Below are 476361 nucleotides of genomic sequence, written 5' to 3' on the forward strand. Positions count from 1 at the left end.
GGGCGGTGCGGCGGGGGGGGGTTGGGAGAGGGAGGCGGCGGCGGGCGGGAATGGTTCGGTGGCAGTTGTGTGCGTTATTTCTGACTGGCGATTGAAGCAAAATACTTAAAAGATCAGCTGTCGGGAGCGCCTAGCGGCACAGCCGTGCAACAGGAGCTTGCACTCCTCTTTAGTCTGCAATAGAGTGCAGCTCCTGTGAGGAATCCTGGCGACAAGGGCATGTTCCGAAATAGCTGTATTGAGGCAGTTGCATACTTTATAACTGAAGGAAACTGCACTGGGACCTGGCCTTTTGCGCTCACACCTTGGGAATTTTCAGTGTCTGTAGTGCTTTCCCAGGTTGCCAATTTTATTGCAAAACACGTAGGTTTCAGTGCGGTTGGACAGACAATTCTCACAAGCTTGTCTTGAAAGGAATGATTCTAAGCTCAAGGGAAGCTCTTTCCTGGTGCCCTTAAGGATATCCCATTTATCCTTACGTACAAGTGAACAAAAATACTTCTTACTAAAACAAACTGAAAATATTTGCATCAAAATTAAGACTGGTGGGCAATATGCATTGGCCCTTATGGTAGGTGACCTTTGACCTTTGCTGGATGCTGCTTTATCAGTCCCTATTTTCAGTTTTTCTCTCCCCTGAAAAAGGAGAAAACGTAGGATGGAAAACAACCAGTAGGTTCAAATAAGGTAGTTTACTGAAGCAAAAGCAAAAGGTTGCATGCAAGCTAAGGAAAAAGACAGATTTCATTCTCTATTCACCAGCAGCAACTGATGTCTGGGCATTTCCCGGGAAGCAGCACTTCAGCATATTTAACTGTTGCATCTTCTGTTTTCCATGACATCAGGACAACACCAGATTACCCAAATCCTGTAATATGCTAGCAGTATTAATTATTAGTATTAAACAGCTCACTGTGGGGATGAACAAGGACTGCAGGAGCTTGCATAATAAAACCATCTACATCAATTCTGGCCAGAGAAAGGGAGATGTATTCCCTCATCATCCCCACAAGATAGCTCCCCCAGCATGGCAAAGCCATCAATGTAAGGGCAAAGGACAGAGTCATTGTTTGTGTAAACATGTTCCTAAACTTCACAAAATAAAGAGATAAGCAGCTCACAAACTTAGTGTTCTGGAAGGGAGCTTGCTACATAACAACCACTATGATGATAGCATGCATGATATAAAACTGCCATTGTCTTGCCTCATATCAGAAGCCAAAAACTGGTGACTTGACCTTGGCTGGATGCCAGGTAGCCACCGACTACTTTATCACTCCTCCTCCTCAGCTGGACAGGGGACAGAGAATAAGATGGAAGACAATTTATGGGTTGAGAGCATTTTACTTAAGCAAATGCAAAAGATTCTATGCAGACAAGTCAAGGAAAAATACCAAGATTTTATTCACTATGTCACATCAGCAAGTGACGTCAGACCACATCCTGGGAAGCAGGACTTTAGCACAAGTAGCCATTGCTCTGTAGGGCAAACATAAATAACGTCTCCTCCTTCTTCCTCCTTTTGCTAGATTTTACATTTTTTATGCTTTATGATATTTTATATCCTATGGTATTAAATACCCCTTTGGTCTGTTCAGGTCAGCTGGCCTATTTGTGTCCCCTTCCAAAATCTTGCTTACCTCCAGGAAGCAGAATGTTGAGAAGACAGTGCTGGTGCTGTGCCAGTGCTGTACAGCAGAAGCCAAACACTGGTGTGTTATCTACACCTCTGTAGCTACCAGTGCAAAGCACAGCACTGTGAAGGCTCCTCTAGGGAAAATTAAATTCATCTGAGCTGGACCAAATACAGCCCATCGGTGATATTGCTGTTGTCCTGCTCCAAATTAGAGGAAACACTGAGGAAATAAAAAAAATTTCATTAGACTTTGCCAGGAAAGCCAGAATGAGTCACAACCTTTTTCTAAAGTTACTCTCTTGACTATCATCCTGTCCCTGGAGGCCAAAGTATTTGAGAAGGGCCTCTGGCAGTTCAGACATTCTCTGGGCATTAACCAAGCAACCTCGGGTGTGCAGGAGAATAGAGGTTACGTCTCTGAAAGTCCTAGCTGTTAGAAAAAAGGAGGGAACTATGGCTCAGCATCCCAAAGATGTACTATCTCTGTTCCTAAGGTTAAGGGTGACATATTCTGTACATCTTGGATTGCAGCATTCTTTCCTATTACTGTAAATGTAGGCATCAGACCAAAGCACCTGTGAAATGGTGTGAAAAATATTTGATTACAACCCATCCAGAAGTGGCCAATCAAGCAAAGAAAGAATACATTGGTGAAGAAAATATAGTATCTTTCTGTTAAGTATAAAGGATGGTGGTGGAGTCTCCCACTGTGGAGACATTCGAAACTCATCTGGATGTGTTGCTTGACAACTGCTGTAGGTGGGTGGTTTGGCCTAGATGATCTCCAGGAGTCCCTTCCAACCCTCACTCTTCTCTGATTATGATATTCTGCTAAAAAAAAAAATTATGCGAGGAATGTAATCAGCAGGCCAGCTTTGTCTTTTTAATGTGTTAAAGAAAAAACAGTGAAGATGCAGCAATATATATCTCTCCCTAAATGTCCAGGCTTAAGAAAATTTAACATGGATCAAATATGTTTCATCAAACAAACGATGAGACTCCTAGTCTGTTTCAGGTACACTAGTGTAGAGGCTGAGGTCTTCTGGCTGTTCTCAAAAAGCAAGAACTAGATAAATGTCACATTTAGGAGCTGGCTGAAAACTAGTCTAGAATCACTTGGCTACAATCGAGTTTCTGATAGGCCTCTTTTCAGGCACAGAAAAGCCATAGCATCAGCTCTCAATAGCTGTCATACTTTGCTAAAATTGTACCCCTACAGAAAGGGACCTGCAAGGAAGTAACTTTTTAAAATTACATTATCAATAAGCATTGAGGAGCCTTCATAGCAGCTTCTGTATTGGGGAACATCCATAACTCTTCATTCATAAAAAATACAGACAAGTCTTTTCAGATGTTAGTGAATTTTTTAAGGGTGGTTAAAGGAAAAACATCACTGATTGTTCCTGAATAAACGAGCAAAAAATTAAAACCTCATTTTAAAAGACCTAGATTGCCTGCAGTTTGTGGTGGGATGTACTGGACCATTCACCACTAAAAAAAAGTGGTTTAGGTAGTACTCAATCCACCTGAGTTGTTGATTCACACGTCTTAAAAAGACAGTAAGTTTGCAGTAACTGCAAGAACTACTGACAAGTGTCTCTGAAAAAAACCCCAAAACTTTCTGGAGAGAAAGGGAACTGCTGCTGCTGCCATGCTGCTGCTGAGAGCGTGACACTGCAGCACATGGAAATCCTGCCACTATCATGGAAACTGCATGCCTGAGAGGCGTGGTTACCTTACCAAGAGGGCTGCTGGAAGTAGCAACAAGCTGGCTTATTATGTTAATAGAGCCAAAACTCTTTGAGGGTGTGTTGGTTTTGCACAGCCTGGTTTTTGGTAGCAGGGGAGCCACAGAGGTGGCTTCTGTGAGAAGCTGCCAGAAGCTTCCACCATGTCAGGCAGAACCAATCCCTGGTGGCTCTGAGGATGGACATGCTGCTGGCCAAGCCTGGACCAGTTAGAGATGTTGGTAATGTCTCTGTGATAACATATATAAGAAGAAAAACGAAAAAAAGTGTGCACAGTTTTTCCTTGCCAGAGAAGAGGAGGAGGTAAGAACGTGTGAAGGAAACAACAGGGAGACTCCAAGGTCAGTGCAGAAGAAAGGGAGGAGGTGCTCCAGGCACTGGAGCTGAGATTCCTCTGCAGGCCATGGTGCAGACCATGGTGAAGCAGCTGTGCCCCTGCAGCCCATGGGGATCCATGGGGGATGCAGAGATTCACCAGCTGCCCATGCTGGAGCAGGTGGATGCCTGGAGGAGGCTGTGGTCCAGTGGGAGACTCTATGGAGAGAGAGGGCCCTGCTTCCAGGCTGGAGCAGCCTTGTCCTTGGAGGACTGCACCCCGTGGAAGAGTGACCACGCTGCAGCAGTTTTGGGAGGACTGCCTGCCCATGGGAGGGACTCTCAGCAGTTTGGGAGGACTGCTGCTCATGAGATTGGAACCATGCTGGGAAAGTTCACAGAGAGCTGTGTCTGTGGGAGGGACCCCACGGCCTCACTGGGGCAGGATTCCTCCCCCTGAGCAGCAGAAGAAAACCTCGGGTGATGAACTGACCAAAATCCCCACGCCCTGTCTCCCTGTGCTGTCAGTAGGAAGGAGGGAGGAGTTGGGGGGAAAAGGTGCTCTTTAAGGGCTTATTTTTACTCCTTATTTTCGTCTGATTTTGTTAGCAATAAACTCATTTTGTACCTCTAAGCTGAGCCTGTTTTGCCCTTGAAGTGTTTTCTCCTGGTCCTTATCTCAATTCATGAACCCTTTGTTAAATTTTTCTCTCTCCTCTGCCCAGCTGTGGCAGGGGAGGGTGAGCAGCCAGCTCTGGTGGGTGCTTGACGTTCAGCCAGTGTCAAACCATGAGAGAGGGCCACAAGAATCCTGTTGCTAGTGAGCTGAAATGTAAAGTTAGGAATTCAATTGATGTCCTATTTCTTTGTAAGAAGTGGGTCAAGTGCCAGAACTTTTAAGGTAGGGAGTACTTTGAATCATTGCTGTCCCTGGGCAGTGATATTTAATAAAATCTTGAACGAGTGGTACCGCAACGAGTAGATTTGCAAATTTCCAGGAGTTTTCTGCTTTTTCTCCCTAGCAGTATCATTTCCCTGAGCCTCTATTTGCTGGTTCTATCAATGTGATCTCAGTTCAGGCTGGTGTTGGGAGAACAGGGAAAATGTAGAATCCAAATCTGGCAGGAAAGGTGACCTGCCTAGCCAGATCCATACATAATGAATGCAAAACCTGAACAGGCCATGGGATGAAATCCTATGGAACTGCACATATATGTTTACTGGCACATGTGCGAGGTAGATTAGTAATTGCCAGGTGTAAAAGCTTTGATTAACCTGAACCCTTGCAAAGTGATCTCATCTGATGCTGCTTAAATTGTCTTTTGCATGCTGATGTTGTGAACAGGAATATAAATATTCCTGTTTGTGTTTATACAAGCATTCCAGCACATGGTCTGTGATTTCTGCAGCATGCTGCAGGCTGAGCTGAAATTATACCCATCTGGATCTGAATCCTTGACCACCTTAGATAAAGGAGCTTTAGTACAAAATGTTCATGAGAAACAAGGCCTCATCTGAGAAGCCTGGTTTAAGGTTTGATCAATTCCAAACACCTGCTATAGAAAAGTGATTTCTGCCTGAATACAAGACTATAGAGTCTCAGTTAACTAATTAACTCAGTTAATGCATTTTCTTTTGGCAATTGAGATGAAAGGGGGAGGTAATTCAGTAGTATGCTTCAAAGAACTTTAGCATCAGGACTATATTTAGGTATCCTGAAATTGCTATTAAGTATTGTGCTTAACATAGCTATAGTGGACAAGCTGTTTTAGTAGTTTTCTGTTGATAGCGTGATTCAAATTTTAGTATGGGCAAGCCAAATAGCAACATCTATTTGTTGTTGGTTGGTTGGAGTCCTTTTTTTATACTGGCAAAAGTTTTAATGGTGTTTCTGTGATTTTGTTTGTGTGAAGTGAGACAAGAAACTAGCTGCATACAAGCACTGTTGGCTTTGTGATGTCTTAGTAGCAATGAAACACCCACCCAAAAGCATACTTTCTAGCTGTATCTGCACTTGAGATTCTGGAAGTGCCCATCCCTAAGAGCTTTGATTGAAAACATTTCAAGTAGTTTCCAAGGACATGGATTTGCATTGTACAGCAGTACCAGTATAGCTACAGTGCATGTGATAGCCCATCCATTTTATGGAGCACAACTGTATACTTGGGGTATTTATGCTGGCTCTAAACTGAAGAACTTTCTGCAACCAAGTATTATTGCAGTTGTAGAACACGTGGAATTATAACTGTATGGTAAGCTTTACAAATGTGTGATGAACTGAACGTGTAATGTAATCTCTTGCTTACTGCTGAGAGGGCACAGTAGTTTAAGTATAAATAATTTCCTTTCCTTTAAAACAATGGTTCAACAAAGTTAATCTTTTCCCTTCTCGTCAAACAAGTAAGTCAAGCAAGGTCAGTTTGTCTGTTCAAATAAAAGACAGAATTAATTTAATAAAATGTTGATAATTCTCAAGAGTCCCTCTTTGTAAGATCAGATGATGATCTGATCTTAAAAAGTTAAATCTTACAAAACCCGAAGTTAATAACTTAAAGGTGCCATTTAACTAGTTTTTACTCTAAGTAGTAAGAATTTTACTAAATTGCATTAAAGATATCAGTAATCTTTGTGGTAGATAGAAAGTATTTTTCAGCAAGAGAGAAAATTGGAACACTCCTTTCTTGGAAGCTGGATTGTTTGGGAGTGGTGTTTCTTGCAGTTCTTTTAGTGGTTTACAAAGCAATTTGTCAACTTGTTTGTTTAACAGAAACACTATTCTCACATTGTCTATGCAAGTACATGGTGATACAGAAAACTATCCTGATGACAGAAAGAACAATTTTGAACTTTGATAAATACAAAATTTTCTTTGAAAAATTTTCTTTTATCTTAGGTATAAAAATGAAAGAAATATTTCTGGCATTGAAAATACTTTTTGTCATGCTTAATATCGTATTATTTTAAAAAATAGTTTTAGAAAAATATTTTTCAAAAGTATTTTTTTCTTTGAGGACAAGAGTGAAAAACTGCAGTCATAAGTAATTCCTGAGGAATCTTAAAATATTTCTCTATTAAGAAGATGCCTGCTTGGCTCTGAATACAGTGTATTGATCTCTGCAGCAGTATCAAGACTGTAGTGGAGTGTTGAAAGAGATTACTCAAGAAAAGGGGAAGTAATATGTTTAGCCACATCCACAATTCAACTCAATCAAGAACATTTGGAACTAGGAGGACTAGCCACAAACCACAGAACAACCATCAAGTTACAACAGATAAAATACCTACACAAATCTTAAAAATGGAAATTATAGCTCCTATGGCAATTAATACAGTCTGCCTTCTGGTTAATCAGTGGAACGAATGACAAGAAAACAGTCCAGATATTTTGAAGGTGTCATCTCTATCCCTGGTACACTGATAGATCAATTTCTCTGTCTGCAAGATCATACCAGGCCTGTGCTAAAATTATTTGAATGTATGGAAAATTATTTATATGAAGAATTCTGGACTGTCTTTTGGATTAAAAGAGTACGTTCAAGACCCCTTAGCTTCTGGCCTCTACATTGAGTTTATATGGGGTTTGGTAGTGGGGCCACAGGGCTTGGCCTCAGTGAGAGGGTTACTGTGTCTGATGGAGCAACTGCTAGGTGGCTCTGTGATAGACCTGCCCATGCCCAAGGCTAAGCCCATCAGAGACAGTGGCAGCATCTCTGGGATAATGTATTCAAGAAGGGGGATAAAACTACGCAATAGCAACAGCAGCCTAAGAGACGAGTGAGATGATGAGAGAGAAAAAGCTCTGCAGATGCCAAGACCAGTGAAGAAGAAGGGATAGGAGGTGCTCCAGGCACTGAAGAGGTTCTCCTTCAGCCTGTAGTGAAGACTATGGTGAAACATCTGTGCCCCTGTATCCCATGGAGATCCATGGTGGATCAGAGATCCATCTGCCTCCTGTGACGGATCCCAAGCTGGAGTTTGTGGATGCCCAAAAGAGGCTGTAACCCCCATTGGAAGCCCACAGTGGAGCAGGTTCTGGCTGAACCTATGGACCCATAGACAGAGGAGCCCACATTAGATCAGGTTTGCTGGCAGGAATTGTGTGCCCATGGAGAGCCTGGGCTGGAGCCATGGAGAGCCCAGTGATTCCTGAAGTACTGCACCCAATGGGAGGGAACCACACTGGGGAAGTTCAAGACTGCAGTTTGTAGGAATGACTAATGTTAGAGAAATTCATGAAGGACTGTTTCCCATGGGAGGGACCCCCACACAGGTGTAGAGGAAGAGTGTGAGGAGGAAGAAGTGGCAAAGCAATCTGTGTTGAACTGACTGCAGATCCATTCCCTCTTCCCCTGTGCTGCTTAAGGGAAAGAGGTAGAAAAAATCAGAGTGAAGTTGAGCCCAATAATTAGGGAGAGGTGAGGGGAAAGTGTCTTTAGTTTGGTCCTTATTTCCTATTCCCTCTTATCATCTGATTGGCAATAAATTAAAATAACGTCGCCAAGTTGAGTCTGTTTTATCTATGATGGTAATGAGGGAGTGATCTTTCCCTGTCTATACCTTAACCCACAAATCTTTCATCATATTTTCTTCCCCTCCATCAAGGTGAGGAGGGACAGTGATAGAGCAGCTGTGGTGGCCACCTGACAGCTAAGATCAACCCACTGCAACCTCTTATCTTTCTCATGTGTAATCCTTGGCATATCCCATAAATGTTTAAGCTGTTTTTTCTGTAGTGTGAGGGAGGAAAATTGAGCACTGATGAGTCACTTGTATTTCCAGTACATTTCCAGGCAATCTGACCTATGCAAGATTCTGCAGGGTTTATGTCATTGCATATGTGTTGTCTGAGATGACCCTAACAGACTCATTGTAAGCACAGCCAATGCCGTCCTTGGGTCACAGTTTGGATTGTAAAATTTCTAAGTACTTTTCTCTAAAAGGCCAAGTATATATTGAGTAAGGGACCTCAATGGCTCAATTACATGATTATGGGGTAAGTGTTACATTTCTAGCCAATACACAAGAGGTCTTAGCTCAAACCTGGTAAATTTATTGACAAAAATCTGCACTGATCCAAGAAAACATCAGGATTTGTTTGCAATGTTTTTGATTTCAAAGAGGACTTACCAGACAAGGAATTTGATGTCAATCAAGGCAATACCTTCAGGAAATGACAGGGAATTTGTCTTTTCCTGTTCCATTAATCTTTATTGCTTTCTTTATTTTGTTTACAATAGTAAGATGTATCAATTATAAATTGTGATTTATATTTCTAAACACACTGTATTTTTTTCCCCCAAGACATTATGATGTGTATCATTCTGCCCAGCTTTCATACAGGTCAGGGAAGACCACGAATAATTAGTGATCTTTAATATTTGTTCTCCCTCTCAGGGATGTCCATTGCCTTTTAATTCACTTGCTAGACTCGCCACAGAAACTACAGTATCTCTCTCTGTATGTAATGTCCCTGCTATTTCAGCTTTACTTTTCTAAATGTCCAACATCCTTCTGTTAAAGCTGCCTTGTATGAGTCTGTGCAGGGATCAGTCACAGCTCTGATTCTGGTATAGACATACTTAAATATTCCTTTGACAAGGAACATCTTAAAAAATTTGGATTTGGTTACCAAAAGACCAACTGAGTATGCTAAAACAGAGGCAGAGTTGGGATAGAAGCTAAAACAGAAAGTAAACACCAATACTGACAGACTTTAGAACATAAAAAATAACTAGACTTCTATGATACTTACTAAACACAGCTATTTCCCTAGGCATTTGGAAATTCTGTCGTCTTGTAAAACACAAGTCAGAGTAAAGTTTAAGCCTCACCAGCTTTTCAGCAGAAATAGCTACTAGTAGCAGTAATAGTTTGGCACATATGTGTTCCAGTATTTTGGGATCCAGTGAGATTAGAGACAGTTCAAGACAGAGAACAACCTGCTGGGCAAAGGAATACACGAGTGAGAAACTCTTGCAACAAAATTTTCCAGATTACTGTGGAAACACTCTACACAACAGCACAAACTCATGTTCTGGAGGGAAAGGTCACAGTAATGCTGCTGATGTTCACACAGTAATGTGCTGATGAAGACTTCCTCCTGAGTGTTCATATGAGCATGTCAAGACAAGACACTACATCTAGGAGATCTAAGGTGTTCTCCTCTATGCAGCAGTAGAAGGCCTGACAATTAACTGACTTTCCAAAGTTCTCATCCTGATTAAACTTTTCTGGAGAAGTGTTGGATAGCATCAGCTGCAGTCTATAGAGATAGCTACACCCACAGCTGCTACATACTTGAGTCTGATCCAGTTACACAGTACGGAAGAAACAGATGGTATCTTCATCTGGTTCCATCTTCAGATAAATTGCCATATGATCCCACTGCCTGCACTGAGGAAAGCAGAACAGTCCTGTAAAAAACAAGTACAGAGCTTCTGCTGAGGGGCCTTCCTGCTTCCCAACAGATGTATAAAATCCCTCTTTAGATTCAGATGATCAGATTTTGAAGACTAATAAAGTCTGAGAGAGATCATATAGAGCTATGATTTGTGATTTAAATGCAAGTGTTGAAGAAGGGAGAGAAGTCTTGATCAGAAGTTTGAAAAATGTTCAGCATTTGTAGAGGGTGGTTGTTTCTTTGAGTCTTTGTTACTTTCATGTAATTGCTGGTGAATACATGATCTGAAAGAAAATCAGCCTTGCAAATGAGAAGAAGAAGCTTTCATTTTTAGAAATAAACATTTTTCCCCTCAAGCAGTATCTCAAACTCTGCACAGAAATTCACCTTCTGATTGTGGGCCCTTTAGAATAGAAACAATGTCCATATAATTAATTACTTTTTAGAGTAAATGAAACGTGGTGTTTTAAACTGAAATTAGAAGATTACCTACATTAGATGTTGTGCTACTGTTCTGTAGCCCATTTAATAAGTCATACTATTTTCATTTCTTACATTTATGCCTCAGGCAAACAATTTAGTTCCATGAGCAATAGAATGTTCAAAGCTATTTTCTTACAGATTTGTGTTCTGTATCCTCAATTCAATGTCCTAACTCACCCACCCAGCACTCGCCAGGGTGCCATCCCATCTGGGTAAGCATAGGTATGTGCTATGACTCACCTAGAGCTATGTTAATACAAGTACATGTGTCTTAGTTGTTCAGTCAGCTGATACAAAGCATAAGCTGTGCATATAAATATGTAAGTTAATGGAATTTTTTTTTAACTTAGAAAAAATGAATTACCCATTGACATGTCATCAGTGGAAACCAGATGCCCTCTGGAGGTCTAATCCAATACAAATAATTTTGTGACTCAAATTGTTAAAATTGATTTAACTTTGGATTCTTCATCACTTAGACTCATCCAGCATGAATTATTATTTTGCAATTCAAATGAAAGAATTGGCCAGCCCATTCAAGTGTTATTAGGTGTGGAGTGGCAGGGACACAAAGTAATGGCTGGTGATTGTGTAAGCCTTTTTTCTCAGACACCCAGCAGTGGGGTAAAAGACTCTCGTTTCAATGTTACTAGCTCAGGCTCTGCATCTCGTATTTCCAAGGCTTACTTTCAGCATCTGTTCAGTAAATTTGTTTCATACCTGACATTACTGAAATGAAACTTAATGACTCTATAAGTTATTACACGTTCTAACAGTCACCAGTTTACTTTTAACATAATATGTCATACATATTTTAACATTATATAGCATGTGTAAAAGAATTACATAAAAACCAACTTTTGTTATGGTATTGTATATTTGCTTTATGACTGTGATCTTGTTTCCTTTTGCATGGAAAATGGTCATCCATAGGAAAAGCTTTTATTAAAGATTTGTCATATGCTTGTCATTAATTACCAGCTGACATCTTTTCCAGTCAGTCTTTATTCCTAGAATTACATCATATGACAAACACTTCTCAACATCCTTTGCTGTTGATGCAAGATTTAAAGAATTCAGAGTTGTTATTAAAGTTCCTGTTGGTAATTTTTTGTCATCAAACCATGGCAAATCTTTTATGTTTAATTCTATCAAAGCTGTATTCTGTATGTTTATTCCTTTTGGAGATATTCAGATTTTTATAACCATAGCTATAAAAAAAGAGTCTAACAATGGTTAAAATGACTGAGATATGCCTTTTATTAGACAAATGAAGTTGGAGAAAAATGTGTTTTAAAAATATTGTTGACTGATATGATCAGTAGCTGTTAAATTCTATTACTTTCTCTTTACATTGTCTACAGGACTAGGACAGACTTTGATTTTCTGATTATGTAATTTTGTATTTATTAAATACTGAAAGATGGCCCTGTTAATATTGCTTGGTAATTCCTTGTTTGTTTACCAACACAGAAAACTCATTTACACATTCCATTGATCACTCTGTTTCTGCTTATTTAAAATATCAATGATTCCTCTGTAATTAACAGCTGCATTTTTTTAGTGGCTCCCTGCTTTCTATAAAACTTGACGAACTTTAACCTATTCGGTATTTTGATAGTTTTCAAAGTTTTGAATCCACATGCTGGCAGAAATGGACCAACTGAAGAACTTCACCAGTTGCAACTAATGCAAGTCAGCTGCATCGCATTCTTATTTTATTGGACATGTCAGGGGAGTTTAAACATCTTGAATCAAAAATTTCTATCACCTCATCTTTTGTTTACCTTTCCTCCAGTGAGATACTGATCATTTCTTTCTGGGAACAAATGTTTCCCTTGTGATCTCATCAGTAACAGGAGACTCCCCATTTGGTGCTTTTGTTTAGCACCCTTCATTTTAATTTCACAAATTGTATTTGGAATTTTCCTGAGTAATCTGAATGCTACCAAATCTATTTCCTGAAGCACATCATTTTTAATTTGTGCAATATCAGAATCTTCAATGCCATTCCCCTCATTGAAAGTTTACCTTCAAGGTGGTTGATTTGTAATTCCTTTTTACATCTGTTTAAGTGTGAGTCTGCACAATCCCTCAAATCTTCATTGTTATTACACTAATATTTTGCAGAAATTACATGCTTTGCTTCACTACTCTGAATTGCCTCAGTGACTTGAAAGGAATATTATCCATTCCAAGTGGTATGGCAAATATTCCTGCTATTTCTCCTGTCATGTTTGCAGTCATAGCAGGCACTACAAAGCAGGAGAAAGGATCTGGGAAAAGGCTTGTATTTAAAAGGCAACCTGCAACTAGGCCGTAGGTGGTGGCAACATACTTTTTTTTGTTAAGCAACTTGTTACCAAGTGCTCAGCTCTAATGCAATTTAACCACACCTTTTAAGTGGCTGCTTGAACAGTACTCAGATATTCCTACTTTTATTCCAAAATCAGGAGCTGTGTCTGGAAAAGTCTCAACAGATCAGATAGAACGTCCATTTTTCCAGAATGTAATCCACTGCAGATAACTCTTTCCTCACAAGATAACTCACCAGAAGACTCTACCATCTCTTTCCTGATGTATCCAACAGCAGAGATTTCTCAGTCATGTTAGGTAAACTACACCACTGAGTTTTCTTTCTGGTGGGAAGATGTTTCCTTGAGTATGATTTATTTACCTTCTGTCATTTCAATAGTGGGTGAAGTGCTTTGGCTATATATTTGGCTGGAATCTGTGATAGGGAATAGTAAATTGAGAGAATGGATGCCCAGGAGCCCGTCATGTATAGAGTCTTTCCAAGGAAAGTGGCTACACAAAAGACAATCTGTAAAAAGGAGGGGGGTGCTGTAAAAAGGATTGGAGATGCAGCAGTGACTGCTGAGGCCAAAAGGGAGGGTAGAATTGCAGTTCCATTATACTGCAGAATCATTATACCTTAGCTGTAAACCAGAATCTTGAAGGCAAGAATATGAACAACCTGAGATATAAGAAGGCCCTCAGACCTCATTTTGTGTTTCTCAGGTTTTCATAATCAAAAGTGAAGACTGAGTTTTAGCAGAAAGGACTGCCTTTCACTTCAGTAATGGATATCAGGATTGGAGCAGCTTCTTGCCTAGGGAGAGCAGACATGGTTGAGGTTCCTAAGGCAGTAAGAACAGGGGGGTAACCCAGGGATTGGCAGCTAAGCTGCTAAGCTGTGAGAGGAAGAGCACTAGGATGAAGGAAATAATGAAGAAACAATGGCACAGTGTTTATAGAGTCCTCTCTGAGGGATGGAGACATGACAGTGGCATCCTGTGTTAATTACAAATGTTTTGCCTGTTTTACTGGAACAACTGAGTCAGGAGGGTAAAAGGTATTTATTTATATGACCCACTGCACATACTACATAATTAAAGTCTGGCCATTCAGAGACACCCAAATGTCTGTCAACAAGCACCCAGACTTTAAAAAACCCCCCAAAAACAACAAAAATCCAGCCAAATCCCAGAAGCTTAAACCTTTATTAGCCACAAAGAAGACAAAAAAAAAAAAATCAGGAAAGGAGTTGAGGGAAATTTTAACCACATTTCTAACTTCCCTTCTCAATAGCTGCAGTAGTGGCTGTTAATTTTGTTTTGTATTTTGTAATAATGGAAGCTGTTGTATTTGGCAGCCTTTTAGGTGGTATTAAAGATGGTAGTAACTGTTCTTTTTGGATGAAGAAGTAGCTGGAGTTGATGTTATTACTTTTGTGGTTAAAGCCTGAATCTGCCTCCTCAATGATGAATTAGGAAATGGACATACAAAGAGGAAAAGGGAGGAAAAAAGCCAAGTTAGAAAATATATCTTCTGTTTCTGCTTTGACTTTCATTTATGGCATTGTTCTTAGAGCAGACACAGTGACTTCAAGATTTGGCTTTCATGAGCATTGAACTGTTCAAAAGCATTGTTTTACTCTGCCTGTTTTACACTTGCATCGGTGCTGCCAAAAAGAGTGATCTAGCCAAATAAGACGTAAGCTGAAGGCATAGCAAGTGATCCAGAATGAAGAAAATGTTGGGGAGTGAAAGAGACATTGGTAAAAAGATGTGATGGCAGGAGTGAAAGTTGTCTTCAACAGTTGCATTTGCTAAAGCTGGAGGAAGAGTCAGTATCATGCACACACGAGGCATTGCTCTAGTCACGGTGTTTCTCAGGACTGAGTAAAGACCCTGAGGGGTCATAGTGGATGTACTTGTTTGCCACACAATCTTTTCATGGTGCTTGGACAGGTATCTGGAGATCTTTCAAGCTTTAATCTTCTTTAATCTTCTTCTTGACTTATGTAGATAACACTGACAGTTTGCTTACCTCTGATGTTTCCTGACTATTATTTCCCTTTCTGAGCTTCTCTCAGAGCAAATGCCTTTGGAAATCAGGTATTCAGATAATCTGAGATGCTATTCCTATTACAGTTTGAGAGATATTCATAACTCTTTGAATACCATGATTTTCCATGCCACTGACTGTTTCTTCTTTAAAGAACCATTACACTTTTATTTGAGTAGGAATGGATAGAGGGTAAACATCAACTGGCCCTTATTAACCATTGTCTTCATTACTTTGGGAGGAAACATTAATTTTATAACACAACTGTAAAACAGGTTGTGTTGGAAAGGACCTTCAAGGCCATATAGTTCAAACCTCCCTCTGCTGTGGACACAGATGCACTCCAGGTTTCTTGAACACTAGGTTCACCAGTTTTCTTCTACACCAGGTTTCTTGAAGTTCCATTCAACCTTGGTTAAACATTTAAAGGGATGGTGAATCTACTGGAAAACCTGTTCCAGTGTCTCACTAATTGGCTGCAAAAAAACCCCAACCAGCCAACTAAAAAAACCATGAAAGTTTATTTAGTTTTCTTTTTTTGTATCTCTTTTAGAACCAGATGATGTCTCTATGTCCCTTTTTTCTCCCAGTTCAAAACTGTTGTTCTGGCTGGGCTTCCACACAGGATGCCAACCCTTGCGTTTCTCTTGAGACAGTAGCACATGTGCTCTCACTTACATTTAATATATTTAATTTCCCATCTTGCAGTCTACTAAATAGTTCTCATCAGATTGATTGCATATCTTCTTCATATCAACTGAGCTGGATTTTTGTACTTTGGACAACTTGAGATATGTTTCAGCTCCTTAGGCCACGGCCTAGGTGGGAGGCCCAGCCTCTTCACTCTGTTTGGTTTGTAGGAAAAGCCAGATGATTTGGTATAAAAATATTTTAAAGAAAAGCCAAAGACTTTTTTCAATTTTGTTATTTTTTTTCCCTTCAGCTGGAAATAGAAGATATTTCAGTGACATTACATAGAAATGAAAACAGGTTTTGTGCTTTTTGTTTCTTTTCTTTCTCAGAAGTTAGAGAAAAATATTTTTGTTTCATTTTGAAAATGAAAGTTTTTGAATCTTTTAAATAATAAAAACATTTTTCTTGTGAAGTACTGAGCAGTTTCAAACTTATTTTGCTGGAATACTATGACTTGTAAACTGCAAAGGTCTCTTCGATGTAGAAGATGAAAGGGTTTTGGGGCCCAAGAGGAATTAATTGGTGCCTAACTATGGGCTAGGGGTGGTTTTGTAATTAGGTTTTCTACTGTCACGAAAGAAACAGTTTCTCCAATGTAGAGACCTGAATACATTTTACCACCTACGAACTCTATCAATAAGAGCAGCTGCAGCCTGGAGGGAAATGGAAGGTGAAGATGTAGAGGAGCAGGAGACTGCTGGGTGGGAGTCTGTGGTGATGGGTTTGTTTGAGACAGATTGGTGGCTCAGAAAAGTGCTTTAAATAATTTTAGCAGATTGTAGTCAATGACGGAGGTGTGAAGCAAGTTAAGAAAAATGAAGGTTGAGAAATGGATAATCTGTGGTGCAAATATGTTTTCATGATCTCTACAGTTGTAAAACACAGAGATCCTTGGGGAGATCACAGTAAATGTGAAAGAGATGTGGAACACAAAAGCTTTCAGGGGCTGCAACAGGAGTTAAATAGTTTGTTTTGCTCCTTTCTCCTGTTCTACTTTCCCTACTTTTCTTCTCTTCCTAATTTAGTTACTATTTTCTTCTTTGCTGTCTATCTCCATCATTTGTCACTTGGCCTCCTTTGAGTGTCCCAATTAAAATCTAACTACACTTTTGGATTGAAAGAAATATTTTCCCTACTACATTCTCCTTAGACAATATAACTTGACTTAAAGTGTTTTTGGTGTATAACGAAATTGAATTGAATTGTTGACCCTATGTGTTAATAGTTCCAAGTGATTTTCCTACTGGCCTCTGAGTATATACATCATAGAGCTATTTTATTTTCTCATCTTCTTCCTTGAAATATTACTATCATTTAAATCAAAGCAATAGTTTATGTGCCTTCATCTTTGATCAGCTCTTTTCTGCATGCTTTTTACTTCCATTTTCTTCAATTTTCTTCCATTTTGCAACTGGCAATGCTCATGACAGGGGTTGGATTTGATTTCTAGTTATAATTCCCAGTTCCCATGAGATATTTTGCTTCTAATATGGAGTCATCTTTGTGAAAGGGGCATCATTTAAATTTTCTATAAGCTCCTGCAATTACAACAGGAAGGAAAGTAATATTTTGAGTATATTCCAGTATTCAGCATGTACATAACTTTGGATGTCCATCAAAAACATGATGTTTGGAACAGCACAGCTACTCTGAAATAGAGTGTAATACATCTGTTAAATCACTTCTTTCTTCTTTTTAACTTTTGGTTGGTTTGGTTGTTTGGTTTGTTTGTTTGCTTTTAAAGAAATAAAGAAGATTCTGCAATTCATTTGTAGTATATATGTGATATAGTTTCTTTTCCAATGTAGTAATTTCAGTCAGTAACAGCCTCTTCTGTTCTCATTATCACTGTCATGATGTGTATTCGATTTGCTTTCTGATAGGCAAGGTGAGGGAGGAGTAGGCAAGACTAAAACATCATGCTGGAGGCAGCAATTTGGCTGCTACACAAGGCAGCAAGATATGTTTAAATAAAAACTGAATTACAACCTCATTTTTGTTCAATGGCTTTATATGAACATAAGTACAGACATAGCATTGTGCAACTTTCATAAATCAAGTAGTTGAAAGCATTCCTTCTTTCAATTTCAAAAACATACATCCAAACCCCAGAAATTAAACTAGTTGCAGATATTTTCCAGATTCTGATTTTAGTTCCACTTCCTGTACAGCTTCACAAATTTTCTGTCTAAATATTATTTCACAATTATTGGCATGAATATTTCATCAGTTTGGAAAGTATTTCAGTGTATTTCCACTAAAAGAAGAAAATGAAGATGAAGCAAGGTATTTTATGATGCAATTCAGGGATTTTAAAGAGGTTGAGCATATTTTCTGAGTATATTTGAACTCAAGTAACAGAAGCAAATGTCGCTTTTCTCAGTTTGAAGCCTTTTACAGCACAGAGAACCCAAAAGCTGCTTTGATTTTGTTCACAGTCCCGTTCCTGCCACTCCTTTGCTGGCTATATCTTGCTTTTTTTACCGACTTGTTTGTCTGCATCTGCAGAGATTCTCTTCACTGCTATATTTGTTAAAAACACATGTTCACTTGTGTGTGAATGCATACACGCACTCATATACATTGTTCTGCATTCAAATCAATCCCATAGATCTGAGCCATTTCCCACACTTAGGGAGATCTCATGGGACCCTACGGTTGAGCAGTTGCCCCACCCTCAGTGGCTTAGTCCTTGTGTGACAGATTTGCTGCTATTTAAGCCATTGCTGAACAACAGGGTCCCTCCAAATTGTTTCCTGAAATAAGCTGGATGAAGGATAATTGTTATGCCAGCAACTTCATCAAAGCAATTGCCCACAGAACAAAAACTAATTCACTGGGAAGTTAGCTGATTGAGAACTATGGAATATTCTTTATGGCAGAATACAGAGTATTTCCTATGCTAGGAAATAAAGTAAAACACAGGGATTTAGTTCTACTACTAGGCTTGCTCTTCACTGAGTACTGGATTGTCTAAATAAATGCCACATATTTGAATGAAGTTCTATAGTAAAAATTTCAGGTCAGCTTTTCTAATTTTTCCCATTAGGTGTCTAGTGCATTTGATAATTGTTTTCATTACTTAATTCTGAAGTTTTATTGAACTACAAGCTTAAGGATAGAATTAGGACCCAGGCTGCCTGTGTGCTACCAGTTTACATAGATATATAGATATATAGACACAGTGTGCTGAGAACACATGCCACATTACCTTAAAGTTTGCTGCAGGTAGTTCTGCTTTGGTAGACTCTCCCCATGGTTTAAGGTTTCAAGAGTCAAAATCTATTATTAGTTTTTCAATTTTTTTTTTTTTTCTGCTGAAATGTTAAAAAGCTGTTTTGTAGGTTCTTCTCTTCTGGAACCCTTTTCTGTCAGCCTTTATTTATGACATTTGAGTTGTGTATAGGGAAGTTTCCTGCCTTAACACAACACATTCCTTATGGGACTTATGTTTTCCTCTGGATCTCATATGAAGTATTTTTTTTGTCACTGCATGTTATAAGATAGCTTGAAACTGCTTACACAAGCAGTTATTTAACTCTTTTATTTCCAGAGATTTAGCAGTAAATATAAAATGCATATTAATCCTTGGGGCATATCTTCTATTTGGTGATGAGGTCTATTTAAGTCATACCAGTAAAATAATCTGTTCCCTTGTGATGTTACTGTTAGAATCCTGGATGGTAAGAATTTTAAACTTTCTGTGCTTAAAGCCACAAACCCACAAGAGAACACTGCAACTGACCTGAGGCTGTGGAGAAGACTTCCAAAATTGATTGATAGCATTAGGATTACAGGTGTAGTTAGTTAGAAGGGTATAATGCCACAGGGTGAAAAACTTAATGTCTGCGGTTTTAGAATATAGAAATAAATGTCTAGCAAGATGGAGGTTTTAGGTCGGAGGCAGGTTGTTCTTCTTTACATTCTTCATCTTCTTCTTCCTTCTTCTTCATGGGTTTGGGTGGCATTTTGTAATTGGACAGAAAAGTCTGCATTGTGGGCTCTGTGGGATCAGTTATTGGGTTAAAAGGGAAAATAATCTAGGTGTCAGTTCTTAATTGGATAGTTTAGTCTTAAAAGACCTTGTAACAAGAGATTCTTAGCCACTTTGTGCCTTCTAATGAAAGGCTGCCAAACTCATGGTTGTGAGACTGTTTCACTGATAAAAAATAATAAACACCTGAGTCCAAACATGAACTACCATCTCAAGTGCCTTCAATTCCGGCCTCAAGAAACCAATAGTTACTTACCATGGAAAAGGCAAAGTTATGCTTTCAATGTAATGATATTATCCATCATGGGTAGGGACCTTGTATTTTCATGTATTTATTAACTTATTAACTTATTTTTTTTTTAGAATTTACATTTTCATTTTATGCAAGGTAATGAGCAGGCAGTTTTTAAATTTTAGGTCAGATATACCTAGGTAATATATATTATTTTATCTTGTTTCTTTCTAGGTTCTGTCTTTGAGTGCCATTAGAAAAATGTGTTCTAGAGTTTTGCTTACTTTTATCAAAGCCAGAAACCTCGGGGACAGTGAGGGACTTATTTTATGCCCTATGCTACAATTTTGTGTTGTCATTGTTGATATGACAACATGATGATATAAAGATGCATATTAAGAAAAAGTTTCTTCATCTGTCAAGCATTGGAACTGCCCATGCTGCCCAGGGAAGTGGCTGAGTCACCATCCCTGGAGGTCTTTGAAAGATGTGTAGATGTGGTACTTAAGGACATGATTTAATGGTGGCCCTGGCAGTGCTGGGTTAACAGTTGGACTCAATGGTCTTAGGAGGCTTTTCCAACCTAAATGATGCAATGATTTCCAGGCTGTGTTTGTCTAGATTGTTATTTAGAACAAGGCTAGTCTGACCAATGTGTCAGGGAAATGTGTGTGGGAAATGCAAAAGGGTTTTTGATTGCCTTTGTTGCTCCCAGTTGTTACTACCAGTAGAGTATGAAGTGTGAGAAAATGGAAATAAAGCAGTGGAGGGAGCAAAGCTGCTACTATAATGTACTGCAGGCCTCCTGTAGAGTCACTGCTTTCTATTACATCCTGCTTCTCTGACAGGGGTGGTGCTCAAGCATTAGCTCCACCCTGGTGAGCTGCCAGGTAATGTCACAGTAAAATAGCATTATTGCAAGAATACTTTTCTTTCCCAGAGTGCTGCAAGAAAGTGAAAGAGAAAAGTCAGATTACTATTGCTCTCTGAAGATGTGATTCTTTTGGTGGGAATATTAGCTACATACCGCCATTGTTGTGTAGGTTGTGTCAGGATCAGAACTGTCCTTTGCCTGTTGGAAAAAGAACTCCTCAGAAACTAAGATGGAAAAAAATCTTTTTCAAACAGTAAGAGAAATTTTCCAACTGTGGCATCTGGATCATGCCTTCCTAGCAAAGTAAATTGCAATATGCACAAATATTGGTTATGTTGATCAAAGGCCTCCAGGGTTTTGACCTGTCCCCAGCAGAGAAGAGTGACATTTGTATGAAGTATTCCAACTACCTCTATCCTTTAGTCTGTTCCACTTCTCACTGTAGCATAGCCATTGCATGTCTTCTGTCCTTTCAGTGGGAATAATGATGAAGATGGGATGGGTCACTATAAATGTCTATACAGGGGCAATTTTTCTGTAAAAAATGATTCTTCCTGGAACCATACAAACCCAGATGTTGCAATGGCAGAGAAACATATGCTAGTGAGGAGTGAGACAGCACTGTGGATTATCATAATTTGTTTTCCACTAGTGTTCTAAAAAAGAAAGATTAAATGCTGAAATATATGAGACAAGTCAATGGAGAATTAGGATGTTATTGGCATTGACTCTGTCATCATTATGCTGTGGCACAGAAGGGTGCAGTGATGTGAGGACAAATGACTAAGGAACAAAATTTCCTAGGTGAATTATGGTACTTCCTTGCAGGGAAAATTGTCTGGCTGTCCCACCAAACATGTGGGATTCAAAATTGTTTCCATCATGCCAACCAGAATGATTATTTAATTGTGGAAGAGTCTTAAAATGGACCATCCTAACAGGATGCTTCAGCTGATGGAGGTCGCTTATAACATACTCAGTTTCCTAAAGTAAAATTTAAACCGTCTAACTTTGATTGGAAAGTTTGAATGCATCTTAGTACACACAATATAAGAAAACCTAAACCCTAGATATTTACTTTCAACTTTTACTGCAGTGTTTTAAAATATACTTGCTACATTTTCCGAGGATTACTAAGTCTTCAGTCAGGATCAGCAACAGGCAGTGCTGCAAAAGACAGCAAAACAGCCCTGCATTCACTTACTGAACTCCCAGGGCTTCAAGGCTGTTTGTACAGGCAGATATTTGTGCCAGCAGTAAGATTCTTGCAGGACTGTGTCCTCAGTTTAGAAGTAATATATCAAACAGAATAAAAAGAACCTGTGAAACATGAATGATCTTGCCATACATTTGTTTCTATTGTTAATATAGATGAGGATGTTCATAGCATCTAAAAGACAACATTTTTGGCTTCAGCACAAGAAGCTGTTTTATGTATGAGCTCTATGTAATTATATTGAAAACAAACTTTGCTTCAAGAACATTTTTGGCTCCACTCTGCAATAACACAAAGGGCCTTTGTTATGTTCTCATCAGGGTTATTTATGGATTGCAAAGGACTTAGTAAAGGACAGTTTCATCTGATGGTATTCATCCACTGACCCAAATTTAAATGTAGTGACTTATATTCATATTAATCATAATTACTAATATGATCCACCAGACAAAAATTTCTGAAACAAGAAATGGGATTGCTCTATAGATTGAGACCTGGAACAACAATACAGAGTGGTGTTTCAGATCCAAGGCTTTGAATGTGCCAGAATGGAAAATGTAACAAAAGGCTTTGCATAATTCACATCAATTATAATCATCTTCACTTGAATTGAAAATGAAGCTCTTGATCTCTTAAAAAGGGAAAAAAAAAAGTCACAGAGAGGGAGCTAAGTAGATCTTGGGAAAAAGGAATCCCAGAGCAAAGTGTGTTTGTGAATATCTGCCAGAAGCTCCTATAGGACATTATGAAACCAGGTAAGGGCACTGTGCTTTCCTCTGACTTGCCTAAACAGCCATTACATTAAAGGATTACTTTCAGAAATCCTCCTTCGCCCAGATTTTTCCTGCCTGACCTGCAGGACTTGGGAAGCATCCAAAGACAGCTTTCTGTTCTTCTTCCACCTCAGTGTGACAATGGACAAGCTCTTTAGGGCCAGAGTCAGACTGCGTGCTGTCAGTACAAACCTTTGGTTTTGCAGCTGCCATGGCATCTAGCTATAAGAGTGTGCCACGCAGCAATTCAGAGCACTATTTATACAAGACTGGAAGATCCAGCTTCCAGAGGCACTAGTGGACAAAGTATTTATGATAGTGAAGTAAATTTACATGACCCAGTCTGAATGTTGCCCCTGCTCATTATTTGCTTTGGCCTCCCAGATGTAAAATAGATGGTCAGTATTTTTTTACCTCACTGGGTGCCTGTGAAATTAAGGACTTTAAAAGAATATGAATCACAGAGATATTGCAAGAAGGGAGGTTATATAAATGTAATCTAATTATATAAGCTTCTTCAGATGAATTACACTTTCATTACCAGAGCCTTCTGCTATGTCCTTGTTGTTTATTTGAGCTATTAGTGGTTGTAGGGACTAGATGTTATTCCAGATGATGAATCCCAGTCTTATTTTCTTTGCTTAATGAACAATTTTTTTGGGTCAGAGAAAGTGCTGGGTCACATTTATTTAATCCATAGTTGTGAACATTCGGTGCTTCTAAATATCAGGCCCAGTTTTCTGAAATGCAAAATTTCTCTACTGTAGTACCTTCTTGAAATTTCCCAGATCTAATAAGACCTATGTCTAACATTTAACTCGAAGTTTGTTGTCACCCTACAGGAATTGCAACAGACATTGTTTGGATAGAAGGAGATAAGCTCAGGAAATAAGCAGAACAAAGTGGCATTATCATCAAGACACTGTTTACAAACTATTCCTTGGCATCAGACTGTTCTTTAGTATTAACCAAATAGTTAGCTATAATAATTAAATGTTAATTTATTCTTAACCAACAGGAGCAGATTCTAAGCAGGTCCTCCTTGTTCTGCATGTTCGATGATGTACTGTTGTTTTCTTTAGAAGCCACTGAGGGGCAGCAGGTTTTCACATGGAAACAGGTTTTCATGTGTAAGGAAATCTGGAGCTGTGAGTATTATACATTTGATTATTTTAATGAATTCCATGCATCAGATCACTGAAGGCTATAACAAAGGTTTCACTGTGTTTTTCTGTAAATGAACATGATTTTTTCTTGTTTATGGAATTTTGATGTAATTTTTCTTCATTAGTAGAAAAAACCTGAAGAATGTCCCACAAGTGTCTGCAAAGCCCCATTTATGGCTGTAGGGTGCCTGTAAGATTGAATTAATAGGTTAGTCTGTCACATGCACAGCACACATTTTGGCACTACTTTTAGAAAGGAGGCCAGGACATTAGGACAAAAGAATGATAAGAACCTTAATTTATTAGTTAGATTTATTACAGCTAACAAGCTGACTAATGGAATAGGCTATGTTGCTCAGAAATCTCTGTATGCTTCAGATACATAAATAACCAGAAACTCTGATAAAACAGATCCTGTTCTAGTCAGACTGTTAAGCTTGTCCATGAACAGTAAAGACACATCCAGTAGTGAATGCAATATATTCTTGGTCCTAGTACCTCTGCTTTCTCTAGCTACCTTATGTGACTGTCTGTTGGCTTCGATCCTGGCTACCGGGACTCACACCAGCCCACAGGTCTGGAGTGAAGCCCTTTGGTCTGTCAGCATTGGATGCTTACCCATGTGATCTGCCCAATTGTTAATAACCCAAGGGAATAGTGATTTAGATCCATATTTTTCCGCATATGAGAACAAAATAGCTAATCAGGTTTGCAGAGGACTTCTGCATAGCTTATGCATGAAGATTTGAACCAAGGGCCAAATCCTTTTTGAGCCAAATGATTTTCTGCATGCCCTTTGAAAAATACTAGCAATTAATATTTGGACATACTCCTATCTATGTCCTTTCAGTCCTTAGCTGAGGACAATTTCCAGCCACAGCTAAGTATTCTGGTAAAAATTACACATAAAACTCAAAAGTCTGACTTACTATGTTGTTACACCTTGGGCAGTTTGTAACAATTCTGTCAAGCATAAAAGTAAAGAACTTAATATAATTCTTTACTTTCATACTCCTATCCAGCCATTCTTCCACAGGATAACATGACAAAACTGATAAGCTATTTTAATTTTCTAGCCAAAAGTAACTGGAGTATGGGCTGTACTGGCCACGCTCTCACACCTTTGCAATGTTTTATATTCCCACATGTAGGAAGTTTTATATTCCCACAGGATGGATAAGGTGTATCATTATGATACATGAGGATTGCTTCATTCCTAGGCAAAACAGCTAATCCTGTTTGTGTCCCTTTGTGCCTCAGTATCACTGTGAACCGAAGGGAGCATGTACAGCTTCAGGTCTGAAAAAAAACCCCAGCAAATTGTCTTTCAGATCAATGGTGCAAATACTAATTATCTTTAAGAGTCCTGTTTGCCTAGAAGAACCAGCAGAACCAGTCACATTAAACATAGGTGTAGCAGTATGAGAGTAGGTTGGAATAACAATGATTTGTCTGAGACAAGAATTCTCATATGAATAGAAGCATTACGAAAACCAGAAGATTTAAAGAATATAGCCTCAATTTGTTGTTCAGTGAAGGGCCAGTCTTGCCAAAATAACAGAGAAAAACCTTTCAAGGTATACCCTTGCAGAAAGCAGTGTCTGTAGAGGACATGGATGTTCATGCCTATCACATCTAAAATCTGCCTGGTTGTGTGGTAGATGCAGTGCTGTACATCATTTAATATTGCACATGGTGCCTCTTTGCCTCTGTCCTGTCCCTGTTCCAACCTTTCTGTCCTTTGTCCATTCTCTATAATTTAAAATGGTTGTCTACAGTGTATATAATTTGATTTATTTTAGGATGATGGCAGACCTGGCCATTTTCAAGGAAAAACTTTAGTCCAGTCTGTCCTTTTATTGAGGAAGTAAAATAATACTAAAATGTTGCACAACTGGAGACTTAATTAGCTTTCATAGTTCTTGTAAAGAAGACACTTCCTTGTTAAGTAGCAAATACAGGTGTAATTAAGCCTGTTGTGACGTTAAATTGGAATTAACAGCTCTTCTGGTTTGTGTCCGTGCGTGCAGATGTGAGAAGCCATTAGAGGGCCCCGCCTCCCGAGAGCTGTAGCCTCGTACAGAGCCACCTGGAGGCAGTGTTCGCACAGCTTGCTTCAGACCTGTGCCTGCTAAGTACAATTTCCTGAGACTTCATCATACAGAAAACAACATTTAGAGAAAAAAAAAATATACTGGAAAGCATGATTTTTTTAAAAAAGCCGTTGCCTTCATAGGATACACCTTTGATTCTCCATGGGTCTGTAATACTGTGATGCTCCTGTGAAGTGCTTTTTTATAAAAACCTTTGTAGGAAGAGCCAGCAGGATATTCCAGCAAAACAGCTGACATAATTGAAAAGAACATGCAAAATTTCCTGCCTGGAGCAAAAAAATAGTGCTGCTTGACCTAAAGTATGACCTAAAGTATTCTTGTTTTTTCTCTTGGGTAGAACTGACCTATTTTTTGTTTTCTTGTTTGATTGATTGACTGATTATAAATAAAAACTGATAGAGAACTTCCTTCCCGTGTTACAGTTGCCACTTGATCTCTTTCTTCAATTGCACAGAAACAATAACATGCAAATGTTTGCAAATGACTGCCACAAAACATTCTTGAACCACCCAGCGACAACTGGCAAAGCTTGTAAAGCTTAGTTTGATTGATGCATGTTTGCTGTTGCTTTGTCAGTTGTGAGGTAAGTCATACTTCTCCCCATTCCAAAGATACACTTCTCAATCTGATTTGAAATTCATACTCTCCACTCTGATAGCATCAAGTCCTATTACCCAAATTTGTTTTTCTTTCAGATACACAACTTTACTAGACACAGAAGCTCTGAGGTGTAGTTGACCAAAATATATGGAAAGTCCATCTTCAGATTCCCTAATGTATGGATGTAATTGATTGCTGTCTCTCTCAGGAGTTGTACATAGAAAAGTACACACCACTGGCAAGATTCAGTATCATGATTTCATAAAATTTGTGTCAAATACCATCTATCTGAATAAAGTGGAACATAAGAAAAAGGTAACAAAGAACTTTGTAACAGAGCAAGCTGCTGAAATAATGTATTTTACCATAATATTCTGTCCTATATTATTTACCATAATATTCTGTCCTATTTCACTGGTGTCTATTCTTAAATGCAGGATTAAAGTAGATTAGTTTATGTTCAATATTTTTTACATCAATGGAGCAGAACAAGACAGATACATGAATCCACTTCTTTCGACATTTAGATTTAAAAAATGTCACTGAACCTGCCATTGCATTTGTGAATAGAGTTGAAAGATAAGGCGGAGCCCTTAACTGCTTTAGGAAGAAATTTGTGGTACCTGAAGATGTCAGATTTAGTAGGAGTCTTATAAAACTTTCTTTTCAAAAGAGCAGGGGAAAAAAAGCTGTGTTTTCTGCAAAAAAAAAAAAAAAAGTGGGTTTTGTTACTAACTCCCAATTTTCCTTCTTTACAACACCCTCTTGCATTTTTTTGGTTTACAGATAAATCAGACCAACAACTGACCATTACACAGCAGGTTTTTAGGCCCTTTTTTTGCATGAAATTCTTGGAAACTTCAGAGCTTACTTAATATGTAGCCATCTCCTAATGAGTAGTGCAGATAGCTAGTAGTTTCTGAAGTTTATGGTTTGTTCAGGTCCCTCTTGGCCTGACATTCAGTGTCATGAGTAAGAATTATTCTTTAGATTTTAGAAATGTCAAAGACTTTAGCTTTTCACTTCTGGATCTGTACTTCTGATGTTCAGATCACTTCACTTCAGCTCACAGATAAAAAAACATAGGAGATAACAAGGTCTGGATAAAGATCTGATGGAGGTGATTTCTGGGTATATGATAAATCACAGACTCAGAGGGAAGAATGAATGAACAGGGAATGTTAACAAGGAATGTATTTAAATCTTCAAATGCATAACAGACTTTAGCAAAGGAAGAAATTCTTTGTGTCTTCATGTCTCTAATGAGCTGTAAAGAAATAATGGAGAAAAACAATGAAAAATAATAAAGAAAGAATAAATTCCACCAAGGAACATTCAAATTAGGAATATTTTGTTAAGGATGAAGTAACCAAACACAATCCTTGGGGGTCCCTTCCATCTCCAAATATTTTGTTTCTGCATTGTAGACATTGAACTAACCTGGTGTTGTCATGGAAGCTACATCATTAGATTTATTTCCAAACAGGCTAAGCAAACATCTTGCCCTACAAATAAATGATCCTTAGGGTACAAAATACAGGAACTAGCCCTCTAAAGCCCCTTTCACCTCCTAAAATTTTCAGAAAGGCTTTCCAGGTAACCAAATTTCCTAGGACTATGCTGTTGGCTTTTCTTATTTCTTTAACAAGTCATGTAACTAACCATTAGAAACGTGGAAATCTAACAGTTTCCTTATGCCTAAATTGTTACACAGAAACAAATGGGAAAGAAAGCTTGGTAGGCTTGCTGGTTGGTAGTTTTTTGGGTTTGGGGTTTTTTTTTGAGGACAGTAGTGTTGGATTTTTTTGGGTGGAGTTTGGGTTTTCTTAGTAGATTGGGTTTATTAGTGATCAATAAAGCATGCTGAAATTGTTTCCATCCCACTGGAAATCCTTTATAAACCCAGCCTGTGATATGAATAAAACAGGGAATATTTGTTTCACCCTGCTCTTGGGCCAGCTCTCATGTTCCACGTCTTTAAATGGCCTTTAAGTATTTCTCATTATGTTAAAATTCATCCTTTTCAAACTGGATACCAAAAATGAAAAAAATCATATTTTCATAAATACCAGGTTCTTCAGTATTCTGTGTTGTGAAGTCATTCATTTCAATACAAATTTTTGTATGTTATGACAGTTTCAAAAAAATCAGCCCAGCTACTCGTATAGTTAGTGTATGATGGTCAAACAGCATTCTGTGCAACAAGAAGTCCCTAAACAGGTAATAATTGTTCAAAACACTTCTGTACTGGTTGTAGCCTCTGTTTTAAGCCACCTAATCAAGCATATGTTCTTAATGCTACATAGATTTTGATGATGATCAAAGATCTGGCATTCGTGTTTTACAGATTCTGCAATATTCACTCTCTGCAGAGGTAATGTTGAGAATCACTTAGGAAGGAAAGGAGTTTATAAAGCATATAAAATATATACTCACATGGATGCTTTCCAAATATGCAAATGCATTTTAAAATACCTACTTTTAAAATGCAAATGCATTTTAAAATACCTACTTTCTTGATTTGTCTGCTTTTGTCTTTCAGGCCAAATTTCTAGCTAGTAAGTGTTTTTTAAATATGTTTTAAGCCTCGGGAAGGCAAGCTTAAACCTGTCTGCCAATAACAGTCTGAAAAGGATGCATTAAGTTTCTCACTGAAGTGTTGTCTATGTAAGTATTTCCTGAACTGCAGAATACCAGCATGGATAGAAACAAGGAAATAAGCTTATACATGAAAAGTAGTCTAACTACATCTTTCAACATTGACTGTGAGAATGACATTTTCATAAAGGTAGTTGCCTTAATGTAGGATGGGTGAAAATTCATTCTAAACAGAAATTGAAGTTGGGTGGTACTTACAAAAATGAATGATGGAAATGTGGGCTTTACAAGTTCTAAATATAGTGGTACCCTTCCTATGAAAACCTTATCTTGTTTGAAAACAAATCAGTGTACAAATTCCATGGGTTTTCTCAACTTGAATGGATGGATCTATTTCCTAACACAGTTTTTCATTTGTTAAAACTAAGATTGCAGAGTGAATAAATCAGATTAAAAAAAAAAGGAAAAAAAAAGATGTGTACTGCTCTTTTAAATGGGAGTTATATCTTAGAAACCTGCTGTTTTAAGATAACCAAGTAATTAAAGTGAGATTTCCAGAAATAAACTGCATCATTTGAAAATTAGTTTTTTACTGGAGAAACAATATACTTTTTGAGGTTTTACAGTTTAAGGTGTGAAGATAATACAATACTATTCAATTATATTCTTTTTAATTTATTTGACATTTCTTCAGATTGCAGAGTAATTTCTTAAGCCTTTTAATCCCCAGAAGAGTAAATCTTGTGTACACGGTACCTTAAGACAAAAACTGAGTTTTGTCTACCTGCCATTTTTCTCTTCTAAAAGCTCTCTGCATATAAGAAATTCCTGCAAGATCTCATTTTCCTTAGGTTTTGATAACAATTATAAGATACATTTTTAAGTTTACTTTTGTTCTCTTGAAACCAAGAAAGTGACCACAAATAATTGGCAGTTTTGTTTTCCTGCACTAGTTCTCAACAAATCTTGAGGTCTGAGGAAGCTCCTATAAAACCAAACTGAAAAAAGACTTGGGAGTTGAAGTCTGTTGACACTGTATTTATAGATCGCTTTTTCTTTCTTCACAGGTGAATTGAGCCAGTTATGACTTTCAGGTATTTCTGTGTCTACCCAATTAATGGCACTCAGCTAACAGAAGCTCAATTATTATGAGAATCCAAAATTACTTTTGACTGTGTATTCTCTAAACTATGTGTCCAGAGAAGGATTTTATTATCAAAGTTAGACATATGTAATCACATTTTTTCTTCATTTTGTCTCTTTCATTACATTTTGACTGACAGATCAACACAGTACTCATCTTCACAGATTTTCTTCTGAAGCATGAGATGGCCTGTAGATAAATCATTTTAAGATTTACATAACTGCAGTGAATTAGAACTTCTTTTTCTGGAAGAGCTCCTTCAGCTGTTGTTCAGTTGTTGCTTCTTTCTGTTGCATCAGCTCCTTGGCTCCTCTGGTCACTCCCCAGCCATCTGGCTTTGACATGCAAGGACAGTATGGCCTGCCGGAAGCAGGCTTCAGATTCTCCCAGTATTCTTTTCTTGCCCTAAATAAAGAAAAAGAAACTCAGGGATTTTTTCCCAGTACTTCATAATATTGAAGGAAATGTGACTTAGAAGACAATTGCAAAGGGTCATCTAACTTGTAAAGATGGACATTATATTTATATATAGAAGTATGAATGAAAATATGCAATTAAATGCTACATGCTTTAAAAGTATCTTTCCGTCTTTGAAAGGAATACTGTAAGCAAGCCACCATTGGGAGCTGATATACAATATTCTCCTTTTCATTGTCGTGAATTACATTCACAAGATCTCCTCTACTTCTCCTTCACCCCTTTCCGGGCTCTTAGGTCAGCTTTAATTCTTGGAGATTAAACATAAAACATATAATTCTAACCATAAAATCTTTACAGTGATATTTAGATGCCCATATCAGCTAAGCCAGTGTACTCTGTGGAGCAATGTAAGCCTTTGCAAAAGATGTGTTGGCTTCCAGGTCAGATATACGTACCTTGCTCTGACCCAGGGTTTGGTATGCATGCTCAGGTTATCACCCCAGCTACCATGTTTCTCAGAAGCTTCTGGCAAAAATCCTCTTTCAGGAGCCAACTCTTCAGCTATTGCTCGGATGTGATATGGCTCAAATCCACAGCAGCCTCCAATGAAACGAATTCCTAAGTCATAGGCCTTTCTTGCATATTTTTGAATGTCCCATCTGGTGGCAATTCTTGGCTCCAGACCTGCAAAGACATTATCTTAAGTTTCCATCATGGTCCATTCAATTTTTATCCATTTTTTTGGTAAGAAATCATGTTGTTGAAACACTTGCACTCTGTTTGCAAAAGTAGTTGTAGATGTAGATGTATGTGTTTGAACTGTCTGACCTAGAATCAGAGATTGAAACCTTTAGAAGGCTAGCTTTTTCTGCAGTGCTCCACTGACCTGTGCTTGTAAGCATGTTTGGCCTGCCAAAACAGCACCTAGTATCTTCTGAGGCAGATCATGTTTCCCATTCTGCAGAGTTCTTAGCTGAAGAATTGGAATACTTTCAATGTTATGGCTATATTTCCTAATAAACAATCAATACCTGGGAAAACTGATTTCCACACACTGATCTGTGAAAGGAGAACGTATCAGCCTACTGGCATAGGAATAATCCTGGTAATTATTCCTCAAAAATGCTTATTGCACTTTTTTCCACAATCGGATATTGGCAGCCAGTTGTTTCAGCTGGGATCTTAGCTATTTCTTAGACCAACCCTTAGGTATAATCTCAGTCATGAGCAGCTTGCTGCCTCAAAACACCTCATTCCTTGTGGCAAGTTCTGTGTGGATGTAATTTAGAATGCCATCTCTGTTGAGTTTTTTGAGCATTGTGATGGAATAACGAGACCTGAGAGAGTAGACTTGTGGAAGTAAAGGAGTAAAAAGTAAAAGCACACCTCAAGGAGCTGGAGGCACAACTGGAAAGAAAAGAATGGGGACTGAAGAAGAAACTTTAAGAAATGAAAATACAGAAATAAAAGGACAAAAATCCTCCCACTTCTTAATGGATATGCACATCTGCAGGATGTGAACCAGCATGGTTATCAGTTAAGTGCAGCATCATGTCTGTGCACTGAACACTGCTGGGCAAAGAAGCTGTGGTTGAGGTAGTAAGGCTCCAGCAACAAAGGAGAGTAGGACTGAAGAATGTCCCAATGTCCTGTCCCAAAAATGTCTAACATGCAAGAAGTTGATAGAAAGCAGATATACCCTAAGTCCATTTTGTAGTTAAGAATCAGGTTTACAAATAAAAAAGCAGAAGGGAGACAACTGAAGATTCTTATAAAGAAAATTATTGCTCTCAGAGGGAAAGATGAGACAAAGGAAAAGTAGATGGCCTGGAAAACTTTGATTAAGCATTTTAGAGAGCTGTTCAAATAAAAACAAGCTTTTGTACAGTGCTGCAGATATGATAAAAAGCATCAGAAGCATAAATGCATTATTTTCTCCTCTTTCATATATTATTTAAAAGCTAATGCAAAATTTATACAAATGATCAACAGTAAGAATGCATCATTGTGCACTCAATGCACACCACTTACACCTGTATAAGCAACTAAGTGTCAGGGGAACAGTATAGGTTGTTTCCCTGTCATCTCCATCACCCTGTCACAATCCATGTGATCTGATGAGATGCATTGATTTGATGGCAGATGAAGTGGCTAAGCCACTGTCCATTATACTTGAAAACTTGTGACAGTCCAGTGAAGTTCCTAGTGACTGGAGAAAGGGAAACATAACCCACACTTTTAAAAAGGCAGAAAAAGGAAAAGCCAGAGAAAGAGAGACCAGTCAGTCTTACAATGCCCAGAAAAACCTTGGATCAAATCACCTGGAACTTGTACTAAGGCACTTGGGAAATGAGGATGTGATTGGTGGCAGCCAGCATGACTTTACTGAGGACAAACCGTGCCTACAAATTTGGTGGCCTCCTGTGATGGGGTTACAGCATTGGTGGAGAAGAGTGACAAATGTCACCTTCCTGGACTTCCACAAAGCATTTGATACTGTGCCACACAATATCCTTGTCTTTAAATTGGAGAGATTCCTTCCCAAAACGGACTAACATTTTATTTATTTTTTCCATGTCTGTCAATGCAATACTTTTCTTGGTTTATTCAGAATTAAGTATCTCTAACTTAACAGTTCTTGATGAGGAAAAACTGTAACATGCTCTTTGATTTGCCTCTTCAATATTTCTACCCTTGGGTATGTTTTCAGTGACCAGGTAATTTCTTTCTAAAACATTGTCCTTATTTAACTGGTGACATTTCAGAGAAATTGCAATAAAACAGAAGAGAAAACATAGAAAAATAGATCTACAGAAAAATAAATCTTTCTGGCATCTAATTGCTGGAGTTTGTCAATACAACATAACTAATGCTTCCCTAGAAACTGAGATCTTGTTGCCCTGTAGAGAGTATATGTACTCTTCAGATATCTAAATATCCCTGTTATTGCCTTCATGAAAACCAGGTAATTTGGTCACTTTAAAAATGATTTACTGAAGAGATTATCTGCTGTCAAGCAATCAATTACTACTTCAGGGTTTTGAAAACACTCACAGAGCAGGTCTTCACCAATTAATTATTCATGGAAATTCTAAATGCTGAGATGTCATACAGATTGCTTATAGCACACAAGCCAAGAACCGTAACAAACCAGAGTGAATCCTTCCATTCACTTGATTGCTTACTGCATCTGTTTCACTTTTTTTTTCCTGCTTGCAATCAGCGGAACTATATGAAGGAATGAATAGGATAAATGAGTTCCTAACACTTTTAAACATCTTAGATATTTTCAGGACTCAGACGTGTTATTACCATTTAATGAATGCCCCAGGCTTATGCTTTATTCTCTTTCCTTCATTTATGTAAAGAGAGGAATTTAAAGAAAAACAACGAGCTTCCTGAAAATCACATCTACTTCTCAGGTTTTTTTGCTGCAAATTCAAATTGTGAGTGTTTTGGGACCATTTACTCTGATCTTGAAAAGAAGGGGGTATGTTATCTGAAAATGAAAGTATTTTCTAATCAGTCTTAAAATGTTTAAGCTGATTTTGCCCTTAGTTACAGGGCAAAATACTCACATGAAAATAAGCCCTAAATACACAAGCCTTATATAAATATTAAATGGCTAACTCTCCCAGTTTTTGTAGAGTTTCTCCTGAGCATACATGGAGATTTCTTCTCCAAACTGCTAATTTGTTAGCAATATTAAAGTCCCCTTTCTGGTGTCTCTCTAATGTCACATACATTAGACAGTCACACTTATAAGATTTAAATATTATGAGTGCAATAATAATGCTCCTATATCCATTGTACTGCATTGTACACTAAACTCTTACACAAGTAAATGTAGGACTTGTGGGATACATATCACAACCCAGAAAAATGAGGTTTTTTTACTATATTTGCTGCTGCTCTTTGGACTGTTTACAGCAGTCCTGAACAGGGTTCTATAGCATGAGGAAGAATATTTTTTAAATTAATTTATATTGTGGCATTTTAACTCTTCTCATCATAATTACACATTGAGCTACATGCTGTGATACTACTGAAGTGTTCTCCCTATGTGGATGATCTTTACTCCAATATTACATTTTGATCTGTTTGGAAAATGCCAGGACTAGGATAACTAGGATATGCCAGACAGGATAACTAGGACTCATCATATTGAATAAAAGGACACCTTGCAGCTTCGGCGGTACTAAAAGCTGGGGACAATAAAAGCCAGGAACAGCCAATAAAGCAACACCACCAACAAAAAATACACCCTTGTCTTACCAAAGGGAAATTCCGGAAGATCAATAAATCCCTGCTTTCCACAATCAGGAGTATGGAAAGCAAGAGGCTGGCACATCAGGTGGGCTTTCAGTTTAGCAGCCTGCAAGCCCTCTTTCATCAGCCTCACAGTTTCGATGGAAGTTTCTGGATCAAAATGGCAGTTGACTCCAACTATAGAAGCACCTAGGAGGAGGAAAGTAACTTCAAGTCACAGCTCCCCAGAAAGTGGGAGATGAAAGTTCCACAGCATTCTAGAAGCAGTGCTGTCCACCTTCACACCAGTGCTATGGAAACAAGGCAGCTGTGCTACAGCCAGGCACAACTCTCCTGAGGTTGATCATGCCATTTACATCTCAGCTGCACTCCTCTTTACCTTTCTAATGATGAATCACATCTTCTACAGATGTTTTTTCTTCTACCCTCCTACAGTGTTTAATCAGTAAAGTCTGATTATGTAGAGCCACATATGGAAACAGGTGGCAGGTTCCTAACAGAAGTTCTGCCTTTGGATTTCAACTATAACTTGAAAGGAAAAGAGCACTTCAGGATAGATATGTAAACTTGTGTATCTTCACCCATCATGCCCCTGATTAATTTCTTCTGCCCTTCCCCTTGTTCCGTAGAAAACAGCCTTTCATAGGCAATATTATTAATTTTGTCATTATCTTAATTTTCTCATCTTGAGCTTGAACTGTGTGCAAAAACAAGAGCAGAGAATCAAAAGCAGCTTTGTGCTTGTGATTCTAGAATTTGGGGATGGGTCTGCAATGAAATTTGAGCAGGTTTAGGATTTTGCTGTATTCAGTATCAGTTTTCTATGGCTATTGCTCTTACCCATTTCATACAGATAATCAAGGATTTGAAGCTTTATTCCCATATGTTTTTACAAGACTGTTCTAGTAAGGTACTCATAAAGACTTTTTCTACAGAGTCATAACTCCTATCAGATATAACTGGGAAGCTACCTACTTGACATACACATCTATTTATTTAAATAATTAGGGACTTTTTCCATATTTTCAAAGGGCACATTAAAACAGATTCTTACCAGCCTTTACCAGCTGGACAGCACATTGCCCAGGGGACACTCCATGCATGTCTCCTTCTGGACCAATGCACATCGTAGCTGCAACTGGCTTTCCAGATTCTTTTAGAACTTCAACTGCCCAGACAGCCTCTTCAACATGCTCAAAATACTGAAAAAAATTAAAACTAGGCTGTTTTGTTTCTCAGCAAAGAAATATAAAAATTCCTATCCAGACCCCAAATTAACCATCAATACAATGATTTGATAATTTTCTGATTTATACTAACATAATTCAATTGAGTTTACTGGCCACACAGTTAAAAAAGGATTTTTAAAAGTGAGTAAAAATAAATTAAAAATAATGTTACTTTTGTTTCAGAACAGGAATGCCCATAGGGGAGATTAATCAAGGATTAACCCAAGACCTATAGTCAACTAGAAAAGTTGTCTTAGGTTGCTTTCCATGTACTGGAAGAAATAGGGATTCATCCAGATCCCAGCAACATTTTGTCTTTGTATTCGTACAGAATTTTACTTGACTTAGGTAGAAATGACGTTCAAAGATCCTATTCTAGAACACCTGCAGATGTTGGTGGGCATTTACAAAAAAAATATCTGATACTTTTATCTGAGATAAAAGCACAGCAGAAAATCTTGAAGGAGGTAGAAACATGTAGGGATACTTCCTAAAATAGGCTAGACATCTTAAAAGTTAACACTGTGCCAGTTGAAGACACATACTTATTTTTACAGATTTACCTCTGCAATTAAGAAGTCCACATTCTTCTTCATAAAGACTTCCAGTTGCTTTTGAAAGGCTGCTTTAACCTCTGTTTTATCCTTGCAGCTTAAGTAAGATGGTGTTTGACTGACTCCTCCAGCCACTAAAGCATCACCTTCATTAGCCACTTCTCTTGCAATGTCACAAGCAGCTTCATTCACTTTGTGGCACTGTGTGAACATAGAATCTGTTAGTTTTATCTTACCAGAGGTATGCAGAACCCTAGAAGGACAAAAATAGTGAGAAGTCATAATGGCTTTTTCATATTTTTGTTAAATTTAAACTAAATGTAATTAAAATCAAATGGATTTTTAGAGTAATCTTGATTAGGAAGATAAGATTCTTTTAAACAGTAACAAACATTAGAAAAATAATTTCTTACCTCCTCTAAGTTATCATATTGTCAAATACTACAAAATACATTACAATTAATAGATCTTACACAAATAGCCTATAAAAAACAAATATTTGGTTTGAAGTGGAATTTTCTTTGCTTCTTAGAAAATGAATTAGTTACACCTAAGCATATGTTTTCATTCTGAAATTTTGAATGGAAAACAAGATGTATAAGAATTCTAACTTTTCTTTTTTTAAATATATTTTACTGTTCTGATAATTAACACCTCCCACCCCCGATATAATATTCATACAGGGTTATTTAAGACATTTTTTAAAAGAAAGCATGAATTATGTGTTATTAAAGTTGCCAACTTAAAGAAAGGGAAAAATATTGCTAATTAATCACCAAGACTGGAAGTCATATTCCTTCTATATCTAAATTGGGATGACCAGAACAGCTTTTCAAAAAGAGGTCAAACTGAGAAAAAAAAATCTGGGAAAAAGAATCATTATTTGTGGTATTTCAGAAGTATTGATTACAGCAGGTTCTCTGCAGTCCATAGACTATTTAGAAGTCTCTAAGTCCATAAGCTTCTCTCTGCTGAAGTTTTACATGACTGCCTCAAAAACCCAGCTGATTTTTAAAGTTGTTGCTGACAGATTGTCTTCCACTTCCATTTGTGCATAGGTACGTGTTTTGGGACTCTGTGAGGTGGAACCATAAATTAATTAAATCCTGGAGCAACCTGATTCTAGAACTGGCAGGAAATAAATTTTGAGATGTTTGATGTAATGCAATCCAAATACCAGGTGCTCTCTAGCCTTTATAATTCTGCACATCAGCAAGAATTGAAGATTGACTTGTTCCAGGGTTACTGTGTTTCTGGGACTACCACTTCAGACATTTCAGTGTTGTAAAAGGTACAGCATTTCAGATTAATTTGGTCATATGACATTTTGGGATGAACTCAATTAAGCCTCAAGTGTTTCCCTAGTGTCCAGATTGTTCTAATTTCAGACTGAGGATATCTTCACAGTTACAGCTATTCCTTCCTCCCTGAGCCCTGGAGAATCTTCTCTGGTTTGCAGAAGACAGAATGTACAGTTGGACCAAAGGAACAGGATCAGAGAAACCAGTCAATGCCAAACATTCTAGTATCAAAGGTATTATATAGAAATGTTTGGCCAGGAATTCCACTAGACCTTGGGCCTGTGTCTAGTAAACACACCCAGAATCCTACAATTCCTCTATGTAGGGGGTAAGAAAACACTGACAGGGTACTTCTGCTGATGTAAAAATTACCTTCACACAAGAGGAGGGGAATATTGAATACCTTCACACAAGAGGAGGGGAATATTGAATACTGTGTATAGCTTAGATTATTTTAGTTGCTACTTAATGAAGATGTGGTTCTAAAAACATTTTGTTCTCATTAGCTGTTCATTATTCTCTAAGATTCTTCACCATTTTTACTGTTCAGTAATTTCTCTGGATTCTAAAACATCTCTATTTTTTCACTAGTTTTGCTCTCTGTCCATTTAGTACTCTCTATAATTTTCGTACCTAAACTCCATAAACCCATCTCCTCAGATAAAAATACAGAAAAATACAATGTGGGCATTCTCTTTCCCCTCTTCATCCTTTCCCAATTTTGTGTTTGATTTTTGTTTTGGTTTGGGGTTTTTGTCACTTCACCTTGTTTTTTTGCTATTTCAAACTCTGTAATTCCATCATCTCATTCTCTGGTCCTCAAATATAGCCAAAACTGTTAGGACAAACTTGATAATACCTTTGCCAAACCTTTTGAAATTGAAAAACTTATTTTCAACTTATTTTGTATCTCCAAAACTGGTTTACTCACACTTATTTTCTCAGCTACATAATTGCCCCTGTTCTCTAGTTTGTCCTCACTGGCATAAAAGGTGAAGGTCTGCAGAACATTGGATCCAGCTCTGAGGAATTCTCGGTGAAGCTGACGAACTGCAAATTAAGAGACAAGGTTATTACTATGTTATCCCCAAATCCAGTGTTTGTTGATGTAATGTTATTGTAAAATAAGTGACATTGTGTTTACTAGGAGACCAATTATGAGAAATTAGAAGCAGTACCCGAGTCTGCATTGAATTTCTTTCTTTTCACCATCGAAACATTGGTAGAAAATTTTCTTCTTCATTCTTTTCTGTTAAGAATGACTGAAGATTTCTATATAGTTTAGCTGCAGATTCAGTTTTGCTTGCCACCTTGACAATCCTCTATTTTCTGCAGTCCTCCAGATTCCCAGATGTAGGGCTTGATAGAGCTTTTGTATTGTGATTTAGGAAGGGATAACAGATGACTGACAAAAGAATATGAAGGCATAACAAGGAATACCAGACAAAAGGCTCTTCAAATGAAAAAGCTATCTTCTCTTAGCTTCTATATTATGAAGAAGAAAGCAGAAGAAAGTATCATAGCAACAAATTAAGGGACATGATAATTATATGGAAGAATACAGTGTTTCATCACCTCCTCTATTCTACATTTTTGAGTTTTCTCCCCCAGCAAAGTTTTTAAAGAGTATAGTCAGCCAAAACCAAAGATCTATTTTGCTAAATACATCCTTACTTAAAAGAAGATTTGTTGCTCCAGAAAAGTGACTCACAGCACAAAGTTAATTCTTCCCATATGTCTCCACATGATGATTTTACTACATCGACAACAATCTTTTTAAAGGAAAGGTTACCATTACTTTGAATAGACAAATTTCCTACATTAGGACTTTGGGAAAAGGCTCTGTAATGGTAGCCATGCCCTTCTGGCTGTAAGCAGGATACTTCAATTGCCACAACAGCAACAGAACAGGAACTCTTAATTGATTTTATATATCTACCCACAGAATAATAGTTACAATAATTACTAGAATGCTACTGATCATGTAAAACAGAGTTAAATGCTTAACAGCTTATAGAAAATACAGGAGTTCCTTACTTACTGCACACAAGATACTTATTACCTACACACACAAGAACACTGCAATTTCTATGGCAGATGTTTAGAAAGGTTTTCCTGAAGTCCTAGTTTATCACAACTCATTGTCTACAGACACAGTTTGTGTCACTAAAAAAAAATGCAAGTTTGTCACGAGAATAAAATTACTCCCGTATTCTGCAACAAACATAGCTTTCTGCAGCAGAAAAGCTCAAAAAACATTTTGTGTTGCTAGATTTAATGTGCATACATGCAAGTGTGTCTGCTTTCAATGAAGGATCGCTGTAGTGTCCCTTGCTTGTGTCTACTGGTACAGTATTTTATTTCTAGTTGCTGCCGTGGGTAACTTCAAAGTGCTTATTTTTTTACTACACAGGTGATTTAACACAGTGCTTCTTTGCCCAGCAGTCACAAAAATCTTTCCAGGGACATAGGTTGTAGCAGAGGTACTGTTCAAAAAGTTTTTGGAATCTGCCTGAATGCCTGGGATCAAATTTCATTTTCACATCTTTATGAAGGGAAAAAAAAGTTGTAGTGCTGAGAGTATTCTTTTTCCTACATCATAACAATAGGCCACTGATCCCAAATAAAAGGACTCTGTGTGCTTCTAGTGGGTTTTTTTTCATCCTCCTGAATGAGGAAGCATTGATGAAAATGAAAATCAGGATGAAAATCAGGAAATAAGAAAAGAAAAAAAAAATCTACAAATATTTTCACAAATGCTCTATGACATTTCAATAATAGACCATTCCTAGAAGAAGGCCTGGGTTTTGTGTGAATATGGATGGTGGCATAAGTAGGAAAATGAAATCTAACACATGTAATTAAGGAATTTCATACCCCAAAATACCAGGTTTGTGAATAGGAGACATGGGATACACTTTGAGGGAAACCATAGTGCTATAACTATCAGCCTGAATCTCATTCAACCTCAAGCAAATAGGCTTTACCAGTAGAATACGCTGTTCTTATCAAACCCACAGCACTGTGCAATATCAAAAACCCAAACCACTCTGTAGTTTACTTGTGTGACTTCCAGTATGCTTCCTCCAGCATTTGAGAAATGGGAATAAAAGTCACACATGAGGCTAAACCATTATTAATAATTTGATGCATTTTAAGAGTCAGATGTGTAACACTAATTTTTCATTTAAATCCATCATGAGTTGGACATTACATAAAAGACACAGACATAAGCTGTGAGGAGATAGGAGCAATAAGCACCCATGCATATGGCTCAGCATAGAGCAATCCCTAGTCTGTCTCAGAAGAAAAGTATAGATCTCCTAATTTCTACAATTACCAGTCTGGCAAATCCTCTCTTCTGTAATCCAGTTAATGGCCTTGAACTCTTTTTTTTTTTATTCTTCCTTCTCAGAACTTCCTTCCTTTTCCTTTCCTTATAAGGACAAGAAGCTCTGGCAGCTGCATGGTTTTTACACCCACTGTCTCTGCCAGTTGCTCCTTGTGTTCTATTACATCTGCTTTCAAAGTAACATGACCCTTGAGCGAGCAGGAGCAAAAGCATGGAGGGAAAGAAGCCCCACTGCACAAAAAGAAATTAGCAGATTTGCCCTGAAGGGTGGATTTATAAATAGCCTATAAAAGACATGTGCAGAGTGGGGAGGGCTTTTGAGGTGCAAAAATAACAAGCAAAGGGAAAAGAAAGAGCATGGGACAAGAGCTATGAGCTGTAAAATGGAACATGCAGGGCCAGACAGAGGTACACATGGAGAAAAATAGAGAGATGATAGAATGTCTCGTTGGGAGATGAGAGTCAGCAAATTAGGTCATCAATCCTTAAACTTTTCCTGGAGCTCTGCATTATCTAAAGCTGCCCATAACCCTAAATTAGGGATGCTAAGTGACACAGAAGTGACATTTGAAGGCTGAGAAAGATTAGGCTGAATAAATAGGTGAATTGTACACAGTGATGTAGCAGAGAGAACTACGGTATGTCTCCTTCTACTCCTCTTCCTTCTTCTCCTGTATAGCAGAAAAAACTAACTTGGAATAGAAAAAACTTAGAAGAAAGAAATTTTTTCCCCAGGATATTCTGAATTGACTTGTGGGATTAAGTGCGCACCATATTATTAGGGCAAATGCTTTCTTGCAATGAAGCATGCATAAATAGATAATACCATCCACTTCTGCACTATTTATGATTAACACTACAGTCTTTACACTGGAAGGCATAAAATGGTTGGTCATTTTCTCTCTGTCCACTTTAAGAGTTATTCTGTTAAATGTTTATTGCAATTTTTAGGTTCCTATCAGGTTTATCATTCCCCATTTTACAGTGCAGCCAGAAACATTAAATACTCCTATTATGATGTTTATTAAAAACTGCCACTTCTCTGAAAGAATCAATAAAAAAACTATTTTAGATTATAAATATAAATGAATTACTAGAACAAAACAAATCAGATAGTTAACTGCAGAATTCCTTTTTGTAAGGTATTTAAATGACAAGCTTTAAATGATCAGCACAAGAACAGACTGGACAAATCCATGAGAAAGAAATCACTGAATATTATTAAACACAAATATAACTACATCTGCATGAAAAAGTCACTGGGATGCAAGTTATTAAAATTTGGGAGAGCATTCTGAAGAGGTATCAGTAGATGTTTGCACTATTCGTATTCTTACAGAGCAAACTGATTTTGGCCAGTGTTAGAGCAAGTAAAACAGGCACAATGAGCTGGTTTTAGGCTGTTCTTAATGTAATTCTATAGTGTCAAGGAACACTTCTATTTAAAAATCTACTAAGAGCTCTATATATTTATTATTTAGCCAACCATTACATTGTTTACATTCACTATAGAAATATAATTTCCCAGTAAAACTGACCTGCTTCTGGATGTTCTACAGTTGCTTCAGGAGTCCAAGGCCCAGCTTTTACATATCCCCTCTTTTCAAGAGCAAAGACAAATCCCCCATCTCCGATCACAATTTCTCCAGCATCCAAGCGTTCTAGAATACCCTGGAGAAAGCATGAGGGCAGGTTAACAATTACAGTTCTTCAACTTGATGGCTATTTTCTGTATTTGCCAGGCAGACATAAATATCTGTGAGCAAGCAGAAATATTTTTGCCACAATAATAAAGAGTAATAAATTTCCTTTGTAAAATTCTAATTAAAGAATGGTAGACCTGCTCTTTTGCAGCACAAGGCTTTAATATGCACATGTATGTTATGTGTGTAAGGCTTCTCATTAGTCAGTTATATTGTATTCCAGAGATATTGTGTCCAGAACTGCAAGTCAGTGGTCCAGTCATGTTCCTATGAAAGTAATACGCCATCTCAAATTCTCCTGTAAAACACATGAGAAACTTCTTAAAATAAGACACTAGTACCACTGATCTCACTAATAGCTCATCTGCTCTCTAGCTTACAATGCCACCTGCACAGAGCCTTACCACAAGCAGCTTGTGACTCCAGATGGCACAACAGGCACCACAGAAAAGTAAGCATGCAACAGTTTCCTACCAAACAAGACACATCTCAGAAAGCTGACTTGCAGTTTCTGACAGTCTTTTCACAGGCCTGGGTTTGCTTACCCAGATTTTCAAAACAAAAAATAATCCTGTTGGTTTTGCACAGCCCTGAAATGTTTTAGAGTGCCAAATTACAAACCTTACAAAACCCTATGTAAAATAAGCCTTGCTTCTCCCTTGAACTCCACACTAATGCAAGGAAAGTGGCAATTATCTTTTTTGTAAAACTGAAAAACATGAGAACAAATACTGGCTTGTTCTAAAATACATTGCATTTTTATTCCTTTAATTGCTTCATTTCCTTGTTCAAACTTTCTAAAAAGTACCTACTATTACAGTAGGATTGATTTCTACAATTGGATGGCAACCATAATTCCATCTATATTACAAAGGGGTTGAATGAAGACTACATATATGTAGTGAATAAAGGATAAGAGTTAATCAAGGGTAGGACTGAAATTTCCATCCATAGTTTTATTCATTTCAACAGAAGAAGTTTGAAGGAGTAGGAAAAAGAAAAAAAGAATAGCCTTATGGACATAGAGTTGAGTGTGATTTTCATGCTGAGCGGACAGGTTTTTTTTACAATTACCCTTCAAACTTCAGTTATTATCTTTCTTATCTTTCATTATCATTTCTTATCTTTCATTAACACAATTCTCTCATGCCATATATCCAACAAAGACAAACCCTTAGGATGTCTCAGAACTGCTGTTTAGGCAGAACAAGAACAAGGCCTTTCCAACCGTAAGGAGCAGTGTGCCAGCTGTGCCAGTTTCAGTACCATGCACAGCAGGGTGAGGCTCCTTGGAGGCTACAAATCCTGGCTGAGAGCATCACCTACTTTGGCTGAGGCACTGGCATTGCAGCAAAATGTCAGGACTGGTCTGTACAGTGCTGCTGTGCAGAGCTCTGCCAAGTGTTGGCCTGCAAATCTCTGCATCAGATTCCACTATGGACTTGCCAAAATATTGAGCCAATTGACTTTAAAACTTCAACAAAGTGTGCAAGTTTTTAATCTTTGTTTCCACAGAATCAGGGAGAAACAATTTTAGAGTAAATGTCAGGTGGTTTTGTGAAGATTGTAACACACTGCAGGTATGACAGGTAGCACAGAACTGATGTGTGTCTTTAGTGCAATAAACCTACTTTCATTTATAACAGAATGCCTCAAATGGGGCCAGTAAAAGCTCATTGCTTGAGTCCATGCTTCCTCTGTCTGCCAAAGAATCTTTTGTAGATTAAGCCTGCTTCAGAAATTTGATATGCAGAGAAGAGGCATGCAGAAGAAATGAAATCTTTAATGTAAAGGCAGCCTCAGTTGTTTTTTAACTGGGCATTAAGTAATAGACACAAAATGACATCATCATATATAGGTATTATATTTATTATTATATTATGTATTTAAATGTACTACAACAGAACTTTCTTCTAAAAAGTCACTTCTAGTATTTAATAGCAGTTTTTCTTCACAGTTCTGTTTCATTTTGAAGTACAAATCATCATTTTCAACACACAGAAGCAACATAAGCCATGTTTGAATAGACCATGGCACCTTAACATATTGTGACTTATTAAGTCTAGCGCCAGGGTATCTAATGGCAGGAGAGATAAATACAAAGCACAAAATACTTAATAAAACCTTAGTTTGTCAGGTCATGCTGGATTCAAATGGAAATAACCTTTTTGCAGACTTCATTATAGGTCTGCTATCTTCTCTTCACACCATTTTTACTTTATGTAAAAATTATTTTGTGTAAAATACCACCTATTTAACCACCATATGGCTAACCAAAATCCAGCATCAACATTGTTTTGTTCAGAGACCTACTGCTGTGCACTTATGTCTAATCCAGATCAATATTGTACTGTCAGGTGATCTGGTAGGAGACAAAAAATGTGTTAAATTACAAAAAACAGTATATGTAAAAAGCTATCCAAGGCTTTTTTGAGCCGTCCATTTTGCTACTATGAATGAAGTTACACCACATGGTCCCTACACCTATACATGGAAAGTGTGAGTGGAATTGGCCCTATGAAGATATTCCCACTACCATCTTTAGGCATGTAACTGTACTGTGTAAGTGAAAATCCTGCTTGGTCAACCTATAACCCACCTTTTCATCAGTGGAGAGAAAAGAAATCTTGGAAATATTATTCACATCTCAAGCCCTAAAGAGAACTCCACTGCTTGTAGGGAGAATTTCTGCTTGATGTTGAAATTAGGTGGTATATGCCAAAATATAAAAAGCAGAACAAATACCCCATACCTTCTTCTTGTATAATCAATCTACCTGTAGGACCTAGAGCTCATAGACTTCTTCCCATGTCTTTCTGCTCTTTTGCTCTACACATACAAACGAGTAAAACCCATTCTGGGAAAGATGTGCCCTACTAATGGCAATAGTGTCCTTTAAATAGAAGACAGAATACGTGATTCTGCTGACCTTGTCAAGCAGCAGCACAGGGTACCAGTTCTGATGTATGTCAGAGAGTTTGACTTAGATATTGCTCATAGCTTTGCTTTAATGGCATGAATTACTGGTGCCTGGGTAACTTTTTCCTGGCTTATTCCTTTAGCTAAATGGGGGAGCAGTGGGCATGCATACATAGGAGTCTGGGTTGATATTATACAGACACCAGTCATATTAATCAAGGGGTGAGAAATCTGGACCTTTTAAACAGAGCAGGCAGGAGACAGAAATCTCATCCAATGACAGTTTATCCTTAAAATATTTACTATTTTAATTTACTATTTTAAAGTGTGTGGCAAGTCCTGCTTAATTTGTGTATCAAATAGTGTTACACTATATGGTTTTGTACTCTGGTGGCTCCATTCTATGTGTTCAGAGAAACCAAGATTATATGGGCTGTGACTGCGTTAAGGTCTAGCTAATTTATCTGTCTCATAACGATGTCCAAATACCCTTAACGTCTCGATGCTGAACAGGTACAATTACTATGGCTTTATTATACGTTTTCACAAGATCGCCTTACCTGCGGAGATACCGAGTACCTTAGAGGGAGGTTAACCAGCGAGGGTCGCGCCGGTCAAGAAGCGGCTCCCCTTCTCTACGCGGACTCAACCCCGCGGAGGCGGGAGAGGCGGCGGGGAGCCCTGTCGTGTGCCAGGGCCTGCTCTGTGCCAGGCTCCCGCGGCAGGCCTGCTCCCCCGTCCCGTCCCGTCCCATCCCGTCCCGCCGGGGCAGCGCCCGCCCGCGGCGGCCGGAGGAGGGCACCGCGACGGGGGGAAGCAGCGGCCAGGTCTGCATGAGGGAGGGAAACAGATTTACCCTTTTGCCCTGTTTCGCGGTCTTCTTGATCGGCAGCATCTTCCTCACCCAGGGACGCTAGCTACCCCGACAGCTCGGTGAGCTCCTCAGCCCGCTCGGTGGGCTCTCCGGCCGCTCGTTTATAGCCCCAGGAGGAGGCGGGACGCTGTGGGCAGCGCTGCGGGCGGTACCCCCGCCCGGCCCGGCCCCTGACTCCCCGGAGCGCTCTGGTTCGGCCGGGGCAGCTCCGCTCCCTCCCGCTGCCCCGCCCGGCCCCAGGTGCGGAGGCGCCCCCCCGGCTGCCCCCCCCGGCTGCCCCCCCGGCTCTAAGGGGCGGTCCGGCGCCCTCCTCCGGGAGGGCCGGGCTCGGCGGGGCAGGGACGGGACGGGACGGGACGGGACGGGACGGGACGCGGCGGCGGAGAGCGGCGCGGAGCCAGCGCTCTCCATCCCTGCGGCGTGTGCGGGATGAGCGCGGTGCTGCGGGGAGCCCTGCGGCGGCTGCGGCCCCCGCGCCGGCCCGGGCCCCTCGGCGCCCAGGGGCGGTGAGTGCGGGCCGGGCCGGGCCGGGCCGGGCAGGGGGCGCGGGCAGAGGGGCCGGTCGCGGTGGCGGCCCCCGTGCCGCTGCTGTCCGGGATGCGCAGAAGGGGCGCTGGTGGCGGGAGCCAGCTCCGGCTGCGGCACCTGTGGCCAGAGGTGCCTCTCTGCGCCAAAGCCGGAACCAGCCCGGGGTGCGTTGCTGACCTGGTGTAACAAGGTCCTTTCTGTTGTCTTCTGGGTCATACCGATAAGCAAACAGTGGCCGGTTTTAACTGGCACGATCAAACATCTGGGTGACCTGTTTAGTTCACTGGGAAGGTGAACCCCGGATTCTTGCCAGACTCCTGGGCAAAGGCTTTAAAAATCTGAAAGGCACATGAGGAGATTTCAAATCCACAGCATAAAAGAACAATAAGAAAAGTCTTTATGCTTGACCTTGGTTACCCTGTGCCTCAAAATTCAGTAGAGAAGCAGGTGTAAGTGCCGCACATCTGGCTGTTAAACAGCTTACTGTTAACTTGCAAAAATTAATATGTAATCAGGAAAAAGAACCTGTGCATGTGTGTGGTGCACCAAATACAGAACAGCTGTGGTGTCCTGTGCTCCCACTTATTTTAGTTTTCATTCACCACCATTTATTGTATAAGCATGGTGCACGTTCTGCCTGCAATTGCATTTAAAATATTATAAGATCTCCATTCGTAAGACATAAAACTGGTAGCCTTTATTTCTGAGTGGGAGACGTGGGAGACTAGTTATACATTAGAAAGTCTGTTGCCAGAGAAGTTGAAAGTGTACGAGGAGGAGAGATAAAATTGAGTATAGATTAACTGGAGAGAAAGATACTGTTGATTCATGGTAGTCTGTACTGCTGTTGTAATAACATGTGCTACCTTGTCTCACATCCAAAAAAATTGCTTCTTAAAAATTTGTGATAGATTTCCACATATGGCTTGCTGCTTGGCTGTCTGTGGATGAGGCAGTAGAGAGGAGGATCACTTGCAGAAGAAGAGAGCTGCTTATGGCAGCAGTTCTGGTTTACACTGAACTCAAGTAGTTTTGAAAGTACAGTGTGGAGCAGCAGGTGTGAGCCATTGACAAAAACCTCTTTCTATAATGTTTTGTCTTAAGCAAAGTAGGAGATGCCAACTCTGGGAATAGCTCATTTGTTTAGAGCATGGTGCAAATAACACCAGGGTTGTGAATTCACTCTCTGCATGGGCCATTCACTTAGAAGTTAGACTTGATGTTCATTGTGTGTACCTTCCAAACTCAGAATATTTTGTGACTCTGTGAACATGGCAAAATGGACAGAACATGAAAGTAAGTATCCAGCTTTTTTCTTCATGAACATGTATACTGGCTTAGTCTACTGACATTGGTTTTAGAAATTTATTAAGGGGACTTAATAAGTAAGTATTTTTAAAGCCTATTTGTTGCACATGCTAGAGTACTTTGGAAAAGTCAGGTTTTGATATTGTCATGTTATGCATCAGCTTCTTTTTGAGAAATAGGATCTACATATAAGGGTATATTGGATAAATAATATCTAAAGTTGCAAGTGGCAGCAAAATTGTTTTGTTGTTTTCTGTTTTGTTTTTTTTTTCTATTACAGCTGTTTACCTATATGACCCTCAGACAACATTTACTTTAAAAGTGGATGTGAGTGAACTGGTTCAGTCTTAAGCTATGTGTGTAAACTCCCAAGTAGAAACCCATGTGTATTATGGTTGAAGCTGTAAACAAAAGAAATGGGGAAAAGTTTGACTTTTTCGAACTGTCTGTAATTTTTTCTTTTTTTTTTTTTTTTTAGTAAAGAAGCTTCATCTCCTTCCTTAGGGAAAGACAGGGCAGACACAGTGATCATCGGAGGTGGTTGTGTTGGTGTGAGTCTAGCCTATCACTTGGCTAAAGCTGGCTTGAAAGATGTTGTTCTGCTAGAAAAATCTGAGCTCACTGCAGGATCTACCTGGCATGCAGTAAGAAATATTTTGTTCATGTCTCAAATTAACAGTCGTTTGTGTATACAATGGTAGTGCAAGTTTCCTTACCTTTTTATTCCTTCTCTTTCATGCTGTTGCTGACATTACATAAAATCTTGGAGGAGCAAAGGTAACAAATAGACACTCTGGGTTTTTTTAAGCCTGCATATTGTCTGCATTCTAAGGACAAGAACTAAAAAGACATACGTGTAATAATGTCAGGGTACCAACACCTCCTTTAATAATGGTAATCACATGGTCATACTGGTTCACGATGTGCATTTATGTAATTACATATTTTCTGAATCTATATCTGGAGAGGTAATGTAACAAAATTAAATAAAGCTTGCCACAATAATACAGTAATGGATGCTTTTCCCATTTATTTCCAGCTATTCTTAACTGAAATTGGGAGATTGTTATCTCTGTATGTAGCAACACAAAAGAGCAGAAACCCAATAGTTTGATGTCTCTAGATCTACTCTGTTCAGACAACAGAGCATTTATGCAATAATTTACATTTCAGAGGACAAATTAATTAATTATATTTTATTTGCATTCTCATACTTCTCCCAGAGGATGAAGTCTGAAGTCTGTAATGTTTCATCTTAGTGCAGATGTTTTGTGTTTTTTGGGGTTTTTGAGAGAACAATATTAAAAAATGAAATGAAAAAAAAATCATTGCCTGCAGTGTATAAGTAGTATACTTCATTTTACTTTCTTTTCAATAAACAAAGCAAAAGAAACCACGCTGTGTGTAGTAAGAAGAAACAACATTCAGTAATTGTACAATACAACAGCGTGGCAAACAGAGCAACGCCACGTTAAATGCCAGATCATGCATCCTGTGTATTGAATCATAACTACAAAATAGAGGCACAGACTGAATTTTATTTGCTCAATGCATATACAAAACAATATGTTTGTAAAAAAACCAATAAAAATCCCCTAGTTCTATAAGGAACCAGAATCATGAATGATGTTGTTACTGAATGTTTCCTGTGTTCTTGTTGTTACACTCACTCACCCTTACTGCTCATAGCAGTATTAAAGCAACCCTTCTTCCAGTACTTTTTCCCAGACTTCTTAGTGAGTGCAACACTAAGCCCTGAGTGAGGGTCAGTTTCAAAGGTAAGGAGCTGGAGCTCAGCAGAGAAAATGCCTGCACTACCAAAATTGACAGAGATGCCTCATGACACCTCTTAGAAGGAATTTGATGCAATTAACACAGCAAAATCCCTAGTTATGGGCCATGTTAAAATAGATGACTACATGGTATCTTCTCATTTTCTTCATTGTCTCTTTTCATTGAACTCACTATTAGAGGACTTTGTCTGAAGATGAAAAGGTTGGTGACGTCTGTTTCAAATGGGTAGAAAGATCAAAACTATGACAGTGAGTTCCTTGTTATACCAGATACTCTGTTTTTATCAGTGTTTTCCTCACAAAATACAGAAGACACTAAATACAGATGACAGTTACACATCCTGTTAAGATGTGGAATGGCACATAGCACATTGGCTGCAGCCACAAATGTTGAAAGTCTGGTTCAGATGTTGCTGCAGTACACCACATTTTACCTCTTAGACGGTCCAGGAAGGTCCTGCCAGAGTTCAGGATCATGTTTCGGATAGCTAATATTCCTGCTGGTGTTGCTGCCAAAACTTTCTTTCACTTCTCAGGTCTGAGATAACTTTGACTGACTTTCATATGTGCTATTAAGACAGCACAACAAATATGCACATTTTTATATTACCAGTTATGAAAAGATGTAACAGAGTGAGTTATTACATGTTATATTATACTTTGTCTTGCAACACGCCATTGATTCTGCTGCTGACAGTAAAGCACAGCACAAGTCAAATAATAACTTGTTACAATTTGGTCACACTTGCAAGAAGAAAAAGTTGAGTGTATAACAGTGTTAATAACATTTTCCTTCAGAAAGCTAATTTAATAATGGCATTAGAATAAAATCTGAAACTGATTGAAATAGAACAAAACTGGTGCATGAACTTTTCAGCATTTAAAAATTTCAACGATAGAAATGCTTTAAAATATTTTTGTCAATTCTCATAGCAAAGTTGCCATTCTTTAAATTATTTTTTGTTTATGTACAATAACAAAATCTCTTAGAAAAATGGAGTAAAGCCTAGTGAAAAATCTCCTTCTACTACAAGAATGGTTCACACTGAAATTCAGGAGAACATGTAGATGCCTTGGGAAAGCAGCTGGGCCAGAACAAATTCACAACTGAATTCTAGAGAAAAATGCAGTATACTGGTGACAGAGCAGGAAAAAGCTGAAAATCAGGGAATTTAGAAAAGTTACCTGTGTATGTGAAGGGGATGTTAGGAAAGCCAAGCCTCAACTAAATATAAGATTTGTGAGGAAAATGAAAGGCAACACAAACTGCTTCTACTCCTGCATTAATAGCAAAAGGCTGAAAAAATGAAAATAAGGGAATGAGGTGAGTAATTCAGTCACAATTTACACTCATAAGGTCTCAGTGCCTTCTTGCCTCTGGTTTAAAGGAGGAGAGTAACTACAGGCAATGGATGAGGACCAAACCAGGGATTACTGGAGTAATTTGGCACGTGCTCGTGTGTTGGAGCAGACCAGCTGCATCCAATAATGCTGCTGATTCATGGCAAGGCCACAGATGTATCACATTTGAAATACTACTGAAATTGGTGGAGGTGCCAGAGATTTGGCAAAGGACATATATATGACTTTTAGAAAAAGCCAAAGGACTGAGCAGAGGAGCTAAAGGTCAGCTACCCCTAATCTGGTTCTTCAGAAAATCATTGAGTGAGTCCCAGGTCCATAAAGGAGAAAAAAAAGTGATTTGCAAGAGACAAAATAAATTTGCAAAGAATAAATCATCTCAGATCAAATCTGATTGCTGTCTATTATGGAATATTATGAATTCTTAGACATGGGGAGATCAGTGGATGAGACTTACCTAGATTTTAGCAAGACTTTAGACACCCTCTCCCACACTATCCATTTATTCAGCTGAAGATGTTATAGTCTGTGTGCCTGGACAGCTAGAAAGTTAAAAGACTCTTTGGATGTCTGGGTTTAGAGGGTGAATGGGTCATATTCTACCCAAATCCTGGAAATAAGTGGAATGTCACGGGAATCTGCCCTGGGACCCAACCTGTTTAAAGTCCTTATCAGTAATTTGGAGTAGGTGATGAAGCACATGCTCATCCACTTTTGAAGTTTACACCAAACTGTGAGGAGTAGACAATTCACTCAAGGGCAGGGCAACCATGCTGAGGGACCTAGGCAAACTGCAAGGATGAAAGGACAGTTTTATGGAATTTATCAAGGCCAAATGTAAAGTTCCATATGAATCTAGGAAAGTAGAGCAGCCACTGTCTTTTAAGATTCTCAAAGAATCTGGAAAAAATCTTGAGAAATGTGGTCTGATCTTGTAGCTGACCCTGCTTTGAATATGAAATTTAAGAGTAATCTCCTAAGGACCCATTCAATCTTTTTGTTTCATTAAAATTATTGTATGATTTTATTATCTCAATTTTTATTTAGTGAAATCAGGTTATAGCTGTCTGCCAGCTGCACTCTTGAAATCAGAAACATTTATTATCTCAACCCAAAAGGTGTTAAGTGCATTTAAACTTCTTTTCTTCACTTGAAAGTGTAAGAGATTGAAGTATTTATTTAATCCCTGCAATTAAATGCTCTTGAATATATATGGGTTTTGTAGCTAACTTGCAAGTGATTTGTGACTCATTTAGTTCAAAATGACTACACTAATAGTGACCACTAAAATGGAATTTCCTTACACCTGGAAGATTTATTAGTACATTTGGAAGAATAACAGAAGACCATAAAATGTTTACATAAATAAAAGAATACAGGAAAAACCAAAATGAGATAACAAAATTTACAAGAAGAAGTAAATTAATTACTCTTAGACATTGTTCATGGCTAAGGAAATTTAAATATTTCAATGCCTATTTTATTTCTTCATTCTGTACACACTGAAAAAAGGCCCTTAAAACACATTTTTTGATAAACAGACAAGTTTCAGCTAAAAACTCAGCACTGAAACAGCCCTGGGGCTTACTCTAAGGTAATTTTAATAAATGTGTTCACAACATGTACATACTTGTATCAAATGAGATAAAAATCACATTTAGTCAAATATCTAGTTTTCAGCTGTGTCCTGTATGATGCTAATGGTTCAATATGATAATAAGAAATGAACAAGGAATATTTTTTCCAGACTATTAATTTAGCCCAAGGACTTCCTGAAATCATCATACCTGCTTTGTTCTTCATGGGGCCCTTGCTAGATGAATCTCCCTCCTGTAGGTTTCTGTGATCTCTTCTTAAACTCAGATTGTAATGAAAATTGCCAAAAATACTTTTAGTCAAATTTATGAATAGACTATAGATAGAACTGTAAAATATTATACTGACAAATGATTAATTTTACCCTCTTTTCCACTGGATTATCTGGGCATTTCAATAATCTGGTGCACTATGATATTGTATATAAATTGAGATCTCAGATAGGCTAGAACAACTGCAACACTATCATGGGTTGGCAGACTTGGTGAGAAAAGACAGATGGGAAAACACCTGTGCAGGATACAGAAATGGTTAAAGTACAGAAAATACTTTATTTTTATTTTTGTAGCAGTTGGCTCTATCCATGTGTTGTTTTTCTTTACAGTATCTTGGCAGTTCCTTTTTAAATGACAGTTGGAAGGAAGGCAAGAACACTGCATTTCTAATCTATTGTTCCTATTTCTTATTTGAGGCTGGTTTAACTACTTATTTTCATCCTGGAATAAACCTGAAGAAAATCCATGCTTACAGCATCAAACTCTATGAAAAGCTGGAAGAAGAGACAGGACAGGTAATCCCCTTAACCTTTGAAGTGTTAATTCAGTGCAATACCAATTGTATCAATAGTCTTACAAAAAAGTGTAGTTGATAATGGTGTGAAGTAGCAGTATTTACCTTTTTATTGAAATACATTCTTCTTCATACCCAGTCACTACATTTTGTAGATAGTTTCCCAGATCCCTCTACAGTTTAGGAAAATGGTGCTCATAAAACATCTCAAGACACAACAGAGAGTCTGCAACTTTAACTTGATAAAGGAGCTAAAATAGTATAAGGAATCTGGAATGAACAGATTGATTATGATACATTCCTGCCTTAAATATGTCTGCTTAAAAATTTATATGATATTATGCTATCTCTACTTGAGAAGATTGCTGCAATTCTTTGTGTCCCTTTCAGCATTTTTATTTAGTGACTTAAGGAATGGATATGTGGTGAAACACAGGAGTCATCTTTTTCATTTGACATCTCTCAGCCTTATACTTTTCATTTATTTAACTTGTGCTTGTTTTGGACAGCAGCAGAAATTGAATGAACCTCACTTTACTAGTCTACAAATTTCATATATTTTTAATATTTGTCATAAAATGTTTTTTTCTTCTTTCTGCTACTCAACTAGATAAGCTGGCACATCAGATTATCATTGTGAGTTCCAGTGAAAGACTTATTCAGCCTTATCACTGTCCTGTGAGATAACATAGAAAAGGTGAAGAAAAGTAAGCATTCAGTGTCCAGCTCTGTAAGGATGTTAATTTATTAAAAAGACAAAACCAGCGAGTGTTTTTTCATTGTGTTTATAAAGGTGCTTAGTTAAATACATTCAATAGGAAGTCATGCCAATGACAGCTTTTAAAATAAAGTATATAATATATACTTATTTTTGAAAAGTATCTGATTCTACTTTTGAAAGTGAGTGCATATATCAAGTATATACTAGTTGTTAGTAAAAATGGATGTATCATGGCATTCAATGAATACTTCTTTCAACTGTTTTGAAGATTGTATGTATTAAGTTAGGAAGCTAATTTGATAACTTCATGAAAAATTATTTTTTCTAGGAGTCTATATCCAAGGCCTCTTCCTTCAAGGGCCCATAGCTTACTTGCATTTTTCTTAATGACGTTAGTGGAAAAATTCCTGTAGATTCCTCTGAGCACAGAAAAATACATATATGGCAATCAGCAAAGGTTCTTTCAGTAATTTGCTGTTTCTCTTTGATTTAGCCTGTGGGGTTTCATCAGCCTGGCAGTATCAGAATTGCTTCAACCCCTACTAGGGTGGATGAATTCAAATACCAAATGACTCGTGCTGGTTGGCACCCAACAGAGCAATATTTAATCACACCTGAGAAAGTGCAAGAGCTATTTCCCTTATTGAACATGGATAAGGTAAAGAAGCTAGTTTTATGATATGTAACTTCTGTTGCACTTAAATATTGGTCTGTCAGAAATATACATGAACAGTCTCCTTTCTTTTTACAAATTGTGCAACAGATTCTTGTTTTTCATTGGAAAAAAGATGTATCGTAGCCTAAAATCAGAACTTGTGAATTTTATGCATGCTGTCTGTTAGAGTACGTACTATTAATTACTGTATCTGTAATATTATAATATTAAAGAATTGCAACCTTTGATTGCATGGGAGATCTGGGTAATTTGACTGTCATAGGCCATTGTTAGGTTGGGTAAAATTATTATATATTTTGAAAATTTCTTTGATTTCCTAAAGTTTACTATATTCAAGTAAGAAAGTAGTTTTGTTTTTTTTTAAAAAACAATCTAATTTTGATAAATTGTACTTTCTTTCATTTTGGGGGATTTTACCTCCATTTAGGTTTTAGCTGGCCTGTATAACCCTGGAGACGGTCATATTGATCCTTATTCTCTAACTATGGCCTTGGCTGCAGGAGCCAGAAAATATGGTGCTCAACTAAATTATCCTGTGCAAGTGACTAATCTGAACTCCCGATCAGATGGGACATGGGAAGTTGAAACTCCACTTGGAATAATCCAAGCAAAGAGAATTGTGAATACTGCAGGTAAGGTTTATTATAAGCTTTAGAGCACTTTTCAGATTTACGTACTAGCTAACACAAAGCACCTGTACTGAATTATGTGAGTTACATGTATAGGGAATATATGTGTTCTTGAACATTCCCTTGGTTTGTGGTTGGCACATATTTCTTCACAGTATGGTGAAAATTTAGCTCTTATATTTATTGCCCTTGAATAGGCATTAAAAATATTTGCCCTGATTTGTCTCCAGCAGTTAGTTATCAGACTGCCCTCTTAGGTTTTTTGTAGCAAAAGAGACCTTTAGTGGTCTACAATAAGTTGTGTAGGAGAGAGTCCAGGTCTAGAGTCACAGAATCATAGAATATACAAAGTTGGAAAAGACCCACAAGGATCAGAGACTCCAACTCCTGGCCCTGCATAACAACATCCCTAAGAGTCACACCATTTTCCTGAGAGTATTGTTCGAACACTTCTTGAACTCTGTCAGGCTGGTGCTGGGACTACTTCCCTGGGGAGCCTGTTCCAGTGCCCAATAGGTGAACTGTCCATGTCTCTAAAACCTAATGAAACATCCTAGGATGCAGATGGAATGCACACACGAAATAGAAATAACTTCACTGTTTCTTTTAAGGGACTGAGAATTTGACCTTGCCTATTTCACTACGATCTTTCTCCAAGGTTTAACTCTATCCACACACATACCCTTGAAATGGAAGATTTTTATGTTGTCCTTTGAGTCACATTTTAAACATGTGCTTGGCTTAACAGTGCATTTTTTGTATGTCATAAAAATTGCCTAACTCAGGGGAGCTTGTATTTACATATACTAATGTTATTCTTCATTGTGTTAAAGAGGCCAAACTGATGTTTCTGCTTCAAGGAATTTTTGGGCAAGTGTCCTTTGGAATTGTGTTTATTTTCCTAAGCAATTTAATAAGTCTAAAAACCTGTATTAAATCTAAATTTATTTGTTTATTATTCTGCTGCTTTATACAAGTGTAGAAAAATTAATTATTGGTGAAAGGTCTTATGTGAAGCATGCTTTCTGCTTCCTAGTAGAAGATTTTCTGTTTTCTGTTGTTTCAAAACATGCTGAATATTTACCATATAGATTAAAGTTTTGCCGACTCTGCCTCAAACTGGATCATATCTGCATTTTTAGGGCATTAGTCCCGCATACCTCCCATTGCAGTGAATCATCAGGCTTCAGTTGGAAGCTGTGTTATACCAAGCTGACTTTCTTACTCAGATGGACAAGTGAACTGAGAGCAAGAATAAACCTTTTTGATTCCTTTCTCTATATTTGCAGTGGAACAGAAAAAAAAAATAAAAGCACCTATTTCTAGTGCAAGACAGATAAAATGAAGTTAAGTGAGACAGGGACTCTTGTTGGGGGGTAAAATACCATCGGTGACAATTGGAATTATGAAGGAATTGGACTGGAAGGATAATAGGTTGGGAGAGAAAAATGCCTTGGAAAGATTTCTGGAAGTGATTAGGAGCACTGGCAACAAGTGGAACAGTGAGATAATACAGGACTTACTGAATAAGGAAGCTCCAACTGGGAGTGAATGGCAGCAGTAGGGATGACACCAGAGAGATAGTGGGAAGGTATCTGATTTGTTTCATTAAGGAAACTGAAGCTAGGAGCTTTTCAGATGAAATTATTAGTAAGGATACTCAAGCAATGGTTGTATGGGAAACCTAGTGGAAAACTGACCTGCTTAAGCATGAAAGACTGGTGAAATGTCATAGAAATGGAAGGGTAGATAGGAGTGGATTGGAAGGAAGAGAAGGCTGCTGGGACAGAACTTGACAAGTGAGGGAGACTGACTAGCACATGGTGACAAAATAGCTGAAGAAGGATGTAAGGACTGGAGTAAAAGTAGAATTTGAGATAGCATTAAAAAAAAGAGAAATTTAGAGACAGTGGGATCAAACAGCTGGACTCTCAGAGGATGTGCTTTAGAGGTCTTTCTTTCAGATTCTGGGATATAGACAACCCTGTCTTGTGTTAAATCATTCCAGGCTTTTGGTAAAGACCCACAGGAAAACCCATGGAAAAGTGCACTTTCTTATATATGCTTTTTCTTATATATGCTTTCCATACATTGGTGATTAGCTGCTATTGCTATATGCCTCGTTAAAATAACAAGACTCTGAGGCTCTAAGCTTGCTCATGAGTGCCACATAATGAATTTTGGAGAGAAAGAGGATTAGAAGAGTTTAGTAAGCTTTTTAGAAGGCAATCAGCCACACAACCAGGGAAACCAAATTTTAAAAATTTTATGTAAATCACAAAGTCAAGCACTTGGAAAATGAGAGGTGTCAATATTTGATTGCCTTTGGACTGACAGGTCATATCTTTCAGGCATGAACTATGGAACAGCATTCAGTTACAAAATCACAAGCTCTCTTACAAATAGGATCCTTATGTCATTTCTTACACAGTGTGGATATATTGGTCTGGAACAGATCTAAGATTATGAAAGGGAAAGGCAGCTCTCTTGGCAATCAGACTTATTTAGGCCACAAAATTCCAGACACTCATTATTCCCACCTATTCGCTCTGCATCGTAAGGATGAATTATCACAGATGTAGTAATTTTCTTATATTTTTGTAGTATAGTTATCTTTCTTTGGCTAATATATCAAGTTGATATTAGGCAGGGTTTTCTGGTAAATATTTTTCAGAGCTTATTTGCAAATATTAGAATGCACTCTTGTGGACTTTTCATAAGTCTTTTTTTCATTATTTAATAAGTTTTTAAATCAACAATGTATTTACTTAATTCTCCTGTGTAGTTAACTGTTCAGCCAAAATGAATATTTGAAGCACATATTGCTTAACATTCTGGCTAATGATGTAAAATCAATACTGTATAACACATATCTCTTATAAATGTTTTCTCAGATAATATTAATTCTTTTTCTCAGCCTTGCCTCATTCCACTACAGATCATGACTTATATAATTTTAGGCTCATGTTGCAGAGAAAAATACATCAGAAGGCTCTTTACATTCCCTTTCCTCCTCCCCGCCTCACCCTGCAACTGACATCTGCTGTAGAACTGGAACAAACTAGTTCCAACCAATCTTTAGCTGTTCCTTATGTGAGATTTCCATTTTAGAGGAAAGCAGATGCCTGATAAATAATCCCTGACATGAAGCAACCATACTGAGCCTGCTGAAGTTAATTGCAGCCTATTTATAATGGAATGTTTGATTAAAGTCTCAAAAAATGTGAATTTTGTCTGTATATACAGTGTGGGTGTGTGTATATAAGCATGTATTTTCAGACATGCATGTGCTATATATACAAGCATTTATATATAGTGGCAGAAGATTCTCTTTTTCAAAACCAAGAAATAGTCAGATGACATACTTTGGCAGATATGTTAAGTAATACTACCACTAAATATTTCAGCATCAGATGTTTGCAGTGTCTACAATTTAATCTTCACAAATATCCTAGAGATATAATGGATGCCTTCATTTATCTCTACTATGTGTGATATGACTTGACATCTGCTTCCAATTAGAATTTTGTTTCAGAGAATGTATTCTTCTTTTTGCCATTTTTGTTTTTGTTCAAACACCTTAAACAAAGAAACTGTAGTATTTTTCTTTTAGTAAATGTCACCTTTTGTTATTTTAAGCAATTAAAAAAGTACTTATCATGTGTGACATTTTTAGAATAACCGTGCTGTAAATTTTATTTTAAACAAACCTAACTATTTGTCTCTTACTTAAAAACACTTTCAAATTAGCTCGGTGTGTAATGTTATTCTCAAAATCTAATTGCTAAGAAATTTCTTATTATTAAGAAAGAAACAAAGCTCTTTCAAAGACCTAATTTTCTGCTGCTTTAACTTCTTCTGTTCTCTGTGGATCACTAGCTCACCTTACCTTAAAATATTTTTATTTGTAGGTGACACAGAAATGCCCAAATCAAAAGGAGCTCCCTAAAGATTGTTAGCTGCCACTTAAATCCACATTTGCATGTCTCCTGTGTAATGAAGGAAACCCTTGCATATGTGCTAGAAATGCAGATTTATTCAATTTTTTTCATTGTCTTCTGTATAGGAGAACATAAGTAATGTTTCATTAGCCTTGAAGGATGTTTTGGATCACCCTATGGCACAATCATGCCTCAACGAATTTAACTGACATAACAAATGTTCTGGCAATGAGTCTCCTCCAAATGCTGAGATGCCATTTAGAAGCAAAAGCCTTACATATGACAACTGCAACAGGTGCTAGTTTCTAGCATTTACTGGGCAAGGGCTTTTAGCTGAACAGATCTCTTGAAGGTGATGCTGAATTTCCTCTGCTGCTTTTCCTTACCTGGCTGTCAGTAACTGTTAAGTGAAAAACCACAGAAAATGTTTTCCTTGAAACTTCACATTTTTTTAAAACCATGGTGTTAGGCCCTGTGGCTGGTTTGTAACATTAAATAAGAGACTGACAGCCATCCTGGCACAGGGGAATGGCACAAGGCCAGCACAGCCCAATTCAACTTTCCTAATTGTCCTGGCTTCAAGCCATGCCGGAGGTGAGAGGATGTATTCCCAGTTAATGTCAGCAAGTGGCATGAGCCAGCTGCTCCCCACAGGACAGGGAGCCAAGCAGGGAAACGAGGGTGGCTGAGCCAGCGAGGGCTCTGTCCGGCAGGGCACAGGGGACTGAGCAGGGGAGGCCCAGGACCTGCAGCTGGGGTAAGCCCGTGGTCCAGGCCTCCAGATGGACTTGTGAAGATGGGGCACAGTCAGATCAATAGCGATGATGCCAGGCTGAGGCCGAGCCAGGAATGTTACCACAGGTCAGGAACAGGCCTCGTGACGGTAACCGAGGTCAAATGATGCCCGCCAATCAATAAGCAGGACTGTAGAGTTGAGACTGAGCTGAGGTCAAGCTGAGAAGTAGTCCACGGATCAGGGTCTGGATCAATGAGTTCCATGGCCAGGCACAGGCATGGTTGTGACAGAGCTGTAAACAGGCACACAATCAAACCAGCTCAGACAGGTTCTGAAGGACCTGAGCTGACCTGGAATGGGACTCCTGTGCCCACAGGTATGGGTGGACATGCCTGGTGAAGCTATTCAAGCTCATTTATTCCTTTTGGTGTCCTTGGGGCACAGAAATTTTGACCAGGTCTTGGAGAGTAATTGAAGAAAGAGGTAGGAGAATTTGGTTAAGACAAGTAAACAGCAAAAAGGAAGAAAAGTTGACATTAAGCTGGGCAGCATGAAGTCTATGTCCCAGGAGAAGGGACAGCTGTGTTAGGGAGAAAATCTTGCTGGAGATATTTTGTCTTAAGCAGTTTGGAGTCAGCTGGTTACCGAGGAACCAGGCTGACTTGCCTTCTTTTGCTTGGTGCCATATGGCACACAGCCATTTATTTGGAAGGCCCTGCTACCTCTTCATTGTCTTTCATTTTGTCTTCCTCCAACCCTCACTCCAAAACTCCCCTGAAACTCTTATTTAATTGGATTTTCCCCTTTCATTCCCACTCTTGAGACCTCTGGTCCTTGATAAAAAAGTCAGGAGAGTGGGCTTGAGGGATATTCAAAGCAGCTTAGAGCAGCTGCCGTTCCAATCAGTTGTACCTGTCTGGTTCCCAAGTCTGTTCTGTTCCAGCCTCACAGCAGATGTGAGAGCCATGATGCAGAGCCCAAACTAGTGTTTGGCAGTTAAGTGGTTTCCACTCCTTCATTCTGACACAGATACTTCACTAAGTGAGTGTGCCTTACCAATTTAACCTTAAAACAGGAGAATTAGGTCTTTTCTGACTTCTGTCTCACGGTATGCATGAAGGATCTTGAGCCAGCTGCAGAGGCAGGGAAATGGTTGCTTGCATTTTCTGGTCAGAGTCTGTATCAGAACTTCTAATGTGATGGCTGTGGGAGAGCACACTTGTCTATTCACCAATACAAGCATCATTATGAATCGAATCCTGTGTGAGACATTAATTAATGTGAGTCACATGATGCATATGAAAAAGGAGAGAAACTCCAATTCCTGAGGTCAGTTGCCTGAAAAGTACTACCTTAGTCTGTTGGGATGTTAGGACTTAACTAGTGTACTGTTAAAACATGCTAGCTCATTTGGTTGATAATAAGGGGCTTGGTTGACCCTTCTAATGTAAGTTAATTTATTCTGGATTTTAAGTGTCTCTAACTTTGCTAGGAGTACACTGCAGACCTACTTTACTGAAATAAGCCATGGGGTTTCTGGAACTGTTATTGAAATTATCTTCTGAACTTTTAGAAGTCTAATTTATAATTTACTAGTTATATTTTGATATGCGCATACTATAATAATATATAATAGTATAATTAGGAAAAGAGGACATGGAATTATGGAAGGAAAAAATATGCTAGTAATATGAAAAATGAAGTGAAAATTAGAAGTATGGGGGAAAAAATTGTCGCACATAAAAGCACAGTGTGTACTGTAAATATTTTACTGTCATTTTCCATTCACTGAAATGAATGTTTGAATATTTCTATTTTGGTTTTGTTTTTTTTTCTTCTCTAGGCTTCTGGGCCCGTGATGTAGGCAAGATGATTGGCCTGCAACACCCTCTAATACCTGTTCATCATCAGTATGTTGTAACATCAACTATACCTGAAGTGAAAGCCCTAAAAACAGAATTGCCTGTGATCCGTGACTTAGAAGGATCATACTATCTAAGGCAAGAAAGGGATGGTCTTTTGTTTGGTCCGTATGAAAGTGAGGAGAAAATGAAGCTCCAGGAGTCATGGGTAACAAATGGAGTCCCACCAGGTGACTAAGAACATTAAATCTTTAAACATAATAAGCACTAGCACACATTTTAATGTGCATAAATCCCAGGCTGTCATGCTGCCTTATGTGACAGAAAATATAAAATATTTGCAATATTGTAATTTGATTGTAATTTGCAATTAAAATCATGCAATATTTTGCATTATTGTAATGCAAAAACTTTTTTCAAAGAATAGTTGTAACTCTAGTGATAAAAGATAACAGAAATACCAATGTAATGTAAGAAAAGCCTGCTACAATGTAGTCTTACCCTACTTCCTGAAGAGTTGCTTGTGTGTTTAAATTAGAGGAGTCACCAAATCTGCGCTATATAGCCTTTTTTGCCTGAATAGAAATTTTTCTTACAATTTTCTCCAGCATGCTGACAGGGGCCCTGGATATTTATTGATACCCCCGAGATAATGTGATTGTCAAATAGGAACAGCAAAGGAATGTCTTAGACAAAATGCTTTGCTTAGATATAAGTGCAAGAGAGCTGTAAATATGTATAGAATACAAAGATGTCCTATGTCATACAGCTGCTTACTAAAAACCATTATAAATTGTTGTTTTATATCTAGGCTCCAGCTTTCCATTCACTTCCAGACAAAAAGTTATATGAAGTCATTAGTATTGCTGTTTTAAAAAACACAGTATTTCCTAAGGAGGGGCAGTTAAGACAGTTCAGTTCTGGGTAGCCCTGTCATGGCTTCTGGATCTTACTGTCTCCAGTAGCATCAAGTGCCTCTACATAATGATGTTCAGCCATGCTTAGAGTCCAGGCTGAGGGGTGAAATGTACCCAGAAATTTGTATGATTTCATGGAAACCATAAGCAGATACAGGAAGTACCTTTTTTCCCCTCCTCAAATTATTGGCATATTGAGAAAAATAAGTGAGTCTTATTAATGTAGAAGAAAGTTTCTGTGTATCTTCACTTCCTTTCTACTTCATTGTTGAATTTGCATGACCTTAGGGTTAAACAAATATGTATAAAGGATAGTATAATTGCAGTGACAAATAAACTTGGTCCTGCAGGTAACTAGGTTTTTATGCATGCCATTTTTCCTATGTAGGACAGCAAAGGCTTGAACATATGCACTAATTATTATCATAAAACTTTTATATATAGATAGCTGCATTGATATAGATAGCTGTATTGTATAGACACCTATATTTATATATAGATACTATAGCTGTATTTAAAATGTATGTGCTCTCTGTGTAAATAAGTATATATAATAAGAGTCAATTACTTGTGCAGGATTTGGAAAAGAACTTTTTGAGTCTGATTTAGACAGAATAATGGAGCATATCGAGGCTGCTATGGAAATGGTCCCTGTTTTGAGAAAAGCAGACATCGTAAACACAATTTCAGGTCCTATCACCTATTCTCCAGACATTCTTCCTATGGTGGGACCACATCAGGGTGTCAGAAATTACTGGGTAGCTATTGGTTTCGGGTAAGTTCTTTGTGACATTTTTGCCTATCTCTCTTGTGAATTTTTGCCTATCATATTGTTAAAATGGTAGTCACCTCAAGCTTTGTGCATTTTTATGGGCTTGGGAGTTGTTTTGCACATATTTTGTGTTAAAATGTAATTGTAAACAATCTTAATAACCACAACCTCTATAATGTAAGATCATCCTTTTCTCTTATTTCTTTACTCTCAGTAATTTTTGTTTCCTCCTTTTATTCTGGATGCCAATACCTGTGACACTTTATGAAGCAACAAAAAATGGTAGTCCTTCGTACTGTCTGCGTAGCAATTTAAAGTCACAAAAATACTGGGTTTAAAAGTATACTTTCCAGTTAATTTTATTTCTTGCTTTGAATTGCACTGTATTTTACAGTTGTTTGTTGTATGTAAATCTGGTTTCACTGAAGGTGGACAAACATGAGTGTCCACTATACAGTTCTGTGTGAAGAACTGAAGGCCTATTAAATAGAAGACATTCCAGTATAGTGTGTGACTGAGTGCTCTAGGGATACAAAAAAGAAAAAGCTGAAAAATTACATTGCTGGGTATTGAAGGAAATCAAATAAAAAGGGCAGTGCAACGATAGAAATATATGGTTTACTGGTGTTATTCTCCCACCCCTTATGGTGTTTTTCTTGAATGTGATTTACATCTTATTTATTATGGCTGCACTTGAGCAAGTGTTAAAACACCAACATCTCTTTAGTTGTCTTAGTTTGACCATTGATTCAAGATGGATAGAATGAACCAAATACAATTCCAAGCAGATCTTATTGAACACATTCTGTTTACATTGTTTTTCCAATTGCCTAATTTGCTGTTCAAAATCCAGCTCAGCTTTTTCCAGGTTTCTTTCATTCCAAAACAAACAAACCCTCCGATAGTAAGATAAGGCAGTATCACTAACGTGCTTTCTGAGGCTCTCAAATAAAAGAGCTTGGTAATTTTGCAATGATTCATTGTGAAAGGTATTCACCTTTGCTGCTTGGATTTTAAAAAAAATAATGTTATCTTTCAGTAACATTTGCAGAACTTATAGTTACAAAAGCGGTTTGCCTAGACCTTGTTCACCAAAACGACTGTTTAAGTTCATTACTCTGTGGCCAGACTTTGGAACATGTTTTCTTTGTTGTTGTCAATGGGAGCAGAATCAAGTTCCATATGTAAAAAATTGAAGACTAGTGTTACATGCCTAATTTTCTTTAAACAACTTGTTTCAGGAGTTTGATTAATCTCAAAATGTTTAGACACGGGTTGCTGTTATATGGCTGTCATTGGATTACTTTGTCTGCTTTTCAGGGACTTTTGACTCTCTGTTCTATGCTTCTGGGTCACTGCAGTGGTTCTACCAGTGTTGTAATTTTTTGTGTGCATTAGCAAATCCTTATCTTGCAGTCAACTAGCAGGAACATTGTGACAGAGGACTTAGTGCTTTTAGATTAGAGGATTTTTATTATCTAAAATTAGCAGCTTGCTAGGCATTTTAACATGCAAAGAAGTTAAGTATAGTTTGCAGAGCTCGTAGCACTATTTATTATTAAGATTGCTCAATGCTTCCCATTTTTAGTTACTTAAAATTTTGAAAATATTAACGAGAGTAGTTTAAGGATTTTATTCAGAAAAATTTAATTCAAAGCAGTGAAACCATTCCATAACCTGGGACAAAAACACTAGAAAAGGTACCACAGTGTGCAGAGACTCAGATTTCCTAGGAATAGGAATGGAAAGACTTGAAAGTGGGTGACACACAGGACCTCATAAGTAAGACACAAGAATGTGACACATACAATGGGGACTTAATCTGTCAGGGATTGGAAGGAGAGATGAAAAACTGGAGAAAAATAGTTCATGTTCATGAAGGAAGTTTTGTCTGAATCATAAGAAGGCTGAGATTCCTACACTGTACCACTCTTCATAGCTACTTGTAAAAATCCTGTCCCTGAAATACATATTTTATTCTTGTGCATCAGAATTCCAGTGGTTGCATTTACACAGTCAGCTCCCTCTTATCTAAGATGAAGAGGGATTTGGGCACCCTGTGTAATATAAAATCTCTGATAATGTAGACCCAGCTAAGAGCACCAAAATCAATGCGTTGCACAGTCAGTGCTGCAAAACTGCAAAATGCAGTCCAGTTGCAGCGCTGTATCTGTAGTAGCAGGGCAGCCTTCTCTGCACTGCCTTGCTCCTGGGCTTGCCCTGCCATCAGCTCAGCAGTCTTCAGGTGAAGCTAAAGGTCTTCATTATGTTTGGTCTGTCACCACTCACAATCTCTTTGCTGCTCTCCTTTGCTTTTGGCTGCAGTGAAATGCACAGGAAGACTTAAACTGCCTAAGATTTCATCTGGAGCTGTACTTGAGGGCATCATAAGCTTCCATGGTATCAAAGCTTGTACCCATGAATAACTAAGAGTTGCTTAATTGAATTAGGACCAGCAACGGCTAACTCTTCTGTAGCAGCAGTTTATAAGCACTCATCCTTCCTGCATCCACTGCAGTGATAGAAGTTTCTGCTGAGTCTGAAGATTTGTGCTGAACTGCACTGTACCGACTGTAGTTGGCAAAATTATTTAGTGTACTCATTTTTTTTATGTTTCTATTTTATTTAGATAAATAAGTAAATAATGGATAAGATACTATATCAAATTCATATAATTGCTATAATGGATTCATTCTTCTTGTGCATATGGATTAGAATGAAACGATTACTTCTTTTTTTTCTTCTTGGTGAAGCCCTTGCCTATTTTAACTGAAGACATAGAATTCAGATTGCAAAGTTAATGACCAGCAATTTAAGCTGGTTTTAGCTTCATTATTCTGTATGAGTGTCTGTGGTTTGCTGCGTGTAAATCTAAACTTGATTTGGGACAGACTTACTGTTTATTCAAGGATTTTTCTTTTGTGCTCATGGGAGCATTTTGCAAACAACTAAGAATTAATTTAGACATATTCTAGACAGAAGGTTATTTTGGCAATTTTTTTGAAGACATGGTGGTATTAAAAGGTATTAAAAATTTTAAATCATTTGGTGTTAATGATTATTTGTCATTAAACTGCAACTGCTGTACATTACCAATGACATTCTACATTGGGGCTGTAGAAATATCCATTAATATAAAATTTAATTTCTGAAAAGAGAACAAAACTGAACAAATTAAAAAAAAAAAAAACAAAGAGGGAAAAATTCAAAATACTTGGGGGTTGTGTTAGTAGTTTATGTTAGTATTGATTTTAAAAAGCAAAATGTGAAATACTTGGCGCTGCAGGACATTTTTTCCTGTTTTTAAGGTATGGCATTATACATGCTGGTGGCATGGGAAAGTACCTCAGTGACTGGATCCTTGAGGGGGAACCTCCATTTGACCTGATAGAAGTAGATCCAAACCGCTATGGAAAGTGGACCACCACAGAATACACAGCAGCCAAAGCAAGAGAATCTTATGGCTTTAATAACATTGGTAAGAAGATATTTTTTCAATACATTTATATCCTAAAGATGGATTCCAGCAAAGCCTGTATCTAGATTTCTCTGCTTCTAGATGTGTTTTCTATCTTGGATCATGATCTTAGCATGCCATAGTTATTGGTGATTTTGGTTTGCTTTTTTTTTCCCTCCCTCTAGTTGGTTACCCTAAAGAAGAAAGATTTGCTGGGAGACCAACAAAGAGAACTAGTGGGCTGTATGATTTGCTAAAGTCAAAATGTTCAATGGGATTCCATGCAGGATGGGAGCAACCTCATTGGTTCTACAAACCTGGAGATGAGACTGGATACAAGTAAATGAAATATTAATTTTTTTTTCTTCCCCTAAATAATTGTCCTGATAGCAAGAGGCAGTCAATTTAAATTTAATGAGAAGCATGCATTTATCATTCATTTCAGCAACAGGTATCTATTAGATTAATTTCCATTCTTACTTTTTCCATAGTTTAGAATACATTTTATTCTGATAATGAAGATATTTCAAAACACATATAAAGGTATCTTGTATCTGTTCTAGGTTTGAAATACCAGAAAGCAACCAAGCTCAAGGAAGAGCTTGGAAAACAACTTGTTCACTATCAGTGTGTGTTTTTCTCCATCTCTTAATATTTGATCAGCAGCACAGTACAATATTTTCATGAAAAATCTCATTCCTCTCTGTGTAAGTGTCTGGAGAGTAGAAGCCCTATCTTCTTTGCTTTTTTTCCCCTCTTCTTTATTCTTGCTTACCTAGTTAACCTGCCTGCATCAGGAAGTCTCCAGCAAATAAATATTTTCTGTGGGATATTGGAGTCTAATCTAAATGAGGCTCATAAAGGAATAAAGAGACACATTTTGCTGTTCAGAAATAAAGCCTTCGACACCTCAAACTTAAATAAATGATTCATTGACAAAGTATGCTGTAAATTTACTCATGACAGCCCACTACTTATTCTAACATTTGAACAGTTCACAGTTTATTATACAAAGTGGTTGATATAATATCAACCCATATCTTTCTGTGTTGTTAAAGGATTTTAATTATCAAGCTGTGTTAGACTAAGGAAAATATTGGGTAAGCTACCTACAACTAGGAAAGTCAATCTTTTTTGGATGATTATTAAACTAAAAAAACTGAAGACTATGTTTTGCTGCAAAGAGCACAAAATTTCTAAATTGTGTTTTATGTGTCTAAATGCTCTGTTTCAGACCCAGTTTTCGGCGCACAAATTGGTTTGACCCTGTGGGTCGTGAGTACAAACAGGTTATGGAAAAAGTTGGTGTGATTGACCTGTCACCATTTGGCAAGTTTAAAGTAAAAGGCACAGATTCTGTTAAACTGCTTGATCATCTATTTGCAAATGTTGTTCCGAAGGTAAATGGGACAGTGGTAACTGTTGTAATGTACAACTTAGACAAGCTCTGTTTCAGATATGAAAATGGACCATAATATTATAATAATATTTCTTGGATACCAAATACACAGATCCTTTGGAGAAGCTTCTGTGTTAGATGTATTGCTCTCAGTTAAAAGCACACAAATGGAGTTTATACTAGACTAGCCCCACACAGAAGTACCTTTTGGCAGAGATCATTGAATCAGAATGGATGAGGTGCAAGGGACCTCTGGATATCATCTTGTCAAACCTCCTGTTGGACAAGCATCACCGGGAGCTCATTGCCTGGGAGTATGTTCAGATGGCTTTTGGGTTAACTGGGCAACTGGCTTCTGTGCTTAGCCACTTTATAGTAAAAAAATATTTCCTTATGTCCACAGACAGCCTCCTGTGTTTCAAATCTTTTTCCAAAAAATGCAAGTGAATCCTACCTGGAATTTTTTTACAGTAGAATAGCTTGGCAGCTGCCTGCCTAAAATTGTGCTTTAAGGTGGCAGCTTGAGCAGCAGAGAACAGTGGAAGGGGCTCTTGCCTGACCCCAGTTGAATGAGTTCCCAAGGGAGAAGTTTTGTCTTTTTTTTCAAATGAAACCCATTGTTTTCCTCTACTCATACTTACTCTGCTTCATACCTGGCTGCCTGGTGCAGGCAGAGTTGCAAATACTTAGGAGATTCCACTTCACCTCACATGTATCGTTTCTTCTCAAGTGTGGCTGTTCACAGATCCTGAGAGTATGATCCTGTGCTCAAAAATGGCATGCTGTGACAAACTACCCAGATTTCTTATTCTTGGTCTTCAGGTTTTGGTCCTGAGTCCTTTTTATTTCCTACTTTGTCAAACACTCTCATGTAGTGTCTTTAACTTTAGAGATACACCTCCAGCAAGCAGATTGCTCCTTTCTGAATTGACCCTGCAGTTGCAGGATAACCTGGGTTGGTCATTTCAGCACAGAATTTCATTAAGTATTTGCAGTAGGTGTCAGTTTTTGTTGCTTCAGACACCAAAGGGAGAAAACACAGGGAAACAGCAAGTATGCTGAGAGTATAGTTTTGAAGATAGATAAGCTCTTCTGAAAGCTTAAAGTCAACTCAGTGGGAAGGCACAAGATTGATATCCTAGGAGAAAAAAGGACTTGAATTTCCATCTAGTGATATATTTTACTCTGTTAACTTTGTGATAACAATTTGAATTGAACGTTTCAGTCTAGTTTGTGGTAGAGGCAGAGTAACTGAGTCATCAGTGGGTGTGGATAATACTTGCTGAATATATGAATGTGTGGTAAAGGGGAATCAAGATTAAAGAAGAAATTATGAGAACAAACCAAATGCTTTTTACAGAGTTTAATCAGCAATGCTAATGGAAAGTTAGGTGGCAAAGCAGAAGGTACAGTTTATGAGTCCACTTCCAAATCCATATTCACAGCTGTTGTTATTTAAGTTGCCTGATTTTTAGCCCCATTCATGCTTGTCTCCATCATAAAATAATCCAGTGGAGTTACCAGAGATATATTTGTATTGCAATTGGATTGAGAATGACCAGCATCAGGTCCTGAAAATGCAACTGTATGTCTCTAATATGCCAGTAACTATATCTAACTATAATTATGGCAGAATTAATTGACTAAATAAGGCCTGAAAAATAATCTTAATATCTGGAATATATTTTTCCTTGCTTGGTTCATTGTTTAGAATCTGGCTGCTGACTAGGTTATTGACAAGTTTCGGTGAAAGCAGAATGATCAAAGCAGAGAGATTAAATTCTGCCTCTGGAACCAGGCCAGCACAACAGCTATGGCATATTCACATTTCTGTTTCTAAGGATGATATATGTATGAACGTGTTTGTGTTTTATTGTTACTGCTAAGTAACTGTTAATTGAAATTCTGACTCTAGGGATTGAGTTTCTGTATGGAATCTGATTCAAATGTGCAGACATATAGATTCATAGTCAGCAGCTACAAAAAATAGAAAAGCATTCATAAATCAGGGCCACAAAAGCATAAGCTAGCTCTGTATTTCTCTCTTTATAGTAAGGGGAAAAGCATATGTTATTCTTTATTTATTTATATGTTATTCTTTATATGAGATCTAAAACCTTATTCACAAGATTGAAAAAGAATATTCATGTTAATTACATGGAGAATTTTTTATTTGGACAAAACAAATGTAGCTTAAGAATGCCTTGTGTAATGCATAATTAGAAAATATTTATAAAGGTCTTGATTTAACTTATTTTAAAAATTTTCATTTTTTCTACAAAATAAAAACTGAAGTTTCTACTCTAAAGCTTGAGATTGGCCAGCTGTATCTCTTTCCACTCCTATTAAGGCATGGCAGAACAAACATTAAAAAATTTTTTTTTCAAATGAAGATAAATAACCGTATGTTTAATGATGTTTAAGAATTCAAAGCTTTTATTTTGCAATCTTAATAATCACAAATTTTACTCTCTAGGTGGGTTCCACAAATATAAGCCATATGTTAACACCAAGAGGAAAAGTTTATGCTGAGCTAACTGTCTCTCAACTGGATCATGAAGAATTCATGCTTGTAACTGGATCAGGGTCAGAACTCCATGATCTGAGGTTAGTGTATTTTTTTATGCAGTAAGTACATAGTTCTATACAGTCACATTAGTACAGAAAATTTTTTGCTAAGTTCCAAATTCTCAATTATTACTCAACAAATTTATCACAAAGTTCACGAGAATTCTACTTATTTATTGATTTTAGTTTCTTAGAAACTTGGTTGACTTGAATTCTGAAGTATAAGCAGTTGGATATTGGATTATTGCTGATGTAAAAAGATGGAGAACTTGCTAACAGTTATGTAATATACTTTATTGGGGGTAGTTCTAGTTTTGTTGTTGAACCTGTTTGTCTTTGGCATTGCATGATGTAACAAAGCGTGGCTGTTCCTTTCTAGTGTGCTCTCTTACGCAAAAAAGAAAATTGGCTCTTAACCGGAATGACCCCAGAGGCACTGACCTGGCCCAGACAGATAGGCAGTTCAGTCTTCTTGATGCTGTGGTGGTGTCTTTTACTTTGGGCTCTTTTCACAAAGTGAAAAGAAAGAAGAGAAAAAGGAGAGGAGAGGAGAGGAGAGGAGAGGAGAGGAGAGGAGAGGAGAGGAGAGGAGAGGAGAGGAGAGGAGAGGAGAGGAGAGGAGAGGAGAGGAGAGGAGAGGAGAGGAGAGGAGAGGAGAGGAGAGGAGAGGAGAGGAGAGGAGAGGAGAGGAGAGGAGAGGAGAGGAGAGGAGAGGAGAGGAGAGGAGAGGAGAGGAGAGGAGGAAAGGAAAAAAGAAAAGAAAAGAAAAGAAAAGAAAAGAAAAGAAAAGAAAAGAAAAGAAAAGAAAAGAAAAGAAAAGAAAAGAAAAGAAAAGAAAAGAAAAGAAAAGAAAAAAGAAAAGAGAAAAGAAAAGAAAAGTTGCAAGATGACTTCACTAAATTACTCCTCATAGATGAGCATTGGAATTGATATTTCTAGTGCTCTTACTGAATGTTGCTGGTAAGTCAGTCAATCAAAATGAATCAACATATTAAAGACAGAAATTCACTACCCTAACAGGCAAAGAATAGTGTACTGTTTCATAACAGCCCCACAAGAATCGGTAGGAGCACTGGCACATTCAGAAACCAAATGGCAGAGCCAGATCTAATGTATTTAATTCTACAGATTTTCTGCAGTCCTGTTTGTTACTTGCCTAGGCCTGAAATCCTACAATACTGCTTAAAAATGTAGTACTCCATAAAATTTTTAAATATACTCATTTTATTTATTGTCTGAGCTTCCTGAAAGATAATTCACAGCTGTTGTTTTTTATTAAATCCTAATTGAATTTCCTGCCAATACTTTGAATACTCTATTCAGGAAGCAACAAACCTGCTTGTACATTTCTGTTCTCACAGATATTTATTTAGAGATTTCTTATGTTCATAGTGTTTATTCCTTACTCTTCCTCTATGTTAACATTTTACTAACACATACTGGATCCAAGCCCAAATCTGTTGTCATTGTAGGAAATCACTTGTTTCTCTTATCTTGAAAACACTGTTCTACCCCTTTAAATGCTGTTCTTTCCTGGCTCTGTCTCAGATCCCTGTGTTCCTATGTGTCTCACCAGAAAACTCTGTTTGACATCAATGATGGATTTGTCTATCTAATGTAGCACATATTTGATTGGTTTTGAGAGTGGGGGACTGGGAGCTGCTGGGGAAATGAATACTGACAAAAAATAACACCTAGTAAAATCTTATAAAATTCAGGTTTTTTCATAGGAAGTGTAACATCAGTGTTGTGTTTTATATGCAGATGGATAGAAGACAAAATAACAACAGGTGGATACAAGGTTGAAATAGAAAACATGACAGATGAGATGGGAGTACTTAGTGTAGCAGGTCCATATGCACGACAGGTCCTCCAGAAGTTGACTAATGAAGACCTAAGTGATGCTTCATTTAAATTTCTCCAGTGTAGACATCTGAAACTTTCCAATATTGCTGTTACTGCCATTAGGATATCTTACACAGGTAAGCAATGGAAAAAACATACACTTAAGGAAAGAGACAATGAATAAAATAATAAATGTCACTAAAATTATGTTGAAAACTAAGTCTTCTCATGTATTCATGAAAAGTAGGTTTGCTGCATCTTACACATAAGTGTGGGAGGCATCATGGTACATTGATTTTCAAATGGGATATGGTCAGGGTCTGTGCTGAGTTTTCCAAGACCTTTTTCTCTAGAAATACCCTATAGTGTAAATATTTATTTTGCAGAACAAAAGGCCAGTTCTGATAACCTCTTTGGTATTTGCTGCAAAACCAACGTCAAGAACTGTATTTGGATTACCGTATATTAGTGTTTGTAATGTGCCTTAAAAATGTAATGCTGTAGTGCTTAATATTTGGCTTTCCCAGATACTTTTTTTTTCTTTCTACATCAATTTTGAGTGTAATAGACTGAATTGAGAGCATTCTGAAGCAGCTGAAATCCTTGCAATTAATATTCTCTTTCTGTTGTGCTAAATATGCTAAATACACTCATTCTTATTTACAGTCAGTTACATTTGCTGTTCACTTGCCAAGTCATCATCTGTTCATAATGTCCTTAATTTATCCTTGCGACTTGGCTACATGACCTTTCCTTATCAGTTATTTTGATAGTTTTTTTACCCACAGTTTTCAGTTAACAGTTCAAATTTGAATTTTGATAGTTTTTTTACCCACAGTTTTCAGTTAACAGTTCAAATTTGAATAATAGTACCACTGCTTAAGATGTAGGGCACAAATCCTGGTAGTTTTTGCTGGGATTAGACTTGCTATATGATAGATTATAGAGTGTGAATTAACACTAACTGCATTGATCCTTGCTTTTGACCAAGGACAGGAGTGTATTTATTAGAATAATTTAGCCGAGATGATTAAAATAGTAATCTTTTTTTTGTGTAACAGGTGAATTGGGCTGGGAGCTCTACCATAGAAAAGAAGATTCTGTACCTCTTTACAGTGCAATCATGGAAGCTGGGCAAAAAGAGGGAATTGATGACTTTGGAACATATGCTCTAAATGCTTTGAGGCTGGAAAAGGGTTTCCGAGCCTGGGGAGCAGAGGTCGGAAAATATAACTGCTTCATTATTCTTTCTGGAAGTTTGGGTTTGTTTGGGATTTTTTTGTGGTTTTTGTGGTTTTTTTTTTTTTTAATTTTGTTTTCTTTTGGTTTGTTTGTTTGTTTTTTGTTTTGGTTTGGTTTTTTTTTTGTTGGTATGGCTTGGTTTGGTTTGGGTTTTTGGGGGTTTTTTTTGGTGGGGTGAGAGGTATTGTGTTGGTGGGGATTTTTAATTTTATTTTTTAATTTTCTTATGACTATGCAGTTTTTAGTCATAGTTAGCACAGCTGTTATTTGTACCATTTTCTCCATTTAGCATGAGAAGAAAATTTTCCTCAAGCAGGAAAAGCTGCTTTCTTACTGGTGATTTTCTAAATAAAAACAATGGGTATACTCCATTGCACTGCTGGCAAAGAAACACTTATTTTGACAAACGGGTGGTTTTCCTCTTGTGTATAACAAAATTATGACCATTTTGCTGAGCTCTAGCATTTTAAAATCAAAGGTTTGGCTGGCAGGTACTCAAAATGTTTTATTTCTCTAACAACTATGTCATGAGAAGCAAATTTTTTTTTGCTTCATAATGTATTTGGAACTTTTTTGTTTCCCATTACCTTGTTCCTGCAGAATTTGCTCACTTATAATAAAGAGCTACTCAAAAGGCCTAGAGAATTTGGGGTAAATAACTATAATTTCATTTCACCTTACATTTTTCCTTTGGAAATGAAAGAACTCAAGAGGTTGAAATTGTGGGAATTTAGGGGTCCTTTTGCTTTACCCTGTGCTAGTTATTTTCATTCTTTCTTCAAGAGCTTCCTAAGAAATTATTCCCCCTACACCTAAGGGAAAGGTGGTGACTGAAATCGGTTTTGTGTTTTATTTCCCTCTCTGGCTAAGCCACTCTGCTGTGTTGCAAATGGTGTGCATACCTCAGTTACTCAGTTTTCTGAGGTTCCATTCTGCTTTGATGGAAAATCCTGTTTCTTTCTGAAAAGTGTTTACTTTGCATATGAAAACTTAGATGACTAGTTTACACATCTATATGTCATATTGGGTGTATTAATTGATACCTGATCTGAATCCCATGCTGGAAGCTTGCAGTGTATATTCCAACAGAAGCTGTGCATGCACAGTGTGGAAGAGTTTGGCAAAGGAGTAAATAGAAGGATGTATAGAATGAATAATGCCCAATCCAAAAGCTATGATCGTCTGTAATGGATGGTGAATTTATATCTTTTAACAGATGAACTGTGACACTAATCCCTTAGAAGCTGGACTGGAGTATTTTGTAAAGCTAAACAAGGTATGTCTTACTATTTTCAAAATGTTCTATTATGTCCAAGATTATTCCTTAGGTGTTTGAACATGAAACATGCCATTAGCTGGAAAATAAAATACATTTAGTAAATCAATGACTATAATTATAACTACTTTACAAGTAGCAACTTGTAAAAAAAATCTTCCCCATGTTCCTTGCTATCAAAATTACACATTAGATCAGAAATTTGTAAATGCTAAATGTTGTCTACATGAAAAATAACTCTTTGTGATTTATTTTCAGAGGGAAATTTTAGTCATGTACTTTTGCTACTATATAGTGTGTGTATACACACACACAGACACACACAGACACACAGACACGCACATATTCATATATATATACACACATACACACACACAGAAGTTGAACAGGCCTGTTCATATTGTGATAATATTCTACCTATTCATTCTTTTTGAAGCAGGTATCTGTAGAATTTTTCTCCCTGGCTACCACTCTGCTACAACAATTACTGAAAAAAGTATATTTTTTAGAACTGCTAGGGACAACTGATAACAATAAGTTAAATATTAGATAAATTAGTACACTGGATAAAAGAATAACTAGTTGCTCATAGAATTTCTGAAGAGGTCCTCTGCTCATACCTTGTTTTCACCTGATTTGAAGGTTAGAGAATTAAGCTAGTTGAATTTAACTGTGCAGTAAAAAGAAAATATGTTGTTTGATCTCCTCTAATTAGCAACCTCACTTTTTTGTATTAATATCTTAGCAATTCAAATTCTGTTTTAGTCTAATAGATACAAAAAAAGCTTCTCTTTCCTGGTCCAAATGAATCACAAACCAAATGTCTAAACTCTGTCAAATAGAGAACCTTTCCATGAAATCTGGTGAAATCACGTTCTGTGCACATCTAAAGCCATCTGCTGCTATCAGTTACTGCATCAACTCAAACATTAGTTGCCTGCACAATGGATCTGAAGTTTCTAACATGAAAAATCTGGTCCTAGAGATTGCAAGTGAGGTGTCCTAAATGATGGGCTATTTCTGACTTAATCTATTGCTTCAATTAATTTATAAATTAAAGTATAAAATTTACAGTATACAAATACAGCATATAATATAAAGAATATATATTTTTCTTCTTTCAAGAAGAAAAAATGCTTGCAAAATATTTAATCTTGACAATGATGCAATGTCTTATAGCAACAAGCTGGTTTTATTTATGCTCCCTTTATACCTGAAAATGTAATAAATAAATAATAAATAGTCCTTGATATTTTTGCCCTGAGATATGGAGGCACTGTAGAACTGATAATAAGAATCCCAAACTTTAAGTTACACCTCTAAATAAAAACAAATCTTAAACTTTGCACAGGATAGAATGTTAAACATAAAAGGATGCTTTTATATTTATGAAACAATTTCCCTGAACATAACAGAACAAGCCCAGGAAGGTGTTTTTCCTCTCACTGTTGAACCTGTCTATAGAAGGCAATGTTCTTCAACCTGTTCAGGATTGAGGCAGGGGGTTCCCAAGGATGTAAATGGCAGTTCCTACATGTTACAGAGAGTTACAGCTCTCTCCATTGGGTAGTATAATATTGCCTTAATCTGAGGAAGTGACACATGCAAGGGAAATACAGAATTGTTTAGGATTAAATTGCATTTACAAATCAAGGCCTTTCCATCTAGAGGAGAGATTAGTAGAATTGAAGGGAAGGCAATAAAAAATGTGACTTTTACTTGTTTTTCTTTCCACTTTCTTTTGATACATCTGTATGTTTTCTCTTTTTTTCCCTTTCCTTAGTTTAAGTAGGAAAGCAGCCATAAGCAGGGAAAGCTGTTGGAAAGCTGTTGCTTGCCAAGATACCCATGTGGATAATAGGAAGGCATTAAAGTGCAAGAAGCACTTGATTCTTTAGTTGCTCTGCAGACTCTGCATGGTTGAAATGCAGGGTTGGAGAAGTTCTCCAGAGCAGGTACTCACATTGTAGATAAATGAGCATGAATGAATGTCCCACAGAAATGCAATGTGTCAGCCTGAAACATCTGCCTGTTTTGCTGAACTAATGCAAAAAAGGAAATAATCAATGTTTTTTTATTGACTTAAATGAGGGCAGTTGTAACTATATGTTGACACTTCAGAGGTACCTGAGCTAATTCAGCTATTGGAAGCACTCTGAACACTGTAGCATGAAATGCAGTGTGAGATTATTTACTCTGCTTCTTGGCAGTTTGAGTCCCAGTTCCATGACTCTGGTTTTGTTGCACATTTGGCATAGCAGAGACCTCACCATTCTTTACAGGCAGCTGTGAGTCAACACAAGCCAAACACTATTTTGTACCTGTTTCTATTGTTGCAGAAACATTCCCCTCAAAAAAAGGGTAAATGAGATAACAATTACAAGCAACAGATAATGAAATACTTCTTTTTGATATTTTGGCCTGTTCAGCTCCTCACAAAGATTATTCCTTTAAGCATGCGCCCCCAGCTGGGGAAAGTGCTGATTTCTGCGTAAATCAGAACCAAAAGACTGTTCAGTTAAAAACTAGAGTGCTTCTTACTGTGCAACAAGCAGCTGAAATACTCACAAACTGTTGCAAAAAGACTTCAACATAAGCGAATCTTGAATGGTATGTCATGGAAAATGAAAACAGTTTCTAAACAGATTAAAATGATGAAGAGCCAGATGCCAGTGAAAGTAATATGATCAAAAAGAATTTTAATTTCTACAATTTAATTCCTACAAAAGGACATTCATATATCTGGGTAATATATATGAAGAGATGTAAATTCCTCATAAAATCCTGATGGTCTCTGTGTTTAGAAAGTTTAGTGTGCATTATCTTCATGTACAGAGAGACTAGTAATTTTTTTGCCATGAATAATAGGAAAAACTCTTCAAAGCTGAAGCTGACTTTCTTTAATATCTCACAGGGTATTAAATTATAACCTGGCAATATGTAAACCCATTTCCACAGTGTTTCTGTGGCAACTTTCATTTTGTCCGTAACTCTGAGGCTTTGTTCTAGGTGGTTTCCTCTAGAGTCTGCTTGATAACCCCTGTTTCACTAATGTTAGTGTTGGTTGCTTCCTTGCACAGATGAGCAGGAGGGGATGCAATTTAAGTAAAGTGGAGGGACAATAATAAAATCAGTTCATAATTTAGAGTATAAAATGCTTTCACAATTTTGCAACAAAATTCTGTCAATGGTTTAGGTTTTTTTTTTCAATACCTGTTGTCTTTCTTTTGGCTGTTCAATTACATTTAGTTAGTTAGTTTGCTAGTTGTTAGATAGCCTCATCTCATTTGTAACTCTGTTACAAAATATTTAGTAGAGTCCTAATGTTATTCACTATGCCAGGAAATACACAGAATATCTTTAAGGAAGACAGTCTGCAATTCTTTTTGGTCCACATCCAAGAATACTGTTCCATACATTTGCACTTGCTCAGATTTTTGAGTACTCAATGATATCACCTCTGAATGCTTAAAATAGTCTTATTTTTCTACTGACTTTAATGGATCAGAAATCCCTATGAAACTTGATGTTAGAGTGAAAACCTTTCATACTAGCTCACGGAAATTAATTCTGTCAGAAGGATTTTTCTGAGTTCCAAGTCCGCAGTTGGCTGTTGGTGTGTTTGTGCTTGTGTTGCTGTATCCAAGACTGCCATCTCCTGGTCGCGCTCGCTGCAGAGCTTGGGAAGGTAGTTCAGTAGATGAAGGAAACCCTTTGGAACTCTCTCTAGTGTGCTCTTGTAAGTCAGGATCTGAGTGCTCAACTCATATTTTGTCTGTTTCCACTAGGAGAAACTACTGTTTCCCGAGGCATTGTTTCTTTGCCTCAGCCCTCTTTATTTACTGAGGCAGGTTTTTTGTTCTTAATTCCAAACTTCTTTCCAGATTTTTCTATATCCAGAATCTCTTATTTTTTCTTATGTCTATTCTACAGGGCTTTTTTTCCTTCCCCCCCCCCTTTTTATTACCAACCTAAAACCTTCTCCTTTGATTCTTACTTTTTTCCTTGTCTGCTTATCGCTAATTGCATTTCATCTCCTCCATCCCTGCACAGTGGCTGCCTGAATGTCATTGTCAAAGCACATCTCTCAGGCAACAAGTGCTACCTCTTTTTCTGACTTAGACATTTGGTGGTTTTTACTATTACATCTGTTAGACACATGAGTATATAATGGCTTTGGTATGCATCATGAAAGAAGTTTTGTCACACCCTTCAGCTTCATATTGGTAAGTGAATGATAAATTCCATTCCTGGAGTATTGACCTATCCGCCAACATAACAATATGTAAGATGTTATCTCTCAGGAAACAAGGATGAGCAGTTCTAAGAATGTGCCTCCACCCTTTTATTTCTTTGATAGCAGGCTTAGATTTACAGTTTTATTCCCTTCTCTTTCTAGTCATTTGTTTATCTCCTGGCCACTTACCAAAACTGCCCCTCAGTTGTTTCTGTCCAGCTCGTGTTCCCATGGTCCTGGTGTGGAACAGCCCGAGCTCCAAGAATTCTTGCAGCTCCCCCTGATTGCCATTGTCTGCCCTTGCTTCACTTTTCCAGCTTGCATCCCTTTTGTTCTGAGAGGAATGACTACAATAGTGGTCACTGACTTCACTCCATAACCTGGAATAGGATTATGTTCCATGCCAGCTTTACTCCACACAAGAAAGGGAAGAGGAGGAAAAAAAAAGAGCAGAGGCTTTACTGAAAAAGGGCTAAGGAGCTAGGGGATAGGAAAAAGGAGTGATGGATAGGAAATTTGAGATGGGTCATGGTATTTCTTTCCCCTCCCCCTCCTTTCAATCCCCATTTATTATGCCTATAATCTGGTCAGTGTACTTTTCCACCTAAGTCCTGTCCCCATTCAAATTGAATTTCAGGAGTGAGTAGAACTGTATTCTATCATTACATCTTTTGGTGTCCAGAGGGTCAAAAAACAGAGAACTTATTCCATAAATTTATACAGGTTAGGAAACATGCTAGAAAGAATCTGCAGAGATTTTATCTGTATAAAATGCACATCTAGGTGACTCCCTGTGTGTTTCTTTGGCCATGTAAAGGAATAAGCACCACTTAGATAGGGATTTTTAGCCAAAATAATTCAGTAATTCATCAGTTATTTCTATTGTATCAACTTCCTAGAGCTGACTGCATACAAGAAGAGCTTAGGTGGATTGAGTGAAAGATGCACGGGTGCAGGTGCTATACATACAGAGTGGCCACCTCCCTTAAAAACTTTTTGTGTGGTGTTTTTTGTAGTTTTGATTTGCTACAGAAAAAGAAACTTGTCAAATATTTGCTGAGAAGACAATTGTCTTCATTTATCAGGCTGGTGAGGCAGATATCATTTGGAGTGTTACCCTGAAATAATTAAAGAGCATCTAGCTATGAAAAATTTCATTATCCTGTATAGAGGCTGCCTCCAGAGTGTTGTAACATTATGGTTATAGTAGATGACAGCAGCTGTTGGTGCTGCCTTACTCTGTCGGGTCACTTTGTCTTCATAATTTGGCTCTATGCCCACAGTCCTAAATGGTATTCTGAATAAATTACAGCAGTTCCTTGTTGAGAGAGTTGTATATCTTTGCTGCAAGTAACTGTTGAACAGATATAGCATGTTTCTTTTTAGACACTTCAACTTAATTCTGATAAACTGTACAGACTGAGAAACGTGGAAAGAAAAGTTTTTGAAAGGCTTATAGATAATTTCTATTCCTTTGCGTCCCTTAAACTAGAAGAGGTTTTTGCAGAGGATTAGAATTATGATTGGGGTGCCATTGAAAGCCAGGTACATTTGAAACACAGTAAGTTACATCCTCAAGGTACCTCACTGTGCATAAAAAAATCACCTTGGTTATTGTCTTGTGAAATCTTTCTAGAAGACAGTGGGTTTATCTTGTGCTATCAAACACATGGCCACTAACACAAAGTAAAAGCCTGATAAGAAGGATAAGGCAAATATACAGTGTGTTAATAGATGAGCTAATCAGTGGTATCCCTTTAGCTACGTGCTATTTTAAAAATTTGGCTGATTTGTCTTTGTGATATGATTTTTCATTCTAATTTTATCTAAACTTATCTAACACACAAATTAAAAGGAAAAGCCCATCTTTTTATCTGGTGAACTGCACTCAAATTAAATGAAGCTAAACAGTAGATATTGTCTTTATCTTTGGTGTCTAAGAAGTGTTTTTTATTTTATGTTAAAACCATTACATCTGCCAAAGCTTAATGCTTTGGGAATTTGTGCCAAAGTAATGGAAAGTCTTCTCTATTTTATAGCTTTTTAGAACTGTCTTAACTTCAATTAGTACAAAGAATTTGCATTGCTCCTACACATTACATAATTTTTTTTTTTTTAAACTGTGACAGCAAAGAACAGCTTTAAATTTTATATTTGTTCAAGGCTGGAATTGTTCAGTGTTTTCATTTGTTTATTTTTCTTCTGTTTTGTTGGTTTTGGGAGATTTTATATTCATTTATTGGATTATACTGGTTTAAATATGATTTTTTTTTGCATTATATTTTGTATGACAGGATAAAGCAAATAGAAGCAGTATGAAAACTGACTATTTTTCTCCTAGAAAGAGGAAGCATTTTTTACCAAAAATAGCCAGACTGAGGTTGAATGCATCAGCTTCCAAATTCTGTTTTGATTGGAATGAACAATCCTATGACACATATGCTTAAAAAGCAGAAATGAATAAAGGTGGGAATACATTAGTGTGAAATTGCCATGGGTACCCAAGAACCGTAAAAGAAGTAAACTGAAATAGTTGAATTCCTATAGTTGGAATTTAAGAAGGCGCTTTAAATATTTAAAAGTGCATATAGACTGGTAGTTGAGCATTATATATGCACATGCATTTTCACACATACATTTTTATGCATGTTCATATCGTGTTCAAGTATGTATCCATGTATGCATCTGTTTATGTATTTATACATGTAGATACACACATTTTTGCAGTATGTGTGTATATATGAGAGGTGTGTATTTTGAAGAGTTTGAATTCTAGGTTACATCCTGGTTATTTTTCCAAGCTATCATTCTAAATAGACTGGAATATTCTTAACCTTCAATGAACAGAAAATGGCAAAAAACAAGCCCTTTACATTAAATCCTCCATGTGCATCTTCAGTTAGCATAATAGCTATGTAGTGGTTTATTCCAGGAGGCCAAAAGCTGGGCCAAATTAAAATGAATTGGGAAAGGATTTTATTTTGTATCTGCAAACAACAGGCAAAAAATGATCCATGCTCAGGTAGATTCTAAAGCAGGCTAGCTGCTTGTTCTAGGGCATATAACATTGCATTTGAATACTTGCATTTAGTTCCACAGTTACATTCCATGTGACTAAATACCTGATATTACATTAGCATGAATAGGAAGGAATTGATTAAATGCTGAGTATCCCTGTAGAGTGTTTACTTCTTGGTATTTCTCTGTGTTATGCAAAGCATTTTAGTCTGTGAGCCATGCTGTTATATTTCTGCCCATGGGGAGGCTTGTGTGTATTTGGCATTTTAGTTTAAATGCAATTCATTTATTCTGTCTGATCTATGCCATAGGAGAAAAAATGGACATCATGAAGAATTTCTTAATGGAAAGAGTTGTTAAGCATTGGAAAGGTCTGTCCAGGGAGGTGGTAGAGTCACCATCCCTAGAGATGTTCAAGAAACAACTGGACATGACACTTTATGCTATGCTGTAGTTAACAAGGCAGTCATTGGTGAAAGATTGCACTCAACGAGCTTCGAGGCCCCTTCCTACCTAAATGTTCCTGTGATAGAATAAGCTCAATGTGATCAGATACAGTAAATACTGTCCTATATACCCTTGAGGGTTCTGAAACTTGCCAATGACTACCTCCACACTAGTCACTCATTTGTGCAGTCTTCTGGAAATATGAGAAACTGCTTGTACCTTTCTAAGCAGACTGAAAAAGGGAACTCCAGACAAAGCAGTATTCTTTACAAAAGATGCTGCATTGTCCCATAAAATGGTAGATACAGAAACAAAATGTACCTACCTTAAAACAAGGATAAGGAGTAAACTGTCAGCTGTGCAGCCTGGCAGAGACATCAAAGTGGAATACTGGCAGGTTACTGTCATAAATTGATGATGGCTTCAAAAGGAAGTGTGTTGACAGAGCAAGGCCCAGACTTTAGGATCTGGGTATTGGAATTCACTTCTTCTCATAGGCACTGAAATGATGTACAGTCTTCTGGTTTAAAGCCTTAACTGGGCAGTTAGTCTTTACTACAGCTCACTATGTATGTGTTTCCAATACATTGGAATTATGGATATTAAAGGCTGAGATCTAGGAAAATGAATACAGAGAAAAAAGTTACCAAGATATGATGTACCAGTATAAAAATACCAAGATACAAGATATACTATCTGCTAAAGATTTATTTCATCTATATTTCATATAGAATACTCATGTGATGGGCAAACACATTAAGATACATTTAAATATTGGAGAACCCAAATAAACATATATTATCATTATCTTGTATTTTTTCAGGCAGCAGATTTTACAGGAAAACAAGCACTGAAGCAGATTAAAGAAAAGGGGCTCAAACGACGACTGGTATATCTCACCCTGGAAACTGATAATGTTGATCCAGAGGGAAATGAAAGCGTGTGGCACAATGGCAAGGCAAGGACTATAGTTCATGTTGCAAAAAATCAGTCTTAATTCTCCATGAACAGAATCTTTGTGTTTCAAGTGTGAATGCATTATTTCTATTTTACTGGCACAGAACAATTTGAAGCTATGATAAACACACTAATGTTCAAGCAAGAAGTAAAGACGAAATACCTACAGAGAAGATGTGAAATGATGTCAAGTCACTGAAACTAGGGTTGGAACAGACTAATGTATTGTCATCCATTCTCTTCTTCTGCAAGTTCACTGCTGTTTTAAGAAAACACCTTTGCTACCCAAAAGAAATTAAACAGCAACGTTTGGGGCTCCACACTTCAGCACATATTGTGTTGAAATACTCACTAGCAATTAAATTATTATAGATAATAAACATATGCATAGGTATTGTATATGTTCCAGTGAAAACTTAATTGAACATAATGAGAACAGGGTGTATTTTTAAGAAGCAAAAACTTCCCGGTTTCAGGTGGTGTTACTCTCTATTGAGAATATTATGAACTGCATGACACACTTGAAACTTGCATGATGTCTGAAGTGTATAAACCAAAATGTGAGATGTCTAGTTGTTTGGGTTCTTGGCTGGGGTTTGCTGCTTTTTTTGTTTTGGTTAGTTGGTTGGGTTTTTCTGTTTTGGTTGGATTTTTTTCTCTGTTGTTGTTTTTGTTTTGGTTTTGTTTTTTTCTACAGAAAATCCACTGCATCTTGAAAATAAATACAATTGGTTTTGGTTTTTTTCAGGTAATTGGCAATACCACATCTGGATGTTTCAGCTATGGAGCTCAGCAGAGTCTAGCTTTCGCATATGTTCCCATGGAACTCAGCAAAGTTGGACAGAGATTGGAAGTTGAACTTCTAGGTAAAAATTATCCAGCAACCATTATACAGGAGCCACTGGTGCTGACTGAACCAACAAGAATGCGCCTTCAGAGAAAGGGTGAAAGTCCCAAAATATAAACACAGATGACAATACAGCAAATTGTGCAGAGGAAATAGTGCCATTAATATGCATAAAATTAAGAGAATTTAACTACTCACATTTTCTAATTACTAAACTCAAGATCTTCATTGCCATTCAGGAGTGAGAAATTTGATGGCATTACTTCCTAATTCCCTGTTATGTGCTGTTCACATTAGAGAGCTGAGCAGAGCTGATGAGCTGCTGTGTGTTCTGCTTCTCAGCAGCACTTGAGAGCAGAAAGTGCACATCATTGATTCAGCTTGCTCCCACATTGGCTGGCAGATCTGCATTAAGCCATATGACAAATGTGCTCTTGATTCTGTCCAATAGCAAATTCCTTCCCCTCCCTCACACTCTCAGCTCCTCCTTTGCCTGCCCTTGAGGTCAGGTAGCTTATCCTGTCTTTTTTACACATGAATAGCAATAAAATCGTGTCACTAGTTCTACACAGAATGCTTCATAAGGAATTGAAAGACATCCCATTAACCATTAAAATAATAAAGGAATTACTAAAGGTAAGCTGAACTCTGGGCATTTTTTCTGTGTGTCAGCCTGGCAGAAATTCTCATAAAAGACCAAAATCCTGTTCCTCTCAATGAAACGGTTATAGGAAGCCCATTCTTCACTATTTTACATAAATCATGTGGCACATTACATGTAATATGCTACAAGAAACAGTATATTGTTGCTCAGCTTCTGAACAGAACTTAAGTTACAGATTTACTGTATTAAATCTGAACCACTAGACAGGCACCAAAGATAGTCAGTTTTTTCTTACTGTTAATTATAGGTTGAAGCAACAGTATGAGCCATATATTATTACATAGAAATATTAGCAATGAAAAAATATAATTAAATTCATAGCAATGGAGTTTTATTGAGTGTTAAATATTCAATAACCCAAGTAAGCAGCATTGGGATAGTGTGTATGATGGGAAAACACTAAAATAAATAATATATAATACAACACAATAATAAAATAATAAAACAACACAACAAAATAATAAAACACTAATTTGTAATTCAATAATATTCTCAACAATTCTTTTAATAACAATGTTAAAATTTCCAACTTAGTAAAGGAGTCCTTTAGGCTATAGATAAATGTTTTCGAAGTATGTATGAATCATGTCCAAAATGCACTTTCTTCAAGAGAGTTGGTGCCTCTAAATCTTCAGCAAAGAAGCAAATGTATAAATAGTATATACCAGGAGAAACACAATTTGAGTAATGAACAGTCACTCTTGATAAAATAAGCTGACATTACATTGTGCTGTTTTGAATATCTTTTATAAAGCAGGTCAAAATTAAATATATGAGCTCTGCCTGTCATGCTATCTTGAGTGAAAAAATCCATTCAGAAATTATTGTCAGTTATACTTTCAGAAGTGATTGAGTTCTATTTTGCTGAACCATCAAAATGTTATTTTCCTAAAGATAACATTATTTGTAATGAGGCACTTAACCACTATGACTCTGTGAGAATTTAAGAAATCTGAAGTACAACCCAATGTTGTATGGTTTTATTTATACTGTGGAGAAAAAGAACAATGCTTAGAAACATTGTTTTAAATTTTAGTATTTCCCAAGATTATGCAAATTCACTAGACACCACATCCTGGAGTGTAGTGGAACAGTTACTCTGAGACAGATTCATCTGTACTTTCCTAATTAGCTTTGCTATGCCAAAAGTGTTGAACAATGCCTCCATATCCCAGCCTGACAGTTAGAATCAGGTTTGTAACTCCTTTTCTGACTCAGAAGAAAGATTAATACATCAGCTGGATCAATCTGACTGCAGAGGGGACAGGCTTTCTGCAGCTTGAGCAAAGAGGGATGAATAGCAGATACAATTCCTACAGTCAAGTGAACTCAGGACCTGTACCCTCTGGCAGCTTGTGCTGCATTTCCAGCTGTAACCTCCCAACCCCTAATTTCTACGTGTAGCTGACACAGACTTCTCTCATTTTACAGTCTAGTATTATACAAGCCTAGACACTGATTTCTTTGGAGGTTTCTCACTGACAGGTCTTGTGACCCAAGACACACCAAGACCAAGCCTTGGCTAATTAGTAAAAGCTGTATGAGGAGTTGCTGAAGTCAGAATTTCATCATGAGGGACAGACACTGATCTCCTCTCTGTGGTGACTGGTGACAGAACCCGAGGGAATGGCCTGAAGCCCACTTGGGGGAGGTTTAGGTTGGATTTTTTGAAAAGGCTCTTCACCCACAGAGTTTTTAGGCACTGGAGCATGTTCCACAGGGAAATGGTCATGAAACTAAATCTGTTAGAGTTCAGGGAGTGTTTGGACAAAGCTTTCAGGCACAGAGGGTGATTCTTGGAGTTGTCCTGTGCAAGGCCAGGAGCTGGACTCAAATGAGCCTTGTGGGTCTTTTCCAATTCAGCATATTCCATGGTTCTAAGTTTCATTTAACTTCACCATTTAGATAAGCTAACTATGTTTCTGGGTCAAGGCAGTATAGTTTCTTTCTTGCAGCCAGCTTACAAGACTAAAACAACTTCGGATTCATCACTGACTACATGTAAGGCAAATTAAATATCTTGTTGCTGTCTGTTACTTCTTAAGAATGCCTTTCTCTTCAACAATTAATTAGGAGCAGAGACATCAGAACTAGTTTTAAGCAAGGATTGATGAGAATTAGAGGTGCTGTAGCTGTGATAGCAATGTTTGAAAGTTCTCCCTAGTTGGCCTGGCTTCTTCTTACTGCTCTGACACCCAAGTCAGCTTACTGAATATCCATCAGAACAGCTCAACATTGCATTCTGCACAGCACGGATAAATGAAAAAGTATCAGGACAAAGCTTTACAAATCATGTCAACATACACGTTCACATACATAAGTCAATCCTTTAAAGTTATTTTAAAAAAAAGTACATAAACCTGAAGAAATGCAGTGGGGGAAGCGTTCAGCAGCTATTGTAGTTTCCTGTTACTTTTCATTACAAATTGAGATATGGTGTTGCCTAAACTTGTGCCAAGACACAGCAAGAGGAAGTGAATAAGAGCAAGAATGTTTAAGTATTGCATTTTAAGAGGGCTTTTAACCAATCAAACAGAAATACCACTGTAGAAAGATTGGCAGGGACTTCTTTAGAGTCTTTCTCAACCTCATCAGTGAACAGAGGAGACACATCTGCAATGAGGTGAAAAAATGATGGTCATCTAGGACATTTTCTGAAATACTCAAATGAGGATATGTAAAAAGCAGTTTTCTCAGACAGTTTTGTTTCCCGTTTTCCTATATTTTCCCATGTCCAGAGTTTTTGCACACCAGAGTAGATGTTACTATTACCATTTGAATTTTTGTTCCAAGTTTCCATATGCTACTGCAAAAAGAGTCCAAGTCATGCTTTTTACAGCATAATAAATCCACACTGACACTGTAACCTTGTGTGTCACACTAATGACTTCTTTAATCACTGATCCCAAAGCAACATCCAAATTATTCAGCCCCAAATTCAGAAAAGACAAACTGAAACGTAAGAGGCTAAACATAGACCATTTCCTGGATTTATTCTTTTGATTCAAGAGAATACTGTCTGAGAGAAATAGTTTTTTCTGATTGGGGTTCCAATTCCCTCAACTAGTAATAAAATTAATAAAAACCCAAAAATCCTAGAAAATCTGACAGGCGGCAATATTCAGACTGACTGTGCAGTATCTGCAGTGTATATTTAAGACAGTTCAATGTAATGTTCTAACTATGGTCAGGCAACCAAGGTTACCCAGTTCTAGTGGAATAGGAAAACGAGTACATAACTCTTGATGTTTCTCTGCAAGGAAATATGAATTCAGCTACATTTGAACACCATGATAACTTTGAAAATATGAAAGGTGAATAGAAATTATGAATTTTGTTTCAAAATTTCTGGTTTCACCAGCACTGTGCAGTTTTTCAAAGTACTTATTTTGAGTGAACAAAAAGGGTTTCTGTGGGAATGTGCTAACACTTGAATGAAACTTTACCTGTAATAAGGACATGGAAGAAGTTAGAAAAAGAAACAGTTCAGTGAGACATTTGAGACTGGTCATGGGATCTGAACTAGAAACAAGAGAAAATGGAACCTTGCAGCTTTTAAACAGTATGAATCACATTTCAAGAAAGAAAATACTACTCATAGTCACATACTAGTTTGTCAGTGATCCTGGAATTTACTTTGGAGAAAACTGACTTTAGGACAGTACTGTTGCTTCTCATTCCAGTACTGGCTGTAGATTGTAGGACATTTTCATTGCAGAAAAAAAGCTGACATCACTCATCAGAGCTGTTGTTTTCAAACCAGTGGGGAAACCTGTGGGATTTTAAAAAACCCAACTTTGTAGCTTCATAGGCTTATCCACTAGACTTCATTAAAACAAGCAGGAACTTTCTCCCTACAGAGGCTTGGTCAGGAAATAGTCAGGAACCCAGTATACTCAATATTTGGCTTTCTAACCAATAAAAACAAATTTTAATGTGGACTTTTCTTCTGCCTGTTACCGAATGGCTATATTTGGAATATGCATATTAGCCATTCTAGCTAAATGGGAAATATATGGTTGATGTTCCACTGGACACTGAAATATATATATATATATATCCCCTGGATGAATAAAACTGACCAGAGCTGACAGCTATTTCTGTCCTTTCACTCTCTTAAATTTTACATCAAGACTATAACTAAGGTAGATTGCAATATTGCTTTAGACAATTACATGGTTTGAAGAAAGAGCCCCGTTGACATTGCTGCTATTTCTGCATCACTTCCTTCCTACACTGTAACAGTCACAAGCACCATCTTACAGCCAGATCCAGGCTTCTCATCTAAATGGACAAAATGGAGAGGAAAAAGCACGGGGTGCTTATGATTTTGCAGGGGGGTGGGGGTTGAAGAGGGAGGGAAGACACACACATCTGTCTCTCATGCGTGCGTGTGTGTGTGTCTGTGTGTGTCTGTGTGTGTGCAGTAGCAGCTGATGCTGACAGGAGAGTTTCTCCAACAGGAATAATCGCCGCCTCGCTCCCCTCAGCTGCATCTTCAGCTTGTTTTTCCTTGTCCTGCATATTGGCCGGCAGCAAGGCCGTGTGTGTTGCAGCTGCCTTAGTGCTTGCACACAGAATAAGCTCTGTAGCCTAGCTGTATAAAAGACGGATGAGCCGCTATAAAGGCAGAAGTAACAGTTTAGATAATATTATGAGAATGCAGTCTGTCCGGTCCTCATAATGTCGCACTGACTTCATTAGAAACACAGATGACTTGAGATACAAGCCTGCACGTAGTTCCCTGGTTCCCCTGGGAAAGGCTTCGAGGTTTGAACCGGGTGTTTAAAATCGGAGCTGAAGCAAGACAAAATTAGAAGGGACCGCCAGCATCAGCGGGCTGCATACTTTGCCAACACAATTTCTTTTTCTAATACCAATTTCTTTTTTAAGCTAATACCAAAACCCATCGGCGTAAAGCTGCACCGCTCCCCCTCTCAAGGCTCGCAGCCGCCATCCCCCGCTCCGGGCCGCAGCGCCGGCCGAGCCCTGCCCGGGCCCCGCCCAGCTCTCCCGGCCCTGCCCCGCTCTCCCGGCCCTGCCTCGCTCTCCCAGCCCGCCCGAGCCCTGCCCGGGCCCGGCCCCGCTCTCCCGGCCCTGCCCGGGCCCCGCCCGAGCCCCGCCCCGTGGGCCGCGCCGGTCGCCCGGAGGGCGGAGCCCCGGCTCGGGGCGCTCTCCGCGGCCCAGTTCCGGGTGCCGGGGATGCGGGGGATGGCGCGGCGGGCGGGCGCGCTGTGCCCGCGCTTTAGCCGGCTGCTGTCCCTGTGCTTCAGCCGGCTGCTGCCGCTGTGCCTGCCGCTGTGCCTACCGCAGCCGGCGGCGGCGCGTCCGCCCGCCCCGCACCTGGTGCTGGTGCTGGCCGACGACCTGGGCTGGGGCGACGTGGGCTGGCACGGCTCTGCCATCCGCACGCCGCGGCTGGACGCGCTGGGGGCGGGCGGCGTGCGGCTGGAGCGCTACTACACGCAGCCGCTGTGCACGCCGTCCCGCAGCCAGCTCCTGTCGGGCCGCTACCAGGTAGGGCGGGCGCTCGCACCCCGGCCGCGCTGCCCGCGGGATGCTCCGGGCGCTCCCTGCTCGCTGCTGGCAGCCCCCGTGCCGCTGGGGCTTGCTGGGTCTCTGTGCCGCTGCGCTGCCGAAACAGCTGCTCTGAAGCTGCAAACTTCGCCTTGCGAGCTCGGGAGTAAACTAGACGTGGAATCGGTGCAAATTGTTCTGTTCCAGAAAAGCCGAGGTGCTCTCTATGCTTCGGTTGGATTAACAGGCACGGCAGGCTGTCGTGGAAAATATCCTTGCCCTAGTCGCCTCACTCTTGGGATATTTTTCCACTGGATAACCCAGTCGAGATGCAGAAAGGAGCAGATGAGCATTACTTGTTCAGTTTTTGCTACATATTTCCAGTGCAGGGCCCAAATGCGTCAGTAGCTATACATTCACCTCCACCTGGTACAGGAGGTGAAGATGTTCTGCCCTCCTCGATGGAGTGCCCACAGAGTGGTCATTAGTTCTGGGTGTTTAAATAGTTCATAATGATTTTATAGTGATGATCCTGATTTTCCCATGTTTTTTTTCCTTTCTTTATCTTCCCCCCCCAGTTGTGCAGGTTTAAGATTTGGGCTTTATAATACTGGTATCATTCTACCCTTTCCCATTCTTTTTGCAGTTTTGGCAAAAACCTGGGGAGTGGGGGTAGGAAAGAAAGTAAGGACACACAGCATAGACAGAAGGAAGAAACTCTCAAAGGGTTAAGTGTGTTTCAGAAACTTCCCCTCTGTCTCAAGAAGTCCTGCACATCCATGTTAACCATAGTGATTGCCAAATAAACTGCTCTGAGTGAAAGAACATAAATGTCATCCTGCTGTCTCTTCTTGCAGGAATGTTGTTCTAGGTGACACTCTTTCCAAGCAACATTTGTCTCTTTCCTGAAAAGTCGAAGAATGGATAATGATGAATAGGAAAAAGCAATTTACATTATCTTTACCAACCCTTGAGGTTGTTCTATTAAATAACCTAAAATATTTTTTTCATAGTGAATATTTTTAAAATACAGTTCATAATCTGAATGTGCTTTCTAAGAAAGTGGCCACTGCTGCATCACATCTTTGAAGTGGACTTTGAAAATACCTATAGTTAGTCTGGATTTAAATTCATCCCATACATCTGTCTTGATAATTTAATAATCTTCATATTGACCACATTGCAATTGAGTAAAATAATATTAGAAAATTAATTTTCTTTTCTTTTTTTTTTTAAATAGAGGAGGCATTCCATGCAGCAGTTATTATGCAGCAAATATGTGGGATCTTTTTTAAAATTGTTTTACCCATGGATATGATTAATAGTTTCTTAGAAACTTGAGAAAGTAACCTAAATCTGGAGATGAAATTTTGGTAGTCACCTTGCAATCCGTCTGAAAGAAAAGCAATGGTATTGATCTAAGATAGCTATAGATATTTTTTATTATTATTGCCTCCTTCTCTTTGTTCTCATTTTCCAGATACAGTACAAGAAATTACAATGCTTTACTAGTTTGTGCATTCAGTATATTAATGCTTTCTGTAATAAAGCATTTTAAAATATTTTAAATGTTTTTTATGTATAATAGAAAATCTATACTATAATTTTATTTTTGGAACCTCCTTGTTCAAAGAAAATGAGGAAGTAGTAGACCCTTTAGAAAAGGGCCTTACCCACTTGCCTAAGATCATGGCTAATTTGTTTTAAAAGTCAGTTTAGAGAGTTGCTAATTTTCAAAGCAATGCTTTGAACGTTAATAGTGCAGCTTGCTACACTGGTTTGCTTAGTGAAGTCATAAAATCAGGTGTTATCTGCTCCAGGGGATCTTGGAGACTTTGTGCTTTGACATGCGCATAGATTCTAGCATCAAGATTGCTAGAAATGTTTGATATATAAATGATATATGTACTTGTACATGTATGTTTGCAGGTCTAGGTTTAGGGAAGTGCCTTTTTGATTGTGGAGAAGACAGAGATGACAAAACAGTTTATAGTATCATTAACTGAGGAGGTTCCTTATATCAAGTGTGATATACTACTTAAAGTATTGTTATCAGTGATGGTTTTGTAAACAAATACAAAATTCATCACTTAGTAAGACTGGAAACTTTAGTACAACTATTGAATATCAGATCTAGTCAGTGTGAAGCTTTCCCCAAATCCAAATGCTTTCTATAGTGCTTGTACTCATTTAAAGCATGCAAATAAATATACAAGTATGTATATATAATGGCCATTCAGAAGAGTAATAGAAAAATAGTTTTATTTTATTGACCTTTCCTCCAGTGACTGTTCTCTGACACAGGCAAAAGCTTGATAGATTCACCCGCCATGTGCATTTTTGCCCATTTCAGTCCCATTTAAAATCTCTCACTCCATCTTGAGATGTTCCTAGCCTTCAAACAGACCATAATGATAATTCTTACCTGTTGGATTTCTAGCTAAAAGCATAAAAGGGTTCGTGTGTGTTCGTTTGTTTGTTTTGTCATTTTTTAAATTGTTGATTAAAGTGCTTGATTTATGCCTGGGAAGATATTAACTCTTGCAGTGCTATTTTCTTGTTTTCCTCCATGCAGCCCCTGCCTTCCACCTGCAGCTTCCTCATCATCTTCAGTGCTACATTGGTAAAATGAAGAGCCCCTAAAAATAATCCTAATCTCTATGCAGCTGTGCTTCTTTTTTGCCCTGCTTATAAATTAACCTGTGGGCTGCACTGTAAGGGATCTCTCACACTTCTTTTCTCTGCTAGATCCACACAGGTTTACAACACCAGATAATATGGCCATGCCAGCCCAGCTGTCTGCCACTGGATGAGAAACTCCTCCCAGAGCTACTTCAAGAGGCGGGATATGTAACTCACATGGTGGGGAAGTGGCATTTGGGGATGTACAGAAAAGAATGCCTTCCAACCCGCAGAGGATTTGACACTTACTTTGGTAATGGTTTGAATTAGTATGGGCAATAAATGCAGTGTTGAAAAGGATGAGAAACTGCCCCATTCTTGTAACAGCAGCAGATTTACTGCTGATTTATAAGTAAAGCCATATCTGGGTATGCGTATTTCCAAAGTACCACTGCTTAAAAAATGATAATGCCTTAAATGTATGCTCAAGCTTTACAACTTACTGAAGAAAGTATCAGAATTACTGAAGAAAGTATCAGAATGTGTGGCTCCAAGTAAAGTGTTTCTCTCTTTCCATTTTCCCTCACTCCTCCCTCCTTCCCAGAGTTAACTTTTTACTCTGAATTCTCTGTCTCCTACCTACAGCAGCACAGGGGAATAGGGAAGGGGGAGTTACAGCCAGTTTGTGTAGTTTGGGTTTTCCAGAGCTGGTGATGAGATGGTGTGAAAGCCTCTATAGAGTAGTATCCAAAAACTCATAATTTAGGAAGTGAAGCTCTCAGACTAAATAGTAGATTGTCTAAGTGTGAGTGCATTACTTGCAAAGCAACTTATAGCTATGCATTGTTTATTGTTCCAAGTGTGGTTTGGACTCCTGTCCCAGTACCAATTCCACTTTTATTAGTTTTGCACAAGTGTCATGGATGGTATATGACTTGGGCTGTCTGATGTCTCATTCGGCATCTCATTCTGCACAGCACTGAGCTCAAAGAGGTCCATCTCCACTTGGTTGTTTTTGAGACACTTTCCTTGAATGATGAATTTCAAAATAGTTAATTTCAATGCAAAAACCTGTGTTGCTCTTGTATAACCTGCAGCTTAAATGAAGAATGTGCCTTTAATAAATTATGTTCATCCAAACATGAGGTGGGAAAAACTGTCCCCTTAGGTGGTTTCCTTCTTTTCACTCTTTGGGGAGCTTAGGGCCATGGTTTCACAACTGAATTAAGCTAATATATGTGGATTGCGATATAATGGCTCTCATTGCTTAAGCATTTGTGCTTTCTTCTATCCCTTCACAGGAGCTTGGGATCTCCTTGGTGGCATGGGTGTAGATAGGCTGCTGTTCCTTGTGAAATCTCACCCTGGGACTGAGCAGGCTTTTAATGCAGGAGCCTGAGGACAGGCTGGGTATGGGTATTGTTTTTGGGTGCCCAATGTGACATTATTTTTCCGAGGATATAGTGGTTTAATATCCTGCAATGTTCATGTGATTCCAGTAGGCATCCATTATGATTAGGGATGTTTGATTCCGTGGCACACTTGATGCAGTCTCGCCCAGTGGGCATTCAAAATGGAAAAAATGCAACATGTGCCTCTGAGTACATTGATGTAAGCAATCTGCCTATAAAATCACTTCGCCTTTTGAAAAACTAATCATTTTATTCTCCTAAAAATATTGTAGACATTTATATTTTATTTAAGATAACTTTATTTTTTCTGTACATTTGTTTTTGCAGAAATTACCAGCTGCAGCTGCTGAAAAAAAAGTTCAAGTAAATTTCTTCAGTCTTGGATTTTTGTCCCAAGTTCTTTTTTTTTTGCAGAACATAGGACTGTATTTTTTTCAGATTCATCAATTTTTTCAGGATATTGGGGGAGAAATCTAAAATCTCATTTCAAATGTAATTTTTGAGATTCAAATGATTTTGAAAAGTTTTATTTGTGCCTGCTAAAACACAAGGGCGCTCCATGCCTAACAGGCTAGCCCTAGGTAGGAGCAAATCCATACATGCAGGATTTTTACCTAATTTCTTTTGGATATCTCTAAATGATAGTATCTTTTCTTGACCAGCTGGTGTCAGCAGTGGATCAGAAATTACATTACAGCAGACATAGATGATTCATTCTTGGGTGTTTTTGAATAAATGGATTTTAAAATTCCAAACTTTCCAATAGAGGTGGAAGCCTACATCAAAATACAAATATAGAAGTCATACCACCAAGAATCAGACTAGTTCACAGCTAGATCGCTGCCTTGGCTCCTAGTGCATTAGTTTAGTGCTCATGGACATCCAAGTACAAATAAGAGGTCATTAAACTGCTTTCAAAATGTTTAATTTCTTTTGAAATTAATGCTGGCATTAGCAATTAAAAGCCTATGAGGTATTAAATGTGGAGCTACTTAGACATGTCAGGGGTCTCACAGTAGGTGGTCCAGGGTTGAATTAGTGTTTTAGCTCAAAACCACTAATGTTTTGACATTTGTGTTTGACTTTTTTCTCCTCCTGATGTATGTGTTTATGTGACACGATGTTGGCCTGCTTATTTGACATCTTTTCCTGTTGTAGGCTATCTCTTGGGCAGTGAGGATTATTATACTCATGACCACTGTGTCCTCATCAAAGCAAAGAATGTGACGCGCTGTGCTCTGGACTTTCGAGATGGAGAAGAAGTTGCAACTGGATTTAAAAATGTGTACTCTACAAATTTATTCACAGAAAGAGCTATAGATCTTATAGCAAATCACAAAACTGAGAAGGTACAGATAACTTTAGCATTAAAGAATGTTTCTAAAAACATTGATGAAATATTAATAGAGCTGTGTTTGAGCTGCAGTTCACAGCTATTCAATAGGTGCATAGAGCTAAATGTGAGAAGTAGCAGTGGTAAAACTCATCTGCTGCCAAAATCGGCTTTGTCTGCATGGTCCTGGCCTGCTACCCTTCTCCATTTCTTCTCTTTTAATACAATTAATACATTTTTAGAAATAGTTGAGCAAGTAGTTTGCACTTCTAAACAGAGAAAGGAAGCTTAAGCTGAGAAGTTTAATAGAAAGAAATTATTAACAATTATGTTATGAAGAAAAGATAGACCTGATGTTTTTCCACAGCTTTCCAAGAGTAATTTTTTAAAGCTTTCTTAGTTTATGTGCAAAGAATGGAAGATGTAGAAGTTGTAGAAGAAATCAAAAGGCACTACCTGCACAGTTGATAAAAGAGGTCTGCTTTTGCTGCAGTAACTTTTGCACTTAGTACTTTATGTTCAACTAATTTCCATTTTATCCCTTCCACCCCAGCCCCTCTTTCTCTATCTCGCCTTTCAGTCTGTGCATGAACCTCTTGAGGTCCCTGAAGAATACTTGAAACCATATTCTTCCATAAAAGATGTGAAAAGGCGCCATTATGCAGGAATGGTGACTCTTATGGACGAAGCGGTAGGAAATCTTACTGATGCTCTGAAAACATATGGTCTTTGGGACAACACAGTTTTTGTTTTCTCTACTGGTAAGTTCCTTCAAGCATTCTTTCAGTAATAACTTTGCTAACAAGCTGATTACAGAGAGATCTGGCCCCTCTGTCTTGCCTCTGGATATCTTCTAATGACATCATAGTGATGAAAGTTGAGCAGGAGTTTACATGAAACAGCAGTTTCTCTTCTCTTAGGGCTTTCTCAAGTTTGACAAAAACAACTCTGTGCACATGGGGGATGCTCCTGGTGGTGTAAAAATACCTTTATAAAATCTGAGGAGTGCAGTGGAGTTAGAAGCATCCTACTTGACACTGTAGTTACTGAGGATCTGTCAGAATTAAATCCTTACTGATGTATGTGTTTATGTTTTTGTCGTTTTTGAAGTATTTCACTGGCATCTTAGTCCCATGAAACAAAGGTCTGTTAATAAAACAGCTGAAAATATGATGAGCAGTCTAGTCAGCCAAGTTACAATCTAAGTTTTTGTATGTACAGGCACATGATCCGGTTTCTAAGTTATTAGAGTAATGTAAATAATACATTGCAAAGCAGTCTCCTTTGTTTCCAAATTAAGAATGAAACAGAACTTTTTTGAAATACAGCTGCTTGGCTGGATTTCAGGAACATATTTACTCTTGTTTGGTTGGAAATGGGAAGTAGCCTTTCAATGCATACAGTTGTTCTTTTGTCCACACTTTACATATTAGAGCTGTCATAATGGCAAATTAATTTTCTGTGAACACTTCAAATACTACATAAACAACTGAAACAAACAGACAAGCAAAACAGAAAAAGAACCAACCAAAGTTTGATGAAAATGCACTTATGTGTTTTGAGTTTAGCAGCTGCTTCCTATAGCACTCAGGATCTTGGAGTTTAATTTTGAGTCCAAACCTGTTTGCCTTATGATGTTATATTTGTGACCAGGTTTTGCTCTAGCAGGATTCGATAACTCATCTATGCCTATTTCTGTTTGCAATGTTTTTATATTTAGAACTGAAAGTGAGCAAAGACATATGGAAAACTATACCAGTATTTATTCCATATGGAAAAAATCCAGTCTTTGCTGAGGCTGGGGCTTGGAAGAGTTATTTCAGTAATGTTTATTCAGTACATTGTGGAATAAAGCTAAATACATCTGAGCTAGAATTACAAGGTATGAGTGAATTAAAAAGACAAATTTGTTTTTTTCATTTATGAAGCATTTATTTTTTCTGAATTGTGACAGTGTACCCTGTTTTTTAACAGTGATGATTTTGCAATCAGTTGCAGATATATTTCAACAACAGTCAAACAATCAGGAGAATCAAGTGCCTACCCTATCTAATGGGACTTATTGGGAGTTAATTGACAGTTTAAACTTCCAGGAGTTAAATTTAATATGATCAAAATGCATGGAAATTGGACTTAAATAAAGCAGGACAGGGGCCAGTGATTTGGGTCTTTTCAGTGTTCTCTCTTTACTTCACGCAGTTATTCTTTACAGGCATAAAACATTGCATGCAATAAGGACTCAGTTTCAAAAACCAAGTGTTAAAACCATAAAATATTTTTTAAAGACCAGAAAAAGGAAAAATCTTGTCAAATTATTTGGTTGGTCTATATTTTGTTAGTGCTTTTGCAGGTGTTGTGTTTCAGAACAGACATTAGAATATGGTTGAAAAGAAACATGTGAGGGTCTGCAGTTGAGCATCTCTTACAGAGAGCTGTGCTGTGTCAGATCTCCCTGCACAGCTTCCAGGTCATTTGGAACTGGGAGTCCTGCTGTGCACTGGTAGCTATAATATGAGTCTACGATTATAGTATGATGTACCTTCAGGTCTTGGGGACATGTCTGCTTGGAGAAGTGCCTCTTCCTGCCCCAAGTGCTGTTCTGGCATTGGGTAACCCTTTTTTAGCTTAGTGGGACACAGCAGGGGACACACACTTTTCTTTATGATCAAGAACTCTCTCCAAGAAAGTTCTTCCCAGTTTGTGGGATTAAGAATCAATTTAAGGAATTCAATGAAGACTGCAAGGGAGAATCTAGGGAATGATAAAGTTTATCCATAAGTTCAATGAGCCGTGTTAAAGACACAGGATCATCATACTTGCTCAGAGGAATTGGGGGTGCTGGTGGCTGAGGCTGGACATGACCCAGCCATGGGCACTCCCAGCCCAGAGAGCCACACGTGTCCTGGGCTGCATCCAGAGCAGTGTGGGCAGCAGGGCCAGGGAGGGGATTCTGCCCCTCTGCCCTGCCCTGCTGAGACCCCACCTGCAGGGCTGCATCAGCTCTGGGCTCCCAGCACAGGAAGGACAGGGACCTGCTGGAGGGCGTCCAGAGGAGGCCACAGAGATGATCAGAGGGCTGGAGCACCTTCACTATTAGGACAGAGAGTTGGGGTTCTCCAGGAGAAGAGAATGCTCTGAAGACACCTTACTGCAGGCTTTAAGTACTTAAAGTAGACTTATAAAAAATTTGAGGACAGAGTTTTTAAAAGATCTGTTGTGATAGGACAAAGGGCGATGGTTTTAAACTGAAGTAGAACAGATTCTGACTAGATATAAAGACATTTTTCATAATGGGTTGGTGAAACACTGCAGCAGGTTGCACAGAGAGGTTGTGGATGTCCCATCCCAGGAAACATTCAAAGTCAGGTTGGATGGGGCACTAAAATAAGCTGATCTAGTTGAAGAAGTCTGCTCATTGTAGGGGAGTTTGGCTAGATGACTTTCAAACCCAGACCATCCTAAGAGAAAAACACTCTCTATTTTGTTAGCTGTGTGGTTTGATAAAGGTGTTGTTGAAAGTCTGTAGACGAAAAAGAAGGCCCTACTTTTATGGTACATTTTACCAGATTCATTACTATTTCCTTTTTAGCTGAGGCCAAAATTCACACTTCCATGTTTGTATCTCTCCATGCTTTAAAAGTCCTGCCCAAAGAATAATTTACAGGTGGTCATTTTGTATTTTGTATTATGGCAAGTAGCATTGCAACAAACATAGTCTTCTGACTACTTCTCTGTGAGGTGTTGACCTCAAACTGTAGATTTTTTTTTACTGGGTACATATTTAAAAAAAACCCATAAAATATAATGTAATATTTGATCTTGTGGTAGTTTTTTTTTCATTATTATACTCTTTCATGTTTCTTCCTATTTGTTATGGCTCGAGAGGAATTGCCCTGAAAACATGCCAGTTGACAAAAGGAAATACTGCACATTTTGAAAGAGTCTTGTGAACTGTGTAGAAGAACTTTAGTTCCTCTTTAAAGTGGCCTGATGGAGATACCAGGATAAAAATGTAACTTCATTATGTTTGGTCATTAGCAAAGTTTGACTCCATCAGTATGTCCTGTAAATCAACTCTCTTTTTGAGGTGTCTTTTTGAACAGAAAGACAGGCAATTTCTACAAGTAAATAAGAAAAAGTTGAGCAGGTTCAATGGCATATGGTGGTATATTTGTGTATCAAGTAGTAGCTTGAAAAGTCTTGACTGGTTTGATATGAAGTAGAATTTTCTTTTATGGAGCATTTTTTACACTGCAGATACAAGTAACTCTGTGCTAACGAGATCATTTATGAAAATAAAGTAATTGCTTGTTTAAACAAAGCAGATGAAAAATGAATGTAGCAGGGTTGGATACACATGGCCTTTTGTTCACTTGAAATCAAAGAGAATGAGATAGGGTTGATAGAATGATTCCTTTTAGCAATCACAGGAGACTGTAACTACCAATGTTACAGGAGACTGTAACTACCAATGTCCCTGAAGAGAGCCTCGATTTAAAATAAAGGTCATAAAGAGCATTAAAATGGTACAAATTCGGCTCAGAACTATTAACATGGGCTTTGAGTCCAAATTTTGCATCAAATACAGAACTGTGATTTGAGGTAAGAAGTAGGGATTTGCTGTGAATACAATTCATTATAGTTTCTGCAAGGTATTACAAGAAATTTTGGTGTGAACATGCCAACATTAAAGCAAAGGAATATGACCCATAATTTCAGTTAAAGCTACTATCCTTTGCTTTATTAAACTTTCAGCTCTTTGTTATGCTGAAACACTGTGGAGCAACACTCATTTCTTCCAGTATTTCTTGCTGTTTTTGAATGTGGATTAGCACTGTAATGCCCGGTAGTTGCCATAAGAGGGCTTTGAAAAGCAAAACACGTGGAACCTTTCAAGCCTTGGTTTACATTGCTAAGAGGAAACCACATAAATCCTTTCCATAATGGAGCATGTGACAGTGATGACTGTTTTCACTCCAAAAGACGGTCTTATTATCATTGTAGAGTTATGATTAATAAGAGCACAGATTCTTTTGGAGATACTTACTGATGTTTATACAGTCTCTATCATAACCCTAGGTTTTTTTTCCCCACAAAATTTCATATTACCCTTTTTTTCCTTTCTTTTTTTTTTCCTTTCTTTTTTTTTTTTCCCTTTCATTCCAGCCCTCATATTGTGGCTTTTGGCTAATGAAATACTGGGATTTTCTTTTTCCAATGCCTTCTTTAAGACAAGAATCAGACTTTCACTGATTCCTTAAGGGAGTTTTCTTATCTTCTTGATATCTCTGTTCAAAAATGAACTTCTGCTCCTTCACTTTTGCTTATAAGGGGCTTCAGAGAGCCTTCTAATTGCAGATTGGCCAAGTCAACTGACTAGAGCAGTTAGTCTGTGATGTCTGAGGTGCTAATTTGAAGGTTGTGCTTCCAGATTTTTTCATTGCAGACCTGAAGATTTGTATTAATTGTTCTTTCAGAGGTTTCTGAGAGGTATGGTGTGTTTTCAGTGAGGAACATGCCTGGGCATCTATTGCCTAAGCATCTGCTGCTTCCTAAGTGGAAAAAAGCACAGGTGCCTTAGCTGCAAGCACCTTCAATCACACTGGTTATTTGAGTTAATCTATTTCCATTTTTTTTTTTGTTTGTGTTTCTTGTTTACTTAGTCTTATTTTTATACAGGAAAAGGTTCTGACAGTTCCCTGTATTTGTATCAGTTAGAATTGTTATATGTCAGTGACAGTGAAAGGTGTATCTGATTGGTGTTTTGTACTCCAGTGCCGACTTCTATTTTTTTTTCAGGCTTTTTCCATTTTAAAGTATGAGTGATAATTTAGAAATTAAAAAGCACATTCTCTGTCATATGATGAAGATAATAATAATAATGAGACTACATTTTTGAGAATATGTTATCAAAGGTGGAAATATTATGGTGGGAATGGATTTAAAATCAATACTGAAAGATGTTGATAGACAATATATTGACTGCCTCCTCCCCTCCCCTTTTAAAATCCTATGAAAACCCAGAATGTTTTCTAGGAAATGTTTATCTTCCGTTTCATCTAGCATTAATCCCTCCCCACCCTCCCAGATTTTTCAATGCAAAACCTAACACTCCAAAGCCAAGTTCCTGAACAAGGAGGGACCTCATTCAGAGATATTAGCTTCTTTTTTCTCTTCATGGTTTAAAAATCCATCATAAGTTGAATCTTGAATTTTTCTTCCTGTTTTTAGCAGATGCCAGTGCTTGAAGTGAAGTTCATTTGTAAATGAAACTTGGAAGTGAATTTTGCCCAGAATTTTGCAAACAGGCCAGTTTTGCCTGTTTGCAAAATTAATAAATCTTTGAATTAAGCATGTTAATAGCTATGCTAGTAATTTCTTCCTCAGAATGAGGTGAATGCTGAAAACAGCTCATATTGTATATTAACAATAATGTTTAATAATTTCCCACAGCTCCCTAAAAGTTGCCTTAAATGATTACTATTAAACTAAACTATACTAGTTTTGTTCTCCATAATAGTGTTTGCGAAGTCTTTAGTCTTTTTGTCAGAATTTTCTACACCCAAAAAGTGGTTACTTCTCCTGTCAGTGGGACAAATCCACACTTTTCCTGACAGTGTCTTGTCTGACTTGCTCACTGCAGACATATGAACAGTTTGTCAGGTTATTCCTGTTGGTTTTGGATTAAAATTTTCTTCTGTGTTTCTGTCATGTTGAGTGATGGTGCGTGCTGGTGAAGACATTGACACAACAGAGTCTGTAGCTACTGAGACCTGTTTAATTACTGAGACTGCTCACAATGAAAGCACTTGACTGAAGGTGACTGTGCTAGGATTGCTGCTATCATGAAAACTGTACTAAGAAACCAAAAATAAAAAAAAATTCAATGGGATTGAAAAGATTGTCCTTTTGTAGGGCTAAATCTGTAAGTAGTGGAAGCTTGTGTACATCAATTTCTTTACCTATGAGATCAATTTTTTTTTCCCTAGAGTTTTGGAAAAGTCAGGAGAATAAGGAGGCAGTTTAGGTGAGTTGCAAAAAACCATAGAGGTTGATTTATATGAGCACAGCTCGATAAAAGTTACTCTGTAAATGCTCAGCTAAGTTGTTCAGTAAACAGTGCTCTGATGCAGGAAAGGTATTATATACCCTTGATGGAAAATAAAACCCCTATGATTATATTTAAAGTACAATAAGAATTACATTAACAGAATTTTATATTAAAAGGTGTAGTTTTATTGTCCCTCTAATTGAACAGCTTTCAGTAGTGCTTCCATCACACATACACAAATAAATCTGTATCAAGCACTGAAAATACAATAATGTATCAGCACTCTGAAGAAAAAGTGGCATTTCTGCCATTGAAAATTGAATGTTCAAGGATATTCTTCCCACTGTGAGTAAACAACAGCACAGTGAAGTACACAACTGATGTTTCTTCATCAGCTGGTCATACCAAATGATTTTGGTTCATTTTGTTGGAAATTCATGTTTCATATGAGTCATCAGAGGGAGTGCGATTGTTCTTCATTCATATTTGCGGCATGACTGGAAAACACAGCTACACATGGATCTTTCAGATGCAATGTGGGGAACAAGGGAAGAACATGAGTTCAAATTAAGGGCAAAGTTATTCTCCAATTCATGCTGCAAGTCTCCTATCCACAGTGTAGATCTCTGTTGTGTATTCTGTACTCTTTTTTTTTTAATGAAACCTCAGTGGGAGTTCTGCACTTGGAACTTGTACAGAGTAAGCATTATTTATGCTGTGAAGATCAGAGGGGAGAAATTTTCCCCAAATGTGATCCTTTACCAGTATTATTGACAGGGCTGTCTGTTTAACTGTGACTCAGAACCATGAGCTTAAATCACTCAGACAAAGGGCTCTGAAGTCCTGTTCTGTGATCTAGACTTTCAGCAAGAATGTTGGAGGTCAAAAGTGAGATGCATATACAGAGCTATACATTGATGCTGTGTCTAATGCTCATATTGTCGCTCATGGTTGCTCATATTGTGTCTGGCACTAGTAAGTGCTATTTAATTCCCTTTCATCTATGCAAAATTCGCACAAAAAGCTAAAAAAAGCCCAAGTAAACCAAGGACTAGCTACCTGCTTGTTTTGCTGATACTGGCAACTGATTGTGGTTTTCATTCAAAATTGTGCACACCTATTAAGCATTACCTATTAATTGTACGCCTATTAAGCATTACCTATTAATTACTAAGTAGACTTGTCTCCTGCTTATATACATTACTTCATTTTTAAATAACATAATACACATTAAATGATATGCGGTGGTGTCATGTCTGCTAAATACCTGTGAAGGTTTAAATTGTTGAATCACTTGCTTGTGGTTGCCATTCTTTGCTCTTTACTAATGTGAGCTATTACTGCCTCTGTAATTTCAATAGTATTTAAAACAAAATCGTACAAAGTCCAGATTTACATTATGGAATAAAGATGTCAACACTTAATGTAAATGAAACTACAGGGTTTGGCTCTTCTGTAGTCTCCCCATCAGAAATAGGCAGCCGGAGGAAAGGTATAGAAATAGGGGTTTTGTCTTACTTTCTATTTTTTTCACTTGTCTGAGGTTGTTTGCATGTTACACCTTTTGTTTCTTTTTAGTTGCAAACTTCAGAAATCTGATTTGTAGAAATATTGAAGGTAGCGTGAGTCATTTCATTGACATGCGCTGTTTTCAACAATACCAAGACTAACATTAAAATGGCTTTTTAAACTCTGTAGGTTACATATGAAATAATTTCTTAGTTAACTTTTAATATACTTTCCAATTCTGTTTCAGTTGAATGGGCCATCACACTGACCTCCATGTGGTTCTGATTAAGTTTAAGAACAAGATTGCTCCTAAAGCCCCAGCCTTTCAAAGGAGCATGAGATACATAAAATGTAGGAAATAATTACTGCTTTGGATGCAGCCCAGGACACGTGTGGCTCTCTGGGCTGTGAGTGCCCATGGCTGGGTCATGTCCAGCCTCTCAGCCACCAGCACCCCCAAGCCCTTCTGGGCAGGGCTGCTGTGGTCTGTCCATCCCCCAGCCTGTGCTGGTGCCAGGGTTGCTCTGACCCAGGTGCAGAACCTTGCACTTGGTCTCATTAAACCATGTGAGATTCCTGCGGGCTGTCTCCCAGAGCTTGTTCTGGTCCTTCTGGATGAGATCCTGTCCCTCAGGTATGTCAGCTGCACCACTCAGCTGGGTGTTGTCTGCAAATTTGCCAAGGGTGCACTTGGTCCCGGTGTGTCATTGGTGAAGATGTTAATCAGTGCTAGTCCCCATACAGACCCCGAAGGACACCACTGATCACTGATCTACGTCCAGATTTTGAGGAATTGACTGGTTCTCTGAATGTGACCATACAGCAAATTCATTCTGCTGTGAGGGGGCCACCTGTCAAATCGATCCCTCCAGTTTGGAGAGAAAGATGTTTTGGGGGACTGTGTCAAAGGCTTTACAGAAGTCCAGATAAAGAACATCTGTAACCTTTCCCTTGTCCACATGCAGTCACTTTGTTTTAGAAGGCCATTGGGCTGATCAGATGGGACTTGGCCTTCCTGCAGCCATGCGGGCTGTCCCATGGAGGCCTGTCCTCCATGTGCCTTAGCACAGACTCTAGCAGGATCTGTTCCATCATCCTTCCAGGCACAGAGGTGAGGCTGACAGGTCAGTAGTTCCCAGGGTCATCCTTCGTACCTTTATTAAAGATGGGTACCATGTTTCACTTTTCCAGTCACCTGGGACTTGCCCTGACTGCCATGACTTTTTAAGTATCATGGAGAGCAGATTGGCAACAATATCAGTTTCAGGACTCCGGGATGCATTTTGTCAGGTCCTGAAGATTTATGTAAATTCCTCAGGTGGTCATGAACCTGATCTTCTCTTACAGTTGCTCTCTTTCTTGTGGTCCATCCACTCAAGAGGTGTGAGAAAAGAGACTGTCAGAAGAAGAAGACTGAGGCAAAAAGTTGTTGAATACCTCAGTCTTTTCCTCATTCTTTCTTAGCAGTTGGTCAGTCACCTCCATTGTGGGAGAACTCCATTCCTCTGACCTTTCCATCCTGGCTGTAAAGCCCTTGTTACTTTTTGTGTCCCTTACCAAGGGATGCTCAGCTCCAGCCATACCTTGATACATGTCTTGGACTGCATCCCTATGCTCTTCCCAGAATACCTCTTTGCACTTCCACACTGTGAAAATGCACTACGTGTATATTTTCTTCTTGCCCCTTAGTTTTACCAATAGATTGACTCTGCCATTGCCTTCCTCTCCTGATTTCTTATGCCTGGGGTTCAGGAGCTTTTGCCCTTTATGTCCTTAAAGTTCTGTCAGCTCTGTTCTGCTCCCTTGTCCACAAGGGCATTTTCTCGGGGGGGGGGGGCTATTGACTAGCTTCTTGAAGAGCTGAAAGTTTGCTTCCCTAAAATTCAGGATCCTGTGTTCACTCTTTACCTGGCTCATATCTCTTAGGACTGAGAACTCTATCAATACATTATATTATAGAAGGCCATTCAAAAATTATCAAAATGTAATTTCTTAGTTTATTACAATTTTTTATTTCAGTATTTTTTTCAAGAATTGCTTAATAGTACTAAAGCAAAGTTTGATTTTTTTTTAAATACATGCATTTTTAGGTTTCCTTTGTAACTGATAAATACTCTTTGAAACAACCCAGAACCATCTGACACAAAGCTTTAGTATTTATTTAGAAATACTGCTTCTCCTAGGGACTTACTTTGTCAATCAGTGACAGCCCTATAGAAACACAGGGAAAATCAATCATTGATTCACTTGGGAAAGAAGAATGCAGTGTTGTCTGGTCTGGGTTAAGAATTTGGAAGAAATTGCAGGTGTTGTAAGACGGCCTTAGTCAAATGAGTAGTATCTGAAAAAGGTTATTTGAATCCCTGCTGAGATGTTTTGGATCTGTTTTCCTTCCCTGCTTTTTCTTTTTTTTCATATGTGTCTATATAAACTATGGGTTGGTTAGTACATCTGTTTCATATATTTATGAATATTCCAGAACTAAAGTATGCTGCTAGGCTAAACTCTACAGAAGAATGTAAGAACTTCCAAATAAAAGCTCTGCACAACTGTTATTTCCATTATTTCATGTTATTCTTATACATAGAATAATGGATCAATATTGGTGGGCAATATTAGTTTATTGTCCTTTAAAAGAGTAAGATTTTCACTCTCTGCCTTAATTAATGGGAGAGTAAAACCAGCAAAATTTATTTAGATGGTCAGAACATAGATGTGCTGAAAGCAAAGGAAGCCATATGTTTTACAGATTGTTGAGTCAGAAATACTAGAAGAAACACTGAAATCCATGAGCTTGTTAGTTATTAGGCAGTGGATGCTAAGATTTGGCACAGGTAAGTGTATCAGATTATGTAAATGTCTGATGTGGAAATGGCTTGGAGAGCTCTTACTGCAGTATCCACTGTAGTTTTTTTTCCTCTCTTCATCCTAACACTGAAACTAATAAGCTGATTTCCTCTCCTTTTGGAAGATTCCTTGTTTGTTTTTTTTTCAGTTCCTTACAGCTTGGTCTTAATCATTCCTCTGCTTTCTTAAACCTCTTTATGCCCTTTTGAAATCTCTGTTTCTAGACATGCTCCTATGAATGGAGTATCTGTCTCTTACAATGCAGCATCTATCTTTACATTTCTCTTTAAGCAGGAAGAAACACCCCCTCTTTTATCTGCACTTTGAGCACTGCTGCCTTGTGGAATGCTGCCTGTGCTTGCTCCAACATTTGACCTCCAATTGTGTTTTCTCAAGTTAAAATACAGCCAGAGCTTTGTTTACATTGAAGTGAGCTGACCCTGAATTCTGTATTAAGATTCCAGAGTAGCTTGAACTTCTTGTGAAGAACAGAAGTCTGCAGTGGTAATTTCACTTGTATTTTAAAGTAAATGGCTTTAACCTACAACACCTAAAACCAAATAATGCAGCAAATGTGCAGGTTTTTCATTACTGACTTCTTGTATTGTAGATGATCTCCATGTTTTAGGCTATGCAAAAGATTGTTACTGATCACTGCAGAGGCCTGGATGTATTGAAGCATTGTAGTGCTTCTGATGACCTGGAAGAGTATACTTTATCAAATCAACAATGAGTTAGCATATGCTGACATCCGGTATACAGAACCTAATGAGAGTTTTAATAGTTGTATCTCTAAGTCTGCTTTAAGTCTACCTTCTATTTGCACAGAAGCATTGTAACGCATTTTACAATCAAATTGGCATTTGTAACAAGTGGTTATAAAGAAAGACATCGTGTGCATGTTTTCTTGGTTAAGTCCAAATTTTTTCAACACTATTCTTCTGTTACTCATGGGGGTTAAAAAACAAAAGGTGCATTCCATTACTTTTCTCTGTAATGTTGTACATAATTTCAGTTCTGACTGCAGGGGATATTAATTGATATCTGCCTTCTTGAATGTATCACACATTCTGCTGCCATCAAACTGTGTTCCAGTGATTTCACAGGATTGAAAAATCAAAGCCTTTGTTTAAAAAAATTTAATTGCTAGATTTTACATTGACTAGGAGAGAGAAACTATTGCTGACCATCTGTTACAGTTCATTAGAAAGTCAAAGGTACCAGAAAGAATACAAGGGCAAAAAACCCCAACAACAACAACAACAACAACCAACCAAACAAAAACCCAACAACAACAAAAACAAAACAAAACAAAAACTCCAAAAAATTAAAAGGAAAAGTGCATGCCTCAGGTAGCAGAATAGCTCTGTAGACAGTGATGCTAAGGATGTGTGGTGCTAAGGTTAAGGTTAGGGGCTTTTTCTGCCCACAGGTGCCTCCTTTCACAGGCAGTTGCCCCTGAGGTCTCTCAGCTGCTCAGGGCCTGCATGTGGCTTCCTGTGATTATTTCCAAGTGACCTTGGGTACTTTGAATTTTAGATAGCTACAGTTGTTTCAATTTATTAATCTAGATAATTTTGACATAACTGTGTGAAGAGTAAGCATACTTACAATCATATCAGCCTTTTTTAGAGATTGTTTACCCCTTGTGTGATTTGAGAGGTTTTAATTACCTGTGTTCTTTAAATTAGTTCATCAGAGCCTTCCTGCAGCCTAAGGCAAATGAGGAGATAGGCTTTGGGAAAACATGGACCTGAAGACCTTGCCTAATTTAATGGGTCAAGTATTCTGAAATCCCAAGAGAAATCTGAAGTAGGATTTAGTAAAACTCCCTTGCTAAAGTGGGAGTAGAGGGAATATATAACTTCTGGACTCACTAATATATGAGTCAGGTAGTGGTTACTCATGAGGGCAGAAGTCCTTTTCAAGGAAGATAAAACTGCAGCTGTAAATGTGGAGATTAGGGGAACTCACCGCTTGAGATGGCACCATCACCTCTAGCCACCCCTCATTTGCAGTGACCTACCCTATGACTTAATACTTCTTCATGCAGGTTGGACTAAGCAGGCTGAGGAAGGATAATGTGGGTGGTTTGATCAGTGATATAAATGAGATTATAAATTCTGACTGCTGGTGGCATCAGGAATGTCAACCAATAGTGGAGAAATTAATTTGGCAAGCATAGGTTGAATCATAAAGCACATCTGCTTTATAGCTTTAATATCACTACATTAGATAAGAAATTTGCAGAGAAAAAGAAGGCAAGATGTCTTCTGAAAATGATAGGATTTGCTTATTTCTGAAGTATGGGTGTACTGTGAATCATTTGACCATCCAGGCCTAAAGCTCTTTGTATAATGAAATACTGTCTTTGAGCAGAGGAATCTGTTAGTGCATTTTGGATTTTTCTGCTTCTTTCCCACTTTTGGGAATGTAAATAGAAAAGACTTGCCCTGTAAAGGATAGATTTTCCAGGGTAAATGTTTCTAGGGAATGATCATTAGGCACAAAACCATTAAAACTATAATGCCCACAAAGAGCAAAATATGCAATTTAACTATTCTGTTGAAGTCCACAGTCGTTTCTGTTGTGCATTTGAACAACTCCCCTGAAAAATGTTTGAGAGTTATAGTGTATATTTGAGGACTGAATGTGGTCTGTACAGTTAGATGTTGCCAAGAGGAGAGATTTCACAACTTCAGGATTCAGGAAATATGATCTAAAGTGGCAGAAAGTTCAAGGATGATGATATTGGAGAAAGGTTGGATCTTGCCAAAAGGAAATTGCTGGTGACCTTACTGAACTAGCATGGTGCAGGCAGATTGCAGAGATTCAAACATGGGAGTAATTAAAGAGGGCATGTTTTGGCATGTAGCTGGGGGAAAAAATAACAAAGTTGGAATAAAATAATCATTAATAAGTTAAAAATTTTGAATTTAAGTGTTCCTTCTTGTCACTCACTTGAATGTAGCATTGACGTGACGAAAGAGAGGAGAGTATAAGGCACAACTGTAAATGCTATTTTTTTCTGGTTTTTGGAGAACATAGGCTCAATTTTGTCCAGCTTAACATCCTTTTTTTAGATTCAGCAGTATATTATTCAGCCATTGTTACTTGTAACCAAGCAAAGTTGTTAAAGAAAGGAATAACAAGCAAAACGTATTCTGAGTCACTCGTTCAGCAAATAGCTTACTTGTCATTTCCCTGCCTGGAAAACATAATCCATTGCTGAAGAACGGATATATGGAAACTGGTTAAAAACCCTGCTTTGGTCATTAGAGGGAACACATATTATTTATGTAAACTTCCATTACTCTCCATTACTTGTGTTTGTCTATCACCATATTAACTTATAACCCCTTTCCTCCCCTGCAAACTTGGTTGCATTTAACAAAAGCTGAGGTGGCTGTTGGGAGAGCCTCAGACAATGCTAGACGTGCCTATATGAGATGAGAAAATGGTTGCATTTCCACATTGTTCAATAAAATTACCTATTTCTTTTCATGATCAAAATATCTCAGAGAATGACACAGCCTACAGCAAGCAAAACAGTTACAACTGATCACAAAATGATTAGCCTTTCTCATCCCCTCTGTAAGACTAGTGTTATAAAGAATGTTATTTTTTTCACTCTTTGGAGTAAAGAGTTTCAGTTTTTGTGGTTTATGTGCTCAGTGTGAGAATTAGTATATGGACGCATACTTCTTCCTAAAGTGCATGCTGCACTTTTTAAAAATGTCCCCTGTGGTAAGTAATAACTAAAGACTTTTGTTTCATTTTTATATTATTTTGCTGGCAGGTATGTGTTTCTTTCTGGTAATGAACTCAGTCAATATATTCTGGGTATAGCAAGGGCCCCGAGAGATTAAGAACTCAAACAAAAGTGATGTAAAAAACAGATGTAAATCTGTCCAATGGCCGGAATCAAGTCATCCTTTGCACAGTGTAAAACCAATGCATGTGTCTAAACTTAAGAAGAAAAAAAGACATCTGGCTTATAGAGGGTGAAATATTAAAGTGGTAGACACAGAGGAGGGATTGGGTTACTACTGGATGGCCAAGGATCAGCTGTTATACTCCTTACATGAAGGAGTGGCCCTGCCACTCCTGCTTTTAGGAATGGATTTCTAAATTCCCTGCACCGAGGTTTCTGCTGTTCCTGGGCTGATTGAGAGTTTCACCATGGGGCAGTTTTCCCTGTCTGCAAGTGATGGTGTTGGAAGGTGCCCATCTGCACCACCTTCCTGTGCACAGGCTGGGCTGGACTGTGTGCAGCTCTGTTCTTTCTCCCCAGCCTTTCTCTCAAAACCTTTCCCAGCTGTATCCTGATGTGCTAAATGGCTTAAATCAACTCCAGATTGCTCTGTTTATTGTGTGCCAGAGGAGTGACAGAAGGCAATCAGAGCAGCTTCCTCTCAAATAAACTCCAAGAAAAAGGGGGTACAGGATATTAGGATGGAAAATATGGATTCTGGGAAGAACCCTGGGGCTTTAATGCCTGTATATTAGATTAGGTCTCTGCTGTTTGCATTTTAATTCTAAGTTTTGGCAGCTTCCTATCCCTGGAAGTGGGTTTTTGGGTTGTCTTACTTTTTTTTTTTTTCTTTTTAAAAGTAGTCATTTCTTCTCTCCCTGAAATGACACTCGAGAAAAGTGAAATGATGCTCCCCTATGGTTATCAGTTTCCCTGTGGGCCATATGCACCTCACTGTCTCTGCTTCATGTGAATTCAGTGATCTCTTTTCTAGTATATGGCTCTGATCAGCAATAATTATGAAACTAGTTTTCCACCAGCTCCTGTCTTCACAGTTGGGATAGCATCCTCTTTTCTTACCTCACAACTTGCAGCCTAAAGTACAAATGTAGCAGGCCTGAGGTCAGATCTTTCCATACCTCTGAAGGTGTGGTTTTGGCTGGTTGCTGCTTATAAAGAGTATCTGTAAGTACAGTAAAAGCATCCCTACTTCCTGCTTTCTTTCTTCCAAAAGCTGCTATAAATATGACTTCTAATTAGATCCATAGGATTATTTTGATAATAGCACTATACTTGTTCTAAAAGTGTCATGCTGCTTCCAGAAGTAAAGGAAGAAACCCAAATGTATGCAGAATAAACTTCTGAATGCTTTTACTGAATATAAACACCAAGGTACTGCCAGCTGTTGGACAGTCTCTGCCCTTAGAAAATTTAATGTGTAAAATTCAGTGCTTCCCAGCATACTTTTGGTCATATGTCGGCCTTATCCTGTCCTCCTCTTATTATTGTCTGTTTACCATATGGACATGTCTGTTCTGTTTGGTAGGGAGGGATGGGGGATGCACTTGGAAGCTGAACATCCTTCTGAGTTACAACAGTTATTTTTTTAAAATGCAATGAGGGAGCATACAGGAGAGATTCTGTTCCATTTAGCAAAGAGAAACTACCTTAGTTTCACTCTTTTCTTCGCAAAACCATTAATATATTAATCAGAGGCAAGAAACTGGAATGGGAGTCATTACTGACCACATTTCCCCTTCAAACTTTTTATGCACGTATTTCATGTTAGGTTGCATACAGTTCATGGCTTTAGGATGGTAGCAGCCTTTAGTTTCAGGAGTAGCAGAAGCTTAAAAGGTTTTTTCTCCTAATTTTGAAGATGCTTTAATTTGATAACATATTGAAGTGCACTACATTATAAAATAAATTGAAGTTGTTTTTTTTCTTCTGGTCTGTACTCACTTCAAAAATATTGTGTGGCTTTAGACAGGGCTTTCAAACACAGCTTGGCACAGTTTGCATATCAGACAGATGCGTGCTAGATCAGCTTACTGCAGGGGCCCTTGAGGAGAAATCAAAGAGCATGGGAGTTTTCTATTGCAGCTTTAGAGAAATTAATCAATTCAAAACAAGACTAGGAGCTAAAGTACAGGTGGAAAACAGAAAAAAAAGCTGGGGCACGCCAATATTGGATTTGAGAAGTACTGTAGGTACATAAGGATTATTTGGCAAGTGTTTTATAATTATTTTCAGGAAAAAAGAGACCTGGGCATTGGTAGCCAGGAACCAGAAATGTTATACTAGATCTTTAAAGACTCTAATGGTTGATTAAAGTTGTCATAAGTACATGATAAAAAAATACTGAATTGATTCACAATACCTAATTGTATTTATGTAATTCTAGATATTTAAAGTTTTTTCTTTCTTTGCCCTTGCAGATTTATTATTTTAAATTATATATTTAGGCTGTGTTCTGAATAGGACAGTAAAGTATTTTCACAGTCAGAGATTTTCTTGGCACACAGCACTTCATTGCACCTGATTTCTCTCACCTTTTCTTTTTTTTTTCTTTTTTGACTGATTCCTAATCAGTCAAATCATAAATGTTGATCAGTGGGTATAGGAGTTATATACATACAGATGTGTTAAAATTTTGGATAGCTATTTTAAAAAATGAATATAAGTATCCAAGAAGTATTTAAATTTGCAAACCTCAGTAACATAAAACATTTAACATGTTTAATTTTGTGTGTGTCTGTGTGATAGCAAGCATTTTTGGTCTTCTGTAACTTACTGCTAAAATTTATTTATGCAGAATTTGTTGTGCACTGAAGTATATAGATAAAAACAGTTAGGAAATACTTACAATATTGTTATATTGTTGTATTGTTGGCTGGAAGAGAACTTTTTTTCTTAAGATTGTTATTGTTCTGGTAGTAATTAAATAATTACTTTTGTATTTTCTAAAATTATTGTCATAAAGATTTTCCATATTACTCCTTGTCCTACAAATGCCAAAAACCGTTGTTAAATTTACCTTGGGAATTAAGATTGTTAGGACATATACTTAAAATTAAGTTCTGATACTATAATCAAGCTTGTATAATATGTATCACACAGTTAAACACACTTATATCATCTCAGCAGAATGGAAGGTGCAGAATAAGTTGAAGACAGTTTATGTAAATGATGAGTATGTTTGTGAAGTATTCCTACTGTCTGACTCAAGTAGTCAGCAAGAGTGATTTTTTTTTTCCCTTGTAAGGAGACTTATGGGTAGCTCTTTATTATTTGAACCAAGAAAATGCAAAATGAAGAGAAGTGCTGGAGGGAAAACTGCTTAATAACAGCCCCAAATACAGTGCTGGATGAATCTTTGGAGAAATTCCAGGAAGCCCTCTCGGAAGAGCTTGTCTAGAACGATTTGCCAGGCATGTCAACGGGACTGAGGGGTGTAGCTCAGTTGTGGTTGAAAGAAGAATGCAGCAACCTGAGTGGTCACAAGGGAGACAAAAAACATATGCTCTGTTAGGAAGAAAAATAAAATTCTCTTTCCTGTAGTGTAATTGAAACAAGGCCTGGTCTGTTTGAAAATAGGTAGCTGTACAAGACAACACATTGTTTCTTTTGGGGAAAAAAAAAGGCAAAAAGTTTTAATGTACTATTTATCACTTTTAATCTACACACTTAAGCCCTATCTAAGACTTGACAAAAAAACCAGCAAGGAATATCTTTAAATGAAGACTAATTTCTGGCCTGTTTGCAGAGAAAATAGTACCTCTATCCTAAATCATTAATGTGATGCAGGATTGTGATCAAAAGCTGCTGAGATAGCATGTGCAGGCAGTAGAAGTCACAGGAGGAAGTCTCTTGGCCCACATGTCCACATTGTGGAGAAGCTAGGGTGTTGCCTATGTTTTATTTAGGTGGTCTTTGGAAACTCTTATTGTTGTGTTTGCCCACTATCCAAAAAATAAAACATAAAGGTCTCTTTATAGCTTTTTAAATAAGTTTTTTCATTCCACTGCCTAGACAAGAATGGATTTATTTTTTTTTAATGTGAACAACTTGGGAAGATTAAGCTTACTTTATTAGAGAGCTGGCCTTACACAGTATTACAGTACTTGTTTTCATTTCATTTCTTTTCCTAAAAATAACTTTCAAGCCCATTGATCAGTCTAAACTGAATTTAGAAGAAGTCATCTCTGGTGCTTAAACAAATCTATCAATGCTATTAATATTGCTCTTGAGTTCAGTAACTACTGTGCATTTTTCTTGGCAATGAATGCATGCAGGCAAGAGATGTTCATGATCCTGGGACGGGCATTTGTCGGTTTGTTCATAAATCAACACTTTTACCTTTTTTTTGGTTTTCCACTGTCTAGTGAAGTACAAATCCCATATAAAGCTTTCCCCATGGTTGTGAGCATCCATTTCCAATGGTATCTTTAGAGTGTGAAGCAGACTGTTGCTTCAGTTCAGGGTAATTTTGTGAGAAAGTGAGTCCATCCAAAGACTTGAATCTGTGCTTTGTTAGTTATTGCTCTCAGAATTGATGTTTTTTATTGTCCATCTCTTCTTTAAAGAAATCTTAATCATTAAACTGCTTGCTAGTTACATACATCCCACATCACTGTATAAATACACTGCTAGTCAAAATGTTTGGCAGCTGGCAACTCTTCAGAGAAGTATTTGGGAGAAACAGAAGGGCCTCGCTGTATAGTCTTGTTTATTGATTCCCTTAAAAACTCCTGCAAAACATCTCTTACAGTTTAGAAATTATAGATTTAGCAAATTAAACTCTTTCTCATGTATGACAATGAATATTAATTACAAAAGCAGATGTTTGTGAGAAGGAACATTTGCCTTCATTTTTAAAGTTGTATATTCAAGACACACAAGCTTTACTTTGCATCTGATTTTCTTATGTTGAAAGGTTTTTATTAAGTATAGTTTTTAAAGTAACCCTTCCTCTTCTTTATTTTTAATAAGAGAGCCACAGTAGTTTGAAAGGCAATCACCTGCATTTTAAGAATAGGTTATATTCTCTGTTTTTCTGTGTCGAAAATATGTCCTATTTTCACCTAATTTTTTCTGGGATGGAGATACTTTGTGACATATTTTTGTTGTTTCTACTTGTTCCATTGAAGCTGGTGTTGATTCAGCTTTGATGGAAACTACCTTTTAAAGTAGCCAGGATGCTTCCATTGCTCTCCTATACTCTCTTGTTTTGTCATTTACCCAGCATATGTGTGCTGTGCATTTTTTCATTGGTGGTGGTGGTGGTGCCTGCTAAAAATTCTGTTTCAGCCCATTCTTGTATTAGTGAAACTGGCTCTTTCTCATATTCTCATTTGTTGCCACAAATTTCAACTTGTAGAAGCAAATTCAGTGAGAATGGAAATAAAGCATCTAGGAAACCCCTTCATTAAAATAATACATAATAGGAGTGATTATTGCTGTGGGAAACAACGATAGCTAAACATCTCTCAAAGCAAGCCAAGCCAAGCAAGGAATAAAGCTCTTTAAAAATATGTATTTCTTCTATTAAAGAAATGTGTATTTCTTCTATTAAAGAAAGACAACAAAGCTGCATAAATTGGCTAGACAATACTTATGCCAAGTGGCCTAATTTCTAGATACAGCCTTATTCACTCCCCTTTCATCATTTCTTCAGGGACAAGAGCTGGTTAGTTTTACAATTTTTAATACTCCTAGTGTGTTGTGGGTACTGCTATAGTCTAAATTATGTAGATGTAATTGCAAAAGCTATTCTACAGATAAGAAAAAACATACACTCACTAAATTTTCCACACTCTTTCAGAATTTTTAATTAAAATCTTATTTGATGTTTGTCTCCAGCAAAGAAATAATGAAGTATCATGCGTGGGGGAGGCTTATGTTTTCAGCTGAAGTAGCAAGGCTGAAACTTTAATTCTAAGCAATCTTATAAATCAGGTCCACAAGGTGTAGGTAGCTTGATTCCAAAAGCTTTGCTCTGGAGACTGTCTTCTGACATAAGATAGAATAATTCATGGAGAGAAATGGTTACAAAAATGTATGATAAATAATTCAGAAAATATTGTTTTGAAATGGATTTAGAATTGGATATGAAGTCAGTGTAGAACATGAAGGAGCAATGATTCCATTTGTCTCACACCTAGATGGATTTTAAGTATGTGTTTTAAACAAATATGAGTTTCCACTTGGATTTGGAATTAGTTCCAAGTTGGAGATACATGGGTAAAAGAGCATAAGGAATTAGTAAGGAATAACTTATTTGGGAGAAAATAAGAGTGGTTGTGCTTCCACAGATGAAGGATCTGTCTGGCCAGGAACCCTCTCACTATGGCAATTCTTCGTGGCACATGTCTAGGAAACTTTTGTGAAAACTTGCAAATCTTCAGCATTTGTGGCTGAAGAAACTCCTGCGACTGAGGTCATGTGTTTTCATATAGGAACTACATACTTTTTTTCAACTTTAACTTCACTGACTTTCTGAACCCATGCAAGCTCTTAGCATCAATATATACATCCACAGCTCTTGATTTAGAGGAAATGCACCTGAACACACACACACACAGAGCTGGTGCCCATCTTGTCTCTTGCTGTCCAGACATACTCCTGGAGGTAAAACCAAGATCCCAACAGCAATTACAGTCCTGAGTAGACTTTCTGTCAGGTCTGTACTCCATGCAATCAGAGGCTTCTTGTTTATTCTCCCTTTATTATTTAGTAGTTAGCTTAATATTTTATCAATACAGATCCCATTAGGGTCTTTCATTGTTATGTAACCAGCTCCTCTTTAACAAAGTGTAGGTATTTTAAGTCCTTGATAACATCTCAGACTGTGTGGAAGGTGTTCCTTACATGCAAGCTGCCAGTGTCACATCATTTACATTCTGCCTACCTAGAGAGGAAACAGACCTTAATAATCAAAACAGAAACCATCCTTTTCCCTCCTTCAACACTTTCTTGATAATTCAGTCAAGAAATTATGCCGGAAGGAGCACTTGAACATAAATTCCTAAGGAAGGAAAAAGTAATGTTTTAGCAATGTGAGAATGAGCAGCCAAATGAGGGGGATGAGCCTTGTTTCATATGTTCATTGGTTTTTAATTTGCATATCAGATCAACTATCAAAACACAATTTTTCTCCCTTTTCTTTTAAACTTGATATACTATTAATAAAAGATACAAATTTAATTCAGAATGTATGTTAGATAGACTCCCTTTATCAGGGAAGTTATTGTGTAGAGAAACTGGCAGAATGTGAATGTTTTTAGAGAAAGCAAGGAAAAAGTAAGTAACATAAAGATTTGACTGGATTTGACTGTAACCCAAGAAGTGGAAACTTCTCTCCCCCTATTCTTCAGAAATACCACTATACTACTTCTATAATTTCCTTGGTACTTTGTCGCTGATAATCAGGAATTAGAAAAATCCTCTTGTACTGCTATTGAACAGACACAGACAGTGAGCAGTCTGTGATACAAAGGAGGTATGTGAAATATTTAAATTCTGATTCCTCTGTATGTCCAAACTCTGCTCTAATACAGTGTGCCTGTATTAAAAGTCAAATGCCTTTTATTCTAAGGCCACCAAAGGTTAAAACCTTCTGAAAACTCTGTCCCATGAGTATCTCTGACAGGAATTCCTGTTTACATTATGAGAAGAGGGAATTGTTGAAACTGATTGTTGTGGTCTGACATAATTGTTTTTTTCATTTTTGTTGTAACAGCAACTGCTTTAAGTTCTCAGATCTCAGAGCTGAACATTGTTGTGCAAGAAATAATGGTAGCAGTCTTCATTAATTTCTTTTTAATCCAAAAATGCAGGAACATGGGCAACCCAACAGGAAGCTAGTTGGACCACAGGACATTTAACTCTTTTCAAGTAATTTTTTTTTTGCCAAGTGCTTCATTTAGGCTTCTGCCTTTCAAAGTTTTCACAGATATCCGTGGTTTATTCCTTTGTAAAACAAAAGTGCAGTAGAAAGTTGTGGGGGTTTACCTTGATTCCTAATTAAAAACAGAATCACGGAATATGCTGAGTTGAAAGGGACTTGGAAGGGACCCACAGGGACGATTGAGTCCAACTCCTGGCCCTGCACAGGACCATCCCCCAGGATCCCACCTTGTGCCCAAGAATATGTCCAAATGCTTCTTGAACTGTTGTCAACCAGAAAGATAATTTTGTGCTGGTTACAGTGAAGTTCTTCTGTAAGGGGTTGGACTTCTTGTTTCTTCCCTCAAATTCAAGTTTTTTAATTAGAAAATAAAATACAAACCCATCAAATTGTACTGAATGTCAATTCAGCAAATACTATTTGAAGTAATTTTAACCTCATTAAAATAGAGGAAAATTATGCTTTACAGAATGGCCAGCAATGACTCTTATGAGAGCATTACAGTAGGTTTAAGCAAGAACAACTGTATAAGAGTACTGAAGTAAATTCAAAGAATCATTACTGTTAACTTCAAGGATCTGGGTTTTATCCTAAGCGTGGAAGCTTGGTCAGAGAGACTTAAAAAGAAAAGCATACCATGAGCCATCTTGAATTCATGTAGATATTTCTGTAGTTGTGGTGATTCAGCTTTTTCTGTAATCACCTTATATGTTATTCTCACCAAACAAGAAATTAAATTTCTGAATCAATTCAGTTATGTTAGTTTAAATTCATTTTATTAGGGCTTTATCATTCTGTCTGAGGAGAAGGAAGCCCTGTTTTGTCTAACCTTATCTGTGGCTGCCTAAAAATATGGAAAAACTCCTGCTTTTAAAACTGGATGTGCAAGTATTGTCCTGCGACTGGAATAACGGGTTTCCATTTTAAGCATAGTATACTGCTTTGGAAATCAGTGTGTTCTGAGTACTAATGATGGCATTGATAGCAACTCTTCTTGTGATCTTTAAATTAGTTGAAACTAAATTTTTGAAGTCTTTGGTTCTGAAAGCTTTGGATACCTAATGGTGTTTTGAATCATGGTCAGAAGTCATTCTTAGCACAGTCTTTCTAAATTACTGTCTTCTAGTATGGGATAATTTCTGCCTAGTGATAGCTTTTCATTGATGTAGTTTGTAGGTGTTGAAATGTAACATATGTTTGTTGCTTGGCCCTGAATGTTTGACATTATATGGACACCTAACAGCAGTATGCAAATACTCATGTGACATAGCTGTATTGTGAAAATATTTTTTCAAATGGATAAAAAGGTGTTGTGGGGAGGATTGTTCTGTTTCTTTCTTACCAAGAATTCTTTTTGTTTATTTGTTTTTCAGATAATGGAGGACAAACTTTAGCAGGGGGGAACAACTGGCCACTGAGAGGGAGAAAATGGACCCTCTGGGAAGGAGGAGTGAGAGGCGTAGGCTTTGTTGCAAGTCCTTTGCTGAAACAAAAAGGTGTAGAAAGTCATGAACTCATCCATATCTCTGACTGGCTGCCAACTCTGGTACACCTGGCTGGAGGACATACCAATGGCACTAAGCCTTTGGATGGCTTTGATGTTTGGAACGCTATCAGGTAACTTTCATGTCAAATCACCAAGTCATCATTCGGGTACAAGAAGAAGTTAATCAGCCCAGGAAATGGAACTGGAATGGGGAGGGAAATATAACCTGTTCATTTCCTGTAAAAGAGGGAAGGTATAAATGCAGTCAATTCTGCTATGAGAGAATTATCCAGGTAGCAAATGAATTCTGGTTGCAGATGCAAAGCCTTCATACAGCTTTAACTTGGTATTTTGAATTTTTCAGTATGAACACAACAGCTCACAAGCATGGTATACTTCTTCAAGAACATTCAGTGATCTTGAAGTAGGCTAATTGATTTTGCACAGCATAGAGTACAAGTTAGTAAATTTTATGGACCAAACCCTGCTCTCTACAGAGCTCAGTTAGGTGTGTCTGCAGTATGCATCTGGAATTGGACATATGGGAAATCTGTGCAGACATAAAATTCACTGAACATGGATCCCACTTTGATGGTTTGTTAGTTCAGTACAGGAATTGTCAGGCTGGCTCAGTTTAACCATTTGCATAGACCTGTGCCATGCTGCCCAGTGTCTTGAAAAGCCTTTGAGATTGAGTACAAAGTACACCTGACCTGGTTCCTGAAGGTCATGATGTTGTGACTGATTCAAGCAAGCTGAAATACTCAAAAGCACAGTGCAGACATGCTTAGATGACTGGAAAAAGAGGCAGCATAGCTCCAGCTGGGTTATTTCAATGTTCTTTTATTCCACTAAAAAGGATTACAAAGTCCTTAAAACCTAAGTTTCTGCAGAATTTGAAAGTTCTGTGACCAGCCTTTAGTTTTGCAAAAATTGTGTTTGTTTAAATTCCTTTTCTTCTTCATTTTCTGTGCTGCATATAATGTATTCATTGATAGGGCTAAATCCTGTTGTCTGTCTTTTTAGAAGCTATATTTTTTTAGTAGTTCTTTGAATATAGTTTCAATTCACATAAGAATAATTTAGGATGGAAAGTTCAATACTGCTAAAGCAGAATAAAAGGACTAACAATTCCATTTTCTACACGCAATTCAGTTGAAAATTAGTGCTCTGTTTCTTTTGGTAGCCTTTGTTCTGCTTTTATAGCACATAGATCATACCATATTATGTGTGTTATCACCTTTTGTCCCCTTCTTTTTTTGTGTGTCTTAGTATCCTAGACTGGGAATTGCAATAGTTAAAAGCAATTCCTAAAGAAGCATGAGCAGGAGTGCTGTCTGAGTTAGGGACTGAGATGAGAAATTGAGAGTTAGAGTAGGCAGATTTGAACCCATGTACCCATCCATGGATCAATCTATATGGATCTTGGAGTGAAAAATAAAAAGCAAAACCAAACCAAACCCCCTACACCTCCCCAGAACTAAACCCTATGTCTGGAGTTCAGAATTGGTTTGTCTATACCTGTAGCATTACCTGTTTGAAGCTGGTAATCTTGATTTCATTCTTAGTGTTGCCTGTGTTTCTAAACAGCTAAGGGGTGGTTTTCTGCAGTAGCTAGAGTTTACAGGAAGCTCATGGCCTTGTGCCCAGGTGTACTGTGTGGCTCTCTCCCAAGTGGAAGAAGATAACGATATGTATAATTGAGGCCAAGGATCATTAACTGCCAGGAAGAAATGGAGACTCCCATCCAGCCAGAAAAAGTAAAATGTTTTACTTGTCAGTGCTCCTGTGGGGAAACTTAGCATCAGCAAGATCCAGGGTACACCTACACCATAGACTTTTCTTCCAGCTACCATTAGAATTCCTGCCTACTTCAACTTCAGTTTCAACCATGTATTTTTGCAATGGATTCATCTTCTCAGATCAGGTTACTTCAGCAGGAGAGTTGTTGGGAAGGATAAGTACAACTGTGCCAGCACGCTGCTGACGTTTGCATTTCTGTCTTTGTAAAGGGAATGAATGCAATCTTTACTGGCACTGCCAGGGAACAGGTGACTACCAGTGTTTTTGGGTGGGTCAAAGAGAGGGCCTCTGTCTGGACAGGTAACAAGTCAGGTTTTCTAACTGTTAGGCTATTCCTTGGCTGACCTTGCAGCCAAAATGTCAAATCTCACATGATTTTCCCATGTAATGGGGATAAATGAGTATATTAAATTTCATAATTTAATAAGGTCACCATAATTCAAAAGGTCACTTGAATATTGGATAGCAAACAATGAAGGCATAGTGCCCTTTTGGTGATATCTGATGAAAAGTTCAAATATGTTGTTTTTCTGGGACCAAATGACTCACAGTGAATGAAATTATAACTTGCTAAGATTCTAACTCATTTGAAAAAGGAAAATTAATCACTGTGTTACATTTTTTTTTTTTTTCAGTACAATCTAATATAAATAAATGCATAAGCTTCTTGTGATTTTTTCTGGGGGGAGGACACTTTAATCCTGAGCCTGCTGGTTCATATGTGTGTAATCAAATGGAAAAAGATCATAAAATTGGAACCTTGATTTAGGTATTCAAAAGAATATATGGGATGGTGCAGATATCAGAAGTCAAAAAAATATTTAATCTATTTCAGTGATATCTGTCTATTAATGATCAGTATTTTAAAAATGAGTTCTTAGTATGATGTTCATGTAATACTAAAAATATAATCATATAATGCAATAATTTATAATAAATCTTATACTACCGAAAATAACTATGTATAAATTTAATATACTATAGAAATAGGAATATATATTCAATACACAGAAATTCAACATAAATTTTTAAATGCTTTCTGAAATTCTAGACCAAGATGAATTTTCTATCATGACTTTAAATGACTGGTAGTCCAAATTAGGAATCACATTAACATGACACCAATTAATATTAAGTACTTGTAGTGCAAAGAAGTGCTGAGAGTCACGAGAGAGCCAAGTGTTCCTTTCATACCTTGTCTACTTAATTCTGGCCTAAAGAACCAGAAGACAAATAACAATTAGAAGGAAATAGCAGGAAAAGGTGATGTTCAGGAGCACACATCTTGTAGACAAAAATACTTTCTTTTGGTGACATTCTTAACTAAAAATGCATTCTTTTTGGTAACCTACTTTTAAGTTTCTGTCATACAGTGCATGAAACTGAGAAAGTACAGTGTTTGGGTTCCCACTGTTTGAACTCTTAGGTAAAAATTTGCATGGTACTTAAAAGCTCTTTGACAGGGGTTTTTAACTCAAAAGCTTGTCTTCTCTTTCCAAATCCATCTGCTGACCCTTTACTGTTTCAGCACTGTATCAGTGAAAGACTTAATAAAAGAGGAATGTGATTTTATTTGAAATCGAAACTTAAATAGAGCAGGTTTTGCTCACACTCTCACTGCCAGACAGTCTTACCAAGAGGTGTGGGTGTGTGTCTAGGAAGTCTGCCCAGCGAAACACAGGGGCAGAGGTTTTCAAGCCATCCACCTGGCATCCCCACACCATGATGTTTGTGAACCCATGGGCCCAGCATCTGTTGCTGTGGTGCAAAGGCCCAGGGATGCCAGGTGTGAAGTCTTTCAAGCTTCTTCTGTGCTCTTCGTAGGTTGGTAACTGCACATGGGTTCCAGTTATGCCTGTTTGTGTCCTTTTGATGCTGCATCTGTGTCCTGCAGTACCTCTGTGAGCCCCTGAGGGCCATCACTGCTTTGCTTCCAGAGACCCCTGTCAAGTGGAACTGGCCTCGATGTGCTGGGGCTGTGCTGACATGCTGGTCTGGATTGTCATTAACATGGGTCGTTACAAGAGGCCTTTCCCTGCTCTTGTGTTTATGATGTTGTCTTCACATGCAGATTTTACCACTCTTTCTCCATCCATACCTATTTTGGACTATTTTTCTCTGCAAAATTTTGTTGCAGCATATAATTCAACCAGTACTATGTAAATTTTATTTTCTCCAAGTGCATTTGAAATGAAGTATAACTTCCTCTTTGATGTCTTTCACTTCTTTTTGCAAATAACTTAGCATGGTGTCATTGTGTCAACCCATTATTAGATAGCTATCAGATCTTTCCAGTCTCAGGTATCAACATTTTATAAAGGTTCATAAATAAATAATAAATCACAGTATATTTCCCTATTATCTTGCCTTAGGTTATCATGGGTAAGACAACAATATAGCTCTAAAACCGTGTATGTATTACAAATAATTTCTGAAAGTACGGTGATAATATCGCTGATAGATTTTACAAAAATGCAGTTGAGAATAGCAAGAATGATACTAAACTGCAACCAGTCAAAGAGTCTAAATTGTACTGCATATTTTCAAGCAAGTATCACAAAAGGCAGTTGCATTTTTAAGAAACATCTGTTCTCCAGATGCTTACTACTCTATTGAAATAAAGACACTTGGCAAAGTAGTTTTTCTTTCATTGATACATTTTTTGATACATCTTTATTTTCAGCACTGAATATCTAGTGTGTCCATGCTCAGAGAAAGTATTTATTTTGCGTTAACAGAAAAATGGAATTGTAAACCACATGACGGAGTATGATAGGCACTGAGAGATTCAGTATTAAATACAGTACAAGTAACTATTATTTTCTCAGAGCTTATTATTAAGCAGAGAGTTTAAAGTCTTACTTACATATTTTGTAAGGCAGGTTTCATTTTTATACTTTTATAATGATGAAATATCATAACTGATTGGGTGGAGTAAATGAAGTAAGATCAGCTTGAATTATTCTGTACTGAATGGGAACATTTATTTTAGAAATCAAACACCTGTTTAAAAAAAAAAATTCATTGTTGTGATAGAAATTAATGCAGGAGAAAGAGCAGTGTAAAGCTGAGAGTATGTTCATTTCCCACATATTGAAATATAATCATTTTAGGAAAACATTAAAAATAAGACCTAGAGAAAAATGACAAGGTTATAAAGACTCAGATTTTGCTTAGTGACACTGAGAATGTTTTTGTGCAAGACAAACACACTTACCCTGAAAAACCTTGGATTCCTTGTCAAGGACACCTTCTGGCTGTTTAACAACAACAACAAAAGTGAAAGATTGCTTGTAGGTCTTTGTTTGTGCTCACTAAGGAATAATAGGGCTTTTGGTACGTTTTAAGAACTTTGCAAATCAGAAGAATGAACTAGCTGATTCTCATACCATCACTGAAGTTAGGCCACATGCTTTCATTAAGCTGTTCTTACATAGAGGACTGTTTTCAAAAACAGCAGCTTTTAGCTATTTAATTAAATAATAAGGACATATCCTAATTATTCTACCATCTGACAGGGTAGAATAATAACCAGACAATATAAAAAGTTCCTTATGTTTAGGGGGAGGGATGACGTATTAGGATATTGAAGTCTAAAAATAAATATTCTAAAATTAAAGCATTGTAAGATATGGTTACCCAGGCAGTTACTAAAATACAAAGACAGGTTTCCCTAGAGAATATTATTGCTTTGTTATTGTAGCTCTCCTGGCTAGACTATATTCCTGATGCAAAATACCCTTGCAGTACATCTGTCAAGGTGAATCTCTAATTGCATCTGTGTCTCTGTGGAGTTTTGTAAATGGAAAGGAGGGCAGAGTTAAGGCAGTTCCAGGGAAACAGATCTCTTTTACAGGCATAAATTTCCTATCTGTTGTCTCCAGAATGTTGTTTCTGTTTTCCTGATGTTTTTTGCTGTGAGGCAGGTGGCTTTTTCAACATGCAATGCCAAATTCTTTGGGTATTGTTTTGTGATATATGCTGGTTATTAATATCCATGCTCTGTACAACAATAATTACTGGGTTAGCACTCAAACTGAAAAGCAGTGCTGTACCATTGTAGTAGCTCCATGGAGCTTAATGCAGTGATGCCATAAGCTTCAGGGAGTAAATCTGATCATTACATATAAATCACATCCAAGGTACTAAGAACAGTATTCTATCCCAGAACAAAAATGGATTCAGTAATAATGGCAACTGCTGCGTGAAACACTTACATTAATGCAAGTATAATCTTCATTTTTTTACATTCTATCATCTGTAATGTAAATAACCATGTTTAGTATATAATATCCACTGTCCATGTTAAAATTTATAAAGGAAGTTACCTTCAGTCTGCTTGAACACTATGAATATGTTTGGTATAATCATAGACTCATATGGAATCACAGAATAGGCTGGTTGGAAGGTCATTTAGGCCAACCCTCATGCCTTAGACAGCCCTTCCCTTCTCCGGGCTTTACAAACCCAACTTTCAGCCTGTCCAGAAAGGAAGGTGCTCCAGCTCTCTGATCATCTCTGTGGCCTCCTCTGGACTCCCTCCAGCAGGTCCCTGTCCTTCCTGTGCTGGCAGCCCAGAGCTGATACAGCCCTGCAGGTGGGGTCTCAGCAGGGCAGGGCAGAGGGGCAGAATCCCCTCCCTCCCCTGCTGGTCACTCAGCACTGTGTGAATACTGAGCAGCACCATATGAATATTGAATCTGTAGAGATGAGAAGTAAATAAGAGTAAGTTACTTACTCCTTAACTTGTGCTGTATTTGACTCTGGTGGAAGATACTGTGTAACTTAGCATAAGTCTGGTGGTTTCTTTCTTTTAAAATATTCTGGAAAATGTAGATACAGCTCAGAAACTGAAAGAGAACCTTCCCAGTTTTTGCAGTTATTGCAGAGTCAATCACAGGCTATAAATTTGAAACCTAGTTTAACTTTTGCTAACTGGTTCTTGTTACTGTTACCTATGAACAGATGGTGAAAGGCACGCTTGAACACAGCTGTCTATGGAGCACATAGAGTTTATTAAATCTAAGATAAAGTTTGTTTAAATAAGGCCAAGCATTCTTAAATTAAGAGTGTGACTACTATATACACTTGGTGGGGGGGGGGGGGGGCACAGTTAGGCGGCTTTCACCCACATTTTGGGAAAACCCATTTTTGTGGCAGTTTCTATACATTGAATTACTACAATTGTAGCTTAATTAATTTAATTCCTCTGTATTAATTACATACTATATTACCAGAATACATTTAATCTTTTAGTTCTGCTTGATAGTTCTGTATTCCCTCAAAATGTATCATCCAAAAATGTTTTTAGAAATGTAACAGAAAAATATTATTTTGTTTGTTACTGCAAAATTTAAATTGCAGGTAAATACTGTTTAATGATATACAAAATAACTATAAAATAGTTAAATAGTTAAAATAACTATAATTTTTCTTATCTCTCCAATGAGTTTTATATTACCCTGAGTTTTTATTCTTAATGTCAGGAAGCTTAGGGGCCCTGGTTGAATTTTTTGTGTCTTAAGTTAAGCTCCTTAATGAAAGAAAAAGCAATTTAAATTATTTGGAAATTTCTGAATGGATGTGTTTAGGTTCACTGTCAAATAATAAGTTATTGTTGTGTCTTTGTGTAGACATGTTTCTTTCTAATTATATCTTCCTACTCATGTTGCCCTTTATAAGGAGTAAATTTCATTTACTCAGTTTTTTAGGTCTGGGATTTACTTAGGTAAGAAAATTTATGGATAAGTTCAGAGGCTTATTCCTCACCATCTCTATGTACTGAATGGCTAAAAAAAGAAGGATTATTTTCTTTTTTAATACAAGATTATATGTATCTACATAATCCTTGTGACCTCAATTAGAAATCAAAGGTGGTTTTTTTGTGGTATAGCAATGCTTGTGGTGTTTTTTGAGGCACCCAGCCATAATGCTTCCAGCACTTGTTCAGATAAGCAGAGAGCATAGCAAGTGCTATGCCAGCTTATGCTGTGAAATTTGACTCTTAAAATTGGTTTTTGTAAAACCCTGCTTAGGTAGGGCAAATTCCATACTCAGTAAACTTATAAATAATCTAAATAAACATCACTGAAGTTAGGGAAAACTTGTAGAGGCAAAGGTTGTTGCTGCTCAGATTAAAGTTGATAGTAATCAATTCAAAGTTATGAGCTCACTCTCTATTAAGATGACAAAAAGCATTAAAATAAAGGATGCAGAATCCTAATGAGCTACAGGAGGTAATTAACATTTCCTTTTGAAATCTCTCTTAGTGAAGGAAGACCTTCTCCCAGAGTGGAACTGCTGCATAATATAGACCCCATGTTTGTGGATGATTTCCCATGTGAGTATGCTAAAGATTTATTAAACACACAGTTTACCTTTTGAACACTTCTTGTCTTCCATAAGTGAAGTATTTTCTTCCAGGTGAAACAAAATACAGTAGGATGCCTTTTGCTTTTAAGTAAATAGCCATAAAATACAGAAACATCATCCCCTGGATGGTGTAAGTTCTTCAAGGTGATCAACATGGGCTTCCTGTTTCAGAGAGCTCTGAAACACTGCTGAGTAATGAATAAAGTACTTTGGAACATGGAAATGTTGAGGAGCAGCTGTGTGCCTGAGGTGCACAGTGAGGCACACTGCCAACAACCCTTCCAAACCCTCTCTCCAAAGTTCCAAATGAACTGCTTGCCCTAATACGTCTTGATACAACTGTATAATATGACCTTGCAAATGGAAAGCTTGAGTTTGTAAGGAGCTGAGAAGTTCCAAGCTGTGTGATTGCTTTTGTTCCATAATCATGTGGGTTGGATCCTTAATGCCACAATCACATGAATTCGAGCTGAACTTTGCTAATTCTATAGCTCTTTTTAAGCACCATCTGTTTTATGATTCAACATTACTAGTTTGCTAAGGACTACAAGCTTTTCAGGCAGACATTTTTTTCATACAGAACATTGGAAGAGGTCCCTTCACTGTTTTTATAGCATTTCTGTATTTCATTATATAAAGAAGTAAATCCAGGCAGAGAAAAAGTAGTGCAATGGAGACAGTGATCTGTTGCCTCCAAGACAAATACATGTTGTGCTGCAATAACTGGATGGAAATGGGTCGGATGGCCTTGTGCAATGCACATCTGGTTCTATGACTCTTTTCTGAGAAGGAGCAACATTGTCCCTGTCTAATGCTGACTGGGCAGCACTGCCTGCAGATAGTTCCTACATACTGATTGAATTAAGGTGTAGCTACTCCAATTTCCCTTCAGAAAATGCTTAGTGAGTCACAGGATTCCTGTACAACGTTATGCCCTGGTGACGTATTCTCTGGCCTACTTCAGAGACTGTATTTTCCTTGTGGGAATAGCCTGTGATTGAGTTGCTTGAATAGACAAATCCCTGGAGTAAGCAGACGGGGGACAAGCAAAGGAGGTTTTCAGGAACCTGAGCTCTTAGCAAATGTGTCCCCCAACTCCTTCCATGATGCAGTGCTCTGATGACCATTCGCTGTATGCTACTTGTATCATGTCCTTAGTGGTGTGCATTGTGTGAAATGTGGGCAAATGGGGCTGGGGGTCAGGAGCTGTAGTAGGTGCAACTCTTTCCCTGCATAAGATGTGGTTTTTAAGAATCAGGAACAGAGGAGGTTATATGCATGCCTGTAAATTTACAATGTTTTTATGTGCCTTTCAAAACTGCAGTAATTAAAAACTGAACTCTTCGCCAACATGTTCTTGTGCACCATATAGAGTTTCCCTGTCTCTTCTCAGCACAGGCCTATTCTTTCAGCAAATTACTTTGTGCCTCCTAGTGAAATTATGCTTTGTCATATAAGGATTAAAATTTCTATATAATAAGCCTGAGTTCTATTTAAGCCTGAGTTATTAGGAGTAATTGGATATGTGTGTAAGCCAGCTGATTTTTATTTGCTGTCTGTTTTTCATTTATTGAAACTGAATAATAAGTTTAGAATTAATATCTAGAAAAATTATGCTAGTGTCTCTATTATGGATAGATTAGTGAGACACAAAACTTGGAATATACAAGGATTTCAGATTTTCAGCAATCATGGTTCTCTTCATGTTTTGTTGGTTTCCTTTTTTTCTTAAGCATTGTAAACTGTCCATGCACTCTTAGATGTCACCAAGATGATTAACTGTGTCACTCTGGAGTCTTGCTCTTTCCTTGACTGTTTATTGTTTCTGTGTCATAACTGTTTGACATTGGAGTACTCTTTTGCCTATAGTGCTAAAATGCATGTTTACAGGTTTTGCTGGGTTCTTTCTAAACTCTGGTTTATGCATATTTTGCTCTTGTCCTAGTCTGCTTTGAAAAATCACATCACCTAAATCATCTGATGTCAGATGAAGTATTGCTATTATTCTAATACTTTCTTTCTCAATTAAATATCAAGATTCTGTTAAATGTAACCAAAAAAGGAGTTTTCAGGTTGTTGTGGTTAATCAGACAAGAAGACAGTACTGTTGTAGTTGGGCAAATGTGGAGCATTAACTTACTATTTTACCTACACTCAGGGCAAGTTCAGTGTTCTGAACTCTTGAGTGGTTTTGTCTATAATGTATACATTCTTTCACCATAATATATTTTTATTTAATGGATGCATTTATCTTCGTCTCTCTCAGAAAAAAATGATTATATATATATATATATATATATATAAATATATTTAGTAGCATGAAAAATGGGATGCCTTATGTAATTAATAGGGTTTTTTAACTGAAACAGGAAAACTGAGCTTTGTTCTGTTCAGATTTTTTTTTACACCAAAATAAGCACTCCTTCAGGGAAGAATTAGTGCAAAAGACAGTAATTAGTTTAGTGACAAGTCAACTGTTACAGCCAAATATTCAACAGCATGTTAAGTTAAAGTAGTAAGACATGGTGTCTTGATTGCTGAGCTAGCAATGTCTCTGCTGCTGTGGTCTGTTAGCACTGACCTTGGGCTGTGTGTTTATTTACCACTTGTGAGGTAACAGTGTATAACTTTACAAATTCTCAGACTGAGCGCTGGTTTCTGATCTCTGAGCATCAGCTGGGGTTACTCCAGCAGATCTGATGAATCTGCTGATCACCATCTGCTTACGTTTTTTCAGGACCTGATGTCCAGTGGCAAACACTGTAGCCCTGCAGTAGTCTTGTATCAAGTACTGCACATCTCCTATTGTTAATAGTAAAGAGCACAAGAGGAAAAACACTGTAAAATAGTTTGTCTGCAGTTCCATTTTACAAAAAAATGCTTAGATCTTATTTCACTGACTCCTTCAAGTAGATCATCTTTTTCAGAAGGCAGACTTCCTTCATTCAAATATAAACTTTTCCTGTGGTCTGACACACATGGGCAGTGTTTTAAACTTCATTTTTTTTCATCTTTAGTGCTAAAAAAGGCAATTGTCTCCCTGGCCACAGACCTTGCCTGTAGCCTCCCTCTGACTTGTGGCAGGCCAGTGGAGTGGTTGGAGTTAAAAGCAAGTTTTTCTCTTAACAAACTGATCTGGTTTGTCTGGGAAAGGGGAGGGAGAAGGTGCAGACCTGCAACTATGTACTCATGTAAGAGCATACAGTGGAATGAAAAACTAGGGTGTGATCTCCAAAACTAGGATGAAAAGAGGGGTGGGTTGTGGTCTTTGGGGGTTGCAAAGGCTGTCTGGTGGTGAGCTGTTGCCAAGATGGCCAGCCTGTCCTCTCCCTTTCTTCTATCCTTCCTCCTTCACTTGTGTTAGATGTAGAAATCACATGGCAACAAGATGATTTTTCTGCTAGATCAGTTTTCAGATTGTTTTGGGTAGCCAATCAAAAGAGGAGGAAAGGTTTTTACGACATCAGTGAGCTGAATCAACCTGCCCTGTAGCTGTGTGATGAGGAGCAGGGGATCACTGTGTGGTTGGTAGCAGATGGAGGGTCTAGCCACAGGACTCTCTAGCTGAGATCAGTTCTGACCACGTTGGGAATCTCAGCCAGAGGCAGTAATTTCATGGAGTTTAAGCTAGTAGGCTGCTGCTGCTACCACAGAGGATATCCTGCCTCCCACAGTGCCTCACCACTGCTTTCCTTTCTCATGGGTCACCAAAACTACTCACAGAGCTGGGCCATGAACCAGGTCAGGATACTGGTTCAGATTTTAATAATCCTTTTTTTCCTCCCTCTGGATGTATGCTGGATGGCCAAGTGCTCATTTTGGCACAAAGACTGGGACTAGAAGGAGTTTTGAGATACAAGTGAGACTGATTCCTTTGGCTCTGAAATTAAACCCTGAGGTTTCTGTTTCATGATACATGATTAAGTGATCCAACAGGTTTCTGCTGGGGATGAGCTTTACCTTCTCCCCTCCCCTTTCCCAGACACACACTCTTGGTGCTTATTTTGCATTCATTTTGGCACTTCTTGGATACCTCTGTGAACCGATCCAACTTGCTAGCCTGGTTTTCCTCTGTCATGTGGGTTGAATCTGCGCATTGGAGGGGCTAATGGATGCCAGCAGCAACCCAAGGCAGGGCAAGGAGGGTGTGAGGCTGGGAGAGGGGAGGCAACCCTCCTAGTACTGTCTGGCTGCTTTTGGAACAAGAACTCCACGGGGAAGGAGTGGGAAACCACATCTTCTGGCTGAGCCTTGCTGTGCTAAACCAGTCTGGTGAGCTCTGCAGATGGAGCTGGACCTACACACCTCAGAGGTGGTTGCTTCTCTCCCTCCCTGCTAAAAGCCATTGCTTTCATCTTTCTGATTGTTTCTTCATCACACTGTTGATTGTTTTCAGAAGTGATGAACATACATCTCAATTGCTTGATCTCAGTGGAGACTTGTAGTTTACTAGAGAGTTCACTATTATGTAAATTTGCTATGAAAAATCTACTGTCTTTCAGATTTGGGTCTGGAACATCCACATTTTCTGTTAGGTTTAAGGATTCAGTAGTAAAGTAAGAAAATTAAAAACAGAAACCTGAAATTATGTTGAAAGTATAATTTTCTCTGTAATGTGTAGGTTAAGAAAGCACAAATAAAAGTAAAGTATAAAGTATAAAGTAACCTAAAAATTGCATAAGTAAAAAAACAGATTTACATACATTTGAAGAGAAAAGAAACAAAATTGTTTTGTCCCATTTTTGTGAATTTTTCCTTAAAAATAAAAAAATTGCCAAGTTTTTGATAGTTTGGCAACTGTGCAGATGACATCAGCTCCTCCATTGGGAAAGATCTCCTGTCTTTTAAACAGCCTTATGGCATTTCATCAAGTTTTGGTGATTCAGCTAAATTAAAACCCAACTGGTTTTAAGTCTCAATTCCCCTAACTGCTAAACCAAACCTATTTTTGACCACAGTCATTGCTAGATGGCCTGTCTTGAAGCAGCATTGAAACTTTATATCCCACAGAAGGCAATTTTATTTTGAGAATCAAAACTAAATGACATGCTGAAAGGAAATGTACACTTTAATTCAGAGTTGTTAATCAGAATCTGTCAGTACACACTGTATTAGCTTTAATCTGACTTGCTAAATTTATTAATAAATTTGGTGACTTTCACAAAATCTTGTAGACTATATGTGTAGCATCACTTTCTCTTCAAAAAGAACTTGAATTTATTTAAATTAGAAAGATGTATTCAAAATAAATATGTTTTGGGTGGCACTGGATTAGGCTGAAAAAACTTTTACCTTCATTTAAAACTCCAGACTTAACCATAAACTAAAACTTCAAAGGCATAATAACAGTGTGGATTACTAATTGTAGTAAATTTATTTAGAAGATATGTCTATTCAGAGGGAGACATCCAAAACAAAGAACTTGTAAAAACATTTTGTGATTTTCCTCCAAGCCTTTATTTGCCTAGAGCAAAATTAATCAGTTTTTACATTGCTCTCCTTGACATTTGAAAGATGGCATTACCTCATATATTGCACTAATAATTGCCAAAATAAATGATTGCTTATAAAGAGCTAGATCTGCTATATGCAGAATGAACATATAATATATTACAATAGAGAAATCTTTTCTCTTCTGGGACTGATGTGTCATTTGTGGATATTAAAATTGCATTAAAATGCCTGTAGCATTATATATTATATCCATACATATACCAAAATGATTCATCTTGAATAAGGAGTAGACACTCCAGGGTCCTCTATGTCCTCTATTTATTACTTATTTTGCCCAGGTAAAAGATGATTCCTGATTGTTTGTAGGAAGAACTTACTTCTTCTCCAGTTCTATTACTGATGATCTAGCTTGTTTAGAATTATTTAACAAAAAGGGGAAAAAAAAGAAAAATAAAGTGGGAAAAAAGATTGTCATAATGGAGTTAATCAGTAGCAGCAGAAGATGCATGGATGAGTGTGCTGGGTGGGTGTTGAATGGGATAAATACACTCCATGTCTGTGACAGGCTTAAGACACAGAACCTACTCTCGAGTCAAAATCTTTGCTTGTCCAAATTACCACTTTTCTGCAAAATTGTACATGTGCATGCTGGACTCTGGACTCTGACTCTGTCATTTCCCATTTCAAGAAAATCATAAATTGCAATGACCCCCTGGAAGTTTGTAAGGCAGGAATTGCCAGCATAGGACCCTGGATCCCTCAGCCACTCCATGCAGTGTGTGTTATGCTAACCTGGCAATTTTGGGCAGAGCTCAGCTCCACTCCTTAATGGGACGCTGCTGTTCCAGCTACCTCTGCTGCCATTCGCATCAGAGATAAGTGGTGTTTTTCTTTTAGCTGTCAGCTATGTGAGTTTTTGGGGTGTAGCTCTTGCTGTCAGGAGGTTTTGGCTGTAGTTGTGCATTGCCTTGGCTCTTAGCCCATCTGCATCTCAGCATGAACCATCAATCCTTGCAGTATTTAATACTAGAGGATTGCATGTTTGGTGAGCCTCATAAACACTAATCCCCATGTTTCCTCTAGGATGTAGATAATCTTTTTTAGAATTTTGAAATGTTACGTCACTTGATTAGGTGTGTCATGCAAGTATCATGACAGGAATCCAGAAATCCCTCTAAACTGCTTTTTTATGCTTCATGGTATTCTATAATTATTTGAACATAATGCTAGCATTTTATGTTTTTATGCAAGTCTTGACGTAAATGGTAGCTTACATTTTTCAAATTAAATATCTCTGAGCCATAAATCTGAAAAATTTTAACAGAGCACAGGTTGTTAGAGTAGCTGTTCAGTTCTCTTCACCTTCAACACAGCATTCTTACAGTGATGCGGATGGAGTTTGGGTGTTTCACATATAAGGCCATCACAACAGGACATATCTTCAATAATTCGTAAGTTCCGTACAATTAGTAAAAATTTGTTTCCTAGAAAAAGTAAGATTTTGATTTTTGTTGCCCTTATTTTCCCATTGGAAGTGAAAGTTTAGCGTTTCCTTTTTCTGTCTTGTTTTGTGATGTTTAACATTGTAGACTATAATATTAAGTTTGTTCTTATTTAGAATAACTTCCTTTTTTTATTCTGTGGTTGTCTAAGAATGTAGTAACTGGATAAGTGATTCACCTAGCTGATGTGCACTGGGATTTTTTGTTGCCCTTGATGATTCTGGATTTAACACAATTGTTTGTATGGTGTGGTATTTTTGAAAAGAAATAATATGTTCTAAAAGAGAAGATGAATACTTGAAATATCTACTCTTGTTGAAATTAAGTATTGAAGCTGTGGCTGTTTTTAAGGGGGGCCCGGCTGAAGGGATTTAGAGTCCAGCCACCTTCAGCTACACCGGCACTCCCCTGGCACGAAGCCAGAAGCATGTGCCGACCGTGGGTGGGGCGAGAGGAAACAGTCACCGATATTGAAGCAACCACGCCGCAGGAGTGAAGAAAAGAGACGGCCCTCCTCTGCTGGGTGAATTAACTTGGTTTAATCCAGGGTAGGGGAAGTGCAGGGTGGCCACCGAAAGGTGGCGAGCGGAGGAGGAGCCCCGGGCCCCTCCGGGGACCGGGTTTTACAGGGAAGGGGTGGGTACACAAGAAACCAATCACAGAACGAAAATTTGCATACATTGAAGACTGATGGGTGGTGTGGATCAATGGGGATAGGTCAGGGGAGGAGCCCAGGCCTACCAGCCAATCACTCGACACCCTAGCTGGAAGATTCTGGAACTTGGGGCGGGGTGCCGGTGATTGGCAGAAGGCCTGGGGAGGGGATACAAGGACAAATAAGGGATAATGAGGGGAAAATGAGGAGGGGAAAACCGTGATTGACATAACTGGGGGTTTGAGCCAGACCAACTTGCCAAGCTAGGAGAGGGGAGAACGGAACAAACCAAACACAAACCACAACATCTCCCCCTTTTTTGTTTTAAAAAGAAAAGGAAGGGAGAAAACAAACAGTCCCTTATAATCAGGCGGCAGTTGTCTCTTGTGCTGTTTTAAAGTCCAGGCTTCCACCGCTCACGCTTTCAGAGTCTGAAGTCGAGGCAGGGTCCTCCTCGACATCTGAAAGCTCCAGATGGTTTATGTTGGCCGCTGAGGCATTCAGCAGAAGTCTCTTAACCACTCCCCACATTAGGGAGCAGGCGATGACAATTGCGAATATAACTAAAACGAAATGTAAGACGGACCGAACTATGGACCCGGCCCATCCTGACAGTCCCCAACCCTTGAACAGGTTCCCCAGCCAGTCCGATGTCTCACTCTTAACCTCGTGGACGAGCTCTTTCATCTTGCGTATGGAGACCCTCGCATCTTCTGCCTTGGATGACAGATTTAAACAGCACAGGCCCTCGAATTCCTCACAGCTGTGGTGGTGGAGTAGCAGGAGGAAGTCGATGGCCGCCCGATTTTGCAAGGTCGCCTTCCTAGTTGTTTCCTCGTCTGCGAGGAGGTCAGTCAAGGCAGCCGAGGTAAAATTTGCTTGCTTTGCCACCCAACACTCCAGGCGGCCCAATTCACCCAGAGACTTCGCGATCGACACCCACGGCAAAAAGAGAGTGAGCGCGACCGATTTTGGTTTGGCCCAATGTTCAATTTTGGAGTCGCAGTCGGGTCGAAATCACGAAGATCTCTTTTGGATATTGCCAATTTAGACTGCGATCTCTTATATTTCCAATCCCTAATTTGAGTGACGTTGGGGTTAAGCAGCGTCAGCTTGCCAAACGTACAGACGCCTCCGGCCAGACGAGGGGGGATGCCAGCCCATGCCCGGTCTCCGCAAATGAAAAATGTTCCTCGGGGCAGCGCCAGCGGTTTGGTGTCTGAGGTAGATGCAAAGGGCAACCGGATGGTGAAATTGCACCATTGCGCTGCTTGGTACTCCGGGCTAGGCGGCCCGATGAAGGAGTACCTCGAGGAACCGAAAAGGGGGGAATACTGAAACCAGATACAAGCCGATGCTCTAGCGGAGCCGACTAGATGGAGCTCTGGGGGGTCGGACTGCAGGGGGGTCAATTTCCTGAGCCCGTCCCTCCAGGTGTTCTGGGCGTCTACCATGAGGGGCGGATTGTAAGTAACATTAAAGGGGTAAGGAAACTCAAAAGGAGGGAGAGGGATCCCCACTAGGCAGGACGACATCGGGTCTTCAGCAGAGCCAAGGTCCAGGCAGATGTGCTCCTGCCCCATGGCTTGAGCGAGGGTCCTCCACACGTTCGCCTTTGGCTGGGGAACTATCCAGGGGTTCGCAGGTGGTGGTAGAGTCTCGATAAGGAGGACTGTCAGGAGGGTAATGATGGTCATCGGGTCCATGCAGGCGGGAGATCAACTAAAAAGAAACAGAAATATAAATTAAGAAGGTCTGGCTTGAGAGGGGGGGGGTCAGGACCGTGGTCAATGGTGGCTCGCCCACCAGTTCCTCCGTTTCCGCCGCCAACACGCCTCTGCTACCTGTGGGACCGGTTCTGGTCTTGCACCCCGCTTAGGGCGGAAGGGCTTGACCCACTTTGATGGAATCCATCTCGGACCTGAGGGAGTGGACACGCAAGCGTAACCCCTACCCCAGGTCACGAGATCAAATGGCCCTTCCGTTTTCCAGGTCTCCGGATCCTTAATGAGGACCGGGGGCCTGGCCCTAGGTCGCAGCTCCTCGTGCTTCCCGAAGTGTCGCACTATGGGCGGGTTGAGATTTTCAAAGGAGCAATTTAGAAAGTTGATAGTATACAACGCCCGTGCGAGACGGATGTGAGGGGACTCCACCTTCACTGCCGAATGCTGTTGCTCCAAAACCCTTTTAAGGCTCTGGTGGGTCCTCTCCACCACGGCTTGGCCTGTCGGGGAATAGGGGATGCCGGTCTTGTGTTCTATTCCCCATTGCTGTAGGAAGCTCCGCAGTTCCTTGGATTTGTAAGCTGGGCCGTTATCTGTTTTAATTACCTTAGGGATGCCCAGGACCGCGAATGCCTGAAGCATATGCTTCCTGCAATCCGCAGCCCTCTCACCTGTGTGGGCAGAGGCAAAGACAGCACTAGAGAAAGTGTCCACAGAGACATGTACAAACTTAAAGCGGCCGAATGATGGATAATGGGTTACGTCCATCTGCCACACCTCGCAGCTGGACAAACCACGGGGGTTAGCTCCGAGAGGGACAGAAGGGAGCTGGTGGGACTGGCAGTGAGGACATGTAGCCACAATGGCCTTGGCCTGTTCGCGCGTCAGATGGAACTGCCGAACCAGGCCAGGCGCATTCTGATGGAACAACTGGTGGCTGATCTTGGCTTGACTGAAGAGATCAGGGAGCGGGGCCACTTGAACAGGGGCGGCAAGGGCATCGGCACGCCGGTTGCCCTCCGCTATGAACCCCGGCAAATCGGTGTGTGATCTCACGTGCATGACATAAAAGGGTTGCTCTCGGTGGGAGACCAATTGAACCAATTTGGAGAGCAAGTCGTACAATTTTGGGTTTGACACCTCCTGCAGCACAGCATTTTCAGCTCTGGACACTACACCCGCTACATAGGCTGAATCCGTAACTAAATTGAAAGGTCCAGGGAACCTCTCAAAGGCTCTGACGACTGCGTCCAACTCGGCAATTTGAGGTGAACCTTCAACCTCTGTGACATCGGACTCCCACTCCCGAGTTTGGGGATTCCTCCAAGTCATGACTGACTTATGGGATCTTCCAGACGCGTCAGTAAAAATGGTCATTGCCTTTAGAGGAGTTCTGCTCTGGATCGATTTTATAGATAATACGAACTCCTGATTGAATAATTTATGGGCCGGCCGATCAACACTAATTTGGCCGGAGTAGCTATCTAGAGCGAACTGCAAAGCTGCATTCGTTTGCAGGAGGCTGTCAATTACCTTTTGTTTTAGGTGGCCCGAATTTAATTTAAGAGGAATGTATATGCACGCAAGATCAACGCCTGCCAGCTCTCTGATCCTCAGCCTAGCTTTCCGGATCAACTCTGCCACCAGTTCAGCGGGCTGTGTCATTCTCTTGGACCGATGGTGGCTGAGGAACACCCACTCAATGATTAAGAGGGGGTCACTCGAGCCCCGGTCCCTGCCTTTGGTGGCGTTGTCCCACTGAAAAATCACCCCGTGGAGGTGTGGCAGTTTGCCGCAAATAATGAATTTAAATGGCAGGCCCGGATGACAGCGGTGGGCCTGCCTAGCTGAAATGAGTCTCTGGATTTTCTCTAGTGCAATCCTCGCCTCTGGGGTAAGGGTCCTGGGAGAACTTAGCTCCTCTCCCCCTTTCAATAAATTGAAAAGGGGGGCCAGGTCTTCTGTTGGTATGCCCAGCCAAGGTCTTACCCAATTCAAAGATCCACACAGCTGGTGAACATCCGCCAAGGTTTTGATAGTTGTTACAATAGCCAATTTCTGAGGAACAATGGTCCTCTTAGTAATTTCCAGGCCCAGATACTTCCAAGGCGGCACCCTTTGAATTTTTTCCTGTTGGAGCTCGAACCCTGCAGCAACCAGCGCATCGACTGTCAGGTCAAGGGCGTGGCCAAGTATGTCAGCGGTCGGGGCACACACCAGGATGTCATCCATGTAATGGTAAATGATGGCATCGTTTACCACTGCACGTATTGGGGACAGCAAGGAAGCGACGTACCATTGGCAGATCACTGGGCTGCACTTTAGGCCTTGTGGAAGGACCCGCCAATGGTAGCGCTTGCTTGGGGACTCACGGTTGATGGAAGGAACCGTGAACGCAAAACGCAGGGCATCGTCCGGGTGGAGGGGAATTTGAAAAAAGCAATCCTTTATATCAATCACAGCCAATTCCCAATTTTGTGGGAGCATCGTTGGGGAGGGCATCCCTGGTTGGAGAGGCCCCATATCTTCTATAATGTTGTTGATTTGGCGGAGGTCGTGGAGAAGCCGCCACTTGTCCTTATTGGGCTTTTTGATGACAAACACGGGAGAATTCCACGGTGACGTGGTCTCCACGATATTGCCTTTAAGTAGTTGCTCCTCAACGAGCTCCTTGAGCGCCGCCAATTTCTGTTTATTAAGCGGCCACTGCACTACCTGGACTGGCTTATCTGATTTCCAATTGAGCTTCCAGGTAGGGCGCTCATCAGTGACCGCCGCCCGAAAAACCTGGGGAGCCGCTGGAAGGTCAATTCGGGCTCCCCACTGGGCTAGGAGGTCTCTCCCCCACAGGGGCTCCGTATAATCTAAAACGAATGGGCGTATAGAAGCCAATTGCCCATCAGGCCCCGTAATTTGCACGATGCTCTTAGATTGTCTGGCCAATTGTAAACCCCCAACACCACGGACGTGTCCAGGCGCGGTTTGCAACTCCCAATGCGACGGCCACTCCCGAGAAGGAATGACCGTGACATCCGCCCCAGTGTCCAAAAGGCCTTTTAGCTGTTTGCCTTCCCCCCCTTTTGTAATATAACAATCGAGGCAAGGTCTTTCGTGCCCCAAAACCTGGGCCCATGCGATGGTCGGCGTGGTGTTTTCTGATGTTTGATGTAAATCCCAGGTTATTTCAGGCACTGGGATTGCCTGAGCTACAATCTGCCCTTTAGGCAAAAAGATGGGGGGCTGGACACAGTGCAGGCCGACGGCGAACACCCCCGGGTCCGATGGTAAGAGGCCCGGGATAATGTTCACCGTCGGTGGTGTGTGCTTAGTATCACCGACCACAACATACTTGCAGCGAATCCGTCCCCAGTTACCTGGGCACTCCGGGTCGACAGCAACGAGTTGAAGGTCGGAGGTCCTCAGGTGGAGAGCCTCCGAGAGCCGCAACCTATAGGGTGCAAAAGCAGAAGCGGTCGTTAGCACAGGTCTTGTTTGAATTGGTAAAACAGAAGTCAAGTCCGGTAAGTATTGGTCACATTTAGTTGGCGGCGGTCCCTGATCTCCCTTCCCCCTACACGATGATGATAAATGGCCCGCCTGATTTTTGTCAGCGCGCAGGGGGGCACTGCGCTCCGATTTTAGTTTTTTGGGGGGTTGGCCCCCAACTGTCCCTGCTCCCTTTTAAATTTGTAAAATTCTGCCCGTAGGGGGCAGTCCGGCATCCAATGTCCAGTCCTCCCACACAAATGGCAGGGTGCGGAGGACTTCGACGAAACAGCTGCTGCAACACCCTGCTCGGTGGAGGGCTCTTCTGCCGCGGCGACCCGGGGAGGTTGAATCCTCCTCTTTTCGCTGTCCCTGGTGGTCAGTAGCGGGACCTTACGCGCGCACACTTCCAACATATCAGCCATCTGCGGTGCCGGGTGGAGGGGCAGGCTGAGGATGGCATCCCTGCATGCCTGGTTGGCATTTGAGGACGCCACCTCCCGCAAGATGGTGCTTCTAGCTCCTTCGTCCGACACCTGATGTTCAATGGCCTTCCTCAACTTCTCCATGAAGTCAAGGAAGGCCTCGTCTGGACCCTGAAAGATTCTAGAAAAGGCAGTTGGGGGCGCGCCCCCCGGCAGCAACAAAAAGGCTTTTTCTGCGGCAGCTGCCGACGCTTTAAGAGCCTCCCGGGGAAGGGTACTCGCCTGGGAGTACCCATCTTCCCAGTCCCCGGTCCCCAGGAGCTGGTCGATGGCCAAAGGGCGACCTGTGAAATCAACTCCCGATTGGGGTTGACTCCACAGGCTCGGGAGGGCTTCAGTCACCCCCCTCCTCCAGGCGGCTTCCCACATTACCCGCTCGGATGGATTCAGCAGGCAAGTGAAAAGCCGCCGGACATCGAAGGGGGTGATCTCTGCTTCGGAGAGTGTTGCTTCCAAAACTCCCCGGAAGCATTCACTCTCCCGGCCGTACTCCTTTTGGGCTTTGACCAGCTCCTTAATTTGTGAATGACTTAATGGGACCCATTGGCGACGCACTCCCCCACCCACTTCTGGCTGGTAAACAACCGGAGCCGCCGATGGTACAGTGGCCGGCTCCGGTTCCCGGCCCTTGGCCCCCCCCCCCCCGGGCCCCGAACCGTGGGAACCGGAGGGAGGGGCGTGGGAACCGGAAGAAGGGGAGGAGGGGGCGTGGCGGGAGACTGGGCGGCCCGATGACGAGGGGCCATCCCCGGAGGCGGGAGCGGGAGGCGGGGCACAGTGGCAAGCGGTGGGCGGGGAAAGGGGCGGGATTGTGGGAGGAACGATGGGAGGAGCTATCATGGGAAAGGGAGGCGGGGAAACGAGATGGGAGGGGTCAGATAGAGGGTGGAGCTGGGGGGAGGTCGGGAGGGAAGGGGCGGGGAAGGGGGAGTGGCCGAGAGGCAGGAAGGGGTTGGAACTTGGAAGAAAAGGATTCTGGGATGAGGATGGGGGTTTTCCCGCCATCTCGACCATGCGGTCGCCTCCATTTTGGGCCACGCCGCGGCCATCTTGTGAAACCAGAGGCGACCCGGGGCAAACTGGGGATTCAACGAACTGGGGTACATAACTCTGGGGTTTGGGGACAGGAGCAGGGGAGGCAGGACAAGTCGAGGAGCCCCCGAGAGTTTGGCCAGAACTCTCGGGGCGGGGGGACCGGGTATTCTGGAGAGGGCCAGGGGATGATGGAATGCCCTGCGCCTGGCTGGTCTGGGGGGGTGCCCCCTCCAGAATCCCGGTTTTAAGTTTGGGCGTACGGGAAGGGGTATTCGGGACAGAGGGTGAGGAAACCGAACTGGGGTGCGAAACCGAACTGGGGCAACGTTTAACTCGAACTGTGGCCTGTTCTGAGCTCCCTTCTTCTTTTAATATTTTTCTAATTTGGGCAACAAGCCTGGCCAATTGTATGAGGGAAGCGTCACCTGGCCTGAACAACTCCGAGAGTCGAGTTTTAACCCTCCGCCAAAAGGCCGGATTTTTGATCAGGTCAGGCGAAACCTCCGGGAACTCAGAAGAGACCCATTTTATTAATTTTCCAACAACAGGTTTTTCATAAACAATTCCCCCCCCAACAAGGATTCCCTCAACTTGGATAATAAGTCTCTTTTGGGCAGTGGACAGCTTAGCACCCATAGCTAGTAGAGACTTCCCATGAAGTCAAATGTCCACTAAGAACTTCGAGCCCAATCTGCCACGCAAAAGGAAAAACGAAAACTAAAAGGTGACCACCCACCGGCCCCTGCCTGTAAAATCAAGGGAGGGCGGCAGAACACCCTGGGGACTGGGGAGGACGACAGGGAGAGCGGCGAAACACTCACGTGTCCGGTGGGCGATCAAAGGAAAGCGCGGCGAAGCGGGTCCTGCGGCCGGACGGCTCGGGGTGCTCGAGGTCCCGTCCGGTCCCCGGGGAGCGCTGCCTCAGAGGGCCTGCTCACCTCGGGGTGCTGCTGCGTCCAAAGGACGGAGTCCAAAATCCGTAGGGTCCTTGCGAAGATTGTAAGTCCAGGCTCTACTGGTCCCGAATCCGGCCGACCAGGAGCAGGCAATCGATGCAGAGGGGCCCCACGTTGGGCGCCAGCAACTGAAGCTGTGGCTGTTTTTAAGGGGGGCCCGGCTGAAGGGATTTAGAGTCCAGCCACCTTCAGCTACACCGGCACTCCCCTGGCACGAAGCCAGAAGCATGTGCCGACCGTGGGTGGGGCGAGAGGAAACAGTCACCGATATTGAAGCAACCACGCCGCAGGAGTGAAGAAAAGAGACGGCCCTCCTCTGCTGGGTGAATTAACTTGGTTTAATCCAGGGTAGGGGAAGTGCAGGGTGGCCACCGAAAGGTGGCGAGCGGAGGAGGAGCCCCGGGCCCCTCCGGGGACCGGGTTTTACAGGGAAGGGGTGGGTACACAAGAAACCAATCACAGAACGAAAATTTGCATACATTGAAGACTGATGGGTGGTGTGGATCAATGGGGATAGGTCAGGGGAGGAGCCCAGGCCTACCAGCCAATCACTCGACACCCTAGCTGGAAGATTCTGGAACTTGGGGCGGGGTGCCGGTGATTGGCAGAAGGCCTGGGGAGGGGATACAAGGACAAATAAGGGATAATGAGGGGAAAATGAGGAGGGGAAAACCGTGATTGACATAACTGGGGGTTTGAGCCAGACCAACTTGCCAAGCTAGGAGAGGGGAGAACGGAACAAACCAAACACAAACCACAACAAAGTATAATATGTATTTTGAAAGGTAAGAGACTGAATATGATATTCTAGTATAAATCTTTCCTTTGGAATCAAATGTTGCTATGATAAAACTGACATTAGAAGTAATAATACTAGATCTAGATCTTCATAGCATTTAACTAAGTGAATTAAGATAGATGAGCTTCACTGTATAAGTTTGTGTGCAGCACAGCTCTGCTCCTTGTCAACAAGATGTCAGGAAGTTACAGTGTCTCAGGGCTCATCCTCTTCTTAAGATCAGTATTCTCTTCTTTCTCCCAAGGTTAAGGCCAAGGCTATTCCTCAAATGTTTTCATTTTATAAAAATAAGAGAAAGACTCAGAGTTTTGTAGAAAACTCATTATTGCCATAAAGCAGTGAAAGGTCACAAAATGTCTTTCCTCAGTGAAGTGGCAAAGCCCTTTATTTCTTTGTTAATTCATTGTCACAGAACCCTTGACATTTCCAGAGTTTCCTTTTTGAGGTGAAATAATTGCTCTACACATCATGGTTCAAAAAAAGAGGAATCAGTACAAAGTACATACATGCAAAGGTTTTGTAAGCTCACAGAGCCATCTGCATTTCAAAGTGGCTGTACCAAGATTGTTCTCCCTTCTGGCATATTTTCACGAAGTTTCACATTAATTAAGGCATCAGAGCTACAGGTACTTGTGTAGCTTCAGAAATGCACCTTATAAATGGGATAAGCCAATATAAAAGTTCTATTTCTATAACTGAAATAGAAAAATCACTTTCTATTGTGTATGAGCTATCTTTCAGACAACACTGTAGAATAAGTATTTTATTCACTACAAACATGAAGGAAAATTTGTCGGCTTTAGAAGAATGAGAAGAAGAGCAAAAATGAATTGACTTTATCTGGGTGAAGACATAAAAGTGTAGATGGAAGAATGTGCCTCAAGTGACTTCAAGCCTTTTCAAAATATGTGCAAGACCTTCTTTCTGGTGAGGAGAGTTTTCTGTCTGCTGTAGTATAGACAATCACCTAAACCAGCAATCCACTGACTGCAGCAGGCCTAGAAATAGCTGTGAAGGACTTGTTCCGCTCTCCCATTGATAAGTGTTTGTTTTATATTGTGAAGAGGGAAAATGTTACTTAATTTAACAGTGCTATTCAAAGCTACCTTGTAATTCTGAGCTTTGATTTCCATGAGATTTTATGTCTTTGGTGCTTCATAAGAAGGCAAAAGTCTAAGAAGCACTAATGAATATAATAATTAAAGGTTTGTTAATGTACAACGATCAGTGTCTAAACAAAAACAGTCTGTTCCCAAACAAGATACTCATATACACTTTCTTTAAAACAGTCTAAGTGACCTGCTGGGGCTTTGATATTTATTTTCCACTTTGTTTATGAAGAGTCTAAATGTGTATTTTTATGTGTATTTTTTGAAAATACAGTAAGTTCCAAATTTTGGCTTTATTGAATGTTAAGATAAATATCCATAACATTTTTTTCCTGCCTGTTTCTCCATCTCTTCCCATTTCTCCATCTTTTCCCAAGATTTTACTTATGTAAGTAAGAGGTAATTCAGAGACAATACAATGAAGTTGTTCAAATCATATATCCTGTGAAAGAATATATCCTAAGAAAGAACAGTCTATACATTTGTAACATTATCCAACGAAATTAAAAACAATTGCTGCATTTTTGTGAAAAGTCACTCTAATTTCATTTTCGAGTTCATTGACTGAGATTTGCTGAAGTTCAGCAGTTATCAATAAAGGCCTTATGATAATTTGGAGGGTATCAAACGGATCATAGTGAGACTGGCATTTTTAGCCAGAGCTGATTATGCTTCACTTGACTGAGCTGTCTGCTGGAGGGGAGCCAAATTCATGAACTGAATCAGTTGCTGGAAGAATATGAATTGTATTCATGCTAAGATAACAGTATGCTCTTTGCCAAAGCAATAGGGAGAAATTCTTAAAACTCCAGAAGGAGTTTGATTTGTCTTGTGCATTTCTTGATGAAAACTAAGTGACAGGCTGCTCCATAGAATCAAGTCTAGCAAAGGTAATTCTTGTCTCCTTTGTATAAAATGCTAAAACTAAACTAGCAGGATAGCACCACCAAATTTATAGTGAAACACAGTGCAGAGTTTTCTGTTTATGGTCAAGGTAAAATTTTGCTTGGGAAATTCTTTTCTATTTGTGTTAAAGACTTTTTCTGCTTCTGTAGCTATAGGGGAGAGAAAGTTATAAATGGAGAGTTATAAATTTTTGGAGAACAGCCATGTGCTTTCATGCTGTTAACAAACAAATGTGGCATTTTAAAAAACCTTATGTTTATAAATAAAAGATATATGAAGTCCAAGTTTATCTTCCAACTATAAAAATATTAACTGTAACCTTTGTCTTTTAGCTTTTTTATTTCTTGATAAAATTTTCTTTGAAAATATAGTCTTATCTTGTAGGTGAGAAGTTGATTCATCTGAGTGGTTTAAGATTTTAGGGAATTTAGTAATAAATTATATTACTACATTAGAGACAGTCCAGATTTTCAGGCTATGTAAGAGACTTGATTCATTATTCATAAGTGGAAATGAAAAATGTAGTTCTTACACTTCTATTGATATTGTAACCTGTGGTCTCGAATCTATAATAAAAAACTTCAATCATGTTCAATATATTATTTCCTGAAATTCAGAAGGGAAAAAAAAAAAATCTGATGTTCATGTAAAGCATGTTGGTGCTTAATTGAAAACATAAAGCAAAGAAATTAAAACAGAATGGAAATCCATTGGCATTTCAGGCACAATTTGTAGATCCATGCTACTTTTATTCTGTGTGCAGATGAACAATGTAGATGGTACCATTTTTTAATTGCTGAAGTGACCTTCACTAGAAATGGTGTATTCTGAAAGATATTTCTCTGTTCTTTTGTTCCTTCATTCAACTCTCCTGCAACCTTTTCTCTCTTCCCCAGATCCAGGTACTTAAAAACTGGGAAATACCAAAGGAAATCTGGATTTTTTTTTTTTTTTTTTTTTTTTTTTTTTTTTTTTTTTTTTGTGTACCATTCTGGTTTTTATGGTGTAATGTAGAGACCTGGGATTTAAAGTATTTGTAGACTGTCTGCAAGTCAAACTGTAGGCCAGATCACTTGCAAATGAAAACCACACTGTGCTTACAGAATATTTTGCTTCTTGAATGCTTCAAGAACACGTATATCATTGAAGTAAGATTTACAGGATAGTAGAATGTTGAGAATTCATTACAAATGGTGTACCCACTAACTTTCCTTACTTTCTTATATAAATTGAAAGTTTTATGTACAAATTTGGTGTTAACGGAAATCAAAATAACCCAAACCCATCTGGACATGCCATCACTTATTTTCTGTGTTGTCAGTAATAATATTTGTATTTATTACATTATGTGAAACGTAAAGTACAGACTTCCGCAGAGCTGGGGAGAAATCTCTCCTGGAAGATGGGAGGTCACTGTTCAGAATTGTTTGTAACAAAGGGAACAAACTCAGTTGGTTAGTGCTCTTGGTGTGGCCTGGGAATTTCCTCAGGGAGAAAACTATTGGACAGTTGGAAAAATGCTGTTGGAGGAAAGTTCAGAAGATGTAGTTGTGAAAAGCAGTGCTAACCACAAAGAAGAGTTACTGGGTGGCTTCCGGAGTTTTACTGCAATAAAGTTATAGTTAATTTCTTGACTTTGTGTTCCCATGTGTGGCTTCATGTTCATGTAAAGGACCAAGTGTTTGGTTACCTGTTACCTGAAGTCTGCCTTCATTCTGCTGTTTCAGTGCTGCAGGGAAATATGTTTAAGTAAACACTATTTTGATTTTCTAGAACTTCAGTGCATGGTGACATGTGTTTTGGAGCAAGGAAAATTACTCTGGAATTAATTTTCATCTCTTATCCATAAGGCTCAGTTTTTGGTATAATTCATGGCATTGTGTGTTCCCATTTTCTTAAACTCTTTCTTTTGAGAATTGGTAAATCATGTATTGGCACTTTTGTTTTGATTTCAGAATCACTTTTATTTGAGGAGTTGATTAAAGCTTATGTGTTGTTGCCAGAAGTGTTTGTTGCAAATGCAAATTTACAACAAAAAAAATTTACAACAAAAAGCCTTTCATATGACTGTTTTGTGGAAAATATTTTGTGTCTACTGAACTGTATGGATGAAGGGGAATTTAGCTTCATTTATTTGATTAAGAGGAGTTGGTAGGGTGTAAAATCCTTGTTTGTTACTGCTGATGCTTAACCAGTCTGAACCAGAGCCCAGCAGAATTAATGGAAAGGTTCCCATTTGTTTCAGGGTAGATTTTTTGACGCTCTAACTGACTTCCCACTGTTCCACAGTTGAGCATTAGTAAGGCATGGGAAGCCTGCCAATAACGCAGGATTTGAGTGTGCATGTGGTGAGATTTCTAAGAGGCTGAAGACTGCTGTCATGAGGGTAATTTTTATGTGGAATTTGATAATATTTAAGAAAGTTCTTGATTTTTTTTTACCTACACTTCTGCCATTGTAGCACAAAAGTGGGGCAAGATGATTATAAGGATTTTGCACTGTCTGTTGTTAGGAAAGTAATCATGTGTGATATTTTTAATTTCTTGGGTTTTCTTTTTTCTCTTCACTGGGGAACATGTAAATAAAAATTTTAAATCTTGATAATAGCATCAGATAACTTAGCTAAGAACAGAAGCTTTTATTTTAATGGAAGAGGTAGGAGAATGATTCAATTACCATTTTTCTGGCAATACATACAAGATGGTGGATACAATAGGAATTCACTGGATTATTAAAATAGTATGTTGATTTTAAGGATGATAACGAAAATGCTAGAAAATAGTCTCTTTCTGCTTGGGTTTCATATGTAAGTGGGTTTTGGTTTGCTAGTCCCAGACTTCTGTCTGGGGATCTCCTCTGTGGTTTTTATAGCCTACTAATCAGATCACAAGAGGCAGGGAGGCATATACATTTCCTTACTATGGAAATAATATTCGTTACTGCTTGTTGGTTTTAAGTCCTAGTGGAAGTAGTCTGCATGGTTTGGTTCAACTATTAAGCAGAGTTCTACTCTGCAACATATATGGAGTTGTTCATTTCTCTCTAATAAAAACATTTTTACAAAATAAGGAAAAATTTTTAATGTCTTAGAGTTTAATCTCAGCAGAATTTGAACATCTAATTTATTGCCTTGAGACTTACCATTGCCAGGTGACACTACCTTTTCAAAGCCTGTCTGTTAAGATTGAGAGTCTTCAGTGAGTTGATAGCCAGTACGCACAAGATTGAATTATTTTAAATTATTTACAATATCTTTTTTTTTTTACATATGCATAAGTGTCACTTCACTCCCCAAAGCCGCCTGACAGCAAGCACTAGTTTCTGTAGTTCAGTAGTTTCTTGCTGTCTGCTGTGTGGTGCAGTCTTGTAATGGCTGTGTCCCTCGCTCTGGGGCTGTGTCTGACAGGAACCCATGATGGGAGCTTCTTGTCACACCCGTAGCTCTGTGTGTGTTCCTTCAGCCTCTGTTAGCTGAGATAAGTCTGACAACATGAGCGCTTGCAGTGACCCCCCAAGAGTCTCTGAACACAAGCAGGGCTTCGTTGCACTGCTGTCTGAGTGACGATTGTGCTCACTGATAAAATGCAATCTCTTTTGTCACCTTTATAACCTGGAGTTAAGGATGTCAAGGGACTGGCAGCTCAGAGAGTTGTCCTAGCTGTTCTGATAGCTGAGATGTGATTAAAAGATTTTAAGAAGTGATAGAATAACATGGAGATTTTCTGTGAAACATCTCTGGTGCGGTTCAAAAATAAAAACACCAATCCATTTTGTTCAGAAAATGTAATGTTGTCCCATTGGAGCATGGCCATTTCCAGCCAAAGCAGACAATGAATTTCCTCAGTAAAGAATTTATGTCTCATTCAGAGTTTCAGCATGTTTGAGTTTTCCTCACTGTGGCTACACACTGTGCAGTAGTGCCACTCTGTATTGTAGGTGATATCTAATTAGGCCAGGTAGAGGCTGAAGTTATCCTGAAAAATACTAAAAACTACCTAGGTCATGGGATTTCACACAGGATACTGCATGAGGTAACTTACTCCTTACTGTGTAGTAAGTTCAAAGTACTCAAAGTATTTGGCCTGCATGTTTAAATGATATATCCCCTGTCATTTAAAACCATAAAGTTTTGATTATATGATTGCATTTGGCTAATGTTATACAGAATGGGAGGGAGCAGAAGCAACCTGGTCCTTGGAGTTGCTTAGAAAATGCAAATTTAATTAAGTAGAATGTACATCTACCAGAGGTGTTTTACTCACATGGGATTGCATACCACCTAACCTTGCAACTGGTTTCTGAACTTTCTCAGTCTTGTTTTTGAGATGAGAAGACCAAAACTACAATTTTCCAGTTGCATGGGGCTTTTGCTTTGTTAACAAGTCCTTTTCTAATAATTCCTTTCACTCAGTTCTCTTTTTGTACAACACTGACATAATTCTAAAAAAGTGTCAGCTCAATCTGTTGTGATTCCAGGGTTTCACTCTTGGTTATGAGAGTCACAAAGGCCATCATTTTATATGTTTATATGAATTTCAGATTATTTTTTCACACATGCATCATTTTACTTGCATCTGTGTTAAAAAATCACTAACTATATTAATGCCTACTACCCAGCCTCATAGAGGCCTTCTGTCATCCTTTGCAGCCAGCTTTGGGTAACTTGTTATCATTCACAGACTGTTGTCTCACTGTTCATTTGCTTTTCCAGGTCATTTGGAATATGTTCAATGGTACAGGTCCCAGCACAAATTCCTTTAGGAAACCAGTGGTAGCCTCTCCAGTGTGAAATTGAAACTGGTTTTGTTTCCTGGTGTTTTAGGTGCTTTTCTATCCATGTGAGAATCTTTCTCTCTTTTCCTATTGTTGCTTAGTTTCTTGACCTACATCGTCATGTGGTATGAGAAGTAAACTTTTGCTCTATGTGGATCCTGTTATCTGTTATTCAGGTACTGGAGTGGAGTAACCAAAAATGTTCTAGGGAATGTTGCATAGCCAGACAAAATTTTGTACTGAAATAAATGTCTTGAGAACTACAGAGAAAAATTTTAGTAATAAGGAAATATATAGGGAATTTCTTTGTGCAGTAGGCACTACAAACTGCAAGGTTGCAAACTACTGAGACATCCAGCGTAATATGTCCATACACTTGTTTCACTGAAAATTATGGTGATATTTCTACTTGGGCTGAATGCTCTTTAATGTGATTTACACCTGCAAAGCAGTAGCACCTGTTTACTATTTATTCAGATATATTTTTTATTTGGACTGCAAAGAGTGTGAGCCACCTAAAATCTTAATTCACCCTGGGTTTGGTGGCTTTTCTTAGTACAGACTTTTCAGTCTTTTCTGTCAAGCAGGTTGCAATTAATCTTGGAGCTTTTTGTGGTTATTTTCCTTGTCATACTGCTGCTACATTATATTATCAGAAGTAGAAGTTTAACTACAGAGAATGCTGATATTTTTCATTTTTCCTTTGGGAAATATACTGAGAAAGGTAGATAACTTCTAACATCCTTGTTTTGCAGATGAAGAAATAATGGCAGAAGCTTCATTTGCTTCTGTTTTCCTTAAAGGACACTGATTATATGAAGCTGCTTATAAAAGAATGTTTTTGTTACTGTGTAGGATATTGGAAAATTGTAGGCATGGCCACTCTGATATTCACTTTGCTGTTCAGATTACTCTTTGGTCAGGACTCTGGCTCACAAATAGATAATAAATTAATGTTCCTTTGCCTTTCTCCAAAATTGTTCCTCAGTACCCAACACTGCCTCCCCACATGCTTGTATTGTAGACCACAGTGTACAGAAATACAGCATGCTTCAAGCATTTTGGGCACTTTAAGTTTTGTGGTCAAGACCTTGCTAAGTGGCATGTTAGAGAGAACTGGTACTCTTTGATCTCTTACCAGCCAAGAAAACTTGTTCTCAACGTCAGTCATTTTCATTATCTTAATCATACACTGAAGGGAGTATATTTTATTTTTAGATGTACTGTCTATTTATGTTGCCATACTTTTTAAGTTTCTACCAATTGCTTGAGCTGGTCTCAGTGGATGAAAGAAGGAAAGCTAGAGGAATGAGAAGAGTAATTGATCTATGTTTATTAGAACTGCAAAATACCATTAATATTGATATAGAATATGTATAGTCCTTCTTTTAAATCACAGCTGAAGATTTACACTTTATTTAGTTTATCTTCTTCCTTCTGACAGTGAAAAATTAAATATCAATGTTTAAATGAGTATACTCTTATGAAACTAATTATATTTAATAAAATGTTACCAAAAATTTGTGTTTTAGATTAACCTAAAGAGCAAGCCTTTCTTTAAAAAGCAGGTCAGATTGTACCTTTTATTTTCTTTAACTTGTGAATTTGCACAGTGTGGGTGTGGACTATCCTCAACCGTTTTTACAAATAACAGTTATGTGGTACTTGGACTATTTGCTTAGCAAAGTAAAAAGCAAAGGATTGAAGTGAATCATAGGAAATATTTGCAAAGAAGCTTACAGATCTGAATTTTCCAGCCTTCCTACCATGTTGCAGTGGCTTTTTGCTGTTGCCTATGCTAATTTTGATTTTGGTTGCATTAGGAAAACTTTTTTCTATTATTTGCTCTTGATTGAATATTAAATATTTAAGAGATTATCAGTGAAACTGTTGAAAACATCAAAAGACTTAAACAGATAAACAAAGTAGGTTTATAGTCTCCACACAGGAAGATGAGAGCTTCTGATACGCATCTAAAGCTGTAAAATGCCGTAAAACTGGATCAACCCTTCTTTTCTTCTATTACCATGTAGCATTGCAGGCATGACAGGATGATGAAGTTGTTTTGGTTTGCAGCAGTAGAATAAGAATTTAAAAGGTTTTGGGTTGTACAGAAAATAAATGGATTTTCAAAATAAATTGTGATTTTCATGGTAGTCAGATAAATTCAAATTTTTTTAATTTTAGATAAGTTTCTGGTTGGTAACTAGGGTTGTATGAGCCAAGAAACAGATGATTGATTCTCAAGCATACATTGATCAGAAGGGTAGAAATGTGAAAACATTTTGCTTCCTATTTTCCACCTCCAGAAATCAATGCCCAGTTTGATAGATGAACTAATGAACTAAGCAGAAGGCTGCTGTAAGTGTATGCAAAAATATGTAGGAAGACAGGTTTTTTTTCTGGAAGAGCTATCCTCCTAACATAAATGATGTTTTAAAACAGGAGTACACATGGGATACTAAATGAGGTCAGTTGTATGTACATTCATACAACTTTCATTATATTAATCCCTGCATACAGGGATTAATATAATAAAAGTTGTATGAATGTACTTCGATATAGCACTTTCTTTTGTTAATTTTTTATTTGCCTCTTCTGAATGGAAAGTAATTTGGTAACAAATCTTGTGTAAGACCACACCAAAAATCTGTCCAGTTCATTGTCCTGAGAATAGCAGTTGTGTAGCACAAAGTACATGAGGGCAAGCACATAAATACACCTCTCTTGTGTGGCCCCCGTGGCCTGCTCTTAATCTTTAGGCTGTGATTTTGGATGTAATAATTCTTGAGGGATTTTTCTTCCACTTTGTGAATCCTTTTATTATTCAACCTGCATTAACTTTTGGCACCCACAGCATTCCATGTAAAGGAATTCCACACCTGAGTTTGGTTTGTAATTAGGAAATATATACTATTATTTATTTTCAATGCATGACATCTTGATTTATTCAATGCTCTTATTGGGAAAGACTTGTTGTTCTTACTCAGGTTCCCCTGGCCACGTGATTTCTTAGACCTCTGTCCTTTCTCTCGTCAGTTGTCCACTTTTGAGGATAAAGAGTCCTATTTACTTAGTCACTCTTCACATGCAAGTTGTTCCATAGCTTTAGTCTTCCTTGTCTCAGGTCTTTGTATCTTGTATGGCTTTTCTGTGTCTGTTTCATAACATGGGAGCCAAAACTGCACAGTACACCATGTGAGGCACAAGAACGATCTCAGTGGTGGCATAGTGTCCTGTTTGTTGCCAATTTTAGTATTGGGATTGCTTTTCTGGACAGCCTCTGGACAATACTTGTTCATTAAAACTTTGCAAACACTTCCCTAATAGCAGTAGCTAGTTCAGAGCACATGCTCTTGTGTATGTGGAGTGTTGGCTTTTCCCCGCCATCTTCATTACTTTCCCTTTTGTTGCACTTACATTTGTGCATTAGCAAGACTTAGTGCACTGAAAGATTTTCCACTTTTCCTAAAAGGTCCAGGATATTCTCTGGTTAACATTACAGGACATTACTTATGTACTTATCCAGTAGTAAATTTTCCAACATTCTGCCTGAAGAGTATGCTATGGAATATTCAAATTATCAAAATGGCAATTATTTCTGCAAAAGTAGCCCACATTTTGACTGATGCTTTCTGAGCATCTTGTGTAGATTTTTCAGAGTTAATGACATTGGCCTTTGAAAAAATTAGGTTTCTTGAAGTCGCAGATTAGCTGTTGAAAATTACATGGGATTTTTCATCCTAATTTGAAATATGTATATTTCATCCTAATATGAAAAATGTATGATAACAAAAGTAAAAGAACTAAGCTGAAGTTTCTGTAAAGGGCAAAGGGCCAGACTTCTAAAGTATTTACTTTTGTGGGTAGTGAGAGTTGGCCACCTTAACTCCTTTAAAAATCTGATCATGAAACCATTTTTAAGACTGTCAATACAAAGGATTTCTGGAACTATGCTATAAACTCCAAAATCATCTGCCAAGGGCAATGTCTTCTGAGAGACATTTATATCTCTTTTACTATAGAGATATAAAAGCTATTTGAATACTAATTGGTGACCTAGAACTCTAACCAAAACTCTGAAATCATTAGAAAAATCCATTTTAGCATTAAATATTTGAAAATAAATATCTGAATGAAAGGTCACTGCTTTCTTAACTAATACAAGTTTTATCATTTCCCAAGAGACTACTAAAAAAAGAAATATAGCTGCTGGTGAGGCTCCAAAGCTGAGCTTCAGGAAACAGTGGCTTCTGTTTGACAATAATAAAATTCATGGGAAAGGCTGTGGGACTTTCTTTCAAGGTAAAAACAAAGGCTTATTTCATTAGCCACTGATACACTGATCCAATGGTAAAAAAGTAAAATGTTTAGCCTCTACACAAGCAAAAGCATCACATGTTTTAATATATAAATCTGTAAGGAGAGTATGCAGACCTATGAAGCCTGGCTTGATTACAGAGCTTAATAAAAGGCATCTGTCTTTTGACTGCAGAATTAGTCCACGGGGCTGTTGTTCCTGTCAACCATAATGGAAAAAAATAAATAAAACCTCCCCCACAATATAGAACAAATGCAGAAAAAAAACCTGCTTAGATGCTATGGGAGTGAACATTTTGTCTTGAAAAGGAAAAAAAACCAATATGACTTTTTCAGTCTGTGAAATCAGAAAAGGGATCCCTGTAAAAGAAGAGAAGGAGGAAGATGGGTAAATGCAGAGGGAGGAATATCTGAGTTTAACCTGCAAGTCATAGGATGGGAAAAAAAGAATTCATATCAAATTTTTATTATATACTTATAATACTTCTGTGTCTGGTGCTTATGTAATGTAATAAACTGACAGTCCTGTAAGTATCCTTGTAGAGAGCATTTGAACAAGCATCAGTCTGTGTTCCATGACCAATACATCATGGAACTGTTTATAACTGCTTTAAATGAGGGAATTTATCCATTTTTCTTTAAGAAAGTTTGCTGTATTTCACAGTATTTCACCAAATAACTTGAGCTTCATTCTCTGGTAAAAGCATTTTTTTCATTTAGGAGTATAGTTTTATTACCTGGACCAAATCAGAGTGTTTAAAAACTATTTTATCTCCTTGAATCTTATTTTGAGTCTCATATATGGCATTCTAAGGATATTTTGCAAAGTGTATCTAAAAATACAATCTTTCATACCATTTATTTGAAGTGTTTTAAATAGTTTGTCTTGTGTAATGTTGTAGTTCCACATATATTGCATGTAGCTCAGCAAGCAGAAGCATATACTTCATGATAAACTTTAAAATCAGAAATGCAGCTTCACATAATTTTATCTTTAGACCAAGCCTTGAAATTGTAGTTCTGAGACAGAAGGTTTAAAAAGCATGATTCTCTTTTTTGACCTGCTGAATGTCTTTCATTATGCTTAAGAAAGTAAATGGCAAAGAGGAGTAGTCGAGGAGGAGTAGCAAAGCAAATGACAGAATAACACATAACACAATGATGTTGAAAAGTAAGCAGAATTAATCTTTAAACTGTTTCATATTTTCTATGGAGATCACATGGCTGTGTGACGATTTATCTTCCAGAAGAAATTCTGCTGGGCTTACTTATGAGGTTTTCCTTGTTTTCATAGGGGTTTGAGGTTTATTTTCTTCTTTAGATCAGCTTCAGTGCTTCTTGATCTAAGATGAGCTGAGTCCTCCCCAGTCTGTGTATGCATACTCCAAAAAGTCGCCCCTTTTATATCCTTATTCCTCATCCAATATCCTTACAATCTGGGAACATTATACAAGTCTGATGTAGATGGGGAACTTCGGTATGCACAAATCTGTTCATTAAAGAAAATAAACTCAAAGTGTAAAGTCCAGCAAGAAAGTAGAAATTCTGCAAGTCCTTCATAAAAAATGGAGAAATTGTGTCTATCATTTCCTTTCCCAAATTTCTGTTCTTCTTTCCATTAGATGTGTATTTGCCCCACTGTGTTCTGCAAAATTTACTCTTTTTAGAAATACCTAGTTCTGCTTCCTATTGGCTCTTACATGATCATTGTACATCTCATGGATTCTCATCCAAAAATCTGTCAGCTAATCCTTCAGATTCCCTAAACTGATTGAAAACCATCTCTTTCAGAAAGAAGCTAGAAAATCAACTTTGGTTTTTCTCCATCTTCTAATGTGTCTTCTAGTCTGATTAAAGTTGCCTTCTGGTAATCATTGGTAAACTGTTATCAGCTGATACAGTTAATATAAAACTTCTAGATGTTATGTCTTGAATGCCCAGTTTATTTATGAAGGCTGACATGGAAGTTGGTTTGGATGCTCCAGGGCTGTCTGTCTGACTTGCTTCCTCCCTGTTGGTTTCAATAGCAAAGTGGTCTCCTAATCATCCCTCGACAATGCATTTTAATTATTTTTACTGGGCTCCCTCCTATAAGGAGCTTCAGGTTCCCTATTGAGAGGGAATGTGTGCATAGCTGACATTTCAGTTTTCAATAGTATCAGAATATGGGAACACATCATACACAGCTCCTCCAGAGACAGTATGAAGATGTGCCAAAAAAGAAGCTTGCTGATTTTCGTGAACACTGCCAGCTCAGCCCAAAGGGACAGCTCTCTGTTTTGGTCAGAACCTGGGACTTGTTCCCTGAAGTGACCTAAGAGAATTAGCAGTAGTAACATTGACCTCAGGAGATCTTTCAATCCTATATTCCTCCCTGGAAAAAGATACAGGCACTTTTATGACCAAATTTAGCAATTCCAATTTTGAATGTTCTTAATATAGGTATATGAGATACACATATAATACCTGTGTACAAAATGAATCCAGTTATTTGGACTCAGCTGTGACATTTTACTTACCATTCCACTGGTAAGTTTTTAAAATGGAGTTCAGGTTCAGAGTTAAATACATCCATTTAGTCATAGCACAGATCTTTGCATATATATAACAAATTCTTTATCCAGTAGGGAAAAATAAATGGGTGATACTGCTTTCTTTTCCAACAGAGTTCTAAAAATTACCTCATGAATATGCAATGTTCCTAACTTAGTTTATTGTTTGATTAAGGTCTTGGCATTGATAAGAGGACATCTTTACCACAGAGCAATTCTTCTCCTTGGGATGATTCGCTTTTCAATATATCCATACATGCAGCAATAAGACATGGAAAATGGAAGTTACTAACTGGATATCCAGGTAACAAAATACCTCCTTTTTGTACAGTGTATCCTATGTCCCACCCACCACAAACAGTTTAATTTTGTTTCATATGTTTAGAAATTCTCCTAACTTCTTAGGTTTTTGACCACGTGCAAAGATGACAGAATTTAGCATTTAGCACTTATCACAATTTAGCATTTAGCACATTTAGCATTTAGCACATTTAGCACTTCTAAAATACAAACTATGTATTTTTTTCATTTTCGAAATATTTTGTCTGCAACTTACTTAAACTGTAGGGAAAAAACTTATAGAATATCGGGATCCATAAGGATCATAGCATCCAAGAGGAAGGGCCACTGAATTAATTAATTGATATGAAATAAAGTTACATGAAATTTTGGATATCAGTGGTGCAGTGGTTTTTTTGCATAAATGAGACTCCTATTTAGGTAGGTCTGCACTAGAGAGACTCTGGTGCAGAACTAGAGTTAAGGTCTGCAGCAACTGTCACTGTACAGTGGCTTGTCAAGAGACCTAGTGAATTAATCAATTGTAGCAAAACTGTGTGTCCCCACACTGCTGCTCTGTACCTCAGAAGTGACCCTTGGTCTGTTCCTGTTCCTGTAGGCTGCAGTCATTGGTTCCCTCCACCGTCCTTGTACAATGAGTCACAGATTCAGTCGTCTGATCCATCCACAAAGAGACTTTGGCTGTTTGATATTGTTCATGACCCTGAAGAGAAAAATGACGTGTCTGAAAAATACCCTCACGTAGTGGAAAAACTGCTCTCACGGCTTCAGCATTATCACAAACGTTCAGTGCCTGTGTTCTACCCTGATGAGGACCCCGCCTGTGATCCAGCAGCAACTGGGGTTTGGGGTCCTTGGGCATAGTGCATTTTGCACCCTGCAAAAAACCTCTGTAGCAGAGTCTGGTTTATGGACTCAGAGTCCTAGTGACATATTTTGTACTCTCTTTAATGAGCTGTTGCTAACTGTGAACTTATTCTTTGAATAATTCAGTATTTCTTATTCTTGATCTGTTGGGAATCTTATTTCAGTCTTTTCCCACTCTCTCATTCCCAACAATTATATGTGAAATGTTTGGGGTTTTTTTAATATTCTTTGTCTGGAATATACTTCTAGTGTAGAAGATAAACATTGCCTCCTTCCTTGAAAGAAATTGAAAGGAATTGAATTCCTTGTAAGGAATAATGGCAGCAGGGACATCCAAAATGAATCAGTCTTGTGGAGTATACTGAATACTGGTTTCATGTTTGTCCAGAAGACAAATTCTACTGAAAGTTATTATAAATCTGTATTAGCATAAAATTTTTTGTCTTTCACATGTACTTCCATCCAGAAAAGGGAAGAGTAAAAAAAGAAAACCTCATAAATACAACAAAATCTCTATTTCTTGTTCCTTCTAATGTATCAAACCAGAGTAGAGAGTGATGATCAACTGGAGTGCAGGGCTGTCAGGTAGAAGGATCTTGACAGGCTGAAAAAATGGTTGAATAAACATTTCATGAATTTCAAGAGTTGCAGAGTCCTCCAGTTGGCTTGACCAGCTGCATTCAGGAGTTCATGCTCAGCCATGACCAGATGGAAAGCATTTTCATGGGGAAAACATCTAGGCATTCTTTTGGACAATAATTAGGACAAGAGTTGCCCTTTTCTCTCTAGGTGAAGAAAAGTAACTCATTGTTGTTCCATATAAGAGAATATAGCCAGCAGCTAGGGGTTGTCTTAATTCTCTTCTATCAGTGCTAGAGCACAGCATCACATTTTGAGCTTCCCTATACAGGAAAAGTATTGGCCAGTTGGAGTTAGTTCAGTGGAGAACTATGAATATGATCATGGGAAGGGATAAAGAAATGGGTTAGTTTATGGTGGTGAGAAAAAGGGAAGTTGCTACCTTCAGCTACCTAATGTGAGAGCATAGAGAAGAGGAAGCAGGATTCTTCTAGATGTGCACAAAGATGAAAAGCACAGAGGGAACATGTGGAGTTCCAATACAATATAAGGAAAGGAAAAAAAAATCACACCCTGACTTTAATTAAATATGGGAAATGTGGCGACCCTAATCCTGGGAATCTTCAGTCTTTGGTTGGAGAAGATGCTGAACAATTCTATCCCTGAAGCTGGATCAAATTTGAAGTTGACCTGGTTTGGCAGAGGTGGTGAGGAGCAACCAGTGACCTCCAAAGGCCCCTCTCTGCAAGAATTGCTCAGTGATTCTCTGATGAACAAAACCTTGCTTTTATTATCTGTCTGGTAAGTACCCTGTCTTTATTACCACAGTGGAGTCTGTTTTCATCCTGAAGTGGGCTCTGAGCCATGAAGAAACCAAGCCAAGCAACATTTCTCAGTTAGTCATCAAATTGATGCAAGATAACCTGCCAGCTCTCTATTAGTGTTTCAGACCCTGAGTTCTGGTACTGTTTCTCAGTGTCCTTGGCTAAGTTCTCAGGATGCAGAGCTCAATCTGTCATCATCTCCAGAAAGCAGGAATCTAATTGCCTTTTTCCTGGCTCCAGGACCAACTAATATAAATTGCACTAAAATTTTGCAAAACTTTCCAGTTTTCTCTTGGGAGACTTATGCTAATTGTTAGCAAATAGATTAATGAAGAGAAAGGCTTGACAAAATCTGTGCATTCAAATAAAATAATAATAAAGTCTGAAAAAAAGATGAAACAAGAAAACTGAAAACACATATGCTTTCTAATACAGCTGATTCACCACTACACTGTCTTAAATCTAATCTTGAGTGCTTGTCTTTTCTACCTTTGATGTTTTTTTCTATGAGTGGAAGTGAAGATAAAGTTCTCCAGAAACCTGTTCAGCTTTTTATCTTTCTCCCAAAGAGCTTTATGTTTCTCTCGCTCCTTTGTCACTTCTGCTCCTTTATATCAGTATTTTTTCCTATTCTGTTTCATTCACTATCTTCAGCCTTGAAGACAAAGAGAAATGTAGATTCAGAAAAAGTAATTCTCATATAATAGACAATATATTTTCTCTGTGGTTTAATTGGATACATTCCTACGGAATCCTGTTTCAGACAGTTTCAATTTCCTTCTCCATTCATCCATCAGTGGCTGAAAACAAATGGTTGCAGCAGGATATGACTAGGCAAGCTCTTCAGATTGTTCCTCACCTTCTAAACAGTTGCTCAGTGCCTCAAAGACTAGTTTCTCTCCCATTAGGTTGCACCAACCTTTCCACTGGGACCCTTGGGCATAGTGCCCAGCCTTACAAATACTTTCTAAGCTGTTGGTATTCACACAGACATGCATTTCTACAGCTTATCTAGACACTGAGAGAATCATCTGATTGTTACCTGCCTCCAGGTGATTTATATTTTCATTGGTAAAACTTACCTACTGTGACAAAAGCTCTTACTATACTACAGTTAGCAACTTTCATATGAACTAATATATTTAAAATATTAAATTGAAAACTTTATACGTTCTGTGGAAGCAGTTTCCAAACTGGTAACTGATCATATCTCCTTCCATTTCATGAAACATATTTAGGCTTTTCTTTCTGTCATGTGGCTCTTCATTCAGTTCCTGCTCAGGTTTTAGCTAACACACAGCTCACACAAAGACCTGATGTTGTTGGGACCAGTGCTGTGAGATCCGAGAGAGCAACAAGTAAGAAGCCTACAGGAGGGGCTCAGGTCATTATGAATACATTACTTGTCTGCTACAGATATAATCCTTCCTACTGCTGTCATTTCCTTCAGAATCCACTAACTTAGGGGAATCATGTAGACCAAACGTCAAAGCTGGAAGTCACAAACATGACAGCTTGCCCAAAACCACCTCTGAAGCATATCCAGCATCAGCCAATCTGCTGAGGTTTTCATGCTTCCTGATGGGATACATGGGAGGCCTGTACTGTGACAGAGGAGAAAGGATGAGCACTCTCAGCAGCAGCTCTGCGAGTATTTTGCTTATATCTTTTAACTTATGACTTAGACAACTTGTGAGTTAAAAACCTCATGAATTAAGGAATGAATTAGTGAATTCCCATGTTAGTCTCGTTTGTCTGAAGGAGATTGAGCCTTTGTTTGATGTGTTTCTTTCCTTTCCTAAAGAGCTCATAAGCTCATAATTTACAGACCATGTTGTCCTGTAAATTAGAGAGATCCAATCGAACCGTGACAATCTTGGCTTCAGAGTACAGCAGCATTTCAATTTTAAGCTTTTGAAGATTCTTTGTGATAACTGAGGCTTAGGTTCTCTTATTTGCTGACCCCATCAGGGAGGGAGGGAAAATGCAAGTAACAAAACCTTTTTATAAGCAATTGTATCACATTGACAAAGCTTGGATCTTCCTTCAGTAGTTCCAAAAAACCTTTATTGCAGTTCCCTTTTCTAGCAGTTGCAGTCAGTTTATTTTATACTGATACAATGATTTATTTTCGTTTATAACTGACCTGTTTGGTGCAACTGCAAGTTCCATATTCTAATTGTAGCATACAGTTAGTAACATGGTTTCAAGTATGGGATTCCGAAAGAGTGAAGTGTTAAATTACCTTTTGTGACCTTTGGATTTACTATTTTTGTATATGTCATAATGATACATGTTGTCCTTCAAATGTCTTTTTGAGATAAATCATTCAAAGAGCAGAAGTTCCATTAGTTCTTATTCATCCAGAATGTTTTGGTACAATTTATTTGTGCAATCAAATGCAAATGGAGACATTGACAGCCATTCCCCAGTAAGTAAGGCAAATAGATCCAAAGTATTTATGTTATCCTCTCTTTTTTTCATAGTACATATTTATTTAGTGTCCTGTGTACAAATGCAGACCTGTAAGATTAGAAAGCTAACTGTTCTCAGTCAATATCACATATAACATTTTCATTTCCAGTAGGCATTACAAGATGTGGTTGTTGCAATAACAAGGGACTGGACTTGGGGGTGGGGGAATTTCTGGCTGACATTCCTGTCTGTCCTTCAGCATTCAGCACTTGTATTACATGAAGAAAGGTGTCTTACCCACAGAAGTGGAAACTTCTGTTAATGATATTTTTAACTGGGATTTTTATGCTGATAGCTAGTTTCATGGAAAAGAAAAAAAAAAATCACCTAAATTGTAAAAGCTCAATAATTAATGTTCTTGACTCCCAGCAATTTCAGCTTCTTGGCTGAAGTTACAAAAGATTAAAAAAATTCTAATTTTGGTTTCAGAGGTAAGCAGAGCTTTTATGTGTTCTTTTTTCTCTATGTCCTGCAATCTGCATTTTAATGTCTTGCTGATATTCTAACATATATTTCATTTACTAGGAAGTGACTGTGACACATCATTGTCTCACACAGGTATTCAATTCACCCTCTGTTTCCTCTTGTTATGTTTTAAAATTCAAAGATTCATTCTTTTCTCAGCTACAGTAGACCTAATTTCTATTTTTTTAATTGTCTAATTATTTTCCATGGGTGGTCCTTCATAAAACATTTGAATTGAACTGTGTTAGGGGAAAAAAACCATCTGGCTGACACATTTAGATTGGCATCTGCAAAGAGTTGTATACTGTTAAGTTGTTTTGAATTGGAAAATAGAGAATTCTTTATATGTTTTGTGGTTACTTGAGTAACTTTCAAAAATGCAAGTATTTTGAACTATAAATAAAACTTCATTTCATCCCTTTCCAATTTAAGATTCATTCTTAATCTAGCAAACATCTGAGCATTATGAATTTGAAAGTCTTAATCTTTATGCTTTAAAAATTATTTAAGCTTCAGAAAAGTAACCAAGTTTAGGAAGAATGCTGACACTAGCTACTCATTTTGCATTGTTTACTTGTAAAAAAGATGTACACAGTCAAAGAGTGGATGATCTTATAAACAAAAAAGAAGATCTGGATCTTTTCTTGAATCAAAGGTCATATATTCAACCTGAAAATAATTTGTGCAACTTTCCTAAGGTTGATAAATGGGTCTTGGATAAAGATCTGAGCTTAATCCTCTTCAGAATCTCTGAATTGAAGAACCCAGAGTTTAAACACTTGTGGTCTGCGTGGATTTGAAACTCCACTACCAGTCCTTGTTGGCCTCTCATTGTACTTTCTGACAAAGTGGTTTAATGGTAGAAAGACTACTAGCAATATACCCAAAACTGTTCCATGCTTTCCTCAACAAACAGTTAGTGAGCACCAAGTTACACAGAGAATCCTGTTAAACTTGTCCCACCCTATTGCAGACAGGTCTGGATGTAAGGGCTGATGGTGATAGAGCCACTGATAGCATTCCTATCCATGCGTGCTGGAGTTTGGCACACAAGGAGATGCAGTCCATATGTGCAGCCATGTTTGTAGTCCTGGGGCCAGAGATACACAAATGACAAAGAGGCAGCTGAATCGCAAAACACTTAAAGCCAAAATGAAAGATTACTTGACAAATGAAAAACATGTCATGTCAAGGACTATCAGGGGATCCAGAATCTAACCACAGGTTAGGGCTGTCCTAAATGTAGGAACACCAAACCATTTCCAAGATGTTGCAGTTATTAAGGGAGAATTTCCTGCCTACCTGCTCCTTTGGCAGCCCGCCACAGGCCCTGCTCCAGCTAGACCCCAAGGCTGTGTCTCTCTCATAACATTAACCTCAGCTTGGTGGAGGGGTCAGAGGACCATTTCTGCAGCCCAGCCCTTCCCTTGGCAGTCCCTTTGGAGCCCCACCCCGAGCAGACCCATAGGTTTCATGTCTCTCAACTATAAATAAGCTGAGGTTTGTAATGGGGAAGTAGCGCTTTTGGTAAGAGAAGGGGAAAAAAACCCTGCCAATTCTAAGTTTGAGGAGGTTAAGCAATATTTTTGCCAGCGGGTTTCCAGCTGAATGGTTTAACTATTTCAGCTCCTATCTTTGTCAGCTGCAGGCAGTGGACTCAATTTTGTTTCAAGCTGGGTTATTATGTGGGAAGATCGTGGTTGAACACATGGTGTAAAGAACTCCCTGGGGTTCCAAGCTGCTGCTTCTGAATCCAGTGCTCTCCCATCTTCTTCCAGTGCATTGCAACTCATGTATGAGCTCATCTGCATCAGGCAGAACTGCTGCAAGGAACAGTAAAAACTTTGTTTGGCACAGAGCAGTCAGAATGAGTCAGCTATCCAACCATGGACGGGATCAGTAATGGCCCTTGTGATAATTGCATACCGTGGTTAGCAGAGGCAAGGAGGATGATGCAGTACTTCTTGTTGTGTTAGTGTTCCCTCCTGAGAGTGTTGTTTTAGCGGGGTGGGGTGCAGAGATACTAGAAAGGTTGGCCATGTATCTGCTGCCAAGTTTCAAAGAAGTGACTGCTGGCTGCCATCATCAAAGCAGTTACTGGATGTGGATCCCCTAATCCTGGCTAAACTCAATAGCAATAAAGGCAGTTATATTTTGTCTGCAGGACTATAGTTAGGAAAAAAAAGTATAGTCCGCATAGCTAGATTTGGATCTAAGGAATGCAGTGTTTATTTGGACAAATCTTCAAAAGCCACAACAAGGTACTGCACCAAAGCCACAGTTCTGAGCTGCCAGATTTTGGCATTCAGGACAGTGATAAAAATAAAAAATCCCTGTCTTTCTTTTGAGCTATGCATTCTTGCTATTTCTTCAAGCAAACAAGGAGTCAGAACACAGTGAATACACGTACAAACAAAGTAAGCTGTGTTTGGTATTCAGCAATGCTTATTGAGTAATTTTGGGCATAGAGCCCATGGTAATGAATGGAAAACTTTGATCAGGACATCTGCGGCCTGCCCAAATAATTTCATGGGACCTGCAAATCTGCCAGAAATATCACTCGATGGCCCTATTAACCAGGGATGTTGAAGTCTTTCTTGATTGTGTACAATCTCCAAGCACACTCATGAACTAGGAGTCATTGATTTTTATTGGATAGAAAACTCAGAAATAACTTATTCAAGGACATTTGAGCCCTTAAGTTAACTCTTCACATTTATCCTGCTTCACTGGGAAAAAACTTTGATGAGTCTGTCTGGACGATGAAAAGATAAATGTTGAGAGCATTGAGTCAAAGTCGGGACTTAACTTCTAGCAAACATACTCTCAATTCCAGCTTAACTGTACTTAACTTACAGTAAAAAATAGTTTGGGGGTTTTTTAGCTATAGATTATAGTCTGGGAAATTCTATGATTCCAAATTGTTTTCTTGATGTTGCTCATCAGTGTGCAGTTATCCAGGAAAATAGTCAGTTCCTGGAGGATCATAATCTTTCCCCTTTTCCCTTGTGTATGTGGTAAGAGGAGCCTTTTTTAAAAGGCTGTGAACATTGCAACTGCCAGCACAAGAGCCATGAAAGCACTGCTGCCCTGTAGGTGGCCTCTATAGATGTACTGAATTTTCACTTTGATTCTTGTCCCTTTTGCTTTGTTTTCAAATCTGCTGTTTTACAAGTCATACTTGATGGAAAAAGCACTGCCTGAAATAATCCCAAAGTGGCTCTTAGTCTGGTCTAGTCATACCCCGCAGCCCCAGCAGTAACATGTTGTAGAAACAAAGTCATTCTCCTGCCTTTTCAGTTCTGTTTTGACTTTATAATGAAGAGCATGGTCATGGTATATTAAACAACTGGATAAGAGCAACATATACATTACCATCACTCTGCTTCTAACTAAAGCTCCAAAACTAATATAATGGAGAAGCCTGGCTAGGAATTTACTGACAATTTTCTTTTGCCATAAATTCAGCATTAGAAAAAAAAATCCCAGAACAGCTGAAATGGCATAGCCTTTGAGTAAAAAATAGACATATTTATAATATCAAAGGAGACTTATGAAAATATCCCAGCTGGATTTTGAAAAATGTAGGAGGGAATAGAGTAGAAAAATTGCATTTCTGTTTATATTTGCCCTAGAAAGTAGCCCACTGTGAAGAAACATTTAGGAATGTGAATGATTGAGAGATTGTCTCTTAGAGGCAGCAGGTATAAGATGTCTGAAATTCCTTTGAGTTATAATTGCTTGTTAACAACAGGATTTTTTGATAAATATTTCTGCCCACAGTACACAAGAACCTAATGTACATTGCTTAATGTGGAGAACTTTTTAGAATTCACCTTTTTCTGTATGTACTTTTTGATAAAGAAAAGGCCATGGTATATGGAAAATAAATTTTAAAAGGAATTTTTAAAAATTATTATTCCAACACTCTAAACTGGAGACAATTTTCTTACAAAAATAAGAGTTTCTGTGCAAATGTTTATTATATTTATAGCATTAAGTGCAATTGCAAGAATCCATCTTCCTGGTGACAAAGACTGAGTTTAGTGTTAAGAAGAAAGTATAATTATTAACCCACAAATATCATTGAGGATTTTTGTATTATGCAGTGAGTTACACATTTCAGATTTGACTTGTGACAAAACATGCATTAAATGCATGGACCTAATCCAAACCCCAAATCCAAACAAAGCAAGCTCCTACATTGTCTAAGTTTGCTGTATTTCTGAATTTTATATTTTGAGTGTGTGGTTCTAAATACCAATATTAAATTACTTAGTGTCTGTTTTTTTCAGAAGCAGTGGGGATGCTCAGACCCTGCTATCACAACACTGTTTAACAAGAATTCATTTCAGAGCCTATAGCAGTGTAAGCATCATAAGGTGTGAGAAAAGCAGAGTTTTTAACAACAGCCACTATCCATCCTTTTACTTAATATTATTTAATGACATTTATTTGATGACTTGTTCAAATAAGTAATGGCCTCTTTTTAAATGCAAAGGCTGGTTTTACCTGTAGGTTATTATTGTGCTTGTCATAAACGTACTGCTGATGCACAAGAATACAAGAAAGGATTTAGGAACACTTGGTTTATCCTAAATATTATCCAGGTAATAAGTGACTATAATACACTGATAATCATTAAAATTCTAGATACAGCTGAGATCTGGCATTGCCTAGATCCATAACTGTCAGCCCAAAATGCACACACAACTGCAGTGCATCTGTAGCACTGTTTCCTTCCACTCCTGTCTTAGGAGCTGATTACTTCATAGATCTCTGAATAATCAAAGGGAAAGTCAGAATAATTTCACTCAAGGCCATAGATTCAAGTGAATGCAGTGCTTATGAAAGGTTTTTGCCCATGAGCTGTCATCAGAAGATTTGAAATTACTTAATGATTAAGATACATCCATGTGTCTCAGTTGTCCATGTGAAAAGGTGGAGAGGACAGGATATTGTGAGAAATACAGATAGGGCTGTGCTTGGAAAAGCTTTGTTTGGGGCATTGATCACTCAGCCCCAGTGCAGTCATGGTTCCAGTTTGTTTTATAAACTGGCCCAGTCAAGCTGTAGAGCAGAATTAAATACTCCTGTTTATCATATAAACTAGAATCATTGTTTTAGTTCAGGGAAAACTCTTTGATTATTGTTCACTGAGTAAGTTATATTTGTAGTGGAATCATGGCTTATTTTGAACATTAATCTGAAAATATGATAAGATGACAACCTTTTCTCTATATCACTTCTGTAAGAGGAGAAAGTTACTCCCTCAGCTAATAACTCTAATTCAGCTGAGTTACTCTCTCAGCTAATAACCAGTTTTTAAATATATGCATGTTACAAACATTCTATTCTTGCTTAATGTTGTTTTTGTTTTTTTCATTGTGTGTTATCTAGATATGACTCCAGAGAAAGTTAGCAAACATACATTTATTCATTGAACTTCGGTCTCTAAACAGACCTGCAGAACAGACCTTAGGAGCTGTCATTAATAAAATTTACTGCATTGAAAATGTTATGATCTCCATTTTCTCATCCTTCTGCTCAAAAACCTGTAATGAAAGTTTTTGAAGAAGGAATAAATTACAGCTATAAACCCTATAAAGAAATATGTTTAAAATAGAATTTGCTTTTGGTAGACCCATAGTAAAGCCCACAGAGACAGAGAGCCCCGTAAATCTGGAAGATTTCTGTATTTTTAAAATGGGCCCATATTTAAGTTTACATTACTGCTTAGGAATTGACTTCCAAAAAGCCATAACAGTGGCTACTGTTCTTTCCCTTAGGGTCCGAACAAGGAAATCCAGTGTTTTCTGGTCAGCCGTAGGAATTCCACTTTGTAATCTGACACTCTTCATTCCTCTCCTCTCAAAGGCAGTAAACCAAAAACTTAAAGGCAGAACAGATTTTCAGATCATGTAGCATTTGTAAATCTTCACGCACATTTAATGATTCGTTGGCATGTACAAACTGAAAACTTCATGACCTGGTCTTTCTCTTGTCAGTTCCTGCTCTCATCACATTGTCTAGTTATGCACGTTTCACTGAGAATTCATGTTTTTGCATTTCTCTGATTTCAGCCCCATTGTTCCAAACTCATGAGGAATAAAAAGTCGTGGAAGAGCCAAGATCTTCATACTGGGAGGCTGATAGAGCTTGACTGTAGCCAACAGAGCTATGCTAGTTCATACCAATAAGAATGCAGTGATTAGAAAGATATTAGTCCCTTTTTTCTATTTTTTAATATCTGGTCTCTAGCAAGCATGTGGTGGTGGCATGCTTCTGCATATGTATGTATGCAGTGGTAACAATTGGATCTTTTCATGCTCAGAGTGAGTAACTCAATTCTAGTCAGTCTGTAATTTCTTTCTGACAGGCTCATTATTTCTCTCCCGATGGTATGGTTATGGTTAAGGGCAGCTGTACAATTTTAAAATACAATTTTTCTGTAAGCACAGTACGTCTCTTCAAGCACATTTCTGTCCTAATGGCACATAAGCCTGCTAATCCAATGACCATGGCTGCATCAGTTGTAGAATATGGTTGTAAGACACTTGGAAGAACAAACATCTTGACACACAGTTTTACTTGCTGCTATCATCTCTGTCCATGCATCTTTCTGTGATGGATATGTATTTTTACAATAGTAATTGCAAAGTCTCTGGACTCTGGACTAAGCAAATTATCTAGTTGCTTTGGCTGCTTGTTCTCATTAAGGATTTGTTCAAGTTCATGCTGGTGTCAGCATGCCCTCTGACTTCATTGGAAGACCTCAGTGCTATTTGAAAAAAACAGATTATTTTCAAGCATGATACAAACTGCAAACTCAGTTGGAACTTCGTAAACTTCCGTAAGACTTGTTTGTAGCAGGAACAAATGAAGTAAGGACAGCAGTTAGGAGATCTCTTTTGCTCTTCTCTGTGCTTTCTATATATGTGCTGCATTTTATGTACATATACTGAACCTCCCTAGTCACTTCTGTGGCTATCTGTTAAAGATCCTAAGAGATAAGTATTTTTGGAACATTTCTTAAAACTATTATATTTTCTGGACTTTCAGAAGAAATTCTGAGAAGTCCACTCCTGCAGCTAGTACAAATTTCTGGGTAAATAATACCAAGGTTTTGGTGAATTCTACACTTTGAATTTGAGTACATACCTATAGCTGACTCCTCTGGTATATGACTTTTAGCTTGGATCTGCACCCAAACAGTGACAGAAAATATGAATGTAAATTAGAAAAATAAAAGCCTGTACATTTCCATATGTTTACTGTAAGGAGGTTGCAACAGTAAATTCCAACACAATGATTTTTTACTCCTAGCATATGATATGGGTATTTTTCATTGTCACTCTTAGTGAATTGTGTACATCTGAAGTTTATGCATTGCCTAAAAACCAGAGTGTGATTTAGAAGAGAATGCATTTACTACATTTACTACACCCTGTTCTTCAGAGATCCAACAACTCAGACTTTCTGCACACCCTTTTGAAATTAGCTGCTGGGAGGAAAGAACACTGGCAACAGTGTTAAGGAAGTGCAGTCTCAGGCTCTGCACTCCCTTAATTAGAAACCTGAGACTCATGGTTAATGGTGATTAATGTTCGTTCTATTTTGCTAGTTCTTCCTTGCGGGAAAAGATCACGTAAAGCTGAAGTACTTTCAAATAACTATTGATATTAATGAATTTCTTTTAAAAAGAAAATTTTTTTCTGCATATGTTGCTAACAAATTAAGAATAAAACTCTTATCCAAGAGTGTGTCATTTAACTAAACCTGACAAACACAACTGCACCTAACTGCTGTAGCTGCTTCTTTTTCCCACACTGGTGTTTTATTTTTTTTAAACTTCAAAGTCTCCAAATTCCTCCTGATTGATGCACTGATTTTTTAACAATGTCTTTGTTGTGTACTGCAATCAGACAAGTGCTAATATCCTTGAGGAATCTGGCAGGACTGTGGGAATCTTCCAGCCATAATTGCATCTTATCGTAAATGTGATGATATTGGCAACTTCAGATGAGTTGACAGAATGTGCTGTTGCTGAGGGTGATACCAACTTTCTCCATTGACTTATGAGGCTAAGGGTCATTCTTTTATGCATTCTTTGCTGTCTCTGGTATTGAGTTTTTAATGCAGTTCTGGAAGATGTTAGAGACATAGATGCCTGCTGTATCTAAACAAAGAAATAGTGTAATCAGGGAAAAAATCAACAGGAAATCCTAATTACATAGTTAAAATTGCTAGCATGATGAATTATGATCAGTAACACTGAATTTTAATGTTACAGTTGAAGTTTATTAGTTTGAACATTATGAAAAAAAAATAAAGCAATATAAAGATGCTGAATGTAGTTCAATTTACTGTACAACAAAGTTAACCCAGGTTTTGGATTTATGCATTCAGTTATTTGCAAGTTATTTTAGCTGAACACTTTATTATGTTTGTTTTTCTTTTACAGGTTCTAAATGCAGAATAATTCCATTAAAAATTAATTTTTGGTGCTGAGGACATTTCAGGTGATTCACTACATGCCTAAATGTGTAACCTCCTTATATTTATTGAGTTTTTCTGAATCTGGATCTGTGCCTCAAGCTGTGGTTATCACTTGTTCAAATTCTGGTACAGACCATCCACTTCTCTGGTAATAAATATGGTTTCCCAAGTAGGGGAGTAAAAACACTTTATTTTTATTCTTGTGAGTTGGTCCACTTTTCTTCTTTCTCTGTATTTACATAAGAAAAGTAAGATACTTGTCATTTAAATTATCTAATAGGCCCATGACTTGCAAAATATTTATTCACTGGATTTCATTTTTTATGACCAGACTATGAAGAATAAAACAATGTTTCCTCTTTTGTTTTTTAAAGAGAGAGTGATTCACTTATTGTGTTTAGAATAGGACTAATAGAGGTTCAGGGCCACTATAATTCTTTCATTAATATGACAGATGAGAAATAAAAAGGTGCTTCTTACTTGTTTTTACTGCATGTACTCTTATCTGTGCTTCCTGAAGACCACTTGGCCTACAATCACTTTAAAAAATACCATGATTTGGCTCTGAGTCACATGTTCTGATTGAAATCAGATAGCCAAAACCACAAGAATCTTAACTTGTTAGGAACAGTGACTGTTCCACAAGTGTGAATCCAGAAGACTGGCATACACGTGGTAAGGAGAGGATGCAGGTAAAAGCTCCTGATATACCCTCAACTTTGGGTTTTATTAATTTTCCTGCTGTTACATCACTTGGAAACCATGGGCACCTTGCCATACAAGGCTGGGGTTTTTTGTTTCAAGGCCAGAATATATACTCTGCACATTGACAGTGACTTCAATCCTAATTTTCAGTGTCAGAAGTTGGTCAGAAACTGCTTCATGGAACCACTTCTTAATGATCTTGCACCTTGACTTTCTTTCTGCAGCACTACAAATGACTGTGCACTACGTCCTGGACACGCTGTGAATTCCCCAACAGAACATGATGCATCACTTCGTCAAAAGAAAAAGATGTAATTCTTCTTAGTTTACTAAATTATAATGAACAATTTTCTCCTTTAGGATTTTCTCCAAGTGCTCCAGTTGTTGCAACAATTCATAATGAAATGTGACTCCCAGGAAAGATCATCAGTTGAATTAATTTTGATGTTAAAATATGACCTATGCTTACTTGTCATTCAGTGACTTTGCAAATGTACCCACCAATTTCTTGTGTAACCGTCCCGTGAATACCACATAAGAAAAGGGCAGGAAAAAAAAAGTTAAGAGAAACAGTACTGGTTGAAATTTGTAATTTTGTTAAAACGTATTCAACTAGCAAACCCCCGTCTTTTAAAGGTTTCTGTGGGACAGTCAGACAGCCTTATTATTGCATGGGGGCCTCAATGTATGTTTTCTCTATTTAGTACTATTTCGTGAACTACTGTTGATGTACTGTATAATTATTTAATTTGGCTATGATACCAAGTTGTAGGCAAAAGCTCAGTAAGATCTTATACTCTGAAATAGCAATTTCTATTATTTAGGCTTTTGAAATTAGAATTTTCTTTATTCACTACCTCTTTATGGATATTTTGCAAATGCAGGAAAAGCATGCATTAATAACTATGTAATACTCTTGGTCAATATGTGCCTTATTTTTTTTCTCCATAATTAATTTCTTCCTTTCTCCTTCCTCTTCTCTTAAGTAGCCCTATAATTATCATCACTAACAATGTTTACTTTTAATCAGTTGTGGTATTTTAATTCTCAGCTCTTACTTCTTTTTCCTAATTATTTTCAATAATTGCAATGTCCTTGCAATATCAGTATTGTTTGTTTCCAACCTATTGTTTTGATTCCATCTTATCTGTTCAAATAAGGAAAGCATGAATTCCTAGGACTAATCACTGTAATGTTTTATTAATGTTATCTCCAGCTAATTATTTTCACTTGTGTTTTAATAAAGATCATTCATCACTTCTTAAACAGCTAATTTAATTCTTTCAGAGACAAAAACATAAAAATGCTATTTAAAGTTTCCTACTTACACACAACATAGTTAAAGATGAAGTGTAACTTAGTGTGTAAGAGAATCTTTGAGAAATAAAAGTCTTTGTTGTGCTTCTAAGTGTGTGATCCAAGGCATCTGTCTTTAACAAGGATATATACTGTGGAAAGAAGTTTTATGCTGCAGTCAGAACTGATCATTAGCAGGGAGTAAGATTATTTGATTATTTAGCAGAGACACAACGCAATTGAGTCATCAGCAGACAGGGTGATCCCTGAACACACACAAACCAATGGCATAGAAGGGAAATTTACACACCCTATAGCAAGATGTAGGTCTGTAGTATAGATGACTTTAAGAGTGTTTGTTAAGAGTGTTTGCAGTGTAGATGACTTTAAGAGCTGTGAAAAGTAAGTGTAATTTTCCATGAGGGCCACCATCCTATTTAAAGATAGTGATTCAAATTCTGAGTTTTTATGATGTGACCAGTAGAATCCTGAGTTAGAGATCCCAGCAAATCTCTCATGTTAACATGCAGATATGTACCTAAAGTGTAAATGAGCAATAAGGTGAAAAGAGTTGTTACGAAAATTATGGTCTTTAATTTAAAGGAAAGCTAAGACTAGTGAGAAATGTGTTTTTTAGTAAAGGGCTGGATCCCTAAAGAAATTCAGCAGCCTATTGTCCAGAATCCTCAACCTCTAGCAAAAGCCTTTTTAGCAAAAGCTCCTAAATAGGTCTCCTGTATTTATATTGGGTATGATTTTCACATTCTTTTAAAGTTGATATAGAGATACCATATCAAACAAAGTGGTTGATTCAGGTTTCAGTGAATAATTGGAGAAAGAAAATTCTTCCTACAAGAGAATACCATAAATCCTTCAGCAGGGTTTTCGCTGTCATTAAATTTATTTTTTACAGTTTTCTTTTAGCCAGAGTTCTGGTGAACACAAGTCTTTACTGATGAAACCTTGTGAGCTCAATTACATGGAATTTAAAGCGAAAACACTAGATGAACTTTTTGTGGCTTAATTATACATATAAGCTGTTATTAAGCTGAAATACAAAGTCAGACTGTTATTTACAGAAATGGCATTTTTTAATGAAAAGGCACAATATTTTCAAGGAAGCTTCATGCAGAACTATGATCTTTCTGAAGACAGTTCAGTGGGTTATGTTAAAAGAAAGCATTTATTGCATTTGTTTGGCTTAACAGTTTTATCCCAAAAAAGATTTCATTACTGTGTCATTAAAAGCTACAGATACTGGAGCAATAGTTAAGTGTGCTGACACATATTTGGGGTTTCTTAATAGATTCCTTTTTGAGTTCTGAAAAAGTTCTGAGGTTATATGTTTTCTTCTGTGTAGGGTAAAATCAGAGGGTTTGTTTGCTAGTTTTAAGCCAATAATGCTTCAATCTTCATCATTTATTCAGTTTATATATTCTTTGAAAGTATCTAATATTAAGGGTCACTTAAATTTAGTGTTGTGTGCTCCAATGAACAATGAAATCTGATTTCAAAAGTGATGGAGTTTTTTAAGAATTGTGGTTAAACCTCTTTGTACACGTTCCATTTTTTTTCTGCTGAAATTCAGAACACATGGCCTTGTGCTGAGGAAGTTAACATTATAATACTCCGTAGTTTCCCCATTTACAAGGAAATTGCTACATTGTAATTGTTAATACATAATTGTGAGTAGTGATTGACAAAGAAAAGCCTACTGGTGTCAATTAGTATGCAGGCCATATCAAAAATACATGCTTCAACCTTAAAAAGCATTTTTCCAATTCACAAATATTTTCTTTTAGCAAGATCTGGGTTTCCCCAGGTTGTGTAGACTGTATGTGATCCTCCACATTAAAAGATCATCCCCAAATTATTGTCAGTATGTATGTAAATATCTTTTGTTCTTTGGAAGACACTGAAGTTGTGTGCCCCCAGGCTTCTTAGGACATCTGAATCTCTTTAATCTGTCACTTGTCAGATTAGTGCTTTTATGAGGCCATTCACATAAACATGATGTAGTCCCACAGGATGTTTTAATGCTGTCAGAGGTTTTTTTCAGAGAGAGTATGTCTGACTTGTAAGATTATAATTTAAAATTAATATTTGATGGGTATTTCAGGTATTCTATAGCTAAAATTGACTTAATGTTATTATTTTTTTCTTTTTAAATTATACATGATGTGCTAACTACTTTCTGGAAAAATTAAATACATTATGCTAATGAAAGATATTGCTGTACAATATGCCCTCCAAAGGTTAGGGGCCATTTAAATTTTGAGCATATTGGAATAGCTTGTGGCAAGGTCCAAGTAGATGGTAAAAGAGTTACGTCTCAGGAAGCTTAAATTTAAACATACAACAACTCCTTTTGTATTTTGTTTTTGTTTTTAATTTATTTTCAGAGTTATGGGTAAACCAAAATATACAGTGCTGGCAAAAGTCCTCCACTGCATGGTTTCCAATTTGGCTTTACAATCAATTAGCCTGAAAACAGAAAGTAAAGGCTTCTCAGGGAGAAACAATGATCAAGGTTGAAAGCGTGATTCAGGACAGCATGGTTTACCCTGAGAATTCTATCCTTCTTTTACACTGCCTGGAAAGCTCATTTAGCCTATTTTAGAGATGGATGTGATCATGTTATATTATCAGTATTAGAAGTAGGAAGAACTTCGATGCATTTGTGATAGGAGCAGGAAATGAAAACAGTGAAACTAGAGCCACGCGAGACAAGACAGGGATTTCAAAAACATCCTAAAAGATTACAGTATTATAGATAGCTGACAAGGATAAACTACTAATAGACGACAAGAATAAACTACTAATTCACACTCTTGGGCTGGAGGGCATAATTATATCTCCTGTAAGGACAGTTTTATCAGAGTATAAGGTGTGGAAATGCAATAGTCTACAGGATAAACAAAGCAAAGGGGAATCCAACAAAAACCAAACCAGACCAAAACAAAGGGGAATCCAACAAAAAACAATCTGCATCATTGTTTGTTCCTTCTTTTGGATCTTGGCAATGCCATGATCAGCATGTAAAATCCTGAGCATCCAGATAAGCATAAAATATGTTAGGAATCCACTTCCTATCCTTGAATGTGGGGAATGTGTAGAAATTAGCTCAAAACTAGCATATACTGCCAGCGGGAGCAGTGGGTGTCTATAACTGCTCTGATTTGTACTGCTCTGGTTCTCACTGACATGCTGTGGTGCTTAGGAAACTTAAGTGTAATCATCTCTGAATTATTCCTAAGTCAGAATTCTTAGAAATGCCAATTTTAATTCTGAAAAACATTTCAAGCATTTATTATAGAACTAGGAATATGGAGTAATAAGACTGTTTCACTGAATTTCTTTGGATAGTTTGGGTGAATCTTCCCAGTTCTTAAGCAATTTTTTCAAGTGTTAAATTGCTTTGAAAAACTTGGCAATGTTACAATCTTTGAGATTTATCTCTAATGATATTTACACTGATGAATGAAACATTAAACATTTTTGACATATATAATTCCTAGAAATAGCACTATGCTATTTCCTTTTATAATTTGTAACATAGCCAGTAGAACTGTAGGATATTTTGGAAAAAGTCCTAGAAAATGCCTCATTTGTGGATGAATAAGCTAGTAGTTGGAGAAGGTATCAGAGTTGCTTTTTTTCAACTGGATATATGAGTTGATAGAGTAATTTCAGATGTTTTATGTGTAGTAGCCTTCTCAGTCATTTGAATGTGTATGATTTCTCTCAGCACTCCTGAGGACATTAGAAGAGAAACAGATTAGCATAGCTGGTTATTAATGTGGGAATTTCAATAATTGACTATCTTATTTAAAACCCAACCTCTTTAATTATTTATACCTAATGGATGTCTTGGTTTGTTTAGTTGAAAGGATACTGATAATTTAAATTCCCATTAATTACTGCATCAAAGTGCACTTTAAAATACTCTCTATCCTACAGCGCCAAATTATGGGAGATAAAACAGCTGTTACTGCTGTTGTGTCAGGCAGCATTTATTTGGCTAGATGGCTTTTTTTTACATACTAGTTACAATAATATGTGTTTCAAAAATAGAGATTAGGCAAAGTGATAAATCTGGATCCCTTCAGCGAGTCTGAGTGTCTGCATTCAATTAAAGCCTTCTTAAAATACAGTGGTAGATTCTTCTATTGTACCATATTGGCATAGTCCCAAATTAGTTTAACAATTAGTTTTCCCAAAACACGAAGCTTGGTTCAGAGATGGAATGTGAGACCCCAGAATACTCAGCCAGGGTCAACAGATATCTCAGACACCCACCACAAGCCTTTGTCTCTTCTCATGTTGCTTTCTTTTTAAAGGTCTCAGACTCTGAGACACTGTTTTAACTGACCTTATTTTTTCAATTTGTTTTTATTTTGATGAATGCCTGCTGCTGCCTTGCATTGGTCTGTATGTCTGGAAGAGTGCTTTATTCATCGCTTTCCCACGGAGGCTTAAGCAGCCCTGTCCTTCGTCCCTTTTGCTTCTTCTTCCTATCTAAATAGGTTATTAGACTAGCTTTCCTGAGTCACCCTCGACTTCTTTCTCCTTCATCTCTGTAGAGATGGAAATCTCAAGATATGTCTCTGAATAGATTGGAATTGAGTAATCAGTTCAGAGTCAGTATGATTTAAGACAGCTTCAGTCCTTCCTTCCAAACCTTCTTCCTATTTCCTTTCTCTTTGCAGACATCTCCATGCTCTCTGCTGCTCAGCACTGATCTTTCCCTAGGTCATCACATCCCAGTAAGTCTAGACATTGTACATTGATTGTGTACATAACAACTTTGAGGTAGTAATTTTTCTTTATCTATGGCTACATTCTCACATTAACTTTATTTTTGACCTGAGCTATAAAAGTCCTTTTCTCTGAAATCTATACATTCAATATAGTATTGCTGTTATGCACTGTGGATGCTCTTGCTCCTTTTTCATTGTCTACAACATAAAGTGATAATTTTGAATGACCTTCTCTAGCTTAACTGCAGCCTCTTCTCTTTTCTTGTTTGCTCCTGCAGTCTCCAGTATGAACAGATGGGTTTTCCCATTCTTCAAATGTCTTCCTTATTTTTTTTTGTCCCTACTGATACAGCTATATAATAGAGAGATAAATTCTTCTCTGTAACACCATATACTAGTTGACACTAGAGCAATGAATTACTGAAAAATTAAATATCATAGCTAAGTGCTTAAGAAAAACTGAAATTTCTGAAGCTGCAAACGAAAACAAGTGTTACTTGAGAAGGACACATTCTCTCGAAGATTTATTTCAGCTGATGTTTTACATCTTACTTCTCTTTTGAGTAGAAGAACAAAAAACCCACAATAAAATAACACCCATGTCCCAACTCAATTTCCTCACTCTTCCAGAGCTGAGTCCTCTCTTTTATATATTTCCCACCATCTTCTGCCTATTAACTCCTCTTTTCCTATTTTCCTTGGAGTTTTGGAACAAGTTCCAAATGCAGCACTTTCTTTAACATTATTTTACTCCAAAAAAATCTTCCCTGTGTGTTTCTGTAGTCACATCATTCATTTGAATAGAATATTAACATTTATTCCATTCCTCCACAGTGAGAAGATTTTGGAACAACAGCCACTTAAAAAATAAAACCAAAATATCAACAACAAAAAGCAACAGAAGAGTAAGTGCAATGAGGGAGCAAATCAGGTATGAATATATCTGAAGCTTAAAAAGTTGAGATTGATTTGCTCTTTAGCCTAATTACTAATTCCAGTATGTACACGTGATATTCACTTTGTTCATTCTTAGCTTTTTGTAGGCTCTATATATAAATTGTTGTGGCTTATCCAATATTTTAATAGTTTCCAGTGACTATTCACAGGCTAAGTGAGAACAAAATTTTGAGCCAAATAATCTCTGTTCTTCTTTCCAACCTGTATGTTATTTGCTAGTTATTTGGATGTCGTAGTCTCTTTGGTTGTACTTTCTGCTATCCTGTTTTGTCTGCCCTGTCTATATTCTATTCTTACAACCTTCAGAGAATGTTTTCTGGGCCACATCCAAGGCTGTATTTGTTCAGGTGAACTTCAGGAAATTTCAGGGTAAAATAATCCTTCATTCTAACAGTCCATGGAGAATTTAAATCGATCAAGCAAAATGAGATCACTTATTACTATTGGGGTTATAAGTAAACCAATATTTAGGGAGGAAAACTGACTAAACAAATTAATGCCTATGAAGTTAATACTTGGAAAGATCTGTGAACAAGAGTAAAAAAACATTATATCATCTTTTTCATCTCATATATTACTTAATCCAAAGTGTGCTTCTTTGACGTCTCTGTTTCCTGTTTGGATAACGCGTATGTGCTAAGTTCTGGTGATGAGTTATTTGTTTGTGCAGTTGGGCTTAAGATAAGCTAAATAAAAATGTTTAGAGCTGCACATCAAAGACAATATAATAATTAGTTAGCATTAAAACCCCACTACTTGGATAGAAGGAAATACCAAGTTCCTCACACCAATTCCAAATAAAGAAGTGTTCAAATTAAGAAAATTTTATGTTATGCTTAGATCTGCCAGGGTCACAATCCTTGGCCTTCAGACTGCATCAGGGGATTTCAGTGTGCTGCTTCCTATCTCCTTGTGAAAACTGCCTGCTCATGGCTGTTTTTCTAAGTCACAGACTTGTGCAGCCTCACAACCCGATGCACTGAGCTTGCCACACAAGTTTTCTTTTTAGCATCCAGGTAGTATACTAAAGAGTACCTGTAACAATATGTGCTGTGGACCAGACAGAATCCAATGGGGTCAGACTATCTGTTAGCCCAAATGAAAATATTCTAAGACATGGTTGCCCTTTGTGTTACCTGCAGTGCTGTAAGTCAGTAACAAGTTTCTTAAAAACTTTATCAGTGTTCCATAGGTTATTTGCTTATTATCAGGTGTCATCTTTCCCATTAGTAATTATTTATCCAGTGGCTACGCCTGCACATTACCATTTACTGATAGCAGCACTGTATAATTGTCCCTATTGTGTATTTTTAAATAGCAAACAATTTTTAAACAATTAATGGAGAAGGAAGAAAAAGCTGCTGCTGTCACTGGATCCACTACTGCAGCAAGCATCACAACATCACTCTTTATATTCAGTCTGTTAGTTGCTGTCATGTTAACTGTGATTTGGACACATGTGGGTGTCTGTGTTTAAAAGCTGACATCATATTTGAAGATAGTAGGAATGCTTTAATAATTCTTTCTCTTCATTCTAGCTAAGCTTTATTAAATCAATTAGCATTTAACTTTATCTTTTTAAGAGTTAATAAATAAATCTTTTAAAAAGTTAATAGTGAGAAAACGGATGTTTGCTACGTGCATATTTGCAATATAGACTTAATACTTTTTATTTTCACATTGTTGTTGTAGTATCATGGTTCTATCTTTTTGAAACAGCATAGAGCATGTATCTATTTCAGAAAAAACTGATCCAAAAGCAGCAGACCGATGTATTGTAGGTATTAGCTCAAAGTGCACTCCAAAAGTGGAATGCAAAAGGCCTCCAGCTTTCTGAAAACTAATATGACTAATATGTTAACTTTGTGTTATTGAATAATGTTGTCAGTACGCTACTTGTGTGAAGTCTCTAGAGTTAAAATATTCTTTAAAGACATGTTTATTTTTGGACAGACCTATTGAGTTGTCTCCTATTGTATGTTAAAGTAGCTGCTCTCAAAGGTCACAGAAAGTTCAGCTTTACAAAGACACCCTTATTTTGTAGAAAATGGATTTTCAGACTCTCTAATGGGAACATTCAAAAATGTCTCTAATAAAACTTTTTTTAGAATGTTTCATTTGATGACTTGTCCAGAAAGAGGAAAAGTAATGTAAGGACAGAAGTTTGGACAATAATCAGACATGAAAGCATATGCTCTCTTTTCAGTAAGTGTTGAGAGTTGCTTATGTTTTTCTTGGTTTTGGCATAGGAACATAATTCTTGGAGTTTTGTATTTGTTTTTTCTTCCTCAGCCTATGTACCTGGGAGATCATTTTCTGGCTTTTGGTGTTCTGAGCAGCAGACACCTATTAAAAAAGCACAGATCCAGCAACTGAATCCAGTCAGATGGAATGTGCTCTTGCAGAGTTGAAGACTTTGGAGTCCCAAGCAGTTAACAGGATCAGCCTGCACTGATCAGCCTGCTCTGTATCATGTCAGTAAAAGGATAATTTAGTCAAAAGCCATAGCTTCAAGTAAATCTAGTGTTTGTGAAAGATACTGTTCCGATAGCAGTGAAAAGAAAACTCCTTGCTTTTTTTCAGAAAGACAGCTTTAGCTGCAGCAAATCAAATTTTGCACTGGTGTAGCACTTCGTTTATGTCCCTGAGATACCCAAAGTGATTTATTTTATTGACCAACTTAGCAGCTGGTTTTATCTGTTGCAACAGCCAGCTGCAATCTAGCAAGTGAAGCTGACACTGAGATGAGCTGTATGAAGTTAGACACCTGTCATCCACTTACAACGAGCAGCATATTACACAAGGGTGCAACAGTGTGGGATAGCAGAGGCATGCAGAGACATGTCCAAGCCTAAACCTTAATTTTCCCTGCAGATGCTTTAAATGAGTGTCACTGCTTGTAGACACGTATGTGCTTGGCATTGGACACCTCAAGATACTTTAAAAATTACAAAGTTCTGGAAAAGCCTGGGTCATCAGAGTGTTGCTTTGAAACTGGAAGAGTGTTAAATATGATTTTAAAGGGGTATTGGTGGGAAATTATTTGTTCTGAGGGGGAAAAGTTTGAAAACGGAAGCATTGTAGACTTTTTAGACATTCTCTTGCAATATAAATTGTATTTCTGAAGGTCTACACCAAGAGGAATTTTGGGATAGGAAGAGATGCTGTTTACCACTCCTGCTTCCCATTCAGCGCATCCACTATGGCTAGGTCCGGTGGGGCAGACTGTGATGCGACGTGCATTAGGCAGTACCGGGCCTGACACTGCCAGTTGTGCTGCCCGGTCCGTTCTCAGCCTGTATGTCGGACGAGGCAGATGGAGAACCCTTGGACATTGGTAATTCAAACGCCAGGATGGCGGGGCAGCGGTTATTTGGGCTATTTCCAGAGCCTCTCTCCCCGGCTGAGATAGCGACCGGGGCACGCCAGCCCGCCCATGGCCGCGGTGCCTCCACGCCCCGGCCAGGCTCCCGCCCGGCCCCGCTCTGGGCGCTTCCCCGCGGCCGGCGATGTGGGAGCGGGGGACGTCAGCCTGAGGGGGCCGGTCCTGGGCAGGGCAGGGCGCCCGCGTCCCGGCCCTCCCCGCCCCTCGCCGCGGCTCCCTCCCTCCGGCTGGGGGCGGCCGGGTCGGCCCTCGCCGGGATCCCATTCCTCCTCCCTCGGTGCATGGTCGCGGCGGGAGCGGAGGAGGGTGAGCCCGGCGGGGCGCGGGCCGGAGGCGGCGGCGAGAGCGGAGCCCGAGCGCGGAGGAGCCGCCTCTGCCTGGCAGCGGTGAGGCAGCGGCACCGCTGAAGTTGTGCGGGATTGGGAGGACGGGAGGGAGGACCGGGACCGCTGGCTGTGCTTCCATTCATTGCAGGAGCGGCGGCCGGGCTGCTGCTTCTCCTGGGCCAGGGCTGTAGCCTTAGGGACAGGCCGGGGAACAGTCGCGGCGGGACGGGGCACAGCGCGGAGGTAGCGGCACGGACGGGGCTGTGGCACCGGCGAGAGCCGCCCGGCGATCGCCGGGGCAGCGGCGGAGCGGGACGGCGCCCGGGCGCCTTCCCCGCGGGGAGCGCGGCGGGGACCCAGGGCGCGACCCGGCGAGGCGCCCGCGGCCGCCAGGCTGCCTCCTTCCCTCGCTCCCTCCTTCCCCGCTCCCCTCCCTCCCGCGCGGCGGTCTTGCCGAGCCCCGCTGCCGGCGGGACGCGGATCTCTCCGGCCAGCGGGAGGGGTTCCGCGGCGCCTGGCCGTGCTCCGCGCACACGTCCGGCACCGCGGGGCGGCCGCGCTCCCTCCGCGCCCCGAGGAGCAGGGCGGGGCCGGGCGGGCACCGCCCGTCGGGGGGCCCCGGTCGGCTTCGTGCGGGACGGGTAGCGGGAGGCGGGCCGCTCCTGGCTGCCCTGGCCGCCCTGGCCCGGGCACCTGCAGCCTCTCCCCGCGGGCACGGGAGCTTCTTGACTTTCCGCGAGCTGCCTCTGGGAGCGGCAGTTCAAAGCTCACCTGGGTGCATTCGCATCGCTGACGCGAGTTCTTCATACCCGTCGTGTTTCTGGGACCAGTTTTTGAGGGAGGGATGTGTGTGTCTGCGTGTATGTATGTGTGTATTTTAGTTTTTAGGGCCCTTCAAGGAAAGGCAGGAAGTAGGTGGCACAGGTTACTGGTGCAATTTTTTTGGTAGTTTAGGTGTCACTCCAAAGGCACCCAGTAACACACCGGTGAGATTGGATCCCATAATTCAGAAGTTGTGGGTGTGCTGGAGCAACATCAAGTAAAACAGAATGGGCTGGCAGTGCCGTGTCCAGACAAGTGCACACGCTGCCAGTACCTGGTGGCAGAGCAGCAGCGTTGCACCATCACAGTAAGTTTACACCAAGCCAGAACTAAGCAGATGAGTCCCTGCGAATGTGTGCATCCTAATGAGAGATGTATAAGTAGGAATAAATGAGCACAATTACAGAGATCCAGCTGACCTCATCCAGAAGAAAATATTATATATGTTAATAACAAGGTTTGCCTTTCTTAGGGAAACAGTTTTAGGCACCATTACTGATCCCTTAATGAAGATGTCTCCTTGGTCCCAATCCTGCAGTGGGTTCTGACTGCTCAAGCTCATACCTGCAAGGGGCCCTGTTGTTTTCAATGGGTTTGCTTTGGTGGCAGAAACCTTATGCTCCTTATGGTAATTCATAGAGACCTAAATTTATGCTGTGCACAGAGAGTGGCTAACTGGGAAATGTCAGTGACATTACATTTTATTTTTTCTAAACCAAACATACTACAAAAATATAAACCAAATTAATCTCTGGGATGTTCTTGAGTATTCTATCCATGTTCATGCATTGTTAGGTCAGGGTATAGGCAGACTGTTGAGATGGTTGTTAATGAAATGGTTTTATCTCAGATATGGTTTCATGGGACCATTGCTCAGTTTTTCATTCCATATGCTAGTTGCAGCCACTCCAGCTTTAATCACAGCACTGCTTTCTTCACAGGATTTCTCCCTCTGAGTCATACAGTGGGTTTAATCAGTATGGAGGAAATTGCCCACTTTATCTTTTTTTTAGTTAATCGTCTGTTTTTATTAAGCATTCTGGGAAATGTTTGCACGATGATGTACCCACATGTCAGGCAAATAGTAGTAGTGTGTCATTTTCTTTTACAACTGTGAATCCCTGGGAATGGATGCAGCATTGCTGTGTAAGAATGTTACAGTTATTTTTATTACTTATTTAATCAAAGCATCATTCCTCCACATCTTCTAAGACAGTCTTGATTGTGCTGGGCTGGTAAGTTAGGATCAGAAGTACTGCTGGCAAAGACTGAAAGGAAGCCAATAATTGCCATGATCCTTTTTCGTGTTCTAGCTTGTAGCTGTGAAGATTGCTTGTGGTGTTCTATAATACAGTAGGACAATGACTTATTAACTGCTATGTGTTGTTGCATCAGCAGAACCTGACTGCGCTACAGGTGACTGTTAAGTTGGCAACCAGGCAAGAAACTTGGTGTTTTATTTTGCATATGATGTAAACATTGCTGTTTCAATAATAATTACATGAAAATGAAATGCTTCATTATTTGAGTGTGTTGGAGAACAGAATTATTATTCATCAAAATTTGTGTTTCCAGAAGGTTCTACTCTGTTAGACATTGAGTACCCATTGGAGGGCTCCCCAGTAAAAGTGAAGTGGTGGTTGCAATGCAGGGGACGTGTTGAACACAGGATGGCAGCTCCTAGCTAATGTAAGATTTCTGCAAATCAGAAGGAAAAAAAATCAGGCAAGAAAACAGTTTCTGGGAATTTTACCCTCAGCATCTTAAACTAGCTTGTTACAAGACTAAAAGGAAAGAGTCTGTCGACATAGAAATAGCCCCTGGTGAAGCTGCTGTTTGCCTCAGAGCTATTTATTAAAGCTTAAAGTGGGAGGGTGACGGCTGCCCTGCTGTCCCTAACTGTCCTCACTTCCTACACACAGGTGTGTGTTTGTGTGTTTGTGCCCAGGCACAAGCACACACAGCTCCTCTTGTTGGCTGATCCTTCACACCATCCAGCCTGTAGGAAGGAGAGCAGTGCTCAGCTTCTCACTGCTGGTAGCAATAAGAGAAACAGTTTTATGTCCCCATTCCTTCCCTGTGAATAAGGGCTTTCTGTGTCTTCCTTTGTCCTGCTTTCCTCTGTGTTTTCAGTACCTCCCTTCCCTCTCAAGAGTTCCCATTCTGCTGCTTTCTGCCTACATGATAAATAATTTTTGGGGGAGTCAGCATTTTGAACTCATTTGGGAACAAGTGTCAAGTTGCTGGAAGATGTTACTGATTCTCAGAGCCCTTTTTTGATGCAAAGACAATTGCTGATGTAGTTGACAAGTCTGTTAAAATAATATGAAAGACTTTTCCCTTCTGGCTTTTCAGCTTTCCCTTCTATCTCTTTATCTTTCTTGAAAATTGACAGGATACTCCTGAGCTGTAGTGCCTAAAATCTGCCTTGGGAAAGTGGAACTAACAGGATGCATTTTTCCAAAATCACTGTCCTACATATGGATGAATTGGAATAAAGCTGAATGTAAGTCATTTGTAAAGCCCAGTTTAAAAAAATAGTATTGTTATCCCTTGCCTTTTAAAATTGCTCAGGAGATGTGGCCAGATACTGTGAAAGTTTTCTAAACAAGTACTGTTTTACTGTCTTGTAAGAAAAGTGATATTTTCATGTTGTACTGCTGACAGAAGGTGAGGCATTTTGGGAAAAACCTGCAGATCTGAGGTCTATATTTCTTTTTAATTTGCCTTTGTTTCGCTTTACAACTCTAGCAGGTGAGACATTAACCATGAATAAGTATTTCAACAACAGTTAATCAATTTTCCTAGAAGTATTTTCCTAAAAGACATTTTTGTGGTAGGTAATTCCAAAGAAAACTAAATGCAGTTTATTTTTACAGTGGAAAATTAATTAAATTATAAATTTGCTGCAACAGCAAACAGCTGATTGCAAATGTACCTGATCTATGTGAATGGATCAGGAGCGTATCTGAAATTCTGAACTGTGGCAATATACATAGCAGTTGGACACTTCCAGTATGTATCCATGATTGAGTATAAATAAATCACAGCAAAAGATATTTAGGGACTGTTGTGCTGTTCACATAATCAGTAGGTTCCAGTTTCTGATTCACTAATGTAATTTAAAAAATCAAACAAAAAACCAAAAAAAGCATGGTCTTTTGCTAAAAATTATTTTCTCCAGTTCTCATTGTCTTCTGGTTCTCATAATCATACTGTCTTTTTCAGTTTGGAGCTCTAAAGTTAGATGTGGATTCTTCAAAGGAGAATCCAGAATATCTGAGACATTGATGCATGAGAGAAATGCTGCTGCAATTTGTTCCCTAAAACACTTCTTATGTATTTTGTTTTAGATGTTGTTGGTTGGGGTTTCTTTAAGGGTTTCTCTGAAGCCTTTGGGGAAAACACATGAACTAAATGATAAACCATGAGAATGAAGTATCATAAAAAGAGCAAAAATGTCTTGAAGAAAGCATAATTTTGTGTTTCAGCCACTGAGAGTACTATAATGAACCCAGACACACAAGGAAGGCTTATTTTAGCTGATTTTTTTCACCTTTAATAGTTTCTACTGCTGAGAAACAATCAATGAAGCAATATTGCTGAAACAGCTGTTCAGTCTCCTTTGTCATTGGTGTCACTGCTGTATTTTCAGTCTTCTTTGTCTTAATACTTAATGTCATCTTAAAGATGGTAAAGGTATTTTTGGACCGAGGCATTCTATGTGGTATCTTACATCTTACTGATGAATATGTTTTGGATTTTAATTATACAAACAGTAGTAGCTTTAGAGTTGACTAAGTGATCTTCATGCTTGCTGATGCCTGATATTGCATACATATATGCCTTTATAGTACATAATTTCTGAAATTCAGCAATAAGTATCAATCTTGTCATTCTGTTCCAGATCAGTAGCAGTAAGTTTTGTAGATAAAATAATATACTACGCCTTAATAGTACAACTGATACTTTACCTTAAAGTTTGACGGTAGCTTGCCAGCCTTTTCATCCCTCTTGATCCCAAGTAAGTTTTTCTGTAAGGGTGCTTTAGGAGAAAATCCTGTGAGTTTACTGCTAATAGAAATGGTCAATATTGTGATTGTAGCAATTATAACCAGAGCCTGGTCTGAATTGAATGTTGCATTACTTTATTAAAAGCCATACAATTTTAAAATCTGTTTTGTTTGAGCAGTGTGACTTCTCAGGGTGGTTGAGACTTCGGTTAGCCATGACAGGACTTTCTTGGTTCAGCTTTCAATGATAATCCCTTAAACCTGTTTGGAAAGAATTACCTGTGATGTGGGAAGATAAATTCAGTCTCTGTATTTATTTGATCTTCTGTATTTATTTGATCTTCTGCTGAAATTGCAGATAGGGTGCCAGTTGGTGCCATCTGTGTTTATAGATTTTGCAATAGTATTCACTGGGAGATTATCTGAAAGCCAAATCAGTTTACATAGGTCAGTGAATTGCAGCTTGCAAGGCTTTTGTCTGGGATCATTGTAAACAAGTTTTCCAGACTTTTCATTGAACTTTCATTTGTCTAAACCTGACCTCATCACTGAAGTGTGTGGTGGTGATAATACACCAGTATTATATGTTGGTAGATACATTTGTCTTTAATGGTTATGTACTCTTGTTTTGTCTCTTAGCATGTGTGTATTACTTCGATACATCATCTGCAAACAGTAAGTGTGTGGAGGGAAGGCTCTGCCAAAAATACTTTCATATAAAAGGGTGAGGTTTTTTATTTAATGTTTAATAAGTCATATATATGTACAGTGTTGTAAATATAGTTACTGTTCCTGCTGTTAAAGTACCTGCAGAAGAGAAGGTGCTGCAGATAAGAGTACATATTCTATCAGATATTAGGAGTTTGCTGATGTTCTGATTTCAGCTGAGTTAGTTATTTTCCTTCCTAATAGCTGATATAGTCCTATGTTTTGAGTTTAGTGTGAGACTGATGTTGATAGCACAGTGATGTTTTTGTTGTTGCTGAGGTGTAGTCGCACCAAGTCAAGGACTTTCAGCTTCTCATGCTCTGATAGCAAATAGACTGGGGTGAACAAGAAGTTGGAAGGAGACGCAGCCATGATACCTGACCACAACTGGCTCTAGGGATGTTTCACACCAAGTCCTATGGTGTGAAACCAGCGTTATGCTCAGTAATAAAGCTAGGGGAAGAAGAAGAAGAAGGGGATCACAGTGATGACGTTTGTCTTCCCAAGTCACTTTTACCTGTGATGGAGCTCTACTAGTGATTGATGAGCTGCTCTGCTGGTGATTGATGAGCACTGGCCTGCCCATGTGAAGCATTAGTTCAATTCCCTGTTTTGCTTTGCTTAAGTGCATGGCTTTTGCTTTACCTATTAAAGTGTCATGAGTTTTCTAATTTTCCCTTTTCGGATTCTCTTCTCTATTCCCATGAGGGAGAGTGTGTGACAGTCATGACAACTAAAGCAGTATTTGTACAGAGTACCTCAACAGAGTTCTTTTGTTTAAAGAATGGCAGCATCTTTCTGCACAACTGTTAATACTGATAAATAGTACATACTGAAATAAGCTTGAAATATAAATATGCTTGAAATAAATAAAAAAAAATAATTGGAGAATATCTTGTGCAAATATTCCAGTTCTTGCAGCCTTCTATGAATTTTTTCCAGAAAATAAGGCAGTAGGTATTCATAGTCATCATGAAAATTTTGGCAATTGTAACTATTTCAGAATAGCCACCTGATAAAACCTGAATGCCATTTTGCACAGGCAGGTCTGAGTAATTTAAAGTTTACAAGAAAAATTTAAATGTAAGTTCTAGTTTTAATATTGTAATGTATTCTTTTATTTTGCATAAATTTGAAATAGTAGCATATATTTTAATTTTATATTCAGTCATATTTGTGGATATGATTCTGTGCTCTTAGAAAATCATTTTAAGTTAACATAAGTGGTGGGATGAATACGGCATAATAGTAAAAGTTTCATGCATTCTTACATCTCATATCTCTCTCTCTTTCTCTCTCTATCTTTGTGCATTGATTTTTCTCCAGCTAGTTTTTCTCTGGTATGGTTTCCCTTTGAGGAGTTAACAAAGTCTCATTTTTCTCTGTTTTGGGGCTTTTAAAGGTACTAATAGACATAGTACATGACAGCTGGCATATAAGATATTCCACAGACTGCCCAGCTGATTGCACTGCTGAGTTGGTAGATCATTTAGCAGAGGTATCCAGTTTGCAAGAATGTGGATGAGGTTGGTTTGTGTTGTGTATACACGTTTATTCAATCATTAGTCATGATCATGACTGCATAAGATCAGTGCAATTACCTTCAACCAATCTTTACATCTAAGTGGCCCAGACCGCATTCCATGACAGCCCTGGCAGCTTGAATTAGAGCTTGCCTTTTATCGCAGCTGAATTTGGAGTATGGAAATATCCAGCCTTTCTTGAGCTTGGTTACTGCAAAAGTGGTACATGTTAACATGAAAGAGTGAAGGTCCTGTCTAAAACAGAGCTTTAGGAATAGTCCAATTTTTTGGTGTTTGACTAGCCTGTATCAACAATTTACTTTGTTTTTCTGTTGCTCACTGCATGCATTGCACAGTAGGTAAACAATCCTTAAGAGTACACTGGGGCTGTCTCACATACTCATGTGTGTACTCTGCATAGTATGCCTCCGCTTCCCAAGCAGATTTAAAGAATCTCCAGGCAAGGTCAAAGAATAGAAGTCCACGTTTTCAGCAAAATTTCTCCAGCTCCTGCCTGGTGGTCCCTCATTCTTTCTACAGGTTCCTTGGAGTTGGGCAAGGAAAGGGTCTCAACAAATAATTTATTTGTAAGCAGGTTGTAACTTCTTATTTTCCAGAGCAGTCAACCCTGTAGCTCCATTTAACCTTCCACTCCTCCCACTTTTTTATTTTGCTGTTGTTAAATCATTGAGAGGAAGAGATTCCACCTGACATCCCAAGAAGATCATACAAAGATAGGACTAGAAGAGACCTTATGGCATCATCTACCCCATTCTTCTGCCTCAGATTAGGATCATCCGTATCTGTCATCTGTGACTTGTTCTAAGGAACTCAGTGGTCTCCCTTACATCGTCATGACATGTGAAAATTTTCTTTGTGTCTTATCCAGTTAATTCCTTTCTTGTAGTAATTTAATACTACCGTTGCTCATTCTACATCTGTCTAGGACAAAGCAAGTAATTCTTTTTTGTATGTTGTATTTTTTTAGCTGTAATAGCCTGCTTTTTTTCACTTAACAGGCACTGAGTTTTGTACATCAGTTATTTTTGTTGCTTTTCTTTGGGTTACCTTTCATTACTTCACATCTATTTTGTTTGTCCAGCTAAGAATGTATTTGTCTTGATGCTCTAATGATGTAGAATGAAACAGAATGGGATCCTCTTCATACTTACTGACGTGATGAGGATCTTCTTTTCAGCTCTATGACTCTCTTCAGCAGTTAAATTGGTGAAGAGAAGAGACAACTGGGATGTGATGGTACTTTTATAAAAACATGAATAGTGTTGTGAGGAGCTTAGGGATAAGTTGTTCATTTTCTCTCCCAGTACAAGAGCTAATGAGCATGAAAATGAAACTAGCAGGTGTTGGGTTTGGAATAGTAAAAAGAGGAATTTTGTCATGCACATATATTAAGTTGTGTAACTCCACAGGATGTTGTGGATACTGAAAATTTATACCAATTGAAGTGAAACTGGACAAAATTAATGGAAAAAAGAGTCTGTGAGGGATTATTAAATACATAAGCATGACCTCTGGCTTTGGAAGTCCCTGAGATGCAAATTATTGGAGACAAGCGTATTTGGGGAAAGTATGACTAAATGATTACACTATTCTCATGCTCTTCCCCAGACATCTGCTTTTGGCTGCTCTTGGAGACAGAGGTACTGGGTAGACAATTTGACCTGGCATAATTTTAGATTTGTCCTTTTAAATTGTAAAAACTCAAGACACATTTTTCTATGAGTTAACAGCTCAGGGTAGCATCTGCAACCCTTGTACTTTTTAGACCAAAAGCCTCCAATCCATTTTCCGTGTAATTTAAGACAGAAGAACTTTCTTAATAAAACACAAAGATTACCATGAACATTTGTCTCCTGCCAGTTGGCGTCAATTGCAAATTATGTTTCATTTCAGTCATGCTAAACTGCCAGATGAGATAATACATATTGTCTCATTTAGGCAATCTAGGCAGCTATGTCTGTAATCTTAACTTGGCTTTTCTGAATTATTTTCTCCTATGTGTGTGTGAAATTGTGTTTAATATGAAAGTTTTCTGGTTTTTTGCCCATCTCCCCTTCTACTCTAGATACATTTTAACTGTTTACATGAACACGTTACATGAGATTCCCCACAGAGTTAGAGGAAAGACTGAAAGCCTTTATTACTCTGATGGGGACAGAGGGATATAGAGGGAGGAGGATGCTTTGTTGCTCTTTACCCTACAGACACTGATTTACTGGCTTGATTTAGATTGTTGATTCAATGATGCATCTTTAAGGCACTTGTAAGTGAATCAAAACCCATACTCACACGATGCAAATGTCTCATGTAAATATAACTTTTCATCCCCAGTTTTAATGTTAACCTTATACTAGTAGATTTTCTGCTCTGTGAGATGCTGCTCATCTCTCTGTTACTCTGACAATACCTAAACAGATATTATTTGTACTTTTTCAGCTGATGTGAAGTCGGCTTGAATGCAGCATCCTGCACTCTGGCAAACTTGACAGAAATGTGCTTGTGCCTGTGCTTGCTCGGGCATAAATTTGTATTGCATAGTGGTCGAACAAAATGGTAATGTACCAAATGGTAATCTGGCATAAATGAAGACCCAGCCATATGTTGCACATGTCTACTTTTCTGTCATGTATTAATATGTTTAACATGTTTTGGCTGAGTTTTCTAAAATGAGTGTGGGGGTTAAGTTAATAGTGTTTTCCCTCCAGATGCTATCTGTAGGCTGCTTCATGTTTTACCCCATAAAAGTTTCCTCTATTCTTGTAATATCAAGTAAACAATTTTATATTCCTTCTCTCAGTAGTTTGGGGCATGAGGAAAAGCAGTTTTGCCAGGAGGTGGAAAGCCTGTGCAGTGATCCTAGTGGCAGTGAAGGTGTTTTATGCCAGGTATTAGGCTGTTCTGTGTTACTGATGGTTGATTTTCCAGATTTATCCTGTGCTACTGCAATGGACTCTAAGTTGAAGAGGAAAGGATCATGTAGGTATTAGGAAATTCCTCTCTGAGCCTCTCTAGTCTGTAACTACATCTGCTGTTTGGGTAAATAGATCATACTTTTACTCCATACACTTTGCTTCACATACCAGAGTGGGCTTTATTTGAAGTGTGTGGCTTTGGAGGTAGGAAAGGCAACATTTTGGTTTGTGTAGGTGAGACGGTTGAAGTTTGTTGTAAATAACTGTGAGTGCTCTTCTGTTATTGTTGGAATATTTGTATATAGTAACTACTTTGATCTCTACATAGCAAGTGAACATTAATTAATGCTAGAACAGTAAAGTTGTTTTCTGACTGCTTTAAGAATAGACTGTAGGAAACCCTAAAAGTATTCTTTTGTTCAAATATCATCATTTGATACTTGCAAATACTTGAACTGATGATGTATTTGCATATAGCAAACAGAATTCTCTTCTCTGAGGGATTATTAAAGCTATGCCAAATTCAGTTAGTCACAGTCAACAGCATCACAGCTGGGTATTTTGGAACTGAAAAAAGAAACTATTCTTTTTAGGCAGTAAAGTTTTCCAGTTCTTCTGTTGGACTAAAACACCTCTCCTGTATGGACAGAGAAAGATTCACCTGTCTTTAACTGATTATACTTACAAGTGTGCCAGGTAACATGAAGCTACTGTTTAGATAATCTGTCTTTTAGCCGAAGAATAGTGCAAGGTTCTTTGCCAGACATTCAGGGAATGTATTGGAGAGGCTCACACTGCAAATGTGATCTGTGAAAACAGTAAACAAAAAAAAAATCTGTGTAATGGTTTTTCTCCATTTAGCCTTTTGCTATTGAGTTATGCTGAAAAAAAAAAGAAAAAAAAAGTGCCATTGTATCTAGGTATCTATCATGATTGATTTTTCATTGATCTCATATATTGACTGAATAATTTTTTTTCTTCCAGTGAGGATGAAAAGCTCATATTTGAGTCAAACAAACCAAATAATATGGAAAACAAATCTCTCCCTTTCCAATGCACCTTCCTTTACTGGAAGGACTGAACAAAAATTGATAGTATCAGTGCTGTCATTGCTCTCTTGTGTTCTTCTCTGTCTGATAATATTAAATGCTATTTAGAAGCACTGGTTAATTAAAATATAGTAGTAATAGTACATCAGACTTGTGTCTGTCTGGCCTGAGACAGACACAAGTTTATCAGCTGATGAGAGCAGTTTATATGTAGCCATCTTTACAAAAGTGAAATATACTCCACATCCACTCCAAAGCCTTCAGCTGTTACAGCACATAGGAGGAAGTTGGTCTGATAGCTGAGGAATGAGCACTTCCAGTCCCAGTGTACAGTGAAGTGGTTTGCAGTCTGGGGGGAAACACAATTTTCTGCTACTTACTTTTTGCGGGCTGACTTGGACCATTATGTGTCCTTCCCCCGTCAAATTCTCAGCAATACAAGGTTTCTTCTTTAGAAAGCAGAGGCTTGTTTTTAAGTTTGTTTCCTGTGGTTTTCTGCATAGCCTCAGAAGTTCGGAACATCACTACGTATCTTCTTATTTAAAGAGGAAGCAGGTATGGTCAAATATTTGTTTTTCCTAAAGGAACTGTAATTGGTGAGAATAACAAAAAACGCTTTACATTAAATAGGAACAAATAAGGATTTAATAGGGCTTAGTATACAGAGATGTCTTGAAGAGTCCTGTGCATGGGGCACTGTAGTCATCAAGAGAGGAGAAGGCAGAAGGTCCAAGTGACAGTGCAAGGGGCCCCTCTTTGTGATCTTCCTTGCTTAGGACAGGGAGCATTCTGTCTTTGGGTAGCCACGGGCATCTTGATTTTGTTTGAGAGAAGCGAAGAGTGTATTTGCATTTGTCTCATTACCTGATAATAGAAATAGTCTTTGTGCTGGTCTTGCAGTGAAGCTGGTGTCCTGCTTAAGGAACAATAAATAGGTCGACCAACCTCTTCTGTCTGCTGCTTACAAATAGCAACTTGATTATACGCCACTGTTCTTGTTTTTACATATAACTAAATTAATTATTTGATCCTGGATGAGTTACATGTCCTCATAGCTCCGAATTTAACTAGTTCAAATTGTATTTTTCTGTTGTTTTAACATGTGCATGCCATTAATGGTTTAATAATCTAGTATAGTCGTTGTCTATGAACCAAGAGGAATGAACATTGCTGCTCAGCATTGTCCTTAGTGAGTAGAGGCTGATTTTAAGCTTTGAATCTTAATTTCTCCATGCATAATTTATTTTAGTTGTTTTTATTTGTGTGTGTGTGTTTTCATTTGACTGAGATAAAGATTTAAAGCAGAAAACTATATATGGCTATAGTTAGCATGAAACTGTCTAGGCTGCAGAAGCTTGATTTTTTTTTTCTGTTTTTTCCCCTCCTTTTTTCTTTGAAGTTCACATGCCTTTACAGTGGAATAAATGATTCAGTAGTTGGTCCATCCCACTGGATTATGGATCTGTTGAGAGCCAAGTTTTTGAATGGCTCCTTTGTGACCTATCTTATTTTGAAGATAGGATACATTTGTTTTTTTGGAAAGGGCTGACATACCTAACCTGGCAGCCAGTTGGAGGAGAAGCAGCTGTTGAATGAAAAATTTCACATTACTTCTTCTGTAATTTAACATGATCAGGAAGTAGTTGGTTTTCCTTTTCCTTTGCATGTAGGTTTCCTTTGCATTGTAGGCTGGCACAATATCATCCATACCCAATTTTGTGGTTGCTGACTGTGGCTCAGAGACCTTTGTAGCTCTGAGGGCTTTTGCATCTTGAAGTTTTGAAAAGTAAATGAAGCAGTCGACAGAAGACTTTGTTTTTCCTGTTTGCATTGGATTATTGGGGAGTTCAAGCCTGTGAAGAGGCCTGTAGCTATTCCTGCATCCTCAAATGCCACTGGGATAGCTGGCATTGAGTCTGGCAATGATGGTAGCTCTTGGTGCTGGTAACCATTTGGTGAATGTCTCTCTCTCCTTTTCCAGCCATATGTAAGTGATCTGAGCATTGCCTTGGGTGGGTGAGTTGCTTCATCACTAATATGTGTGACTTTCTGGAGGAAGTGTGTGGTCCAAGAGACCTCACAGATTTCCTGAACATGGCCCACACTGTAGTTATGTCTGTTATTTATTATATCCTTTCAGAAACAGAAGATAAACTAAGTTTTTTTCCTAATGACTATGTTTTTTCATAGGCTTAAATGAGCTTCTGCCTGTAGAGGGGAAATATTTTGGCTCCCTTTCACTTATTTTTCTGTGTACTAATGTTTTTGTGCAGCTCAGCTGGAAGATTCACCACCTACACATTGGTTTATCCCAGCACAAGATATATAGCTGTTTAAATGTGTGAATAGTTAAATTTTTAAACATGTGTACTGTCTGGAAAATATTATAAAAGCAAATGTCTGTGTGTTGCAGTTTTTATGATGTTTAATATTTATAATAATGTGATTGTTTGTTACATTGGTAACTTTTGTGATGTATTTTGAGTCTCAGAAAAAAACACAGTCTTAATTTTGATTGATTAAACATGTGAAAAAAGTAGCGTTTGACCATAATTGCCATGCAGAACACCTAATACATGATTTTCCATGACAGAAATTTTTGAAGAAAATATCATCAGATATAGACATCATGTTATCATATCTCACTGAGCATCAAGCATCCCAGATAAATTAAGAGGAAGAAACTGAGTTTTATCTTGAAATACGTTATTTAATATTATGCAGTTATGCAGTTTAAACTAAAAAGAAAATGGGTCCGAGAAACCTAAAAACTATTAAAGAACTAGGAGAATCTGTAAGATCTGAGTTTGAGGTAGTAAGGAAAAATTATGAGTTCCAATTGTATGCAAAAAATATTTTAGGGACCAACAAAGGTGAGGAGAGAAAAAATGTTTCTTTCCTGTTTTATAAACACTTCTTTGTCCATTTACATTTACGTTTGTTTGAATTGCAGGCATTTCAAGGTACCTGTTATGAAAAGTTGTTGATAGACTCACAGGAATTAAGAAGAAGGTGTTAGAAGGATCAAAGGGTTGGTGGGAAGATTTATGAGGAAAACAAAACTACTCTTAATAGACTTTTTGAACAGTGAAACTAGGTCAAAGAAACAAGGTGATAATGAAATGAAGAAAATTGTGAGCTGTGTGTCAGTGTTACGTTTTATATTGAAATAATTTTCTCTGGAACTGTTTCCCATCAAATACCAAAAATTGCATTAGTCAGATGAAGTAAAATTAAGTGGGTTGCTTTGTTCAGAAAGCAGTGCTGTAATGAACAGTCTTGCATTAACCTACACTGAGCAGACTGTCTATTGCCTACTTCCAATTTCTGAGAACCATTTGTGGGTTTGTGTTGTTTTTAGATGAACTTTAGCTTCATTAGTGCTAAAGTTTGTTAGTTTTTGAACTTGTGTTAGAAGTTGTAATGGAAATATTTGCCAAATATTGATTTCAATATGCAGAATGTGCATGGTGATACTTAGATGTGTAGGTTTATCATTAACCCTTTCATTCTCCATGTCTGGGAAACTTTAATGTGTGATGATGTCCAATGATTAATGTAATCAGTTACTGGAAATTTTAAATTTAACCAATAGGCAATGAACTAGGTCAGACAAAACAAAGGAATAAGACCTCTGTTTTTAAAAACAGGTAAGCAGAATTTTTTGAATAAAAGGAATTGCTGAGATATTTCCATTCCTCTTCCACAACCTCATAACTATATCTCTTCTTATGAATTAATGAGCACTGCTCACAATTTACTTCTCAGATAAATCAGTTACAACTGCATTTCTAGTCATACAGTCTTCTGGTGTTTCCTTAAGAGGTGGGTTGGCACACTGCCAGGAAGTGTGGTTCATTAAATTAATTATCAATCCCTGGCAAATACAAATTTTGAAGTCATGAGGCACTTGCTCACTTCATAATTTGAGGAAGCTTTCTGTGATTCTTTCTGCTTTCATTTATAGTTTGTGCATTTATGGTTGATGCTTTAGAAAGATAGATGTTGCCCAAAAAATTATAACAATCAAAAGTTTGTAAAAGCAAAGTTAGATCATCCGTTTTTACAGTTACTTTTTCACTGCATTGCTGAACTATTAGGCTTGTTAGTTGCATGAATGGTTTGAATGGATTGACTTTTTAAAGCAGCAACCAATTCCCCAACTTGTCCATATTCTGGCATGGCTGCTGTTGAGAAAAAGTGCTTCTAAGAAACTTCAGTATTCTGGAACATAACTGAGGGACATTGTTTTGCCATTAGGAAAATATGTTTGTTATCAGTTGGTCTTTCATTATAGCTAGGGATTTTTTTAACATGAAAATTTAACGCATTATCTGTGGTCTAATGGTTTTATTCTGAAACAGACTCCAATAATATCTTTGCTTTCCTCTCATAACAGATGATGCAAAATTAGATGTTAAATTGGACTTCATTGTGATAGGACCAGAATAGCAGAAAACTAAATGGTGTCAGTTTCTTGATAAAATTTCAAGTATTGATTTTTGTATTGAAATTCTGTCTGTTAAATGGAGCGTCTATCTTGTTTCAGCTGAAATGAAGAGAATCACTTCAAAAAAGTGCATGTTCACTTTAGTATCTTGAATTTTTTAATCTCCTGCTCCTATCAGTTCCTCAGAGTCTGTATTTATTATTCTTTCAGTCAAGTAACGAAGTTGTGTTAAACATTTGAGAAAGAAATGGGTGTAGATAATAGTGAAAGGAGAGAAAGATTGACTTAAGAAATCTGTTGCTGTTTGAGGTTTTTTTTTTAATTTTGTCATGTTTGGGGTTTTTTTAATGTTTTGTTTTGGGGGCTTTTAGATTGTATATTTTTTTTGTTCATTTGGGTTTTTTTTTTTGTTTCAGCTTTTTGAGGGTTTGGGGGTTTGGTTGGGAGTTTTTTGTTTGTTTTGGTTTTTGGAGGGTTTTGTTTGTTTGGTTGGTTTTTTTATGGTTGATCTGACTTTGGTAGAAGTGGAATGTTCTGAGTCTGCAAGTCAGCAGCTTTGGAAGGGGTGTCCAGTACCGGGAGGTTGTCTAGAGGTACCAACCCAACAGGTTTTATTTTTCAGTCACTTACAAAAGCCTAATTCTATTCATTTAACTAACTTATTTATTTATTTAATATGGCATTGAAGACACAAATTCAAATTCTTAAAACATGGTACACCATGAGCTATCTGAGATACACTTTAAGATGTTTTCAGGAGAACTGTAGTTGTTATGGTGACATGACACAGCTTTCATTTAGGGTTTTAAAAACAAAAAGGAACTGGAGTATGTCAAATAACACTATGAGCATCCTAGCTACTTTTCTTTCTCTTCAGGAGGAATTAATGTTTAATGTTGTCTGGAGCTGTATGGAATTGTAGAGAGGCCCATTATGCAGTGTTGAGCTCCTGCTGATGAGAGTTTTGGGTATTTTTAAAGTTAACTCAGAAGATGACTGACACTTATGAGACGTAATCTTCCTTTCCTTTATAAAACTCTGCTTACTGACACTTGGAAAATACCAGCATCAATTATAATATGAATTGGTGCTGAAAATTTTAATAACTAGGAATAACTGTAGACAGCCTTTAGCTATATATTTGGGTTTCAAGTTTAGGTGGATCTGTTGATCTAAAATTGAAAAAAATTACTTTTCTGAAAAGTGATGAAAGACAGATGACCCATTTGGCAGTGATGGTGTGGCAGTACCACAGAGATCTGATGAAATTTAGAGATACTATGAAGGGGAAAAGGAAGTGAATTGAAATGTGTGGCTTCTACCCATCAAAATTATACATGGTGTATATGCTTAGGATCACATAGATGAGAAGAAATTAGTTCTGCATGTGCAGAAATGTAAATTGTAGGCTAGAAATTTAATTAAAAACCCAAATCCAGCATAGCTGATGTAGTCACAGTAAAAACCCTTTTCCAATAGTAAGTGCTCCATCCTCATTTTCAATTGTCTTAAAATTCTGAAAGAACATCAAATTTTTTGTAAATTATTTGAGAGCATACAGTTGCTGGAGAGCTTGTGGGTCCCAGAGTCTGGTCTTTAGCCATTGTATGCAGCTATACAGTAGATTCTTAATTTTTAGAGCTTTGCAGAGTATGTCTTCTCATCATGACACAACTCAGAATGCTTCCCAGTGCCAGCTATTAAACTTCAGATGTCTTTTCATTTCTAAGATACACAGTATATCTGTATTAAATCTGAAATTAAAAAAATAATAGTTTTTTACATTAATCATTTGTGGTTTAAATTATTAGGGGAGAGTAGTAATCAGTGTTATCAGAACTTAGTTTCACACCTATTTCATCTCACAGGTGACTTCAGTTTTTGGATATTGAGGAGTCACCTACAAATCTTCTTTAGGAGCAGTCAAAACTCTGCCCCTTGAGTTTGATTGTCCTGATCACTGTGCTCACGACTGTTGAGCTTTTTCTATAAGAAGCAAATTGAGCTGCACATTACAGTTTGGGTATTAGTATGAATGTCATAACTGTAAATGAGAGAGCAAAACTAACAAGATATTTATAATTAATATTATTCAGTATTTGGAACAGACACTGTAGCACTTACCAGAAATCTGTAACAAAACAGGCTCCAGTCTAATAACTACAGCCATAAACAGAATCCATTAAAATCACCAAGGCCAAAGAAAGTGCATTCAGAAAATCTGGAAAAGTTGAGTAGTTAAGTTCTTTGTTCTGTTAATCCTCTTCACCTCCATCCTCTTCACCTTTCCCACCAATTTTTTTTTCTTTTGGAGAAGTTTCAGAGACTAGAATATGACATAAGTGTTCTGTCTCTAGTTTATCTAGTTTATTAGATTACATGTGATGACTTAATGTTGTACAATAGACTTATGGGCTGGATCTGTGTTTTGTTATGGACTGCTGGGGAGGAGAGCTGAATGTACAGATGTGTGAGTGACTGTGCTGTCAGCCCTGAACAGTCAGAGTACCCTTGCTGCCTGAGAAGGTAGCAGGCAGTGATACACTAGGAATGGCCACTGGGCCCCATCGTTGGTAGTTTCAGTCCTGACCTTCTGCATCAGGTTGTGGTAGGCAGCAATATTTCACTCCTCGAGCAGTGGGTACTGCCTTGGAAACCATGCTCTCCTTCCTTCAGGGAAAAGGTGCTGGGTGGACAGGATAGAAATGCTGGAAGAGGCAGGCTGTGTACATGACATTGGGCTGTCTTTGGTGGGATTGAGGTTAATAAGCAATAGAATAAGTGTATAAAACTAATGCTGACTGTTACAGGCTTGGGGAAGATTCATCTGATGAAAATTTCTAGGTTGTTTTTTAAGTGAAGTGACAAGTTCAGTTGATGGATAAAGTTGTGTAATAGACTTAGGTGAAGTACTTAACCTTTCAACAACCATTTTTGTTCACAAAGTTAACCAAAACAAAATCAAAGTATCAGCTTTGACCTGGCTAACTGACAGGTGCCTAATGTAACAGTAAATATGGAGTTGTTCTTGTTTAGCTGGATTTGCAGATAAGCTGCTGTCTCTTCACTGGTTATTTTATTGGTGACAAAAATCACATTACCCATGTGAGCCTCTGGAGAGTCACAAAACCAGAGCTTGCAAGGCTCTGACCCTGCTGTGGTCATGCAGCCTGACTTTCAGGGCAGTGGAGGCATTATATATTTCTGGATTAATTCTTGTTCAACCTGCCATGTGAAAAGAGAGTTTAAAAATCACCAGTGATGCAAAAAGTTAATACTTTCCATGCCAGTAACATACAGCAGATAGTGGAATGACAAATAACAGAAAGAGATGGTAATGTGGACAGGTTGGAAATTCTGAAGTGAAAGTCATCCTGATGAGAAATATGAATAACTCCATTGGCATGTCATGTGGAAATGTGGCAACTCTGAAAAGAGGGTCACAGCAGATAATCAGCTCAACATAAGTTGTCAACATAGAGGGAAGATCCAAGGATAAGAGGAAAGACCTGTCACAATTCGAGAGAATAAAAATGAGGTGCTCTGCCTAGGAGTAAAGTTTATATCATGTATTTGGCACTGGTACAATTGCTACTGGAAAGACCTGCTAATGCCTATATATCATGAGATAAATCATAAGATCATGTTGACTGTTACCAGAGAAGAGCCATAAAAATCTATAGTGGACTGAGATAAGCTAGCATTAAGAAAGTTAAAATCAATGCTAGAATCAAGATAAAAGTTTCCCTCACCCCATAGCTTTTTCCACCCTGGAAAATAAACTGTAGTTCAATGCTGAATTATTTCAGGGAAGTCATATGGCTTGAGTTATGTAGCATTTCTGCCTTTCTAGTTCGATGAGGTATGAATCTGTTTAATAGAATCATAGAATACTTTGAGTTGGAAGCTACTTTTAAAGGTCATCTAGTCCAACCTCCCTACAATGGGCAGAGACATCTTCAACTAGATCAGGTTGCTCAGGGATTCATCCAACCTGATATTAAATGCTTCCCAGAGTAGGGAACCCATCACATCTCTGGGCAGCCCGCTCCAGAGTTCCACCACCCTGACTGTAAAAGCCTTCTTCCTTATATCTAAGCTGAATTTGCCCTTTTTTTAGTTTAAAGCCATTGTCCCTTGTCTCGTCTCTCCACGCCCCTGTAAAAGTCCCTCTCTAGCTTTCTAGTCGGCCCCCTCTAAATTCTGGAAGGTGCTGTAAAGTGGAGCACCCCGGAGCCTTTTCATCTCATAGCTGAAACTGTTAAACTCTCACCTGTGCTCACAGGACAGGTGCTCCAGCCCTCTCATCATTTTTGTGGCCACCTCTGGAATTGTTCCAACAGTTCCATGTCATTCCTGTTCTTAGGGAAGGAAGTTCTGGGAAGGCAAGTTCCGGGGACGGGAGGGAGGAGAAGGAGAAGGGAAAGGGGAAGGGGTGGAGGGAGGGGGAGGGGGAAGGGGAAGGGAAGGGAAGGGAAGGGAAGGGAAGGGAAGGGAAGGGAAGGGAAGGGAAGGGAAGGGAAGGGAAGGGAAGGGAAGGGAAGGGAAGGGAAGGGAAGGGAAGGGAAGGGAAGGGAAGGGGAAGGGGAAGGGGAAGGGGAAGGGAAGTTGTTGAAACACAACACTGTTGCCATGTCAGCCAGAGTCACCTGTGCTTTCTACCTGGCTTTACTTTCTGCCCTTGTTAGCCTGTGGGATAGTCCTTCCTGCTGTGCAGTCACCTCCACATCAATGCAGTCATTGCCACACTTAGCTGGCCAGATGGACCCTACCAGTTTTTACCTTGCCAGTAAGCACTGGTAGGGTCCATCTGGCCTAGGGTTTCTGCCCACTCACAAGTTTGAATGCTTTTTTGGAGACATCTCCTCTCTGAAATAATATGTCCTTGAAATAATGCAATCTTGAAGATTCTCAGCATAAGTGAGAATGTTCATAAATCCAGATTATTTCTCTAGATATACTACTCTTCAATAATAAATCATGGCAGCTGGGAGACTGCATTATTTATACCTGCCGTGTCTTATTTCCAGGCTGAAATACCAATGTATGTATCTGATTTCTTTAGAAAAAAAAGATACCTTCCCACCCATAATATACAACTCCTTCATACTGAATGAAAGATAACATTTTTTTTGGGATTTCATCATTGCCATTCCATTGTATGTTAATTATAGGTGCTAGTTTTGGCATGATTTCATTAGCTGAGCACTTGCTATGTCACCAGGGCTCAATTTGATTTTTGTCCTCTCTTTCTAGCATTACTTCTGCTGTTCCACAAAAAAACCCTGAAGGATATCACACAACTCTAAAAAGCAGTTAAAATTTCTGTCCTTTTTTCTCTTGTCTGAAAAATTAGTTTAATTTGAGATCCCTTACAGTATAGTAAAATAAAAACAAACTCGATCTGATAAGTGCTTTGAAGAAAATCCTGTGTACTGAGTTATGCTGTGAAATAGTGTTCCTAATTCACTGATTTAAATATAAACTTCTAGAGATGCATCTGGATACTTAGTTTAAAAAATTGATACTATAATGCTTTATTAGCTGATGTAACCAAGTTCAGATGTTAAAAAAATAAAAACATGCCTTAGCAGTGTGTAGACTTATCATTATTTTCCAAAAAGTATTGTTTGGAAATAGGGTAAAATACAAAAGGAAGTAAAAATGCTAGAAATATAAAGCAAGGTCTGGTTTTAGTTCATGTTATGATTTTTCAGTCAGAGTGTGCAATGGCTCTTACCTAATGAGAAAAGGAGTAAATAATCAGTTCTTTCTAGCAATTAACTGATCTGCCTGCAGGATGATAATTAAAATGAGTCATGCATGTAAAAGGAAACTGAATCTTTCCCTTGACTCATTTCTCTTCTATTAATTTATTTTCAGAATGGCATACTTTAAAATTCTGCCAGAAATTGATATACAAATGTGTTCAGTCATAAAAGTGCTGGATGCAGCTTCAAAGCAACTCCATGTTTGAATCCCATGTAGCGCTGAAAAATTTGCCACCTGAGTCGTGTTACCTGATCTTAGAGTCTGCAATGTTTGTAGAGTCAGTACAAAGAGCCAGAGACCTCCAAGGGGATGGTGAGTCTTGCAGGATTAGCCCATGGACAGTGTTGCTGCTTTCCTCCTGTCTACTTTTGACATGGTGCCACCAGCTGGCTGGTGGGTGCTGGGGATCTCTATCAACATGGGACTCTCTCCTGAGGCGGTGTAGGTAAAAGAACTGTGCCTGCCCTGTAGTCCCACAGCGTATTGCTTTAAGAGGTAGTCCTGTAGCCACCCTATGCCTGCCAGTTGGGGTGCTTCCACTGAAAGTGGATGACCTGTGTTCCCATCTCTCTGCACACTGGGGAACCTACCTGTCATCACCACCTCCAAGTATCCTCACCACCAGGTCACAGAATTGTCAGAAGGGGAGGAGTTGGAGGATTTTCCCATCTTATTGAAGCTGACCTCGAGAGTAAGAGAGCCAAGAGGACAGAGAAAATGCTTGAAAGAACCTGATTTTCTGAGACTTAGCTGGTGCCTACAGTTAGGAGTTGGGAATTACCATCTCTGAGCCCTCTACTTAGGAGCATGGCTGGTTGTAGGTAACTTCTTAAATATATGGAAAATGTATGAAACTTCAGAGAGTCGGGAGAATGTGAGGCATGACAGCCATCTCATGTTTAATCAGAACATAGTTTTTTTACCACCAATTGGTGATGAAGGCTGGTGCTAGGTTTCTGATGCAGAAAAAAATGCATGTTATAAGTGCCCATGTTTTGTCACCAGTGAAAGGAAGTCTCCAGCCCATCAAAGAGCTGACTGCTGAGTTGTCAGGGTGGTGGGGCAGGCAGGCAGGGTGGCTGCTGCATTGCTGTCTCATTAGATGTGTATTTCAGAAACCAGCTTCCTCCCAGTTCTACAGCATGAGCAACTTGATGTTAACTTTGCACACTGAATGATCAGCTGTGTTAGAAATTTCACTCACAATATCACCAGAAGAAGGGAATTAATTGTTATTTGCTCGAATATGTTGGAAGTATGTCATGTGATGCCTCCCTTGTTTGTCACTGTGATGCATTCTTCATACTCAAGGCTTGATCATCTCCAGGGAGCTGAAACCCAATGGCTCCAGTAAAAAGCATTGGAAGATGTGCTGCTTGCTATACATGAATGCTTTTTATTATAGATGAAAAGGAAAAAAGATTTTTTAACATGCTGGGATTAAAGGTAAAATTCAGCTATTCTCTAGCATATCTTTTGCTTTTGGTGCTTGCTTAAAAATCCTTACTTGGAACTGTGTTAATATATGTTAGTTTTTCCAAAGAGATTTTCAGAAACAATTTTTTTTAAGTTTAGCTTTCTAGAATTGGTATTCCTCTTTTGAAGAAATATAAGAAAAGCCTCTGCTTTTGGCTTGTTGAGAAAATGAGATTTGTCCAGCAGTAGAGTTCACATGTTTGAGCAGGTGATTTTTTTCAGGGATTTTTTTTATTAGGTATGATTGTAAAGATTTTAATTAAGAAAATTAGTTGAATTAGCTTCTTGGATCATAAAGAATCAAAAATAGAATTCAGACCACCAGGTTTCTAGTTGTAATTAATGTAAATCTTAAAAAAAGTTATTTCTTTGTAGAGTTGTTGTTGGCTAGTAGCTATTGTATGTATTTCGAGATCAAAGGAAATGAGCTGCAAATAGGGGTTTTTAAGTAACTGGCTTATACTTTCTGAACACTGTAAATATTAATCTTTAAACACATGGAATCAAGGGGTTAACTACTGTCAAATGATTAGTCAGACTGGTGAAATATTTTGCCAATTAGGAAGCAGCAGATTTTATCTGACCTACTAGAGTGGGGTGTGATTGTTAAAGCTTAATCATTTATAAGCTACATTTGATGTAAGGGGCTAATGTTTATTGACTGAACTCTGGTTTAACAGAATTTTTTCTTAAGTACAGTGGGATCTAATTTTATTTCATGTGGTTGTCAGAGAAGTGTTGTGGGGTGTTTGGGTTTTTGTTTGTTTTTTTTTTTTTTCTTTTCAAACCATTGAAAATACTCCAATTTACTAACACAGGTAACTTAATATCTGTGGGGTTTTGCTTACTAGAGATATAGATGACAGATGCACAGACACACAAATACGTATGTCTTGGAAGTGCATTCATTTGAATTAAAGCCAGCTCATCTGTGTATAGGTTTAAAATTTGGATTAACTTCGAGACTGCTTCAAATTTTTCCTGTAGTTACTGAAAACTGAACACTGTATGTAGTAGGGAAATAGTATTCTGGCCACATGAGGACTAATTAAAAGTATAGGCCTGTCAGGTTTTGTCTGCAAGGCCTGTTACAGGAGTTTATTACAGAGAGGAAAAGCTAGGAAGGAGAGTCAAGTTAATTCCCTTCCCTTCCCTTCCCTTCCCTTCCCTTCCCTTCCCTTCCCTTCCCTTCCCTTCCCTTCCCTTCCCTTCCCTTCCCTTCCCTTCCCTTCCCTTCCCTTCCCTTCCCTTCCCTTCCCTTCCCTTCCCTTCCCTTCCCTTCCCTTCCCTTCCCTTCCCTTCCCTTCCCAGAACTTCCCTTCCCAGAACTTCCCTTCCCTATGCTTTCATAAGCCTGTTTTTATGTGCATACATTTTTGTCACTCCTAGAATTGCAGAAATTGTTGTGTCTTTAGCTCATATGTTAAGACAACTATTCCATCGCTATTACCAGCTTGCACTAAATTTGTGATAACTGGGTGCTGTGCCTGAAATCTTGGAAATTCTTTATTAAAGGGTAGGAAGTTTTGTTGATTTGGGTTATTTGGGTGTTTTTTCCCAACGTCTCCACCATCTTGAGAGATGAGCTTGTGAATTAATTTGCTGCTAAACGCAGATGCAAATGAAATCTTATCTGAAAGAAGACTTCTTTATCTAGGTTGAAACAGGCGTTTCCTCCTGTGTTACAATTTACTCTGCTACCACTTAAAGAGATAAAGGTTGTTTCTCAGCAATGTTCATCTCTTGATGGTTTTTTTAGGAGACAATTTAGCTTCAGTAGGTATTCACCCTTGCAGGTAGTGAAGCTTGGGTATGAAGTTTATCCTGACATCATTCTAACACTCTCATTTAAGTAGGAGTATTCAAATGATACATAATTTTTTCAGATGGCAGATAATATTTTTGTTTGCTTTTTTGGTCATCTGATCATTGAAAACCTCTGCTGATTTTTGAAACAGTGGTGCTTGGACAAATTTTTCTAAGTTCACTGTCCCTCAAGGTTTAAAAATCACAGGAAGGAAGTGTTGTATCTCTTGGCACACTTCAAGTGGTTAGATGTGTGTGTTCAGATATGGCCACATAAATTTGTTTGTTAACTGATAGATAAGTTTAGGCCATTTAAATTCCTGTTCTTTAATCAAGTTTTTAATTCTAAACCTCTATTTAAAATACATGTTGGATCTAGGAGATCTCAAATGCTTTCCTGGTGAAAGTGGAAAATGAAGGTTTGTGTTTTGTTGTGACATTAAGTATCCTTAAAAAGGGAGGACAGTATATTATTAGCAGTTATGCTTTAAACTTAGTTATCTCAAATAAGTGAAGATAGGTGTCAGGCATTGGATATATTATTTTGTGGAAGAGCTGTATTTTCTAACTGAACTGTGAAATGTGCATTTGTCCCTGAAGTTGGATAGTTATGCATACATTTGTAAAGTATATGCATTTGTACATTAGTACACAAAATACTGTGAATATGTGCATTAAAATACTTAGGACTCACAATGCTAGCAGTAAATCTGTTACTTAATTAACAGATATTTTATTTTAATGAAATGTGTGCTACAGACTTAACTGTGTTTGTGCTGCTCAATAAGAAAACGCTTTTAAGTTAAAATGATTGTGCCCTTCATAATTTAAAATAAACCAGCAAGCTAATAACATTTTTAGGTAGGTCTCTCCTAAATCTGAGTTTCTATTTCTCTTCTGCCATGATTGCAGAAAACTTTAACATGAACAATTACCAAGGCTGAGTGCTTGTGCAGTACTGCAGCCCTAATAGAAAGCAGAGATGTCTGGAGTAATCAGAAAAAAATAATGTGTGGGCCTAACTCCAGTCAAATAATATTAAAAAAATATTACAGGTGAGGCAAATTAGAGATGCTCTAAAGTGACACAGATGGGCAACCTTTCCAATGGTATTCAAGGAGGGCAGTACTGGGGGTGATCCAGTGTCTTGATTCCCCAGAACTGAGGGAGGGCATAGCCTTGCTCTGCTTCTGACCAGCCCCTTCTCTCTGCCTCTCCCAGACTAACTCAAGACAAAAAGAACCCAGGCTTAGGATGGTCTGTCGTGATTATGTAAAGGAGGGAAGATACTGTCTGCTCAGGTATAGGGGCAGAATGAAGGGAGGGGAGGAGGGGAAGCCCATCCTGATGTTCCTTTTCATTGGCAAAAAACTTTAAACTAGTTCAGCTTCTCCCAATGCTGCAGCCATGGGGTTACAGGCAGGTCTCATCTTCTTCTACAAGATGCTTTCATTTTGTGTATGTTATTCATCATTTGGATCAAAGGAGGTCAGTGGATACAGGATAAGATGTATGAGTTTTAGGAACAGATCTCAGGCTTGGCTGCCTCTAAGGGTATGACATGACTGATACCGTGAAACTGGCGTTGTTCTGCTTCAGATCAAAGGTTTGCAATCTTCTCCCCATCTTATTTCTAATTTCAGATAATTGGGGACAAGCACAGCAGGACACTGTCTGTCTGACACATCTAAATAAACTCTTATTGCAGAGATTCCTGTTCAAAGCATTCTGCCTTTTCCCTCCCCAGTGGTTGTGTTTCACAGATGGAAGGAAGCCATTTTGTTTTCACAACTTCTGTTATTGCTGTTTGATTCTCCCCTGGGTATCTCTTTTCCAGGATTACAGTAGCAGTAATGTTAGTTTTGGAAAGAGGAAAATAAACTGGTCTGTTCCTGGAAATCGAGGTAGTGCTTTATGGAAAGAGGAGATGTGGTGCTGTGACCCTTGTACGTAGTACTCTGGATTGAGGAGTGGCTGGCAGACGTGGCAGTGGCCATGCTAAGATGAATGTTTCCAGGTACAAGCCAGTGCCCTAGAAAAACATAAATGGAAGACAGTTGTCAGCAGTGAGGAGTTAAGTGATATCACAGAAACAAAGCCTGCTCATTCTGAGATCTATCAAAATACTTGCTGTCTTGCAGAGACAGACTGGTTGAGGTTGAGTTACTTGCCATACTCTAGATGTCTTCCATCTGGGTCCTCATCTCCTGTTGGGATCATGCACTTCTGCATCTGTAGGCAATAAAGACATTTTCTGTTTGAAGGGATCTTCTGAGGCAAATGGCATTTAAGGGTCTGCTTCACTTTCACACTGCTCACTGAGTGTCACACTACTTCTGCCTGCAGGAGTGGCAGGAATGTGCCGGTGTGTTCATCTGTGCTGTGAAAGCTGCAGTTATGCCTGACCTGCAGGGCAATCTTCCTGTGTCAGGGGAATCAGTTTCCCCTTGCTTTGTGAACTGTCCATGCACTTCTTGTGTTTACATGAAGGAAGATGGACCAGTTCTTGTGTGACAGTGCTGGGGGGCAGAGCAGCTCTCGCAGCTGGGATAAAGTACATAGCAGAGTCCTGCCAATGAGTTTGTGATCAGTCTCTTTGCATCTGGAAACTACTAGTAATAATCCCATTCTGCCAGCCAGTACGTGAGGACACAGTGGAAACTGTTTGGGTTGTTTTGTTTTTATTTTTTTGTGTTTTAAGGCTGTATTTTTAAAAAATTTCAGTGATCATCCGTAATGGAACAAAAGATAGGAGCAGGAGAGCAGTCCTGACACTGTTTTTATACTTTTCTGTCTGTAGAACTGCTTGCTCTTGGGTTTGTTTAACAAAACTCAGAGGCTCTGTAAATGCACCTTGGCAGAGGGAGTTTCCTGGTGAATAGCAGGCTTCCATCTGCATTTGTGTAGACTTAAAAAGAGTGTTTTGGTGCACTGCTGAGCTAGGCTCCAGAAAGATGTCAACAAGTGTTGTATTGGTGTCCGTAAAGTCCAGCAGTTAAATCCCGTGTTAAACACATGAAGCATAACCTTAATGGGTTTTTATGAGAGTTTAGGGTAAAAGTATGATGGTTATATATCAATGATATTAACACATGCAGGAGAAGTATTCTCTGCAAAGATCCCAGCATGAAATTGTTCCTTAAGGTACAAATTTTATTCCTGCCCTGCAATTTATAGATTGTGACTTAATTTCTTCCAACACTATACTAAAACGTCTTGTTGTATCATGAGGTTTACTGAATCTCCAGTGTGAGATTTTGTTTGAATTTAAGAACTTTCCTAGGAAAAATAATTGTTTCTTTTTCATGAAACCATTTCCTCTAACTCTCATGGCCATTCATTCTCTTGTGTAATTTGAAAACTGTTACTCCTTCATTGTATTTCCTTAGTAATTTTCAACCCTGAACAGCCGTACAACTTAAGTAAGGATCTAGTTGTCTGTCAGATCAAACTATTGTGTGCTTTTACTTTTCAGCCTCGGTCCCTCTTTACTGCAGATGTCACTGGTATATCTAAAATACCTGGAATACAGTATGGTGAGAAAAGCAGGAGATGGACGCATTTACAGTGTGCCGTATGTCAGGATGGACATATGCTCTGCTCTGCTCTGCTCTGCTTCCTGGAGAAGCAGACTCTTCCTCACTCTAGTCTGCTTCCTGGAGGCACATGTCCCTGATGTAAGGAAGAAAAGGAAAGCTCTAATGTTTAGCAGAAACTTTATTTTCTTTACAGACTAACTTTGTATCAACTAATTCAGTTTAATTAATCTTGCTTAGAAATGGAAAATAATTTTAGAGTTGTGTATTTAGAACATAACCTGTTTTGTAGAATGAGAAATTTATTGATGCATGCTTTAAGTAATCTGTTATTTAAGAAACCCCCCCCCAATGGAAAATACAGGGCTTATGTACTATAACACAGCTTCACAAAAAGGAGTGATGTAAAAGGAAAAAGACCAACCATGTTAAGAGATTTGTCTACAAGTGAAAAGCAGGTATTTCAGATTTAAATTTTCTTTGTGGCAGGTTTAACTGTTGTTCCCGTTGCTTAATGGTGAGGAATTAAATTTGATCTTACCTTTCGACTTTTCCAGCTGTGTTCTTACTCCTGCTTAATTTGTGCTATTCATTGCCTCAGGCTATTCCAAGCTTCATTACAGATAAGAGAGCAAACAACCCCTGCCATCCAAAAACTAAACTAAAACAAAGTCCGTCTAGAAGAGTTTTCCATGTGTTTTTTTCCCCTGCTGTGGCATACATATTCTGTCTTGATATTTGAGAGATCTTTATTCAAGTTTTAAATACTGTTTCTACCCAACAAATTTTAAAGGACTTACAGTTGATGCAGGCTTAATTGCCTTTGCCAGTTGGGTGGGACTGAAGTGCATCTTTGTGGAAAGTTACAAGAAAATGAGTTTGTGTTATGGTTTCAAATAGCATATTGATTTTGCTAACGAGAACTTTACCTCCAGTGTCTGTGAAATTTCCAGAAATATTTGAGAGACACAGGTAAATTTTTGATTTGAAACCTTGGAATTGGGATGTTTTAAAAAGCATACATTCTTTCAGTCATATGCATATACATTCCTTCTAGCTTTGTCTTTTGAGTATTTTATTCTTGCTCCTTCTCAAGCTTCTTTATTTTTCTTTCCTTTCCTGGACTGTTACCTTTTTCTGTCTGTGAGGTTCTTAAAGAAGGAATTCAGATGGTATTGTTCTTGAACAAAAACTGGTGAGCTAGTATAATGTAACATGTCAACCTTCATCTTGTCCAGTTATGTAAGTTTTGAGGCTCTTTTGCTTAATTTTGGGTTTGCTTAATTTTAAATCCCAGCATGGACTTCTGAAGGTACTCCAAAGTGTATATTGTCAGTGTGCCCTCAGTTACTAGAAGTCCAGCATTTTAGAAGCTCATTCTAAATGAAGCAAACTTCACAGTAGGATACAGGCACTATCCTGTTGTTTGAAAGGACTAATTTGTTTACTTCTGGAAAATATGAGAATGCGAAGGAGCCAGTGTTGCAGATCTGCTATAATCAAAACCCAATGAGACTCATCAGGAAAAACCTCCATGGCATACTACTGAAACAAAAGTTTAACAGATCGGCCTATTGAGATTATTTTTAGACATGTAAATTGGTTGAATGTTAGGAGTAACACTTTTCTTACTTGAACTGCAACCACTGCTTTGTCAATTTTTTTCTTCATAGTCACTCAAAGATTAAATTAGAGTGTTTTATAAATATTTTTTTTGTCTATAAATTTTATTTTCAAGATCTACAGATATGAAATAAATATTTTTAAAAAATCAAAGTGGATTTTTTTCAACAGTCAATAGGCAATGCAGTATGCTCTTAAACAGATTCATGGAGAAGATAATTGAAGGCTCTTAAACAAAGCTCTAGAAAATCATTATAGAAGCACAGTATCTGTCAAGCTTTATGAAAAACCTACTTTTAAAATAGGCCCCAAGAGCAGAAAAATTGCAGATTAAAGAATATGCTTCTATGTCTTATGTTCTGTTGCTTCTGAAGTGTGATTTTCCCAAAGCTCTGTAGAGGTTACAAGTAGTAAACTGACTGTTTCTTGGTTGCTATGGAAAAAATGAGGAATTTGAAAATACAGAAACAAGAAAGCAGCAATTGATCGTGGTGTTACACAGGAACATCTGTCTGGAGTTTCAAAGGCAGCTAGCTATCAGCTATGGCAGATTTTCTGTCTGGCTGTGTAAGGATTGTGTGGGCTTGTTGTGTCTATATTGAAGCTGCTATTGTTCTCCTGCTGTGAAATGACAGATGGACATGTCTATCCTGAGAGATCTGCGACTTTTGGCTGACTTGTAGTTTCTGAATCCATCCATAATAGAGCTTGCTATAGTCCTTCAAGAGGGAAGAAGAAGAAAAATAGAAGAAAAATCCAAATGAAACATATGGTGCCAGGCTGTATTGTGAAATCAAGAAAAGTAAATTCCTTTCTTCTTTTTGAAGGCAGATAAGTTGTTTTTCTGAATGGGAGCTATCAGCTTTTACATTTTTTTTGGTAGGGATGTAACGTGTATGTGTATGTAGGATGTATATGTATGTGCATGTTTTTCTTTGCCTCAGATAAAACAAGTTACAGTGCTTTTCTAGTGTAGTCACATAAACAACCAGTACAAACATACGGAATCTGAAAAGAACAGTAATGAAGGAGACTAAATCGGTTGAGATGTGTGGAGGGCATGGTGTCCAATTCAGAAATACATGTTTTGTTTTCTAATTACATGAATTAACATGTCATTAGAAGCATGTTAATTAGTTTTCCAATTACATGAGTTTGTCTTAATACGTAGCATAAATGTATGTTAATTGAGTAATAAATATATTTTATGGTTCTGAAAATGGTTTGTCTGACAAAAATCTTATTAAAAACATTCATCTCTATTCACCTCAGGTAAATATGTTTTTGTCTTGAAATAAATGATCCTAGAATTTAAAAAAAGGAGATGGAATTACTGCTGGTTTTGATATATCTGTTGGAAAATACAATTGAATTAATTTGGGTCACTGTTACAATGTAAAACTAGATGCTGATGCTTACTCCTCAGTTTGCCATTGTTTAATACAAACACTGGCATTTTTGCTTCTGTGATGTTTTCTCTGCAAGTTTCTGAATTGTTAAGGTCGACTAAGAGAATCTGATAGCCAAGTAGGCACCACTGTAGTTGTTTAAACTGGGAACTATAAACCACCCTTCTAGACTAAAGGATCTGTATAAACAATCCTTTATGTATTTCTTTGCACAGGACTTATTTAAGTCCTGTGCAAAGAAATAAATAATGAAAAACTATGTATTGTAGAAGGGGAAAACATGGAATGGGCTGTAGATTGACATAGTTTTTCTTTTCCAGAATGTTTCATCATGTTAATAGAAACTGCATATTTTTTAAGCAGTAGAAAGACAGCAAATTAATTAAATGCTTGGCTTGGCTTTCCTCACGCTGTACTTCAGGCAGGTATGTTACAACTCACCTCTCTGTTACCTTTAGTTCCTTACAGAATGGTTGAAGGAGCAGGATGGGCCAGTATGAGGCAGTGTGAGGTGTATCTCTACCATGGGCACACTGTAGTCTGCCAGTGCAAGCGTGTTGCTCCTGAACAAAGGGTCACTCAGATTCAGCCAGTCAGTACCTCTTTCTTTTTCTTAAACTAGTAGGAGTCTGTGCAATTCAGTTTCTTCAACTGCCATGTTCTGTGAAAAATGGTATTTTTTTCTGATAATACATAACTTTAAGAAGTCAAAAACAATTAGTTCAATTCAGTGCAGTGTAATTGAAGTACAGTATAGATACTGTAACCTTGATCCTATTCAGTAGAATTTTGATCCACGTCCCAATAGAAGGATTTCTGTTTGCCTAAATTGATTTTTGCCAGTGTGAATTGAGAATCCCTTGTCAGCTGTGTTTCTGGATGACTAATGTTAAGACATAGCTGATTTTTCAATTCTTTCTTGAATGGTAAGGTCTAAATAGCTACTGCTGAAAAAAAAAATCAAATTGCGAATTTAATTAATGAAATGTGGACACTGTGGACATCTGTGAGAAATAAGGGTTAAGAAATAAGCTGATCAGTCCTTCTTCATCCATGTATGTTATTGTGTTTTTCTCTAGTATGTTAGTGTTCATTTCAGTTCTTCTAAATGTGTTAGTTCTTCTAAATGTGTTAGCTCTTCTAAATTCTAAACAGTAACTGTTCCAGTGGTATGCTCTCTGATGAGGTACAGCACTGTATTGGCAACACACAGAAGATGTGAGGCCTTGTTTGTACTTTCTCACATCCCATGTATGCATTGAATACAGCAAACTGAAATTGTGCAGAAACTGCACAAGTAGTATCATCGGCCGAAAGCTTATCAAGCAAAAAGAAGGAATATAGATATTTTACTGGTGAATGGGGTACTGGTGAAAGGAGAGATTCTATTATTATACTTTCTGGGCTACAAGGAAGTTTGAAGCTACAATATGAGTTAACTCAGCATCTGTAGTGTCAGTAAACAGTGATGGAGAATAGAGCTAGAGGGCATAAATTCTAGAAATTGTATGTGTTTACTTAACGGGGACCTACTTTTTTATTGGTGTCTCTTGCTCTTGGTTTTATTTTTCTTTAAAAAAACTTCCTTCTCTTTAATTTTTCTTCTATTAAATAACAAAAGAGGGGAAGAGACAGAGAACACCTTTTTGATATGCCTAGATTAGTGTGACCTTTTATAATTAAATTATTTAAATAAGTACACAAAGGATGGGGTGGTTTTTGGCAGTACCAGTAGGTCATTTTAACTGATCAGTGTGTAACAACACCTGTTAGTGGAGCCATGTTTTTGTGTGCTGAATGCAGTGTGTAGCCCACCTGCTAGACAACTTGACATTTCCATTTACTTCAAGGCAGGTGCAGAAAGACAGAGTGCCTTCTTGCCCCTCCTGCTGCATTCTCTCTGTCTTGGCAGGCTGCATTGATATTTTGGGAAAACTTGACAGGGAAGTGATTGTGCTGACTGCAACTGACAGCCAGCAGGGGACTTTCATTAGCACAGTCTCCTCCTACTATAGCAGTAAGAAGTACCTTGGACCAGAACAGTGGAGACATCAGCTTCCTACGCTTCCCCAGCAGTGCAGATGAAGGCAATGCCTGAGTAGATCTCCACTTGCCAAACCTGCCCAAAGGGGCTTAGTAAGTTTTTCACAGGAGTTTTTTTAAATTTCTATTGAACAACCTTGTTTTATTGCCCCTCAACAAGCTTTTGAAGCTAAGCAATAAGGTTAGTGGATTATACCACTTTTTTACTATCTTAGTTGACATAAAAAAACCTAAACAACCAACCATAAACATTTACTGCCTTAGGGGCTGTAAGTGCTTAAAACTAGTGACTTCTTGTTGGAGTTTGTTTGTGTTTTTTTAATTCTTTTTTTTTTTAAACCTAGATAGCTAGGAGTCTCTCTTAATGAAGTCCAGTTCTCATAATTTTTCCCTCTCTCATGTTTAAGGTCTGGCGTGATTGACTTATGTTTTTCTTTCACTGTTTTTAATAGCTCAGATAAGAACTGGAAGATTGCTAAACTGAAAACTCAACATTATAATTTACCTTTTTGTCAGGTACTAGTCCAGATATTCAGAGAGTCTTTGAAACAGGAGAGTCTTCAGGAGACTGGGTAGGGCCAAATGTGAACCTACACTCCCTGCTTCTATAAATAAAAATATAAATAAAAATATAAATATATGTATATTGTAAAGGTGCTGGGGAATATGAAGGGAATTGTAAGCCAGTCAAGAGAACCTGAAAGAAGAAAGGAATTACAAGTTGGTCAATAAAACCTTAATCCCTGCACATTTTTTTAAACAAGTTATTAAACAATTGCTTTAATAGCAGAAGCGCCTCTGGAATAATAAAATTGATAAGCAACCAGTCTAGATTTATCAAGAGTCAACTGTGTCAGGCAATTTTAATTTCCTTCCTTAGTAGTATAGCTAACCTAGCAGATAGAAGATGAGTGGTAGATGGATGAGGTATCTTGACTTTATTATTTTTTCATGCAGTGACTGTGTGTGATATTCTTGACTATCTCACATGTCACTCATAGAAGAAGGTGGGGAACTCCACATGAAGTCATTGTAAAATGAACACACAAGTGGTTGAGAAAAGGTCTCCAAGTTGAGAAAAGGTCTCCAAGTGTCATTAATGGTTTACTAACTACTGAGAAGGCATTTTGGATGGGTCCAGTATATCTTCTGGTTTTATTCTGTACTTTTATTGGGTACTTGGCTAGTAGAACACAGATAATATGATAAATGGCTATTGAGCAGACCCTATGAATCCATTTGTTGCATATAAGGAGTCATGGCGTATAAGTAGCAAAAGCACTCCTATTATCAGATGGCCCAGATTCACTCTACAGGGTGCTGTGCCTCAGCTGGAAAATTTAGATGGATCTCATGTGGCCAAAAGGATGGCTGAAAGGCAATTGCTTTGACAATTTGGAGAGACAGTGCAAACAAAATGAATTGAAATTCCAAAAGGTGAGCACAACTTGCTATGATTTGCATGCTTCCTGGAAGAGGAATAAAAATTTAAATTATTTTAGTGAGTGAAAATCTGGAGTGTGTAGTTAAAGGACAAATACACCTGTTTATGCATCTGAGATACATAAGTAAGGAATGCTGCATGTAAGGGGACATAGCTGGTATTTTCTGTTTAGCACTGGTGAGGTCTTGGGTAGAGTAGTGCACATAGCAGCTGTAATAAAGTGCTTTAATACTATGACCTGCAAGAAGATTCTGAAGGGAGCGACTGTTTAGTCTCACAGGAAAAAAATGAGAGCTGTGGAAGACCTCTCACAAAAAGTTAATATCTTTATAGGACATACTGTCTTTCATTATGAGTAGGGCAGAAAAAAAATCGTATAATTTGAGTGGATAATAGAAAAGTAAGAACTGTCTTAAATATGCCATTTTCTGTGGCAGCTGCCTAATACTTGGTGTCTACTGTGTGATTTATCCATTTGCATATTCTCAATACCTCATTTCTTTTTGTTTATTAGAAGGGACAGGTTCTCACATGTCACATAACTGGAGATAGGGAGTCTCAGTGACAGTAGGCGTCTGAGTCATGCTAGTTTTCCAGACTGAAGTGTTGTTGTCATTTCTGATGGCTCTTGAGCATAGCAGTGAATGGAATCTGGGCAGCAAACTCTGTCCAAAAACCAAAATCCTATTTCATTATTAACAGGTGATGACAAAATTAAATTGAGATTCGTGTGTTGTCTTCCCCATAAAAAAGATATCAGATTTAGCCTCATCTTTAGAAAAAGTTTTGAAAAATTCCTGTGTACTTAATTCTTCTTGCTTTACAAGAACACAATAAATAGCCCTACCACTAAATAAATCCCTAAAACATCCGCAAATCCACCCCATTGCCACGTAACTGGCCTTGATTGGCCAGTTTACCAATGTTCAGATAAATCCGAAGGGATTATTGATCCTCATGGAAGTTCAGTAGTTAACCGTATTAAAAAGTGACATTTAATACACAGAGGGAACAGAAGTTGGCTTAAATTACTACTTTCTCCTTATACTGGAAGCTGTGTACTGTTCTGTTCCACAGGTATGAGGTCCACCTGTCCAGGCTTAATTACCACTAATTAAAAAATCTTTCTAAAACTGGACCAAAATTTAACCTCTTTGTAGAATACAGCCTTGGCTTTTAAAAGTGGCTGTACCTAATTTGTTTTCCTGTTTCAGAGTTGGCTATGGATCATGGCTTGTTTCCCAGTAGTGAATAAAATCACACATACAAGACAAGCAAAATAATTTTTCTTATTCACAATTTTTGTTTGTACAATAATTATACATAACTCTGTCTAAATCTGTTATGTCTTACATTATATCATGCTGTTCACAGAAATAGTGAATAATGCTGTTTGTAAACCAGTAGAGAATTAAAGAGTCTAATGTCTGCATGCATTCTGTGCTTGTTGGTGCGTCTGCCTTCATGTAGTATTTGGCATATTTTCCTGTATTTCATGAGAACAGACAACTAGGCATGTTCCAGTCAGGCCAAGTGTCCATTTAGTTTCATACTCTTTCCAAAAGCAGCTAGTAAACATGCTTAGGGAGAAAAATGTAAGAAATGCATGAAGTATATGTAGTAATTCTTTCCCATGGTTAGGTCCCTTAATTAGTGGTTTAGGAGTGTCCTTGGTTGAACACAGGCATTTGTGTTTTCAATAACCAGCAGTGGGTCTGTCATTCAAGAATTTAGGGCTTTTTTGAGTCTGTGCATTATATGTGTCCAGTGTCTTGCTGCAATGATTCCATAATTCAGGTGTATATTGCGAAGAAAAAGCATTTCCTAGTTTGTTACAGAACTATCATTATAGTTTCTGTTGTGAGAAATTGATCCTTTTTGATTTTTCCACGCATCAGTCATTCTGTCAACCTCTTGTACACTTCTCCTTGGTGATTTTTCTTTGCTGAAGACTTCTAACCACTTGGGCTTGGGAGGTCTGACAGTCTTCTGATGAAGAGTCAATCTCACAAGACTGTGAAAGTATCACCATCCACTTGGTGGCCAAAGCACTGAAATTTTTTACTTTGTTATCAGCAAAACTGAGTGAAGATTTCTTTAGTTAACTAAGATCCTATGAATTATGGGTTAGGTGACGTATATAAACTAAGGAGGAACGAGATTGTGAAAATTATGATAATTTTTACAAGTAGTATAATACTGAAGTTCCTCCCCTTGTGTCCTGTACATAGTCATTAACAGTGGCTGCTGTTATTTGATGAAAGTTATTTCCACAGGCATTTTTTGGTGCCAAAAGCACTTGCAACAATTGTATTTTTATGGTTTCTCCCTTTATTTTTATGTAAAAATTTGAGAATAATGAAGGCAATCTTATTATACAGCATTTTACTTTGTTTGAAAAGCATGTTGACAAACAGCTGGTGAGGCTGAAATACCAATTCAGTTAGATAAATTTCATTTAAATAGGAGCAAAATTACTTTAAATTAAAAAAACCCACACCAAACACTTGCCTTTCATTCCAAGGAAAATCATCCACTTACCTGGTCATGAACTGGATCTGAACTGTGACCAGTCTGTTGAGCCTGTAAAAGAACTCTCTCCAGGTGTCCTGGCTGTCCAGTTGTGCCTTTTGTTTTCCCTGTTGACCTGCATACGGGCCTGTCTGTGATTTATCAAATGCCGTATTAGTCCCCATCCAGCAGTGCTGCACCTTTGTGGCCTTGCAGGAAAGAGAGAGTTTATTTGGCATACAGTGGTGGAAAGGGCACTGTGGGTGTTTGTTGTGGCAGCTTTGGTTCGTGCATTAGCACTGGGCAGTGCAAAGGGTTACAGAACAGGGAGCAGTGGGCAGGGCTGGACATTGTAGCACTGCTGAACGTGATCATGTTGAGCGTGAGACAGTGGGTACTGGGAGAAGATTTAACAGAGAAGCTCTTGGAACATAGTGGAGAAGTGTCTGAGTCCTCTTTAGTATTTCACTTCTGCCTGGAAACCGCATAATTCTGTGGTGACAGGGAAAAAAGGAGCATGCACAGTGAGACCTTCCCTCCCGTGTAATTTGTGCAGTCCTGATGCAAGGCATTGTCCTGGATTTCTATGCTGGGATCTGTAGGTGCTTCTTTCTCTATGTAATATTTTTGTTCAGTTGATTGGTTTCAGCCACCAGCAGAAAGGCAGACTTCTCAAAGCTTGATCAACTGTGAAGCATGAATCCGACAATAGTAAGCTTCATTCGTAGTAGAGCTCATGGATCTGCTTGCTTTAATTAGTTTTCCATAGCTGAGGAAATCTTTGCCATATAAGGATTTATTTCAGATGCAAGTTTTCCATTAGCAGACAAACACTATAAATTTTAACTAAAAAAATTCAGACTTCACTCCTCTAAAATTTGATGAAATATAGCTCTCTTTGTTTTGTGTGATTTCTTCATACATTGTATTAGGAACCTTAGCCTGAGAAGGATTGGAGAGATGATTCATCTATCCTTGCTAGGTTGCATGAAAGATACTGTGTATTGTGCAGTTTTCAATTTCAGGCTAGAAGTTCCAAGTCTGTGCTGACCCTGCGATGGTCTATAATGTGTAAACCTGGAGCTGCATACCTTGAAGAATTTCAAGGAAAGACTGCCAGAATGCAGAATACGCCAGATTGGCAGGCAAAAGGTGGGACAAATATGTGGCCTGCTGTGAAAAACTAAACTTAAAGTCAAGGGAAAATGTTTTATGGGTCTTTCCTCTGCACATTTATCAATGTTGTTTTGAGTTACAGAAGTCAAAACCAAATGATAAGTTTTGGTGGGTATACTAATGCTTTCTAGCCCTTTGATCATAAATGATGAGCTAAAATGTGGGGTTTTTTGAGTAAATAGCTTGTGCTATTATCTAATAATTTGCACAGTGTTCATGTTAAGAGTATTACAATCCATTGGCTCTTCTCTGTATGAAATTGTAAGATGTTCCTTTTCTTTGGGAACAGAGAATTCTGACTGACAAGGCTTATAAGCCTTGAATTTAGTATAGTATTTAAATTTTCTTTGTCTTTCAAAATTAAGTCATTTTCCAGTAGCCAGTAATAGCCTAAAGTTATTCACACATAAGGAGGAGCAGTTGAATTAAAGCAGTATCTAGCACTTTCAAAAATTTACTTAGCACATATAACATTTTTGTTGTTACTTTAGAGGTTGGCTTATTGTTTTTGTGTAGGCAAGTGATTTCATATTATAATTTTATACTTCCTTTGCTGTTGATAAATACCAGTCAAAGAGCAGGGGTTTGGGTGGGGGGATCTTTGTAGCCTTGTTTCTAGGCATTGTTCCAAAGTACACAGCTAAAATACTTCATAGGTTTTGTTTAGAGCAGGGCCTTTAATGGAAAGATCACTGTTGAGTCTTTTTGATGCAATTTTGCAAATACTTGATACTTGTTCTTTCCTTCGAATTCAACATGACATTTCAGCAGTGGAGTTGGCTGTTAAAAATACATAGCTTCTCCTGCATACTGTGCTTTAAAGAGGGTCAGTGAGCCTGTCAATTTTTTTCTGAACGTATGATGCTTTTGGAGAAATCTGGTAATGAGAGAAAGAGGAGAGTACATGAGAACTAATTGTGTAGAAGGCTTAAGGTATCATCTTGCTGCAATGAATGTGGAGAGCTTCCTTTGGACTGCTTTGGTGAGGTTGTACCCTGATCTGCTCCTCAGTGCCCATGACTGAAATTTATGATGCGTGGTAGATGCCTTTAGGCAGAGAATGAGCAGTCAGCTTTTCATTAATTTGTAACAGAGAGACTGGTGGGAGCGTTGTTCCATGCTGTGGAGAGCTTGTAGTGAATTCCTTCAATGTTAAGCAAACTAAAAATAATTCTCTAGAAAATGTATGCTTTAGCTAAGCTCTTTGTTTTCTGAACATACATTAGAACAGAGATTAAAACTATGTAATGAAAGTAAAAAGAGCATCACTTATGCTCCCTCTATTGTAATCTTGAAATTACTAAGGTGTTGAATACATGTAAGAAAAGGTTTAAAATTGATCAGTACTATTTGTATAGCACTGGGGAGTTTGTGTATGTGCAATCTAAAGGTTATGTTAGAAAACTCTTATGCTTTTATAAGCTCTTTGTATCTTTGCAACTATTTTACATCCCTTTTCTGTGTATTGATTCTGTGAGGGGACTTGGGTGGAGGAGCTGGCCCATATGTCTGCAAGTAGGTGACTTGCTGAATCCAGTGGCTCCGGATGGGCAGAGCAAAGGGAATTGCACACTGGAAAAAATCAGTTTTCTTTGCTGCTGTTTGGAGGCATAAAGTTTCCAGAAATTTTAGTTTCCACAGGAAAAGGAACAAAGATAAAAGCCATTGATACAGTCCTTTAAAAATGGTGGTGGAATGGGTCATGGAGGGTGGGTTGCCAGATTGGAAAGAGTGAGAGAACAGCTCTCTTTGAAAGGAGCAGAGATATTGTAGCTGAGGGGCCAAACACAACTGAAGGAGGCTGATTGCAAGCAGAGTGAAAACTTCTAAAAAGCAAGCAGTGCATGCATGCGAGGCATCTTGGCTGTACATTAATTTCTTGATCTGGTCACCAGATACATTCAGGTATGGGAGAACTGCAAGCAACATGTGTATAGTCTATAATATTTATGTGAAAATCAAATGTATTTATATTCTTTTTAAAGTAAATTTTTAAAATTTAGATCTCTTCCTTGCCTCATAGAACAGATATGTTAAAGGAGGAAAATGCATAGGTGTGTTTCAGCCTCTGCATCTCCTTGAGGAGTAAATGGTCCATGACAAGGATGTTGAGGGGAAGAAACCTTTCCCCCATGATCTCAAACTTTACTGGCTTGGAAGTGAAGCCAGCACTGTAACCCTTTCCTGAAAAAAATTTTCTGCATTATTGTTTTGCAAAGGAAAAGAAAAAAAAAAGCATTACTTGAGTATTAAGACACTGTTCTGCTCCCCAGGTATATGGTCAGCAAATCATTAGGGGACTTGGCTGTGAAGGTGTGTTTCTGTCCTTGCTTTGAGGTGGTTCAGATTGTCCCATCTCTCCTGGCCAGAGGGGCTGGAACTGGCTTGGTCATTAGGATGTGGCCACCCTGTCTGGTCCTACCGAAGCTTGCCAGTGCCCAGCTGGGAGCTGAGCTCTCTTGGTGCGGTGGGGAAAGGGATGTTGGCCCTGATCGTGTTACTAGCACTGGAGGAGAACAGAGTGGAGATCGCGTCTCTCTTGCAGACACGGTTCTTACGGCCTTAAACACTGAACAGTGGCAGACCTCTCCGTGGATCTCATTTTGATCTAAACATTTGCTTTTTGTATTTGTACTGGGGGGATGTGAGACAGGAAATTGCTGCAAGCTGACCTAGTATCACGAATTTAACCTGGTATGTGTGTCCATGAAAGGATATCCATTAGCTTACTGTTATTAAACCAGTTTTACTTTGCTAGCCTAGTTTCTCAGGGCAAAGTATACTTTTGAAATCACTGTGGCAGCTGGTTGTGATTGGTTTTGGTGGCTGCAGCATAGTTTATGTCTGAATATAGGAAGAAAGAAAATGAAAATAATTGGGTGTGAAGTTAAACTGCATAACATATAAAATTAACTATATGCACATCAGAACATCTCACAGAACATCTCAGCTAGATGGATTTTCATGGTGTTAGGTATGTGAATAGAGCTGCTGTCACTCACCTGGCTGAGAGTCTCACCTTGCTGGTCTGGCAGACAGAAATCCTTTTTTTTTTTTTTTTTTTTTTTTTTTGTGTAATACAAAGAAATAGCAAAGATGCATTTATCAGAAAAACTTTTCCTTAAAATTCAAGCAGGAAATAAGTGGAAATCCCATTGACATTGTGTTGAACCAGGAAAGTACTCTTAATTTACCGATATTGTTTTGACTGAATAGAGGAATTTATTTGTTTTGTAAAAGGCAGTAGAAATAGTTAATGTAAAAACTGTTTGGGACAATGTAAGCATATTATTTATCCACTTCAATGAAGGAAGTGTGTCCTTCTTGCTTTCCTAGGAATTAATGTTTTACTTTAAGTAGTAGTAATTTACACAACCTATGTATACAATAAGCAATATAAACTGTAAAGGACTAAAGGGGTTTATTTGTCCTTCCTCATGACGAGTGTCTTTCATCTCTACTGCACACAGCCTCAGTACTAAAGACCTGTGTTCTTCTATATGAAAAAAACACTAGTAGCAATTTCATGTTTTCTCATTCTCAGGCAATAGCTTAAAGTATCAGCTCTTACGATTTATTACTTATGTTAATTGTGGCTTAAAAGTCATACTTGACTGCTGCATAAATATGGCATAGCAAGATGCCATGCAAGATTTTTTGTTTGTTTTGTAGGAATATTAAAAATTTCTTTTGGTCCCATGGTTGGCCTCACAACTTTCCTGTACAAGTCTCAAAGTTATTCCATTCTTCTGCTGGAAGTGTTAAGCATAATTATCATCCTGTGCTGAATTTTATAACAAAGACTTTTGTTTTATAATCTAGAAAAAAGCATTCAATTTGTTTTATTCAGATATTTGTTAAATGGGTGATTAAAGAGAAGGATTTTTGCTTCTCTTTGCCTTTATAAATAATGAAACGCATTCTGCCACTGTATTTTTCCTTCTCATTCTATTTTTTAAATAATTTTCTAAATGCTAAATAACCTTATGACATTTTCACTTTAAATAATCTGTGCTAAAATTGAAAAACTTTACTCCAAAGTTAAGGTTCAAAAGAATTTTTGAACAAGGTTGTCTTTTCATACAGATAGAAAGATGGGAGTAGTCTATCAGTCTAGGACAAGATTCCCAAAGAATTGGATGTTTTCCATGGAGTTGAAAGGAAAAATAAACAGAATTTTTGTCTATGACCAGACTGTTGGTGTAGAGATGAGTTGTTGGGCCACAGGCTCTTTAGTACTGCAGATTAGATTTTATCTGTCTGAAAGGCATTTTTGCATTTGTATCCAACCAGTTCATTGCTATTAAGAACTTCTTTAAGTCTTGTCCGCATACTGTTGGATCACAGAATCACAGGTGTGAAGATCAGAATATCTTCCAGGGTCATCATCAGACAGCGCCTCGTGGGCTGTCCATTGTGCTCACTCTTCTTCATCAGTTTATTGTCTTAGCAATTCAGTCCTTTGAATGCAAGTGGACATTTAACAAAACTCTGAAAATTTGTCAGTAAGCAGGGCTTTGCCTTTCAGGCAGACCGTGGTGTTGCAATATAGTCTTTGATCAAAAAAGGCACACCAGAGTAATAGTTTCATTGAATGTTAGTAATTTAATTGTTCAGTGGTAGGTAGTTAATACTATTAATTAAATTAAAGCTTTAAATGAACTAAAATTCAATAAAAATAATTTTGGCTGTAATGTTAAGATAAACCTGAAAATTATGAATACTTATCTTGAAGAACCTACTCTTTGTAGCCTAACATTATTATTTTAAATAAATATAATTTTAAAAAAGCTCCACAACTTCTGGTTTTGAAGATAAAGAAAGAGGTTTCTATTTTTCTTGTTCAGAAGTAGCAGCTACCTCTGAATTTCATGCTTGCTAGCTGATAATTGTAGGCAATAAATTTTAACCAGCCAAATGTTATAGGCATCTTAATATTACCCAAAATATGAAGAAAAACCCCAAGTATGACTAAAGGATAGGTGAAACTACATCCATGGACTCTTAGGTTCTTTACTTCTGGTCCACTTTAATAGACTTTTAATATTGTGAGAAGGAATGATTGAGGAATCCGAAGTGATCAGGAAGAGCATTCCCTGATTAGGCTTTTAAAGTCACATACAAATATTTTTGGAGTTTGATTGTAATGTGATTGCAGAAATACTGAGTGTTATTTAGAAAGACAGTAATGTTGATGATTAGAGAAAATGAAGTAGCCTTTAGTTAATTAATCTTTGATTCTATTGATTAAAAAAAAAAACTTGTTTCAGGAGCAGGATGCTCCTGATATTGAGTCTGTGGGAAGCCATTATATTAGGCACAGAGATTTGAGAGACAAGCATAATAGCAATGTATGCTGTCATCTCATCCAAACCTACTTGTCTTTCATTGAAAGCAGTTTAGGCTGTAAGAGTTAAAAAAAAGAGATGAAACCCTCCTTTTAGAAGTACAGTCTTTCAGAAGAACATGTGTTGCAGATAACTATGTATGTACTATATATAGCCTGTTGTAAGAGATACTAATTCACATGAATATCTGAGAGAAATGTTACAAATGCCTGAAATGTACGCCTAGAAATTAACATTATTTAGTTTCTGTGGCTCTTTTTAAAGTTCAGTTGAGTTTTAAAAAGACTTTTTTAGAGAGAGACTAGTCATAAGCACATCGATGAAAGATTATATTTAATCTTTCATCAATGTGCTTATGACTAGTCTCTCTCTAAAACCACTTTTAGCATCTAAAGTATTTTTAACAGAAATATCATAGAATGCTTTGAGTTGGAAGGGTCCTTTAAATATCATCTATTTCCAATCCCCCTGCCATGGTCAGAGACACTTTTCACTAGACCAGGTTGCTGAAAGCACCATCCCTGAACACTTCACGGAATGGGACATTTACAACCTCTCTGGGCAGCCTGATCCAGTGCCTCACTACCTCCGCAGGAAAGAATTTCTTTCTAACATCTAATCTAAAATTCTCTTAGTTTAAAACCATTCCCCTTGTCCTATCACTATGTGCCTGTGTAAAAAGTCACTCTCCCTCTTTTTTATAAGCCCCTTGTAAGTGTTGAAATATTGCAGATATACCGTATTCAGAAGAGAAAGAAAGGAAGATACTATTTAATGACTGAATTTTTTAAAGTAGCATTTCCTCTAAATTACTTGCAGTTTTGCGAGCTTGAACGCTGCACCTGGGTGGAGAATCTTAAATGGCCTTACCTGGATGAACTTTGTTTCCAGAAAATACAAAAAAGTTGCAGAAACTTGGCAGTGTTTATTCTAGCATATTGGTATCCTTTCTGGGCTATTTGTGAAGTGAAGTCAGTGTTTGTGAAGGCTATCCTGCCTATAACTCATAAAGACACATAGTTCCTGTTAGTGAAAACAATCTTCCTCTTACAGGCAGCTCGTGCTTCCAATGTCCATCCTCAATCCTTATGCTTCAGTAGAGGCTACAAACTGGAACATCTCTCCTACAAGGAGCTGGGCCTGTTTAGTCTAGAAAAGAGGAGACTGGGTTGGGATCGCCTCAATGCATATAGATACCTTAAAGGCAGGTGCCGGAGGATGGTGCCAGACATTTCAGTGGTGCCCAGATACTGCACAAAGACAAGTGGCAATAAACACAAGAAGTTCCACCTCAAAATGAGGAAGAACTTCTTTATATTGAGGGTGGCTGAGCAGTGAACAGGTTGCCCAGGAAGACCATGGCGTCTCCTTCTCTGGGGACATTCAAAACCCATGCATTCCTATGTCCCATACTCTGGGTGGCCCTACTTTGACAGGGGGGGTTGGACCAAGGTGATCTCCAGTGCTGCCTTCCATCTCTAACTATTTTGTGATTCTGAGATTTTTGTGAATGTATCATTATATGTAAACCAAGAGTTTTGTCCTGTGATGAATTTATTTTCTGCCGTGCTTCTAGATAAGTCTCTATAACAACCTGCTTCTTCCTTAAAAATAAAAAAAATGATATTTATGCATCCCAACTCTCTGAGATATCTTAGTGACTTTGATTCATAATTTAGAAAATGAAAACAGCTTTTAGGATCTCAATGGTGGGTACCATATAAATTAAAAAGGTGTTTAATATTCTTGGAGACTTCATATTATTAAAGACTGTATAGATGACTAGGAGTTCTCTCTGATTTCTGGTGGCCAAAATGAACTCCATCTTTGAGAGCTATCATCTTTTATTTGTTTAAATAGCTGGAAGAAAACCTGCTGTAAATTTTTTATCTGTTTCAGAAATCCTGGGATAAGGCTTTTTACTATAAGTAGATTCCATGTTTTACACATTTGGATGTTTGGCTGATGTGTTAATGGAACACTTTTAGAATTTCAAAGAAACTGAAGATGCTTGCACAAGCAAGCAATTTTTCAGTCAAAGTAGTACTCCATTCTCAAAAAAACCTAAAATTAGAATAACTAGCCTTGCTGTTGTTCAGTTTACTTATTGGTATAATAGAAGTGAAGGCAGCCTACAAGTTCCTCAGTATATGTGATAGAATATTATGTCCTTCTGTGTTGAGTACCTGTCATCTTTTGTAGATATGAAAAGGGGAATTGGTTCAGCTTTGCACATCAATGCTCCTTTGATGCAAATTCTCCATTGATTTTTCTTTATTATTATCCATACCACTGTATGTATCCATACCATACCATTGTATTGGTATGAAGTAAAATCAAGTTCCAAACCACTGTCTTCCCTCCTGTAAAGTAAAAACAAAAAATTTTTTTGGTTCCCATTTTATTTTATTTCCTCAATTTGCTTTTTATTGCTTTGTGCTCATCCCTTCTTACTTCACAGGAGTCATTAAATAGCTGCTGTGATTTTTTAAGAAGGTATGAAGGGACTTGAATAGGAGTTTCTTTTCTGTCTCAGGATGTTAAAATCAATTTGATGGCTGCATGTTATGGTCCTCTTCCTCCCTCCCCCACTGATGGAAACATGAGTTGTTTAATCTAGCCCCAAATTGCTCTATGGAAATCCTTTGCTCTTAAGTCAAAAAACTTAGTGTAAGTCTGTGAATCGTTTTATGAAAATAGTGGATCGAGTTTCAAGCTTCGAGTCCCTGCTGATACATTAAATTCTTCATGGTATTGGCAGGGAAGAAGCAGGGGACCTTTCTTTAGCTAGATAAATAGGAGAAGTGTCAACTCCAGATGCCTGAGGGAGAGACTCCAGACAAGCTTTTAGTACAATTACAGAAGGACAAAGTGGAAGAGACCCATGGGTCTTGTGTGCGTATTGAATTTCGTTTAGCTTTTTGGTCACAATTGGAGAAAAGTCCTATAGCAGTCTTTAAAGTAGATATGCTTGTAGCCTTTTGGGTATAAATATGGGCATGTGGCGCTTTTTGTTTTTTGGTTTTTTTTTTACATATGCATGTATATGTTATATTTTTGCAGTAGTATTTTATGCATGTATATGTTATATTTATGCAGTAATATTTTAGGAAATTATGTTGGCAGAGGGTACTCAAACTAAAAAAATAGAAGTACCTCTCTTTCAGTGCCCACAGCACGTGGAAGAATGAAGACCCTTCCTTGGGACATTTCCCAACAGCTGAAGTGGACTTGCATGGGACTGGTGCATAACTCATCAGCATGGATGCTTAGCTTTGGTGCTGTCCTGACATCAGCAGGATAGTATGTGTAGCAGGGAATTTCATTTGTTCACCTGATACTCTCTGCAGACAGTTAATAACTTGTCTGATCTTCACTTGCCTCAGAAAGCCTTCAGTGATTTCTTTAAACACATTTATAATCATAGAATAAAACTCAAAAGTCATTACTGTTTGCAGTTTGTTGATGGACATGGCATTCGTATCTGCACAACCTGCCTACTTTTTCTGTATAACTAAGGATATTTGTTGTATTTTAATCTTTAGTGAGGCCATATTGCCCTTTTATTGCCCTTTTAGTGTTGTAGAGACTTTAATTCAGATTTGTTAGGAGCATTTATTTGGAAGCACAATGCTGTCTGATCACATGCTCTGCATTATAAATCTTGCCTTTCTGATACTCTCTAAGTTACATAATGAAAATGAGAATTTATAATTATAACATACAGTGCATCCTCTTTGTGCCTTCTAATTCATGTAATTAGTTATCATATGCATTTTAAATGGCTGTCCTAATTAAGTAGTGTCAGCAATTGTGTTAAGCAGAATACTTTTAGAACCCATCACCATCCTTTTCTATAGAAGACAGACCTTTCTTTTTCTTATTGGAATAGCTTATTTTTACATAAATTATATGGATTCTGTTATTTGAACTCGATTTCTTCTGCACCTTTTCTTTGTTTAGATTTAAGGAAGTTTCTCTATTTCTCATTCTTGTTCTTCATCTGCTGTGACACACTGGCTGCGTGGAACTACCCAAGTTTAACCTGGTTTCCACTCTCACCAGTACTGGGGAGCGTGTGTGTGTGCGTGCATACATGTGTATGTAACAGAACTCAAAATAATGACTTTCCTTATTTTACAAATAAAATGTTATGATTTTGTTTGGTTGTTTGGGTTAGGGTTTTTTGGGTTTTTTTTTTTGAGCTTCTGTTTTCATCCATATTTTTAATCATAGTGATTGTACAGAAAAGTTTGAAAACACCTTTTCCAATGTGAGGTAATTCAGTCTCTCAGACATTTTTAAGAAAACACTAAGTATTTGGAAGTTCACAATATCATGGTAGCCCTTGGCAGCAGTATCTGGTTTCTTTGTGTGTGACTGAACTGAAAGTTTGGCCCTTCTCAGAGGCATTCTTATATATAGCTTACTAATAGTTCACAGAATCAGAATATTCTGAGTTGCAAGGGGACCCACAAGGATCATCAAGTCCCAACTCTTCAGTGAATGGCCCATTAGGGGGTCAAACACGCAGCCCTAGCACACTGCTCTAACAAAATAAGCTAGTCTTGGCAGTTTACTTTTATCCCAGAATTAATTAGAAAATCTTTTTTAAAAAACATGTCTTTCATCTACCTTGAGCCCTCCCTGTGAATTTTTCTCAGTCAGTGTAGATAATGTCACTCTTGTGCTTGTTTTATGTGGAGATCAGATGAAGGTCCAAGGTGATATCATAAGACCATAAATAAAGTAGTTAGAACTATCTGGTCAGTAGAAGTATTAGCCCAATTGCCTAAAAGACAGAGGAAATTTGGACTAATGTTTTCATAGTTTCTACTGCTCTTCGTCTTGAGGACTTAGTGGAGGAAGCACTTGTTACATTTGATGTCTATCAGTGGATCGTTTATTTTGTAATTTGTTCCATCATTTCTCGAGCAAATATGGAATTAAGCATCCAGAGGAAACTGGGCAGATTTCTTCAGTATAACTGTGTCTTCCATAGAAGAAGTGCTTTCATGAGCCTAACATTTCCCAATATGCTTTGATGCTGTCTGCACTTATTTTGGCAAATACAGTGAAGAATTGCTATCTAGTTTTCCTTTCTGTGCTTATCTATTTTCTAGGGATCAAAAGAAAATTCAGCCATATCACTTAAGTTTGTGATGTGTTCAAAAGATGCTGACTGTCATACTGTTATAGCCCAGAACATTCTCTCACTACTACAGTGCTCCATGACAAAACAATGTATTTTGTGTTTTGTAGTTCTGCAGGAATTTGCCACTTCTGCGTAACTTTTAAAAGTTACCTGACAGGCCATAAAATGAATTTTTGCTGACTGGGTAGAATACTGGGATGTGAAATGATGACCTTTAGGAAGAAAGTCTCGATTTTGCTTTGCCTTTTTAGTTATAGATGATGACTTTTTAAGAATGCATTAATCATTTCCATCTGAGAGTATCTTACTTTTTTATCTTACTTAGAAAAGCAACAAAAACATTCAGCAAAAAAAGCTTCTTATACTCATGGTGTTTTTGCACTTTGGGATACTATTACACATGCTTGCGATTATCTACTCTGCAAACAATTGTCAGAAAACTTCATCTGTTTTCCAAGTCCCACAGAAGAACAGATGTGGAATTAAGTTTCAAACAATGTAATGTTAATCACTTACATCTGGACACAAAATGAACTGGAGGTCAGTGTGAACTGATTGGATGCTTTGTTAGTTGAGCATGGAGTGGAGAATTTGCATTGTTCTCGGTGTTCATCCTCTAAACAGCCCTTTGAAAACAGTACTAATACATGAACATAACAAGGGTCTATTTCAGATATTTAACTCTTTCTAGAGAGCCAAAACCTCAGGGGACCGTCTGAATGGAGCTGGACTATACTATGTGAATGAATATGGAAGAGAGACTGTGTATGTATGTTAAATTTTCATTGATTTGAGAGCTCTCTTGATGCTGTAAAGAATACTGAAGAGTAGTTGCATATCATTTGTGTGCTCTCAAAAACAATAACTTAAACCAGTCAGATTTGCCTGTAAGAGATTTAAAGTCCATGTTCAATTGCTGGAAAACCATAAGAAAGCAATTATGTCAGAAAACCTCCTCATGTTGTGTTCTAAACCTAAGCATTCATTGGAAAAATCACTTAAAAAGGCAGCTTATATAAATATTTAGAAAGCTAGTTTTGGGGGAGAAAGGATCACTATTTGGGGACTCTGAAACTTAGAGCTTCAACTTTACAGAGTTCTTATTATGGATCAGTGCATTAGAAGGTCACTCAGACCTAAGGAATTGTTGAATTCTTCTTCTTTGAAATACTTTTTTCCCTACTTGATAAGAAAACTCATAGAAAAAGAACTGTTGATATTTGTTCCTCATGTGATTGCCCTCTTTGAAGTATGTATAGGTCTAGAAAAATAGTACCTCCTCATAGGAATCTGCATTTTCTGCTGCTGCCAAATTGATTCTGTTGTTAAAATGTGTAGTTTACATACATGTGGTTATTTTCAGTTACTTGATCCCGTGTAGCCTGGAAATAATTTGCCTTACTGACACTTAAAAAAAAAAGGGAGTGGGAGTGTGAAGAGAGAATCTAATAAATTTATCACTTCTTAAATCTGATGAACTTGATTAAGCGGACAAGATTATGTCATATTTCAGGGTTTATGGTAGGTCCTTGAAAGTTTTTAAACTCCCTTAGATGTTTAGCCTTATATTATATTGAAAGGTTAAAAAGGCTATGAACTCAGCTGTGTATGGTTTTTGGCTTGAAAATAAAAGAGTTGCCCCCAAAACTTGAAATGGGGCTTGAGGAGATTAGTAATGGTACATTTTCCTGCCTCCCACAGAGTTCTCCACCTAACTGCATCATTGGCTGTTCCTGAACTTCTCACCATCAGGTTCATCATTATGTTTATTCTGGTAGTGAGCAAATGGCCAAAGCCAATTAAAATGTTAATTCCTACTAAGATAGCAAAATACAGTGTTTTGAGAGGTGAAGAGAACAGAAGGAACTTTCAGAAATGTTTGTTGTGTTCCAGAGCCATGTTGTCTCTTAGCGTGACTTTTGGAGAGATCTGTGAAGCTTAGATCAGAGTTTATATATTCTTTAAACAAATCTTTCATATGGATTTCCTAGAGCTGTTTTGCTTGTTCTTTGTGAACTGACCAATTTCTTGCTTTTCTTTGTTTTTGGGGAGGTCTGCTTGACCTTAAATTTTCATGTTTTCTTTCAAAATAACTTTCTATCATGGATATTATTTTGTTTATATGCTTTGCCGAAGGAAAAAAAGATATAATAACATTCAAAATAAACATCTTTATATCCCCATATCTTGTTTTTTAGCCTTTGTCTAGAATAAAATATGTGGCTAAGTATTTAATGTTCTTTAAACATTAGTGGATGTTGTCAATGTAGACATTGTGTACATTATCAAGACTTAATAAAAAGTAGAAAAGTAGTTGTCTTCTGCCTTTAATAGTCAAAAGCCTGGGATACAGATAAAAGGTCTGTATGGTGCTAGTAGAACTCAAATGAGAAACAGGATTTTTTGATGAGTAATACTTTGAGAATATTTTAAATGGGTTTAGATTGCATGTCTTGGTTTTGACAGAGGGGTTTGAGACAGCTTCAAGCTCTTTAGTATGTTTTTGCTGAGAGGTGAGTGGGAGGTATGATAATACACCTAAAAAAAAATCTTGGCATGAGAGGGCCTTTAGCAAGGGAGTTTGTTTCCTTGTTATGCTTGTGTTGTTCCCCATATTATGTTTTGTTAATTTGTTAATTTTGTTAATTTTGTGAATTTGTTTCATCGTATCATCAGCCTCTGACATAGAACTAGAGAGTTTTCTTATCTCTGCTCTTTTTCTTGTTGTCAAAATCTTGCTCTTTCAGATAGTCAAGAGCTTATATCTCCGTTTTACTCAGAAATGGATGTTAAATAATAATTTTTAAAATATTTAAAGGAGTTTAAATGATATTTATAAGTTCTTACAAAATACATACTGCGACAGTCTTTGAAAAGGATGTTACTGACTACAGGAAAAACTAAACCTAGATTTTCTGTTTGTATTGCCAGAACATTTCTGAAAATATTGTTTCTCTAGTAGTGTTTTAAGTAAATTTGCTTCAGAAAAAGCTTAAAATGAAAAAAAAATTAAAAGGCATAAAAAAAGCATCACTGTGGTATACAAAACCACAGTTAATGTATTTTTTAGTTGCTCTTCAATTCCCACCATCTCCAGGGCTAGTTAATTCTTCCATCTGCAGATTAAATATGCCCTTTAACACTTACTAGGCAGTGGTTTGCTCATTTCCTTTTCTTGGGTTAGCATCAGAGGAGGGGTTTGTAAGGTCCAGCTGGAAAAGCATTTCGGAGGTCTGCAGAAAATGCAGGGTGTTCTCCAGAGCTGGAAAACTGGGCAGATAGTATTTGAGTAAGGATTTTCATTTCTATAACATGATTTTACTGAAATGCTCAACAAAGGCACGTATAATGTTGCTCAGTCTCATCTTCATTTCGTTTTACTTACAGTTGGTTTGGGTTTTGGATTTTGAGTTTTCTTTTATTACAAGACTGAAGAAGGGTTCTGGGACATAAGCTGTAGCAGATGTGACTACAGTTTAATGTGTAATTAATATGTAATATTTTTAGCCTTGAATTAAGGTCTTAAGTGCATGATAGGTGTGTTAGGTGGATAATGACTAGATAAACTATTGATAGAAGAAGTTTGCTCTGGCATCAAATTGAATGGCCTAAGCTCAAGATTTTGTCACTTAGCAAAATCATTGCATGAATCACTGAAGTCTTTCAGGTTTAAAAAGCAGTTTTTCAATGGAAGAAGGTCACAGGTTATACCTCTGGGTGCTTTAGTTTGATAAACTACTGTTTGTGTGTATATTTTTGTTGCTTCAATGTAGATGAAAACTGCAAAGAAGGTATGGAAGTTAGTTCAATGTAGAATATATGCATAAACAATTTTGTTTTCCTGACACCATAGAGAAGTTTGAATTTGTATTTTGAGAACTCTTAACAGCTTGTGTCTCAGTAAGTTGGGCCCTAGTTCTGTGTTTGGTTGCTTTGTTAGATATCATGTCCCAAATGTAAAGAAAGCTCAAGTGTTACAGCAGGTCTGTTTTTATTTGGCGGGAGAGAAAGATGGTGCCTTAAGCCTTTTTCTTTTTTTTTTTTTTTTTTTAGGATGAAACCACAAAACAAATGGGTTCCTAATTCAGTCATAATGCAGCATTACTGGAAAATGCAGGAATGTTATCAGGCAATTTGGCCAGTCTAATGGTTGTTTCATTGATTTGTAATAGTCACATCACCATGATGATACTCTGACTATAATTTTGGCTGGAGCAGGAGGTGTGAGGTTGAAAACCAACGAAAACCGTGCAGCTGTTGCTTTAAAGAGCGTGTGTGGTACAGATTAAATAAAAGAATTTGTTAATTGCTTCTGACGTAATGAAACTCTGCAGTTGCCACCTCTAGACCTTCAGGAAAAGATAACTGACTTGTCTCCCTTGGCAACATTCTCTTTCACTTCTGCCAGAAGACAGCTTTGTTTGTAAATTTAGGATTTTGCAGGCCAGTGTGTGGTAATCTGGGAGCAGTAATTCAAATGCTAATAAATACTCATCAAAAGTTGTTACTTATTAAGCCAGCTGACATTTAGGAAGAATAGCTTGAGCTTGCCAAGTGATTCTAGCTCACTGCTAAGGAGCATGCCACTGGTTAGAGCATTTGATTAGCAACTGCATGTCAGGGCTCCAGGGCACTCTTGTGACTCAGCCTCCCCTGGGTCCTGCCCGTGCTCTTGCCTGGGGACCCAGAAGTGTGTTTCAGCCCAGCCTGGTGCCATCAGTCTGTGTTAGAGCTGTGCTGTCAATGTTCCTGTTCCATCCCCCACCCTGCTGTGGTGTTGGCCTGGAGCCTGTGTGTGTCTGATGGGCTGCCCATGGGACCTGTTCCTCTCATCATCTGCATGCAGGCAACAGGCAGTGCTGGCCCCCGGATGAAGCTGCTTTCTGAATCACTTCTTGTCTGGTTCTTCTCTGTGGTGGCCGCTAGAGCAGCTCTGTGACTAAAATGGAGCCAAAGAACAAATTTAGTGCTGTAGATGAACTTAGTAGAGCTAGTGCTGCAAAGCTTAGGTTGCCTTGAGTTGGTAGAGGGTTGTACCGAGGAAGATTGAAGTGCTGGCTGTGGTATAACTTGTGGGGCAGCTGTGGAAGGGGGACTTGCCATTTTGCTTTGTAGTCCCTGTGACTCAGAGATGTGACTCAAGAAGCATGGTGTAAAGTGAACTTGTTAAGTGCTGTTACACTGCCTTTAAAATAAACAGTTTATGTCCTTTTATCCTCATGGATAATGCTAAAGATAAGAATTCCCACTGACTTCAGTGAATATGGGATCAGGCTCATGGCTGATGTTCTATATTACAAACTTCAAATAAGGATTTATGCTTAGCTGAAACAAACTTTAGAAGCCAAAACAAATTTTACATAATAACTTTAGTAAAGCCGAATTTGCATATTTTTGCTTTGTTTGGTAATGACTGGCTTGTTTAAGAAACGTAATTTGATTCATTTACCACTCAGTGTTATTGTATTAGGTAAAAGGCTAAGAGGGGTCTATCATCTGCAGTGCAGGTCTCTTAATGCTTCTGTATTTATTCTGCTTGGTATTGTGAGAATTGCTAGGATTATAAAAATGTATTATTTGGTTTAAACATTTTAATGTTGTATAAAACTATGCTGCGTTGCATTCTTGGTAAAGGTGGTGCACTGGGAAAACTGACATTAAGAACAGGGATCAGTGTATTAGAAGTACATCTGGCTTTTATTAAGTGTAAACTTCGGGACAGGTGCATCAGGGGAAAATATTTTTGTAGTATGAAATAGGATTTTTTCTTCTGTTCTCTTTGAAACAGCTTGTAAATTAAGCTGCTCTCTATGACTCTTAAATTTGCTTTAAATTACATACAGATAGATACATAGCATGATCTAGATTGAACAAATTAGGTAGATTATAGAAAAAGGAAAACTGCGTTTTTTTTCTTTTGTAGGTTTGTGTGAAAGAGAAAATAATGAGCCTGAGAAGAACTGTTAAAAAAATCTGTTATATATCTTGAGATTTTATCTTCCTATGGTGTTTAGCATTCTCATTAATTTAGAGGGCAGTTTTACTTGTGAGGGTTTTTTTTAACCTACTATCAGAGTATCCCTAAAGAGCATACTTTGTCCTTCTTGTTTTGCTGTTATTTCTGAAGGTAGCCTTAATGACGTATATGAAATGCTACTTGTTTTTTTTTAATTTCATTTTATGTTGTTCTGCATTGATAGCAAAAGACAAAGAACCCATTGAACGCATTATTTCTATTCATAGTGACATAATTGGTCATACAAAGCTTCTTGAAGTAAGCAAATATTTCTTTGATTTCAGTACATGCCGTTATATAATACATGGAAGTATCGCACAGTAGTATATCTGAAGAAAAAGCTACTTGAAAAGGATGTTTTAAGATACAGCAGATATATCTGTATTCTTTTTTTATTGTATTTGTGCTGGGTAGCCTAAGTATACCCACTTCCTACTGTGTACAAAGACAGGGTATGTGACATGGGAATGTTATCAAACCCATTGTGTTCTCTTAGCAGTATCCAGTCTATTTGATTCTCCTGTTGACTATAAATAAGAGAACTTTAAATCAATGGCTCTGCTTGTTATAGAGACTCTTTCTCTCTTAGTTACACTAAGACATTTATCTCTTGCAAATGAGAAAGGAGCTAAAAATGAAGCATGTGGTGTTTCCACCTTTTTTGGACGGGTGGAGCTAATGCAATCAAACTTACAGCTAGCTGGGTAGAAAGGAAGAAACAGATTTTATGTGTTTTTGCCAGCTGTTCTAGAAATCTCTCTGAGCTATTGCAAAATCTGTAAGACCTCCTGAGAGAAAGAATGAAAGCATACATGTGTTTTTCCCATTTTGATTTGTTTGGGAGGATTTGGCCTGTTGCAGCATAAGGGAAGTGTCTGTGTGGTGATGGGGTAGTGGAAGGTGTGTGGAATTTCTTCTTGTTAGCTTTGCACAAAAGTGGTGACAAAAAGGAGACTTTTAAGATATTATACTTACTTTCCCCTTTTTTCAAAGTTTTAGTATTTTTTGAGTTTTTGTGTACATGTGGGGAAGAACACTGCTGTGCCTTTGGCAGGTGGATGGCTCTGTGAAAGAGAGGCTTTTCTACAGCTTCCTCTGTGGGCTGATCGTGTCTTACCCTGACTGCACTATTTTTCAGGGAGCTCAGACTCCAAGCGAGGAATTTTTCCTTATAAGCAGCACCTAATGGATTATTCAGACAACTAGGCGTGTTTACATGTATTTAAAATTGATCCTGCATTTTTTGGTACTTGAGTTTAAGGAAAACAATTTGGCTCTTTTTGTTCCTGAAAATAGTCTCTGTCTCTGCTAACACTGCTATGTTTTCATTGCTGTGCTAACTGTTTTTGAGACTGAAAAGTTGAAGAAATCACAGCTGCTTGGTCCAGTCAGTTGGTGTTTTTTGATGCTATTTCTTTTTTTTTCCTGAAGGAATATTCTATGTGCCAGGAATTCAGAGGCCATTTTAAGCTATGTTTGACTTTGCAGAGTTCCTAGTACACTTTCCTTTGTCCTCAGAAGCACACTTTGTTGGAAGTTCTGCACCAGCTTTTCTGTTGCTAAACCATCTTCACCAAGGCCAGATTATCCCCCTTTGTAAGAGTGAACTGACTTTCTGACTCACTTTGTTTGTTTATGTAAGGGGAGGTTTTTCATATATCTTGTCCTGATGAATGTATAAAAATGAAGGATTTGCTATTACCATGGGAAATTCTGTATTTCAGTATTGCTGAATCAACCTAACCTTACTTTTGTCACCTTAATTTATCGCTTTTTGGTAGTGGGGATAGAAAACTGTTCAAGATGTATATTCCTGAAAGTGTTGGCTGAAGGTGAATAATAGCTTATTGGTGGTATCTTAGCCTGTAGACATATTCCAGGATATTTTTGGCCTTCCTTGTTGCCAAGGCTAACTGTTGGCTCGTGTTTAGACCACTTTCTGCCTGGACCCAAACTCTGTTTCAGGAAGTGTGCCCTGGGTGGCCAGTGCCCAATGTCTCCAAGCGATTAGTCCATCTCAGGTACAAGAATTTGTGTTTGTCCTTGCTTAATTCCATGAAATAGGGTGGCAGAAGTTTATAGGTACATTTTTGGAACGACCAGGCTATGTTGGTCAGGTTTTTATTGCAGTGGTTTAGGATCTTTTGGAGTTCTTCCTAAGTCATACTTGATTTTAAAGTGTTATTATAAATTGCCACAGGATGTACAAATAATCCTAAATGTATCTTCAGATTTTGATAGGTATACTTCATTAGTAGAATAGAGGAACAGAAAAATATGTGATTTTTTGTGTGTTTAGTTTATGTGTTACTGCTTCATAGAATCATAAGTTCACAGATGATAGTTTGGGTTGGAAGGGATCTCAAAGGTTTTCTGCTTCTAGCCTTGTGGGCAAGGACATCCTCTACTAGGCCAGGTTTCTCGAAGCCCTATCCAACCTGGCTGTGGAAATTTCAGGAATGAGGCATCCACAACTTCTCCAGGCAGCCTGTGTCAATCTCTCACCACCCTCACAGTGAATTTCTTTCTTACATCTAATCTAATCCTGTCCTCTTTCAGTCTAAAGCCTCTCCCTCCTGTTCTATCCCTACATGGTCTTGTAAAAAGACACTCTCTCACTTTCTTTTAGGCCCTCTTCAGGTACTGGAAGTCTGCTAGAAGGTCACAGAATCATGAAATGGATTTTGTTGGAAGGGACCAACCACAGTGGATCCTGTATTCCAATCTCCCTGATCAAGCAGGAATGTCCTGGAGCACATGGCACAGGATTGTGTCCAGGCAGTTCTTAAATTATCTTCAATGAGGGAGACTCCACAGCCTCTCTGGGCAATCTGTTCCAGTGCTCAGTCAGCCACAGAGTAAAGTTCTTCCTCATGTTCAGGTAGAATTTCCTGTGCATCAGTTTCTGCCCATTGCCTCTTGTTCTACTACTCAGTGCCTCTGAGAAGAGCCTGGTCCATTGTCTGGATACCTCTCTTCAGATCCTGATAGATATTGATGAGGTCCCCTCTCACTTGTCTCTTCTCGAGGCTGAGCAGGCCCAGCTGCCTCAGCCTGTCCAGCACTCAGAGGTATTGGACACTCTGCCCAGCTTTGTATCATCAGTGAATTTGCTGATCAGGCATCTGCCCCTTCATCCAACTCACGGATGAAGTTAAACAGTACAGCATTGAACCTAGAGGGACACTACTAGGGAGAGGCCTCCAACTAGACTCTGTGACAGTGATTGTAACTTTCTGGGATCAGTTGTTCAGCCAGTTCTTGCTCCACCTCACTGTCCACTCATCCAGCTCACATCCCTGAGTTTGTCTAAGGAAATCTACTGAAGTCAAAGTAGACAATATCCATTGTTCTCCCTTCATCCCTCCAGGTGCTGGTTTCATTAAAGATGGCAATCAGGTTGGTCAAGGAGGATTTAATTGAGTGAATCCATGCTGACTATTCCTAGTCACCCATGTGGATAGCCTTTCTGAATGAGGTGCTCCCATCACCTTTCCAGGGATCAAGGTGAGGCTGACTGGCTGGTAGTTTCCAGGGTCCTCATTCTTTCCCTTGTTGAACACTAGGTTGACATTTGCTTTCTTCCATTGTGAGCAGCCTCGCAGTCGTATCTGCAGCACTTATAGATGAATCCCATCAGGACATATGGAACTTGTGGATGTCAAGTTTACCTATGTGGTCTCTACCCCTGTCTTCCTTGACCAAGAGAAAGTCTTCCCTCCAGAATTGCTTTACCCATGTCTCCTGGGTCAGAGAACCCTGAGGGCTGGTCTTGTCAGTTAAGACTGAAGCAAAGAAGACATTCAGTGAAATGTCATTCTTCTGGATTCTCTTCATTCTCTGTTACCAGGGTCCCTCCCTCCATTTAGCAACAGGACCACAAAATTCTTATTTTTCTTTGTTACTGATATATTTCAAGAAGTCTCTCTTGTTGTCTTTGACATCAATGGCCAGATTTAATTCTAGGTGGGCCTTGACTTTCCTTGTGTCATTTCTACTTAGTTTTAACAGCCTCCCTTTATATTCATTACAAATGGCCAGATTCTGCTTCCATCTCCTGTGTATTTCCTGCTTACTCTTGATTAATGACAGGAGTTCCTTGTTTATCCGTGCAGATCCCTAGCCCCATTTGCCCAGTTTCTTGCTTATCAGGATGCATCATTCTTGAGCTTGATGAGGTTTGCACAGGCCCCCCTCTCAAGCCTGTCATGTTCTGTCTGGATGTCATCCCTTCCCTCCGGTGTCTTGACCACATACAGCCCGGTGACGTCACCAAACTTGGTGAGGGTGTGCTCAGTTGCACTGTCCATGTCCCTGACAATGATGTTAGACAACAGTGGTCCCAAAACCCAACATCTGAGGAACACCAGCCCTGGTTTCCACTTGGACATGAGTTTTGACTGAAACTCTTTGACTGCAACCATCCAGCCAATTCTTAATCCACTGAGTGGTCCATCTGTCAAATACATGTCTTTCCAGTCTAGAGACAAGGACCATGTCAGATGCTTTTCACAAGTCCAAGTATGTGAAATCAGTGGTTCTTTCCTCATCTTCAACAGTGTAATCCCATCATAGAAGGCCAGATTCATGAGGCATGATTTGCCCTTTGTGAAGCCGTATTGGCTGTCACCAGTCACCTCCTTATTTTCCATGTGCCTTAGCATAGTTTCCAGGAAGATCTTCTCCATTGTCTTGGTGGGCACAGAGGTGAGAATGATTGGCCTGTAGTCTTACTCTTCTACCCTTTTTTTTTTTTAAATGGAGGTCACAATTCCCTTTTTTCAGTCAATGGGAACTTCACCAGACTGCCACAAGTTCTCAAATGTGGTGGATATTGTCCTGTTTACTCAGAATGTATCTCATGGGGTCCCATGGACTTCTGCAACATTAGGTTCCATGGACGTGTGCATCTTCAGGTGCTGAGGATGGCTGCAAACCTGATCTTGTCCTAAATTGTGTGATTTCTCTCTCAGCCTTTCCTCAGAAGAAAAATACTCCAGTCCCCTAACCAAAACCCTACAACTTCCTCACAAGCTGAAATGGATAAGTATTGATCTCTTTGCTGAGCAGTGGTATGACATGGGAAATCAGCATGAAGCTGTATTTCCTGAATATCAGGAGAAGGTTCTTCACTCTGAGGGTGGCTGGGCACTGGAACAAGCTCTTCAGAGACGTGGTCACAGCACCAAGCCTGACAGAGTTCAGGAAGTGTTTTAACAGTGCTCTCCATCATATGGAGTGATTTTGGGGATTATCCTGCACAGAGCCAGGAGCTGGACTCTACTTGTGGGTTCCATCCAACTCAGGATATTCTGTGATCCTATGATGATCTTTGTAGTCCTTCACTGGACCCTTCTCAGACATTCTCTCTACATTCCTCCCAGGCTACCTGTCCTTGCTTCTGCCCTTTGGTGTTTGTCTGTCTGCAAGCTCCTTGTTCATTCATGCAGACCTGGCATTTCTGCCTGACTTCCTTCTTGTTAGGACTCATAGTCCCTGAGCTTGGAGGAGGTGATCCTTGGATATTAGTGAGTTTTCTTGGGCCTTTCTCCCAGCCAGGGCTTTTTCCCGTGGCTACTTCACCAAACTGACTCCTGAAGAGTCTGAAGTCTACCCTCTTGAAGTCGAGGGTTTGTGCTTTTTCTTAGTGCCTTCGTGGTTGGAGTGATGTCTAGAACAGCTATGTTTCTAGCCAAGCAAAAGTGGCCTTGTAGTGAAACATTACCCATGTGCACATAATCTCTTTCAAGAACAAATTTTCCCATTCCAGTCACCAATAGTAATCATGAATGTTGTTTTGATGTTTTTGTCTTTGTATGTTTCTTATGTTTTACATAATTTTTTTCTATAGGTATTGCCAGGTGTTTGAAGTGGTTGACTAAGACCTAAGGATTTGGAACAGTGGTGAGTCAATGAAATTCTGATCATATTTTCTGTGTTTTCACATGCTGAAGTTTTACTACTGCAGAGGAAGGATGAAAGTTGATCAGTAGTTTATACCTTTTGAATATTTTCTTCTGAGCACCAAGTTCCTATCCAGAGCATTTAAGCAGAAATTTTAAGAAGGAAAGGAGGAGGTAGTTTCATTGGCTGCTCTTGATAAGTGAAACCTCTCCTCATATCACCCTGACTTTGAAAAAACTTTAAAGTAACAGTTCTACCTGTAATTTTTGAAGTGGTAACTTCAAAAATTATATATTGAAAAATATTAACATGATAATTTTTGAAGGTAACTTCAAGAATTATAATATTAAAATAATGATGCCTGAATTGGCTTTTCAGAATAATGTAAATTTATATTTTTAGCAATTATAGAATGAGATATCATTCTAGAATAGATCATTACAGAATATCACTCTAGAAACCTGAAGTAAGTTAATAAATTACTTACCGAATTCGGCTTACAAGACAAATTTTTTTTCTTTAAACTGCAGTCTTTGTTTGTAGTTTTTAACTCCTCCTCTGCAAACTGTGGTATCCTTTGTAAAGTTAAATTATTTTCCTGATCCCTTATGCTTATTGCTGATTCTTTGCATTGTGTGTGCCAAATATGTATCATTTTGACTAGAGAACAGTACAAGAAGGATCTAAGAAAGAATTTTAAAAATTTAAAATACTTTAAAAAGTGAGTTTTGTAATCTTTTTATAAATATATTATTTGCACTTCCCTGTCTGTAGGTGTAGGCTCTCAGAGACAGCCTTATAAACACACAGATAAAATCAGTGTTACTTGTACTTAATAATTATATAATAGGAAAGAATCATAGAATCATTAAGATTGGAAAGGACCTCCAGGATCATTGAGTCTAACCTTTGACCAAACACCACCATACCAGCTAAGGACATGAAGCACCACATGCAGTTGTTTCATTAACATTTCCAGGGATGGTGATTACCACATCCCTGTGGAACCCGTTCCAATGCTTAACCACCTTCTAAGTAAAAAAATCCTTCCTGATGTCCAACCTGAACCTTCCCTTGGTGCAGTTTGAAGGCATTTCCTCTTGTCCTGTCTCTGGCTGCCTGGAGAAAGAGACCAATGGAAGAAGAGCAAAATAATACTTCCAAAAACCAACTGCATTTTCTTACCAAGAGATGGTTATTTGGAATAATGTAATGTTTCTAGTTCTCTGGTTTCCATGGCAGAGCCAACTTACGTGAAATATTTCATATTTAAGGGATTTTGTTTGATTTCAGTGCTGTTGGCAGCAAATGTTTAGAACCCATATATTTCGTTCCATGTGCTGTTTACTTTGATGACCAATGCAGTGAGAAGCCTTTGCCTTGATTTTTTTGTTTTTTCTTTTTTTGCTGTAATGGTCTCTGAAAAGTATGTTTCCTCTTCCTTTCAAAAATTAGCATTTAGTAACAACTTAGAATGCAACTCAGTTTAGAATATTTGCATTCATGTAGGTCTATATTTATTATGTCCTCTTTATTTCTACTAGCATTTAGCTAGAAAAACTAGATAAGTGAATTTAAAGTTTTTCAGTTAGTTCTGGATAATTCTTTTTTGCCTACATTTTAATCTGCCCCTTGCTGCCATCGTCCACTGCCTGACAATTACTAGGACTAAACTGTTGTATCCATGTAATCATCAGTGCATAGACAGAATGAAAGCATTATAGACAGTTCATAAATCTATATTCAACAAAAAATACAGATATTCTTTTCTCCAAGTTTGTTGCTGTTTAAGAACAAGATGCTTAAGAATTGAAGAGACTCCTATTAAATTCTTTTGAATTGCTTTTTGGATAGTGTTACAGATAATATAACTTACTTTATAATAATGTGCCTCAGACCAGCTAAGGGGGGAGTCCTATGACACTTAACAGAACCAAAACACAGCATGTGCATTAATAACCAAACTTAAAAAACAACTTGAGCAACTGTTAGCAGCAGCAGGTGGGAAACCACTGTACAGGGTTAAGTGTAGTGGTGATGATAAAACTGCACAACTGATAAGATTAACTGTGAGGATCTAATATGTTTAAATGAAAATTGAAATGATAACTTTTCCTTCATAACAAAATATGTAAATAATGTTGTCTCTCTTGTGAACACAGCAAAATCAATTTGTCTGCATTTTATTCAAAGGCATGGCATAATTTGTCTTGGGGAAACATTTGAAAATAGTTAAGCACTTATTTGCATAAAAATCTTCCATTGTAGCAAAATAATTAATAAAATTGTAACTGAAAGCAATAAAAAACAACTAAGATAAAACTCTAAAGGAGTAAATTACCTTCTGCTAATCTCTTAATAAAATCTTCAGTATTTTGCTTATTCTTTTGAGCACACTTGTGTGTGCTCCTTTTGTTTAAATATAAGTATGACAGAAGCTTATTAATGCCTTTTCTAATAAACATAATGGTTAGACTCTGAAATTGTATTAGGCAAGAAAGCACCAGTTATTTTTGTTTTCCATATAATATGAGGCAAAAAGTGATTGCTTAGTGCAGAGGTGCTAAGATCCTTCCAGGACCTCACGTCACAGCTGATGGTAATCCACACTCCAGTGAGATGACTCAGCACAAGTAGATTTTTCTGCATGCTGAGTCTAGTTTAGACAGTGTGCAAAACTTTAGATAAGATAACAATAAACAAAAAGCTAAAGACCAAAAAAGTCCTGTGTGTCTCTTTTGCCTAACACAAAACTATCACAAAACAGTTTCCCCCATCCGGTGCACCCCCTGTAGAGCCCAACAACAAAAAACAAACACCTATAATCTAAAAGTACTAATTCCAAATTTCACCTCACTTCCATTTAATAGGAACAAAAATAAAATTGGAATTCTTTTTTCCATTTTCTTTAATTTTGTCTGTCATTAGAGGGAATAAAGGACATGTTACTGAGTCAGAAAAATATTATGTTTTCAAGTTTTTCGGAAGGCACTAGCAACTTTCAGGTGGAGTAAACTACATTGAACTAATAATTTGCTTATGGATTAGCAAATGCAATGGTTCATTTTCGTGTTATTATTAATGGAACCTAGTGTGGTTCATGACATGGAGATGCCGTACCACAAGCAGTGAGTAAATAGCAATTGCTGCTACAGGAAGAGGTGTGATGTAGTGCATAGAGTTGCCTGTCCCAACTCCTGCATTTGACTTCTGCCTCTGTTATTAACCTGCTAAGTGATATTAGGAAAGGTAATGAATTTCTTACTTCTCTTGTTGACTTAGATTGCAAAACCTTTTGTCCACATATTGGGCCTCTGTCCTTGTCACTGTGCTTTGTTGTCCTGTGGAGTCCTTCATTTGCTATAGTATTACAGTTTTTCCTCTCAGAGTTTCCCATTAGCTCTCAGAAACTCACTGTATTATGTGGAATCCTGAAAACACTTGAATATTTCTTCTACAAGAAGAAAACTAGTAATGTTTTCCAGAGCATGGTTTAATATTGCATCTGGTCTTGTGCAGGATCCCTTTTGGGATCCTTCAGTCTGTTCTTTCCCTCTCTTGCATCAGCTCCCAGTCCCAAGGTGAGTTCAAGGTAAGCAGCTGATTCAGAAAAAAACCCCTAACTGCCAGTGAAGAAAAACTAAATCAGGAACCTATGCTGGCCTGGCTTGTCCTGTGGATGAGAAATTATTAGATTCAACAAAAGGGACAAAGACACAATAAGCAGCTGGAAGTAGGTGGGAAGAGTGATGCTGTTTCTTTCAGCAACAGGTAATAAATATACCAAATGAGACATAGCATGGAAACCTAGGCTTATGAAGAGCTGCATTTCACAACCATATTTTGAACTCAACAGAATAGTGTCTTATAATGGTTGTGACAGCCCAGCTACAGTTCTGATGATATTAGCTGCTGGTACTGGGTGTATTTTTTTCTAATACAACTTTCTAGTTGTTTTTTGTTTTTTTTTTTTTTTCCCTAAAGTAACAGTTATCTTTTTATCTGCATTACAATTTCAAGGCATATTTCTGATGCCTAAATATAACCTTTCATTTTATTTTAATTTAAACTGAAGTCAATTTAACCCTGCAAATTGGGTGACAGGAGCTGCTCTTGATGTGATAGTTTCTACAGACCTTATATTCATAATTTCCCCTTTAAACTCCATCAAGAAACTTGATTCGTCCTTGAAAATTATTTGTGTAATTGGAGTTGACTCTTTAAGGGGCATTTTTCACTCACTGCCCTTTCTCTCAAAAATGTACGCAACAGTTTAAATTGGTTTCTTTGATCTTGCTTTCTTTGTGAGCCTCATGTACTAAGATTTTGTCTTGAAGGACCTGTCTTCCCCACTCACCATAAGTTTCCATGAAACAAAAAAAGGGATGAACAGGACTGAGGAAGAGAGACATGAAATATTAATATGATTTTGGAAAATGTACTGACTAACTTTAGGTGAGGAGCCTTTACACATGCTTGTGAGGACATGGATGTTTCCTGTCAGTTGCATTCATGGGCGAGGTTGCTGAGTGAATTCAGCTAAGCAGGAGGAACAACAGTTCAGCAGGAGAAAAAGCAAGTGTGCCTCTGAGAATGCTGCAGCCCAACAGGGACCCTGGCTCTCAAGCATCTGTGAAACGGTCCTAGCCAATGATGTTGCTGAAATTTCACATCTGTTATTTCTTACTGCCCACTTCTTTGGCAACGGCCAGTCTTCATTTTTTCCATTATAGGCAGCTGCTGGAACTAAACGGAGCTTAAGCTTATTTTCAGATGTGCTAAATAGACTACATTTTACCATTATTCCTGCCCCCCCCACCCTCTTTCTTCTACCACATACTGCAGCTTACTGACTTGTTTCCAAAGTACAGAATCTGTGAGTTGAATGCTCAACATGTGTCTGGAGATAAGCAGATGTGTTATCCTTGTGCATGCAAATAATTATTTTAAAAACGGCCATCATGATGTCTGGGAAAAGAAATATTCTTGAAGAGAAACTGTCATTGAAATCTATATAAATTGTGACAGAACTTACCAACAGTTTCATTGAAACCTACTTTCAACCCTGGATGACTAACTTTATGAAGAAAGTAAGTGCAGAGAGCTCAGTGGTGGTGCCAAGTACTTTATTACCAACTAGAACTGAGCTGTTTGAAATAATGAATTCCTTTTGCATTTCTTGAGGCTATCTTACCATTTTTCTTCAATGTCCCCTAGAGGAATTCTCTTACATCCTTCTGGCCTTTCTTGCTTTAAACTATTGGAGCTGTTGAATTACTTCCCAAAGCAATTAAATGGAAGAAGGTATTACAGCCTCTAAGCAAGCTGGAAAATAACCTGTTGACGGCTGTTCAAATTTGTGCGTCTAAAATTGCATAATTGGAGCATAAGAATACAATATATTTTTCCCCAATAACTTATGGAGGCAGACCATGGAAAAAGCATTCAATGATTGTTACAAACAGCCTGATGAGCAAAGATTGCTGGCTGAACTTGTTACGAATACCAGGACACCACCAGAATTCCTTCACTGATTTTTAAATCAGCATGAGATAATGGATGTGACTTAATTGAGGACATATACTAATGTATGTAGTAAGGTATCCCTGACAGTTGAGTGCTGTGGTCTGATCATACTGCTGCGGTTTTGCATAGGAGTAATGCTTCCCTCAGAGCACTAGTCACAGATCCCTGCCAGGTAGTGCAGAAGGACTTGAGACAAGGGCTATATCACAGTGAGAGAACATTACCAACTTTCAGTGCCATATAATGGATGGGAGGAATGGATGGGAGGAGGTGAGGCAACATACCAGACCCAAAGGTGGGTCAATCTTATGCTATATACTAATATCCTAAAATACTTCAATATGCCCATGAAAAATGCATTTAAAATAAGTATTTTATTGTTTCTAAATATTAAATGTTATAGTTTAAAAGCCTGATAAAATTCTATATTGATGTAATTTAAAAAAAAAAGCCGCTGTACCAAATGTAGGCTGATTATTTTCTTTGGATTTGTGCTTTTTATATCTCTCTTTAAATCTGTTTTTTTCCCTAAAGCAAAATAGTTTTGTCTCCTTGTAGAAGGTTGCCATAGTCCTTTCCACATTGTTTTCTAATCCACTTCTTATAGAAATCATGCAGGAAGATAAATATTTTCCTGAAGATTCTTTTGGGGGTAAAATTTAATGCAGTAGACAGTGAAAAAAAATTATAATCTCTAAAGATTTATGGATTTTATTAAATGAGGGAGAAATCTTTCCCTGTAGATTTTTTTTTTCATGTATTGGAAGAGTTGAATCTGAGAAGAACAAAAAGAAATTCTATATTAGGGAGGTTGAAAACATCCATTGAAGTCCAACTAGTTTTCCAGATTGTGCTGAGCATATTTCTCTCATGAAATTGGCTACTATTGCTCATATTTCTTCCTGAAACTGTATGATAATAAAATATTATTTTAAGACATTATATTATTATAAAGACATTATATTTAGTGCAATTAAAGCATTTTTTTAAGTCTGCCTCCCCAGCATTCTCATGTATAGTTGTTATCAAGTTCTTTTTATTTGTTGCTGTATTTTTTTTAATGATTGTTTTCCTGGCAGCTGGAGCAACTCTACCTCAGAGTTAATACTAGCATACTAAGACTGTGTCATGTAGAGGGGATGGTGCTTTGTCTGCATGTTAAGTAATCTAAGTGAATCAAAAGAAAGTGCACCAGATGCCACGACTCTCACTTGGGAAGCCTTTATCCCATTTATTTTTATTTCTTTTAATCACTAATGTATGTTATAGTTCCTTCTTATTAAAGGAAATGCATGGACAATAATAGCACACTAATCTGTGCTGCATTTCAGCAAGTTATTTCAAAAATTCATCACTTCTGTTTTAGGATGGTGCTCAACTAACAGTGATGAGATAGGAATTAGGATTAGCTGTGCAAAATCATATTTTTTAGCATGTTGTGTGACAGTCTGAAAGACTGCTATGTTCTTTTTTCCAAATGCATCTGGAGGCACAGCTCAAAACATTAAACCTACGGAAAGCCTATCAGAAGTTTTGTGTGTTTAAAGGTATTTGAGTATCCTTAGAAGTAATCTGGTTATGTTGACACACTTTTAATAATTTTACCTATTAAAGCATCAGATATCTCTACATAACCTGAGCAACCTTATAATGTTCCCTGAGTTCAATTCAAAATGACCAAATTATTATGTGTTTGAAGTGTATTGCAATAATCAGAGAAAAGAAATTGTTTCTTGGCTGAAGTTGTGGAATGTAGTAGTTGTCTGTAGTTGTCATGATCTAAGGAAGCACCCATAAAGTGGGGGGGAAAGGGTTTTCAGATACATAGATCTTCTATAATACTTTGGAAAATATATGCATGGAAATAATACACATGGAAAAGCGAGAAGTTTTCTGCATTCACTTCTGAGTATCAAGTCTCAACTCCTCTGTTAAAAGCATTTCTGTTTTTAAAAGTTGACTTTGTAGAGTTTCACAAAGATTGATGAAAATTAGAGAAGCAGATTAAGAAAGGGATGAATAGCAAGCAAAAGAGTTTAAAAAATGAAAGCCAGTGGCTAGAGGGCAAGGACACAAAGGCTGAAAGCTTAATTCCCTGTTCCCCACAAAGTAAATAACAGTTGTTCTTCCTACACCCTAAGATGGGAGCTAGTAAACTTTCAGGTGTCCAAGTGTGAGGTGTCTAAAGTGTTAGACTGTTGAAGGAGCTTCTGAGGAACTTCTGAGGGTTGTGATGTCACCTCAATTCAGTGTTGTGCTCAGCTGCTTTGGGGCTTAATTCTAGGGTGGAAAGTATAGCAGAGAGCACAGAGCAAATACACTTCTGAGAGAGGTTTTGTTAAATCATTTTAAAACTAGACCGTAGAAAGGACAAGAAATAAGCTTTATTACTCCGGTACACTGCAATAAAACCACAGGGCTTACTTGCTTTCTCAGTGTGTAAGATGTTTGTGCTTAGATATCTGCAAAACTTACTACAGAGTTTTCATTCCTTTTCTTCTGTAGGCTAATGATACTGAGTATCATTAGCAGCTCCTGCTCTGCAAGCCTTTATTCACGTTGCTTAGATGTATGAAAATTCCTTTTGAGGGTGACAATCTGCTGTGAGTACACAGAGATGTACTTAAATGTCTGGAAAAGGGACCAGGGCTGATACTGAGCTGGCTATTACTTAGTTCCATTTTCACTTCTTCTTACGGGAAAAAAGTTATTTCTACTTGAAATACACTGAAGTGTTTTGCATAAGTAAAGAGCTCAGTTTCTTCAGCTGTTGCATTACTTCCCTTTTGAAAAAATATTTTGAATCTAAACAAAGATTTTGGTTCCATTCTTTTCCTTCTTATTACAGGCTAACCAAAAATTGTCAGCTTCATAATAGATCTTGCAAAAATTCTGTTTACTCTTTGAATGAGTTCTTCAATCCATCTTTGCCATGGATATAGACATCCCTTTCGCTAACTTTGTTGCATTTGATGACTAGAGAAATAGGGCAGCCTTGGTCCCCATTTGTGACTGCTGTTGTGACAGAGCAGCTAATCAGTACATTGAGCTCAGCCCACTTGCTGAGGCCATCAGCTTCATCTGAGGCTTGTTCTTTTTCTCACAGTTTAGTAACCGAATTTTGGTGAGAGCCCTTGGTAAGATGCAGTCCATTTGTTCTGCTAACAGCCCAGATGCGGATATATAAAATCCCCTTTCCCTGTTGCTCCTTGCAACAACAGGTTTAATTGTTATGGGCTCGTAGGAACCAATTAGATTAACAGATGTTAAAGGGAGCCAGTTTCAGGTCTTGGTGGGAAGCAGTAATTTGAGAAGCCTTGTGTAAGGGCTTGCTAACACCTAGGTGATGAGTGTCTGGGTTTGAGGCTTTGGGTGCCATGAAAATTGCATCACTTTTCTCCTGTTTGCTGAGGCCAGATGGGAATGTTTTTAAGAATAGCAGCCAGAGCACATTCTTACTTATTTTAGCAAATGGTAGCATGTTCTAGAAGCTCATAGTTGATTTTGTTGCAAATTTCCCATAATGCATTAAGCTCTGTTGAACCCTTATGTTCATGCTTGCTTGAATATGTCTTGTGGAGAGAGTTTATTTTGGGGTCTTTTTGGTTTTCCATATTAAATGGCAAATTAGTTTATATATGAAATATTGTAACAGTTTGATGTGACAGAGATCTGTTAGTTCATCTGCTGTATCCATTGTGGAATCAGAATTGCTTCCTGCTGGGTGCAACCTGAGAGAAAGTTTTATGTGTTGGAAATGAGGGCAGGAGAAGTTTTTTTCTTGTTCCTGTTACTGCCTTAAGTTGTTTTGGTCAGTGCTGCAATAGCAGAATCTGCTCTCAGCAATGGTTCAGATTTACAGATGTTTATGTGGATATTGAAAGGCAATTTGTTTATGGCTTTTAAAAACTTAGTAAGAGTTTCAAGGCTTTTCAGAGGAGGTGAATTTTAAAATATAAACTATGTCTTCACTTGTTTTCTCAGTCACCTTCTGATTTTTAAAGTGTTGATTCTTACATGTCCACTTGTACCTTGAATAACATTTAAATAATTTTGAAATCATAGAACAGAATAACAGCTTTTAGCAACCAAGGCCCAGTCAGTGTTGTTTACTTACTGATACTACTCATTAATTTTATTTGGTTGGTAGAGGAAAAAATAACCCAACCATAGGATTTAACTATCTATGTCCCTGCAGTTCTGGGCTTGTTCCATCTTATACATGGGTGGAATGGCATACCATTGCTATCAAAAGCTGTCCAATAAATACTTGTTATTCTCTGTGAGGAAAAAAAATGAAACTTCTTTCAATTTCTGAAATTTTTACACAGCAAAGGAGACACACTGGAATTCATGTATGTGGATCTTGTTGAGCATTCACTCAAAAATTACCATTAGCAGATAGCACTTTTGTAACTGTGTCTTGGTTTTGTATCAGCAAAATTTGATACAAAATAGTCTGGCATGTGACCAAGGGTGTCGCCTGCATGCTCAGTGTCTTGATGCATATATGTAAACTGACAGATTCCTCTCTTTCTCACCACAGTAATGAAATCATAAAATGTAATTATGGGCACCATAATTGAGGCTCCTAAATGTGTGACTCAAGGAAAACACTAGATATGACTCATGATAAAATCACAAGAGCTAGAAATCATTTGTGCTCACTTGGTTTCGATAGGTATCGGCTATAGTTGCACATTTCTTTACAGGATCATGCTTGTAGGTTCAGCTAGCAGCATATTTTTGTGGTAATATCCATGCTAATAAAAAAGAAATTAATAACACTGGGAACTGTGCAGTGGTATTTTGAGGATGGAACTTTGTTTTCTGTGCCAGCTGATGAAATAATAAGTATTTATTTAAGTAATTATACCCAGTGCTTCACAAAGGGACTATATAAGTTTGACTTAATATTTGCAAAACATAATATATTAAATAATGTGACACAGAACTTTACAGTGTGATTCATTGGAAGCTAATGTAATATAAAACATAATGTATTTAGTAACAGGATCATGTTCCAAAATAGGTCCATAGAGCTGGATTTTCGATATTCCTATGAATATTTACAATCTTATCCAACAGAAACAGGAGTCAGAATAGCAGACTCTCAGGTGAAGAGAAAGTGAGACCATTTTCCACTTGAATTTAATCTATAGATCAGTTCTATATTCTCGGCTGTTTGTGTATGTTAGTCCCATTTACTAACTGGCAAAGAGTGCAATGATGCAGTGTCTGTTGTATAGGTCCAGCAATGTGCAGCATGCCTAAATCAGTGAGAATTATATGAAGTTATGTATTTTGTCAGATTTTCCAACCAGGGTGGTCTAATCCACCCAATTTTTTTACACATTTTTAAAATGTTGACGATGTTAAAACTTGGAATAGTCAACACAACTGTAAGAGTTGTTATATGATCCACCTGAATTTAATCCTTGAATTGAGAAACAGCTGTGGCTTTTTCAAGAGCTATTCATGTGCTGTTTGTGTGCATGCAATTATTTTTGAACAAGAAAGGGTGTATCTGTGTCTGTAGTGACACAGGTACACGTCTGCCCAGTGTTCTCTGAAGGTATGTGTAAAACTCCAGTTGGCTTCAGTGAGAGCTACTACACCTTTAGTAGTGAAGTATATGTTGAAACACACCTCATGCTGAAACAGTCCTCTAGAACTTCACAGAATTTGGCACGTTATTTGAAAAATCCTGCAAAAGGTTGTTCCTAGAACACTATTAAGTAGCTTTATTTCTTCTACCTCATTATATTTGAGACTTTTTTTTTCACTTTGGGAGTCCATAAATCACAGGGTTAAAAGAGGCTCAGAGAGAAATGTTGCAGATAATAGCCATGGATATTTCAGAAGTCTGAGGAGAGCAAGAGATAGAGAACAGTATATAAAACACTAGCCCTTTTGTCATTATGCTAATTATTTTTGGAACAAAAGCAGTGTTCATCTTTGGGACATGAGTATATTAAGATGGAAAAATCCATTGAATCTTTTGTAAATGGCTTATATTCTCCTGCTTTTTAATTTATAAATAGTCTGCAACTCACAGCTTAATTTGTTTAAATTCTTTGATTTGAGGATCAAGAAAAAGATCTAGTCAGACTGAACTCTGTCTCTTAGGGCATTAACAGTCTGATATTTCTATGACACAGTCTAGAACAAAGTCTGTTGAGTAAAACTTGTATCATTTGATATAAATTTCTAATAGCAAAATAGATGGTTTTGCCATGGAAACGGTTTTTTAAAAGTGATGGAATGAAGTGGTTTGCTGATGTGTGATGAAGTACATGCTGCAGTAAGGAATATATTATTTTAATAAATGAATGGACAAGTCTTTGTGATCTTATTATTCTGATCAGCTCTTGATAAGGATCTAGACAGAGTTTTCCAGTTGCTAAAGCATTTTGCTGACTTGTGCATGATGGCTAACACAATAAGGGTTGACAGCAGCTATACTGATTAACATACTGGCTTTATAATTTTTATAAAATAAGAGGCATTGCCCCAAATAATTATTACTACCTTTGATTTTTAAATGTTAGCATTGATGTTACTTATTACTGGATAGTAGTTATATCTGTTAGTTATAGCTGAACAGAATTACCTCCTTGCTCCTTTTGAAAGATAAATTGAACTGTGCCCCTTTGTTTCAAGGCAGAGCTCAGCTTTTGGTACAGAGCAATTCTTGGTAGGTGAATTGTCCTTTCTAAAGTAGAAAAGGCTAAGGGGAGCTGTAGTTTTGCAGAAGGAGAAAAGACAATCTTGAGATGCTAAATCACACAGACATTTGGTAAGTTGTGTGCCTTATATTAGTGAATCAAGAGCAGATTCCAGTCCTTTCTTTGGTAAGTGGAAAGCTTTCCGACAGCTATATTCAGAGAAAAGCATTCCATACTGCTTAACTTCTGCTGCTTTTCAGCCATTGTAGGAATACACTCCAGAGTTTGCAGTGTTGTAGAAACTATAAATTATGTAGCTTCTGTCACTGCAGTATTCTACCACAGTATTTTGTTTACCCATAACTGCCACCTTTGAAATGCAGAGTTGTTCATACAGTTCTTTGTTGTTCTAAGGTGACATTTACATTTTATAAAAATAATTAGTATTCAAGCAATGATTTTAGGTCTGAGAGACAACTTGTAATTCTTTATCTAAAGAGAGGGTGCTACTGTACCTTTAGTGAGAGCAACCATTTTGGTTGTGGTGATGTATGACTGAAGAGGGGACAGTGAAGTTTGATCTGTAAGTTATAAGATGTTCTTCCTGAAAGTGAGTGATAGTTTTGGGTTTTTTTTTTTTCTTATCCCAGGGTTAATAAGAAAACACTAGTTCTTTACAGAGTCTGATGTTCTCAGATTCAAAGTCTTACTGCTATACTCCTCACATTTTCAAGATGACTTTTAGCTCAGAAAGGGAAAGAAAATAGAGATGCAGAGCAGATGGGAGGCTGATAGATAAGCTCCTATAGCAGCAGTTTGAGTGTTGGTCAATGACAAGTATATACTATGCTTGTTTGGAAAAGGATATTGAGCCAAGACTGTTTTGAATGTGCTTTTATCAAATCTCTTTCTAACTTAGTGTTCTCCAGAATAGTTTGCAATTGTTTCAACTTGCCATTTACCAGCTGATGCTGCCTGATAACAAGCTGATGAAGAATTTTCTGTGAACTTTCTTAAAACCTGAGACTTTATGAGTCTTTTTCACAAGTCTGTATTACAGACTTTGACAAGAATGGAATTGTTAGCACAAACTAGAGAGACTAGTTTTCTCTGAAACAGCAAACAAAGCTGGACACAGTTCATCCAGAAGTCCTGAGTTCTGTCCTTGTTCACTCACACTAGGTAAAGATTTTGAAAGTCTTATCTATGTTTGATGTAATTAACTCTTGTGTTGAAGGAGAGTTCAAATGACTTCTCTTCCCCACATAGACTATGTCTTTTAGCTGTAGTGCATTAGTGTTTCTTTGTTTGTTTTGCTTTGTTTTACATACTTTTTGGTAGGGTGTTGGTTTGGGGGCATTTTTTTTTCTCCCAGTGCAGAATGAAAAAATTTCCAGGAAGGGACAATAACTGTCTAACAGAAAAAAAATGCATATTAAAATTGCTAAAAATCACTAAAATACTTTGAAAAAAACTTCTTGCTATGTTGGTTAGAAAACTGGGTCATCTGCATGTTTCATTACTGTGGTTTGATTTATATTGTCTAATTGCAGCTAGATTTTTTGGGACTTTAGAAATGTTCATTCCATTAGGAAAAGCGGTAGTTCTTTGTTTAAAGAAAAATTTCTGGCAGGAGGTAAGAAAGTCTGTAAATACACACATCTCTTTTGTATGTGTACATCTTTGCAAAATTTTCACTGAAATATGAAAGTTTTATCCTAATCAGAGGCTGTTGTAGGCTGCTGGCTGAAAACAGTTTGAGTCCTTTAATAAGATGCAGCATACACTGAAGCTGGATTCCTCAGTACAGTCTCTTTTGTTTGGTTTTATTTTAATTTTTTTAAAAAAAGAGTGGCTGCACTCTTAATTAATTTCTTCAATAGGAGTGGGAAAATATTTGATACATTTGATAAAGGAACTTGGCAGGGATTCATTTTATAACAAAACATGGCTTGAAAGTTTGGAGCAGTGAATCATATCTTGCTTTCTCTTTTTTGTTTAAATAACTTATTTGGAAAACAACCTAGATGAGTTTGCTTGAGGGCAGTGTAGGATAGGGTGGACAGAAAAATTTTGTCCAAGTTTATGCTGGTGTGAATTTTCATTGGATTTTAGTGTGTTGAGCTTGTATTTCATTTATGCTGTCAGACTTTATGGATAATGTCTCCTCAGACGTGATGGGCATCAATGTCAGGCCAAACCCTAGCTTCTATTTTGGTGTGCTGATAACATATGAACAGCATGTTGAAGAGGCAATGCAGTGGCTTGACCAGTGCTGCTGAGCATCAGGGACTGTCTCTGGTACATGAAAGTGATGATGTATGATCTGGAATCTTCTGCAGCACTTTTATTTAATATGCTGTTGTTGTGCGTATTTATGTTAGGCGAGCAAATCTGTTTTGTGGTGTACAGTTCCTCTGCAGAAATCAGAAGTAAAATTGTGAGAAGGGAAAAATTTTTAGATCATCTTATTTCTGTAAACTTCCTGGTTGATTTTATTAATTTTGGAGGAGACATCTGGAAATCCTGGCTCCAAATAATGTTAAAACTCAGCAGGCAGCTATTAGTAAACATACAGAGGAACATCTGCAGCAGCTGCAGCATGACTTTCTGTGCCTCTCCTCAAGACCTAGCTTCAATGACAACTTCTCTTACAATCTATCTATTTAAGACTTTGATGTAGAAGTGAAGAGAAGCAGATGTAAGACGTGATCCCTCTGAGTTACTTGTGGGTATTATAAAAGAACAGAGATGCAAGTGGCTTAGCAGCTGTTTCCAATTAGCCATGAGTTCTTGTGTAACTTGGTGGTGATGCTTTAAGCCAGGGATGGAAGAGTATGGATTTCTCTTCCACTAATGCAATGTAAATATTTGCACAGGAGAAAAACAATTATGCAGAGCATTATTCAATAAGGTTGCGAGTCCCAAACATAGAATCATAGTGATTATCTTTGTTTAAAAAAAAACAGAAAATTTTGTAAGTCTAGATGATTACATATGCTTATCTTCATGATCATTTTCAGGCCATTAATATCTTTATATTCCAGTATTTCATTCACTTGAATGCTTTCTATTTTCAGCATGCATTCTCCCATCTTCACATAAGGCATAACATGTTTCCTCAATTTGTCTTGTTTACTTCATTAGTTTGTCATAATTTTCCTTTGTTCTTCCAATGCCAGCCAAAATGGAGACATTTGCTTCTTTTATTTGTAGTTAAATATTATGAATCTCAACAGTGGCAAGGAAGAGCAACCAACAGGATGGGCAGGCTGAGTGACAGGGTGAGCTTCTGCAGCTGCTCCAGTCTGACAGCATTCATGCAGCAAATTTTGCAAAAGGTCAGGTCTGCCAGTAGCAGCAGAGCTTTTGTTTGGAGGATAAGGTAGATGATTTCAAAGAGCTGACACCTTTGGGTAGAGATTGAGGAAGTTTATTGCTGATTTTCTAGAAGTTAATGCAGGATCTCTTTGAAAGAGGAGATAGAACAGTGGAAGTTTGTTTTCTCCTAGAGATGTGTGGATAATGGGACACAAAGCGTTAAGACCATGGACTGGTAACACATGAAATTCTTGCTTTGTCTAGCTACCATTGTGGTTCAGTGGTCCATTTTATGATTCCTTTTTTCTTTGCCAAATGTTATATTAACTTTATAGAAAGAAGCTAGACAGAAATTGAGAAGTCTGAATTAAAATGGCAATGAAAGAGAATGGGAAAATCAACTGAATCCACACCTAGGAAGCTTAATTTTTATTTCATTTTTCACAAGGACAGCTACCAACAGAATGAATTAATGTTGAGCTTAAAGGTCATTAAAAGGCTATTTTCAATTTGTAAGGTGTCTCATAGCTGAATACAATTTACTACACTAGAGAAGAAGCTTTTTTCCAATTGCTCTACATATTTTTCCAATGATTTTCTTGTAACTCTATGAGATTAGAGAGTATATTTTCTCTGTAGCTTCTAATGTATGTAATGCAGTACTCTTGGAATTGGATACATTTTGAATATGATTTTCAGACTTGTTTCAAACATTTGTCAGCTCTAGCTGATGGCTGCAGTTGAAGAATAATGGATTGTTTTCAGCTTTCTGAATGGTGTTTTTCAGCAAGTGGATGTTAGAAGCATGGAAATTCAACTTGCAGAGCTCCTCATAGCAAAAAGCAGTTTTTCTTTCAAAAGGGTGCTTGTGTTTTGTGTTTTTTTAAGTAGCCCGCTCCAGTAATCTTTAATCCTGCAAGACTGGGATTAATTGCTATGGACACAAAACCCAGGCACATTTGTATATTTATTATGTAAGTAAGGAGAATTTAAAAAGAAGCATATTCTTATAGTCTACTATGTGAATAATGTTTGCATTACAAAAATGAAAGTAAAGAAGGATGTTTTACTTTCTTTACTGTCAGAGGCTTCTGTTAAGGAGAATGAGGTGGCTGGCTGAGAAAATATCCCAAATAGACTTTGAAAACTTTGAGTTTCACTTAGGATCGTACTCTGTTTGGGCATGCTAATGCAATAACCTGGGACTTTGGGCATCAAATGGCAGCTTGGCCCACCTCAGAGCATTTCCCATATTGGCATTTACTATGCACACTCCTTGCCAGTTAGCTCTACCCTACGCAAGTCCCTTTAATGCTTTCAAGGTTTCTTTGTTAATTCAATTCTTCAGCCTCTGTTACACTGTGAAAAGCCCTGAAGGGCTGACTTTTGTCGTATGCGTAGGTGACTAAAACAGGATTTTGTTAGAGAGCCTTAATATGTGGCTTAAGTAAGAGAATATTCCCTCAATAATTGCTTTTTTTCCACTTTGGTATTCTATTTTCAATCTCCATGGCTAAATCAGTGCTAAAAGCTTTTACAAAATCTGCCTGGCAGTATAATTTATGATTAGACCTGAGGGATGAAGGCTGAGTCAGCACTGTATTTCACATAAACAAGTGTGCTTAGAGTTGTGGGTTGAAAAGGCAATTTCTCTGGCACACAGGCAATGGAGGACATTTTCAAAGCCTAGACAAACCGAGACAATGGAAAAAAAATCAAAGAAGGGAATATTTCATGCCCTGACTTGTAATTTTAATTGTTTTGGGGTTTTTGTTGTTCTCACATGCCAAGCTAGCAGCAAAAGCTTGCTATTCTTTTACCTACATTTTGAAGATTGTGTGTAATGTGTCTAAATCCAAGTTCCTGAAAAGAAATGCTTGCTTTTGGAGTGTCTGAACTCTTTTAGGAACATAATCTACTTTTTTCTTCAGCATGATGTAATAAGTGGGTTAAACCCAAATACATGTCAGATACTTCTCTGACAGGTTTGAAATCTAAAAAATGGCTGAACATGCTCCTCCCTGTAAAGTATTCTGGGGAGTGGGTTGAACAGGTTAAGTACAACTTCTTCAAGATTGGCTGTAAACTCTTACACAAGTTTCAAATCTATATTCAGTATTATTAGATTTGGTTTGTAACCTATTTTGTCAGTAATGAGTACCTTAATTTTCCATGTTAAGAGTAGGACTACTTGTTTGTCTGATTGACCTGGACATTTCTTAAGAAAAGAATGGACCAGAAGGAACCTTCTGCTAAACTTATGTGTCCTTCCCTCTCTGACCTTTTTCTTTGGTGAAATATGTTGCTGGGGAGTTTTCCTTAGAATTTCAATTTTTGAATCAGCCTTTGGGACGTATGGTTTAGAATATGGTAGGACATTCTGACTACCCAGGAAATATTTTCACAATAGCAAAATCTTGTCTTGACAAAATGCAACTGCTAATGAGTAATCACTGCTGAAAATAAATGGCAGTTGAACTGAATAGATCATTACTGTGTGGAAGTGGAATCATGTGACAAACATCTGAAATTTCTGTTTTGTCCAAATATGCGGTGAAATACCTACATTGAAATCTTGAACTGAAGTAGTTTTTTCTCTTCCCATTACTTCTCCATCTAACACTTTCAAGGGACTTCATTTATTTCTCAGCTCATATTAACACAATGGAATTTTAGGTTGAAAATAACTGAGAAACCTAATTCAGATATTTCATAAATAAATTGAGTTTTTTGTCAAATAGATTTTTATTGTGTGTTTCACAACTGAGTTTATAAATAAAGTTGCACAGTCTGCAGTTTAATCAAGCTTAATCTTTCCCCAGCACCCACAGGAACTCCCAGTGATACAAACATTTGGGAATTCTAATTGCATATACAGTGTTACCTAAATCCTTTCATCTCTCTCAGAGAAATTCTTTCCTGTCTGTTATCTAGAAACCAAATTACTGAAGTTAGTATTCACTCTTCCTGAAGGGAAAAAGGAAAATGTGATTTTTTTTTAAAGTACAAATTTATTAATGTACTTATTATTTGGTGGAAGCTGAGTCTTGTTGGTTTCTTTACTGTGTGTCCTCATGGACATCTTACAGATGTACTTTATTTTTCTATGTGATACACACTTGAAACAGTTTTTAAGCTAAATATTTATTGCAGTTGGAATGTTTAAATATAAATGTTAACACTGATTATTTAAAACTCTGAGAGGACATATTTTGTGTTCAGGATTAGTATACCCAACTCACATGAGTGAGTGTAAAGGTGTTTTCAATTAAGCATATAATATTGAAAGCACTGAGCACTTGACAGTCTAGAAAGAGATGCAGTTTCTCAAAAAATATATTCCACCTTCCAGGAGCCCAGAGAGGCCTCCATCAGAGGCCTCCTGTCACTAATCCTATGTTGGGAAGGCATATCTAATGTTCTGATTTCAAAAGCATCATGCAATAAAATCAGTATATTGAAGATATAGGAACAAAGGCTGGAAAAAAGTAGATTGCTGGTACTAGATAAGCAAACCAACTGGAGGTTTGTTCTTTGAGAGCTTACTTGGACAGTGTGTGCATATTTAGTTTTTTTTAATGTACATGTGTAGTTGTAGTTCTGTTAAGCTCCCATGAGGAAATGAGCTCTGAGACAGAACTTGGAGGATAGTCATGGTGGATGAGGTCAGGAAGAGAGCTCAGGCCAAAAAAGCCCTGAATGCAGCACAAGAATGTGATGCAATAATCTTTGATTCTTGCTGCAGACTGCTCGGTGTGTGGTGGGGTTTTTGTTGCTCTTCCCTTTTTTTCCCAAGTGCACAAGTCTAACCTGTCAGCTGGTGTGATGAATGATGCTGGTCTGTAGCTGGAGAGTGGTTGGCAAGCCCTTCCCCGCTTCAGGACACCTCATGCTGCAGATCTGTGATGCAGACCCAGCTCTGTCCAGAGGACTGTGGGGAAGGGAGAGGCCACAGCCAGATTTATCTGTCTGTGCAATAAGGATTGATCTGCAGGGAATCATTTGGAAAGCTAAGTCATGCACGTCTTCTGCATGCTCAGGATAATCAGCAGCTTCATGATTACAATTAGCATCCTTGCTCCTAGCTCATGGCGTGAAGAGAGCTGTTCTTCCCAGGTCTCTCTGAAACTTTGGGGGGTCTTGCCTAGCACTCTCTGACAGGTATGTGGGGGACCACAGGCTTCTTGTGTGACTCACACTGGTCACAGCAGCCCTCCTGCTCAGTGTCAGAGCCAAAGGCTGGGCCGTTAAGGGCAGAGGCAGAAGTGCTGCTCCTCAGGCCACTCGCTGCTGTAATTTTCAAACACAAGTGTTGCATCTGGGAGCTGGATCACTCCATCCCTTTTTTGAAGTGGGTTTAAGGGCTTATTTATTTATTTTAACTGGAAGGGTTGCCAGGATTTGGTGTTGTGGTGGGTCAGTGAGCTGTTTTGTATGAAGAATAGAAAGAGAACTCTTCAGAACTTGTCTGGAGTGTATTGTTTGAGTATGGGTACAGTTGTAATGTGGGTAAAGGAGGAAGAACTTTTAATGAAAACAGAAAGAACTATTTTTCTAGTTCTAATGTGGAAATGGGTGGGCTGCCCATGGATAAAATTGGACCAATGTGACTGAACTACAGAAAAATAAGAGTGACTACATAAAACTATATTGTTTTCTAACAACATAGATATGAGCTAAACAATTAAGATGAGTTCTCTGTGGGTAATATACTGCACAGCAGCCAGTGAGTCACTGAGGCATTGCTAAAGTGAAATAATTCCAGCATGTGACTTGACTTGTGACTCTGAATGAAGAAATATCAGTCATTTTGACATGTTTTCTAGAAGGCCATGTTTTCTTTTTCCAGGGTCCCCAATCAATGGGGAGATTTAAGCAATTGTTATGTCCCACTGTAACTTTTGTAATGACATCCTTCAACTTGTCATGGTGAAGGCCTTTATCTGACAAGAAGGGGGAGGCCTTGGTTTTCTCCCCTGTGCTCTCTGGGGTCTGGTTCTGCCACCTTCCTACTGCACAATGGGGTGCTTTTCATCTTTACTGGGAGCCAGTGCAACTTGCACACTGAGAAAATGCCTGTGTGCTTCCTTCCTGGTTTTCTTCCCTACCCTTCTCTTCTGGATTAACTTTTTACTGGCTTGTCAGATTCAGTCACCTCATGGAGGGATCCAGTGGTTACCAGAATGGTAAAAGGAATGAGGAAAGTGTGTCAGGGAATGGGAGGAAAAGGATCGTGTTTGGTCTCCAAGGACTCCCTGCTAGGCTGGCTCTGCTGTAGCATCTAATTCCACTCTTCACAACGTGTGTGTGGACATTGTAAAGTCGTGATTCAGATGTAAAACAAGGGACATTTGAGAATGCTGTCATGCAGAGTTTTAAAATGTAAGGAAATGCCAGATTTGAGGGTACTTTGAGGGTGCAAAATAAATTCTGTACACTTCTAGGTGCTTTTTATCTGTTACTGTTACCACTCATTTGCTATCCCTGAGTAAGTTGGTTGGGTTGCCTCCTGGTGAGACCTTAACTGTTTCTTCACTAGTCAGCTGTCTCACTGATCCAGATTCTCCATCCTCTTCCAGCTCACTTCATTACTTCAGCCCACCCAGTCTCCAGATATGGTGTGGTTATTGTTGGTTTTTTTGTGTGTGCTTGGTAGGTTGTTTTCTTGGGTTTAGTTTTTGAAGTTCTTTCACTGTTTCCTTCTTAAGCAGCCCCCCAGCATGGCCCTTTGCATAGCTCAGTCACTGGCAGGAGAAGGAAAAGCATGCTCTGACTTGAGCTTTGATTTCAGCTCTGATCCAACATGGTCCACGGCTGATTGAAATCACGTGTTGTCCCCCAGGGAGGGTGACTGCTCTGCTGGTCTCAGCAGGACTCCAGCTTGACAGAAAGGCATACAAAGGAAGGATGGAGGTTTGAGTCACTGGGCAAGCCTACAAAAGGCCTCCAGCTGCCAAATCAGGGTAGATGTGCACTCCTCAGTGTCATGAACCATCTGATAGAGTAGAAGAGTTTATCTACACTTACTTACACTTCAAGAGTTTATCTACACTTACACTTCAAGAAAGCTTTCTTTCTTGAAGAAAAACTCACCAAATGCTTTTAATACTGAAAAACACATCTTCATTTTCTAGAACATCTAAATTGTTTGGCTGAAACTTGTGCAAAAAAATTCAGCCTCAGGCAGGCATCTGGTGTGAAAAGTTTCAGCCCAAACTGCTATTTTGGCAAAGTTGTAAGCAATGAAAGTACATTTTAAGAGTGGAAAGTGTTGAATAATCTTTGTACTAAGGCAGAACTTATATTTTGATGGATAAAGGGAACCTGTGATGGAGTCTGAGCCTGAACTGCAACAACTTTCATTCCACTTTCCTGTAAAGGGATGCCCTTACCCAACTTGAAATTTGCCATCAAACAGCTGTGTCAATTGAACATTTTTCTAGCACTTACATAGTTACTTTATGCAGCCTTAGCTGTTACCACAGGGAATATGGAGAGGCTCTGGGCTAACATAACTATAACTTGAGGAAAAAATGACCTTCGATTGTGATATCATACAAAGGCATTCTTGCATGTTCCTGCAGCACACTGTAAATGTTGACAGGAAGACAAGCAGAAGATTCTGTTATGGAATCTAGTTTTATAATTATTTCTGGACCATTTTGAGCATATGCATCACCTGGGCTGGAAATTACTGCAAACCCCCTTGGGTGTCTTGCATCTGCATCCCAGAGGAGGTGTTCAAGAAACACTGCAACTGCCCTCCACAACCTGTTTTGATTTGGTTGACTTACTGTCCTATAATTTATAGAGTGGCCATGTGAAGGGCATGAACCTCAAGTTTGACTGATTGCACTGTATAAGAAAGCTCGTTTCAGTTCACCCTGAAATTCTTACCGCACTTCTGTCCAGCGATTCAAGCTTACCCCAGCCACAGCTGTTTTCATAGCTCTTGCTGAAACTTGAAACTGGAAGAAAGGTAGAGAAAATCTTTATACAGATTTTTTTTTTATGGTAACCCTACACAAATTTTTTTTCTGTTCCATTATGTTTCTTATGGCTCTATTCAGTGCTGCAGTTGTTTTTACAACTACCCATATAGGCTTCTGTTTTGTGTTTAAGGTCAAAATTGTTTGTTGGACAAAACATTAATCTGTGGCGGGTTTATGGGCTGATTGTGAACCATAACTCTGTTTCTAGGATCCTAGCAATATCACTTCAGTTACTATCATATCTACTCTTCCATATGAATCATTCTTGTATCTTCCCTCATGTCACATTTTTAAGACCTCTGGCCATTGATCTCTCTTGCCATCTCTGTGTATTTTGCTGAAATGTTAAGCAAGAAGCTGGATGCTTTGAAAGTGCGTGTAACCACTGCTTTCTATGTTTTGGTGGGAGTATGAACACATCTCTGAATTAGAGCATTTTAGTTTTGTCTTTGTCCTCTTGTTCTTTTGACTCCTACTCAGTTGTGACCCATTTTACATTCACTTCCTTTTCTATAGTACTGCTAGCTGTTCTTCAGTCTGTATTTATATACTTCTCTTTCTTGCTACTTGCCCTCATTGAATGTTATCTTTTTTGATTTCATGCTAGTTTATGTTGTACTTTTAGGAAATACTTGAATTCTGCTATGTCCAGATTCCTGGATGCTTCAATTGGTTTTAAAAAATAAAAATAAAACTTCATTCACCATCCCCTTTCTGATAGGGAGAAAATGGAACAGTTTTGATGTAGGGTTCATTCTGATCCTATCTCCCTTTAAGACCCCCTTCCCACCCCATCCCCACCTCCTCTTTTTTTTTTTTTTTTTTCCATTGCCAGAAACATTCCAGATCTCTCTGTCTGCAGTTCTCTGGACATCTGAGCACATACATACATTCTTGAGATATAGCAAAAGATTATCTGCTTCTCATGTACTATTTCCAGCTGAGAAAGCAGCATAGCTGTTTCAAAGTGCATGAGTATCCTATTAGGCCTTTTCCTTTTTCTCAGTTAATCTCACTGGTGTTAGTTAATTCATAGCCCTTGATATACACCAAGGCTTCAAGTTCATTGTGTTTATGATATGCAATTACTCCAGGCAGATCCAATTACTGACCTCTATTTCAATAAATTGAATTCCTCTACATGAATGCCTCTTGGATTTCTCTACTAAAGATCATGTCTGCATACTGTGAAAGGTTGTAAGGGTTACCTTTGATTTAATCACTTTTAGCATACTCTATTTTTTTTTTACTGTCTTTTCCAAATGCAGTTTTGAAAAACCCCTAATTGTATTTTCTGATGGTTATTTGATGGACTTAGTGTAACTACTGTCTGAGCTCACAATATAGCAACACAGCATAAGAATTTTTGTGACATGGGTAGTCTTCTAGTGTTAACAGCATATATGGGGAATGTGAATAAAATCTAAGTATGGGTTTTAGTTATGAGGAAGAACAAGCAATCCTGCTTTCTGTAGAGGGCTGGTGCTCAGCCTTGTTGGGTTCAAAACATTGAAGTCAGGACGTGTCAGATATGCATACATTCTCAACTAAGTTTCTCCATTACCTGTTTTCTTTAAGAAGCTGTTTCCCAGTGATTTCATGTTGCATGTTTATTCTTCAGAACTTTTAAAAGGTCACTCATCATTTCAAGGGCTCTCTCAGATGATTAGTAATGGGAGTCTCACTTCCTGAATACCAGCCGATCTAAGTGAAAACATAGTAACTGAGTCACATTGTTATTTAGTTTCTAAGATTACAGTTGTAGATGTGTGTTTTGTCTCCAAAGAAGCTTTTACTCATTTGATCAAATAGCAAGGCAAGCCTCATGGAAATGATGAGTTCATAAACTGTTGGCAATTAAATTAGAATTTTTAAATTATACTGAACATTTACAATATCTTATGAAATCTTTCTCTGCAGGAGGAAAAAAAATCTATGCAAACTTATTTACTGTTTCAAAATCTTCACTGTAGTTGAGAAGTCTGATATGTCTATAGCATTGGTGTTCTGTATTACTATCTTCTGGGAACTGAATTCAGACAATGTCACTAACCAGAGGGATTTGTATCCTAATATTCTGGTGGGTACATGAAAGCATTTTACCAACTCAGAGATCAGTATCATAGTCTGTATTTGTTTTGTGCTTTATGCCACAATTTTAACTAGGAGCTAAATAATATTATGCATTAATATATCTTTACATCTGCAGAATATATCTAACAACTCTTTTCAAAGTAAAACAAAATACACATCCCCATCACTCCACCTCAAAAAGCATTGCCTGAATTTTGTTGTTGGAAAAAAAAGGGCCTAAATTTCTAGTTTTCATGGCAGGAAGAAACAGTGGATGGGATATATTCTCCTTTTTCTCTCTGTCTAGTTTTTACAGAGCATCCTTTTGATGGCATCCATAACAGTTTATGCATATTGGAATAACAGTTTCTCCCTGCAAAACTCTGGTGGAGCATGACTTTGAATTAATTTAAATGTGTTTTAGTATTGTCAGACTTAAAAATCTGCTCTATGCTAATGCTAATTTTATCAAGTTAAATATAAATTTTTAAAAACTATGTTCTTTGATTGATACCTCACTTAATCAGTCAAGGTATAGTATATTCTTATAATTGTGTGCTTTTGAAAAATGTGCAGTATCCCCAGTTTTTAACTATTAATGCAAATACAACTTATGTCTACCAAGACGGGGGGGGGGGGGGGAGGGGGGGGAAAGGCAAGTTGAGGTTTTCTCTGTTAAATGTTTGCATCCTTCATTTGTCTTATAAAGGAATTACTTATTTGTGAGTAATAAGTATACATAAGTACACTGTAAACAAACCTAAATGAATGCTTTTTTTTCCTCGGCTGTCTTAGAAAGCAAATGAGGGAATGGACAAGTCAACATTATTTTTCTCAGTGTTGCTAGGCACTTGTTTTTTGGTGGTTTCAAACAAGCTTAGGGTAATTCCAGCTTTCTGAGCAATGTTAGTATTTGCTGAACATGATCTTCAGGACATGACTCTGCAGAGTGAAGGGAAACTGCTGTTAATCCTAGCAGCTGTATAGAGCTTTTGAAGGCTGTGATCCCTCATTTAGAAGACTTTCAATGGTAGCCTACCATTAGGAAACTGGGTTATTTGGACTTTGAAAATGGGATGATGAATCCTTATTAAGGATTCAAGTAATCCAAGTTGTCTTCAGCAGCATTCTTCTGTGCATTTTTTCATAGTATTTTCAGGAGACAAAATATAATTTAAATTGCACAGAGGGATCTCTGCCTGCTTGAAGACCCTTCTTGTTCTTCTCCTCCCACAGAATTAGTAATTTAAGTTTTGGGGTTTAGCATGTCATTCTAAAGAAACAATCCATTTAAAGTTTAGACTTACTTCCATAATCTCATGTTATTTATGGATTTAAGGGAGTTGCTTATAAGAGTTTATACGTTTCCTGTTTCTTGGTCTTAGTTGAGTATAGGTTGATTTTTTTTTACCCTCCAGCATTATATTCTTCAATATAGAAATATTACTGATGTTCGATAAATATCAGTCTTCTGTATTAAACTTACTTTTACAAATTCCCCAAGAGTTTCCAAAGGTTAAACAGTGATTGACCATTCTTTTGCACACATTTAAATTATCTGACATTCTTTTACAGCTTCTTGTAGAACTCAGTATCACTTTTCCTATGTAATCACTTAACATTTGTATTATAAGACTTCTGGTAATGTCACTTTTTAGACTGGTTAGTGTTGAAAAGAATCTGTAAGGTGCAAAGACACCTTCTTGTGTCAGACCTTCCCCAGGTGAGTCTAACTGTTTTTGCTCCAGTGCTGCCAAGAAGTGGTGGTGCTGCTGAGGTGGCCTGCTGGGTTTTCTTGGGGAATGGCACAGGCTCTCTGAGTTGGCTGTCAGCAGTCAGGCTCTCAGAGTATGAACAAGCTATCAGTCTCCACACAGGTACAGTGGAATTTCCAGCATTCCTATTGTTCTTTCATATTTTAGCACACTGTTATTCTGTCAGATTACAGTAATACTGCATTGACCTTCTCTTATGCATGCAGCTTTCCTGTACAGGTTATTATAACAGCCTGGGTTTTCATTCCCATAGTGTGCTTTGTTCCACCATACTCTTCCTCTCATCAGCTGGTTCCTATTTATTTATTTTCTTTTTAACTGCATTTGCATAAAGACATGGGTGTTTTATTGTTACTTTGCTTCCTCACCAGCTTGCAACTGCTCCAGATATATTTTTAGTATTTCACCTTATCTCTTCCTTGCATTTGTTTGTGGTTTAAGTACTTTCTGCTTATTGTTTCTTTTTATAGCCTCCTGTGGAAAAAAACCAAAACAACAAATCCCCACCCCCCCCCCCCAAAAAACCAACCCTTAAACAAAACTACGAGTTTGAAAACAAGGGAGAGGATTGTTTTACTGGGTATGACTGTGACCAGCATGCTAATTTTACATTTCTGACCCACAAGTCTAATCTAACCTAACCTGTCATGTTTGTTTGTTTGTTTACAAACCAACCAACTAGACCATTTGTATATGATCTTGTTGTAACAGGTCATGAAAAAGCTGAAATCTGGTTCCCACAAGTTTTTCGACATTTGGGGAAAGGAGTTATGTGCATTCTTGTTCTTTCAGCATGTTTTGTTGTAGTTTCAACAGCTTTTAAGCCCTCCTGAATACAAGACAGTGTCTGTGGAATACAGAGGACTGGGGTATGCACATGCTGCAAGCAGTATTTCGCTCCAGTGCAATGCTACTGTACAATTTCTGCAGTTTTTTATTTCAGCCTGCAGTGGGGAGACAAGCTACTGGGTGTATCCTAGGTAAAAGGACTAAGACTCTGCTAAATGCTTTAGAATTTTTCTGATAATTTGTTAAATACTTTTAAGTGAATACTGGTGTTCTTCTTTTGCTATTCTAGTGTTTTGTAAAAGCATTTGAGAGTTCAGTACAGCTGCAAGGACTCAGAAGCCTTAAATCACACTGCCAAGGTTATGCTCATGATAAGCAAATACAAATATTGCTTTTAGGGCAGGAATTACCCTAAGTTTGGTTTTGAAACTGTAAAAAATAAGTGTTTAGAAGCACCATACTAAGAAAGAAAAATAAAAAGGATAACTTTGCCATTTAATATCTTCCGCTTTCTATGTTCCTTTTCCCTAAATAGGATAGCAGATTTTGATTATAGTAAAAAACTAACAAAGTAGTTCTTTCCTTTCTTGGAAAAAACATACACAGTAAACAAATGTGAATGTTCTTGAAGCCAAAGACACACACCTTGAGCACAGAAGAACACAATTTTCACCAATTGTGGCATTTCCTGCACCAGTTTGTGTGTGTCTCTTCCAGTCCAGAGGAAATGGAATTTTCTGTGAATTTTGTGAAAGATAAGCAATTTTTCTTGTGATCTATTCAGAATTACTCAGGCAGCATCTTAAAATAATGCTGCAAAACAGGGATCACCTTCAGTGCAGATGACACCAGCAACGAAGCCAGTGGTGACAGCTTCACCATCAAAGCCTGGTGCATGCTGAGTTTTTCCAAACACAAAGGTGAGCATTTGATGTGGAGCTCAGCCCCACAGGGGCAGAACCTGCAAGGGCACAGATCACAAATTGCAGCTGTGAGAGGGCAGCCTGCTGTGAGGAGGCTGCTGCAGCACTGCTGGCAGCTCTGACCTGGCTGTGCCCATGCACCAACTGGACCATCCGCTTGAAGAGCCTCTCACTTCTGTCTTACAACAAAGCCTTCTTTCTAGGAGAGCTACTACTAGAGGAATCTAGATTTTGCAACAGCAGTTATGTCATTTCAAGCAAATTGGTATTTTCACAGCTCAGTTCAGATGAGATCATTATCCAAATAGTGAGTCAGTCCAGTTAAATCTTTTGTTCTGTCTGTGCTGCAAATAGACCAGGCTGCACCAAAAAGCTTTGAGAGCTTCTGTTCTGTTACTCCTGCCATCGTGACAGATCAGGGGAAAAGTGATTACAGAAGCAAGGACTCAAATGCTTCATTTGGGTTTTGGTTTTTACCTTGGTAAGTTCTTGTTTACTCTAGTAAACAAGAAGAAAATGCAGTGTACACCAACCAGTGTGTTCTTGGAATTTATCCTGTGCAGAGCACCAGATGGATCTGTCAGGTCTTACTCTACACAATGAATTAAATTGTAAAAGATAAGCAATATTCAAGAGAAACAATCTCTTACTTTTTCTAAAGGTGGTATTCACTGAACACAGATTAATGAGTTTTATTTCCAGTTATCTGTAGAATTGTATTCTCTGACATAAAGATAAAAAGGGGAGCCCGTTGTGCATCTTTGGCACAAGAGATGCCAAATTGATGACCTGCAAGTGTTGTAGACACTGTTCATCCAATAGTGCTGGGAGACTGTCAGGGTACTGGGTGTGCATTGAAGGTGTTTTGCTTCCTGTTTGATTTATTCAGTGGTTTGTGGAATTTGTTACACTTTATGTTTTTTCTTAAAGCCTTGAGATTATAACTTTTGAAATTTAACTTTTATAGAAATATTTATGCTGGTTAAATAAAGTAGGAATTTTGGTGTCCTTAATCTTATATCTGTCGAAATAGATAAATCTCCTGATTCAACTTTTATTCAGGAGGACTGTAAAGTTATTTTGTAAGGGTAGAATGTTTCCAAGCTTTTTGTAATGTGTGTGTGTTTATATATATATATACGTGTGTATATATATGTATATATACACAAGACAAAATTTCAGCTGTGTCAGATAGCAAGATTTTACACATTGTCAGAGATCTGGAGCTTAGTAATGGGTAGCAGTTATAGGAAAACATTTCAGTACATTAGGCAGTGCTTCACTAGGAAAAAACCTCAATCGCCCCATCCCCAAGCCTGTTTTATAGATTATAATGTTGGTCTTTCTACTTGCATGTTTTTTTCCTCTCCATATTTAAGTAGTCCATTTTGATTTACTTTCATTATTTTCTCTCCCTTGATGCTTTGGACATCTCATAACTCTATTGCTCAAAAGTGAGAGAACATTGGACGAAGCATCTTTTTAAAAAACAAACAAACCAAAAATCAGAGAAAATATGGGTTTTTTCAGTATGTTCTGGTTTAGGCTGAAATGGTTTTGCTTATTTGATTGCATTATCAGAATTTTTAATTCTGCAATCTGAGCATAACAAAAGAGAAAAAGACTGGCAAAAGAGCATGTCCTATTTGCCTGAGATAAAGGTAAATATTCAACATAAACTGGGACATTTGTCCCAGACCACGGAGTCATGGTACAAAATTCTGAGTAAAATTCGGATAAATTTAAATTCATGTAGAGTCTGAATGACCATATTATTTCCTAGCTTTATACATTATATTAATGATTTATTCAAATCTAATTAATTTTGCCTCTGATGAAATTAGTTGGTTTTTAGGAAAGCATTTATTAGAGAAAAGAAGATAAAATTTATAATTTGCAACCATGTATTTTAAAGAACCAATTAATGCTAGTAATAATCAGTATTAACCTACAGAATGCAATGAGTGCACTGTTTAGAATTGGTTTTAAACAGCAACTTCCATGATGGACAGTTAATGAAACTGTTTCTTGTACTGTACTTCTAATTTTGCCATGAAAAACTTGAAATGCAGTAAGGAGATCTAATAGATAATCTTACATTTAAAGATAATTTTCAGAATTCAGTTAAATGTTTTAAACTCACAGAGCAGACAGATTTCCATAAAGCTTATGGAAGCTTTAAAAAACTTATGCAGGGACCTTTTTCTTAGTAATAATTATCTGCCTGTTCCTTGGGAGATCTTCAGATATGCATTTTGATTCATTTGCATTTCCAATGGGAAAGACATAATCAAGAACTTTCTACCTTTTGGCAACAGTACAATCAGATGTTACCCTTCCACCATTCTGTAGACTGCATTTGCTTTCAAAAGGATTAATGTCACTGAGAACTGAAAGAAACTAACCAACCCAGTACATAAAAAGAAGGTCTGTCATGAAGTAAGTCCACTCCCTACAATCTAGTGGGACCCGTGAGTATCTGTAGCTTCATCCTCTTCAATGAGGTACATGTTTGGGAAATTGTCTGCTACAGATATTAGGAGTAAGTTTATCTTCCTCTCTGAAGTGCAAGTGGAGAGAGCTAGTCATAGAACTAAGTTTGTTTCTTTACAGGTGAATTTGTTTGAAGCTGTTTTGACATGTTGCTGTGGTAATTGCCTAATTCAGCAGTGGTTTCTGTAGGAAAAAATCCTTGCAGTTTAATACCTAAACCATTTCTCAGTGAGCAGAAAATCAAAGTCACAGTTGGAGATGTGACCATGTCCACAGTCCTCCTTTGTGGAGAAGGAAAAGTACATGTGCATGTGGTGTGTCAGGGCTAGAGATTCAGTGACACAACAATAGCTGAAGTTTGTGTTAGAAGGATGACAAGAAAAGTGTTTGGCACAGTGCAAGACACTGCAGAATATATTAAATGTCAAGAGTTCTAGGGTTTCTAGTGGTAGCACTGAGGTTCAGTTCGCAGTATTGCTATAGATTTCATTACCTGAGTGAGGGAACGTCTCATCTGGGATGGTTATTTATGCTTTCTTCCCTTCTTTTGCCTATGTATTTATATGGCAGTAAGGTGAATCATCACCAGACCTATATGCATATCCCCACACAGGTCCAGTTTTAGTTTGCACATTAAGTGTTTCTGTGACGCAAGCCACATGACATCAGAAACAGAGGCATGACAGCATTTTAGGAGAAAGTGTAGCTGAGAAAGCCCTTTTCAGTTTCTACAAACATGCATTAGTTATTAATTGTATACATTTTAAGGACAGAAAAGGACTGTGGCATTATCTAGTCTAGCAAGTCAAACTGCATACAGAACTTTGCACATGGCTCAACTTCTAGAATTATCTTCAATCTTGGCTTTAAAATTAAATCCAGTTGCTAAAATAAATAATCTGTTTATTTTTGCTTCTTGCTCTAAAATGGGGTTTCCAGAATTTCAGCTATTGGTCTAGATGTTTCTAGGCTCTTTGCAGTGAGCTTCCATTTCAGAGATCCCAACTAAATACTGCATTCCTGTAATTACTGATGAATGAAATATGCAGTATTGAAAATACGTCATTTCAGTTCTTCTCTTTGGCCACAGTCAAGAGGTTAACCATTAAAAATATCTATAGCTCTATACATTTAGTTGATGTGCACAGAGATATGCCAGTGTCTGAGTACTTTGCCTTTTCTTGGATAAAAGGTGTTTCATGCACTCTTTTAAAGTTTACTGTTAAATGTGGTGCCCAGATACTTCAGACATCCTTGCCAGTACAGAAACAGCAGCTCTGATCAGCCGCTCTGGCAGCTCTGATCCATCACAGTCCTTTTCACTTACCTGAGACACTGCTGATTCTCCTCAGGTCAAGTACAATGAAAAGTCAAAGTGTTCCTGTAATGTACACACATTTTATGCATTACTGTGCTGAGGGGCTTGTCTGTATTGATTGTTTTTGAATGATGCTTCACTTTCAGTTTGAATTAAGAGGAACAAGAATGATTACATACGTTTTGTGACAAGATAGATTCTCCATCTCATCAGTCACTGCTGTCATAGCAGGTAGTTTGCTTGAGCTGTGTGTCTTGGATCCAAAGTGCAAGGATCCTGTTGTGCCAAAAGTGTGTCCTTTCCTTACTGAGAGAGTGTTACACGTCATGAATCTGGGGAGCAGTCGATACCTGCCAGGTGTCTTTCTAGCTGGCAGCAGTCTGGAAGGACTGATGTAGTTGATTGTTTGCAGTGAGTAACAGTGCAAACAACTCTGGGTCCTTCCTGCTGGGAAAGGTCAGTTCTTGGGTCTACAGCCTTAGGTCTCGTCTCAGCAGAAGAATGACCCACCCCTGGCTGTTCAGACAGGCTGGAGAGCCGTAACCTTTGTGGTTGCTCTGCTAACAGAGCCGCAGAAGCGAAAGGAGATATACTGCAGGGGTTTCCTTTCGGGAATTAACTGAAGTGGTGTTTCCTTCATGCAAGGAACCAAGGCTGTTTGCAGGCTGTCTGCTTTGTCTAAGGGCAAATGAGGAGCCCAGTATGGTATTCCATTTTGGCCTAACTTCAATAGGCACAATCCCATAGGTGCTTTTCTCTTAAGCTTGTTTGTCTAAAACAGCTTCTCTTCCCTCCAGTTTGAAAGACTGTTCCTTCCTAAACAATCATCGTGTCTTTGATCTGCTGTGTTTGTGAGGCTTTTCCTGAGCTAGTTTTGTCTTTTTAGTAAGCAATTCCCTAGAGTTTGCTGAGAAGTGTCACAACTGAGTCATCCTTTCCTTTCCTTTCCTGCCTGTTTTTCTCACTAGTCTCATTTTAAACAATAACCAATGTATTAGTATAATAAATATCTGAGTACAATATTAATAAATTATTAAGAATAGTTCCAAATCTGTCATAATGAAGTCATGAGGGTGAACTGTTTTTTACAATAAGCACAGATTACATGTGGTTTTGGTCTGATGCTCTAGTTTATACACACACCATTAACTATTTAAATAGCCATAGTCTGGGTTCCTTTTAAAGTAAAAATCCTTAGTATAAAAATAGCAAGGATTTGTTATATACATTAGTATAAATATTATAAATATTAGTAGTTCCTTCCTTCTGACTTACGATTTTTCTCCTAACCTTCCTTTTTTTCTGATCAGACTCCTTTAGGAGCTCTAGTTACGAGTTTTATGAAGTAATCACAACACAATGAATATTTGAGTCTCCTTGCATATATGATAATGTAGCTAACCAAGAAAGGGGGCTTCAGATGAAATTTCTGAAGATTGAGACTTCAGTGAGCTACTGAGGAATCAAACTAGGGCAGAAAAGTCATGATTCTGCTCCCAGTTGGTAAATTCCTGAGCAGTTAGACTATCACTAATTGTAGCCAAGATTGCTCCCTTAGTGATGATTTTTGATGTGATGTGTAATTTTCTCCTGAGAAGCAACAATAGAAATAACACACATTAGCTTTTCTTAACATTGTAGGCTTTAATAAATTTTGGAATTACAAAAGATCCCAAGTAAATTTTCAAAACACAACGTAATGGCTGCAGATTTAAGGAATTTTGTAAGTCAATAAATGCAGAGCACTGGAACAAATCTCCAGCTTGAGAATTTGTGCTTCAGAGGCAATGCTGGAAATCTGAGTTAGCTTGATATCCTCTTAGTGGGGGGGCAATAAGCAAAGTTTTGTCTGGAAGAGGGAAATGAATTCTATGCTTAAACCTCCCCTGCAGTTGGTCTGAAAATTTGGAAACTTTCATTCTTGTAGTGATTTTTCAGTGGTGTATTGGCCCCATTAAAGTCAGTGGGAGTTTTGCCATGGCTTTTTATGAGGTCAGAAAAAGAATAGTACATTTCAGCTGCTTTTTTTTTTTTTAAGTTGGAAAGAAGTTTTATATTTGTTTCTTTTACAGTGAGGTATTCTAGAAACAAATCCACCTGTAATTAGATGTCATATTCCATAGCATTTGCAAGATAAAATGGAATAAACATCATGTCCAGCTTCAGGAGACCAACAGTCACTGTCAGAATTATTTTCTTTTGTTTATTTTTTTCACATTTCTTTTTCACTTGATGTATATAATATTTGGGCACATGAGGGATAGTTTAATTAAAATTTACATCTACATCTACATTCCTTTGGTAGGGAGATAATTTAAATGAAAGACAAAGAAATAGTATTTTGATTAAGATACTTCAGTGAGTTTTGACTATTTTGAAAAATATTTTCATTTTCCATTTAATATCTTGTGCCAGCAGGAATAAGACATGCTGCATCATAAGTCTACATTCTTTCCATTACCAGCAAAATTCATCTGTTTAGTCTGATGTGTTTTCAACCACCTGTCACAATCATGCACTCATTGTTTGTGCCTGTGCAGGTTTATAGTGGTTAAATATTCATTAGATATGTAAATAGTCACTCTCTTTAATTCACACGTGAAGACTAATCAAAACTTTGCTCTTTGTTCTTCAAGTAAAAAGCTCTGTTCTGGAATGTTGTTTAGGTTGGCAATAATTTGATGAGAATTCGTAGGTGAATGGAGAATCCTTTGTTTATTCTCAGCTATTTGTCTGAAGCTGTGCAACCACTTCAGCTTTAAAGCTCCTTCTCCATTTTGTTATCTGACACTGAATCTTTTTGATCACTTTGAAATGTGTTACATTTAGAAAATGAAACAAAGGCACAATGAAGTGTCCTTCCCTCTTCTTGGTCCAGGTGCTTCCTGTGGCAAGTATGCAGTGCTTATCGGAAACCAGTGCCACCAGAGCTCCTTTTGGTCTCCAAAGAGAGCCCACACTAAGCCATTTGGGACAACTGGTCCTTCCCAAAGTACTAATCCTTGTCGCTGTTCTCTTGTGACAGGGGAGTATGATTAATGTACTTTCTTTTTACATTTGCAAGTCACCTCTAAGTCTGTGGGGTAGAAATGCAGAGGTGCACCTTTCTGTCCCCTCCTTTGAAGACTGCAGGGAAGTTGGCAGAAGCCTACCATCTCCTTCTGAACATCAGTTCTTGTAAGAATGCTGAGAGGACTGAGTGGGAGGAGAAGTTTATTGGCCAACATTTATCCCTTACCCAGAAAATGAACAATTTCTAGTGGTCATACCACATTGTCTTAAGTGCAGTCCCTCTTACCTCAATAGTTTGATGGCTGCCTCACTCCACCAGGCTGGGTGAGCTCACAGCTGAACAGTTTGCTTGTCCAGTAAACCTAAGGATGGAAGCTTTTTAAAGGGGGAGCTCATATCAACCTGGGTGGGGGTCAGCTTAAGGTAATTGAGTCTTAATGTGTAAGCCTCTTTCTGTTTGTTTTAAATAGTGAGTAAACATCAACACAAATAGGAGCCACTTCCACTCTCGTAGTTCAAAGCATATTCAGAGAGTTTATTACTGCTAATGAAAAACATTTCAGGGAAAGCAGAACCCAGGCTTCCAAGATTTGCACATTTTGCATTATGAGATGCTCAAGCTTGTGTATGGTAAACAAGATTTAGAAATTCCTCTATGTGGTTGTAGTCTGGACCCCAACAAACTTTAGCAGAAAATGTCTAACTGTGCTTGGATTTATTTTATAAACTGGGATGGCTTCAGCAGTCTGTGTGGCCTTCCATTCAGCTGTTTGCTTAAGCCAAGCCAAAAGCCACTTATCTAAAAATTATTTATTCTGACTCTTGAGCTGACAGAACCAGACTGGAAAGGGCAAAAGCTGAGTAGTAGTCCAAGCCTCGGACTTCAGTTAAATCATAAGGGGAGCATGAAGGACTAGCCACAACATTGTTCTGCAAGGTACTTGTGGTTCTCTTGTACACTACTTGTCTGACACCTTTTTAAAATAAACAGCCTCAGATTTGTACTTTGCAGCTGTTCCTTTCTATCTGCCTGACATCTTCAAAATCAAAACCTTAATTCAAACATTATAATTTGGATAGGATTCTCACTTTCTGGTTTTGGCAGTTTAAGTAAAATGGAGGCAATTTTGTTTCTTTATCTCATTCAGAAAAATATGTGTTGTTTATATACTTTCAACATAGATATATTGTATAGTAAAAGGCAACAGTTGAAAAGTCCTAGCTAGAGATGTGAAAGTATGACTGGAGGCAGTGTATCTGGTTGTCAAAATTGAATCTGAAGAGAAAGAAAGTTTTAGCAATATTTTAAATTGGCTTGATTTGTTAGATTAAAATAACCAAAAGAATTTTGCATTTGAGAACTCTTATTCTCTTTGGATACTTTGAGCAGCTGATGTTCTTGTTGACATCTTTTCACTGTGTTAGACTTCACTTAATGCCGAGCATGACTATGAGCATGGTTCTGGTAGCCAAGGTAAATGAGGCTGAAGGTTTAGTTTGAGCCATCCAAGAGCTCTGCTCTCCCGACAAGGAATGTGGGTTATGTGGTGGGCCAGAATGGCACTTCCAAGACCCTCATGCTGCTGTGGTGTGTGGCTCATGTGGGCACTTGCTGTGTAGGGCTCTTTCCCAGCATGAATGGCCTCCTTCCACACCAGTGTGATTGAATGCAGTAGTAAAAATAGGGAGAGTCCCAAATGACTATGAGGTGAGGCTACTTCTTGTAATCTGCTTCTTCAGCAGGAATGACTTTGAATGAGTTAATACCAAAAGGGTTAAAGAGCCATTGTGTATTTTGAATTTGGGTTGTCAAACCAAATATTTTGACAGTCGGTCAGAAGTGGATGCTGAGTGGCATGCTGTGAAGAACATACGGCTCTGTCATGGAAAAAACTTGTTGAGGGATGGGAAACTGAGAGGAAGAATAAACAACTAGTTTTCAACTTTGCAAGGGCCTGGTTTGAGTTTCTGCTGAGCAAAAATGGAGAAAAAAAAAGCAGGGGGTGAGCAGAGTGAAGATTTATGAAGCACAGTTATTTAGCACAGCCTGTAGCTGGAAAGGCTTCCATGTATAGCACAAACATATTGTTGGAGCCACATGAGAGATGGTTAGTTTCATTGGGAAAGCCATAGCAGGGAGGAGGTTGTTGAGAGGAAAAGGGGGAAGAGGTTGTTGGGAGGAAAAGGTTAATTATCTAATCATGACTGAGCTAGAACTTGTCTTCAGTGCTTCATCTGCAATCTTTCCTTACTACGTCTCAGAAAGAAATGCCTCTGTTGCTCCTCTGAGCTCGCCATCCTACTTTAAATATTTTTGTCTGTCTGACAAAAAAGAACTTGCAGGTGAGTGGCGCTCTTCTTTGAGCACGTCACTAGTGCACAGAAAAACTTATGCAGAAGTTCTCCTGAGGATGAGGATACATTGGTATGTGTCTTGACTCTTGGTGTTTCGCACCAGAATAAAGTACTCATTGCCTAGGAAAATCCAAACCAAAGTATTTTCAATTGAATTGTAGTTCTCAATGATATCTACTACCTCACTTTTATATGCTGTAAAGTGTCCTTTAGTTGCACAACAGCGAAGTGAACTCCTGAGATTTGGCATGACCTCCATGTCAGCTTTAGACAGACTGTTTTGTTCATGCAGTGACTTTTCTGGAGATACTGTCATAAAATTTTGCTGCAATTTATTGCGCTTACATTTCAGTTGGGAAAGAATCCCATGATTTGGTCTTTTCTTCTAGTATAGCATTCCATGTTTGTTATCAGTGATATTTTTTTATGGCTGCAGTATTCATCTAGAATATCCACCTACCTAAGTAAATATGAACTTTGTTTTCATCTGTGTTCAGTAAAGGGTGTTTTATAGCTAGCAGTACAGAGTCAACAGTAACAGCCATTATGGGTGTTCAGCTCTGACGCCCCTTCCACCTCACTGAAAATCTGGGAATTACAAAGATGATGGGTTCATATGGGTGTAGTTCTTGCAGAGAAATACAGATTTTAGAGCTTTCTGGAGCATATTTTTAAAAAATAAAAGGATTCTCAATTAAATTCTCTTTAATTGTGCAGATGACATCAGAAGAATATCGGTTTGTAGGACATTTTCTACATTCCAATCATTATTTTAAGTGGAAATACTGAGCAAATTAACTTTCTTTGGCAGGCTGACACTTCAGCTCTCTGTTATTACAAAGGGTGTATTCAAGTCATTAGCATGTCAGATTGCTTGAAAATTTAATGCTCTCCCCCCCACCAAAATGGAAAATTAGCGGAAATGCTCACTATGTCTAAAAGCCCTTTTTTAAGGCAGTGCCATAACACTGAACTACAGGAGACAAATTCTGTTGTTGGCACATCAGCTTTAAGCCTCTTTTACCAAAGGAATCTGCAAATTAGACAATTCAGTACAACTAGTATGAGCGGAGTAGAAATTTCTGGATGAAATCTTGCAGATGATTCATTATGTCTAATATAGGAGGGAGTAGAAATTTCTGGATGAAATTCTGAATGTGTGAAGCTGCATGTGTATGCTTCCTTTTGCATTCAGTGGGACTAATATTCAACCACCCAACTCAGAACTACTAAGAAATTAAATACCAACCCCATGACAAACGTAAAAAAAAATATTGAGGATGCCTGTTTTTCTGGCATCTGGTTACTGAAACAGCACAGCAGTGAGGTCCAGATCTGGTTTTTTACTCTTGCCTCTGGTTCAATGTCAGTATTTGGGGTTTGGTGAAGAAAACTTCAAAGTGCTACATTCTCATCCTGGAGGGGGTAACATGAGGGCATTTCCTGCTCCCACCCTTGCTTTCAGGCAACACTGTTTCAGTTCAAGAGCAGAGGCGTGTAGGATGACCTGTTTGTTATTTTGAGGCTGATATTTGGATAGGACTTGGAAGTATAGTGATCTCTGCCTCTTGTACTAAGATAAGTGTAACTCTGGGAATGTCATCAGCCACTGTTGAAAGGCAGTGTAATGGCTTGGGGAAAGCCCTGGGGAACATTTTGCTGCAGTTGCAGCCTACAAAGGGCTGTGGAGGAGGGGAATTGAGGGGAGTTGGGAAGCTCACGGCTGGCTGGCAACCCCTCTGACTGGGGCTTTTGGCCCCTTGGCAGTGACTGGGCTGCTTTTCCATAGATTCCTGTTCACAATGGTGTGAGTCACCAGAGGCTGCCAGTGGTGGCAGCAGTTCAAGATGAGGTGTGTGACTTCCCTGCAGGCAGATTGTTTTCCTGAAACACTGGTGCAAACCTTGATCCCAGACCCAGGGAGGCACCACTCCTTGTAAAATCCAGGCTTCAAAAGGGTCACCACCACATCACAGGGTGAGCTGTCTGCAACTGTAATCTTGTTCACCTCCTCTTGAGGCGGGGCTGGCTCAGCTGCAGTCAGCAGAAACCCGGAAGGTTGGAACAAGGTTCCTTCATTGCCCCTTGCACCTAGGTGCCCATGGTATGTAGAGCTGTGCTCAGCCTCTGTCCTAGAGTCGGGCTGTGATGCCTCCCCAAAGTGAAGGCAGGAGCTGCACATCTGTGAAACTGCTTAAACATGTCCAAACATTTTGCTGGGTGACCGCCAGCACCCTTGGTAATTTGGGCCAGAAGAGGATGATGGGGGTGTGGAGGTAGGAGTGGGTGGTACCACTGGGTGTTGCTGAGACCTTTGCTTGCAGTGTTTGACAAACACCCACCATGGGATAGGGCACAGCAGATTCTCTAAGTATTGGCAGCAGTGGGAGGGAGATTAATTACTCCCCTGCAACAAATCAGGGAGGTTTCCAGCAGGCTCTGTTGGACTAGCCCTTGTTAGAGCTTTGTATATCGATGTGAATCTGTGCCAGATCTTGGTTTGTTGTGGGGGTGGAAATGACTTATTTCTCACTGATGATGTGTTTTCTCTTTTCTTGTAGGTGTGTGATGTCAAACAGTGGGCAGTCCTTGTAGCCTCCCCCACCAGCCTGCAGTGTCATGTGCCAGTATGAATGTTAAGAAAGAAACGCATACTTCAGAGCTCAGCATCCCAGAAAGAAAAAAGGAGGAACTAAACAGAGAGAGCAAATGATTGCACTGCTTGCAAGACTTGAGGCTGCTCACTTCTTCTCCTGAGAAGCTTCATCTTTGTGAGAGAGTTGAGAAAGTAGTCAGAGCAGCCACAGTGATATTCTTAAAGTCCTTTTCCTTTTTTAATTTAATTTTTTCTCCCTTGTGTCTGGATTTTACGTGTGCTGCACTGATCACAAGCACTGGACATCAATATGTGTCATGTCATTGTAACATGTCGGTCGATGCTATGGACTCTCCTGAGTATTGTGGTGGCTTTTGCAGAGCTCATTGCCTTCATGAGTGCAGACTGGCTGATTGGCAAAGCAAAGCCTTCCAGCTCCGAGGAGGTGGACAACAGAATGGGAGGACAGCAGGAGCCCTACCGTCCAACACTGGGCATCTATGGGCGCTGCACCAGGATTTCCCACATGCAGTTCTCCAGACGAGACACGCTTTGTGGTCCTTACGCTGAAAACTTCAGTGAGATTGCCAGTGGGTTCTGGCAGGCAACCGCTATTTTCCTAGCCATGGGAATCATGATTCTCTGCACCGTGGCATTTGTGTCTGTCTTTACTATGTGTGTGCAGAGTATTATGAAGAAAAGCATTTTTAATGTCTGTGGGCTGCTACAAGGGATTGCAGGTACGTGCACTTTGAGAGCAACTGAACTTTTGATTTTGGGGTGATTCAGATGAAGAAACATAGCAATTCTGGCCTGCCTGCAGACAGACTGCATTAGGCAGACCCAAAGTGATTCTATATGCTGGTGTTTATTCAAACATAACTGAAATTTATAGCTACACAGCATGTAATACATTGACATTGGCAGCAGAATTGCAGCGTAAGGTGTGCCAAAATGAACTGACCAGTATTCTTTTGTTTGCTGTTCATTTTTTTTCCTCTGTTTGAATTTCTTTCTGTTACAAAAACTTCTGTCCTTTGCTACCAGCAGAGAATAAAGTTAATACTCATATTAAGGCAGTCTATCTCCCTCTTGCTACTTTAGTAATTTTTCCATGGACTGAAGGCAGTTTCCTTAGTGTCTCAAAGACTTCATGACTGTGGTGAGAGTAAAAAGCACCCTAGGGCTAAGAACTGGTTATAGTTGCACACCCAGTTCCTCCAGCATTTCATGCGAAGCAGCCTCCTTCAAAGCTGTGAGCCTGACAAGTGATACCTTGAGATAAACCTCTCCTTTAGCCAGCTTATTGTTCAGCTGCATTTACACAGCCCAGTGAGCTTGTCTTTTTACTGTTCAAGGATCAGCTATGCTTTGCCTGAAAAGACGAATTTGTTCTAGAGATTAGGTGTTTCTGCTTAAGCCCATAGATTTTACAGAGATTAAATGACTGTTAGTAAACCAACCCTGGACAGCCTTAGTTAGAGAAGTATTCATTTTTCTGTAGTTGCCACTGATCCCTGGGAAAACCTGTCTCATACAGAATTTTTCATCTTTTATGCTCTCTGTGTGTGTGGTCATCTGGAGGAGGAGAATGGTCCTCAGCCCTGCCTCTGGCAGCCCCCAGAGATCTGTGAGGAGGGAGGGAATGAGCAGGGCCCCCTCCTCTTTTTATCTCAGTGGGGCTCTTAAGCAGATGTTTTCAATTCACAAAATTATTTAATCACAACAAAAAATTAGGTTTTAACTTGTTTTGCTTGAAATGCGAATCCAGCTTTCCCGCTTCTCACCTCCACTAAGGTGGCCAAACATATGTGTGATGGCTGTACCTAAACAGGAGATGTAATGATAGATATTCAGACCTTTATCTGAAGCTGGATGGTTTCATTTGCCTAGTTGAGACCTAACATAATCTTATTCTAAATACACATGGGGAATTAGGTGAAGACTGACTTTACTGCCTGCTGCAACCCTCCAAAGCCAGCATTACATGCCAGGGACTGGCTGATGCTGCCTCCTGAAGCACTACCACGGTGGCTCTCACTCTTGACTACTTCATTCATCTTCAGTATGGAAACATAACACTTATTTCATGTCACCCACAATGTAAGGTCTGTGCTTCTGGAGCAGAATTATATCCCTAGACTGGCTGAAGATGCTTCTGTTCATATGATGGCATATGATTAGCATATCAGGTCCTTCAGATGAACGTCACAGGTTTTGCTGTAGTCAGTCCGGGTGTACAGAATTTCCCCCAGGCAGTGTGACAAGGAAGCTGCTTGGCAGTGCAGATTAAACCAGGGGAAGTTGTTTCCTTTCTTACTCTATACTTCAGAAATAATCCATGACTGTTTTTCCAGGAGATGCAATTATTACTTGTTTTCTTTTGGAGGGACATTTTTATGGGAGAGATTGGTTAGCAGCATAAATAGATCTTTGACATGTCAGATTTGAGTCTTTTGAAAAGATAACTTTACTTACAACTCTGATACCATCTCAAAATATCTAGTCTGTCACCTAGGATTAGCAAGTAAAACATACTTTTATTTTAGAGTAGTGTTTGGAGACCCTGCATTTGTGAGAAAATGCATGCTAAGACAGTTTGATGTTTTATTATCAATCCAGCTGTACCCATAATAGGATTTGCAGCCTAAAACATTGAACAGTACAGTTGACAAAGCGTTTTGTATGTGTTAGGGCATAGATCAGTCCTTCTCAAGCCGTACTGAGCATAGAAGCACTTCCCTTCTTAAAATTCAGATAAATGACACAGCATGAAACTGGGTAAGAGAAAGGTCACCTTACTGAAACGTTGCTGCCAGTATTTACAGCCAGGCATCTTGTGGCTCACAGTTCATTTTCTCAAGATTAATTTTATTGGGTCCACTGCTACTTTTGTTCCAGTAGTATTACAGCATCTGCTTACTTAGTTGCAATTATTTTCCTTTTGACTAATGGTGGCTGCTAATTTAAACTTTGTCAGCTCCTGAGTTTTGAAAAATGCTTTTTTGTTTTAAGCAAGTTGCTCAAGAGGGACAGTTGTCAGCATGGCTAATTCAGACAGGGATTATGATAGATAAACTAATGCCCTGACCAGGGAGCAAGTTATAACCCTGCCTTAATAATTTTAAGCATAGCATCATTCTTCCTAATGTGAACAATTATGGTTCAAGTAAGTGTACAAGAAGAATTCACAAAATAATTTTGTTAATCAGCCTATATCACCACAATATTTGCAAGTATGTCAAACATCTCCTTTTTAAACATGAGATGCACACATGGTAGAGTCATCTACAGGAACTCAGGATCTTGCAGACTTAATCTCCTTTAAAATCTCTATATCTTTGTAGTAGAGATTTAATATAATTAAAAACATACAACAACCTAATTTATTCCTGGAATTCATCATGACAAAACAATAACAGACACCGGATATATCTTTCCAGTCTAGCAAGATTAGTTGTGGATGATGCCTACGGTGAAATTACAGAACAGAAAGCAACATCTTTTCTGTTATGGCCCTTGGACAAATGTGCAAACTGTCATTTAGATCAACAGGAGGAAGCCATACAAGTATCTGGACCATATCAGGGATTCTTTTATTATTTTTGTGGCAGAAAATGAGAAATACAAGGCCATAAAGGAAGAAAATATGGCTGTTGTTTAAACTCCTGTAATTCCTTTTTTATGGAGCAAGAACTTCTACCACTTTACTTTCAGACTGCAATGCCTTTTATTCTGCAGCGGTAGAAACAGTAATCAATAGCCCTGGTTTTGGAGATGTTTGAAGGTTGTTTCATCTGGATAAGCACGTTTTCTCTGCATTAGAGAGTGCAGAGAATGGAGACATGTAATTGAACAGATAATTACTATCCAGCAGCAGGAAGACCAGGCAGACTTTCATTTGTATGTCTTTTTAGGGAAAGTATTCTACTTTTAGTCTGTGAATCACTTGAAATGCAGAGGCTGGAGGAGAAAGGATATTATTACATTCTAACTGACAAGAATCAATTCAAAGTAAATTTTCACAGTAATCATGTAGCTATAGGAAGTAAATAATTGGTGATCTGGTACTGACATATCTTGGTATGTCTATAGTGTAATTGCCTATATATTTACAAGTCTTATTTGGGCTTGTGTACTTCACTTTGTTGCTAAGTAATATAATATAAACATAATCTAGCCTCAGAGGAGGGTGGGGAGAGTTTAGGACAGAGCCTAAACCAAGTTTGGCTTTCATCTCTGATAGTTTCCTTTATGAAGTTCATAATCAGCAACTTGGCTTCTTTTTTCGGTCTGTGCCATGGCTGGGCAGACACAACCCCTTCCCCACAGCCAGTGTCTGCCTGACTTCAGCTGAGCCACAATGCACCAGCAGCACCCTGACTGCACACTAGCGAGGGGAAGCTAAATTAGCTGCATCAGTATCATATCAACCACAGAACTTGAGCAAGCCCCTGTGGTTTTTTGTGGGGAGCTCAACATCATGTGCCTGCAAAGGCTTTGGCGAGAGCAGTGGGGAAATGGAGCTGACACATCAGGAAGGCTAATGGGTTTGGGAGTTCAGTTTCTTTTACTTCTGTTTTACTGTGCTGGAGAAGGGCTGCCTTGCCAGGAACATTTACCAAAAGAAGATAAAATAGTTCCTCTTCTCTAAAATCTTTCCAGGATGCTGTTGGCTTCATCTGGAAGGCCCCTCACGAGTCACCCCCTTCTCATCTCTTCTTCTGTTCACAGTCCACTAGCTGTAATGGGGCTTGACAGAAGCGTGTAAAAATTGGGTTGCATATGTCAGAAGGCATGCTGTGTGCACACCAAGGAGTGACTCTGTTTTTTTCAGGTGAATATATGGCTGCATTTTGCTGTCGTGTGGCTTAGCTGGCTGTGCCACTGGCATCTTTAATAGGTAGATGTCCAGTCAGCCAAAGCAGAGGTTTGTGTTTTCAAAGGCTGCTGCAGGCAGGTCAGAGAGCATTAACTTCCTTTGGATGCTTAGTTGAAAACATCAGGAAAACATCAGTTGAAAACATCAGAAAAAAACAGTTGCTGTGTCTGTTTGGGCCCAGATGCTGTAGCTTTGGGCCTCTGTCTGCCACCCCAGAAGTTTGTTCTTTTCCAGGGTCTGAGAGGTTTATTTTTCCACTGACTGTTGTCCTGCTCAGTCCCAAGCAATGCTAGCTCTTCCACAGTACTTTCTCAGGTATCTCAAGAGCTCTTTTGCATTCTTTCTTCTGACCTTTTCATGATTTCCCTCTATGACTGTCCATGTCTTCTCTTTTTCCCTTCTTGGTATCTTGGAGAGTTCCTCCATCAGGAGCTGCTGCAGGACTTTGGCAATAGTTCAGTTCCAGGAGTACAACTTTACCCTCAAATGCAAAGAAACTTCTCTGCAGCTTTCTAAAATGAAGAGGTGAAATTCAGTTTCAAACCAGCTTGTGTATTACTCTGTCTTCACTGCTGAAAGAGTTTGTTTTACATTTCTTGAGCTGAGAAATTGTTCAGCCTGTTATACTTACTTGGCATCGTTTCCATTGTGGGAGGCTGTGTGATTAGGAAGATGGCCTGAGCAGAGTTGTGATAGGAACCATCTGAAGGGGATGAGGATCTGGAGCTGCTTGTGGGGGTGGGTGAAGTTGGATGCAGCCACTAAAGGTGGGCTCATGGTGTGTGCAGCCATGCGACTGCAGACTCCTGGCTGCTGGAAGTTAAGGAGGCCAGTGGGAGTTGTGGAGGAGGAAGCTGGGGAGGAAGTGGGAGGTCAGCCAGGCCTTTCATCATAGAGGGGAGAAAAAGCAGGAGACACAAGCTGTGGTAGAAGGGGCATGAGGCTTCTAGGGCTCTTTCGTATTCAGACCATAACAGAAAAGGTTACAGTAGTTGCAGCATAGTTTAGGGTATTTGTTTATAGGTGGCATCATGCTGTACAAAGGCATTATTTTGTCTGAGAAAGAGACAAACTGGTGAATAAGGAAGAAGGGACCTTGTGAGCTGATGCCTGCAGGCAGTGGAAGCTGTTGAACAGCCAGGGAGCCCAAGCAGTAGGAGAGCAAAGCAAGAGTGATTTTGCCCTTGAAGGCAAGGAAGCTTCTTGTTTGTCTTTCTAAAACGCAGAGCATGCATTTTTCAAAAAGCATATTTCCTCTTTGGATTCAGCTCAGAGTTTTTCTTTCCTGATGCCAGAATTCTGAATTCTTGGGGTGGGAAGAAAGAAAAAAGGGAGGGGAGAGGGATTTCTAATGGAAATCCTGACAGTCTGAACTGCTTCTTCTGCATGCGGTATAGTGCTTCCTGTAACCTATATGGCCCAATGCCAGCATGATATCTAATACACACTTGGCTGCTGAAAGTTCAAACAAAGGGGACTGCTGTCTTGGAATATGCCAGGGAAGAAAAACTGAGTTCAAGTGCTAAATTGCTATTGAGCCTGAGGGAGACCATTAGTAACTTCAAAGAAATAAAATGCAGATTTCAGTGTTTTGTTAGATTCAGAGGTCGACTCGTCTCCAGCATTATCCAGGTGGGCACTTGAAAACCAGCAGACACACAGCAGATTAAAATTAATAGAAAAATAAACAAAAATTTCAGGCTTTCAGTGATCAAGTTTGGCAGTTGATTATCTTGGCAAGCATAAGTGTCTTCCAACAAACAGCGCTTAGTGTGAGAGAGACTCCCATGCTGAGAAAGATTTTACCTGTGGCACATGTGCACACTGAGGTCTCTTACTTCTACCAGCATAGGTGAAATGCTGAGCACTTCTTTACACCCCTGCCCTGGTGGTGTGAAAGAGTGCTGGTGACCCCAAGAGGCCATGGGGATATCAGGAGGGCACAGGGGCTCTGTTTCTGTCAGATTTTTGGTTGTAGGCCTCAGAGCCACAACAGATGCTGCTATTTGTGTATAGAATGCAAACACAAAGAAAACATTTAAACTTAGCAAATGCTGTGTTCTCACTCAAGCACAAGAAAGAAAGACGAGAGGAGCTCTTTCAGGAAAAGGGGCTATCTTTTGCTAAGCTTCTGTCTTTGGTGTTCCTGATGTGGTGGTGAGGAAGTAAGTGGATTTGAGTTGTGCTTTCTTACCCAGTACAGATGCCCTGCACTGTGTTGCTGAATAGCTCATGAAGCCAGAGGAAATTCTCCCCTTCCTGCATCTCCATTTGCCTTTTCCTTCAGGCTGAGTCCTAGTTCCTCTGCAGCTCCTCTCCCCCACCCCCAAACTGAAGTTTTGTTTGTACTATGGGATCAGTATTGAGGAAATGTAAGGCCATGAAAAAGGTGACCTGGAGCCCTTTTACCTCTGTTTAAGCTAAGGGAGGTGGTTGCTTTGGCCTCCCTTACTGAGCTATAGTCATATTTCATTCCCTTTCTGGTAAGCCAGCATGAGTGATTGGTGGTTTGGAGGCAATGGCACTCACTGGTTGAATAGCAGTGAAAAAGGTTACGGTGAGGGGTAGGGAATAGATGGGATCTTGGCCTCTGCTTCTTTCAATAACAGAATATTTAATATGGCCTTTCTTTCCTGATTCAGAAGCCTCCTTGAATTTACCACCTAAAACTGAATTTCTCAATTAGGAGCATTGACTGAACCTATTATTGGGTCATCCTAGATTAAAAACACTCAGTACTTTTTGGGGTTTTAAGGTAAAATGGGAGAGTTGGCTGTGCCTGAGCAATGGCCCAACAAGTGGAGAGTCTTTGTTTACTTCTGTAGTGCTGAAAAAATTTAAACATTTGGCTTTTGCCTTATAACATGCTTTATCTTGACCTTAATTGCCTGGGTTGACAGCCACCACATGGGAGCCCCCAGAGTGTGGTGACTTTACATGACTGACAGCCAGCAAAGAGGCAGCAGTGTCACTTCAAGGCTTGGGACTGATTTTACTTTGAGTCTACACATTTTCTTCCCTCCCAACTAGTGGGCACTCTCACCACATACATAAAAATTATTGAAAACTAGTGGTGAATTTACCATCTCCTCTATTAAAAGCAGCAGTCTGTAGGTCACACTTCAGAGAAGTCTAAGCAGTAAGATCATACCAATATAATAAACAACCCCCTAATTCCTAACATTGAGCTAACAGACTGAGTTATTTTGTGGCTTTTTTGGGGGGTAAGTAAAACATAATGGTTGAGTGTCTCGCCAGTAGTCCCCTGCACTGTATTTCTATCTCTGTTTCCAGACTGCAACAGCACTAATGTCATCAGAGGTTTGCATAGGTTTGGTTATAAGTATCTACGATTTGTATAATACATGGGAGAAGAAACATGAGAGTAGGGGCCTTATCCTCTTCCTCAGCTTGGGGAGGGCAGTGATTAGGGAAATATTTGTTTATTCTGGTATGTACATGCCCTTATAGCACCCTGAGACAATTCTAAAGGGAAAAAGAAACCCATGTGGGTTTTCGAACCATCACCTGGTTGTAGTATTAAACTACTTCTGCCTCAGCGTAGGGTATCCCAGGTGCACTGAAATCTATAGATGTGAGCAGCCATCTGCAGTGATTGAAGGTATGAAGGTGAGCACTTGCCTCAGTGCACTGCCTGCTGGCAACCCTGCCCCTCTCAACAGCCATGCTTCCAACATGCCCCAAAACACACCTGCTTGTGTTAGCCTGCACCAACTGTCGTGTCCAGGTAGGATTTTTAAAGCATTGATCTTTATAATGCTGTGAGTTTTTCTCTTGTTTCTCATGCAGCCTTTATGAGTGGGCCAGAGACCATTTCCAAGACACTAGGGCATGCAAAGTCTCCCCTTTCTTTCTGGACAAAGACCTACCTGCCTCTGGTCAGCTGCTTGCATTTGGTGGGCCTGGCAGCCATCCAGGGGGCTGAAGAGCAGCTGCCGAGGCAGGTCTGGGGCCCTGTGCTGTGGGTACTATAAGCAGCATCAGCATCCATTCAGCATCTCTTGCTTTTCCTGTAGCCAGTGTGCAGTGCTAGAAACACCATGTCAGCAGGCCTGAGCCCATCTCTTGAGCTGTCATCTGATTAAAATGGTGTTACTGAATCACTGCAAAGGCTGAAGGTGTCTGTTGTGCAGCTGCCAGGTGGCAGGCTGTCCCTTCACCTGTCTGTCAGGGGGCAAAGTGATCAAAAGTGCATGAGTGGTAGGTAACCCAGTAGCATCCCTGCTGGGTTTGTCAGGAAAAATTTGCAGATGGGGAAGCCTTCTTGGCTTAAGCTACACTAATGTATTTATACAGATATTTAACACATGAAATGTTCGGGTGGCATATTGACACATGTGGAAATGTGAACAATAAAGGCAGGGTGCCTGGCTGATGCAGTGTCCCTGGGCTGATTCTTATTCCCCTGTGGTTTTGCAGAAGATTAAAATAATCAGGATCAGTGCCACTGGGGATGCAGCCCACCTGCACTGCACTGCAAAGCTAGTCCCTCCCTGCTTTTACCCTTTTACTCTTTTTTTTTTTCCTCTCTTGAAATGTTGCTGCTCAGTTGTGCGGCTCTATAGGAGCCTGTTGCAGTGCCACCTCATTGATCACAGCTCCTTAATTTCCTGTTTCTTCAGCAGTATTTAAAAGCTTTTTTACTATTTTGCTAGGAAATGAGTAGATGGTTTCAGGCTTTGCAATGGAAAGTGGCTTTGTTAGTATACGCTCTTGTTTAATATGGCACAACAGCAGCTGCACAGGAGACTGTCAAAACTAAATAGCATGCCTTCAACTGGCTAAACAAGCCTCTGCCCTACCTCCTGTCTCAAGGGTTGCTTCCAAGGAAGAAGAAATGTTTTCTTCAGATCTGAACTCCAGCTCATAATGTGACATAAAAATGCCCACAATGGAAGGCTGGTCTGTTGGTTTTCCACAATGTTGACCAGGCAGCATTGCTGCAGTGTATAAAAACCAGGAGGAGCAATACCTTGCTGCAGCTGCAGGCCTGTAAAAGGGGAAAAGTTCTTGGTGCACAAATACAAAAAATCTTCTCCTATAGGAGAAAGCATTAATCAACTGTCTTCTGAAATATTTTTGCACAGTGATGCAGTCTGCTATATTGATACTGATGCTCTCAGTGTGCTGTAAGATTTTGATTTGGTGTTTTAGGAGAAAGGAGTCGCTTTTACACAATTTAAGTAAAGAATGCCTGATGTTTAATAGGCTGTTGTAATCAGGAGATACATAGTAATCTAATAGTAACATTAAAATCTAAATCTCACAAAGACATCTTTTCAAAAGCAAGTAATTAGGGCCTGATAATAAAAGGTTATGTGGTCAAATTGCCTTCAGTGAAAGATGCAAAAATGTTCTCTGCTGACAGAACTTACACCGAAGAGTTATAGGTGAGGTCTCTGGGTAAAAAAGTAATTTGAATAGTTTTCTGTTGTCATGCCTAGACATCTGGCAACATTGTGTGACATTCTTTCATACCTCTGTTTTGAGGACTCCTCAGAGAAGAGGTAACTGAGAACTGGCAACAACTAACAAAAAGGAAATTTTGAAGAATCATACTGATTTCAAGAAGTGGGATTGTGCTGCTTAAAAAGTAGGAACAGTGGTATGTGTACAGCAGAAGCTGCAATTTCAGCAGTGCAGCTCCCAGAGAGGGAGTTAAATCTAGAACAGTGCAAGCATGAACTCTGTGGATGTGCCTGTAGATGAGCACAGTGGAAAACAGCTTGTAATGTTTTCAGAGTGAATTTGTTCCTCCCAACAGGGTGAACAAACAGATGTAATTCCACAGGTAAGTTGGCTATGAATTAAAAATCATTTATTGTACAGCAGCACAAAGAACTGAAAAGATTCATTGTAGAAAACTTGTTCAAACAGAGCACTCAATTTTTATTCTCTGTTCTTTTTCTTGAGTATTGGCTTCTCTTCAAAGACACAGGGACACACATAAACTGATTAAGAAAAAATCTCTATAATTAATATTTACTGTCCTCCTGCTAGACATATCTCAAGGCAAACTGTCCCTTTGCATCCTTGTCCCTTGTCCCTTTGCATCCATGTTTCCAGGAGTAGCGGGGGTGGATCTTTCTCAGGGGTGTGGTGGAAGTGGAAGTGGTTGAACAGTTAAGTGCTTTGGTTTGCTGTCTGCTCTTTTAGGCAGTTTAGGCAATGGTTTGCACTGTTAGTGCATGGTGGAGCATATTTTGTTCAAGCTGTAGGAGTCATTGAGATGGGCTCTGAAACTGACTCGTCTGAGAGACTGGGTAGCAGGAGGCAAAGCTCCTCTTTAACTGAACACTCCTTTCTGGGAGAGTCAGGAAGGAACCCTGCACAGCTCAGCCATTGCTCTGGATATGGGAGCTTTGAGCTGAATACATGATGAGGGGCCTCTGCCTCTCCACTTCCTGTTAGCATGAACCAGAGGAGTGCCTTTCTCCTGTGGGTATTTTGAATTGACTTAATGGAATCATCTTTATTTACTTTTCCTGTCAAGCAGGAACCAGTTATTAATGAAATAAAAAATTGTGATAAATATTAGATAGTGCTAAGAGGCTCATGAAACACTTTCTGTCTGCACTGAAATGGAGAAGTAGAAAGGAGGTTTGGTAGTAAAAATACTACTTTTGTTTTGTTCATTATGCTGGTCCAGTATAGGAGTTACAAAGTTAGCTGTCTGAAATCAGGTATATACTCTAACTGTATTCAAATCCATAGTCAAGGCTTTCCTCCAGATTTTGTTTTCATCTGTGAGAAAATAGATTAAGTTTATCAAATTGTGGCTTTTTATATATTTATTATATTTATATATCCAGGAATTTTTCTGTACTTTTGAAAAAAAAGGTCTAAGTCAGTAAAGTCCTAATGACTACATTTGGCAGCAGTGCTGTGCCTTTTGAGAGCCTGAGTTTTGGGTAATGGCTTTTCAGCTTGGGGCATACATTCCATGAACCAGTAGCTTTCAGGAGTCGCTCAGTGCTCTAGTTTTGATAAAAAGTGATGGATGTGTCTTCTTGGTCCTGTTTGTGACACTCAGCCAGCCATAAGCTGGGTTTGCTGTTAAAACACAGGCTGTCTAGGTTTGTGAGTGATGGAGTGATAAACTTAAAAAACTTCCATGTTGGCAGCAGCTATGCTGGCATTTCAGATCCAGCTTCTTAATTCAGTGATGATGATTTTTACCTACCAAAGGGCTTGCGATCGTTAGAGAGAGCAGCAACTGGCCCATACCAATATGCAGTCAGAAAGATACATAGTGTGGTCATACTGGTTGCGCAGAACAGGAAACTAGTGATGAATAGAGGAGAAGGAACTGCTGGTGTTTAGTCTGAAATGGCTGCAGGGCTCAGCAGGATGAATGCACAGCTTATCCAGGTCTGTCCAAGATAAAGCAATACTTTATACTTAATGTGTTTGGCCAACCAGCCAGGAAACACTGCATGAAATTTGTCACTGGTTCTTAAATGTAAGCAGTGATGAAATCCCTCCACAGAGAACGGATATCACTCACTAATGGATTTTGCCGCCCCAAAGAGTAATGACATTTAGGTCATTCATGCCCATGGTGTTGTGTCATCATTAGAAAAATGCTGGAGGAAGGACTTTCTTTTGTGAAATGTCTGGCATTCACAGACATTAATTTTAGACAGTTAGATGATGGTTTTTGCATTTTGTATCAATTAACTGCTTATAGGACCCACATTGTTAGTGAGGAAAATTTCATGCATCTGGCCAAATTTCTTTGAACAAACAATTAAGGAACCCTAACATACTGCAGAGAAGTCTAACTGCTAGTCTAACTGAATGGAAGATGATGAAAACAAGTCTTTAAACCTTTTCTTTGTAATCTCTTGGTTACAAGAAAGAAAAAAAAGACTGGTTTTAGTGCACAACTTTTAGCCTGCTTCTAGAAGGTGACAGTACTTTTAGCAGCTGTTTTCATCAGCATACCAGGTTAAATAAAGGGCTCTAAAGTGCCTGAAATGTAAATCAGAAATATTTATGGGAACTGGAAAGCTATATTAATTTTCTGGATAAACTGACTGCATTTAAACAAAAACTGTTTTTCACAATTTTCCTTTTCTTGTAAGTAAATTTTTAAGGTAAACAGAAAGCAAATTTTGATACTGTGAGCTGTTCTTATGCTTAGCTCCTTCTTACATTCCTTGTAGGAGTGAGGTATGTGTTTAATTCATTGTGATTATTTTTAGTGCCCATAAGAAAGCACTGTAGCCACTAGCATATTAGGCATTCTGATTAAATCTCCTTTCTTTGTTCAAAGACATGTGTGCAGGGACACTAATGTGACTTTCAATTTCCTTAATGAAGCCCTTCTCTGTTGAATGGTCTTCATAGAGAAACCTATGAATATGAGAGACAATCGCATGGGCAGAACAACTAGTCTGTGCTTTTCACTTCCAGCCTGAGGCACACCAGACTGTTGGGGGTGCTTAGCAAGATGGGGAGTTAAGGCTTTTGCCCCTGTCACTGGGAAAGTGCTTTCCTTCTAAAGTAGTTAGTCAACTGTTTGGAGGATCCCAGGGTTATGTATGCACTGGCCATAGGTACTTGGATCTGTTTGTTTGAGGCTGACTCTCTGTTATGAGAACTGCTCAGTGAACTGGCAGTATTATCTTTCTACTATATCTTAATGTGGCCAAAAAAGTAGAAGTGTATCTGGTTTTTTTGTGGTTTTGGTTTTATTTGGGTTTCTTTTGTTTTGGTTTGGAGTGGGGGTTTTTATTGTCTTCTGTTCGTTTGTTTTTTTCCAGGCAAGAAAATCAGTGTAGGCAAAATCCAGAGGAAGACAGGCAAACACGTTTATGGTGAATGGCTAAAGAAAGCTAAATGAGGGCTAGCTAAATACAAAATCAAAAGTGGATGCAAGTATTCCTACATTTTTGAGAAGTGCAAGCATAAGCAGTAGATGGAGATGCTTGAATATTTTGTATGCTCTGTATTTGTAGCAATAATGTGTGAGAGGAAAGGACGTAGGAGGAGTACAGAGATTAAAATAAGGAATTAGGCCATTATCATAAAAAGTAAGCCTTTCACATACAACATAAATCACAGGGTAGCTTCAGATTTAGTTGAAAGACTGCATGGCATATACTAGGGAACAATCAGTAAAGGAAGATTGGATGGATGAGATGGCAGTTTTCTCCTAATTCTGGTAAATTATGAGTATTAGTGACCATAATAACAATTACTAGATGTGCTGCATCTGGTGTTAGACTGATTGTTTGTAAAACTTCTTTCTGTTTTTATTTCTAGGGCTCTTCCTTATCTTAGGCTTGATACTTTACCCTGCAGGTTGGGGATGCCAGAAGGCGATAAGCTATTGTGGACCTTATGCTTCTGCTTACAAACTGGGAGACTGCTCCTTGGGCTGGGCTTTCTACACAGCTATCGGCGGCACTGTTCTGACCTTCATCTGCGCGGTCTTCTCGGCGCAAGCTGAAATAGCCACATCCAGTGACAAAGTGCAAGAAGAAATAGAAGAAGGAAAAAACCTTATCTGCCTCCTTTAACTCCAGTGGGGAAAAATACCAGCACCTGGATCTTTATCTGCTTTCCATTGACTGGGCAAGCAGATCCATTTACCTGTTTTTAACATTTGTGTGATTGAGCCCCTTGCATTCCAACCCTGAACTACTGAAAGGGTGTTTCTTCTTTGCTGGGCAATGAGGATCAGAGAAAGGATCCCAAGAAAGCAGAATGTAAATACTTGGGGATATTTTTAGTTTCATTCTGTGATCAGGACACAGTGGAATATATTAATCCGACTGGGGATGTGAGTTATCACATATATATAGCAGGAATGTTGTTAAAACTGAAAAATTCTGATTGATCGGATTGCCTAACCCACCTTGGTCACTTGGAAGAATTTGGGTTTAAAATAATAAAAGCCAGCACATTTTTTTTTCTTAAGCAAAAGAGAAGCCTATTTTAATGAGGCTTTGTTTCCAAGGGCTCCCCTCACTGGTGTATATTTCTTCACCATCACCTGGTTTGGTACCATTTTCATGGAGGTGCTTTTTGGTACTGAACTTCCTAGAAGTACAGTGCCTTCTTGGACATTAACTCTATGTTGGAGAGAGCAAAGCTGACATTTACACCAATCTCAAGGCATTTAGAACGTCAAGTCCTTGCCAGGTTTCTCTCTCTTGAAACTTAAAGCACAAGGTGTGTGCAACTTATTACTTAGCAGGTAAATATTGTTTCCACTGACTAGACAGAGAAGCTGTTATTAGACTGGCTCTCACCTGATTCAGATAAAACTGAAATATTTCTACAGCCTTTATTAAAACTTCTGAAATCCCAAGCAGACAACAGCTCCCCACAGCACCAGCCTTATCTGGGCTGCAGCCTCTCCTACAACTGTGGATTCCACATTGTAATTCAACATTGTACCTTTTCTCTCGTCAGTGAAACGTCATTCCCAGCCTACAGATCAGTCGTCTGTCTCATGACCCAGACACACATGAGTCTTTAGGAAATTTAAAATTTTCAGGAAGCCTTTACAAATTCTACTTGGCTGGGAAGATTTTTTTTCCTTTTTTTTTTTTTTTTTTTTTTGTTTGTGTAGTAGTAGACCTTTTTCCAACTAAATCAGCAGAAATTAAATAGACGTTGCCACAAATGCCATTTTTTCTCAAAGCCAGCTCGTGTTATTTGTGGTGTTGTCTCACTTACTAGAACTACTTCTGATACCAAGTTTGTAAGGTATTTTAACAAACAAAGGAATGATGCAACTGTGCCATAGGAGCATTGGGGATAACTGATCTGAGTAGTTCTAATTAAATACTAGGTGAATTTCAGATTCCTTTTCTTATTTCTTGGTAGTTTAACATCGTCTAGTGACAATGTTGCTTCACTATTACACAGAGATTCTTGGTTTTGTCTGGTCAGTCCCTTAAAATGTATCATTAGTTATTAAAAAATCTTTACTGTCCAGGTATGTAGCTGCTTTCAAGGCACTGCTGATGTGCTTCACAAGACAAGAGCTGTTCAGCGGCCCTGGCGGCGGGCCCGGGGCAGCCTGGAGGATTGGCAAACAGAGGTGGAGCTGGGGTCCCCTTCCAGCACCTGCTGCCCACCACAGTGACAGAGCAGCTCCAGCCTGTGCCTCTGTGCCCATGGCACCTGCCTTCTGTGCGCTGGACAGATACACAGGTGACCTCTGAGATGCAGTGCAACAAGGTCAACTTCTGCCTGTATTCAAAAAGGGATTGTTTTAACCCAGCCTCTTCTTGCATTCACCTGCTCCTGCAACCCACATCCACCATTTTCTACTTTAAAACAGGGAACTCACTATTCTTTAAATATTGAATTTAAATCCTCTCCAAAAGTTATTGTTGGTCTGGGACCAACTGCCTGCAAAAATCAAGATTTTAATGAAGGAAAATTACTAGCACAAAGTGGTGCTTGAGGGTGAAAATCAGAGCCCACACACCCTGTCCACTCCTGTGTGTCTCATTGGCATTGCCCCATACACATCCCCCACGCCTGAAGGACATGCACTGGGCTTGTACCTGGGGTTCAGCAAGGCTTCCTCCAGGCATCCCTCCTGAGCCCTCTCTGGAGCATGCACTGAACCTGGGCCACCAGCTCAGCTCTGCCCTGCCCTCAGGGCCATGCACTTGGAAAAGAGGGGGTAAGCAGTTTTATGAGTACCATATAAACCAGCTGAAAATTAATTACCAAACAGATGTATGGTTTTAGCTTCCTTAGGTGGGTAGCAATCCAAAGTCCAGGTCACCACTGCTAACAAGTCTTGACACAGTATTAGGGTGAAAAATGCTGCACTGGCTTAAGCACTTGATTAGCCAGAATCAGGTCAGGTTAGTCCTTACAAAGGTTGAGAGAGCATACTCTGCTCTGGTTGAGAAGTAAATAATGAACAACCTTCCTTCATGTTATTAGCTGACGTCTGCTGTGATCCACGTGATGCTTTAAAAAATTTCGATAGTACATTTTGTTTGGGTTTGCTTTTTTAAGTATTAATGAGATTTTCAGTGGCACATTTTGCTTTTGTTTGCATTCGTAACCAAAAAGAACCAGCTTTTCTGCTTGTTGCTGGTGTATTATCAGCTTGCTCTGCAACAGCATAATTAACTAACTTGCAAGAATATCCATGTTCACACAGTACAGATAGAAGACGGGCTGGGAAGAAATACAGAGGAGAAATAATCAGAATTTCTTTTCTCAGGGTTCTGTTTTTCTAGCAAGTGATAAGGTGGTATATATAGTGATTTTTTTTTTTTCCTGGATGAGTTTTTCAGGTGCAGGGTGCACTCATTAAATTTCACAGCTGGTTAAATTGCTCCTGAAGTTCACCTCAGCAACAGCTTTCAAAGGCACTCTGGGAAAGAAAAAAGCAAAATCAGCTTAAAGCTAATTTAATTGATTTTATGAGGGGGCTGTAGAGTGTAACTGCTTCTTAATGTACATGCACTGCATAGGATCTAGAGGAATTTGCTGTGGATTCTTTAAAACCTGTGTGCCAATTAGTTCAGTTTAACTTTGTTTTGTGGTATTGAAGATTTCTTCAAACATCTGTGGTTTCATCAACTTCTTAAACTTATATCCAATAAAATGCCATAGACCTTTTTTTAATTGTAGCATATTTAAAAAAAATATATATATACACAGACTTGTGTGAGATGTGCAATACAAGCAATGGGTTTTGTGGGGTTTTTTGTTATTTTGTTGGGTTGTTTTTTTGGTTGGGTTTTTTTTTGTGGGGTTTTTTTTTGTTGGGGTTTTTTTTTTGGGGGGGGGGTTTAGTTTTTGCTTTTAAACAAGTGATTGGAAAAGGGACTTCCCAGGGAAGAAGTGTCTGGAGTTTGATGGTGTGGATATTACCTAATGCAATAAAATCACTGATGTTGAAGATCAATACAACAGTAGTAATAGCAGCTTGAAGATTTAACAAAAATATCTTCTAGATTGATTTGAATTACTCAGAATACAGACACTTCCAGTGTGAAGCTGTGTCCACCTCTTGCCATTAACACTCAAAAAGCTGAAAAAGCTCAGCAAGGTTTCTTAGTGTGCTTTATTTGTAATATGGCACTGCAAAAAACATTGCTACTGAGCTATTTCTGGGTTGTCTATATCACCTTTGTATCTATTTTGCTCAATAAAGTTCTCTGGATTCTGAGAAATTTTTTTTCAGCCAAATAATTTCCATTTTGCATTTTTACCCCCCCACCCCCCCCACTGAAGTTTCCCATATCCTAGTGGTAAATGGAGATGAGTTCAGGCCTTCCTTGAAAGCCATGGGCACTGGTGCCTACACCTCAAGGAAAGGGCAGAGTCCAACAAAAGCAGAGCAGGGCAGCAACGCATACACAGCTCCTCGGTATAGGAAGAGCAGCTGCAGCGATCCAGCTAGAGTAGGTTTTGAGCCATGGTTTATTTGTGGTACTGTTTTTCTGTTCTTGACTCACCACTATGTACATTTGTTAGCATGAATGATGTACCTAATGTCTTCTTTTTAATCTAAATTTCAATTAAATGTGAGTTTTTGAACTTTTAACAGGAGTCTGACTACCTTAATACAAACATATTGGACAAGTTGAGCCAAGGTGAGCTTTGATTATAGCTTTAATAGCATTTAATATCCCAGTCCAGTGATGTATTTCAGATTCCCATCTGACTTAAACACTTATTATTGCTTACTGATCAGAAGTATGTGATCTGAAATTGTAACTATGTGTTATACAATACAGTTGCATTAAAGAGACTTTCTAATTGAATATATCTCTGACAAAATGTGTTTCATTTTGCAACTAAAGCACTGCATTTCCTTTTTCATGAAAAAAGGTAGTAACAGTTCTAAAACAAATATTGCTTCATCATACACAGATTTTTAAAATTATGTTTGCCACAGTGTGTTTTAGCTTTCAGCTGTGAAGTGACAGACACAAGAAAAAGTGTTACAAAGCCAGTCAATAGTAGAACCAGGAGCAAGGCTTTCAGTAGTTTAAAGAAAAGTCAGTATGTCACTTATTTGTCAGTTACAATGGTCCACTTTTATTGAATTTATATATTATTCATGTGTAGTTTAGTTACACTTCCAACAGTTCCTAAACTTCAGAGAAGTAGCTCTTAGTTACAGCTTGGAACATCTAGAAACCTATAGTCCAGAAGTTAAGGGTTAGATGCCACTGAATGCACCACTACCATCATCAATTTATGAATTTCAAAACAGGTATAGATAGAGCACTTAGTCTCCAAATATAAAACACTGCTTAAAGAAATTATGAAGTACTGATCTGAACAGCTAAAAATATTACCTTTTTCAGTAAAGTTAATGGAGTTGGCAGTAGCACAGAGTTCAGGTCTCCAATTGTGTGTATTGTTACACATTTCTGTATTCTTGTAACTTCTTCTCCAAGCTCCAGCTGGGTTTAGAATAGTGGAGCAATCACAAAGTGGATGTCTATTATCAGAGTTAGAGTGACAGGAATATAAAGATGTTGTCTTGTTCTGCAATTCACTGAAAGCTTGTTTTCAAACAAATGCCTTTTACTTGGAATATCTTCATATTAGTGAAATTCTTAGAGCATAGGAATCAATATCTGTAATTGGCTTAAGGTATCACTCAGATGTGGTGGGATCAGTAACATGGTCTGACCAAGGTAAAAGAGAAAGAATGCCAGATTTAATCACATAGGTCTTAGGGTGGGGTCAATGATCTCAGGAGTATTTAGATCTTTTCTATCCTAATTGATTCCATGATTCTATATTCTGACTACTTCCGGTTGTTCTCTTACCTTGGACAAAAAGTGTCACCCCACTGCCCAACCCAGGATATGTATTTTTTTCTTTGAAAACATCATGCACTCCTCTAAAAAGAACATCATGCATTCTTCTAAAAAATACAGCCACAGCAAAGACAACACTTCTGCACTAAAAAACAGCAACCATGCTTTGGCATGTGTACAATGACTACAGCTCAGACGTACACAATTCTTTAATTAGGCCAGAAACATGATAAAATCTACTAGCAGCATTGCCAGCTGGAGCAGTGGCAGAGCAGCTGATGCCACAGAGGCACCAGTGGTCAGAGGCAGCTGTTCTGTACAGTGGTCTGGGCTCCAGCCAGTATTGCCTACCCAACTCCAGCTGTACAGGGTCACAGAGCAGAAAAGCCAAGTGCAGGGCCACAAGTAACTGAGGCCAGTCTGTCTTCCAGGCCTGCACCAGCCCTGTTTTAACTAATACAGCCTCAAACTTTATTAATAAAAATCTGTCCCAAATAGTTCCCATCTCTCCAGCTGGAGGTTTCCCTTCTTAAATCATGGATATAAAGTAAAACCTGGTATTCTCAATGCTGTAAAGAGCAGCTCCTCTGTATTGGAGTATTTTCCTTCACATCTGAGTGTAATGTAACAGGAACATAAAGGAGCACTCACCAAAAGCAGGACAGTACACTTATTTTTATATATATACACATACACTCATAACTTAGTCAACAGGAAACTTCAAGTGTATTGAGAGACTGTATTGAAACCACAACTGTTCCATATAATCCCTTTTCATCCAACAAAAAGCATTAGTTTAGTTGAGCAGTATATTCTTCCGTTAAACTGCTGGAATTTTTTTTTTCCAGAACAAAATGTATGGCAGCATGAGCCACAAGTTACACTTCCCTATCAATGCCTTTTTTCTTTTCCCCTCAGTATCATGTGACATTGTACCTAGTTTAATAATTTATAAGTTTCACTGGCTTTTGCTGCTGAGCTAGATCTGTATTACTGCCTTTGTCAATCTTCCTGATTTTTCTAATTATGAAAATAAAAGCTACTTGCAGACATAAAATTAATTTTTAGAAAAAAAGTACAAACTAATTCATACATGTTTTAATGTAAAACCTAATTAATTATCTGACCTACTGTGCTGTACTACAGATTAATAACCAGAATATTACTTTCTAGTGTGTGCCTTTTCCTTGGCAGAAATATCTTCCCAGAAGTATCACTGAGTATTTTTAATTACAGTTCTCCTAACCCGTGCTTTTCTCTCAATGTGTGCATGCTTTTCCAACTCCATGCTTACAACTTCTTGAGGAAAGTAACCTAAGCAAACCAGAGGAATTATGTCCCATGAAGAGCACTAAAATTGTGTAATAATTCTAAACATAAAACATGACTGGATCATATGGCACAACCATGCTTACATTTACAAGAAAGTACAAAACCTCTTCCTTCAGTCTGCTGACACTGCCATTCTAGATCTGTAAATTACAAAGATCAAGTGGATGAAGAATGTCAATACTGACTGATGCATGCATGTGAAACTGTCTTCAAAAACACATGTCTGCCATCTCCCAAAATAATCCTGACCATACCTCAGAGCACTCTTCACTGTATCACTGCATGAATATGCATTGTGCATTTGCAAACTTACCTACATCACAGTCAATGATGAAGTCACTCAGCCCTTCAGAGGAAACCCAGTAGTAAGATGAGTTCTAGAGAGCAGGTGCTGCAACTGACATTACATGAAAAAAAATCAACAGATTGTGCTAGTGACTAAAAAACAAAGAAAGAGCAGGACGGCAGTAACACAGAAATGTTGATTCACTGGCAGAAATTAGGAAAATAAATACTACCATGGCAAAGCTTTTTTCAGCAACTTCATTTTACTTTCAATAATGTTTTAAGAGTCACTTAATACCTGTAGAATTCCATTCAGTCATGACAGAGCATGTTTAATTTTAACCCTTGTGAGTTTACAGCACAAGAAGGTAAACTGCAAGTATTTTAAGAATTTTCTTCGTAACAGTTGAGTAGACTAATTCTCTATAACCAGATTTATTGATAGTGGACATTTTGCTTCACTATTTCAGCAGAAATACAGCATTTATATACAGAATTATAAAAAGCAAGTCAGACTTTTACATAGATCATCCTCCCTGCACATCACCCTGACTGTTAGAAGAAAAATCCCCATTATTGGTCAAAACTATACAGAGCGAACACCTAGGAAAAAAGTATTTTTTTATTCTATGACACTGTGTTAATACAATAAATATACAAAATTTCTGAACTACCCAGACATGCAACAGAGGGACAGAAGAAGTGCATTTGTACAGAACCATGACATTCACCAGGATGGCTAAACATTGTTAGTAATTTACAAAATATACAAACATCCTCAGATAAATAAAAACAACTCCTAAATTACAAATCAAAGACTACTGACATTCCAGTGTTTAAACTTCATACCTTGTACTCTGTCACAATTACTACAAAAAGACAACTCAAGTGGCCGCCATACTCCAATTAATAAGAGATTGTAAAATCTTATTTTTGTTAGATACAAAATATTTTTAACAAATTTTAGCCTTCTGTTATCAAAGCTAAACAAACTTTTTCCTCCCTTTTGGTTGCAAAGTGTCACAGATTTCTGGTTTAAAGAATTCACATGTGACACAACCCTGAATTTCACTCAGAAGGCTTAAATCTGCACATTCAACCCATGATATTACAATTCAACAATTCTTATACACAGAACATTACATATGTTTTCTCAAAGACCCTTCAAACATTTGAGAAAAAAAATCTACCTGTCAAATTCAGGTTTTATTCCTAATGTGTTTGGTGTTTTTTTCTGGTACTCTATGCTATTATGCAATCTTCAACTTCAGTTAAATTGTAAGGATGATGTCCCTATGATTCCAATCCAAGAGATAACAAAATTTAGATTTAAAAGTAGTCCATAGCTGAGTTCCTAGATACAACCCTTAAGTTAAGTTTAAAATATGAAAAGAACAATCTTGATATATAGCTTCTAGAATGATGGTCCCCCAATTTCAGCAGAGAACAGCAGTGACTTTAATCTGGAAAGCTTAAAAAACATTCCACGCAAATTTAAATTCAATATTAGCATGTCCACTATTATGACATTTTAACAGCCTTGTTAGATAGAATATTTAAGCAAGTGTATTCATTAATGTGAACTTCAGCATCTGTGAAACTACAACGCTTTTCCAAATTCAATTGTGGTTTAAAGAATTTAGTAAATGAAAGGAGACTAATAGGAGAATTCATGCTAGTATATTACTGATTCAGGGATTAAGCTAGGGGAGTATTTTTTTAAATGAGCTTCTGTTATTATGAATACAGTGTATTGAAACAGAATACAGTGTATTGAAATTCAGTCCACTTTCAGAATGTGGAGGGGCCTCAGAACTTTATGCTGTGTTATCATTCACCTTAAGAGCTGAATTAATTTCAGCCATGGTGTGTACATACACAGGTTATGGGATGTCATCTTTCCATTTCCTGGAAGAGTTTGAAAAACTGTGTAAGTATTGTATGTAAGTCTCATACAAGGCAATCCAAAAATGTAAGGTCTTCAAAGCAGAGAAACTCATACTATACCAAGTCCTGACTGTATTATATTCTAGAATATTGTGATGGTATGTATACCATTATGGATTGTTAGTTTCACAGCATCAATCTAACCTCTTAGGCCTCCAATTCAATGAGTTAAAATCTAACTTTAATAAAGATAAACATCTCTCCCTTTGCCAAATCAAAATAGTTTAAAAGCTTTTTTCTATAGCTTAAATCACATCACAGAGATGGCTGAGTTAATATTAAAATTCATTCAAGTATCTGTTAAATGCCATTGCTTCAAGAGCCCGGTTTTTGACAATATACCTGTTAGAAAATTAAACACTGTATATATAGTGTTTTGGACAGGCAGTAAACAGAGTGACTGTCCAGCTTAGAGATTTAGTACCACTGTTAAACATAAATCTATACTTGAAAAAAATCCAAACAAAAACTAACAAAAATAATCCCAAATAAAACAAAAATACCACGGCACATAGAAGAGGGACAGGGGATATGTGAATACTGAAGTTAAAAATAGCAAATATATAATCATTTAGCTCTGTGATTGAAATCACCAGTTAACTTCCTTAAACTGAACTACTCTATTACAGAGAATGTTTATGCCCCATAGTAATTTCTCACAGGTAGAGAATACTCCATGGAAATACATACAAACAAATGCTATAAAGTGGCACAGGTAAATTCTGGACCAAAACACTACTTAAACAAGATCAGGTAACTCAACAGTATTCATGCAAACTTACAGGTTTTATCAAAAGACTTACCTAATAAAAAGAAAACAAAACCAAACAAGAAAAGAATTTATACTCTCTGCCTTACTTGTATTTGACCTCCAGCAGCTGCTGAAAGTGCAAAAACAATAGTCAAACCTAACTATATCTCTCAGTCACTTCTTACTGACCACTTATTACCCCACTTCTTATGGCAGAAATAGGGAAGTCAGTTCTTACAAAGAAAAATAATTAATCCAAACTGCTTTCCTGAACTTAAAAAAAAATCCTGGTGTGAATTGCTAAAAAACCTTCCAGCTTCTTATTATATTGATTTGATCATTATATACCAGAGTTCATTCTCAGGCCAATTGTTGAAATTATTTATCCTCCATAAAATATGTAAAGCTTTACACTGCAGAATTCAACAAGTTAAAGAAGGGGAAACATTGGTTTTCTTCTTAAAATAAATAAATTTATAATAAAATAAACCAACCATTTCCCATTTAACCCATGCACAGCTGTAGAAGAAACAAACATGCTGTGTGAATTTTGATCTAGGCATTTAGGGAATACAGTAAGTGACTGGGAAATAAAGAACAGTTGAGGAGAACCGGGGTGACTTTGTTTCTCTACATCCGGTTACCCTTGAAGGCGTTCTGGGCTGCGCTGGTGGCCGCTGTCGAGGCGGCGTTGGCCGCAGCAGTTTGTACAGTTTTGTTGGACATCACTCCCGTGGCAAACTCCTGCTGTGCCTTCTCAAAGCTCGCGCCAGTCGTGCGGTACAGCCCGTGCACCTACGGGGGGAAAAGCACTGAGAAAGTGGTGCCATGCTTTCCATTTCTTAGCAGAGCAACAGCAAAGTCTCAATGCAAAGTGGAGCTGTGAGGTGGGGAAATGTGATTTGTTCATGTCTTTGAGCGAATACAGAGATGAGAACATGGAATTTTTCCCCACAAACTTTTACAATTTTCATTGTCCTGCTGCACTCACAATTTGACTGTGGGGGTTACCTGTAATTATCTGCAAGTTCAGAGGGGTCTCATCATGGTCACTAAAATGTGTGATGTATATTTGGTGAATTTTTCTTTACAACAATATTTAGAAACATTTTAGTTACTCTGATTGGTAACAAGAGTAAGCAACACTCTGACTGAATATTAAAAATTTCAAAATATCCTTATTACACAGTTACATATTTGCAGAACTAGTGTGATGACCAATAGCTCTGCTTAATAACCAGAGGAATAATTCACCATAGTAACAGAAGTAACCATAGAGAAAGAGTTTATGTCCTTGAGTTTTCATGCTTCTGCATCATTAGCTGGCAATAAAATATTAAAAAACGGAGATAGAGAAATAAAAATGCTTTTCTGAGGTGCTAAGCATCTCTCTCTTCTATTGATTTTAATGGGAATGATTTTGGTAAGAGCTGTAACTTAGCAATCATTTCAGTCACGCTTCTCTGCGCCTGATGGACAACCTGGCATGTACAGCTACAATCACAGTGTTCACTGCTTTCACCTACTCTTTTGTGGTGGGGTTACCTCTCAGGTTCTCTAACTCAGAGCTATCATTCCCCATTTGCAGAAAATACCTGCATTGTACAAACAGCATTTTGTACCTCCACAACAGTATAAACAAAACTGTACAAATGTTAATAGGCAAGGCTCACCTTGAAGAATGCAATTTAATCCCCACTACTTTGTGAGAGAGTACCTCTCTCAAGACAGAAAGCAAAATCCAAATCAAATATAGGAAACAAAAGAGGGGACTAATACATAACTTACCTTCTTAAACATAACTAGTGAGATAACAGCAGATGCTGTGAAAAGTGCAGCTATGATTATCATCATAATGCCAACAGGAATACTCTTATTAAGTCCAGTAAGAGATGAAATCCACCCACTGAAGGAAGGAGAAATAACAAATTTTACTAGTACAGTCCATGAACCATTTAATCAGATACCCTCACCAAAGTAAATTTCATAACCTCCTGGTTCTTAAACATTTTGAGTATTTTTAAAGAAAAATAATGGGAATTTTACATAAGCATATTCTGGTTCTGTGATATGCTTTTAAAGTTTAATTTCCATTTTTTTCACAGAAAATGCAGTGAAACTGTACGAAAAGTTGTTGCAAATATTATTGTCCTTGAGTAAAATTGTGGAGAAATTAGAAAGCTGCTTCTCAATTGTCATTTCAGATTGATTCAAGACTACATGAATTCATAGATGAGAAAATATCCCTAAAAAGATAGTTTCTAACTTCTATAAATACAGAACAGAATACCACACATACACAGCTTCTATATGAAGACTCATTTAATTGTATCCACACAATGATGCTTTCTCAACTGAGATAAATATATTTCTTTTAAGTAGAGAGCATCAGATGATAGAAAATCTAATAGAAAATCTAATAGAAAAAAACCTGCTATATAAGTATCTACTTCAAGCATTTCCCCATTGTTCAAAATTGAAACACCAACAGACACCAACAGTTTCAGACCTGAAAATTTAAAAAGCAAGCTGCCTTATGAACAAAACCCATGCATTAAGATGAATAAGATTTTTCCATGTTATAAAAAAAAAAACCCACAAAAAAATCCCTAGCAAAAAATTATGTAAATCCAAACCTTAAAACTATCCCCTACCTGCTTCACACTGCTTTGATGTCAACTGTATCCCACTATAATCTACCACAAAACACCAAAATCTAAACTGTAATTAGGATTTTCTGATTTTTCTGATTATCTGGCTAATTTCAATACTCCTTCCCCAAGTATGCTTAAAAGCACACTTCCCAGACTTGGATGAATAAGCAATAGAGGATTCCAAAGAAAAAAAAGCAGGCTCTTTCCTTACATAACAATTCTAAAGCAATACTGTTTTGTCTGCCCTTCATATATTTGGAGGTTTGCAGCAAAAAGCACTGATAGAGGGAAATGTCATTACCCAACTACAGCACTGTCATTCATGACTCTTCATGTTACCAGCTGGCTACTACAACCTTGCTTTTAGTTAATTCCTTTATTTCAAGGACAGTGACTGATTCCTCCTAGCTTCTCCTTGTAAAATCTAAATATTAGACCTCAAAGACTCAAATAAAAGATAATATAAATATAAGCTTCATGTAAAAGCTTATATATTTGCAAACATTTAAAAGAAAGATCAACTTATTGCAGAATATGAATGTGACTCTAACCAATGTACTTTTCAAATAATATCCAATATTCACCCAAATGCCTTGTTAAGTCGTTCTACAAATTTTAGCCATAAATTTCTCAATAAGAAGCAAGTATATAAATATAACTAAAAATACCTAATAATACGAAAAATATGCAAACAATATATTATTTATGTTTAAATTTTTGCTTTCCTTTACCTTAAATACAGAATGAGTAATAACTCCTTACACCACCAAAATAGAGGAGGTAGTGTATGAAAGAGTTAAGTTCAAAGTGGTTTAAATTGAAGGATAAAATTTTGAGTAGCCCAGTAAGAGAAGTACCTCACATTCTTTGGATATGTTTCACCCACTTCTCCTAGTCAAGAGCACTCCAAAAATGCTTTCTTTTGAGAGTTAAAAGTAACATTCTAGTGAACACAAGATTATTCCTTGAAAACATAGACTGTATTGCAGTTGTTACTTCAAGTAAGAGTGTTTGTCTTACAGACAGTACAACACCATGGCAGAGTACTCACCAGTTTCCCCATCTTTGAAATCCTGCAGCTTGAAGTACATGTACAGCAAACTGACAGATATATACAAAGAAGAACACAAAGAACCTGAATGAACTGTCACTCCTGAAAGAGGTGGGGGAAAAAAGATTAAAGCAGACAGAAAATTCATTATTTTTATTCATATTCTGTAGTACCAATCTAACATTTTACTGTATTAACTGGACAAAAAGTACTTTCAGTTATCAACTGACCCGAAGTATCAGCAATTCTGTGTCTTTATGGGGTGTTTATTTACAAGAACTGCTCTTTCTTCTTCAATATAGTGATTTTGCCACCTGCATCTCTAAGAAAGGTGAGAATAGTTCTGTTCAGCCCAGAGCAGGGCCCTTCAACTAACCATTTAAGTTTGCATTCTGCACCACTTTCAGAGTCAAGTTCACAGTGATAGCAGGATGGGAAGAGAATATTTAACTTGTGAAAGGAAAGAAGATCTCATATGGAATTACTGAAACACGTGGCACACCAGAATACTGAAGCAGCTGTTATTTTAAAGTAAAATGTACAAAATACATTTCCTGGTAAATTAAAATGCCAGCCTTACAAAGACTGAAAATAAATTAAAAAAACCCGAGCCAAATATAAACGTACAGGCAAAATTTCAATGAAGACTCAACTTACTTCTGTCAAAACTATTGACCATATGAAATGCTTCCTACTAGAGTTCTTAAGAAAGTAGAAATCATTTATTTAAGTCATAAAAAGAGATTTTGTCCTTAACAGCTCTTCCTGCACAAGGGAGTTTGTAATTTCTGTACAACCAGTTCAGTTCAATAACTATTTCATTTTCAGCTGAGCAACTGACTGCAAGTTGAATATGCAAGAAGAGTTTTCCTTCCTCAACCAACCAATTTTTTCTAAGAAAAGATACAGGTTTATTAGACAAGAAATGCAAGTTAAACTATATGATTCCTCGAAGATTTGTGGGTATAGCAATACCTCCTTGGTTAGCAAAAAGAAACACTTCCTGTAGTCTAAATGTTACAGTTAATTGCAATTTCTGGCCATCAATCTTTTAATGCAGGAATAAGGGTATTTTAACTGAGAACATCCTGAATCGCTTCAATGTGAAAAAAAAAAAAACCCAAAACTTACTGAGTACAGGACTTGAAATCTCTACATGCTGATCTTCACTAAGAAAAAGTTTAATTTTACACGCAAACACATCATTCTGTTCTTAATCACACACATTATGCTTCTGAAGTTTGCAAAGATTGCTAAGACTAGGAAAAATACTAGGTTGTTTAATATATACCTGCTCTACTAATTTTTAAGAATCTCAGGCTATTTCAATTAGAGATACTGTAGGTGTCTATCACTTAAAATAACAAAAATACAAGATTTTAAAAGTAGCTATTCATGAAGTTCATTCAGGAAGGAAAAAAATTAACACACTATTGACTACTAATCTGCTCCAATTCTTGGTGTGTAGAAACAGAGATTTAATGAGAGAGAATGTTGTTTGCAACTGTTACCAGCCCTTATTAACTTCAACAAAGTTAAGGATTTCTGACAATATTTTGTCTGTGGTAAAAATGGTAAATACTTTAAAGGATATTCCATGGTATTACTAACTACTGGCATCTGTATTTCAAATTCGTCAACTGAATTAATGGCAAACATACTCTTTGTTTCTAATGAAAGCACTTTAAAGGATTATCATCATGATAATCAAGAAAATTCTGGAATGTTAATGCATTTTGACAAGTTTTTAAATATCCTAAGTCAAGATGAAGTTGTTACCTGAAAGCTCCATAAAGTGGTCTGTACCAGCAGACAAAAGAACACGGGGTAAAAAGCAAGAACCAGAGAATACTCAATCCAAAATCAACCCCTCGTGTAGCATCAACGTAAAACCAGGCCAAACATCCAAAGATATTAAGAAACAGTGTCACTGTATGGACTGTAGAAGCAAAAGCAAAATAGTATTAATTAAATGGTGTTTAAACAATAAATTATTACAAATGCTAAAGTTATACCTGAACTTTTAAACATTTTAAACATTTAAAGAAAACAGCATTTTAAACAAAACATCAGCATGCAGACAATACCAATACCATCTCTAGGCCTTCTGTAATAAATTGATTTTTATAGTTTTCTAAATTTTAGGTAAACGCTGTATTCACAAGTAAGAGCACTCAACATGAAAATTCAAGTACCATCAGCTACCTGGCAATGGAAAATATCTTGTCATATAAATAAAACACTTTCAAATATTAAATTAAGAAAAAAGAGGTTTCTACAGGTGCAATAATTGATTTTTTTCTACAGTAATAACTGAATACAAATACTTATGAGACCACTGAATATTTTTTGAGAAAGCTTAAAAATGACAAAGTGCATCACAAAATAGACACTCTACACATTCAAATTTGAAAACAAAAATTTCCCAAATAGTCTTTCAACAGAAAGCTCTTTGTCTTCCAGATAATAAAACAAATACCCCAGTTACTAAGAATGTTCGTCAGTAAAACATGGTCTGGAAGAAGCTGTTCTAGATGTTTTACTGTATTTTGTATATTCAAATATTTCTTAGGACACTGGTCTTTCTTAGAACACCTGTCTTTTTTGGTGGTCTGTTGTTAGCTCAATAGTGTCATTTTCTCACTGGCAGACCTTGTTACATAGTAACTATTCAATTTCTACTAAAAACAAATGCATTTGCATCATGACTTTACATTTTATTTCAATTAAGTTTATTTCTTAGAACAGAATAAGGCAATATTAAGAAACATTACAACTACTACCTTCATGCTATCTGGCACAGAATTTAGTTCTGCTAGCCTTCAAAGATGCACAAGAACTTTTCTCTTTATTCAGCAATAACCAGTGATTCAGGAAGGATTTTGCTGCCTCAGAGAACAATTTCTTTCCTTGCAGATCAAGATAAAGTAGGGTATTTATAACTGCACAAACTGCTCCTGACAGCAATGATTTTTATTTTATTTAAGTTCAGAGCAACATTTTAGTCATTCTCCTGGATAGCAAGGTTAACAGAACAGGCAATATACTAAAGATTCTGAAAAAGGAAATCCTGAAACTCTTTGTTGCTGTCTTAATTATGACTTGAGCTCTAAATCAACAAGTGTGGAAAAACTCTTAAAAGCAAGATGCACAGATCATTGCATGGAAGACTGATGAAAGTGAAAACATTTCCTCAGATAAATCATATTCTCCAGTAAGAGTTGCCAGAATCAAAAGCCTTTGTTCTTTAAAATAAAAGGCAATTATTGCACCTCTGTATCTTACCACTGCCCCAAGGGGTAGGCAAACCAATTCCTTTCTGAATTTGTGTGTTTCTGCCTCATAAAGCAAAAGAAACTATACAAATACCAGTTTCTGCCTTCCTTTGATACGTACAAGAAAAGGGTATTCTCTCTTTTTCTACTCAATACTGGAACACATGGAGACCCCTATGTTACTAGAAACATTCAAATTCTGGTGGAAATTGAACTTTACAAAATTACTTTCTTTTAATAACTGCAATTATGGTAACAGGACAAGTTTTAAGAGAGTACCATCAGTGCAGAAAAGGGGGAAGCATCACACCCACTACTGATACTGAAACCAGCAACACAGGGGTCTGGCTTCACTACAGTAACAGAGTCTCAGCAGTACAAAACGAGTATTAGCAAGCAATAAAGGAAGACAGCAGACTTGACTGACGATTCTCACTTCACTGTGCTTGCCATTCACTTGCCTGCTGCAAGATACAGAGAATCATTTATCCTTTGAGACAACGCCTTCACTAAGGGATGTAGGCAAGCTTAAGCTCTTATATGAACAGACATGTGTTTGTAGGTTCAGGGTAACAGTTATAAAGTACCTTCCACCTACTTGCCTCAGCAAATTAAACCATAATACAAGCTATTAGAAAATAATGACCACCTGGGAGCTGAAATCACCTAGGGCTTTGTCAGAAGTCTGCAACATGCAATTTCTGTATGACAGCCTCACAGCTGTAACAATAGAGTACCCTGTGTGATTGAAGAAAGCCTTCTCCTAGTTTGTGTGTGGAAGCAGCTGAAGTTGAAAAAAAAGGTGTTCATGTCAGAATAAGAGTCAACAATGGAAAAATACATTAGTTTAATAAATATTAATACTTTACTTGGTATAAACTTCCCTGAACAGAAGAATTCTCCTTTAGATATATTCCTTGTCTTAATTAACTACACTTTATAATCCATAAATGTCTGAAAGAGAGTTGTAAATTAAAAAAAAAGATCACAAGTTTCGCATGTACATTATTAAGATGATTTTGCTATTCCATTTGAGACCATATGAAAACAAATTTTTGTACTAAGCTTAATTTCAGTAATATTTCATTGATTATATTTTCAGGAAACCTAAGTCCACATTAGGACATATGACTGTCACCCTGGATTGGAACTGCCTAAAGGCAAATGGGATGCCGGTAGAATGGAGAGTGTTGAAACCACAAGGCAACTCACAAGTGAGGACTGGGCTAGTGAAGTTTGATCACACATAACCTTGGAGCACCAAGGAGCTTCAGATGTTGTTTAGGCTTTTGTTCTTAGTCCTGTTCTGCTTACTTGGGAGAGATGTGCTAACATGCCTTACAAAAAAGAGGAAGATCTTCCTCTTTTTTGTAAGGCATGTTAGCACATCTCTCCCAAGTAAGGAAAAAATAGATTCTAAAACAGATAACATTAAACAGCCTTGGATTAGCACATAAATATGTGCTATCTAAAATGTGAAGGTACATTTTAAAAATTTCCTGATGCTGCACACTAAAAAACACATAATAATATAGAGTGGACTAACAGTGAATTTGTATGACAGCAACCAGTCAAACCTTCAGAAAACATCACCCACAAGGAAAGGCTGAGTGAAATATGCTAAGTAAGGCAAAAGGAGATGACTAATGGGAATAAATGTATTTTCCATAGCAACAGTGGATAGAACAGGAAAGATCAAACACGTAAGAGGAGAATTAAATTAATATACCAATAAACATTTTCTAATTCTAAAAGTCAGCAATGCATTAGAACAGGCTTGGAGGGAGTTTGTGAAGTGTCTAACACTGGAGGTTCTCAGGGACAGGCAGAACAAACATCTACACAGACTGATATACATATATATACATATATATACAGACACACCATCTCTCATATCCTCAGACAAAGGATGAGATGAAAATCTCCTGAACAGAAACAGAAAAAAGTTGGCACTTCCCTGTATTATTTTTCTACCAGAATCTCTTCCATTTGTAACTTCAAATAAGAAATATTTCAAAATCAAAGTGGTGTTTATTAGGCACATGCTATCAGCCTGTGGGGAAAGTAGCTTGAAAACATGCTTTTGAGTCTGTTTTTGACTTTTAGCACAAGTCAAGAGACATTGTACTTGACACTGGACACAGTAATAGCACAAAAAGATCTAAACAGTGCTAATGAGCTAGGAAAACTGTCATTTTCATGAGTAAGCCCTTAAAGCACCAATGGCCACAACGCCAAGATAGAATAGAAAAGCTCCAATGGCAACTGTGAAAAGTCATTGCTAATTGATTGTTATAGTTCACAAAAACATGTGAGCACTCAGTCTCTTGGAAAAAAAAAAGTCTCTCCCCTGGGGAAAAAATGTGCAAAGATAAAACACATCAACGAATTAAAAAACTCTGACTTCTGATACAAAAGGAGAAAAGAGGGATGAGTTAATGAAATAGGGATACAAACAGGATTGTTTTCTCATGAAAGGAAGAGCATATGGATCTTAAACAGGTAAAGAAGTTTCCTCAGAGACATAAAAACCAAGAATGATGATGTCAAATTAATACTAACAGTGGAAATACAGAAAACTAAACTAGTAAGTTTGTTCCCAGGGCTACCACAAAGGAAAAGGACTACTTTATAAAGTGCTGAGAATGCAGTACTCAATTTATCCAAATGTGATTATGTTCACAGAACCCCTAGGTCTTACAAGACATAGGAAGTTCTGGAAGAGGAAAAAAAAGAGGCAAGCAGAAGCAGGTCTACCATGGGAATAAATACCTCCTCAGAGGATAAATAAGCACTCAATGAGAAGTTAGCCAAAGCATATAGATGCAATCCTAGGAACGAATAGACCTCAATAGATATTGGAGTTTTTTTCCCCTATTATGCCCTATTCCTGCCTTCCTTAGTAATACGTGTAAATCAGAGAGCACTACAGCTAAAGAACAAAGAATGCAAGAAGACTTGGTTGAAACCTCAGCCTACCTAGAAGGCAGTCATGTCAGTATAAAAGCACAGGTCCTATGTATTTTGAAATAATGTAATACTGCTTCTTGTTGCCATAAAAAGGAAAATTAAGAAGAGTATTAATATTCCAATTTTAACTGCCCAACTTCACCTCATATTTGAAGCATATGCACTTTCAGAACTCAGTCCTGCAAATGACCAGAATTGGTAACCGTCCTAAAATTTTGAGTATTTCACCTTAGATTTCATATACATCTCAATTATCTGTCAATTTTATGAGAGTGACCAGTCATACGCTCTATAGTTGCTTATCTGAAGATTAACGATCTAGCAATGAATATAGAAAGCAGTAGATTATGATGAAGTGGAATTGATTGGATTCAGTGCTGCCTGCTTATTTCATGTGTTTCAATTACGTGGTTCAATCACAGCAATAAGATTACTAGAGTAATGTGTAAAATTATGGAGATTTCCTAACTACATCTTAAGCTACGAAAAAAAGTTCAGAAAACATCTGAAATCCCCATTTTCATAGGAAGGCTGAAAATATATTAAAGGCATCAAAATATCTAAATCTTGCAATTTTATCAGAGTCAGAGTATTTATTAGTCTTGTATCAATCACAGTGGACAAGGCAGAAGAAACAAGTATGGCATCTGCACACTTCTTTAACCCAGTATTTCTCCAGTAAAAACAGAGACACCCAGTGAGAGCAAAATTAATCCTACAAAGACGGTGTAGAGCATTCTTTGCCTGCAAAGGATAGCTTTAACATGGACTGATTCTTCAGCTAATTGACACTATTTCTTAAAATAGGGTAAAATGATATTAAGCCTTTGCTATAGATGAAAACCATTTTAAACTATATAAAATTATGTATATTAAAGTAAATGGGTATTATACATCTTGAACTCAAAAGTCTATTAACACTAATTGTGAGATTTATTCCTTAACATATAAGCTGATTTTAAAACCAGTAGAATTATTTCTAAGTTAATAAACAGTCAAAGTTCATTTTACAACTGGAGAAACTTAAACCAGACATTTGCAATAAATTAGAACCAAATTGCCCTAGGATAATCCTCCTTTTCTTCTGTGGAAGCTTTTATGATGTAATTCAATACTTTTAAAACTGAAGTTAACATAAAATTTTGCTTCAATATTTGGCTTCTGGACTTAAAATAATTCTTCACTACAGATGCTCCAAAAGCCAAAGCAGCAGGTATATATTACCAAGCTTGAACAGGCACTTTATTTTTCTTCAAAAGAAAATACTTACACATCCACAAATAGTACATAATCTTTACTGTCTTCTGGAATTCTACAGGAATGTCTACTGAAAAATCCTGGTAAAAACAAGGACCTACAGGAAAATTCTCAGGGAGAGGTGGCCAGTTATTTTTTCTACCTGCAAAACAGAAAATAAAGGAAAAAAAAAAAAGGTGTTTATAATGTAGTTTCAGTCTCTGTATACTTGAAAGAGATATATGTTTGAACTTGTTTGAAGTGTTTAATGCATGAGTTTCTCAAGTGGATGGATAACTCGGGCTACCAAAACCCAAGAGTTTTAAGAGCAATCCATAACATAAACTTCAGAAATTAAATACAATTAGGTGTAGCCAGGTCAAGGAAAGTAAAATAGTTATCTACATAAAAGACTGAGCAGGCATCTAACATTTCCTAAAAAGTAAGGGAATTTTTCACAAAACAGATATGGACAGAAAAACAATTTCTGAGAATTCCTTGACTTTTAAATGAGTATTTCCCTAAAGTCCCACCATACTCACATAGTCTGTTGAACACAAAGATAGGGGACTGAAAAGCATTCTTCATTTTCAGAATCCTGATATTCTTAGTGTCAATGTATCTCTAGTTTCCAATATGGTTTCCTGTCAAAACTTACCTAAAAGGCAGGAAATCTCAAGACAATTACTGAAATGGTCTGTAAGTACCTTTTTCTAACAAGAATATGCCCTACAGCATTACTATATTTTGATACAGTTGTGTGACAGAGTGAGGACACTGCAAAGGACACAGGATCGGACACTTGGATTTCCTGAATGCTTATCTGATTGCAGGCTAGAGTTTACATTCTGCTGAACACAAGTCATACCAAGCACAGACTCGGAGATTCAGTTGAGACAATCACCGCAACAAACCTTTGCCATAGCATTTCAAACTCTGAATGCAAGAGATATATTCACCATGTGACCAAATTAATTTCTTGAAATAGGAAGCAGCACACTTTTACTAGGTCAAATGCAATGCTGCACAGAACCTGAGCCGAGAAGGTCAAAGGCATCAAGCTGATATACCAGCTTGAAGATCTTTCACTGTAGTAAATTAAGACAACATATGACAACAGTGTCCTAGATCTGCAGCCAGCATCTTAAGGCAAATTAATGCAAATAGCTAGAGAATTCCAAAAAACCCTGTTCTCCAGTCAAGACCACTCTATGGTGTTTTCAAAAGAGTCGAAGTTAGTGTGCATGTCCCTGGGATCCAGAAATGTAATTCACAGAATAGTTCAAAGTTGTGCCAGAGTAGGTTCACAATGGACATTAGGAAGCATTTCCTTACCAAGAAAATGGTCAAACACTAGAATGGGTTTCCTAGAGGAGTGGTCAACATCCTCAGCCTGTCAATGTTTCAAGGCATATGAACAATGCCCTCAATAACATGCTTTAACTTATTGGTACTGAAGTGGACAGGTAATTGGACTATATGGCCATTGTCAGTCAGGAGGCAGCAGCAGCAACCGAAGTAAGTTTCGGGGGTGAGATCAAGCTCTCCAGAGGTTTCTTGAGCTCAGGGACACCCAAAGCCCAAAGCCCTTTCAGGACCCAGAAGCTCTCACTAACCAGTCAGGAGGGGAGTGAGCATTACGAGGAGCAGTGTGGGAGATTTAATCAGCTTTAGGGAGCATGAGTGACCAGAACATGGTGCATCAAAAAGATGTGGTGCAGCAGTTTGTGCAGCAGGGTGAGCAGGGAGAGTGCAATGCACAGGTAGGTCCATGCCTCAGGTAAGTGCTAAGTGCTCTAAGCATCTGCCATAATGGTGGGCACTTGTCTCAGAATCAAAACAAGTGTGTCTACTGAGACAGCCCCAGAAAAGTCTGACTAACATATCCACTGAGGGAACTGGTAAGGAAAGAGACATGAGTACAGGTGGTAGTTTGCAATGGATGCACGGATATTTCTTCTGGAGAAAAGACTTGTACCTGCATGAAATGTGCATAGTTTGATGAGCTGCTGCTGAAGGTACAAAATTGCAGCAGGCAGTGTTAGAGGGACAGAAACGGAGATAAAGAAATGGCTTCAAAATCATACACCTACAATGGAACATCAGTGAGTGTGAGACACCTTAGATCCTGGTGACCCACAAATACAGAGCTCAATCCAACCTCTATCCTCCAACACCCACACCAGAACAGATATGATGTTTTAAAGGCTTTAGATGTCCATTAGCAAGTCCAACAAGGAACATCTGGACCAGCAGCACACAGTCATTACAGTAAGAAGAAAGTCTGAGTAATTGTGGCAGGTGACTGTCTTAGGGTCCCTAAGACACAATCTACCAGCCCAGTCGAGAGTTGCAAGAGGTAACGCTGCCTACCAGGGACAAAGATACATGAGGCTGCCAAGAGGGTAGCCCAACTTGTCAAGAGCATGGACCACAGCCCACTATTCCTCTCTCACATGGGTACAAATGCTACCACAAGCCAAAAAATATGCAGGATCACGGAAGACTATAAAGTGCTGGCAAGATAAGTGACGAACATTAGTGCCCAAGTCATCTTCTCATATATCTTCCTGGTCACAGAAACAGGGACAGCCAAAAGCAGCCACACTGTGCAGCTGAACATCTTGCTTCCTGGCCACCATCATGGTTTTGGCTTTTATAACAATGGGTTTTGCTTGAATGATTGTGGCCTGTTAGGAAGGAATGAGATCTGCCTGCTTAAAAAAGGGTAAGACAATCTTTGGCAGCATACTGGCCAATTTGGTGAGATGGATTTTAGACTACAGGACTCAAGGGTAGGGTCCAAAGTGGCTATGATCATTCTATTGCTTCCTTCTAGGGATGAGGTCATGTCAACCAGTGCATCAACAGATGTTCCTTGACTGCTTCTCAAGATGAGAATCACAGGGCTAACAACATCAAGGGTGTTCATGGTTACAATGAATCCTGTTACACTCTATCTAGGGAATCTGAATGCTCTATTACCTGTCTGAAGTTGCCTGTACACACACAGCAGCATGGGAAATGAACAAGAACTGGAAATCTATGTGTAGTTGCAAGGCCATCACCTCATTGCAATTAGAGATATGGTAGGATAGCTCACATGACTGGAGTAATTTCACACACGGTTGTGGATTTTTTAGAAAGGACAGGTCAGAGAGACAAGGTGGTGGAGTTGTTCTTCATATAACAAAGCAACTGAATTGTATCAAGCTCTATTTAGGGGCAGACAAATGAGTTGACAGTTTATGGGTGAGAATTAAGGGACAGGCTAATATGGGTGATACTGCTGTGGGTGCTCACTTGTAGGCCATCTGATGAGCAGGAGGAAGTTGATGAAGCTTTCTATGGACAGTTGCCAATAGCCTCACCATCACAGGCCCCAGTTTTCCTGGGGACTTCAACAATCCTGGTATTTGTAGAACAACATGGCCCAGCACACATAGTCCAGGAAATTCCTGGAGGTCACTGAAGACAATTTTTTAATGCACGTGGTATATGAGCTAATGACAAAAGATGTGCTGCTGGACAATTGCCTTGGGGTGATTTTTTCAATGATACTCTATTCCCTAATCATCTGCCTTATTCCCAGAAATGGCTGCTGTAGCTTTAAGAGAAATCAGGGGGAGGGGCAGAGAGCCTTGGGCTCCTGCATGGGTTTTATTCAAAGCCTCTCTCCGGAGGGTGCAGCTGTGGTATGGGCCAGGACATCACATTCTTGCTTTCACTAGTTTTTGCTAGCTTAAGCACTTTTTTTTTCTTTCTTTCTTTCTTTCCCCTGGCCTGGAGGCTGCAGCAAGAATCCTTTCAGCTGCATTTTGTTTTTTTTATTGAACTGTTTCTGCTGCATTTTTGGTTGGAGATCCAAGTTGCTGAGATGGTGGACCAGCAGGGGGCTACTCTGAGCCCCAGACCTCAGGAAAAAAAGCTGAGCAAACAAGGGAAAGGACACCAAAATCCACTAGCTTCATCTGGTGTGAGGAGGACAACAATGCCAGAAGTTTCAAGAGATCCCCATTTGTTTTGCCTGAGTTGTGGTGTGAACTCCATTTTCCCCTTCCCTGAGACAAAGGGGCTAGCTGCCATTTTTTTCCTCCCAAGCCACACCTCCAGGCCCTGATGAGATGCACCCACAGGTGCTGGGGGAGCTGGCAGATGCTGTAGCTAAGCCACTCTCCACCATCTTTGAAAAATCATAAGAAACAGGAACAGGGCCTGATGACTGAAGGAAAGCCAGTGTTACTCTCATCTTCACAACTGGCAGGAAGGAGCGGGATCCAGGAAACTACTGGCCAGTCAGCCTCACCTCCATCCCTGGAAAGGTGATGGAACAGAACATTCTGGAAGTCAGCACCAGAATGCAGAAGAAAAGAAGGCCATCAGGAGCAGTCAGCAGGAATTTCCCAGGGGGAAATCATGCTTGACCAATCTGACAGCCTCCTGTGATGGCAGGGCTGGATGGGTAGGTGAGGGGAGAGCAGTGGTTGTTGTCTGCCTCCACTTCAGCAAGGCTTTGGACACCATCTCCCATAACATCCTCACAGGTAAGCACAGAAGCATGGTTTAGATGAATGGACAGTGGGGTGGACCAAGGACTGGCTGAATGGCAGAGCTCAGAGGGTCAGGATCAGGGCAGCAGAATCCAGTCGGAGGCCTGTAGTCAGTGGTGTTCCCCAGGCATCAATACTGGGCCCAGTCTCACTCAACTTGTTTATCACTGGCCTGGGTGAAGGGATCCAAGGTACCCTCAGCAGGTTTGCTGATGATCCAAACTGGGGATGGCTGATACACCTGAAGGCTCTGCTGCCTTTGGGCTGGGCCTTGGTGGGCTGGAGAGTTGGACAGAGAGAACCCTAACGAGGTTCAACAAGGGCAAGTGCAGGGTCCTGCAGCTGGGGAGGAATAACCCCAAGGACCAGCACAGGCTGGGGCTGCCCCACTGAAGAGCAGCTGTGCAGAGAAGGACCTGGGAGTCTTGGTGGATCACAGGGTGGCAATGAGCCAGCAGTGTGGCCCTGTGGCCAGGAGGCCCAGTGGGATCCTGGGCTGCACTGGGAAGAGCGTGGCCAGCAGGTCAAAGGAGCTGATTCTCCCCCTCTACTGGGCCCCATGGAGTGCTGTGTCCAGCTCTGGGCTCCTCAAGACAAGAGAGAAATTGAGCTTCTGGAGAGGGTCCATTGAAGGGGCACAAAGATGATGAGGGGTTTGGAGTATCTCTCTTAACGAGGAGAGACTGAGAGAGCTGGGCCTGTTTAGTGTAGAGAAGAGTGACCCTGCCTTGGAAGAGATTACCTCCAGAGTCCCCTTCCAACTCTATTCCAATCACTATTCTGTGATTCATTGTATGTCCCTTCCAACTGAAAATATTTTATTCTATTCTATAAAATCTCCTGACAAGTTGAATTATAAGGAATTAAGCAATTTGGAATTGTAACACTGCATATTCAAAAAAAGACCAGCATGTGTGAAAATAAAACAGAACTGTAGATAAAAGTGAAATGACCAGATAAAGTCAACCTTTCATACAATGGTTTGCTTTGTTGGGTTTTGGGGCTCTTTTGAAAAGGAATATTCCCACAAATGTAATTGTAGAAAAACACCTTCAGTTAAGAGGATGGAAATCTTCTCGCACATGTGAAATTGCTGTAAAAAACAGTTGATTTTGCACAGCACAGAGCTTGTGGCATCCAAAAAATTTAATAAAAGTTCAATAATATAATAGATCTTTCTGGCATTTGTGAGAATATTATGTTTATAACACTGCAAAAGAAATTAAATGTTTCAAAGCAGAAGAGTTCTCATACAGGTGTAAATAGATAAATGAGAAATCAGAGATGCTACTTCAAGAAGTTGGTTTTACTTCATCTCAAAATGCTCCATTTTTATTCAGTAGTGTTACTCAGATACTAATCTAGAATAAAAATAGAAGAGAATAATAGATAAAAGAGAATAACGTGCTACAGAGGCCACATTTAAATTTTTTTCACTGAAAATCTGAAAGGATAGCACAGTTTATTCACTGCATTCATCTTCTTAAGGGAGATAAACTTCCTTTTCCTGAAGACATTACAAAAATCCCTCTTCAATCTGCTTCACAATGCCACTGTAAAATAAAAAGTTTCTAAGGAAAAGTGACATTTCAGAAATTTAAAGTATATTTTTCATGCATACCCCCTTGCTGATTGAGACTCTGCATTTCCCTTTCTCTGCGATCTAGTTCAGCTGCTTTTCTTTCCAGTTCTTCCTGGCGCTTTAGCAGTTCTGCCTGGGCCAAGGCATGCTCCTGAACAAAACAAATATCACCAGATATTGACAAAAAGTATGAACATGGCATAAATATTCCAAGTCTTTTCACTATAATTAAGCATCTCCACTTATGAAGACTGAACCAATATAGCAAAAATTCACATATTACCAATTACTTAAAGGCAGTATTAATTTTAATTTGGAAAGCAATACTTACTTATAAAATACATTATTCCAGAAGCATATTTAAATAATTATTATTAAAAGGAACTAGTGCCTAAAAGTTGCAGACAAACCTTTGCTATTTGCGTGTAGGAAGATGGTTCTTCTGTTGGTTTCATTATTGCTGGCTGGGTACTGGGTACATTCGGCATTTTCACATTTCCTGGAGGAGGCTAAGAAAACAAAAGACAATTATAGAGAAATATTTTCCTATTCTAATAAACTTCTTTTCATTATATCTGTAAGAACCAATTTAAATTTTTTAAAGGAAGTGCTACTGAAATAAATTGAAATCTCAATATCCTGCTTTCAATATTTATAATCTTTAGAAAAAAAGACATCAACTGAGTTCCGTGGTGCATGTTATCTTGCATTACTTTCAATAAACAGACAAAGAATTTTAGGAATTCAGTAAAAGTAAATGGAATTTTAATTTTGTTCAGACATGAATATTACTACAACCAGTAACTGTTTCAGAGGATTTCAGCCTTTAAGAGTCATCTATTCATACTCTGAAACACCATGTAATTTATTAATAATGTCTTCCAGAGCCTTCTACTTAACACAGGCTTATATCACCCAGCTAACTAGAGAAGTAATGTAACATATGAAACTTTCAAATTCAAGATCCATAATCTACTGCTTTACTATTTCACCAATTTTTGCTAGGTATCACTCCAGAATTTCTCCTAGGTTAATACATGTGTTAAGAATATAATCACAGCAAAATATACATTTCAGCCATTGTATTCAGAGGATACAGACTGTTGCTGAAATACAGTAGTATTTCTTTCATTAAGCACAGAAAAAAAGTACATGTTTTTGGTACTACCATGTTTTCATACTTACTTAGCTTCATAATAAATGCTAGAAGTTCAATACAGCTTTAATGTATTTGTCCAGGTTACTATTCAAAGACCACAGCAATGCACAATAGGCACAAGTATTATAAATTATCTATGATAGATGAAGAACCTAGTGAAGAAAGCATCATGATCATAGAGCATTTCAAGCTGAAAGGGATCTACAAGGATCATGGAGTCCAACTCCCAGCTTAAGTTGGTTAAGCAGGACCTTCCCCTCAGGGACCAATTCTGGCTCTGACTAATGACTGTATTGTCTCTAAAGTGTTTGTCCCTTGCTCACAGAATAACCTTCTCCATAATTTTACCAGGCCCTGGAGTGAAACTTATTGGCCTGTAATTACCAAAGTCTTCCCTCTTAGTCTTACTGAAAACTGGGACAACATTTGCCAGCTTCCAGTCAACTGGTACCTTTCCAGACTCCCATGACCATTGAAAAATAACGTGAAGAGGACCCATGATAATGATCAGCTAGCTCTTTCAGTACACTGGGATGAATTGCATCAGGCCTCATTGACTTACGCGCATTCAGTGGGAACAGTAAACCTTGAACACCGTCAGAGTTTACAAAGCCTTCAAGTCACAAGACTACAAGGGTCCCTAGGCCCATCAGTGGTGTTATACAGGTAAAAAAGGTGCTAAACATCTCTGCTCTTTCCACACCCCTAACTGCAAAGTGACTGACCTCATCAAGTAACGGACCAATATTATCTCTGAACATCCTTTTGCTGTTTACTTTTTTAAAAGGTCATTTTGTCATCCACCACAGTGCTGCCCAGCTTGGATGCTCATCAAGCTTTAACCACACAAATCTCCTCCCTGCAGTGGAAAACAGCATCTCTGCAAACCTTCCTGTGTCATCTGTCCTTGTTTTCAATGTCCAAACACCTCCCATTTTTATTTAAGTTCTAGAAAAAGATCCGTGCTCAGCCAACTTGGCCTTCTGACTCACTTTCTTGAATAACAATACTTTGAAATTGCTTGCTCTTGAACTCTTAAAAGATGACTCTTTAAAAAATTACCATCATGCTTTTTAAACTCCATTTGATCTAAGTCTTCCTGCCAAACTAAAGTACTTATTTTTATAACCCTAATCAAAGCTGAGAAGCAAAAAGAATACTACAGCTACTTACAATGAAACAAACAGAAGTATTCAAATGCCTTGGAAAATCATTTAGCTCCCAAAATAATGCTCAACAAAAAGCCCTGCAAAACATAGCTGCACAGTCTGGGGTTTTCATAGAAGTGAGGAGTACTGAAGTTGTATCAGTATACTCTCACGCTCTAGCATTGTGCTCACAACCTGGGCTGCATCCAAAGAAGCTTAACCAGAAGCAGCCCATGTCAGGGGAAGCAATTCTGTTCCTCCTCTCTCCTCTCATGACACCCCAACTGGATTACTGCATCCAGCTCTGGGACCCCCAATCTAAGAAGACCATGAACATAATAAGTTCAGAGGAAGGACACCAAGAGGGTCAGAGGAATGGGGCACCTCTTCTGTGAGGACAGGCTGAAAGCTGGGTTTGTTCAGCCTGGAGAAGAAAAGGCTCTGGGAAGACCTTATAGAACCTTCCAGTACCTGAAAGCTTAAGTTGGCTGCACCTTGAGAGACAAAGAACAAAGAAGTGCCTGGGCTTCTATACCCTCACAACCTATGAACTCATTCTCCACATGTTCTTTATGTGCTCTGCAAATGCCTTTTGGTCCCATATGATTTTTGATGTGGGGCCTACTTGTTCTTTATGGAACTCTTTATGTGTAGCTGTTTTTATCTGGACAGACTTGCAGCTTCAGTTGACGGTTGCAGCTTCTTAATCATTCAGCCTGCATTTGTCTTAGAGGCTCCCTTCACAAAATTAAGTAACAGTTAAAGAATAGTTCAACTTCCCAAAGTGAAAGTTTGTAGTTTGCAGCCTAAGGTTTCAGCAATAGTCAGTTTAAAAACAATCAGAACACAGTTTAAAAAAATCATCTAACTAAACTTGTTTTCAACAGCTGACTGGAGATAGGTGTTCAAAAGACATTCTCTCTTGAATTGATTTCCTCATACAGGTGAAGTTTGTTTATTTGGGACAGGTTAAAAATTCCAGAATAAGTTAGGAGTGGATGATTAGTTTGATTTCTTACAGAATTCTGTGTTTTCTGCTATCTTGTTTAGACACAAGATGGAAAGATAGGGAGCTACCCAGGAATTTGCTGGACAAAAGAAGTCCACAGAAATACATCTATTCAAACAATAACAGAAAATCCGACTTCATTAATGATTTTATCCCAATTTTCTAATGCAGCAATTTGAAATTGGTTGCTGTATGCATTATTATGTATAGGTATTGTCTACGGTTGGAAGGTGTTGCTGGGGGTCTGTATTCTATCACCACTCATTAGAGGTGGGGCAGTTATCTTCTGGGGAAGATAACTTTTAATTGGACAGTTTTCTTTCTCTCTTCCATAACCAATCCTCCCACCAGAGAGATATCTTCTATTAAGATGGGCCATTGAGTGTCACTGCATGACTGATAAAATTACATCATCCCATTGTGAGATGCTCCACCCAGGGGAGGAGCCAGGCATTCCTACCTGGATATAATCTGAGATTTGGAACACCACAGTTAGCCTTTTCCCACTGGATTCCCAGAGAAGAAGCTTTCTTCTCCACTGCATTCCCAGAGGAAGACCAAACCCATCTACACCACCACAGGACCTTCAAAGGAAAATTCCTCCCTTCTACAGGATCGCTGCTCCAACAGAACCACACCTAACATTGCAGGAGGACTGCAGCCACCACTGAATGGAAATGCTACCAACACCCTGATTCACAGGGTGTCAGGCTGTATTCTGATTCTGTCAGTGTTGCTTTGTATTACTGCAATTTTTAATTTTATTTTTATTTTCTTCCTCAATAAAGAACTGTTATTCCTACTCCCATACCTTTGCCTGAGAGACCCTTAATTTTAAAATTATAACAATTCGGAGGGAGGGGTTTTATATTTTCCATTTCAGGGGAGGCTCCTGACTTCCTTAGCAGACACCTGTCTTTTCACACCAAGACAGGTATATATGGGTATACAGGCATATATGAGTGTATAGGCTTATCTATATACAAAGAGTGCTCCGAAAAGTTTAGAACATAGAAGCAGGAAGAGATTAAAACTCTCTTTAACATAATTTCATTAAATGATGAAGCAGAAATACTAATTGTATAATCTAATCTTCATTGTTGATCTTCAGAAACATGACAAAAGATACAATGTAATCTCCATGGTGACTATTGGAGCTGGAGACAAAACCACTGAAGATCAGCCAAGGATATGACAAAAATATGACATTTACACCACTGCCTACTTTTTTTTTTTGTTTAACATCAAAAACAAGACAGATTTTGAAATCTGATAAAAATAAAGGGGAAAAAAAACCCTAACAAAACTGATTTCTCATGTTAGATACTAAGGTGGTGACATATGCAACAAAAAACCTCCCATGCCTACTTGCTCTTCTCCATATGTCATACTTGTTGCCTTCCTACCACTGAAGGTGAAGGATGAAAAAAAGTCAAGGCACAAAAATATCAGAAGCCAGTAAACAAAATAAGGAATACTGAGGAAAAGTAGAATATAGGGGTTTTTTTTCCTGTGTCCCATCCTGTATCCAAAAAGACTGGTAGGAAGTACCTCACTTGACAAAGGGAGCACAACTGAGACAATGCAACAAATATTAGTATTCAGTTTGAAATCACTTTCTCACAGAATAATTATCCATTGAAATCCATCTGGATTTGAAATGGAGAAATATTTTGCACTGTAGCATACTTCATTAACCTCCACTTGGAGAGAATAGGGAAAGAATCACTAACACCAGTCTGGAAGGAGACCTCAAGCACCATCTAGTCCAACCTTTCTTAGTAAAAGCACGGTCTAAACAATATGGCCTAGCACTCTGTCCAGCTCAATCTGAATGCTGCAGAATCCAACAATTCCCTGGGGAGATCAGTCGAGGTAAGTTGTTGATCAGGTTGTTCTCATTGTGAAACATTTTGTTCTTGTGTGCAATTGAATGTCCCCAGCAGTAACTTTTACGTACCACCTCCCATCTTTCCCTTGTGACTTCTTGTAAAAGTGGAGTCTCCATCTTCTCTGTAGCCACCTTTTAGAGGCTGGAATATGGACTTAAGGTCTTCCCTAAGACTTCATTTCTCAAAGCTGAACAAACACAGTTTCCTCAATCATTCCCCATACATCAGGCTTCCCAGGTCTTTGATTGCCTTTGTGACCCTTCTCTGGATCCTTTCCAGCCTGTCCACATCTTTTATGTACAGCCAAGATCAAAACTGAATGCTTTGTTAATTCTAGAGTTTGCAAGATACCATCTTGGTACAACCACTATAAATCTGATAACTGACTCCCACCAAAACTACTTGCATGCTTTTGCTCTGAGGAGCACACAAAACAGAGTGATTCTATCCAGGTCTGATGGACATCACACAGGGATACTGACAGACACTTGGGTACTTCCCCAAGTCTAAAATTCACAGACCCTGCTTCTACCTCTGGTTTTCCAGTCTATGAAGGTGTTCACTTCCAGGGTCTCTTCAATTACTCTCGTTGCACATATTTCTTTGTATACACACATAGTATGCTCCCCTCTTGCATACAAATCTGTCAGGAAAACAGAGCTGAGCACTTGGAATTGTGAGTATATCCTCAGGTACCTAGGTACACTCTTTCAAATGCATATAATTACTGAATAAATACTCATATGTTCAGCAACCACAAGATAGAGAGGAAGGTGAGTAACACATAAAGGTTGATTATTACTGCACTCTTAATTTTTTCAGTCTTGCTTGTCATGAAAACCTGTGGAAGTTCTTTATCTCTGCAGAGAAGTGTTCATTCAGTGGATAATTTTTATTAATCTGTAAACATGCCGCAGATTATTAACTGAATCACAGCGCATTGTAGATCTGACCATCGACTTAGATTTCTTTCATCATCCCAGCTTTTTGAGTAACATCTCTAATGAGCAATTAGAATTTTCTATCCAAGCACATCTGACTGTTCAAAGCCAGATAATCTTAGCCATATGCTTCAGTTCTCCTTTTCCCACAAAGCTGCATGTTAAAACAAGTACAGAAATAAAAAAAGAAGTCAGAGTAGCTCGAGATTATTTTTTTGTAAAACAAGATCTACTTTCTTGTAGATCTTTCTTGGTCAATACAAAGTCATTTCAAAAGTCTCCTAGCTTGATAAAACAAAATCTAACATAATTCCTGATATTGTGACCTAGGAGAAAATAATTTTGGAGACTTACTTAACATTGTTGCTAGCTGTAAATATTCTACCTTAAACAGCTGATCCAAGGCATACCCAAAACCAAGTTTCTTCCACACAGAATTTTAAAACTGTATGAAACCTTACTGTTTCATTGCTATGCGAGTCTGCTCTCCCTGCTCCCATTATTTCCCACAATCTTGCTCAAGTTATCACCAGCTGCAATGGATCCAACTGGTTGTGAAAACTACATCCAGCTCTTAAGGAGGTCTTGGGGGAAACAGATAACAGTATCCAAGGGCTGATCTGAGCAATGCACCCAGTTAACCATAGTGCTAATAAAGATTTGACTCAAGCCAAGTTTGGAAGAAGCTAACTTCTGTAATTGGTATGCAAATATGACTACAAATCAATCCTCTTACTTCATAAGCAGTGCACAGCCCAGGGCCCCTTGAGCTCTCCCATACAGCAATGGGCTGCACACCAGGACCTCCCCTTAAGTAGGGACACACCTCAGCATTGCTCCTTGAGGAAGATAAATTCTTGCCACAACAAATTTTCAGTAATTGACACTAAACTTTGAAATCTTAGCTAAATGATAGAAAGGACTGATTGTGCACATGTAGTCCTTTAGACATATATCATTGACAAAATCTGGGACTAAGTCTGGATCCATACATACCAAAACCCCTGCCCTCAGAAAGGAGTCCAGAAAGCAATGGGGCCCTTTCTGAACCTCATGACTAAACAGGAAGGCCTTCCTGACAACTTTTTCTGACCGTGTCCTCTGGGCAGTAATCAAATGTACCTCACCATCAAATCTTGTTAAACCACTTTACCACCACATTTGCATTTCCTATGCAACTTTGTTAAAATGCTGGTTTATATCAATTAACATAAGCTCCTTCTCTCTCACAAGTGAATTCTGTTGCTCCATCCATGGCATTGCAAATACTCAAATATGAACACTCCCTAACAGCACTACCAGATTTGTCATAAAAAGTAAGACTGCATTTTAAAAATATGGTATTAAATATTTATGAATTATACTGACAGACAATAACTAGCCACATACTTTAATAATCTTGCACAAGATCTTCACTATCAGAAGCAGCACTGAAAAATGCGGTTACAGTATGAATTTACTACCCTATTTCTTATACTCTTCCCCACAATGGAAAAGAAAAGCACAAGGTATATTGAAACAATACAAATTAGAGGCCTAAAGCAACTGTTTCTCTGACATAAATTTTTTCTTTCACTATACAAAGTCTGTGGACCATTATTTAAACACAATGTTTTACTTACTCTGAACAACATTTTCATTAAGTGAAACAAAAATCAAAAGCAAAACGCTGGTTAAGTGTGCCACACTCATAAGCTCCAAAGCTAGTGAAATGCAGAAAACCACAAGGACTGGCTATCAGAAGTCTGTAAAACCAGGAAAAACAATTTAATAAAACTATCAGAAGTTACTAAAAACAGGAAAAAAACCTCAGTTCTGTTTTGGTCTCCTTTCAGAGGGACAGTCTTCCTTAACAAGTCAAAGCTCTGTGAAATCAACCTTGCCAATGCATCCTCCAAATACTTAACTGAACTATCTATTCTTCCACATCTTCCACCACCTGTAGCCAGCCCATTCTACAACATCAGTCCCAATTCTTTCACAAATGAAAGATTAACAGCATGATTAAGAAATAAACATGCTTACTGTTCTTGAATCGGAGAATGGATTGTACTCATCAAGCCCTGGAGGAACGTTTCTTGTCACTTGTGTAACAGAAGGATCCTAGAAGAGGAAATAGTTGTGTAAATCTGTGCACATGCATATAATCAAAAAGGTGACACCCATATCATTATATCATATAAAAGTCAGATTTTGTTTCAAAGTAAAAAAGGTTTGTTTTCACTAAAAAAGTCTGTAAACATCTACCTCTTTATCTCCCAAACTAACATAACTTAATTCTGAGCTTCTTATAAACCTAGATTAACACAGTGTTAACAGAAATCCCATCTGTCATATATTTGATTTATAAGGAAAAAAAAGCTCTCATGAGAGAAGGGAAAAAAAAACTCTATCCTGCTATGTTGACCAGGCATGGACTCCAGCCTATACACTTGAAAAGCACAACAGAAGAAAAGAGCTTTCTGTAACCCTTGGACTTTCCTACCCAGAAGTACACCCAAGCCCATCAAGAACAGAGAAAGCATTTCATAAAAATGAAGCTGAAGAAATAGGGTCCCATAATGCCAAAAGCATTTCTGATTCAGCTTCTACTTGAACTAGTAAAATTAAGGAAAAAAGTTTAACTTTTTTCTACCTCAAGTAATTATACAGCAAAAAAGACTGCTCGAGATTTAGCTGGAGAAAACAATTTCAGAAATTAAATATTTCTCTGTGCTACTGACAGGGAGGCTTTGTTCTGCAGAAGAGCCCACCACAATGGACCACACCAACTCAGTTTGAAAAAACCTGTACTTATTCCATGTGATGCCTGGTTCTATCACATTGTTTCTGCACCTTAAAATTTTTGCTTTTTCAGAATATAACAATGGATAAAAGGTAGGCTTTCTTGAAAATGAGTAAACCCATTTATTCAATACTGTTAGTTACATATTTACATAAATGTACCATATTCTATATGTACACCAAACATAAAAAAGAGCTATATATACTTATATATGTAAGTATTTACTTATCATATAACTATGATGTTTAGATATATAGATATATATAGATATTTTCTCATTTCCAACAGTCTAGTTCAACATTAGAAAAAAAACCTGGAGTTGATAAAGAAGAAAATAAATACATAGTTATATATATTTACATTCATATTCCCTTTGAAGAGATACATTTAAAACCTTTACACGCGATGCAAAGGATAACAATAAGGGCTTCTACAGGTATGTTAAGCAGAAATGGAAGGTTAAAGAAGTTCACCCCCAATAATTCAGCTGGTAACAATGGAAAACGGGAACAATGAAGGAAGAGAAGACTGAGGTACTCAACATTTTTGCCTCAGTCTTCACAGGCAGCCTCTCTTCCTACACTACTGAAGTGGATGGTTGACAGGAAAAGAACTGGAAGAACAAAGTACTACTCACTGTAAGAGAAGATCAGGTTCATGACCTGAGAGACTGAAATTTACTTAAGTCTGTTGGACCTGACAAGATGCATCCCAGAGTCTTGGGGAAATTGCCTGATGTAGGTGCCAAGCCACTCTCCATGACATTTGAAACATCATGGCGCTCAGGGCAAGTCCCAGGTGACTGCAAAAGGGGAAACACAGTTGCCATTTTTAAGAAGGGCAGAAAGGAGAACCCCAGGAACTACTGACTCGTCAGCCTTGCTTCTGTGCCTGGAAAGATGATGGAACAGATCCTCCCAGCAGCTGTGCTAAGGCACATGGAGGACAGGCAGGTGATTGAGGACATCAGTGACAAGTGTCCCTCAAAGATCTGTACTGGGACCAGTATTATTTAATATCTTCATTAATGACATAGACAGATTGAGTGCACACTCAACAAATCTGCAAATGACCCCAAGCTGAGCAGTGCAGTTGACACAGCTGAAGGATGGTGTGCCATCCAAAAGGACCTGGACAAGCTCTAGGAGCAGAGGGCCTATGGGAATCTCATGAGGTTTAACAAGGCCATTGTGCGAGGTGCTGCCTGTGGGTCAGAGCAGCCCTGGTACCAGCACAGGCTGGGGATGAACAGATCCCAGCAGCCCTGCCCAGAAGGAATTGGGGGTGCTGGTGGCTGAGGCTGGACATGACCCAGCCATGGGCACTCCCAGCCCAGAGAGCCACACGTGTCCTGGGCTGCATCCAGAGCAGGGTGGGCAGCAGGGCCAGGGAGGGGATTCTGCCCCTCTGCCCTGCCCTGCTGAGACCCCACCTGCAGGGCTGCATCAGCTCTGGGCTCCCAGCACAGGAAGGACCGGGACCTGCTGGAGGGAGTCCAGAGGAGGCCACAGAGATGATCAGAGGGATAGAACACCTCTCCTGTGAGGACAGGCTGAGAGAATTGGGGTTCTTCAGCCTGGAAAAGAGAAGGTTTCAGGGTGACCTAACTGTGGCCTTCCAGTACCTGAAGGGAACCTACAAGAAAAAGAGAGACTTTTTACAAGAGCATGTAGTGACAGGAATAGGGGCATGGATTCAAGCTGAAAGAGAGTGGGTTTAGATTAGATATTGTAAAGGAATTCTTTACTGTGAGGGTGGTGAGACACTAGAACAGGTTGTCCAAGAAAGTTGTGGATGCCCCATCCCCAGAAGTGTTCAAGGCCAGGCTGGATGGAGCTCTGGGCAACCTTGTCTAGTGGAAGGTGTCCCTGCCTATGGCTGGAGAGATGGAACTAGATGATCTTTAACACCCCTTATCACCTAAGCTGTTCTATGATTCTATTACATTTTTTTTTTTTTTTTTAAAGTAAGTGACTTAAGTCACTTCCTTTTTAAAAAAGTAAGTGACCTAATCTACAGTTAAGTTAATACAGAAGTTATTCAGCAGAATAAAATAAAAATCAAGTTTAAATGCAGACTCTGCTTTCTTATAATCAGCATCTATTATGGCCTTAGCTTAGTCTTGTAAGCAGGAACTTTATCTGCAGATGCAGGAACAGGACTTTCTTAATGGCTGCAGTCAACTTATTTACAGCTAGGAAAAAAAAAAAAAACCAGGGCTTCTAAATTTCGAAGGAACAGAGCAAATGAGAACAAGTCTGTTTATTCCAATAGCTATACTCACAAAATTGTTCATATAAGGCAATTTTAAAAGTTTGCTACAAAAATGCTTAAGAAAAATCATTGCCTCAAAAATTAAAAAATTATATGTTGTCTATTTTGAACAAAATCATGTATATAAGCATACTTGAAACACCCTCTGGTCACAAACCACTTTTCATTAAAGCATACATTTAGCTCCAAAACAGTACTCCAATGGTCACTGAACAAGAATAATCCTTGCTAAAGATGCATACAAAACAACGTTAAATGCAATTCAATATCAGCTTTCTTATATTTGACTCATCTTTAATTAGTTACTTCAAAATAGCCACGCTGGTGAGTCTCCCTCACAAGCCTTCGATAGTTACCATGCTAGACTCAAATACATTGTTACAACTAATGACTATCATCAGGTCTAACATAAACTGGTAAACTAATTAATTGTTACTATTTCATTTGCTAAAATGGTGATCACAAAAGACCGAGCAGATGAACCACAAAAAAGAGGGAAAACACAGTGCGATGAGTACATTTCCTGTCAAAATTCAACCAGAAATTACTTGAAATGTTGAACAGAAAAGTACATAAAAATATACAAATAATTAAATATAACATTTTAACTATATATTGGTTTACTAAACTTACCAGTACAAGATCAAAAAAGATGAAGTTAAAACAAAGTTAATATAAACAAGACAATTTCAAAATTCAATATATAGAACAGTAGAAACTTGCATACAGCTGAAAACTTTTATCTTATTGTGGTATGTCTACTGCAGCCAGCAGCAAAGCCCTGAAACTAGTTGTTCACTCACTGCTCTCTGCAGTGGGATACGGGAGAGAACCAAAAAGGAAAAAGCAAATACAACTTTTGGTTGTTAAGAAAACAGACAGTTTAAAGGTGGGAGGGGAGAGGGGAAGGTAGAGGCAAAAAAAAAGGCAACAAAACCCCACAAGTCAGGCAAAGGGAATTGCTCACCACCCCCCACCATGTCCATTCAGCTTCTGAGCAATGATTGCTTGGAGCAGCTCCCCCACTTACTACCACCACTGCCAGCCTTGCTGCCAAGCATGATGTTATGCAGCATGTGAGGGCCCTCTGGTCAGCTGGGGTCAACAGTCCTGCCTGTGCCCCCTCCCAGCTTCTTGCCTGAGTCTATTCCCTGAGAGGAAGCAAGAGTGTGAAACAGTGATGGTCTTGGCACTGTGCAAGGATTGCACAGCAATGTGCAAGCACATCAGTGCCTTCCCAGCACTGTTTTGGTCAAAAATCTGAAGCACAGTACAACAGGGACTGCTATGAAAAAAATTAACTCCGTCCTAGTCAGGCCTAGTACACTTATTCCAGTCTTTACTGGAATTAATTACATTAATGTCAATTAGCAGAGCATAAAACACTTTGTTCATGCTTTCAATGTGATACCCCTTTCAAGAATGCTCTCATATAATTCCCTTCTCCACAGAAAAATATTCAAGTATAGACACATGTGCAACTTGTGATTGCTAACCACCAGCCACACAGTGGAATGGCAGGTCTAATTACTATGACTTGAATAGTACTTAGGACTTTAGGTTGAATTAGCTGCTTAAAAAGCATATTTCAACACTGAACTTGTGTTTGAAGAGTGCACTGCTAACCAAATAACTGAACCAAATCGAGCCTACAGACTCTAAATTCAATTACTTGAATAACTACAATATCAGACTCATGAGACACCCACTGAACAGCAGCCATTTCCAAAAAGCATGAAACAGTGGTCAAGTCAAATTCAGAAGAGCAACCTATATTCAGAAATACAACATACAAACAAAAATCAATATCTGATGAAAGAAAGACTGTTTTCTTCAAGTGTTTTCAAGAAGACCATGGTCAAAAACTCCTCAGATCTCCCTGTACATCTACTGTGACATTCCAACACTAACAATGAAAGAGAGAACATATGCTGAGACAACAGGGTGTACTAGAGCAGCAGTCTTAGCACTCAAAAATAAGTTCAACACTTAAATACACACAGTGATTAGAGCAAGAAGCCCTTTGTCAAAAGTCAACTGCCATTTTGAATTAACAATTGCTCCACCTCTACCAAATATTGCTTTTGTTTGCTGAAGTAGTAGCAGCTCTAAAAAAAACCTGAATGACCCAGAGGACATTCAATAAAAGCTCTATTCAAGTAAAGCTTCATTACTCAGCAAATGAAGAAAATACTGTTGTCTTGAAATACACAATCCACCACTGCAAGTAGCATTGAAATTCTGCATTCAGAAAACTTGAATTACACAGTCAAGACTTCAATAGAAGTTTGTGACACAGAACGATTCAAGTAAACCAGGAAAAGAGGAATGCCACAGCTGAAGGAGGCAAGTACCAGTCTGGAAATTCATATCTCTCCTATAACTCATTCACTGCTACAACCATCCTCAGCTCTTCACAGTCAGGGTGCCCAGGTGTAGGAGCTATTCTAATTGTTTTGAACACCTACAGTGCATCAAATGACAGGAGCCACACTTCATATTTCAAAACACTACTTACAATATTTCTGAAGAGATTAGACAGTACATCCCACAAAACACAAAGAATTGTTTTGAATCATTTACCTTAAACTCATTGCATCTCATTTTAAAAATGGAGCAAATGCCAACTCATCTAAACACAGTGATGAAAGTTGTGAAGCACTCATACTCACTGATGCAGAATTAAAAAAACCCATTGAATTTAGAAATTGTTCAGGGTTTGAATAATGAATACAACTAATACATGTTGTGCAGGATGACATACTCAGAAGAAGTGGCATTTAAGTGATTGCTATCAAATTTCTATTTTGCATGACATGCATATTCTACTGGTTAAAAACAGCAAAAACTAATATTCCACAAGAGTAAGTGAATCTATGCTGTAATAACTTATTTTCTGTATCTCATGTTCCACCCAGTCTTATCTCACCCAAACTCCTGCCAGTTCAAACCCAGAGCTTCTGATCTTTTTATTTAACTATTAGTCATACAATCACAGAACAGAATTAAAACCAGACTATTTTTCATATCCAGCTGTTGTAGCTATTGTTGCATTTAAGTTACACAGTCATTTCAGACGACATTTTCAAGATCTGAATTAGTTTAAGAGACTGAAGTTTTAAGAAAGTAGCACAACTTAATTAATTTAGCCATTTTTCATCTAAATCTTTCCTTTTAGCTGCTTCTTGCAGTGTCTCTCCAGTACCATCAATCTCAAAATGAAATATTAACACACTTTTTTTAATCCTGACAAGATAGGTACAAGCAGCAACCTATTTCTTATGCCAAGAATGGGAAAGTCATAAAAAACACCTCTACTCACAGTAACACAAACTGAGAAAACAAACAGAGAAAAAGCAACACATTTATATTTCATACTGGCAAGAGCACCTATAGAACTATTAAAAGCATCTTCTGTGCCAAGGTAACAAATTATGCTCACATTGCTCAGATAAAGATAAAATTAATTGAATACCCAGTTATCACAGATGTACAAACACAATTAACTACAAACAGGGATGTTTAAAACAGAGCAGAACAATCCATTCTATGTGAGCTTTTACAGTTTTTTAAAAAACAGAATTGAAGTGAATAGACCTCTGTCGTCTAGGAGACCAAAACTAGTCATCAGCTACCAGTTTCACTAGCATGGAAGACACTACCAAATTAAAGACTGAAGAAGTAAATACAGTTCTAACAATGGTTCATATTACTCTTCACTGGATATGGGTCCAGAATTGTTCCCCCGCCAGTAAACAACTTATATAAAACACACAATATAGAAATAATCTGAAAAACAGCATCAGCTAAGCTTATACTGTTAGTTGTGATTTTAAGTGAAGGGAATATAGTGAACTAGGAATCAGCCTGTCCAAACTGTCATTCATATTGCTGAAAAAACTTTTCACTTTGAGGGATACCTACTCTTCCACCAAAAGACAAAAGCATTTTCCGCACAGAACATTTTTTCAGTTGAGCCCCAAGGACTAGCAAGGAAATAAAAGTAGCATTTTATTGCAGAGGTCAGGAGATGGAATTTATTAACACTAAACACTGATTTGGATAGAGATTTTAATGCTTTTACAACACATCAGCAATTGAAAACAATTTCAAATAAAAATCACTGAAGCTACCCAGAACCAAAAAAACAGTTGGAAAGTAAGATTTAAGTAAGAATTCATCCTGAAGTTTTGTGGATTTTGATTCTGGGGGTGGGAAGAGGTTATAGTAATAGTAACAGCTGTACTTCCTGCTCTCTCTGAAGTACTCCCTAAGATAACACCACTGGGTCAGAAAATTAAGTGTTAATTTCTGTTGCAAAAATGCAATACAAAATGCCTGAAACTATTGGTCTGACTTTTTTGATTTCTTGAACAAAGAGAAAATTATCCATCACACTTTACATGAACAGGTTCTGGAGTGTTTCTCCATCCCATAAAAATGCCAGATTAAGCCTATGAAATTGCAATTCACACATGTGGAATAAACATTTGGTAAAAAATTCTGGACTTATAATAATAAAAATACCCAAGTAGCCACATAACAGTTCCTTCATAATTGAAAAACCAAGTTTTTTAATTTTATCATAGCAAATGCTGCCTGTTGTATGTGACATTCATCACATGAAAACAGAGCTGTGAAGGGCTCTGAGCAACTGAGCAAGGCAAGATCCCCACCTCTGAAACCTAGAAGAACTTCAGAGGCTGACAAGGCCAAATTTGTCCTAAAGTTTGCACCAGCCTCACCTTCCAATGGAGTACTGGAATGCCTAACAAAGTATCACCCCCACCTCCCAGCTGCTTTCAAACCATTCTGCTTTCCCAGCTATGACACCTGTATGTTCCTCTTTGTAACACCAAATCTCAGTATACAGTGCAATAGTAACCCTAGGCAATATGTGCTAACACTTCAGTGAAAATCTAGAGGGAAAAATGCAGCTGTAAGACACTGAATAACTATTAAAACGCTCCACATTTTTAACAGATTACAGTGCACTTACAGCACTGGTTAAGTGTACTCTTGGAAATCAACTTCCACGTAGAACAGCTAAAGGACAATCCACTACCACGATGTTCAGCATCAATTTATGCAGGATTTAGGAGTATTCATAATTTTTGAAGACATGAAGGGAAAGAAGATAGTAAAGTCAGAAAAAATACCTATATTTTATGTTCTATACTAACTTTAGGACAGACAATTTAAATCAGTATATTTTATAGTCAAATACAGGAATTAAAACTCAGTTATGCATTTATGCACGCGACAAAACTGCTTCATTCTAAAGCTGCACCAACATTTTACGTAGTAAGGGTCCCAATTCTTAAAATAAATCAGGACTTCTCTTTCTTCCTCTAAGTTTCTATCACTTTAGTTTCACCTCAGCAACAACAATATAAACTGTATAGATTCTGCTGCCACAGAAGGTAATAGTCATTTGCACAACTGCTCTCAGTGTCAAACATCTGGGTTGTATTTCCCACCAAATCTGTGCTCACGTGAGTCAAGATAAAGCATAATATCCAACTTACAACTGGAATTACTTCTGTACTTAGCTCTAGTGACTCAAGTAATCCTGTGACCTCAGTGGGAGCAATTCAGTGCAATTTCAGAGTACCTCAGCCATCTAAACAAGAATGTCAGTCATGACAGAACTATGTAAGATCTGTCTTTTTGGAGCAACAATTCAAAGGTATCAACTCACAGTCTGGATCCCTCATCCCACTCAAAGAAACTACTCAAGTACTTAACAATATATACATTTGAGGTCTGCTCTGATTGTGCCCTCCCACACTAAATCTGATGAAGAAAAAAGAAAAATCTTCCTATCACACAGTGATTTGGCATTTCCGTGAAGGTCACCATACACATTTGAACAGAAATTATCTTAGTTTTCAGGCCTATCATAATTTCGATGGTGTCAAATACATGCATCTGCTCAGAGCTGAACACATCAGATGAACTGACCCAACGGAATTTATCACACAACTCAGTCTTTATAGTTCTCATTCTACAGCCACCAAAAAATAACTGTTTCATATGTTAGGATAATTAACAGTCAGTTTTCAAACCTTTTGCTGCCTGTCAGCCAAGATGAAGGGCCTGTGAAATTCATAGCTCTACTTAAAAAGACTTCTCTGAGTAGTAGGATTGCTCGTTTACAAAAGAAAAAATCAAACCAAGAACACAGAACCAACCATTTTTATTGTAGATGAACTGCTGATTTGCTGATTGTTTCAGAGTAAATGATACTTGCACCGAATTTTGAGACTGCTATTTCAGAACCTTTGTAACTGTATCACCTCCCAAGACAGAAGACTACAACTATCAGCTATCCTATGACATTAAAAAAAAAATACAAGGAGACAGCTACATTAGAAACACGTTTTTGTTTTGTCATACAAAATTTATTTCATGCTGCTTTATGGTCCAGACAGACTGTCAGGACCTCGAGGATTCCCAAACTCCTCTTAAGTGGTCAGGCCCTCACTCCTTACTAAGACCTTCCCTGATCATCACAGGACTGTTGGCTGATCCTGTTTACTTTCACTGGATGTGGTCCTGACCCTGGCTTGGCTTTCTAACCTGGGCTCAGCTCTGTCTCCTCTCGATAGATCTGCCTAGCACTGAATGCAGTTACCATCACCACATCTGCTCTGCTCACCCTGTTTGGGTGCTGTGGGACTGCGGCATTTGAAAGTGAGAACTTTACGAAGTGTGAATTCACACTCATAAGCTATGACTAGTGCTTCTTAGTAAACAAAATTAATAGATTTCATTACTAACTCGCTTCCAATCATGATACCCGAGGTTATACCTACTGCGTACTTCTTCATATTGCTGATACATTGTATTATAAAAGGATTCTCACATCTTCATTTGTATGGTACATGGATGCATTTTCTTTTGCACAACTTAAATGCTATCAAAAGCTTGTAAGTGTTAGCCTGTCACTTTTTCTGTTTATTTCAGTACCCTCCGACTTTCAAAAAACCCCCATCTTTTGGATTTGTTGGTATAGCATTCAGAATGCTATTCCCATTTATTTAGAGAGGAAAACTATTACTTCAAAAGCATATATGACTCTGGATTCAGGTGCATTTTGTTGCTTTTTTTAAAACAACAAAGAATAAAAAATGCAAAGATTAAGTAGCCACTTGTATCAAAATCCACAGCACTTCATGATCAAGCCAGGTTAGCTAATTTCAGTTTTTCCAGCTGATAATACTTTTGAAAGTCTAAAAGTAAATTAACTACCCAAAACACTGAGCACTAGGTGTTTATGCTTTACCTTTGTCTTTCCAGAGAATACTTTTATGTGATTCAACATCAAGCAAGAAGCTCTGCTCTAATCTTTTAATAAAAAGACATAGGAACAGTTACAGGAAACCTCCCATGCACATCACAGACAGCTAGTAAACCCAAAATGTTTAAGGAAAAAAAGGATCTATCTTTAGACCTTGGCAACAATGTTCCACCTGATGCTTTCCCACCACTCCTTCTCTGCCATACTACTTCGTGATTTTACATTAGTACAGGAAGCAGCTTCAAAAGCAAGGAAAACAACTAATCACATCATACATAAAATTATCAAGCAAAGACAAAAATATGAGTACATTAGGATAGTGTTTAGACAAAATGACTTAGGCTGCAAGGGTCCATCTGGAAATACTGGTTCTATGCATAAAGTATTTTAAAACACATAAACTTAAATACATAGATGCATTAGTACCCACTAATTTCAAAGCTGTTCTGCCAACAAGATGGTCATCAAGGTTTAGCTTATATATAAGTCTTTTGCCCCTTCAAGTTAAATGCACAAGTAAGTAAAGGCATGCAAGATAACTTTTATGGGCAGCAGAATGTGATGGAGGTTAGCAAAGACTGAAGGAAGGGAAAAAAGCCTCTGAAAAGGTACACAGCTTTCCTGAACCACCTTCTGCAAATGAAGAAGTCCAAACAGAGAGTTCAAGTTACAGAGAAGCTGTTATAGAGTCCTTTTATCACTATGCACTGCAGATGAGAAGCAGAGCATGGATTCTGCCCAACAGTTACAACAGAAGTCTTTCCCTACAGAGAAAGTGGAATAACCTTTTGCACTTTAAGCAGTATCTTCAAAGTGGAAGTATAATTCAGGTGTATGCCTCATTTAGGTCTCACAGCACTACACAAGGCCAGTTACATGGCCTGATGAGCACTGCACAGACAGCTATTTTGCATCTAATACCCCTTACTGCCCTGGATTTTGCTAGATGTTATTTGATTAACTATTACAAGAAGGATGGAAGTAGGAGGAAAAGCATCATGTACTTCTGTTGCTAAGACGCATTCTAGAATGACACATTTTCAGTGTTTGGTGCCAAAAAGAACAGTGCTCACCGATATTGCTACCAGCCCAAACTATTGCTGGCAGCAGACTCAACACCAGGACTTGTGTTCACCTGGAAGATCATTGCACTGCGTACAACAAGTGAAAACAGATCTTAGCCTAAGGAATTCTAGCATAATGAACACTATTGCCTATGTTTTGTGACCATAAAAACTAAACTAAAGATTGAGACCAACTCTAATGAACAAATGTTAAGAACATTATGCTTCCAGCACCTATGTGGAGAGAAGTATGCTTGGCTTGAAATGTAACACCTCAGTTTTTAAAAACCTTAATTATTCCAGTTAACATTCTAAACTCGCTGCCATATACTATCTGTGTGCTTTAAAGTGCCTGCAAAAACTCCAGTAACATTATCAACGGAGGTAGCTTCAGAAGTTAGTTGAACTGGATTTAAACAAGAAAACGACAGGAGGGGAAGCATCCAGAGAGGTCAGCTCGTTTTGACAACTGAAAACAGTGAGTGAAGAAAGAATTCACAGCTGTATGACAAGTCAACAGTGCAAAACATAAAAGCTTTAAAGCACATTAAAACAAAGCAGTTTGAAATGCAGCATAGAATTCATGCCAGCCATTGGTACCCTGGTTACTTCAGACAAAGGTAAGGGAACAAGTAAGCTTAAAGGCAGCGGGAGGAGACTAGAGAAGAAGAGAATAAATTCTCTAATTCATTAAGTTTAACTATTTAGCTCAACCAGGCAAAATAAAAAAACACAGTAGTAGCATTACCTCTAGCACAAAGCTAGTGTCAAAATAAAAAAACCCCAACTTTTCTCTTTTTTTCCATCGAAATAACGCATCTGAAATACGACTTGTATTATTTTAGGTACAGATGGAAACACGGAGCTCTGAAGTTGTGAAACGCTGCCTATCCTCCGCGCCCTGCCCCCACCCCACGCCGAGTCTCCGTAGCCCTCTCAGGGCAGAGACCCCGGCCCGCAGCTGCCACGGGGCCCTTCCTTCCCTCCTTCCTTCCTTCTTCCCTTCCCCCTTTCCTTCCTCGCTTCCTCTCGAGGAAACCCCGAGGCTCGGCGCAGACCGACACCAAGGAAACCTCACGGCCCCTCACCTTGAAGGGGTTGTTGAGGTCCGGGTCGGCGAAGGGGTTGCTGTCGAAGTCCGACATTGCGGGGGTAGGCGGGCGCTGCGGTCCCCGGCCGGCGGCTCTGCCCCTGCGGCGGCGTCCCGACAGTGCCCGGCTCCGGCGTCCCCGCCGCGGCTGCCACAGCCCCTGTCGCAGCCCCTGTCGCAGCCCCTGTCACAGTCCCTGTCACAGCCCCGCGGCCCGGGCCGAGCTGAGCCCGCCCCGCTGCACCGACCAGCCGCGGACCGCCCAAAATGGCAGCCCCGGAAGTGAAGTTACATGTGGGATGGCCCTGGGATGGAGACCGGGATGAAGGCGGAGTGGCGGCTCCCGGGGCGGGCGGTAGCGGAGCTCATGCCGGAGCCGGACGGGGCGGGGTGGGGGCGGGGCGAGGCGGAGTGCGAGAAGGGCCGGTCCTAGGACTGGCTGAGGGCTGGCTGTAAACTGCTGGTTGGAGGGCCTGCGGTTACGGGCCGGCCTCGTGTTCGCGGCTGCTCCTCTGGGGCAATGGGGCTGTGTCCCGCCTTCAGTAGTTAGCGCTGGGTGGGAGCCGGGCGGAAAGAGGCCCGGGGCTTTCCGGAGGGCAGCCGGAACGGGGGGCGGGCAGGGGCAGCCTGGCGCGGGGTGTGCGCAGGTGTCCCGGCCCTCGACCAGTCCGTGCGGCCTCCCCGGCCCTCCGCTCCCGCGGCCGTCAGGGCAGGTCGGGACAGCCGGGCTGGTTTGGGGAGGGAAGTGGACGTGCGAAGGTAGAAAGCCTTACTTGGTAAAACATGCATTTAGTCTCTCGTTCCCGCCTCCTATTGGGATGGTAAATAGTTAACCCGGCTTGTGGTTTCAGGTGACTTGTACAAAGGTTCTACAAGGATAGTAGGGAAAGTTTGGCTTTGAACCACGATCACAAAAACCCGCTTCCGTGGGAGAGAAGCATTAAAAAGGCCTTTAAATTAAAAATTCAAGACTTTTTAAATACTTCCTCAGAAATGCTGACAGTGCAGTTTGAAAAACCTGGTCCAGAAGATGCAAATAAAAGCAAAGGAGCACCTTTGGTTCAGAGCTATGGTTTAAATGTGAAATTCAGTGCTACTAAAACAATCTACATTGATGCAGCACTTTCAAAACCAGCAGATCCTGAATTTACTTACATGCTTTCTAGAGAAATTATTTGGAGTTTCATTTAAAATAAAAAAAAAAAAAGTTGTTTGAGCCACATCAGTCAAAATCATTATGGCAGTAAACCTGTTATTTTTTGCTATTCAAATGTGTATTTTTTTCCCCCACATAATAATGTAGACTGTGAGGCACACTAGTGTTAGCACTTATATGATTTTTAACAGCTCTACATGTATCATTACTCTGATCTTTGTGCTGATAGTCATTACAATCAGGTCATTCTGTCAACAGGTCAGGAGGAGTACTCTAGGTAAATGAGATTGATTTTGCATGTATCAGTAAGGAAAGCAATACTTGCTTCAGGGTCTCCTCTGATTTATGCAGACGTTTCTCACTTTTTGTGAAGTACTGTGATGTATACTGTCAGACATAAAATGGTATGGAAATGGGACAAATCATAAAAGCATAGCTTCTAAGCAAAACACTTTCAATTTCTTGGTTGCTATGAAGTGTAAAATACTTTCTATAAATTTACAAGGCAGGTTTTGCACAATCAACAGAAGTACATTACAGTATTATTTCCAATCATACATATATCTCAGTTATGGTGTCAGCACATGAAGTCATGTTGTTTTCCCATATTCACCCATGGCCATATATATCAATATATATATTGATATTGGCTCAATATATTTTGATAGTCCAAATGCTGTGTGCACTCACAACTGTGTATTTGCTTCTCTTTGAGCTAAACATGAATGAATGCATGCATGCATGAATGAATGCAAGATTGGATGAAAATAATGTATTTTCCTGTATGGTTGCTGGTGCTTCAAATCACACATTTGACATTGTAACATTTACCTGATAATAATTTGTGCACAGAGGAATAATCTGTCCTATGCCTTCCAAGGCAATTATGAAACTGCGATGGGATGTTTTCTTTGGAAAGAATACTATGTATTTTACAAAAACATCAGGCTGGCATCCAGTCAGCTAGTGGGGTTCTGCAGGGCTCTGTCCTCTTCAATACTCATTCACCTGGACACAGGATTTGAAGGAATACTGTTTGCTGGCAACATTAAACTGCGAGGAGCTGTTGACTCCTTTGAGGGCAGAAAGGCCCTGCGGAGAGATTGAAACAAAATAGAGAGATGGACAATCACCAACCATGTAAAATTTAACAAGGATGAGTAACAGATTCTGGCCTGGGATGGGGCAATCCTGGATGTACAGACAGACTCTTTCTAATTCTGTTACAAGAAAGAGCTCATAAATCCTTCATTCTGATTTATGAAGTGCTAGTAAGTTTATTGAAAAATAACTCTTAGTAGAGAGTGGGTGAATTGCTTTAGATAAAAATGTCTTTCTTAATTAAAAATTCTCAAGTCTCTGGAACTGGTTTTGTTCATTGCTTTTTAATAACTGAACCAGAAGCTTTCTTAGCAAACAAAACTATCATAATCTGAATTTACTTTTTTTCCTCAGAAAGAGGAGTTCAAACTCCTTCTGTGAGAGCTGTACTTGGATACTTATGTTTATGAAGTCTTGTGTAAGGAACTGACTTCATATTATTCCTCCAAATCCTGGTTCTCTCAAATTTTCTATGACTTGTGAGATTTGCAATGTTTATGCCAAACTCGGGTGGTGGTGAGGACTGCTCAGATAGGCTGACAAGAAAATCCATCAAGTTTTTTCAGTCTAAAATGTTCAACTGCTGAGTAGACCATCAAGTGGTCTGTCTTGATTAGTAGTCTGCTCCAATGAAATAGATCACAGTTTTACAGAGAATGGACCAATAATAAAACCAAGCTGTAACAAAGACCTTTTTAACTCTTATAAAGAGTGTTTCCTCTCATAAAGTGAAGCAACCTTTCCAGCATCAAATGCTAGCATGATGATTAGAAGAAAACAGGGATGATGAGTGTCCGTGTGCCACATGAGCACATAGCTAAGACTGCAGACATTGAGCAGAATTACTGGCATGGAAGACTGAATGACTGCTAGAAGCTCACATAGTAGAAGCGAGGAGTAGAACTCTGTGATAGTACAAGTTACAACTTCAGATTAGATCATGTGCAGATACCACTAAAGACCACTAAAGTCTTGCAAAAGTTTAGGCAGACACATAGTCTGTTAGGTAAAACTTTAATTGAAGAGTTATTCAGTAGTAGCTCCTACTAATAAAAGAAGAGTGATTCAATAGTAGCTCCTCCAAATTGAATAATTTGAAGCAGCAAGATCATTTTTCTAGGCTTTACAGCAAAGACATTTACTTTCAAAATTTTGGAAAGATTTTAACTTTAGGGGAGGGAACAGAAATGTGTTAAACAGGCATTTCATTGTAATACTTGAAGATCATGAGCTGCATTATTTCCTAAAATCTTTTACATCAATTTAAAAGAAACATGCATGGAAAAAAATAGGAGAAATGTCAGAAATCATAATAGCACACAGAATTATACATGCAGACTTCCATTTCACCTCTTGTTCTTATTATCAAGGAAGCCCTGAGTCCACAAGATAATTATTTCAGTTTCACTGTGCCAATGACTAAATCAAAATCTCTTTGTTTCCAGCATACAGAGTGTTGAACTAATATAAGCCTCTTTTAATAGTCTGAAGTTGTAGCATTAGTCTTTTTCTAGGAGTGGGGCAGCTTTGCCAGTTCTACTGTCAGAAGTTACAGCAGCACTCTTTTCTTGAGTAGAACCAGCTCAGCCTACTTACAGGAGGCATACAGTGCATAACCAAGTCAAGCCCCTGGAGTCACCTAACAAGGACAACAGTGAATGCTCACAAGCTGATGAGCACCTTGCCCTTATGAGAACCCTGACTACTTTCTGAAGTTCTACACTTAGATTTTCTTGCTATGTTCCAGAGTTGTAGCAAGCTATTTGGAATTCTTCCATAAAGAGCTCACCCCTTTGAGAAGAGAAGAAGTATTTCCAAGGCAATAGCTGATTTGCAGAAGGGAACAGGTAAGTGGTGCACAGCCAGACTGCAGTCATCTTGCCAAAAGCCAGCCTAGTACTGCCAAGTGATCTCGTGCTGTGCATGCTCACGCTCTGCACCACTCTTGCTGTGGCTGTTGCTGCCCTGTACACCACCCCAGACCCACACTGAGGTAAGAATTTATGAATGCAGACATTGTTCCTCATGCCCCTCAGGAGGATCAGAATTTAGTCTACAGCAGAGAACTAACTTCTTGTATTGCTTCTCAAAGTGACTGATTTTACTGATGCCCAGGTGCTGTAATGGCATGCTGTGTATTAACAAACTCATGCTAGTCTTGGCTTCAGTAAAGAATCACTTTTGCTGACTTAGAATTGACCAATGTCATGTTTTCAAAACAAATGTATATGAAAAGTAAAAGCTGTCCTCAGTGGGCCCATTAGATGCCGCAGCTCTTCTAATTCTCTTTAGTTCAATTGTGGTCTATCTGTTCTGGGACAAAAAGTAAATCATCATCAAATCATCCTTCCCCTCTATTTTTTACCCTGTGGACCAGTTGCTTGTTTTCCTGTAAGGAGTAGAGCCCTTCTCCCATGACAGGGATTGCCTGTGTTTAAGGATTGTGCAGGCACATGATAACAAGGTGTCTTCATTCTTTTCGCCGACTTGTCTGCCTGTTCCCCATCCCACAGACAGTAAAGGTAAGAGCCTGGAAGTCACTGGCACTGGCCAAAACATCAGGATGTAATAATGTAGCAAAAGTTACTCCTGCTGGAAGAACACCTAGTTATTTGTCTAGAACAGTAGCAATTTTCCCCTCCTTTCTAAAGAGTCATGACAGGTGTGGATGCAGCCACACACTGCCACAATTGCTACCTTTACGAGGATAGCTAATCTATCATGAAAGCCAGTGTGTGGGTGCAGTGAATAGTAAGCTGCAGTCATGAGGGAAGATGTGACGAAGCAAACACATGCTGTTTGGGAGTGAGGAGTGCATTCCAAACAGCTTTGAAATGAAGCCAAGCAGCACTGGCAGTCTGTCCTGCTTGCATATGTTCTCTTTACCAACTTGAGAGTGGGAGGAAGAGCAGAAACTGAGGAAAGTGATAAAAGAGCTGCTTCAGCCAGTGAGATCTCAGTCTCTCCTACCACTGTATTTTCTCTTTCTGTATTATACTGCAGATGATTGTCCTCTGTGGTCCTTTTCTTATACTTCATCAGCCTCTCCTCACATCTGCGCCACTCAATAAGAAGTACACATTCCCATCAGTGGGAATTTCCTAGACAGTGGCATAACTTGCACTATGATCCCTTCCAGCCAAATGATGCTGGGAAATAACTTTTTTGTGTGTCTCTCATCCTTTCAATTTAAAAACTGTGCTTTTGTAATTGAACGTAAATAGTTGTGTGCTTTTCTTGGTTTTTTATGTTTGGCATTGCTTTTAATCTCTTGTATTTTCTCATCGTTGCTTTCAATTTCAATTTCACTTTCAATTTCAATAAAAATAATTCAAAACTGTAGTCTTCAAATGTCAGGAGTTCTGAACAAATAAAAAAAGGATAAAAGATGAAAAACAAAAGGTGTTTTGGTATCAATTCAACAATATACAGTTTTGTAGAACAAATCTAGGATTTTGTGTAAAATAGCTCAGAGTGCATTCTTCACAACTGGATTCTCCTGACTCTGTTGCACAGGTGCAAGTAGTTTCTTCACACAAAGCACAAAAATTGCGAGTTTTTGGCTTGAGGTAACCTGGTGTCATTCCATCTCTACAGATGTATATTCCTTCTGAATGTGACCATTAGTAGACAAGAAGTCTCACGCCTGGCACAGAGAGTCTCGATACAGCTGTGTCAGGACACGTACAGCTGTCATCAGGCAGGAATCCATGCCTCTGCTGCTGCAGTGATTACCCCATCAAAAGCAGAAGTAGCATTTGCAGTGCTGAATGGTGTCCTGGATGTAAACAGTGATTTAATGACAGGTTTCCTTTTGGCCTGTAATGTAGAAGTCTGGTATGATACACAGATGGCCAGCTCTTCCAATGAGTGCAGTCCACAAGGAGTCCCGGATGGAAAGATGATGAACAATTGAATGGCTTCACAAAAAGCAGTAGAGTACCAGGCTTCTCGCCATCCAGAAACCTCCATTAATAGTTCTTGCTAACTGAGCAACAGTGTTGGAAATGTACCCTCACACTGGAACCAACTCAGACTGTATTCCAAGGCAACATGACAGTGCACAACTGCCTGTGTGCCACAACAGCTTTAGACAAAAGGGGAAATTTAAGACAGTCACATATAGTTTGAAGCAAAGTCATGGATATAAAAAAAGAAAATTATTAAATCTGAGGATCTCCTGGTGAAATTCATCTTGCAGATTATCACATTACTGGAAAGATAAAGAGTGGTGTAGTTATTCTGAAGGCTGTAATAGCAGACATGAAGTGAAGCTGACAAAAGGTTACATAAATACACAATTTAAACATGAAATAGGAAAGATATAGTCTTGAAGGAAAATTAGGCAGATTTTGGTTCAGTGAAAGGAGTGATTTCCAGAAATTTTAACAAGTGAAAGGAGAAGAGATGACAGTAAACCATAAGTTAGGTAACCAGATATCCCAGTTTGGGTAGAACTATGTTTTTTAACAGCAAACAGTATTTTTCTTGGGTTTTTTTTGCTCAAACTTTATTCCTCAAAATTTTTTATAGGGCCATGACAGAACCAGAAATAGTGTCCTATCACATGTAATAGGCACATGACCTAAAGCAGAAGGAATCTGTTCTATTACAGGGCAAGTCTATTTTATAAGATAAGCCATAGGAACTACAGCTTTCAAAAATCTCCACAAGTCTCTACAGTCTTCTTTTTGTGAACAAAATCAGCTGATGGCGTATATATATATACTACGGACATTGTTCTCCTTTTTAGTAGTTGGTTCTCTCATGAGAATTTTCTGTAAGGTTTAGGAAAGCACATTGTGTTGGTTTTGCGTAAATTGTTTTTGTGAGGAGGGAAGGAGCCAGCCATGGAAGTGATATTTCTGTGAGGAGCTGCTAAAAGATTCCTCCATGCCTGGCAAAACCAATCGCTGGCTGTCTCCGAGAATAGATATGCTGCTAGGCCAATTAGAAAAGCTGATAACGCCTCTGTGATAACGTACTTAAGAAAAACAAAACTGCAGGAAGCTCTGTTTCTCCCTCACCTGTGAGGAGGGGTGAGGGGACTGGCTGGGTGCCTTCCCAGAGGAGCCCACTAGTCCCTTTTCCAGCGGCCATGCCACCGGAGGCCATCCCGGCAGTGCAAACAGCCATGGAGTCCTTCCCACAGGAGATAGTTTTCCCACAGGAGCGGCCCTGGCTGAGACTGAGAGCGGCCGGGGCCAAAACAGACACGTGGCTGCTGCCATCTTGTCACGGCCAGCAATAGACTTTGCCTGCCTGACCACTTCTAACCTGCTGCATCAGAAACGAAAGGACAGAAACAGCAGCAGCTTTTTCTTTCTTTCAGCGCCCCACATGAGGAGGGACACTGACTGAAACCGGCGGCCGGTGCATCTTGTGGAGTGTCGGCAAAGACCACGTGGCCAACAGCGAGAAGCACAACGAGCGATTCCCTGGTGCGGAGCCTGGACAAGATCAACTGTTCAGCACTGCAAAACTCCATGAAAACTGTTCCACTTGAAAGAACTTGAAAACAAATGAACCAATGAACACTGATTTTCTGCTGAGTCAGAGAAAAGGAAAAGGTGAAAACACATGAGGAGAACAACATGGCGACTCTAAGGGCGGTGCAAAGGAGGGAGGGGGAGGAGGAGATGCTCTTGGAGTTGAAATTCTTCTGGAAACCATGGTGAGGATTATAATTTGACAAACTGTTTCCTATAATTCATGAAGCACCTGTGGGGATGCAGAATTCACCCAGAGCCCATGCACAAACGGTGCTCACACTGGAACATGTGGATGCTGAAAAACTGTGATCTGGTGAGAGGCTTGAACAGAGAGAGAAAGAACTCTTACTTTCTGAGATAGAAAAAAGAAGACTCTTGCTTTTATACTAGAACAGCTCATCCTTAAAAACAAAACCCCATGAACTTAATGACCCATGAAAAAAAGCAGTTTTGGGAAGACTGTTTTTGCCTGTGGGAGGCACTCTTGTTTCAGCTGGTTTTCAGGCAGGACTGCTACTCATGAAAATTAGAACCGTGTTGGAAATGTTCAGAGAAAACTATCTCCTGTGGGAAAGACCCCATGGCATGGTGAAGGAGACTTCTCTCCCTAAGCAAGTTGAAAGGATCTTTAGAAGTAACAAACTGACTAAAAATCCTGTTTTGTCTCTCTGCTATGTCAGTGGGAAACAAAGAAGGGCTGGGGGGTGTGGGTAAAGGTGTTCTAAAAGTTTATTTTAGTTCTCATTATCTTCTTTTAATTCTGTTAATAAATTTTTCTTTATATCTTTTGAGTTTTGAGCCTTTTTTGTCCTTAAAGTGTTTCTTGCCAATTCTTACCTCAACTCATGAATCCCATTTAAGTGTTTTCTTTCCCCCTCCTCTCCTTAACTATAGCAGAGGAAAATTAGTGATTTTTGTGGGGGGCACTGGCATTTGGCCTGTGACCAATCCCTGACACACATTCATTTAACATTTGACTTTTGAAAAATCAATTGTCTCTTACTTGCATATTCTAAATGTGCGCAGGCATTGAGCAAGCAGTGGCAATGGACACAGAAAATAGCTCTGGAGTTCCAGTTTCTGATAGCTCTTCATGCATACCGCTCTAAACTCAGTATAGTTTGAAATCGGAGAGATTTATTGCACAAGGGCTCATATTAAAAAAACCACATTTTTTAAAATAAATAGCTTGTCCTTGTCCCTCTGAATTTGCCCTTTGACATACATAAGAGGTAGTAAATCAGATCCTTTAAAGAAAAAGCATTTTGGTAGAACTAAAAAAGCCTACCCACTCTCTAATTTCAGAGACTATTTTCAGAAAGGGCAAATTATGGGTACAAAAAATGACAGATTTCAGCATGCAGATTAGGCTGTCTCTGAAGAAGAAAAAATGTAAATTGTTTGCTAAACTTGTGCCTGCTCAGATTTCAAGTCAATTAGAAAAGGAGTCTATTTAATGTTAAAAAAGCAGTAATTGCTCTCTCAGTAACAGTAACTCAGTGCATGCTCTTAAGACAAAACGTATTGTTTCTTTAAAGCATCACAGATCTCTAGTGGAAATGATTTCAACATTGATTCAATTTTGTACTGGTTCTTTATTAGGACAGATTTTTTTTTTTTAAATGGTTGTGGGAGATAGCAAAGTACATAGATACATCACTAAATTTAGTTGCTGGGAGAAACAGAATACAGGAACCAGATTAATTGTTTTATTGTGACCCTGATTGGTTATTTACAACACTGTTTTAATTAAAATCCTTAAAATGTTAAGTTACCAAAGGTTAGTTTGTTCATGGTTGATACAAGCATGGAAGCATATCAAAAGTGGAGAAAAACTCTCCATGCCTTTTCTGCCTTTGGAAAAAAGTCTGTCTCTCTGAAGCATTACATAGAAGGAAAGCAAAACTGCATTATTAGCTCAAAAGTTTAAAATTCTTCAGGAGTTTACATGCCAAAACCCCTGCAATTCATGAGAAAGGATTTTCTTATTAGGGTCACATCCCTTTGTCCCCCATTTAAAATAAATTTAAAAATGCTTTTTCTCCAGTTTTGAAAGATGCTGTTTACATTAAAATGCAGAATTAGCTAAGGATGTCCATTAATCTCCATTCCAACCCATTGTCTTTATTGACATGGCAGCCTTTCATGTCCATGATAAGATAATTAAAAATGACACCAAAAATATTTTTATATGGTGATAAACTTTAACATGATCTAAATGAATAGGTAAAGAAATCCAGAACTTCACAAAAATGCTTGACATTAAAGGTCATGGCTCCAATGCTGAACTGTTGGTAAGCATGCTAAAGTGGAATCACCATTCCCTGTGAAATACTGGGATACAAATGTGCAGCAAGTTCTAGCCCATACTTGAAAATTCAAAACTCAGAATAACCTAGAAGCTGAAAATGGTGAATCACCATTTTAGTAAACAGAGATCTGAAGTGTTGGAGAGGAAACGTGCAGGTCCATGATGAAAAAGACTGGCCACTGACAATGGGAATGTTTTGCAAAGATGTCCTTTTTTCTATCTTTCCATAAGGATGAACTAGATTATACTGTTAGCATTAATGTGGATAAAGAGTTATGGATAGAGAATATACTTAGTACAGATCTATTAAACTGGGTAGCCAAATTATTTCAAATATCATAAGGTACCATTATTTCTGTGAGGTATAGCTGTAGTGTGTGCAGAATGCTCTGCTTCAGCTTGTGTTCTCATAGAATAAAAACCATTTATAAGTATGTGTGTACTACTAAAATACTGTGAATCAATCCAAAGCAAGTTTTCCCCTTAGAAAATTCCATCTCTCTTATAGTAAATGACTTATGAATTAAGGACTTATATGAATCTGTAATAGAACATTGAAATATCTGTAAACTTCTCAAACCATTGAATGTGCTGGAGTACAGCCCGTAAACAGGTATTACAAATTGGTAAATTACTTTCTTTTTTAAGTGTTATGGCATTTTTTAGCACAAAGCAAGGTTTGATTTTTTTATCTACTAGTGTATTATTAATGTCTTAAATTATCAATATCTGGAGAGTACCAGTATCATCTAAATAGTCATAAGTGGCCAGGAAATGACGGTATTATAAACTATTATTTTCGTTCTCAAGTCACATTTACCATGAAAGCCCTAAACTCTTTTCCCTTTTTTTATCTTAGCTTTAGGTATGTGTGTCTGGTTTCATACATAAGGTGCCACTTCTATTAAGCCTAATTTTTTTAAAAAGTCACCAGAAGCTACATGATCTGATTGGTGGAAAGAAACTTACTTTGAAACATGGCATCAGCCTGTTAGACATCTCTCAGAAAAAATATAGAGAAGTTTATTCTTTAACTCAAAAGAGTTATTATTTTTTTAATATAAAATACAACTGTAACTCAAAATCACTTATTTTTTATGCTGTTTAATTTCCATAACTGTATATAGAAGAAAATCCATATTTAAAATCAGTGAAAATATGAATAATAAGGAACCCAAAAGTGACAGAACAAAAAGTGCAGAATGTTGTATCAAGAATACTATTGGAATTTCTATTCCAAAGGGTAATTTCATTGTAAAGCATTTCTTCTTTGATTTGCAATATTCATAATAACAGATAAAGAATGCTGTATACTTTCTGCTTTCTGCTTCTTGTACATGCTGTGAGAGGCACTTATCATTTGAATAATATTTAGCAACCAAATAACTTCCTAATTTTGTGAAAAGACATCACAGAAAGGCTGAGAAAACGCAGACATCAAAATAATATATTTGTTATTTAATTCAGATGAAAATTAATGTGAAAAATACAACAAAAGTACTCCATCCTCTTAGTAACTATCTGGGAAATGTTAAAAAGCAATGCAGATTCACATAGATGTCCCATCCAAAAGATAAGCTTGGTAATGATTCTGTCAAGCATTTGCAATGAAACATAAAGTGAAGTAAAAATGTTAGAAATACACAGTCATAGTGGCCCCTTTCTTATCCACCCTAACACCTAAAAACCCTCAGCAAAGCTTTCATCATTTCATGTCTTATTTACTGTAACAACTTTCCCTGACCAATCCATTTTTCATTGCACATCTTTTCCCAGAATGCTGTTGCTAAATTCATTTCCACTTCAGTTTTACAGCACTACATGAGCTCTCCCTTCTCCAATATGTCCTGTATAAAGTGGGGCCTATGTAATCTTACATTTCACATTGACATATGGGACAACAGTACTGGCGAATTTTATAAAAATTAAAATGTTCCATGAAACAGATAGTACATAATTTGTGTTGCTTGATTAATTTTGATGTCACAGTTGTGATCTGCATCAGCTCATTCTAATTTTTTGCTGTTTGTTCATATCCTCAATCCATACTTTGTACATTTAGACACTCTGAATTTTGCCTTTTAAAACATAGCAAAACAATTCCCATTGCCTTTGAAGGTTGCAGATGTCTGTATGACATGTCATAAGGTAAATAGTTTTGTCAGCTTGCTTTCTAGTGACTGACTGCTTTTATAAACGTTTTATAAGTGACTGCTTTTAAAAACTCCTATCAAAGATAGTTATCTTTAAATATGTCTGTTAAAAATATGTTTCCCAAGGTAGTATGCCATAGATGAATGCTTGCTCTTGTTTTACGACTTGAGCAATGTTTAATTTGAGCCTGAGTGAAAACATTTTTTTTCTCTCTTTCTCTCTCTCTCTGTGTATGCAAAAATGTGTGTATGTTTCTATGCACTGTATTTATACTGATTAATTGTGTATTGCCCAATGTGCCATAGACTGTCACTTGTGCTTTTAAATTCTAGAGGTTGTTTATGCTTGCAAGAATTGGTGAGCAAATAAACTGAATATTTTTCACCCAGCTACATTGCAAAATTGAGGTCAGTAAAATCCATTCCATCAGTGTTTCTGAAGAAATGTTTCCTACAGGAATTTTGTGACAGCATTGTCCAAGTTTGTCCTACCACAGAACTGTTTCAGTTGTTCTATTTTGTATACTAACAAATTAGCATTTAGGAATTTTTTAATTATTTTTGTAGAGTTACACAAGATTCTGTGGATTAACAGATTTAAAAAAAAAAAAAAGAACTGAAGTCCTACTATACATTTAAAGTTGAAGAATTCACCAGGTATTTTCACTAGTAATAACATTTTCACATTTACAAAAGAGTAAGCAAGTGCCATTCCATATACCATTGAAATAAGTTCTCCTTCTTTGTAACATTAGTGCCAAAACATCTATTATCTATACACTTCTGAAGACATCTACCATCCTTCACTATTTTAAGCAATAATGTGTGTGACTGTATGTGACTTAGAGTGTTTTAATTAATTTGGTTATTGCTGAAAGAAGCCTATATTCAATAATCCTTCCCAAATTTATTATGTATATTATATAATGAACATAAAGTCATAAAAATATAAGGAAATCTAATTGCTACTTCCAGTAGGTAAATCTCTCCACCTTACTTATTCTGTGTCCCCTCACAACTATCCAAAATGGCTAATTAACACTGTTGTAAGTATAACAAATGTCCATGTCTTTTTCTTCCATATAATGTTACTGTTTCTGGATTTTGTTACTAGCTTTTAGCTGTGAAATAGGAGTGAAAAATAGTTCTAGCCAACAGCAAGCTCAATTTCTTAAAAACATAGACGAGGAATTGGAACACTAAGGATTCCTGCTCTGATCTCTCTGAATTACATTGTGTTCAGAGAAATTTGGTGTAGTTGCTTATATTATAATTTTTATTTTATGTAATGAGGAAACAATTCCTAAGGACTTAAGAATTGTTTGCAAAGAAATTTGAAGTCCTTGGATGGCCAATTCCCAGTCATCCCCCAACCTTGTCCTCTTTTTTGTGTTATGGTGCATGACATGAGAAGCATTAACACTCAGGAGCTGTCACTGGAGACAGTGGGATACAAAAAACACCCCTGCAAACCCTGACTGCCTGTTGAAGGATGGAACCATGGCTCCCCTGGTGATCTCTGTCTCGCGGCTGGTGTCAGCTGCACCCTTGCATGCCAAGAGCAAGGTGGGTGGCAGTCAAGTTCCTCAGGTATTTTAATGTATCAGCAGTCTGCAACTTTTCCCACTTATGCCACAGCTTAATATTATGATGCCATTAAATCCCCCAAATTATATTTAAATAACACAACAGTGATGTGATTGTAATTACTGCACTAATGGGCTTGGTGAGGGTGACAGGCGCCATATCGGTAAAGAATTGAAATAACAAAACACGTAATTTACAATTATATATTGGAATAATAACAACAATATATAACTTGTAAATTGTGTAAGGAAAAGTGACATGGGAAGTCCACCAACTGCTACAGCACTGAGGAAATATTTTGATTTTACTCAGCAATTTAGCAAATTACAAGCCAATGTCAAAATGTATAATTTTTATTCATTAAGAGTTTGCTGACAAAAAAGCCCGCAGACACTTTTTCTATGATGGCCCTTGCTCTCAGGAAAACAGCTCATGGCTTCCCTAGGGCAAAGAAAATGGCTGACAATCCTCTGGCTGCACTTCATGTGGGGAACTTCAGGGATGACTTCAGTGAGAACCTGTCAGAAGCTTCCCCATGTTTGATGGAGACAGTTCCAAATGACTTCAAGATGAACCCACATCTGGCCAAGGCCAATCCATCAGCAAAGCTGGAAGCACATCAGGGATAAAATATTAAAGAAGGGGGAGGGGGGCAACAAGGCAAACTAACAGATAAATGAAAAATTCATATTTGGTTTATTTGTCTTTATCCTGCTCTGGATTGATTAGCAATAAATGAAATTAATTTCCACAGTTTCGTATCAGGCAGAAAATACCAGAGTCTATGTCTCAATTGTATCCAAGAGGATAGAAGAGGACAAAGCAAATTCATCCCATGGATGTACTTAATTATCTCTGGAGTTCAGAGCTCGAGACTATATGAAAGGCTGTTCTTTATCGAACCAAGAAGTTCTGAAAATAAAGGGTGGGACTACCAGAACTGACAAAGGATTGTTTTGCAGCACAATATTTTTAAGAACAGTAACCCCTCTGTTTCCTGGTGAATGGGTAACATGCAGGCTGGGAAGGAAGCAAGATTGGAAAGGAAGCAAGATTTGCTTTTGTTAAACATTAGGCAGGAAAGCAGCAAAACTGCCTGGGTTTTGCCATATTTGGGACTGAAGTATTAAAACAAACGTGAAGGCCATCAGTGTGGAAAGGAAATTTTGTTTATAATCCTTTCCTATAGGAATCCCATAATCTATTGAGGTGAATATTCTCCATTCTTCAAGGGAGCTGGAAGGGATATAGAAATTCTGCATTAATGTTTGCTAGAGAAATGCCCTGGGTGTGCTGTCCCTGGGTGTGTGTGTGTCCCCATCAGTTCCCCCAAAAAACATCCTGTTTCTCCAAGTTTCAAGGAAGGAGTGATGAGGTGAGAGACCAGCTCAGAGGCCCAAAGGAGAGAAAACATGCAGTGACATTATTGGGCAGCAAAAGGAGAATTGAGAAAGGGGGCAGGATGAATGGCTCCACTTTGAGAGGAAGCTCTGGAGTTGGCTCTGCGCTGGACAACTTGCAAATTGCAGCTCCTCTCAGAGCTGGAGGAGAGCCAGTGGGAGGAGCCCTTCTGGTTCTCCAGGGCAGGAGATGAGGCCTGGGCCCTTGCACAGAGGCAGGCTCCTGTGCACGTTCAGCTGGAGGCACCTTGCAGAGAAGCACCGGGAAGACCCAGGGCTGTCCCTGCACTGCTTTTGCCCGTCTCATCAGACGACTGAGGAGAAAAGGCCCAATGGGAAGCTTCTCAGAGGAAACTTGCAGCAGAAGAAGTACAAGGGCCAGAGGCGGCCCATGCCTCTTTCTGTCCCATGGCTCCCCTGGGGTTCTAGATGGAATGTTGGGCTGTGCCCATAGCAACTGTCGTTGTCTCCTGCTCCTGCGGCCCTTGCTGGAACACTGGTAGAGCAGCGCTGCAGCAGCAGCTGCAGGATCAGCTCCTGGGCTGTCCCTGACCAGCCGCCTTCTGCATTCAGCGCCAGACCCGGCCTCTGCACCAATATCCTGGTCTCCTTGTCTGCCTCCGGGCATCCCCACAGCACTTGGGAACCGTCCAAGGTAAGAACATCCCCGTTTGCCCTCAAAGCACTAGCACAGGGGCAGGAGGCTCCAGCTGCCTCTCCCACCAAGCACGACACACAGGCTGCGTGCTCACTTTCCCCAGACGAGCTTCCACGTGAAAGCAGGCTGCAGCTTCTGAAGGAATCATGTTGCCTCCAGGGGAAACACAGACCTTTCCATAGAGGACCTAGAGAGGTGTCCCAGTGCAGTTGCAGATCCTCGTCCACGGATGACCTGATTAAAAGTTCTTGGCACCCATTTCTGTCCTAAAACTATCTTGTGCTGACCCCAAAACAAATTGTTCATGGCTGAGCAGTTCAGGGCTTCAGTGTCAACAAATCCCCTTACGCCCTGACTCTGCTCACACCCGCTCCAAAGCTTCAAGCAACAGAATGATGGCACTTCTCCTCTGGCATCCCTGTCGTTCAGGGCATGGAAGCATTTGACTGGGCTTGTCCTCAAACACAAGCTTTCAACTTCAAAAACCATCTGGTATCAGCAATTCTTATATACTTACATAGTTACATGGCTTATAGATACATTCTATTTCAATATCTTCATAGATTCTTTTTTCAATGCATGTAGGGCTGGTTCTACCTCATGCTCAGGGGCAGCCGTCAAATGCCATCTCCCCAAGAGCACAATCACAGTAGCACAGAATTTTCTGGCTTGGAAGGGATTCTCAAAGATCACTGAGCCCAACTCCAGGGCCTGCCCGGGGCAGCCTCAACAATCACAGCCTGTGCCCAAGAGCAGTGTCCAAACACTTTTGGAGCTCAGTCAGGCTTGGTGCTGTGCCCCCTTCCCTGGGGAGGCTGTTGCAGTGCCCAAGCAGCCTCTGGCTGAAGAACCTTTTCCTTCTATCCAACCTAAGCCTGCACTGGCACATCTCCCCTGCCATTCTCTTGGCTCTTCTCAGTGGCCCCAGGAGTGAAGAGAGTAATGCATGGCCTTCTGCTTGCCCTCCTGAGGAAGCTGCTGACTGCTAGAGGGTCCTGCCTAGGAAATTCCACCTCAAAAAGGCGGCAATGACAGCAAAGAGACAGGAGCTGGGACACAGGAGCTTGGGCTTTGCAATGATGAGGATGAGAAGGAAGGCTATTGACACATCCTTGGCAGAAGGATTTTTAACTGGAGCGTTGTTTTGATCTCTTTCAGGTGGAAAGGAGAGGCACGATGAAAAGGAAAGCAAGAGCCCAGATTCAGCCGTGAGTTTTGGCATAGGGTTAAAGAACAGTAAACTGGAGCAATGGCGAGGAGGAGAACTGTTCTTCCAGAGTCAGGGTGGGATTGGTTCAAGCCTGTGGGTCCACAGGAAGGGTCTCTTGACCACTTGCCTTTCTCACCTGCACCTCCTTCTTCCTTTAGACACATCAATGTTGGCAGCGACTTTCAGGCTGAGCTCCCAGAGCTGCAGAGCAGACCACCAAGTGAGGATGAAGAGCCTGCAACCCTGGTCTGGAAGCCCTGGGGGGAGGATGACTCTGACATGGAAAAACCTGACAGAGGTAGCTTTGCTTCAAGCTTTTCTTCCACCCCTGAGCTACTTGGGTCTTTAAAAGGCTCCTTTTGCGTAAAAAGGCAGCCTTTTGCAGGCTCTGCCTCTCTCCTTGTCTCGCCCATCTTCCCATGTAGAAGTGTTAGAGGCAAGGAGAAAGAGCAAGCACCTTGCTCTCCAAAGTGGTCAGGGCCATTTGCCACTGGAAGAGGGGAGATTGGCCCCCACTTCTTCTTACAGAAGCTGCTTTGGAGGGAGAGCCAGCACTGCGTGGGCCCTTGGTTCGGCTGGCCCTGTCTTTGCTCTCCTTTTCATACTCTGCAAGCTGCTGTCTTTAGCTCCCAGCCTTTCCTTCTGCCTTGCATGGCAGCCTTTGCCCTTCCCGGCCTCAAGGCTGACTTTCGGTGGGTTTTTTGTTGTGCTTGCAGTAAGAGAACTGTTGGACATGGCCAGCTCCCGTGGCATTCCCGGGGCAGCAGCTAACCTGGAGCGCGCCCTGCACTGCCTGCACCAGGCACGCGGCAGCGTTCCGGTAAGAAGCGGCTGTCTGGGCACAGAGAAGAGGGCACAGGGAATGCAGAAGGCCCGGGCACTGGGACAGCCTTTCCTGGCTGCTCTTTGAAGAAGGGTCTTAACAGGGAGCAGAGTACTTTGCTGCCTGCTGTGTCTCCTCCAGCTGCCTCGGGCTGAGCCCAAACGGCTCCAGCAGGGAGAATCTCCCTCCTGGAGGCGGCGGCGGAAGGTCCTACAGCCTGCTGCCTTGTAAATTGCCTGGAGATCTGGGCTCTCTAAGACATTTGGAGGGGAAATTCCCAGAAGCCTCAGTCAGCTGAGGCCATTCTGGCTGCAGGAGCAGCAAAATCATTAGGTCGGTGAGCAAAAGGCCACTCTTGGGGACCGGGATCAAAGGGTCAGACAGCAAAAACTAGGGACTCGGAGCAAATCACAGTGTTTCACCCACATGGGATACAGTGGCTTGAATGTCTGGAGAGGCAAAGTAGCTGCAAGGCAGCACCTGTGATTTTTTGGCTCATTTTTAATGTGGTGGGGCGGCTAAAGCCTTTTCCCTCTTGATCTTGCAGGAGGCTCTGGAGATGCTGCTCTCAGAGGGGCCTGCAACACCTCAAGGCCATCCCATGGCTGATTATCATTATGCAGGTAAGCAAAGCAGAGCTTCTTGCGTCCCTGACAGATGCTGCCGTCCCCTTCATTCTTGTGGCAAGCGTTTCTGCTGAAAGCAATTGTGCTTAACACCAGCACAAGGTCTTGTCTCCTCTGCGGGTGGGGAAGCACCAGCATCTAGTCCTTCAGCTTTACTTGTTTTCCAATCCTTCTCCCCGGGCAATGCCTGCTCTTGTCTTCATGACCTTCTGAGGGAGCAGACACGTACACACACGTGAATGACGGCCTGCCACCATTTTCTTTCGGCAGCCAGTGGGATCTACTTGGTGTGGATCAAGGGATCCGTTTACTACCTGCTGCTTTTTATTGCCAGGCTCTGATAGATGGACACCTGAGGAGAAGGAGTCCTTCCAAAAGGCTTTCCACACCTACGGCAAGGATTTTCATCTCATCCAGAAGCAGGTAAAGCCACGGGACATTCTTTACCCAAGCAGATCATCAGGAGGAAAGCTTGGTTATTTCTGCTAACAAGCACTGGGCTTCAGTCTCTCTCTTCTCAAGTACCAAGTATCTTCAAGTAGTAACAAAAGGGGACATCAAAGACCTGTGTGAAAAGGATGCTCCTGCCTCTCCAGCCCTTTTCTCCAAGCTCTTTTGGAAGATGAAGCTTCATTCTGTCAGACTTGTCGCACAGGCCTGCTGCTGCTTCCACAAGACGGTGTGCTGGCATAACTGGAGTGAACCGGGGAAAGAAGAACTGTGCTAGATGGATTTGTGCATTGCGTGTATTACCACCTAGCATAATACACGGTTTAACACATTGCATGATGCCTCTCTTTCCCCAAGTTGATTTCCTTTTACACCCTACTCCATTTACTTCATGATTTTACTTCCTAGTTCACTCCATATTCTACTTTTTCCCCAATGCACCCAACACCATTTTGGAGTCCTTCTTTTTCTCTTCACAACAGATCCAGACTAAGACCGTGGCACAGTGTGTGGAGTACTACTACTCCTGGAAAAAGGAGCATAAACTTGCCAGCACTCTTGCTCAGGTGAGGGGGAAGAAAATCCAGACGTGCCAGGAAGGTCGAGAAACTGGGAGAAGGGGAGGAAAGCTGCTGGCGAGCCATGCCAGACGCCGCTTTGCCAGGATCACATCGTCCCATGCGCTGGGAAAGGCACAGCAGATGCTGCCCGGGGCTTCCTTGTGCTGCTGCCCTGAAATACGCAATTCTGGAGCCTAACTTTGACCCAAGAAAGCAGCAGCGCCACCAAAATGGGCTTTGACTCTCTACAGATGGGCTTCTCAAGGGCTGGCACCCTCGCTGACTCCAATCAGACCCTTAATTCCCCACTGCTTGCTGACATCAGCAATCCGGGCTGCCTTGGTGGATATGCTGCAGATTTTCAGGGAGTTTTTCTAGCATCCCAGCATACTCCCCAAGAAGGAGCTGCCGGTGCTGTGGCTCCCCTAAAACTTTCCTTACCGGCAAAGAGCAATTTGCTTCACATCATGTGAGAGAGAGAGAGAGAGAGAGACAGGGAGGGAGATTATTTTGGGTAGTAGAAAATTGCTAACCATGTGTCTACTCTAATTGGACTGAATTTAAATCCCATTCCCTAGACATTTCTGGAGGAAAAGCAGAGAGAAATAGATGTTAGGCAGAAAGGTAGAAATAAGAAATGTAGAGCTCTAAATACCCAGGTATTTATGCCACCCCTTTGGCCCTCTTAGAAAAGAGGAGTATTTTCCTCCAAGCTCTGGGTTGGCAGCCCGCCGTAGCCCATTGGCAAAGGCAGCCGTTTTCTCAGCTCTCAAGGGTCTGGAAGGATTTGCTTAGGCTGATAGATTTTTGTGCTGCATGCTCTGATTTCCAGCTTTGTGAGAGGAAGGAAGCATTGATAAGGACTCTTTGATTTCCAGAGTGTGGGCAAAGCAAAGAGGAGGAAAAGCCCTCCCAGAAAGGAGAACGGGGAGACAGGGAAGAGAAGCCGCAAGAGGGCTCGCAGCGCCGAGCGTCCCCACTGCCAACCGCGCCAGCCGCCCCGTTCGGCAGGAGGCCCCTTTCCCTGCGGGCAGTGCAAACGGTGCGTAAGTTCCTCCTCTTTCTGCTCAAAGCTGCGCCTTTGGACTAAAACAGGCTGACCCTTTTCAAAGGCACCGCAGGGGAAGCTGGGGGCACTTGCAGCATCGCCCCCGGCAGCCGTGGTCAAGCTTAACACCCACCTCAAACCCAAAGAGCTTAGGTAAAACCCAGCGTGTTCGCAATGAAACCTTGCCGTGCCCCAACAAGACACAGTTCATACAAGTAGGAATAGATACATCAAAGTTTGGTTTGATGCTGCTGATCAAATTCAAAAGATGATGCAGCAAAAGGAGGAAGATATTTCAAGGCATTGAAAGTAGAACGATCAGACTCATGGTGCTGATCAATTCGCAAATGTGCCACTGCCCAAAAAGACAGAAATTCATACTCAAACGGAGATCTCGGCCCTTGGTTTAATGGTGTGTACTAAACCGAGCAATGGATGGTTTGTTTCCTATCTTGCAGGGTGTTTGAAACCATGAAGGAAAGGAACCAACACAGGAGAAGACATCGGCCTCGGAAGGAAGCACAGCCTCTCCCCAAGAAGAAAAGACCAAATTAGACAACCCTGCAGGTTGTCCAGGGCTAGCAAGAGTTAGGCAGATTAGTTAGATAGGAATACAACTGTTAGATATTAGTTAGATAGGAATACGACTGTTTTTTAAGGTTTTTGGGTTGTTTAATCTTCTACTTAGTTAGTTTCCATGATAGGAATCTCCTCAATTTAGTAGTTAAGATACATTAGTATTATTCAGGACTCATTAGTATTATTAGATCTATCAGTAAATGTCAGAGGTTGGGTGTTGTCTACGCTCTGCCTTTTGTCATTTTGTCTTTGTTGAGACCCAATCTGTCTTTATCATTAAACCAAAGTTTGTTCCATTTTGTCTTTTGGTCTGTATGAAATCACTCCAGCAATGTTTGTTCCATTTGCCTGGTGTTGCAAAGACGGCACTTGCCCTGAGAGAAGAATCTGGGCAGGCGCCACCTCCCCTAGGCCCAGCCCCTTGCTCAGCTGGCAGGACTTACAAAGGCGTGTCTCCTTTACTGCCAGTGAAATTACGCTGGGGCTTCAGCCTTTGATTCCTCAACATCTCAGCTGGGAGTGGAAAGGGAGGCTTTGTTTAATTCACTGAATTGGATCTAGATGAGTGGGCTGGTCTCACCATATTTTCTGGCATAAAAGCAGCGGGTTTAGTCCTTTTTGGAGCCCAGCCAGATAACTTTGTTTCATTTTGGGGGACTGATGGACCTGACCACCTTGGAGGATGTTTCTAAGCCCTCCGATTCTATCCAATTCCTATCCGCATGCACCACAAAGGCATGGGTGGTTCCGTTTCAGTTTCTCTTTAAAGGACCAGTGTTGCGCTCTGGGCCTCCAGCAATCTCCTTAGCTAAAGCAGAGCGGGTGTGATCATTATCCTCTGACTTCTCACAGCTCGGGCACTTGCGCCAAAGAAGAATCAAAGGCACTCTTTCTTCGAGGCCAGCAAATGGCCCTGCCTAGCAAGGCTTTGGTGGCAGGGGCTGTGGAGGGTGGAGAGGGGGCGAGGGAGGGGGCAATTGCCAGGCTGCTTCTGGGAAGCCGAGGGAAGCTTGCCCGTGTCTGATGGAGCCGGTGCAGGTGGGGTTTGGAGCCTACAAAGTATCTGCCTTGCAGTGGGACTTGTTCCAGCTGCCCCCTCAGTTTGCTGGCGAGTGGGTAACATGCAGGCTGGGAAGGAAGCAAGACTGGGACTGAAGCAAGATTTGCTTTTCTTTAAGGACAGGCAGGAAAGCAGCAAAGCTGCCTAGGTTTTGCCATATCTGGGATCTAGGCATTAAAATAAACCTAAAGACTATTGGATTGGAAAAACAATTCTGTTAGTGTTAGTGTGTTAGAGGAATCTCAGCGTATTTGAGATGAACACCTAGCTTCTTCAAGGAAGCTGGAAGAAAGACTTAGAAATTGTGCATTAACTCATTAAATCTATGATTACATTAAAGCATTCGCCGTTCCCACAGATGTCTATTCTCAATGTTGTCATTATTTTCAGTGATCTATGTATTAGGTTTTGACACATGTTTTCTTATTATCATTGGTATTACTGTCATCTTCTCTGTATATTATATGTAACTTTATCTATTTACAAAAATAATCTTGTCCTAAAACTCAATCATCTTCATATAATAGGTTAAAACAAGTTTTATTAAGTATTTTAGTTTTTGTGTATTGGAGGTAGCCAATTTATTAGATTTTAAAGCAGTTCTCTTGCAGCCATGAGAGACTTTACATTTAAGGTAGATACTCTAATATGCCTATCCTTATGTAACAGTTGACGTCAATTTTTTTTTCTCTTATATCCTAATTTCTGTTGCTCCGTATATCTTCCTGTTTTCATATGACTTCTTCAACTAAACAACATTCTAATTTAAAAAAATTGTCTATATTAGTTATGTACTTTGAATAACAAAAATACTAATCAAATGGCTCCACACGTGAACTGACAAATGAAGAAACAAAAGACATAGCATATGGTAATTATAATAAATGGCTTATCTGAAAATTTGTAAAATTAGTATCTCATCACTCATTTTGACTTGTCTGTCTTATTTAGATGGAGATGTTCACCACTTTGCTGTAATTTAGCTTTAATAACATCTCTGTTAAGTAGATGCCTGTTGAACAGACAAGCATTATTTAAATAATGACACTTCAGCAGTGAATTATCTTTCTCCTCTTCAATTAAGTAGCTGTCCATCATATTTATCAGCTCACTAAATCATCTTTCTGTATCTTCATTATTATGTATTAGCCATGTACAGTGTTAGGCCATGTAGTAACTCCTTTCCAGTACTGGGTTTGAGTCCTTTACATACTGATGGTACTGGGGAGAAGAGAGAGGATAGTAGTAACCACTCAAAAATCTGAGGATGGGTGATTTCTAGAGTTATGAAAAACAAAGGCATGTACTTGACTTCTACATTAATAAAATGCTAGGTTATTATAATTTTATCTTTTGTCTACAGCTGCTTTACTCACATTGCATGCAGATCTACAAGCTTCGTATTCTGCTCCAGATTTGTCAGATTCAGGTTAATTTTATTTTGCAGTGCTCATTCTGGGATGGAGACCAGGGAGAATAGGACAAAAAGTGTATGATGCTTTCTTCAAATTCTTCCATGTTACTTACAGTATATGTTTTCTAAAACCTGAAATTCACAGAATCACAGTTGTAAAGGGTAAGGTAAAATTTTCAGTTCAATGATTTACATTTCTCATGTACTATGGATTACAAAGCTTCATATGGCTAATCCAGTTTTAAGCCAAACACATGGAGTTTAAACCAAACAAGTGAAGAAGAAAGTAACCATTTAGTTTTCATCTGAATGTGCTATTAAATTTGTTTTTTGTTCCAGTGATTAATCACTTCAATTTTGATGAAGAAATTGCTTATTTTGTATTTTATGGCTTTATTTAAATTTACTATTGTGCTTACCTTGGGTAACTCCATTCTTTTTTACCCTTTGTTTTGCCCTGATGAGATACAAGTACATCCTAATAAAGTAATCTTTTGTCTTTCTTTTGGTTGCCCAGTCAAACTGAACTGATAAAATTCTAAGTTTCTCTAAGGTTTTATCTTTTCTTTAGAGTTGTTGAAAAATCTTGTTTAGTCTCTTTCGTACCCTTCTTTGTTCACTGAAACACATGTATTAGTTAAGTGGATGGGGCCACTGGTGGTCACCTAGCCCAGCCACCCGGCTCAAGCATGGTCTGCTGCACCGATGATACTCAGGATGCTGACAGCTTTTGAATATCTCTGGAGAAGGACACCCCACACCCTCTCTGGTCAACCTGTTCCAGGGCATGGCTGTCTGCACAGTAAATAAGTTCTTCATCATGTTCAGGTACAACTTCCTGAGCATAAGTTTCTGTCCTATTGCCTCTTGTCCTATTGCTCAGCACCACCAAGACAAGCCTGGTGCATCTCCCTGGCACTTTCCCTTCAGGTACTGATAGACATCGATGAGGTCCCCTCTCAGTTCTATTTCCTCAAGGCTGAACAGGCCCAGCTCCCTCTGCCTTTCCTAAGAGAGATGCTCTCTCAACCTGCTGGCAGTGCTAAGCTGTTGCTGATGCCTAAATTAATTAATTTTTTTAAAAAATCACATTTTTTGTATTCATAGCAGAACTGAACATTTTAGTCCTGTAGGTACTACTGCTTTTAACTACTTTCATGAAATGCATCCTAGGACTCCACAGAAATGACAAATTTCATTCTAGTTGTGTAGCAAATTATTTAACTTTTCTGTATTATGTTTTCCCTTTATCCTGGGATTAGAATGCCTTCCAGTATATTTCCCTGTCTTTCTTCCTCTTGTTTCCAAGAGTTCTGAAGTGTACCATGACAACATATTCCAACAGTTCTTCAGACAGATGGTCAGTTATAACAAAGAGAATCCACAAATGTGTCTTAATTTTAAAAATAGTATGTCTCCAATTTTCATGTCCTTTTGCTAGTGCTAAGGTCCAGAATCAATGAAACCAAAATTACAGCTCTCTCAGGAATAGATTTCTTATTAATTTTTTTAATACTTTGGTTTTTTTATAGTTGTTTGTTTTGATGCAAAATTGTTTCCAAAAGCATTAACATCATCAATTGGCATACACTTCTGTACGCACTGAGCAATTTATGGATTTCAAATGAGGTAGTTCATTTCTAAAAGTTTAGCCAGGCTCAGCAAAGAATATCTGTCTGTTAGTTCCTTGCAATTCAAATACAAATATGAAAATACTGTTCATATAGTCTAATAAATGAATAAAGTAATGCATTTTTTCCCCTGAAATATATAGTGGCTACAGTTTTTCAAGATTTGCAATAGGGAGATACTAAGTTAAGGTGGTAGAAGTAGTGATATTCTCCTCATTGAAGAGATATTTTTCCAAAGCTAGCTTTTGTTCATAAAGAGATTAGTTATATGCATGTACATGAAACAAATTACTACAGTATCTCTGGTAATTTTAAGATAAACTAAAACAAGAATCAAAGAAACAACTTACTAAGCAATCTGTGCAATAGAAATATTAACCATTAAGTAAGTAGTGAAAAATATCTTAGATTTCTCCTTTTAGGCAGCCAAAAATAACAGCCTAAATGGGATCCTGCCACTTACTGAATTGTGCATAGTTAATTATAAAAGCTTGGAACTGTAAGATTGAAATTCGGTCTATTTACAACTAGATCAAGGTCATGCTTAAGAATAATCTACAAGTAGTGCACTGCAGAAAGGCAGTCCTGGAAGAGAAGCAATGAGCTTCATCCTCCAAGAAACACATCTGAAAATTTTAGATTAGTGCAAGTCAAATAGTTGGATGGAAGAGACAGATAAATTTAAACATGTGACACACAGGACCATTTAAGTTCTTGCAAAAAAGAACCAGCGCCTTGAATTTCATGCTTCCTGACAGCAAAGACAGCAAAGTTTATTTCGGTCACATTTGGAAGCTGTGTATTAAAATTAATACCCAAAACTTCTGAGTGGTTTTTACTGTCCCAGATAAAGTGGCTAAAATAGTTTAGCTAACTTAATCCACCCCTCTGTAATCATTTTTCTGGGATAATCTAAATTTGATCTATTAAGTGAAAGAAGAGGTGGGGCTTTTTTCACTGCAAGTTCATTAACTTTAACTTCAATTTAGTTAACATTTTATTATCAAAAAGAGACATCCAGTAAACAATAAGACAGTTTTAAAAACTAAACTTCTGAACTGAATATCTATCACGATTAGCAATACCCATCACAATTAACTATCACTATTTACATGGGCTCTTGTGAAAAATCTTAACAAACCATATTCTGTTCTCTTCTCTCTGTGCTGAATGCCTAAATTATTCTCTTGGTAATTTTCTGGTATCCATTGCATTTTCTCAAATGAAAGCTGCAGTCAAGAGTAAACGTTTCCAGTTCTATATAAAAGTTTTCCCACTTGAATCTGATAAGCACAAACCAGGAGGTTTTTCAGGAGCTCAGCTAAGTTCCGCTATGTTTAACTTTTTTTTATACATTGTTATGTTAAAACATCAAAGGCTGTACATTGCATAGTATTAAACTTTACACACTAATTTTAAGGTAGGAGAGGTCAAGTTTGAAATAGTGATCCCAATTCATCATCCCATTATTTTCCACTGGTTCTACATTCTTCCTTCCATCCATTCTTCATCCATGTACCTTTTTGTCTGGTGCATTTTTGGTACTGAAAAAGAAATCCAATTCAGCTCAAAATAAAAACTAACCTGGTTTTGTAATTCCATTGTGCTTCAGTTTCCTGGTGCAATTTATTATATCTGATATCTATCACATAACTATAAGACTACTTGCTTCACGAACAATAATCACATATCCTAGGCACACTAAGGTATTCAAAAGCTAATTTAGGTAGCTGCAGTTTAGGTATTGTTCTACATGGTACTCTATTATAGCATATGACCCTTCTATTAGGGTGCTCTTGCTTTATGTAGTAGAGAACCAGGATGCCAGCTGAACTCCAAACCTTGTTACTAAAAATGTGTCAAGTGGGTCAGTCAGGATGTGAAGCTAAGAAAAAAGAACCACTGAGAAACTGTTCTGTGGTGTCAGATCTGTGCTCACAGAAGCAGTCTGCCACCTGAAACACACATTGTTGTAGCACTACAGATTTGCTCCTTTTGGCTTCTCACTGCTTGGGGGACAGGATAGAGTGTCTGTGGTCTCTCTACATGAAACAGCCTGTCACAGTCTGGCTGATAAGAAAAGTGGTTCACTTAAAGTCACACCCAGCTCCTGTAGGCAGGACTGGTTTTCCTTAGAATGGACACTTTTCCTACCAAATCTGTTACCAGTTTGTGCTGAAGGAGGTTTCTGCAAACACCCCAAGGTAAAAGGATAGCATTTTACTGTGAAAGTCTGTCTCATTCTGGCTTTTGCTGCTTAAATTCCTGAAGTATTAATACTGCATTAACAAAACATATTTGGATTCTTCATCTTGAGGGTTTCTTAATTTGGAAATATGAAACTGCATGAGCTGGAGTTTTTCTTCAGTTATTGTTCCAAAATGGGTTTTCTTTTATGTGGAAAATGCTGCATGTATATGAAGAAAGTTATTGAATTAACATAAGCTAGTGTTATAATGTTCATGTTCTCACTGATATGGAATAGTATTGCAGAGATTTCTCTGGGTATTACCAAAAACATACTACTTGAAATCAAATTTTCTTCACTTTCAACTTCAACAGCCTGTTGGAATACAGTGAATGGCTGACAGGCAATGAATGTTATAAGGAACAACAGAAGGCTAACTTTTTGGTATGATTGGTATTTTGCAGTGTGTGAGACAGCAATTATAAATCATCTACCATAGCAAGGATTATGTACTCACAGCATCAGGGATTATATAGCAGGGATTATGTACTCACAGCATCAAACCTCTGAGGAAAATTTACCTGATAAAATTCAGCACAATGACATCTGAAGAAAGTGGATGCATTGGATACAGGAATCTGCATAGGACAGTGTTCACAATGAAAATGGATTATCACAAAAGAACAGCATACATTGATGATCCATTGGAAAGCGCCATTACAGAAAAATTTGAATTGTGACATAAATGAGAGCAATTTATCCATAGGATTTCAGAAAATTAATGGCAAGTAATGACATAAAATTTGACTCCTTTGAATTTCAGACTCCTATAATTCTCCATACAACAATTTTCTCACTGACAATACAAATAAAATCTTCAGATACTAAGTAGAAATAGTGATTTGCGGAAACAAGATATCTGCCATTGACTGCATTCCTGAAAAGGCATTACAGGCCACAACATATGATAAAGTAAGTTCCCATTCTGAAACTCTCATTCATGTAAGCAATCCTTGCTCATATAAGTAACTACAAAAAAGTTAGTGTGTCTTCTAATGAACATATACACAAACCAGACCCCACTATTCTGGTCATCCCACATCAAAAAGAGACCTAGAATGAAAAAGATTCATTTTTACATTGGAGTCTGTGAGTCTGTGTAACACACAGGTCTGTGGAAAAGTATGTTTAAAGCCTACACTGATGCCTTTTTTAAAAAGCAGTATCATCTTTAGGTAGCTGTAAGAAGATTAAAATACAGATAATATTTTGAACATAATGGTTAATTTAGGTCGATATGCAAAGCAATGCTCATATTTGCATTAATACAAAAATCTTCCATAATCACATCACTAATAATCCTTCTTCTATGCAGCTGTTAACCAGGGAATGTGCTTGTTGTCCCTATGGAAATTAAGTAAAAGTAGCATGTTGCTTTTTCTTCATGATATTAAGGAATGGAAAAGCTTTCACAATGTCAAAAATTCAAATATATAAGTGGACTCAAGTAATTCTTCCCTATGACTTCTGATTAAAAAACCTCCAAACCATATAATGTAAACTAATATGCAAAAAATATAATAGTGTTTAAAGCCACAGATATGCGTGGCTTTTAATCAGGTTGGCTTTTCAATCTTGTCTTTTTAATCTGTTTAGGCTGGAGAAAGGAAGAAATAACTAAGAAAAAGTCCCAGCCCACACAGAATGTCACTAGATTCAGCTCAGGTCAGGTGAATGCCAGCAACATATACTCAATCCTACACAAAGACTGTTTCACTGTGCTTACTCTGATCTCAAAATTGCATGTAAGTGCATATAAAAATATTTTGTCACGAGAACAAAATATTGACAAGACACTGCATTCCCTGTGAAGCCCCAGCATCCCCTGGGCAAAATAAATAACCCATTGTAAATAAATGCTGAGCTACTCCCACTCTCCACATTACATCTTTACAATTAATCTCATTTCTGTAAATGTATTACTACATAAAACATACAAGAGGAAATTAGCAACAGCTGACTACCCCTTATCCTGAAGTATAAAAGCTGACTAGTTATGTTAAGTATTTGATGGAATCAACTGTTCCATGTGAAAACATCCACCTCTTGTGCCCAAAGTTGGAACTGCCACAGACAATTTTTATTAACCAACCCAGAATAAAGCTATTATTATTGTTGTTGTTGTTATTATTATTGTTACTGTTGTTGTTGTTGTTATCGTTATTGTTATTGTTATTGTTATTGTTATTGTTTCACTTCAATGCTGATTCATACTAATAATACAGCTCTTCATAGTGTAAGGATAGTGTGGATCTTTGCACAGTTCCTTTTCTCTCTATGGACTTAAAAATCAGGGCTCATAGAGGGACAGGGTCTCCTATGGAAGAAGGCCACACCAGGAAATCACCACGTAAAAAAAAGTATCAAAAGCACAGATTTCTAATATAATTAAGTTAAATTAGATGCCAAAGCTAAGTTCATTTCAAAAATCTTAGAGTAACTTCAAGACAAAGAAGTACCTGATGAATATGAATTTCTATTTTGCTGCTAGGAGGCTTAGAATTCTGATTTTATTCAATGTGGGTAAAAATCAGTAAATGGAATCAAAATCTTTAGAGAACCAGATTTGGTGTCTTTAACCTGGTGTTTGGAGATGTTGGCAAGGTTTTGTATTCTGTATTCCCCCAACCCTTTTTCTAAAACTTCATTTATAGGCAATTTATTTCTGACTTTTTTTTCTGTTCCATAAAGTTTTCATACTTTTTTTCCCTTATTACTTTAGAAAAGATTTTCTGTACTGCTTCTATGTCAAAGTCTCAATTAAAAGAGCATCAGAAAGGCCAGAGTGGGCCAGAAGAAGAGTTCATCTCTTAGTCTCCTGCCTTCAAAAATGAGAGATTTGAGATTTCCCCCAGCCTTCCTTTATTTTTGGTATCAAATTTCTAACTTATGGGAAGTTGATTGCCACTCAGAGAAAATAAAAAGGGGAAACAACATACAGAAAAAAAGGAAGAACAGTATTGATGTAAGTCCAAAGCAGTGGAGAAGGGATGCACTTAGATAGCCAAACTATTGAGTACCTATATAGCTTTAAAATTATACATATTGTTGTTTCAGGAAGCCTGAAAGTTCATCTCCACTTAGAAGAGTTTTGCTGGTATACTCTCGTCTGATATATTGCCTGAATTCAGACACACTTCAATGCATTTGCAAGGACTTGGGTAAAAGTATCCTGTTCCTCTAATTACCAACTCTGCTTCAATTAATTTTTGCTGAAAATATTGAAGTCCTCAATTCATTCAAAAAGCAAGTATATAAGTATCATAGAATCATTAAGGTTGGAAAAGACCTCCAAGATCATAAAATCCAACCTTTGACCAACCACCACCATGCAAAATAACCATATTACTAAGTGCCATTTCTTGAATGTCTCCAGGGATAGTGAATTCCCACTTCCCTGGGCAGTCCATTCCAATGTTTAGCTACTGTTCCAGCAAAGAAATTTCTCCTGTGGTCCAGCCTGAACTCTCCTGGTGCAACTTGAGGCAATGTCCTCTCATTCTGTCTCTTGTTGCCTGGGAGAAGATACCAACCTCCACCTGGCTAAATCCTCCTTTCAGTCAATTGGAGAGAGAAACAAGGTCTCCTCTGATCTTCTTTTCTCCAGCATAAACAATATGAACTCCCTTAGCTCACCTCACAGGACTTGTCCTCCAGACTCTTCACCAGCTCTATTGCCCTTCCCTGGACTCATTCCAGGACTTCAATGTCTTTTCTATCATGAGGGGCCCAGAGCTGGACACAGGATTCAAGGTGTGGCCTCACTAGTGCCCAGCACAGGGGGCCAATCCCTGCCCTGGCCCTGCTGGCCACAGCATTGCTGATCCAGGCCAGGATGCCATTGGCCTTCTTGGCCACCTGGGCACAGCCTGGCTCATGTTCAGCTGCTGTCACCAGCACCCCCAGGTCCTTTCCAGCCACTCTGCCCCAGCCTGTGCAGCTGCCTGGGCTTGCTGTGACCCAAGGGCAGGACCCAGCACTGGGCCTTGTTGAACCTCACACCATTGGCCTCAGCCATGATCCAGCCTGTCCAGATCCCTCTGCAGAGCCTTCCTGCCCTCCAGCAGATCAGCACTCCCACCCAGCTTGGTGTCACCTGCAAACTGATTGAGAGACCCCTTGTCCAGGTCATCAATGAGGGCATTAAACAGGACTGGCACCAGTACTGGTGGCTGGCCATCAGCTGGATGTAACTCCATTCACCACCACTCTCTAGCCATCTACTCATCCAGCTACTTTTTTACTCAGGAAAGAGGAAAAAAAGAGTAAAAGAACACCCATCCAAGCTATTGACTGTCAGCTTCTGCAGGAGAATGCTGTGGGAGAGAGTATAAAAGCTTTACTGAAGTCCAGGTAGAATACATCCACAGTTTTTCCCTCATCTATTCAGCAGGCCACCTGCTCATATGACCCAAAACTGCCAGAATTTAAGAAGCGTTCAGATGATGCTCTCAGCAGAGGGGAAGTCTTGGTGTGACTTGGCCTCAGAATGCTAAAAAAACTGCTTGGAAACTGCAAAAGGAAACTGCAGTTTGGTCTTTGTCTCCCTCTTTTCAAGGAATTGGACACTATATACTAAGCTGTATTAAAGAAATGCCTTTGTCAAAGCAGAAGGAAGGTGTTTGGCATCCAGGGTGAAGTCTCAATGCTTTAACTTTCTTCAGTTCCCCCATTCCCAAATCTAACTGGACATATGCATGGGTAAGGTTGTGTTCTTTAATGCTCAGCATTATTTCTGCCCTAAAAGCAAAGCCTAATACACAAAGCTCTGCTGAGGAGAACCAGATGCAGACCACCCTGGTCATTGTGTAGGTGTATTCCCTGCTGTCCCAAATGGATTCCTCACCCCACTCCTATACCCTCACTATTTGGACTAGTGTGCCAGATTTGTCTATGCTACATGCTCAATTTTGCAGTTTCAAAGTAGTTCCTTTTCCTAGACTCCTTTTAAATGTCCTGGTAGACATACTCCTTTGTACAACACTGACCATTACTTTGGCTTTGCTTATTCCATCCTTTTATTTTTCTAATAGAATAATTATTACAAGCCTTGCTTGTTGTGAAGCAACTCAGACCACTAACAAGCAATGTTTTTTCTCTGTAAAACACTTTTCATTTTAACATTATTCTCTGTAAAAACCATTTTTCTCTACCCAGTAGAAAAGGGTAATGGAAATAAGCTGTCTTCTTTCACTAGCATTTCATGACTCAGTCACTAATGATAAAAAGAAAGAAGAAATGCAGACATCAAAGGTTATGGAAGCAGTCTTTGGTAGAAGTTTAACCAGTCCCTTAGATAATATATGTGCTAATTTCTTTTGTGCTTTACACAATTCTCATTTTTCAGCTGCTGAACTGTGTTATAGAAGGAATAGCTACACATTTATCTAGCTGCAATAGGAATAGTGAACTGAAATACATAAGAACAGATGCACCACCAAAGGTCTATCTAGCCTCAAAGACTTCTAAGTATTACCAGAATCAAATTCTTATGGAAGAATATCAGAATGAGAAGACTATATAATAAGATTTCTCTGTAATAAACTTGTGGTTCAGGAACTTCCCAAGCCAGCAATGTTTCAATAACCTTTAGGTTCAATAACCTTTTCTTTCATGATTTTGTCTTTTTCTTTGAACTCATGGAAACTTCTGCATCAACAGTACTTCTGGCAACTATCAAAGTACATATTCAGTTGTGCTGTAGAACAAGTATCTCTTTATTTTGGACCTACAATCTACTGGTTTTATATGATAACTCCAAGCAGATGGGATAATGAGTCACATTCTCTGTGCAATTCATGACTTTATAGATATAGATCATAAACCAGAATGATTTCTATCAAATGTCTGTTTTCTAGGCCACAGACTTCTAGTCTATTCAGGGTTTTTCCTCTCATATATAGGTCATTCTTTATCTTGATCTTCCTGTATCATTTCAAGTTTTGTTAAATACATCCTCTGATACAATGAACAGGACTAACTACGAATTTATTTAAATGAAGCCTATGATCTAAAAAAGGCTTTGGAATACACATTGAAAATAGTTTCAACAGTAAGAGCTTATAAATTTGCATTACACTTCCTTTATTTTAGTCTTTGAAATAGTAAATGAAAGAAATCTACTTTTCTCATCTATTTCTACATTCCTTTTTAAAAGTACAGAAAAATATGTATTTACATGATTCAATGAGAGTAAAAAGAATAAGTATCAGAGACGTAGTCAGATATTGTTATTAAAAATTTCATTTAAATTATTTGTCTTAATTTATATATTATTTAAACATTTTTATATATACCATTCCATTTTACTAGTAAATGCAATTAAAAGAAAGATAATTATCAACTTAATAATAATGATCATAAAGTTTATTAAAATAATATATTTTAAAAGGAAATTTTTCATACAAGTGACTACAAATTCTCTATAATTTGCATTTCCTACATTTTTTTTGAGAAACAGGACATGTTGTCTGAGCAATAACTCTTAATCATAGGAAAAAAAACTTAACACTTAGTTAACTAGATACATGAGTTAGCTTTTGAATCTCAGTTGTAGGGTCCTGAGAAGCCCCTACCTCATTCTAGAACAACCTAGAGGTATTTTTCAACAGAACACACAATTCCATGGCCTTGAGAATCCAGGTTAGGAATGGCTGCTATTCAGATGTGACTGAAAGGGGAAGTGTCTGGCAAAAAAAATTGCTGGTTTGTCTGGTTCTTTTCCCCCCTTGTCTGAAATTATCTTCTTTGTATCTACTGTTATTTCCAAGATGTTATTTCAACTTTCTCATGCCTGGTGTGTGCCAGGAAAATAATTTATTGACCTTTTCACCCCTTTAATATACAAGTGTACTTGAGTGTAGCAATTGCTTAAAGACCTTATTCTCAGCCAGGTCATTATGTTCGTTCTTGAAACTATTTATAAATTACCATACATTTAAAAAATCTGTTAGGATAAGTAATGCAAGTGTTTCACCCTTAGGAAAATGTGAAGACTAACCATTTTTTAGCATTACACCTTTAATTTCTCCCTTTGATTCTCCTGCATTAAGAGACTATCCTATGTTTCTCACACAAATTCTATTACAATCTTGTTAAGAATTTTATCTTCTGTGATCAGCATCTGAAAGAGTCACCAGAGTTTTCTGAGACTTCATTCTTCTTTTTTGCTCCTTCCAGTTTCTAAAACCAATTTCTGCTTTCTCTTATTTAATTCCATGTTCCACTTTATATTTTGTTTTAAAAAACATCAATACCTCAATTAATCAGTAACAAAAGGAATATTAGGCATAATGTGAGCCTGCTACTGAATAGAACAGGGACCCCAGTGACAGAGGTTCCATAAAAAGTAGAATTACTGAACTTCTATGCTTCAGTCTTCACTGCCAAGGCCATCCCTTAGAAACTCTAACCCAGAAGATCAGGGAGAAGGTTTGGAAAAAGATGGACTTTCCTTTGGTTGAGAAGGATTAGGTGAGACCATTTAGTCAAACTTAACATCCACAAGTCCATAGACCCTGACAGGACATATCCATGAATGCTGAAAGACCTGGTGGACAGCATTGTGAGACCATCTTTGAAAGGTCATGGAGATCAGGAGAGGTGCTGAGGACGGGAAGAAAGCAAATGTCACCCTGGTCCTCAAAAGGGCCAAGAAGGAGGACCTAAGAAACTACCGGCCAGTCAGTCTCACCTCAATCCCTGGGAAAGTAATGGAGCACTTCATTCTGGAGACCATCATTATCCACATGGATGATAAAAAGGTGATCAAGAGTCATCAACGAGGAGAAATCACATTTGCTCAGCCTGATTACTTTCTACAATGAGGCAAGTACCTCAATAGATGAGGGGAAAGTAGTGAATATAGTCTACCTCAACTTCAGCAAGTCTTTTGACACTATCTCTAATGACAGGCAAACACAAGGTCCTGCATCTGGGGAGAAACAACCCCAGGCACCAGCACAGGCTGGGCCTGACCTGCTGGAGAGCAGCTCTGTGGGGAAGGACCTGCAGGTCCTGGTGGACAAGAAGCTTCCATGAGCCAGCAGCGTGTCCTGGTGGCCAAGAAGGCCAATGGTATTCTTGGGGCATTAGGAAGAGCATTACCAGCAGGTCATGGATGGTGATTTGGCCCCTCTACTCAGCCCTGGTGAGGATACAGCACTCCAGATGTTCTGGGCTCCTCAGGACAACAGAGACATGGAGCTCCTGGAGCTGGTCCAGCAGAGGCTATAAAGATGGGGGGACTGGAGCACGTCACTTTTTAGGAAAGGCAGAGGGAGATGGTTTTGGTTAGCCTGAAGAAGCCTGAGAGGGGATCTATTGATGCATAAGTATCTGAAGGGAGGATGTAAGGAGGGTGGACCAGGCTCTTTTCAGAGGCGCCAAACAATAAAATGAGAAGCAATGGGCAGAAACTGGAACATAGAAATTCTACTTGAACATGAGGAAGAACTTCTTTACTGTGAGGGTGCCTGAGGACTGGAATAGATTTCCCAGAGAGGGTATGGAGTCTATTTCTCCAGAAAAGAGATTATTCAAAAGCTGTCTGCACACACTCCTAAGTACCGTTGGTCTAGGGAAACCTGATTGTGTACGGAAGTTGGACAAGATGACATTGGCCCTTGCCAACCGTATCCATTTGATGATTCTTTCTGATTCTGTGATCTCCTTAAACAGGTGCTTTTCTGGCTTTTTTTCCCCTCCATTTGACATGACACATGGTGCATGCTGTAGAAATAAGGTGTTGCTTTTGAAGGGTATTGTGCTCCAGCTACGGAGGAAAGGAGCATGCTATATTATATATTAATTCAACATCAGTAAAACCTATTCTGGTACCACTGTAATCTATACCAGGACTAATGCATAGTTGACTCCATGCCAAGAAAATCACAATGTGCTTACAGTGTGTTTGTAATACACTAGCCTCCTCTCTGCCTATGACCAGTTGCTCAAAATTGCCTCCTTTCTCTTTTTATTATTCCACATACTGTAATTGCTGCTTTTCCAGCAGTAAATTGAATTACAATCTCAATCTCAAGAACTGAATAGAGGTTCTTTAGGAGAGATCTAAGATGACTAGAAGATACAGAAACACTCTGAGAAGATCTTATAAACCTGTTGTTCCTTTTATTAATATTTATCTCTTTATTTCTGCCAAACAACTCACTTGCCTTTAGAAACCAAACATGAACACAAATATATATTACCCGTACTAGTGTAGCTTAAAGGTAGAACATGGAAGATGTGCAGGTACACAAGCAACACCAGGGTCGAAGTCCTTAGTAAGTGTGTCTTGACTTGCTTTAAAATCTCAGGATCCAGTAAGACACTTGAATAATTCCAACTGTCCAGGCATGTATTTCAAGAGCAGCCTAACTCAGTGGAGAATCTAGATAATGGCAGCACAATAAAGAAATGTTATAATAAGCACATAAACCACGTCCATATGCCCTCTTCTTAAAGTCTTTAATCTAAACTAGATTAAAGAGATCTTTAAATAAATGTACATTACAAACTGTAACTATGAAACTAAAATACTAATTAAGGCAGTTATGTTACAGTATAAATTGTTTATCTGGGCATAAGGTTTTAAAAAGTTATTTCAGCTTCATTACTTAAACCGGTTAAATATTTTGTTGTAACTGCAGACTCCATGCTTCTCTAGATTAAGAAAAGGTGAAGATAAATTGGCAAACCCAAGCCTATCGTTGTTTCACTAATAGATCTAGGCGGAAACCTAGAATTTATATAGAAAAGGCCAATCAAGACTGAATCTGTAACTGGTGATTTCTTCAGAATGATAGTTATGACTTGCTGGGTTACTTGAGAGAATCCACCACACCCTGAATTTCTTCTCCTACTTAAAACAAATCTGAGAAAAGGCCAAATGTTTTCATTCTTCAGGAGTAGGGTTTTTAAAATATAGGATATTATGCAATAAACATCTGAACACAGTTTTTAACATTTTAATCCTATTATTTGAGGTCTGTGAACATTCCTGTCACAGGACTAATGGGAAATTGTTGGCAGTTGATTTAGGTTTCCGGCTTTGATATCATATTTGATGGTATGATATTTAAATATCTGGGAAGATTAAACAATGGAAAAATAAATAATATTTTTAATTACAGTGGAAGTTTTGAAAACTGGTTCACCTTCCATTTTACATGGATTTTAATCACCATCAAACACACCAAAGGTCTGATATCAGTATGAGAGTATCACAGCACTTGTTCCATTGGAGACATTTGTATTTCTGCAATACTTTTTAATACAATCCCAATCTTTTTAATTCCAAGATGTTCTCTATCCAAAAGTAGTACTTAATATTGTTTCCAGTTCTACTAGTACCTATTTTGCATGTTTATGCTTCAAGAAATTAAAAAGAACTCTACAACTGAAGAACTGTTTTATTTTTCAAATGTTTCTGTTTTGCGTTCTATGTTTTTGCTTTTTGCCTTTTACTATCCTATTCATCATTTAGCTAAAATCATCATAACCATTTGAAGGAACATTAACTGATGAAGATAAGATATATATTGTATAATTTTAGAGTTTACAGAAGAGCTGTATAATAAAAAGAATAAAAGATAATTTGAAGTATCCCGATTTCAAGAGTTGATAGGTGAACTCAGCTTCTGTGGATAACATGGTAGCCAGTCCTGCTAAGAAGGAATAGAGAACTGGTACTTTTGGAAAAACCTCATTTGCTTTCATTACAGTCACAAATCTTGATTCACTTGGAGGGAGGCAGATTAAAGTGTTTTTCAGGCTCAGGACTACTGGAAACTGAGTTCACACCTCAGATTGAAAACCCATTATGTCAAGTTGGAGAAAGAGTTCTTGGTGCTTAATTTTAAAGTAACTTATTATGCATCAGGTTTCTAGATCACTACTGAAAGAAAAATCGTATTACAAGAAGTTTGGATTGTATCATTACTTACCCTTTATCAATTACACTTACAAGACAATACTCTTAGACATTTGTGTAGAATCTGCAATATCAGTATATTTTGCATACATGACAGTCTATTAGCAACATACAGAATATGAGCAAAGCTTTTAGTAGCTTGATATTTCTCTTATACAGAACTTGAATTCCATTAAAAAACAATTTTCAATACATCTCATGTCCTTTTCATGACAAATAACATACTAGTAATCTGAGCCACAAGAGGGCACACAATAAGCATTTGGCAATCCAGTGGCCACAAATATATATAACTTTGTAAAAAACACTGCAAAGTATCTTGTGTAAATGTTTCAGGAAGCCTAGAAAATTTATGTTTGTTGGAACTACAAAATTACAGCTTGTTGAGCAATGTAAATCTTTTTCCCCTCAAAAGCATATGTATGCATGACTTTTGATGAAAATGCTTATGCATTTATCCATAAAAATACATCTTCTTTTCCACTGAGCATTAGAAATTATTTCTCAGCACAATTAACTTCTAAAAGCTGTGTCCTTGCTTATATGTGTATATGCTTGCATGTCTCCACATATTGTATAGTTGTTATCTTCTGTGTGAGTGAAAAGTAAGAGACCATGTTAGTACCAGAAACTAGATAAGTAGATTTGTAAAGATGGTATGAATAAAGGAGGTGAAATAGTTTCAGAAAAAAAGCTAAGTGCAAAACAGAAGCAAAAGCCTTCTATGTTCTCTCTTTCAAGCCCTGTCTGTTAATTTTCTTATGCTGTACAAAACTTTGAAATATATAATGCTGTAACCAATGAATGTAAGTGGAGAATTTAGATCTGGAGTCATTTGTGTTCCATGATTCTGTAATTTTGACATAATTGCATACAGGTATGAACTCAATGTGCAAGTACCTTATCACTGCAGGGTGATTTTGAAGACATAATTTAGACAGGAAAAGACAATTCATTGAACAGTTGTGGCATACTTCAAACTAAAACTAGATCAAGAACTGATAGCAAAAGCTCACAGCTAACATTCCTTATAGGAATTTTCAATTACACTTAGTAAATCTTCAGGTAATATTTAAGTGAAGCTCTGCATTACTGTTACTATTTCCTTCTCTTTTCATATCACAGTCCCACGTTCTTCCACTTCAATAGCCATTTGTCTTACTTTTGCCATTTGTACGCCCACTAATCATTCTGACAAATTCTACAACTCTATTGTTTTATTTTTCCATTCACTCTAAGAATACTTAAGTAGTACACATAGTAAATACTACATAGTAGATATACATGGTAAAAAAACCTAGTTTACTGTACTTAAGGAGCTTTTAGTGCTTATAAAGCCTTATTTTATGAATTTATACAAAGAAGTAACCTCTTTCCTGAGAGAACAAGTAGACAGTCTTAAATGAAACTAGAATAGATCTACCTTACAAACTGTTGACTTGGCCTCCTATAGATTACCCCTTCCTACACTCTACGTGCCTGGCACACAAATATAAGACATAGCTAGCAACATCTTCATGTAAACAAAACCATGTTTGGAGTCAAAGTTCAAGTGCTGTCTCTGTTACAATTTGAAATAAATAGGCACAGTCTGAAAAACAGAGGCAATTTCTAAGGACTGCTGACAGGAATTCTCAGATCTTTCTGTAGAGAGAAGTGGGTGTCCATTTTTGTCTGGTTCAGATCCAATTCTCCACAAGCCTACTCTGGTCTTTGATGCTTTAAAAATCAGAAGGTAGAATCCTCTCTGGCTCTGTATGACTGAGATGTGTCTGCCTCAAATCAAATCACAGGATGAGTACCAATAGTTCCTGTGACAGTTTATGGTAGTAATAATAACGGATTTCTCTCTACAGGGAAAGAAAACTGTGATGACTGCTACTGTAAACAATGCAAAAGGCAGAACAATAATCGAAGTCTGAAAAACCAATAGGCAAAATGGAGATAGTCAAGAATATTCACACTGGGACTTTCCCAATCTAAACCATGACTTTCAAAAAACAGTGCTACACAGGAAAAAAAGCTGTGGGAGATCATAAAAAAAATTAAAACACTGGAACCTGTAGAAGGCAGGTATTGAGGACAGCTACCTTTACAGCAGCTCCACACTCTTAACAAATCCTTTACTGGTAAATCCTTTTATAAAAAACATTAAATAAAAATATAAATTAAAAAAATTTGCTTGGTAATGCCTCAATCAGAAAAGTACAAGTTGCTGAAAAGCAAGTAAAAAACTACTTCAGAGAAATATGAGACTCCCCTACCCCAGCCTTTTTTTTTTTTCTTCTCTGCAAGGTAAAAAGTATTGATTGTGAACAGGTAACCTTTTGGAAATTAGTTCAGTTTTAAGGAGGAAAAGGTTGCACTCCACTAGCATATGTCAGGATATGGACTGAAGGCTGCTCTAATGAACACAGATTATTCCTGAAAGACTAAGGAAGATAGAAAAGATGGACGTACGAAAACAGAATTGTAAAAAGGAATTAGGAGAAACTTCCCTCAGAAGACCTCTAACTATCCTTTTGTATTTCTGGCGCCGCATATGTAAACAGTTTGCTTCTACCGCCAGCGTGGAGTACTGGCATTCGTAACACGGTCCCTAGAAGCAGCAAACGAGCCGACGCTCTAGGCCAAGCTTTGTACGTTAAGGGCGCGGCAGAGGCCGAGCAGGTCGAGGCGCGGCGCCGCCCGGCCCTTCCCCCGGCCCCGTGAGCCGCGGCTCCGGCCGCACGTCCGGGCCGCCCCGCCCCGCCCCCCGCCGCGTGACCGCGCGGCTTCCGGGGAGAGCGCCGGGCCGGCAGCGCCGCGGGTGCCGCCACGGCAACTTTGGCGGGGCGGGCGAGCAGCGGCTTCAGCAGGGGCACCACCATGTCCGGCAACGGGCTCACTTACAGCGAGCAGGGCGGAGAGGCGGCGCCCGAGCTGGCGCAGGAGGCGGCTCCCACCGTGACTCCCTCGGCTCCTGCGGCCTTCGGGCTCTTCAGCAGCGACACCAAGAAGTAAGGGGGCTCGCGGGCGGGCGGGGCTGGGCTGGCGGGGCGTCCCACGGGCAGGGACAGTTCCAGGAGCCCTGGCCGGGAAGCCGCGCCTCCCGCTTGACTCCCGTCGTGACTCCGCGGAAAAGTTCGTTTGGTTGCGTTTAAAGTGTGCATTGATAGTGGGTTATCTGTAAAGTGTTTCTTTTAGTTTGTTTGAAAAACTGCTTATCGAGTCTCCTCTGTTTCGACAGCTAACAGCGGTGGAATTGTCCTAATTTTGCCTTCAAATGGGTATATATGAAAAAAGAGTTTGTAAAAAGAAGTGTTTGTGATAGTTATGGCTGGAAATGTAGTGGATCAGTGCGAGGTGGCCAGCTCGAAGTGGGTGTTAACAGTGTTAACAGTGTCTTGGTCAGAAGTCAAAATGAGGAAATGGAGAAGGTAAAAAAAACCCAGCCAAGTGCACTGGTACAGAAAGCTTTCAGCTCTTTAAAGTAAAAGTGGATTGGAGAGGAAGAATGTCCAAATGAAAGGATCAAAAGGTTTGCTAAGCTGGAATTGTATTCTACAACAAATTGGAAATCTATTCCAAGAGCAACCAATAAAAAGCACCATAAACTTAAGGTCTCATGTACATTAGAAAATCAATTGCTGCGTCTTCAGTTTGATTGTTCTGCACAAAGAGAACATCTATGCTCTGGAAACCTCGACTGATGTGTTTATTTGTGAGCCACAGCAGAGTAAATCACGAAAACATGAAGCTGCAGACACTCTTAATGCTTAGCTCTGTAAGACACTAGCTGATGGGCCTCCTCAGTTTGCCAGATGAGTCTCATTTCTTTTTCCCTTTCTATTTTGCTAAATACTTCACTTTTTGATTCCAGTTCAAATTTTCTCTGCTCTAGTATAAATGTGCTTCTGCGGATCTGTGTGTTTTAGCTGATTTAGGTTGTTTGCACCCTCCCTTCCTTATCCCTTCCACAGAAACAACTTAGCACTTTATTTCCAAACTATTATTTTGCTACTTTCTTTTTATCACGGGGTGGAGGGTATCCTGTTCATTGAACATGGCCATCATTTTCTAAATAACTCATAAACATCGGACTGTTTTGCAGATAGAGTATAGTTCTCTGTTTTATTAAATGCAGAAGCTGAAGTGAGTGATTCTACCCGAGGCTCCCCAGTGATCATAGGGAAATACAGCTCTGTGGTCCTGAGATGTTTTCTACATGTGTATGTATATGGATGTCTTTTAGTATGGAAGAACCAGCAGCTTGTGCTACGTGAGCATGCCACATTAATTAATCGCTCCTCTAGACTTGCTCTTACCCTTACAGGAATGTAATTCTCTAAAGGAATGACTTGAGAGGAAAACAGACGTTGTCTGTGGTGTTTTGTAGCTGACAAGCAAGTTCTTGCTGAAATAGGGTGTTATCCACAATTCACTCAACGCAGTTCACTTCAGCTTAACACTTGCGTGGTTAAGCTCTGAGTATGGATTGGGTAGTTGAGGAGCAGATGCTGTACTGGGAGGGTGATTTGTGTAGTGTGAAAAACTCATTGGACTGCAAGTGAGAGTTATAGTTAGAAAAGAAGACTGTGTGGCACTCTAGTTGGAAAACGCAGTAGTCATTCATCAGGCATGTACATTGTATTTCTAATAGTTCACTCTAGTAATAGTGCGAAACCTGCTCATCACAAGGTGATATAAGAGAATACAGGGAAGTGCAAGATGTGTCCTTGCATCTTGTGCATGAAGGTGTGGGTTTAGGGTTAAATGAAAATTACTGTTAGAGTTTTTTAAAGGTAGTTTGCTGATCTCTCTAGATTGTCTCTCATTATTGCTGATATACTCATGTCTGATATTATTGTGTTTTTTTAGTGCTTGGCAAACTTTTTTTGTTGCTGAGGAAGTGGAATTCTTCCTTGGGTCTACTGATGATACAAGAAATACTCCTCAGCAGAGGGATACATATATAGTTTACGCCCCAGAACATTAGTGCAGTAATGTTAGACCAGAGCCCTGTGTTTGCCTGTTGCCAGTCAATCAGAATAATATAATGTAGTTAATGTATAAGTATCAAGATAGTATTGTAAGCACTTCATTGAAAAAGTTCCAGTCTTTTTTTCTTTGTTTTCCCCTGTTTGTCATGAAGAAGTAGGCCAAAATGGTTAAGAAAATAATGAAGTTGTTAGGATAAGTTGTTTTTGATCCTGATCCTTATGAGCCCACACAGAGGCGCAAATCAGTATTGGTACACTTAAATCTGAAATCCAAAGTTGGTCTAATATAAATTATTTGTCCTGGCTTTTTACTCACATTTCAGTAGGACTACTCTGCTGAAGTTCATATCATCTAAAAGCTCTGAACATCCCTTGATGTAAAAGCCTATGTGTCATTCTCCTGCTAAAGCTGTGTTTTTTACCTTTAGCATTCAATAATCTGTCCACTAACTTTCAATTAAAAATATAATTTCAATTCAATTGCTGAACATAGTATTTTTGGTACATGCTTGTGTTGTAGCTTGGTTCAAACATGTACTATTGGTATTGAAAATATCTTAGTTGATCAAAATTTCTTTCCTGGTGACATCTTTATCCTGACAAAGTGCAAAATTTTACTCTTAGAGGATTATTAAAAATAACTATTTATTTAATGATCTTTTATCTTAATATAAGCAAGGTGCATTATGTTGCACACACCATGTGCAAGCATTGTTTCCTGTTAGATAATACACTGTATGTGTCCACTGCAGTGAAAGAAAATAGAAAACATAAAAATAAGATTTTGGTCTGCTTCTGTGAGATGACTACGTGTTCAGGACAAAAGAGAGGCGGTAAGGAGGAGGGTTTTCTAATCTCTCTGTAGTATTACAACATGTATATCAGAAACTGATTTCTTAGTGGTGTTTACTAAACTAAAACTGTTCTTGAATAAGAGATTTCATAACAAATGTATTATACTGGTGCTAACTTTTTCTTGTGTATTTAATCCTGACTAAAGAGGCAAATAGAACTTGTGGTTTTGGTATGTAGTGCTGTTAAAGCCTATTGGTTAGTGAGATGAATGAAGTAGATCTGGTGTTCGGAGAATGGAATTTTTTGTGTTCATTCTGTTAAGCATCTCAATAACTAAATAATTGAAAGATCTTACATACCTGAGATGAATCAGTCTGAACCTTCTTGTGTGGAAAGGGCCCTGTTGCATGACTGGAAATGCCTTTTGCTCTCCTTCCTCTCTTCCTCTTTCACACTTGTCACATGAACTGGCATGTATGGTATTCCTTTATAAAACTTGTGTATTTATGTTTTAAGAATGTATTCATGTGTCCAGGTTGGCAGTTTGACACTTGTCTGTGAACTGAAATATTCTAGATATTCCCATGTCCCACATGTTTCAAAAAGGAGGGAAAGGGTCAGATTCTGGTCCCCAGAGTAATGGAAACAGTCTCCAGAGAAGTCTCTGTCCATAACAGAAGTTTTCAGCAGAAAATTTGTAAGAGCTGATAGGTTATGTGAATCTTTGTACAATCTGAATCCAGCATATGGGCCTCAAGCTATTTCTCCTAGTTCTAGATTGATGGACTCCATGCAGTAAACACTGCCTAGGTGGAATCTCAACATCTCCTGTTTAGTGTAGAGAAATATTATGTGATTCACATCACCTAAGTTAATAGAATATTTTTATAGTTAGATTATGCTCTATTACATTATTATTGCTCTGAGTGGAGGAATGAAAATTCTAACCACCTTCCAACATGTAAAAGTACCTGGAGAGCTACTTAGAAACACAGAATCCCTGCTAATTGCATATATTTGGATACAGCTATAACTGCGTACGTCTAATTGCAGGTGGACAGAGGATTTTCATCTATATTAATTGCATTTTAAACAAAACTTACCACATGTAAAATTAGAATATAATAATGTTTGGTACTTGGAAGTGGTATAATTTCAGCAATAAAACTAGTTATTGCTTTAGCTGATAAAATGTAACAACTTAAGAGGTGAACCATAGGAGTAACATCAGTAGATGTCAATTGCTAAGTGCAGTATTGAAGCAGATGGCAAAATTTATAGCACATATTTTCAACTTTACTGATTTGCATCTTTAAACTATTTCTGCCAAGCAAAATACGTTTGTAATTTATTAGATTCCTTTGTTGCAGGTCTGGCTTACAGGTTTTGTTGAGCCATTCGTCACAAAACTCAGCAGTGCTGCAAACTCATTTTTCTTTGCAGAGATTTGCAAGCCTGTTTTGCAGAGAGCTGAAGGTGGTGATTTCATTAAGATACTCATTCCCCAATTCTCTGTGCAGAAGACTTTTCCAAACCCATTGGAGCTAAAAACTTGCTTTCAACAGCTGCCAGTGGTGTTCTTGGAGTCTTAAATTGATCTAGTTTTGTCTTGGCATATTCTGTTCAACCAGTCATGGAGAGATTGTACATAGATTGCTGTTTGTGAAATTCTTGGAGGAGACTCCAGCTCTAATATTCAAACTTGATGCATCCACTAGCTCACTGGCACAAATACTTTCTTTCTCCATCTGTTAAAATGGCCCTATGCCCACCAATATGGTTATATGCCAGTTTCAGTAGGATGTACAACCCAGCAAAAATGAATGGTTTGGATGAACTGATAAGTCTACAAGATAAAATCTGAACCCTCTAGTCAGTACAAGGATAGGAACTAAATGCAGTGTACAAATGTGGGCTTGCTATTGCAGAACATATCTCCAGCTGAAATCTGTCAGATCTGATGGGAAGTGCCACACAGTGAAAATGTTCTTATTGCCATGCACTTGGCACGTATGAGGATGCAAACAATGAATTGTTGATTTGCTGTGGCTCTCTGTAATCCAGTCACTATATTTTCGTGGCTTTTTTATTTGCTCCAAAAGGCAAGTTTTACAGTTTTAAGGTCTTCAATGTGGTTTCTGCCTATTTACTGCATTGTCATTTATTTGCGTTAGACATTTGCTTTGATCTGCATCCTGAATGGTATTAAATAGACATACCAACAGCTGTTACAAGGCTGAAATTCCACATGTTTTTAGTTCTGCTTTTTTTGAAACCTGTTCTTTTTTGTGCCACCCCTTGATAGTTTTGGTACTTGGAGGAAACCAGAATGGTTTTCACGTTCTGCCAGAAGATGAGCAGCCTTGTAATGCTGTTAAACAGTGTTTCTGAAACCTGGACATATATGTAAATATACTAGCATTGAGTAGGTTCTGGCAACACCACCTCTGTGGTGGTATCTTTCAAAGAAACCTTTTCTCAATATTTTTGGGAAAACTGGAAGCACTAGGAGTTGGACTCAATGATCCTTATGGGTCCCTTCCAGCTGAGAATATTCTGTGATACTATTTCTCACTTATAATTCCTTCACAATTATGAAAGGCTGCAAAGTGATCTATAAATGTCTGCAAATTCTGAGCGCTAGCCTCAAGAAAGGCTCTAAGTTGATTCAGCCATTTAAGTGGCAGCACCACTTCTGATGACATTCTTTCAGCCTTCAGAAAACTGTCTTCCACTGAGGAAGATTTCTCTCTGGGAGAAGTTTTCCTGCCATATTTGTGGTGTGAGTACTGTCAGAAATGGTTATGTGCAGTGGAATTGCAAGACTGAATCTTTTCATCCTTTCAGACAACATTTCTTGTTGTTGGGTGAAAGTATCTTTAACTACTCTATGACAACAGATAATGTTAGCTCAAATCACAGTCCAATCCAGAAGGGATTTCAAACTGCTTTGTTACACTAGCTGCAATCTGGTTAGAGCTTTTGAAATATAGATAGTTTACATGTCTGCATTGATGATGGTGGTAGCAGCAACTTAAGAGGTGTTGATGCACTGAGTTGCTCAAGTGTTGCTCAGGTTGTATCTATTCACAGCAGAGAACTGGGACATGCTTTATTTAATTTTTAATTTTACACTTTCCTGTTTCCTCGATGTGAGGGAAAGAGTGTAACTAAACATCCAGATTGCAAGTGCTTTGAGAAATTAGTGGCAAAGTTAACAATTAAATTAGTTAAATTATGCTTCTGATCAGACTGTAACTGGTTTTGTTCTCTGTGACTCTCACCCTTACAGGATACTACAATCATCCTGGTTTCCCTCACATCTCTAGTCTATCCTTTAAAACTATTTAGTTTGCTTTTTGCATAATGTGCTTCTTTTTCAGATTGAAAAATCAGGGGGGCTGAAAAAGAAGTAAATTCTTACCTCAATTTCTCTTTAAACCATAGAACAGCTACAGTCATAGCCATATGATTCAAGGCTTTCTTGAAGTAGTAGTTGAATTCTGTGTTGTGAATTAGAAGTAAATATAATGCTATAATGGAAAAGAATGGTAGTACTGAACAGCACCACAAGATGTCATTCAAACAGTTTATGGCATAGACCAAAACACAGTGAAACTCTGATTTCTTACTTTCCTACTAGAAGAAAACCCTAAATCAACAAAATTAACTCAAATTGCAGCATGTATTTGCTGCCAGTTAAGCTTCTGTCTTTTATGCATCTGAAATAAATTTGCAGTTCCTCTTTAAATGTTAAATTCAAACTTGTTTAGAGTTCATGCAATAGCATGACCTAGAATAAACCAATTTATTTTAAGCAATTTGCAGTACCGATAAAATGTCAAGAAAAAAAAAATTTTTCAGGAAACATGGGATGTTCCCTAGGACTTCATTGCTATTCAGGTGCCAAGAGTTAAGGTTACACTGCTCTGTAAATGTGTATTTTCTCCTTCAAACTTGGTAACATCCGCAGTATTTTGAATTTCATTCTGAAGGCCAAAAAAAAAAAATTAATATGCTCTGGCTAAAAGTATGTCCTGCCAACTGAAGTCTCTTGAATGCAAGAACAGTGCAATTGATACTTCAGTTACTGTGTAACTGAAATTATGCAGTGGATGGAAAATTTGAAACTAGAAATGCTTGAAACGGAATGAGACTTCTGTAACTTCTGTTCTGTAAGAGCTTTATTCCATAATATCTGGTGAAGCTTGCTTCCTCCCCTGTGGTGGATTTGTTTACCACTTCTTATATCTTACCTTACGATGCTATAGTGCTATACTTGGATGTGAAGATCTTCTGTCTCACCAGGGTTTGTTTGTTTAGAATTCACTCTCCTTTCCTTGAGGGGATTACATCTGTTCCCAAGGTTATTGTTGCATTGCTAGTTGGGCTTCAGTTGCAGTTTTGATACTCATGAATCTTTTGCTTAATTACTTTGAAGGCTCATGATTAGTGGGTGACTTCTTTCAGTAACTGGCATGTCAGAACTGTAGCAAAACTTGAAAATCTGTGGATTTAATCTTATGGTGTTGCGAAAACTGATGGAAAATAAATGTGTACTTTACCAGAGTGGAGCAAGTTTTCTTAGTAATAGTTCTTAGGAACATGGTGATGCAGTGGCAAATGCCACAGATTCTGGATTCATATTTTAGTATAACTGAGAGTTTGTCATAGTTCCTATGGGAAGGCAAAGTAACTGAGACAGAGGCCCAGATTTATTGCTGACATAGCTGTTGAAACCTCAGTGATGTACAGTTATGCCTACTTTTCTTTTTCTGTAGAAGTGGGTAACAATGTGCATTGGAATCTGTAATCCTAGGCTTAATCTCAGCAAGATGCCAGTTTTAGTGACCAAGTGTCTGCTGACAGTAGTATGGCATATTCAGAATTTTTCTTTTGGATGCTCTTTGCCATAATCAACATGCAGAGTAAGGTGATCAAAGTGGTTTTGGTATAGGATCCCAGGCTTTTAAAGTATAATCTTGTGACTGTCAAGATCTAAGGTTGTTTTTTGTCTTTTCTTTTGTTCCTTACACTCCATATACTTACCACACCACTACACCCACCATCCTCTTTTATTTTGGGGCAGTTGTAAAGACATGGCTTATTCCTTTTTTAATGGCAGAGGAATAGAGGCCACAAGAAAGAGCATGAGAACTAGAAAAGATTAACTGGTGTTTTTTTTCCTTTCTGGTAGAAACACCTGTAAGATTAATCCAAACTGGTAGGTCTGTCGCTGGTCCTATGATGCTCATACCCTTATTGTATCTATAAATGGTACAAAGATATGAGGAAAGCAGCGTTTTCATGTAGAAAGAAAAAATAGTGTATATTTTAAATGCTACAAGTATAAAATATAAAAACATAGAAGACAGTTAGAAACCAACTACCTCTGCTTAACATTCAACCAATGTTTCAAGGAGAGCATATTTTGGATGTGTTTTGTGATGTCCGTCATGTTGTGTCATTGCAAACCTTTCATGCATGATACCTGCTGTGAAAGTTAGGTGATGAGTTTGCATTTCTAATTTATACTACTTTAGCTTAAAAATTGTAATACTTAGGAATACAAGCCTGTGGTGCTAAAGATTACAAAGGCAGCTGGAAACTGATTTTTTAATACATTAATAATTGACTTGTTGCCTTTTATGGTAGATGTACAAGTACTAAAGATCATATTTCATAGCACATACTTAATATTTCATATGAGTATAATATTTCTAATTGTTGTCTATAACAGTGCTTTCAGCTTGCAACTTTTGAGAACAGTGGGCCTATATTGAAGTAGATGTTAAGACACTAGATTATAGCTTGGGAACTCAAGGGAAGTCTCATAGGGTTCTTAGAATACATCATTGGGCAGACAGGTGGGAATCTTCCTGTTTTTCTGGTTTGTTTTTTTTTTAATCACTCTTGGAGAGTGATTTTTACTCTTCTTACTGTTAGGGAAAATGGCTGAGACTATATATTGATACTCTGCCAAAAGTTTGGTCTTTTTTCATCTGCTGTTGTTGGGACCATTACTTTCCTGCTTCATATAGTTCCACATAATTTGTCAACTATCAGATTAGGCTTATTCAAACCTGGTGTTGCTCCTGAAGTAATAAAGTTTATATTTCAATCATCTATAATGTGTACCTAGCTCTGTAAGGGTAGAGTCTCTCAAAGTTTTAACGGGTAGAGGCAAAGGTATTGATGCAGCTGAGGGTTGCTTGCATTTTCCTGAGCCCCTGGCAAGTGGAAGTAAGTGATAAAGAAAGTATTTGTCTAGGATTGTGTATTGAGGAACTGTCACTCAGCATAACTAATGGGTATAGAAACATGAACCCTACTGTGACTGCAAAGCATACATTTATGTTTACATTTATTTCTATTTAGAGGATTTTTATTTAAAGATTGAAATTTCCTTAAAACTTCTTAATGATCAAAAGATGAGAATACTTGTACTGTACAGTAAATTACATTACAAAGTACTGAAATGCATTTGCTTTTCCCATTGTTCATTGAGGCTCTGATAAGGGTTGTTTTTGGAGGGAAATGACCTTTGAAATTTGCATATGGTATTTGTTTCTGGAAGTTAAAACAGCAAGGGAGTGCGTATCCTGTTACTTTGTAAGATTTTCTTTTTTTTTTTAAGAGTAGACCTCACTCTTGGCAGGCAACCTTGGTTGAATTCAGTGATTTTTTTATTGTTTTTTTAATATACTTCACTTAAAAGAATGGAACAAAACTCCACAATGCTGGGCAAAATAATTGAGGTGTCTTGCACTATTAAGTCTGCTCTTAAAGGGAAAAACTTTGATGTTACACTGAAACCATATCTAACTGTAGAAGAAAAAAGGCTTGCTGCTGCTGGTGATCAAGGTGGATGTATGGAGCAATATTTTACTCTGTAAGTATCTAATATTTGCTAATCCTGGATTATTATTTGTTAGAAAAGATATTTAAAAACCCAAACAAACCATCTACTCAAGTAACAATTGATTTCCAAATTGATTCATCAAGAACTTGTTGTTTAATTCCTATTTTTTTTTTCTTTATATTTTCCCCTGCTGCTTTTCTCATATGGAAACAAGGCTGGTTGAAAACAGGTCTTCATATATAAATTTCTGTGGTTTATATCTTCCCAGCTAACAGTTTAAAATGTTTTAATTTGAAGTGTATGATAGAATGTTTTCTATAAGCACTTAGAAGTAGAACTCATCAATAAGAATTTCTTCTGTCTTCACATCTTAAATTTGCCTTTTTATTTTTCTTGTTGTTTGTTACATTCTGGGAGACAGTCTTCAGCATGTACTTGGATCTTGTTCTGTGTAACTTCCTCCATTCTTGCTACTTCATCCTCAAACTCAAATTGTTATTTCTACATTTTCTGCTTCGTTGACATATTCTTCTTTGTTGTTTGTTTGTTGATTAGTATTCTACTTTCTATTGGTTAATGAATTTCTCCCTTCTCATGATAACTGGTTCACATGCTCAGCCTTTCTCTTATTCTGGGTCAGTGATTTTTTAAGTCAGTGGGCCGTGGTCACAGTCTCTCCCTGCCAGAATTGCCTTTTACCCAGTTGGAGCTGATTCCACACTATTGCTGTGTTGTCTTTATTAGTTTACTCTTTGTCTTGGTGGTCCTGCAGAATATTGTTGTGGCCCATCAAATTTGCATTCTTGGTCTGCCCTCAGGGGTGTGTCCTTCTTCCCAAGCTTTGCTAGCCTCAGCTGGGGTCTGAGATCGTTGAAACATGTCAAGCCCTGAACGTTAACAAGGCAATTCTACAGTTAGTCTTTCTAACACAAGGACCTCACTGCGAACTTGCTTGTTAGCCGCTATCCATTTCATAGATTGAATCTCATTTGTTGTTGATTAGGCTTGAAGGTATACAAAGATGAAACATCAAAGAACATCCTTTCTTTAGAAAATTTTTACAAATGTCACATTTTGCAACAAAAGTAGGAAACCGGAACCAGGAGCATAGGACTAAAAGCAACTTTTTGAATCGAGTCCTGTCTTTTGCTGTGTAACTTTTCTTACCATGTTGTACAGATTCCTGCACAGGGAAGAATTATGACTTAAGCAGAAGGAATTATAGGTTTCTGAGTTTCTGTATCCAGCTAGAGCAAAGTGTCAGGCAAAGTACTACAAGCTGATCAAAAAAACCTGAGACTTACTTGTTATCCTATGAGGAATAGTTGAGTAGGAATGGTCAGCAAAATCAGCTGTTCCTGTGGCCAAGTGTGATAGGAATAAAGAGGGCTGCCAAAAATTAAATCAAAGCTACTCTTCCTAAAACATAGGAAATGGAACTATACAGATGGATTGAAAGGTAAAAAGCCCAAATTATTAATGATATTTTACGTACAGCCTCAAACCAACAAATACTTTATTTCTGATATAAAAAATAAGGATATGGATCTGAGGGAAAAATATAGAGTGACTAAAAGAAGTGTGATGATGTAGAGGTGAATACAAGCATCTTTGAGTCAAATCAGAAAAATGTAGAGTTTAATGTAGAGAAAGGTGTGACTTTATCCTGGAACGGGAATGCAGATAATAGGAAAACACGTATGACATCACAGCATTAGTTATTTTTAACAGACCTATCAACCTTGAGTGGTGTTACAAGAAGGTACCTTGTATGCTACGACTTGCCTGTGAGGAAGGTGTCCAGCTATAGACTTACTAAGCTGATTGGAGCAGTATGCAAAACTTCAGGACAAAATTGAATGGGACATACATTTTAAATGACCAAATACACAATCAAACAAATGTAACAATAGAAGACTGACCTTATAATCTTTGAACATGTCCAGGAGTAGCTAAAGATACTGAAAACCTTTGAGTGTGATGCAGACAAAATAGGGAGTTACCAGTGATATTTGCGAAGTGGTACTAAAGCAGGCAAGGAAATGGAATGTTTCCTTTTTTTTTTCTTTTTTTTTTTTTTTTTCTTTTTTTTTTTTTTTAAGAGAATAATTAAATATTAAACTGTCAAGTGAAGCAAACATTGACAGTATAGGGAATCTGTAATAGGTTGCTCCAATTATTTCATGAAACACTTGGTTTTGAAAAAGGAGTTAGACTTAAATTGTATTGGTAGTGAGAGAGGTGTTTGTAACACACCAGTGTTGTAGCTATTGCTGAGCAGTGCTCACATAGGAGTCAAGACTGCCTCTCCAATATCCCCCTTCCATACCAGCCTGGGGTTGGGCAAAACCTTGAAGGATGTGTAGCCAGGACTCATGGCCCAGGCAGACCAAGGGGATATTCCATACCATATGATGACTGGTCATCAATAATAGTGAAGAACAAGGAGAATGGGTGGGCATTCTTTCTTATTCTTTCGTATTGTTCTTCCAGAGCAACTGCTATGTATACTAAAACCCTGCTTCCTGCCGAAGTGGCTAGACATTGCTTGCTGATGTGAAGTAGAGAATAAATACTTTGTTTTCCTTTGCCTCTGCATGCAGCCTTTGCTTTTGCTTTATTAAACTGTCTTTATCTTGACACATGAGGTTTTTTACATCCTATTCTCTCACCCCCATCTTGTTTCAGAAAGGGAGAGAAAGAATGGCTTTGTGGGCATCTGGTGTCCCACCATGGTTTACCCACTGTGTTGCTTTTCACTTGTGTGAAAGTTCACAGGGTTTGAACTTGGAAAGTCTTCAGAGTTCTTTAGAGTATTTCAGGTGTCTCAAGTTTCTATCTACTTGTATCTTTCAGTAAATCAGGCAATCCAGATGTTACAAAAAAGCTGTTTCTTCAAAGAATCTTTTTTGTAAACTTTTGTACTCTATAAGTGCAGTTAGACTGTGATCTATTTACTTCTAAAAAGCCAAGCAGGATGAGGTTTCTTATTAGTGACAGCTAATAAAAAGCTGTATCTACAAGAGAACATTCTTATTAACTTGATATTTTTGTGGGAGAATTTTATTTCAGCTCTAAAAAGTGCTTGGACACTGTATGTGTCTAATCATCAGGCTGTCTTAGTCCTACAGCTGGTAGAATGTACTTCAGATCTGAGACTTTTAATCCTGAGCATAGGGGATAGCAATTTGCAGTCCAGAAAGGCAGGTAGGAGCACAAGGTTATATCCCTGATTCTTAGTGAAATTCAGAGCATACTGAAGTTTGGACTTTCCAGTGACTTACATCAGCTGATATTATATTTTAACACAAACATGCCAGCTTCTATTTATTGCATCTGGCCCTCCCTGGAGGACAAGGGAGAAGTGAATGTGTTGTTGGTTTAAATTAAGCTCTTCTTGTGCTTTAAGATTTCAGCCTTCGAGACAGGTTCACTTAAAAGCAGATTAAAGTTGCATGGTCTTTCGTTGTTGTTAGAATCTGTTACATTCTTTTGCTGAACACTTCATTATACAGTGTAAAAAAATTTAAAAGTGGGTAAGAGGGAGTAGTGCTTCACCATAAGTTGCTGAGCTGATGCAAGAATATAAAAAGGTATTCTGCTTTGATTTTTTTAGTTTTTCTAATTGATGCTTTACTATATTTCTACCATAGGAATGAAGACCTAAAACAAATGTTGGAAAGCAATAAAGATTCTGCAAAGCTGGATGCAATGAAAAGGATTGTTGGGGTATGTGATTTTTTTTTTCTGTTACTGTTTTTATTTGTTAGGGGATATGGAAGTTTATTATCTTTTTTTATTTCTTGGATGGAATAATGCTTTCCTTTTACATATTCTTTACCAGATTAGCACTTAAGTCTCTAAACGATCTCTAAAAGTTGTGGTGAACAAATGGTAAAATTCTTAACTTGGAATTTTGTGTAGAAATTGGTGTATTTGGATATATGCAGTCACATGCTTTTAAAATATTTATGTAACAGTGCCAATATGCCTGTAAACAACTATTTTCAGTGAGACCTTGAATTGGAAATGGCTCCTCAAGAGATGCTTCAAATTTGTCAGACTGGAAACAACAGAAATATGCAGGAATAAAATGACATGTTGCATTTACTATTTATATTTTATTATTGTATGAGGTTTTTCTTTTTTGATAGAGCATGATCCCTGAATATTTGATAACTTATTTCAGGTGAATGTACCCATAGAGGTGATTGAATAACGTTTAACGCTATTATATGTTTAAACCCTATAAACAAAACATCATGAAGTGGATGCAATCGCTTTATTTCTTCTTAAAAGTATGGGAAGAACGTGCTACAGATGATTGTTCAGTGTCCACTTGGCTTTTTTGTTTTAGGGGTTTTGAATCTGTTTTCTGTCATTGTTTTTTCAGTCTACTCCGGATGTGCTTTTTTGTTCTACTTGGTTTTTGCATATTTAATCCTGTCCAAGTACGTACCAAAGCGAGTAGGTACAGGTGGTGTCGTGTGATCGTGTTCTTTCCTCTGACTCCAGAGCTGGCTTCCCCCTTCATGATTGTCCAGTGATGGGAGTTTTAATCAGGATCATTGTCTTTTTGCTTGTAATCCCTTAGTCCTGCCAGAGACGCCATTTACCTGTGAGGTCCGGGTAACCTATCAGCTGTTATTTCATAATGTCTTTCTTGGGTTTGGGAAAGGTTTTTGGATTCATCTTCTCCAACATGATGTGGGATTGCTCAAGGGTTTGACCAGTCTGGCATACGCATGTACTGTTGCAAAAACACATGACCTTTATAAGTGCCATGGTAAACTTACATTCTTCTGCTTCCTTCAGAAAGTATTTTTTTTCTGGTTATTGCTGTGGACAGAAGAGTTGTGGCAAGTTGCTTCTTGCTCCCTTGAAAAACTGGCCAAATCTTTTTCTGTATTTGGAAACTGTTGAAACTGAATGTCGTTGTATATTTATATATATGGGGGAAATTAAACATTAAATTGAATCAGCTTTAAATTTTAAACCAAGGCTTTACTGGGTTGGTTTTTTTATTTTCCTTTTTTCCTACAAAAAATGCTGTCATTACAAATGAGTATGCAATGAGCAAACTCTCTAATTTTAGATACCTGCTCCTGCTGAACATTCAAAAGAGGTTTTAACGGCTTCTTTAATTTTGTGGAAGTGTGTGATACCATGAAGTTGGAGATGTGTAGTTAGCAGTGATAGCTGTGTTCCTTGATGGACTTGGGTTGAAGTGATCAGGCTCAAGAGGTCTTCAGCGAGGGAAGGCAGAATTTACTGGGCACATTCTTCCTTCTGCTCTCCCATTTTCCAATTCCGACAATTCTCTCCAGTTTCCAATAGCAGATTTCTGTCCTTTTTTAAGTTCATGGTTATTGTTTTCTGTTCCTGTTCTAAGCACTCTGCACTGCAGGAAGAGCACTACTTCCCCAAAAGGCAGTGTGCACCTTCTGATTTCTGGATATTTTTTCCTTGCTCAGCTGCTGCTGCTTGAAGTAGAAACAGCCTTCTAGCATATAAGGCTGACCATTACTTAACCGCAAGTGAGTTGTTTGATTTACTGAATCCTCTGTTTTCAGTTTCTTTCATATCTTCAAGGTATTTGCTGTTTCCTGTGCTATGTTTAAAATGTGTTTCACACGAAATACCTGGCACTAACCTCTGGCTGACATAACAAACTCAAACAATGAGCTTTACAGGTCAAGACTGGGATATTTCACAATATGAGCATGAGGCTTTGTAGCAGTTGTGATAATGTTCTTGTGGAGCACAAAGGTGCTTTTGTGCTTACATACAGAGGGGACCTTACATCTCTCAGGAATGAGATGTGTTTTTCAGAGATGAAAGGCTTCCTCTAGCCTTACTATTACAGGAAAAAGGAACTCTGTCGTCTGAGTATCACTGGAATGCTTATTTTCTAAGTGTTAGATAGTTAAAAAAACTTACAGAATCCACAGCTTCTCTGGCCCACCTGTTCTACTGCCTCACCATCCTCACAATGACTTTTTCCTAACATCCAGTGTAAACCTACCTTGTGTCAGCTTAAAGCTGTTATCCCTTGTCCAGTCATTACATGCCCTTATAGAAATCCCTCTCCAGCTCCCTTTTAGCCCCCTTTACATACTGGAAGGTGCTCTAATGTCTCTCCAGAGCCTTCTCTTCTCTAGGCTGAAGCCTGTCCTCACAGGGGAGATGCTTAGTAAAGTGTCCCTAACCATGGAAGGTGGGTTAGTCTTTAAGGTCCCTGCCAAACTAAACTGCTCCGTATGACTCTAATTCTAGGATACCAGCAGTTATCTTAGTATTTTAGTAAACTTTAGGAGGCTTAACCTTCATTTGTTCATATAGGTGTGATAGCAAAGTAGCAGGAGAATGCTGGTGCACTTTTTCTGGTTGCTTCCTCCATTAAGATAGTTTGTGAACTTTCTCCTAGGGAGATGGAGATTCATTACAAATAGAACAAAATCTGTCTGCCAGAGAGTGACTTAAAACAGCATTGTTTCAAGCATAGGAGTAGTCCAGTTTTGATCCTCTCACTTCTCCCTTTATGCATGAAGGTACCTAAGTATACTTTGAGATAAAATACGACTTTCATGATCAATGACCTTTTTTTTTAATCAGTATGTTATTTTGTATGTTTCTTCTTCTTATATGCATGCAATAAAATAATTGCAGTCTTTGGAAGAATATAAGCAACACAGCTGGTTTAGAAAGAAATTTTTGTGTGTACATATTCTACTATATGCATGAAAACATAAAGCTGATATTTCTTTTAAAACATTCACTGATCTTCAAACAACGATTGCTAGATCTTGAAACCTGTTTGAATTTCTGGGGAAAAACCAGTGAAATTTCACTCCTGAAGATTTCAGAGCATAAGTTTAGGAAACTGTCACATGCCTGAGTTCCCTCAGAGTATCACCCATGTCTGTGTGTCTCTCATGTGGAAAAAAAAAAGTACATCTTGACATTACACAGTTCTTGCACTACAATGAATGTTTTTATGCAAGAACTCCAGGTGTATAAGACAACACAAATGGCAAATGTCTAGGCACAGCCACAAAAATGATTTGATAGACATTAGTCTTGGAAGGAACCTTTATGTTCTTTCAGGTTAATGATCCATAAGCTAAGGAGGGTCTACACGAGTTGCTATGCAATAATGAATCAAAATACGCTCTTTTAAAAGGCCCTAAATACATATTTATATGGTAGATCAATTAAATAATCCCAGTAATGCATAGAGTCATACCATTACAGTGTATCAGGGAGGTCTGAGGATCATCCCTGTTTTTGAGTATTGTAACTTCTGTTTCACCAAGATGGTAATTTTTCATTCTTTCTTACTTCTCTGCAGTGCATCTTGTTGTTAAATTCTACCTTGTCATTCTGAATTTGGCATTTATTGTGGAGACCCCCCCCAGTCCTGAAAGTAGTAAATCTATTTTAGATTCTTAATTAAAAACCCCTTGGAACTCATTTATTGTGCTTGCTTTTTCACAGTGCTTGTGTCACTTCCTGTGTTTTAATACAGGTGCAATGAACAGTTTAAGATGTTAAATGGGTTAGATCAAAATGTCATACTGGACAGCTGCTCTTACTCCTTTTTGGAAAGACTGAGTAATAGCTTGAGCTAGAGCTGCCTTCTTTCTGGCATCCTCCTTCTAAGCTTCTCAGAATATGCAGTTTACTAGGTATTTCCTGGCTTTGTCTGTTCTTGCTTTTGTTGCATGAGATCCTAACTCTTTATGCTTTTAATGTGTTTTATCAATGAAATACACAAACAGATCTGTGAGCTGAGAATATGAAGTTTAATCAGCTGTATAATGTGGTGTAATGGTTGGAATGTAATGGTCATGGACAGGAGTGACTGCAGCTGCAGAACTCCTGTTTCTTTGTTGGATCCCTGGTATTTTTTGTTGCTTATGTATGTTGGAACCCCAGTGGACATTGGTGATAAGAGGTGTTCCTCAGGGGTCTGTACTGGAACCTATACTATTTGATATCCTCATTAATGACATAGATGATGGGATTGAGTGCACTTTCACCAAATCTGCAGGCCACACAAAACTGAATGGTGCAGTTGACATGCATGAGGGACAGGATGCCATCCAGAGGCATCTGGACAAACTTGCAGTGTGGACCCATGGCAGTCTCATGGGGTTCAACAAGGCCAAGTACAAGGTCTGGCCCTTGGGTCAGGGTAACCCCCAGTATCAGCAGAGTTTGGTGGATGAAGGGATCAAGAGCAGCTCTGACAAGAAGGACTTGGGCGTGTGGTGGACGAAATGGTGGCTGTGAGCTGACAGTGTTCACTGATAGCCCAGAAAGTGTTGCCAGCAGGTTGAGGAAGATGATTATGCTGCTCTACTCCACTCTCGTAACAGAGTCCCAACCTGAAGAACTGCATACAGTTCTGCAGTCCTCAGGACAGGAAAAACAGACATGTTAGAGTGGGTCCAGAGCAGGCCACAAAAAGAATCTGAGGGCTGGAGCACCTCTCCTGTGTGGGCAAGCTGAGACAGTTAGGGTTATTCAGCCTGGAGAAGAGAAGACTCTGGGGGGATGTTACTGCACCTTGCAGTACATAAAGGAGTCTGTGAGAAAGCTGGAGAGGGACTTGCTGGTAGGCCCTGTGATGGCTGGATGAGGGTGGATGGTTTTAAACTGATAGACAGTTGATTTAGATTAGATTAGGAAGAAGATTTTACAACGATGGTGGTGAAACATGGGGACAGGTTGCCCAGAGAGATGGTGAATATCCCATCCTTGTAAACATTCAGTGAGGGGCAGCCTGATCTGTGAATATCTTGAAGATGTTTCTGCTTGCTGCAGGACTAGATGACTTTTAAAGGACCATTCTATGATTTCTTAATGAGATTTTGTGGGTTTTGATTAATGTGATGTTTGGCTGGCTGAATCTTGACCTTGAGCAAGGCGCACAAATTCTTAGAGATGGGAGTGCTCTGGGTCTGTATCAGCAGCACTGAACCTGATGTAACTTGATGTAACATCATGCTGAAATTCCAGTATTAGCAGTTTAGACATAAAGCACTGCCAGACATCCTACTGGAATTATATCTAAGCAGAAAATTGTGCAGCTATAGTGTATATGAAAGTATTTTATTCCTTCTTATGTACCCGGTTTCCTACAAATAACTTCCTTCTTAAGCTGTTTGAACAAGACCTGAAGCTAAGCCGGGGTTTTGATGTTTATGATCTTTATTGTGACAGTTTTATTGTTTTTGACATGCCTTGTTCATGATCAAACACGAAAAACTTTGTTTAAAAAAAAAAATGGTGGGTTGATTGATCTTGCTTTTACTGTGTGGCTTTTGTATTTTTTTTTTGTTCTGTATAAACACTTTATGGCCTTCTGTGTTTAGCTTGCTTTGGGCAATAACTTTATTTTGTTTTTAAAGTGTGATGTTTATTTTTATTTTTCTCCTTGGTTCTGTTGCCAGCCACAGATGTTCCAGGCAAAAGGATCAGGACTTAAGCTTGTATAACTTCTTGGATTTTGTTGGGTTGGCCTTTTTTATCCCCCTCCACCACCCAAAAGGTCATTCTGCAGGGCTTTTTGGGTTAGAAATGTCTTTGGTTTTAGTGATTTTGAAAGCATTAAAAATTATTTGCTGTCTTATATGTTAAAGTCCAGTTCAAGTCCACTCCAGCAAACTGAGAACCAGACAACACCCAAGAGTTTTTATTTTATGGATTGTATCCTTTCAGGTCTAGTAATTAACAAAAACCTACATCTTTACCCTCAATTTCATAGAAATGAGATTTGAAATAAAGATCTGTAATAAAGCAAAAAAACCCAAACCACATTCTAATAATTTATATTGTTACATTACTCAGATTTGTCTCTTTTTTTTCAGATGATTGCAAAGGGAAAAAATGCTTCTGAGCTGTTTCCTGCTGTTGTGAAGAATGTTGCCAGTAAAAATATTGAGGTATTCCTCTAACTTGTTAAACATACTGTTGTGGAAAATCTGTTTATGAAACTTTTGTCTAATTGTATTAGACTTCAACATAATGCATAAAATCTCTAGTATCATTAATGGAACTGCTTAGGAGTTCATTTCAATAATGACATTATGGTAATAATTTTGTGCATAAATAAAGGGAACCTGTTGGGTGATTTGGAGGAAGAAATAGTAGCTCTTTACATTTAAAAGAAAAATTACTTAATTTTAGAAAGTTTATGAGGTATGATGTAATTGAAGAAAGTTATTGTAGTTCAGTATTTGAAGTGTGGTGCTTTTGGCAAAGCTTGGGTTTGTGCTACATTGTATTTTTAAACATCTGTTGCAGATCAAAGCTGAAAGGTAATGTCTGGGTAAAAAAAAACAAAGGTGTGTTCTTGCATCTGTATTGGGTGTTATTAGACACAAAGTAGCTTACTTCTGTATCTTTTTTTTGTTGTTGTTTCTTGTAAGAAAGCAAAGGGGAAAAGTCCATCCTGGATTTGTGAAAATTCAGATTTCCAGAACGCTAAAAATTTGAGGTTGTGTTAAAGGATGATGTGTTTGAATCCACAGGGTTACTCTTGTATAACCACAGGGCGTATGTAGAAAATGTAACTCTGATGCTCACTAGCATTACTGCGCGTACTCTGACGGCTTCCCTGCAGAAGTGTCACAGTTATAGTCGACTTTACAAAGAAGATTTTGATAAAAATAGCATCTGTAAATTTGTAGTTTGAGACCTCATGGTGCCTAACAAGCATCAGTTTGATGAAAGTAGAGTGAACATGCAAGGACTTTAGTTACTTCCTACTGCTCAGGACTGTAATTTTTAAAAAACGTGGGCAACAGTTGTTTGAAGTATTGGGCTTTAAGGAGAGAAATAATTTGAATGCATGCTTCAATTTTTCTGTCCTCTTCTGAAAATGTGTACTTCAGACTTTATTATTTATTATTATATTTTTATTATTAGTAGGAACAAAAAAATATTTTTTCCCTGGCTTATGGCACTAAAGGTTATATTTCCAATAGTAATGGCCTCAGCAAACTCTTTTGTCATTCTAACATGCCGTGATATAATGGATGAAACATCAGTTTTCTTCCTTATTTACATGGATGGATAGTAATAGTCAACTTTGAGTTTAATTTTAACTTTGAAGAAATTATTCTTTTTTAGTTACTACTTTAAAATCTTTGGGTTTTTTTGTTCTTTGAGAGAGTGGATTTATTTGGTCAAGGCCAAGTATTGAGCTCTGGTAAGGCAAGGAGGAGGAAATGTACAAAGATGCTAATTCAGAGTCTTTCAGGAATTTACTGTATTAAAATAATTTTAGAAGTTGTAATTGTACTTTTAGTGACAGGCAGTAAAAAGATGTGGGTAAGAAATCAGACTAGTTAAATATTCTGTTCAAATGTAATTTATGTTTGTAAGTATGTTTATGAGTAGTCTTAAGTCAAATTTTTAACAGGGAGACCTTAAACAAAGACAAGTGCCTTAAACAATGTTATTTATCTGGAGTGCTTTTAACTGTTAGAGCTGGAGCCTCTAGTCTGATAGAAGCAAGACTCTCCTAGTTCAAGGCTTTTAACCCAACCAGTAGTGAAGCTGAGACTGTATTCCTGGTAGGTGTGCACATACATGTAAATATTGTATCTGTACATATACAGAACAAATATGCATGTAGAGAGGCACTCATGTAAATTATCACGGGATATTCAGGTGAACACAAACAGTGTCAGCAGCTTGGCAGTTCAAGATGGTCTGCTAGTGGGAATGTGTGTATATATGCAGTGTTCATCCTCATGGAGTCTGCCCAGTGTCTGGCCCATGGATCTCAGTCGCCCCTGTTGATGGCACCTGGGCATATGAGCCCCTAAAGCTGTAGCCCTTTCTGGTTTGCTGGTACAAATGTCTTTACACACAGGAATCCCTCTAAACCAGGACTCTCCTGCTCCCTCATGGACTTGCCCTTGGACACACAGGTGTGTGCACCTCTGTGCACATACAGGTGGATCTGGCCAGAACTTTCTTGCTCCTCTACTATCTAAACCCCTGTGGTTATGCCCTTGAAGAGATGCGCAAAAAATCATGGTTCTTGCCCCTAGAGACCCAAAGGCCATGGGCTTTCCTTGCATCTGGATGGGACCTCACTGGTCTGTGGCATAGCCAGCCCCTCCTGTGGTCTTGCCCATATATGCTCACACCCACACCTATTTCCTTCCCAGACCACTTCACCCACTTGTTAGCTGGTGCAGCTTGATGCACCACAGACAAATTGGCTTGTGCTTGGTTTCACATATTCTGGTCTCTTCAGTTACACACATGCTCATGGGGCCATCTAGCTTGTGGTCCCTGACTAGGTGCTGGCAGCCAGACCCTCACTTTTTCCAGATGCTGGCCACCTTGGACTTAGAGATCCCTATTGCTTGATCTAACATTGCAGATGCTGGAGTCATACTTTAATCCCCTCACTCTCGTCTCTCTAGTTGCTGGTGCCCATGGACATAGCAGCCCTCCAGCCTGTGGCCTGACTGTAGTTGTAGGCACATGAATGCATCTTCACACCAAATAAAGAAAACAGTTCAAAATGAAATTTAATGAGGCAATGCAACAGATTGTGCTATTCACATGCAGAGAACAGAAGGATAGATGTACCAATTATCAAACTGTTCAGCCCTCTTATCCCTGACTTATTACTTTCCAGATCATGTAGATTTCCCTTGCTTCTCCTTCACTTTAGCTCTTCCCCAGAACATCCCATGTCATGTCTAAAATACTTTTCGTCTGTTTCCCATTTTTGTACATGTAAACACCTTCAGCCTGAAAGGTGCTCTAGTCTTCGTTGACTTTTGGTGGTATTAACACCTGGGCATAAGAGCTGCAGCCCTCCTGAGGTTTTTCTGAGAGGAGTGTGACAGGGTATCCTTTCTCTGAGTCCTGAATTTGTTTTCCCTCCTATTATTTTGTTTCTTTATGCATCTCTGAGCCGATGGTTCCTGTCATGGGCTTGGGAGAAACTAGAGCAGGATGTTGTGTGCACACATCCCTCCATCCCCCTTGTGGGAGGGATGCTTTGTGGGTGTGAAGATGAGGTCTTATCACATAACCAAACATTATTAGTAGAAGCTTTTCACTGTTTATATTTTATGGACCTTTTCTCCTCTTTTAAAACAAATAGACAGTTATGTGAACTCACATGTCATCATCTGTGCTGTGGTTAAACTTCCCTACTTACTCATTTTTCCACCACTTAATACTAACATATTTGTGCAGAAAGAGACTGTTAAACTGAACAGAGATCAGGACAATTAGTAAAGCCATCTGACAAATTTCTCTATCAATTTGAGTTAAATGACAAGTTTAGGTTGTAGTTTAGATGTACTTGCAGCCATCTAGTTAGACCTTTTCTGTCTCAGAAGCTTTATCATGGTCCGTTACATAGGATGCTTTATGAGAAATTACTAGATTAAGTCAGATCCTTAGTGCATTGATCCTGTTTCCTGAAAATGTTTTGCCAACTTTTTCCCTGTTCCGAAGAATTCTTAACCAAATCTGTTTGTACAAGTTGCAGCAATGCAGTAGCATAAAATACATTGATTTATCTGAGTAACCCTGAGAGTAGCTTAGTTGGCTAGGACATGGTGCTAAAAACACCAAAGTTATGAGTTCCATCCCTGTATAGGTCATTTGTTGAAGAGTTGGACTCAATGATCCTTGTGGTCCCCTCCAACTCAGAACATTCTGCAATTCTGTGACTTGTATCCATGCCATTTTCCAGAATTTTCTGCCCAGAAATGGCTGCTATATTTTTTAAAAATCAGGGCTCAGTGCACTGATGCAGGAAAATGAGATGAAGAGGTGGTATAATATGTTAATTTATTTGAAGAGATGCAAAGGGCACCTTATTGTTTATAGAAGTGCCTTATGATTTTTTTGTTGTAAGTGCATGCTGACCTCAGCTTGATTATGTGCACTAAGTCATGGTTGGTGAGGATACAAAAAGTGACCTAATAAACAATTGGTGGTATAGAAAAAAAATTAAGTCTTCATCAATAATTCATGGATTTTGATGTGCTTATATTGATAAATTAATTAAACAAATCTGCCTGTGTTCCTCAAGCCTAATGTGCCCCTGTTATGATTAAGGTTTATAGAACAGAGCATTTTAACATTGAATGAAGGTAAATGGTAAAAGAATAGTGTAGTCACGGAGCTCTGAGTGCTTCCATTTCTAGTCACAGAGTGGTTTCAAGGAAAGGAGGCTTTCTTTGCACACCTGCAGTCATTCAGTGCACAGGCCTCGTGGTCAATGTTGATTGCTACTTCTCTAACTGAACAAAAATAATTTAGCGTGGTGTAACCTTCTGTGATTTAATATTATGGTTTTTTGCCAGAATTGGCACAAAGATAGATCTTCTGATAGTGACAGTAATTATTAGCACAGCTGTAGTTGTGGGTCTTTCAGAATTTTCCATTATAAACCCCAACAGTCAGTTTACTACTCAAATGTAAGAAAATGTTTTCACTGCTTCGTGGGTATGAGGGGTAAAATGAACTAAATTGAATACCCTCCTCCCCAAAATCATACTGAGGTTTTCTTAATCTTTGGACATTACATCCTTTGTAGTATGCTTTGCTTATATTGCATCCTTTGAATGCTTGTAGTCATGCAGAGGTGAGTCTAACATCGTTTGTTTTTATCCAAGATAAGTGCTCTTTTAATCAGATTTGAAAGGGGTAAGTTACCACAGTTCAGCTTTAAGTTATATTCACTTTCAAATGTGTTAAAGTAATTTATTTTGAGTTTCAGGGTAAAATAAAATGGTCTTGTTGAAATTCTTGGCTATTTCACTTTAAACTATTTTCTATAAGAAAAAAAAAAGTGTGCTCAAGTGATCAGTTTCCCCATGTCAGCATCTTAGTTTATTATAGTCTTAATTTACTAGTTAATAATATAAAGCAGAACTCTGTGTTACTAGTCTTCATCTGACTGTTTCATTAATAAGGTAGCATTGCAGCACCTCAGGCATTTCATAAGACTTTGGGAGAAGCCCTGGGATCTATTAGTTTTTTCTTAGAAGAAAATGTTGGTAAAAATGTGAAATCTAGAAACTAGTTTTATAGAATTGTAAAACTTTCTCATAGTGAAATTCACTGTGTTTTTTCTTTTCAGATAAAAAAGCTTGTGTATGTTTATCTGATGCGCTACGCAGAGGAGCAGCAAGATCTAGCATTATTGTCCATCAGTACTTTCCAGCGTGCTTTGAAAGTGAGTGAGTAATAATAATATTTTATGGGGAATTCTGAGCTGGTAGCACAAAAAAAATATATCTGTGTGAGTGTAGTATGGTAAATTAAAGCATGTAAATATCTACATCTGCTAAAGTAGTTTTAAGTTACGTGATTGATGTATTTTTTTTCTGCTACCTCAAACCTTGTCAAGCATCTAAGTAAGCCTGAAAGACGTAAAATTGCTTCACTAAAGAAAAACAGCAGAATGGTGCTTTCAAATCCACATGCCAAACAATTTCTGGAATGACTTCTCATTCCAATGTAACTTGTATGTATGGAAAAAAGACCCCGTTATTACCATGAACCACCTATGCTCCTTTTTAGTTTATGTAAAAAAATGAGCTTTGTGTACAACAGAGAATTGAAACATAAGGAAGACAGTAGTACCTAAATTAAAATTTTCAGTGTCTTGCACATGGTACTTTTTCATTAAAAACACTGAAAAAATAGCTTTTTGTACTCTTGTTTCAAATGAGATAACAATGAGAAATGGGACTAGACAGCAAAGTTTAGGATTGCCTTTGAAGTGTGACTGTGGAGAGAAGAAAGATTTATTAAGTTTCTGTTCTGAAATTTGGCCAGTTTTTATAATAAGAGAAGATTGGGTTTTTTGTGTGCTCTTCTTGTATTCTAGGCTCATTTCAGTTATGTTACTTAACCCACACCTTGCATCTTGTTGGAAAATGTTGCAATCAGAGCACCAGTTGTGCAGCTGTAGGAGGATCCCACATTGACTAGAAAGTTTTCTGTCCCCTTCCCTTGAACTTTCATCCCAATGTCATATGTACTGCCTTCACTATCTCTGACTGCCACAAAAAGCTAGAATTCAAATGACTTTGTATCCAGTGTTTTTTGTGATGTATGTATACAGTGAACACTCCTCATGGCATAACTCTTTTAAAAGCTGTGAGTAATGAGTGCAGAGGGAGGAGTGATAATGTTGTGGCTGAGTAGCAAAAAAAGAACTGGTGCTGTGACAAGGGGGTAGACACCAAATAGTGGAGATTGTCAGGAACTAAAGAAATTACTATGCCTGCTATGAAAGATAGGTCTCTGTTCGTGTTTTGTAATGTTTTGTTTCTCATTTTGTAATGATTATAATTTGGCTTTATGTGTGGAGATTTTCTTTTACCTCCCTCTGTTGAAGGAACTTTTTATTTTAAACTAAAGTGGCTGCAGATGAGCTTTGCAGACTCTAGCAGGAACAAGATATTTTTCCAAAAACAGTCAAATAAAGAGCTTTCACCATCCAGATACTTAGTACTTAGAAGCTTCTAAAATGTAGGGATTTTGAGATCTTAGATTAATTGAGAATTAGGTAATACCAGTCTGAAAATATGTGTTGCCAGCTCTCAGTCCTTGGGAGAAATGTTCTTTGGGAGTTTACCTTATTGCAAGACACTGTAAAGTATAGTGAATTACTGATGCTGCAATTTCACTTTGCTAGATTTCAGGGGATTTAGTACTTGATTAAGCAACATTTTTCCCTTGTGTTCCAAACCCCATGATTAATGGATACGTTTACATAATAGTTCGTCCAAATACAGATGTGTTGGATCTCCAGGCTAACCGTAGTCTTGTAAAATTGACCAAGAACTGAGGCAGAAGAAGAGAGGATAAGAAATAGAAAGAAGTCTCAAAACATTTAGCCGAATATTTTGACATGTTCTTTGAAATTATTTTTGTTACTGGCTTCAGTTTATATCTTGCAGTAAGGCATAGAATGGATATTTTGTCAAGAACTTGAATGGGAATGTCACAACTGAGAACAACATTTTTATTTGACATTTTGTAAATATAGGCATTAAAATTGAGTTAGTGTTTCTCTCAGAATATCTGAATTCCACTTGGATTGCAGCAAATGTATCAGATTATTAAATAAAATATTAATATTTTATCCACAATTCACATATTTTTTCTGGAAAATTGCATGATGTTAATGTTTTCCTTTATAAAATTTTGATATTTTCATAATGTTTAGTGTTCTCTTTCTTTATTTGTTTTACTTTTTTTTTTGTTTTGGAATTGTGTGAAGAAATTATTATAGTATGGCCTTCACTTGCAAGTCTGGCTTAGATTTACATGTTTTAATGTATCATCACTAATTAGTGTAAGCACAGCAGTGTATTTAATGACTTGTTTCTGCACTATCTTATTTTATTTCACCCCTTCACTCCTGTTTTTTAGGATCCTAATCAGTTAATCCGTGCAAGTGCTCTAAGAGTTTTATCCAGTATACGTGTCCCAATTATTGTTCCTATTATGATGCTTGCTATTAAGGAAGCCTCTTCTGATTTATCTCCTTATGTGAGAAAAAATGCAGCCCATGCAATCCAAAAACTGTACAGGTAAGTGATTCTGGCAATTACTGAAAAACAAGTTGTAATAGTTGTGGGCTACGTTTATAAAGACTACTGAATTGAATTGAATTTAGCATGTCTCAGATCTATTTCTTTAAAAGGATGGGGTGGGTGTAGACATTCTGTCACTCAGCTGGTTTGGTTGTGATTCAGGCAGTTCTCTTGATTGCTAGACTTAACAGGCTAGCTATAAAGAGATACAAAAAGAAACTGATACACTGTCTTTTGTTTTTTAAGATACTAGTTATTTTCATCTGTGTAACAACTGTTTTGATGGGTATTCTCAGAATCTATGAATTCACTGTTTCAAGTATATATCTTTCATCCTTGGGCATTTGCCTGAAAGTAATTTGCGGCACATGTGACAAAAGAATGCTAACTTCTAGAAATTTTATCTGTGCAAGTCAAAATCTTTCAGATCTTCTTACTTCAGAAATTCTTGCTTTGTAAGAGTTCTTATAAAGATGTGGGTACTGGTTTGCAGAGGTGGAGTCAACAGAACCCGTACCTTTACAAAACATTTTCAGGCATTTATTCTACTTCACTTTTATTTCACCAATTCCAAAAAGTGGAGATTAAGAGATGTTAGAGGTTCTGAATCAGGTAAAAAACACAGTAACAGAATCTGGAGAAACTGGCCTATGTCCTTCTATTTTCCATGTATTCCTAGTGGTAGTGAAATGGGCATGGAGCTTACATGACAAAGGAAAACTAGTGAAACTGATGTTCTGTTTCCTTAATGGTTCAGACGGCCTCAGAGGGTGCATCCTTCAAAAGCTGTCTTCATGCAAGCATCCTAAGTATCATGATGCAAGATTTTGAGCTGCTGTAGCTGGAAATTCCTCCTTACCTGGACTAGAGTAAGCTTCATGATTACTTCTGAGTGGAGCTGGAGTTAAAAATTGTGTCCTTAGTAGTAGGATTTGAGACCTGTTTATAAAAAGCATGTGAACTTTTATTTTCACATTTTCAAAACTTACTAGTACAAATGCTGTATCTCATAGTGCTAGTTAGCCATGGAACCAAGGGAGAGAATATAATTTTCTTGGTCATTGGAGGAAGCAACAGTATTGGAAACTAGTGAAGAGGTTATCAAATTAACCTGCCCACAGGCAGACTCGGTTGGCTTGGCAGAAAGTAAGAATTAGGTAGTAGTTAACAAGCTGTCTTTGTATACTTTGTTTAAAAAAGTTAATGACTGATAGCTAGATAATTCAGCAATACTGAATCATTGCATTACTGATCATACATTGGTGGCAAGGCTGACTATTGGCCTACTGCAACAAGTAAGTCATTTCAGAATACTTATTTTTAAGTTGGTCGCAATCAGAATTCAGAAGGAATGGATTTTTTAAGTAAAACTCAACAGTTAATACACTCTCCTACATCTAGCTACTCCATCTTCTGCAGCCATTTGAATAAGAAGTAGTAACCGTTTATTCTAATATGTTTGTATGCTCCGTTTGCTTTTTGGTTTTCCCAGATTCTCTGCCTGTTTGATAGTTCTGTATTTCAGTTAGTACTCTAGTCAGGGTTCTGGATGCAAGTTCGATACTCCAGACTTCCCTGTGTTTAGTGTCATGGTGTTTGGATGGATGTCTGCCCTAGAAGAGCTGTTTATTAGCAGTTCAGTTAATCCTAGCAGCAGGAAGTTTACATATCAAACAGAAAAGATTTCAGACATAGTCTGAACAGCAACGTTTGTGTCCAATATAGTCAACATTGCCAGGTATGTTGAAGTAATTTCATCACTACAGATGTCAGACCTTTTGCTTACTTTATTTAAGAGTGCATTTTAAAGATATTAGTAGTTTCTGTCTATCAGCTGAAAACTGTACTGTGTTTGCAGTGAGGTTTGGAGAAGGACTACTTCCCATCACTAGTATTAGTAGGTTCCATACTAGTACTAGATGTCATAATGGGAGGAAATCACAGACCTCTTTGGCCTCTTCTTTTATTTTCTCTTTGAAAATGGTCCCTTCCTTGTCTTAAATATCAGGACAGTGAAGGGGGAGGAATGTAAATTCATTCATTCACGCCTTTCTGAAGACTTTCTTGATCACATAAATAAATGGTTTTGCTGAAGTTTTTTAGCTTTAAATATTCCTTTCTCTCTAAATTTTCTGCCAGTTTTAAAAAATTTGAAATAAAACCTTTTTGAGAGACTTTTGGCTTTTCCTCTGAAGGTTTTGGTCCTTGACAGAAGATCCAGTAAAACTCCTTTTACAAAAATAGAAGTTGCAGTCAAAAGTGATCGTGAAAGTACTTAGAGAACAAAGTACTGTTGTGTTGCTTATGATGATGATGGCTTCTTACAAATTTTTGTTACTCATTTTGCATGGTCTGATGTTGCTAGGTCTTAAAATCTTAGTGAAGTAGTACTCAGCCAGATAATGACTTTGTGAATCTGTACCTGGAATAATATACTGTGCATTAGGGCAATCGATCACTCAGCATTAAAACTGAAGTATGCAATAATGACCAAATACTCCCTCACTTATCTATAATTGTATCCATGTTGAAATGACTTTTCAAAGGCACAGAAGTACACATCTCTAAGGGTCTTTGTATTCATTTCCTATTTTCTTTTGACTTGGCTTTAAATTCTTCTGTGCTGTGTAGATCCATGAAGGGGAAGCAGCTGGAATGAAAAGTTTGTCCTTACTTGCCTAAGAAGCAAGTTTGACAATAGTGGATGTCTCTGGCAAATTTTTCTCTGCTCTTGTGATGTGAAAAGGTTGTTGCTTGCAAGTTTTGCTTTTCCTCTGCTTTTGCTATTTTGGACTTCAAGCAGTCTGTTTTCCATTAGCTTGCACACCAGCTTTGTATAGGTACACTTGAATACCATGTCCACATTTCTGAGTTCCAATACTTCTGACTAAAACTAGAGGTTAACTTAAAAGTGGTTGAAGTGTCTTATTAAAAGCTTTATGTTGATAATTAGATAATAAAAGTATGAATCTTTGTCCTGATGTTCATTCACCTCTGAGTTATATTCATGCTGAAATTAATTTCTGCAAGAGCAGTGAGAACCTTGTCGTGTAGCATCTGAAGTTCAGTCAAGTTCTCTGTGATGTTGGTTAGCCTGTCTTAATGGTTTTTTATGAGTTTAAGTTTCTTATAGAATACACATAAAGGGTCTAAGATAAAATTATATTTTTAATTTAATTTTGTCCTCCTAACTTACTTTCAGTCAAGTTCTTTTACAGTGTGTTCTTTGGAATACTTGATTTTTCTGGAAGTGGTTTCTTCAAAGTTCTTTGTTGCTAGTTTGTGTCTAAAGGTCAAAAATCAAACCTGCTTTAATTTTGGATATGTCTGACCAAATTAGTTAAAATAATTTTATTTTTCCTCCTAGTCTTGATCCAGAGCAAAAGGAAATGTTGATTGAAGTGATAGAAAAGCTTTTGAAGGATAGAAGTACGGTAAGAAACAGATTTGTGACATATGCCTATATTTTTATAGAGTTTACTCCTGAGACTGTCATTCAGCAGTAAGTAATACACTTTCCTAACCCTTGCCAATGTGGCTTTGTATGTTTTTAGACATAAGAATCATTCTGTATTTATGCATTTATAGTATGAATGTAATAGTGACTATCCTTTAATAAGATGTAGTTTTACTTGCATCATGAGGCCGTTAATTAATGTTTTTGTTAGCATGTGTTTTATGTATGCTTCTTTAAACTTTATTTTGAAAATCAAAGTTATATAATAATATGAATCAGTGTGCGAGTGTTTATAAATTTTCATATGTACTTTTTCATTGGGAAATTAGTTTGATAATTTCAGTTAGTTTGTAGTAGTGTAGGAATAAATTACTTGTGTATGGTGCACAGTGTGCCTATTGACATCCATCTATCTTGCAGTGTGTATGGTTCTTAAAAAATTATATTTGCTGTGCAGTTTGTTCTTGCCAGCATCTCTATTTCCACTCTGGTAAATAAGAGATGTTCTGGCATAATTTCTGTAAATTTAACACTCCTGTTATATTTAACCTGCCCTATATAGCTACAGGTTTTCCATATGTACTCCTGAATGTCTCACAATCTTTAGTTCATTTTGTTTTGCAGATAAGTTTCCCACTTGTGAACTAGAAAGATAATTGACCAAAGAATCAAAGTTAGATTTCAAAGAGAAACCAGATTTGTGAATTAAAACATTCTCATGTTCTTGTTCAGATTACTAATTAATTGTACGTAAACCTTTTTGACTATGTGGAAATTTTACTAGGTACCAGGTAGTGTATTGCTCCATCTGCTATTTTCCAAGTGTTTTGGTAACACGGCTGTATCCTCCAGGATGCAGTATCCAGGACTGTATCCTGTTCTAGCACAGTCAAGGTGTTCAAAGCATAAAAGGTTCTGTTGGCTAAAAGACATCCTGTAACTGCCACCGAAGGGTTACTGAAAGAGGTGTGTTAGAACTTAGTGGTTCAGCAGACAGTAAATCGGTTAGGTCTCCTGACTGCATCTGTGCTTGATTTGACAGAGGCCTTGAGCTTGTGTGAAGCTACACCTGCAGTGGTTCTTCATGTATTTTATATCATGGTTCGTGCACACGGTATACATGCAGTCTGTGAATGTGGGATTAGGTTGTTAGTACCAGTGGAGGAATAAAGGGCTAAAAAATACCCCCAAAAAAGTAAAATCCCTGAGTTGTACTCCTGGGCCTTATAGCATATGGTAAATGGTTATCCCATGCCTAGTCATTTACACATTTACTTTAACAAAAAAAGTATAGAGTAGATTTGGATCTTTTATCTCCTTGGAATTTGGAGTTACTTAAGGGGAGATAATGGGCTCATTGCCTATTGGGCGCATACACTGTGTATTGGACACCATACTTACAAACATACCGGCTGAAGCAGTAGCTGAAAATGATAGACTGGACTTAGGTCTGCTGGGTTTGTTTGGAGACATACTTGGTTAACTGCAACAACTTTTTACTCCCTTTGATCCCTCTATGTCTATTCACTAGTGAGACCTGATTCCAGTCTGAGCTGACATCTCAGCTTCTGAAGTCTTACTATTTTGAGAACTAATATGAAGACTAATTATTTCAGAAAGAAAACATACAGATCTCTCTTTAAGGCTCACTACATCTAATTGTGCTCTTTCACCCCAGACTCCACAGCTTGTGGTGGTCAAAAATGGATCAGTCTCCATTTAATCTTTCATAGCCTTGTAAGGACTACTTTAGCATGGCAAAGCTTTATCTTAAGTAGTTGTCTTTTGTCACCTACCACTGAATATTCCCAGAAAGCTTCCACATTTACTAACAGAACGTGCATAGTGCACAAGTGTTTTGTTAGCAGGTAACTCCAATCTGAATAAGCTTATTCTTTGCCCCTAATTGGAAAAGAGCAATTTGCTCACAGTGGGGAAATCAAGAGTGCCATTTGTTGCTTGATTCAGCCTTTAAAATTGGAGGAGATGCAGCTGCTTATAGGTGGTGGTCCTTAAGTACAGGTGTGGCCTTAGGCTGTCGACTTTATAGGTTTAATGAGGATGCATCCTGGGGAAATTTGTGTTAATTTGATTCATCTTTTTGAATTCTTTGAGGGAAGCTTTACTTCATACTTAGCCTAAAAGAAAAAGCTCCTTCAACATACTTTCTAAAATGTTTGTCTTTTTTATGTATTTTATAGTCTTGCTGGAGAAAATTAGGTCCATTTGCAGCCATATGAATTCTTCAAATGGGACCAAACTGTAAAACAACAGCTTTTGGTCATAGACTTATGAAGTGCCTGCATTTGATTAGTGGAATGTCTCAGCTTTTTGCAGTTCCTTTTCCCTGTTTGACAGTCAAAGTGCCTGAAATCTGTAGGGTAATAATGTGTAACTGGAACCACAAATGTTTGACACTGACCTTTGTATTCCTTCTACTTAAATGCAGAGCTATTCCCTTACATTAATATTAGTTGCCACCTCTTGCTAGCTCTAATCTAATGTCAGCAAATCAGTATGTTCATTAAATAGTTTTTTACCTGAATGGGAGAGTCCTAGTGACTTAGTTGAATATCAATGGTTTTCCACTTTTGTTCACTTGATGGAAATGTCAAGTTACTTTTTGCACTTCTATGTACTTAAGGGCTGATAATTCTCAGACAAGCCATAATATGTTAACCACTGTATCTGAAATAATCTACTGTTGATTATTGGTTATTTTGATTATAATGTTTTAAATATTTTTTCTTTTAATCAGTTTGATTTTTTTAATCCATGTTTGGAGGGAGAATGTAATTAGTAATATTAACTAGGTGTATAACAGTCTAATATTATTTGGGTGATATTTGACACTGTACTTTATTGAAAAGGAAACTTTTACTCAAAATCTGTTTATTTTCCGTAGCTATTTGACCTCAAGCAGGATTTTTGAAATTTACTGGCGTAATCTCTATGTTAGAGATAGAATAGCAAGTAAGTGTAGATGCCTCTAAATTTCTGTAAATCAGGAAGTTTTTTCAGAGAGAACTTGCTGTTGTATGTTTTTAATGCAGTTTTTGTTGCACAGAAAAGACACAATGTATTTCATTTAGCCAGAGTAATTTTACATTTGAAATAGCAAGCCATTATCTGGAGGAGAATTTTACTATAGTAGAATTAAGTCATTTTTAGACAGTATGAGATGTAGGGTTTTTTTAGATCTCAATCAGTAGTAAATTTTAATATAAGCTGAGGTAAGCAAAAAACTTAAATTGAGATGAGATGTAACCTTAACCCAGCACTTCATTAAAATTTCTGGTGAGATAAATGAAAAATCACTCTACTCCTAGAGTGTCTTAACACAAAGATTCAATTAAAACGCAAGCTCTTGGTTAATCTAAAATGCAAAATTATCAAGTGCAAGCCATTGTTAACATACCCTCAAGGGTAGCTGATTAGGAATTAGAGTCTATCAACAAATCTGTGACTTTTTGCAAGTGTATTTAAATTTTAAACAGAAGTTTACAAGTATTTTTATAATTGAGGCTTATAAACTCCTAGTTACATTTTTACCCTTGCTTTACAAGTAGCTAACATTTTGATAAGCAGATACAAGAGCTTGAATACCTGCTCCTTTTTTTTTTCCTAGTAATTCTAGGTAGCTGAGCAGCTGATGCAATTTTATGTAGAAGGAAAGATAAATTATGCTTGTATTCTATGCTAAAATTATTTTCTCTGAAAGTAATATGGCTAGTCATATGTGAAAGTATAACTAGGTGTTTTAGAGCAAACTAATTTCCTTTTCTTTTTAGTCTATTCTGTATTGCTTCACTTTAGTTCTCTTTTATCTATTCAGTGATTAACCTAGCTTTAACACATAGGGTTTAAGGCAAGATTTGTTGCAAAAGTTCCTTTTGGAAGAAAAAGATACTGTGAAGGACTGTAGTTACCAGCCTGTGTGTTTTACAATCCTAAGTAAACAACAATGAAAATGAAGTTCATTAATGATATCTGAGTTATAGCTGGTTAAAGAAAAATAAAATCCATATTGGCATTGAAAATGAATCATGCATCTTATCAAAAGCTGTAAAGCAAAAAGAACTTGTGACTTGCATTCCACAGTCTAAATTAAAGTATCCCAAGTATATTAAAACCTTCATCAATATAGGAAAGGAAGGATGTAGTTGGGATGTAGTTGTATGGATGATGGGTATACTAAAAATGCCAAAATATATTGCTGATCTGCATCTGTAGCTTTGAGTAGATTTTATTTTGTATGGGTATATACCTCTTTTATAATGAATTTATTATTTTGTTCTGGTGTTATAATTTTCTATTAATAATAAATAATAATTTTCTATTTGTATTAACTCCATTTTGGGGGTGAAAAGACCTTCTGCAAATATGTGAGTATAGATGCAAATATGTGAGTATAGAGATTTCTTCTGCAGACTTCATGGCTACCAGATAAAGTGCAGATTCTTTCTCAGTGACATTCCTTTGATTAAAAAATCATCCTAGGAATTGGTGATGGTTTGGTGATGAAGATCTTACTCTTACACTAAAGTAGTGTATTTGGGCATAATGGGGAAAGGAAGCTGGGTACTCTTCAACAGTAGTCTTCAGATGATAAAATAATATTTTAGTTTAGAACCCAAATGTGTGGGTAAGACAATGTTTTCTTAACTTATTGATTTTATGATGGTAAATGCTTCAATTTTGTGGAAAAATTACTGAGTTTGTGCAGATGTTTTGTTGTGATAGATCTATTATCCAGCTATTAGAAGATAAATGACTGATCTTTTCCTCTTTCCTTGCCTCCAGAAAATTGAAATAAGAAGGGGACTATCATTTGGGCTGTATGATTAGGGCAGGTGGGGTGGCCATTAATTTAAGAGAGAAGAATCGTGGCAGCATGGGCCAACTTGCACTATATTATCAATCAAACCTCGATGCACTTCTTGTGATGACCCAGCACTCTCAGGTTTTCACAGCGTTAATTAGAATTCATGACAAAATAGATGCAAGGAAACGTTCTGTACCCTTCATAATTTTATAGAAAATTTATTGTTATTAGAGGAACCATTTGCTTAGTGTGATTTTTTTCATTACCAGCTTGTCAACTAGCATAGATAATCTGGAGAAAATATGAACTCCATAGATTGGGTGTCACTTTTGTTGATGGTTCATATAGTTTACCTTGGAGCACAGCTAATGGCTGAAGTTCATAGCAACAGCACAGAAAAATGTGGCATCTAGTGGAAGACAAATGAACCATGTTTATTGCTTTAATATAAAAAATACATAAATGGAAAGCAGCATTTGAATTTGATGAGCTCATTGCTAGTTTTGTTGGAGTGATTTATATCTTCTCCTTATACAAAAAGCTACTATTGACACAGTGAGATGGAAATTAACTGACTGTTTTTTAGAAACTGATATTTTTTGGTTTTATATTCTGATTGAATCATTTTGTTTTAATTTTAAATACTTTTATGGAATGTTGAGCATTTAATAAACAAAGATTATTAGCTGTTCCACTGATGTTTAGATATATAGTAGGATCATACTATAGGGGAAACAGTGTAGGCTATAAAATAATCTCGTATTAAGAAAGCCTTAGGATATTTTCTCCGAGAAATCTGCTTGTTACCAGTGCATTTTCAGTCTGTCACATTCTTACTTTTTTTTCCACTTTCAAATGAAAAGCCAAATTTTAGAAAAGACAGTAATGGGGAGAGAGGCATGATCTTAATTATGTCATGATGAATGGCAATTCCTATATTAACTTGTAAATCTAGGGACTTGCCACAGGAATAAAATGCTTGTTTATCCAGTGCACCTCTTGAATTTCATAGCATAGGTTCAATTTTTTTACTCATATCTTTTAAGTGCTCACAAGTGACAGCATCGTCATTGTAAACTTGAGTAGGAGATAGATGTAATTTGAAATAAGTAATTGTTCCAAATTCCTATATTCCATTTTGACTCTTTCTCTGTATTAAGTTGTTGTATTTTATTATAGCAACTGAGCTTTTAAAAAGCCAGCAGTGTTTATAGGATATATTCTCAGTTTTAAATTATCTGAATTAGTGTTTTATGTATTTTTTGGTCAGCTTTCAAGCTAAATCATATCCAAATGAAAAAGAAATACAGCAAAATGTGTGTACTGAACTACTGGTAGTAAAAGACAAGGGTGCTCTCTTTAGAATTACTGTTGGAAATCTGTGTCGACCTTCACCTTTGAACCTAAAAGGGTATTTTTAAGCATTAGACTGAGACAATTCTGATAGTCGTAAACTGATATGTATCAATCTCTCTTGTCTCTATGAAACAGTAACCTACAAAAAGTCTCTCTGTGTGGTCTTAAAGTAGTATGTCTGTCTTCTAAAACTTCAAGTCTGTCATATTGTCCTCTGCAAGCTGACCTTAACTGTAATTCAGAGTTCTGTATTCTGATAAAAGGACTTTGCACTTTTCCGGTGGGAAAGCTTCACAGCTTCTGTGGCCTAAATGAATATCTGCTCAGGACAGGTCTGGGATTAACCACTGCCTTCTGCTGAACTTTGAACACCCACCTTAGCATCAACTCTCCACAGTTTTTAATTACAGATGTGCTGTATCAGTAACCTATTATTAAGAAGAAAGTTTAGTACATCAACAGATAAAAAAGAGCTTTTGTTTATGTGATACAGCAAATTATTTTAGATGTAAAGTGTATTTAGCTCTATCAAATAATCAGATTTTGTTCCCTGGAATGAGTTGCATTCTTGTTGGGACCAGCAGGTACCAGTATATGGATGAGGCTGGAGACAATAAATGCAACTTCACGTTTATTCTTATTCGTAATTCATAAAATCCCCACAGAGCCTGAGACTTGTTTAGCATAATAGCAAGACTATCTTCTGTGCTGTTTTCCTTCAATTGTAGTGTTGAGCGCATACTAATAAACCACATGTCAGCCAAATACAGGGAGAAAAATGTAACGTATGAATATCATTGTATTTAATATTTCTCAAAAAGTACCATTTCAATAAACTGCACTTCTATTTAATTGCTTACTTTAAGTCATTGGGGAAATTATAGAGGTTGAAATGCAGATCCCTAGTGCTCGGATAGAATATGACATTAATTTGCTGCCAGAAGGCTGTGCTGCATGCATGCTAACTGCATACATATCAGCTGCTTCATATAAAGTATCATCATTTTAGTTATTTGAGTTAACGTGTACTCTGACACAAAACAAATCTTAATTAAAGCAATTAGAAAAGAAAGAACACTAATCTTAGGCACACAGTTATATGTCCTTATAAGGCATGGTCAGCTTTTGATCTTTTCTTGCAGTTAAAGTAACCTGCTGACAGAATTTTAACTGGAACTCCAATATATATTTCCTCCCATTATTTTAAAAGAAAATACCCAGGCAGAAGATTTTAGTAATCCTTGAGGTGTTAGAATGTTGATAATGTATTTAATTTTCTCATAAAAACAAAGCTGTTTTGTAGTCGTAGCATGTTGATCTTTATGCCTGAATAAAGAGAGGTTTCTTATGAAGGCAAAAAATTGTGTGAGAACATAGCAGGATATAAATAATGCATTCCTTCAATTATGAAACCGTTAAGGAAGTGCTAAACAACAGGCAGAAATTATTTGGGGGGCAGGGGGGAGGAGTGTGTTCATGAAACTCTAAATATAAAATTTTCTGTGACAGTTAATTTTGCCATATTGAGAGAGAAGTTTGAATTCCAATAATGCCCAGGGAACTTGGCCCAGTTCTTCTTTATTTTGACCAGGCCAGTGTTGTCAGAATCCCAAAAGATATTGCTGGGTATATGTTTTACTTCTTCTTGTTCTCTGTTACTTCTGAGTTAATTGCAAGTTCTCTGTTAATTTATTTAGAAGCTAAATCTGTAAGAAAAAAAAATTATGCTTACATTGCACTGTGTCTTCAGGACTGGGAGTGAAGATTTATGTCTGCAATAGAAACAGCAAGTGTTTTCTCTGTTCTAATAACCTTACCCCAATTCTATTTTAAATGAGATACCATTTCTGTGGGTTTACTTTGTTGTTGTCGTTGTTGTTGTTTTGTTTGTTTTTGCTGAATAGAAATAATTTGAAATTGCTGATAATTGCTAGTATTAATTCTGATTCTCACTTGTGGTCTAACTGTATACCTAATACTGACCTTCTGGATTATATTTTGTTTTCTAGCTGGTAGCTGGGAGTGTGGTGATGGCGTTTGAGGAAGTGTGTCCAGATAGAATAGATCTGATTCACAAGAACTACCGAAAGCTCTGTAACTTGCTGGTTGATGTGGAAGAGTGGGGTCAGGTCGTTATAATCCACATGTTAACTCGGTACGCGCGTACCCAGTTTTTAAGTCCATGGAAGGTAAGTTTATGGCTTCTTAAATTACTGTTGTGAGCCTGCATTCTGAATTATTTCCATTGCTGGATTTATTTAGTCTTTTAAGATGCATTTCTTTGGAGACTTTAGTAAAAGCAGAGATCAAATACATAAGTCAGCTCTCTAAAATTTCACTAATACAAGACATATATCTTTCTTCAGAGCCTGAGAATTCTCCTTCCAGGGTATAACCTTTCTTTTTTACCTGTTGCACATCCTGTGGGTAGCAGAAGGATTCCTTTTTCTGTGGTTCTTTGAGCCATGTTGCTTTTTGCTTTAGACAATTTTACATGAGTCAAAATCAGAAATGTTTGCCATTCTATCCTGAAACTTATATTGCAGATAGCCAGTATCACTGCATAACAAACATTACACTACTTGTTTAGGCTTTGTTAATGTGCTGAGGCACTGTGCGAAGACTTGAACACATGTATTTAAAATGTGACTTGTAAAAAATGAGGTGGTTATTTTCATTTATATTGTGTAAATATGAGTATACTTCAAAAAATTTATAAAAAGAGGTTGTTCATGGCACAAATTCTGTCACTTCTTACAGTAAAAAGGGCACAGCTCAAGAAATGTATGCTGTTAACATTGTTTCAGTAGAGATCTAACTCTGAATAACAATTTAAATTAAAAGATTACTTCTGGAAAGAACTGTTTAAAATTGCTCCACAAGTCTGGTTGCTTGTGTTTATTAAAGGCTTGTGGATGTTACTGGTGTTAAGTTTTACCATTGGAAACTCATTCATGTTTAAAAATGTACATTTTAGTGCAGATTATTGTCATTTATAAGTAGCACATTAACAATTTTTTTAAGATTCCTTTTTTCAGCATTGGAATAGGGAATGACACCAGCTATCACTCTGTCATTGAGTTCTTTAAACTGTGTTTTAATATCCATCGCGTGGGAAAAAACTGGAAATGCAGTGCCATTCTGTGTTAAAATATGTGTAATTTATTGTGTGAAAATAATTATATAGCAATATATTTGGACAAAGAGTTCAGTCTGATTTAGTTTATGATTATATTAACTTCTTAGAAAAACAGGGATCATAATGAATATAGCAAAAATAGAAGTCTGTAGTAGAATTATATGTATGGGCTACTAGTTAGATTCTGAAACACCCTTTTTCCTTTTTTATGAAAAGTAAATTGGTTGTAAGAACACCTCTTCCCATAACATTGCTTAAAATAAGGAAAGTATTTTTAGATAATAAGACATTTAAGTTATGTTTTCCTACTGTCCTTGAGGCAGTGTTTATTACATGTTGATTATTGGAAGAAGGCAACTTGCATTCTTCTCTCTGACATTTAGAGAGAATCAAAATTGATAATCTGCTTTACCTTAAGCTTTAGTCCCACAATACAGTTTTAGTCTATAATTGGACAAAAGGAAAGTTAAACAAGGAGAATGACCTCCTGTCTTTGACTGAGAGGTTTGAGTTCTTGATGGGATTTGGTTTCTTTAAGACAAATCTTTTTTCACTGAAACTGGATGGATGACAGTTGCTGCTGTGGCTTCTGCTCTAGGAATGGGAAAGATTTGTGTGAAAATACTGCCTGTGCCAACCTTAAATTAGTCATCAGTAGTATAGTATTAATAACACTTTGTTTTCACTTTCAAGATCTTCAGTGTAAAATTTAGTTTGTCTACCTACTCAGCAATTTAATTAGCAGATTTTTTTTGTGGTGCTAGTTGAAATGCATGCCTTTGTCAATGCATTCTTAAATGAACTCATCATACAACAGGCCATCTTGTGCAGCAGAAGAGATTTTTAATTTAGTTTATTTGCATCATTATGGATCAGTATTTAGGCTGTTTATATGTAAATGTATGATTTGAGGAACAATTAAGTGTTGACAAAGTAGATTGCAGTCATATCAATTGCAGTGCATTTTCCATAATTTTTCTAACTGACATCTTTGATGATAAATAGTGGATGCCAAGTCAAAGCCGATTATACAGTGCACTAGGAATTCATGGCGCTGTCAGGGAGAAGACCGATTGACTTTAAATTTACATATTAATGAGAAGATTTGTTAAGAGGGTGCTTGACTATAGAAAATAACAGCATATTTATAGGGCACGACACTTTATAAATAAAGCTGATGCAGGAAAATGGAAATTAAACCTATCAGATTAATAAATTCAAGGCTGCTAAAATGCATATTTGCATTTTTATTCAGTAAAATTTTCCCTTACTTTTGAGGAGCATATGTTGCTTTTGTTTCAGTTAAGCTAATTCCTAACAAGTAATGGTGTAATGTTTGGAACTGATTTCTTGAGCATTTAGAAATCTAAAAGAAAATTTTTGAATCCTTACCAGTTATGGAGAAAAATCTTTTTTTTAAGTAGTATGCTTTAAATTGTTGCAATTACCCATTAACCAAGAATACTTAGATTTTTATTCCTATTTCTAGATTCTTTGAAGAGTATAATTTTTAATTCTAATTGTAAATGAAGTAAGGAAGAATGTCCTTCATTTATCCTATTTGACTTAAAATACTTGGGGGTGCTTTTTGGGCAGTTACATGCAAATAGCAGTTTCAGAATAACCTTTTTTCATATGAGCTGTATGTATTCTGCTTTAACATGTGTTAGCTGAAATGAGACAAGACGCTCCTATTCTAGAGTAAAAATACCTGCTTGGGACTAAAACCAGCTAAGAACTATTCCAGGTTTTCTGGGAAGTAAAATACTTGATAGCAGATAAAACTGTGATGCATTTCAGCTTAAATGTTTAAATGCTTAAATGTTGTTGCAGAAGTTGTTGGGACTGCCAAGCTGTTGGTAAATACCTCCTGAACCATAACAGCTTGCAGTCTAATAAATAAAGATGGGTAAAATAATGTTGTTGGTAGTTTTCATGAATACATTGAGTTGTAGTCTAGCAGTTCAGGACCTGGTTTTCAAGATGTTCAGCCATCCCTCTTTTTGCAAGGAGATGAGGATCACAGGAGGTAGGAACTAATTCAGCTGTCCTGGTACACAGAGTTACCACCAAACTTGTGTGATATTTGGGAAGCCAACTTCTGAAAACAGGTGACTTGATCACAAGTTTCAACAGTCTTTGTATAGAGCAAGATGGAGCTAGGAGCTGCAGTCATGCAAAACAAATGAGCCTCTCAGGGCCATTCAGCTTCATTTCAGACAATTGAAGATTATATAAATAAACTTTCTTGGTGTTCAGTAAGGATTGGAAAAGAATGGTGAATTCAGATTGATCATGGGCTTCAGTCATTACAAAATTCCTGATAAGTACTTATAGGAGTCATGTCTCAGGCTTACATTGTAGGATTATTTATTGAAGTATTGCTCAGATTAAAGTGCTCAGAATTTGGCATAATTGTTGGGCTGGGAGGGATTGAAGGGGAAATTAGGCATGAAGAAAACAATCTGAAAGAATAAAGACTTCTTTGAGAAAAACATGAAGTATTTGAATGTCTATGTATCTAAAAGCATGAATCATGGAAAGTAGCCCAGCTCTCAGTAACTAGAGGAAGAAACAGATTGAAAATATTTATTTTGCTTGATTGTTCTGACAAAATATTGAGGTCCCTTCTGACTCAGCTGTTGTGTGATCTCTTTGTCTCTTGTTAAATGTTTTATTTTGTTAAATGTTTCCTGCTCTTGCAGTACTTTCTCAGAATCTTTTAGTTATGAGTTTTTAGTGTATGCTATAAAGGTCATGGTTTTGTGTGATGGCTTTCAGTGTCTAATAGCTGCTTCACACAGATGAGCAGTATCTAAAACTGCTTTAAATGTTTTATTTTTTTCTTGTTCTCTGTGTTGGGGTTTGCATTGAGGGAACAGTAATTGTGAATGATAAAGCTTCAAGCACAGCACACAGAAAATACTGTCTATCCTTTACTTCTGTAGAATTTGTTAACAGTAATGAGCATCCTGAATCAGTTCTGCAGAGCTTAATAAAACTTCTAAATCCCCTGCTTAGAAGCTGAGAACAGAAATGAGGGGTGTATTCAAGATAATAGCCTCCAGTTAACTAGGTTACATAGATAAAGCAGTAAAAATTAAACTCGTTACATACTTTAAAAGTATTTTGTATGCATATCATAATTTAATAATTAATCAGCCTGAATACGCCTTTTCCTTCCTTTGTTTTCCAAGTCAGTAGGGAATCTACAAGTTTTATTATGGTCTTCTGCAGTAAGGGGGCATAGGTGCGTATTTGAGAAATACACAGAATAGCATTAAATCTTTAAGAATAAAATTAACTATGATATGGTATGTATTACTTATTTAACATGTCATCTCAGTGAAGTTTCTTTGTAGATATATCAGGTGATATTCTTGCTGGGTTTTAAATTTTATTTTATTTTTTCCCCTACCCTAAAAGATTGTGAGACCAGAGAACTCTCTTGACCATAAACTGGCTGCTAAGAGCAAAACATTAAATTAGGAAAACTAGTTTACAGTGAAGTTGTCTTATGTTGCTTATTTCTTCCGTTTTTTATATATCCATCAGAATCTTCAGTGTGAATTGGGGCAGTCTGGATTCAGTTACTGTTTCCCTTTTTATCAGAGTGCAGTACTCTCTGACCAGCTTCTTTTAGATGTGCACCAGGTGGGGTTAATGTTTAATATAAGATTCACTTATTTAAAGATATTTAGTGAAGTGTTTGGGCCATAAAATGGACTAGCTAGCTATTTTACTGTCACATCAATTTTATTGTTTCCTTTTGTGTGTCCTACTTAGTAAGATGAGAATAATTAGTGCATAGATTTTTAACAGAAAAACTACCTCAAGCTGATTGTGGAAAGTTTGGATTAAAAAAAAAACTCTTCCAGCAGAAGAAAAGCTGACAAGAGGGTTAAATTTTGGGCACAATAATTTCCTGATTTGTTTTGCTTTGTAGCTGCTCAGCACATACTGTTGGTGTATCAGAAGTATAATCTGCACATAAAAATGCCATTTGTCTTTGCAGAAGAATGTCTTGCTGTAGTTTCTGTTAGTCCCATGACAGAGTTGTGGGATCAATTCGAACTAAGAAAGGAACTCTTTGTTTTTCTACAAATTTGACCAGCAAAGTTTCCATGTTTTCATGCAGTATTGTAGTCTCATCTTCTTGACTCAGACTGAGTTTCTTTTTATTATGTATATATATAGGATAAGAGGCATTCTAGCCATCTGTTGCAAATAAGTTGTTAAAATTGGTTTTATCTCTGTCTAGGTAATTTTCTCTGACTTAGGGAAACAAAAATTAATTAGAAGGAAAGAAATATTTTTTACAGAAATCTAAGTATCAACTGTGTAACTGCTAATAATTTTTAATTTAAATATTAGATGTGGCAGATCCCCATCATCTCATGGGAGCCACTAAAGTTTCTAGTTTTAATTCTGGCCCTTTGAATGCTACTTGGTCATAGAAAATTATGTAAACTGTATGAAATGAACTCTGTGTTAACTTTGAACTCTGTGTGAACTTTGAGGCCTTCTTGGTTGCCAGAGTACTCATGAATTTTGTTCTGGGCATCTGTCTGTAAAATATTATCTCTCTGTCTAGTAACTTTTGCTAATTGTTAATTCCTTTTCATAATTGTACCAGGATTTCCTCTGGATAATTAGAAGAATTTTAGAATAAACTTGATTAGCTACTTTGTGAAAATAAACCTTTATCTGCTGTGTGAGGAACATGTGTGTGAGGTCAGACCACTGCTCTGAGAAAGTTCCTGAGTCTGAGCCTGTGCACTTCTGTTTGTAATATCAGGTAGAATTCTTGACTGGTTGCGGCAGCTCTCTAAAGGACCATGGGTTATAGTAAATGTGAAAAAAAATTCAAATTATTTGGATCATTCTTCTCTTTGATAGTGTACACACAAGTCTGTTGCACTTTATTGTTTGGAAAGTGCCAGTACCATGTACCAAGAAGAGTGGGGGCAACTGAGGCTTGAATTATAACAGCATATCTGTTTATCAATAGAATAAGTACACCACCAGTTGTTAGTGTGAGAATACCACTCATGTAAATCAGCAGATGTTTTAAGATGCTTTCAGCTTCTTTGCTTACTTAGGCATTGCATACTTACTTACTTACAGTGGAGGGGAAAAAAAATCTGTAATGCAGGATTTAATGGCTATTGATGTTTTTTAGATGAGTATGTCAGACTCTCTGGTAAGGGTAGCAAACTGCCACCTTTCAGACTGCCAATCTAAATACAAGTACAGTTATGATTCTTCAACAATTTAGGATAATTGTGTGTTTTAAAAATTTTAGTATCCTAATTAACATATTGAGCTATGCCTGTAGTCCCAATATCATTTAAATATTAGATAAACATTTTACTAGCTGTAAACAATCCTAAAGCTACATGAAAATGAAAAGAAATGTATGAGTATGTTTCCATATATGGGAAATGTTCTCACTGACTTTACCTTTTAAAATAATTTGTCTTTTTCTGAGAGGAAAGGCAGTTGAGTTGCTTTAAGATGTATACATGGTGATGTAAGTGGAGTGTGTACTCAGAACAGTAGCAAAGGAGGAATGCAGTGGTGGCTAACAGCTGGCCTGGAGGCCTCACAGTCATGGATAACCCTGATTAGAACTCAACCAGTCTCGGCCATTAGGGATGCAGACAGCTATTGGCCAGTTAGCCGGCAGGCAGCCAAATTTAGTGGGTCAGGACCAGCCACACGGGCTTTCGAGGGCTGCATAAAGGGAACTGCGCTTCGTAAAATTTGCTGTTGCCTCGTGAACCTCGAGTGTCGTGTGTCCATATCGACTGCAACAGAGCACTGGGAGCAATTGCAGTTCTGTACAGGAACTGCAGCATGAGTGATGTGCAGTTCTGAAGCTCTGGGATCATCCCTGTCCCTGCATACCCTGTCTATAAGTCATGAGATATGGTGACTATTAATTCTAGAGCATGTAGTACCCTTCTCCTGGTTGCAGTCCCAAACTAACAATTAACTGGTTTTCTTCATGGTTCACTTACTTTGCAACCCTGTGGAAGAATATTTTTGCTTGGCAGTTGGTTCACATTTGCTTGCTATCTTGATGTCTTATACTGCCTTTTCAGATACATAAATTGATACTATATTTTAACCTGAAAAACAGGTTAAACATTTAACCAAACATCTGAATAAAAATTCCAAATTCCACTTTAATTTTTGTATTTGAGAATAAAAAGAGGTGAACTTTTAGCTAGAAGCAAATGCTATCCTTTTTCTTCCCTTAATATTTCCTCCATCTTAGTTTTATTCTGCAATGTTTAATTTATCCCTTCCTGTTCTTTCTTGTACTTTCTTCCTCTTTTCTTATGCTCTAAATATTTTTTCTGTTCTTTGCTTTGTGTCTGTTAGTCTTTTCATTGTCATTGTGCCTTTTTCCCAAAGGGAGGAAGGGTTTTTTTCTTGGTAAGACTAAGCTCTTTTATGTCTCACTTCTGTTTTGAGTATGAAATTGTTTTGAATAAATGAAAGTGATCTAAAAATGATAATGGATTGTTTCAGTTCTATCTGCAAGTGTCACAAGACTATTACAACGCCGATTGCACCAATTTGAGGTTACTGAAGAAAGATATTCATTACTGCAGCATATTTAAGTCATAGCCCCTCTTTTCAGATGGCAGTCCTAGGCTTAATTGCTGCTTCTTAGAGAAGTGAGAATGAACACTCCTTCAGTTTTCATGTAAGTTGCTATGAAATTACTTAGCAGAGATGTTACTGTAGTTGTGATATACTGCAAAAAAGTAGTGTTCAGTGGTCCTCAGACCCCTGCTTCCATGCATGTGATGCTCTTGTCTCAGAGGTGTACTGTAACATTTTCGTGAATATGGATTTTCTTAAGGCTGTTTATGTTTTGTTTTTTTTTTTTTAGTTTTCATTAAGCTTTTATTTATTTCATTACCTTTTCAAGTTTATATTTAGAAATTATGTTATTAGCTAAGTGAGTTTTTAAAAGCCTCTGCAAGGCTGAGTTGAAGTATTTTAAGAGTTTTTCAGGTAATAAATGTGTTTACATACTCATATTGTTTCAAAAAATTGGGGGCTTTTATATGAATGAAATAAACATGCTCATCTGAACTGGTATTATACAGGGTATTGTATACATCATAATATTATTAGTAAACTACAAATAAAACTTGATTTATGTATTGTCGACCATGTAACTTTTATATATGCTGTAGGAAACTAAGAATGATGTAAATGAAAATACTTTAATGTTAAATTTCACCTGCCTTAGTCAGACTCAAGACTGAGTAGGTGTCTTAGTTCCTTTGTGTAGCTTAAGTATCAAAGCTCACTATTTTTAAAAACTGAAAGTTTTTTATAGAGAACTTTTTTGAACTGCAAATGAAATTTTCTCAAACTAGTAGAATTTTATTGTGTGTCCTTAGCTGCAATAAAATTTAGCTTTTCTTAAGAAATATAAAAATGTTTTACTGGGTATGAAACATGGAACTCCAGAGGTTAATATCACAAGGTAATCTGACTTGAAATACAAATCCTTTTAGTGAAAAAGGCCTTGGCCTTGAAGTTGCCCATGGAATTTCCATTAATACTTCAATTTTAATTAACTGAAAGCATGTTTATCTCTTTGTATAACTCAACTCTTAAAATCCACAAATGTGTGGAATCCACAAAAGCATGCAAATCTCTTATCAAAACCTCAAAAGTAAAGTTAAAATTTCCATTGTACTTCACTGGAATTATATTGTATCTTCTATGTAATTATCTTAATATATTACATTTTCTGTACAATTCTCTTACAGTCATTTGAATAGAGTTGTAATAAATATAAAGTGGTCCTTGAAAGAGGGTACTGTTTTAAGTTCAAGTCTGTTTCAGTGGCTTCAGATCTTCATAATTCTACAAGTCCAGCTGAACACTTAGGTTTTCCTTCTGACCTCTTTATCCAAATGGTAATTAATAGACTATAGTTATAATTGAAGTAAAAATTATAATGTATAAGGAAATCAGAGTAATATAACTGTGATCTTGCAGTCTATATTGATTCTTCATTCCATTGTTCACCTAAGTGAAAATGCTTTTAGACTTGAATAGGAGCAACAGGTCTAGTCTTTGGAAGACTGACAGAATGCAATGTTAGGTGATAGGATAATATTGATATTTTGTATATATAATATAGGCTGTGCGTTATTATTTATATTATGCACTTCTTGATCATTGCATTCTGGAGGTCCTATGACTGGCTGTTTGTTCAGGAAGCCTTCTTACTAAAAATTCTAAAAATTCTTCCTTGATAAAAGACACGTCATATCCCAGACCACTAGTTCATTACCTGAATATTTTTATATTCTGTGAGGTAGAAGTGATAAGTTAAGTTTCTAAAATTCTTATTCACTTTTAAGTAACTTTGTTGCTGAAATTTGTAAATGCACTGTGTCCAAGACCACACAGAACACTCTGTTTTGGTCTAGTGAAAGCAAAGACACTAGCTTTCTGTCCATTCAGGAGTAGGCACAGTTTGTAATCATTTCTGTAACATCCTGCATCCTGGTTCTGTGACTCAGTGTTTCTTATTTGTCTTGTAATCCCCAGCCTGTTCCTTTCCAATGGTTCTTAACACAGGAGCATCAGGAGTTTGTTAGATGTTGAAAATTGTTTCCTTTCAATGTAACAAGAAAATGTTTCAGTAACTATTTTTAAACAGGAAAATATTTTGAGTATTACTGGATAGTCTGAGGACTGCTGAACATTACTTTTTTGCAGTATATCACAACTACAGTAACATCTCTGCTAAGTAATTTCATAGCAACTTACATGAAAACTGAAGGAGTGCTCATTCTCATTTCTCTAAGAAGGTCCTATAGAAGGGTAAGTATCTGAAAATTTTAACCTTTAGACAGACTAGGTTATGATAATTCTGTAATATGTCTGGGTGTCCAGTGTTGTTCAAAATGCTACAAGATGCCCTTGTCTTCAGTTGTCTTCAGATGTCTTCAGTTTTTATGGATTTCCTGTAGGCTCCATACTTCCAGAGTCTTCCCAGTTTCATGCAGATTTTTTTTCATGTTCAAGGGAGCATAAAATGGCACTAGAGGCTTACACTTAGGCATTTGAAATACTTCCCTACTTCTACAGGGACATCAGAGTCATTACTATGTTCTGTCAGGCCATTCACAGTAGCCCAAGTCTATATCACACAACTGCTTATAAATTGCAGCTTACCTTAGAATGAGTCAGTATACTTTTTGCTGGCTGTTTAGTACTTGAAAGAAAACTATTACTTATGGAGCAGAGGATCTGGTCCCTTTATTCTTTATCTCTTCAACTCCTTTTGGCTTCATAAGCCAAACTTACCAAACTTTGCTTGTGCCTTCTAAAGCCTCTCTCCAGCCAGGCTGCAAATTATGTTGGTTACACTTTACTTTCTCTACTGTCTCAAGTGTTTTTATCATGCAAGGTTGTGCCTTTTTTTAAGACCTCTAACAATTCTTGTCAAGCTTTATTTCTGCTGAGAAACCTCAATCATATTCAAGGTTTTGCTGTTGTGGAGAAGATGAATACTTCTACTAGCATTTGTCTGTTAACAAGTGTGATTGGTTGAGGTCTGGTCTTCTGTCAGAAACTTCTCACAGCTAATCTACTGAGCAACAACAGGTCTGTTCTGGTGTTCTGAACCTCATCTATAAAGCATGTGGAAGGATTTAGGTAGGCATGTTCACATACAGCATCAAAATTTCAGCTCTATCTTATGAAATGCATTAATGCTTTAAGTAGCAAACCGTTCATAGATTATCCTCCATTTTCCCTTTTCAAGGAAACTGTTTTTCATTCAGCAGGTGAATACTGATCTTGGTGGGCTAAGGTAGTTTGTGGTATTGCAGTCAGTTACCGTATAGTGACTAGTACCAAAATTCTTTTTACTTTCAAAATCTAGCTTATCCAAAACTCACTTAAGAACAGTTCTCGGAAATATTAGAAAGGTCTCTGGAAGATAGTGATAATCTTGTTTGCTAAAGATTTTGCTCCAGGCATCAGAAGAAAGCTGTGAGTATATTTCCGTATGAAACTGAGGAAAGAAACTGAAATTTGTAGCTTCAAATCATTTATACCTAACTATGGAATGCAAATATTTGAATAATTTTTTCAATACAAGATGGATTTAAGGCTGGCAAAGTGGGAAAATACTGTGTATTCATGCTTTGGATATCATTGAAGCTTTGTTTTATCTCAGTATGTGGGTGTGTGAAGCTCTGTTTGGAGGTAATTGTAGTATTCACATAATACTACAAATGTAGTATTTTACCCTAAATGGAAGTCACATTCTCAACTTTTATGTCATATTAAATGTAACTTCTAGCAAAATCTCATTCAAATGTTCGCAAATTCCATTAGCCTTTTTTTAAAGTCACTAAGTAAATGAGCTATGTGCCTGATTCTTCATGTCAGCTGTTAATACTTTATGAAGATGTCCCTGAATTGTATGTCTGGAATAATGTAAAAAAGAATTATGCATGTTCTTCCACACTAAAATACTCACTTCTCTGTTGTGAATAAATCATGGTAGATGGGGAATGCACAGAGTCTAGTTGCAAATTGTAGTCTGGAATACTGTGGTCTCAGTTTTTAATAATTTTATTCTCCCAGGGTTCTGAACTTCTTAGTCATTTTGCAATTTAGAAAAGCTATTAACTGCGCAATTAAATCATGTGCTACTACAAACAGTTACGTGTATTTAATGCAGTTTAACTAAAAACTGCCACTCTTCTGTTCTCCCTTTACCACTTAGTGCTTTTGAAAATCCAGTAGTTCTAGTGATCCTATGACCACAGGGTTAGACAGATCATTTTACTGGTCTTGGTGAAAATAAAACATCCTTTCAAAAAAGCAAACAAAACAATAAACTTACGTTGGACTGATTAGTCTTAAATCAACTGTGAAACTGCATCTAAAGGGATTGAAATGACAACAGAAAGCATTGGAACATTTGAATCTACTCCCAGAACGCTCATGCTATATCTCTATTGTCAAAAAGGATTAGAGGATTGGTTTTATTTCTGATAAAGTTGCTAATATGTACTGGTTAGCATCAGTCTGAGTTCTAATTAGACATCTGTGAAAGTAAAATTTGTGTGTTGCCCATATTTAGCATTTCTTCAGGGATGTGTGAAGAAGCATATTCCTCAGTCTAGTGTAGTGCACTATAGATAGTGAAGATTGGAGAATAAGTGCATAGGAAATCATCTGTCAGTTGTTGATTCAATAGTTAATTACTTAGTTAAAGAGTTAAATTAATAGTTAAAACAGACTTTCATCTTCCTGTGTAAGAGTCTTACTTTCAGTCCTCTGCTGGCAGGAAAAAATATTAATGTTAATAGTATTTCTATCTCCATTATACCCTACCCATGCCTGCTTTTTCTGATTGAGATTCAAGATGTAGGCCTAGTATCAGTGTAATACCACTCAGGTAATTTTCCTTCTCCAGAACACCATAGCACTATTGTTGAGCATGGAGGTGCTTTCTAAGATCTCGGTTCTAACAAAAGTGGAAAGCTTTGCACAAAGAGGCTTTGCTTGTGCTTGCCCCCCAGAAACTGGTTCTGTGCCACTTCAGAAAAGAATTACTGCTTGTCCCAATCTGTTTCTGTAGTACAGGCTTCAGTACTTGTACTGCAAGGTTTATCTGGGGACAGAGCAACAATTCAGCTAGATGTCTTAAGATGAGGTTTCAGCTTGGTGGTCTGAAATTTTGGCAGTAATTTATTGTGTCTGAGTTCAGTTTCAGATTTTCTGCCTAGGCTTGGAATGAGTGAAGAGAATCCTAGAATTGTGTTCTATCCAGAAATAAGCTATGCAATGATAGCAGAAATTATAAGAATAACCTAGTGCATGTCAAAACAGACTTGCTCAGGTAAATGCAGACTTCCAAGCTAGTTGGAAGAGGAAGATGAAAGAAATGTTGAAGAGGCAGATAAAATAGTCTGTGAGCAGATGAAAGATGTCTCACAGTCAGTAGTCTTCATTCTCAATTTACCAGATGCCTGCTGAAAATACAATACAGTGGAGGGGAACCAGTCTAGGAGGTTCCGGGAAGATAATGCCCTGACACAGCTGGTCAGGATGTCAACAAGGTAGGGCACCCTACTGGAACTGTTGTTTCTGAGCAGAGAAGGACTGGTGGGTGATGGGATATGATGGTTGGAGGCTCTCTGGGCCACTGTGATGACAAAATGACAGAGCTTTTCATTGTCAGAGAAGTAAGAAGGTGGTCCAGGAAAACTGCAGGGGGAAATAAGTATTAAGATACGGAGAAGACTGAGGTGCCTTTTCTGAAGTGAAGAGGGCAATAATTGTAAAACCAATTGTTCTTGAGGTACCCAGCCCCTGGTCTGTAAGACAGAGAGGATGAGGAAGAGAATGAAGCCCCCATGATCCAATGGGAAATAGTGTGCTACACCACTTACACACAAAAAAGTCTATGGGTTACATAGCATCCATCCATGGGTACTGAAGAAGCCGGAGCCTGAGCCACATTCCATCATTTAGCAATAGTCCTGGTTAACCATGAAAATCCCAGTTGATTGGAGGTTGGCAAATATGACACCCATCTACACAGAGGGTTCAGGGGAGGATCTGGGGAACTGTCAGGCTTTTCAGCTTGACCTCAGTAGTGAGCAAGGATATGGATGGAGCAGGTCATCCTGAGTGCTGTTACATGGCACAAGTGGGACAACCTTAGGATCAGGCCTAGCCAGCGTGGATTTGTAAAAGGCAGGTCCTGCTTGACAAACTTAAGCTCCTAGTTTAATAGGGTAGGGAAGGGCTGTGAATGTTGGCAAACTGGACTTTAGTAAAGACTTTGAAAATATTTCCACAGCATTATCCTGGAGAAACTGGCAGCCCGTGGCTTGGATGCATGTGTGCTTTGCTGGTTAAGAGTTGCTGGCTGGCCACTCAGAGGAGTGGTGGTGTCTGGAGTTATATCCAGCGGGTGGCTGGTCACCTGTGCTATTCCGTAGGGCTCACTGCTGGGCCAGTCTTGTTTAATGCCCTCATTGATGACTCATGATGAAGGGCATTGAGTGCATTCTCAATCAATTTGCAGGTGACACCAAGCTGAGTGGCAGTGAAGAGGGCAATCTGAAGGGCAGGAAGGCTCTGCAGAGGGATCTGGACAGGCTGGATCATGGCTGAGGCCAATGGTGTGAGGTTCCGCAAGGCCCAGTGCTGGATCCTGCCCTTGGGTCACAGCAAGCCCAGGCAGCTGCACAGGCTGGGGCAGAGTGGCTGGAAAGGACCTGGGGGTGCTGGTGACAGCAGCTGAACATGAGCCAGGCTGTGCCCAGGTGGCCAAGAAGGCCAATGGCATCCTGGCCTGGATCAGCAATGCTGTGGCCAGCAGGGCCAGGGCAGGGATTGGCCCCCTGTACTGGGCACTGCTGAGGCCACACCTGTGTCCAGCTCTGGGCTCTTCATGATAGAAAAGACATTGAAGTCTTGGAACAATTCCAGAGAAGGGCAATGGAGCTGGTGAAGAGTCTGGAGCATGACTTCTGTGAGGAGTGACTGGAAGAAAAGGAGGCTCAGTGGTGACCTTATCACTCTTTGCAGTAACCTGAAAGGAGGTTGTAGCTGGGTCAGGGTCAAGCGACATGACAAGAGCATATGGCCTCAAGTTGCACCAGAGGAGATTTAGATTGGATATTGGAAAGAATTTTTTGAGTGAGAGTTGTCAAGCCCTGGAATGGGCTGCCTGAGGAAGGGGTAGAGTCTGCAACCCTAGAGATATTTAAAGGACTTGTAGACATGGTGCTTCAGGACATGATTTAGTGATGAACTTGGCAGTGCTGGGTTAACAATTGGACTATATGAGCTGAAAGGTCTTTTCCAACCCAAATAATAGTATGATTCTGAACTTACACTTGTATTATTTTGGCATTGAATATAGTCAGTAGGTCAGCTTAAGGCTTTAAGGGTTTTTTTGTGATTGAGTGTTTTCACATTGTCTGGTAACTTTTCTCCATGTGTGGGATGATTAATAGAATTTGAAGTAACAATTGCTAAAAACCTGCAACTTCTTGTACACCAAGGAGTTGCAGGTTTTTAGCCTAGTCTTCTGACTCTTTTGCATAATACTTTGCTTTCCTATCCATCACAATGTGCAAATCATGCAGTATTACATGTCCTGTTTGTCTTAGTGGGTCCTTTTGACTACAGGTTCTAAATAATTAGAAGTTCATCAACTTGATTTTGATGAATTTCGGTTCATTAAAATAATTTCCCTGGGTATTGTCATCATCCTTGGTCTGGAACATAATTATTTCCTACCAGATCTTAGCAGATCTGAGAGAAGAGTAATATTTTAAAATTACAATAAAATACATGATTAGTAAAGATCATCTAAATACTTCTACTGTTGGGGTATGAAGAAGGACCTTAATCAGATTTAAAATAAAAGTGTTTTCATAAGAGGCATATGCTGCTTTTTATTGGAACTCTGCTGCTCCAAGTATGTTCCAAACAAATAATTCTTAAAATAAAAGGAAGTCAGAAATGTGAGAGCACAAGCTGTTTCTTTGTAACAGTTATTAATGAGTTAAATACTTTTTCAAACTGAATATTCCTGTTGAATTCAATAGTACTGATCTGCATGCCTGTTAGCAGTCAAGGTGAGGATATTGAAGATTGAATCAATGAAGATTGAATTATCCTCCTCCTGTTAGAGGAAGCTTCTTCAGTGCAGGTTGTGGTGCACTGGGATTGGGAAATTTCCTTTCACATTGCCTGTCCTGTAGGCAGGGGAGGAATTCAGTTACCACTGGACTTGATATAGCATCCTGAGTTTATAGTTTAGAATGTGACTGCCACAAAGAATTGTGGGAAGAGAAGTAAGGAAATTAAAGTACTTCAGTTGCTATTGCATAAAATATCTGAATTTGCTAGGCATCCTGTAAAAAACTTAGAGAAAAATTGGCATAAAGTAATGAAACTTCCCTTCATATTTCTTCTTTTTAAAAAAATTTCAGTGTCCATCCAAATTGTAATAAAAACCAGAATGGTGGTTTTAATTCATTGTCACTTCTTTCCTCCATCCCCCCATCCTCCTGTCTCTACTAAAGACATTTTTATGGATTCTTTCACTACACCTGAATTTTGACCCAGGCATGCAGCCTTTCCAAGTTTTCTGAAGACCTATATATTATTTTAATTTCAAGTTATTTTCTAGAAATGCCAATTTTGGATCATGGGCTTTAAGTCCAAAAAATACCTGAAATAGTTTGTTGAATGATAGTAAAGATATTTCATATGTCAGTACAACTTATTTCTAAGGAAATTTTGCTTATATTGTTAATGTGTTTTTCATGTCAGTGCATGTACTGTTTAGAGCAAATGGGTAGAAAAGCCAAAAGCTATTTTTAAAAAGTATATATAAATGTTGCATGAAACTGTGGTGCTGTACGTTACTTCCTTAATGAATAAAACCTGTTGATTCAAATATTCTCTGTATGTCCTTGTCATTTTGTCTTTTGATAGGTTGATGAAGTGGTGGATGAATACAGTGAAAATAATTTCTATGAATCTGATGAAGAACAGAAAGAGAAGGATCAGAAATTGAAAACCACCTATACTATGGACCCAGATCACAGGCTGCTGTTACGAAATACAAAGCCCCTGCTTCAGAGCCGAAATGCTGCAGTATGACAAATTCCTTTTTGATTATAATGTTAAATCACAAATAGTCTAATTTTTAAAAAATGTTAAAGATTGAAGAGTAAAATCTACACCTCTTTAAAGCTGGTGAAAATACCCTTTAGTAACCCTAGGAGAAATGTGATGGATCTATTTTGAATTTAACTTAGTTTGTAAGGGAAACACCTAAACTGATTGTTGTATATGCTGCAAATAATACGGACAAACAAAATACTAGAAAAAGTATGAGAACATTTGAATCCAATTTACATAGTATGTGATGACTCTACCAGAGGTAGCTTTTGATACTAAAACTCTCAACAGTTAGGGTGGCACAAACTGGTACAGTTTGTTGGTACAGTTTTATGGAACAGATCTATAAAGAAAATCATACTTGTTATTGATTCATTGATTTGTTCTTTCTTTCGAGTCTCACATTTTAAATGTAGACAATTATACACCACATTTCTACGACTTTTGCCCGGCAGGGTTCCAGGATAGATACGACATTATAAGTATGGTATGCTAGATTATTCCCATGAGATTTTAAAATACAGGTAACTTTTTAGAATGAGAAAAAGCCATGCTCATGGTGAATCATTGTGTTGTTAATCAGATCACAGAATATTAACTTTCTAACCTCAGATTGTCATGCTAATTAGGACTAGATGTCTTTTGAGAGAAGTCTTCTAATGATAATGAATATTCATATCACTGCAAAAACAGTTAGTCCACCATGATTAGCAAGTCACCTTGCTACCTATTCTTAATAAGCTAAATAGATGAGGTTATAGTTGTCCATTGAAACATACTTGGAGATTCTAACTCATGAGTGTGACTCTTCTCAAAATCGTTTAAGATCTGCCAGCCCAGCAGACTTTGGAAACAAGTTGATTAAATTTTTACAACTTTTTGCAAAAAATCGCTGTTCAACGTCTGTGATATTTCTTAATTTCACGTAAAGAACAAGTATGTTTGATATGTTTGCCATCCCACTTCACTAAGAGGTTCAGTTAGTTATTACCCTCATTCCATAAATAATTTCCTTGATTAAATATGACTGTGAGAATATTGATTCTCACACTTATAATCTTTAACTTTCTGATATAAAGTTAACTGAGATGTTAAAGTGCTATTTTGGAAGTTGCTATCAAAATTCCGCTACTTTGAATTGCTATTACAGGGTTATTCATACTATTCACACAATTTACCTACAATTGTTTAATTAGTGGCTTTCCATATGACCTTATGTTTTTTGTCACCAGTAAAAAGATACTTGTGGTATATTGCTAAAAAATTTTAAAGTTATTTCCTGGCTTTAGAATTTTTTAATTGCTTTTTATGGCTGAATAATAATTTTTCTTTCATTGGTACTAGGATTTAAGATACCAGTGAAGTGTCACTATGAGGGCTTTACTTGTATCTGTGATTTGTTTTATTTGAAACAGAGAGTTAATCATGACACTGGTGTAGGAAAGGTTATGACATGACAATCACTAGCATAAAGATTATATTTTGTCTTTTATTTATGAGAAAATCTGAGAAGAAAAAAATGGGGTTTAAGTTGCTTATGTCTCAGTCTTCTGAATTTTGTTAGCCTGGATATTGGTATACACCCCTGTAGCTTTTACTTTCTGTTGGATTTGATACTTTAAAATTTTCCAGTAAAGACAGCTGTTGTTTTATAAATTGCATAATAGAATAATAGAATGAAAGCTTTTGAGTGGAAACTAGATAGAAGGTGATACTGAACCTGTAGTAATAAAGGAAAAGAACATTAGAAAAACTTGTAAAGAATATTTCTTCATTACTTTGTACAGCTGATGTTAGCAATACTGATTTATCAAGGATGGTATCACTATGTTTGTGATTTAAATTACCTAATACTTTTTCTCTTTGTCCCTATTTCTATGACCTTCTATTTATTATAGCATACAGTAAATACTGGGAGTAAGTAAAGGTACTTAATTTGTAAAAATATATTTATTCCAGTGTTCTTCCTCAGTCTACTTTGCTGATTTCAAAGACCACAGGTGTGCACTTTGCTTTCTGAAGGAGAGTAAGCTGGTAGTCCTGCCGGTCTTAAGAAAATGTGGTAGATATGAATGATGATTTGAAGTTGACATGCTGCTCTGAATGTTCTTCCTTTAGGTGGTAATGGCAGTTGCACAGCTTTACTGGCATTTGGCACCAAAATCTGAAGCTGGTATTGTTTCTAAGTCATTGGTGCGTTTACTCCGTAGTAACAGGTAAGTAAAGTCCATACTTCACATCACTGTGTGTACTTTATTGAGCGTATTTGTTTGGCTTATAACTAGCCATAGTTATAAGAATGTAACTATTACAAAATTAATTTGATTTTGAAATTGTTCTGTAATACTCACTTTCACTCAGCAAATGAGGATCACTAAAAGTCATTCCCTCATTTTTGGTATCCTGTCTAGGGATCATTGGTTATTGTGTTTCATTCATATGATTTTTGTTCTAACAAGAACATGACTGCCTAGTTAGTATTTAAATGGAATCAGTACTAACTGGTTTGTTTGATATCTTGATGTTTTTTAAATTATTGTAAATTTAGTTCTGTTGAGTTCCTTACTGTCTTGCTAAGTACTAAAGAAGTCTTATGATGAATATTTTATTTTCCTGCACTGTAACACAGATCTCAAAATGGGTAAGTTTAGAAGGGATCACTGGATATTGTCTAGTCCAACTTCCTACTCAGGGAGGGTCTCCTGAAGCATGGTACTCAGGACTGTGTCCAGTCAGCTTTTGGATATCTCAGGGGAAGGAGACAACATTTGTGTTAAAATTGATATTGCCACTTGATACTGCTGTATCTTCTGTGTTTCCTTAATCCTTGGACGGTTTTTAAAGAACAAGTTTATATTTAATTCAGAACATTCTGTTTTGACTTAATCATCTTCAATAGTATTTTGTCCATTTTTCTATGAAAGGTCTTGTTTGCTCTATTTCATAAGAGTATTGGTGCTATTTTTTCATTTGTATTTCATAGTTTTTGTGTAGTGTGCTAATATTTTCTGCACAGAAATGTTTTTGTTCCCTATTCAGTTTTTAGATTTTGAATTTCCATGTATTTGTATGAAAAGCCTTGAAGGGTTTACATGAGACAATATTCATTGTTTTCAGAATAACTTTTTAACTAAAAATGGTATTTTTTGACTGGAACTTTGCTGTGAGAATAATTTACTTTTTAAATCATTTTTGTCAAACAGACACAAAGGTTTTTTAAAAAACTCACTTTTGTGTGTCTGGCAAGATTACTCATCCTAGATATACCTTAACTTTTGTCAGCCCTGCCATCAAAGAGCTGTTTCTCTGTAAAAGTTCCACAGCTCAATATCTGTTGTTTAAAAGTTGGTAAAGAAGTAAAATGGGACTACGTAGAGTATTCAATCTTTTATTTCAGATAAATCCCTAATGTTTTTGTGTTTGGCTTTATAGGACAGTATGCTTCCCATTCTCTTTATGCAAAGATGAATAAAGTGCCTAAAGCAATTGGCAGATAATGTATAAACTTGTAATCACAGGTTGAAAGGATCATTTGTATGTGATTTATTGCTTGTTTATACTCAGGTTTCATTAAAAGAAAAGTCACTTCTTTCCTGTATCTCAACCAGTACCTTAAATAAAACTAGTCTTCTGATTTTTCTGTCTTGAATGGCTCTTCTGTTTTCTGTTACCATTCTGGGTGAAACACTTTTGCTTTTAGAACCACTTCAAAATAAGCTTTTGCTGTTTGCCCTTGAAGTTATTTGCCTGTGGCCTTCAAATTAATGTCAACTAAACTATAATCTAGTTAGGGTGAGAGTGCCTGAAAGAGCATCTCATAGCAATTTCCAGTCTTGTTTCATCATGTGTAGCTGACTATTTTCATGCACCTATGTAAGGATTGCATAAAATTGGTTTAAAAGATCTTAAGTACTTCTCTATTATCACTTTTCTTTGTAAGCAACAGCTGTAAGTATCTTAGGGCTATTAGACAGTTTTGAGTAAGAGGAGATAATGGGTATTATGATTTCTCATTAGGATGAGATTTCCAACATGCAAGGATTTGAGCACTCATGGTTCAGAAAAATTGTATGTAAGTTATTGCTTGGTTTTTGAGCAATTGGTGACACAAAATCTGCACTTTAAAAGCTTCAGAACTAGTATCTAGATTGATGTTCAAATAGAATTGAATTTTCTTTGCTGTGTTGAATTATTCTATGTATCAGTAATTTTTTGGAATGACTCTTATTTTTCTTTTCACGTTCTAGAGAGGTGCAGTATATTGTCCTGCAAAATATTGCCACTATGTCAATTCAGAGAAAGGTATACCCTATTTAGAATTTTTTTAATCACATTGTAAATGAAACACAGGAGAGATACTTAAATATATTCTGATTTTCAGGGCATGTTTGAACCTTATCTGAAGAGTTTCTATGTTAGATCAACTGATCCAACTATGATCAAAACACTCAAGGTGAGTTTATTAAAGACAAATTTTTCTATATATTACTGGACTAATCAGTTTGCTACAGAAAGGGAAAATGTTTTTCACTGATATGACACAGGTCTATCTGTGCTGTTTCTTTATCTCACTAAGATGTATAGAGGTCTTTAGTTAAGTCCACAAGGGTCCTTCAGGCTTGTCAGGCTATCTGAAAGTTCCTGTTACTGTGTTGCAGGTGGAAGAGTGGCTGTATTTTCCCCTAGAGCTTTTAGGACCTTTCAGTGATAGAAAGCATTATATTTTTTTTTTCAGCCAGGTATTCTAACATTGAGAGTTTGACTATTTCATGGGAGGAAAAGAGTCTTTAATACTGTTAGCTTAAAAAGAGGTTGAATCTCTTCCTCTGTACAAAATGGGGCAGTGCTTGATTCCCAAATTTTCTTTGAAGTCAGCATTTGACAGGAGAAGTACTTTAGGCTTTCCTCAAGGCCACATCTCAATGCATGTTTCCAGCTGTTGTCTTGTTGTTTTCTCTGTAGTAATGCTTTAACAAATGTGAAATCCTTGACAAAACAATGGCTAAAAAAGTGTCTACTATTATGTGCCTTTTCTCTTGTTTTGCTTTAGATTGTCATAGGCACTTATGTTTAGGAGTGGAAGGTAGTTTTCTGAAAGAAACAATATTTTCTTTTCTTTATCTTCGTTTTACATGCATATTGCACTTACATGTTCAAGAGTGGTGTAGTACAAGATGGCTATGCCAAAACTATCATGTTTAGATAAAAAATAAATATATTTTTGTATTTTATACCAACAATAAGACTTAAGTAAATATGAGGCAGTTGGAAGCAAAAAGATATTCTCTAGATTTTAGGAATATTGTGAGGAATGCCTTACTGTTATCCAAGAATAGTCAGTCCAAAAATAATAGAAAGCTGATGAATTTAAATTCCCATATTAATTGATAATATATTGGAGAAGAGGTGAAGTAGAAGAAAATGTGGTTTGTCCTTTCATTGTTTCATTTGTTTCATGATGGCTGAAAAATTTAGAAGACCCTAAACTTCTACATACATAAAAAAATCTTGTAGTTTTCTCCCTCTTCTACTTCTGTAGTTCAAGCCTACCTATTTCAAAATAGAATGGTGAGATTCATGGCTATAATTAATATGTAGGAGCGCCCTTGAATTATCTCCTGTGCTGTTTGGATTAACGTTTTTTTTTAATTTTCCAACATCAAGTTTGCTTTCTTTGATCACTGTTAGCATTGAGCTTAGCATTGAGCTTTCACAATAACCGATTTTAATCACAAATTCTCAGTTATAATTAATTGTCATCATCTCGGGGTCTGTAGTTTTCTGAACAGTTAAGGTTTTTTCCCTATTACAAGCATTACTTTGCAGATCTGTGCTGGGTTTTTTTTCTGTTTTATTAATCAGCTTTCTATTATTTGGAACTCTTACACAGATTTTCTTAGTCAGCCTTTGTCTTCATATCCCTGAAAACTCTAGCATCAGCTGAAAATTCTGTTGCCTGTCTTCTTACTTTTACAGTTCATATGTGAAAAAGGCCAGTGAAGATATTTGTGATGTTCCATTGATAGCCACCCTATACTATAAAATAATCTCCTTTTCTCTTGCATGTTTCTCTTTTTCATTTATCCTCTTACTTTCTATGCTATTCAAGATACAAATCTTTCAGAGCCTTTTGTGATGTGCCTTAAAAATTGTTTTGAAGTAGAGGCGGACTGTACAATTTGAGTATCCTTTTCTGGATGCCTCCAAGTCAAAAAATACCAACATATTTCCAAGGCATGGCTTCCCTTTGGAGAGACAGGGCTGTGTTTTCAGTTTACTTCATTCAAAGTTGAAACAGCCTGGAAGCATAGTATGTTTAAAATATATGCCAAGTGTTGTATATAATCCTCTTTGTTCCACCAGGAACAAAGAGGAGGGCTTCCAGGGTATGATGTTGGTGTTGAATAAGATCTGAGGAATCTCATAGATGCAAATGTTTCATTTCTGAGTTTAAAGCTCTTTTATTACAGTTTATCTGAATATAATGGCCAATTTATTTCTCCCCTGATGCAGTTGTGACTTCTGTTATTTCTTCTTACACTGTTGTGTGGTTCTTATATGCTAAGGCCTATTGTGTGGAAAAGCTGACAGAAGTAGTTCAAGCCCATTTGATATGCAATGAAACACTGAAGCTCGGGCTCATAAAAAATGTGTCACCGAACCTCAGTCCTGCTTTGTAAACTTTGTAAGTGCTTGCAAGGAAAATATGCCTCCTGAGTGCAATGGTGGTACCATTTTCTACTGATATCTGGTATACTCTGTTGAATTCTGAGTAGTATTTTTAATATGTATTTTATATACAATAAAAGTATAGTGTATATGTGGTACTGTTTAAAATATTTTATTTTTAACTTTTGACAATATGTTTGGGGTTTTTTTCTTGTAGCTTGAAATCATGACAAATTTAGCAAATGACGCCAACATATCAACTCTGCTTCGAGAATTTCAGGTTTGTGCAAAAGTATATTCTTTTTATATTTATGATCTCTTTTTCCATTGTCAGATGTTTCTCCTAGGCTTAAATTTTTGAAGTTTAAGTATTTTCGAGGATGAAATGTTCCAAATATGGAAATTAAAGCATCTCATACCATAATGGATAAAGGAGCTATTTGTATATGGAAAGGAATCCAAATATTTTGTTTCTCTCTCATTCCAGCTACCAAAAAAGAAAAGGAAAAAAGTGATGAGAAAAACGCAATCATTCCATATTCTTAAACACAAATTCCAGCAACTTGACTGACACTATAAGTCACTGTATGACAGGGTCTTAATTTTAGCAGTATTTGGCCATTAGTATTTGTTGCCAAACCTCATTTCCATAAATCATGTGATGAAATTGTGTTTATTGTCTCCAATATCTTTATGTATCAGCAAGATCTTCCACCTATATTGTGAAACAGTGTCTGTCCTTTCTTTCCTCTTTGCTTGTGACATCTATGTGCATTGCTTCAGTTCTCTGTCTGGATTTCTGTGAAAGGTACGGGTTCTCAGGCAGGTAGGTTATTCATAGTTTCACAGATGCTCCTAGTTAAATTAAATGAAACCTCTCTGAAGAGAGAGCTCATCAACTCCAACCTTGCACACAAACAAATGGCTGGTTTTTGGTAACTGCCCCCTGCCCCAAGCTTTCTTGAAATCAGAGGGTTTCATGGCCATGGGTGACCAAAGCTTGCAAGAAATGTCTTCTACAAGTGACAAGGAGGTGAAAAATTATAGCTTGTAATGTGCATTGTAGCTTTCTAAGTTTAATTTATTATACAGTATGTTTCCCTCATGAGAATAATATGATAACCTTTGTTTGGCAAGAGCTATATACTGACTAGCAAAAATCCCATTTCTTTAGACTTACGTGAAGAGCCAAGACAAGCAGTTTGCTGCAGCTACGATTCAGGCAATAGGCAGATGTGCTACTAACATCACTGAAGTGACTGACACGTGCCTCAACGGCCTCGTCTGTTTGCTGTCCAACAGGGATGGTAAGCTAAAGTTCTCTTCGTTTTCTGCATAGCTGATAGCATGAAATGTTTTCTTAGAACCACACAAAGTTTCAGATCGCATCAAGAAGTGGGAGTTGACTTCTATAAGAATTTGGCTGACAACGGGACAAAAATCCTGCACTTCCAAAGGCTCTGGTATTCACTGAGTAGTTATTTTCTCTTCTGATAGAGAAATTAATTCATCATGGCCCTCAATTACATGTTTACCTACTTTTTCTTAAAATGGTGTGATTATTAAAGTGTACTGTTTTGATTATCATAGGTAGCAATAGTTGCAAGCTAAGTTGCATCAAAGCAGTTAGCCTGTAGAGGGTGCTGAAAGCTTGGAATTTTTTTTTGCAGTGCATCAATGCCTAAATGAAAACACATATTAAATAGTTTTAGGATAAATGGCCCCAAATTTGGCTTCCTTTTGTACTCTAGCCTTCTGTTATTTTTGGATAGCGAAACAAAGTTTTAAAGCATTAGGGAACACAACAAGGAGCAGATAAAGTCAAAGAGGGTATAGCAGCACAGTAAGTCAATACCTAATAATACTGTATTTTCTTATTAGTTACCAATGAATATGTCAGTCTTATTTCATAAGAAGTCAGTAATGTGTGTTAATAAATAATGCGAGGAAGGAGCAAAAGCATAATTGTGGAGTGTCCTGAAGTAGTTCAAATAGTTCAAAGAAATTGGCTGATACTGCTCTTGGCTTTGAAAAGCAGCATTAATGCCTCTGTATATCTCCCGGACATAGTTTTCATGGCAATCACAAGAAGGCCTTTATTCAGGACATCATTTTGGCAGCACATATTTGGCCAGTGACCCACTAATACACATAGAGCTTTCTCTTACTTGTTTTATGAACTAAGTTGCCATTCTCAACCACCTCATCTTATATCAGAAATTCTTACGTGGCCTCACTGTATAGCTTTGTATTTTTAATATGTGTGACTTTCATTTCTTAGTGCTGCAGATCTTATTTCTGTTTAAGCCTTTCTGATTATCAGCTGTATTTAAAATATCTTCCCATATCATGTTACAAAGCCATGTCTGCATAGTGCACCTTCTTGTATTATATTGAGCAACAACCATAGTAAAAATACAAGCTTCAAAGGTTGTTCTTGGCTTTGCCTGATTCTTCTAGCAACCTTCCTCCGAGTAGGCTTCCTTCAGCATGTACAAATCTCCATATTTCTTCTGTTTTAAATGAAATAATAAAACTGTCACTTCAGAATACAGATTTTGTTACCTAACAATCTGTTTTCTTGCTTTGTTTTTGTTTTGCTAAGAAGGAACCAAGATAAGAGAAAGAAGTTTTTTCCTTTTATCATAGATTGTCAGTTTAATATTTTCTTCAGAGCAATTCAATATGTATATATATATTTATATACACACATATATGCATGTGTGTGTATACAAAGGTCTGTCTCAACAAGATTAGTTTTCATGTCTGTTTCTAAGTAGTTGTCTAGCAAATAAAATTATCTTCTTGTGCTTACTGTTCTGAAAGACTGCAAAGGGTATATTGAGGATCTTTTAAAACTGGCAGCTGGCAAATTGCTTTACCATAGCTGCAGTGTCTTTATTCCTTCTTTCAAGGAATGAATAGAGTGGCATAATTTACATGGTACCTTTCCCCAGGTGGCAGGAAATTACTGATAGTCACAGCTTACTGAATGTAAGAGTTTTGGCATAGTAAGGGAATAAAAAAGAGATTTAGCATAGTGGATGAGAATAGCTTTAGGAGTCTTGGTTAGTCTTGCTTTCCCCCAACTTTAACAGTAAAAGCATTCAAGCAATCTTTTTGCTCTGCTGCTTCTTTTGTGGTCATTTGAAGCCTAGAAGTAGTCATGCTGCTTTGTGTAGCATGAAGCACAAGCTGGTGGGTCCAGCAGGTTCTGAGGTTTGTGACAGCAGAGTCAGCTGTGCTTTCTCTGTACTATTTTCTTATTATGAAGAATTCTGCACTTGAGTGCAGAAGAGAGGTGCTCATACTAATTTTACCAAACCATAACAGAATCCTGTGGTACAAGCTTGTGGGAAAAGTGCCTTCTGATTCCATGTGCTTGTAACTGTAGATACCACCCAACACTCAGGACATCTTGGCTATATCTGGCACAAGAGCTTTACAGTTAATCATTCTGCAACTTGGGTGATAAGAGGCAGGACCTTGTTCCAGAAACAAGGATATCAAGAACTGCTCTTGAAATTTTCTTTGGTTGCTTAGAAGTGACTTAAAGTCAGGTTTTCCTTACTCAGAAAAGCTGTGGTATGTGGGGTAGAAAAAAGGACAACATTTGAGCTACAGAAGTGCAACAGACTCTGGAAAATTTCAGTGATGAGTTGCCTTAGTGAATGATTGTCACAAGCTAAACTTGACTGACTCCTGAAGAAAGTGGTTTTGTGAAGCCATGTTGAGGGCTGAGAATTATTTTCCTTCCTCATCTGCTGAAGGAAGGACAGAAAGAAAAGTTGCTTTCTTTCTCTAGTGTGACATTTGGCATTTGATTCATTTCCTTTAAACAATTGCATTGATAGTTTCAACTGACTGTTTGGCCCATAAAAGTCATTTTAGATGTTAGAGACATATTATAGGAATTATATAGGGATTATAGGAAGTCTCTTGTCTGACTGTACTGCATGTTGAAATCCTGCAGGTTTTTCATAGGTGGGTGACTTCCATTTTCCGTTGAAAGTTGCCTGGTTGTAGAATGTATAGCTAAAACATTTTTTGCCCTGCAAATCTATATGAAATCACAATTCATAAAATTAATGAAACTGTTAATACATATGGCAACTAGTACATATATCTTCAAATTACTGTTAGAATGGCATTAAAGAAAAGCAACTTGTAGCATCCAGTTTATATCTTCTAAGAGGGTTTCTGAGATTTGTTATTGATGTTAAAAGGATGGAAAAATTAACAAGGTAAAAGCTTAAACTTTGGCTAGTTCTGAGAAGCAGAAAGTTAGGTCGTCTGGGTAATTAGCTATAGTGATTGCCTTTTAGATTGTTTTTAACCCTAATAGCATTGTTAGTAACCCTAATAACAAAATGGTTTGAGTTAGAAGGGACCTTTAAATTTCATGTAGTCCAACCTCCCTGCCATGGGCAGTGACACATTGCACAGACCAAGTGGCTTGGAATTCCATCTAACCTGACCTTGAATCTTTTTGGGGAAGGAGCACCCACCAAAATGGCATCCTATCCAAAACCAGTTGATGCAGTTCTGCTGCTTTTAGAAAAAGTGGTTATACAAACTATATACTGTGGATAAATTAGTCTTCACTTGTGTGTTTGAGTTGCTGCGAATGTGGGTTAATGTAAGTGAAAGAAAATTTGATGTGACATTAATGATTTCAAATGTTTTATTTCAGAATTCATTTTTTGAATGTTCTCTGGTAATAGACTCCATGCTGAGATGATTTTCTAAAGTTCTATTATAATGCAGCCAAATTCTCAATTATGGAAGAAGTTTTTTATTTAGTTCTACAGTTTACTGTCTGCTTCATTGTTAATTTTTTTGCGTACATCATTATTTGACAAACTGGAACAGTGTATGACTTGAGTATATTTTAAGTTTTTGAGAAGTTGTTAGGCTGCAAGGTCTTCAGAGATTGTCCTACTTAGTCAATTCCACATCAAAATCCACATCAATTCCACTTCAAAATTGTTAGAAGAAACTAAGATTTTTACTATGACTTGAAAATTTAAACTGCTGGTACCCTGTGTAGTCTTTATTGATAAAGGCATTCCTGATCAGATTTTCTGTGATTTTCAGTCTTTATTTAAAGAATTTAATTTACTTTTTGTCATCCTTTAGATACAATTTAGACTGTTTCAAAATTCTTGTGTTCGTTTATCATTGCATTGTATGGACTTCCTCTTTGATAATTTTAGTAGGAGTTACATTTTAAAATTTTCTTACTGCACATTCAGAATGCTAGTTTTATCTCCCCTTCTAGTATTTTGCTGGAGCTTATTATGGTTTTGAACATAAGTGTTTCTCTTTTATTTCTGCTCATTTTTGGTATCCTTTATGTGCACAAAGTAAACCTCACAGAGTATGACTATGCCAGTCATTATTCTGATACAAATGCATTTTGATTTTGTTTGTATTTTTTTCCCAGTATCTAGACTTTTGTAAAATAACTGTATTAGTCCAAAATTGTTCACAATTGTGATTAACAAATTGTTTACAATTCTGGTTTATTTTCTTTAAGTTTGCTCCCACAGATAGCATGAAAGTAGTTACTATGGTGACATCTCATCTGTTGCAGTTGATATTATCATAGTCAATTTTAGATTGTCAACAAGTGTTTATAATAATAACTTCATGTGCACTCATTTTTCTAGGTTCAGTTTTATTTTTCTCAACTGTTCAGTGTTTCACAAAATACTGAATGAGGAAAGTTGCCATTCCAATGTTCCCCACTATAAATATTCCAGATTGTAATTTTCAAGTTTCAAGAAGTGGCTTCCTATTTTAATATCTGGCAAAATACAGTGTAAATTAAATTGATCTGTAGGATTGTGCAAGACCTTGAGATGTTAACCTTGCTTCAAGAAGTTAGTCTAGAAAAATGACAGATGTCATGTCAAATAAAAGATGACACAAAAAGCTACAAGCTAAAATCTAAGCATTTCAGAGGCAAATGACATAATGATATGCTCAGAGCTCTTGGAAGGCCTTTCTCCTTAAGGAAGTTTGCCTTCTCAAAAAAAACCCGCAACAGCAAGAAAACCCCACAACTCCCCAAAATTTAGACATCTCTGCCCCATACTGTTCTATTGAAGCTTGAGCATGCTTGGTTGCTGAATGAATGGTCCATGTGTCAGATTAACTCAGACAGAAATGCAGGAATACCTCTGTTTAGCAAATGGTAGTTAGATTTCTTCATCTTTCCTTACATGAGTTTACTCTTCCATGGAAACTTGCCTCTGCTCATGTGGGGTCTTTTTAGCTTCAAAAATTGTACATTTCATACAAGTTGATCAGGCTGTGAATGTTACTTGTTGCAGTAGTTAAGCACTCCAGTGCATGACTTTGGCATGAATCTTACAACAGCTTGCTATTTAGAAGCTTCATTTGAATGTACTAGAGACTAGGTTACAGACCTAAGAGAAACTGTTTATATGCAGAAACATTCTTTGCATTTAGAAAAAATGCAAAGGAGATGTTTAGATATTTCTCTAGCGTATGAATGAGCTGTTACTTTTAATGCAAGCATTTTCATTCTCATTGCAGACTGCAAATTACTTTTGAATATGCATAATTTTAATGAAAATCAGATTTTTTTTACACTTGTTCCTCAATTTTATGGGAAAAATCTGAATTGCAGCCTCACTAAAAAGCAGTTTCATACAGTATATACTAGGTTGGTAATTTTACATTTAGAATGTTTGTGTCCTCTTTTTGCTGGTTGTAACGTGATTCAGGAAGCTGAACTTATATTACTTAGTAGAACGGTTTACCTCTTTCTTACCAAATCAATATAATTCAGTTCTGCAAAGCGTATTTGGAAAGCTTTTACATCTTTTACAATCAATTATTTATGGCTTTTTCTTTTGCATAAATGCTTTTAAAATTAATGATTTGTTTTGTCTAAAACAGAAATTGTAGTTGCTGAAAGTGTTGTTGTCATTAAGAAACTGCTGCAAACTCAGCCGGCACACCATGGTGAAATTATTAAGCATATGGCCAAACTCTTGGATAACATTACAGTGAGTATTTGTTCATACACTCTTATTTGCCTTGTCTACTGATAATGAGATTTTTATTTCCTTTGAATTTGTGCTGTAAATGGAAGTAGGTATATTAGAGAAATACAAAATATTTTTTTTAACATAAAATATTTCTTTTCATGATCTTAGTGGAAAGGAAGTAGAAGCTATCAGATGGCTCCAATTTGTGCCTTAGGTCTGGGAAGCTATTTTTAAAGAGATCCATGGAAATGCTGAGTATTGCTAGTACTATTACTCCAGGATGAATAAGTAGTTTAGAATGTGGAGTGGGTAAATTGAAATGAAAATCATGAGTTTACTTAAGGATTATTCACCAGTTTTCTTCATGATCTGGAGAGGAGTTTAAAAGTTTTATTTCAAACCTTTTTCCCCAAATTACATGACCTTTCCATGGTATCAGACATGCTGCTGTGAGTGTGTTGCAGTGTCTTGAAGTTGCATTTTTATCTTCTGGGTATTTGAGATTCTGTAGTATTTAACATTAAAATTTGAATTATTCCCCATTATCTGTCTTTAGACTTAATTGACCTTTAGGTATGCAAATACTTAGCTCCCAAATTCTCCTCACAGGCCCAGTAATTGATAAAACATTTAGCGATCTGTCCTAAATTAGAGTGTAGCTATGACATCTAGTGTAGCTATGACATCTATCTATTATATCCTTAACCAAAAGTGTCAGATTTTGATCTGTCAACAATTATTTTTCTGTTGAGAACTGTTTAATTTCATAAAATTACATATTTAACATTTATTGATTTTCACAAAATTACATATGTTTTGATAATGGAGCAGTTTCTAAATCAGTGAACCTTCATTTCTCCATAGTCGAATTCAGCAAAGGTTGGAGTATTAAAAGAAAAAGAAAGATGATATTCTTGGTTCATACTTACAGAAAAATTAAATAAATCTTTGGCTGCTAAGAGCTGATGATCAGTTTGTAACCGATATAAAGAAAATAAATTTTACTGAATTGTTCATATCAAAATAAGATACTGTTGCTAATTACATATCAAAGTAATACCTCATGTATAATAATCACCTGTACTTTCAGAAAATTTGTGCAATATTTTGATGGGATATTACAATTTCAAAAACAATGTTCTGCCACTTTACTAAATGAGTTTGGCATCTTATTTCCACATACTCTACAAGAGAAAATAGTTGCTTCTCTAAATATACTGTTTAAAACTTAAAAGAGTTTTGTAGCTATTTTATACAATTAATACTTTCAAGTAAATACTCAAAGTTTTGTGGAAAAGAAAATCCTTTTTTAAGTCAAATAACAGGGATGGAGAGAAGACATGCTGTACTTAAACTACTTTAACATTCTCAGGTTTTACAGTATGAGGTTATATAGAATATCAGAAAATGTTAAGTGGTGGGAGAACAGTCTGTGGGATAGAGCAGTCATTGGAATAAAGTAAAAATCAAAATCTGATTCTGAATCCTGGCTTTTATTCAAGAACAAAGTGATGGTGAAGAATTGGAGTCATGTAGTCATGGATCTACAAGGAGCTGTAGGTTCTCCAAAGTGATTTTTTGACATCTTTCTATGACATTTTAAATTACAACTTCAACACACTTACCCTTCTTGGTATGCTCAAGACTTTGAATTAAAGAATATATTTTGAAGAAGTTCGTAATTATAATTCGGGTGCTGTATCATTTTTCTGACTGCCCTTAAAATGCCTGAAAATGAATGTATTCCTTCACAGAATGATTTGGGTTGGGAGGAAACTGTAAAAATCATCTTGTCCAAACCCTTAACTCCTTAATTCTGTAAAGGATAAGTGTATGCATTTCAGAATGCGTATTTAATTACTGGGGGTGTTAGTTTGAGATGTCAACACTTAATATAGTATTACTGGAATTCCTGACATCTGCACTTGTACATTAAACACTGATCTTACTATGGCAAAAGAGGTTGTGAGTTGACATAACACAATTGCCTTGCATTTTGTCTGGATTTTGTCAAGGATTCCTGACCATTATTACACTGGCAAATGATATACGTACTTACATGCATACACACATATGTACATACTTACTTTTCACAGGGCTTTTTGGCATTTTGGTTGGTTTTGGTTTTTTTCCTTGGCCTCTCTTCTGTTGTTGTAAAGTATTAGGATTGAAACATAGAGGACCTACCCTATATCCCTATACAGGAGTATACCCCTGTTTTTAGGGTACTCTTGCATTTGGATGTAGGAAAAGCAGCCAAATGTGGGCTTGAATGGACTGGAAACTGAAGGATGAGGGAATGTAAACAACGAAATTCTTTGTTGCTTTTTAGACTCGAAATTAATTTAGTACTAGGTATTACACAGATGAAAGCATGAAGAGGAAATTGTTAACAGAATTAAATACTATTAAATCAAAAAGCCTGTTCTGAAAAAAGAAGCTCTTTGATTGTTCTGTCATGATTTAGTTTAAGTCAATGGTAAACAGCCACTAAAATAAGCAAAATTGTTGTAACCTCAGTGGAATAGACTTTTGAATTTGTGCCTGATTTTTTCTCATTGATATTGTTATAAATTTCACTTGTGCTAGTCTGAGATTGTGATTGGCAATGTTGAGATGCCTGAATATCTTCCACAGCAATGTTTTTTTCAGGTCATTTGCTTTACTGAAATTTACTTGTTGTTGTTCTCATCTTCTTCATCCACAGAAGCCATTTAGAAAGGGGTGGGATATAGAATATATAGAAGATAACAATTTTGCCTTGTAAAATAAATTAAATAAGAAGCTAAATATTAAGACCATATATGAAAAATAGTAAGACCAACTATAAGAAATACTAGGAAGTTCACCTAAAAATGCTGAACTCTTGTAGATCCCTGTTGCTAAATTATGATAAAGACTAGGTCCATTTCAGTTTGTCCTTAGATTATTTCTTACATATCTGAAAATAGTGGTTATTTTTGTTCCTTTACTTTTGTGTGTTTTCATTTGTATCTTAAACTTTTATCCCAGGTGTGCCCAGGCAAAGATCCATGAGGTCTATTTTGTGTATGATACTTGCTGAGTTCTTAGAGCTGTGCATAGTACAGTGTGATCTAGCTGTGTTCCAGCCTCCTCTCCTCACACCCTTCAAAAGCTGTAATGGAGAAGTACATGTCTGATGGTGTCCTGAAGGCATTAAACAAGAGAATAATTGGATCTCTTTAAACTTCCATTTTTAAAAATCATATAAACATTTCCATTTAGCTGTCAATGTGTTAATAACATTGTCATGCTTTGCAATTTATTGACTTGCAAAACTGTGAGCCAGAGATTGGAGTAGTGCTCATTTGTGTTAGGTGTGTACTCTGAGGTAGGCTTAATTAATTTAGTGTGTACAGCTTTTATACTGTTTATAAAGAAGTTTAGAAAATATACTTATGGGAAGGAGCCATTTAAAGAAGGGTCAGTTCAAAACCTGTTTTATGAGTCTTATCTCCAGCAGCAACAAAATCTGATGCTTTAGGAAAGGGGTTTTAAAGCTAAGAGAAATTCATTGTGGTGCACATCCAATGTATTTTCTGGATTTCCATTTACTGGAAGCTTCTGCTCACTGTCCACATCATCATACCTACTAATCTAAAAATTCCAATTTCTCCTCATATTCCATGTCTCTGATCAAGTATTCTCCCCTCTCTTTGCCTTTTCCTGATGTGTGGGTTTTAAAGTAGGGTGACCAGAAGTGTACCCAGTAGTCAGATATGCTGGACAAATTATATGCAATGACATAGTGATACTGCTTGTTCTGTGCTTTTTATCTCACTTTACTGGTGTTGCCTGCCTTTTGACTTCTGCAGAACACTGACTTAACAACTCCATAACTCTCTGAAAATGTTCATGATTCCACAATGTATTTTTCCTTAGAAATACCTTGGGAATTCATCAGTATGTGTAGAATCTGTTTTTGCATTCTCTTCTTAATGTTCCAAGGCCAGTAGTCTGTTTCTGCCTTTCATTTTTTAGAAATATTATTTGTTATGGTACATTGTATTTAGTAAGGACTACTATCTGGGTGATGGGAATCTTGACTTCCAGTGTGACTTTTCTCTTACAGTACTACTAAGGCAGATTTTTTTCTTTTGATAGTTGGTGAATTCTTACATTCTTGTTTTTCATTACAGTCTTATTCCTAGTCCTTCTAGAATATGAACAAGAACATTAAACAAGTCTAAAGGGTTTTCTGATCTAGAGATGAGGAGGAATACTTCTTGATTGGATAAGGCATTCCAAATATAGAGCAAAAACAAGCCAGTGATGCATAATTTTTAAGAGCCTAATATGCGAGGAAAATCATGTCACTTATGGATGCAATTAAATGTTATTATTTACTGGTTTGGATTGGGATTATTATTACAAGACTAGTGGATTACAGTTTTTAACACTGCTCTGTTCACATAGATAACAAACTTGACTTCCTAGTCTTACATAAATACTGCTCATAGTTCTGTTCCTGATATGGCTTCACAGAACAGAGAGCTTGCTTTCTTTAATTTAGTTCTCCTTTCTTGTGGGGTAGGGAAGGTATCACAAACTATGATATCCATATCTTTGTATGTATTTCAGTTCTGCAAGCTTCAGATTCTAGCCACATTCTTTTACCTTCTTACTTTAATAAATATTTTGTAAACTTTTGTATTAGTAAAGATTTAGCAAACAATTCTCATAATTTGACAATTTTTTTACTGACTCTGATATCTATGTGCTTTTTTAGAATTTGAGAGGAATATGTGGCCACTGGGACATTTTGTCCAGGGACACTGAACTGGAAGTAAATATTCTGCTTGAATAAAATACAATTTAAAAAAAAATTATACACTGTGTAAGAGGTGCAGTCACCAGTAAAAATTCTATTTTAAAGGAATTTTTTATGTAGAGGTTCAAAGAATAGATGAGTCCTTGAAAACAAAAAATTAATACTTCTCTTGTGCTCCTATTCTTTCCTGTGTACCTTTTTGTCTTGCTGTCAGTCTGATATTTCAAATCCATTTTATCCCTCTTTCCAGTTCTGATTCCAAGTAAAATTTTAAAAAATTGCTGGCATGCAAATTTTCTCCTGGATGCAGAAAATTCCACCTCATTTGCAATTTGAGTATCTCTCATTTTGTGACAGATGGGAATAACCAAAACTGGTGATTTTAAGTTGTACTTTACCCTTGTGTTTTATGTGAATATATTGAAGCTGAACTACCTTTCAATAGTTTTTCAATTGCGCTGCTTAGAGCAATCTGTAAAGTCCTTACGGTATCTTTCTCTAATTGCTGTAAGTACCCAGAGTCTTGCTTTGAGGGGGAGTGTCTGGCTGGTTTTTTGTTTTTCTTTTGTAACCATTTATTTATTTTCCTTGAGACAGGTAATGGGTTGAAATGGCAACAGAAACTGCCTCCTGGTACTAAAGGCTTAAAAAGTGCACTTAACCACTTGCTCGGGCCATATAGAATAAAACATCAGCAAAGTAATTTACAATCCTGTTTGCCTTTGAGGATAATGCAGAGCAGAGCTGAATAATGAAAGTATTATTTCCTGCATTTTTGTCAATTCAAGGTCCCTACTTAAGCTACACTGGAAGAGGCAGTGAAGGTCCAGAAGGGGCTTCATTTCTTGTTTGCTGTTTTGAGTACCCGGGAAACAACAGCTGTAGGATCATGTACTTGATATTACATGGTTGAGAACTGGAAGGCTTAAACAGGGAAAAAGACGTCCGAAAATATTGTGTGATTTTGACCTCACATGAATCCAGTGACACAGAAACATTGGGTTCATCAGTTTGACATACACTTTTCATTAAAATGGCTTCTGCTCAGGGTTTGATTCAAAAAGTCTCTAATTGGTATTGATTCTTGTGGCAAAAAAATTGTGTTTAATATATATGCAGTATTTACGTAGTAAGCTAACCACCTGGTTAAAAGGCAGATTCTCACAAGAAATTTCTGTCTTCCATTGTCACTATTTTTCAAATGAGGTTTTGTTTAGTCTAATTATTTACCATTGTAAAATTAGTTTATTACTCTAATAAATTATTTTACAAACTAGAAAAAAGACTTGAAGAGTAAAACACTGTGCTTACAGGCACACTATTTAAATATATTTAAATACATTTAATTGTGGTTTTAAAGTGTATTCCTGTGCTTGACTAGGAAAATACAAGAATGATACTTGCATGTCATTATTAATGCTGTTACTGAAATTGGTCTGCTCTGTGAGCTCTGTTTGCTTTATCAAAAGACAACAATATGAAAAAGAATGTTTCTGATAGGCTGCTGCCCAAACTATGGTACTTGGTGATCTCTTGTAGAATTTTAGTATTTTAACACGTCTGTAATAAAATGTTTTAGAAAAAAAATCTAGCGTAACTGAAATCTGAAGTTGCCTATATATTCTTATTTAGAGGTACCTATCTGTACAGTAGGCAACTTGAACTGCTCCAATACTGGAAAATCTAATGTACCACTCAATTACTATTCTTTAGCCCAATTTAAAATAATAGATTGGGTGTGAGGTCTTAATGCAGTGTAACCTTTGGAACATTAGAAATAACCTCTTTCCCTTTTGAAATCAGTGCACAGTAATGGCATCAGTCTTACCATTTTGCAGGCGAACATACCCTGATTGTTTAAAGTTTTTATACATAGTGGTTGTTCAGTAGCTTGTTCATCTCTCTCATACTGTAAATTCCAAGGCTATTTAACTTTTTGTCAACTCACATTAAATAATTCATCTGTATCTTGATCTGTATTTACGTATATCTATATATGTTAAATCACTGTTATACTACTCTCAGCATATTATGTTACCTCTATCTTAAATTTCTTCCCCATAATCAGAATTGGCTTTATCTCTTACAGGACTTTTTGTTGTTGTTGTTGGACTCTATTCTGTTTATCCATTATGTGCTTTTTCTTTCAGTGGAGGCAGTCCTCTGTTTTCCCCATGACATGCCTGTTTATATTTTTGTTGACATGTATATTTTTAACCATGTCAAGTACAGAGGCAAATATTGTCAAGTTGACTTTAGTCAGAGTTGTTTCCAAACTTTTTGGAGCACATTTAATCATTAAAAATTCTTGCGAACATGATTAGTATTTCTCTAGTAGGCTTAGTAGGCCATTTTACCTTTTTAAAATATACTTTCGTAAGTAGTACTTTCAAATGTTACAAGATTACTGAGTAAGATACTTAATATTAGGTTCCCATTGTAATTCTGAGAAATAGATACTCATATATTAATAACAGACATGCTGGAACAGCAATTAAAGCATATATGAAAGTTACTAAGAATTAATACTTTGAGAACCACAATGCTGCATTTCTAAAGCACATATATTCTGTGAATCTTATCCAAGGCAAAAGTCACCCTGCCATTAGTGTGAGCTTATTAATAAAGATAACTGTGTAGTATAAGGACTAATGAAAATGACTAATGTTAGTATGAGTTTTTCTGATCTTCTTAGAAAAAGCAATAAAATTTTGTGAAATTGCTGTGGAAACTTTTCTTTTTTCTGAATTACAGTCTGTTTTTGCTAGACTAGAACAGTTATGCTTTTCCCTTGACATTTCAACATTTGAAATTGAAATTGCATTCTCATTGCATTCTTTCTTCCTTCTGCTCAAGGAAGGAGAAAAATGTTTTCAAGGGATGTATGTAACATAGATGCAATTTTTAACCTGACCACCAGGTACTGTAGGGTAGCTCACCTTTTAAAAGAATATGTGTTTATTATTTCATTTAAATCTTAACTGCTTCTATCTAAACTGCATGTAGCATGAGCTTCTGTTTTCCTCTGTACTTTTCCATTTCGCCTTCTCTCTGGTTGTGGCATTGCTGTGCTTCTGAACTCAGCATCATAGACTGGGAGTTCATCTGAAAGCTGCTACTGCCAGTTATTTGACAGTGATACTGTCAAGCAGCTCCAAAATGGTAAGACCTGTGTGAACTTTTTGGTCAGTGTTTCAGTTAAGATGGTAGATCCCATTCAGAAATTGTGAATATCAATTTTGAACTTCTGTCTCACCAGTATTCTGAGTTCAACTGGTCTTGTTTGCAAAAATACAAATCTTACTGTCATAAAATTCTGAATAAAAATGAAGGAAAGCTAGAAATAAAGAAATACATTCTAAACAGGCTTCTAAAAATAGGCTTCTAAACTAGATAGGCAGGATTTGGGAAAGCTGTATTATTGGAAACCATTTCTGTATGAATATAGTAAAAAAAAAAAAAAAAAAACAGCTCTATTTTGTTTACATGTGGTGTTATAACCTGGTGGCAGGAATTCACAACCACATCTTGAAGGCTTGGGCTGTGTTCCCAAATCTCATCAGCTTGTACTGTGAATATCAACATGTCACTTCTGTGTGCCTCTGTATCATCAACCTGTAAGGCATGGGTTTTGGGTCAGAATCAGTATCTTACATTTCTATGAATATTCAGTCCTCCACAGTGGCTGTTTTTAATTTCACACTGCATAACTTTTATGTCAATTGTCTTTAAATAGTATTTTGTTTAACTTGTTATTGAACAAAAGACACATACAAGTATGCAAAGCAGTCTTTGTGACTCTGTTAACTTAGAGTGCTCAATGTTTTCTCAGGTTCCAGTAGCCAGAGCCAGCATCCTCTGGCTCATCGGTGAGTACTGTGAACGGGTTCCAAAGATCGCACCTGATGTTCTGAGGAAGACAGCCAAGAGTTTCACGAATGAAGACGACCTTGTAAAGTTGCAGATCTTAAATTTGGGTGCAAAACTCTACTTAACAAATTCAAAGCAGGTAAACCTAAACTCAGTATTGTATATATTTAGAGTCATGGAAGGTTTTGTACAGTCTGCATAGATCAGTAATGATTTCTGCTATATAAGTAAACAAACCTAGTCCATAATATTCTATGAAGAAAAGCAGAACATATGTTTTCAAGAAATACAATAGGCTAAATCTAATCATGAGTCTTTAAGTGTGTGCTGGATCATAAATGTGAATATAGGGACAAGATAAGCTCTTTTTTGTATTTGCCTTTTGGAAATTGTGAAATTTTTACCTCACATAAATAGAGAAGATCTGTAAATTGTGTTAGCAATACCAGGTAGTAGTTTTTGATGATGTGATTTAATGTTTTCTGAAACCAAAATCAGAGCTTTCGAGAAAATGCTGTCATTTTGAACAAGAAGCTGCCCATTTTTTTGTTCAGGATATCTAAAAGGAAATTCGAGTAATAGGCCTTGTTTTCTATTTCCAACAGTGCTTGTTTTAAAGATAGTAACCAGTTTCTCTTGTTTTTTAATCTTTTTTGTTGGTTGGTTAGTTTGATTTAGTTTTTCCTATTTCCTTTTATCTTGGATGAGTTTTAATATCACTAGTAGTAAAAATAATCTAAAAATGTCAGATAAAAAAGACATGAAGATTAGATCTCCAAGCAGCTGAAAACAATGGCTATGAGTGGTGCCAGGTGCCTCACTCTTCCAAGTGACAACACTGTGAATCCCATCACTGACTATGGAATGTAGCATTTTGACACTAATTTTTCACTGGAAATCCAGTTATTGCTGTAAAATATTGTAAAATCAAAGATTTTTTTCCAAATGTAGAAGAAATACGTTGTCTGATATATGTACTTTTCTGGGCTGCTAGACTTCTTTGTTTTAAAACAGTTTGCACAGCATAGGATTTTGCATCTCTGCAACTGTGATGTCTTCTTGTTCCTTGATAGTTATATGCAACTACAGCAGTGATCTGTCTTAGGCTTTATTTTGTAGGGCATGTGGGACATGAAGTGTCTTTCCATGCATTCAGACTGGAGTGAATGCTTTGCTTATACAGTCTAAAATGGGACAGTAATAAAAGGTGACTTCTCTCTGGCAGTGCTCATCTTAAAGAAAATGCTGACAGAGATAAGAAAATATTTGGGTTGACTGTCTAAACTATCTTCTTTTAGCCCATTATATTTACTAATTTTCCATATAGTTTTTGTAATTTTGCGCATAAATTCTTCCACATCATATTTGGTCAAAAATCCATTGCATACAAGAAGATGATGATTTCTGTGATGCGTTTTTTCCTGTGATTCCTTTGATGCATTTCACATCTTAATACATTTTAAATCATCATTGTAAGGGCTCTTTAAAAAACTCTTTATTCAAACATGGTAATGATGATAAAGCAGAAGAAACTGTCTCTGAGATGCCTACATAAATGATGAATTTCATCAAAGGGTGTTTTCCTCTTGTAGTTTTAGGTTGTGGAAAAATAACTTCTTATCTCAAGTGGTCAAGGTATCCACATAAAATTTCTGACAGTGTATGTCTGGTGACTTGGCTTGATTCAAAGTTCCATTCAAACTAGAATACCATGGGTTTCCCATTAGAGACTGAGAACACTTTTCCTATATCTACATGAATATCCAGGAGGAACTCTTCTCTACTCACTCAGTATTAAAATTACTTCCTGGAATTACTTCACTTCCTAAAAAGTCCAGCCATTTTTCAGTTTCATTTTTAAAATTTGATGTCAAATCTTGTGGACTTGATTGACCAGTTGTAAGTCTGTCCACCTCTCCTCAGTCCCGTGTTTTCTGTCTCCATATCATATCCTATGACATAGTAACTTTATGAATAATTCATCAGTTTCATCCAAAGTTAACGGAGTTGTGAAAACCTCAAAGATAAAATTTCACTTTATTGAAAACACTCAATGCCGACTGAGTAGATGAAAGATCTCTTTCACCAGGTGAGGAAAAGGCAGGTTGAACTCAGCTTGACTTAACTTCTGTTTAGTCTTGTTTGAAGAAAAGCACAAAGTTCTGGAGTAAATAAGACTTGCTTGTTTTACTCATTTTGTCTAAGTATATTATTTTATTTGCCTGTAGTTTCCTGAAGTATATGGTGAAACAGTGAACACATTCACAGGATTTTAAACAAGATTTCTTAAAAAAATTTAAAATATACTTTAAATCCTGAGATCACCTCATGGACTTTCAAAGACTTCCCTATAATTTAAGGAAGTTCCAGATTCAGTTATATCTGGATAGGTATGTAGTAAAAACAGGCTTCCGTCTGGTTGTCTGTATTTTTTGATAAACTTGATTTGTTTTTTCAACACTTAAAGTCATAAAACCTTGAGTGTGCTAGATAGCGCATATAAGAGAAATATGTCATATAGTTGCCTAAGATGCTTCTTGCATGTAACGGAAAGAATAAAGAGATTTTGATTTTTGATAGGCTTCTGTAGTGTAATGCAGTAGGTCTCCCACCAGAAAAAGTCCCAAGTAGTTGTAGAGTGTAAATAGATATGTCAATCGTGGTTTAGCACAATAGCCTTATCTTGTGTGTCCAAAGAATCAAGTTACTGAAAGCTAATGATATATAGGAGTGGATAGATAACTGTTTCTCTCTCATTGTAGAGCCTCATCTGTTGGTAAAACCTGTATTGTAAAATATTCAAGTGGGGATCTACCAAAAAATTAATTGCTGCTAATATAGGATAGCCATTAAATCCTTAAATAGAATTATTGTCACTAGAAAATTCCAGAAATGTTGCTGGAGGATGATTGAATTCTAGAAATACCTACACCTAACCCTTCTAGCCAAAACGAAGTGTACAAAAAATAATAATGGGTTCGACAGTTTGGGGATAAAAGAAATTATATTCATCCTATATAATGTGTATGTAGAGATATCAGGAAATATTGACATGTGATAATAAGTGTCTTAAATCACAGATCAGAATACTTTATCACTATTCTATGAAGCAGTCATGGTTTGCAGAATCTGTCATGATTCACCAAATCAGTGTGCTTGCTGAAATGATTTTCTGCTTCTTTTGAGAACTACCTTGTTGGAAAAATTTACATGTATTTGTTGGTTTATTTTTTGTTTTTAATTAAAAATAATTGTTTCTATCAGCTACCTCCATGTAGAAAAGAGCTTCTACTTGTTTGATTGCTTTACTATAAGAAAAATTTTAAAAATTAGATTCCCTCTCTGTTTCCATGAAAACTATAGTGTATATGATAATTGCGAAGAGACTTCTTGGAGACACAGAACATTCTTGTGTATAAGTTTGTTGTGTATTTATCTGTATTGAACAATATGAAAATTATATTTTAGAGGACAGAACAGGGAACAGGTAAAGAGAGAAGATCATGGAGAAAATGACGCCATTAAAGGAATTGCAGTCTTTCAGGATCAACTCTTTATATGTCATATTTGTCTTTATGTAATTCCATCAACACTCACTGAAAAAATGCCCTCTGTGACAAGGCCTTCAACTTTTCCCATCCCTATAGCAATTCACAGGTTAAGATCATTGTGTTTTATGATCCATTCTCCTAAGCTTCCTGCCATGACAGTGAGGAGTCTTGTCTTGTTTTACAGTGGAGAAGTGATGATAAAGGCTGCAGGAGGTATCCCTCATTTAGTTTAATGCATGCTACCTGGGAACCCTCCCTTCCAATTCCATTTAGATTGAACAGTGTAAGTCCTGCATGAGTGCAGATTATGTAGGCTCAGTCTGATGCAGTTGTTTAAAATTTTATACCCTCATACAGAATTAGCTGCCAATAAACTGTGAAATACATATGGGAAAGTTTTGCCTTTCCCAGAACTAAGACAGTACCTCAAGGAAAAAAAACCCTTTTCACAGAGCCATTCTTGGGTATCAGAGAGAAAAAAGAAACAAAAAATATTTCATTGACAGTTTTTTTTAAACTATGCTGTTATATTATTCTAATGTATAATGACTTATTTATTCCAATCTCTAGTACCATAGGTTATTTTTGAAATGCTTGCATATGTTGTATTGATGGGGTTTAAATTAGAACCATTTTCTGTTTACTGTGTATCTCACTTACAGGAGTTAATCAGTACTCTGAAAAAGCATTTTTATATCTCCAGAAAAAAACTTCAACTTGCATCCTCAAGTTGGAAATTTTTAATCTGACCTTTTTTTTTTCAAATGGCATGTACAAAAATTAACTGATTTTTTTGGACATATTTTTCTGCTCACATGATTGAAACTGTGTTATAGTCGTAGCAATAGCATGATAAACAATATATATATGCTAGGTTGTTTCTTTGTATAATGCAGTTAATCTCTTATGATTATACATTATTAACCCTGTCTTATGCATCTGTTCTGAGCTGAAGTACCAAAATGTGCTTCCTTAGGATGGTATATCACTTCTGCTCTTTTTCCTGTTTGGTTGTATTAGAGGAAGAAGCATACATGTTTCAAATTAATCTAGTGGATTCCAGTCTATTCAGCAGTGTTGCTCTGGTTACACTACATTATTTTTATTTTCTATGTTTCCTTCCTTCCTTATATTATTTTCTTAGTTTAAAAAATTATCTGAATTGTTAAAATTATTTAAGAAGTTAATATTCTCAAACATCAAATTAGGAAGCTGTTGTTATGCTGTAAAAACCTGTGATAGTGTAAGTTGCTCTTACATAAATAAATAAATGACTGATATTACTGAAGGCTTTAAGAAAAAAAATGGAAGAAGTCTTTTATCCTGGTTTTTAGAGGGCATCAGCAGCTTGCTTTTATGAAAAAGTAACAGCTAAATGCACTGCAAATAATTTGCAGTAATCCAGTTCAGTGATTCATGTGTCTGCTTTAATGGGTCATAATTCAGGATAAAGTAACTGAGTGCAGTCAGAGTGCAGACACTGCTTATGCCAGGGACAGTATCTCTTCATAAAACACACCTCAGCAGAAGCAGTTTGCCAGCCCCCTAATACCCTCTGATGTTTTGATGTCCTGCATATTTTTCCGATTAAGTTTTGAGTGCCATGTTTTTAGTTGTATTTCCACATTCATTATCCTCACGTAGACCCTTCAGCGGGTTTGCCATATATGATTATTTTTTTAATGATGCCTTTCTTTCCACTTCAGCAGTTTAATAATCTAGCACATGGCTGCTTCTCAGTACTCAGCATTCACCTCCCCAATACAGAAGAGGACATGTGCTTTGGCTGCAGAATTCCATTTGCAGCTTTAGAAATGCATATTCCCTGTGGAGCAACATTTGTTTGACATAACCATTCATTTTTATTACCTCTTTAAATATGTTTATCCAGAGTTATCAATAATCATAAATAACTTGTATTCTGTTCTTGTCCTGTTTTTTTCCACAGACAAAATTGCTTACCCAGTATGTATTAAATCTCGGCAAGTATGATCAAAGCTACGACATCAGAGACCGTACAAGATTTATTAGGCAGCTTATTGTTCCGAATGAGAAGAGTGGAGCTTTAAGCAAATATGCCAAAAAAATATTTCTGGCACAGAAACCTGCCCCATTGCTTGAGTCTCCTTTTAAAGGTATAACTGCCAAAATCATTTGGTAAATGTTCATTGTGTAAAGGAATGCGGCAGCTTATTCTATTTCAAATACTCTCACAAATTGTGTCACTTAGCAAATAGAAAAGATTAATATGCAAGGATGCTCAGTCTGCTTACTTGCTTTTCAACAAGCAAGGTGCACAGTGCATTTCTCTAGCGATAAACCCTGGCAATATGATCTATTTCTATTCATGTAGATTTTAAATTTTATTTAAATAACAGAAGGTATGTCTTTTGAGGAAAACTATTCTTCAATTTAGGAAAATAGCTCTAGGATTTTACCTGGACTTTATTAGATGATTGTTAATGTGAGTATTTCAAATGTTATATGAATTTGAAATAAATTGAATCTCTGTAGATATTTTTTTCTCCAAAATAATAATTTTCCCTCTGTATTTTGCCTGTTGTTTTACAAGTAATATTCATTGTCTGTCTTCTCAAGGTAAAAGGCTCTCAGGCTGTCTAAATTAAAAATACTCTATTATTGTGACAATTTGCATTTTAGTTTTCATACTTACTTAGGTCTAGTTTTGAAGCTTTAAAAGAAGCTCCATTTTGAAGAAAAACTATTAAAATTCTGGATGTGTTTGTGCCAAGACATGTATATGGATTGTTTAACTGTGCTGTCATTCTTAATATTCACAGTAAAGTAATTTTTAGAGAAGCTACATTTCAGAGCAACACCTCTAAACACACTGACTGATTAGCTTTTTTATTGACCATTATGGGGGAGATTATTGTAATCTATGGACTGAAATCAGTTTTTTGACCTATGAAGAGCTTCCTAGTTTATATTTATTCCGTGACATTTGAGGTAATACAATGGCAATTACCTTTAGCCCTGATTAAGATTGCTCCTTGTGGTAGAGCTCACAGTGTTTGTGTGTTTCTTCCCTCCCCTCGCTTTTTTAATAGATCGGGATCATTTCCAGCTTGGCACATTGTCTCACACACTGAACAGCCGAGCCACTGGGTACCTGGAGCTGTCCGACTGGCCAGAGGTGGCACCTGATCCCTCTGTCCGAAACGTCGACGTGGCTGAGTCGGTACGTCAGCGTCACCGAAAGTAACTTTGCTGAAGGCGCTCATCAATACAGAGTGTTAGCCCAAAACTACAAGTATTTAAATATTATCTGTGGGCTGTGTTGAAAGCCATTGATGCGTGGGAATGTCCTGTTGCTTATTTTATCTTAGAAATCAAGCATCTGGAAACTTGCTTAATGCTAGCTCTTTTCAATGACAGAAGTGGATAAACTGTAGCCACTTTTGCTTCATTTTTGGAGTACGTAGGCTTTTTTCACCTCCATCTCACTTCTGATTTCCTATCTTTTATCTCCACTCTGCTGCAGTATGTTAATTGAGTGTAGCTGGACTACCAAAGTCAGAAATGAAGAGGTTGGTTTGTGAAAAATCCAAGGCTAAACAAACCAAAAAAAAAAAAGGAAAAAGGTAATGCAAACAACAAGAAGCAGCTGCAGGGGATTAGATTATGTATGTTTCGAAGTGTCGAGTTTGGAAGAGATGAGGGTTTACATTTCAGATAATCTGAAGAGGATTAGGAAAGTTTATGATAGGAAAATGTCAGCTATTAGTGCATTAGATATGTGTTTACACATTGGGCTTGTCATCTACTAGCAGTAGCTTTTTGTTACTGCAGTGTAAACTCTGAGGGAAAGTCATATTTTGGTACCAGAATTGTGATTTATGTGTTGGGTACCAGAATCCTACTGGAATGCCAGTGAAAGCTGTTGAGCAGTAGCTGAAATGTAAGTATATTGGTATATAGTGTGCTGATGGTGCTCCTGGAGGTGTGGCATTGTAACAGATATACAGAGAAAAGCATGTAGTCCTGGTAATGAGCCAACTTCCTCAGTAAGTCATAGATTAAATCATTTGTTTATGAGATGTTACACACAGAAAGAGCAAGAAAATTTGAAAAATGGGTCTGACTTACAGAAGCCAGTGGACAGCAATCCGGTAGAAAAAGCATTTCTCCTTAGTACTGTAATGTGTTTACCTTCTTATATACATTTCAGGAAAAGTGATATTTGTACAAACTTCTGAAAGTTTTTATGGAAAGAATTTTAGATAATCAGCTCAAGCAGAGGATTATAAATGATAGGGTTGGCATGAAGGAATGTGCGAAGGTGCTTTCATCCATAAGACCAAAAAGTATTGCAGGAAATTGAACAAATGGTGTAACATCCATCTATAACATAGTAAAAAAAATCCACCTCAAGTAAAAAAATCCACCTCAAACTATTTAAACCTCAAAGCAAACTGGAAAATCCTTCAGCCATGTTGGGGTTTTTGCAAATATTTTCTTTGGAGGGTATCTCATTTTCATTAATTTTGTGGTTTCCCTAATACTAGCATATGTGAGTAAAGCTGAGTTAAGCTGCAATCCACATGCAAATTGTCATTTATATCCAAAAGAATATTGGCATTTTCAACCAGCTTTTGGTGTTAAAGAGGAAGCCAGTGTGTCTCTAGAGTTGTTTAGCCTTTCAGGTCATTGTTAGAGCCTATTTCAAAACTTAAGTCTTATTCCAGATCACATCAGTCAATGAGGCAGACCTGTATCACATTGTTGATAATTGATAGAATTGTCTGCCAGTTTGTTTTTCTCTCCTGTCCTGAATTTTAACATTGCTTCTCTAGTAGCATAGTGGTATGTGGAAAGAAAAAAAGTCTGCGGGAAATACTGCCTCATTTTCACACTCTCTTGGTGGTAAAAAATTACTTTTATTTGGAGAATTGCAATGGAAGTGAAATATAATTTGTCTGTGGCTACCTTGAGTGTCCACATCTATTTTCTGCAAAAAACAGGATGATTAAGGTGGTGGGATTATTTAGCCTTCATTCCAGTTGTAGTCAGCTGGATCTAGAAATAAAACTCTCAGATTTCATGGTCTTTTGGCAAAGAACTTTATTTATCATTACTGATGCTTTTAATCTAGCTTACTAAATCTTTTTCTGGACTACCTAATAGACATCTCTCACCTTTTATGGGTATGTACCAAACTTCTAGTTCTCCTAATTGTGTGAAGTAAGAGAAGTTTAATAGCTTCTCTTGACTTGCTCAGATGATTTATTTAGCAACAGCTCTGAATGTTTTTATTCGATGTGTTGTGTGCATACTTTTGTATTGCTGGTTGCAAAAGTAAACTTAAATTGAAATTTATTTACAGGCAAAGGAATGGGCTGGAATTCTAGGCAAGGCAAAGAAGGAGAAA

At 38.1% G+C, this 476361-nt stretch overlaps 6 protein-coding genes and 1 pseudogene across 12 annotated transcripts in view; 5 read left to right on the forward strand and 2 right to left on the reverse strand.

Moving 5' to 3' along the window:
• Nucleotides 1–29762: 29762 nt before the first annotated feature.
• Nucleotides 29763–47033, reverse strand: LOC118699738 (betaine--homocysteine S-methyltransferase 1). Its single transcript, XM_036403877.1, has 8 exons — nucleotides 46940–47033; nucleotides 43000–43132; nucleotides 39041–39159; nucleotides 36818–37009; nucleotides 36080–36227; nucleotides 35032–35214; nucleotides 31212–31440; nucleotides 29763–30741 (listed from the first exon to the last, which is right to left on the reverse strand). Exons 1-8 carry the CDS (start codon nucleotides 46976–46978, stop codon nucleotides 30567–30569), a joined length of 1218 nt encoding a protein of 405 aa, XP_036259770.1. The 5' UTR covers nucleotides 46979–47033; the 3' UTR covers nucleotides 29763–30566.
• Nucleotides 47034–47386: 353 nt separating this feature from the next.
• DMGDH (dimethylglycine dehydrogenase) lies at nucleotides 47387–86520 on the forward strand. Its single transcript, XM_036403878.1, has 16 exons — nucleotides 47387–47463; nucleotides 49272–49437; nucleotides 54236–54334; nucleotides 55548–55712; nucleotides 56158–56362; nucleotides 62880–63128; nucleotides 64392–64590; nucleotides 67896–68065; nucleotides 68230–68383; nucleotides 69279–69444; nucleotides 71920–72050; nucleotides 73776–73993; nucleotides 74918–75075; nucleotides 76315–76374; nucleotides 84900–85034; nucleotides 85782–86520. Exons 1-16 carry the CDS (start codon nucleotides 47387–47389, stop codon nucleotides 85995–85997), a joined length of 2568 nt encoding a protein of 855 aa, XP_036259771.1. The 3' UTR covers nucleotides 85998–86520.
• A 5235-nt stretch (nucleotides 86521–91755) lies between these two features.
• Nucleotides 91756–175895, forward strand: ARSB (arylsulfatase B). 3 transcript variants are annotated; one of them, XR_008508947.1, is made up of 9 exons: nucleotides 91756–92061; nucleotides 94810–94996; nucleotides 97254–97444; nucleotides 97982–98189; nucleotides 121872–122115; nucleotides 130057–130127; nucleotides 160091–160219; nucleotides 160814–162462; nucleotides 171509–175895. XR_008508947.1 is itself a non-coding variant. In XM_036403738.2 (8 exons), exons 1-8 carry the CDS (start codon nucleotides 91756–91758, stop codon nucleotides 161077–161079), a joined length of 1602 nt encoding a protein of 533 aa, XP_036259631.2. In that variant the 3' UTR covers nucleotides 161080–165851. The 3 variants fall into 3 exon arrangements, 1 of the variants encoding a protein (XP_036259631.2); XR_008508948.1 differs by having other exon boundaries at nucleotides 174854–175895; XM_036403738.2 differs by lacking the exon at nucleotides 171509–175895 and having other exon boundaries at nucleotides 160814–165851.
• A 9378-nt stretch (nucleotides 175896–185273) lies between these two features.
• LHFPL2 (LHFPL tetraspan subfamily member 2) lies at nucleotides 185274–300493 on the forward strand. Of its 2 annotated transcripts, XM_036402761.2 has the most exons (5): nucleotides 185274–185413; nucleotides 188571–188681; nucleotides 246018–246070; nucleotides 285877–286651; nucleotides 300085–300493. In XM_036402761.2, the coding sequence occupies exons 4-5, from the start codon at nucleotides 286222–286224 to the stop codon at nucleotides 300339–300341; spliced, it is 687 nt and encodes a 228-aa protein (XP_036258654.1). In that variant the 5' UTR covers nucleotides 185274–185413; nucleotides 188571–188681; nucleotides 246018–246070; nucleotides 285877–286221; the 3' UTR covers nucleotides 300342–300493. The 2 variants fall into 2 exon arrangements, with proteins under 2 accessions (XP_036258654.1, XP_036258655.1); XM_036402762.2 differs by lacking the exon at nucleotides 188571–188681.
• Nucleotides 300411–303567, forward strand: LOC118699642 (uncharacterized; annotated as a pseudogene).
• Nucleotides 303568–307445: 3878 nt separating this feature from the next.
• Nucleotides 307446–348172, reverse strand: SCAMP1 (secretory carrier membrane protein 1). The gene is made up of 9 exons (XM_036402760.2): nucleotides 347882–348172; nucleotides 335393–335470; nucleotides 327629–327727; nucleotides 327258–327369; nucleotides 321121–321249; nucleotides 315385–315544; nucleotides 313606–313707; nucleotides 311689–311806; nucleotides 307446–310695 (listed from the first exon to the last, which is right to left on the reverse strand). Exons 1-9 carry the CDS (start codon nucleotides 347936–347938, stop codon nucleotides 310531–310533), a joined length of 1020 nt encoding a protein of 339 aa, XP_036258653.1. The 5' UTR covers nucleotides 347939–348172; the 3' UTR covers nucleotides 307446–310530.
• Nucleotides 348173–389148: 40976 nt separating this feature from the next.
• Nucleotides 389149–476361, forward strand: part of AP3B1 (adaptor related protein complex 3 subunit beta 1) — a 153012-nt gene continuing 65799 nt past the window's right edge. Inside the window, exons 1-18 of one of the 4 annotated variants that reach the window (XM_036403599.1) lie at nucleotides 389149–389322; nucleotides 402616–402691; nucleotides 408838–408912; nucleotides 414099–414194; nucleotides 416405–416565; nucleotides 419936–420002; nucleotides 428216–428395; nucleotides 444877–445038; nucleotides 447184–447281; nucleotides 449313–449367; nucleotides 449447–449518; nucleotides 451952–452014; nucleotides 452909–453041; nucleotides 458665–458774; nucleotides 467381–467557; nucleotides 472918–473104; nucleotides 474041–474171; nucleotides 476317–476361. The exon at nucleotides 476317–476361 is cut by the window's right edge and continues 67 nt beyond it. In XM_036403599.1, coding sequence (XP_036259492.1) covers nucleotides 389192–389322; nucleotides 402616–402691; nucleotides 408838–408912; nucleotides 414099–414194; nucleotides 416405–416565; nucleotides 419936–420002; nucleotides 428216–428395; nucleotides 444877–445038; nucleotides 447184–447281; nucleotides 449313–449367; nucleotides 449447–449518; nucleotides 451952–452014; nucleotides 452909–453041; nucleotides 458665–458774; nucleotides 467381–467557; nucleotides 472918–473104; nucleotides 474041–474171; nucleotides 476317–476361 — 2019 coding nt within the window. In that variant the 5' untranslated portion in view covers nucleotides 389149–389191. Of the gene's footprint in view, nucleotides 389323–398862; nucleotides 398993–402615; nucleotides 402692–408837; nucleotides 408913–414098; nucleotides 414195–416404; nucleotides 416566–419935; nucleotides 420003–428215; nucleotides 428396–444876; nucleotides 445039–447183; nucleotides 447282–449312; nucleotides 449368–449446; nucleotides 449519–451951; nucleotides 452015–452908; nucleotides 453042–458664; nucleotides 458775–467380; nucleotides 467558–472917; nucleotides 473105–474040; nucleotides 474172–476316 lie in introns of those variants that run through there. The other 3 variants (XM_036403598.2, XM_036403597.2, XM_054517948.1) reach the window with 3 other exon arrangements.

Source organism: Molothrus ater, chromosome Z (genome assembly GCF_012460135.2).
Source record: "Molothrus ater isolate BHLD 08-10-18 breed brown headed cowbird chromosome Z, BPBGC_Mater_1.1, whole genome shotgun sequence".
Classification (NCBI taxonomy): Eukaryota; Metazoa; Chordata; class Aves; order Passeriformes; family Icteridae; genus Molothrus; species Molothrus ater.

What these genes read in the sequence shown, in the direction of transcription:
- LOC118699738 (XM_036403877.1), bottom strand. Translation starts at nt 46,978, where the DNA reads ATGCTGCCGATCAAGAAGACCGCGAAACAGGGCAAAAGG. An exon ending in TGTAGAACATCCAGAAGCAG is followed by an intron (nt 39,160 to 42,999) that starts GTCAGTTTTACT and finishes CTTAATTTGCAG; the next exon opens with TTCGTCAGCTTCACCGAGAA. An exon ending in ATGTAGCTGAGAAAATAAGT is followed by an intron (nt 37,010 to 39,040) that starts GTGAGTAAACCA and finishes ATGTTCACACAG; the next exon opens with TGCCACAAAGTGAATGAAGC.
- DMGDH (XM_036403878.1), top strand. Translation starts at nt 47,387, where the DNA reads ATGAGCGCGGTGCTGCGGGGAGCCCTGCGGCGGCTGCGGCCCCCGCGC. An exon ending in GGAGATGAGACTGGATACAA is followed by an intron (nt 68,384 to 69,278) that starts GTAAATGAAATA and finishes GCTCTGTTTCAG; the next exon opens with ACCCAGTTTTCGGCGCACAA. An exon ending in GCGTGTGGCACAATGGCAAG is followed by an intron (nt 85,035 to 85,781) that starts GCAAGGACTATA and finishes GGTTTTTTTCAG; the next exon opens with GTAATTGGCAATACCACATC.
- ARSB (XM_036403738.2), top strand. Translation starts at nt 91,756, where the DNA reads ATGGCGCGGCGGGCGGGCGCGCTGTGCCCGCGCTTTAGCCGGCTGCTG. An exon ending in GATGTTTGGAACGCTATCAG is followed by an intron (nt 122,116 to 130,056) that starts GTAACTTTCATG and finishes AATCTCTCTTAG; the next exon opens with TGAAGGAAGACCTTCTCCCA. An exon ending in GTTACTAACTGGATATCCAG is followed by an intron (nt 160,220 to 160,813) that starts GTAACAAAATAC and finishes CTGTTCCTGTAG; the next exon opens with GCTGCAGTCATTGGTTCCCT.
- LHFPL2 (XM_036402761.2), top strand. Translation starts at nt 286,222, where the DNA reads ATGTGTCATGTCATTGTAACATGTCGGTCGATGCTATGGACTCTCCTG. An exon ending in GCTGCTACAAGGGATTGCAG is followed by an intron (nt 286,652 to 300,084) that starts GTACGTGCACTT and finishes TTTTATTTCTAG; the next exon opens with GGCTCTTCCTTATCTTAGGC.
- SCAMP1 (XM_036402760.2), bottom strand. Translation starts at nt 347,938, where the DNA reads ATGTCGGACTTCGACAGCAACCCCTTCGCCGACCCGGACCTCAACAAC. An exon ending in ACCTCAACAACCCCTTCAAG is followed by an intron (nt 335,471 to 347,881) that starts GTGAGGGGCCGT and finishes TTCCTCTTCTAG; the next exon opens with GATCCTTCTGTTACACAAGT. An exon ending in CATTCTCCGATTCAAGAACA is followed by an intron (nt 327,728 to 335,392) that starts GTAAGCATGTTT and finishes TTGTTTTCTTAG; the next exon opens with CCTCCTCCAGGAAATGTGAA.